Below are 484,295 nucleotides of genomic sequence, written 5' to 3' on the forward strand. Positions count from 1 at the left end.
TTTGTTATTGTTGTTGACTTCTAGTTTTAATGCATTGTGATCAGATAGAATGCATGGGATTGTTTCTATTTTCTTATATTTGCTGAGGCTTGCTTTGTGTCCTAAGATATGATCAATTTTGGAGAAAGGTCCATGGGCTGCTGAGAAGAATGTATATTGTGCAGATGTTGGATGAAATATTCTGTAGACTCAGCTAGTTCCATTTCATCTTTGGTGTGATTTAGTTCTAGAATTTCTTTATTGATTTTTTTTGGATGACCTATTTATTGTTGATAGGGGATATTAAAGTCTCCCACTACCACTGTGTTGGAGTGTATATGTGCTTTTGAGTCCTTTAAAGTATGATTGATGAAATTGGGTGCACTGACATTGGGTGCATATAGGTTGATAATTGTTACTTCCTTTTGGTGTATTTTCCTTTTTATTAGTATGAGGTGTCCTTCTTTATCTCATTTGATCAATATAAGTTTTAAGTCTACTTTGTCTGATTAAGTATTGCTACTCCTGCCTGTTTTTGGGGGCCATTGGCTTGGTAAATCTTCTTCCAGCCTCTCACCCTAAGCCAGTGTTTGTTTCTGTCAATGAGATGGGTCTCCTGGAAATAAGAGATTGTTGAATCTTCCTTTATAATCTAGTTTGCCAAGAGGTGTCTTAGATGTGGGAGTTGAGTCCATTGACATTCAATATTAATAGTGATAGGTATGTGGTGATTCCTGCCAGTTAGTTGTTTTTCTTGTTTAAAAATTTGATTGTGTGTTGCTGAATAAATGCTATTCTCTGATTATTTGTCTTTTCTTCTCCTGTGGTTTGATACTACCTGTCTTCTCATGGTTTTGTTTGCTTTCATCTTCTCTGTGCAGATTTCCTTGGAGAATCTTTTGTAGTGCTGGCTTGGTGGTCATATAGTGTTTTAGCTTCTGCTTATCATGGAAGACTTTTATTGCTCCATCTATTTTGAATGATAGTTTTGCTGGTAGAGTATCCTAGGGTTGTAGTTATTTTCATTCAGTGCCCAGAATAACTCACTCCATGCCCTTCTTGCTTTTAAGTTTACTGCTGAGAAATCTGCTGTGATTTTTGAGGGGTTACCTTTATATGTTATTTATTCTTTCTCTCTTACAGCCTTCAATATTGTTCTCTATTCTCTGCTTATTTTAGTGATAATATGCTGTGGGGAGGTTCTATTTGGTCAAGTCTGTTTGGTATCCTGGAGGCTTCCTGTACCTGAATGGGCATAAATTTCTTGAGATTTGGGAATTTTTCTGTTATTATTTCAGTGAATATATTATGGATCCCTTTTGCTTGGACCTCTTCTCCTTTTCAATGCCCATGATTCTCAGGTTTGGTCTTTTGATGGAATCTGTGAGTTCTCGCATATTCCTTTCACAGGTCTTCAGTTGTTTGACTAACAATTCTTCAGTTTTTTTCTTTAATTTCTATTTTATCTTCAAGTTCTGAGATTCTGTCTTCCACATGTTCTAGTCTGCTGCAGTGGCCTTCCACTGTGTTTTGTGTTTTTGTTTGATTCTTTTTCCTCAGGTTTTCTATATCATGGGTCACTTCCTCTTTAATATTTTCTATTTTCCTCTTTAATTCATTTATCTATTTATAGAGTTCTCTGTTTCACTTTGGTGTTTATTTAGGGCTCCTATGAGTTCATTTATTTCTTTGTGTGTCTTCTCATATTCTTTATTTTTTGTGCCTTGAAATTTCTTAAGTGCATCTTGTACATTTTGGTTAATAGTGTCTAACATCTTCTCCATGAAATTCTCTGTGATTACTTACAGGATTTCTTCTTTGAGAGTGTTTTTGTGGGCATTGCTGCATTCCTTGGTATCCTTTATCTTTGTTTTGTTGGAGTATCTGTTTTCTTCATTTCCCTCTGAATACTGTATGAAATTATTGCTTTGAGGAGAGTGGTTTCCATCGCTTTTTCTTCTTACCATTGCTCTATGCATGCAACTGTGTTCTTGATAGGCTAGTTGGTGGTTTAGTCACCTGTTTTCTTTCCCTTGATTTAATTTTTGTTTTGTGGCTGGCTTGGTGTGCTATATCTGTCCCTGGTCTGGGTGTAATTTAGCAATAACTAGTTCACAGGTTCAATACCCAACCAGTAGTTAACATATTATATAGAAGACCCCTCAGTGGTAATATCTATAATCAGTGGGAGTTGGGAGGTTAATGTTTGCTAGACTAGTTATAGAAGTTTGGGGAATTGGATAGGTTGGCACTAAAAGGGGAGGCAGGAAGTGGGGTGAGTGAGTGGGGGAAGTGGTGCAGGGGCTGCTGGGTTCTGTGGCCCTTGTGTGTGTTTGGGTGTATTTCTGTTGTAGTGTATGGTCAAGATATACACAAGTGTAGCTTGTGTCAGGGATTGCAGGGGTTTGGGGTAGTGGAAAGTTGGTATAGTAGGTTGTTCAGCAGGTGATGAGTGTGTAGGAGGCAGGGGTAGTCTGATGACTGGTTGGGGGAGAATGGGAGGGGAAGGTGAGGGCAGGGGGAGAGAGTTGGTGAGAAGGGGTAGAACAAGTTGTTGGGAAGGAGAGCAAAGGATTTTAGCACAGTAGAATGAGGGAGAGTGACGGAGGTTAGAGGGGGGATGTGAAAATTATGATGGTAAAGTTGATAGTATAGAAAGAAAAAAGATAATAGGAATAGAAATAAAAATAGAAAACCCACAATAACAAATCAAATAAAAACAACAGGAAAAAACAAACAGAGAAACCACCACATTCAGGAACAATAGAATTTCAGTCTTAGTTTAAGTTCTGGAGTTACTCATCTGGCAACCAGTCCTGGTATGGGCACATAAGCAGAAGCTCTGATGTGGTCTCAAAGGTGATTGGCTTGTAAGTAGTGTTTTGTCTTCTGTCTACCAGTTTAATAGAAATTGTGAGGTGAGGTAGGTTTGCCAGATCATGCAGGGTGGTCAGAGCTATTGATTTCCCCAACTGATTGCTGTGTTTCCCTTCAACTGCAGCTGTTTGGTCTGCTTCTCCCCTAGTGAGGTGGGGCAGTTTGGTTTTGGATGCTGCTCCCTGGCTCAGGAGATGATCTCTGTGATCCACTGCCTGCCTGCTTCAGGGAGTGGCTTCTTGCGCCCACCCTCTCAGTCTTCACTGCCTTCCCAGTGTTTGTTTACTGATATTTCACACTGAGATTAGCTCCTTGCTCCTCCCCCTTTCTCCAGTTCACTTTCAGCATTCCACCTGCCTTTTCTTCTGTCATGTTAAATTACAGTTTGCTGTTTGTTATTCAGTTTTGTTGGGGGTGAGGGATCAGTCTGCCCAGGTCTATGCTAGTTTGTGTTCCCAGGGTTGTCTAGGAGAGTTCCACATGGTGCATAGTGCCCACTGTTTGTTCTGTCAAATGATACACAGGCAGGTTTGGAGCCAGAGTTGGCAGCAATGGTGGCAGCAGGAGTGGTGAGAAATGGCTCCAAATTTTCTCAGTGTAATGTGGTTTGGAGAGGCTTTCCACATGTTAGGGGTTCAGGATGTTGAAAGTTTGATTCTGGTTGGTTCTTTATTTCCACTAGATGGAGGAAGGAGAAGAGAAGGAAAGAAAAAAGAAAAGAAGAAAGAAAAAAATCACCATGGGGAAGGAAGGTTTCCCTGGAGCTGGACCTGCCTTGCTGGCTGTACATCAGGTCACTGCTGTTAGTTGCAATTAAAGGCTGATTTGTGGGTCTATCTTTGAATTTTTTTTCCTGCATCTAGTGTGATAGAAATTATTATTTTGGGTAGAAGCAGTCAGAATTACCCAAGAGTGGCTCCAATGTCTCAGGGAAGTTCTGGAGTCACAGAGGGAGGCTTTCTTCTTCCATACCCTAGTCACCATCCAACAAAAATCTTGAGAAGACACAAAAACAACTAAATGAACTCAAAGAGGACTTAAACAAACACCAAAGTGAAACAAAGGAGAATATAAAATAAGTGATATACAAAATAAAGAAGACAACACAATATATGAAAGAGGAGTTGGACAAAGGTATGGAAAACCTCAGAAAAAAAGAATGAAACAGAAATCCTAGAAATAAAAAGTCCCTTTAGTCAAAAAAAAAAAAAAAACACAGTTGAAGGCCACTCCAGCATACTAGAACAAGTGGAAGACAGAACCTCAGAGCTTGAAGATAAAAAAAAATTAAAGAAAAAATAGAAGACATCTTAGTCAAACAACTCAAGAGCAGTGAAAGGAATATGCAAGAACTTAGCAACTTCATCAAAAGACCAAACCAGAGAATCATGGGCATTGAAGAAGGAGAAGAGATGCAAGCCAAAGTGATATGTAACACATTCAACAAAATAATAACAGAAAATTTCCCAAATCGCAAGCATTTCCTATTCAGGTACAGGAAGCATCAAAGACAGCAAATAGACTAGACAAAAATAGAACTTCTCCACAGAAGTTAAATTAAATTAAAATAACTAGCATGGAGAACAGAGAAAGAATATTGAAGGCTGTAAGAGAGAAAAAATAACTTATAAAGGTAAACTCATCAAAATAACATCAGATTTCTCAAAAGAAACCTTAAAATCAAGAAGGGCATGGAGTAAGGTATTTCAAGCACTAAAAGAAAATAATTTCAGTCCTAGGATAATCCACCCAGAAAAACTATCATTCAAAATTGATGGAGGAATAAAAGTCTTCCTTAATAAACAGAAACTAAAACAATATTTGCCCAATAAGCCATCACTGCAGAAGATTCTACAAGGAATTCTACACATGGAAGATGAAAGCAAAGAAACCCATGAGAGGACAGGCAGTATCAAACCACAGAAGAAAAAAAACCAAGTAATCAGAGTAGCACTGATTTGGATGCACACACTCAAATCCTTCAACAACAAAACAACTAAATGGCAGGATTCACCGCATACCTATCAATATTAACACTGAATGTCAATGGATTCAACTCCCCCATCAAAAGACAACATTTGACAAAGTGGACTAAAAAGGAAGATATGATAATTTATTCTTCACAAGGAACCCAGCTTATTGACAGAAATAAACACTAGTTTAAGGTGAAAGGCTGGGAGAAGATTTACCAAGCTGATGGCCCCCATAAACAGGCAGGAGTGGCAATACTTATATCAGATAAAGTAGACCTCAAGCTTACATTAGTCAAACGAGACAAGGAAGGTCACTTCATACTAATAAAAGGAGCAATACATCAAAAGACAATAATGATTATCAACCTATGTGCACCCAGTGTTAGTGCATCCAACTTCATCAAACATACACTAGAGAACTTAAAAACACATATAGACTCCAACACAATGGTAGTGGGAGACTTTAGTACCCTTCTATCACCAATAGATAAGTCATCTAGACAAAAAATCAACAAAGAAACTAGAACTAAATGACACCATAGATCAAATGGACCTATTCCAACAGCACACATTCTCTAAATAGACCATCATCTTAGGGCACAAAGCAAGCCTCAAAAAAAAATAAGAAAACTGAAATAATCCCTTCATACTATCTGATCACAATACAATAAAACTGGAACCCAACAACAAAAGGAGCAGTAGAAAATATGCAAACAATTGGAGGTTAAACAACACATTGTTCAACAATCAGTGGGTTATACAGAAATAAGAGAGGAAATAAGAGAGGAAAACTAATTTAGGTTCTTCAAATTTAATGAAAACACAACCTATCACAACCTATGGGACACAGCAAAGGCAGTCTTAAGAAGAAAGTTTATAGCCATGATAGCATATATTAAAAACACATGAAGATCTCAAATGAATGACCTAATGTTACATCTCAAACTCCTAGAAAAACAAGAACAAGCAAAACCCAAAACAAGCAGAAGGAAAGAAATGGTAAAAATAACAGCCAAAATCAATGAAATAGAGACCAAAAAAACCATACAAAGAATCAATGAAACAAAAAGCTGGTTCTTTGAAAAAATAAACAAGATTGACAAGCCCCTGGAAAATCTAACTAAAATGAGGAGGGAAAAGACCCGAATTAGCAAAATCAGAAATACCAAAGGGGAAATAACAGCAAACACCAAGGAAATCCAGGGAATCATCAGACTACTTTAAGAACCTGTATTCCAAAAAATTGGAAATCTTGAAGAAATGGACACATTTCTAGACACTTATGACCATCCAAAATTGAACAAAGAGGATACTAAAGACATAAACAGATATATAACATGTAATGCAACTGATGTAGCAATAAAGAGTCTCCCCCAAAAAGAAAAATCAAGGACCTGACAGATTCTCAGATGAATTCTACCAGACCTTCAAAGGACTAATACCAACACTCCTTAAACTTTTCCATGAAATAGAAAGGAAGGAAAACTGCCTAGCTCATTCTATAAAGCCAGCATTACACTCATCTCAAACTGGATGAGGACACATCCAAAAAGGAGAAGTACAGGTCAATCTCCTTAAAGAACATCAACGCACAAATCCTCAATAAAATAATGGAAGCTGAATCCAACAACATATTAGAAAGATCATTCACCATGACCAAGTTGGCTTCATCCCAGGGATGGTCCAACATAAATCATTAAATGTAATATAGCACATTAATAGAAGCAAAGACAAAAGCCACTTGGTCATCTCAATTGACACAGAAAAAACCTTCAATAAGATCCAATACCATTTCATGATAAAAGCTCTGAGGAAACAGGAATAGAAGGAATGTATCTCAACATTATAAAGCTATATATGACAAGCATGATGCTTAATGGGGAAAAACTGAAACCATTTTCCCTAAAGTCAGGAATGAGACAAGGGTGCCCACTCTCCCCACTCCTATTCAACATAGTCCTGGAATTCCTAGGCAAGAATAAGAAATAAAGGGAATACAAATAGGTAAAGAAGTAGTCAAACTATTCCTATTTGCAGATGACATGATCTTATAGCTTAAAGACCTGAAAAACTCCACCCAAACACTCCTAGACACCATAAACAGCTTCAGCAAAGTAGCAGGGTATAAAATCAACTTACAAAAATGAGTGGCCTTTCTATAAGTGAACAATGAGCAGATTGAGAAAGAATATAGGAAAACAATTCCATTTACAATAGCTTCAAAAAAATCAAATTCCTAGTAATAAACTTAACAAAGGATGTAAATGACCTCTACAAATGACATCTACAAAGGATGTAAATCTACCACTATAGAGATTGAAGACTGCAGAAGATGGAAAGGTCTCCCATGTTCTTGGATTGGCAGAATCAGCATAGTAAAAATGGCTATACTACCAAAAGCAATCTACATGTTCAACACAATTCCCACCAAAATCCCTATGACATTCATCACAGAGATTGAAAAATCTACCCTAAAGTTCATTTGGAAACACAAAAGACCATGAGTTGCCAAGGAACGACCATGAGTTGCCAAGAAAAGACCATGAGTTGCCAAGGAATACAAAGTTGCATTTGTATTCCCATACAAATGCAAGAGGCCTCCAGGACACCAAACAGACCAGATCAAAATAGAACTACCCCACGACATATCATTAAAACAACAAGTTCAGAAACTAAGGAAAGAATATTGAAGGCTGCAAGAGAGAAAAAACAAGTAACATACAAAGGTAAACCCATCAAAATCACAGCAGACTTCTCAACAGAAACATTAAAAGCAAGAAGAGCGTGGGGTGAGATCTTCCGGGCACTGAATGAAAATAACTTCAACCCCAGGATACTCTACCCAGCAAAGCTATCATTCAAAATAGATGGAGCAATAAAAGTCTTCCATGATAAGCAGAAACTAAAACAATATGTGACCACAAAGCCACCATTACAAAAGATTCTGCAAGGGATCCTGCACACAGAAAGTGACACCCAACTTAACCATGAAAAGGCAGGCAGCACCAAACCACAGGATAAGAAAAAGCAAGACAGTAGAGAGTAACATCAAGTTAGGTACACACAATCAAACCTTCAAACAACTAAGATAACTAAATGGCAGGAATCACCACATACCTATCAGTACTAACACTTAATGTTAATGGACTTAATTCACCCACCAAAAGACACCGTTTGACAAAATGGATTAAAAAAGAAGATCCAACAATTTGTTGCTTACAGGAGACTCATCTCACCGACAGAAATAAGCATATGCTTAGGATGAAAGGCTGGAAGAAGATTTACCAAGCCAATGGCCCCCAAAAACAAGCAGGAGTAGCAATACTTATCTCTGACAAAGTAGACTTCAAACCTACATTGATCAAACGAGATAAAGAAGGACATTCCATACTAATAAAAGGGGAAATAGACCAAAAGGAAATAATAATCATCAATCTGTACGCACCCAATGTCAATGCACCCAATTTCATCAAACATACCCTGAAAGACCTAAAAGCATATATAAACGCCAACACAGTGGTTGTGGGAGACTTTAACACTCCATTATCATCAATAGACAGGTCATCCAAACAAAAAATCAATAAAGAAATCCAAGATCTAAAATATGCAATAGATCAAGTGGACCTAGTAGATGTCTACAGAACATTTCATCCAACCTCTACACAATATACATTCTTCTCAGCAGCCCATGGAACCTTCTCCAAAATAGATCATATCCTAGGGCACAAAGCAAGTCTCAGCAAATATAAGAAAATAGAAATAATACCATGCATACTATCTGACCACAATGCAGTAAAAGTAGAACTCAACAACAAAAGTAAAGACAAAAAACATGCAAACAGCTGGAAACTAAATAACTCATTACTTAATGAAGAATGGATCATCGATGCAATAAAAGAGGAAATTAAAATGTTCCTGGAAGTCAATGAAAATGAAAACACAACCTACCGGAACCTATGGGACACAGCTAAGGCAGTCTTGAGAGGAAAGTTTATAGCCATGAGTGCATATATTAAAAAGATTGAAAGATCCCAAATCAATGACCTAATGATACATCTCAAACTCCTAGAAAAACAAGAACAAGCAAATCTCAAAACAAATAGAAGGAGAGAAATAATAAAAATAAGAGCTGAAATCAACGAAATAGAAACCAAAAAAACCATACAAAGAATTAATGAAACAAAAAGTTGGTTCTTTGAAAAAATAAACAAGATCGATAGACCCCTGGCAAACCTGACTAAAATGAGGAGAGAAAAAACCCAAATTAGTAGAATCAGGAATGCAAAAGGGGAGATAACAACAAACACCATGGAAGTCCAGGAAATCATCAGAGACTACTTTGAGAACCTATATTCAAATAAATTTGAAAATCTAAAAGAAATGGACAGATTTCTAGATACATATGATCATCCAAAACTGAACCAAGAGGAAATTAATCACCTGAATAGACCTATAACACAAAATGAAATTGAAGCAGCAATCAAGAGTCTCCCCAAACAGAAAAGTCCAGGACCTGATGGATTCTCTGCTGAATTCTATCAGACCTTTAAAGAAGAACTGATACCAACCCTCCTTAAACTGTTCCATGAAATAGAAAGGGAAGGAAAACTGCCAAACACATTTTATGAAGCCAGTATTACACTTATCCCAAAACCAGGCAAAGACACCTCCAAAAAGGAGAACTATAGGCCAATCTCCTTAATGAACATTGATGCAAAAATCCTCAACAAAATAATGGCAAATCGAATTCAGCAACACATCAAAAAGATTATTCACCATGACCAGGTAGGCTTCATCCCAGGGATGCAGGGGTGGTTCAACATACGAAAATCAATAAACGTAATAAACCACATCAACAGAAGCCAAGACAAAAACCACTTGATCATCTCAATAGATGCAGAAAAAGCCTTTGATAAGATCCAACATCATTTCATGATAAAAGCTCTAAGAAAACTAGGAATAGAAGGAAAGTTCCTCAACATTATAAAAGCTATATATGACAAACCTACAGCCAGCATTATACTTAACGGAGAAAAATTAAAACCATTCCCTCTAAAATCAGGAACCAGACAAGGATGTCCACTATCTCCACTCCTATTCAACATAGTACTGGAATTCCTAGCCAGAGCAATTAGGCAAGAAGAAGGAATAAAAGGAATACAAATAGGTAAAGAAACTGTCAAAATATCCCTATTTGCAGACGACATGATCCTATACCTTAAAGACCCAAAAAACTCCACTCAGAAGCTTCTAGACATCATCAATAGCTATAGCAAAGTAGCAGGATATAAAATCAACATAGAAAAATCATTAGCATTTCTATACACTAACAATGAGCAAACGGAAAAAGAATGTATGAAAACAATTCCATTTACAATAGCCTCAAACAAAATCAAATACCTAGGTGTAAACCTAACAAAAGATGTGAAAGACCTCTACAAGGAAAACTATACACTTCTGAAGAAAGAGATTGAGGAAGACTATAGAAAGTGGAGAGATCTCCCATGCTCATGGATTGGTAGAATCAACATAGTAAAAATGTCTATACTCCCAAAAGTAATCTACATGTTTAATGCAATTCCCATCAAAATTCCAATGACATTCATCAAAGAGATTGAAAAATCTACTGTTAAATTTATATGGAAAAACAAGAGGCCACGAATAGCCAAGGCAATACTCAGTCAAAAGAACAATGCAGGAGGTATTACAATACCTGACTTCAAACTATATTACAAAGCAATAACAATAAAAACAGCATGGTACTGGCACAAAAACAGACATGAAGGCCAGTGGAACAGAATAGAGGATCCAGACATGAAGCCACACAACTATGAGCAACTTATCTTTGACAAAGGAGCTAAAAATATACAATGGAGAAATAGCAGCCTCTTCAACAAAAACTGCTGGGAAAACTGGTTAGCAGTCTGCAAAAAACTGAAACTAGATCCATGTATATCACCCTATACCAAGATTAACTCAAAATGGATCAAGGATCTTAATATCAGACCCCAAACTCTTAAGTTGATACAAGAAAGAGTAGGAAATACTCTGGAGTTAGTAGGTATAGGTAAGAACTTTCTCAATGAAACCCCAGCAGCACAGCAACTAAGAGATAGCATAGATAAATGGGACCTCATAAAACTAAAAAGCTTCTGTTCATCAAAAGAAATGGTCTCTAAACTGAAGAGAACACCCACAGAGTGGGAGAAAATATTTGCCAATTATACATCAGACAAAGGACTGATAACCAGAATATACAGGGAACTTAAAAAACTAAATTCTCCCAAAACTAATGAACCAATAAAGAAATGGGCACGTGAACTAAACAGAACTTTCTCAAAAGAAGAAATTCAAATGGCCAGAAAACACATGAAAAAATGCTCACCATCTCTAGCAATAAAGGAAATGCAAATTAAAACCACGCTAAGATTCCACCTCACCCCTGTTAGAATAGCCATCATCAGCAACACCACCAACAACAGGTGTTGGCGAGGATGCAGGGAAAAAGGAACCCTCTTACACTGTTGGTGGGAATGTAGACTAGTACAACCACTCTGGAAAAAAGTTTGGAGGCTACTTAAAAAGCTGGACATCGATCTACCATTTGATCCAGCAATACCACTCTTGGGGATATACCCAAAAGACTGTTACTCCAGAGGCACCTGCACATCCATGTTTATTGCGGCACTATTCACAATAGCTAAGTTATGGAAACAGCCAAGATGCCCCAGCACTGACGAATGGATTAAGAAAATGTGGTATCTATACACAATGGAATTTTATGCAGCCATGAAGAAGAACGAAATGTTATCATTCTCTGGTAAATGGATGGAATTGGAGAACATCATTCTGAGTGAGGTTAGCCTGGCTCAAAAAACCAAAAATCGTATGTTCTCCCTCATATGTAGACATTAGATCAAGGGCAAACACAACAAGGGGATTGGACTATGAGCACATGATAAAAGCGAGAGCACACAAGGGAGGGGTGAGGATAGGTAAGACACCTAAAAAACTAGCTAGCATTTGTTGCCCTTAATGCAGAGAAACTAAAGCAGATACCTTAAAGCAACTGAGGCCAATAGGAAAAGGGGACCAGGTACTAGAGAAAAGGTTAGATCAAAAAGAATTAACCTAGAAGGTAACACCCACGCACAGGAAATCAATGTGAGTCAATGCCCTGTATAGCTATCTTTATCTCAACCAGCAAAACCCCTTGTTCCTTCCTATTATTGCTTATACTCTCTCTACAACAAAATTAGAGATAAGGGCAAAATAGTTTCTGCTGGGTATTGAGGGGGGGAGCGGGAGGGGGTGGAGTGGGTGGTAAGGGAGGGGGTGGGGGCAGGGGGGAGAAATAAACCAAGCCTTCTATGCACATATGAATAATAAAAGAAAAATGAAAAAAAAAATAAGACAAGCAAAATAACACAACAAAAAAAAAAAAAAAGAAAAGAAAAATCTACCCTAAAGTTCATTTGGAAACAGAAAAGACCATGAGTTGCCAAGGCAGTATTGAGCAAAAAGAGCAATGCAAGGGAAATAAACCAAAAACTGCAATGCAGTTGATGTGCTCACTATATAGGAACAAATATAGTAATCTTAAACTGGCTGAGGCCACTATGGGAAGGGGAATAGAAAGTAGTGAAGAGGTCTGGTAGATATGAATCAATTTGGGTTGTAATGCATATATCCATGGAAGCAACATGAGGACTCTCTCCATATAGCTATCTTCATCCCAAACTAGCAAAACTCCATGTTTTTCTTATTATCATTAATGTTTTTTCTTCTACAAAATTGGAGAACAAGAGGGTGGGACAGGGTCTTCCCCAAGGCAGGAGGGAGGGAGGGAGGAGGTGTCCCAATAATGTATATGCATGTAAGTAAATGCAAAAATGATGTTAAAAATTAAATTAAATTTAAAAGGCAGGGAAGGGGATATCAGAAATTATTATCACTGAAAAGCAATTAGAAATTGAACCAATACCTGTTTTCAAATAACTACAACTTAGTTTTTCCATAAACTGTGAAAAATTTCAATTCTACTTTGACTTTCTGTATCTTCAAGGCAAGAGTCACTTATAATCTGAGCCAAAAAATGTGTTTTCATCATTCATTACAGAAAATATCCGGTATTTGTTTTATCATACAAGTCTCTGATGTCTTCAAAGCCACAATGGTATTATCATCTAATTTTGCCAATTATCTAACTGAGCAAAACTAATACCTTTTCTCTAGGAGCATGGATCCAAATAGATGTTTCCAAATACATGTTACATTAGGGACAGTATGTCCTGTGGAACTTTGTGTGATGCCATCTCTCTTCTGGGCCTTTCTTTTGAAGGATACCAGCCATTATGACCACATTAAGTTACATTAATGGGAAGCCAAGTTATCTTCCCTCATGTTAACCCTTGAAAAATGAAAGGAAATACCAAAATCATTTGTTACTACATGCAGGACAATTTTGAAGGCACATGAACATCAACTTTCACAAATGATCAATACTAGAACTTAAATAAAGCTGACAGGTTTTAAACAACTACTCATCCCTCAGAACAGAACATCTTTACCCTTGCCTTCTCTCTGGTGCTTTCATTTTATTCTGTTCTACACAATATAGAAACAAAACAAGGAATGAGATAACTTTTGTTTGTTTGTTTTGCAGTATAGAGGCTTGAACTTAGGGCCTTCACCTTGAGCCACTTCACCACCCAACTTTTTATGATAGAGTTTTTTAAGATAGTCTCACAAACTATTTGCTCAGGCTGACTTTGAACTGTGATTCTCCTGATCTCTACCTCCTGAATAGCTGGGATTACAGGTGTGAGCAACTGGTGCCTGGCTTAAAATAGCATTTTTATAAAGTTTGCAGGCTTTGCTGCCCCACAGGCATTGTCAACATGCTTCTCAAGTACCAGGCACATGCTGCCACACTGCCACACATTAAGTTGCAACTCAGCACTGGGAACCTACAATCACACAAACAAGCAGACCCCAGTCTCCATGCTTTGCTACTCTGCTGGTGCCAGGAGGCCTACCTCCCCACAGTGCACAGAAGCTTAGTGTTTACCACTGCACCTGCCCACAGGAGACCCCTCATCCCCCATAAAAGGGTGGGAGCCCCAGCTCCTCCACTGAGTAGTAATCTGCTACTCAGTAGGTGCCAGGAGACCTGCTTTCTTAAGTTGCACAGAGGCACAGCACTCTCTACCACACACAACAACAGGAGATTCCCATTACCCCATCAAAGAGCAAGAATGTCATCTCCCCCACTGAGGAGAGGAAAGTGGCAACCTGTTACTCTGCAGGAAGTGCCAGGAGGCCTGCCTCCACAAAGTGCTCAGAGGCCCAGTGCGTCCCACCATGCCCACCTGCAGGAGAGTCCCCTTTTTTCTGTCCAAGAGCAGGGAACCCCAGCTACCTCACTGAGGGGCAGAAAGTGGTAATCAGCACCACAAGAAGAACCATGCCCCAGTATATGTGTAAGGTTTCCAGCATGCCTCTCTCTGAGGAAAACTCATGGAATCCCAGGAGAAAAAGCTCAAAACCTTTTACCAAAAATGGGTCCAGATGCATAAATCTCAATGCAGAATGAAACAACAGGACAACCACTCTCCCTCAAAAGCCAGCTCCACCACAAAGGACCTACACAACTGAGTGGAGGAAGAAATATCAAATATTGAATTCCAAAAAATAATAGTAAGAATGATTAATGAACTGAAAAAGAGACACAACAGCTAGTGCCTGATCCCAAAGAGGATGTGAATAAACAACTCAATGAGCTCAAAGAGAATACAAACAAACAGATGAATGAAATTAAGAAGACTATGCAGGATATGAAAGAGGAAATCAATAAAGATATGGAAACCCTGAAAAATAATTAATCTGAAATAAACATCTTAATATCACAACCAAAAATCTCAATGGAACGCTTGCAGAACAGAGTGGAGCAAATTGAAAACTGAGTATCAGGAACAGAAGACAAAGTAGAGGAATTAGATCAGACAATAAAAGATCATGAAAAAATGCTAAGAAAATATGAACGTAACAGGAAAGACATCTGGGACACCATGAAAAGACAAAACCTACAAATCATGGGTATAGGAGAAGAGAAACAAACTAAAGGCACAGACACCTATTCAATAGAATAGCTAAAAACTTCCCTAGGAAGGTTCCAAGATGGTGACTAGAGGGAGGAAGCAGATAGCATGAGCCCCATGAAGTAAAAATCTTGCTGAGACACTGGAGACACACATGGCAGGAAAAAGCACCAAGAGGAGGCAAAACTCCAACACCCCCAAACCCCTAGCCTGCACATAGCTTCCCCACACCACAATACACAGAGAAACCAGGAGGTCTCCTGCACTACCAGATGCTAGCTCCTAACCAGTTTGGGAGATGCAGACTAACAGGTAAGCAAATAAGCAGCACATGGTATCCCAGAGCCACCCCTGGGATAAACCAGCATAGCCCCTGGGACAGAATGACAGCTGCCCCACAAAAAAAAAAAAAAAAAAAAAAACTGAATGATAAACAAGGAACTGAAAAGGACACATAGCAAAGAGGGCAGGGCAACTTGAACTCCAGAGAAAGGGGGAAGGATCAGGCACCCATGCAAACTGTAGCTATAAACAAGCCTGCCAGAGAAGGTGGGTTTGGCAGATCCCCCCAGCAAGCTTGGGGTGGACAAATCTTGCAAAAGTGGCTGACATGAGGGAGACTCCACCAGATTGGGGGAAGAGCAGATCCCTGTGTGAACCTTAAGTAAACAAGCCTGCTGGAGAAGGTGGGTTTGGTGGCTCCCCCCAATGAGCCTTGAGTGGACAAGGCTTGCAACAGTGACTGATGTGCGCACACTCCACCGGAGAGTGGGCGAAGGGCAGTTCCCCACGGGAACTCTAAACAAGGACTGCAAATGTAGCAGGTTGGTAGGACTCTACAACAGAGAAAAGGGGAGGGGCAAGTGCCTGAGAGAACTCTAAATAAACAAAGCCTGCTGGAGTATGTGGGTGTGATGGCTCCTACCAGCAAACTGCAATAAATAAAGCCTACAGCAACAGTCGGCTCACACTAGGTGGCAGGTGAGCTGCAGCCTGAAACAGGGCAGATAGCAGTTCACAAAGCTGTCTCCTGACCCAACCACCTGGAAAGACAACCACAGTCCTACTGATTAAATACCAACACCAGGACTGGATGCTGAAGGAGCAACACCAGAACTACTAAGACTGAAATATCATGGTTTCTGAACCTGAAGTTTTTATTGTTTTATAGTTTTATATATCTTTTCTATTTTTTTCAATTTTTTTCTTTTTGTTATTTTTATTTATTTATTTATTTATGCTTTGGTGAGACAATGACAGAGCTACTACTGAAACACCAACACCAGGACTAGGTGCTGAAGGAGTAACCCCAGAACTATTAAGACTGAAACTATTGCATTTGAACCTGGGTTTTTTTTTTCCTTTTTTCTTTTTCTCCATTTTTTCTTTTTTCTCTGTCTCTCTAATGCTTGTTTAGTTCACCGTTGATTAGTATACTATCTCTCCCTGTTTATTTCTTTGGGTCTCTATTTTTTTTCCTTTTTTCTTTCCTTTCTTTGCTTTCTTTCTCCTCTTACTCTTCCATTCTAGATAAGATTATTTTAACTATTACAAGATAGATAATACTAAATTACACACAGTACAGGGACAGTAACAGCACCAAGTGGAATGATGAGAAGACAGAAAAAGGACAGAAACCATTTTCCCCCAATAATAAATTAGTACAGGAATCAGAGGGAAATGAAGAAAACAGATACCCAGATCCAGACTCCAACAAAACAGAGATAAACTATGCCAAAGAACCCAATGAAGACCACAAGAACACCCTGAAGAAGAAATCCTGCAAGTAATCAATGAGAATTTCACAGAGATGATACTGGATGTGGTCAACCAAAATGTACAGGAGGCACTCAAGAAATTCCAATACAACAAAAATAAAGACTATGAGAAAGCACAACAATAAATGAAAGAAACCATAGAAACACTGTATAAACACCAAAGTGAAACAACACCATAAATAGAGAGATAAATGAACTCAGGATGAAAATTGACAATATTAAAGAGGAAATGACTCATGATATGGAAAACCTCAGAAAAAAGAACAAAACAGAAATGCAAAACAAAATGGAAGGCCACTCCAGCAAACTAGAACAAGCAAAGACAGAATCTCAGAACTTGAAGATGAAATGGTAATTAAAGGAAAAATTGAAGAACTACTAGTTAAACAACTCAAGACCTGTGAAAGGAATATGCAAGAATTCACTGACTCCATCAAAAGACCAAACTTGAGAATCATGGGCATTGAAGAAAGAGAAGAAGTGCAAGCAAAAGGGATTTGTAATATATTCAGCAAAATAATAACAGAAAATTTCCCAAATCTAGAGAAAACTATGCCCATTCAGGTACAGGAAGCCTCCAGGACACCAAACAGACCTGACCAAAACAGAATTACCCCACAGCATATTATCATTAAAACAATAAGCACAGAGTATAGAGAAAGAATATTGAAGGCTGAAAGAGAAAACAACAAATAACATACAAAGATAAACCCATCAAAATCACAGCAGACTTCTCAACAGAAACATCAAAAGCAAGAAGAGCATGGAGTGAGGTCTTCCAGGCACTGAATGAAAGTAACTTCAACCCTAGGATACTCTACCCAGCAAAGCTATCATTCAAAATACATGGAGCAATAAAAGTCTTCCATGAAAAGCAGAAACTAAAACAATGTATGACCACAAAGTCACCACTACAAAAGACTCTTCAAGGAATACTGCACACAGAAAGTGAAAGCCAACAAAACCATGAAAGGACAGGCAGTACCAAACCACAGGAGAAGAAAAGCCAAGAAAGTAGAGAGTAACACTGATTTAGCTGCACACAATCAAACCCTTAAACAACTAAGACAACTAAATGACAAGAATCACCACATACCTATCAATACTAACACTGAATGTTAATGGACTAAATTCCCCCATCAAAAGACACCATTAGACAAACAGGATTAAAAAGGAAAATCCAACAATTTGTTGCTTACAGGAGACCCATCTCATTGATAGAAACAATAATAGGCTTAGGATGAAAAGCTGGAAGAAGATATAACAGGCTAATGGTCCCCAAAAACAGGCAGGAGTAGCAACACTTATCTCAGACAAAGTAGACTTCAAACCTACATTGATCAAATGAGATAAGAAGGACATTCCATACTAATAAAAGGGAAAATACACCAAAAGAAAATAAAAATTATCAACCTATATGCACCCAATGTCAACGCACCCAATTTCATCAAACATACACTGAAGGCCCTAAAAACATATGTAGACTCCAACACAGTGGTAGTGGAAGACATTAATACCCCCCTATCACCAATAGATACATCATCCAAACAAAAAAATCAATAAAAAAATCCTAGATCTAAATCATACCATAGAACAAATGGACCTAGCCAATGTCTACAGAACATTTCATCCAACTTCTACACAATATACATTCTTCTCAGAAGCCCACAGAACCTTCTCCAAAATTGATGATATCCTAGGGCACAAAGCAAGCCTCAGCATATGTAAGAAAATAGAAATAATACCATGCTTTCTATCTGATCAAAATGCATTAAAATTAGAACTCAACAACAAAAATAATAGCAAAACACATGAAAACAGTTTGAAACTGAACACACTGCTCAATGATCAAGGGGTCATTGATGAAATAAAACACATATGTACAGGAAAGCAATGCGAGTAAAGTCCCTGTATAGCTATCCTTATCTCAATTAGCAAAATCCCTTGCTCCTTCCTATTACTGCTTATACTCTCTCTTCAACAAAATTAGAGATAAGGCCAAAATAGTTTCTGCCTGGAAGAGAGGGGGTAGGGAGGGAGAGGGAGGGGCTGGCGGAAAGGGAGGGGGCAGGGGAAAGGGGGGAGAAATGACCCAAACATTGTATGCACATATGAATAAAAGATATAAACATAAATAAATAAATAAAATACTTTAAGACTCAAAAAAAAAAACCTTCCCTAACCTCAAGAAAGAGAGAATGATCCAGGTGCAGGAAGCTTATAGAACACCAAATCATTAGGACCTAAAAAGGAACACCCTCAGATACATCATAATTAAAACAACATACAGAACAAAGGAAGAATAATGAAAACAGCAAAAGCAAAAAGACACATATAAAGACAAACCCATTAGAATAAAAGCAGATTTCTCAACTCAAACTCTAAATGCAAGAAGGTCATGGAAAGACATAATTCAGCCCTGAAAGAAAACAACTGTCAACTCAGACTAATCTATTCAGCAAAACAATCCTTCCTAATTGAAGGAGAAATTAAAACCTTCTACAACAAGGAAAAACTAAAGGAATTCACAACTACCAAGTCAGCACTGCAGAAAATAGGTAAAGGACTTTTACACACAGAAGAAGAAACTAGAGACAGGAAGATTCAAGAGAGAATAAACCCTTTTGACCAAGCAGACCAGTAAACAAAGAATAGGTAAAAGAAAACAACAGGGCAATAAAAAGGACTAGAAAAAACACACACCTCTCAGTATTAACACTGAATGTAAATGGCCTCAATGACCCTAATCAAAAGACATAGAATAGAAAACTGGATTGAAAAACAAGACTCAACCATATGTTGCTTAAAGAGACTCATCTCACTAAAAATAAATAAATAAACACTGGCCTTGAGTGAAAGGGTGAAAAAAGGTTTTCCAAAAATACGGAGCCCATGAACAGGCAGGAGTAGCTATACTCATATCTGACAAAGTAGACTTCAGACTAAAATCAGTCAGAAGAGACAACGAAGGGCACTTCATATTAATTAAATGAAGAATTTATCAAGAGGAAATATCAATTCTTAACATATATGCACCTAACATAGGGGAACCCATCTGCATTTAAAAAATACCCAATCTAATGGACTTAAGAACACAGAGAGACCCTAACACAGTGATAATGGGAGACTTGAATACCCCCATTGTCACCTATAGGCAAAAGATCAAAAGGAACTTCAGAACTATTTCACATGTTAGATCAAATGGATATATTAGCATCTAGAGAATTTCACCCAACAATCAAGGAATACACATTTTTTTTCTGCAGCTCATGGAACTCTCTCCAAAACAGGTCATATTTTAGGATACAAAGTAAGTCTCAAAAAATTCAAGAAAACTGAAATAATCCCCTATGTCATATCAGATCACTACAGAGTAAAACAAGACCACAACAAAAACAAAAAAAAACTACAGAAAATATTCAAACACATGGAGAATGAACAACACACTACTGAAAGACTAGTAAGTGACTGAAGAAATAAGGGAAGAAGTCAGAAAGTTCCTAGAAAATGAAAATGAAAAATATAACCTACTAGAATCTGTGGCACACAGCAAATCCCATGCTAAGGGGAAAGTTTATAGCAATAAGTGCCTACATTAAAAAAACAGAGACTTCCCATATAAAGAATCTAGTGATGCACCTTAAGCTCCCAGAAAAACAAGAACAAACCAAACTCCAACCAGCAGACAGAGAGAAATAATAAAGATCAGGGCCTAGATCAATGAGATCAAGACCAAAAAAATATACAAAGAATCAACAAAACAAAAAGTTGGTTCTTTGAAAAGACTAACACAACCAACAAACTCTCAGCCAACCTGACAAAAGAGAGGAGGGAAAAGACCTAAATTAATAAAATCAGAGATGACAAAGGGGACATAACCACAAATAATAATGAAATCCAGAAGATCATTAGAGAGTACTTTGAAAACTTATACTCAAGTAAACTGGAAAATCTAGATGAAATGGACAAATTTCTAGATGCATATGTTCAACCAAAATTGAACCAAGAAGATATTAACCACCTAAACAGACCTATTACAAGCAATGATACTGAAGCAGTTATAAAGAGCCTTCTGACAAAGAAGAGCCCAGGACCTGAAGGATTAATGACCAAATTTTACCAAACCCTTAACAAAGAACTAATACTAATATGCCTCAAACTTTTCCAGGAAATAGAAAGGGAAGGAACACTACCAAACTCATTCTATGAAGCTAGCATTACACTCATTCCAAAACCCAATAAAGAAGAAACAAAAAAAAAAGAGAATTATAGATCAATATCTTCAAAGAATAAAGACACAAAGATTCTCAACAAAATACTGGCAAACAGGATTCAGCAACACATCAAAAATATCATACACCATGACCAAGTCAGATTCATTCCAGGGATGCAAGGATGGTTCAACATATGTAAATCTATAAATGTAATACAGAACATAAACATAAACAAGGACAAAAACCACATGATCCTCTCAATAGATGCAGAAAGTCTTTGACAAAATTCAACACCCTTTCATGATAAAAGCTCTGAAGAAACTAAGAATAGAAGGAATGCTCCTCAACATAATAAAGGCTACATATGACAAACCTATAGCCAACATTATACTAAATAGAGAACACTAAAACCATTTCCACTAAAGTCAGGAACGAGACAGAGATGCCCACTTTTCCCACTTCTATTCAACATAGTTTTATAATTCCTAGCCAGAACAATAAGGCAACAGCAAGAGGGATTCAAACAGGGAAGGAAGAATTCAAATAATCCTTTTTGCAGATGACATGATCCTACACCTAAAAAACCCTAAAAACTCTACCAAAAACTATTTAGAAATTATAAACTCTTTTGGCAAAATAGCAGGATACAAAATTAACATACAGAAATCAGTAGCCTTCCTATACACCAACAATGAACAGACTGAGAAACAAATAAGGGAAACAATTCCACTCACAATAGCCTCAAAAACAAGAGTGTCTTGGAATAAATTTAACAAAGGAAGTCAAAGTCCTTTTTAATGAAAGCTATAAACCACTGAAAAGAGAAATCAAAGAAGACATGAGAAGATGGAAATATCTCCCATACTCATGGATTGGTAGAATTAACATTGTGAAAATGGCCATACTACCAAAAACAATCTACATATTCAATGCAATCCCTATCAAAATTCCAATGACATTCTGCCACAGAAATAGAAAAAGCAATTGTCAAGTACATATGAAAACACAAAAGACCTCAACTAGGCAAAGCAATTCTGAGCAAAAAGTCCAATGCTAGAGGCATCACAATACCTGTCCTCAAACTATACTACAGAGCCATTACAATAAAAAACAGCATGGTATTGGCACAAAAACAGACAAGAAGACAAATGGGTCAGAATAGAAGATCCAGACATAAGCCCACACATCTATAGCCAGCTGATCTTTGACAAAGGAGCCCAAAACACATGGTGGAGAAAAGACAGCCTCTTCAACAAATGCTGCTGGGAAAACTAGATATCCATGTGTGGAAGACTGAAACTAGATCTCTGTCTTTCACCCTGTACCAAAATCAACTCAAAGTGGATCAAAGACATTAAAATAAGGCCTGGAACTTTGAAACAACTGCAGGAAGTAGTAGGAAATACACCGGAACATATAGGTATAGGGATACGGAAACACTTCTTAAGTAGAACTCAAAAGGCTCAGGATCTAAGAGAAAGAATGAACACATGGGACTGCATCAAACTAAAGAGCTTCTGCACAGCAAAAGAAACAGTCACTAGACTCAAGAGAAGTCCACAGAATTGGAGAAAATCTTTGCCAGCTTCTCATCTGATTAGGGACTAATACCCAAAAACTCAACCCCTAAAGAATCAACATTTCAATGAAGAAATGGGCATATGAATCAAACAGAATTCTCAAAGGAACAGGTGCAAATTGCTAGCAAATACATGAAGAAGTCTTCAACTTCCCTAGTTATAGAAGAGCTGCAACACATATATTTCATCTCACCCCAGTTAGAATGGTCATATTCAAGGGCAGTAACAACAACAAATGCTGGTAAGAATGCGGCAGAAGAGGAACCCTTCTACACTGTTGGTGGAAATGCAAATTAGTACAACCACTATGGAAAGCAGTATGGAGAGTCCTAAAAAAGCTACAGTTAGAACTGCCATGTGATCTAGTGATACTGCTGCTGGGCACATACCCAAATGAACATGTCAGGATACAACAGAGACACCTGTACACCAATGTTCATTGCAGTACTATTCGTAATAGCCAAGCTTTGGAAAAAACCAACATGCCCTACAACTGCTGAATGGATCAAGAAAGTGTGGTATATACACAATGGAGTTTTACTCAGCCATAAGGAATAATGACATGTGGTTTGAAGGTAAATGAATGTAACTGGAGAACATCATGTTAAGTGAAGTAAGCCAGGCTCAAAAAGACAAAGGCCACAGTTTTTCTCTCATATGTGGAAGAGATCCAAAAGAAAAACATATACACAAAAAAGAGCATGATCATAGACAAACCTATATGTAGAACATGTTTATAATAGTGAAACTACTCTGTGGAACTGGGAGAAAGGAAAAGAGAATGATAGCACATCAGTCATATCATAAAACATAACATCTGTAAGGATAAAAGGATGTGTATTAAAAGCTGTTGAAAAATGGGGTGTGTGGGGGAGGTAAAGGGATAAGGGAGAGTAATGGCAGGGGTTGAATGGACCAAAGTAAAGTAACCAAGAGCTGGGATACATTGAGAAACCCTTTGAACAGCATCTTAAATATTAACAACAAAAGGCAAGACTGTAAAATAGGTACAGTGTATATGTGCGAGGGTACTACAAGGAGGGGGAGGGTGAATGAAGGAGATTAAGATGAGGGTATATGGTTGATGGACTTCATATACCTATATGAAATAGAACAAAGAAGCCTCTTGCAATTGCTTTAAGTGGGGCAGCGGACGGGTTTGAGCTGATGGGGGTGATATAACTAATGTACAATATAAGCCTAATTGGAATTGTCACTATGAATCTCCCCCTGTATAACAAATATATATCCTAACAAAAAAGTCTAGTGGCTGTTTCTTTTGCTGTGCAGAAGCTCTTTAGTTTGATGCAGTCCCATCTGTTCATTCTTTCTCTTAGATGCTGAGCCTTTTGAGTTCTACTTAAGAAGTCTTTCCCTATCCCCTATACCTATATATTCCAGTGTATTTCCTACTACTTCCTGCAGTTATTTCTAAGTTCCAGGCCTTATTTTAATGTTTTTGATTCACTTTGAGTTGATTTTTGTATAGGGTGAAAGGCAGTTTATAAAAAGGATTAAACAAATAGTTTTTATAGACATCCTACTTTCAGCCTTATCAACAAAACAAAGTTGAATTTTCCTATAAAACCCTCCTTCTCCCACAAAATTCCTAATTTTCACTCCTCCCCACCTACCACAGGCTTACTTCTAAGGTCCTAACACCCCGGCCCACACTATCTACCTCTTCATCTCACTTTATTCTTTCAGTTTTTGGTTAAGAAACCCACAGGTTACTACATTCAGATCTAGTAGTCCAGGCATTCTGTTAGGTTCTTATAAAACGCTTACTCCATTATGATTCATAAATAACTCTATGAAATAAGACAAATTATATACATAAGAATCTAATTACTCAAAACAGTTATGTTTAAAGTTTTGTAACCTTTTACATAAAAGTGATTTGCATGATTTGATGAGTATGAGCATATGTCCAAATTTATCGAGAATTAGACATGAAATATATGCAGGCCTTTGTATACTAATTACACTTCAGCAAAATTCTTAATTATAATATTAGAAAGTTTTAAAAAGTGGTTTGTAAATTACTTATGGGTCCACTTAATTTGTTCATGGACTACACAATAATCATTTGCCTGCTGGTGATAAAATAGATCTCAACATATGACCCATTATTTTAAGGTGACTGAATTAGTAATTATTGTATACCGAGTCTGCATCAAATATGCTTTGATTTTAAAAAATAATGAACACAACATGGTCCCAATGTCAAAGAATTCAGTTTACTGGGAAGTCTTGACAACTAATAGAATGGAAGCATATACATAGTACAGAAAAAAGGCAGGAAAGTGATTTTGGTGTTTTTTTTTTTCTTTATTTGAGGCTCATTGAAAGGCCCATCTATTAAAAATATGCATAATCTTCCCCAAACCTGCCATGGTGCCATGCCATATTGACAAGGTGTTATTCATTTAGGATAATGAACTGTTTTCCCAAATCCCATATAAATTAGGTGTTACTTGGAAAAGACTGAGTCCTTAACATCAATTACTATATTAGCATGGATTCATTTGTTCTGATAAGGGGGAGGACACAAGATATATGTGTTTTGATAAGACAATTAATTTAAAAGTTAATTCATTGGAACAGTCCATTAGCCTACCTGAAATGGGACATGAATTCATAAGGTCTAGAAAGTGGACCAGTATAGTGAGGGTATATGAGCTAAGAATGATTAGGATTTGTCCAGACCTTAATCAGGGCTTTTTTTTTTCCTTTTATTATTCATATGTGCATACAAGGCTTGGGTCATTTCTCCCCCCTGCCCCCACCCCCTCCTTTCCACCCACTCCGACCCCTCCCTCTCCCCCCCGCAATACCCAGCAGAAACTATTTTGCCCTTATTTCTAATTTTGTTGTAGAGAGAATATAAGCAATAATAGGAAGGAACAAGGGTTATTGCTGGTTGAGATAAGGATACCTATCCAGGGCATTGACTCACATTGATTTCCTGTGTGTGGGTGTTACCTTCTAGGTTAATTCTTTTTGATCTAACCTTTTCTCTAGTACCTGTTTCCCTTTTCCTATTGGCCTCAGTTGCTTTAAGGTATCTGCTTTAGTTTCTCTGCGTTAAGGGCAAAAAATGCTAGCTAGTTTTTTAGGTGTCTTACCTATCCTCACCCCTCCCTTGTGTGCTCTCGCTTTTATCATGTGCTCATAGTCCAATCCCCTTGTTGTGTTTGCCCTTGATCTAATGTCCACATATGAGGGAGAGCATACGATTTTTGGTCTTTTGGACCAGGCTAACCTCACTCAGAATGATGTTCTCCAATTCCATCCATTTACCAGCGAATGATAACATTTCGTTCTTCTTCATGGCTGCATAAAATTCCATTGTGTATAGATACCACATTTTCTTAATCCATTCGTCAGTGCTGGGGCATCTTGGCTGTTTCCATAACTTGGCTATTGTGAATAGTGCCACAATAAACATGGATGTGCAGGTGCCTCTGGAGTAACAGTCTTTTGGGTATATCCCCAAGAGTGGTATTGCTGGATCAAATGGTAGATCGATGTCTAGCTTTTTAAGTAGCCTCCAAATTTTTTTCCAGAGTGGTTGTACTAGTCTACATTCCCACCAACAGTGTAAGAGGGTTCCTTTTTCCCCACATCCTCGCCAACACCTGTTGTTGGTGGTGTTGCTGATGATGGCTATTCTAACAGGGGTGAGGTGGAATCTTAGTGTGGTTTTAATTTGCATTTCCTTTATTGCTAGAGATGGTGAGCATTTTTTCATGTGTTTTCTGGCCATTTGAATTTCTTCTTTTGAGAAAGTTCTGTTTAGTTCACATGCCCATTTCTTTATTGGTTCATTAGTTTTGGGAGAATTTAGTTTTTTAAGTTCCCTGTATATTCTGGTTATCAGTCCTTTGTCTGATGTATAGTTGACAAATATTTTCTCCCACTCTGTGGGTGTTCTCTTCAGTTTAGAGTCCATTTCTTTTGATGAACAGAAGCTTTTTAGTTTTATGAGGTCCCATTTATCTATGCTATCTCTTAGTTGCTGTGCTGCTGGGGTTTCATTGAGAAAGTTCTTACCTATACCTACTAACTCCAGAGTATTTCCTACTCTTTCTTGTATCAACTTAAGAGTTTGGGGTCTGATATTAAGATCCTTGATCCATTTTGAGTTAATCTTGGTATAGGGTCATATACATGGATCTAGTTTCAGTTTTTTGCAGACTGTTAACCAGTTTTCCCAGCAGTTTTTGTTGAAGAGGCTGCTATTTCTCCATCGTATATTTTTAGCTCCTTTGTCAAAGATAAGTTGGTTATACTTGTGTGGCCTCATATCTGGGTCCTCTATTCTGTTCCACTGGTCTTCATGTGTGTTTTTGTGCCAGTACCATGCTGTTTTTATTGTTATTGCTTTGTAATATAGTTTGAAGTCAGGTATTGTGATACCTCCTGCATTGTTCTTTTGACTGAGTATTGCCTTGGCTATTTGTGGCCTCTTGTGTTTCCATATAAATTTAACAGTAGATTTTTCAATCTCTTTAATGAATGTCATTGGAATTTTGATGGGAATTGCATTAAACATGTAGATTATTTTTGGGAGTATCGACATTTTTACTATGTTGATTCTACCAATCCATGAGCATGGGAGATCTCTCCACTTTCTATAGTCTTCCTCAATCTCTTTCTTCAGAAGTGTATAGTTTTCCTTGTAGAGGTCTTTCACATCTTTTGTTAGGTTTACACCTAGGTATTTGATTTTGTTTGAGGCTATTGTAAATGGAATTGTTTTCATACATTCTTTTTCCGTTTGCTCATTGTTAGTGTATAGAAATGCTAATGATTTTTCTATGTTGATTTTATATCCTGCTACCTTGCTATAGCTATTGATGATGTCTAGAAGCTTCTGAGTAGAGTTTTTTGGGTCTTTAAGGTATAGGATCATGTCATCTGCAAATAGGGATATTTTGACAGTTTCTTTACCTATTTGTATTCCTTTTATTCCTTCTTCTTGCCTAATTGCTCTGGCTAGGAATTCCAGTACTATGTTGAATAGGAGTGGAGATAGTGGGCATCCTTGTCTGGTTCCTGATTTTAGAGGGAATGGTTTCAATTTTTCTCCGTTAAGTATAATGCTGGCTGTAGGTTTGTCATATATAGCTTTTATAATGTTGAGGTACTTTCCTTCTATTCCTAGTTTTCTTAGAGCTTTTATTATGAACTGGTGTTGGATCTTCTCAAAGGCTTTTTCTGCATCTATTGAGATGATCAAGTGGTTTTTGTCTTTGCCTCTGTTAATGTGGTTTAATACGTTTATTGATTTTTGTATGTTAAAGCTCCCTGCATTCCTGGGATGAAGCCTACTTGGTCGTGGTGAATAATCTTTTTGATGTGTTGTTGAATTCAGTTTGCCATTATTTTGTTGAGGATTTTTGCATCAATGTTCATTAAGGAGATTGGCTTATAGTTCTCCTTTTTGGAGGTGTCTTTGCCTGGGTTTGGGTAAGTGTGATACTGGCTTCATAAAATGTGTTAGGCAGTTTTCCTTCCCTTTTTATTTCATGCAACAGTTTAAGGAGGGTTAGCATCAGTTCTTTAAAGGTCTGATAGAATTCAGCAGAGAATCCATTGGGTCCTGGACTTTTCTGTTTGGGGAGACTCTTGATTGCTGCTTCAATTTCATTTTGGGTTATAGGTCTATTGAGGTGATTAATTTCCTCTTGGTTCAGTTTTGGATGATCATATGTATCTAGAAATCTGTCCATTTCTTTAAGATTTTCAAATTTATTTGAATATAGGTTCTCAAAGTAGTCTCTGATGATTTCCTGGACTTCCATGGTGTTTGTTGTTATCTCCCCTTTTGCATTCCTAATTCTACTAATTTGGGTTTTTTCTCTCCTCATTTTAGTCAGGTTTGCCAGGGGTCTATCGATCTTGTTTATTTTTTCAAAGAACCAACTTTTTGTTTCATTAATTCTTTGTATGGTTTTTTTGGTTTCTATTTCATTGATTTCAGCTCTTATTTTTATTATTTAGCTCCTATTTGTTTTGAGATTTGCTTGTTCTTGTTTTTCTAGGAGTTTGAGATGTATCATTAGGTCATTGATTTGGGATCTTTCAATCTTTTTAATATATGCACTCATGGCTATAAACTTTCCTCTCAGGACTGCCTTAGCTGTGTCCCATAGGTTCTGGTAGGTTGTGTTTTCATTTTCATTGACTTCCAGGAACTTTTTAATTTCCTCTTTTATTGCATCAATGATCCATTCTTCATTAAGTAATGAGTTATTTAGTTTCCAGCTGTTTGCATGTTTTTTGTCTTTACTTTTGTTGTTGAGTTCTACTTTTACTGCATTGTGGTCAGATAGTATGCATGGTATTATTTCTATTTTCTTACATTTGCTGAGGCTTGCTTTGTGCCCTAGGATATGATCTATTTTGGAGAAGGTTCCATGGGCTGCTGAGAAGAATGTATATTGTGTAGAGGTTGGATGAAATGTTCTGTAGACATCTACTAGGTCCATTTGATCTATTGCATATTTTAGATCTTGGATTTCTTGAGTTTTTGTTTGGATGACCTATCTATTGATGATAATGGGGTATTAAAATCTCCCACAACCACTGTGTTGGCGTTTATATATGCTTTTAGGTCTTTCAGGGTATGTTTGATGAAATTGGGTGCGTTGACATTGGGTGCGTACAGGTTGATGATTATTATTTCCTTTTGGTCTATTTCCTCTTTTATTAGTATGGAATGTCCTTCTTTATCTCGTTTGATCAATGTAGGTTTGAAGTCTACTTAGTCAGAGATAAGTATTACTACTCCTGCCTGTTTTCGGGGGCCATTGGCTTGGTCAATCTTCTTCCAGTCTTTCATCCTAAGCATATGCTTATTTCTGTCGGTGAGATGAGTCTCCTGTAAGCAACAAATTGTTGGATCTTCTTTTTTAATCCATTTTGTCAAATGGTGTCTTTTGATGGGTGAATTAAGTCCATTAACATTAAGCGTTACTACTGATAGGTATGTGGTGATTCCTGCCATTTAGTTGTCTTAGTTGTTTGAAGGTTTGATTGTGTGTACCTAACTTGATGTTACTCTCTACTGTCTTGCTTTTTCTTATCCTGTGGTTTGGTGCTGCCTGCCTTTTCATGGTTAAGTTGGGTGTCACTTTCTGTGTGCAGGATCCCTTGCAGAATCTTTTGTAATGGTGACTTTGTGGTCACATATTGTTTTAGCTTCTGCTTATCATGGAAGACTTTTATTGCTCCATCTATTTTGAATGATAGCTTTGCTGGGTAGAGTATCCTGGGGTTGAAGTTATTTTCATTCAGTGCCCGGAAGATCTCACCCCACGCTCTTCTTGCTTTTAATGTTTCTGTTGAGAAGTCTGCTGTGATTTTGATGGGTTTACCTTTGTATGTTACTTGTTTTTTCTCTCTTACAGCCTTCAATATTCTTTCCTTAGTTTCTGAACTTGTTGTTTTAATGATGATATGTCGTGGAGTAGTTCTATTTTGATCTGGTCTGTTTGGTGTTCTGGAGGCCTCTTGCATTTGTATGGGAATATCTTTCTCTAGATTTGGGAAATTTTCCGTTATTATTTTGTTGAATATATTATGCATTCCCTTCGCTCGCACCTCTTCTCCTTCTTCGATGCCCATGATTCTCAAGTTTGGTCTTTTGATGGAGTCAGTGAGTTCTTGCATTTTCTTTTCACATGTCTTGAGTTGTTTAATTAATAGTTCTTCGGTTTTTCCTTTAATTACCATTTCATCTTCAAGTTCTGGGATTCTGTCTTCTGTTTGTTCTATTCTGCTGGATTGGCCTTCCGTTTTGTTTTGCAGTTCTGTTTCGTTCTTTTTTCTGAGGTTTTCCATATCCTGGCAGTTTTCTTCTTTAATGTTGTCTATTTTTGTCCTGAGTTCATTTATCCATTTATTCATTGTATTCTCTCTTTCACTTTGGTGTTTATACAGTGCTTCTATGGTTTCCTTTATTTCTTCTTTTGCTTTTTCAAATTCTCTATTTTTATTGTCTTGGAATTTCTTGAGTGTCTCCTGTACATTTTGGTTGACCCTATCCAGTATCATCTCTATAAAATTCTCATTGAGTACTTGTAGTATGTCTTCTTTTAAATTATTCTTGTGGGCTTCATTGGGTCCTTTGGCATAGTTTATCTTAATTTTGTTGGAGTCTGGATCTGAGTTTCTGTTCTCTTCATTCCCCTCTGTTTCCTGTACTAATTTTTTGCTGTGGGGAAACTGGTTTCCCTGTTTTTTCTGTCTTCCCGTCATTGTCCTTGGTGTTGTTACTGTCCCTGTACCATGTGCAATTAAGTATTTCTAGCTTGTAATAATAACAATGGTAATATTTAGAATGGAAGGGTGAGCTGAGATGGAAAGCAAGAAGTTAAAGAAAAGGGGAAAACAAATATACAGACAAGAGGGAGAAAGCAGAACAAGGTATCAGACAAGAGAGTTTCAAAGGTATAAACAGGGAGTGTTAGTGTACTAATCGACAGTAAGCTGAACAGACATTAGAGAGACAGAGAGAGGATTGAAAATCAAAGATAAAAAAATAAAAAATAAGTAAATGAAAGAAATATCTATATATAAAAATGAATTAAAATAAAATGGAAAATAGAAAATTAAAAAAAAAAAAAACCAAAAAACTTCCAAGTTTATATGCAATGCAGTTTCAGTCTTAATAATTTGGGTGTCCGTCTCAATCTCCAGTCCTGGAGTTGGTGCCTCAGATGTTGCTCTGTAGTTGTCTCATCAAAGGGGATGCATAAAGTAGAACAAAACTACACACTCTCTCTCACACACACACACACACAAAAAGCCCCACCAACTGTCCCAAGTTCAAATGTAATACAGTTTCAGTAAGTTTTTTGGCTTGCAGGTGTAATTCTGTTGTTCTCTCATGAAAGGTAGAGAGAAAAAGAAAAAAAAGCATCTGGAGACAGTTCTGAGAGTGGTATCTGCAACTGTGTCTTGCCTGCCTGCTGCTCTCAGCCTGTAGCTGGCGGCGTTATTTATGCAGATCTCTGGCGTGAGCTAGCACTCACCTGGTCCCACAGGCTTTGTTTGCTCAGAGTTCTCCTGTGCAGGAGCCTCTGCTACAGGCTTTCCCCTTTCCAAGCACTGGGAAAGGTGACACTGCCCCCGCGTTGTCAGGCCTGTGTGTTTATTTACAGTTCATGTGGAAGGTGGGTCTTCCCCCTCTCCTCTGAAGTTTTCCTCCCACTGCCACTTTCAGAAGCTTTCCTGCTCCTGCTTACTGGGCGGTGCTGCTGCTCCTGCCGGCTGCCATGTTTGTTTGCAGTTCACGTGGGAAGTGGGTCTTTCCTCCTCTCCTGTGGAGTTTTCCTCCCTCCTCCACTCTCACAAGCTTTCCTGCTCCTGGTTGCTGGGTGCACGCCCCGCTCCCGGCAGAACCTCTCCTGCCTGCCCGGCTTGTTTATTTACAGTCCCAGGAAGGATTCCCTTCCCCCAATCTTCGGCACTCAGTGCGTCCCACTCTCTTTCCTGTGTGTCTTTATTGTTCTTATTGCTTATTAGTCAGTTTCTCTTTTTTCCCCAGGTGGAGGTCAGTCTGTCCAGGGGGCTATGCTGCTCTGGCCCAGGCTTGTCTGAGGGGGTACCGCAGTACCGCGAAGCTCACCTGGTCCGCGTCTTCCCAAGCCGTATGGGCGCCGGCCACTGGCAGCCCCGGGGGCCCTCCTCGTTTCTCCGTTTAACGTGAAGTGGAGATTCTCTGCACCGGCTGGAGACGTGGAGGGGTCAAAGTTATGCCTTTTCTCAGTGATTATGCCTGCAAAGTGTGTCTCCGGCGTCTCTCCAACATTTCACTATAGGAGGGTCGCTTTCTGCTTCCTACCTCTAGCCGCCATCTTGGAATCCTCAATCAGGGCTTTTTAAAAAAATGCTATTACACACTGTTTCTCCTAAAACTAGGTCACTAATTATTCAGTCAACAGGTATTTATCAGACATATTTCTCCCACCTTGTGTTTTTACCAAATGGTTTTGGAGTCAAATCAAGACCATCCTCCCTCTTATTTCTCAAACTGATTTAGGATTTCTTTGTGTCCTGCTGCAAGACACCATGCAAACATAAGAAGTTTGCATGATTTAGGATTTCTTTGTGTCCTGCTGCAAGACACCATGCAAACTGAGGTTTCTGATTACCGCACATAAGAATTTGACTGCTTGAGTAACTGTTAGCTGATTTTCCTCCTGCCCCTCCCTTGCAAGATTGGTTTAGATTGCTGTTGCCATATTTTTGTCTTCTCTGTTCTCTTTAGACAGGTCACCAATTTCTTTCTCTCCTTAAAAGACAGCTGGTGCTAGCTACCCCACTTAATCTCTTTTAACCAATTTCACTGATTTTTTCCATCCCTGCCTTATGCAGATCAGGAAAAAATGAAAGTTTAAGTATTTGAAAGAGCAAAAGTCAAGAGGGGACAAATAATGACAGTACTGTGAACTAGCCACAAAATCCAAGACCATAAATGGGCTCCAGACTTGTCTACAATTCTCCTCATCCTCATTGCACCAAAATCAAAGAATGATTTTCCATTTCACAGTGCATCCACTTAGTATGTGTCTTTGAATGGTGATTACAATTGAACTGTTGCAGAGATCTACCATTTTATTCCTAATTGACAAAAAATGCAGACATAGACTTAAAATTTTTATTTCTAGTTAACTTATATCAAGACTAGGGTAATTTCAAGAAAATAATACAGTAACATGAATTTATTTGATCCCAATTTGGATAAAATGTCATTACAACCAAGAGGAAAAAGAAAAGTCCTTCATTAATCATACTCCATATTGAACATATATTATGTTATATACAGGGTTGCTTAAGAAACATCAAAAAGCCCCAATATGCAATTAACTGCATCTCTGATACCATGATTATTTTTCCCATACATACCCTTAATCTCCAAAGAAGTAATTAAAGAGGAAAAAAACACAGGATGAGGAATCATTTAGTCCAGGCTGTATTTATAACTGTGTTAAGGGGACTGTCTTACTTTCTTGAGAGGAGTGGTTTAATCTGTCTCTTATTAACTTATAAGAGTAGTGTAAGGTTTTACAAAATGCATGACTCAAGGAAATTTCCAAGCAAATTCTTTACATCATCAATTGCATCATGGTACTAGCCCATCTTCCCACTTCCAGCCAGGATCCTTTGTGGGACACAATGCAATCAGCTTGATGACTGTGACCTTTGCATCATTTTCTGCATTTATTACACACTTGGGAATAGAATGAGCAAGGATCCTGACTCATTGCAGCTGGATTGTAAATGAAGACTGACCCCACCCATTTCCAATGGGAATTGTTAAAAACATGTTAGAGAAGGAAAAAAAAAAACTGACCCATATTTTTCTTGGCTAAAACATCTCAATTTAATAAAGATAAATTATTCTCCTATGCAATCTGTTTCATATAGAATAAATATGTTTGTTTTCTCCTCCCATTGCAAATTAGAAATTCAATTCAGAGACTGATAGATCAAGGTGCCCATTGTCGAAAATGACACAAATGTACCAGCTATCTAAAAATCATGAAATAGAAGGCAAACCTATAAAACAAGTGTGCAAATGAATAGCTAGTTCAGGTATCATATTTAAGACAAGATATTTTTAGAGTCTACAAAGAATATTTGCATAGTTTGCAGTATTTGTCAGAGGTAATACTAAGTCAGGGCTGTGCAACTATACTACAATTCACTATGCAGTAAAAAATAAAATAAAAGGGGGTGGGGGAGGCCAACCCATGGTGACCAGATACTGCAGAAGGAAAATTAGAGGTGGAAAAAATCGGATGAAACCTACACTTATTTTATTATGTAAACTATATGGGGAAAAGCCACATCAATGTGAACAAATACTCTTAAACCATTGCAATGGTGAAAACAGACCACTGTTATCAAATAAATTCCCCTTTATACAAAACCCATAAGAAAAGGATTGTGTCACTCAATTATAAAGCTACATCTACAAGACTCCACTGTACCTTATAAATGGGGGGAGGGGGGATTTACTCACATTTTTATAGTACTTAACTACGTTTTATTGTTTTTAAATACTGTGATAGTCTTATTCAAAATTATGTTGCTAGGTTGATGGCAATGTTCTAATATTTAGAATATTTCATTCCTCAGTCTCACATTCTAAATGACAGTTTGGCTTAAGATTTTTCAATGACTACATTCCATTGAATATCCTTCGGGAAATCTTTGTAAAAGAAGCTCTTCAGGGATTTTTTTTTTTTCCCCAACTGATTAATAGCTCCTTTAGCCCTCTACTTACTCATACAGAAGTGGATCTTCACTGGGGATCCTGCATTCTTCAGTTTTTCCCACTGTGGTTCAGCTTTAGCAAAGGTAGGATAAAAGTCTTTATTTCTAAACTGAGGCCTCCTGTTCTTTTCCTGACAGAGTTTCCTTTAGTCTTATAGAGCAGACATTCCTACAGACCCAAATAATTTGCTCCTTTATGAAAAGTTCTTGCAAAAGTAAATCAGAGACAGATAGATGTCAGATTTCCCAAATTCCCACTTCACCACTGGCTCATGGAAAATAATCGCTCAGTTTGTGCCTTTCCTATTTGTTTTGCATGGTGACCAGCTGTAGACAACCTTTATGGTTATCTAGAATTCTTCCAGAAAGCACTCTTAATTTGTGATTTAAATTTTTTTTCATCTAACACAAGTTTAGGGAAAAAAAATTTAAATAGTAAGCAGAAATCTCTTCAAGTTTTACAAATAAAATCAAGCATTTAGAAGTGACAAAACTTTAACACAGTGCTTTAAAAATATTTATCAAATACTTTTTCAGATCCCGAGCATGGTCATCTTATCCCTGGTTAATTATATCTATTCAAACATAAATCAAGAGGTTCAAGTTCTTTTTGGCAACCATGAAGGCATCCACATAAAATAACTGTTTTAATAATAACATTTTGCCTATGCAATTAAATATTAATAGTGATGATTATTTGGCCATTGCCCTTTCAAAGAAACCCATTCAAAAATCCCTAGAGGGGTAGGGGCATAGATCATGTGGTAGAGTGCTTATCTAGCAAACAAACTTGAGGCCTTGAGTTCAGTCCCTGGTGCCTAGTACCACCAAAAAAAGAAAATTTATATAAGGTATGAACTTTTCCAATATGTACAATTTTAAGAATATTTTAATTGCAATAAAATTATTGTTCTGTTTTGTGTGAGTGGGAATTAGATAGGAAAAGAAATGCAAACAAGCTAATCTATATTATTTGAGGTAGGTATGTACTGTTTTCCAAATTAATTTACCAAGAACTAAGAAGGAACAGGATTTGCCCGAGACATTTTTCCCTCTCAGAAGCAGGGAACCTATCAGTACTGACTCAGTCCACCAATCAACTGGCAAAGCGTATTGTCAGTGCTGTGGCCTTGATCCAACCCCCTTTCCTCCCTGCCCGCAAATATGTCTGTCTTTAGACTAAGAGGAACCATCTACACTTTATTCACAGGCACTACGTCTGAAAGCTTTAAAAATAGGATATTGATATAGCTACCATAACAATACTGTGGTCTTGATTAATATGCTCAAAAATTCCAAACTCTGAGAGAAGCATCATATACAAGTCTAATTCTATACTGCAGCAAAACATGATTTTTTTTCTTCAGCAGTTTGTTCATAAAGCAAACAAAAAGTAGTATTTTATTTAGATACACATCTGACTTCAAACTATATTAATATTACTCTAGAGGCTTCCCCATTCTACTTGACATTAAGAAATACACTACAAAATAGTGACTTACTAAGCCCAACTTCCCTTTGTAAAAGTTCACATTATTTTCCTTTTGGGAATCCTGAGGCACAATTCTTAAGAGACACCCTTAAATATTCAAAAGCAGACAGAAATCACAGCCCTAACTCCCAGGTGTGGCTTTTTTTTTTTTTTAAAGAATACTTTCTAGAACTTATGCAGTTCTAATTTTTTTATACATAAGCTCTTGGTCTTTGTTGAAATAAAAGTTATCACAACTACTGCTACACTCTAAAATTTTAAGCTAGGAAAAAAGAAAAAGTATGTCCCACATTTATTATTTTTTTTAACAGAAAACTCTTCCAACAGTGTTCATCGTCCAGGTTAATTATACGACATAGGTAACAAGTAGTCCCCATCTTCTCCAGGCTTGTAACTGGTGTCAAAATGGCATTTGGATTAAAGCCCTTCCCTGCATGAAAAAACAAATAGCAATTTATTAGAAAAGCAAGAATGTACTAAAATGCATTTTTGTGGTGATACTTCACCAAGCTATGTTCCTAACGTCACCAGTGCCAATTAAAAAAAAAAAAACTCTACAAAGACCATGTTTGTGCTTTTACTGAATCCTAAATTAAGTCCATTAACATTTTCTTGGGCTATATTGTAAGTGAGAACTTGGGGACTAAGTAACAACTGAAAATGCTATATGGACTATGTGCCTACTATTTTTTAGTAACATCTTTCATCTTCGAATATCCCACTTAAAGTTGTAGTATCTTTGTACTTTCTTTTGTTTCACAGCACAGTACCCTCTTGTTTACATCTTCTTTGTTTCATAGATGGTTTTTGTACCTTTTAATGCCAAGTAGTTTATCAGAAGAAACTGAAGCACATAGTCATTAATCTTAATTAGGATAAATCCTTTCTTTGGATGTCTTAGCTCAAAGATGATGGGGTTTTTTGTTGTTTTGTTTTTGTTTCTGAGACAGGGTCTCAGTGACATTGCCTAAGTATCTCCAGGCCAAAACAGATAGTCTTAATTTTAAAACTTCTGTGCTTATTGCTATCATTATCATCTTGTATAAATCTCTTTATTTCTCCAAGGCTTCCTTTCCTCAAATAAGAAACATCCAACTTAAAGTCACTGTAAAGAATAAATCAGATAATCTGTGTGGACATGCATAAACTTAAGTGAATTCAAGAAATCTTGGTTATCACTAAGACCTTTGTCACATGGACAAGAATCACATGCTTATGCTGGTGGCACAGGCTATTGAGACTATGGAGAGAGGGGTGATGCAAATGCTAACATTTGATGTTCTCTCACAAAAGCTGCAAACTCAGGATCATTGGCATACAGTTCCAAAATCCTCATTCTCTCTTGAATTTCCTAAAACAGAAAAAGAAAAGAGGTCACCTATTGTATGAAAAAACTTCAACAGCCTCTTAAAAGTTCTAATTATTATAAAGATGTGCAAGTTTCTGAACTACGTAAGCAAGGGCTGTAAGAAAGAATTGCGCCTTTAGCAAAATGGAAGGTTCTATAGATGCCATTCTGGATAGTACATGTATGCTTTAATTCCAACATGTATTTCTAAGGAAATAAGGGAAAAAGTAGGGAATATTTGGTAATAAAGGAAAAGGGAATCAATGGGTAGGAATAAGGTAAAGCTCTAAGTTGAATACCTCCTGCATACTATACTAACTGGGGGATATCATGAGGTAAGAACTAACAAGAAATATTTCCATGCATATGGACACACACATACCAACTGCCACCACCACCACACTAGCAGAAACAACAGCAGCAATACAGAAACAGAAATGCAGTCTCCAACCTCTTTAGAAAGGTCACTGCTCTCATACATCTGTCTGATTTCTTCTCTGCTCAGACCACCAATCATCTCTTCACTAGCAGCGCTATAGAAGCAATGCTGAGGCTCCTCGTGTTGCTTGCATCCAACCACGTGGCTTTCATACCTAGGGTTGCACTTTACAGCATTCTCCAGGGATGACAGGCTGTCAGGCTGCCTGCTAGAGCCACAAAAGAAGAAAGACATGATTTATTCAGGATCTTCTTTGGATGCTCAACTACTTGGAAGTCTGTTTATCTGGGACAAGATTTCTGCTGGGGAAGGAAAAGAAAGGAAATAGATACAAATGGGATGGGGAAGTAATTATGAGAAATATCCAGATCAGTCTTAAAAACTGTCAGGTGCTATCACTACTCTGTTTCATTCATCTTATTTTCCCACTGTGCCTGACACTCAAAAATGTTGGTTGGGAGCTATGTCTGCCCAAGGACACTATTTCACTAAACAAATACAGCTCTATCGTTCCCAGAGTTTTACATATGGAAACTCAGTGTGCAACCATACAGAAAATCTGACAAAAATGTCAATGTTAAGGGATGGGGGGATCTGACTCTAAATTCAATTCAATTCAGTTCTAAAAATATTTACTGAACAGAGGTATAGGCCTAGGATTATTCTAACTGCTAATGATACAAAGGATTTATTGGGATCTCAGCCCTAAATGAGATTACAGTCTGTTGAAAATTCAGTCAACAAAAAGCTGGAGGTATGTCCTAGGTGCTCTAGGACCCCAAGAAGGGTGTCTCCTTAGCCAAGTTGGCAGGAGGGGAAACAGACTGACCTAAAGTAACTCTTATAAGACTCTAGTAGCACAGAATCTAAGTACAACCAGGGCTTATGATCACAAAACAACCCAAAAGTCCTGGAATCTCTAGTCTAGCAATGGTTTTATTTCACCCATTAACAAAGCCATATTTAACTAAACACCACATTTATTTAAACAGAGAGCCAAATTTCATTTCTTGTCTGATTTTTACCCAAATTTAATATCTGACTAATTGCCATTGGGACAAGCCAAAGAAAAACAAACTGTAACACATCTGTCTCTCAACCAAGGGAAACTCACCTTTTCCATCTCACCTCCATCAACCCCTCTCCAAGCCTTTCCTGACCTTGAAACAGGCCTTTTGGTCACACTCAATGATACAGTTCCTCCAGTGCACCTAGTGGTTCATGCCTAGCTCCCAACTTGGCTCATTCTCAATCAACTAGCTGAAAAGAGTCCCACTAACTGTCAATATCCCACAAAATATTATCACTATGTCTAAAACTTTTAAGACTCTCTCCCCCAAGGAAAACTAATTCATCCTTCATTTAGGCTCCTTAGCATCTCATTCATAGTGCTGCATATGTTTCTGCCTAATGTGACACCCCTTTGAGGACAGGAATCATGCTTTATTTAATTTTATAGCTTTCGCACTTCCACCCAGATCTTTGTCCAATATTTGGTAATTAACTTAACTTAACTTATTCCATCAGAGGACTCTTTTCCTTACTTACCTGACAGGCCTCTCTGTTTCTCTACTGACATTCTGAGCTTGAAGAGTCCTGACAAGGAAGAAGATGACTACAGAAGTGATGAGAAGAAAGCCAGCCATGGAAGCTATGGTGATGCCTATGACTAAGGGCTCAGACACAAACTCCTCACAGTGCTTCCCTCGGTACCACCAGTTCTCACCCACCCGGCATCTGTAAGAAACAGTCATCAAATCCAAGATCTGAATCACACCATTCGAAGTGACAATAAATAGCAGAATCTTCAGTGGGAATGGAGAAAAGTAGAGATATAAATGCTGGCCATATGAAGCTTCATAAAAAGCTGAATATATGGATGGGGATGTAGCCCAGTGGTAGAGTGCTTGCTTAGCATGTACAAGGACCTAAGTTCTATCTCCAAGAGAGAGAAAAAAAAGAGCCTGGATATACAGGTTGAATTAGCATATGACTTAAAGCTGTGCATAATGCCTGGCACAGACCTAGTTGGTCTTTAATGACTGTTTGTAAATGACTGAATGAAATTAAACAGACTTAAAGAAATGATTCCATTCAACCTCCTTATTTATGGAGGACAAAAAACAAGCCTAGGAAGGAATGTGACTAGCATTAGACCACAGTTAGTCAACAGAGCTGGGTCTAGAACCTGTACACACCCCATGTGTCCTTTCACCACACTAGAGATCCTTCAAACCCTGAGGCCACTGACGTGTGCAAAATGTTTTCAATACCTAGAGTAGCAAATCACTGCTTTGTAAAATATTAATTTCTCTGGACAGTAAGAAACTGTTTTCCCCTTAGTTTTCTACCTAATCTTCATACTTTTTGCATAAAAGGGTCTGGATCATTTCTAACTATTTCCTCTGGTTTTGGTATCTGCCAACACTTGACCATTTTGACATTCAAAAATTGTCCTCAAACTTATGTTTTTCCTGTTCATTTTCAGCATTCTCTCTTCTTACAGCCATGCAGCTTTGGTTGTGTGTCATTGGAAAGTTAATTTGTTTGGCTTTGTCTAAGGGGATTGGGCAGGGAAGGATGGCCAGGCTAACTGAATCTGTACATCTGGTGCTTACCACAGGCTGTGTTGTTACACTCTACATAGATAAAGGAAGCAAAGTAAACCTACTCCACATACACCTCAAACCTACCCCACATACACCTCCCCCACATATACCTGTGCCTGGTCTGTATTATGAATGGGGAGACATTGGGTGGGGAAAAATGGATCTCAGATTACTGAAAAGAAATATATATTTGTCATCACTTTGAAAACTTCAAATACTACTTGTTTTACTTTATTATTAAATACTCAGTAGGACTATAAGAAAATCAAAGTCATTAAGAATATAATATAAGCAGAACAATATAACTCTTTTGTTTTCACCTGCAGATATAGTGTTAATCTTAGGTCTAAATCTTACTTGAACACTGACAGTTTTATCATCACCACTAAAAACCGTAACACAAAGATCTCAAGTTACTCCAAGTACTCTTAGACAATTTTTCACAGCTCCCTAACAGCATAAAATATCCAGTTGAACTGTGTGTATAATTTAGGCCTATTAAATGACTCAGTATTCACATGAGAATTAGACAGCATCCATCTACTGCCTAACTTTAATAAATATGACACTGATTACCCCAACATTACAGGGTCAGTCCATTTCTTCAAAGGAAGTATCTGCAACTTTTGAAGCCAAAATCTCTAACTACAACATACCTACAAATGGCTCCATGTCCAGGCATAATGTCACATTTTCCATCGTTCAAGCAGAAGTCAGGCTGCAGGTCACAGAGACTCTGACATGGTAGCTCATCCACACTCAGGTATCCAGGATGGCATCTGCACTTTGCTTCTCCACTCAAAGAGTTGACCAAACACTCAGAAAATTCGTTACAGGCCTGAAACTTGCAAGGGTTGGCTTCATCACCTAAAACATCGAGCAAACCAGAGAATGATGCAATGGAAGGCAAAGCACAGGAGTTGGGATGTCTGAAACATCCAGTTAATGCTTCTTCCTCAAAGTACCATGAGGCACCTTATCCTGAACCACTGAAGTACACCATCACCTGACAGATACCACAAAAAAATCAGACTCATTCTCGATTGATGGATTTGTGTCAAATTTCTCTGAACCCTGGAGCCAAATTATAAAACGCTATGACCTGGGAAAGTTTTATCTAGGGAGAATGCAGAAGCATTAAAATCAATGTCATGTAATTGTTGATTTAAATTAAACACAGTTTTCATTTCTACCAACCCTATCTTGATATAGGCCACTTTTACTCTGTGCACACTGCTATGTCTCTCCCCCACCATGGTATGAGAAGACAACCCAGAAAAGAAATGGTAGGAACCTCAAAGGTTGCCTTATTACTGTGCTGAGTAGGAGTACACTGTGGCATTTACAAAAGTTCTTCTAATATATCAAATATATTACACTTGAATTCACCCCCTCCATCATTCTCCTTTATCTCCTCCTCCCCCTATTCCTGGAACAGTTTCAACAGGTCTCATTTTTCCATATACACACATGTGTACACAGTATTTGCACCATATTCACCCCCTCACACTTTCCCCACCTCATCTGATTCCAACCAAAAAGAGCCTTAGAAAGTCTGGATTTGTGGAAGTCAACCTTAGAAGAATAAATCATCCCTGCACCTCCTTGAGCCATTCTGAACAATATCGTGGCTTCATTTTTCATTGATGGGTAGGAGAAAAACAAAAAATGAATCAGGAAAATAACAGTCAAAATCAATATAAGACAATGACCATGGATGGGCCTCCCCTGGTCCCTCATACGTTCTTCCCTGGGGATAGCAATCTGTGAATGGCAAGTGGTCAAATGGTGACAAATACTGAAAACACAGGAAACTGGCAGAAATGATCCACAGACTCACCTACATGAAAAAGTGTAAAGTTTAGCTAGAACATTAAGGGGGATCAAAAAACAGTATAGTCTCTTAGTTCCAGAGAAATTGATATTGTTTTAAAAAGTAATGGTTGAACCAAGTGTGTGGCTCATGACCATAATACCAGCACTTGGAAGACTGAGGCAGGAGGATCTCAAGTTTGAAATCAGCTTGGGCTGACCCTGTTTCAAAAAAAGCAAAACATGCATAAAAATTTTTTTCACTGAAGACAATTATGCACAAGTCTGTGTCCTGGGAATTTTGAGGCTCTCTAAAGCTGGCCCCATGTAGTAATAGTGGGGTGTATTAAGTTAAATAATATTCACTAAAAGTTTATGCCCACACATGACGTCAAAATGTGATGTTAGATGGAAACAGTCTTTACAGATGTAATCAAGTTAATAAGAGGTTATACTGGACCCTAATTTAATTATTGATATCCTTACAAGAAGAGGGAAGTTTGGGCACAGAGACACAAATAGGGAAGAGGCTATATATAGAAAAAGGCAGATGTTGGAAGTGACAAGCCAAGGAATGTCAAAGATTGCCAGAAAACATCAGAAGCTAGGAAAAGGCAAGAAAGGGTTGTTCCCTAGGACTTTCAAAGGAATAATCATTCTGCCAATGTTTTGATTTTGGACTTCTAGCCTCAAGAACTATGAGCAGATAAATTTCTGTTGTTATAAGCCACCCAACTATGATATCTTGTTAAAGTAGCCTTAGAAAACCAATATAGGGGACCACTGCCAAGATGCTCATATAACAAAGACAGCTTACAAATGTGCTGACAGATGGGCAGCTTCCATAAGGGGACTGATGGCACAGCAGGATTCCTTGTGTATTTCCTATATATTTGCATTCATGTCCTAGTAATAATTTTGTGATTTTTGTGAACAGAAAATAAACTAACCTTGACTAGGAATGAGGACTAGGAGTGTATACAGCAGGCATGGAGGATGATATTGCATGGATCCCCTTAGCTGAAAGTAAAATTTTCTGAGACACTGCATATGAAAATAAATCAGGCACATGAAAAGTCAGTCTTGCCTTAGCTACTCCTGACATGAAGTGATAATTTAATATGAGGGCCTTTAGCCAAAAGTATACATGTAGTAGCGAAATTTTGTTTGAAAATTTTAAAACTTTGTGGCCATTCTATAGGTGAGTTAGTGGGAGGAAGAAAAATAGAATGGATAGTTTCTATAGATTAGGAAGAAATAAAGACATAGGGAAAATGCTATTTATTCTGTATTGCTTCAGAAACCAAACCTAACATTTTAATCCTGTAAATAAAAAACTGGTATTTTAAAGTCTCCTTCCAATCCTTTGTGTTGGCTGAAGATGAATGCCCAGAAAACACTACCCTGTGGAAAAGTATCTTAATGACTTTATGGAGAAACAAAGGTAGACCTAGCTAGGTTTGGAAAGGGAAACAGGAATCTAAATTACAGAATGAACTACACACACTCTGGGTTTCTAGGAGCCTAAGAGAAGGATTGATGGGCCACGGAAAATGAGAGTGGAGGAAATATGAAGGCAGTCTGGAAAGAAAGTTTCATGGCCAGAGCAACTTGGTAGCTGGCTGGGTTCTGGGGAAAAAGTGGGCCAGTAAGATAGTGCTTTGAGAGGGTGGCTGAGGAATTTTAGGATGGTTATGCCTAATAGTAATATTTTTAAGCTGTCTGCTGTGCTTCAGGAAAGTTTTTTCCATTACCCTCATTACTGACAGCAAATATCTAATAGAATCAATTGCCTTGGGTTATAGGTGCTTTGGAAAAATTAATAACAGGACTAAGATCTGTGTGAGACTGAAAATCCAGAAGATTGGAATGCAGGTATGGGATGCAGGTATACATCACATCTGAGGCCAGTCCAGACAAAAAATGATTGAGACCCCCCCCATCTCAATAAGTTACGTGCAGTGGCAACACTTTGTGATCCTAGCTCTACCCGAGGCCATGGGTAGGAGGATCAAGGTATGCCCAGGCAAAAACTGGAGGCCCTGCCTGAAAAATAACTAAAGCAAAAAAAAAAAAAAAAAAAAAAAAAAACAGGCTGAGAGCATGACAGTGGAGGGCCTACCTACCAACCTAGCAAGCATGGGGCCCTGAGTTCAACCCTAAGACCACTAAAAACTATTTTAAAAACAAAAAATAAAATTCAGAAGAAATTCAGAGCTGGAAGTGATTAAGATATATTTAATTTCTCTAACAATACTCAGAGATATGAAGGGATGGGAGGGAAAAAAAAGATGAAGATTTTAAATTGTACATAGGAGAGACTAGTGCCAACTCATTTGAATTCTACAGGAAAAGGTCATCCTATAAACCTAGATGGTTTAACATGTTCCTTATGTGAGGTATATTAAAAAACTGAAGAAAATGCACTTATTCGTTGTAATTCTCTTTTAAAAGAAGTTGATTAGGGAATGGGAATGTAGTTCAGTGGTTAAGCACTTGCTTAGCATGTCTGAGACCCTGGGTTTGATCCCCAGCACCACAAAACAAACAAAAAAAGTAGATTGACTTTTACAAATCATAACTGCTTGCATTTGTGGAGCTAGTCAAATGCCTTTATATGTTATTTGTTTAATCCTTAGACTAGTCTCACAAAATATACTAGCCAGGTAATGTTATTCCCATATGAGAGACTAAGGCTCAGAGATAAAATAGCTCATCTAAAGTCACATAAATGATAAATGTCAGGGCAAAGCCAAAAATCCATGCCTTCCAAATGAGAATGAATTGCTTCTTCACTACACCACAGGGCAAAGAATCAGCAAAAAGTCAGGGAGAAGACAAGTGGCAAGAGATTTGGATATTAGGGGATTAGCTAAATCATTTTTCTCACTTTCAATGAATAATGGTCCTTCAAGGATTTTAAAGGAAAGAATGTTTGCTTCTTTCCCAGTTAAAAAAATAGGACTGATTTTCAAGCCAGTTTGAGAGTAATAGGCACTGGAGAAATATGAACCTAGACATTCCACTTTACACCCACTCAAAACCTCTGGTATGTGGAAGGGAAAAAAGAATAAAATTTCATGCTTCAACTGTATTCCCAAGTCTTCCAAACAAAAACAATGGTTCATGTTATTCATTCACAGTATTTCTGAGTACCTTCTGTGTTCAATATACTATGCCAATTTCTGGCTAGAAGTGGTTGACACAGCAGATGGATTCTTAGTCCTTGTGGAAAGTTCAACTGGTAAAAATATACATTAAACAACTATGTACATAAATTTACATTCTAAGTAGTGATAAACTCTATGGGAGGGAAAGAACATGATGCATAAAAAAGACTAATAGGAAAGACCCAATCTAGATTACAAGTGGATCACTGAATGAATTGAGACATTTGAACTGAGCCATGTAGTCAGCCAAGAGGGGAAAGAGTTTTTCAGGCAAAAGGGACAGCATGTGCAAAAGCTTTAAGACCACACCAAAAAAAAAAGTTTTGGTATCTGAGGAACTAAAAACAAGGTAGTTTGACTAGAACATGGTGAACAAAACGGTTAGTTTCAGTGAATGATATTGGAAGGGAAACTGGGGATCAGGTCTTGTGGATATTGAACCAGGCAGTAGGAACCAAGCAGCAAAGTGAACTAATCTGACAGCTGTTTTAGAAAGAGCATTATAGCTGCTGACTGGAGAACAGATTGGAGGGAACCAAAGTCCTATGTTTTCTCCCACATGTGGAAAACAGACCTAGTACAAATATAGCAATATTATGAAAAATAGGTCATGCTATGTGGAGGTCACATGTGAAGGGGAGGGTAAAAGAAGGAAGTTAAGAAGATGAATATGGTTGATGTACTTTCTATACAAAGATGAATTTAGAGCTGGCAGAGTGGCTCAAGTGGTAGAGCGCCTGCCTAAGCAAACGTGAGGCTTGGGGTTCAAACCCCAGTGCTGTCAAAAAAAAAAAAAAGTGAAAAAAAAAAAAGATGAATTTAGAATTTTTTAAACTGTTGAAAACATGTAAGAAGGGGACAAAGGTAGAAAGAATTAAAATAGAGAAGATGAACCAATTGGGCTATACCACATACATATATTGAATTGCTACAATGAAACTCCCTGTGTAGCTATCATAAACAAACAAAAATGTCATTTTTTTCTCTTTTACAAAATTGGAGAACAGGAGGGCAGAACAGGTCCTGCTTGGGGGATGGGGTACCAGTAGGAAAAGAAGGAGGTGGGAAAAGAGTGTGGAGGGTGAATATAGTGCAAATACTGTGTACACATGTATGTAAATGCAAAAATGATACCTGTTGAAACTATTCAAGGACTGGGGCAAGGGGGGATAAAGTAGAATGATGGAGAGGATGAATTCAAGTATGCTATATTTGATACATTGCAAGAAGTTTTGTAAATTCCACAGTGTACCCCCACCCAGCACAACAATAAAAAAAAAGGGAGGAAGAGAACTAGTCCAAATGAGAGGAAAAAAAGTAGCAGTGATCATAGAAAGAATAGCTTGAATTTGAGATATATTTAGAACTCAAAATCCATTTAAGTTTTATAATGGAAAGAATGGTAGCAGGAATAACTTCTCAGGTTTTCCCAAGTTTCTGGCTTAAGTAACTGAATACATAAATCTCCATTTATTAACACGGAGAAGCTGAGAATAGATTTCATTGGAGTTGAGAAATATAGAAAATAAGAGCTCACATTTAAATATCTTTTTTGATATATATAGAATACATCAAATACATTCAAGTAGAGATTGTCAAGTAAGTACTTAGATAATCATCTTGGAGCTCAGAAGTTTGATCATCATATAAAAATATGGAGAGTACCTGACATTTACATAAAACTTAAATCAATGAAAATAAATATAAAAACTTAAATATATATGCATATTTACACATAAATACATATGCACATGTGTACACTAAATATATATACATATATTTGTACAGGGAGAAAGAGAGAGAAGGGGGGCAAATTTGCGGGGAGGGCTTGGCAGCATAAAGACATCAAGAACAGATCCAGAGGATAAGTAAGAAAGCAAGCTGGGAAGAATATATAGAAAAGTGAATGGGAAGTGAACCAATAAAGCTACCAGGTGTGGACAATCCTTTGATGTCCTTGGAAAAAAATTTGGCTAATTATCAAGATGTGAAAAAATTGTCTGACACAGTACTCTTTTCTTACTACAAGTATTGGGTTCACCTTGACTCAATGAAAAAGAAAACATACAAGAAGAATCACTGGTTGCAAAGCCACCATGGTAGGTACTATCATTACCTGATTCCACGTCAAGGGAGTATTTATCAATATCCAAGTTCAAGGTTTGGTAGGCAGTGGTGCAAAAGTCTTCCAGAATCATGTACACAGCATTGTTAACATTAGGAGGGACAGACTTGGCAAACTTCATTCGACTGTTCACCACAATGCTGCCATTTCTGAAGTTCAGAATTTCTAAATTCTGAAACCCTGTGAGGTTTGATTGTAGATAGGGAACCAGCTGCAATACATGAAAAGTGAGAAATTTATTGACAAGGCTTTGCACTATGTTGAATACATACCAAAATGACAAAAAAAATGGATGAGTCCCCCAACTTTTCCTAGTTATATTTCACCTACATTTAAATTGTTAATAACACAACTATAAATTAAGAATGATTTGAGAGTATAACTTAGGAATATCATGAGATTTTCATAGTGATATTTAGGAACTCCATGGAACTCATAAACCATTTTAGACACCAAGAGAATTTATTTTCTCTGTTTTACTAAAGGATCACAACAGTGAAGGCATGAGTACCAACAAAACACTGGTGTCATAGTAAGTTTGAGGTTTCTTTTCAGGTTTTATTTCAGTCCCAGAATTCCTGGAATATAATCTTTAGTATCTCATCTGCCACATCACCCTCTTGCCACATTTGTGTTTTCATTTCTTAAATCCACCTGTCTTATTGTTCAACCAACACTATGCCATGATGCTACCTGTGGATGACAGGAAATGAATGCCCACAGCAGATCACACTTTCCTGGGCTCAGGCATGGCATGCTCAGGGTGTGGAAGAGTCATATGTGATAACTGACCAATGCCCCCGTTTTACTTTATGTGCTTACCAATTCTAAGAATCTTTGCTCCAGGGCTTTATATTCCAAAGAGTTTTTATTAAATAGATCTTCTGAAAACATCATGTTAGTCACTCGAAGGCTGAAGAAAACTACCAAAGCTCCTGTGGGCTGGGTGTATCTTGAGTCATCTCCTTTTGTGGGCTGAGCCACAATAGGCATCTTTGTGGAGTGATCATTGATAGACATTTCCACATAGCTACCAATCTTGCCATTTTGCTCTTGGATTAGCTCAGGCTGATAATAATCTGTGTCTACCCGGTCCAGTTCTAATGAAATATCCTGTACACCCATAATTACTTCATCCTCTAGCAGGGTGGAGCTTGTGGTTGGAGGCAATTTGGTGGACTGTGTCATGGAAGCTTTCAACCAGAGTTTGTCAGTACTGTGTGGTGTACTTGCCAATGTATCTCTGGACAATTTCCCCATGGAAGAAGTTCTTGCCCAAACTATATCTGATTCTGGCAATATGGTCCACGCAGGCTGCATATCTGTTGTCACCACTGAAACCTTGCTATCAAACCATTCATGGCCAGATGACTCTACTATTTGTTCCATATCCTTCCTTGGGAAGGCATTCACTTGCTCTGTTTTCTCAGTAGAATCAGAGCTTGCTATAGATGCCAAGAGAAGAGTTGCTTCTGTAACTGAGTAATAATCAATGTCAGATACCTCTGATATGTGCTTGGAAAAAGTTAGAGATGCAGACTGAGTTGAAGACTCTGAAAAGATGGGTACAGTGGGTCCAACAAGAGACTCTTCCTCTGCAAAGTCTGTGGATCTATCATGCCAATGTTTTGAATGCTCAACAATTTGGTCTATAGACAACATTTTGTCATCTATACCCTCAGTTGGTGAAAGTGAATCCTTATCTTCAAGCCATGACTTGGACAGTGGTTCAGTGATCTTCTCCAATGAAGTCTCACTCCATGGCCAAATAGTCAAATCCACTTTTTGCCCAGACCCAGAACCTAAACCATTCTCAAATATGAACTCTTTTTCCACAGATGTGTCTGGAAACAAAGGGCTTGCTTCCACTTGGTCTGTGACTTTGGAGGCCAAGGAGTCCAAGCCAAAAGGTACAGTTATTTCTTTAGCAATACCTTCTAATGTAACAGAAGAGGTTAAGTATGGAGAAGATGTCAGGGACACACCAGCATCTTCCGTGGATGATATTATTTCTTTTGGCACAGGCTGAATGAATGAACTTGAAGGCAATGAATCAATAAAAAGAACATCTTGTGACTCCTCGATATTGGCTAATCATAAAAAATAAAGTTTTCCATTAATTAATCTACAAAGTTGGAAATACATACTCTCCTAGTTTTCCTAATAAAACTAGCTATCTAATTTTTCATTTATCAGAGACAGTTGCTAACTTTTATACCTAGCTCGTAAGAAGATATGATCTCATGTTTGGAATGTGGGATAATCTCTTATGAAATGAAATATAACACCTTTCTCTAAGCATAAGGCTTTAACTATTGAAGTAATTAATCTTCAAACACTTTATATTTTTCCCATGAAAATCAGTGTTGGTAGTCATACTGAAACAAAGACTGAATCTACTAGGAATTTAGAAAGCATTATATTTCTCTATGAAACCCATTTTCTCTATTACCCTTATTCTATTATCCTTCAAATTTACCCTATGTTCAAAATCCCAGATTCATTATTTATATCTTTGCTTATCTTTCATATGTATACTCCACCCCAATATCATACTGATTTTTTCCTTTCTTCCACTACAGAAGATCACCCATTTCATTTTCACTTCTATATCTCATTTGTGACCACTCTAGTTCAGGTTCACCTCTTCTCAGTACTTCTATAACCTAAAATCTAATTAGACTTATTCCCCATAGTTAATACTGTTGGAAACTGCTGGAATAACCTTTGATGATGTTCGTTTACCATTCTAATCTTTAAGCAAGTAAAGTAATTCTTTACTTGCAATAATTTGATTAAGTTGCATATGCTTTAATATGATCTTCAAAAAAATCTATACTCTAGGGCTGGCAATATGGCTAAAGTAGTACAATACCTGCCTACCAACACAAGGCCTGAATTCAAATCCCAGTCCTGCCAAGAAAAATCTCTTCTCTGTCCCACCTCCCCAAGTTCAGTTCTTATTATTATACCAATATGGACGCTCCATTCTAACCAATTAAATCTGTTTGTTTCCTCTTTTATACAAGTTTCCCAAGACAATTTCTCACTAATGAATACTATGCTTTTCTCTTCACCATAGTCTCTTCCTCTCTTCAAAACCCTGTCACCTGATACAATAAAGAAGTATGAGAATTGATGAAAGCTCCTCACCATCTTCTAATGAGTGGGATCCAGAAGTCCTCTCCTCAGAAGTCACAGGCAAGCTAGTCTGAAGCACTGCTGGGGTAACAGAATGAAGAGGCAAGCTGCTAACCTCTAACAACTCCGGGGAAGAACTGAGGACCACCTTCGAGGGAAAGGCTATTTTAGGTGAAGACACTAAATCACCCAAAGAACTTTCTGACCAGAGTTCCCTGCCCCTGATCGAGGGAAGACCAGAGCTGAAACCAAGTGGTGAAATGCTGCTGCTAGTGGATTCATCTGCTGAGAGCCATTCAGTTGGAAGGGTATTATCCTGGGGGGGAGAAAAGGGCTAAATCATATCACAGATAAAAGAAACACATAAAATGACTTTTAAATACCACCCATCTAACCATATTTCTGAATTTTCTAGGGATAGTGAAGCTATGTAATACTGGAGGGGGAAAGGATAAGCACTCTGGAATCAAATAGATCTGTAGTCAAATCTCAGTTCAGTTCCTTACTAGTTGGAAAATCTAGAAATATGTAGACTCTAAAACTCACCTGCAAAAGGGGGACAGATGAGATAACATTTTAAAGACCCTAAACAAAGTGAATCTGCAGGAGAAAATATTGGTTTAGTTTTTTTCTTTAGATGGTTCTTTTCCCTCCATCACTTTAGCTGAAATGACATTAAATACATAGGAGTTACTAATATCTATAATTTGTTGGCAAAGGCCTAAGATTATTGCCCACAGCAGGGAGAAACAATTAGCAATTTTATTCAGCATTCTGAAAGACAGTTAATTAATTAAGGTCCTCCATCTTTATCAGAAATGTCACAACATCAAACTGTGGTCTGATAATCTGAAATAAATAGCCATGCCCATGAAATAGCATCACACCTCAAAATACGATTTTCTCTTTTTAGTGATTTTTACTAATATAACACTAATCTTGACATTTAGTTTCTGGGATAGAAAAGTAGACAGAAACACAACCTTTGAACATGCTAGTTACTTAATCTTATGAAGAATAATCTTTATAAAAAGTTTAATGGTTAAGCTAATAGGTAAAATGGCCATGGCATCTGGTGGGGTTTTATGTATTTTAATCTATGCTGAGCATTAGATTGGTCTAATAACCTGAGGGCATTGAAGTAAACTGCATTACATGGGAGAAAAAAGTAAAGTATATAATCAAAGAGGAGGGTTAAGACCATCCTCAAATGACTCAGTGCAACTGCAAATGAGCTAGGAGAAAGAGAAAGACTTCAGGAGAAGAAATTTCCTCCTGGGGAATTCCCCATTAGATGTGAACCTGAGGACAGTAAAACTTGGTTCATGAGTCAAGCCAATAAAGATGATCTAACCAGGGAGACAACTTCTGGCATTTAAGTTTAGTATGTTAAGAGTGTGCAGTCACCAGGAGCAGAGTTAACCTTATGCAACTGTACACAGGCAGGTGATCACTGACTTCTGTGCATACATGATCTGTGTCCTGTGCATACATGACTTGTATCCTTCATCATGCAGGCACACAAAGTGCCTTGTATTTCTGCCTAGAAGGTCTAGGTTGTTTTGGGTCCTTAAGAATTGACCAGATGGAGAAAGTAAGCGTTCAAATCCAGATAAGTGAGAAGATAAAAAATTGAAGTACTGAATGTAGAAGGGGAAAATATTAAATGAAAATAACAATATCTTGCCCAAGGTTCTGGGGCTTTACGAGACCATCCTTTGGTTTACAAAAAATCTGTGTTGGGAAGGGAGACCTGAGCATGAAAGTGTTTGTGAGCATGAGGAAAGTATCAAATTGTAGAAGTAGGGAAAGAAAAACCATGTAGTCCAATCACACCTGTTAAAAATAAAGAACTTTTCTTTATTAGGCTCATAGTATTTAAATGTCTGCTATAGAAAATAGGCAGTCTGCTTGTACAGAAAGGAAATTTTCTTTCCTCTTTCATTTTCCAGTATCTAAAATTATATGTATATTCAGGGGAAAGTAAGCAAGTCATTTGCTGAATACCAGAAACTGTTCTTCAAAAAGTAGTTATGAGGATGATATCACATCTTTGAATTCTTTTTCCTCTTACTTTTCTTTTTTTTCCCCATTTTTCTTCTTAATTTTCTAAAATTCCTTTGAGAGATCTGTTAAAGCAACTATGCTTCCAATTGAATCAAGCATATTTACATTCTTATAAATTCCAAATACGCTTTTAAAAAATTCCCAAGTAAGATGACTTAAATCCATGCTTAGTAAATTGTGTTTTAAAAGATAGAGCCTAGGGGAGTGGGGGAGGACAGAGAGGGGGTGGGGGTGGGGGGAGAGATGGCCCAAACAATGTATGCACATATGAATAAATGAATAAATAAATAAATAAAAGATGAACAGAGCTACTAAGATGAGAATGAATCCTACTATTTCAAAAAATAGAGTACAGTTTTTCTGATGTTGTTGGGTATATAATCACTTAATAAAATTGCATCATTATTGCATAGTCATGTGATTAAAAATGATGTGGAAATCATTAAAAAAAGATAGAGCCTATGACCTGACATGTATTAGTAAAGCACCTAAATTCTCAATAGAAAAGCAGTCCTCAAATATTATTCATTACTTCAGTATATCTATAAACTAATGTCATTTCATTTCATAAAAATAAAAAGAAAAATAAACAATATCTTTAATAAAATTCAAGTTACAAATAGGCAACATAAAGTATGAAAGTAAACAATTTGACATTTCAAAGGAAGGGAGAGCATCTATTCCAAATAAATACTCCCTAGAAAATTTACATGGTGATGAATCTTTTTTATACAATTTGAAAGATGAACACGTCATGCCAGGAATAGCACTTCATTTATTTTTAGACTAATAGATGTTCCCATAGTAACAAATTCAACTCATGGGTTCTTTTTTTAGTTCAGTATAGTATATTGACAACTTTAAAATTTATTGGCCAGTTTCACATCTGCTAATACCACTGGAAAAGCCTTCTAGTGTTATTAAAAGCATATTATCGAAGTGAATTTTGAAATTGGGTTGCCACAAAGGTGTCAGATTCAAATATGCCAACATTCCTACTTCTAAAATAATTCTTAAAAATCAAATTTGGTCACAAAATTTACTTCTATAATAAAGTAAAGCCTTATTAATATAGTAGAGGGAGAGAGGGAGGAAGGAAAGGGAAGAAGGAAGGGACCAGATATTTCTAATCAGTAATTTTTATGCCTTATTATCACTCAAAAATTCCACATGTTCTCATTTATATGTGGGAGCTAAATAAGTTGATTCCATAGATGCAGAGAACAGAATAGTGGTTATCAGAGGCTGGGAAGGGTAAGGGGATATAGGGGATAGAAAAAGGTTGGTTAGCAGGCACAAAATTACAGTTATATAAAAAAAAGATCTAGTGTTTTATAACATAATAGGGTGATTACGGTTAGCAATAATTTCTGATATGCTTCAAAAGAGCCAAAAGAGAAGACTTTGGCAAGTCTCAACACAAAGAAATGATAAATGTTTGTGGTGATGATATACTAATTACCTTCATTTGATCCCACTGTGTACATGAAAAAAAAACACTATACCTCATAAATATGCATAATTATTATGAATCAATAATTTTTTAGAACTCCTATAAACTCCAGTCTCCTCAAATTGTCAATTAATACACTACAGTTGTCACTAGTCATAAAAGTAAAGATATGGAGTGAATACAAATAGAATCAGTGCAGCACAAATGAAAGAAGCCTGGCTAGTCAGCACTTGTCCTCATTCAGCTGCCAGCCAAGCTTAGCCACTTTCTGATGCAAGGGAATATGAACTTCATGATATCAGATCTTCCTGGTTCTCAAAATAAGCTAGAAATATTCATTTTTATGTAAAAATATAACCTTTACACATTGGCTTATTTTTTAAATTTGTTTCCAAAGTGTATGTCTGTAGTTGGATCCAGCCAACTGGTCTCTAGTTGGCAAGCACTGGCTGATAAAGACATTCGTGTCTTTACACTATGTTTCTAAAATGCCATTTCAGATCTCAGGTTCCAGACTGAATGTAGCTAAAAGGAGCAAAGAGGTGGGGTACCATTATTTCTCCCTGCCATTGTACACTGGATTGACTTCCAGGGTAACATCAATGTCACCTTATTTGTTTAGAAGTCTGTCTAGACTGGAAACTTCTCATAGGCAGGGCCACACCTTATTCCTCTTAGTTTCCCTAGCACTTGGCATATGAAAAGCACAAATTATTTGAATGAGTGGTAAGTGAATGAACAAATAAACACCATATTAATGTGCTCTCTGATGTCAATACCCCAAACTTTTACACTCCAATATGTAACTAAGTGAAAAACTATTTCTTCATTCCACATTTCAAAAACAAGTTGCTCTAATACTCAGTAGAAGAAATGCCCACATAGATTAACCTTTAAATGAATATGGGACAGGGTTTCTAAATTTCCATTACAGGATGAATGCCAAGAAACAGGTATTTCAAACAGGAAATGAAAGGAAAGAAGTCTTAAGAGAGAAGGAATGGGGACTATAGATGAAAAGGGAGTCCCCCTCCTTTGTCTATGTGATAAAGAGACTCCTGTACTCGGGAACTCAAAAAACTCAGCCCCCAAAGAATCAATATTCCAATGAAGAAATGGGCACATGAATAAAATAGGGAATTCTCAAAGAAAGAGGTACAAATGGTCAATAAATATATAAAGAAGTATTCAATCTCCCTGATTATAAAAGAAATGCAAATCAAAATAATACTTAGATTTCATCTCATCCCAGTTAGAATGGCCATAATCAACGGTAATAACAATGAATACCTGTGAGGATGTGCGAAACAGGAACACTTAAACACTTCTGGTGGCAATGGAAATTCCCACCACTACGGAAAGCAGTATTGAGATTCCTCAAAAAACTAGAGATAGAGCTGCCATATGATCAAGTGATACCACTCCTGGGCATCTACCAAAGGAAGGTAAGACCGAATATAGTAGAGACACCTGCACACTATGTTCATTGCAGCACTATTCACAACAGCCAAGCTTTGAAAACAATGTAGGTGCCCTACAACTGATGAATGGATCAAGAAATTGTGGTCTACACACAATGGAATATTACTCAGCCATAGGAATAATGACATGTGGTTTGAAGGTAAATAGATGCAATTTGAGGACACCATGTTAAGTGAAGTAAGCCAGGATCAGAAACACAAAAGCCACATGTTTTCTTTCAGACATGGAAGATAGATCCAAAGATAAAAATGTACACAAAAATAAGCATGATCATACACAAACTCAGATGTAGAACACATCTGTAACAGTGGAACTACTCTTTGGAACTCAGGAAAAGAGGGAAAGGAAAATAGAATGATAGAGCAAGAGTAATATCATAAACATAAGATATGAAGGTAGAGGATATAAGGATATGTACTGAAAGATAATGAAAAATGGGGGGTGGGAGGTAAAGAGGTAAGGGAGAGTAATGGAAGGGGTTGAACGAACCAAAGTAAAGCACACCCACAGTGGGCATACATTGAGACACCCTTTTGAACATCTACTTAAATTAGTATCAAAAACTACAACTATAAAATAGGTATAGTGTTGGGGGAAGGGTACTAGTAGAAGAGGGGAGAGTGAAGGAAGGAGATTAAGGTGATGAAATATGGTAGATAGATTTCATATACCTATATGAAACAGAACTAAGAAACCTCTTGCAATTGCTTTAAGAGGGGTGGGGAGGGAGCCAAAGGGGAGAGACGATGGGGGAGCAATATAACTAATGTACAATATAAGTCTAATCAGAATTGTCACTATGAATCCCCCCATATAATGAATATATCCTAATAAAACATTTATTTAAAAATTGAAAAAAATAAAGATTCCTATACTCATTGCAGATAGGTAGGTCTCTAATGTTGTGATAGTATGCCTTATCAGTGTTTTAACTTCATTTGAAGAGGCCATTTTCTTTTCTACTGGATGCCCCAATATAAGTAAAGTAGAAATTAAAGATATAGAGGGAAAGGAGAATTTTTTGATAAAGTTGGGTGTAAGAACAAAAAGGAAAATTCATTCCATGCTGCTTATGTGCAAATGGAAATGTTTTCATTCCAGTTTAAAAGAAGGTTCCCGTCATTTGTCAGGTAGTTGATATTTTTACTCTTCCTTCTCTCCCTTCCATATACACACTATTCTATATGCTTTGGTGTCTAAACTTTCTTCACTATAATCCCTGAAATAAAAATATATACTCTGTACCTATGTACATTAATTTATATTCCTATCTATAAAAAACTATTTCTAGCTAACTTAGAAAACAACTCAGTGAGCGCTAGGGATTAATTATCATCAAACAAGCACGAACCATAAATAATAATCTTTCTACCTTGTGTGAAGTTTGGCAAATGCAGATTTCATTTAAACACTGCAGAAGGCTTAAATTTTCTGAACCAACACCTAGTATTCACGAGCTAAGAATGATGAGTAATGTTCCAGAGTGATGCAAGAAAATATGTGAAACAGGTATGGCTTGGGAAATCATAAATGCAAAGGAAGGAGGTAAAGGTTCAAAGAACAGAAGCTGAACAGCCTGGTTCTAGACATAAAACATGAAACATACCAGAATAGATGGTGGCGTTGCCTGAAGAATTGAACTTTGGGTGTTCAAAACTTGTTCTTCAGTTTGGGGAAGCAAAACCCCTTTCACTGAGGAAAGAACAATATTAAAGAACATTTTTTTAGTTGAATCACTATAGTATTTGAGGTACAAGGACAACTAAAAACCAATTTCTTCCTCTGTATTAAGTTAGATTTTGGCAGAACTGATGAGATAGACCTGCCTAGGAAACATTTATGATGTTTAGGTATTTTACTTAAATTAGCACGATGGGCTTGAATAATAAGAATCCATCATAAAACAAGATTGTTTCCTTTATTACACTTAGGGCAGTCTATAACTATTTCCTTTTCTTTCTCAAGTCACTTTCACTCATTTCAAATTCCTATGCAGCAGTTATTTTCACTTTGTTTTTTTTTTTTTTCATTTTAGGTAAGAAAGTTGACCTGAAATTTTGCCTCATTTGGTCAATGAAAGAATGGTAGAAAAATATACAAAATTATTTCCCTTTTTGCAAAAAGGGCCTCTGAAAAATGGGCTAGGCCATCAAACCATGTTATTGCTGTAACAATATTAAACAGCAATAAAGAAAAGTGAGTAGACTGCATAATATAATTTAACAAACATTTACTAAATTCTTTCAGTTACCAGACTGTGCCTGTGGTAAAAACAAACAAACAAACAAACAAAAAATGAACAAACTTGAGACTGCAAGCATTAACAAAAAACTTTTTTTGTTGTTTGGAAACATTGCCTATGTCAGAAAGACAAAAATACATTGGAAATTATAAAACAATGTGAGAGGCATATTGTTGTATATGGGAACACAAAGAAGCAACTGATTTTGCCTGAAAGGGAATAGGAATCAATAAAAGCTACATGGAAGGGATTTGTAGGAGGGAAGTCTGGTATTTACTTCTAAAATAGAAGCAAGTCTCTTTTTTTCACCTGTTTCCACTGACCTGACATACAGAGATGCAACAAAAACCAAAAATTCTATTTGGTTCAAGTATTATCCAAAATTCTTTTTAACAGTCTATACAGTTATATTGTCTTCTGTGAAAATTAAGTGCCATAAGATCAAAGATGACCATATCTTTTGAGATGATGATCAAGTTACCTAGAAAGCTGTAACCCCATTCAGAACTCTAAAGTTGGCATAACACTCAAAATGTATTTTAGGAACAAAATTCTGAATAATTAAAACATACAAATAAGGGCAAAATAGTTTCTGCTGGGTATTGAGTGGGGGGAAGAGGGAGGGGGCGAAGTGGGTGGTAAGGGAGGGGGTGGGGGCAGGGGGGAGAAATGAACCAAGCCTTGTATGCACATATGAATAATAAAAGAAAAATGAAAAAAAAAACATACATCTAATGAATGGCCAAGCCACCTAAATTTGTTGGTACTGGATTTCCTAAAGCTTTTGTTGAAATTGCTTGCAAATTCTAAAAGAGTTTTTGACCTCTTTTTAAGAACACCAGGCTCCACATAAAAGGCAAATCTTAAAATGGTGCTTGTGGATTTAGTTTTCCTAAACAACTCCACTTTGCTTATTGCATACATTAATCCTCATGCCATTCTCCCACCACCCTGGTGCATTTGCACCTTCTGCTCAATCTAGGTTTCAACCTCCCTTAAATACTGACTTCCCAACTATACCTTTTATCTGCTTGATCCCACTATCCAAATTCTTGGAGTCTTCTGCCCATAACCTGTTCTGGGGGTTAGCCCCAAGTTTCAAATTACAAGCCTGTTCTCTATTTTATCTGGCCCAAGTATTCCAACAAGATTCAAAAAAAAAAAAAAGAAGAAGAAGAAAAAAGGAGCATATGAGGACAGGGAGCCCAGGGCACCTACCTTGCTCCAAAATACAGAGGTGCTGTAATGTTTAGAACTGGTAGCCTTATGTCACTACCATGCACTGAAGAAGAAGTTTCTCTGTCTTAAATGGGTCCTATGTAACTCATAAAGTTCTGACCATTTTGTGGTTCTATCTCAGCATAGTGTCACATTAAACAAACATCCATCGGTCCAGTAGCCAAATAAGTCGACAAGCAATTTGAAGTTTTAGTCCAGCCAAATAATTTTTAAAAACTTATTTGCAGAATAAGAAGTTATATGATATATAGTAAAATAATATATCTCTCTCTCCTTCCCTCCCTCTTTATCCCTCTCTCTCACACACACGTACACATCTGTAATCATTCATGCACATAAGTGTACATAACACACACACACACACACACACACACACACACACACACACCGCTGCCTGGAAAGGACTTTCCTTTCTTTCTAAAAATTGTTTCTCCAAATCCTAACCCAAAAAATCTTGGCTCCCTAAGTACTTCTCTATCTTACCTTCCAAAGCTATTCTATTCTCATCTACTAATAACTTTTTACCCTTCCTGTGTGAATCCAACAAGCCTTTCTGGCTTTTCTATTGAATATTTTTATTTATTTGTTTGTTTATCTACACATACACAGACTTGAAAGGTGTTAAGTCAAACCAAGCTTGGCCTAATCAAGCTTCTACATTCACATGCCTGAGTCCTTACCATACGGAGCTTCAGCCTAACTCAGTATGTAAATGAAATGAAAACCTAACTTAGGAATTTGCTTTATAACATACAGATGAGTGTCAGTCAATCGCTGAGTTTCCATCAAACCAGGTACAAAGAAGGCAAATGCCAGATTTTAACCAACTCATCTGTACTTCACTCCCATTTTCTGCACATCATTTTCCATTTTCTCTCCATAAATATTATCCAGCCATGTGGCAGCCCTGGAATCTTACAGAACCTGTCATAGTTCTAGAGGTTGCATGACTCATGAATCATTCTTTGCTCAATTAAACTGTTAAATCTGATTTGCACAAGTTTTTCTATTAAAAAAGGATAGAGCCTGTTTTCTCTTTAAAAAATGCATGGGAGATGGACAGACTGGAAGAATACATCATTGCCTCTCCAAGTGGATTTTCCTCTTTGGTAGTGGTATTTCTTCCTTACTCTCACTTCAGTAAAACATATTGTACTGGAAGTTTTTAAAGCTAAGATACCAATTAGTGATGAAATCATGGAGAATTGAATAAAAAGTAGCAAGCAAATTAGGGAACTATGTCTATAATAAGTTAAGATGTTGTATACTATTATCCTGATGTTAAACAAGATTTAGTCCCAAGTTGACTGGAACACCCTCTTAAGCTCCAAATCCAAAAGTCTCCACCTCCTTGACTGGCCCGTGATTAGTCTCTCCAAAACAGCTGTGTAGCTGAAGCTCCACACAAATCAGACTGGCTCCTGTCTCCTGCAATCCAAGAATGCTTAGATCCAAAAAGATTAGGGAAATTCCTTTTCACTAGAGCATACTGGACACAGGACCTCATGATGGATATCAAACTTACCATTAATAAGCTGAAGAGACTTGGGATCTGGATTCAAGGAGGAATTCCCCAGCAAAAAATTCCGGTACAGTGTTTCAGCAATATAATCTCTGAAGTTACTAATTGTATAAGCAGCAGTGGGTTTATCATCCAATTGCACAAGGCCATGGTTTTCCACCTTGTTGGAGTGAAGGCTAATTAGGTCCCAGGTAGTATTGCTGATGGCCTCACCTTTGAAGGTAACTGTATAGTGAACATCTATACCACTATGGATGAAAAAAGAACACATTAGGTCCAACTAAGGACGCACAAAAACAAAAAGGAGCTTGGAATCTGTAGAGATCAAACATTAGACATAGAGAAGGAGTCTCAAAAGGCCTGGATTCCATCAATGTTCTCTGCAGACTCTGGGCAAACATTTGTCATCCTCTTATCCCTCCCAGAGAATGGAGGGTCACAGCTCTAAGTACACAGCAGGAATTCTAAGGAAGCCACGGAGTCAGCTCTATAGAATTATCCCAGTCCCCCACATTGCTCCCACATTCTCAGGCTTTAACTCTTTGAAAGCCATGAACAGCCTTCTTTCTTTCCCTATTAGCATTTCTCTTCCCTGATTTAAAAAAAAAAAAAAAAACCTTTCTAACTCTTCCCAACAATAGGAAATCAGCTCATATTTATCCATTATTGTTTTTGGAAAAATAGTCACCATAGTTATTTATTGTGGAATAAAAAATGTAAGAGTTTTAATTAAAACTTGGAAATAAAGCAAACAGATATTTTGTAATTTTCTAACATAAATACATTATGGTAGAGTGTTTTTTAATACAATAGTTATCTGAGTCTCTCAGGTGACATACTATTGTATGATAGCCCAGACTATTTACAATTCAATAAAGTTTAAATTAAATTGTAAGAAACTGTTATAATGTGATTTTTCTCTTAGGTTGATGGGAAAGATAACTCTAAAGCTTACAACTTTACAACTCTCTAGAACATAAACCAATTTTGTATTTAACTTTAAAATTCTTTCCCATTAACTATATAAATTTTTGTGGTTTTGTTTCCTGACTCCCTCGTTAATGAATTAACTAAGATCTTAACAAGTACAAACAAATAACTTTGCCTAAGATTTTACTATTCATTTTCCAAAAGCAAAGAGATGACATCTTGAAATAAAAGAGAGAAGGGAGGAAGCAGGATTGGGGCAGAGGAGACAAAGAGAGAAAAAGTAGGAGTTGATCTGTTGACATTTTCTTAAATAGTCATTTGCAGAAATAATATGAGAATATAAAATTTTAAAGCAAATAGGAATTCTCCTCTTAGACAACTCAGATTTTACTAACAACTAAAAGCTAGCATTGAGTAAGAGCTCATTATATGACAGGCATCTTATATGGCTTTAACTTGTTTATTTTTCACAATAACTTGAAGAAAAAGATTTTATCATCTTTATAATATTGCTGAGGAAACCTTCAAGAAGTTATGACTTGTTTAAATTTCGTAACAAAAATATAGTAAGAGAGGATTTAAACACAGATCTGTCTGACTTCAGCAGCTCCACTCTGAACTATTATGCTACATTCTCACTAGTTTTAATTAAACGGTATTAGAAGAAATCATTATTATGACAGCTCTGTGCTAGTCACCACGATGGCTTCCATTTTGTCTTTGCACACAGGCAGTAGACTGCAAGTCACACCAAGATCCCTCCAGAGAGGAAAAGAGAACACTACCTTCCAGAGATAAAGGACTCAAAGCACATGTGTAACAGAAACAGTTTGCTACTTCTGACGAATACAGCAAAATGACTTCCAAGTCAAGTGTAAAAATAAACTAAGAGCATCTTCCTCTGAACTTATTTATAAACCCCTGATTACAGTCTTCATTCTTTTGCAAGAAGATTTTGCCTCCTTATCTTATCCCCAGTGTTTAGTTTGGTATCCGACACTAAGGCACCCAGTGTGTGCAAGACCATCAGAAGTCTATATGTGTCCAAGTGTAAAAAGAAAACTGCAAACTAATTGTTAGGTCCCTAGCATTCCTGGGGCAGGCAGAAGGTCCTGAGGCTAGCACCAAAACCAGACTCCCTGATTTATGACCACTTGTTTCTCCCCTGCTTGTTTCCCTGCCTGATTGTTTCTCGGCTTGCAAAACAACTCAGGAACTTCCAGTTACTCAACTAGCCAGGCATGTAGACCTGTTCCATCTGGTGATCACAGATAATCAGAGATCAGAGACTCTCTCCCATCCCCACGGCTTGGCCCCTCCTATAAAACCCACTACTCATTTCAGCCAAGCCACTGCACTCTGAACCCGAAAGAGTAACAGTCCTGCGGTCTGGTTCCAATAAACCTTTCTTTTCCACACGTGGCGTGGTCTTTATTTGGCAGTACCTTACACTAATCAAGTTATTTACACATCTAAAAAAAAGGTATCCAGAGGATGAGGATGATATGGACTTAAGAGAAAAGAAGCCGGTCAATAATTCGTTACTATTTAGTGGAAAGTTTCTGACCACTGTATTGGGCTTCCTTGTAAGATACCCCTAAATCAGGGACAAATCAAACAAATATCATGGCTTGATGGTCATTATGATCACCCAACTTCCTCTTTCTTTTTCAAGATTGCAAAGGAAACTTTTGATTAGAACTCCTTATATATTTTCCTATGGGGAGAGTATGCATGAGTCAGCAAATGTAACACATGGACAGTTCACCGATGCATTTTTCATTTTAAATAGATCAATAGGTATCATAGAAAAGGTATTGTCTTTTGTGGTTTGGGAAGCATGAATTAGTCAGAAAAGACCTTTCCTTACTGGGAGAACTGTCTTCTCTGGACCTGTCCTAACCTTCATGTGCAGGTAACACACTGGAAGAGTAAGAGATGCCATGAAGTTGACACTTCCACCTGCTATATACGCAGTCAGACTCTGATGTTCCTGTCCTTGTTAGCGAAGAAAGGTGTTTGTTTAATCATGGAGGAGAAATGCTGAGTTACTGCAATACTGTTTTCCTCCCAAATCCTATAAGCTGCCTCTTCTAAAGAGGTGGCAGTTGTTCTTCTTCTCACTCTAGTGATGACCTACTTTCAGTCTATTTAAAGTGTATTTCTTCCCTAATAAACTTTACTATCACTTTCACTACAAAAACAAAAAAATTAAGTTAACAGAGGTGGCATAGGGTTCTTAAAAGTAACACCTCAGTACTCTGACATTCTGACGCTTTAGGTGGTAAAAACATTTGCTTGTTGCATAGACCATCCCTCAATCTCTTAAGCAATTAAAGCCTTTTAATTCTGCATACCAAAATATGTTGATGTACCAGTGATTTTTAATCTTTCTTTATAAAGAAAGAAAATAAGTAAAATGTTCTAAAATAATCAACTGATGGTTTCAAAGTGGAACAAAACAGTAAGAAGGACACCTACTGGTCAGAATTCACCATGGCATACTCCCCACTGCTCTCTATGAGCCTTTCGTCAGGTCATTCTGATGCATTGGCAGACCACAAATGCCACATATAGCCCTATCATCTCTGGATTTCTGCAAGTCCACTTCCTTCTCTCTGCTATGCTTGTTATTGCATCTCATCCTGCATATGCTCCATATACACATGAACACACGCATATACACACCTTTTTCACCTGGCTATTTCTTTTTTTGCCTCAGTTCAGATGTACCTTCCTAGGGAAACCTTTTTGTAACACTGACGATATGGCTTATAGTCACAGTCTATCTCCCCTATCATCTGTAGGCATAATTATCATTCAGCACCTAGGAAAATGCCTGGCTCTTAGTAGTTCAATAAATACTTTTGAAAATAATGAAAAAATGGTCAATTCTGTTCACTAGTGCAGACAGATGAGCCAATTGAATTTGTGTCACTTAAATGACAGCATGTAATATTTCTGAATTAGTCTGAAGCATTTTGTCTCTACATACAAAAAGAGCAATTTTTCATCTGACAGGACATGTATACTATCTTCAGAAATTTTCATATTACTAGTAATCATTTTAGAGACATTGTTTCAGGACGACAGAACAACACAGTGAGGATTCATATGCTTTTTCCAAGCTCAGTGAAACAGACCATATCTCCATATCCAGGAAGTTGGGCTTCTCCTTGGGATTTCTGCACAACCTTAAAAACTTGCTTTTGTGTTAATGTGACTCTGAGACAGGAAGAAGTGATTTAAAAAAAAAAAAAGAAGAAAAGAACAAGAAGAAAAGTCTATACCAATTAGCACTTGAATTGGTTCATTCTTATGCAGCAAATCAGACAAGCAGAGACGAACATTTACTAGAAGGCTACCATGTACTCACATGGCTTTAAATATTATGGAGAGACGATCAAAAGAAATATTCCTGAATCAAGAAATCTATGCAAATCTAGTAGCCTGGATTAGATTACTGGCCTTACCCTTTACTGGCAAAATATTATCTGCCTCCCACTGTTTTCATCTAAAAATAACATTTATTATAAGCTACCTTGTCTAGTAAGGATAAATTCATTTTAAAAAGATGAAGTGGTTCAGAGGGATACTATAATTTATTCTCTCTGGAAAGAGAATTCAAAGAAATGTTTGAAGTATCAAGAAGTCATGTGTTCTTAGGGTCAAGAACTTTGCTGAGACCCAAAACAATCTGAGTTCTGTCACAATCATAGGACACAAAGATGTCTCAGGATGAAGGACAGATAAAAAGAAAGCCAAGAGTCCAGGGAAGTCTGAAATAAGTAGAATACATAGTGGTAGACAAAACATTCTCTGATTGAACAAAGCTGTGCTGGCTTTCCACATTCAGTAACTCCAAGTTAACCAATCAGCCCTGTATCATTATGTTTCCTTTTCTGAACCAGACTGAAACAGATGGACATAGAAGAGAGTTTCTGTGTCCCATAGCTACTTCCAGAGACCTCAGTCATTTGGAGATAAAATTCACTCTTTCTTATTCTCTCACCTCAGATACTCTGATGGGTTGCCTGAATGTGCAGATTTTAAAAAGGAACAATAGTGGTATCACATCTAATCAAGACCAATCAAAAGAAGAATACTTCAGAGAAACCCTTCTAGAATACTTCTTCTAGGAAGGTATATGCTTACAAAGCCTGGAGCTGAAGTTATGGCATGTGCATCCATACATTGTTGATTCATTCCAAATGGGCCCTACTAACTTCAATCACTGACTTATACCTGATGATCCTGAATACTTCTGAAAACTATATCTAGGTTAAAAATTCTATCACAAAATCTACTTTTTTCTTTTTTTGGTGGTACTAGAGTTTGAACTCAGGGCCTCATACTTGCTACACAGGCAGTCTACCACTTGAGGCACTCTACTCTAGAGCTTTTTTGTTTCTTTTTTTTTTTTTTTTGGTGGGACGGGGTTTGAACTCAGGGCTTCATGCTTGCAGAGCAGGAACTCTATTGCTGGAGCCATACCTCCAGTCCTCTATCATAAAATCTAAAGGCTTCATATTGAATTGTTGTCTTTTAGCACCTAGAAAATGGATACCATAATCATAGGGTTAACATCAAGGTTTAGGGTTGTTTTAACCTTCTACTCCCCTTAAGAGGAAAATAATGAAATAATCATATCTTAGTTGAATACAGACCTCAATACATAAACACAGAGCATTTACTATACACTAAAAGTATAGAAACCCAAATTCTGGTTACCTGGCTCAAAATATCTGATATTTCCTTGTCATATAAATTATGATACGTTAATTTGCCTCTCTGAAGCAAAATTTCCTCACTTCCAAAACAGAAAATGAATAGTAATTTCCATTTTTACCATCCCACAGGTATACTGAGATTAAAAATGAATAAAAAATTAACTAGCAATTTGACATATCTCTGAAAGTACTTTTCATTAGATTGTGTGTTTCTAGAAGATACAGACTACCAAGAATGACTCATTTTTATATGCACAGGGTTTGCCTAATCACTAGGCACTTCATCAATACTTGTTAAAATAATGTAAATGAAGTGAAGAACTCAGAAAGCCCTTTTCAAATAGATACTACTGTCATCCCTAGGTATATGTGGGAGATTGATTCCCATGACCTTCCTCTCTCCCACAAATACCAAATTCTCTGTATGCTCAAGACCCTTATATAAAACCATCTCTAGATTACTTCTAATATCTAATTCAATGTATATGCTATGTAAATGTTGTAATTATACAGAAAACAGTGACAAGAGAAGTGTGCACATGTTCAGTACAGGCATAGGGGTTTTTTGTCTTTGTTTTTGCTTTTCAAATTTTTCCTGTCAGCAATTGGTTGAATTCATGGATGTGGAACCCACAAATATGAAGTAGTATTACATTATCTCTAAACATGTCCATATTTAACCTATGAATTCATCTCACAAATACTGTACGTATCACTCTAGAGAGAGCATATTTTAAGTAAATTTGGAATCCAAAAGCAAAAGCAACAAGCAACTTTCTGAAGGAGTATTGATTATGCATTTATACTATGCTGCTTCTAAAAAAAATCCAGAGAAAAGTTATTTTTACAAATGAATTATTACAGATTTCAGCTTTCTCCTCTTCGTTTACCACTTAAAGTGCACTTGGTTATATTACTAAATGGCACATTATACTTGAAAGTACTTCAGTAATGCAAGTTATTATTCCTATCTTCAGTTAAGCATAACTCAATATTTAAAGTACTTGTCAGTCAACAGTCTATATGAGTCTATAAACTACAGCCTATGAGTTAAATTCAGCCTGCTGCCCATGTATAAATGAATTTTATATTTTAAGTGGTTGAAAAGAATCAAAAGACTAAAAAAATTTGTGCCATGTGAGATTCAGATTTTGGTGTACATAAATTAAGGATTTTTTGTACAATCTTACTATGTAGTCCAAGCTGACCTCAAACACAATCCTCCTGCCTCAGCCTCCCAAGTGCTAGAATAATAGGCATTTGCCACCATGCCTGGCTAATAAATAAAGTTTTACTGAAACACAGTAATGCTCTTTAGTTTATAATATTACCTATGTCTACTTTGACCTGATAGAGTGATAGTGACTATATGGCCTACGAATACTAAAATATTTATTCTTAACAGATGCTTATCAAAAAAAAAAAAAGCCTGCCAACTCCTGATCTGTAGGAAGACACAGTGATATCAGAGGTGTTGAGGAACTCAGTCATGTTCCCCTGACCTAGTGCTGCCATAGTTTCTAAACTACCTCCTTACTCAGTAGACAATACATAAAGTACCAAAAAGCACTTTACCTGCCATTTTCCTTAGGGGACCTGAAAATAAAAAAGGAAAGTGTCAGTTAGAGCTCAATTATAATTGCCATATTATCTAATCAAAGTACAAGTTCTCCGTGTATTTCTTCTGATTTTCTTTGAAATACCTTCTTAAATGAAAATGTTTATAAAGTCCTGTAGCTTGAAAAAAATGAATAAGGATAAAGAAAGCATTGTTTTTAAACCAATGGTTTTTAGTCTTTTAAACTTAACTTAAAAATACTTTTGAATAATTAATATGTGGTTTATTTCTTTATAAATAAACTCTTCTGTAGATAAGCAGAGGACTTCAGTTGTTGGCATTAAAATTGGGAGCCTTCTTTTTTAGGATGCAATATGTTACATAGTATTAAAATAAATAAAAACTAGATGTACAAGTATGATGTATTTGATACATTATAAGAGCTTTTGTAAATGCCACAGGGTACCCCGACCCAGCACAAGAAAATAAATAAATGTTTATAAATCAAAAAAAAACTAGATATGCAGATCCACACTAAAATAAGTCATTGAGTAATTTCTGAACGTTACTGAAAAAAAGAGATGATCCGAGAATCCTCAAGAAAGAGGAGGGGTGGGAAACTCATAAAACAACTTTTTCAAGAAAAACAAAGAAAACAGAGCAAAAACTTTAAAACTCATTATTTCCCAACCACAATTCCATCCCTAATCAAACTATTCACCCAGTAGGAGGATCAAATAAGATTATTTTCAAACATGCACAAAAACAATGAAATCATCTGCAATACACTCTGTTGTGCTCCACCATGTGGAGCACTCCACATGTGCTACATTTACACTCCTCATGTGGTAAAAGGATGAAAAGAAATTCAAAGCAGTTAAAGCAGAAAATAGCACACATCACTTCTATTCTTAAAACATCAATAACTTAGCTACAGAGTCAAGCCTATAGGAACAGAGTTATGAAATATAGTTCCTTCCTATTAATAATGGCTCTAACTTAAATTGTTTTATTTATGGAAGAAAGGAAAAGCAAACTTTGTGAAATCAGTCCAAATTGGGAACAAGGCTGGCATGATGGCACAAGAGCATAAGATCCTATCTGGTAGAGTACTTGCCTAGCAAGTGCATGGCCCTGAGTTCAAACCCCAGTACTGCCAAATGGGGGAAAAAAAGTATGAAAGAAAAGAAACTTGTGAACAAGAACAGTGGACATTCTTTATCCTTGGACATCCTCCTTTCCAGAGTGAATAAACAGGCAAAGTGGAAATCGACAGAATGCAACCTTTTCAATAGAATCTGCAGTAATTATGATGTAAGGCAGATACTGAATGATGAAACAAAATAGAAGTGTGCTCCTCTTTTCACAATAGCCAAGTTATGGAAACAGCCAAGATGCCCCACCACTGACGAATGGATTAAGAAAATGTGGTATCCAAGGGAGGGGTGAGGATAGGTAAGACACCTAAAAAACTAGCTAGCATTTGTTGCCCTTAATGCAGAGAAACTAAAGCAGATACCTTAAAGCAACTGAGGCCAATAGGAAAAGGGGACCAGGAACTAGAGAAAAGGTTAGATTAAAAAGAATTAACCTAGAAGGTAACACCCATGCACAGGAAATCAATGTGAGTCAATGCCCTGTATAGCTATCCTTATCTCAACCAGCAAAACCCCTTGTTCCTTCCTATTATTGCTTATACTCTCTCTACAACAAAATTAGAGATAAGGGCAAAATAGTTTCTGCTGGGTATTGAGGGGGGGAGCGGGAGGGGGTGGAGTGGGTGGTAAGGGAGGGGGTGGGGGCAGGGGGGAGAAATAAACCAAGCCTTGTATGCACATATGAATAATAAAAGAAAAATGAAAAAAAAAAAAAAAAGAAAATGTGGTATCTATACACAATGGAATTTTATGCAGCCATGAAGAAGAACGAAATGTTATCATTCATTGGTAAATGGATAGAATTGGAGAACATCATTCTGAGTGAGGTTAGCCTGGCCCAAAAGACCAAAAATCGTATGTTCTCCCTCATATGTGGACATTAGATCAAGGGCAAACACAACAAGGGGATTGGACTTTGAGTACATGATAAAAGCTTTAGCACACAAGGGAGGGGTAAGGATAGGTAAGACACCTAAAAAATTAGTTAGCATTTGTTGCCCTTAACGCAGAGAAACTAAAGCAGATATCTTAAAAGCAACTGAGGCCAATAGGAAAAGGGGACCAGGAACTAGAGAAAAGGTGAGATCAAAAAGAATTAACCTAGAAGGTAACACACACGCACAGGAAATTCATGTGAGTCAACTCCCTGTATAGCTATCCTTATCTCAACCAGCAAAAACCCTTGTTCCTTCCTATTATGGCTTATACTCTCTCTACAACAAACTTAGAAATAAGGGCAAAATAGTTTCTGCTGGGTATTGAGGGGGTAGGGGGGAGAGGGAGGGGGCGGAGTGGGTGGTAAGGGAGGGGGTGGGGGCAGGGGGAGAAATGACCCAAGCCTTGTATGCACATATGAATAATAAAAAAAAAAAAAGAAGTGTGACCCTAACATAAATGGTGACATAATAGCCTGGGTATCTCTCCCTCAACCAACATCTTGGCAAAACCCTTTGACTTTCACAAGCTCAATTCAAAAGAACATAAGTATTCTCAAACAAGAGGAATTTCCTAGACATGTATGTTTGTAGTTTCATAGACTATGAGAAGCTATAACAATGCTTGCTTATCAAAAGGAAACTGATTCTATTTTCACTATCTAACTTTTTGTTTTCCTTTTGATTTGTATGTGTTATACATTTATATTCCATCCAAAAAAGAAACCAATAAAATACATTCCCATAAAAAAGTACAAGGGCATATACCCTCTGAATTAGCAATTCTACTTCTAGGAATTTATCCTACAGACATACCAGTACAGTACTTTTATAGTTAAAAATGAAGAAAAAAATTTGAATATTCAACAATAGGCTAATTATGGGATTAACTGTGCACATATATATCATGGAATACAATGAAGCCTCAAAAAAGAATGAAAAATTTGAAAACTGACTAAAACAAATAACTAAAAATTGTGATTAGTAACCATATGAATGATTAAATAAATGCAATGTTTGGATCTGATCCTACAAATTGATTTCAAGAAAAAATTAAAATATCTGTTTGTTGAAGACTAGACTAGAAACCTGACATTGCAATAACATGATATTAAACTTAATTAACAAATAAATGCAAAAGAAGTGAACAAAGTCAGATGCTGTATGGTATTAAAAGAGTCAGTAAGGTCAAATTGACTTACACAACCTTTAATGCTTACTTATTTTATGAAACAGACACCAAAATAGAAGGTCGCATGTGCCAGAAATTGTGCTAATCATTAATTCACTTAATTCTCATGAAGATTCATTAAGCACCATTACATGTACAGAAACTAAGGAACAAAGAAACTAAATAATTTCCCAAAGTATTTGAAAAGCATTTTAATAAAGCAGGATTAATAGGTGAATTATCCTTTTTTATAAAAATGAAAAGATTTAGTAATAGAACAAAATCATCCAACCCAAAGTGCAAAGGTAGGATTCAAAGCCAGGCAAGTTGGCTCAAAGGCCATGTTGTCTTTCACATGCTGCCAGATGACTGAGGTCTGCAGACACCTCACATTCAAAGGTTCTCATCTGAGCCTGGCCATACATGGAGGCGGCATTCTGTGAAATATGAATTCTGTGAAATTGGCATAGAGCTGGGAAGACTGGTTGCAGTGTGAGAACAGGCAGGCCAATTTACCATGCAGGGCTGTCTTCACTAGGTCAGTACCACTAACTACCTGAGCACCCTTGGATAAATTATTTAAATTTTCTGGTTTCTTTGTCAGGAAAAAAATAAGAGATATATGTAAAAGCCTCTACACTGTGAGACACAAGTGCTTACTGTTATTTCTAGTAAACCTACAAGTTTTGACAAAAACATGCCAAAGTTGAGATGGTGACATTGTTAATTATGTTGTCAGGTTGCACAGTGCCACAACCTGTGTGCCCCTAAATCCAGTAACTGGGCCACAGCTACTACCCAAATGCTGCAAGCACTCACAGTACTGAGGCTAGCATGGAGGTTAAGAGTAAGAGCTGTAATGTCAGCTAATTATTGCTTCAAAATCCCTCATCTCCATCAATTGACAAATTCTTTGATCATGGGCTATTTCATTCCTTTAAATTTTTTTTCTTCCTCTACAAAATGAATATTAAAAATATCTGCCTTGCTCTTAAACAATGAAGGATAGGAACATAAAACAGGTCATATTAAGAGGAGGGTACTAATGGGAGGGGGACAGTAAATGAAGAGTGTAAAATAGAGTGAATATGGTCAATGTATTTTCTATACATGTATGAATTATGAAACACTGAAATTTGTCAGTCATTTTAAGAAGGGGGAGGGGGAAGAGGGAAAATAATGGAAGGGATAAACCAAACTGGGGTACATAGTCAACATATGTAGAAATGTCACAATGGAACCTCCTGTACAACTATTATACACTAATAAAAACATTAAAAAGATCCATTCTAGGCTGGAGGTGTGGCTCAAGTGGTAGAGCACCTGCCTAGCAAGTGTGAAGCCCTGAGTTCAGACACCAGTGCCACCTATACATACACATATATATGTGTGTGCCTGTCCTGAGTGGATTGATGGATTGGAGGTTGAAGATTAAATGAACTCAGGAATATGAAGCTTCAATATAACTTAATCACTCAAAAAATGTTCACAAGAATTATGCTACAAATATTAAAAAAGGAAAAAATGTGTTTAAAAGAGGTCTCTCTGATTTACTCAGAACTGTTACTATTCAACAAGGACTAATGTGGCTCTTTCAGGGTAGCCTTACTCCAAGATATCAGTCACCTCCGTAGATCATTGATAAACTGCAGGAAGATCCTGAGGCCACATCTAATTTGAGTTCACGGTCCCATCAGTGCAAAATAAGAGCTGTATGAATTATTAGCATAAAGCTGGGGACCCAAATTCCTAAGTTCTTTCTCTGATCCAGCTACAGATCAAATACATCTCCTTGAATATATTACTTTGCCTTTTTCTAACTCAGTTTCACCTGAAAAACTAGCATTAAGAATGCTAACCTACCAGAAACAGCAGGGAATTGCAGCATTCAAAGTCATTTGTTGCTAGAGTGTATCCAACAAACACAAAGGATCATCCATTTGGAACAAAGAATACTACTGAACACATGAAGTTTTACAGTAAATCTATTTACCTAAATTCAAGAACACGAAAATCCTTGTAGCCTGGTAGACCAGTAAATGCATTTTCAACCTGTTAAAAATAAAAATAAAAATGATAACTGTAGAAATGTGGGAAAGTATATATAAAATGATTTTATGGGCAGAATAAAAAGTATACTATTTATAACCATAAAAGCTTGCACACATACATAGATATACACAGTCTGAAAATAAGAAAGAAAAAGCAAACAATAGTTATAATGTTAGAAAACTGTCATATTTTTCTTTTTCATAGTCTTTTGCAGTTTTAAAGTACTTTAATATTGATTTTTTTAATAATAAAGAGCATATTTCTTATTGGCAAAATACTATTTTCCCCTTAGGTGATGAAATGTGAAAAAAGCATTCATTTCAAAAGAAGCTGTTATAGCATTTTCAAATATTATTGTTTGGATTAAAAAACTGGCATACATCTGACAAAGAGTCAAGTGTCTGCTTTCTCTGAGTGAGAAAGTGCCTGGTGGCATCTGTTTCCTATTCCTACTACACAAGAAAACTACGGACACATCACGAAAACTATGATTCAGTGAGCCCTGAATCAGCTCTAGGGTAGAAGCCTTGTAGACTGGTGTCACAAAGGTTAAGAATCAGTGGCTAGGTGACTCAACTGTTCAAAAGAACAATTTATGAGCATCACACTCACAGGAGCTGGTTATATTTTTCTGTCAGTCCTGGGTCTTGAACTCAGGATCTACTCTTGCTAAACAAGCACTCTACCACTTGAGCACAGCTCCAGCAGGAGCTTATTTTAACAGTCTTTAAAATCCAGCTACATAACTCCCTATGACCTGAGTGACTGGAGTAGATCCTTACTACAGTAAGGATCTAAAAATAATTGTGTTATACAAGAAAACACATTTTAACAAAATTGAATGTTTAATCCAAACATTTCAGAAGATGGTTCACCAGATGAGTTACTGTGGTACCAACCCTAGAACAACAGAAATAAGTTAATGAACTTTGGGGGCACGTCTGGGTATCTACTTTTAGCCAAGTCCTCATATAATCAGGAGAGTGGAATTATTTTTCCTGTTTTTAGAAACCTTGGTTCGCTGAAGATCATCATGCCCTAAGAATAAAGAATTAAAGCTGATGAATTTTTTTTCCTATTGCAGTTTGCCTTGTTTTCCTCTTTGGAAGGTAAGGATAAATTCTTGCAGCATGGAGGCAGAGATGGGATCTGTAAAACTAGGGATTGGAAGTCTAAGAACTTTCCAGGCTTTGTGTTTGCAACAGAGTGGCTGTGCACAAGCCTTCCTTTTCACAGTTAACATTTTCCTAACCGTCTACCACATCCGCTCTTATAACATTACAATAAGTATACTTGAAAGTATCTCATTTACTGCAAAATGCTTTCCAACTGCATATTATTATTATTATTATTATTAATTATTACTACTATGCTCATTCATGCCTGGCTTTGCCATCTCCCTTTCTCTCTCTCTCTCTCTTTTTTTTTTTTTTTTTGGTGATACAGGGGCTTGAATTCAGGGCCTACACCTTGAACCACTCCACCAGTCCTTTTTTTGTGTGTTAGGCATTTTTTGAGATAGGGTCTTTGTGAACTATTTGCCCCAGCTGGCTTCAAACAGTGATCTTCCTGCCCTCTGCCTCTGAGTAGCTAGGATTACAGGCATGAGCCACAGGTGCCAGCTTTTGCCATCTCTTGAGTTCACATATACACAGGCATCCTAATTCATCCCATCCAGTTAGCTCCTGTATGGGGTCCAGTGCAAGAAGGAATTCCACTTAACACCAATATTAATAAGAGGTAGAATTTATTAAGTAGCTACTTATAAATGGTGTTTGTAGCTGTGCTTCTAATCCCTGTAACACTCACAAGACACATTTTATCCTGATTTTATAAATGAGAAAACTGAGATGCTAAGATGTCAGCTAATTTGGCCAAGACTGCACACTTGGTCAGAAAATCAGAATTTGTTTAACCTCAACTGTCCCATTGAATTACATTGCCTTTTCATCCATCCTTCAACTGACTCCTGATTTGTTTTAGACTTAAGAAATGATGAAATTCACTACAACTTTTTCTCTGAATTAAATTGCAGGGGACTCTGCAGTATAAACTCCTGAACTTCATCTGTAAAATGAAGGTGCTCATCCTTCTGGCTGCTGGGAGCAAACCAGCCTGCAGAAGCGCTGTGTCCTTGCATAAAAGTACTGTGCAAGGTACTACACTGATACCTTGACTGCTTTCTGGCACCAACTCTCCCAGCCTTCTCACACACTCTTTCCTTCTCTGACATCTTACTTGGTGTTGTCCAAGTTTATCATGGCCCCTCATCCTCTTACCTTTCCTCACTAAAAAAGAGTAATATCTCCCAAACCTCATTCCCTCCAAACAGGCTTTCTTTTTCCCTGTGCATCTTCCAATATTACCTAGGAGGCAATATTCAGGGAGCAAACTGCCATGAAATTCAGGAGATGAAGGGTCCCCTTCAGTTGGCAGTAACTACAGTGACAAGATTCTTAGAGACACCCCCTATCTCTGCTATGCATGCAAAGAGGGGGCAGGTGGTACAGAGATAGGCCAGAGAAGGTAGTGTTTCATGGTGGACCCAGACCATTCATTACCCTCAAGTCATCTCAGTCCAATAGCTACCTAACTCATAAAGTCTCTGCTGGAGATGTTTTTCAGAGTATTTATTAGACTTTCTGTAAATTTGCAGTCATTACATGCAATTGTTTACCCACACTGAGACTTATTAAAGGTTCCTTAATCCATTGTAGAAAGACCAGACAGACAAGTCAAGACACTATCTGATGCCAGGTGACCACTGGCCTGGCTGACATTTCTTCCACATACCACACAGCCTTGTAACTTGGCTCACAGTTAGGAAAATGAGTGTCTGGCCTACACTCCCCATGTCTGGTGGCTACAATGATGCTGTTTGGCTGAAAGATGCATATTTTTATTTCCCATCTGGATGCAGTGTCTGGGGAAGGAAATTAATCCAAGGTAATGAATTGACAAACTTGGCAACTAAGAGGGAATGGAAAAGAAATAAACAAGAAGGAATGATGTACTCTGTCATCAGACAGAGAGAGATGGGTAGGCATTCAATGCCTTAATACACAATAACAAAGACACACTAGAAGGAGGCCAGGTATAGACCATTTTTAACTAGAAGAATCTTTTTGTTAATGTAGCAATACATAGGAAGAATACCTTTATAAGATTTGTTACTTCATAATCATTCTTGCTTTCTTTCCACTAGAGATAAAAATTTTATTTTAGTTGTACTGGAAACTCTGTGGCAGAGTTAACCTATGCGTGGCAAAATACATAAAATACATATTTGTTTCATAATAAATAAACTTATAGCATAATAAGGAATACTGCAAACTATCATTGAGAAAGTTGAGAAACAAAACATTCTACCACTGAGAAACAAAACAACTCATTATATATTTTGCCTTAATAAGTTTACAATACATAAATCAACCCCTCAAATTCATACCTCACCTTTTCTGTTTGAAAGGACTTTGAATACTAATATGAAAATCAAATAAACTTTCGAAATGCAGTATTATTTATAATCAACTTTTAGGTCCTTTTCTTTATAAAGAAAGGTTTGCATGTCTCATATTTACTGCAACAATCTGAAGATAACATTGAAAGGTTTTTCCCAGCAACAGCACCATGTAATAGTAATATATCTGTAACTATATGTAATCTCATTGACACAATGCAAAAAAGATATGCAAGAGTCTTGGTTTTTCACATTATATTGTTGATTCAAATATGCTTAAAAATATTTTTCCATTTTCTTTCCTCTTTTTAAAAATTAAATCATGAATCATAAATGACAACCTTTCACCAAAATTTATAATACAATTCGTTGGTGTACTTTGAACTCTTCCAGGAAAAAAAGGATGATGTCTGAAAATAAATTAATTCAACTGTACAATTAAAACCATTCATATACAAGATATTAACAATGACAAGACTACATCAACCATTCATACCACATAAAACAAATTTCTATAAACCCTGGGGTGTCTCCAGAGTCTCTGAGGATAAATTAGTGCTCTTTTGTATTTTTATATGATGTTTCTGATGGACTACATTTTGCACAGGAGATATGCTGTACCAACCAAAAATAAATTGATTAAGAGTCATTGTCCTAGTTATTGTCCCTGAACTATAAATCTTTAAAAATTTTTAATTATGTATAGCAATTCTCTTCCCTCTTTTAATGTAAATCATATACTCCACACTGTCATTTTCAAATGGAAGAGAGTCCAGTGTACTCAGTGCACAGGTAGAAGAAAATGCACTAATATGTGGTTTAACTGGAAGAATCGTAAGTTCAAGTCCTACACAGAATTTTTCCAGAAAGTAAAGTTATGGCATGATCTAATTCATGGTTCTTTTAATAATCCCTTTTTTAAAAAAATACCTCTTACCAAGGAACAGAGAGATAGGAGGGAAATTCATTTTTCACTATATGCCCTTTAGCACTTCTAAACTTTGTTATTATATATTACCCGTGTGTTAACTACAAATTTTTCAACTTAAGAAAAAAAATACTAAGGTTGAAATGTAAAGAAATTCAATCCAATGTTCTTTCCAGAAAAACAACACATTGTACATAGTTGCTCAGAGATGCTTATTTTTCCAAATATTGTCAAGTCAAAACCATGCCATAGAACTCATTATTCCTTGGCTGTGTGGCATAAGTTGGAAAGAGCCACACATTTGTTAGCAGATGGCAAGATTTTGGTTCTGTGGAAGAATTTATCTGTCTTTCTGTGAACTTTTCATAGAGCTTCTGCAGAGATGGTTAAGTCATCACCTCAAGAACTAAGTAGATGGACAGCTGGAATCCTAGACCTACCTGTTGTGAATATGAGATGCTTCCACCCCCAGAAAACTGTCTTGCTTATCAAAACAAACAAACCAAAAAAACCACCCACCTCTGAAATAAACTCTTTCACAAGGTTCTGGTGGTGGGAGCTGGAGGGGTCCTGCAACTCTTCTCTGTATTGCTTCCCCAAAAGGTGGATTATGAATTCTGCAATCTGCTCAGCTGCTGGTCTCATGGGCTCTTCTATCACAGTCTCAATTTCATTGCTAATCTAGATTTTTTAGAAAAGAACAATAAATATCAGAGTTTATTCATTTAGTCAACACACATTTATAGATTCTCCACAAAATTCCAGACACTGAGCCAAAGGCAACTTCTGATGATGATTCTTTAATGTAGCACTTAACTGAGGAACAAACTGAAGAGATTTTAATATGTAGGCTAATATTAAAATTACTGAGCATTTATACATTCCTTTGACCACAAATTGACTAGTTTGGGGGAAGATAGAAATTTTTCCATAGAAAATCATCAAAGTGAGTAAAAACTGAGTTGGCTCTGCTGCAATTATCACCTAAAAATGGCTGAGAGGGCAGTTCTTAAAACTTTTTAGTCCTAGAGTCCTTTAAGTTCCTAAAAATAAGGCCGAGGCTCAAGCATTAAAGTGTCCACCTAGCAAGTGCAAAGCTCTGAGTGAAGAATCCCCCAAAATTCCTAAAAATAATTGAGCAACTTACAGAGTTTAGTTTAAATGTATTATACCTATATTTACCAAACAAAAAAACTAAACAGAATCTTGAAAAATATTTATCAATTCATGTAAAATAACAATAACAAATCCATTTCATGTAAAAATAACATTTTGCAAAATAAAAAAGTGGGAAGAGTGACCTTGCTTATGGTTTTGCAGATTCTTGAATATCTGGCTTAACACAAAATAACTGAATTCTCATATTTACTTCTGTATTCAATTAATTGTAATATGCTATTTTAACTGATGTACATGAAGAAAATCTAGCCAGACAGATATGTACTGCAAAAAGGAAAAATACATTAATAACTTTTTTAGGTAAGTGGGGATATTCTTTTTTGATACTACATTAGATCAAAAAATGTAATTTCTTCAAGATTAGTGACTAGTAGAATCAAAAAACATATTTAAAGGCCAGGCATGGTGGCTCATGTCTAATCCCAGCTACTCAGAAGCAGAGATTAGGAGGGTCGTAGTTCAAAGCCAGCCCAGGTAAAAAGCTAGCAAGACCCATCTCAATCACCAAGCCAGACTTGGTGGTATATGTCTGTAATATCAGTTATGGGGAGGCTAGCAGGTAAGGAGGTTTGAAGTTGGCCCTGAGCAAAAATGAGAGACCTATTTGGAACATCACAAAAGCAAAAAAGGGCTGGGGATATGGTTCAAGTTGTATAATGCTTGCCTAGAAAGCACAAGGCCCTGAGTTCAAGCTCCAGTACTGCAAAAAAAGCAAAAATTCAACAATTTTTGTAGTGTTTTGTAAAACAAAGATCTAGGTTTTGGCTGAGATGTAGCTCAGTGATAGAGCCATAGAGCACTTGCCTAACATATGCAAAGCTCTAAGTTCAATCCTTAGCACTGAAAACAATACAGACCTTCCAGTGGCCAAATGAGAAATAATTTGAGCTCAAAATAAAATTGTATTATACAAAGAATAAAATAATATCCACAAGACCATACTGATATGTATAAAAGACTAAATAAGTGAGAGTAAAATAACAGTTTCTTAAGGAGAACTCCATTTAATGAACATAGAAGGAACGAAGGAATTCTACGAACACTGGAACACAACAGTGATAATTACTGCACACAAGATACACTTGAGCTCACTTACTCCAACTCTTTCCATTTTGATACATAAGAAAACCAGGGATTAGAAAGGATGAATCTTAGTCCCTTTTTTGTGGTGATTTCAACAGATTTAAAAATTCTATATTCATTCTAATATAGGAAGTAAATCAACCATATTTGCCTTCTTAACTGATGCTTGAATTCTACCTACAATATCCCTGACAAATGTTCACCATCAATTTAAATGGCTGTGATAAGAAAGAAGCACATTTCCAAAAGCTATCATAGTTGGAAAATTCTTAACATTAAACCCAAATTACCTCCCTGTTAGTTCCACCATTGAGGCAAGTTCTATGACCTGGGTCACAAATACAAACTGTAGCCCTGGGATCTTTTTCAAAAAATGCATGAGCAGTTATCATGTCTTTCCTGACTTTTCACTAGTTCCTCTCCTCTTGACACTTAGGAAGTAATGTTTTCCTTAGAGTATGGCACCCATAAGTGGGTCTAACTAATTAAGACATTGTAGCTGGGATTACATAAGGTCGTGCACCAGCATGCCTGGTCTTGACATGTTTTTTGATTCCACAGCCACTAACCTTGAAGAAATTATCATTTTTCAGCTGGCATAGTTTTTAGGTTGCTATTAACAGAAATATATAGCAGAGTTTTACATGGGACTGCGTTTTTCCATATTAAACTTCATATCACTAAAATTTGGAGAGTTTTCCATTCCTAGCATTATTATAAAATAAATATCTTGGGTAATCTTACTGCTGAAGAACACCTAAAAGATTGAATAAATATTTTTATTGTTTTTAATACAAGTAAAAACAAACTCCAGATGTCAGAAAAAGATAGATTACAAGAATCCAAAGGGGTAACTCACTACTGAAGGTGGCAGCTTCCATGAATATCTTACTATTACTTCATGATTTATATTTTAGTATTAAATACCACAAAAGGGGTAAGAGACAAAGTGGAAGGCCTTTACGTATTGAAAATTCAAATCAAAGACCAAAGCAAGGAATCTAAAAACTCAATAGACAGTTTGAACAAAATTATTAGTCCAGACTCAAAGAAGAATTAGTGAAATGAAAGGATTGAATGCAATATGGAGTTTCATTTCAACAAATAAGCTATTAAAGCAAGGAAGAGACACAGGAACAAAATGAGGAGGTTAGACATACATCTTATCATGAAAAGCAACAGCTGAGAATTTCTCAGAATTTGTTGCAGATAATACTTCATACTAAGGAAGTACAACAAATCCAAACCAAAATAAACAGAAATATAGGCACATATCATTTTGCTTTATTGCACTCTGCAGATAATGTTTGTTACAGAGAGAAAGTTTGTGGCAACCCTGCACTGAGCAAATATATGGGCCCCATTTTTCCAATAGCATGTGCTCCTTTTATGTCTCTGTGTTACATTTTCATAATTCTCAAAATATTTCAAGCTTGTTCATCGATATTGTATCTGTTACAGTGATCTACGAACAGGCATTCTTGATATTATTGCAAAAATTTGGGAGCATCAAAAGCCATGCTCATATCAGATGCTCCACCATCCAGCCATTCACCATCTCTCTCCTGTTCTTTGGGCCTCCCTATCCCTTGAAACATATCAATATTGAAATTATGCCAAGAAAAAATCCTACAATGAGCTCTAAACATCCAAATAAAAGGGAGAGTCTGCTGCTCTCCTTTTAAATAAACAGAAATAATTAAGCTCAGTAAGAAAGGAATGTCAAAAGACAAGCTAGGCTGAAAGGCCTTTTGTGCCAGTTAGCTGAAGTGTGAATGCAAAGTAAAAGTTCTTGAAGGAAATTAAAAATGCTAGCCCAGTAAACACATGAATTATAAAGAAGCAAAACAGTCTGATTTCTGATATGGAGAAAATTTTACTGGTTTATTTAGATCAAACCAGCCACAAAATTCCCTTCAGCCAAAGTGTTATCCAGAACTAGACCATAACTTGCTTCAATTCTATGAAAAGCTAAGAGAGATGAGGAAGCTAAAGGAGAAAAGCTAGTAGAGGTTGATTTGTGAGGTTTAAGAAAGAAGAAATATCCATAACATAAAAGTGCAAGGTGCAGTTTTATTTAACATAGTACTGCAAGGCTTTGTCACAGCGATTACACAAAAGAAAGAAAGGAAAAGCTCCCAAAGGTGCCTTCTCAAAGAAGTAAGTCAAATTATCTGTTTGCAGATGATATGCCTCTATATTTAGAAAAAAAAAAAATAACCTTGAATATTCCACCAAAATTACTGTTAGAACTCATGCACCAATTCAGTGAAATTACAAGATACAAAATCAGCACAGAGAGAGTAGCATTTTTATAAACTAACACTAAACTTGCTGAAAAAATTTTAAAAGCTGATAAAGAAACCCAGGGGAAAGAGCTGAAGGCAAGCTCCCTCCCCCGGCCAGGCCCCTGTTTCACAGATGTGCTAATATGGTATGCTGTAACCTTGTGCTAGTGTGATAATAAGTTGTAACCTTGTGCTAGTATGATATGTTGTAACCTCCCAGTGAGAGGCTAACTGCCACATCTACTTTTGTCCTTCCCGCTTGCTTGCTTCTGCATTCTGAGGCATAAAAACCCCACAGTCCTGAGCTACAGGGCCAGTGCCATTTTTGGAGAGATCCAGGTGCTGGACCCCTAGCGTAATAAATCTTTCTTTCCTCCAACCACCTGGGTTTGAGTCTTGTTCTCGTTTGTCTGACATTCTTCCCGCAACAAGCGGTCTCATTTGGAATAGCTACCAAAAATTAAAATACTTAGGAATAAATTTAATCAATGGAGTGAAAGAACTCTACAATGAAAATTATAAAACACTGAAGGAAAAAAAAGATAAGACATTCAATGTTCATGGATTAGAACAATTAGAATTGTTAAAATGTCTATACTGCCCAAAGCAATCTCAGATTAAATATAATCCCCATCAAAATATCAATGACTTCTTCACAAAAAAAGAAAAAAAAATCACATGGAACCCAAAAAAATGCCAAATAAGGAAAAAAAAAATCTAGAACAAAAAGAATAAAGTTGGGAGATCAAAATATCTGACTTGAAAACATACTATGGAGCTATGGAAAGTTCCGAATAACAACTGGGATCTGAACCCAACTCGTTCACATTTCTTCTCTGGGACAACTGTTCATTTTTGCCTCAAAAATGTTCAGGTCCACAGAGGACGGATGGTTAGTGGGTATCATGCAGAATCACATTTGATGTTGTATAGTACCGCACGACAACAACTAATTGTATATTTCAAAAGAGCTAGTGGGAGTGAAGAGGAAGATAGCTTTGAAACAGGGCCATAAAACACGGTAAACTATCAACCAAAAGCTGTAACCTCCGACAGAACTGTGAGACAGCCATCCAAAAGTTCAGGACTGAGATGAAAGGCACCATGCAGAGATAAGCACCCATTCCTGCCTTTCTTTGTCTCCACTTGTAAATAAATTTTCCAAAGCAGGTCTCCCCTGCTGTTCTTATCTAAACAACACTAGGTCCCTAGCTCACTACCAGCCCAATTAACCTAAACAATCTAACTCACTGGTTAGGACACCATAACCTGAGCACATCTTTGTAACCTGATGCCCTACACTACCTTTTAAATACCTTGTGAATCCTTTGTTCAGGGCTCAGACACAGGTACACGTCTGAGCCCGCTGGCGTAAAAATAAAATCTGAGTTCTCCACTCCTCCGAGTGTCGCTTGGTTTCTCCTCTGACTACACTGCCACAACAGGAAGCTTTTAAATGAATTCCCAACACAAAGAAATGATAAATGCTTGAGGTGATAGTTATAATAATGTACATTATCTACATGTATTGATAGATCATACTAGAACCCAGAAAGATGTATATATGTTAATTGAAAAATTATACCTACAAAAACCACATATACATACACTCTTAAAATATAAAGTATATATACTCTTAAAATTCAGAAGTTAACAAAATTTCTAAAATGCTTCTAAATGCCTGCACAATGTATATTTTGTAAGGTAATCTGTAATTTTTTATAATAGATATTCAGCTGTAGGATTTAGTGTTTAGAAGACAGGTTCCTATTAATAACGGTGCATTCACCCAGGTTTATTGCAGCATTATTCACAATAGCTAAGCTATGGAAAAGTCAAAATGTCCTACTACTGATGAATGGATTAAGAAAATGTGGTATTTATATACAATGGGATTTTATTCAGCCACAAAAAAGAATGAAATTTTGTCATTTGCAGGTAAATGGATGTTACTGGAGAACATCATCTTAAGTGAAGTTAGCCAGGTTCAGAAGGCCAAAAACTTCATGTTTTCTCTTATATAGAATATGAGACCTAATACAAATGTGAAAAACAGGTCACACTAAGGGGATACACATATGAGAGGGGTAGAGTAAAAGAAGGAAATTAAGAAGGTGGATATGGTTGATGTACTCTCTATACAAAAATGAATATAGAATTTATAAGCCAGTTGAAACCACCATAAGAAAGGTACTAAGGTAGGATGAAGAAAAATATAGAAGATAAGCCAATTCATACACACATGGAAATGTCACAAGGAAACTCCCTGTGCAGCTATCTTAAACAAGCAAAAATGTGTTTTCTTTTTCTTTCTTTTTTCTTCTACAAAATCAGAGAACAGGTCCTGCCCAGGGATGGGGGGGTGGTTGTTGGTACCAGTGGGAGGAGGAGGTGATGGGGGAAAAAGGGATAAGAGGGTGAATATTGTGCACATACTGTGTACACATTTTTGTAAATAGAAAAATGATACCTGCTCAAAGTATTCCAGGAACGGAGGGAGGGAGATATAAAGGAGAATGGTGGAAGGGGTGAATTCATGTATGATATATTTGATACAGTGTAAGTACCTGTGTAAATGCCACAATGTACCCCCCACCCAACACAATAAAAAAGGAAAAAATAATGGTACATTTATGAAGCATGATACTCTTTGAATTTTAAACTACATAAAATCTATATCCCTTCCTTTTAAAGAAGAGAAGGCTAATATCTGATCTATTAAGGGATAGAATACATAAGCCTATTAAAGGGTAGCCTTATCACAATAAGAGTTCCCCAGGCCACAAATCATTCAGTTACAATTTGACATCCTTTCTCACCAAAAACTTGCCAGCATGACAGGTTTATTTGGCTCTTCAAAGAATGTCAGACTTTTTTTTTAATGTACTGATTTCAGAATCTGTGATATTTTCATAGCATGGAACCCTGTGAAATCCTGTGTGTTCCAGCAATAGAGTATAAACTCCCACTTAACTCCTGTCCTCCCTCCACCTTAGAAACTAAGTAGCAAAACAGCATGACTCACACTGTCCTCTGGCCTCTCCAAACTGCTCTCTGAAGCATCTTCGTAGGAGGCTATCCCTGGATATGGTACACTAAAAGCAGCACCTAAGCAGAAAAATAAAAACACAAGTATGAAATTGTTCCCCGAGCAAGTCAGAATTCATACTGAGAAATAAAGAGCTGACTTCCAACACCATGCTTTTCTATACTGGAAATTCAGTTCATTTTAACTGTAGACACATTTGCACAGCATCTTCCCAGAACAAGAAATAATTACAACTCATTCAATAAGCACTTTTTGTGTACCCACCATATGCTAGGCTCTGTGTTAGATGTTGGACATACAAAGAGAAAATTTCTATCCTTAAGGAGCTATCTAGTAATGGAACAGAGACCGAGAGGTGTAACTCTACCAGAGAGTGAGAGAATGGCCATCATTTGATAATCATTGAAACTGGATCACATCACACTATTCTATTTTAGTGCATGTTGGAATTTATAAAATGAAGCTTATATTTTTAAACTAAAAATAAAGAACATGGGCTGGGGTGTAGCCCAGTAGTATAGTGCTTGCATAGCAGGCACAAGGCCTTGTGTTCCATTCCCAGCACTGTGAAAAATAACAATAAAGTACCACTACTAAGTTACAGGAAATACCCAGGTAAAAGGACTCTGTTAAACTGTATTTCAGAATGTGATCAGAAAAATCCTTACTCTGGGAAATTACAGGATTTGACAAATAGTGGAGCTAAAAAGGTGGTTATAGGGTAAAATAATTAATTAAAATAATTCATTATGTCAGACTTTTCTGTTAAGCCATGGTCTGCTTTGTATTAAACTTAAGTATTTTTAATAATCACAACATAATACCAAGTGAAAAAAATTTGCTGTTTTTCAAGACTGTTGAACAATACATAAGAAAACCCTGATATTTTAAAAATGTGAGCTGAAAAATTGTACTTGCTTGTAAGATTGTCCTAAGCCATAAATAACTTTAAAAAAGTGAAAACCACAAAAGCGTACCTCCCAATGTTGAGGTATCACCAACAGGAACTGGAGATGACAACTCAGGGCTAGAAAAAAAATTTATAATTAATAAAATGATAGAAACATGAGGGTTTGGAGTTTGTTTTCCAAAAGAAATGCACTAGATCAATAAATAAACATTCCTAATGTACCAAGTAGCAAACTTAAAAATACATAATTTCATAATTTGTTCATTTTGTACTTATTGATTAATGCCTACTCAATTAGACATACCCTACCTAAAGTACTTCCCAAGTTACATTTCATCACCTGTTTTCTCCCTTTTCAGTTCAAATCATTAAGTGAAATTACTTTATGTGTTTACCTACTTTTATCTCTAACCTCTTAATCCTATAGAATGGTATTACTGATCTAGTAGTCATTGAATATATGTAGTAATTTTAATTAACTAAACTTAGCTAAAAATTCAGTTCCTTATTCACACCAGCCACATTCCATTCAATAATCACATGTGGTTAATAAAGAATATTCCCACTGTCACAGAAAGTTCTATTAAAGCAGGACTGAGAGGACAATAAACGAGAGCTGTGGAGGAGGCGAATTCAAGTATGATATATTTGACACATTGTAAGAACTTCTGTAAATGCCACAATGTACCCCCCCAGCACAACAATAAAGGAAAAAATAAACAAACAAACAAATAAAAGAAATCCCTCAAAAAAAGAAAGAAAGAAAGAAAGAAAGAAAAGAAAGAAAGAAAGAAAGAAAGAAAGAAAGAAAGAAAGAAAGAAAGAAAGAAAGAAAGAAAGAAAGAAAGAAAGAAAGAAAGAAAGAAAGAAAGAAAGAAAGAAAGAAAGAAAGAAAGAAAGAAAGAAAGAAAGAAAGAAAGAAAGAAAGAAAGAAAGAAAGAACAGGACTGCATTAATCTAAACCAGACTGGGAATACAGATCAGTGCACAGCATAAGTGAGAGCCTGGGTTTGATTTCAAGCACTACAATAAAAAATTTTCAATTCCATGAGGGGCTGGGGATATTAGCTCAGTTTTAAAGTGGTTGCCTAGACTGGGCAAAGCCCTGGGTTCAGTCCCTAGTAATTCACACCACACACACACACACACACAAAATATTAGTAATAAACTCCATGACATTGGAGGTCATTCCTAACATACTTCTACTATTTTTCCAGTGTCTAAAAAAAGTTCCTACCACTTAGTAGGCATTAAAAAGATATTTTTGGAATAAATGAATGAATATTGTATGTCAAGCAGTGTAAAAGGCACTTGGCACAGTTGTAAGGAAAACAGACATGGCCTAGCAAGGTTACAGTTTTACAGAAAATACAGATAGCAAATAAAATGATTGCAAATGCAACAAGTAGTACAGACAGGAAAGTACTGGCTACTAGGGAGGAATATTTAACCACAAGTCTCTCATTTGGGAGATCATCATAATCATAAAATGTTTTATGTAAAGAAAATCAAGTTTGAAGAAATGACTTGCTGGAGGCCAAATAGCTATCAGATTGTGGGTCTCCTAGTTGTCCTTTTACCATGCCAGCCTGAAACTGCAGACAAAGATCAAAAGATAGTCTGAGAAAGCCACTGCTCTTAAAGGAAAGAAAGCATATTTCCACAAGTCCAAATTTTCTAAGGTGAACCAAAGGAATGAAATTTAAATTATAATAATTTGGAGACATTTTGGATTGTAAAGCTTGCATATGAGTCCTAAGGGAAAAAGGAAAAGAGTTGTTTCAAATGTGATGGTCAGTGATAACTGTGTCAGGTTTTAATTCATGGCAATTGCAAATTCCTTCAAAGTTATACAAGTCACCTTCTACAAATGCCTTGATCACAGTCAAAAACGTCTCCCTTACAGACGTGCTCAGGTAAGTTCTCCCTTTAGAACTTTAGCTATCTTGCTGCTGTAAGCTAGGTTAGAAGGGGCACTCCATGCCACCAGATACACATGGCATACATCTTGAAGCATCAGTTTTGTAGGAAGTTAAATAAAAACTGGCATATAATTTTAGCACTAATGCAAAGTTTAAATGAATATTAACATAAAATATGGCAAATCAAAGACATTTAATGATAGGAGCAAGATTGGAAAGGTAAACTATGGGCATGTTCTCTAAACCCTCCGGGCTTTGGTAGAAAACTTGAGAAACACAGGTGTTTGGTTTTTTTTTTTAAATCTCACCGGAAGAATCCTTTTGGCTTTTAGAAATACTATCTTAAAATGGTAACACATTAAACCATTATACCAAACCTATCGTTACTGGTTATCTAGAACACATGTTCATGAAATTGCTTATTAAGTGAGCTGTTACCTAGAAGAATCTAAAGGAATATTACATCTGAACAAGTCATTTTGATGGACAGAATAAGGCCTGAATAATGAGAAAACATCAAGGTGAAGGTAAAACAAAATGAGATTTGAAACAGACATTAACAAAATCAGACCTAAAAAGTGTCTATCTTTTGTCCACAAGGCAATAGTAGTCTTCTTAGTACCTTCACTATCTTAGACGGAAAAAAAATGAGCTCCTAATGAGAGAAGCAAATTTCCCATGGTCACACAAAAATTCCCAGCTGTATCCAGCTCCTTTGTAATAATAATAATAGCAAGAATAATTACAACTGAATTTACCTAACCCTTATCATATGTCATGCAATGTGCAAAGTATTTATCATGGTTAGCTCCTCAATTCTGACTATGACTTTAAGAGGAAGATACCATCCCCATTTAGAGAGGAGGAAAGAAATGCTAGAATTTTCTCAGGGTCACAGAACCAGGCACTGGTGGAGCTGTGATGTAAAACAGCTCCGTTTGATCCCAGAAGCTCCACTTTTACCCACCTTAATTCACTGCTTCAAACTTGGCTGTTATGTGACACGTACTCTTTGAAAAGAGTATCACTTGGTCCTAATGATAGAGGCCCATATAAACTAAATTACCTAAAACTCAAACTATATAAAGTTCCAAAAAGAGAGGAGGGAACCCAATCAGAGTTGGAGGCTCTGGAGAGCAAGTGGGTATGGAGGGATGGAAGCACAACATAGCATAGTGGGGTGAAATGGTAGAGAAATGAGACCTGAGGTGGTCAAATTGGCCCCCACATCAAAATCAAAGTTAAATTAATTCTTTAATTTAGCAAGCATTCAGAATGAGATTTCATTTACCGAATTCAAAACACTTAATGATGGCAATTAAGAAATCCTCAGTAATTCAAATCACTGATCTAACACTCCAAAACCTAACCCCACCTTCCTACTCATTTTGCTTTCAAAAGACAGGTAAGAACACTTAACAATAAGAATTTTTTCACACCTTCTTATTAGTTATGTCCCCTGCAGGGATCCCATAAAGTGTCAGTCATGACAGCACAGGAACACAGGGGTGTATTGAGTTTACAAACAGAAATGCCATTTCATTTCTAGGCCAAACCACAAACTTGAAGTTGCTTAGCTAAGACCATTAGTTTAATATCAGCAGCAAACAACCCTCGGGTGCCTTACTTTCTTCAGGTTCTCCAACACGTTATTCATTCTTTGCTGCTACTACCTAATCATGTCAGTGGCATTCAAGGGTGAGTGTGTCAAAAAATTCTCATAGCGAGCACATGAGAAAAGCTTTAGCACACAAGGGAGGGGTGAGGATAGGTAAGACACCTAAAAAACTAGCTAGCATTTGTTGCCCTTAACGCAGAGAAACTAAAGCAGATACCTTAAAGCAACTGAGGCCAATAGGAAAAGGGGAACAGGTACTAGAGAAAAGGTGAGATCAAAAAGAATTAACCTAGAAGGTAACACCCACGCACAGGAAATCAATGTGAGTCAATGCCCTGGATAGCTATCCTTATCTCAACCAGCAAAAACCCTTGTTCCTTCCTATTATTGCTTATACTCTCTCTACAACAAAATTAGAAATAAGGGCAAAATAGTTTCTGCTGGGTATTGAGGGGGGGGGAGAGGGAGGGGGCGGAGTGGGTGGTAAGGGAGGGGGTGGGGGCAGGGGGGAGAAATGAACCAAGCCTTGTATGCACATATGAATAATAAAAGAAAAATGAAAAAAAAAATTCTCATAGCCACCTGGAACACAGTTTTAAAAACATGTGGGGATAGAGATATAGCTCCCAGTGGTATAGTGTGTGCTTAGCACATACAAGGTCCTGGGTTCATCTCCCAGCACCGCCCTCCATAGAAAGGTAAAACAATTTATTTAGAGGTTCATATTCAGATTACTACTCACTTTGATAATTTTCTATATTTTGTTCCTGAATTTTTTATTATAATCAATATGCAATAGCAGAAGAACTCAATATGTTGACAATCTTGGGTGCTAGTCCGAGATATATCGTTAACTTTGTATATGACTTGGGAAAATACTTTAGTTGGTCTGAGTCTGAATAATTTAATCACCAAATCAGGAGTACCTTCTTATACTGCCTACTTCACAAAGATGCTGAGGAAAACTAAAATATTACATGCAGAAGTATTATAAAACATTAAATGCTAAACAAATAAAAGAAAAAACAAGATTAGTGGAATGGTGAAACATGTCATCCAAAACAAAATAAAACATGCTGATAAAAATGTATTTGGCTTTGTCATTCATGATGAGTATCATCAACTACAGATGTAAGTTAACTGAGGCACCAAAAATAAATCCCAAAGAGTATGCCTTATACAAGAACATCACTAGAAACCTGTCAACAGACTTGGATCACCTCACCAGCAGATATTCAATTGTTCAATCATACATTTAATAAATGTTCAGTAAGCACATATTCTAGGCTGCATCTTACCCTGGTTATTGAAGATATAAAAGCAAAACTAGAAGGGAGGGGGTCCAGAAGTGACTGGAGCTATGTGGAAAGCTTTTAAGGTATCTGGCTACAATGGAGAAAAGAGCTGGAGCAGGGCCTTTTAAAAAACAGGTATGTAGAGACTTGAGCATGTTTAACTATTAATGAGAAGGAATAATAAAGAGAAAAGTTGAAGACTCCAAAGGAGGAGAAACAAAGACAGGCACAGGTATCTAAGAGAAATATGGTATGTAAGGTTCTGAGTACAGATGAAAAAACACTTTTTAAGAGACTTGGCAAATTTCTCCTTTACTTATAGACAATTTCATTGCATTAGATGAATGAAGAAAACTGTACCCAGATGAAGAAAAGCCACCCAAAATACACAACACACATGCAATACATCAAATACCTTCCAGTCACCTCAGCTCACCCATGTGTTCTGAAGCACACCCATCTTCACATGGTGTACAATTTTCCATCTTATTTCAGATAACCCTCCTTCTACCACTTTACAGTAACTCACAAGTTATAATTTTCCAGGTTTCTTACTCATTTGCCAAGATCCTATGAAAACCTGCTAAGGCTATACAGTAAATTTTGCAGGTAGAATCAGGTTTTAGGTGTTTCATGATAGTTCTGACTTTATTTATATTTAGGATTCTTATGAGGGTATTATTGCTAAATTTAGTTTTTCATGTTATGATAATTAAGTGAGGTAGTAATTAAATAACTTGAAAAGGCAGTTTTATTAGAGATTGAAATCTAATTCTTGAGAAGCAGATTGGTATGTGTCTAAATCCCAAATGCATCCCTTATATAGCTGGATCAACTTGAGTTATTTAAACACCAATACTGTTTCATCTATTTTTTTAAAAAGTAGTAAAAGTTCATAACCCAAGAATCACTGTAAGGATTAAATAAATTAGTACGTGAAGGATCAGCACACTATATGCACTCAATAGATATTAAACTGTTGTTGTTGTGTTACATGTTTGTTAGTTCACCCCTCACTCCAAATTCTAAACTCATCCCTACTCCATAGCAATGCTTTTATTACCAAGAATGGTATAAAGTTTGACAGTCATTTGCTAAGTAGACATATGCAAGTGTTCATGCAATTAAATATTTAACATTTGTTCAAAGTTTCACAATCTTTTTTTCAAACAAAAAAAGTCTTGAGGCCTTCACAAAGCTTCTACCCTTGGTTCAGGCCATAAGGGTCAGGTAAATGATAATCAGATAATATAGGTGACCTTGAGTTATGTTGTTGACAGAGGCTATAATATTCTTAATAATATATATTGTTATATTGCTCAACAGTAGCAAAACTTGATCCTTTTTCCATAGTGACATAGTAAGCTCTAAACTACTTCAAAGTTTATTATTGCAATAGAACCAATCTACTTTACAAGATAGCTGCATTTATAGTTTTTATTTCCTCTTAAATCATATCCTAAATTTGCAAACAGATTTTTTAAATACGGGATGGTATAAGTTCCTTGAACAAAGTTATAAATTTAGAATCAGAGAACCTGCTATCAAATCTAATGCCACCATGTACGAGCTGTGTGATATCCATTCATTTATTCACCTGATAATTATTTACTGAGTACTTACTATGAGTCAGGCAGTATTTAGCCCTGGAAATACAAAGGTGAGAAAATTTTAGCCCAGTTTTTCTGTGGTGGGAGGCTAATGTAACATTCCCTAGAGGAAATGATGGATAAGCTGAGGTCAAATGAGCAATGTGAGGGTCCTGCATGGTACATGCCTGTAATCCCAGCTACTTGGGAGGCAGAGGCAGGAGGATCTCCGTCTGAGGCTGGCTCAGGCAAAACAGCAAGACTCTATCTGAAAAACAAACTAAAAAGCAAAAGAACTGGGGAGTGGCTCAAGTGGTAGAGCACTTGCCTACCAAGTATGAGGACCTGAGTTCAATTCTCAGTACCACAGGAAAAAAAAAAGAAAAGAATGAAAAAGCAGTGTGAGTATGAGTCAGCCAGGCAACAAAGACAGAAACATAATATCACAACAGTGGTCCAAGAAAGAATGTGGCTGGACCACACTCTTTTTGAGTGTGAGATGGAGAGTAACAGATGAGGCTAGAGGCTTAAGCACAGGCCAGAATGTGGAGTCTTGTTGACCACATTAATCTTGATCTTAAGAACAATAAGGGGATATTAAGTTCTCTTGCACAGGGGAAGGACATGATCAGATTTCTTCTTTTGAAAGATCTGTGGCCAGAGAGTAGAAAGACTCAGAGGGAGGCTGAGAGACCTATGGCAAGCCTTGTACCAGGAAAGAGGTATAGATCATATGAATCAGGGTACAGACGGTGAAGTCAGAGATAATGGATAGCATAAAAAATAATTAGGAGCCTGGAAGAGGGGGGAGAGGTGGTCCAAATAATGTATACTCATGTAAGTAAATGTAAAAACAATAAAATAAAATTTTTGAAAGAAATGATTAGGAAATAGAAGAAAAGGAAACAGCAAGAGAGAGGAACCAGGCAATTAGATACCTGATGGTGCTATTCACTAATGAGAAGAACCCAACAGGAAACAGACTTTCGAGAAAATAATCAACTTAGCTTGGATAAGTCACTCTGGACCCAGTAAACTCTGAAAGTTGATGAGATGACTTCTGAGTTTCCCCCAGCTCTATCATTAGAATCAAAGATTTCAGATGTTTAGAGAATATTGCTAGGGAGGGATTGCACTTCAGGAAAAAAAAGTAAAAATGTTTATTATGATATAATGTTTATTGAAAGGATATGCTTTACAAGCAATGCATTTCCTGTGAGAATGTTAGAAAACAATTTCTTAAAATAATCTTTCGCATTAAGTATGATAATGCATACCTTTAATCACAGCTACTTAGGAAGCAAGAGATCAGGAGGATCATGAGTTTGAGGCCAGCCCAGACAAAGTTAGCAGGACCCCATCTCAAAAAACAAAATAAAAACCAAAAGTGCTGAGGGCATAGCTCAAGTGTAGAACACTGGTTCATATTCATAGGAAATACGAATATATGAATTTCTGAATATGATCCCACTCCCTCTTAAAAACATTAGACAAAAGTGAGAGCACACAGGGAGGTATGAGGATAGGTAAGACACCCAAAAAACTAGATAGTATTTGTTGCCCTCAACGCAGAGAAACTAATGCAGATACTTTAAAGTGACTGAGGCCAATAAGAGAAGGGGACCAGGAACTAGAGAAAAGGTTAGATCAAGAAGAATTAACCTAGAAGGTAACACACATACACAGGAAATGTGAGTCAACTCCCTGTATAGCTATCCTTACCTCAACTAGCAAAACCCTTGGTCCTTCCTATTATTGCTTATACTCTCTCTACAACAAAATTAGAGATAAGGGCAAAATAGTTTCTGCCTGGTAGAGAGGGGTTGGGGTGGTAAGGAAGGGGATTGGGGGTAAAGGAGGGGGCAGGGGGAAGGGGGAATAAATGACCCAAACATTGTATGCACATATGAATATTTTTTTTAAAAAAATTAGACAGTAGAGAACAATGTATTTCAATATTTATACACTGATGACTTCTTCCCATCCAGAATAAACACGCTAGTCTATGACAGTCCTTTGGCAGAGTTTCCAGACACATGTTAGAAACCTCTGTTCCTGATGATGAATGATGCTTCATACTTGTGGTTACTTTTTCTGGTGAGACTGTTTGCTCATTAATAACCTTTTGATGTTGAGAACAATGTCCTCAACATCAGCTGCTCATTAGAATTGCCTGGAGAGCTCTTAAAAATCCTCATGGGAAGGCCACATTGCAAATCTGTTAAATATATCTCTGGGGCTGGGAGACATTACAGCAAACACTACAAACTACTGGCCTAAAACTTCCTAAATAAGTATGCTCCTGTGTGTATAAACAAATAATTAGGCTGAAAAGAGAGGGCCAATACCAACCAGTCCAGCAAATTTCATAGTTAACCAATAAACACTGACCAAATGCTACTCTTCTTCAACACAGGTCTCTGAAGTGGAACACCGTAGTCCAGAACACTCCATCACAGCAGATTCTTTTTATTTATTCATTTACTTTTGGTAGTACTGGGGCCTGAACTCAGGGCCTCACACTTGTAGGCAGGCACTTTACCATTTAAGCCACTCTGCCAGCCCTTTTTGCATTGGTTATTTTTGAGATGGGGTGGCCAGGACCATGATCTCCTATTTGTGCTTCTCCACATAGCTGGGACGACAGGCACATGATATTGAATCCATACATTCATGCAGATGAAATCTTGTGAACTTTTTGCCCAGGCTGGCCTAGAACCATGATCCTCCAGAACTCTGCCTCCCAAATAGCTAGTGTTACAGGTTTGGGCCACCGCGCCAGACCAGCAGATTTGATATGCTTCCTACTACCCCTGGCTAGCAGTGCTTGCAGAATTCTTCTAATTATAAGAAAAAGCAAGCATCTCAGAGAACCCTGAAACAACTGGGATGGGAATTTCAGGAACAGCCTCATTCCTTCAAGCTGCCCACCATTTCAAGTCACTATTCAAATCTGCCCATCTCCTGACCAACAGAGCTCTTTCCCATACAAATGTGAAAATTGTTGAGGCTGGTAGGACTCACCAGAGTATTTAGTATATTGTTTGTTACACTGGCAATCACTAAGAACCTCTGACCTCTGACTCTCTGTGGTGAAGAGACCACATGGCCCCTCATCTAAGTAAATGCCCAATGCAAAGCTCCAGCATAGACTCAATGGTATAACGAGTTGCATAAGTGACTATGACCACACAGTCCCACTTCCCTCCTGTTCACTCATGTTTGATTTGAAACCTAAATACACTATACTACCTCCGCAGGTATTCTCCAACATTTGCCTTGACTCTACTATTCAGGCTGGATCTCCAGACACTGACTCATTTACATGATTTTTCGACCTACTGATGACATGCTGGCATAATCTAGATATTCTGAGGATGGACAGAGTTAGAAATCTTTAGCCTCCATAGTACTTACCTTTTATGATCTGTTTTGTATTACTACTGCCTAGGAGCCAAAAATTATCTTAGCCCCATGCCTAAAGGCCAACAAAGTCAAGAATCATACTGATGGATTCAAGATTATACTCTTCCTGTGTTTCAAGACCATAATCATAAATAGAAATAAAAGTCACCCACACTACCACTCATCATTTAACAAACTCTCCTCCACTAAGGTATGCCATTTTGGAACAATTTCACCATTTCCTTTAATCTTCAACAGTAGATCATTCCATATAAATCATAAATCTGTTTTATTACTGGAGAGAGAGATAAGTCTGCCTCCTGATAAGGTCAGACAGTAAATAAACAATGGCATGGTTGTGTCTGGAAGGGAGGTACCCTCGAGATGATTTGGAACTTACCCACAGTGCTGGTTCTTACAGGAACTAAAAACAAACAGAAAAGGAAGCATTAAATTAGAGGTGAGTCTTGGAGAAGCATGACACATCTATACTGTTAAATATGAATTTAAGGAAAAGGAACACTCACCTGCTTACAGTTTCCTTTGTATATGTCAGTTTCTAAGAGGAAAAAAGATGCAAAATGATTTAGAAACAGTTATTGAGAAGTAATTAAAATTTATTCCATAGAGAGCACTAATGTCCTAACATGATAGAATGAATTACACAATATTCTGAGGTTAGACAAATGATGAAATCAGGTACTAATGATGGCACCTTTGTTTTGTGACTGTGGGAATGTCCCAACATTCAGTGCCTGTTTATATGCCCCCAAAGTCCCTGTGCTCTTTCAATGATTAATGGGTAAAGATTTACAGACTATACCTGCTACTCATTTCATAGAGGTCTAAAATTGTAGACTGGTACAGTTTTACATTAATCTTTCATGGACTCATAATCAAAGAATTTTGTGATATAATGAATTGATAATAACCATCATCCTACAACAGCATAAGCATAAATAAAATAACTCATAAATCTGTTTCACGAGAATTCAGACACAAAGACAAATCATATCAGTAACTGGATTTTTTCTCGTCAGGAACATTCTAAAGCAAATTTTCCCCAAGTTTCCTCTAAATAAATAGTTTTATTTTGAGAACACTATGCTGAAAAGAACACTAATTTAGAATCAGAAAGTCTAGTTTCAAGTCCCAGTGTCTACTGTCTAGCTGTTCAGGCAAATCCCCAAATCTTTCTGGTGGCAGGTATCAGTTTCCCTTCTGTAAAATGGAGAGATTAATCTAAATGCTTCTAATGATATACTAAATAAATTACTGCTCTTCTTATTCTACAGACCCTACTAGAATAATCTCAGCCACTCTCATAGTTTCAATTATTACCTCTTGTTATATTTATATACCAGACCACTCTTTTGCTTCATACTTAAATATCGAGCAATTCACATTTCTCACAGGCAGGTCAAATGAATATATTTAAAAGTGAATTGGTTCTCCCTGCCTCATCTACAAGCTACTTCTCTGCCTGAGTTCTTGGTCTTATTCACCCAAACTAGAAACTGGAAGGTTTCGGGGGTCATTCTTCATCCTACCCTACTCCATTCAGTCTATCAGAGTGCTACAAAACTTGTTTTCTTTCAACATCCCTCATGCTTCCTTTCTCTATTTCATGGTCTGGTTAGGAACCTCATCCTCATCCTCATCCCCTTGAGGCTGAAGTACTGAAGAAGCACCCTATCTGATCTCTGTGCCCACTCTTCCCTCCTGCAACCCTCCTTATGATATGAAGAACCATAATGACCTTTAAAAATTCAGGTGTCAAATCGGACCCTGTGAGCTTACCTCCTTAGAACTGTTCAAGGTTTCCTATCATCTGTAGAGTCAAATCCAAGATTCTTAAATTATCCACTGTTCTAGTTTGATCTGTCATTCCTAACCTACCCTTCTGACACATTGGCCCAATTCATTCCCTACAAATACAAATACACTTAGCTCATGATGTTCCCTCTATCTGTGATGTCCTCAACTCCTTAGCTAGCTAACTTATAGTAATCACTTAAGACTCAGTTCAAGCCAGGTGTAGTAGTACATGCTTGTAATCCTATCACCTAGGAGGATGAATGAGGAGGATCATGAGTTTGAGGCCACTCTGGGCTACACAGGGAGTTCCAGGTCAGCCTGGGCTATATGGTGAGACAGTGTCTCAAAAAAAACAACAACAAAAAAGGCTCAATACAAGCAACATACCACTCTCTTTCTCTTCATGATCTACTAAACAATCATTGAAAGAATATTTCCTATGCCTTCAAATCTAAGCTTACACATTCCAATACAACATTACAAGATTCTGTTGTTAAGGTAAAAAAAAAAAAACAAACAAAAACACCTCATCATATGTACTTCCTGCACTAACAGCAGATCCTGTACTGTGGGCTAAACTGAAATACACAATGCAGATATAAAAATAAATATGTATATGTGTGTTTTTCACTGAACAACTATTCCATGTTAGATATTACAATTTGTAAGATTAGTAATGATTGAGAAAGGGTGGGGGAAAATATGGACATTGCTTTTGTTTTCTTTTTCTTTTCTGTTTTTTTTTTTTTTTGGTACTTTGTAGTGCTGAGGATCAAATATAGCAAGTTCTCTCTCTGTACTTCTGAGCTACCCCCAAGAACATGGATTTTGGAAAAGGGGACTGGGTTTGGACTTACGCTCTATCTCATATAATTTTGCAATGTAGTATAAACAATTCAATAACTCCAATCCTTATCTGCAAAATGGGGACATCACCAGCTTCTTATAAGGCTGATGTTTATCAGATATAATATAGTAGATATGAAATAAATGGTAGCTATTATAATTATTAATATTGAATAGTTAAAAATGTGACAGAGAAAAACATATGCAATGCCTTGACTTGAAATGTAAGATACCATGATTAAAAGTTAGTTAAAAATGAACAAAAATTTACATAACTTCAAAATGTTTATAACACTACAAAATGAAGGGCAACCAATGCTTATCAAACATCCTTCTCAATTTGACCCCACTTCATAAGATCATCTCTGTGTAGGACTTAATCTTAAAAGAAAAAACCAGACTGCCTCTACAAGAACTAAAATGTTAAAAATAGAATGTGATAATATACTTCATTACTTTAAGATGTACTAATCTGATTTGATTAGACCCAAATAAAAATATCTCAGAGATATTAATTCAACAATTATTTTTCAGGCCTCCTAAGGTATATAATACTTACAATCAGTATTTAAAATAATATTTATAAAGTTAATAAACTACAGCAAGTAGGGAAAAGATACTGTGGCTATTACTTATATATTCTTATTTCAGCAAATATCTGTTGCATATTTACTGTATGATAGAAATGAAAAAATTAACATATATTGACATAATCCTTGCCTTCTGACTATAGTCTAGTAAATGAATTAGACAAATATGTAAGTAGTAATAAGGAACTGTAACAATTGCATCACTAAAAAATAAAGAATTGTGGGAGCTCAAAGAATTATGGGAGTTAAATTTTAGACTAAAGGATGGTTTCTCACAAAGGCGATTACATCTGAACTGCAGCACAATAGGACTTGAACAGATGGACAGACTCAGTGAGTATCAGACAGCATGAACAATTTGCTGTATACTTCTGAAGAGTTTCATTTTCTTGTTATGAAAACATGCATGCTACATTAAAAGTATACAAGCAATTTGTCTATATGTGTGTTTATCCTTTGCTAAGAATAAACATGTCTAAAGAAGGAAAATAAGAAAATCATTAATTAGAATCTTTTATGCTTCACTAAACCTTTATTAAATAGATCACATTCTCTTTCTTAACTAGAATCATTGGTATCTGCTCTGAGTTAATATGTAAATTAATTTAGCAAAAATATTTAACTCACAGATCCATATTTTTATTTCCAAATATTTACATTTATAAACATTGTCAAAGCTGTTATCTGGGTTAATAACACCAGAGCTATAGATTAAAAGACTAAGCTATAGTCACAGCTCACCCAGATATCCTAATATGGGGCTTTGTTACCTGCTCTTTCTTCCTTTAGACCTTAGCTATGCATACTTGTGCCTACAAGACAATTCCTAATAACACTTACCTTCATGATTAAGCTTCTGTGTTCCACAGACTGGCTAAAATTTGTACCCATTTCAAATATGTTTGTGATCCCATCCTCACACAAATTCATCCAGTAATGATATTCTTCACGCCCGGGAAGTCTATCCCAAAAAGTCCTAAAGGCTTCCCAGACAGCTTCCTGACACACTGGAAAATGGACAGAAAAGTGTTTTTAGTTAAAGCTAACATGCTTCAGATTTACCTGAGACACTTTTGCCCACTTACTTTCTTGTCCCTTACTGGAGGGACATGAGACTGGTACTCAGTTAAGATCCTTCTGTATTCCCAGTTTAAGCTTTTCATTTCTGAAGAGAATTTGTACTGCCCACACTTTTCCTTTGCAGTGGGGATTCCTTTACCTCTTAATGAACTAGAGTGTGGTCCCCATCTTTTTTTTTTTTAAATATGCATGTTTATGCTTTATAAAAGTGTAGCTGATGTTGAGTATACTGTATTTAATCAAGCATTTTCCTGAAAGACATTGTGATGTTAAGTTTTCTTATTGTTTACAGATGTTCTCCTGAAGTCACAACCTCAAAACCCAGATTCTTAGCCTTTCAAGATGGCTTGAGAAAGAGATAATGACATTTAAAATGCCTGGAGCTTTTTTGGCAAAATGCAGTAGCATAAATGTATTGCCTCCCACTCCTTCGAAAACTTATGACATATCTTTAACTTAAAATGGAGTATTTGGAACTCTTCAAAATTTCCAGGAAGTTGGGAGAGAATGCTCATCTAGAGTTATGAAGTTCATCTAAGTTACACTTGCCAAAATCCCAAGCTAATACATCTGAAATCACACGACAATGATGAGTCAGCTTATACACAAAAAGAAAATAAAATGCTCATTATGCTCCTCAGCATTTATCTAAATGAACTGAAAACTCATGCTCATAAAACCTGCATGCAAATGTTGAAAATAGCCTTGTTTATAATTGCCAAAACTTGAGGTGATGAAGATGTCCTCTAATAGGTCAATGGATAAACAAACAGTGGTATACCCATACACTAGGATATTATTCTGTGATTTAAAAAAAATAAGCTCTCAAGCCTTGAAAAATATGGAGAAAATAAAAATGCATATTGCCAAGTCAAAGAAGTCATTCTGAAATGGCTGTATGCTGTAAGATTCCAGTGATATTCTGGAAAAGACAAACTATGTGGATAGTAAAGGTCAGTGATTGTTGGGGAGAGGGAGAAATGAATAGGAAGAGCACAGAGAACGTTTTTTGGGGGGGAGGTTTATGGGGATTTTGAATTCACGGCCTTGTGCTTGCTGGACAAGCACTCTACAACTTGAGTCACATCCTTAGCTCTTTTTGCTTTAGTTATTTCCAAATAGGGTCTCCAGCTTTTGCCCAGGCAGGTTTGGGACTGTGATCTAATTCCACTCCCATGTAGCTCAAATTATAGGTGTTGGAAATAATGGCACCAATAGGTTTCAGTTCTTACTGCACCCTTAAGCTTCCATTTCCCAGGGTCACGGTCCTGCCTCAAGTCTAGCTTGAATCCTCCTTCTGCCCCAACCTCCAATCAGCACGAACCATAAGCTCCTAACCAATCAGATCATGCTGAGTCTCACTGAAGGGTATTTAAGCCCCTGTCCTTCTCTCTCTCTCTCTCTCTCTCTCTCTTGGCTCTCTCCCTCTCCCACCCGGCAATAAAGAATCTCTTGGTAGGATCACTCCTCTCCACATGGTGACTTTTGGGGCCCACATTTCCAACATTTTGGTGCCATGACTCGGATGGGGGCTCCCCACTAATCCTGGTGGGACCCCCATTCCAACTCACCCCACGACCACCCTGAGGACGTGACTGGCCAGGACTCATCCTCCCGATTGCCCTGCTTGCATCCAACACCGGACATTCTTTGGTGAGTCCACACACCCTTATTGGGCTCCCTTTGCGGTCTCTCCCTTCAGTATCTCTGGGGTTTAAACACCCCCCCTTTTCAGATATCTCTGGGACTCAGACAGTAGGGGGAGGGTCCCTTCCCTCTGTTCAGCTTGGGTCTATTTTTGTCATCGGTCTCAGAGACCGCCCATCTGCAAAGCCCGGCGCCGGGTGACCCACAGCCTCCGGGCCCCGGGGCCCTACAAGCCACTTGAACGCAGTGACGACTGTTTCTTGTGCACCTTGCACTGTTCTCAGGATATTTGAGCCACGTGGGGGTGCTCCGTGATTCTATATATCCTTCCAACCAGCTCCCACTATGGGGGCCACCTCCTCTTTGCCATCTGACTCCCCACTGAGATGCCTCCTCAAAATTTGGACACCTTGAGTTTGACCCCAGATATAAAACAAAAAATTTGGTCCGCTTTTGCACTCAAATCTGGCCCACTCATCCTTTAGACAACCAAAATCACTGGCCCCTTTTCGGGTCTTTAGATTCCAACCTTTTACGGGACATATAACTACTGTGAGCAATCGGGACGATGGGGAGAGATTCCATTATGTCCAAGCCTTTTCATACCTCTCATCTAAATCCTGCTCTCTGACCTCGAACCCTCCCTCTGTACTTTCTGTTCCCCTGTGCATATTCTATCAGCCTGTAAACCACTTTCTAAATCAGCCAATTCCTCTCCTAAACCTCCTTCCCCACATAAACAGACTTCTTGCACTGCTTACCATACCTACCTCCTCCTATCTTCCTGAAAAACTTTCCCCATCATGGAGTTAAACAAGCCACTCCTTGCCAATTCTGGCCTCAAGGCGATTCCAGCTCTGGAAGAGCTCATGCTTTATTCAGTGACCAGAGAGTGGAGGTTTCATTTTGCTGAAAGCCTGCCAGTACCAATCAATGGCAGCAACCTGGAGGAGACACAAGTGATGGCTAATCCCTCAGGCGTGTGTCATGACTCCAGGCTCTGCCTTCCCCTCCCTAACCTAAAATGTCAGCTCACCTTTTTTGCCTCCTCCATGGTCTCACCATGTGTCCTCTGTCTCTGTCTGCCTTCTCCTCCCTGGGCTCACTGGGACCCTGCCCCCCATGAAAAACTTGTAACATGGTACCTTATTACTTAAGTTATTCCAACTAGTTTGCCAGGCCTCTCAGTCTAAAGTAACTTTAAGTCAGCTGCTTTACAAAAGCGGTTACAAAAACCTGCAGCTGCCACACTCATGCTGTAACTCCGCCCCCACAAGGGGAGGAGGGAAAGCAAACAGGCGCACCTGTGCACAGGATGCCGGCTTCTGGACACAGCAAAAACACCTGCCATAGCTAAGAAAATCCATAGAGAGGACCCAGCAAATCCTGGACTGCCAGCCACATGTGGCAATGGCTGCAGCCCACCGCCACTTCCCCTAGAATAAACGCGCGCACAGTACACAGGAAGGGGGGAGGCGCAACAGACTGCAGGATCAGGCCTAGGCAGTCAGGGTCATTTGTCCCAGGTGTGTGTGTGGAGGGAGTGGCCTTGCACAAGTCCTGCTCCCAGCCCCACCTCACACCTCAGGGCATCAGACCCTTGTAATTCAATTGTTAGCTCAAGGTTATAGTTGCAGAAATAACTAAATAGACATTACTGTGGTCTCTAAATTTCTCATTTAGAATTTTCTACACCTTTGGCCTCAGCATAAATTTTTCCCTCCAGATATTAACACTAGTTGTCCCGTATGGCACTGTTATTGCCCTGAAATGCCCTCTGAATGCCCTTCTCTAACTTTACAAATGATTTCTTTGTTAAAAAGGCAGCCTTTATTAAAGAGGCTGCCTGCTGTTAGCTAAAGACAGGATCCTAACGTTTTGTTCTTTCTAGATGGGACCTGCATCTTCCAGTCTTTGGCTGGTAGATGTTGGAAGCTTTGTACTGAGGTCGGCCTCAGTATGCCTTGGGTGACCAAGAGAAGTGGCCTTCACAGGGTTCCTTAAATTACAATACCATACTCCAATTAGACCTTTTCTATAAAAGTAAAAAAAGTAAACTGAGGTCCCCTATACAAATTTCTACCTTCTAAGCCACCCCAGTACTCAGAACCTCTTAATGAGTGCTTCCCTCTCCAATAGGCAATGGTAGGAAGAGGACAAATCGTATGTCCCCTTCCAGTTATCAGATCTAAGGGAAATTTAAAAACATCTAAACAGCTGACTGATGCCCAGACAAATACATTCAAGCCTTTATCTCTGTGATCCAAAAATTTCAACTGACATGAAAGGATATTATTATGCTTCTACTAGACCAGATTCATCTAATTAGAGAAGCAAGGGGTTCTAGCCCAGGCCACTCAGGTTGGAAATGATTATGTGGCTCAAGCAGTAGAGTGCTGCTTTACAAGCAGAAAGTCCTGAGTTCAAGCCCAGTATAGCCAAAGTAAGAAATAATAATAATAATATTTGGGGCTGTGGAAGTAGCTCAATGGGAGAATGTCTGCCCAGCATGTGCAAAGCCCTGGGTTCAATTCCCCAGTATTACTAAAATAAAATAAAATAAAATAAAAAATGGTAAAGAAGATAAGTGGCATTTATGTCACTTCAGCCATCTCATAGTAGAAAATGTAGTTTAACCTAGACCAGATCCCTCATTCTTCAAGAGAGGAAACTGAGGCCCAGAACAGTTCAGAGACTTGCTCTCCAGAGTGTCAGGTATCAGTGTAAAATAACAACTTTACTTTACAGCAACAACTTAAAAAAAATCCTCTTACCTTTCTACAGCATCTTAAGGACGCTATCAGAAAACATACCACGGTGGACTCAGAGTCACAGGTGAGAGAGGATCTCCTCAAAGATAAACTTGTAACAGTCAGCCCCAGATATTTGTAAAAACTCAGACTGTGGCTGAAGGGAAAAGTCATTGAACCAAGTAATACAGCAGCCATGTCTGTATTTATAGCTACGTCTGTATGTCCGGGACCTTACTAACAGGAGAGAAAAAGATAAGAGACACATGGCCTCATTGCTGCTCTCAGAGAGGGCCCCATCCTACTGGGGCCTGTATCCTGAACCTGCTACCATGGTGGACAGGAGGGGCACTTCTGCAGAGAATGCTTAAGGGGGGACAGCCCGGGAGACAGCCCCACCCCCAACCAGGACCCTGCCTTCTGCAAGGGTAACCACTGGAGGTCTAAGTGCCCCCATCACCAGATGGAAGGTGAGGTGCCACCTCTTATGTATTGATGGGTCCCAGCCTCCTGGCCACACTCCACTTCTTGGCATCAATGTTAAGGAGCCATAATGGCAGAAAAACAAAAGGCCATTTTCCTCCTTGGCAGTGGAGCCCATTTCTCTGTTTTACCTTTTTCTCCTGGTCCCTGGTCCAATGACAAAAGTTATCGTTTGGGGCAAATCTGGCTAGTCCCTAGAGCGCTAGTTTACCTGGCCTCTGGCCTGCTCTTGGGGAGACCTCTTCTGTCACTCTTTCCTCATAGTACCTAAAACTCCAGTGTCCCTGCTGGGATGGGATTTACTATCTCAATTAAACGTTCAAATTCTCCTCCCCCCAGGCAGCTATCTCTGCTGCCCCCTCCTTCAGGAACAAAGATTCCACAGTGTGGACTGATGAGATGACTGTAGGGTAAGCCTGGACTGCCCTCCCTATTCAAATAAAACTCAAAAATCCCTCACACTTTCCACACCCAAAACAATACCCCCTCAAGCCTGAGGGATGATGAGGCCTTATGCCCATCATAAATTCCTTAAAACAACAAGGGCTACTAATTAGTTGCTCCAGCCCCTATAATAAATTTAAATTCTTATGAAAGTTAATTTTAAAATACAAGTTACAAAGTAAACAACTGGAAAGAATATAGATAGGTAATAAATGTATTTTTTGGGAAGTTAAGGGAAAAAGGAATGGTTTTTTGGATGAGAAGGGATTTTGTAAAGAAGGGTTTGTCCTAGATTGTTTCAAATAGGAAGGATAAGGACAAACCATCAAAGGGTTTAGTATGTTGGATAAAGGTCTAAGTAAGTTTGAAAAGTGTATAATAAAGCTTCAGTGTGTGATAAAGTTAAAGTTGAATATAATCTAAGAGTTGCCTAAAAGATTTTTAGGGTCATGTCAAACTAAAATCAAATCCTCTATGTCTATGAAATAACAAGGTTATCTTAATATTGTTCTGCTCTGAGTAACATCTACAAAAAACCGTTACAGAGAAAGATTTTATCAAAGAAATTATTCGTGTTTTCTGCTTGTCAAGCTTTAAGTACTACTAAATCCGAGTTCATTTACATATTTGCCTATGTGTCTAAAATGACCACCTTGTAACAGTGTTATGTTATACTTTATCTGAATATGGTACAAACATTTAAAAGGTTAAAAGTGTCAATTTATATAAAATAATGAGCTAAAGCTCTCTTTTATCCAAGAGAGTTACATTTAAATCCTGACAGCCCCTGCCTCCCGCAGGCTCACCTACCTAGGTGTGGCCTTAAAGGGACAGACTCAATCCCTGAGTCTTAAATGCATCAACCCAATCTTCCATTTCCCAACCCCCATAACATAAGACAGCTTACAGCTTTCCTGGCTGTTACAGGATTTTGCAGAATTTAGATTCCTAGGTATGTAGTCCCTGAACAGACACCTTTTTATGCTCCTCCTAATAATCCTATTTGGGTGTTAGATAATGTATGGCTACCCATTTCTCTCTCTGTAGTTGGAGGACTCTTGAAATTGTCTAGGGAACAACATTTCACAGTGGTTCTCCTGGCCAATGCCCATCCTAATGCCTGTGTTCTTGCTCTCCTATTCTTAAGCTTCCACCCTCGTATCATACTGCATGTCTGCTCTTGCTAATCAAAAATTTAACCAGTTGTACCTCCAGGGATACCAACCTCTCCAAAACGCGAGGATAGTTGGCTGATACCCACCATGTGGAGGTTGGAGGATTGGCTCGAGACTCTTTATGACCTATGGCTACAAGGGACCTTCACCAACTTCAGGGAAGAGGAAATCTTCATTTTCGGATCCTGAGTGTACGCCATCATGATCTTCACCACCCCAACATTGTTTGCCAACTAACCCTCCCTTCCCCTTCGCCACCCCTTGCCAGCTCGAAGAAGCCAGAGTGAACACAACGCCCCCCTTCCTTAACAAACAAAAAAGGGAGGAATGTTGGCAATAATGGCACTGATAGGTTTCAGTTCTTACTGCTCCCTTAAGCTTCTGTTTTCCAGGGTCACAGTCCTGCCTCAAGTCTAGCTTGAATCCTCCTTCTGCCCCAACCTCCAATCAGCATAACCCATAAGATCCTAACCAATCAGATCATGCCGAGTCTCATTGAGGGGTATTTAAGCCCCTGCCCTTCCTGCTTCTCTCTCTCGGCTCTCTCCCTCTCCCACCCAGCAATAAAGAATCTCTTGGCCAAATCACTCCTCTCCACGTGGTCACTTTTGGGGCCCACATTTCCAACAACAGGCATGTACCACCACACCTGTCTTATTCTTTGCAATAGGGTTACTAACTTTTTTGGCCTGAACTAGTCTCAAACATGATCCTCCTCCTATCTCAATCTTCCAACTAGCTGGGATTACAGGCATTAGTCACTGTACCCAGCCACAGATGATTTTTAGGACAATGAAATTACTGTGTATGACACTAAATTATGGTATACATGTCATTCTACACTTGCCAAAATCCAATGAATGTACACCACAGTGAACCCAAACGTAAATTATGAACTGTAGTTAATGATTTGTCAAACAATGAAAGGCCCCTCCCTTGTAGAATTAATTTATGGTAATAAAAATTAAAAGAAATCAGTATCATAAAATTAATAAAAGGAATATAAGAAAATAATGTCAATATTGTCAACTATAATAAATATACTATACTAATATAAAATGTTAATGTTGAGAGAATGTGTGGTAATTCTATGGATGTTCTACTCAAATTCTCTCTAAACCTAAAACTGCTCTAAAAAGTAAAGTCTATTAATTTTAGAAATGTATGAGAACTAAAAAGAAACAATGATATTTAGGAAAATATATGGCTGTATTAGATTGAATAAAAACCAATTCAATCTATCTGCTAGAGAAGGAGAGTGGGAAAGGAGACAGAAAAATACAGAGAACAAAGAAATTTTCTATTACAAGAAGATTAAAGTCAGGCACCAGAGTCTCATGTCTGTAATCCTAGCTACTTAGGAGGTTGAAATTGGGAGGATTGAGGTTCAACCCCAGCCAGGGCACATATTTCTCAAGATCCCATCTACAAAAATACCAGAGAAAAATGCACTGGAAGTGTGGCTCAAGTTGTACAGTGCCTGCTTTGCAAGTGCAAAGCCCTGAGTTCAAACCCCAGTCCCACCATTTATGACACAGCATTTTAAGGTAGAGTCTCTGGATTCAGAGTTGTAAGTTCTAAATTCCAAGCCTAGTTTCACCACATACTAGCTTGACAACCATGAGTAACATACACAACCAAGGTACTCACAGCTTCAATGTACTCATCTCTTAATGAAATGAATAATTTCTCTCCTCCATACCTTATCTGTGGAGGTATTTTGTGAACTGCAAAGTGCTACATAAATATCTTATGCTATTAAAGGTTGAGACTGCTTTACCAAAATGCTGGGGAAGAGAAGCTGAGGATGTGGTTAGTGATAAAACACTTGGCTAGCATGTACAAAGCAATGGGTGAGGTGGGGGGACTTGAGACCAGTGGTGCTTTAGAGTTGAGATATCTCTGGTATCCAAATCTAAACACAGAATTCATTTATCTTTCACTTATATCTTATACACAAAGTATGAGGGTGATTTTATGTAATGTTTTTAGTATACCTGCATTTTGACGGCAACCTGTTACATGAGGTCAGGAATGGAATTTTCCATTTTTGGCATAATGTTGGCACTCTAAAAACTGCAAATGTTGGAGCATTTCAGATTTCAGATTTTTAGATTAAGGATGCTCAACTTGTACTATGTTGGATTCTGGTTTTATGGCAGTTGATTGACAGAACAAGAAAGTCTAAGCCAACAAACTATTCAGTTTTAACAGAGTGTAAGATACTTGAATATTGAAAATTTCTCTATCAGCTGATTTTTTCAAGGCTAACTCAAACCTTTGGTTACAAACATAATTTCTAATTTCTCTTTCAGTGAACTATCTGCATCCTTATTACTGTTATTTAAAACTTTTGACCAAGCAGAACCCAGAAGAGTCTAGCAGGCACCTCACTGAGGCAGAATTGAACCATTTACAGGTCTTAATTTTCCTTTCTCCTTAAAACTTCCAAACAAAAGTTAAGTAAATCCTAAGAGACAACGCAAAAGTAAAAGTCTGAGCCCATGAAAACAAAGTAATACCTATAACATCTGGTTATGAAATGATTCAGAGAGAGTACAAAACTACTGCTAGATCAAATAACCATATATCTACAGGGAAAGAAAATGTAAACCTCAACCCTTTCTTCTACTATACTCTCAAAAAATTGAAATATGAGAGCTAATATTACATTTCTGAAGACTAGCTACATGTCTTGAGGATAAGAAAAGTCTCACGGACAGGACACAGATAGCAATAACTATTTTAGATAATGAATTAGAATTTGTCAAAGCTAAAAAGCTTCTGCTTATCAAAAGACTCTATTAATAAAAATGAATAATCAAGCCATAAGCTTGGCAGAAAATATTCAAAATAAATATATTTGGCACAGAAATATTTAGGTTTTCTTTAATTCCCACAATTCATTGATTAAAAAAAAACCCCAATTTTTAAAACAGGCAAAAGATTATAACAGATACTTCACAAAGGAAGAAATGCAAACAGACAATTAGTATGTAAAGTGTTTGCCAACATTCATCTTTCAGGGAAAAATAAAGTATCCATATAAAAAAATGGCTGCAATTTTTTACATGAGCAATACCAAAGTTTAGCAAGGTTTTAGTAGAATTATAAAATAGTATAAATACTTTGAAATGTGTTAATAGTTTATTTTATAACTAAATATACACTTAACCTCTGATTCAGCTATTCCCCTTCTACATATTCGTTCAAGAGAGATGAAAGCGTATATCCACAGAAACACTTATGTTCAATGCCTGAGCAGCTTTATTCTTTACAAATTAAAAACTAAAATTCCACTTACAAAAGCATCAAAAAGAATAAAATAGGACTGACAGAGTGGCTCAAGTGGTAGAGCGCCTGCCTAGCAAGCATGAGACCCCAAGTTCAAACCCTAGAACCACAAAAAAAAGAAAAAAAAAAAAAAACCACTTAGGAATAAATTTAACAGAGAAGTGTAAAAGGAATGAATTTAACAAAGAAGTGTAAAATTTTACACTGTGAAAACCCAAAAGATGCTGAAAAATTAAAGATCTAAATAGATGGAAAACCTTCCTTTGTTCATGGATTAGAATAGCTAGCACTGTTAAGAGGGAAATATCTCCAAACTTATCTACAAATTTAATGTAATTCTATCAGAATACTGACTAATTTCTTTATAAAAACTGATAAGCTAATTTAAAAATTCATATGGAATTGCAAGGAATAGTCAAAAGCACTTTTAAGAAAAAAAAAGTTGTAAGACTCATGCTTCCTGATTTCAAAGCTTACTACAAAGTGACGGTAAGTAAGACCACGTAGCACACGAATAGACTGAATCAATAGGAGAGAATTAAGATTAGAAATACAAATTGTGTGTGGTCAACTGATTTTCAGCATAGGTACCAAAACCATTCAATGGAGAAAAATAAGTCTTTTCTACAAACGGTGCTGAGACAATAAAATATCCACATGAAAAAAAAAATGAAGTTTGGGCTCTTATGTCACACCATATACAAAAAATTAACTCAAAATAGATCAAAGACTTAATGTAGAATCCAAAAAATATAAAACTTTCTCAGACGAAAACATAGAACTAAGTTTTTATGACCTAACGCTTGGCAACAGACTCACTTAATGACACATACATACAAAAAAGTAGGAAAAAAAATAAATTTGGCTTTATCAAAATAAAAATTTTGTGCTTTAAAAACATCACCAAGATAATGAAAAGAAGCTGGGTGCTAACGGCTCACACCCCTAATCCTAGTCATTTGGGAAGCAGAAATCTGGAGTATCACAGTTCAAAGCCAGCCTAGGCAAACAGTTTGTGTGACCTTATCTTGAAAAACTCAATACAAAAAACAGCTGGTGGAGTGGCTCAAGTGGTAGAGTGCCTGCCTAGCAAGCATGAGGCTCTGAGTTCAAATACCAGTACTGCCAAAAAGAAAGAAAGAAAATTAAAAGAGAGGGGCTGAAAGGCAATAGCTCAGTAAACTTGCCTAGCATCTGTGAGATCTTGGATTCAATCACCAGTCCCAACAAATAAAAATGAAAATGCAGAAAAGTTTTTTAAATCAAAGTAAAAAAAAATTCCATAGAAATGGAGAAAATACTTTAAAATCATTTATCTAATGTGAAATTTATATCCACAATAGAGCTCTTATAGATCAGTACTAAAAAAGACAAATGCAATGAACAAGGGATATAAACATTTTCCAAGATAAGATACACAAGTAGCATATGAAAAGATGTTAAATATTAATAATCATTAGGAAAAGCTAACCAAAACCACAATGAGGTACCACTTCACACGCACAAGGGGAGTTGCTTATTTTTAAGAGGAAAGTAATCATACTGGTGAAGATGCTGAGTTAACTTTTGTATACCACTGGTGGGAATATAAACTGGTGTAGCCACTTGGGAAAATAGTCTGACAAACCCTCACGTGGTTAAGCATAGAATTACCATACCACCCAGAAATTCTACTCCTAGATATATGGTCAAAAGAAATTAAAAGGACCAAATGCCTATTAACTGGTAGATGGGTAAACTGAATGTGGTATATCCATATAGTAGAATATTATTAGGACATAAAAAGAAATAAAATACTGATAGATGTACAACATGAATGAACCTTGAAAACAATAAGCAAAGTGAAATAAGCCATTTATAAAGGACCACATGTATATATACTATCTCACTTTTATGACATATAGACAATATCTCTATATGACAATAGACAATTCTATTGAGACAGAAAGTAGACTAGTGGTTACTTAAACCTGGAAGCAGAGAAAGAGAGACAAAAGGATAAGGAGATGACAGCTAAGAGGTTTTGTGTTTCTTTTTTGAGGTAATAAAAATGTTCGTCCACTGACTGTGTGATTTTTCACATATCTGTGAATACACTTAAAAACACTGAATTGGCCGGGCACTGGTGGCTCATGCCTATAATCCTAGTTACTCAGGAGGCAGAGAACAGGAGGATAGAGGTTCAAAACCAGCAGGGACAAACAGTTCTCGAGACCCTATCTTGGAAATACCCATCATGCAAAGGGCTGGCGTAGTGGCTCAAGGTAAAGGCCCTGAGTTCAAGCCCCTGTACTGCAAAAAAATAAATACATAAATAAAACATCAAATTGTATACTTTAGATGAGTGAAGCATAGGATATTTATATCTCAATTAATCTATAAAAATTCAATTCTCTCTAGAAGGTAATATCCTTAATTTCTCAAATAGCTTTTCAATTGGGAGCTATCTGTTGAGATGGTCCAGTTAACTAACTTGGATCAATGGAACTCAGAATGTTTACAGTTGGATGGAATGGGCTGGAGTCTGGAACATTCATGCAACTCAGAAAGGAAAAACCTAGACAGGACACTATAGGCAGTAGAGGGTAGCGCAAAGTGAACATGATTCCAGGGAGGTACTAAGGAAGGCAAAACTCTACCACAGACAAATGTAACAAATTTAGTGATAGAACTATCTGTTCTATTATCAGACCTCTTTGGAATGTCCATCCTCGTCAAATAATTTTCATTAACTTTTAGTTATTGTGGGGAGCTTTCTACTTCTTAGAAGATCTACAGAGAGGAGATCCAAAATGGCAGCTAGGGTAGAGAATCAGAAGTCCTAAGCTCCATGACACCAGAAACCTCCTCAAGATATGGAAGCTACACTTGGGTAATTCTGATTCTTCCTAGCCAAAATAATAACTGCTATCACAACAGGTGCAGATAAAATTCAAAGACTGACCCTTAAATCAGCCTTTAACTGCACTTAACAGCCACAAAAATCCAGCTCGGCACAGCCAGCAAGGCATGGCCAGCCTCCGACCCTGGGAAAAAAGCCCCCAGCTGCTTCTCTTTTCAATCTTCTTTTTCTTCTTCTTCTCCCAACAAGCAGAAGACAGAGAATCAATCAGAATCAAATTCTGCAACATTCCTGAACCCCTAACCTCTGGAAATCCTCCCTATGCCATGCCACACTGAAAAAAGCTGCACCATTTCTCACTACCAGCTGGCTCCAAAGTTGCTTGCATGAAACTGCAGAAGAACAGGTGAGTATAACACACCACACATGACTCCCCTACCCACCCCATGGGAAAATAATCCAGCACAGTCCCTGGGCAGACTGAACCTCTACCAGCAAAACTGAAAACTATAAACAGCAAAGTCAAATCTGACACTGACAGCAGAGGTGGGAGAGGAATGCTGAACCTGCCCCTGAGAAAGGGGGTTGGGCAAGGAGCGCTGAACTCTCAGTGATCTAATGCAGCAAAGGCAGGAGCAGGGCAACAAGCCAACCTTCCACAGGAGCTGCTAGCACCTAGCAGAGATTGGGAGAGGCATAAAGACTGAGAGCAGGAGTGAAGTGACAAGCCACCTCCCAAAGGAGCTGCTAGCACCCAGCAGATATCGGGAAAAACAGAAAGGCTGAGAGCAGAGGTGGGGCAAGAGGCCAACCTCTCAAAGCAGGGCAGGGAAAAGACCCCAGAGCTGTTCTCTGGGACAGAGTGCAGCATTCAAAACTGAATTGCCCTACCACGCTGGGCAAAGAGCTGTCCAAACAGAGCTGCAGCTGAAGGGCAACACATCTGCTGCGTGGTGAAAACAACAAAAGCTCTGACCATGTTACACAAGCTGGCAATCTTACCTCACCTCACAATTCCAACTAATCTTATGGACAGAAGGACCAAATACCACTCACAAGCCAGTCACGTGGTGAGACCACATCTGAGCTTCTGCTTGTATGCCAATACCAGGATTGGACATGTAAGGAATAACTCCAGAACTTTTACCAAAAGACTGAACTTTCTGTGGTTCCTGAACCTGGTGTTTTTTATTGTTTCTTTTTTTTTTCTTTATATTTTTATTATCCATGTATTCTTAACTTCATCATCACTATTCTCTTATCCTTATTCTTACCCTCCTCGCTTTCCCTTCTCCTGTACTACAATCCATTGTTCTCCCTCCCAACTACTCTTTCTGCCCCTTCTCATGCACTATTTCCCACGTCTTTACCACCCTCTCCTATCCTCACACAACCTACCATCACACTACCCCTCCCTCCTGCACACTCACCACTGACTACCCTACTGTACCAACTGTACACAACCCCAGTCCCCTGCAATCCGCAACACAATCACCTTCCACTACAACAGAATACACCCAAACACACACAAGGACCACATAACCCAGCAACCCCCATGCCACTCCCCCTACTCATCCTCCCCTTTTTCCACTCCCTCCCTTTTTCATACCACTTTTACCAATTCCCCAAAATCTATAACTAAACTAATCAACATCACCCACCCCAATTCCCACTGTTTATAGGTATTATCATCAAGGGGTTTTCTATATAATATGTAAACAACTGGTCTGGCATCAAACCTGTGAATTTGTTAATGCTATATTACACCTCCAGGCCAGGGATAGAAAAAGCACATCACCTAGCTAACAACCAGTTAGTCACAACACAGAAATTAAATCAGGGAAATAAATCAGGCAATCAAAACCACCAACTGGCCTACCAAAAACATAGTTGCACATCACCAAGTACAGTGATGGGAAGAAGGAGGAATGGAAATCACTCTCCTCAAAAAAAAAACAATAATAATAATAATAATAATAATAAAAACAGGATTCAGTGGGAAATGAAGAAAATATATATCCAGTTTATGACCTCCACAAAACAATGATAAATGTCACTAAGGAGCCCAGTGACACCAACATAAAAACCCTCAAAGAAGAAATTTTGGAAGATATTACCAAGATTCAAGATTCTTGAATATCTTTGGAAGATATTCTCCAAGATTCATGGAGAAGATACTAGACATAACCAGAATGTATAAGATGCACTGAAGATATTTCAAGGCACCAAAAATAAAGAACATGACAAGATACAGAAACAAATAAAAGGAACTCAAAGAGGACTTCAACAAACACCAAAGTAAAACAAGGATACTATAAAAAGGGAGATACAGGAATTAAAGGTGACAACAAGAAACATAAAAGAGGAGTTGAAAAAAGATACGAAAAACCTCAGAAAAAGAATCAAACAGAAATCCTGGAAATAAAAGAAACAGTAGAAGGCCATTACAGCAGACTAGAACAAGTAGAAGACAGAATCTCACAGCTAAAAGATAAAAAAGAAATTAAAGAAAAAAACAGAAGAAATCTTAGTCAAACAAGAGCTGTGAAAGGAATATGCAATAACTCAGTGACTCCATCAAAAGACCAAACCTGAGAATCAAAGGGATATGTTAAGATATTCAATAAAATAATAACAGAAACTTCCCCCAATCTTGAGGAAGTTTTGCCCATTCAGTTACAGGAAGCCTCCAGGACACCAAGCAGACTTGGCCAAAATAGAACCTCCCCACAGCATATCATCATCAAACAACAAGCACAGAGAACAGAGAAGGAATATTGAAGACTATAAGATAGAAAAAATAAATAATGTATAAAGGTAAACCCATCAAAATCACAGCAGATTTCTCAACAGAAACTTTAAAAGCAAGAAGGGCATGGAGTGAGGTATTTTGGGCACTGAATGAAAAAAATGTCAGCCCTAAGATACTCTATCCAGCAAAACCATCATTCAAAATTGATGAAGCAATAAAAATCTTCCACAATAAACAGAAACTAAAACAATGTATGACCACCAATTACCGCTACAGAAGATTCTCCAAGGAATTCTGCACACAGAAGATGAAAGCAAACAAAACCATGAGAGGACAGGAAGTAGCAAACCACAGAAGAAGAAAAGAGAAGTAATCACACAGTAGCATTGATTTAATTGCACAGCTTTCTCTAAATTATCACAAGTTTTGACTCATAATGAGTACAACAAATGTTACAGAACCATTAATTTCATCATAGAGCCCAAGGATTTGGATGTTTGCTTACCTCGGACTTTAAAATATTTCACATGGTTTGCCACTACCTCTGTAACACTTTCATTTGGGCAGATTTTTACTCCATTAGGAAACAGAATAGATCGCCGCCTTCGCCTTCTACGTAACCACTGTCTTTCCACTTCTTGGTGGTCCGGAAGTTGTTTCCTTTCAGTAAGTAGAGAAGGGTCTGTATTTTCTCCAGGCAGAAAAGAAACTGCACTCTTGGTTTCTTGGATCTCTTCTAAAGATAAGAAGGTTTGTACTATAGAGTGAAAGCATACCAAAGCTTCTGATGAAGGATGGAGATACAGTACAAAAGGTAACAGAAAAACTGACATTTGTGGCATACTTGGATTCTAAAGTCAATACTCAGATTATAAACAGGCATGCAAATCTAAGGACAGAGAGAAATGAAATATTCAGTATTTTTCCTATTTAATTCCCACTCCTGTAATTCACAAGTATACACCCAATTTCGACACAAGAAATAAGAAGTAATGTTTGAACCAGGAATAATAATGGAAAGGGAAACTCCAAATTACTGGAGATTTTTTTTTTTAATAGTCTATAGCCACCTAAAAAACTAGCTAGCATTTGTTGCCCTTAACGCAGAGAAACTAAAGCAGATACCTTAAAAGCAACTGAGGCCAATAGGAAAAGGGGACCAGGTACTAGAGAAAAGGTTAGATCAAAAAGAATTAACCTAGAAGGTAACACACACTCACAGGAAATCAATGTGAGTCAATGCCCTGTATAGCTATCCTTATCTCAACCAGCAAAAACCCTTGTTCCTTCCTATTATTGCTTATACTCTCTCTTCAACAAAATTAGAGATAAGGGCAAAATAGTTTCTGCTGGGTATTGAGGGGGGGGAGTGGGAGGGGGCGGAGTGGGTGGTAAGGGAGGGGGTGGGGGCAGGGGGGAGAAATGAACCAAGTCTTGTATGCACATATGAATAATAAAAGAAAAATGAAAAAAAAAATAGTCTATAGCAAAGATTAAGAGTTGTATTTACGCAATTTCTTATAGCAATCACATCAAATAACACTACTTTAGGAGACTCTACTAAAGATATTTAGAAAGATGAAAAATAAAGATTTTTAATTACCTGTTGATGATGGAAGGTTTCCTTCTATCAGGACAAATGTCAAAATACCCAGAGAAATCTTCCCCAAAAGAGAAAACATAATCATTTGGGCCAAAACCAAAGAAATGAGAGGGCAAAATCCTTAACTAAGCATCCAAAACCTTGAAATTTCTAGTAACAAATTGTTACAGAAAAAGCCTAATATCTAAACATTTATGTCTGAGAAACTGACAACCACTTCAAAACCATTATAAATTAATGTAAATAAAAATAGAGTCCTTTCAAAGTAGCTCTCACTTCTTTCCTGAAATAATCAGCATGCTCTGAAAGAAGAGCTAAGCTAATTAGAACAGATGGGGAAAGACAGTTTCTTTATTCTAATCTGGCTGGCTAAGCTTTTTACTAACACTCTCCTTGCCGGTAACAAGTAGTAAGTAGTTCACTTACAAATAATATGCCTAATTCACTGGTTTTCCTCCCAAGTTTTCTGAATGTATTAGTCAAATCTGATGGATTCAAATGTTCTCTGGTTTTTCCTAGGACCCAAGATGTATAAGCACAGACTGGCTACACCAATCTACCCGCTTCTGTAACAGAGCTACATACAAAACAAAATTTGCTTTTGAAGTAAAGCCAGTGTCTTCTAAATTTCTTTCCTATATAGAAAAGTCTGAAACTTTCACTGGGTTTATTTTGTCTTATTTCTGTATAAAATGGGATAGGAATAATGAAGTAAACTCATTTAATCCTCACAGCATTTCTCAGAATAGTGCCTGGCACACATTACGCACTTAATATAACTTATAATGTCAAGATAGTGTTGCTTAATTTCCTGTCGAATGTTAAGCCCAGTGTGTTTACCTACAAGAGGAACTCTTAACCAAGAAAAGATTTCCTCTACCACACTGGGATCAGATAAAACGCTGCGTTAGTACAGTTGTTGTTAATCAAAGCTAGTAGAAAGCAATTAAGGTAGTCAAAATCCCCATGAAATCTAAGGTTTGCTATCAAATAACAATTCATATTTTATTTTACGTATCTCTGGGAAGGTTCTCTGAAAAAAAATGTCTTGTAAAGATGTAAAGATTTTTGTAAATGTCACAATATACCACCAGCACAACGATTTAAAAAGAAAAAATTGTAAAGGACACTTCTCTTGAGAATCCTTAATTGAGTTAGCTAAGTCATGTTCAATGTTATTTTATGCTTTAGGAAAAGCTAGTCAATTATATTGTTTAAGACAGCCTCAAACCATATTTATAGCCCTTATAAAAGCTAACAAAACTAAATGACCATTAAATATATATGCATAGTTGCATTATGCAAAATACTGGTAAACTTCTAAGAAATTTGTCAAGTTTTGTTGTGATTAGGAGAAAAAAGCTGAAAATGTTAAAGCAAAAATTTAAAGTCACAGTAAATACAATTCAGAACACAAGAAAACTTTTTAAGTAACAAATACTAGTGGGAAATTACTTTTTGGTGGCCTACTCCAAAAAAATAACAAAACAAAAAAAATTAAGAATCATAGAATCTGGAAACATTTCTGAATTTAGACTGAGAAAATCTAAGCTCAAATCCTTGGCTTTGCCATTTAGTATTTGATTTTGGTAAATTGTTCAAGCTTTTTTAATTTATAAACACAAGAAATTCATTTCTTATAGTTCTGTAGACTGAGAAGTCCAAGATAATAACACGAGCGAATTCAATGTCTAGCTGAGTGCCTGTTCCTATTAGATGGCACCCTCTTGCTGCATCATCAACTAGCAGAAGGGGACAAGGCAGCTCGTGCTCCATGTCTTTCGTAGAAGCACTGATTCCATTCTTGATGCTTTAACTTCTAAAAAGCCTCCACCTCTTTAGTATACGTGTGATTTTGTGGATTGACCCAGGGCCTCGTGCATACTAAGCGCTTGCTCTGCTTCTGAGCTATACCCCCAGCTCAAGACCCCATCTCTTAAGCTCTTTAAACTGTTTTTAACCAAAGAAATTAGGTACCATGATCTTCGCCTATATCATGGGTTATTGGTAAGAATTAAGAAATACGAAAACCTTTTGAACCAATAATATTGTACACTAGTTGTTTACAAGTGTTCGCAAAGCCCAAAGTGTTGTCAACCCTTGTAATTCTTTTATTTATTTTTTTACATTTTTAATCTTATTATTGTTGTACTGGAGATACATTGTGACATTTAACAAAGTTCTTATATCACAGGTGAATTCACCCCTTCCATCATTCTCCTTTATCTTCCCTCCCCCCCATTCCTGGAATAGTTTCAACAAGTCTCATTTTTCCATTTTAATACATGAGTACAAAATATTTCCACGGCATTCATCCTCCTACATCCTTTCCTTATATTGAAAAATATAAGGGAAAAAAATTTCCCTACCCGAACTACATTCCAAATAGAGAATTTAAGAACTTCAAAAGCATTTATTATGTTCCACAAAATATAATTTGTAAAAATTCAGACACCTATACTACTTAAAAACTAGAAGCATGAAAATATCACCTGGGTTTATTTTGTTTCTAAAAAAAAAGACTATCATTTTATAAATTCAATTTAATTTTATGTAATTGTAACTTTAAACTGCAACATTCTTTAAATAACCACATCTATGATATAAGCAGTACAGGTGGTGACTATCGTAATTTTATACCATGAGAATCCAAAAGCAAGATTAATTCAAGTCAGAAAAAGTAGAGAGTTTTGTTTTGTTTTTGAGAAGGTAACATTTTAGCTGGGTCTTGAATGGCTTGGTTGGCATTTCAAGGACATAGGTGGTGTGCTTAGTAGAAAAGATTAGGAGCTAGGAAAGAAATTCTTGGTCATGAACAATAAGGTTGAAAAGTATACTACTCATTCAAAACAAGGTATTTATTGGAGCAAGACAGGCGCATGTGGTAAATAGGTGGAGAATGAAGCTTAAATGGTTAATTGCAGTAAATTATGAAGTATCTTAAAAGTCTTACCAAGAATTTTGGATTTAAACCTATAGATGAAACAGATTATCTCATTAATGTTCAATTACTCAGAAAATGAGTCTTAATACAAGGAGATTCTTTTTAGGAAATATTACAAAATGTCGTATGATGGTCCTTGAGCCTTGTTATGCATCAAGAAATGTCCCCATATCAGAAGCATGTGAAAAAGTGAACATAAAACTCTACCTTTAGAGATAATAAGTACCAGATTGCTTCATCCATACCTAATTCCAAATCAGTTAAGTATCATTTATTGAGTGTTCACTAAATACTACTGACATACTAAATAGAGGAAATGCAAAATGCTTCCAGTGTTTGAGGATATATGCAAATAATACAATAAAAATAATTATAGAAGTATACTCAAATTGTTATGGAGGGGTCAAGAGAGAGAATGAATTATTCTGTGTAATTATTAGTGATTAATTAATTATTGGTGATTAGAGTTAGATTTTTTTAAAAATAAAGTTTATAAGAAAGGATGAAGGCAATACGTGCAAGGCCTGGGTATGAAGATATAACATCACAATACCAACCAGACACAGCCATCTATGGTGGGGATTTAAAGTGACACTAATAGGTCAAAACTCCATAATCTGGCTACTTTTTTACTCTGTAGAAGAATATGTTGTTATCAGGATAATTCCAAACAAAGTATATCTTCATCTGGAGTCTTTATAGTAGAGTGCTGACACTGATTTCTTAGACCCCAAAAAAGGAATACACTCAGTTTTAACAGAACTGGGTGAGTGTAGGCCACAGAAGCAGCAAGTCTCATATACACAGCACTGTGTCTTTTAACAGCCTGTGGCAAAATTTTCAAGTTTCCACAAGAATGAGCTCAGTTACAAGAGACTACAGAAAGAAATTATTCACAGTATGAATGAATTATCCTGTATGACTAAAAAGTAGAGGGCAATGGATAGATGAGGATAGAGACAGGCTGCAACAAGATTAGGATGGGCTCTATATGACACGTCTATAGCTCTTTTTCCTCCTGACATAAAAAATTAAGTTGATTTTGATTTCAAGAGGTTTTAAACTTTTTCTGGCTTTTTAAAACTTAATTTTCTTTAGATGCTTTCCTTCTTTTTTTTTTTTATTGTTGTGCTGGGTGAAGGTACATTGTGGCATTTACAAAAGTTCTTACAATATCAAATATTTCATACTTGAATTCACTTCCTACATTAAAGTCCTATTTAAGTGACTATTACTTTAAAATTCCAAGAGCTTTAAGGTAAAAACAGTATTATTTTCTCTGGCCATTAGCAACTATTTGATTACCTGTCTGTCTCCTCTAACATACATGACCACATAAGCACAGGTGCGCGCACACATACACACAAACACATACACAATCTAGGCTGAGCAACCCCACATTCCCAAAGAAACTCTCATTTGTTCTTACCAGAGAATTTTTAAATTGTTTGCATGTCCATAAATGACTTGGCAATAAGAAGAGTCTATTACTTTCAAAAAATAAAAGTTCTTTTGTGTGTGTGTGTGTGTGTCTAGAAAAATGTTGGCTGCAGTAGATCCAGGCTGAATATCCCTTATTCAAAATGCATGGGACCAGAAGCGCTTCAAATATGGGTATTAGAATATTTGCAGTTACATGAGATATCTTGGAGACAGAACCCAAAACTAAGCATAAAATCCATTTATTTCATATACATCTTGCCCAGAGTTCATGAGGTAATTTTACACAGTTATGTTTGGTTTGCCTGTTTTGACTGTGACCCATCGCATGAGGTCATGTATGGAACTTTCCATATGCAGCATCATGTTGGTGACCAAAACATTTTTGAATTTGGAGCATTTTGGATTTGAGATTTTTTTGGAACTTTGTTTTTTATCTAATTAGGATGCTCAACTTGAACCAAAAGAAATTTCCCCTGAACTGAAACGACATTTGAATTAATCACATGCTTGTTAAGAAAGGAAGGAACATTAATTTCAGTGTCATTCATATGGTATATACAGAGCATCATACAATACGAAATTCATTTTTGACAATGGTTCATGTTTCTTAAGAAAAAAAATTACACTTCAATTTAATGAACTGCAAATATGTTTAATAGAAAATGCTGATATTCTCAAAGCATTATTTCTACATGAATTTAGGAAAATGAATTTTAAACAATCTCCAAAACATGATAAAGGACAGTGGTATCTTTGAAAAGCGTACAAACCAAAAAAGTCAAGAAATCACAAGATGTCTTATATACTTACTTTCCCAAAATTATATGTACAAAACAATTAAAAGTCACCTAAAAAAGTCTCCCCTCAACACACACACATACACACACACAAATAGGGAATGAAATATGCACTTTTAATCATCTTTATATGAAATCTCCAAAGGACAAATATCTTGAAATATCTTGGTGACAAGAATAACAAAAGTTAAAGACACCGAGCCTTAACTGACCTGAATTCACATGATTTTGAAATAAAATATCCAGATTTTTTAAGGTTCATCTTAAATTGCCTTTCTTAACTGTTACACATAATTACAATGGAAATTCAAAACATGTTTGAAAATAGAAAATACAACATGATCATGGTTCCTTCAAAATATTTCTGATAACATTAGAAGGTTCTAAATTGCTTAACCATGTGTAATACAACCATGAACACATGAATTCAGTAGAACTGTTACCTGAATATTTAATAAAATATTAAGTGCCATAGGTTTAAGATCCATAGGGGATCATAAGTCTCTAAAAACTACAATTTAAAAATAGAAAAGTAATGAGAGAAATCTGGTTTTGCAGATGAATACTGGGTAAACTGAGCTATAAAATTATGTATTTGGTTCTAAATAATTAATAAATAGAACTTTGAGGGAATTATTTTTATTATAGCTATGAGTACATCAATTTCATCTTTTTTACTTAAGGAAACTGTGCACATATATTCTGGGATAATGTAGAAGTGAATATTTATATAGATATACCTCAAATAAACTAAGCTTGGCTACATATATGATTTTTTAAAACTTATTGTGGACATCTAAATTTTTTGTTCCAAATTTTAACCTGAACAAATGAACTAAATTCTCAGATCCCCACATATGACATGAAAAGAAATGGAAAAAAATTAGAACAGAGTAATTGCATTCAGCAATTGACAATAATAAGCTGCGCTTTGAGAGAGTACGTTTTCATCATCTTCCTAATATTATGTCTTTTTACGCTATACAGAAGGGATGCCGTAAATGGCATTTTCTGAAGCCTTGATACTAAGTTCTTTTTTTAAAAAAATACACAGTATTCATACTGCATGCTTGAGCTGCAAAGAATAGAATCACAATATGATGTGGCTTGTCACCTAACTTGACAAGTGCTGGGCTGGCACCAGGGAGGACCAACTCCCATCAACGCCCAGTCAGGTGGAAGTACAGATCGTTTAGTCTATTTATTTACAAAAACATTCCCACATTACATATGCTATTGCGTAATCCAAGCATATTTACTCAGAAAAATACCAAATATTTATGAAACTTTAGTATCTATCTAATAAGATAATCGATATAGCCTCCATTCCAACTCCATCTATGACAGCCCAACAATTCTAGTAATATATCTTATATACTTTAAACAACGTTCAATGACTTATAAAACTACTGCAAGTTATTTTCTTCTCTGCGAGCTAGCACAAATGCTGGTAAGCAGCTTTCCAGTAATCTTGAAGACCATATGTGTCATGTTTGTACAGATTAACTAGCTACTGCTGCCCTTCTGCTGCTGCAAATGAAGTTTCAAAATAAGCTCTCGAATATCTTCCCGTTTGGTCTTTATTACATGACGAGGAAACCATTTCTCCAAATGAATTGGAAGTTCAAAGTTAACAATAGGGTCCTAATGAGAAAAAAGAAAGAATGCAACCACTTTTAACAGCATAATTTCGAAATTATTTTAATTTCAGTTTAATGGGAAATGAAAAATTACTAACTTTTAAAAAATAACGGCTTTGCTGAGATAACATCCACATACCACATAACTCATCTAAAGAATACAACTGGCTATTAGCTTATTTAATGTTGTGTAACCATCAACACAATGAGTTTTAGGACATTTTCATTAAACAACTAACTTTTGAACACCAAAATTTTGAACATCAAACTGTTCTACAATACATGCTTAAGTGAGTTATTCAAATACAACTGGCAAAGAATTGGTAAACAGGAGAGTGATAACTAAGAAGTCAGATTGGTTTGAATACAATTTTACACAACATGTTAGTATTTTTAAACAAAGAGAGAGTCTTGGTGATGAACAAAGCATCTGAGATTTTAAAAAATGGAAAAATCTTGTAAAAAGGCCTTCTTTCAATGTAAGAAGCAGCTGATTCAAATACTTCAAGAACAACTACATTTTCCATTACATTAAACTTAATGGGAAAATTGCAAGTTGCAACTGCAAAGACATTTCTCCCTTTGTTTAATTTTTTTAAAAAAACTTTTGAAGAAGGCTACCCTTAGATTATGTTTATAAATTTGATGAAATTATCAGGAGACAGATGTAAGGACTTACATCTTGAAGAAGAAATTAAGAACCCCAGGGTCAAAGGCTCAAAGGATGACTGACTATGACTCTATGAGCAAATTCTAATGGAGATTTACTAGCTAATATTTTATTAGAATTAATGTTCTTTAGAGTCTGGTTGCACATTATCTATAGGCCTTCAGTGGTATTCCCCAAGTCTATTTTTTCAATACAAGCAATAATATTAGTACACAAATTTACAAAACACAAGGTTTAAATTTCTGAAGTTTTTTCTACCAGAGATCTCACATGATGCTTCATAATACATTTAATGTACACGCTATTTATTGAAACTATATGAAGTAGCATTATGTAACAGTCAGAATATATCGGTAATAAGACACACTGAATATTCTACACACAAAATCAAATCTATTTGGAAAAAAGTATTAGAGGGCCAGAATTCTTACCCTATGATGAAGTTTCAATGTGGAATAAAAAAGGGGATAGGGACTCAACATAACAGATATTTACTGGTTTCTATAATCTCTGTCCTATTCCTTTTACTGTATATTATCATTCCTCCCCAATATTAAACACACCAAAAACTTGTAACTATATACTATAAGCCACATGCTTTAAAAACATCTCTAAAAAGCACTTTTAAAAGCATTCTCTATGCAGATTCCTGGTCAAAAACATGTCTTTATAAATGATATTGCTAATGATTGAACTAATAAGATGATACCTATAAAAGCAAACAATGATTTGTTGCCATTTAAAATTTTGGCTTTAATACTGTTGCAGTTCCTATAGAGTCTTCCGTGAGCTAGAAAATATAGCCATCTTTGTCAATGAAATCCCCAAGCTGTGGGGTTCTGATCTTCTTGAATAAAAGGCTCTCTCTCCACTCCTCTGGATCTCCAATTACATGTAAATTAAACCTTCTCACTTTCACACCTTGTCTCTTTACATTCTGTTCTCTTCTTTATATTCCTTTTTTTAATTCCCTGAGCTATCCTTGGATATTTTCTATTGTCTTCTCTTAAAGTTCAAAAATTCTATCTTCTGCTGTGCTACTAAACCCATCAAATAAGGTTTGTTTGCTTGTTTTGAGAGACAGGGTCTTGAGATGTAGTCCAGGCTGGCCTCAAACATAATGGAATCCTCCTGCCTAAGCAGCCTAAGCACAGGGATTATAGATGTGCACCACCATGTCTGTTCCAAATAAGTTATTAATTTCAGATATATCATTACCCATTTTCAGGTCTAGAATGTCCATTTGTTTTTTTTAATTTTTCATCTCTTTATCCACTTTGTTCATTTTTGGCTCTACTTTGTCTAATATAATAATCAAATCATTTCAAAGTTTTTATCTGCTAATTCTAATATCTAGATCATTTATAATTCTATTTTTTTTGACTATCTGTAACATTTTCTTGCCTCTCTGTTTGACCAGAAATTTCTAACTATATGCTAATAATTATAAATAAAAATATATCTTCACATACCTTCAAGAAGCTTTCCACATACTGTAGCAAATATACTCCACAATCACTGCTATTATCCTGTTTAGGAACCTTAGGACATAGGTCTACCATGTTTGTTTTGCTGAATTCACGATGAGTTTTGCGCTTCACTTCCCATTCTACCTCTAAATACCTGAAATCACCAAAGAATGAAGTGACACAAAGGCAGAAAAATATGTGTTGCCAGATCCATTCTCTCAAACTAAATTTCCAGAGGCTAAATTTTAACAATGCAAGTGCCACTCTAAACAAAATAATGTGATTTTCAAACTAAAAGCTAGAATTTTCAACAACTCAACTTTCAAAACTCACACATAAAGTCATCTATATTACAAAGTAAACCAATAGACTGGTTTTAAAAGTTATATTGTGTTTTCAGGTCCTATAGTAAATTTAAAAATCACACACACACACACGCACACACATACACTTCCATACATGTAATAATAGGAATTTGAGAGTGAAGAACATTTGTGTTCTTTTTTTGGGGGGGTGGTACTTTTGACAATCACTTCTATTGGAAATGATCTTTTATAAAACAGCTTTTGTTAAATTATGAATACAAATTCTAAATTACTTTTGATATAATCCTTGAGAAATATTAGTGTTTGAATAGCAACACATAATAGAGGGCATTTGTTATTGATTAGAATTGCAGACTTCATTTAAATATGTATGAAAATATAATTCCTGACATGGTGTTTTCAGTAATTCTTTTTTTCTTTTTTTGAGGGAAGGTTTGCTTTGTAACCCAAGCTAGCCTTGAGCCTTTGATCCTTGCGCCTCAGCCTGAGTGCTAGGAGGACAAGCATGCACTACTGACACCTGGCTTGTTTTCAGTGATTGATAGTTTAGATAAAATCTGAATGATAAAACTACCATTACTATTACTTACTCTCGCAAATTCTGAACTGTGTTTTGTATAGAAGCAGCTTTCAAGGAGTCTAGTATGAGTATACATGGCCTATGAGAAGCAAAGGAAGAAATTAAGATGTTCATACTTGTATGAAGAAGTATACCTAAATACATGAAAAAGACTAGATTATTGTCATTATAGCACATACTTACCTTTTACACATTTTCTTTGGTACTGACATATTCATCTCGGTACTCTGTAATAACATGAATTTTATGACTTTGCAATTAAAGCTAGTTTGAATACATAAACATTCAGTCACTACTTAAAATAATGCAAACTGTGAAATAAGAGTTCTTTTCATCATTTGAGGTGAGTTAACTTCATTTTTCAAAAATTTTGTTATACTGGCAACACAATAGCTTGTATTGGCCTCAAGCAATGGAACTTTACTTCCATTCACTTAGCATCTTAAAAACAAACAAGATCATTCATCCTGTCTTTACATATTCTCTAAGTCAATTTATGATGTCTGTAGAAATGCAATTCTTCTCTTTGAAGGACCAAAAGCAGAGTATTAATCTGCAATAAGAGAAAGGGGATTGGGAACTATAGTTTTGGTTGATATTTCGGTTTTGCTCATAAATGTGAACAATAGAACACTTAAATAGATTAAAACTTAAGCAGATTTCTTTGATGTAGACTGTATTTTTCTAATGCTCATAATCAATCTCTGAGAGAAAGTTGAAGTAAACTAAACAGATATAAGAATAATGTAGCTTCTCCTGTTCCCTTTCCCAAAAAATTTCAAAGAATCATAAAAAAGCAGAACTAAACTATGAATCATTAATATTCATCCCAGTTTTATAGTTTTATACTTAACATTATTAATGAGTTTTCCTTCCTTCACATTTATACAGAATACACTTACTTGGGAATCTTCTGCACTCATGGAGAGTGTTGTAGTATGTAGATCATTATCTAATAAGAAATAATGAAGTGATTGTGTTTATTGTATGTTTAACAATGATAATTTGGATAAACTTAAATAATAATTTGTATGCAAAGTAGGAATTGAAGAAAAAAACCTAGAATCTGTTTTATGTCAGGATTTTGAAACTCTAAAGGATAAAACTGAAAATAAATTGTTTGCTTTCTCAATTTTTCTTTCTCCCCCAAGTTTAGGACAGCATTAATGGGAAAGGCTACTGTAGATTATGCTTGCTCCGAGGGCTACAGCTATAAATCACTTAATTTTGATTTTTTTTCTCAAATTAAAGTAAGCTTCTTTGTTTATTTAAGATTTTGGGTTACACCAGGCATTGTGGCACACTCAGGAGGCTGAGACAGGAGGGTTGCAAGCTCCAGGCCTGGGCAGGACCCTGTGTTAGAAAACAAAAAGCAGCGAGGCACTGGTGGCTCACCAGTACATTATACCATGCCTATAGTCCTAGCTACTTGGGAGGATAAGATCAGGAGGATCATAGTTCAAGGCCACTTGAGCAAATAGTTTGACAGACCCCATCTCCAAAATAACCAAAGCAAAATAGAGGTGTGGCACAAGTTTGCTTTTGCAAGCTTGAAGGTCTGAGTTCAAATTCCAGTCCCACCAAATAAACATTGAGAACTTCCAAACTATGCCTGAAAATCTGTGGCATGAATTCTTAGTTATGTTAGGAAAACTAATTTTTTAATTCTATAATAAAACTTACTACCAACAATATAACTTTAGAATTACATTTTTTTTTTGGCAGTACTAGGGTTTGAACTCAGGATCGTGCACTTGCTAGGTAGGTGCTCTACCATGTGAGCTACACCTCCAGCCCACATTTTACATTATATAAGACTAGGTATCTATCACGAAAATTTTAAACTTTTTATTCTTCCTTCTAATAAGTTTAATAATAGACTACTTTTAACTTCGTATTGTTTCCTGTAACCATTGTATTATCGTCATCTTTATTAAAACAGCATTAACAAAGTCACCTGTTGTTTTGTTGTCATATTGAGATTGCTGTGCCTGGAACTGCTGGGCCACAGTTTGGGGGAAATCCTCATACACAGCTTCTTCTAACCATGGAAAACAAATGACTGCAAGATACCAGTGAGACCTGTTGAAAAAGAACTATAATCTTAATAACATGCAAATCTAAGTAATGTAAAAGAACACATTCAAGAGCTACACTGAGAAAGTGGGTATGATAAACTTTGAAAACATCCACTGTAATATCTGGTATAATTTTGAAAACATCCACTGTAATATCTGGTATAATGCACAGCTCACACTCCAAGGCTAATTAAATAACTGTAATTACCAAGGCCACAGTAAAACTGCTTAGCGTAAAATCTAAGTAATCCAAAGTGAATATATTTCATAAGTCAGTGTTTATGTTGAGAATGTGCTTTAACAGACTCACAGCATCACCATTTTTGTATTAGTACTTAGTTTGCTTAAATATCTGAAGATTTCCCTTAAGTCTTTTAAGTTTTTTCCAGAAAGCTTTTTCTTGGAAAAGAAAAAAAAAAATTCATAGTCTTGTAGCTATTTGTCATTTTATTTTTTTTCCACTGTACTTACAACATAAACAACGTCAAACTAAAATCCAAGATACATAATTGTTTCAGATGATTTTAGAGAAAAAAATTAAAAATAATATCTGGGGTTTATGTAAGCATACTTTTTTTTTACTGTTTATGAGTCTAAAAACACTATTTTTCCTAAAATCTCTTCAATTTGCTGGATTTTTCCTTCTTCTTTTTTTTTGTGGGGGGGAGCAGTATTGGGTTTGAACTCAGGGCCTCACACTTGCTAGGTAGGCCCTTTACCACATGAGGCACTCCACCAACTTCACTTTGTTTTAAAATAATTAGAAGTACTTACGACTCATTTACTGGTACAAAGATGTAATCTTTATTAAAAATGTTTATGTGACGAGTCCATGTTCTTACTCTTCTATGTCTTCTCTGTGCCATTCTGGGAATATGGGAAGATAGATATCTGATTTATAAAAATTAAGATAAGGACTTCAAGAGCCATTTCATACACTGAAAATGCTAGATTTATTTAACCATCTTCTTCAAAATATACAATTTAACACACCAGAAATATATACTTTTATTAACTCTTAATTATTCTTAAATTTGATCAAACAAAAATGAAATGGACAGAATGAAGGCACCAATTTATTCAATGCTTTGTAGATTTCAAAGTGCTTCAGCAGCTGAGTACATACACATTAAAAGCCTATTTGTTCTGCTTAGCAACATTTGGGCATGATATAAAGTATCACAAAACTGAGGCCTTTTGTGTATATTTTGAAATAGGAAACTCATCTCCCTTATTTCATACATAAAGAAACAACAGGACATGGAAAAGTGTACCCATCACTCATCCATTTTCCTTTTATTTCTTCAACAAATATGTAAGAACAAATAATGAAAATAATACATATTCCCTAAAGTAATTTATAAATAAAGGCAACAAAACAACAATAACTAAAATGTAAGTGTCATAAAGAACAGGGAGGAATTATACCAAAATATCTAGAACTACTATTTCAAACAAATAATTTTTTAACCTACGTCAAAGGAATTATAGCAAACCAAGTTTGGAAGTCAAAAAAGGTCTTAGGAAGAAAATAAGCATTTAACAAAAGCATAAAGGAAGTAGCATCTGGCTTCTGGTTCAATGCCTTGGAAGGAACTCTTTATGCAAGGAAGAAAACAAACTGTTAAGTTCTTATAAACTAATATAGGAAACAGGCATCTTTTCTTCATTTTTGCTCATCTGAATATCTATCTAGAACAATATGAGACAAACACTGGAAGTAAGATAAAATCCAAATGAGCCAGAGAAGATGTGATAGGGATTAGATATTGTGTGAAAGATTAATGCCTATATATAAGACGTTTATTGAATTTTCTCATTTTAGAATCACTCCATCATTAAGTATTATAAATAATTATTTCAACTAGTACACAGACTGTCAGGTTATTTTCCATTTGAGAATCTTAAGGATGTATACCTAGTTTTCTTTGTTTTGTTATGTTGGTGTTTAGTAGGCTTCCAGATTATACTAGCCTTGTTGGGAATATATCAGACATAAAGTAAAGTAGGGAAGATAGGACAGAATATGAGGGCCACAACATGATCTCATTTTCTCAGTTTTTGACTAAGTAGAATATCATCAATTAAATATCTAACAGTTCTCTCTGTACTCAGTAACAGGCTTTAATTATCATCTTGTATCTTGAGTTCCTAGTATGTTCCAAATACTGAGTAAGGCACTGGGTATAGAGTAGAAAAAAGCAAGACAAAGTCCCTGATTTCACAGAGCGCTTACAATGAGAAAAGAAAATAAATAAGCAAACAAACAAAACAAAACAAAACAAACATGTTTATTGAGATAATGTTATGAATCAAAATAAGTGTCAGGAAAAGAAATATTGGAAAGAAAATAGGAAAAAGCTGGGCATATTTGAGAACTGAAAGGGGAAGAAGGCTGAACTACAGTATGATAAACAAAAGGAGAGAAATGTTGTTAAGTGAGTTCAGAGAAGAGGTCAAATATTGCAGGACCTCATATGCCACAATAATAAATATGTGTATCACTTACACTAGTAGTGTTTCCTAACACTACTAGTTTGAGCCTTTTGTCATGAATTTTATTTATCTGGATTATCTCTTTTATAGCTGACTTTTAGAGATTCTTTTGTGAATACTAGTGATTGGTTTAAGATATATACATGTGATAATAAGACTAATCACTAGCAGGGGAATTTGTGTGTGTGTATGTGTGCACACACATGCATGTGGGTATATATGTATTAGCTTACCCCTATTACCTTACAGTATGCCACTCATACCTGGTTTTATCACTCTTGTATATGATCAGGAAAAAAATAAGCTAAGTTTTTAAAACCAGAACAATACAACAGAATCTACCTACTTTGATTTCCTTGGTTTGTAAGTGAGTATGACAATTTTATCATACTACTTTGAATACTCTTTTTTTCTTTAATTATTCATATGTGCATACAAGGCTTGGGTCATTTCTCCCCCCTGCCCCCACCCCCTCCCTTACCACCCACTCCACCCCCCCACCCCCTCAATACCCAGCAGAAACTATTTTTGCCCTTATTTCTAATTTTGTTGTAGAGCGAGTATAAGCAATAATAGGAAGGAACAAGGGTTTCTGCTGGTTGAGATAAGGATAGCTATACAGAGCATTGACTCACATTGATTTCCTGTGCGTGTGTGTTACCTTCTAGGTAATTCTTTTTGATCTCACCTTTTCTCTAGTTCCTGGTCCCCTTTTCCTATTGGCCTCAGTTGCTTTTAAGGTATCTGCTTTAGTTTCTCTGCGTTAAGGGCAACAAATGCTAGCTAATTTTTTAGGTGTCTTATCTATCCTCACCCCTCCCTTGTGTGCTCTCGCTTTTATCATGTGCTCAAAGTCCAATCCCCTTGTTGTGTTTGCCCTTGATCTAATGTCCACATATGAGGAAGAACATATGATATTTGGACTTTTGGGCCAGGCTAACCTCACTCAGAATGATGTTCTCCAATTCCATCCATTTACCAGCAAATGATAACATTTCGTTCTTCTTCATGGCTGCATAAAATTCCATTGTGTATAGAAACCACATTTTCTTGATCCATTCGTCAGTAGTGGGGCATCTTGGCTGTTTCCATAACTTGGCTATTGTGAATAGTGCCGCAATAAACATGGGTGTGCGGGTGCCTCTGGAGTAACCTGTGTCACAGTCTTTTGGGTATATCCCCAAGAGTGGTATTGCTGGATCAAATGGTAGATCAATGTCTAGCTTTTTAAGTAGCCTCCAAATTTTTTTCCAGAGTGGTTGTACTAGTTTACATTCCCACCAACAGTGTAAGAGGGTTCCTTTTTCCCCGCATCCTCGCCAACACCTGTTGTTGGCGGTGTTGCTGATGATGGCTATTCTAACAGGGGTGAGGTCGAATCTTAGTGTGGTTTTAATTTGCATTTCCTTTATTGCTAGAGATGGTGAGCATTTCTTCATGTATTTTTTGGCCATTTGAATTTCTTCTTTTGAGAAAGTTCTGTTTAGTTCACTTGCCCATTTCTTTATTGGTTCATTAGTTTTGGGAGAATTTAGTTTTTTAAGTTCCCTATATATTCTGGTTATCAGTCCTTTGTCTGATGTATAGTTGGCAAATATTTTCTCCCACTCTGTGGGTGCTCTCTTCAGTTTAGAGACCATTTCTTTTGATGAACAGAAGCTTTTTAGTTTTATGAGGTCCCATTTATCTATGCTATCTCTTAGTTGCTGTGCTGCTGGGGTTTCATTGAGAAAGTTCTTATCTATACCTACTAACTCCAGAGTATTTCCTACTCTTTCCTGTATCAACTTTAGAGTTTGTGGTCTGATATTAAAATCCTTGATCCATTTTGAGTTAATCTTGGTATAGGGTGATATACATGGATCTAGTTTCAGTTTTTTGCAGACTGCTAACCAGTTTTCCCAGCAGTTTTTGTTGAAGAGGCTGCTTTGAATACTCTTAAAATATGGTATTAAGTACATGATCTCAGTCATCAACTTCTGTATAAACAAGAGTGACAGGGCAGAATATTAAATATCAAATTTAATAAATCTTCCCTTTTTATGCCCACTTACCCTGGTTATCAGAAATACTTTTAAACTGAAATTTTCTCTTTAATTGATCTTGGGAAGACAAGTCCATCAGTACAAATCTCAAAGTAATGAAGATAAAATAAAGTGGGTGCACAGCCCAGTTTGTCTCAGACAGCATCAACACACACTAGTTACCCAGTGTAACTATTACGGGAACCTCTTACTCTCAAAAGTCTCCCAATTTAGATCATAAGCAACACAATTTACATTACAATCAATAGAAAGAACTGAAATTTGAAATTGGAAGTCTTTAATTTATCTAACTTCTTTGAATTAATAAAGACAATGACACTTATCTTACAAGAATATTATCTAGTTAAATAACTACGCCCACCATCTAACATCTGAGTAGGCATTCAATAAGTATTAATATTCTATCCCTGTCCATCCTCCAATAATATAACAAATCCAAGAAGTCTGTCCATTTAATCATCTTTCTACTTGATTACCATTCTCATGTTTGAATGAAATGAAACAAACCCTCGCAGCCATTTTTAAGGCACTGAAAATGTTGGAACAGAGATGAAAAGATAAGAGTTTGAGAACCATCCAATTCTGCCACTCTCTAGCTGTTTCTCCTTAGTTAAATTACTTAATCTTCATTAGCCTGTTTCCTCATCTGAAAAAAAGGTATATAATTTAGACCCTATGTATCTAAAAACACTGTTATAAGAGGAAATGATGTATATAAAAGTACTTTATAAATTGTGAAGTAATAGATACATTTACATTAACTTTAAAAAATAAAAAAAACTCTTCAGGAGTCCACTTAATAGATTATAATAAAAACTGTTGGGCATGGGGAAACGGGTGAAAACCTCTATGCTGAGTTACTACAATCTGCGTTACTATCTTACTATCGTTTAGGAAATAACTCCATCCTTTTTGCCTAACTCATTACTTTAAAGCTTTTAGTATTAATGAAAAAAATACCTGGACAGAAGTTCAGCTAAACTATGCAAACAAATATGGTATTTCATATAATGTTACATCAACTTAATTAACTAGTGCTATGTCAGCAAAGATCCAACCAGAAAAAAAAAGAAACTCTGTATTTTAATAAAAGGTAAAATGTAATATAGAGGACTGACCACAGAGATGAAAGGAGAAGTACAAACCAAACAAAAAGGGAGTGGGCTAGGAGGGCTGTGAGGCACCCAAAGGATTACTGTAGCAGGAAAGTGGTGAACAAAGGAAGGACAAGAGTAGCAGCAGAAACTCCAGATGGAAGGTGGAAGTCTAGCACATCTGTCCAGTGAGACATGGACCCACAGAGGAAATACAACCTGACAAAATCATGGTCAAAGGAAAACAGGGTAGGGAAGACATAGTCTGGTTTCTTTAATTCCTCGCCCTTCAACTTCTCTTATCCCACGGAACACAAAACTGGAAATGCAGTCCCCAAGAGTCAGTCTCCCTGTCAAAGGGAGCGTAACAGTGACAGGGTAAGAAATGGCTCTCATAGCAAACAGACTAAGTATGCACAAGTAGTAATAATGCCCATTCTGGGAAATGCTATATAGAAGCCACTTCAGTAGCAGCATGAAAATAGTATATTTTCTCTTAAAGCTAAGTATATTAGAGGATTGACTTACGAAAGCGCTGGATTATCTTCTGTTAAATTATTTTCCTTTCTTGTCAAGCATTTATAAAAAAAGCTACTAAAAATGTGACTTCGTTCAACAAGTTCATCTGATGCCTTCTCCAATATAAGATACCTGTAAAGTAGCAGTCCCACAAAAGTGAATTACTTTTAGATTTGAACTGGTTTTTTCCACTCATCTATATGTCCTGGAAATCACTGCATTTTCTCTGATTTTAGCTTTCGTTTGTTTTTCAGTTACCTTCCCTTCCATCAAGATCACTTAAAGGGGAAATTGCCCACTTATTCATTTATTTAATTAACAAACATCTATCAAATTCCCAACACTGTACCAAGCACCATATTTACACTATAGACACAAGAGAGGGAGGAAAATACCTGCCCCATTGAACTCACAATCCAAAGAAGTGAGATAGAAGAAAATATTAAATAATCACATAACAAATGCAAGACTGAAACTATCATACTTCTAAACACATCTAGAAAAACTTTAACAATTAACACATGACTAATCTCTGAATTCTTTTTCCATACTAAAATAATTCTTTAACATAACCTTTTAATTCAATCACCTAGCAATTAAAACCTTCATAATTAGCAAACTTTGCTATTCATAATAATTTACACAGGTTTGTAATTGCTTTTTAAAACTGAGTAGCTAGAGTGCACATCAGATTGCTAGAAGGAAAGAGCTGTATAGAGAGAATGCTACACAAACAGTTACAGAGTCTTCTTCATATATTTAGTACAGTACTGATCACTGTATTTGTGTGAGACAGTACCCAAGCCGGGGAAAGAACTACCCAAAATGATTAGAGGAAATGGGGCTCAGCATTCAAACAGACAAGAAGTGGTGCCTGTTCCTACTAGTCAGGCTGGAAAACCTCCTCATTTGTGAGATATTGGGTATAATACTCAGAATAGACTCCCCTGAGTAATGGGAATTAGTTGTCTCATTTAGCATATCTTAAAAACAAGACATAGGAGCACATAGAACTGTTTCTACATAATTTAACTGTGTCCCTAAACAAAATTCATTTAAAAATTAAAAAATACTTAACACCCAATAAAAAATTATCATATATACAAAGGCAAAAAATACGAATCATAATGAAGAGAAAAATCCATAAAGCCAACCCTAAATTGACATGGTCATCAACTAAGCAGAAAAGGACATTAAGACAGTTATATTTTCATATGTTCAAAAAATTAGAAACATGGAAGACATAAAAAAAGGCCCAAACTAGAGATTTAGAAATCTATGTCTGTAAATATAAATTATAATGTGAGATGCCTTTATGAATGGAATAAAAATGGCATTTTTAGCAAAGAATACAGTTTAGGTAAGATGATAATAAATTTGGTTTGAGAGGATCTATGAAATAAGATCTCTAATTCAAGTGTTGGAAATTTAAGTCTAGGGATACAGTACAACGTGAAGGCTAGACCCAAATTTCTTTTGCCTGAAAGTGAGGTGGTGGGGGGTATTTGTTTCAAGTTCTGGCCTTGAACTTGAGATCTTCTGCCTAAGCCTCCTGAATGCTGAGATTACAGACATGAACCACCATTCTAGGCTGTTGCATGAAAGTTTTCAGAGCTGCCATAGCTATTCCTTCAGCTTTTCATATGCAAATTGAAAAAAAAACTGAATGGAATAGTGATATGGATTTTTAAATGACAGTTAACTTTTTCATAGTGCTTAAAGATACAATGGATCACTAAATAGAGTTGCTTTTTTTCATTTTCCAAAGTGCTTCATAATTGAGTAAATAATCTCTTCATCACAATAATAATGCATGTATCAAAAAACAACATATAAAAACAGAAACAAAAAAGCAGTAACTCTTTTGATATATATAGTTTCTATGAAAAATAAAGGAATGAATTGGTTGACTTTACTAAAAATTTGGTAGGCAAAAACTTTTCCAAATCTGAAATACTGGCAGATTACTTTTAACTAGAGTTAAAATAATTCAGATAAAGACATTTATTTTTAGTTTCACAATAAAGCCTATAAAACAAATGAAAAGATCACTTATCATTATACTTACTTAAGGTAAAAATCAATGATTACATCATTAAGAAACTCTCCTTCTTCTAAACATTCCAGATCTTCATTAGTTACTCCTAACCCTCCCTTAGTGGGTGGTGGAGGATATACAATCAACCTTTGAAAAGTAAAAATAAAGTTAAAATATATTGGCATTGAATTCTTAGTTATCTCAGAGATTTCTTATATGATAAAATAACTTGAGAAGTAGTATTTTATAACCATAGGACAGGACACAAGTCTTTATACTTACCTATATTTTCATAAAGCTACTAATGGTACCCTCACTGAATATTATCTTTTCTTTTCCAATAATTCCCATGTGGGATAGTCTCAATATTATTCTCAATATTTATCTAATGTTAATAGGCTTTATCTCACCATCAGTTACAATGCCATTAAGGACATCTCTCTTTTATCCAATTTTTTGGGGGACAGTCCTGGCCTCATACTTGTTAGGCAGATACTCTTATCACTTGAGTCACTCATCAACCCTTTTTGTGTTGGGTATTTTCGAGATAGGGTCTTGAGAACTATTTGCCTAGGCTGGCTTCAAACCATGATGCTCCTGATCTCTGCTTTCCAAGTAGCTGGTAATACAGGAATGAGCCAAAGGTGCTCTGCTACTCTTCTGCACAATTTTCAATATCTAACAACTTTTGTAATAATACAGATTTTTCTATACTCCACTTTCCAATTCTAAATTTGAACCCCCAAGACCAATTCCTTTCCATTCAGAAAAGCCAGAAATCAAAAACTGTGCTTTCCTTCTGGTGGCTAGCAGGCAGACAATACAGAAATAACAGGGGAGCTTAGAGGGCAAGTTTCCCATAAGAAAGAGTTTACAGTACAAAACATTACAGAAAATAAAGGAAACACATAATTAGATCACATCAGAAAGTGGCAGAGGACAAATGACAACTAGCAGGCATCTTCCTGGCACTACTATGCCTTAAAATTTAGAAACAAGACCAGATGTGAATTCCATGTTATAATCTTGGAACAGTCAGGACAGTATTTGATGGGCAAATGCAGTAATTTAATAAAGGTATAATAAATACTTCTTGTACCAGAAACATTCAAGAACTTAAGAGTTATCTACAATTGATTTAATCTTAGTATACAGCACCTAAATCTAATAAGAAAACTGAAAATTTTAAATAGTAATCTGATAGCCTCTAATTGGCTATTTTCCTATCCTGTGTGTTCAACTGCATTTTTAGAAAAAGGATCACATGAAGGTATAGAAATAATCTCAAATGCTCAGATTTTCCTCTGGCAAATCGCTATGAGAAGATGTATAAATGATAAAATATGAACAAAGAAGCAACTTCTCATAAACTTAAAAGTATCTAAATTGAGGTATACTTTAGTAAGAAATTTCATATATTCAGATATGGAATTTATAATCTTCAAAAACATGCATTTCTGGGCCAGACATGGTGGCTCACATCTGCAATATAGCTCCTTGGGAGGCAGAGATTGGGAGGATTATGGTTTGAGCCAGTTTTAGCCAATCTGTGCAAATAAGTTAAAAAGATCTCATTTCAACAAAAAGGTGGACATGGTGGTGGTATAATCCCAGCTATGCAGGGAGATTAGACAGGAGGATTGTGGTAGGAGGCTTGTGGTCCGAGGCTGGCCCTAGGCAAAAATGTGAGACCCCCATCTGAAAAACAGCTAAAGCAAAAAGGGCTGGTTCAAGTTGTACAGTGCCTATCAAGCAAGTATGAAGCCCTGAGTTCAAATTTCAGTATATAAAAATGTAAATACTTGCTATTCCCATATTTTTAATAAACACCTTAATCTTACCAAGTATGACATTTGGCTGTCTTTTTTGTCTTGCTGACATAAAACTAAATGAAATAGCATATATTATTTTCTTAGTAAGTTTAAATTGCTCATAAATTTTAAAAATATATATATTTCCTTGGGTGGGGATTTAGCTCAATGGAAGAGCACTTGCCTGAGGCCCTAAGTTTGATACCCAGCACCAGAAAAAAAAATTATTTCTATTATTAATCCTCAGCATGAATGTAAAACTCAAAACATTTTAAAAAGTAAACTACTTAAAAGCAGTAGCATGAATGGAAACTACCACAGTCCTCTATTCAAACAGAATGACACAGTACATACTTCTGAACAGGTCCGGTGTGCCTGACTTCTCGCCATTCTTCATCTGGATTTGATGTAATAGAAAGTGAGTAGCAACCACTACTTTGCTTCTGCAGAAAAGTATAAGTAGGCTTGACTGCATCTGTATTTGAGGGCTGAAAGAACAGGAAAAGAACACTTTTCTTATACATACATAAATACAAACACATTAATTTTGAAAAGGACAAAGGTAAAATATAGATTTATAACTAAAAGAAATTTTTATCAATCAGTTATATCTACATTTTTAAACTTTTTAAATATACAGTCAATAAAAATACTTGTGATCAAAAGATACTGTACACAATACAATGGTCAAAGTTTAAGTACTATTTCTAAATATGAGCTTTCTAATGAAAAATTTTAAGAATTCTGCAGTTCAAAATAATCAAAATGGGTGGTAATAGGAAAAAATAAGATTAAGAGAGGATGAGTTTATCACAAATTGATATTCTATTATAAGTGGAAAAGTAAAATACAAATGTATATATACAGTATAGTTAACAAGCAAAAATTTTTTACATTGTACATAAAAATACTGGTGAAGTCTAATGCCTCTTGTTACACTAGTGTGACTCTCTATAGGTCTTTTGCATAAAAAGGTCCTCAGACCATATCCATGTACTTGTTTATGTGAGTGCTAACATGTATGTGTACAGGATAGCTACACATTATGTCTATATGTCTAATCACTACTGCTGTTAACTTTGCTCACTTAAAGTGTTGTCTCCCAGGTTTCTCCACTGCAAAGTTACCATTTTTCTTTTCTTTAATTAATAAATATTTTGGGCAAATGACTTGAATCTATGCACATATCCTACTTCTCCTTAAAGTTTCACCTATTAAATTTAGCCTCCACCTATGAACCTTGCCCGCAATAATCATAAATATAATATTTTAGTGGTAGTTTTATATTTCTCTTACTAGTTTTATATTTACTGACTGTATTCTTTTCTAAGAAAGAATTGTCCCTACCTGCCACTTATTTATTCATTTATTAACTGTTACCGATTTATATTAGCATATATTTATGCTATTCTTTGGTTACAATCCCATACTATTGTATTGATTTGTTGATCAAACTTTCCAGCTTTGGAAGTGGGAGTTCTTTCAAGTTGGTTTCTGTATCCTTTTGACAAAACACAGAATTTTGAAATTGGCTTAATATCGGTGAAAGAATTCTTACCTCTCTACCCCCTACCCATTATCATATGCTAACCTGAGAGACTGATTTCAACTTCATTTCCTCAGCAGCAGCAACAGGGGATGAACAAGTCGAAGCACAGTAATAATGAATAAAAGAACTCTCTTTTGAAGAAAGGTTCTGAAACAAAGGAAATGCCTGGACCCAAGACAATGGATAAGAAAGTTCTAAATCTCCATTGGTTGCACTTATTTCCATCATAATATCTTTCAATTTCAATTCTTCTCTTTGTGAAATAGGACTGTTTAGCTCAAGGAAAATGAACTCGCTGGATTTTGCTATAAAAGAAAAAAAATCAATTTTTATCACTAGTATTTTTCAAGGGGATTATAATTAAGATAATTTAATTACGAATAACACAAAAGTTAATATAAAACCCAACAAAGTATTTTGTATGTGAAGTGATATCCCAGGCAAATTAAAATCCCAAAATTGGCTATTAGTAATCTAGAACCAAAACTCACAATATTTAAACTTCTATTCTACTTCACGAGAATAGTAATTCAGCAGTGGTATTTACTGCTGTATTTCCCATGCCTGGCATTTAATAAGTGCTAGTAAATATTTAATAATGAATGTATAAAAGAATGAATGACAATTAAGCAATTATGTTTCTCTAGCCTCCTCCACAATCAATCTGTCAGCTAAGAAAGTGTTCCAATTAAACAACTGCTTCATTTTCTTTTATAGACCATTTCAACAGTGGTCTCAGGTGACACTTTTCTCCTGAAATGACTATAAATGGTTCTTTGTATTTCCCCCAACTTCTTATTTAATCATGAATTTTCCCACTGGAAGTAATAAAGATTAGAAAATGACTGAATTTTAAAGGTATAAATTTTAGCTTACTACTTAACATCTATAATGTGCAAGAAAGTAGGGAGAAGAAAGTAAAGAGAGCAAAAGAACAAACCAATCCCATTTTCAACTCCACAAGAAGATGAAGACTAAACAAATATGCATCTCAAGATGCATATATGTTGGTAAGTGATATGGACACATTCAGAAAAGCATGCAATTTAGTGTTAGAAATGTAATACACGAGTAAACTGAAATTTGTTTTTCAAAAACTAAAAACAGTTGAATATAAAGATAACTATATTTTATTTAAACTTGCCACTCACTAATTAGCTCTATCACAATGCATTAGAAATAGTGGCAAAAAAAAGAAAGAAAACATAAAAAAGGCAGCTGAAAGCGGTAGAGCACCTGCCTAATGAGTGTGAGGCCCTGAGTTCAAACCCAGTACCTCAAAAAAAAAAAAAACAAAAAAAGAACTTTTCTTTTCACTGGCAGAGTGGCTCAAGCAGTAAGACCACCTGCCTACCAAACATGAGGCCCTGAGTTCAAACCCAGTGCCATCAAAAAAAGAAAAAAAAAAAGGAGCCAAATGACTGAAAAGATATTTCTTTTTTTAAGAGTACAGGAACTTTTTATTTTCAAGGTAAACAACATTTAAATTTTTTAACGTATTCTTTTCATTTTAGCATATAATTTCATTTGGTTAAATAAAATTACCAGGAGAAAACATATGAATAAATAAAATAATTTATCTTATGCAATATTACAGAATAAAATTATCTTTAATCCAATGAAATTAATAACAATTCAATGAAATGAATTTCAATATTTCACTTCAATGAAATAATTATATTCTATTAAATTATTTTAGGAGAAAATTACAGTATTTATAGGATTTTTTAGGTTATTCTGAAATTCAGAAATTTTTTTATACTTACATGGCTGGCTTAATATAGAGTTTTCTAACTGGGTCTGAATCTCCTGAAGATAATTTGAAGAAACCCAGAGGAAAAGGATAGCATGACACCTTTTACTATGATCCTCATCTTTACTTTTCCATAACCCAAACCTCTTTAAATGTCTAGTGTCCACTAGCAATGAAACCTCATTCAGGGACGCTGAAATGAAAGATAAAAAATTAATAATTAATCTATTTAGGACTGTAGCATTTACGTATATACAACACATAATAGATTATATTTTTATAAAAGACTATATGCAAAGTTTTTTAGAAATACATTGCCAGTACCCTTCATTAAACTTAGCTGATATATCCCAAGCAGTATTATTAGAGTAAAAATATCACATTACAAATTAGGAAGGGATACATAATTATTAAGTGATAGTAAGACAGAACGATTTAGTTTCTCATACTATATGATTTCAATTATATCCACAGAAGGGAAATTTGAGGCTAAATTCACACAGCATAAAAACATTATGCATTGAAATTTCAAACTAAGAATTCTAATACCATTTGCAAAAAAGGAAAAAAAGACTATCACTAAAGAAAACTAAGGTTAGCCTAACTTAAAATTCTTTGACCAGCAGTTTTAATACTTTTTTTAAATGCTAGCAATCAAAACCAGCTAGACAAGCAATCTACCACTGAGCTACATACCCAGCCCTCAAAACTATTTGAAACCAAGACTTCAAATGATATCCTTGACCAACTTCTGCCCATATTCCTTCTCCTATAATATCTTCATTTCACTACATAGACAATTCACTATCAAAAGATTCTATGAATAATAGGATTGGTTCTAAGTGGTCTAAAATATTTCTTTCAAAAGTTATTCCACTTTTATTTTTCAAAACTTCTGAGTAATCACTCTAATTTCTCACCCTCTTGGTGAGCTAATGAAATCTCCTCTGAAGATTTTCTTTTAATGCAAATAACCACAGAAACTGGTTTAAAAGAAGTCCTGAAAGACATTCAGTTCAACTGTAAGAAAGCAAGCAGCTCAACCAGGAAAACAACTGCCAATTAAGTATAAAACCAAGATGAGTACCTATCCAAAATAGTACTCCTTATTGATACTCCTCCTCCCTGCTTTATCTCCTGGCACCTTGCTACACTCAATGTGTAGTTCTCAGCCAGTAACACAGGGATCACCTGGGAGGTTGTTAGAAATGCAGAGTATCAGGAACTCATAGATCTCAGTATAATAGCCCCTGCAAGGTGATTCATTATGAACATTAAAATATAAAAATGGTTGTATAGTAAGTGTTCAAATACTTGATTAATCAGTCACTTTGATGCTCCCAAGTCTACCATTTTATTCTTCATATTGTAGCTCACCCATTCTGACAGTAAAACTGATAGCAAAAACAGATTAAATTAAAACAAGGGTGAGAACCCTCTACAAAAAGCAGTTCATCATTTCTTCCTTGTGCTGCTCACAACCCAAACCCACTTTTCCATCCTTCTTCCTTAGTAACAAAACCCTAATTTTATTCAAGGAAGCAAGATACCCAGCTTTGAAAAAACTCTATTTCCTAGCTTTCATTGCAAACAGGTGTGTGAGCATATGACTAAGTTAGTTAATAAAGTGTAAGTTCAAGGGTTAGTGGCCTGTGTACCTAAGAAGGCTTTTTAAAAGGGCAAGAGATAGGTAACTCTTGCTATGCTCTTTCAACCACTTCTCCCTCTCTCCTGCTCTCTGCCTGAAACACTAACATGATGATGGATATGAACAGCTTTACTGATCATAAGACAGTTTTAAAAAATCAAAGTCATATGTCAAGGATGACAAAGTAGAAAACTAAAAGAATCTGAACCTCCAATGACCAAGGAAACTTATCAGCTCAGCCTACCTCTGAATTTCTTCTATGTGAAGGAAAAATATTTTCTTTAAGTCACGTTACAAATAGCCAAACATAATTTAATGGCAAATATAATTAAAGATGAGTAAATTAATTCCCTCAGCCATATGGAAAAAGAATAAATATTTACACCTGTAGGTTCAAATCTACAAAAAAAAAAAAGACCTTTATATGAATGGCTTTTTTTTTCATGCCTTGTTTTAAAAAGGGGGGTATATATGGAAAATAGTACAGACAACCTCTGAGGAAGAAGACTAATGACTTCCTCTTCCATTATAAAACTTCAAGTCTTATTATCATCGAAAACAGTATTTTTCCACATTTTAAAATTAAAACTATCTTAAAAAAACAGGATTAAAAAATTATAAAATAAGAAAACAAAATTTAAAACAAAGTATAAATAAAAACTGTGAAAACCTAAAACATCATTTTTGATATCTGTATCATAAGAATGTGAAAAGTAACTCTCTTTGTTACCCAAACCTTTAATTATAGATTGTCATACTCTCTCCTCTGAAACTATCACTTTCCTTTAAAGTCACAATTGAGATTGTAAAAGGGGGACTATTTGGGGAAGCAAATGTAAGGGTGGGAAGGGAAAAGAGAGGGAGGTGGGGCGTAAATATAACTGAAGTACATTATATGAAAATAGCATAATGAAACCCCACTAAATGATTTAAAAGGACAGAGAAGGGACAAAGGTTAAGAAAGCAAAACATGGACAGGATGAATTTGATCAAAGTACATTATATGCATGTTTATAAATATCTCAGTAAAACTGTTTTGTACAATTAATGTATACTAATAAAATAAAGTCCAATTAAAGTTGGAAGAATCCAATTAAATTTACTTAAATCACACCTGTGATCTTGGAACAGAAGCTTATTTTTCCCTATTTTATACCTAAAGTGCTACTTGTATATAAATATTTCTTCATTATTTTTATAATTATTCTCTAAATGGATTATTCTCTATTGTTTTAATTTTTCCATTATTTATTCTGAAAAGTTTTTAGTGGAGGAAAGAATGAAAAAATGGTCTGAATCTCTGTAAGTTGCAGATACATTTCCCACTCTATTTTGCTTTATTCAGAAAAAGCAGTACTCACACTAACTGCATGGTACTGGCATAAAACCCAGCAATGGGAGCAAACAGAGGATCCAGATAAGCCCACACAGCTACAGCCATTTGATTCCTGACTAAGGCACCAAAATCATACATTGAAGAAAAGACAGCCTGTTCAACAAATGGTATGGGGAAAATTGAATATTCACATGCATAAGACTGAAACTGGACTCCTGTCTCTCATCACGTACAAATAGCAACTCAAAATGGGTCAAATATCTTACTGAATCACCTGCAAACAGAAGCTGCTATAGGGAAAACATGTAAAGATAAAGGTACAGGCAGCCACTTTCTGAACAGGACTCCAATAGTTCAGGAAATAAGAGCAAGAACTGACAAGCAAGACTGAATTCAATAAAAAATCTTCTGCAAAACAAAGAAAATAATTATCAAAGTAAAAAACAATTATTTCCCAAAGAATAGGAGAAAATCTTTGCAAGCTATCATATGACAAGGGATTAATATCCAGAATTTATAAAGACCTAAACATCAAAAGAGCAAATAATCCGATTAATAAATGAACAATTTTCTAAAGAAGTAACCATGGCTAAGAAACACATGAGTTGTTGGCAGTGATCTCAGCTTCTGCCAACAGGAAGCATCTGGGAGCTGGCCATGGCAGGAAGCAGCCCTATGCAGACCTGCACAACATTGGGAGAAGGACTCCAAAACCCTCGCCCCTGCCCCATCCAGTGTCTATGTCGCTGGAGGTTCTGGGCTATCCAAGTTAGGTGACCAGAATTAGTAATATACTTTTAAATGTGGGAATATTGAATGACACTTTCAAGACAATGACCATTATCAAAACAAAATGTATAATTTCTTAATTTGAATAACAAATTAAGTGTTTAAATGCCAAATGCTAAAAAAGAAACACATGAAGTGTTCAACATCCTTAACCATAAAGAAAATACAAATTAAAACAATAATGAGATTCTATCTAACCCCAGTTAGAATGACTAAAATCAAGAAAACAAACAACAAAAACTGATGAGGATACAGGAGGAAAAAGGAACTTTCATACACTGCTAGTGGAAAGGTCAATTAGTACAACTACTATAGCAATCAGTATGTAGGTTCCTCAAAAAACTAAAAACAAAACTATGACATGATCCTGCTATACCACTGTTGGGCATATACCTGGGGATATACTTAAAGCAATGTAAGTTAACACACAATAAAGATACCTGCACACCCATATTTATAATAGAACTATTCATAATAGCCAGGTTATGAAACGAGCCTAGGTGCCCATCAACCAATAAAAAAGAATGAATAAAATGTAGCATATATACACAATGGAGTATTATTCAGACAAAAAAACCCTGAATCATGTCATCTGCAGGAAAATGGATGAAACTAGAGATCATCATGTTAGGCAAAATAAGCCAAACTCAGAAAGAAAAATATCACATTTTCTCTCATATACAAAATCTAGATCTAAAAAAAGAGGACATTAACATAAATAGGAGACTGTTTGTGGTAGGAAACTTGCAGGAGATGGGAGAGAGAATGATACAAAAGAGAATACGTATATACGCATGAAAAGGTCATAATGAAACCCATCTAAAATTTTTCCAAGAAAGTTTAAAACTGAGAGAGGAAAGATAAGAAAGAGTAACAAAAGGGATAAATATGAGCAAAGTACATTATATGCATGAAAATAAACATCAAAGAGATCCAAGATGGTGGATAGGGTAGGGAATCAGAGCTTCTAAGCTCCATGACTCCAGAGACCACCTTGAGACATCGGAGCTATACTTGAGTAATTTTGATTGCTTCTAGACAAAGAAATAACCCAACAACACATTAAGTGTACATAAAATTCAAGGACTGACCCTTAAAACAGTTTTAATTGCACCTAACAGCCAGGAAAATCCAGCACAGCACAGCACAGCACAGCCAGCAAGGGAAAAAAAAGCTGTTTCTTTTTCTTTTTTTTTTCCTCTCAACAATCAGAAGACAGAGCATCAATGAGAACCAAACTCTGCAACATCTGGACCCCTAACCCAAGGAAAGCGTCCCTATGCCACGCTGCGCCACAATGAGAGAAGCGATGCCATTTCTCCCCACTAGCTGGCTCCAAAACTGCTTGCATGAATCTGCAGAATGAATAAGTGAACATCAAGCACCACGTGTGACACTCCTACCCAACCCCTGAGAAACATAATCCAGCAAAGCCCCTGGGCAGATTGAATCCCCACCCCCAACAAAATTGAAAAGCATAAACAGCCAACTGTAACCTAACACCAACAGCAGAGGTGGGGGTGGAAGTCTGAACCTGCCCCAGAGAAGAGGGGTGGGGCAAGGAGTTGAATTCTCAGTGCCAAACTCTCAGTGAATGAACAGAGGATAAGCAATAAAGGCTGAGAACAGAGGTGAGGCAACAAGCCAACCTCCAAAAGGAACCCAACTAGCACCCAACAGAGGTTGGGAGAGGCATACAAAGGCTGAGAGCAGGGGTGGGGCAACAAGCCAATGTCCCAAAGCAGGGCAGGTGGTAGATCCCAGAGCTGGTCTCATGAACAGAGGGCAGTACTCAAACTGAATTGTTCCAACTTGCTGGGGGAGGAGCTCAACAAACAGAGTTGCACCTGTAGGGCAATGCAGCTGCCACCTGGTAGAAACAACAATAACAGTTCTGACCACACTGCACAAACTGGCAGAAGGTTACCTCAGCTCCTAACTGCAATTTGCCCTGTGGACAGAAGAAATCAAATACTACTCACAAGCCAGTCACCTGGTAACACCACATCAGAGCTCCTGCTTGTATGCCACTATCAGGACTGGATGCTAAAGGAATAACTCCAGAACTTTTATCAAAAGAGTGAACTTTTAGTTGCTGCAGTATCTGCTGGGTTTTTTTTTTGTATTATTTTTACCATCACTATTTTCTTATCCCTATTCTCACCCCCTTGATTTTTCCTCCTTTTCCTGTGCTATAATCCATTGCTCTCCCTCCCAACTATTCTTTCTGCCCCTTCTCATCCACTCTCTCCCCCGTCTTCACCTCCTACCCCTGTAACCACAATACCCCTCCCCCTACACACACAGCCTGCTGATTAGCCTATTGTACCAACTGTACACAACCCCAGCCCCTTGCAATCCTTGACACAAGCACCTTCCACAACAGAAAAACACCCAAACACACACAAGTGTCACAAAACCCAGCAGCCCCTATACCTCCTCTCCTTACCACTGTCCCTTTTCTACCCCCCCCATTTAGTGCACCTTTACCAATTACCTAAGTCTTTACCAATTACCTAAGTCTCTATATTTAGCCTAATAACCATAACTCCCCCAACTCCCACTGTTTACAGAAATTACCACCAAGGGGTTTTCTACATAATAATGTAAACAACTGGCCTGGCATTGAACTTGTAAACTTGTAATTCCTAAATTATACCTCCAGGCAAAGAAGAGAAAAAGCAGACCAACCTAGCTAACAACCAAGTCAGTTACAATGCAAAAATTAAATCAAGGGAAAGAAAACAGGCAATTAAAACCACCAACTAGCCTACCAAAACATAGTTGCACAGCACCAAGTAGAGCATTGGGAAGAAAATGATGGGATGGAAACCACACTTCTCAAAAATAAATAAATAAATAATAATAGAGGATTCAGTGGGAAATGAAGAAAATGGGATACCCAGTTCCTGACCTCAACAAAACAATGACAAATGTCACTAAGGAGCCCAGTGACATCTACAAAAAATTCCCTCAAAGAGGAAAACTTGGAAGAAATCACAGAGAAACTCATGGAGAAGATACGAGACATGGTTAACCAGAATGTACAAGATGTACTCAAGAAATTTCAAGACACCAAAGATAAAGAATATGAGAAGAAAAAGAAAGAAATAAAGGAACACAGAGAGGACCTCAACAAACACCAAAGTGAAACAAAGAACAATATAAGAAAAAAGAGAAAGAGAGAGAGATGGATAAAAGAAAAGTTGAACAAAGATATGCAAAAACCTCAGAAAAAAAGAATCAAACAGAAATCCTGGAAATAAAAAGTCCTTTTAGTCAAACAAAAAACACAGTGGAAGTCTACTCCAGCATACTAGAACAAGTGGAAGACAGAATCTCAGAGCTCAAAGATAAAACAGAAATTAAAGAAAAAAACAGAAGAAATCTTAGTAAAACAACCCAAGGGCTGTGAAAGGAATATGCAACTCAGCGACTCCATCAAAAGACCAAATCTGAGAATCATGGGCATTGAAGAAGGAGAAGAGGTGCAAGCCAAAGGGATACGTAACATATTCAATAAAATAATAACAGAAAATTTCCCAAATCTTGAGAAAATTTTGCCCATTCATATACAGAAAGCCTTGAGGACACCAAACAGAATTGAGCAAAACAGAATTTCCCCACAATATATTATCATTAAAACAACAAGCACAGAGAACAGAGAAAGAATATTGAAGGCTGTAAGATTGAAAAACAAATAATGTATAAAGGTAAACCAATCAAAATAATAGCAGATTTCTCAATAGAAACCTTAAAAGCAAGAAGGGCATGGAGTGAGGTGGTGGGCACTGAATGAAAACAATTTCAGCACTAGGATAGTCTACCCAGAAAAACTATCATTCAAAATTGATGTCAATACTGAGCAAAAACAGCAATGATGGAGGTATCACAATACCCAACTTCAACTATACTGCAGAGCCATAGCAACAAAATAGCTTGGGACTGGCACAAAAACAATACGAAGACCAATGGAACAGAATACAGGACAATGATGGGTGTAACAATGGAATTTTACTCAGCAACAAAGAAGAATGAAATTTTGTTATTCACAAGTAAATCGATGGAACTGGAGACCATCATCTTAAGCAAAGTTAGTCAGGCTTAGCAGGCCAAAAATCACATTTTCCTCATATGTGGATTACAGACCTGAAACAAATGCAGTAATATTATTGGACATGGGTCACACACTAAGGGGAGAACACACATGGGAGGAATAGAGAAAGGGAAGGAAACCTAAAGCTTGAATGTGGTTGATGTGCTCACTGTATAGGAACAAATATAGTAATCTTAAAGTGGCAAAGGCTACTCTGGGAAAGAGACCAGGAAGTAGTGAAGAGGTCTGGTAGAGATGAACCAGTGTGGGTTGTAATACACATGTGCATACAAGCAACGCTAGGAATCTCTCTGTATAGCTATTTTTATCTCAAACCAGCAAAAACACTGTTTCTCTTACTATCTCTTATGTCTTCTCTTCAACAAAACTGGAAAACAAAAGAGCGGAACAGGTTCTGCATGGAAGCAAGGGTGGGGGTGGCAGGGAATGGCCCAAATAATGTATATGCATATAAGTAAATGTAAAAATTATAAAATAAAATAAATTTTAAAATAAAGTATCAAAATGAAATCCCTCACTTCACACAATTAATATATACTTACGAAAATAATTTCAAAAGGCATGATATAAAAAACCTTTTAGCCTCTATACAAAAGTATCTGTTTCTGTACTTATTTCCTTACAGTACCTATTTTTGCCCACTTTTATATACATATACCAAAATATACTTGCTTTCAAAACTTAATTTCTGTGGTGGGTGGGCAAGGAGGTGGCCCAAATAATGTATACACATGTAAATACATGTAAAAACAATAAAATGAAATTTCCAAAAAAAAAAAACTTTTTATCTCTTGGACAGTTTGTAGAATTGTCCAGAGTAGCAAATTACCTCCAAGGAGTTATCATCAGTCAGTAAAAGTAATGACGGATGGAGGACAATTGTGTTTGCATAAATCTGTGTTTGCAAACTTCTAGTGGTGCTACAGCCTAATTTTATTTCTTGTCTATGTTATCAGTGTCAAAAGAATATACTTACACAAGTATTATAATGAAACCCTTGTATAAATAATTTATGCTAATGAAATTTTAAAAAGAGGGAAAAAAGTTTACCTTTCATAATTCCAAGAGTAATTTAATATTATTTGATTTATAGTCATTAAAACAATACCTGATATAACCCCTTCTTTGAACAATGAATATACACTTAAAAAAATGAAGGACAGGAATTTAAAATAGGTCCTGCTAGGGGTGGGAACAGTAAAAGGGAGAAGGTGAATGTAGAGGTTGAAGGAAGGTGAATATGGTTGATGTAATTTATACACTTGTATGAAAATGCATAGTGAAATTGTTTTAAGTATGAGGGGGGATGAGGGCCAATGATGCTGGTTGTTAATCTAACCAACACACATTGTAATCATATATGGAAATGTCACAATGAAGCACTCTTGTACAACTAACACACACTAATAAAAATATTCAATTAACAAAATGATATACTATTTTCAGTACTATAAAACATTTTTAACTCTTTTGGAGCTGCTAAAGTGTTAAGGTGAAATATAATTAAACTGCCTTTATTTTATTTACCTGCTACACTAAAAAATCACGGAAAGTTTGTAAGAGGATTTCAGAATTTTTCTAACCAATTACTTTATACTCAAAATTATAGTGAAGAGGAAAGGTGATAAAGGAATGACAGCTTACCTTGAAATGGAATTTTAACATACTTTGTTGTGAACTAAAGAAAAAATAAAACAAAAAGAGTTACTACTCAAAAAATTTCTAATTTTTTTTCTTATTCATCCTACAAGTACACACTCAAAGTGTACACTACAAGTGCTCAAGCTCTTCTATCAATAAGCCAAGGAAATGTTTTGTTATAAAGATTTAGGTTTAGGGATGTTTAAGAACCCTGTGAAAGTAATTCTCAACATACTTATTTATAAAAACCAGCAAGACTCTACTTAACATATTTTTCAAAAACATAGTCTGAAATTTTGAGGAAGTAAAACAAAGTCCAGCAGAAACTGCCGAGAGACAAACAAAACACAACAAAACAAAACAAAACAAAACAAAAACCCTAATTAAAAAGCTGATGCTCTTTCTCTTATGGATGAACTTATACCCAAACTCACAAACTCACAAGAGACAACTGAGCAAATCAAAGTGCCAATGTACTGTATTATTTATAATGAGACATTAAAACTGTTTTCTCTTTTTCTCCTCCTCTTCCTCCCCCTCTTTTTCTCCTCCCCGCCTCTTCCTCTGCCTTGTATCCCACCCACTGTGAACATTCTGTTTCTGTAGAAAAACTACCAATATTAAAAAAAAAAAAATCAGTTCAATGAGTATTCTGGACTCTTAAAAACTGCTTTTACTGTGTGAAAACTGAACTAAAAACAAATTAGTTGTTTAATATATTAGAATGGCTACAAAAATTTAGTAAGTCCAACTTCAGAACAGAATGCACTTGTCAAAATGAAAGCATAAATGAAGTCCCCAAGACAGAATACCTTCTCCCCTGGATGACTTTTGGACTGAAACTACCAGCTCTTTTATCACTAGCATTCTTCTTTGTTTCATGTTTTGAATTCCCTTCTGACTGAGGTTCTTTCTCTTTCTGTTCCTTCTGTCCCAAGAAACTTATTTTCTCTGTGTACCTTTTGCGTATATCTGATCATTTTATGTATTACTTTTTATAATAAATTCTCAAGGCTAAATCTTGTAATTATCATCTAAAGCAGGCTTGTGTTTTAAGGTTTATTTTTCCATTACTACCAAATGAATGTGCCTATGACTTATTCTTCAATTAAATGTCTCTTGTGCTCATTTATGAAACTTTCATCATGTAAGAGGTAGTCTGTGAGCATAAGATAAAATTGAAATGGTCTTGATATATGTTTTCTATATAAGTAGTAAGCAGCATTCACTTAACACTAGCCAAGTGACAGTGGCTCATGCCTGTAAATCTAGATACTTGGGAGGCTGAGATTGGGAGGATCACAGTTCCAAGCCAGCCTGGGCAAAAAGTTTGCAAGATCCACTCAACAAAAAAAAGCTGGGCATGGTAGTGTACATTTGTCATCCCAGTGACAGTGGGAAGTTTAAAATAGCAGGATCGTGGTTTAGGCTGGTCTGGGAAAAAGCGAGACTCTATCTCCAAAATAACAAGAGCAAAAATGACTGGAGAGGTAGATCAAGTGGTAGACCACCTGTCTAGCAAGCACAAAGCAATGAGTTAAAATCCCAGTACCGATACATAGATAGATGATAGACAGACAGACAGACAGACATAAGAGATATCTCATATTCCATATGATAAGTTGAGTACTGAAGCAAAATGTGAGACAACAGGGCATACTAGCTAAAAGTTTAGTTTGGAATTCAAATCCTGCCTCTTTTGTCTCTACCACTAACACAAAGGAGGAGGTAAACAGGTAACTTATTGAACCTCTCTCAGCTTTAGAAAGACCCCTAATCAAGGGGAGTTTTTACCATTAAACAGAAGCACCTGATTAAGAATATTACCTAATTTAATATAATAAAAATGCCTCTTATTCTATTACTTTCATATAGCTCTACACATAGTTATTGTCTACCTTTCCTTTCTAAATTCTTCTGGCATGTTTCACTGGTCATTTAATCTCATAAAACATATCTTTGTAAATGTCAACAACTAGTTCTAAAAAATGAATATAAAGGGTGTTCACTTTTCAGAGCTTATATAACCATTACTACAAAATTATGAAGGAGAAATAGTGCATTTATATATCCTCAATGTGTACTTTCCTACTACACTTTCTCACTCTCTCCTCTTGCCCACACTATCTTGTCCTAGCATATGTTCCTCTCTCTTTCTCTCTCTCTCTCAGTACTACATTTGAACTCAGGGCCTCATGCTTGCTAGGCAGGTGCTCTACCACTTGAGATACTCTGCCACCCTTTTTGGTGTTGTGTATTTTTGAGATAGAGTCTCATGACCTATTTGCCTAGGCTGGCTTTGAACCACCATCCTCCTGATCTCTACTTCCCAAGTAGCTAGGATTATAGGCAAGAGTCACTGGCGCTTGGTTGATACATGACAAGGACCTGATGGTACACGCCTGTAATCCCTGCAACTCAAAAAGCTGAGGAAGGAGGATCCTGAGTTTGAGGCCAGCCTGGGCTACAAACCAAGACTCTGTCTGAAAACTCCAAAATGAGGAAAAGTGAGAAAAATGCTTTGTGACAACATGGCAAACCTAGTTCTCTGAAATCATACCATGTCTAATTTAAACTTTATAAAGCTGACCATAACGGCTATTTTATAACTTCTTAAAAAAACCAGAATAGTTTTCTCAAAATAGTTTGTACTTCATATTTCCCTATTAAAAAGTTAAGATTTAAAAAAAGAAAATGTTCACATTTATTACAGTAAAGGGAGGCTAGTATTGGTCAGGGAAGGTTTCCTAAAAGAGGTAGTATCTCATATAAACCTTAAAAGATGATTACGATTTCAATAGCCAAAAATCCTAAGAAAACAGGACATTAAGTATAGTCAGAAATCATAGCCTGTGAGGATACTGAAAAAAAGTATGAAAATACTTAAATAAAAAGTTTAGGAATTTGAAGAAATCAGTTTATAACAATTTAAGTCAGCAAAATGAGATCTCTCCTTTGTGCTCCAAAATATACCCTGAAAAAAATTTACTACCAATTAACTTTTAGAGCCCAAAGAATATCAATACTACATGTGATTTTTTTTCCATATATGATTTACATTAGAGCAGCTGTAACCAAGAAAACCTAAATAAACCCTTCAACCTCACTTGCTTTCAATTGGCTTTAAAAATCATTAATTATAAAGAACATACAACTCAACAATATGATTGTTAGTCTGCCACTGGATTGGCTGTATATGATACCTCTGGGTGAAGCTACCTAACAGGTTAAAACCACTGACTTTTTCAATTTTCCCCAGTTCTCTGGTGAAACATGCCTTCTGTATCTTAATGATTAACTCCAAAATTAGCTATTCCTGGGAAAGGCAACTAAAAAGGCAAAATCAAGAGCTTACTAATCTGTAACTTTTCTCTAGAAAACAGAAAACACTGAAGTGTGAGCCCAGGATTTGCTAAGCTTGCTCTTTAATTAAAAGAGAATCAATGGTTAACTTGAAGGAAAATATCGTGTTTATCAAAAAAATTATAGGAACTGGTCTAGAAGATGAAAATCGATTGTTATCTCATGAACATACTAATAGAAAACATAGGTCCTGGATGACAAAGTCCCCACTCTGTATGTAGCCTTCCTGCCCACTGCTCTGTCCGTGCTTCTCCTTTCCCTCTCTATAAAAGGCCTTTGCACCCCTACATTCTCTAGAACAGTCTTGTTGGTGATAGCCATCCATCTTCTTTGATGTACTGGCTTTCCAAGTAACACTTTTTCCTTGCCTTAATGTGATCATAAGTCACTGGCTTTTTCAAGTGGCAAGTAAATGAACTTGGTTAGGTAATACAGTGAGATCAGAGAAAGAACATCAGGAGGAGGGAATTAAAGACACATTTCAAAGTAAGCATAAAGTGTCCCATAGAAAATTAATCTTATCTATTTTCATTCACATACATGCACACAAAAAATCTGAGAATGTTCAAAATCCAAAACTAAAAATAGAAAAAGTACTTACTGTAACACAACCTTTAGAAATTCCTTTTATTTTACCAACATACACAGAAGTAAATACAAAATCCACTTGTAGATCCAGCTCACTATTAGGTATAATACAGGAAATGTTTTCCATGACAGAATTATATGGACTTAACTCAGATGATACCTAAAAAAAGAGTAAATCAAAAATGTTTATAGCCATGAATATTATATAAAAGCTAAAAATTATTTTCAAGGTCAAATCCTCCTTTAAATTACTATCAATGAATTTGTGAAGAATTTTATACTGTTCTTAATGTACAAAAAGTTATCTAGATTCCTTTTCTGAAAAGGTGTATTATTTATCTTAAGAAAATTGATTTCACAGGTCTGAACTCCAGAAATATATCCCCCTCTATATCACCAAAGTCATGGTTTCCAATTTGATATTCCAATTGGTTTTATTCATTTTTAACTGAACTGAAATAAATTTTGATTAATATACTGCTTTAGTTTAAAATGAGTTCTTAAATATTATTATGTCTTTTAATCTGCCATGCTATAGATAATCCTCCCCTTTTCATAAATAATGTTAATAGAAGGCTGAAATGAGTAAGTAACTTTGCCTGAGGAGATACAGTCAGTAAGAAGCAAAACTAAAACCCAAACTCAGGTTTTTGTCTCCAAGTCAAGTATTAAACCACACAAAATTGGTTCAATTAACCATGATAATGCTCTTGCTCTTGGACTTTTAATGAACAATTAATGAATGTAAATGCTTAAGAACCATCTGTTACATCAAATCTATATGCTTTATTAAAGATTTTATGTTTGAAGACAGCCAACTAGAAATGGTTCTCAGATGCCTAAAACCTCAAAAAATCATACCACTTCTTAAATAATTACACAATTCTGTTTTTAAATAACATACAATCAAACAGGCCTAGTGGCTCATGGCTGTAATCTCAGCTATTCTAAAGGCAGAGATCAGGGAGGATCACAGTTCAAGACCAACCAAGGCAGAAAGTTAGGAAAATCACGTCTCAGCCAACAAGTTGGGAGTGGTGGTGTGCAACTGTTATTTCAGCTAAGCAAGAGCCCTTAGGTAGGAGAATTTCAGTATAAGTCCAGCCAAGGGCAAAAATGTGAGACCCTATCTGGAAAATAACTAAACCAAAAAAAAAAAAAAAAGGCTAGGGGCGGTGCAGCTCAAGTGGTAGAACACCTACCTAGCAATCACAAGGCCCTGAGTTCAAATCCATATACTGCCAAAATAAACACAACCAGGAAGTATCAGTAGCAGGTCTGTCCCACAATCTCTTCCAAATTTCACACTTCTTTGAGATGGTCTTTTCAACTCCATATTTACCTAGCATCTACATTATCCCTCTTTAAGTTCAATATCATAAACAATCTAGTAATTTCCACTAATGCAATTATTATTCATGTGTATTCACTCTCCTTCTAGCATATTATTAATCCTCATATAAAACATGTATTATACTCATTATTAATCTAGCATAATAGCTGGAAAAACTGTCATTTTCATCTTTTATTGCTTACGATACTATTATTTTATTCCTTAAGGAAAGAGGGATAATCAAATCAATTACATGTGACTTCAATCAGACAAATAACTATGACTTTTTTAGCTACAAAATGAGAATAATTTCTTAACGAGCCTTACATTTTTCAAGGACTTCTCCTAAAAATGACCAAACCATCTTTATCATAACTTCATTTAAAATTGGAAACAAAGCAGGGCATGGAGATGTGGCGTTCTGCCTTTTTATATAGTAACTGGTCTCTACAGTATTTGCTATAGAGATGTTACTTTCTAGAATATAACTATTTCATACTACATTGTTAATTTACGTATTTCCAAGGCAACTATAATTCATCTACAAGTTTAAACTAACAATAAATATATGTCCAGTAAGAACCACAGAAAAATATTCAAGCCATAAAATATTTAGACTGAAAGAGCATAAATGACTAGAAAAAGAGGCCACAAATCTTTCATTTAAAAAATAAAGGCAAATATTTCATTAAAACTAATATGAGCTGGGCACCACTGGCTCACGCCTGTAATCCTAACTACTCAGGAGGCAGAGATTGAGAGGATTAAAGTTCAAAGTCAGCTTGAACAAATAGTTTTGCAAGACCCTATCTCAAAAAAAACCCATCACAAAAAAGGGCTGGGGTAGTGACTCAAGGTGTAGGCCCTAAGTTCAAACCCCAGCACCACAAAAAAAAAAAATAAATAATAAATAACTAATTATGAAAGTTGTCTCAAAATTCAAACTAAGAAAATATATAATAATCTTTATAAAATATTCAACCTGTTAAAATAATTTTAACAAGTCACTAGCCAATAAGTATATTTTACCATTAATATGTGAGAAAACAGAAATAAATTACCTGTGCAGATTCACATGTAGCCAGTGGTACTTCTGATTCAGAAGTACTCTCATTTTCATTAGCAATCTCATAGTCTTGATTAGGCTGTAATTTAAGAATTCCTGAACTTTTATGTTCAATGGGTCCTTCTTCATCACTGGAAACAACAACTAAAACAAAAATGCATTTAAAATGTATCACAATCATCACCAGTAAGAAAACTTTCTAATATATCTTTTAAAATCTCAATAAATTACTATCTAATTTAAGCTAGTTATATACAATGTTTTCATATAACTTTACCTTCTGGAGAATAAAGACCTTTAAAAGTGGATAAAAGCTGGGAGCCAGCGGCTCACACCTATAATCCTAGCTACTTGAGAGGCTGAGATTGGGAGGATCTCAGTTTAAGGTCAGCACAAATAGTGTGTGAGATCCCATCTCAAAATAACCAGACCAAAATGAATTGCAGGTGTGACTCAAGCATTAGTTTCTGCTTTGTAAGGTCCAAGTGCCACCCACAACAAACAAACAAAAAAGGATAAAGGTATAAGCAAACCTGCTATTGTTTGTGTAGGACTCCCTCAAAAGTTCACGTGTTAAAGGTTTAGTCTTCAGAATGGCACTATTGGGAGGTTGTGAAACCTTGAGAAGATGGTGGAACCTCTGGGAGGTGGGGTCTAATAAAAGGGAAGGTCATTGGAATGTGGCTCTGGGGATTTGGGGACCCTTGCCTGAACTGTCATTTCCTTGAATAGCTTCCATCAAGGGCTTCTATCAGGACTACGGTATAAGTGATTTTGCTACCACCCTCCACTTCATGACACTGCCATCAGGTTTTCCTACTAGAGACTAGTTTCTAAATTAAATAAATCTGGATGATTAATTTACTGAGATTATTATAGATATACTGCATTAATTAGAAAATCACTGTTTCCATGTACTCTACTTGTTTACCTAATTTGATATTAAAGTACTCATAAAGGAAATTTCAGGATGTTTTTCCTGAAGTCAATGTATTCCACAGTGATGTCATAAAGGCTTGTTGGCCTTAGCAAAATTTGAAAAGAGAAAAGAAAACTGAGAAAATCATAGAAATGTCTTTACGATCTTCCTGTTACTTACTTGGTTCAGCTGAGATCAATGATTGGTTTTCTTCATTGTGTCCACTTAGAAGAAGCTTTTCGACTGTATTCAACTCATCTTCACCCTTCTCAACCATGGAAGAAATCTCCACCATATCAGTGGAAATAGAACTCCCCAAATTTTTGGAAACTGAATAGGCAGAGGCACTTCTGGAGGCAGCACTCAAATTCAACTCCTGAATATCAAGTGAGGACAATTCAATATCACTTTCTGTAGGTTCAGGTGTAATTTCTTCAAGCAGTGTTGGGTCCTGATGATAGTTTTTGCTTAGTTTTTCAAACTCTGTGTAGACTGTTGAGTCATTTTCTTGTTCTTTCTGAACATAAATAAATGTACAGAAAATTAACATTTTTTTCCAATGGCTTCCTTAAAGAGTATTTCTAAGGCTCAAGCCTATAAAGAATAATGTTAAAATAAAAATAATATATAATTTATACAACTACATGGATAGAAAAGTATACAATTATGCTACCGTATGCTTGGCAGCATCTCCAAATATAAAGATGTAGGGTAAGGTCTGTTCAATCCAATGCCTAAGCAATTTCTAAAGGGTGAGATGAGGAAATGCCCATCCTTACGAAGTGATATAGGTCATCTCCCATGAGCTAAGTCAACTTTAGAAAGAGAGGATTTTTTTTGAAATTTCTATTTGCAAAAGTAAAAAGGTCATATAACCAACTACTTCATAACAAAAGCAAAAAATAATCAGGAAACATTAAAATTACAAAAATAATGCTTTCAATCTTTCTGTTACTGTGTCAGTCTAAATCATGTTTATAATTATAACCCAAAATCCTGAAGTGACTTGTGAATCCAAGGAATCAAAATGTTGTCTCGTCTTTCCTTGCAGATTCTAACTGGTACTTCTTTTTGTAAAAGCATAAAATCTGAGGCTGTGTCCACCTTCCTTGTGTGAGTAGAAGAGTAGTAGATATGAACTGGAACTGTAGAAGAAGTCCCAACTATTGACTGGACAAACTGCAGAGAGCATAGCTCTATAAATATATCTCAGTCCTTGAACATTCAATGGAAGTTTTCAACATAACAAGCTGTAATCACTAGATAATCTCAATTATAAGGAAACTTTCCACAGTAAGGAAGGTGATACAATGCATCAGAGGTATGTTTCAGAGCTATCTGGGATGTGGAGGTACCAAGTATAGTTTTTTCCTTGACAACCATGAAGTCATCTAGCAGGCCTAGATCCTCTCTGGATACCATTACACTACAGTCAACCAGTGTGAGTGATGGTTAAACTTGATTGCCAACTTGATTGGATTGAGAAATACCTAAGAGATAAATAAAGAAAGTACACCTTTTGGTGTGCCTGTGAGGACATTTCCAGAGAGGATTTCCAGGGAAGACCCACCCTGAGTTTTAGTGTTATCTTCCCATAGACAAAGAACCTGGATATATACAAGAAGAAAGCCCATTTCTCTCTCTCTCTCTCTCTCTCTCTCTCTCTCTCTCTCTCTCTGCTTCCTGGCTGCCATGAGGTTAGCTTCTCTGCTTCACCACACCTTCCCTGCTATGATATAATAAAACCATAAGCCAAAATAAATCTATTATTCTAAAAAATCTATTATTTCTAAAAAAGAAATGACTATTACAAAAAAATCAGTACTACAGAAATGGGATATTGTGGGATATGATTACCTGACCATGTGGTTCTGAAGGTTTTGGAACTGGCTTGTAGGAAGAAATTGAAAGGTTTTGGAAAGGTAAGCTAGAGAAAGCCTAGTATGCAGTAGGGAGAGCTTGATGGGCGATACTGGTAGGCCCTCAGAAAATCAAAATGCTGATAGGATTGCTGAGGGTAAAGACTGTTCATGAGGATTCAGACAGAAACAAGGACTCTATTGGGTATTGGAGTAGAACCCATTTGTATTACACTGCCACAAAGAACTTGTCTACACTTTTTGTCCATGCCCTGAGACTTTGTGGGACATTGAGTTTAAAGGTGATGGACTAAGTAATTTGGCAGAGGAAATTTCCAGGTAGTGCAGCATTCAGGGTCACATGGTTATTGCCAGCTGCTTTTAACCAGGTTTGTAATGAGAATTGGGAGCAAAAGCAGAGTTTAAAAACATGCAGTTCTGCCAGAAAAGGAACACAGTTGGGGCCAAGGAAGGTGTGGTTGTTGAAGAGATTACTGTCATTAAAATGAAGCCAAGTAGTTTGTATTAGGATGGTAAGAAAGATGCCTTGTGCACATCTAAGGAACCAGTAAGAACCCACTCACACAGGCTGTCGGGGATAAAAGTGCAAACTCGCCTGAAGCTTCTCCTTTAAAAAAGAACACTGCTGAGGAAACCTGCTCACTCAGGGATGCCTATAGGAGCATTTCCCTGGCTTTAGATGCCCAGGGAATCAGAGGGCATTGCAGCCATGGTCCACAGGCACCCTAGTCACTGCAGGAGCTGTGGCAGATCTCATAATCATCCAGGCATACAGAATGCAAAAGTAGTTACAGAGTTATGGGAGGCCAGGCAATGAATAGTGTTGGAGTCTCTAAAGGTAGCCTCTGAGAGGGTGATGTGTGAAACTTTAACAGTGAAATGGAAGATGCAATGGAGACCCCAGGAAGTTAGAAATGCCAGAAGCATGGAACAGAATGCCTGCTGAGCAAAGCTGCAGGCACAGAAGAGAGCCACTCCATGAGAGAGGCCATGTGGGATGTAACAGCAAGGATATGAGGTGGAGTTTCTAAAGTCCTTTGGAACTCACATCCTACCACCACATGCTCCAGATGCCAGACATGGAGCTACAGGATTTAATGTCTGCCCTATGGGTTTCAGTCTTGCTTTGGTCCAATCATTCCTTACTATTCTTGTGTTTCTCAATTTGGAATGGGAACATTTATTTACTCTGTGCCACTGTATTCTGGAAGTATGTAATCTGCTTTGATTCTACAAGGGCTCACAGCTAAAAGAGTGTTCCTTGAGTCTCAGAAGACACTTTTATACTTGGACTTCTGAGCAACATTGTAATTATTAGGACTATAGGGACTCACAGAAATGGACTGAATGCATTTTGCACTATGAGACGAACATGAGCCTTTTTGAGGGCTAGGGGTAGAATTTTATGGCTTAAGGAAGTGTGTTTGGGTGTCAAATTGAAAAGGAGTGAATTTGGGATGGTTAATCTTGATTTTCAACTTGATTGGATGATTGAATTGAGAAGTGCCTAGGATATTAGTAAAGCACACCTCTAAGTGTGCTTGTGAGGGCATTTCCAGAGAGGATTAAGTAAAGGGAAAAAGACCTTCCCTGAATGTGGACAGTACTGTAGTACTGTAAGGGGGAAAAAAGAAAGTTCTCTACTGTAGGCATATTCTTTCTTTTTCTTTTTCTTTCTCTTTCTCTCTCTCTCTCTCTCTCTCTCTCTCTCTCTCGCTGTCTCTCTCTCCTCTGCCCCCAAAATAAATCTTTTCATATTAAATGAAAAAAGAGTTGTCTCCATATACTTTTATTGATAACCATAAAATAACTCTTAACTCTGAAAACAGATAATGTATACATTAAGGATGGTATTTACTTACAACAAATTGCCCAGACTAGAAAAACATAGGATTAAAGAAATTGGTAAGTAAATTGCTACTGATCAAAGAAATCTAACAGTAATTTTACAGAGCAAGTGAAGGAAGTGACTTGGCAATATGACAGCATTTGGTTAAAATACGAAAAAAGAAAAGAAACCTGAAGGACATACACCAAATTCCTAAGGAAAGAGTAGAATCACAGAAAAAGTAACTTTGATTTTTGAAAGCTAATAAGAGTATTATTTGGCCACAGTGACCTCATTTTTATCACAGCACAACATTATTTCCAATGACCTCTACTTACCATACATTCTATTGATTTATCCAAACAAGGAGTAGAATTATGAGAATCAGGTAAATTATTTCTAACCCTCTTCTTTGTCTTCCTGGAAATCAGAGTGGGTTCCATTTTTGAATTAGAATATGTAACATCCTTGTTTCTGCTTCCCTCTTCAAGATAATCACAATCTCTTCTTCCACTGTTAAGGTCTTAAAAAACAGAAGAGGCATAAATATGACCAAAAAGTACAGAAAAATCCCTTTTAGAGGAACTCAAAGCATTATCATCAAAATTGTTATACTACTTCCAAAACTTGTATTGACAAATATTGACACTGAATGAATGTATAGGTATATCCTGTATTAACTTGTTTGTACAAAGTAAATGTTCATTATACAATAGAGGTGAGAAAAATACATGGAGAGGGAGTACCTTTTTTGAGAGTAACCAACACAAAGTAATCAAACCATGCTTTTCCATTTGGCATAAAGGCATTTGATGGTAACACCAAAATCAAATTAAAAAGGTCTTAATAAAATAATGCCTTAACTTGATTCGTGTCTTAAAAAAGGTTTGAGGGGGACAATGTGGCACAAGGCTGTAATCCCAACTATTCAGAAGGCAGAGGCAGGAAGAACAAAACCAGCCTGGGCAAAGTTAGTGAGACACTACCTCAAAAAACAAAATACAAATAAAAGGGGTGGTCAAATGGCTCAAGTGGTAAAGCACTTGCCAACCATGCAAAAAGCCTTCAGTTCAATCCCCAGTACCACAAATTAAAAAAAAAAAAGTTTAGATAACTAATTGTCATTTTATAAACTAGCTGTCTTTTTTTTAAAGTGTAATTTGCATATGTACATATTTTAAGGGGAAAGGGGCTATAATTTGAAAGTACAGAATGTAGATTGTCGGTTTTTAAAAATGAGCCAACATATCCTTCCTCAGCAGTTGACTGTGCCATGTGATCACTCACAAGGCTACCAATTTAGTTTTTTTTTTTTATAATCAAGACCCTGTCCAAGTCTCCAATAAATTGGCTATTCTGAAGAGAAGTGATTCCTTTTCAAGTCAACAAAGCATCATTTTGAAACCCATGCCAGTCATCACTAAAAATTGAGCATTTTAGTTATCAAATATATGTACTACAAAAAATATCTTCCAAAACGTTTTAAGTAACTGAAAGTTATCCTAAATTATTTTACTTTGTACACTGGATAAGTTTAGATTGGACGAGCTCCCACTCAAAGTATACATACAAGTCACAGAGCAGCTTTCTTTAATCCATGTAACAATGATCTAGCATCTTCCTTTACTTCCCTATGTTCATCTAACAATGACTGGCCTGACCTTTCCATTCATTCAAAATTCTTCAACACTACTCACCTCCTTCCATTTATTTTTTATTGTTTGAGGGACTGGGGTTCAAACTAAGAGTCTCACACTTGCAAAGCAGGCACACTACCGCTTCAAGCCACACCTCCAAGGTCATTTTGCTCTAGTTATTTTGGCAATGGCATCTCTCAAACTATTTGTCAAGGCTAGTCTTAAACCAAGATTGTTCCAATCTCAGCCTCCCAAGTAGCTAGGATGACAAGTCATTAGCCACCAGCACCTCACTGACTCACACCATCTTTGTAAACTAAAATTGCTCTTACTCTAATTTCAACAACTCTTAATAACTAATATCCATAATACTGGGACAAGATTGAAGGCAAAATCTTCGAGTCAATTGTCTTTCAATTTCCAAAGAAAACACTTTACTCATTCACCAAGAAAATAAACTTCCTCCAAATTATTTACACAGTATTTAGAAAAGCACTTTAAATTTTATTTGTAATATTTTAATTCATAAAAAATTTCTTAACATAAATACCATACCAAATTATAATTTCCAAGCATAAATACTTATAGTAAAAGACTGAAAAAGGGGCTTCAGGAAAAACTCTATTATATAGGAGTTTTCTTTTAAACAACAGTAATTAGTAAATATGTAAATAATAGTATTTACATATCAGTTAAGTTAAAACAATAATAACTTTAGTATATAGAGCTAGACATTGTAGAAGATTCTACCTATATAATTTATACAACCTAACATGGAATTATTGCTAGTATATAAAATTTAAAAGGTGACAAAACCTACAAACAAAAAAATATTAAGTATTCCCCATCTATTATTATGGTAAAAGAAATTCCACAGGCAAATTCAATGTACTACAAAAAGAATGATATACCTGGGTTTTAATACTTTTCATTATTTTATAGGTTTGTATAGTATTAGACACAATTATCTACAGGACAGGAAACATCCTGAGTTTCAACAAAGGTTCAATAGCTAATTTTCTTATGAACATGTAACCTACCACTTTACCTTCAGGGATATTAAAAAAAACTATAAAGTGTGTTTTTCAATCATGCATTTTTCCCTGATGCATGTCTAAACCTCTACTGTGACCCTGAACTAATACAATTACTCACTCGTATCCCTGGGTTCCACATCCATAGATTCAATCAACAGTACTAAAAATGTACAGACACTTTTTCTTGTCATTATTCACTAAACAATACAGTACAACAACTATTTACATAGCACTTACTTAATTAGGTATTATAGTAACCTAGAGATACTTTAAAGTATATGGCGAATATGCATGTTATATATGCAAATATTATCTCATTTTCATAAAAATGACTGGTGTCTGCAAGAGGAAGAGAGGGGGAGTTACAAGAACCTATTCTCATGGATACCAGGGGAAGACTATATTTAGGGACAACAACCAGAAAATTTGTAACTGAAATACTCCTACTCTACCCAATAAAGCAGTAGAATGTAAGGGATGAAAATTATTTTAAGAGTACCAGAACTGAGCCCACTTGTACAAACACTTATATATTTTTTTTTTCATTTTTCTTTTATTATTCATATGTGCATACAAGGCTTGGTTCATTTCTCCCCCTTGCCCCCACCCCCTCCCTTACCACCCACTCCACCCCCTCCCGCTCCCCCCCTCAATACCCCGCAGAAACTATTTTGCCCTTATCTCTAATTTTGTTGTAGAGAGAGCATAAGCAATAATAGGAAGGAACAAGGGATTTTGCTGGTTGAGATAAGGATAGCTATACAGGGCATTGACTCACATTGATTTCCTGTGCGTGGGTGTTACCTTCTAGGTTAATTCTTTTTGATCTAACCTTTTCTCTAGTTCCTGGTCCCCTTTTCCTATTGGCCTCAGTTGCTTTAAGGTATCTGCTTTAGTTTCTCTGCATTAAAACACTTATATTTTTATTTCATAAGTGAGGGCAAGTATTTCTAGGAAAAGTTTATTTCATAAGAAAATAAATGTCCTTCTTGAATGCTGACCATACTTAGTGGCTAAGTGAAAGTTTATTTATGTACTGAAGTACATAAATAGTAGGTTTAGAGATTTTCTTTGTGTTGCTAAATAATCTCCCTTTATTTTCATGTATCTTTTTAATGTAAGGTAAAATAAGTACTTATAACTTAAAACCATTATAAAATCAAATTCCAACAGTGTTCTAAGGTTCACAAACCTTGAGGCCGAGTACCACACATCACAAGAGAAATCCTATCTTCATCTCTTCGCTGTTCTTTAGCATGTGTGGCCTGCTTTGCAGAAACATTATCGACTGTCTTACTTAGTTGTGAACCCCTGCAAAACAGAATTGTATTTACTCAATCCTAATAAAGACCAAAGAAATTTAGAAGCCAACTGACATACAGTCAAAGTAAGTCACAAATACATTCCCACTGGAAAGTCTATATGATCTGGACTGTGAAAAAAACTACTAAACTCAGATTTGAGAAATAAGTTCTCATCCCAGGACTGCCTTTAAATTTCCCTTATGTCTCTCAGGGAAAAAAACAGGATATCAAAATGAGTAAAAGAATAATCACATATAAGTATTAAATTAGTCAAAAATGTAAAAAGTAAAATTCCAACAACATAAATACCATCATAATAAACCTGTGTTTTATACAATTATAACCAAAAGCTAGTTATTAATATATTTCAAACATAGTTCAAAAAATCAAAACTTAAGTACAAAATAAAGATTGGAATGTGATGACAAATTTTATCTATACAGGAAATAGCTTAAAATCTATGATAATGGTTAAATATTTAAAATATAAGATTGAGTGAAAAACAAGTTTTGGTGTGACAAGCAAGACATCACTTTTAATAAAACTTTCAAAATAAAAAACATACTCTCATGTGTAAGTGCATACATATGAAATAAAATATAAAAATTTGGGCCAAAAGGACTCAAATCTATTTGGATAGTGGATAACTCTAAGAGGGAGGGTACAGACTCAAGAACTGCAGTATAAATGAAGTCTTGGCTTTCTATACCATTTCTTAAAAAGTGTAGGTAAATTTGATGTAAGAAAGATACTAGTTAAAGCTAAGTAACATGTACTGTAATATTACTCTCTGCACTTATGAATACATTTAGAATAGCTTAAAACTTGAAAATATAATGTGTTCACGATTACAATGACCCAAATAAGTGAAAAACAAGTACTATAAAGATCAGTAACACATGATCCTTCTTTGTTTTGACAGAAATGATTAGGAATATAAAAAGTCAAATTATAAAGCTGCAGTATCCAAACATTACCAATATAGTGGTACAGTAAAGAAATAGTTATTACTGTTACTATTTTGCTCATCCTTTTCATATTTTATCTTGGCACAATTCCCTTACTTTTAAGTTATAAAACTCAGCAATTTCATTTACAAAAGATTCGGATGAAGTTGAATCATTCTACTCTCAATCCTCAAGAATCAAGCTTGAGGACACCCACCCCTAGCATCTCTTGGTAAGTGACCAGGAGCAGCTGAAGAGCAGCCACTCTTGGAGGTGAGTATAGGGGAAAGGTGCTGAAGTTTCCATTGTGAACAAATTTTAAAAAGGAAGGTAGACGCTTTGGAGGTGGAACATAAGACAGCTCTAGCAGGGAAATAATGCCCAGTATGAAACACGGGTACAGAGGGATAGGACTGAAGGGAAAGAAAGAACAAAAACTTCAAGAGAACACGCTTTATAGTTTCAGAAGTGAACAGACAGGATCTTATTATTTAAGGAAAAAAACAAGGGTTTTGGAGAGCAGAACAGGAAAAAGAGAACTCTTCAGCAAGTGGTTTGGGCAGAAGTAGCATGGCAGAGAGAGAAGACAGCAGAGATGAAACATAGTAGATACTCCAAAAGCACACTTGACACTGGAGCCGACACCAAGCAGATTCCTTGTCTAGTCAGACAGGGGTCCAGGGACCCGTACAGCATATATGCACCCAGAAACTTTTCTCTTCCTCCCAGCAGCAGGTCATGTGTACGTATGAGATTTGTAAAGACCCTGGGCAACTTTAGAAGGCAGAAGCCCAGGTCAGGTCTATGGGAACACACAACAAAGACTGAGTACTTTTCCACTGCGTACTTACCAAGAAAGCAAGAGAGTGAAAAGTCTGAGTCAGGAGAATTCCACCTGAAAAATGATCCAAACTGGGAATAGAAGCTAATTCCTAGCTGGACAGAGCACAGGAGAGGAGCAAGGGAGACCCCAAGGATAAAGGCCCCAGCAGTGCACGTATAGACGACTTCTCCACTCCATCTTTCGACATGCTGGTAGGAAGGTAAACTTACAAGTGGCCCCATCCAGTCCTAAAAAGTAGCTACAGCAGGCTCTCTCCCCTGTTAACCCTTCCTCTGGTTGCTAGGGAACCATACAAAGACCAGAGAAAGAAAAGTTAGTCAGCTTTTCTGCTGGAATTCACTGCTAGAGAATTTGAGCTGCAGAGTAAGCAGAAAAGGCACAACTGGAACCTATCTTCCCTTTTTATTTAAAGAAAATATATAGGTTTTATTTTTGATATTTGGTTTTATTTTCCCCATTTTTTATTTTATTATTACTTACATAGAATTTTTAAACCAGACCAACTGGTTTTAATTTCACATATAAATTTGTATTCTATTTTCATATGACTTCCATTTTTTCTCTATTTTGCTTTAAATTCTCAAATATTACTTCACTTAATATCTAGTTGCTTTGACCTCATTTGCCTGGTTCAAGGGTAATATTTGTTTTTGTTTTTAAATTATCCTTAAGATAGGCTCTGATAATAAAGCCCAAATTGTCCAGGACTGCCTCAGCCCTAAGGGGCAAGAATATAAATGTGAGCCACAGCAAGCAGATTTTAATAATTTTTAACCACCTCTTCATCACTTTCCTGTCTCCCATCTCCATTTTCATTCTCTTTTTCCGTCCTCAATTATATCAGTTTTTTTCTCTCATTTTCCTTCTTTCTCTATTCCTTATTCTACCATTATCCTTTATTGACATTCTTTTCAACTGCTTTTTGCTGGACCTTATCATTATTATTGTTGTTATTTTTCTACCCAAAGAATTGGCTCCATATATATAAATCGCAGACACAGAAACATAAATCTGAAAAAAAAAAAAAGGCAACATGGTTCCAAAAATCAACAATTACACAATGGATTTTAATGATAGTGTAATCAATGAAACTCCAAAGAATTGCAAAGACTGATTCTAACAAAATCAAAGAGGCCATGAATAAACACCTGCATGAATTCAAAGACTTTACAAATAAAAGGCTGAATGAAACAAGGAAGAAAATTCAGAAAATAAAAGAGGAATTCAATAAAGAAATAAAACCTTGGAAAAATCAAATTGAAATTCTGAAGATGAAAAGCTCAATAAGTCAAATATAAACCTCAGTTAAGGGGCTGGCAGAGTGGCTCAATTGGTAAGAGTGCTTGCCTAGCAAGTGTGATGCCCTAAGTTCAAACCCAAGTGCTGCCAAAAAAAAAAATAATAATAATAATTAAAGGCAGGAGGTGGCCTTAATTAAAGGTATCAAGTGATACAGCATTTGCCTAGCAAGTGCAAGGCCCTGAGTTCAAACCCAATTTCACAAAAATATACTCGCAGTTGAAATTCTCATCAACAAGACTATATCAAATAGAAAACAGAAAATCAGAGCTTGAAGACAAAGTAGACAAAGTAGAACATTCAAATAATAATAAAGAAAAGTACAAACAAAATATATAAGGTCTCTGGGATGCCATAAAAATATCATACCTATAAATCATTGGCATAGAAGAATGAGAAAAGATACAAGCTAAAGACATAGAAAACATATTTAATAAAATAATAATAGAAACATTTCCCAAAACTAGGGAAAGTACCATCCAAGTAGAAGAGGCTTTAAGAACACCTAACAGCCAAGACCAGAAAAGAAACTATCTACATCATATTATACTTAAATATTAAGTGTACAGAACAAGGAAAGAATATGAATGATAGATTTCTCAACAAAACTCAGTACCACAAAAAAAAAATCAGTACCTTTTCTATAAACCAATAATGAACAATCTGAAAAAGAAATCAGGAAAACAATCCATTTACAATAGCCTCAAAATTTAACACCAAAAGAACAAATAATCAGTTCTCAAAGAAGTACCAATGACCAATAAACATTTTAAGACATGTTCAATATCCTCATAATTCCTCATAAAGGAATGCAAATCAAAGCAACACTGAGATTCTATATCATCCTAGTCAGAATGGCTATCACCAAGAAAATAAGAAACAACGAATGTTGGTGAGGATGTGGGGGAAAAGGAACCCTTGTACACTGCTGGTAGGAAAAGTACAGCCATTATGGAAATCAGAATGAAAGTTCCTCAAAAAACTAAAATTAGAACTATCATATGAGCCTGCCACACCACTCATGGACATCTACCTAAAGGAAAATATGTCAGGATACAATAGAGATACTTGCATACCCATGTTTATTGCAGTACTATTCAGAATAGCAAAGTTATAAAATCAACTGTGTGCACATCAACAGATGAATGGATAAAATAAATGTATATATATACACAATGGAATATTATTCAGCCATAAAAAACAAAATTATGTCATGGGCAAAAAAAATGGATAGAAATGGAGATCATCATGTTACATTAAGTAAGTCAGACTTAAAAAGACAAATACCTTATGTTTTCTCTCAGATGCCTAATCTACAGCTTTGCTCAGTGACTAATGCCTGTAGTCCTAGATGCACAGGAGAAGGAGATTAGGAGGATCACAGTTTGAAGCTAGTCTGAGCAAACAGTTTAAAAAGACTCCATCTCAACCAATAAAAATCTGGGCATGGTGGCATGTACCTGTCATAGCAGTTCTGGCCCACTCCAGCATAAAAGTGCAACCTTATTCAAAAAATAACTAAAGCAAAAAGGGCTGTTGGCAATACTCAAGTGGTAGAGCACATGCCTAGCAAGCTCAAGGCCCTAAATTCAATCCCAAATACCACTGCCAAAAAAAAAAAAAAAAAAGGATATGAACATAAAGGTGGGACTATTTGTGTGGTCCCACAAACAAAGGGAGACACGAAGGGGAAAAGAGAAGAAGGACAATATGATTGGAGTGCAGTATGTTGTGTGAAAAGGTCATAATGAAATCCATATAAAAATTTTGTAAGAAATGTAAAAAGGGGGAAATTGGACGAACAAGGATAAGAAAGAGTAACAGAAGAAGTAAATGTGATCAAAGTACATAATATGCATGTATGGAAATACTACAATGAAACCCCTCACTTTGTACAATTAATATATGCTAATAAAAAATAGGAAAGGAAGAAGTCAAACTATCCTTGTTTGCAGATGATATGACCCTGGACTTAAAAGACCTAAAGTCTCCACTAAAAAAACTCTTCGACCTGACAAACACTTTCAGGAAAGTTGCAGGATAAAAAAAAAATAATAATAAATAAAGATACAAAAATCAGTAGCTTTTCTAGCCAACAATCACAAACTTGATGAAAAATAAGGAAAGCAATCCCATTCAAAATTGCCTCAAAAAAAAAAAAAAACCCACATAGGTATAAACTTAACCAATGATGTTAAAGAACTTTATAATGAAAACTATAAAACACTGAACAAAGTGGAGAAGACCCTAAAAGCTGGAAAGACCTCGTAAGCTCATGAGTCAGAATAAATATTGTTAAAAGGACCATATTACCAAAAACAATATACAAATTCAGTAAATTCCCATCAAAATTTCTATGACGCTTCACAGAAATAGAAAAAACAATCCTAAAATTCACATGGAAACATAAAACCCCAAATATCTAAAATAATTCTGCGCAAAAACACCATTGTTGGAAGTATCAGATTATACTACAATGAACTCTTGCTCAGTCATTAAAAAGAATGAAATTATATCATCTGCTGAAAACAGATGAATCTGGAGGTTATCATAGTAAGTACAATAGGCCAGTACCACAAGACAAGCATTGCATGTTTTCTTTCATGTGTAGAGGCCAGGAGGAAAAAAGAATCCAAAGTCATGAAAGTAAAAGGGGGACCACTAAGGCACTGGAAGGGAATGGGAAAAGGGGAGGCTGGAGAAAATGGTAAGAAAGAGTAATAGAGGCTATGAACATGATCAAAGTACATTATATATGCTTACATGGAAATGTAGTAATGAAACCCATTACTATACACACTCTAATGTATGCTAATTTTAAAAAGAGAAAAACAACCCTGAAGAGTAAGAGCATCTAAGTAATACTATACCACCAAAATTTGTTTCTCGAAGATGAAAGCCTAAAGAGAAATCAAATTATTTTTCTTCCTAGTAAATTTGTCACTAAAGGAACTATAAAGACAGAATGTGATTTAAATGATGAAAAGATTAAATGCTCAGATATTTGTGTTTCTCCTGAGACAAGAAACAAAATGGCATATTAGTCCTTCTTTTTCTAGCACAATACATATTGAAAAAAAAGTTAAATTTCACCTGAAAAAATGGAGAATGGAAGGAAAAAATTTTCAGCAAAAAGCCAGTTTAAGAGTCCAACAGGGTATAAAAAAAACTATTCTCCATGACCAAGTGGGATTTATCCCAGGTTTGAAAGGCTGGTTCAACATTTGAAAGTCATTTAACATAATCACATAGAAACTAAAGAAAAAAAAAATCACATGATCACGTCAACAGATGTAGAAAAATCATTTGAAAAAAATTCAATATCCATTCAAGATAAAAACTTGCAGCAAATAGCCAGGTGGGGTGGCTAACATATAATGGACAGAGAACAGGAGGACCATGGTTTGAGGCAGCCCAGGCAAAAAGCTACAGACCCCATCTCAACCAATAAAAAAACTGAGTATTGTGTGCATACCTGTCATCCTAGCTACACAAAAAGCACACATGGTACAGGTTGACCTGGCCATAAATGAGAGATCCTAGCTCAAATACAACCAAGGCAAAAAAGGGCTGGAGGTGTTACCCAAGTGGTAGAGCATTTGTCTAGCAAGTGCAACGCTTTGAGTTCAAACCCCAGTACCACAAAAAACAAAAACAAAAAATCTTGCTGCAAACTATTAATTCAAGGGAGCATCCTCAACTTGATAAATGATACCTATTAAAAACCTACAATTGCCAAGGGCCAGTGGTTCACACATGTAATTCGTGCTAGTTGGGAGGAAGAGATCAGGAGAATCACAGTTCAAAACCAGCCAGAGCAAATAGTTCTCAAGACTCTATCTTGAAAACAGCCAACACAAAACAGGCTGGCAGAGTGGCACAAGTGACAAAGTGCCTGCCTAGCAAGTATGAGGCCCTGAGTCCAAACCCCAGTACCACCAACAAATAAATAAATAAAACTGTAAAAATTACTAAAATAAAAAAGCTGATTTGAGCCAAACTTGGGAGGTTGAGTTCTAGGCCAGTCTGGGCTGCAAAATAACACCCTGTCTCAAAAAAAAAAGGGGAGGAGGGGGGACTGAGTACATAGCTATGTTAGAGAGCGCATGCACAAAGCCCTGGGTTCCATTCCCAACACCAAACAAAACAATAAAGAACGTGGGGGTACTATGGAACTATAAAACAGAGTAAAAAAAGTTTAAAAAGAAAACCTACAGCTAACATCATAATAGTGATAAAATAGGGTTTTTCCAACTAAAATAAGTAGCAAGGCCAAATGTCCCCTCACATCACTGCTTTTCAATATTACACTGGAATTTCCACCTACTGAAATAAAAATAAATAAATAAATAAATAAAGGCTGGTAAAGTGGCTCAAACAGAAGAGCACCTGCCTAGAAAACACAAAGCCTGAGTTCAAACCCCGTACTGCCAAAAAAAGTATGTTTAATAAAATAAAAAAGAAAAAAAGAAAGAAAACTTCTAAGGCCATATGTGACAAGCCAACTCCAAAGTGAAATCTAGATCTAGAACAAGGCAAAACTGCCCACTCTTGCCATTTCTATTCAGTATGGTATCAAGAATATTTTCTCCCAATCCATGACTTATCTGTTCTATTGTTTTCTTGGCTGTGCAGAAAAACTTTAGCTTAAAGTTATCTCACTTTCTATTTTTGCCTTCATTGCATGTACCGCTGGAATCATAGCCAAGAAATCTCTGTCCAGATAAATACCATGGAGATTTTTTTGTGTTTTCTTCTAGTAGTTTCACAGTTTTAGGCATTACATTTAAGTATTTCACCATTTTAATTTCATTTTTTTATTGGGGGAGGTAAAGAGTCCATATTCATTCTTTTTTATGTGATATCCAGTTTTCTCAAAACCATTTATTAAAGACACTATATTCTCCCCTTTGTATGTTTTTGGCACCTGTGAAAATCAATTGACTGTAGATTTGTGGGTTTAGTTCTGGTCTCTACATCCTTTTCCAATAGTTGAAGTGTCTGTTGACATTCTAATGTCATAATGTTTTTATTACTTTAGCTTATAATATATATTGAATTCCAGAAATGTGATGTCCCCAACTTTGTTCTTTTTGGTCAAAATTATTTTGGCAGTTTGAGGGTCTTTTATGGTTCCTTACAAATTTTTGGATTGTTTTTACTATTTCTGTAAAGAACAGTATTAGAATTTTGAAAGGGAGTACACTGAGTCCATAGTCGATTTATGGTTTAGATATGAAGTGTCCCCCAAAAGGTTCATGTATTGAAGTTTTGGACCCCAGCTTGTGGCTCCCATTATTGGCAGGTGATTAGATCATGATGTTGGAGCCAACATGGCTATTTTTCTGCAATTTACTATGTGTCTAGAATATGCTTTGGATTTCCTACCCTTGGGCAACAAGCAGCTTTCTGCAGGCTCAAAAGTGTCACAGACCTCCAGCTAGGCCCTGTAAGGTTTCCTGTAACTGTGACCACAGTCTGTAGTGGGGTAGAGGGGAAACTCTGTACCAGCTTATTTCTCTGACCACCTGTGAACCATCTACTGCAAAAACCCCCTAGTTACATAAACCACCTGAGGGGTATATAACTCATCTCCTGACTCTGACTGGGGCTGTGGGCTTTGAGAAATTATCTCCCCAGAGTCCGCTAGCATAACAAAAATTCCTGCTTCCTGCAAAGTGGTCTCAGTGACTTTGTTTCCTTCGCTGTTTCCTGCAACATTGAGAGCTTTGATCCAATTGATGGATTAACTCATTAATGGGTTTATAATATAATAGTATTGGAATGTGACAGAAACTAGGAAGTAAGGCCTAGCTAGAGGAAACTGGGTCACAGGGGAGGGAGGAGGGAGAGGGAATGCCCTAGAAGTATTTATCTTGTAACTGGCCCCTTCCTGTCTCACTCTTTACTACCTTGCTACCATGAGGTGAGCAGTCTTTCTAAAACATGCTCTCAACACCATGATATTTTACTTCCCCTCATGCCCAATGCAATGGAGCTAGCTGACCTTGAACTAAAACCTCTCAAAATGTAAGCAAAAGTAAATTCTTCTCCTTTTAAATTGTTTCTAGGAGATCCAAAAGGACAACTAGAGGGAAGGAAGCAGACAGCGTGAGATCCATAAATCAAATATCTTGCTGAGAAGCTGGAGCCACACTTGGCAGGAAAAAAGGCACCAAAAATAAGCAAAACTCTGACACTCCAAGCCCCAGCTGGCACAAAGCTTCTCCACACCACGTTACACTGAGAAACCGGAGGGCTCCCTTGCCGCCAGACACTGGCTTCAAACCTGCTTGGGAGACACAGACCAACAGGTGAGCAAATAAGCGCCATGAAGTACTCCCACAGCCACCCCTGGGATAAACCAGCATAGCCCCTGGACAAACTGACCCTCCCCCCCACTCCACAAATAAAAAAACTGAATAACATATAAGGAACTGAAGAGGACACTCAGCAGAGAGGGCGGGGTGCTTTCAGCGCACCAGAGAACGGGGGAGAAGCAAGAAGCTGCTCTCCACACAAACTCTAATACTAAATTATACACAGACCAGGGACAGAAACAGCACCAAGTGGAATGATGGGAAGACAAAAAAGGGATGGAAACCAATCTCCCTCCAAAAATAAAAAATTAGTACAGGATTCAGACAGAAATGAATAAAATGGATACCCAGTTTCAGACACCAACAAAACAAAGACAGACTATCCCAAGGAACCCAACAAAGTCCACAAGAACACCCTGAAAGAAGAAATCCTGCAAGAAATCACTGAGAATTTCATGGAGATGTTACTAGACAAGGTCAACCAAAACGTACAGGAGGCACTCAAGAAATTTGAAACCAATAAAAATAAAGAATATGAGAAGACACAAAACCAAATAAATGGACTCATGGGAGCCCTTAATAATTATCAAAGTGAAACAAAGAACACCATCAACAGAGAGATAAGTGAATGAAGGATGAAAATTGACAAGATTAAAGAGGAAGTGACCAATGATAGGGAAAACCACAGGAAAAAAAATGAAACAGAAATACAAAAAACAATGGAAGGCCACTCCAGCAGACTAAAACAAGCAGAAGACAGAATTTCAGAACTTGAAGATGAAATAGAAATTAAAGGAAAAACTGAGGAACTCAACTTATTTTCTATACACCAATAAAACAAACTGAGAAAGAACATATGGAAACAATTTCATTTACAATAGCCCCCCCAAAAAAATCAAATATCTAGGAGTAACTTTACAAAGGATGTGAATGACCTCTATGAGGGGAACTACAAACCTTCAAAGAAAGAGGTTGAGGAAGACTACAGAAGATGGAAAGATCTCCCGTGCTCATGGATTGGTAGAATCAACATAGAAAAAATGATTATACTGCCAAAAGCAATCTACATTTTTAACGCAATTCCCATCAAAATCACAATGACATTCATCACAGAGATTGAAAAATCAACCCTAAAATTCATTTGGAAACATAAAAGACTGTAAATAGCCAAGGCAATACTCAGCAGCAAAAAGAGCAATACTGCAGGTATCAGAATACCTAATTTCAAACTATATTACAGAGCAATAGCAACAAAAACATTATGGTACTGGCACAAAAACAGATATGAAGACCAGTGGAACAGAATAGAGGACCAGGATATGAATCCACACAACTATGCCCACCACATTTTTGACAAAGGTGCTAAAAACATACAATGGAGAAAAGACAGCCTCTTCAACAAATGTTGTTGGGAAAAGTGGTTATCTGTCTGCAAAAATCTGAAAGTAGATCCACGTTTATCACCCTGTACTAGTATGAACTCAAAATGGATCAAGGACCTTAAGAGCAGGAAACACTCTGGAAGTAATAGGTATAGGCAAGGACTTCCTCAATAGAACCCCAGCAGCTCAGCAACTAAGAGCAAGTATAGACAAATGGGACTTCATAAAACTAAAAACAGAAGAAATGGTCTCTAAACTGAAGAGACCACCCACAGAGTGTGAGAAAATATTTGCCAGCTATACATCAGACAAAGGACTGATAACCAGAATATACAGGGAACTCAAAAACTAAACCCCCACAAAATCAATGAACCAATAACAAAATGGGCAACTAAACTAAACAAAACTTTTTCAAAAGAACAGATCCAAATGGCCAAAAACACATGAAAAAATGTTCACCATTGCTGGCCACAAATGAAATGCAAATCAAAACTACACTAAGATTCCATCTCACCCCTATTAGAATAGCTGTCATCAAAAACACCAACAACAACAAATGTTGGCGAAGATGTGGGGAAAAAGAAACCCTCATACTCTGCTGCTGGGAATGCAAGCTAGTCCAACCACTCTGGAAAACAATATGGAGGCTTCTTAAAACTTAAACATAGATCTGCCATATGATCCAGTAATCCAACTCCTAGGGATATACCCAAAGAAATGCGACTCAGGCTACTCCACAGGCACCTGCACACCCATGTTTATTGCAGTGCTATTCACAATAACCAAGTTATGGAAACAGCCAAGATGCTCCACTACTGACAAATGGATTAAGAAAATGTGGTACTCATGATGAAGCGAGAGCACACAAGGGAGGTATGAGGATAGGTAAGACACCTAAAAAACTAGATAGCATTTGTTGCCCTCAACTCAGAGAAACTAAAGCAGATATTTTAAAGCAACTGAGGCCAAAAGGAGAAGGGAACCAAGAACTAGAGAAAAGGTTAGTTTGAGAAGAATTAACTTAGAAGGTAACACACATACACAGGAAATCAATGCGCGTCAACTCCCTATATAGCTATCCTTATCTCAACTAGCAAAAACCCTTGGTCCTTCCTATTACTGCTTATACTCTCTCTTCAACAAAATTAGAGATAAGGGCAAAATAGTTTCTGCCAGGTAGCAAGGGGTAAGGGGGCAGGGGGTGGGGAGAATGACCCAAGCATTGTATGCACATATGAATAAAATAAAAATTAAAAAATAAAGAAAGAAAGAAATCAAAGGTTAAAAAAATGTGGTATTTATACACAATGAAATTTTACTCAGCCATGAAGAAGAATGAAATCTTGTCATTCGCAAGTAAATGGATGGAACTGAAGAATATCATCTTAAGCGAAGTTAGCCAGGCTCAGAAGGCCAAAAATTGTATGTTCTCCCTCACTTGTGGACTTTAGACCTAAAACAAATGAAGTAATATTATTGGACATGGGTCACACACTAAGGGGAGAACACATACATGAGGAATAGGGAAAGGAAGGAAACCCAAACCTTGAAAGTGTTTGATGTGTCCACTGTAGAGGAGTTAACAGAGTAACCTTAAAATGACAGAGGTCACTATGGGAAGGTGACCAGGAAGTATGAAGAGGTCTGGTAGAGATGAATCAATTCAGGTGTTATACACATGTGCATGGAAGCAATGGTAGGAATCTCTCTTTTCGCTATCCTTATGTCAAACTAGCAAAAATGCCATGTCTTTCTTATTATTGTTATGTCTTCAACAAAACTGGAGAGGAGGGCAGAACAGGTTCTGCCCGGAAACAAGGGGGATGGGGGTACAAGGGGTGGGGGGTGAAGAAATGACACAAACAATGTATGCACATATGCAGAAATAAAACAAATAAATAAATAAGACATAGAGGAAACTTAAATATATAACCAAATAAAAGAATAAGTATAATCTAAAAAGTCTATATACTTTAAGATCCCAACTACATGACATTCTGGAAAAGGAAAACCTATCAAGACAGTACAGGGATCATAGGTTAGCATAGACTGCGGGGCGATGAACAGGAAGAGAAGGATTCTTTAAGCAGTAAAAAATACTCTCTATTTGCTGGACATGGTGGCACACATCTGTAATCCCAGCAGTTGAGGGGATGAGGCAGGAGGATCATGAACTCAAGGGCAGTTAGGCTACATAGAGTTTAAATCCAGCTTGGTCTAGTGAGACCATGTCTAAAAAAATTTAAAACTCTTATGATACTATAATGCTGGATGTCTTAATCCATTTTGTTTTGCTATAATACCTGAAGCTGAGTATTTTATGAAGTAAAGAGATTTAGTTAGCTCACAGGTATGCAGGCTAAAGATACAAGATCGTATCTTTACAATACAATCTTAGTAAACTAACTGAAAGGGAAACAGGTGTATGCAAAAGAGATTACATGGTGAGACAAGGAGTCAGAGATGGATTCAGGGACCAAGTTAACTCTTTTATAACAAACCACTCTCTCAAAAACAACTCAGAATCACAGAGGGCAGTGAACCAATGACTAGTCATCTTCCTGTAGGTTCTATCTCTTATTTAAGGTTCCAACACCTCTCAACATTGCCACACAAACAACCAAGCTTGAAGTATATAAGAAACACATTCAAATCATATTCAAACCATAGTAGTGGATATGTCATTATACATTTGTATAAACCCATAGAAATGTTCAAAACCAATAGTGAGCTTAAGGTAAACTATGGGCTTTAGGTGGCAAGGAGGTTTCCACATTAGCTCAGTGATTGCAGCAAATGTACATTCTGGTGTTGGGATGTTGATAACAGGGAAGACAGTGCACAGGTCAGAGTAGAGGAACATAGGAAATCTCTGTACCTTCCATTCGATTTTGCTGTGAATGTAAAATGACTCTAAAAAACTGTCTATTAAAAAATCAACAGAGGCCAGGCCTCGGTGTCTCATGCCTCTCTACTTAGGAGGCAGAGATCAGGAGGATTGCAGTTTAAAGCCAGCCAAAGCAAATAGTTTGTAAGACCCTATCTTGAAAAATCCATCACAAAAAAGGGCTGGGGGAGTGGCTCAAGGTGTAGGCCCTAAGTTCAAACCCCAGTACTGCAAAAAAAATAAAACAAAACAAATCAATAGAGAACTGGAGGTGTGGCTCAAACAGTAAAGCAACTGCGCAAGCACAAAACCCCTGAGTTCAAGTACCAGCCCAACAAAAAAAAATCAACAGATAAGAAAAGACTGGCTAGAAATATTATATGTATTAGTGAATGAATTACTGAATTACTGAGTAAATTATTTACATTTACAGGAATATTAAGATTCATAAGGTAAATGAGGAAAGGACAAAGAGACCAATTCTCATGAAGGAAAAACAAGCAGAAAACCACCAGATTCAGCTTTGCTAATATTCAAAGAGATAATATTTTTTTTTAAATGAAAACATTTTTAACAGAAAGGTAAAACAGGTCTTGTCTAGGCATTGGCACTAGTGGTGGGAGGGGGGAAAATATAACAAAAGGGTGTAGGAGGGTGAATATGTTAAAAATATTATGTATTCATGTATGAAAATTAAAAAATGAGACCTGTTGAAACTATTCTAAGAATGGGGTGAGGGAATAAAGGAGAATGATGGAGGGGATGAATTCAACTATGATAAATTGTAAGAACTTTTGTAAATGTCACAACGTACCCCCAGTACAATAAAAAAATGAAAACATAATAAATGAGTTTTAAGTTAAAAAAAGATGAAAACATTTTACACTTACAAAAAATAATGTCTTAGCTCATTCGGGTTGCTTTTATAAAATGCCATAAATTGGGTAGCTTATAAACAACAGAAGTTTATTTCTCACAGTTCTGTAGGCTGGCAAACCCAAGATCAAGGCACCTACAGATTCAGTATCTGTTGAAAGTCTACTTCCGGGTTCACAGACAGCCATCTTTCCAGTATAACCTCACACTGCAAAATGGACAAGGAATCACTTCTTTTATAAGGGCACCAATCCCGTTCCTGAAGACTATTCCATCAGTACTTAATCACTTTCAAAGGCCCCACTACCTCTTCCTAATACCATCACCTTGGGTATAGGATGTCAACACTTTCATTTTGGAGAGACACCAAATATTTGGACCATAGAAAACAGCAAATAAAAGTTATGATAATACCAAATGTTGTTAATGCTACCACTTAGGATGTATGACACACTGATAAAAATCATCAGAAAAGCAATTTGGTACTCAGAATAGCCACAGAATAATTTAAATTTTTATACCCAATAATTTCACACATTGAATTATTATTAAAGGAACAGTTCATTATGGTACTAATTAACTTAATACAAAATTTAAAATAAAATTATTATAGTACTAATTAACCATGAAAAGTTTAAAATAAAACTATTAAATTATAGCATTTCATTATAACAGAACATGTTACATAGCAATTATCACATTTTCAGAACTACTCAATAACATACACATTTTTAAAATATCACGTAGAAAAGCATTAAAAAAAAAATCCAATACCTAGGAATACATCAGGGATAGCCACATAGTAAAACATAATACACTATATACCAAGAAACATCAGGAAGATGGTGGAATAGGAAGCACCTACAATCCTCACACCTATATAACAATTATACAAGCAGAAGGTGTCTAATACAACTCTTTGAGAACTCTGGGGTCTATTAGAGGTTTGCAACTTTCAAGTGAAGGCTTGGGCAGTAAATTGCTATTAATATGGCTCAATTTCAGCTCCTATAATAGAATTAGACACCCACCCTCTACCCCCTAGTTTCAAGACGGGTAGTAACGCACATTAGTGGAACAGTCTGCATTCAAATTGTGGGAGCCACAGTAGGCAATAAGCATTTTGTCATTCAAATATTGAAAAGGATTTTCTTTTTTTGAGATGGGCATCTCACTATGTTGCCCAGGCTGATCTTGAACTCAAGAGCTCAACCAACAGTACAGGCCAGAAATGATCAAGATGAAATTAAGTTTATAACGTTGCTAATAATCACTGACAAAAAGACCATACAATTATTTAAAGGAAATAAAAAGAAAAAGAGAAAAAAGTAACAAATCCCAGCAAACACTGGGGAAGGAGAAAAATCTGATTTCCTCACTTTACTACGTTATAGATTACACTGTTCAATATCTCAAGGTATACAAAAAAATAGAAAAGTATGACCTGAATGAGAAAAAAAAAAGTCAACAGAAAAAATCCTAAAAGGTGATACGGCACAATTACTAGACAATGACTTTAAAACAACTTGCCTTAAAGATTCTCAAAGAAGAAAAATAATTAGAGAAAGTCAATACAATGATACATGAACAAAATAGAAATATAAAAAGAGAGACAGAAAAAAGGAAACTCTGGAGCTAAAAGGGACAATAATTTTACTGTAAATAAAAATTCATTACAAGGACTCAAAAGCAATTTGAAGACATTTGAAATGGTCAAGTCTGAGGAACAAAAACAAAATTAAATTAAAAAAAAAACAACCCATGGGACCTGTAGGACAGCATCAAAGCAGACCAACTAACTCATTTGGAGGTTCCAGCAACATAAAAGAGAGATGAGCAGAGAGACTACATGAAGAAATTTAATGAACAACATGAAGTAAGTATCTAAGACTTTTAGCTAGATGGACTAAGAAAAAAAAAAGAAGACTCAAATTTTTTTCAAATCAAAAAAAATGGAGACATTACTACTGATGCTACAGGAATAAAAAGGATTTCAAGAGAGTACTATGAACAACTGTATGGCAACAAACTAGATGAGATAGAGAAATTTATAGACAACTATAAGACAATATGACATTTCTTCAAAAAAATAAAAGCAGAATTTCCATATGATTCAGCAATTCCACTTTTTTGAAACCTACCTAACAGAATTTAAAGCAAAGAAACAAATACTTGTACACCCATGTTTACTCTGGTTATTATTCTCAATTGCCAAGAAATGAAAGCAACCAAGTGTCTATCAGCAGATGAATGGACAAACAAAATATTAATATGCATATACAATGGAATGTTATTTAATCTTAAAAGTAAAGGCAATCTAACACCTGGTACAACTTGGGTGAGCTTTGGAGACACTAGTTCTAGGAGAAATAAACCCGGCACAAAAAGACAAGCACTGTGATTCCACTCATATAAGATACTCAGGATAGTCAAATTCATAGAAACAGAAAGTACAGTGGCAGTTGCCAGGGTTCAAGGGGGTGGGAAAATGGCGAGTTACCAGTTAGTCAACATAGCACTTCAGATATGTTTTTCATTTACTCCTCTAACGTACCCAGTTATTATTAACTCATTTTACAGATGACATAAACTAAGACATAGAAAGTTAAGCAAATTGCCCAACCTGCAATTCAAGCCTATACTAAAAGAGATGATATAGGCATAGTATTTTTCAAACTAAAGACTTAATAAAGGTTAGTATAAAATTGGTATAGGATTAATGTAAAGCTGAATAATTTAGTTCTTAAATGTAATAAATATTGTACTCTGATACAAAAGATTTTTCCTACGTAATTTCATTCAGGTTGCCTATAATAATCAATAATAACAGCTTTAGACAGGGTTAAGGGTAAAGTAAGGCTTTTAGTCTTCACATAACATTTTTCATTTGCATTGTTAAGAGCACAAATGCTAGGTTTTCAAAGGAGACATCAGTTTCTATAGTCACAATCCTGATTACTCAAACCACAAAGTCTATGTTTCTACTTGACATCATGTCTTCCTAATAAGAGTTGGTAAGCTTTACCACATTCTCCACAATAACGTCAAAAACATTATGTCTCCTGAGAAAAATCTAAACAATTTCTATTTATTCACCCTGATATTGAGAGGAGATGGTGAAAGAAGTGGGTCACAAAAAGAGTCCCATCCTGAGCCTACTCTGTGTTTGTCTTTTCAGTTGTTCTGGGGCATATTTACCAAAGTAATTGTATGGCCATTCTTGCAATGTGCTTCTCCTTTCAAAAATGATCTACTATAGCAGTAGCAGATTGCTAGAGCAATAGCCTTTAGCTGCATTTAGTAAATTAGCAGGAATAAGAGAGGCAGAAAAATAATGATTACTATTTATTAATTACCAGGCTTTGTATTGGGGAGTTTACACAGGTCATCTCCTTAAATCTGTACAATAATCCAAAAAGTATGTATTGTTATCCCTGTTTTAAAGATATAAGTAACCTGCCAAGGAAAGCTAGTATGTTAGCAGTGTAGATAAAAGCTGAATCAGGTGTCTGGCTACAATGTTTATGCTTACTCCAAATGTAAGAATCAAAGAAACTGCCAGCAAGAGAATGCATTTTCAGAGGGCATATCAAAACTACCTGGAAATTTCACTACTATTTAGAAGGACTTGAGGAGCGCTACAGTTCCCACTGAATACATTCTGGAAACAGCAGAAATTTTATACCTACTGTGATTAATCTTTGACCCAGACTGGTATAAAGCCTGAAAATACAGATTACAGTTTGACAGTTGCATAAAAATCCTCATAATATTACTATTTTTTACTTACAGCATGAATGTACACTGGTATGATTTGAATTCCATGCTAGCAGCATATCATAAGTTTCTTCCAAAAAAGTACCTTCAATAACATTTTCATTTGTACAATATTTTATGCACACAAAGAATTCTCACATGCGAGATTTAACAGAGAGAACACAACAATTTTGTGAGGTTGAAAGGACATGCAAAATTCCTTCTCATTTCACAACTTAGGAAACTGAAACTCAAGGTTAAATGTCATAAACATTAACCCAAGTGCACAAAATTCAGCATTATCAAGCTAAGCACTGGATTATGCAAGTAAGGCATGATAACTCTCCTTTAGGAGATCATGGACTAGTAGAGAAGCCAGAAGCAAAAACCTTCTAATATAATGTGATAGACTCATTTCTATTATCTCCAACTATACATTAAATTTAGTAACTGAAGTATGTCATTGAAATTCTCACTTTGAAGAAAAACAAATTTATACAGTGACCTAACAAAGCATATGGTTAGAATCATCACTGATAACTCACTAAGTAAAATCTAGGTGAAAACATAAAATACTTTTTTTAAAAGAAGAAAAACTCAGAAGTTCATGACAAATAAATGGAATTTAGGAAAGTATTTGTTAGAAATGGAAAAGATTTTTTATGGGGCTTTTAAACACAAACTATAAATGCTTAATGTATTAGGCTTACAACAAAAATACAAACTGGAAGTTACCTCTGGATAATTAAGGGAGGAGAGGGGTAGGAGAATTAAGACCATATCAATTTTTCACTGATACAAGAACACTTCAGTTTACAGGCTGAAAGCAAAAAGTAAAAAGGGGAGCCTCAAATTTCATGGCAAATTAAAGTCTGAAACTCTAATAGAAGCCAGGCATGACGGCACACACTTGTAACCCCAGCACTTGAGAAGCAAAGGCAGGAGGATCGTGAGTTCTAGGCTGGGTTATGAAGTGAGAATCTGACTCCAAAGAAAATAAAAAAGTAGAATTTACTAACTGGTCATCCCCAAGCTTTTTTTACAGATTCTTTCTTCTTTCCTGTCCACACAGGATCCTCTCCTAGTATGTGAAGCAAAACTCACTTCAGCATTGCATGTTTCTTATTAACATAGTAAGCCATATTTGTTATTGGAAATCTGTTATCTCCAAGCATTTTTGTGAAGAATGTATTTAGCAATCCATTCAATAATATTTACTAAGCAGTTAGTACTAGGGACAGTTCTAGAATCGGGAAATATAGTGAATAAGGATAGATGAATGGACAGACAAGTCATATGGGCAAATAGAGGAATGGATAGGAGAGAAAAGAACGGAGGAACAGAATGATGGCAAGGGAATGGATTTCAATTACACCAAACAGATGAACTAAAATAGGCAACTAAATTTTCACTCAGTGTCTGCATTCATTTTTTTTAAAAACACAGGAATAGTGACCAGTACTTTTTAAACTGATTATTTGCCATGGACTATTGGTTTCAATAGCTATTACAGCCACCAGGGGCGAAAAGTCATATGAGCCATCACAGCAAAATTTACCTGTTATTTAGTAATAACATATCTGTGGGGAAAGGATAGAGGAGGGTTTAAACAAATATTTTGAGTAAAGTTATCACTAAACGTACCTTTCAGAGAAAAAACAGCTCTTGTGAGGATTTAGATTTTGACAAGATTCTAGGCTGCCATCGGATGATGAAGAAAGCTGTTCTGATTGCAAGTTGTCTGTACCACTCAAACTGGCCTCAGTTACAGGTGGGCTCTTTATGTATTTTCTTCCTAACTCCGTTCCCAGCACATTCGTCAATATAACTCTGGGTATCCTGTCACACAAAATAACAAACACCACACTGTACTAGAGTTTTCAGCAAAAATTGTACTCTAGGAAGCTGAATTTTCAAACATGGTCAACTGAGCACAAGCAAGCTATTAGAACAATACCACTATAGAAATCAACAATGAATACTCAAAATTTTATATCCATATGATCTTTTTGTTTCTGGAAGTACTTGTTTTTTAGAAATTATAGCACAAATTAGCATGTCTTTAACTGTACTAACGGATGCTGCTACAGGGCTTGAAATTTTAACCAATTTCTCAAAAAAAAAAAAAAAACACTTCTCCAGTGTTAAAAACACAGATTACTACAAATAAATTCAAGAAATCTTTGTTCTCATTTAATAGAAAGGTCTTGATAAGTTAAGTACATATTTGTAACTGGCAAATGACAAACATTGTATCTAACAAGAGAGTCATCAATTCAGACTGCATCTAGTATAATGCCAGATTCCATAAATGAAACAGCACATATCCTAGCTATTATATTTATATATATGTACATACATACATATACATAAACACACTAATATTGTAATGACATCAGGAAAAGAGTCAATAAATTTAAATTAAATCTTTATTAAATTAAAGTACATTTTTAAAGCTTCAAACTTCCTTAAATTGGTGGGGTCCATAATCAAATGTACTATATAAGCCTGGTGTCTTAGAGAAAAGTGCACTCTTTTCTTGATTAATGAACTGCTACTATGAACAACAACTGATGTACTTTGCCACACTACAATGATGCCCTCACACTACTACTTTTCAGCATGTGTGAGGCTCTGGGTTTATTGCTAGCATGGTGGTAGGGATAAAAAGAGAAAGATCACTATTTGACCCTTATTTGACTGGCTGAAGCCAAATTACTGTGATTTTCCCCTTAGTCCTTGCTATTATATTTTTTAAAGAAAAGGATTATCACTATATTGTCTAATCTGGCCCCAAACTCTTGGGCTCAAGTGATGTTCCTGCCTCAGCCTCTGCAGTAGTTGAGTCTACAGGTACTTACTAATGTGCCTGGTTTGGTGCTGTATTTTTAAACTGTTCCTACCTCTTTATTAGATATTTCTCTTGACAATTATCAATACATGGCTAGCAATATTTTACACTTTGTGCAAACAAGAGACATACTTAGAAAGGGAAAGAGTACTTCTGTTTGAGTAAAAATATGAACTACATTAGACTTTGTTACACTTGTTGTACTCAGAGGTATCTTGAATATTTTCACTATATAAAGATATGTTCTTTTCACTATGTTCCAGACAGTATAAAACTTACAAGCTTAGGAAAACTTTAAGTTCTTTGTCTTAAACATGGAGAATTCACAGCTTAGAAAAGTTAATGATTTGCACAAACATAAGTACCTCTTCCTAGTGGAAGAACTTGGACCTATTATCTTTTTTTTTTGGGGGGGGGGAAGGGTTATTTTATACCATAATACCATATCCTCAATATTAACTTGCAAAACATTGCAGATAGCTAAGCTCTTCTACAGCTGCTTGATAACATCCACTTTCAACATAACCACCATAAAAAGTGTTCCAATGATCAAACAGTATCTATGATCTAAAAACAAAGGCTAAATACAACTCCTTGAAATTAAGAGTTTATGAAGGAAGAATAAAGAGAAAGGAAGTCTGTTACATAGTACACCCTATAATTGTGAGGAAGTAGAACAGAGAAATTTTTCATCTTCCTTATACAATTTAAATCTCTAAGGATCCTATACAGTATTGTCTGCTTTGTATACTTGATGCCTCACAGAACTGTCCATACAAAATGCTAGATCTGCAGTAGCAGACCAGCTCAAGAGGTGGAGTGTGAAGCCTAGCAAGTGTGAAGCCCTGAATTCAAACCCCAGTACTGCCGTTAAAAAAAAAAAAGTTAGGTCTGAAGTGGAAAGGAGGCGGGGAATAAAGAGCCAGTAAGGAATCTCAAGATCCCTTTTATCTACTTTCACACTGTGTACTACTCAGAAATGAAGCTACAGGAAACTCAACTGTGGTTCTTCATACTTTAGAAAAAATACTTCAATATTAGCAGAGAGAATTTTATTCAAGTTAGGATCATTTTTCCAAATAAATATTCTAGTGTAAATAAAATTTTATTCACTTTTAAAAGATGAAGGAATCTGATACACTACACTGATAACTCATTTTAAGAATTAGTAACTCTTTTAATGGTCCTTTATCATTATTAAATTCTAAAATGTTATTCTTTATGTACCAAAAAAATCTGAAAACTATAGTATTCAAGTCAAGAGAAAATTTGTGGCATATAAGACACATCAAAGAAATGTCAACTTTATTTAGTATCTCTGATTAAATGACTGATAATGGCATAATTTAAGTATGTTTTCAAATGTTAAGTTTCAAAAAATAAATAAATAAAATGTTAAGTTTCTAAGTAAGATTCTTCTCCAAAACAGGGGGACTGAAGTCAACAGAAGATTAATCCTGTACAAGTATTGAAAAGAATAATTTGACCAAAAAAGTACTGCAAATATCAGCAGGAAAAGGGAACATTACTCAGTTAGAATTTTCTTCTGAATAAGTTATCATTCCATGCTTGTATGATTTGTTTTGCTGATAGATTTTGAAGAAAAAGCAAAAAAAAAAAGATAAAGGAAACCTGAAGGATAAATGACACCTTCTAAGTTGAACAAAGAACTAACAGTCTTTCCTAGAAGATAAAATTTTCAAAATTTGACCAAAAACCATTCATAAATATTACATATCAAGCTGCACTAGAACCTGCATCCCTGAAGTGCCAGAGACCTTGAGGGCGTCTGAAGTTATCAGAAGATTCAAGACACTATCTCAGCACATCCATAATAGTGTATCTTCCCTTTAGAAGGCACTTTATTACTATGTGAACAAATCACACAGGAAAAATAAAGAAGTAGAATTAGATAACATATAAAGTATGCAGTGAAGTCCAAGTCCTACTTTACTGATATGAAAAATTAAATTCAGAAGGGTGAAAATGTAAAGAAAAACAGTGTAACACAGGATTAAGAGCAAGAACTTGGGAGTCAAAAAACATAAGCTAAGCGTCTGATTTCACTACCTAATAACTACATATTCTTGGAAAGGTACTTACCGTAATTTCTTCCTTTGAGCAACTGATCACCTCATCTCTAAAATGGGAAGGATAATATCTAACTTATACAGCTAAGATTAAATGAAATAACAGATTTAAAGCAATTAGACAATTCCAAGCACATAAGAGGTATATAGTAATTAGAAATCCACTTTAATTTTCATATTATTGAAGTCTTGCTCATAGTTATAAACTACCCTTTCAAACAGTGCTTAACTGTCAGTTTATTTCTGCAATAGTCACCAAAATAATACTTTTTTTAAAATGTCTATAATTGAACAGTTGGCATTGACTATACTATACTTAGCGCTTTATAACACACAGCAATAGTCCAAGCACCTTCTATCGCCTACAGACAACATATCCAAATTTGGGTACCTTGAGGAAACAAAGAGCTTTGTGTGATAGCCTTTCAGAATACAAATCTATAAAGTGATAACTAAATTCATAATGTCTAAACTGTCTTAATTAGCTGAGTGCCTGCCTAGCAAGCATGAAGCCCTGAGCTCAAGCCCCAGGACCACTCAAAAACAAATTTAAGGAAGGAAAGAGGGAAGGCTGGCCCAGGCTCTGGGACCTTGCCACTGAGACATTTTTTTAAATGTATAGGTTAAGAAAGAATGAATAAATGTATTTATACAATTTAGTGAAACTTTAAGTACCAGGAAGTGACACTTGTAATGGAATGAGTATATATCATATCTTACATTTCTCTACAATTTCTGGGGTCAATTGATGAAGTGGGAGAAACAAAGTTTATTTTCTCAAAAGTCTTACATATGTGTCCTAATAATCTCCTTCTTGCCATACTGACCAAGACTTATAATTTCTCTCAGGAAAACAGATGTGAAACACATAGGGGATAAAACCTATAGTAAAATGTTAAAACTTCCTTTCAAAAGAGAACAACTAGGCTATTTGTGCCTTTTTTTTTTTTTTTAGATAAACATGCATTCACACACTTGATCCTTTTTTTTTTTTTTTGGGTGGTACTGGGGTTTGAATCAGAGCCCAGAGCCTTGCACTTGCTAAGCAGGCACTCTACCACTTGAGTGATGCCACCAGCCATTTATGCCTTAGCTATTTTTTGAATAAGGTCTTGCATTCATGTCTGGGTCAGCCCAGACCATAATCCTCCTATTTATGCCTCCCACATAGATGGAATGACAGGCGCAAACCACCACACCCAGTTTTTATTCATCGAGATGGGGATCTCTCAAATTTTTTGCTTGGATTGACCTCAAACTACAATACTCCCTATCTCTACCTGTCAAGTAGCTAGGATTCTAGGATTACAGGTATGAACCATTGCACTTGGCCTACTTAATCCTTTTTTCCAATTCTTTTTTTTTTCTTTTTTCCAATTCTTAACAAGATTGATTTGAACCACGTATTTTCTATTTTTCTTCTCAATCTATCTAGAAATCAAAAGGTCAAAAGTTCACTACCTTTAGATCCCATAATGCAAATAAAATGCCTAACAAAATGCTACTTCTGTGACTGAATGTGAATGAGTAATTTTGGTTTACTCAACAGTTAAACTTTAAGACAACATTTAAAGATAAAATTAAAAAGGAAAAGTACATTTTCTCCCTTTTTATCTTTCTGAAATAAGTGATTCCTGGTGAAGTAAAAATGAAGATAAGACAAAGGCCTCATGGTAAACTTAAGCAAAGATTGAAAAAGACACACGTCTCCTATTTCAAACAGCAAGTGTCAGATAGAACACATTTATCCAAAGTCACATCCAAAAGAGTCCTCCTATTTCCTTGAGACCTGCAATCTCTTTTCCTGACTGTCAGCAAAATTACAGAGCATATAATTTTTTCTGATGGAGGAAAATATATATCAGTCAGAGTCTGAAGGTGTACCTCTGGTCAGAAGAAACTGCTTTCTTTTATTCAGCAAACACTTATTATTTAGTAGTTGCCAAGTAGTCTAGAAACAAAGGAAAAATAAAAAATAAAATGTAGTCCCCACCTTCATGAAGTTTACTGTCAGGGAAGCAAAGAAACTAAAAATCACAATATAGTATGATGAATGCTATGATACATGAACAGACTGTTATGGATGACAAAGGGATGAAATGTTTACATGTAAGGCAGAATCAGGGAAGGCCCCAAAGAAGATGAGGTAGGAGCTAAAAGTCAAACCAACAGAAATCAATAAAAAAGAAAAGACTGCTTCTAAGAAAAGAGAAAAAGAATATATAAAGCAATACTGTATATTCAGGGAGCTACCAACAAATCTCTAAGTCTGAAGTACAGTGCAAAAGCAGAGGAGGGGACAGACAGAAGGCCAGATAGAGACAGGCAAAGAGGAAACCACTGAGAGCCTTATGTGCTAAGTAAGCGAAGGAGTTTGAACTTTATGATGAAGGTTGCATGAAGCCACAGAAAGATGTTAAACTAGTGAGTGACAAGATCCGACTTTTAGAATGAATACTTTTAAACAAAAATATCTGGAATGAGCCAAGAAGAAAAGGACTATGCATAGGAAACCCAATCAAGATACTACCATCATAATAAAGGCAAAAAAATTATTAGGGCTTAGACTGCCGTACTGGCAAAAAATTAAAAAATATTTCAAGATCTAGAAATAAAAATAACTAGGTATGGCAAATGGTGGAATATAAAGGGTAAAGAAAAACAACAGTAAAGGACAATTCCCACGTCTAATTTACAGAACTGAATATATGGGGAAATCATTCGACAGTGAGGGGATATAAAAATAACAAGCTTGAGAACAAAGATTATATTCTCACTTTGGAACAAACTGAGTTTATAAGACACCTGGAACTCTGGAAAGAGGTCTGGATTAGCTGGACTCTAGTAACTACACAGAGAAAGAAAAAAATTAAAATCTTACTAGAACTCTTTATATTTAAATCTCATGAATACCTAATTTAGGTGCTAATAATTATTGGTGAGGAAAAACCTATTCTTCAGAGAGAATGGAAGACCATACTGTTCTAATCGGGAAAAGGATAATCATGGGATGAGAGAAATGATAAGGAGGTTATTATGTAGAGGAGAGTTAAAGATACCTTTCAAATAAGTCAAGGTATCTCTAAAGTAATTCTTTTCACTAGCCCCTTTATCTAGATGTCAGGACAGTTAGAGATTAGCTTTCCCACAGCATAGAGAAAGACTGCTAGAATCCAGGAGAAGAGCAAGCTGCTTCATAAATTATTGATACGATGCTGTCTGACTCCAAGATTCACAGTGTTTTAGAACATTTATATCAAATATGATATAACAGGAAAGTCTCTGTATTTATTTTATTTTATTTTTTTGGTGGTACTGGGGGTTAAAGTCAGGTCCTTGCACTTCAAGCACTCTATCCTTGAGCTATGCTCGCCCCCCCACTCCCAGTCCTTTTGTTTTTACTTTGAGATAGGGTCACACTAACTTTACCTGGGTGGCCTCATACTGGTGATCCTCCTGCTTCCACCTCCTAAGTAGCTGGGATTACAGGCATGCCAACACCCTTGGCTCATTAAACTTTTTATGATTATTTTTTAAAGTAGTGTCCTTTTTAAAAATGAATGTATAATATATTATGCTTACGTATTTTGATAAAGTTTTACTTTTATTTAAAAAAATAACTGTTAAAAGTTAGCAGTTTTTATTTGGGTCTTGGCTTAAACCACTTACCTATTGTGCAGTTTACAGACCTTATTATCAAAGCACTGTCTAGCTAATGGAAGGTTATTCTAATTGAAAACAAACTACTTTAATAGCTAAAACTGTAAATGGAGATATATAAAAGTATTATATTCTATATCACAAATTCCTAGAGCTAATTCCTAGTTTTTGGTCTTAAAAAAAAAAAGACAAAATAAAATTGGTCTTCTTTTCATCAAACTTAAACTAAATATTTGCTATTTAAAGCTGGGAAGCAATAACTTATCATCTCCTTTTTTTTTATGTAAAAAATGCACATAAAATATAAAACAGCTCACAAAAGTAGTGAGGACCCAGGTTAAATAATGTTTAAAAGGTACATTAAAGATGCAGAAAATAAAAATATATGTTCAACCAAACATGAATACACATATATACTTATATGTATATATGTACATGTATCTTCATTTTATATAAGTAATTCTTAAAAAGAAGTATACATGAATTAAATTATTAATAAGTTAAATGTAGTAAGGATGCTTGCTTTTAAATATAATTCCATCTCAATCCACTTAAGGACCATCATCTAACTTTATAAATAAAGACTGGAAGCTTTAGGTGAAGGCGGTAAATATGATCAAAATACTTTAATCATTCTTTGATATATGACCCTCATGTATCAAAACAGAATAACGAAACACATTATAAATTGTCCAAAATGGGAGAACAGGGGACAAGAGAGGGTAATAGAGGGGGTAAATTTGATCAAAGTATATTATATACATGTATAGAAATATCACAATGAAACCCCTTTGTATAATTAATATACACTAATAAAAGAGAGGAAAAGAATAAAGAAAAACAAGATCTACCTAGCTTTACTATGGAGAAAGAAAAAAGATTGAAAGCTTTAAGATTTGCTTTATAGAGGAACACCTCTGTGTATGCATAGCTTCTTCAAGATCATTTCCAACAATATTATTTTTAAGGATACTGGATTCAAATGTGGTAAGTTGAACAAAATCAATACTGAACAACATACCTTTCAGATAAATTAAGGCTTTGGTGAAGAGGTTCTAATTTTTGACATGTCTCTATGCTGTCAACAGATGTCGAAGGCAATGAGTCTGATTGCACCTTGTTGGCATCACATAAATTAGCATCATTTCTAGGTAGGGTCTTTCTGAATTTTCGTCCTAAATCCGTCCATAGAACATTCGTCAACATAACTTTGAGATGCCTGTTATACACATAAATAATTAATACATATGGTACTAAACATTATATAAAATATGAATTTATTAAAACTCTAACAAATTAATATCTCCAGGAATTCTAAAATTCGGTTCTTCAACAAATTCATTATGGTAGTAAATATCATAAGTAAAAAAAAAAAAAGCCTAATCTTTCTTAAATATACAGTAAAAAATAAAGCCAATTCACTTAAGTTGGGATTTTCCTCAGAATTGTGCCACACATATGTAAAGCTGTTGTATCCCTGGCAACCCATCCATGCTTATTCACACTGTTAGGAGGAGGACAATATTCATCTATAGACCTCATCATAGATGTAACCACTTTCTGCACTAAAAATGTGCTTTTGTTTTAGCATGCAGTCATTCAGGAAACATCATTAAAACTAGTGGGAATAGTACATCATTCACAGTCTTATTTTACCTTATTCTTAAAATAGGTAAATTTAAAACATTTACTACACCAACCTCAAAGGGAATGCCTCTTCATATTTTGCCCATTTGTTCACTTGGTACATTTTTTTGCTAACAATGTTTGAAAAACTATATATATTTCTGGAACCATGGTTTTTGGATGGCAATACCAAGTGGATTTCAAACAATGTCAAATGAAGACTGGCTGAAATAACTGGAAATATTTAATTGTCTATTTTATTCCATGGTAAGCAGTTTTAGGCTCTTTTGGTTTGTTTAGCAAACATAAAAATACTAAGAAACAGCAAAATGCTCACGTATGCTCAAGATAAAACAGCTCTCAAAAACTCACTTGGATGCAGAGTAGTGCTCATTCACACACACACATGCACAGGGTTGAGGTGCAATGGCCGGTATGAGGTCAAAGGGGCAACTGCTGCCCACAATATGCACTGCAGGTGCCCATGAGCTCTACTTCCACATCAGCAAGATGGAGAAATGTTGCTTCTTTCAGGAACTCTCCAACAAGAGGTTTATCAACAATACTGAACTCACATGTGGGACAAGCAGAACGTGGTTTCCCAGCCCTCAACCCCTGGCCTGGGCATACACGTGTAGGTGAATGACCCCACAGCAAGATGATATTATCCCCACAAGCTCCAAGGACCACTTCACATTCACCTCCCACATGCCCTGGTGAACATCACATCTGCCTGCACTCCAATTCCACTAGAATGGCTCTCCTTGCTGGTAGCAAATCTCATGTACACCTAGACATTCTGATTGGGAAGCAATCAGAACTAACCCTGAGATTGCTGCTAAGAACAAGGTGAAAGAGCTGCATCTCTGTGTCTGCCAGTTACCTGATCAACTGGAAAGATCCAGAAGAAGCAGGATTACCAGAGGTATAGTGAAGAGGCTTCTATCTGACCAGTAAGAGCACCAACCAGAGCGTCCTGTGATGGTCCATCACTTAGAAAGTCACCCTCATCCTTACTGGCATCTGGAATATTCATTACCTCAAGAGATTCTTTGAGGCCAAGAAGCTAAGTGAAGTGCCCTCTGTATATAACCTTTCCTTTTCACCTAATTTACTTCATACTGTCTTCTACCTAATCCCTTATCCATCTAGATTTTGAGAGTGGGAATAAGAACAAATATGTCACCTTGGTATCATAACATCAAACCACTCAGATCAGCTACTTGTAAACCCTGGTTCTCAGGAACACAGGACATTGGTTCAAGCTTTCCAAATCTCTCAGAATTTGGGAAGAGCTGGCATTAACTCAAAACTAAGTCTTGTTTTTTGGACCCCAGTTACTCTCCACTATGTCTTTTAAGAAATGAGCAGATGACCTGTTTCTCTTCCACTCTCTGGTCAGTGCTGAGTTCCCTTAATGACTTTGAGAAAATAAATAAGGAGCAAGTTTTGGCCCCCAGAATTGAGATGTTTTTCTAGGTATTAGAACTATTTATTGATAAAATATGCATTTTTCTTTCTAGTTGAAGCATTACCGCCTATTTAACTAGCTGCCCGTAACTAACAGAGAGCCATTCCTTGTGCATCTTATTTGGTCACACATTTTTAAACAACTACTGTGACAGCTCTCAGGATTTCAGCAGTCTGTGTTACAACTGCTCTAAAGACCAGGTCAGAAGACAAGCACAGGATTTTTTGTCTGTTTGTGCTACTGGGTTTTGAAATCAGAACTTCACAATTGCTAGACAGGTGTTTATCATTTGATCCATGTCTCCAGCCCTTTTTACTACGATGATATGATGTGAGATAGGGTCTCACATTTTTGGACCTCATCCTCCTATTTTACACTTCCACCACAGATGTAATGACAAGTACATGCCACCCTGCAGCTCCCTCAGAGTAAGCAGTAAGACTGTCAGTGCTAGGACAGGGCAGTATATTCCTTCCTCCCTCTTCCCTTTCATTTAAGCTGGGGAAAATGTTTTCTTTAAGGGAATCAAATTTGGCTCTTGATAGAGACTTTTCCAATGAAATAAAACATATTACAGTTTTAAAAAAAACCTCTGTTTGCAGTAGCTACCTCAGGATATAATCCCCAGGCTACCTAGAAGGAGGGTACGTGTACTACAAAAACTACCATGAAATACACTGATACTCCAAACATGTTGAATTAGACAAAAATAAGCTTAGGGTATAAGGAATAAAAACATGAGTGATATCTCTACAAATTAGTACCCAACAAATACTTATTGAACACCTAGCAAAACAACTGTTCTAACAGAATCTGGAGACTCAGAAACAAACAAGATGGAGTTCTTGCTTTTATGGACCTTATACTCCAGAGAACTCAATTCATTACTGAGTTCTAACTGTGATTGATAAGTGATATAAACAAGATGCTGTACTTGTTCTGAACCAGGTCAGAAGTTTTGCTGAAAAGTGTTACTTGTAAGCTAAAGTGTTACAGAAGACTAGTCACTCTCCAATGGAAACAGGTGGAAAATGTAGAAAAGACTAAAAACAGGGAGAAAACACAAATGCTCTGATATGAGTAATGTTTCTTCAAAGAAATTAAATGATTGCCTAGCTCAAGTGCTTAGTGTGAAAGGAAATGTGTACAAGAAAAGAATGTGCAGTTAGGCAGGACATAGTGGACTACATCAAGAATTTGAGACAGTATCTGATCTCTGAGCTTCAGTACAATATCTGCTAGATAGAAACAGCAATTTTTAATCACTGTGGACTGTTGTAGGGAGTGTTAGGTTGAATAAATAATCCAATCACCTGATTAAAAAAAAACAAAATAACAAGTATTACAGAGGATACAGAGAAGGTAAAACCCATCTGTTGGTAAAAATGTAAATGGCATAGGAAACGGTACAGAAATTCCTCAAAAATTTAAAAATAGAATTACCATATGATCCTACTACACACTGCTGGCTAGACAACCAAGAGGACTGACGATAAGGTCTCAAGGAGATAGTTGTATACCCATGTTTATAGACATATTACTCACAATAGCTAAATGCTAAATCATGGAAGCAACCCAAGTATCCACCATTGGATGAATGGATAGGCAAAATGTGCTATATACATATAATGGAAAATTATTTGCCTTCAAATGAAAGGAAATTCTGACATGTATTACAACATGGATGAATCTTGAGGACATGGTGCTAAGGGAAATAAGTCAGTAAATAAAAAGACAAATATTGAATGACTTCACAAGTGTGGTACCTACGGTAGTCAAAATCATTAAGAGGTAGACAGTAGAATGGTGGTTGCCAGGGACTTGGTAAGGGAGAAAATGGAAGTTACTGTTTCAGGGGTATAGTTTCAGTTTCATAAGATGGAAAAAGCTATGGTAGTAAAGGGTGTACAGCTTTATGAATGTATTTAATGACACTGAACTGCATAATTAAAACTGATTAAAATAGTAAATTTATCATAAAAAACTGGAAGAAGACTTAAAAAGAATATAGTGCATCTATCAAAAATAATAAAAATTTATATTTACAATTGATACATTCTCATCTATGTGCATTTTACATCACTAAAGTTGATTTCACAAAGGACTCAATAGAAAGCCCAAATAGACCAAACCAAAAAAGCAATATAAAACAAAGTAAAATTTATTCATTCAATTTATGTGTTACTAAAGAACCAGTCAATTTTTTCAAAATAATAAAGAATGAATGATATGGCTCAATGGCAGAGTACTTGTCTAGCATGCATGAGGGTCTGGATTTAATCCACATCACCCTGAGGGGGTGGGGGGAGAGAAAGGAAAGAAGGAAGAAAAAAGGGAAGGAAGTAAGGGAGGGAGGGAGGTAGAAATTGCAGTACTCAGGAGGCTGAGGCAGGATGATTACAAGTTCGAGTCCAGCCTGGGCTATGCAGCAAGATCCTGTCCTTAAAAAGATAAAATTAAATAAATAAATGAAAAAACCACAAAGTCATTAGGATGTAAATAAATAAGCAAAATAAAATAAAACAAACTCATTAGAATGGATCCTAATTCATAGGAATGTCAGCATTCCAATGAAAAGGGAAAACTTGACCACAATGTGACAAAATACAAAGAGAACATCATGTCTACATTAATGATTGAAGTGATACATGTATAAACCAAGGAATGTCCAAAGAGGATAGAACAGATTCCTCTCTAGTGCCTCAGAGACAGCATGGTCCTGATGATAGCTTCATTCACATTAAACAATCCAATTAAACAGCAGATTTTGTCAAGCTATATTTTTAAAAAATCAAGATCCAACTATATGATCAGTATTAAGAGATATAACTTGGATTTTAAAAAATAAAAAGGAGCCAGGTCCCTGGAATTACATCTGTAATCCCAGTCACCTGGGAGGTTGAAATCAGGATAACTGTGGTTCAAGGCCACCCTGGGCAAACAGTTTGAAAGACCCCATCTCCAAAAAAAACCAGAGCAAAAATAAACTGGAGGTGTAGCTCAAGTGCTCTGTAAGCATGAAGTCCTGAGTTCAAATCCCAATCCTGTCCAAAAAGAAAAAAAAAGATACACTATGTAAACAGTAACCGTAAGAGAGATGTAGGGGTGATGCCAATTTCAGACAAAAGTAGGCCTTAAAGACAAAAAAGTACAGACCATGAAGGACACTTCACTGCTAAAAGAATTAATTCATCAGGAAGATATACCAATTGTATATATACATGTACCTAACAACCAGTCCACAAAAGACTTTTAGCAAAAACTAAGCAGAAAGGAGATATTGACAATAAGAGTTGGAGAATTCAATATCCCACTCTCACTAATAAATAAAATAATTAAAAAATTATTATTATTAGTGCTTAAATAGCACTACCACCAATTTACAGATCCAGCAGACATCTATAGAACACTCCACTAAATAGTAACACAATATACATTATTCCAAGACCAACCATATGCTAGGCCACAAAAAAACTTCAATGTATTTATTAAAAGTAAAACATATGAAATATGTCAGACCACAATTCAATTAAATTAAAAATTAACAACAGAAAGAAAATTTCCAGCACTGCCTATATATAAAAGTTAAATAATACACACTTAACAAACAGATCAAAAGAGAAATCATAACAGAAAATAGAAAACACTTTCGAGATCAATGAAAACAAAAACTCAATATTCCACAATTTTTTAAAGGCAGCTAAAGCAGTGCTTAAAAGAAAACTTAAAACTGTAACTATTAGAAAAGCTCTCAAATCAATCTACCTTAAGAAACTAAAAAAAGAAGAGCAAACTATATCTCAAACAAAGAAACAGAAAATAATAAAGATTCCATATTAGAAACAAATTAAATAGAATGTAGAAAAGCAATGAAATTATGAGTTGGTTCTTCACAAAGTTCAACAAAGATCAAGTTGACAAATCTTTAGGTAAAGGAATTAAGAAAAAAGAGAAGAGTTGGGCATTATGGTTCACACCGGTAATCTCAGCACTCAGGAGGCTGAGGCATGAGGATTATGAGTTCAAGGCCAGCCTAGGCTACTAGTGAGACTCTGTCTCAAAAAAGTAAAAAAACAGAAAATAAATTTTTAAAAAAATAAAGAACACTCAATTTACTAAAATCAGGAATTATAGGGAGTCATCACAAATAATGTAACAGAAATTGAAATGATTATTAGAGAGTATCATAAACAAACAGTAGGCCAAAAAATTATATGACTTACATAAATAGCACTCAGGTGACAAAGCTACCAAAACTGACTCACAAAAAATAGAAATTATGAAAAGATTATAACATGTAAAAAATCTAAATTCATAATTTTAAGATTTCTCACAAAAAACCACCCAAAATCAGATAGCTTCCCTGCTAACTTCTACTAAACACTTAAAGAATTAAAAATCTCCAAAAAACTTCTTCATTCTACAAAGTTAACATTAGCTTGATATCAAGGCAAGAAAAAGACAACACTCATAAACATGAATTTTCTTCTTCAATCATAAACATCCTCAACAAAATCCAAGCAAACTGAATCTTACAATATATAAAAAGGATTATAAATGAGAATCAAATGGGATTAGCCTAGAAATGCAAAGTTGATTTAATAGCGAAAAGTCAGTTTATGCAAGATAATATTAATAAAAGATCCAAATTACATGAGATGGATGAAGAAAAAACATTTAACAGAAATCCAACACACATTGATGATTAAAACCCTCCAACAAATTATGACCAGAACTTCTTAAACGTGATAAAGGGCATCTATGAAAACCCCCCAGCAAATATCATAGTCTATTGCAAAAGACAGAATAATTTTGTTTTTGTTTCTTTGAGAACAAAACAAAAATGTCTTCTTACTCTCATCACTTCTATTTCACTGTACTGGACATTCTACCTAAGACAATTAAGTAAGGAAAAACCTCAAAGGCATCCAGTTAGAAAGGAAAGAGTAAAACTGTCTTCATTGCCAATGTATGATCTCATACATACAAAATTCCAAGGAATTTGCTTAAAAGCAACTAGAACTAAGTAATGAAATAAGTCACAGCATACAAGCCCAACATGCATAAATCAATTCTATTCCCATACAATAGCAATGAACAGTCTGAAAATAGACAATTCCATTCACAATAGCATCCAAAAAATAAAGTATTGATGGATATATTTAATTTTTCTGAAAACTACAAAACACTGTTGGAAGAAATATAGAGGTCTTAAAAATAAGAAGACATGCCATGTTCACAGATCTGAAGTCTTAGTGTATGAAAAGGGTAATACTCCCTAATTTGGTCTACAAATTCAATCTAATCTTTATTGAAATTTTTGTTGGTATTCTGTTAAACTTCACAAGTTGATTCTAAAATTCAACTGAAAATACAAGGAACCAGAATAGTCAGAAGAATCTTGAAGGAAAAAAAGTACAAGACTTACTTAATGATTTCGAAGTTTATTACAAAGTTGCAATAGGCCATAGTGGTATAAGGATAAGACATACATATCAGTAGAACAGAACTGAGAATCCAGAAATAAACCCTTACATTTATAGTCAATTGATTTTTCACAAAAGCACCAAAAAATATTCAAGGGAAAAACAATAGTCTCTTTAACAAATTGTGCTGGCATAAATGAATATACATACATAGGCAAAAAAATTCTGTATCTGTATTATACCATACTAAAAACTACTCAAAATGGATCAAAGACCTAAATCTCAGAGCTAGAACCATAAAACTCTTAGAAGTATAGAATAAATCATCATGATTTTGAAATAAGCAATAGTTTCTTTGATATGAAATCAAAAGCATGGTGACAAATGAAAAAATGAAAATAAAAGCTTTTGGGGCCAGGAATGGTGATGTATAGCTATAATCCCAGCTACTCAGAAGGCAGAGATTCACAGAGGTTAGATTAGGCCAAAAAACAAATAAATAAAATAACAAAATAGTCAAGGTTCCATCCAAAAATAACTAAAGCAAAGGAAGTTTGTGGTACATGGTTCAATTAGTATCATGCCTGCCTACCAATAGTGAGGTCCTGAATTCAAACCCCAGTACTGCTAAATAAATAAATACATAAACAAATACATAAATAAAAGCTTCTATGCTTCAAAGAACAGCACTGAGAAAGTAAGAAGCTAACCAAAAGAATGGGAGAAAATACATGTATATCAGGTATCTAATAAGGGACTTGTAAACAAAGTATAACAAAACTCTTATAGATCAACAACAAAAAGACAAGCAACTCAATTTAAAAATGAGAGAGGGAGCTAAATGGACATTTTTCAAAAAAAGATACAAATGAACAATAAGCACATAAAAGAACACTTAATATCAGTTAGTTATTAGGAAATGTATATTGAAACCATAATGACATACTATTTCACACCCACTAAGTTGGAAGTATGAAGGGAAAGAAAAGAAAAAGAGAGTGGAGTGGGTTAAGGAGAAAGAAAGGAAGCTGAACCTGTGGACTTAGTCCAAGGAAGGAAAGAAATGATGGTGAGAGGATATATGAATACATTGCTTGTGGGAATGTAAAAACAATGCGGCATTTGGAAAACAGAGCAGCATTTTAAAAAAAAAAACTTAAGTTACCACATAACACAGCAATTCTAATCATAAGTATCTACTCCCAAAAATGGAAAAAAAAAATACATCCACACAGAAACTTATACAAGAATGTTTACGACAACATTATTTACAATAGTCAAAAAGTGGTAACAACCCAAATGTCTTCGATGTGAATGGATAAACACAATGTGGTATATGTTCAAGGGATGGTATACAATTTGGCAAAAAAAAAAAAAAAAAAGTACTAATAGATGCTACAACATGTAAGCTAGGTAGGGTAGGTAAATGCTCTGTAGGGTAGGTAAGTGCTCTACCACTTGAGCCGGTTCCCTAGCCCTTCATGTATCAAAACTTTATGCTCAATGAAAATCATACACAAAAGAACATACACATTCATATGATTCTGTTAATATGTAATACTGAGAAAGTGAAATCCTAAAAAGACATAAACTGGATTAGTGGTTGCCTAAGGCTGTGAGTGAGAATGCAAAGTGGCTATAAATGAATATGCAGTTTCTTTTGGGGCATGATGGAAATGTTCTAAAACCATCACTACATTGTAGTGATGACTGCACAACTCTGCAAATATATGAAAAATTTCTTAATTATGATTATAAAATTAAAATTGGTACTTTCATTATATGTAAATTATATCAAATAAAACCTACAAAAAGACACAGAATGATATTATAATCTTTAATGTGAAATCAAACACAAAAGATAGGGTTAGAGGCACCAAAGTTAATACATTCATGGAATTGTGAAAATTAAAGACAATTCAGACTGCCTGGTATATAATAAGCAGTCAGTATATATTAGTTGCCATACTTTTAAATAGAAGGTGCTCAGTTCTAACTTGATGATATTGCTCAGATGTTCTACAGTTGATATGCTAAAAGCCCCAAAAGGAGTAATTCCTGGTGTAAAACCAATAGTATTACTTGAAAAGTATGTCACCTTACAAGAGAACTAAGTCCATAGCTTATCAGTAGTGAAAATGAGATCAACAGAAAGGAAAAAAAATCCCTTTGGAATAGACAAACCAAATTGATTCCTAAAAACAATGATTCTATCCAACAGAATTTTACAAAGATATGAACACATGCCCTTTGTGCTGTGAAGCAAATACATGACAATTTCCCAACCCTTTTCATTGTTTTGAACCAAGTTACTTCCTAGCCCTACCTAAAAATTCAACTCTCACAACGCAGTTTCATCCAAATACCTCTCCATGTTGTACACCTCCTCAGCTTCTAGACCATCAGTTTTGATCATTCCTGCATTGGTTACATTTGATTATCAACTTGATTGTATTGAGAAACACCTAAGACATTAGTAAAGCACACCTCTGGGTATGTCTATGAGAATGTTTCCAGGGACAATTAGATCATGAGAGCTTTGGCCTAACAAATGGTTTATAATCTACTAATGGATTCAAAATTTGAATAGACTAATGGGAGGTAGTGGAACTGTGGAAGGTCCTCACTAGAAACATGATCTTGGGTGCTGAATCTTGTCCTCACTCCTTCCTGTTTCTGTTCCTCTCTGCTTCCTGCAGAAATAGCCTCCTCCTCCATATGTTCCCACTACTATGATGTTCTGTCTCACCATAGGTCCAGAGTCCATGCACGGTAGGACTTTGGACTGAAATTTCTGAAACCATTAAGCCAAAATACATAAACACTTTAAGTTGTTTTTCTAAAGTATTTGTTCATAGCCACACAAAAGTAGCTAAAACAACTCCAAACATTTTATCTACCTTAATCTAACAGGTAGAAGATTTAGAAAAAGATTAAGAATCCAGAGCTCCAGAGCCTTCAGTAAAGTTTAAAAAAAAAAAACCACTAACGTACAGATCAAATGCCCATTCCTAAGCTTAAGACTCTAGGAATTGGTTCAAATCCTCTAAAGTCTACATCAAAGATTTTTTTTTTAATTCCTATGTCCCTACAAATTCCCTGTAGAAGTATTTTTATAAACACTTTAACTTTGTGAATTTGAACTAATGCAATATTGATTAAAGTCTTACTTCAGGTACTAATTTTGAAATACAAAGCATCTAGATCTTAAAAATAACTTTAGACAAAAAAATCAGATTTCATTATTCCAAAACTGGCTAAGTATAAAACTGATTATACTACTGTTCCCTGACCTATTTGCTATGTCACTTTTATCAGTTTAAAAAAAAAATCTGTTTTCCTTTGTTAAGACCATATCAAGACTTTTTTTCACATATTTAAAAAAAGTGATGATTTTGGGCATTATTGTGCCTTTTTTTTCTTTTGGCGGTATTGTGGTCTAAACTCAAGGCCTCATGCTTTGCTATGCAGGTGCTCTAACAACTGAGCCACTCCACCAGCCCTATTTTCAAGACAGGGTCTCAACTATTTGCCTGGGGCTGGCTTTGAACTGTGATCCTCCATATCTCTGCCTCTTGAGTAGCTAGGATTACAGTGTGAGTCACTGGCACCAGGCCCATTATAGTGCTTATCTCAATGTCTACCGCTACTAAATTTTAAAATCTTTTTATACTCTAACTCTGTCATTAAGTGTATATTAAGTGAACTTTAGAGTGCTCATGCTAATAATAATAATTATTATTATTATTATTATAATAAAATCACTAACTCTAGATAGTAAGAGTCAGATGTCATGAACTCTTACATAAGGAAGGCCAAGCAATTGCTGTTTTATAATTTAGCAGTAAAATTGAAAGATATTAAAAATAATGTCAAGAAAATAGAAGACAATATTGAAGTAATAATATGTTACAATACTAACTGGTATCTTCAAAGAACCTGTTCTCACCACTTTATAAAACCATTCATTCTTATGGGAAAATGAGAGTTCAATAAGTTTTGAGCTATATAAGGTTGTAATGAAATAAAACAACTTTGTATATGCGAATCTTTCAGAAAGTGTGGCTTGAATTTTTAAATAAAAAATATGATTCCTCAAATATAATTTTTTATATCATTTTAATAACCTTTGCAGAAACCTCATCTATAAGTTTATGTTTGTTCTGAAGAACAAATCATCATCATTGCATGTATCAAGCTTTCTTATTCACAATTTACCAATGGTACGTCAGAAGATCAAGAGGTTTATGAACTGCTATGGAGTCACCAATATATTTTTATATTTTCTACAATTTCTTTGAAAGAAGACAAAAAAGACTCAGTAGCTTATAGAAGTGGTATGAATTCAGGAACTCCAATGAGTCATCTAAATTTGTATGATCTTCCAACAACTGTAATTTTTACTCTACTACAGTAATTTTTTTCATTCACTTTGCTGAAAGAGAAAATGCAACACCCTTTTTATAAAAATAAGTCAAAAAAAGCACCCGGTGGTACAGGGGTTTGCACTTAGGGCTCCATGCTTATTAGGCAGGCACTCTATCATTTGAGCCACTATGTCTACAATACATTAATATTATGACTATAGGATGATAGTTATTAAATGGAGCATCTTTTCTGCTGATGACACAACTATGAATCAAGAATTATTATCAGTCTATTTATAAATCTTGCACTATCAGCTAAAGCTTGTCAAGATATACCAAATTCACAAAGACAAGGAGTTAAGGTAACTTAGAATCACAGAAAGTTAATGTTCAGAAGGAACCATAAGGCCTTGAGTTCAATCCTTCTATTTTAAACACTGTGGAAAGTGAAACCCAAAGAGCTTAAGTGAATCACTTCTGGTCTCGCAATTTATATGTAGCATAAGCTCAGCCTATTTTACACATATACACATATCTTACCTTTCTGGTGATGACTTAGAAGTGACAGGATGCCCACGGACACCTTTTTTATTTTTATGGTCTAGAGAGATGACTTTATTTCTTAGGCTTCTTTTCCACTAGGAAAAAAATACATATGCAATTTTAATAATAAATATAAAAATATAACTTTAATTGCCTCATTATTTAGGTATTCAAAATAACCAGCCAAAATCTTAGTAATACACAGAGAAAAAATAAGCACAATCTACAGAATGGCTGCCGTTGAAATGTAAGTTCACCAAAAACTAACAGGAAGACATTTTAAAATATCAAAATAACAATCAAGAAATGAACACTTTGAGATTCCAAAGCTTAAATAACTATAAAAATTAAAAATGTGTTTTGGAAGTAATAGGTGGGGAAGTAGCTTCACAATAGAACAACTGCCTAGCATGCAACTGGGTTTATTTTTCAATTACCTAATTTTGAAGTACTTTATATGAAGTAATAAAGATTATTACATGCTAGGCTAAATTATTAAATGCCTAGGACTCTGAAGTAATTGCACTTATAATAATAAGAAGGCATTAAAATTGGTTTCCTATGAATTGCTGCATGACAAATGGGAACGAGTCAGACCTCCTATTAGCAGAGTGTAGACCTCATAGGACTGGGAAAAAAAGGTTAAAATTCATTTATTTAATATGTAAGTAGTGCCAGCTTAGGCAAGTAAGTTGTTTGTATTCAGTATGCTCTGTTTCCTTATCTGAAAACGGATGTAGTAACAGTAACTACTTTAAAAGTATATATAGTGGGAAATGGGCATGGTGGTGCACACCTGTATTCTAGCAGCATTTGGGAGGTTGACATAGGAGGATCTCAAGTTCCAAGGCCAGTATGGCCTATAGAAGAGTCCTCGTCTCAAAAAACTAAGGCTGGGCTGGCAGAGTGGCGCAAGCAGTAAAAGTGACGGCCTAACAAAGGTAAGGCCCTGAGTTCAAAGCCCAGTGTTAAAAAAAAAAAAAAACCTAAGGAGTAGGGATGTAGCTCAGTGATAGAGTGCTTGCCTAGCATGTGACAGGCCTAGCATGTGACACTGGGTTCAACCGCTAGCACTTTAAAAAAAAAAAAAGGGGGTGTTAATGATTACATATGTAATTAAGTTTTAAAGATTATCTTCATCTAAAAGACATATGCATACATGTTGTTCATATTAACACTGTTTACAATAAGCAAAAGATGGAAACAACTCAGATATGCATCAACAGATAAATAGCTAAGCAAAATGCTGCTTAGATATTCAGCCAGGCATCGGTGGCTCACACCTATAATCTTAGCTAAAAGGGAGGCAGAGATCAGGAGGGTCACTGTTTGAAGACACTCGAGACAAAAAGTTCATCATACCCTTATCTTGAAAAACCCAACACAAAACAGGACTGGCAGAGTGGCTCAAGTTGTAGAGCACCTGCCTAACAAGTAAGAGGCCCTGAGTTCAAATCCCAGTACCACCAAGAAAAATGAGATATTCAGCCCTAAGGAGGAAAGAAATTCTGAAACATGCTACAACATGAATGAATCTTGACATAATACTAAGTGAAATAAGCTATCAAATAGAGAAATACTGGATGGTTCCTCTCATATGGTATGAGAGGGATCAAACTATAGTCAGAGAGTAGAATGGTGGGGATGAGGAGAGGGGATAACAGGCAATTATTGTTTAGTGGATAGAGCATGTCAATTTTGCAAGATAAAAAGACATCTAGAGGTGGATGATTATGACAGTCACACAATATGAACGCACTAAATGCTACTAAACTATACCCTTAAAAATGGATTCAGTGGGGATGGGGGACGGGGGCGGGGTGTGTAGCTCAGTAATAGAGTACTTACTAGCATTCAGGATTCCCAAAAAAAAAAAGAAAAAGAAAAACTGTTAAGACGGTGAAGTTCTCAACTAAAATGAGCTTTAAATATTAGGACACCTATTACTTTTTAATAACTAGAGATCTAGAAAAAGGGTAGGTTCCTGATATGATCAGCAACCCAATAATTTCAAATTGCTTTTTTTTTTTTTTTGTGGTACTGAGGTTTAAACTCAGGACCTACACCTTGAGCCATTTCAGCCCTGTTTTGTGTTGGGTATTTTTGAGATAGTCTTGCCCACTATTTGCCTGGGCTGGCTTTGAACTGCAATCCTCCTGATAGCTGCCTCCTGAGTAGCTAGGATTACAGGCATGAGCCACTAGTGGCACCCGGCATGTTTGTTTAACTCTTCTATAACTTCAATAATTTTTGTGTTTTGGCAGGGAGCAGTATGGGGTTTGAACTCAGGTCTTCACACTTGCTAGGAAGGCACTCTACCACTTGAGCCATCCCCAGCCAGCCCTGTCTGCTTTAGTTATTTTTCAGATAGGGTCTTCCACTTTTTGCTTGGGCTGGCCTGAACAGTGATCTTCCTACTTAAACCTACCAAGTATCTGGGATGACAGGTGCATACCAGTATGCCCACCTTTTTTGTCGAAATAGGGTCTCCTTAACCCTTTGCCCAGGCTGGGCTTGAACTGTAACCCTCCCAATCTCTGCTTCCCAAGTATGTGGGATTATAGGTATTTGCCACCACACCCAGTCATGTTATGCTTTAACTGTCCATTTCTTTCTGTATTACATCCATTTTTGCTTTATCAAGCAAACATGTTCCAGATTATTATATTTTCTTATAAATTATCCCTTTTATTATTCTGTAATGATGCTTAGGGTTCCCAACAATGCTTGTTTTGGGCTTTGATGTCTACTTTGTTTCATTGTAATATTGCTAAATCAGCTTTATTTTAGTCATTGTTTTCCTAGTATAACTTTTTTATCCATTTGTCTTCATTGTCTTTGTATTTAAGGTATATAATTTGTAAAGAGCTTCTATCTCTGTATTTCAACAAAAGAGGTTTGTATAAAAAAAAAGATGGTGTTTATGTTATGTGTATTTTACCACAATTTAAACGTTATCAAAAAGATGAAAAAAACACACTTTTTATCACCATAGCCCTGCAGAGTAAAAAAGAACAAAATCATTCAATAAAAATGAAGTAAAGCTCAGAGAATAAACTTGGCCATTGAACCAAAGTCTGACATAAAAACCTATGTTCTTTTCTTTGCTCTAATAGATCTAAATTACACAAATTCTCAGAAATCTTTCCTACCACTGTCTTAACCTGAACACATCTGCCACCCTCATTTCACTATAAGATGTAAATTTGTCAAAATAAAGTTTAAAATATTTCTTCACTTCATTTTCACTAGCACCACCTAAGTTCTGATTCTTCCTTGTTCTGACCTGTATTCTTGCAATATTTTCCTGATGTGTTTCCGTATCAGTGGTTTGTTCTCTTTCCAATCCAGCATCCCTCTATCATGAAAGAGAAATCCTTCAAGAATGCATATCTGGTGTTATTCTCCTATTTAAATTCCTAAGTTGTGGATATGTGGCTCAAGTGCTAGAGTGCCTGCCTACCAAGCTCAAGACCCTGAGTTCAAACTCCAGTACCAGCAAAAGAAAAAAAAAAAGTCATTCCATATTACTTGCAAAAGAAAAAAAAAAAAACTGAGTTCTCATTTCTCACTTCTTCTCATGAATCTTACATCATGATAGACTAAATTATTTGCAATTCTCTGAAAGTGTCATGTGTTTCATCCTTTTACAACCCTGCACATTTCTTCCTTCTAGAAATGCACATTATTCTCCCTAGTTCTCAGTGTCTGCTAAATCTATTATCACCTGTGCAGATTTCCTCACCCTCTGGAAGAACAAATCACTCTCCTGTGAAAGCACTATACATTTTACATACCTCTACTACCAATAACACTTTCATAGTGATTTATAACATTTGCTTACATCAAGCTCCAATCAGGACTGGCAATGGTATGGCTTAAAAGTTGGATTCAAAAGTATTGGATAACTTCCCACTTCCCATCATCTCACTTATCTCACAGTAAATACAACTTTCACATTTTATGTTATTGATTTTTTTTGCACTCTGCTGACCATGTTGTAATAAAATTTGCCTGTATTTACAAAATGTGGACTGATCAGTCTCTGAGCCTCATATTCTGTACCGAAAAAAAAATTACTATCAAATGAGAATTCTTAAACCATTTTACGAAATAAAATTCAGTAAGCCCACAAATTTATTGCATGTGGTTTTGACAAAGTGCAGTCAAAAACAATTATTAAAAAAATCGGAGTCTTTACTCCCATTTCTTGCATGGGGGCAGGAACTGTTTTCACTTTTTTGTCCATTTCTCCCCACTTTTAGCCTGCTATACTAAATTTCTTTCCCAAGGTACTACTTTTACTATAAAAAAATCAAAATTTCAAAAACAAAAATTTTTAATTCTCATGCACACATTATACAGCTCAGTTGATACAGAGCAGCTCTCCAAAAGTCCCACGTTATCATCAGTTGTGTTAAAATCATTGTGAGAGCTGCCTCCCAAAAAGCAAATGGTGTCCAAAAAGCTGTGAAAATATGCCTCCCAAAAAGCAAATGGTGCCCCAAAAACTAAAAAGTTAACGTGTTTAATTTAAGTAATAAAGTGAAAACCGAAGTTGGGTAGTATTATGGGAAAAATGAATCAAGCATCCACAACACAGCACTGAACTCTATGCATCCTGAGCATTCACAGTTTTTCCTCAATGGTGGTTTCCCTGGACCATATACCTAGGACACCACAGTCTACTGTAAACACATTGATACAAACTTAAGATAACTGTAATAAACCAGTAGGGGAACTAACTAAAATGTTACTTTGAATATCAGTAAGATGTTTTAGTACCTATCTCCTGTTCTATCACTATCTAAGTATAACATGGATTATATCTCAAGATATTATAAATAGAAAAAATCACTTAGATTTTAATCAATTGTTCCTTATATTTAATATCACATTAAAATACTTACATATTTTTAAAAACTGGATTACGATATCAGACTGAGTAACAATTTGGGCTTCATTTAAGACTATGAACCTACGCTAGCTCTGGAAAATAAAAACCAGGTAAGAATTCCCCCACCATCTTATCATGAATAGGACTTTATTCATGTGCATATTTTGAAAGTTATCAGATTGCAAATCAGAAGGTAAAAATAGAAAATGTTTCATTTAAATATGGAGAGCTTTAAAAGAATATGAAGCTTTGTTTATACACAAGACTAAAACCATCTATTTAATTCTGAAGCTCCCATCTTGCCAGTGACACCAAATAAAATGCCCTACAGGATAGGAACTTGCCTAAAATATTCTATAATTAAAGTGGATACCTACTGAAAGTTAATCTTTGCTAGCTAGGCATAAAGACACATGCCTGTAATCCTAGCACTCAGGAAGTTGAGGCAGGAGGATCATGAGTTCAAGGCTAGCTTCGGTTACATAGTGAAACCTGTCTCAAAAAAATAATCTTTGCTATCAAATTTTCCTTGGACAAAATCAACATAGCAGGTGTAGCTGGTATAGGGTTTCATAGTCTGAACTTAGTCTTATTAAGATTCTAAAAAAGGAGCTAAGCTGCCTCCTGTGGAAAAGACTGGCTTTACTCACAATGCTGATTCTGGTCACAATTCAGTGAGTCTCTATTGGTCTCCAACCAATTGTTACTGATCAGGATTTAACTTTTATTTCAGAACTTCAACTCTACTGATGATTCATCTCTCATTTCCTACTTTGGAAATAACATGTAATGCCAATACTGAAAACACTCATCAGAGAAGATAAACTGAAATTATCAGCTAATCATTATCTACAGAACTCTGAAATGAATAGCAGTGGAGGGAAATTCTGGAAGAACTGAACACTAAATTGTCACATGCAATAATTCAAGGAAAATGAAAGTGTACCTCTATGGGGAAATTAAGGAATGAAATATTAAAAACTTTATGGTTTATAACATGAGATTTTAAAAAATTTTTTAAAAAGCAATGTGTTTTGACTTAACCCTAACTAGTCACATTTTTAAATTTATTAGAATATATAATCTTGGTACGGGGGATACATTGTTATATTTACATATGTGTTTACAATATATCTTAGATTTACCCCCTCTATCTTTTTCCCTCTTCCTCCCCCCTTCTTAGAACAATTTCAACAGGTTTCATTCTTCTCTTTTCATATATGAATACAAAATACATCCACCATATTCATCCTCATTCCCCCTCTTTATGCCCACCCACCTCCCACTGGTACTCATCCCCAGAAAAGACCTATTTTACCCACCTGCCCTTCATTTCTTTAAGTGCATATTGATAGTCCAAGTCGGGGGGGGGGGGGGGGCGGGGGTTCACCTTGGTAATCAAATTAATACCATTACTTATTCATTCTCTATCATCATTCTCCCCTAATACTCAACAGATTACAGTACAGTGCATTATATTATATTCATATATAGTTGGATGTTTCATTATATTTCATTCTCTAACGTTTTCTTTCCCTCTCCTGCCTCCCATGGTCCCCTCAGACAGACTAATAAAATTTTGTTTTCTCAGTGTGTGTGTGTGTGTGTGTGTGTGTGTGTGTGTGTGTGTATTATCACATATGTATTTGTATATGCATTTAACTTATAGATCTAGCTTCCACATGAGGGAAAATCAGTGACCTTTGACTTCTTGAGCCTGGCTTACTTTGCCAGGAGGTATCCTAATACCTGACTTCAAACTATACTACAGAGCCATAACAATAAAAACAGCATGGTACTGGCACAAAAACAGATATGAAGACCAGTGGAACAGAATAGAAGACCCAGATATGAACCCACGCAGCTACGTCCAACTAATTTTTGACAAAGGTGCCAAAAACATACAATGGAGAAAAGACAGACTCTTCAACAAATGTTGCTGGGAAAACAGGACATCTGCCTATAGAAAACTGAAACTAGATCCATGTCTATTACCCTTTACTAGTATCAACCCAAAGTGGATTAAGGACCTTAATATCAGACCTGAAACTTTAAAGCTAGTAGAGGAAAAAGCAGAAAATACACTAGAAACAACAGGCATAGGCAATGACTTAAAACACAAGTTGCTCAGCAACTAAGAGAAAGGATCAACCAACAAATGGAACTACATGAAATTAAAACGCTTAATTTCATGCGTGAAAGAAATGGTCTCTAAATTGAAGAGGCCATCCACAAAATGGGAGAAAATCTTTGCCAGCCAGCTATACATCAGACAAGGGACTGATAACCACAATATACAAGGAGCTCAAAAAACTGAACTACCAAATAATATCAATGACCCAATGAAGAAATGGGCAAATAAACTGAACAGAGCCTTTTCAAAAGAAGAAGTCCAAATGGCTAAAAATCACATGAAAAAATGCTCACCATTCCTGGTCATAAAGGAAATGCAAATCAAAACCACAGTGAGATTCCACCATACTCCTGTTAGAATAGCTACCATCAAGAACACAAATGACAACAAATGTTGGCAAGGATGTGGAGGAAAAGGAACCCTCATATACTGCTAGTGGGAATGTAAGGCTCCTTTAAAAAGTAAAACTAGACCTGCCATACAATCCAGCAATACCACTCCTACAGATATATCTGAAGGACCGTGAGTCAGCTTACAACAAAGTCACCTGTACACTCATGTTTATTGCAGCACTATTCACAACAGCTAAGCTATGGAAACAGCCAAGATGCCCCACTACTGACAAATGGATGAAGAAAATGTGGTACATATACACATTGGAACTTATTCAGCCACAAAAGAGAATGAAATTTTGTCATTTGCAGGTAAATGGATGGAACTGGAGAACATCATCCTGAGTGAGGTCAGCCAGGCTCAGAAGGCCAAAAGCCACATGCTCTCTCATACGTGGAACACAGACCTAACACAAATGAGGCAGTGTTATGAAACACTGGCCACACTAAGGGGAGGTCATGCACTGGAGGGATAGGAAGACTAAGGACTTAAATATGATTGACATATTCTCTACACCAGAATCCAAGAATATAGAAATCTTAAACTGACTGAAACTACCATAAGTAAGGGAGTAAGGTAGAATGAATAAAATTAGAGAAGATAAAACCAATTGGGGTTACAATACATATATATACATGGAAATATCACAAGGAAAGTCCCTACATTTCCTTGTGTTACCTTTATCTTAAACAAGCAAAAATGTCATGATTTTCATTTTATCTTTTCTCTTTTTCCTTCTACAAAATCATAGAATAGAAGGACAGAACAAGTCCTACCCCAGGAGGCTAGGGCTGGCACCAGTGGAAGAGGGGAAGTAATGGGGGAAGGGTATAGAAGGGTGAATACGGTGTAAAATATGTGTACACATGTATGTAAATGCAAAAATGATACCTGTTGAATGGGGGTGGGGATAAAGGAGAATGGTGGAGGGGGTGAATTCATGTGTAATATATTTAATACATTGTAACAACCTGTGTAAATGCCACAATGTACCCCTACCCAGCACAACACTAAAGAGAAAAAAGAGGAAAGCCCCATCTGAAAAAAAAAGTTATATTTCTATACGCAGCAATGAAAAATCTGAAGGGAAATTAAGAAAAAACATTCCATTAACAATAGCATCAAACAGAGTAGATAGTTAGCAATAAATTTAATAAAGGTAGCAAAGACTTGTATGCTGAAAACTTCAAAACATGCTGAAATTGATGACTAAATAAATGGAAAGACACCCTATGTTCATGTACTAGAAAACTTAATTAACTTCACAAAATTCCCCAAATTAATGTATAAATTCAAAGCAATCCCCAATGAAATTTCAACAGCATTTTTGCAAGAATGAATAAACTGATCCAAAAATTGATAACTGTAAGAGACTCAAAATGGCCAAAACAATCTTTAAAAAGAGAGCAAAATTAGAGAAGTCACATCTCATAGTTTTAATCCTGACTATGAAGCTACAGTAACCAAAATGTGGTTTTGGAAAGGATGGTCATATAGACAAATAAAATACAATTGAGAGTGGAAATAAACCCATGTAACCATAGCCAATTGATTTTCAATAAGGATTATGAAACTATTCATGAGAAAAGAATAAACTTTGTCTAGACCAACTACATAGGCACAGGTATAAGAATGAAATTGGACCCTTGCCTCATACCATACACAAAATAAACCCAAGTGGTCTTAAGATCCAAATAAAAGAGTTAAAACTATTAATTTTTTTCTTTTTTTATTCATTTATTCATATGTGCATACATTGTTTGGGCCATTTCTACCCTAAAACTATGAATTTCTTAGAAGAAAACATGAATTGTATTTGGTAGTGGTTTCATGGATATGACCCCAAGTGACAAAAGAAAAAAGATAAACTGGAAGTCAATAATATACAGGTACAGTTTGAATTTGGTTTGTCCTCACCAAAACTCATGTTGAGACTTGGTCCTTAATTTATAGTTGGTAGGGCCTGTAAGGGCATTCAGAGTCACAATGGATCTGTTCTCACGAACGGATTGGTAAGGGGTTTTTTCATGGAAATAAATTATTTATTCCAAGATTTTAGCCCCCCAAAACAATCCCAAATATCATGATCTCAAAATGTTTAAATCCCAAAAGACCAAATTTCTAAAGTCTAACACCCTGAAAAATCACAATCCATAAAGATTAAAATCCTAATTGTTGAAATCCTGAAAGCTAGAACCCCAAAAATTCCAATTCACAGTGAGATTTAAAAAGAAAAAAAAAAAAAAAGATTACATAAGCAATATAAAGCCAAATTCTGTGAAAGAGAACAAAATCTTTAGTTTAAAACTGCATCATTTGGTACCTGCCTAGCAAGCCTGAGACCCTTAGTTCAAACACTAGTACCACAAAAAATAAAAAGAGCATCATTTGGAGACAGGCACATCAGTAATCCTAGCCCTTAGGAGGCAGAGGCAAGAGGATGGAGAGGTCAAGGCAAGTCTGGGCTATATAGCAAGAGCCTGTCTCAAAAAAAAAGAAAAAAAACAACCCATGACCAGAAAAAAAAAGAAAAAAAAAAAAAAGCATGATTTCTCTGCTTTGGCATTCCTTCCAGCTGATGAAATTCCAGGGAATTTTAATGAATTGAAGACGTATTGCCTGAAGAAGTCATCACATTACTAACTGATTGGAATATGATAATGTGCACAGTAGGATAAGAATATAAACTGTATTGGTGTATGCTCGCATGTATTTTTCTGCCAATTTTGTGGTCTGTACGTGAGGATATGCAGAGCAGATTCCCACATACCCAAACCAACACAGAAGTATGGCACAGAAGATAGAAAATTTAAAAGGGAACGTTCATATTGATGTATACTGAATCAGAATAATTTCATAACAGTATCACCCCAGGAAAAACGTCAATGCATCCTCTAGAAAGAGATGCTCCCTAAGCACTGGAGGTATGGCTCAAGAGGTAGAGTGCTTGTCTGGTAAGCACTGAGTTTCAAACCCAGTACTATCGAATATAAACATATATACATAAATACTTGTCTCCTAAAAGAAAAAAAGAGGCTGATCCTCACAACACAGGACCAAAATATAGTTAATGGTAATGAAGGTCAGCCAGTTCTCACTGACCACCCACCTCCAGGCAACTGCCCAGGATCTATTCCTGTGACACGCTTTATCATATGCCAATTGTGGAAGGGCTGTTGTTTTTATTTAGCGTCTTATCTTTTAACAGTTGTACAGGGGGTTTCATTCTGACATTTTTATATATGCATACAATATACCCTGGTTTGGTTCATCCCTACCATTATTCTCTCTTCCTCTTCCCCCTTCTCGAAATGACTTTGACAGGTTTCAATGTTCTACAATCATATATGTATACAAAGTACCTCAACCATATTCACCCTCCTTTACTCTATTTACCCTCTCCCTCTTACTACTCTCCCCTTAACATGACCTATTTTATATTCCTGTCCTTCATTAAATGTCTGTTCATTGTTCAGTAGGGTTTTGCCTTGGTATTTCACCTGTAAATATACTGTACTTTATTCAGTCTATTACTCTTCCTTACCCTTTCAACCCACTCTGTATTGTTCAACAGTTTTCAGTGTGTTCCACTGTCTTGTTCCTACACATATGAAATGTATTTCAATATTATTCATTCTCTATTATTCCCTTCTTCTTTCCCTCCTCCCCTAGTCTCCTCTAAGTGTCCCACTATTGGAAACACCATATATATATATATATATATATATATATATTATATAATTATAATGCTTGTATTTGTGTTTGAATCTATATTCCACATGAGAGAAAATATGTGACCTTTGTCTTTCTGAATCTGGCTTACTTCACGTAACATGATGTTCTCAAGTTCCATACCTGCGAACAACAAACACTCAAGGTTCTTTATGGCTAAATAATATTCAATTTTGTGTGTGTATATCACTATATATGTAGATATATATCACATTTTCCTAATCCATTCATCAGTAGTGGGGCATCTTGGTCATTTCCATAGCTTGGCTATTATGAATAATGTTGCGTGCAATAAACATGGGTGTGCAAGGGCCTTTACTGTATCCCATTTACATTCCTTCAAGAATTTAAAACTTATATCCCTAGGAGTAGAATTGCTGAATCATATGGCAGTTCTGTTTTTAACTTTTTGAGGAACCTCCATACTGTTTTCCATAGTGGTTGTACAAATTTACATTCCCACCAGCAGTGTATGAGGGTTCCTTTTTCCCCACATTCTCGCCAACATTTGTTGCTGTCTGTGTTCTTGCCATTTCAACAGGAGTGAAGAGGAACCTTAATTTGGTTTTGATCTGTATTTCCTTTATGGCCAGGGATGTTGAGTATTTCTTCATGTGTTTTTTGCCCATTTGTACTTTTTCCTTTGAAAAATTTCTGTTTAGTTCATATACCCATGGATTCTTTGGGAGTTTAGTTTTTTGAACTCCCTGTAAATTCTGGATATTAATCCCTTATCAGATGCATAGCTGGCAAAGATTTTCTCCCATTTTGTGGACTGTTGTGGGGAGCAGATTAAAGCCTATGAGAACTGGACACAAGCAAGGTAAGATACAGTTAATTGCTTTTACCTGAAGGCCAAGAAAGGCACAGCCCCTGGCCACGAAAACAGCGAAAGGCAGAACAGCTGTGTCTCCTAAATCGTGTTCAGAGAAGCAGGAACGCAGGTCCCTCCACCCTGTTTGCTGCTATAAAAGACTACTGAAGGAGGAAAAGGAGCTTTTGCCTTTTTGCTTTGGGGGCTTTTTGCCTTTGAATCTTGGGAAGAAGCTTTTACTTTGGGCCTTTTGATGTGGGAAGCTTTGGAAAGAGAAAAGAATTATTGAAGAACAACAGTGCTGAAGGGAAAATAATTATTGAAGGGAAAATGCTAAAGGGAAAAGGGAAAAATTGCTGAAGGGAAAAGAATTGTTAAAGAGGGGTTGATAAAAAGTCTGCGAGAACATTAACATAGGCTTCAGAATGCAAAGCTGAGAAAGAACTTCATGCACAGGCCTTAGGAAAGCTAAAGCTAAAAGAAAAGCCAAAGAGAACACGGGACAGTGCACAGTGCAAGTTTAAGGACCAAGACTTTAAGAGTTATGCATATGCAGGTTGTATGTGCAGCTGTTTACAAGTTTGTAGCACTGAGGCTTTAAGAGAGCTAAACAGAGATGGGACAGTGCAAGCCTGGGGCAAAAGACTTTAAGAGCAATTAAGCTAAAGATAAGCTAAGAGCAAACACAGGACAGTGCAAGCCTAAGGAAAGAGGTTTTAAGCAAGGTTTTAAAGAAGGCTTTAGAAGCAAGGTTTTACAGAATTGCAAAGAGTACAGCTTTAAAGAATCAAGATAGAGAAAAGAAGCAATTAGGATTAGGCATACCCACTGTCTACATGTAGGTCTCTCCTGTGTCTTAGCTGAATCTCCAGTCACCCCCAGTTAAGCCCAGTTAGGTCCAGTTAAGCCTCGCTCCAGCAAGGGAGGGAGCACAAGAAACAGCGCCCCCTTCAGACTGTCTTTTCAGTTTGGTGACCCCTTCCTTTGCTGTACAGAAGACTTTTAGTTTCATGCAGTCCTATTTGTCAATACTGTCTCTTAACTGCTGAGCTACCAGAGTTCTGTTTAGGAACTTATTGCCTATGCCTGTATGTTCCAGTGTATTCCTTGCTCTTTCCTGTAGTAGTTTCAAGGTTTCAGGCCTTACATTAAGGTCTTTGATCCACTTTGAAATTATACTTGTACAGGGTGAAAGATAGGGATCTAGTTTCAATTTTCTACATGCAAATATCAGTTTTCCCAGCATCTCCCCTCTATTTTTAAATTCTCAGCATTATTTTTTATGATTCACTATTTCATCTTTACATCATTTCTAATACTGGGAGTGCAAATTGTGTAAAGATTTTTACAGAGTTCTAATTTGTTGGTAAATGTGCTTCATAAAAGTGCATTTTTACAATATAGATTTTGTATGTAAGAATTGTCCATGTATCTAAAACAATAAAACTTCCTCAATAAACATGTAGTTTTTGTTCATCTGCACTGTAATGGATAAAATCTCTGGGATCAGGCTCTTTGGGTGACTATGTATGCAGTGGTGATCCATCTGTTTTTCATCAATCTCATCAGAAGACTTAGGTTGTGTGACACAGTATTTCAGATGACTACAGTTAGAGAAATGCTGTACACAATTACCAACCATTAATCTTTTTTTTTTTTTTTTTGACAGTACTGAGGTTTGAATTCAGGGCCTTGTACTTGTTAAGCAAGTGTTCTACCATTTAAGCCATACCATCAGCCCTTTTTGCTTTACTTATTTTTTAGACAGGGTCTTACACTTTTCACCAGGGACTGGCCTCAGACTGCAATCTTCCTGCCTGCATCTCCCATGTAGCTGGGATTAAAGGCTTGAAACATCACTCCCAGCTTATTTGTTGAGATGGGATCTTGCTAATGTTCTCCCTAGGCTGGCATCAAACTGTGATCTGGCTCCAAAGTAGCTTGGATTCCATGCATGAGCCACCACACCTAGCCATATGGTTTGGATCTTAAATGTCCCCCAAAGGCTGGTGTGTTGAAGATTTGGTCCCCAATGCAGCAATGTTCACTCTCAAAACATTACATACTGTTTAATTCCATTTACGTGACATTCTGGAAAATGTACACATTTCCAGAAGTACAGCAACAACAGTGCTGTCAGAATGTAGGACAGGGAGAGGGTTTAACTATAACAAGGGAGAAAACACAACAGAATTTTGGAGGGGATGGAATATATTCAATATCTTAACTGTGATAATTATATGAGTCAAATAATAGAAGTATACAGATATACACCAAAAGTATAAATAATTATAAACACACAAACCTGTGATGGTGGTTGTTGCAAAGTATATACAGTAAGCCCGCCTTATTTGTGGATTACATGTGGTTTTGACCAAGCATAATCAAAGTACCAGTAACTTTAAAATCATTAAATTTAATTAATTATTATTAAGTTTCAAAACCAAAACTTTTTAATTCCCCCACACTTTACATAGTAGTCCCGTGTTATCATCAGTCGAGTTTAAATCACTGTGTGACAACAAGGGGATTGGACTTTGAGCACATGATAAAAGTGAGAACACACAAGGGAGGTATGAGGATAGGCAAGACACCTAAAAAATTAGCTAGCATTTGTTGCCCTCAACTCAGAGAAACTAAAGCAGTTACCTTAAAAGCAACTGAGGCCAATAGGAGAAGGGGACCAGGAACTAGAGAAAAGGTGAGATCAAAAAGAATTAACCTAAAAGGTAACACACATGTACAGGAAATCAATGTGAGTCAACTCCCTGTATAGCTATCTTTATCTCAACTAGCAAAAAACCTTGTTCCTTCCCATTATTGCTTATACTCTCTCTACAACAAAATTAGAGGTAAGGGCAAAATAGTTTCTGCCGGGTATCGAGGGGGTGGGGGGAGAGAGAAGGGGCAGAGTGGGTGGTAAGGGAGGGGGTGGGGGCAGGGGGAGAAATGACCCAAGCATTGTATGCACATATGAATAATAAAACAATAAAAATTTAAAAAATAAATTAAATAAATAAATAAATCACTGTGTGATCTGCTATGTTTCTCTGCCCTTAATTTGGTAAAAATATACCTTCCAAAAAGCAAGGTAAAGATTAATGTGCTTAACATAACTAATAAAGTGACAATCTTAGATTTGTTGAAAGATAGCATGTCTTTAGTGGAAGTTGGGCTGTGTTCTGGAGAAGTGAATCAAGCATCCACAGTACAGCACTGAACTCTTGAGCATGTGTGGTTTTCCTCAACAGCAGTCTCCTGGAACCACACACCTGCAGATACCAAGGGTCTACTGTTCATTTAAAATGGACAAATTTGTTGGGCACTGGTGGCTCACATCCATAATCCTTGCTACTTAGGGTCAGAGATCAAGAGGATCACAGTTCAAGGCAAAAAGTGAAATTCAATCTCAAAAATATCCAAAACAAAAAAGGATGGATGAGTGGTTCAAATGGTAGAGCAACTAACAAACATGAGTCCCTGAGTTCAAACTCCAGTACCACCAGAAAAAAATTGATGAATTTAATTAAAAGTAAATTAATCATCAATAAAATTTATTTTAAAAGGCCAAAGATTTAAATAGACTTCACAAAAGAAGATATATAATGGTCAACAAACTCACAGAAGTGTCTTTTAGCTAGAGGTGTAGCTCAGTGGTAGAGTATTTGCCTAATATGCTCAAGACCCTGGGTTTTATTCTAGCACAAAAAAAAAAAAAAAAAAAAAAACAGAAAATGTTTTGACATCTTTAGTCACTAAAAAAGGCAAATTAAGACCAAGACCAAAAGTTCATCAAAATTCAATAAACTAATTGTGGTATATTCATATAATGGAATATTACAAAGCAATAAAAATGTACCAACCACAGATAGACAAAAATCATGGATAAATCTCAGGATTGTACTGAATGAAAAGAAGCCAAACACACACAGACTTCATATTAAATGATTCCATTTTTATGAAGTTCAAGAACTGGCAAAATTAGTTTATGGAAATGGCTATCCAAAGACTGGTTGCCAGAAGCAGAGCAGTGGTGTGGGAAGTAGGTAAGAGAACTTCCCAGGGCCATGGTCACTAGTCTATTTCATGACTGGGGGCGGTTGTATATATTACTCCAGTCAAAATTTATCAGATTAAACACCTAATATCTGTATAATCTATTAAAGGAGCGTCACAAAGAAAAGCTAGTCATGGTGGCACACATCTGTAATCTAAACACTCAAGAGGCAGAAGCAGGAGGATCCAGAGTTCAAGGCCAGCCTGGGCTACATGGTAAGAGCAAAAAAAAAAAACACAAATAAATATATAAATACATGAGTTAAAATTCTGCAAAAGACTGTGGAAAGGGATATTTATTCCTTTCTCTTCCACTGAAAGCCACTAAAAACAACAAAAAAGGTAAGCAAGGACAATGCTGCAAGATACTGGCACAGCTTCAAACTATACAAACCATTTAGCAAATACTCAACTCTAAAGCAACGGGGGAACATGGTAAGGCCAACATGCACAACTTCCAATCTCATACAGGATGTAAGTATCTTCAAAACTAAGTAATACTAATCTAAGGAGGACATCCAACAAGGGTGGTAGACTGGTTATAGAACATAAGTCTCAGAAAGGGCCTTACATGTCATTCAGTGAGTTAGAGGGAACTAAAGGAGACAAGTACCAATTAGCTTCTCAGGAAAAGGATACTGATAAACTGAAGAGCTGAGAAAAAACAGACCGGATCACAACACAGTCAATTCCTACAGAACTCTCTTAAAACACATCTGCCTCTTCAAAGTCAAAAACTAAGGAAAGACATGTGTGCCCAAGGGTAAAGAAAAAAACACATTTAAAGAGATCTACTTCAAAAAGGAACCCCACAGCCTAGGGGCGGGGTGGGGGGGGTGCCAAATAATGTAAGTAATGAAAAAACGGTAAAATAAAATTTAAAAAAACAAAAGGAACCCCATAATCCCTAGCGCTCTTCCTTTCCAACTTGGCCCAGCAGAATGGTTCCCACAAAGAAGGGTGGTGAGAAGAATGCTGTCTGTCAACAAGGTGGTGAGCCAAGGAAACACCATCAATGTTCACAACCACACCCATGAAGTGGGGGCTTCAAGAACTGTGCCTTAGGCTGGTAGTCAGCTCAGAGGTACTGCATGCCCAAGGCCAATCATTTGATTCCCAGCACTGAAAGTAAAAAAAATTTTTTAAAGCCTTACTTGCCCTAAGGGCACTCAAAGAGATCTGGAAACTTGCCACAAAAGAGGTGAAGACTCCAGATATGTGCACTGATACCAAGCTCAACATCTACAACAAAGGAATAAGAAGTATACCATATTACATCTGTGTGCAGTTGTCCAGAAGATATAATGAGAATGAAGATTCACCAAACAAGCTCTATAATTTTTTTTAGTAACCTTTGTCCTGTTACCACATTCAAAAACCTAGACAGTAAATATAAGAACTAACTATTATGTCAAATAAAGTTATAAAACTACCAAGAAAAAAAAAAGGCAAACCCAGAAAAAAGAAGATGGGGAGGGGAGGGGAGGAGAGGGGAGGTGAGGGGAGAGGAGAGGAGAGGAGAGAGAAGGGGGGGGGGGTAGAATAGCAAAAACCAGAATATATGTAGAACATGATCTCTTTTCTGCAAAAATCAAACTATGTAAACCCATTCATGTGGGCATATGCATTTTTTCCTGAAATTTAAAAAAGAATAGCTATCAATAGTGGTTGCTCTTAGGGAACAGGCACAGAAGAACTCTTTAGTCACTGAACCTTTTACCTTTCTAGACAGTCCAAATTTTCTAACTTTCTAACTTCTACAAATTTATTTTCTTTTTACATCAACAGAAATTAACTGGTCATTTTTTACCTTTTTTGTCTCTCTGTATATAAAACAAACTTAACAAATGTTATTATTTAATAATAAAATTTTAAATGTTCTCTTATTTATTTATTTATTTATTTAAAATCAAACCCAGGGCCTGGAATGTGCTAGGCAAGTGCTCTACCACTAAGCTATGTTCCCAGTCCCTTACACTCTAATTTTAAGTCAACAAATACTGATGATAAGTCTTTCCTCTAAGAATAAGTTTAACATATAATTTTTCTTGTCTGTAAGATAAAAATACATATATTCTAGTCACTTAAAATGTGTTATCATAACATACAACAGTTATGACCTAATTGTGTCCCTAAAAAATTAATATGTTGAAGCCATAACTCCCAAAGTTAGTATGTAGGAGAAAGAGCTTTTACAGCAATAATTAAGGTTAAATTGAGGTATATGGATGGGGTCCTAATCCAACAGGAATGGTGTCCAGTAATAAGAAGAAAAAGAGACACCAGGGATGCATATATATATAAAGAAAATGTCAAGTGAGGACACATCTGCAGGCCAAGGAGAGAGGGCTTAGGAGAAGTCAACCCTACCATCACTTTTATCTTAGACTTCTAGATTCCAGGATGGCGAGAAAATAATTTCTCTTGTTTAAGCCACCCAGTCTGTGAAACTTTGTTATGGCAGTCTTTCCAAACTAATACAGCTATAAATGTATAAACTGGAAAATCCTAGGAAAATTCTATTATTAAAAAGTTCACCAGAAGTTGTTTTAAGCAAGAGAATATAATAATAAGTGCTATCATTTAAAAAATAAGGCGTGGTATGGTGCTGTAAGCCTGAAATCTCAACACTCAAGAAGCTGACACAGGAAGATCATGAGTTCAAGGCCAGCTTGGGCTACACAGGCAGACCTTTCTGAAAAAATAGATAGACAGACAAACAGACAGATGGATGATAGATAGAAAGGGTGAACCACGTGCACATCTTTAGTCCAGCTACTGGAGAGGCTGAGGAGGAGGATCTCGAGTCCAACAGTTCAAGACCAACCTGAGCAATCTTACCCAGACCCCATCTCAAGCAACAATAACAAAGTGCCATTATAAGTAAGTCTACAGCCCTATAATGTGATTTAAATTTTATGAAGAAATCAACCATACAAAATAAGATATACTTAGATTTAAACTGAAGACCCTAACCTCACAGAATATATCAGAAATAAACTAATTTAAAATCTTTTATTAAATAGCACAGAAAACCAAAAAAGGACATATAAGAAAATAAAAGTTCAGCTTTACTAAAATATTTTAAACATACCAAATAAAACTATATACGTAAAAGAAATTAATTTTATTTACCCCCTGCAAAGGGAGATCCCAGCACTCTGAACTTCTGAATTTGGACAGTGGTGAATGAACATGAGCATCCTCTGGTTTTACTTTTAACATCTTTCTTATCTGAAACTAGGATGAGAAAATATTTAGTTTAATTAAAATATATGTAAGAATTGAATTAACTAGCAGAACCATTATATTACCCTGCATTAATATTTTGCTAACAATTTTAAATTTTTTAACTCAGTGTTTAATTTATAGGCAATTAAATATAATTTCATGAAGAACCTCTCACTGAGTATACATCTAGGTAAGTGAAGAATCACAACAGCTTCCTTCCTTTTCTGGCCTACAGTCTCTTCTCCTTCTAATCTTTCTAATGCAACCTATAGAGTTCTAATACATAAATCTAACTGTAGCTGCCATGGCCAAAATACAACCATGGCACTCATTACTTACAGATAAAATTCTTCAGGTTTTGGGCTGTTTCACATCACTACACATTAAAAACTCTCTAACTCAACTTTGTGAAGTTGCTAAACTCTCTTCAGACAAGTCATGTTATTTTATATTTACTATTTATTGCTATTCCCTATTAAAAAGCACTTCTCTATAATTTTTCACCTGGAAAAGACAATTTTATCTCTAAATCAGTCATTTGTCTTGTCTCACGTTCTTTTTTTTTTGAGGTACTGGGTTTAGAACTCAGGACCTGATACTCTACCAAATGAGCCACACCCACAGACCTTTCCCCCTTATTTTTCAGGAAGAATACTTGAAAATAACTTTTTGCCCAGGCTGGCCCAGACACAATCCTCCTACCTCCAGCTCAGGTGTACCTGGAATTTCAAGTGCACAGTCCTGTCTCAAAGGGTAAGGTAAGGGTTTTAGGCTGTTCAAACCTTGTATTCTTTCATAAGTTATTTAGTTAACACTGAATGTTGTATTTCCAAAGATGGCCAGACCTATATTCCACACCCCAATGCTCCTCTTACAATACAACACAGTCCTCTGACATCAGGACTACATTCCTTCCCTTTGAATTTGTGCAGGCCACTGATTTCAAAGGCTAGTCATAAAAGGCAATGTAGTGGCCCGGCATAGTGGCACATAAGGCTGAGGAATGAAGACCAATGTGAGTTCAAGGCCAGCTGGGACTACACAGCAGACCTTGTCTCAAAGAAAAAATAAATAAATAAAATAAATCCCTTACCCATGTTCAGTATATATTCTTGTGCATTTCAAGATGAAGACCTAATTTTAGTTAACTGATATCTTTATGACATTAAGTCTTTTTTTTTTTTTATGGTACAGGAGTTTGAACTCAGGGCCTAGAACTTGCTAGTAAGCACTCTACCACTGGAGTCATGCCCTCAGCCCTTTTGGTTTTAGTTATTTTTTGGATAAGTTTCACATTTTTGCTCATTCCACAACGCCCAGTTTGTTTGTTGAGATGGGGTTTCACTAATGTTTTTCCCAGGCTGGCCTTGAACCTCAATCCTCCCAATCTCCGCCTCCAAGTAACTGGGATTATAGATGTGTATCACTAAGCCTGCCTCTTTTAAATACTTACTACAGATCAACAAAATAGACAGACAGCAAAACAAACAGATAAACTAGAAGGATTTATGCCAATGTATTAATTCTGGTTGTGTCTAGGTTGTCTTCTTTTTGTCCAATTAAATTTCTAATATCTCCATAAAAACCTAGCATTGCTCTAAAAATATTTTAGATATTTAAAAACTCAAAACTTAATGTCTTATCCCTATACCCATCAAAGTTTTCATCTAAATTTTAGATGAAAAATTTTTAGAAATTTATTTTCAATAACTGCCTTGAGAAAAAAATAAGACAACAAGAATATGCTAATTTTAGAAGAAATTCTACATTTTTCAAATGTACTAGTGTAGCTTTATGTGTATTCTATGGTTTAACATGTAAGAAAATATACTGCAGATAATGAAAGGAAGAGCAAAGTTAAAAATGAGAAAAAGGGGAAAGCTAGAATAAGCCTTTTGGTGTTGGGCTAACATCAGAACCACTGGTGTGAAACTCATGGGTAGTTTTTTTTTTTTTTTTTTTTTGGTGGGAGTGTGGTTTGAACTCAGGACTTCACTCTTGCAGAGCAGGTGCTCTACTGCTTAATACCTCCAGTCCACTATGCTCTGGTTATTTTGGCCTCAAACCTTGATCCTCCCAGCCTCCCAAGTAGCTAGGATTACAGGCATGAGCCACTGGCACTCAGCTCATGGGTGATCTTTATTGGAGGTACAGACAAGAAGAAAGAGAAATACATGTAGATGTATTTGCTTATGTGTGTATGAATGCATTAGTACAAATAGTTTTCTAGTCCTGTCTGTTGAGAATGTTTAGAAACAGTGACAGCACTCCAGTGAAAAAGCACACATAGCCCTAGACTTGGGTTTCTAAATGTCATTCTTGAAAAAAAAAGAACAAGGGCTACTTGGAAAAGTGACTGATTCCAAACCTGGGATAGAGAAAATATAAGAAAGTATGATGGTTAATCCTGCACCTGGATTAAATTGAAAAAGGAAAGCATACCTCTGGGTGTGTCTGTGAGAGCCAAGTCAATTAGATCATGAGAGCTCTGACCTAGTGGATGGTTTAACACACTGATAAATTCAAAATTTGAATGGACTAACTGGGAGGTGGTGGAACTTTCAAAGGTAAGGCATAGTTGGAGGAAGTAGGCCAATAGAGGCATGCTTTAGAAGGGTGTGTGTTGGCCCTGGACCTTTCCTATTTCTCCTCTTCACTTCCAGGCTGCCATGAAGTGAGCAGCTTTTCTCAGCCATGCCCTTCCTCCAAGATGTTTGTGCTTGCCACAGGCCTAAATGCAATGGCACCAGCTGACCATGCACTGAAACCTCTGAAACTGTAAGCCAAAATAATTCTTTCCTCCTTTAAATTTTTTATTTCAGGTACTTTCCACAGCAACAGAAAGTTTAACACAATAAGCATCTTACAGTGCACAAAGTTTCTTATAGGGCCAAAAAGAAAGAAGTGCTCCAAAAAAACATTATAGTAATGTGTCAAAAGGGCACAGGAGCCAACCTCAAAGATATCTCATTGCCAAATATGGAAGACTTGTAACAAAATCATTAACAGTAGTAGCATATTTTAATTCATAGAATAAAATAAATATCTGAGTCCATATTGATATAAATAAATAAGTGAAGAAAGAGGAACAGGTCTCCCATTCAAAAGAATTTCCACTAATAAATATAGAAGAAATGAGGGAAAACAGGAAATCACCAAAAGAATATCACATATAATTGTTGCAGCCAACATCCACTAACAGATGCCAAAATTGTGGGCAAAAGTGCAAGAGTAGTATATTGGATAGATTCAAACAAACTCCTCCAAAAATCCTACTCTTTATAAAGGGAAAAGGAGTAATTTTACAGTGGAGTAACCAGGCAGAAACCATCTTAACCAAACAATTGAGACTGGTATCAGCAGTAACAAGACCTATTATATTGTGTACTCCCTAATATGAGTACATATATATTGTGTACTCCCTAATATGAGTACACAATATGCACATCACTTCTGAAGTATTCTTTCCCAAAATAGCCATAATCTGCAAATCCCAAATTGAGGGATATTCTACAAAATACTGCACTCCTGGATTGGTGGAGTTACTCAAGTGGTAGAGTGCCTGTCTAGCAAATGCACGGGCCCTAAGATGAAACCTCAGTACCACCAAAAAAAAGCTGCAATCTTCAAAAATCCAGTACTCTTCTAAAGTGTCATGATTATAAAAGAAAAAACAATGAACAACTATGACAGACTAAAAGAAATTGAGGAGACATAACAAGTAAATGCAATGGGGTATCTTGGGTTAGACCCTGGAACAGAAGGACAAATTGAAGAAATATGAGTAATATCTACAGTTCAAAGTATTAGACCATTACTGATTTCTTTTTTGTTGTTGTTGTTTTTGAGGCAGGGTCTTGCTATGTAGCCCAGGCTGGCCTAGTACTGCTATATAGCTCAAGCTAGCCTCAAACTTGAGAGCCTTCCGCCACTGACTCTCAAATGCTGGGGTTACAGGTCTGAACCACCAAGCTCAGATTGATTTCTTATTTTTGATAATCATACTAACATTATGTAAGGTATTAACATAAGGAGAAACTGAATGAACAGTACACAGAAATTTTGTACTATTTCTCTAAGTTTTCTTCAAGTCTAAAGCTACTTGAAAATAAAAAGTTAAAAAATACTGTAATACATCTGAAAAGCACAAAGAAATGTATGGGCTGGGAGGTGTAGCTTTGTAGTACAGTACTTGCTTAGCATATGGGAGACTCTGGGTTTGATATCCAGCACCACCAAAACAAAGGGGAGGGAAGAAAAGAGAAGGGAAGGGAAGGCAAAGGACTGGAAGGGAAAGTTGAAAGACAGAAATGTATTCACTCAATATTATGATTATTTCTTTCTTTTCTAAGAGACGGGATTTCCCTATGTTACCTAGGCTGACCTCCAACTTCTGGATTCATTTAATTCTGCCCAATAAGCTGGGACAATAACTATACACCATTGCATATGGCTTTAATACTATGAATTTTTAATGGTAGAATTTCAGATGAATTGCATGAACATACATAGCCTAAAGCAGAGTACTTTATTTCACTGCAGATATTAAAAGTAGTAGTCAATACAGGAGTATTTAAAACTGGGTGCCATCGTTTGGATGTGGTTTATCCCCATCAAAACTCATGTTGAACTTTGCCAATATAAAAATGTTGGGAAGAAGGGCCTTTAAGAGGCAACTGGGATTAGGGGAGCTCCACCCTTACAAATGGATTAGTATCTTTATCAAGAGACTGGTTAGTTCTCTTGAGCCTCACATTAGTTCCCAAGAGAGAACAGGTTGTTATAAATGAATAGTGGCACGTCCCCTCAGCTCTTCTCCTATAGGTACCTTTCTTCAGTCCACCTGCTCTTTCACTTTCTGCCATGAGCTGAAGCTATATAAGGCCCTCACAGAAGCTCATTAGGATACCAGTGACTTCCCTTTCTCCAGAACCATGAGCCAAAATTCACTTCTTTCTTTTCAAACTACCACCTCCAGTGTTATGGTATAGCAACAAAAAATGACCTGGAACCTTGAGAATGACATATTTGGCCTAGCAATGTGAAATTTTCTTTTTTACCTCCCTCATTCACCCCACTTAAGCTAAATCCAAAATTTTAAATGGACAAATCACATCCTACAAATGTTAAGCAAGCCAATGAAGAAAAAGAGTATCTAAAGCCATGTTCTCTATGTGATTTTCTAAGGTATTATTGCTTCTCTTTCACCACTCTCCTTTACAATTTCTTCCCTCTGTTAAATGCTACAACTGTGTAAGATAAAAATGTTCCAAATTAAAGATCTCTGTGCATAAATGCTTCAGAGAAAAGTATTTAGCAAATTAATATATTGTAAATCAGGTATTACCACTGGAGAAAAAGAAGACCTCCCTAAAAAAAAAAAAAAAAAAAAAAGAATGATTTTTTTTGTTAAACACTTGCTACGCAGGTAGAAATTTCATTTTACTTGTTTGCTAGTCTTGGCTTATACAGAATAAGTGAACAGAAAGAGAGGTTGAAAAGCACACATTTTAAGTAATAATTTTCAACACATGCCATGAATACAATTCTTCTACATCTACAGTATTAGTGAATGAACATGAGGCATGTTTCTTCAAATAAACAGTAAGTTATGTTTTATATAAAATCTGAAATGAGAAATAGAAAGTATCCTCATCATCTTTTAATGATATTAAAAAGGTTAGTCTCAGAAACGGTACCCTAGTTAACCCTCAGTTAATTAGAGTACATAATTTTCCCCCAAAACATTGATTAAATTTTTACAGCAATGAGCTGGGGGCATGGCTCAGGTGGTAGTATGCCTGCCTTACAAGCACAAGGCTCTGGTTCAAACCTCAGTGCAGCCAAAAAAAAAAAAAAGAAAGAAAGAAAAGGAAAGAGAAATTTTTACAGTATTTTCTTTAAAATCATATTATAAATAAAAATGGCAAAATACTTTCAATATCAGTAACTCCAAAGACAATGAATAGGTTAAAAGCAAAACTCATGCATACCTCATGTAAATCAGCTGATGAGGACTTTTTCCGTTTTCCTTCTGTGACAATCTCTACAAAAACCAAAGACATGGGAAAATTATCATTTAACATCTAAATAAGATAATTTAATGAGATACTTTTATATGCATGATTGTTTTAAATTAACTGCTTACTACACTTACAATTGACTAAGCATAAATATAAAAAAGTTTCATGTCAGAAAAACAGAAGATTGTCACAAAATGCCTCCAGTTAGCAATATATGTATGAAGAAAATACCAGAAAGAAGTAAAGTTGGCTCTAAGAACCAAACAGAAATTCCCTGGCAAGAGACCTTACACCCAGTGGTAGAATGATATGATTAGGCAAATTCTTACAGAGAGCTGGGGTGGTGATATCTAGAAGTTGGCAGTGTTCTACAAAAACATTTTCAGTTCCACTGGTATCTAAACATGCTACGCAACTGGGAACACTTTAACCGTTTACTCACCAACACTTCTCAGACTTCCTATGGATTTTTCTTTTACGATTCTTTCATTCAATCAGCAAGTGTTTATTAAATGTCTATCATGTGCCTATCAATGTGCTAGGCAACGAGTATAATGTAGTGGGAAAATTAAACACAGTTCAAGCTTCCTTAGGATTATAATCTACTGAGTTATATCACATATATCTTAATAAAATAAGTGGTAGATATCCATATAAATGGTCATCTATTTATAATAAACACATCAATGCAATTCAGTGGGAAAAGTATACATTTTTCAATAAATCATGAAGCAACTGATAACCAACTGGGGAGGACAAACTTAACCCCCATCTCATACTATATACAAAAATTAATTTGAAAAGATCATGCTTTTAAATATCAAAGAAAAAACAAGGTTTTTAAAATAAAAACTAGAGTATCTCCATGACCTTTGGATAGGCAGAGTTCTCAAACAGGATACAAGTATTATTAACCATAAGATTAATAAACTGGAATTCATCAAAATTAAGAATTTCTATACACCGGGCATCAAAACTTATTACTAAGTGAGTGAAGAGCAAGCTTCAGACTGAAAGATAATTTATATTTTTTCAAAGGACTCATAACCAGAATATAAAGAACTCCCTGAACAAGTGATGCAGCTCATTGGTACAGCACATACTTAGCAACCTCAAGGCTCTGGGTTGATCTCCAGCTCAAAAAATAAAACAAAATAACTCCTCTGAAATGAATGCAAGACAACCCAATCTTCCAATTGCACAAAAACCTTCAACAGTCACTTCACAGAAAATAATATCCAAATGGCCAATAAACATATGAAGAGGTGCTCAATTTCATTATCATTATGGAAATGCAAATTAAAATCACAAAAGAATACCACTATATAGCCCTTGGAATGGGTAAAATTAAAAAGACTAACAGTATTAAGTATTGGTGAGAACTTAAAATTCTGCTTGTAAGATTGTTAATGAGTACATTCACATTGCCAGTGTCTACCAGATGTATACCTGCCTACTCTGTAGCCAACAATTATACTTCTAGATAAATAAGAATATTCAAGTTATTTTTGTTCTTAATAACCCAAATATCCATCAACAGGGGCATGTGTAAACTTATTTATGCAAAAGAAAGCTACATGGCAATAAATTACTGCTAAGCACAACATGGATGCATCTTACAAATACTATATTCAAGGAAAACCAGATGCATAAGAGTGTGTGATTCAATTTATGTGTAAATTTAAGAACAGTTAAAACAAAACAATGATACTAGTTAGAATAGTGGAGGTATATGGGAAGAGAAGGAATATTGATTGGAAAGGGATGTTAAGTTCAGGCTTCTGAGACTGTTGGAAATGCAAGTGATAGTTACAGAGGTATATGTATACAAGTATAAAAAGTATATTGAACTACATATTAAAGATATATGTACTATAATGTATATAATACCCCATCTTAAAAATAACTTTTAAAAAATTGTAACTAGGCAAGCATGAAGTTCTGAGTTCAAATCTCAGGCCACCAAAAAAAGTTGTAACTAATGTAACCAATGGGCCACAGTTTATCCAGAATTCTTTATAGCTGAAAGACTTTCCTCTGAGTTAAGATCACAATACACCGGATTAGTTTCACCATATGCATTTCCTGAGCAAGCACTTACACAAAAATATTATTTTAACCACTACACTTAAGCTTTTGATAACACAATAAATAATCAAATTACTAAACAATTTCAACAAAGTAGTATTCCTTAGACTATCAAAATAAATAATTTTGGGGATGGGGGCATAGCTCACTGGTAAATATTTACTTAGCATTCTTAAAGCCCTCAGTTCAATCCCCGGCACCATAAAAATAATTTTTTGCAGTACCAGAGGTTGAACTCAGGACCTCATGCTTGCTAGGCAGGCGCTCTACCATTTGAGTTACTCCACCAGCCCCAAAAATAGTAATTTAAAAAAATAAATGGTAAGAAAATCTTTACCTTACAAAAATTCACATTCTAATCCATTTTAAATCTAGCAAAGTTGTATCATTTTAAAAAACAGGACCAAGTACTTAAATTGCAATTTACAGATTAATATTTCCAAACTGTCTAGTTGAGTTACAAGTGCTTCTATTCTGTTTTGCAGCACATTTTCCTATTTCCTTTAATTAATATTATTATGACTTGCCAACAATCCTACAGATTTTTATAACTAAGTATTCTATTTTACATCAGGTTATTTTTGGAGTGTTTTTTTTTAATTTTTGCAGTAGTGGAGCTTGAACTCATGGCCTTATACCTTAAGCCACTCCACCAGCACTTTTTTTGTGATGGATTTTTTTCCAGACAGGGTCTCACAAACTATTTGCCCAGGCTGGCTTTAAACTGCAATCCTCCTGATCTCTGCCTCCTGAGTAACTAAGATTATAGGCATGAGCCCACCAGTGTCCTGCTTTAATAAGCATTTGATGTACCTTTATTTGAGACTGTCTGGTATAGCACAGTGCTCAAGAGTACAGAGCTTAAAGTGAACAACCTAAATTTGTATCTTCGCTTACTAGTTATGACTTTTCTGAACCTTAGCTTCTCCTCTATAAAACAAGGGACAATATCTACATTTTTAATTGTTAAGATTAAAGTGATATAATCTAGAGCTGGGGATGTAGTTTAGTAGAAAGCTTGCCTAGCATAAGTGAGACCCTAAGTAAGATCCTCAATAACACACAGACAAAAAAGTGAGATAGTCTACATTACAGTATTTATCATTCTAACATATATATAGTTAGTACAAAACAAATGGTAATTATTATTACAACTTTTTATTAAAATACCCCTAAGAAACCACAGTATAATAGTATTAGCATATACAAAAGTGTAGTTATTCTCATTCTAAATAGTTTTAGTCTGACTTTTCCCAAGTAGACTGTTCAATAACCCATTACTTGTTTATTCCATAAACATTTATTTGAGATAATAGTAGTTACTATTGCCAGTCAATATGATAAGTGTTTTACACAAATTATTTTATTTAATCCTCACAAAAGTCTTATGAGCCAGGCTCCTGTGGCTAATGCCTGTAATTATAGGTACCAGGAGGTTCAAGCTCAGCTAGGGCAAGTAGTTCTCAAGACCCTGTCTCAAAAATACCCAACACAAAAAAATGGCTGGCAGAGTGGCTCAAGTGGTAGAGCACCTGACTAGTAAACATGAGACCTTGAGTTTAAACCCCAATACAGCCCAAGAAAATCCTCATGAGATCAGTTTTACCGATTAAAGAATTTAGGTCAACCTGGTCTGATTCCAGAGGTGGGACTCTTAAACCAGTACACTCTAGGTATTCTGGATGCTACAGAGATATGAGTAAGACAGACTCTAACTAAGAATTAATAGTTTAAAAGCACAGCTTAAACAATTTATCATGCTAAAATATTATGCAATCAAATAAATTTCCTCTAAGAAGCACAAAGACCCATGCAAGCTTAGAAATAGATACAGATTTTTTTTTTTAATTTGAGTTACTCAGATAGTTCTAGGAAAGGTACAGTGGAACAGGGCTTTGAAGAACTAGTAAGTTTTAAACAGGCAGAAATAGGTGGCAGAACATTTCAGTACCAGGTGCATAGTTTTCCTGCCATGAAAAACTACCAGAATCTGTAATTCTGAAACACTAAAATTTTGCTGAATCAACTCACTTAAAACAATAGAGTCATTTCTGTTTACTCTAAGAAACTTTTACACATTCTCATTTCAGTGTTCATGAATGGATTTAAGGAAAACCATTTCATCCCTGAAGTTCTCAAATGTGACTTTCTCATTCTACAACATACTGTCCTTTGGCCTTTGACTGCCTCATTCCCACTAAACCCATTATTTGCCCCCATATCTTGTCATACCCTCTTACCCTAAGTAAAACTAAACTCATTTTCCCCAAAATTTTTTATATTGCTTAGTACTAATGAAATCACACAGCTGTAACAAATGCAACTACTACAAACACACTTTTTTACTTTGCAGTTCTTTTATTCGTCCCTAATTGACCTCCTATAATATTTTGAGCCTCCAAAACTATTTAAAAGTTCTTACTCGAAACATTATCTTGCCAAAAATGAAAGAACTGTAAAATAGGTTCAGTGGGGGGGGGAGGGAATTGTGGAAAGGGGAGGGGAAATGAGGGAGATAAAGATAAGGGAATATGGTTGATGGGCTTCATATACACATATGAAATAGAACAATGAAACCTCTTAGCATTGCTTTAAGTGGAGCAGGGAGGTAATTGTAGGGGGAGATGGTAGGAGCAATCTTACCATTGTACAATGTAAGGCTATTGGGAACTGTCACAATGAATCCCCCCTGTACAATGAATATATGCTAATAAAAATGAAAAAACATTACCTTGGCTATTTCACATATATGACTGCAAAATCCTTATAATCTCAACATTTGTATCTTTATCCATTCCTGCTCCTGTCCCCATGCCTCACCAAACTATACTTTTGACTCTATCCCCCCCATTCCTTCCTGTACTTCACCCCATCAATTTTCTCCTACCTAATATGTCTTTAGACTTTTCCTCTCCATTATCCCCTTTCCCATTAATTTCCCAACCAAACTAATTTAATTCTTATTTATTTGGGGAAGTACTGGGAATGGAACTCAGGACTTCATGTTTTTGATCTCATATTCTTTAAAAAAAAAATCCTTTCCACCTAATTTCCTACTCAAGCTTGTTCTAGAAATCTTCCCTACCTATCTCAATTTCTCAGCTTATGTTAGCTGCCGATTGCCTTACCATCACTTAATTCTTTCGTTAGCTTCTTGAAATCTGGCTTTTGTCTACTGCTCTACTAAAACTACTGTTGACACTGCTAAAAGTGACTTTCTTATTGCCAAATCCAGCACCCTCATACTTTAACTCTCCAAAATGCTAATAGTTGTTTTCTACTCTACTCCTTTTCTTTCTAAACCTATCACATTTCCTAATCAGCCTACCTAACTGCTTACCAATGTCTATTCCTTTCTACTTGGAAATTAACTATATTTGATTTTTCTCCCTCTATATTATTTCTGTGGGCAATTCCATTCACTCCAATGGTTTCACTTCAAGTAACTTCTCTGCAAATAATGCAACTTTATCATGATTGATTGTAGCTTTCAGAATGAACCTTAATTATGGTTCATTACAGTTCCAATGCAAGGAACACATCACCTGGACTTACTGAAAGACGTTACAATGGTATGTTATCGTGAGACACTAGCCACTCAAGATGGAGCTGGAGAAGAAAGGGTTTCCAAATCAACAAGTTTTGAGAAGCACTGCATGTTTAGCACCTATTTCTGGAGACAGTCACTTTACCTGTCTCCCCATCTAATTTACTGCTTATAATTAGCAGTTATGCGAGTTACAAATTCTTGTTTTGTATTTAGCTTAAGGCAGCTGGAATTTGGTTTTTGCTGCTTGCAACTGAAAGAGTTCTAAGCAATACACACTGAACAATGAAGTTATCCTTATCTAGGAGAAAGTTCAGGGAAGCCCGGTGCAGTCTCACAGCTAAGACTATACACTTTATGTTCCTTACTGCCACCTTCTACTTCGTCTTTCAGTTGAAATAATCAAATTCCTCTCTTTGTGATTTATAAATTTTTATAAGTGACATTTTTATAAATGTCACCTCCTTTGGGTTCCAGTTAGCAACAACTCCTAATGAAATAGCAATTGTGTGCATATAACCACTACACAGAACCTACACAATTTCTTTCAACCAACTGAGCACAAAGAATTTCTGAGAATTGATATGGGAAAATTAAATATACAATATTAAGAAAAGCAGCAACATTCTTAAAAAAAAATCAATGTTCACATCGTAAAACTAGAGCCATAATAGAGCACAGCTAACAAACACTAGATCTGGGAATGCTTTTTATACATTACTTTTTTAAAAAAGACAGCTCCAAAAAGAAAGTCACTAGGGGAAAAAAAAACTCCAGTGATATAACAAATATCAATGCCTTAAATATTAGCAGCTCTAATCTCAAAATTCTCTTCCCCTCAATACTTGCATCAAATTAATGATAATAAATCTAAGTGTAATTAGGTAATGGGGATAGTATTTGCTGAAGGGCAACTAATAGTCCCCACACCTCCCTCCAAAATGTAGACAATCTAACAGTCCCCATACCTCCCTCCAAAATGTAGAAAAGCCAAGATGAAATCATTTAGTAAGAGGTTGTGCATCTTAAACTGAGGTATGATTATGCCTACAGTTCTGTGTTTAAAAACACAAATGACAACTCTGCATTTTTCTAATTTGTCAATTTTACTCGAGGGGGGGATTAAAACAAAAGCTGACCTATTGGAGGTATATACATACAATGCAAACATACCTTTATATCATACATGCATATAGTTACAAAGGCAAAGCATATATAATAAACTTTAAAATATACAAAATTGTCACCAATGATTGCATGAGATCTCAGAGTTTCAACTGCTTCAGACTATGACTCAAGAGATCCACCTTTGCCACTCTCCTTTGCAGTTAAGGACAAAAAAATTTTTGAGATGAACTGCCACAGGACATTCCTAAATAGTTCTGAAGTTGTTAATACTATACAAAACTAAATGGTACAATAAGAAGTTTTTTAATGAAAGTGAAATAACTGATTCATCAGATGTTAGATCATATACTAAAACGGCGCACTTCTCCTCTCCTAGGTCCACAGGACTTAACACAAGGACCTGGGGTACATTTAATGGATGACATGTTTGACAAAAACTTGACTGGGACGAACTCTACCCCGTGTCTTATGAGCACTTGGGTGTTACCAAGACGTAGTATACAAAACTCAAGATGGTCATTTCAACCTTAAAGCAATTTCAAAAACAAAAACGTGCTGACTATAAAAGCACAACAAAAGCATGGCTTCAAATCCTTTGTTTGACTTTCGAATCACTTTTGGAAGATACAGAAGGCTGGAAAAGAAAAAGGCAATTAGGGGAGCCTTTCGGAGGAAGGAGACACAATAAGGTATTTATATGAGGAACTCAGCAGCAATTAGCAAGCCCCGCCTTTCCTTCCGTGCAGCCGCCCCTACCAGTGTGGGGAGAGTGGGGAAGGCAGGCAAAGTCTGCAATGAAAGGACAGGAGATTGGGGTCAGGTGTGGAGAAGCTGGAGCTGAAATGAACGCTGCTGGAATTACGAGGAAGGCGTGGCAGAAGGGCTCGGAGCCAACCGGGAAGATCCGTGGACGGACGGGACCTAAGGAGAGCGTTCCCGGCGGTGGAGCCCTGGATGACAGCTGGGGCTGGGGCTGGGACTCAGGGGCAGGAGCGCACGGGAGCCGTCCATTGTGCGCGCCCCCGCCGCGCGCTCCCCTCGCTCGGCTCCCCGCCCCCGCCTCGCCCTCGCCCTCGCAGCTGTGTGCCTGCCGCAGCACAGTCCCCAACGCCACCCGCGCCTCGCAGGTAGGGGACGATAAGCCTGGCCCTCCTCCGTCCTCCTCACCGGATGAAAATCGCCGTCGCCCGAGCCTCCTCTTGTCCATCTTGTCCTGCTTCTGGAGTCGCGCTTGCAGGCGCTGTCACCTCAAGACCCCTCAGGCTTGCGGGAGGGAGGGGGAGGGGAAAAAGAAAGCCAGGAAAGTGCGAGCCGCGCTTGCGCAAGAGCCTCGGTAGGCTCTCCGACCGGAAGTGGGCAGCCCCTCCCACCTCCTCCCGGAAGTAGCTTCCTGGGACCTGTTTTCTCAACAGGCTGCCGCAACTGGCATCTAATGTATGGTTTCCGTCCTTAAGGGATAGTCACCTTTTAGCCTGGGGCTCCCACTGGCTTTGTTGATTTTGGGATGTTAGGTTGATAAAAAGTGAAGGGGGAAGCATTGAGAATTCCTAGTTTATTGGATCACCAGAAGTGGCCCCAGAAAGTACGTGACTGTAACCTTACTGTTTTACAGTGTGTCTTTTCTTTCCAGCTTCGGTTGTATATTTTTGTCTTTAGGAAGTTTACTCAAACTTAGAAATAAGAAGGGGCTAAGATGATAAACTAATAGCATAGCTACTCATGGGCATGTGGAGGGGAAATAAACAGGTTAGGTCAGTAGATACAATGTAATAAAGAGGATCTTTTACCATAATTCAAACGCATCTTTAAAAAAAAAAAAACCTGAAAGAAAGCTAGATTTCAACTTTCTTTAAACAAAATACTAAGATAAGTGGGTCATTATGATCTGGCATTGTTGCTACTAATATTTATTGCCATCCTTAATGGGCTCCACCTCTAGTACTGTTTAGCCTTGTAATGTTGAAATCCTTTGAAAGGGGTCTTTAGCTTTTGAAGTCCCATTTTATTAGCCACGGTGTACATATTTGAGTAATTTTAAACAATGAGCCAGATTTGATGACGATATGATCACAATAAGCTTAACAAACTTGAGCACAGTGCTGGCTAATCTAGCAAAAAGATTCTGGAATGTTCCAAGCCAGAAGAGACCCTAGAGTGCTGAAGTTCAACACCCATCCCTCTACCCAACACTCTCCCATCCCCCACCCCTCTAAACCTTTTGAGTTAGACATTTAGTGTTTTTGTTTTAAGCAAAAAGAATAGTTTTAATATTTTGAAGTCATATTGGCAGTGTGAAATTGATCAACCACTTAATTTCTTTGAAGAAAGTTCAATTAAATCTGCGAAAGACCCTTTCTTGCCACAGGTGAATTAAATACAATTTAATGTGTAGGCTTGGATGGGCATCAGAAACAATTTGACTGCCTAAACTACTTTAAAAATTGAAATGAGCCAGGCGCAGGTGGCTGGAGTCTAATCCTAACTACTTGGGAGGCCAGGATCACAGTTTGAAGTCAGCCTACGCAAATAGTTTATGAGACTCCTATTTCCAAAATAAGCAGAGTAAAATGGCCTAGAGGTGTGGCTCAAGCGGTAGAACTCCTGCTTTGCAAGACAGAAGCCTTGAGTTCAAACTCCAGGCCCACCCAAAACAACAAGAAAATTGAGATGAACAACCTAAAATTCCTTATCAGTTGTCTCCAGGAAAAAAATCTAGATTTACAGAAAGATATTTGGAGCACTTGCAATGTTGCTCTTCACCTAAGTTTCCTTTAGTAATTGATTCTTATCTTTAAAATAGAGAAAAAGAAGTTCTATCCTGAAGAATTCTGTCTAGTTATCCTGTGAATAAACCACTAATTTCTTTCTATCTTAAAATACTAAGCAGTTCTACATAAGATTTAATTTGACTGATTTCAGTTGAAAATTACATTTTATGTTGCTGTTTAGTAAAATTGAGGCAGTAGGTAAAAACTCACCTTTATCCTTTAGTTTTTGGTATGCACAAACACACCTCTGAACACTCCAAACCAAGAAATAATAGGATCTGAGATTGGACAAAGTTAGTAAATTCAAAACCTAACTGTCAGAATTACCTAGAGACATCTTTTTAAAAAAAAACTGACCCACCTCAGACCTTTTAAGTCAGAATCTCCTTGAAATGGGACCTAATAATCTGTTTTTAAATGTTTTTAAAAATTAAATTTAAAGTTGTCCAGGAAGATATACCAAATTAAAATATTTTAAAAGTATAGATACTAAAGGTCCTAGGGCTGCACACTTGGGAGATAAAACTACAAAGAAATAACAAAATAATTACTGTAAACATCAGAAAAGTGGTTAGTTTTGGAGACAGGGATATAGAGCATTTGAACGTACTTTTGGCTAACTAACAAAACCAGTCTATGTGGTTAGAAGACTGTTTCTCTTCATAAAATTCTCTAAATTATTTTTTAAACTTTGTCAGGATTCTGTTGCCTACTAAGTTTGTGAAACCTGACAGTTGATGACACCTGATTTTTTTCTATGTCTTTATATCAAGTGGATTGAATATAGCTCCTTTTTCATTGTTGTTGGGGGGGGGGGTTAGCTTTTGAGACTGGGTCTTGTTATGTAGCCCAAGCTGGCATCAAACTCACAGTCCTCCTACCTCAGCCTCCTGAGTGCTGGGATTACAGGTATGGGCACCATGACACCCTGCCTTAAATAGTTTAAGTCTTTCCTGGGGGAGAGATAAATAATGGGAAAGAACAGTATTCTATTTGCTCTATTTTGAAACTTCTAAACATAAAAACTTACAAGCACTATTATTTTCCATTTTTTACAGTTTATTAAATGGAATTATAGTACAGGCAGAGTTATTTTTCTAAAACATAACTGTATTCTGTGCTTAAAAAATATTGCTAGTTTCATACCCAGAGTTCTTTTACTTAAATATATTTTGTAGAGGATTTTTATTTTGCTTTACTAAATATGAAAATAAAGACAGATGCTCCTCACTTTACCATGGGGTTGCATCCTGCTAAACCCACTGTAAGTTGAAACTTTCATAAGTAGAAAACAGATTTCATACATCTAACCTCCTAAACATAGCTAAGCAACACAGTTTGCCATAGAATCTTGGTTGTTCCCCTTGGGATTGCACGGCTGGCTGGGGAGCTGTGGTTTGCCACTGTTGCATCTAAAAACAGGGTCTGACTGCAGATTACTAGACCAGGAAAAAAATCAAAATTTGAAATTTCAAATGCAATTTCTACTGAATGCATGTTGCTTTTATGCCATTATAGAGTCAAAAAATTTTAAGTCTAATCATCATTGATCAGGGACTGTTTGGAAAACTCTTTTGATTTTAATTTTCTGACTGATACATCCTTTCTGTGCTTTATAATAGCCTGGGATATATAAAGGTGTCTTTTTCGTAAATATACCAGAGTATTATAATTACTTTAATATGATACTACTGTGTAACCAGGGGATTAATTGCTAACTTCTCAGACATTAAAATTATTTTTCATAAAAAGCTTACTAATCTGTGAAGAATGTAAAACATTGTTAAATAAAACCATTTTATGATCCTAGGAAATAAAAGTGTTTCTTTAAAAATCAAAAAGCTTCTAAAATAATTTTTAAAAAATCAAAATATGCTCTTCTTACAAAACAGGCTTAAAAAATACACTAATTTTTTGCACACTCCAGATGTGGTGGCACATATCTATAATCCCAGCACTTGGGAGGCTGAGGCAGGAGGATCTTGAGTTCCAGGCCAACCTAGGCTACATAGCAAGTCAGACTGTGCTTAAAAAAAATATATTATATATATATTTATCTATCTGGGGATGTAGCTCAATGGCTAAGTGTTTGCCTAATATTGACCCTGGGTTTAATCCCCAGTACCACAAAATAAATGAATTTTTAAAAATTGTATTACTGTGTACCATGGCTCATGCCAGTAATTCCAACACTTGGGAATCTGAAGCAGGAGGATTACAAATTCAAAGCTAGTTCAAGACTACATAGCTAGTTTGAGGCCTAGCAAGACTTTGTATCAAAGCAAAATTATTTTTATCTGTGATTCTATTGCCTCCCCATCCTGCACTTAAATCTAATCACACATAACCTAGGCTACTCAAATTCATAGAAACAGAAAGTAGGTTGCTAGTTGCCAGAGCCTAGGTTGAAGAGGAAATGGGAAGTTATTGATTAATGGATATAGAGATACAGTTTTGTGGAATGAGAAAAGTTCTGTGGATGGATGGCAGCAGTTGTTCACAATAATGTGAATATACTTAATGCCACTGAACTGCACACTTAAAAATGATTAAAATAGAAACTTTGCCAGACATGGTGCTGCACACCTGTAATCTAAGATGCTTGGGACGTAGAGAATGAAAGGATTATGGTCAAAGCCAGTTCCAAGCAAAAAGCATAAGAAGCTATCTAAAAAATAACTAATGCAAAAAAGAGGTAAGGGTGTGGCTCAAGTGGTAGACCACTTGCCTAGCAAGCTCAAGGCCCTGAATTCAATCTCAACACTGCCAAATAAAATGGAAACATTTTGTTACATTTTTACCACTTTTTTCTAAATTTTAAAAATGTAATACCCATTCCTAGAAGAGGAAAACATAACAGGTATGTCACCACCTACCTAACCCTGGATACCAGAAAGACTTAATTTCAAATTCACACTGATGAATACAATCAGCCCTCCATATCCATAGGTCCTGCATCCAAAGATATAAGCAGCGGTGGATCAAAATTATTAATTTTTGCCTGTTCATTGTGGATACTTTAGATATGTAATAAATACAGTAATAGGAAAATGACACACAAAATTTACTAAATGCTGCATCAGAAATGCTGAACATGCACAAGCATTTTTTTGTTATTTCCTAAACAATATACTACAACAACTACTTACATAACATTTTACATTTTATTAGCTGGTAAGTAATCTACAGATAATTTAAAATATAGGGGAGAATGTGTATAAGTTATGTGCAAATAACACACCATTTTAACCATTTTATATAAGGGAATTGACATCTGTGGATTTTGGTATCCACAAGGGGTTCAGGGACTAATTCCCCACGAAGACTTAGGAACTCCTGTATGTTATACTATTCTCCCTTAAAAAAAAAAAAAAAAGACTTCACTTGCATAAAATGACTAGACCACTTGATACTGGAAACTAAATGTCCTCACTAAATTTTTGGCAGATAAGTGAAATAAAAAGCCAAATACAATGCATTTTAGGCAAGAGCTCTACCACTAAACTACTCCCCACCCCTACAATGCACTTTAAAATCACTTGTGGAAACACTACCAGGCTTATAGAGCTATTTGAGTTACTTGGGGCATGGCATTTTACCTTTGAAAACCTCAACTTCTCTATAAGATAAATATATTGAATAAAAATATCAGTAAGGTCCCTTTCTGCTGACAGTCTTACTCTTCATAGTAAATTATCGAAGGAAACCAGAATACATCACTCTAAAATATGCCTCTTTAACATAAAAATTATATTTTGAGCTGAAGACAAGAAGCAGCAAAGAGGGTAATAGGGTAGGGATGGGGAGGGAAAGCTCTCTCTCCCTCTTTTCTGCTGCAAGGCAGGATGTAAACTGTCTCTTTACTGAAGACAACTCTAGATTTACACCATCCAGAGATAGTGCCAGAGGAATCTGCAAACAAACCTTACTGCATTAGTTTCTTCCCGTATGTTTACATTCTCAAGATTTCCTGCTTTTGGATACCTAAAACTCTTTTCTTTGTCCTTCCATTTCTTCACAAATGTATTCTTGTTTGTGGAAGATGCTACATTAGCCAAAGTTTTGAGTTACTCTTCATTGAGTTTTTCTCCCACATGATATGTGCTGATGCATTAATGAACTTGTTTTTATTTTATTAATCTATTGTTTCAGGGTTCCCTCCGTACCAACTAAGAACTTATGAGGGTTAAGGAAAAAATTTTCTCCCCTCCACTATCTTATTCCAACCTATTATTTAGAAAACAAAAGATAAAAAACTTTTGATTTTCTTTATTTTAGTGAACTATTGATTTATTTGAGCACAATGGATCTGGATCTGAACCATGCTTAGCAGGTGCTCTTCAACTGAGTTATACCTCCAGCCCTGGAATGGATAATCTTGATTTGCAAAAACAGCAAAAATACAGAGAGGTATTGGCAAACCCACAAAACAAACAAATTCTTCAACAATAAATTTATTATTACAATGGGAATCACATATAGGAGGAAGCTTCTAAAGGCAAAATGAGGAGGAATACATGACTTATTTTGAAGTAGTAATCCTTGGTTGCAAGGGACAAGGGTGGCATCGATCCAAAGCTGGACAGGCAGTTGTTGGACAGATGTTCTATGTAAGTGTAACAGAGCTCTGGGAATTAGGATCTCTACAGGAAATACTATAATAAGTGCTTAAAAGTTGCTTTTGCTGAGAAACACTGACCTCTTACTTAAGCCCATGAGTTAACCAAAGGCAGGATGAAAGTAGGGCATCTCAGCCTCTACTTTATATCTGTGCTTTGAACCATTCTCACCTGCAGTTACCTTAAAATCCAGGAAGGACAGGACTGATTTATAAATACGCATACCTCTCCATGCTGGAAATCTCAAAGTTAACACTTTTTCTTTCAACTAAACCAGGCAATATTCTCCTCACCTCCCTCTCCTCCTCCCCCTCCCCCTCCATGGTACTTGGAGTTTGCTGAGAGTGAAAATGGCCAACTCCAAGTACCATGTCCCTGGCACCAAGAGAAAGACTTGCCCTCAGTTTCCTGTAACATGGACCCACAACTAAATCTACTCAGGCATATTTTCTAACTTTTGTTTCATGTTTTCTGTAAATTGTAACACTACTATGGTCAAGGCGGAGACCAATTGAGAATCTCTGTCTCCCCAATTTTGATCAAAGCTGTAAATAAATTCAATTTTCCATTTATATATATATATATATAAAATGTTGTTTTCTCAGACCCAGAGCCAGGCCTTATGGCTGAGAGGACCAGTAAGGTAAGGTTGTAGAGGCCTTTGTACAAGGTTATGGTGATGATAGTCTTTTGTGTTAATTCTTGTTATAGGCATATGTGCATGAGATCTTCATCATCAGCTCCTAGGTTTCTTGTTTTTGTTAGGGTTTAACAAAAGTGATTCCATTTTGATTCTGACAACTTTCATGATGTGTAAGATATTATCTAAGACTAGCCATAAAACTGAGATTTATTAATTTTACAAGTATAAAATAAACCTGTGTTATTTTTCAAAAGCTTCATGTGCATCTTTGTCTTATGTATATAACTAGTGGACTTTTAAAGTGCTCTTTATTTTCTTATGCCCTTGGCAAAAGTCATGCAATTCTAATTGTATTTACATGCTTACTATACGCCAGGGTCTATTAAAAACTAGAGATTCTGTACTGAACAAAACTATCCCTTTGCCAGGTGCAGATGACTCATGCCTGTAATCATAGCTACTCAAGAGGCAGAGATCGGGAGGATTGTGGCTCAAAGCCAGCCCAGGCAAATAGTTCAAGAGACCTTATCTTGAAAAAAACCCATCACAAAAAAGGGCTGGTGGGGTGACTCAAGGTATAGGCCCTGAGTACAAATTCCACTACTGAAAAAAAAAATCCCTATTCCTGCTCTGATTGAACTTACATCCTAATGGAAGGAAGTAGACACTCCACAAATATGTCAGTTGGTAATTAGTGCTGAAACAAAAAAGGGAAGGAGAAATAGATAAAGGATGCCCTTTCAGATAGAACACTCAGAGAAAATCACTCTGACCTGATTCAGATGGTCATAAACTTGAAGAAAATAAAACTCTGAAGGTATCTAGGGGAAGAGTATTCCAGGCTTTGGGCACAGGGAAGGTAAATGGCCTGAAACAGGTTTGTTTTACCAGGTGTGGCTAGAGTGAACTAAGCAAGTGAAGGGTGGAAAATGACACCTGAGAAAAAAACTAAGAAATAGATCATGGAGATAGGTGAGTAAGCAAGTGGTAGAGGAAAGGAAATGATACTGGAGAGCTAAGGGCCATGTGGGACCTAGTGGGCCCTACATGCTAAGGATTTAGGTAATGACTTGGGGCCTTATGGTAAGGTATTCGGCTGTTATTCCAAAGACAGAAATTTTTTTTAGAAGTTTAGCAAAGATTTATTTTAGTGAAATAAAAGAAATAGGAAAGGAAGGATGAAACATCACCTGACATCACATATTTCAGATAGCAGAACCTATAAACTTACTAATAGATTGAATAGGGGATGAGAAAAAAAGACAGAAGTATGCAGCATGGACACCTGCAAGAATAGAATTGCCATTTGCTTCAATAAGGAGAACTGGAGAGAGAAAGTAGAAAGAAGGGGTGTTTTAAGCAAGTTTGAGATGGCTATTTGAGATAAAGTAGATATATCATGACAGAATTACAGGTTGGAATATAGTAACCAAGCAATCTACATAAATGCTGTGGACAACTAATAACCTTTGTGTGTATGTGTGTGTTTATGGTACTAGGGTTTGAACTCGGGGCCTACAACTTGAGCCACTCCACCATCCCTTTATTGTGATGGGTTTTTTCTAGATAGGGTGTCTCAAACTATTTGCTGGGGCTGGCTTCGAACCATGATCCTCCCGATCACTGCCTCCTGAGTAGCTAGGATTACAGGCGTGAACCATCAGCACCTGGCACAGATAACCTTCAGCACAAGTTGGGTGCAAGAGTCAAAAAAATATGATTTAGAAAGTGAGAAATCAAGCAACCATCATTTTAACCTTGCTTTATACTTTGATTTGCACCGAAAATCATTTTGAGCACTACTTATTGGAAGTGGGTTATGGATTGCCAGTTTCAATGTCTGTGCTAAGATTTGGCAGAGATTCAATGGCAGGTGGAGGAGGGGGAAAGCCTCATGGTGGAAAATAGAGAACACTTTATATGTACCCTAAGTAGAGGCTATTGGCCAGAGGAAACTGTAGGTGAGTTAACTAGAAGTGAAGTATCCTATGTGATTGGCCTGGAGTACATATTTGGCTTTCTCTGATTAGTTCTAAATTGGAACCAGAGACAAAAGTCAGCACAACTGTCAGTTATCACTCAAATCCTGGCCACATGTGGGCCAACTGTGACAGGAATTTTTATCTTCCTGGATTGTCACTAGAGATAAAAACATGGCTTCCTGCAAGTCTGGCTTATTTACGAGGTTGACTTCCTGGGCAGCAGGTTGTGAGTCAATGCTCTATATTTATATATGCTGGCCATTGTCCCTTCAACTATTTATTCTGTCACTACTTTGCATCATTCACAGTTATTTTGAGCTAAACTATTTACCAAAGGCTAAAAAGGCAACGTCTTGGATTGGTAGAGTGGCTCAAGTGGTAGAGTGCTTGCCTAGCAAGCTTCAGGGCCAGAGTTCAAGCCCCAGTACAACCACCAAAAAAAAAGTTAATGTCTTTTTTAAGCACTTAATTTAGCTTGAGCTACCACAGGAAGAATTTGGCTAGCTAAAATTTTTTAAATTTTTTCTATCATTAATATAGTATTACTCTTAATGTTTCCAGTGGCTACCAATATCTCAGGAACTGAGTTTCCAGAAATTTGTTGAACAATCTAACTTACAGGAAGAACTTAAATATGACTTCAGTGAAAAAGCTGAATTGAAACACAAAGGTCTTTTATCTTCATTATAAAAATGTCTTTGAGAGAAACAGAAAACTCTAGCAGGCCCTTAGACATTTGCTTAAGCAATACATTTAAAAGCTTTGATAGAAAATATGCAAATTTCAGAAAGTATATATCCCTCTAAAGGGGATGTTCATCAAGTATATTTCATACTTGATGAAAAACCAAGAAGCTTCTTTTTCATAAGGGAGAGTGCACTAACAAATCATCACCTCAGTATGCCAAATAAAGAGACAAGTAATGGTGGAAGTCATGTAAGAGTTACTTAAACTGCTTTTGCTGGAAAATACTGATGAAAAGCTTGACATCTCTGTCTCCATTTTGCACCTACTGTCCTTTGCTCTGAGTCATTCTGCCCTGCATCCACCTTGGAATCAAGGAAGGACAGGAATGATCAATAACATCTTTATGACAAGGGACTAAGGAATGAACAGCAGAGCCTTGCAGGACAGACCACCCCTCCAAATAAGGACAATTACCTATAATGATGAGACTACTTCCTGGAGTAGGAGCAAACATCTCTTGCAAACCAGATTGCTCCCCTCAAGTGATGGCAGTGATAACTTCTCTGGAACCCTAGAAGAACAAGGACTGAGATAATGGTCAACTAGGTCTCACTTGACCACTGGAACACAGCTGTGACTAGGACTGTTTAATTATGCATACCTTTCATCCCTTGCCCTTAATTCTTTGTCCATATGAAGCTAAAGTTTATGCCTGTACCCTAAAGATGACTGAAAAGGGGCTGAGTGCTTACTTTGCCTCTTCCCACAGCATGTTCTGGGCTGTGTAATAAATTTCCTTTCTCTGCTTTTCACCATGCTTCTTTATGTGGCATACAGGGGCTAGTAACTGAACCTGACATGTGGAAGCTCAGGAGTTTGGGCCCGGGGTTCAAAACTCTGGTTTCAGTCAGAGAAAGGAAATTTAGTTGATGTGACACAGGCATACCATAAGAAGAGGCAAGATAGTATTTCAATCCATCTTCCTTATATATTTTAAGTATAAATAGAGGAGGAAGAATTGGGAGATTGGGGGACAAGTATGCATAAATATCAAGAAGTCTGAGTCACAGGTGTGTTTAGGTGGTCATACGTGGTGGCTACAGGTGGTCCAGTAGCTCACTGTTTCAGGATTGGCTAGGCAGGGCCTTGCTACAATAAATCATTGCTTTCCTTCAGAGGCTCTGAAGATACTTATCTGATTTCCAAGAGGACTGCAAAGGAACTTCAGGAGAGAATGGCTCAGAGCAAAGGATACAGATACAAAATGGAGGCTGAGATGCCTACCTTTTATTCTGCTTTCAGTTAATTTGAAGGCCCAAGTAAGAAGTTGGTGTTTTTCAGCTAAAACAGATTTTAAAAAGAACTTCTAGCCTCACCCTAAATGTCTGCCTATCACCAGTGTTCCCATCACAGAAATTTCACTCAATCAAGGTTCAGTATATCATTTATCTGTCTGCTGTTATTCAGAATTATTTTGGCTATTGTCATTTAGTCAAATAAAGGCAATATTATTAAAACAAAAAAAAGGAAAGAAAAAACAGCTTTTAAGTACCTACCTGTTACATCAACTGACCTTCTTCTTCCAACTGGGCCCCACTTTCTACTTTCCATCACTTCCCAACAGTGCCATCATACTATAAATCCATCAAGAAAGTAATCCATTCATTAGGTCAGAGCCCTTGTAATCTAATATTTTCTGAAAATGACATCAGAAACATACCCAGAAGTGTGTCTCCTAGGTATTTTTCAATCCAATGAGGTTAACTATTACTACTAATCATCGTATCTGCCAAATCTGATAACATAAAACTTTTCTCCCTAGGTTTTCTTCTGTTTTATATTTTTGCTCTTACATTTAGAACTTTGATCTATTTTTTAGTTAACTTTCATATATGGTAAGGGTCCAAATTCAATCTTTTCATGTGGACATCTGGTTGTCCCATCACCATTTCTTGAAAAGACTGATCTCTCACAAGGAATGGCCGTGTGTTTTTAAAATGACAAACAAAACCAAAATACCTGAGAACACTGTAACCTATATAAAACATGTGCAGGCTGGATTTTGCCCCAAGGCTGTCAATTAACAGATGTACCTCAACTTAACTTTCACATTAAGTTTACCAAACGAGCTACGGGGAAGGAGAGAGATTTACTATGGCCAACCATATTTCAAACATCTTACTAGTTTGATGATAAACCGGTCAATAAGCTTAAGAGTTAAATGCCTAGCGTCAAGGAGATCAAAGCCTAGTTGGGACTCATGATAATATTTTATTTTAGTGAGCACATGCTTACATAGACAACATGGAAAAAGACTAGGTTAAGAGAAGATTTGAATTTTAAGGATAAATGGGATGAAAGAAAACAACCAAAACTTATTACAACCTCCATGTCAGTTGAAAGCATCGATTTCATAACCCACTGCCCACAGTCAGTTATCCAACCACCGCACGGCTTTTTGCCCGGAATTCTTCTCCGCCTATGGTGAGGTCAGTGGGCAGCGCCGGAAAGAAGAGGGCGGGATTTCCGGGAGTGCAGTAACCGGATGCTGCCTTGACTTGGTGACCCGTTCTGTATGGAGTAGTGAGCTGCTGAGAAGCAGTCGCGCGGTTTGGGACGGCTTTTCACCACGAAGCCCTCAGTCTGTGGAGTGCCTGCGCTCTGCGCCGTGGGAGCCACCATCTCTACAAGTTGGTATCGCGCGCGTTTCTTCTTTCTTCCAGGGTTTGGGGTGAGAATGACCTTCCGAGATGCACGTAGAGGAGCATGTGCGCCTAGAAGGCCTGCTGAACAGAGGAAGCCCACATCTGAAACAAGAGGAGTGTTTCCCAAAATGAAGTCTCTTCCCTCCCCCCCAAAACAACTAAATATACCTCTGTAAAAGCAGAAGGTAAAGTACTGATAGTTCTGTGAACTGTCTTCTGCGAATCCGTAAACTGCCACCAGTTGAACAGAAAGGAGCTCAAAGACTCCAAATGACATCCTTGATTTTTTTTTCAATTAACTTTTAATTTCTGTGGTATTCTAAAACCCTTTACTGGCTACAAACGCAAATATCTTTTGTTTCTGCAGTCAGTGTTTATCAGATTTAAGGACCATGGGTTAAGCATTTCGGGGAATCCAAAGTAAATCGGTTGGTTTTTTGGTGGGGGGGCAGCACTGGGGTTTGAACCCAGGGCCTCACGCTTGCAAGGCAGGCGCTCTTACCGCTTTTTTTTTTTTTTTCTTTAAATGGAATGAACATTTTTAAAATGTGAGAAGCCTTGACCCAGGCTTTTTATTCGGAAAATATTTGATTATTGTGAGACAAATACTACCAAGCATTGAGCTCAGTGTTAACAAAATAGACACAGCCTTTGTCCTAATGGAATAGATGGCCCTTAACATCTTTGGGGGCAAATAGGTAACTAGACAATTAGAATACCATATTACAAGTACTACCATAGGCACAATGTGCTTTGAGGACTAATAGGAATAACTGGTTTAAAGTAAGAGATGAAAAGCTGGCTCTGGTGGCACACACCTGTAAATTCCAGCACTTGGGGTGCTGAGGCAAGAGCCTACACAGCAAGATTCAGACCAGCCTGGACTACATAGTGAGATCCTGTCTCAAAAACAAAAAGTAAGAGACAAAGAATATAAGTTTGGACTTTAACCTGGTTGCAATAGGCTTAAAAATATACATTGGAGCCATGTGTCAGTGGCTCATGCCTCTGATCCTAGCTACTTGGGAGGCTGAGATCTGGAGATCCTGTTCAAGGCCAGCATAAGTAAATAGTTCAAAAAATAACCAGAGCAAAATGGACTGAAGTTGTGGCTCAAATGGTAGAGTGCCTGATTTGTGTGTGTGTGTGTGTGTGTGTGTGTGTGTGTGTGTTGGGTATTTTTGAGATAGGGTCTTGCAGTCTTGCAAACTATTTGACGGGGGCGGGCTTCCAGCTGAGATCCTCCTGATCTCTGTCTCCTGAGTAGCTAGGATTACAGGCATGAGTCACCAGTGCCCAGCTAGAGTGCCTGCTTTGTAAGCGTGAAGCCAAGTTCAAATCCCAGTCCCACCAGAAGTACACACACACACACACACACACACACACACACGGAATGAGGAACATCGTAAATGCCATTAACCAGATTTCCAGTGGCTTAGAGATAGAGGGAAACAAGTCTGAACACTAGGAAATGCAGTTAAGAAAATGAATTGAACAGTAGTAAATACTTTAAAAAGTATGGAAAGTAAAATGCATACAACAAATGGAGTGATAAGACAGTAGTGAGATAACTTCCATTTTCTAGTTCCAGCAGCTGGTTTTGTAGCAGTATCCCTCACTGAAATAAAACACAAGACAAATCAGATTGGGAAGGGAAGGAGAGATTATTTCAGTTTGTTGCCTTGAGATATCTTTTTGATGCATGGTGATTGAAACCACAAATGTAAATCAAATCCCATAGGGGAAATGAGGTGGGTTTTTTTTTGGTTTGTTTGTTTGTTTTTTTAAGGTATAAGGACAGGACACAGAAATCACATTTACCTTTAAGGAAAGGGAGGGGCACCTGGGCATCAGTGCACAGGTCAGAGAGGCAGGAGATCTAGGAAAATGCAGAGCCATTCAATGAAGCCCAGGGAAGGGGAAATTTTTCTTTTCAGGTATTTTAATTGCATTTTGTAAATACTTGAATTTTTTTCACTTCAGTTTTACCGTAGTTTCATATCTTTAAGCTTCATCATCTTGAGGAACATTTAGTTCTTCAGGATAAAATTGTGGTGTTTTATATTTATTTGTCCCAGTTTGGGACATTTTGTTTGATAACATTTTCTGTAAAGCCTGAACTGAAGAAGAGTTTGTTGTTGTTTTTAATCAATAGATTTCTGTATATTTCTGTTTTGAAAACACAGGGGCATTTGGTACAGCAGCTCTTAAATGCTTCTTACTAGTTACCATCTCTGCAACTTTTCTGCTTTTTGTGTTCACGCATTGCTTTTGTGAAGGATCTTGAGTTTGATTATGTACCTGGAGGAAACCATAGCATCATGAACTCTCTGTGTCAGTGTTATGTAACTTTGTTATCCAGTACATTGATTCTCTGAGCCCCTATATATTAATGGATCTTTAAGTTATCCTATTGACTAAAGAAATAATATAATTCATGTCTACAGTAAGAATTTAGAACAGAGTGTGTTTGGGCAGGCCTGTAATCCCAGCTACTTTGGAGGCTGACACAGGAGGGTCATTTATGCTTACGAGTTCAAGACCAACCTAGACAGCATAGAAAGATGCTGTCTCAAAAAATAAGAACCCAAATATGTTTTAAATTTTGCCCAGTAAGTGATTACAAGCTCCAGGCCATAGAAGTTTAGGAAAAATTAATGGTGTAGCACTTAAGTTGTACAAAGATTTCACTTTATGTTTTAGAAATGAATTGCATTGTGGTATCAAACTTGTATTTGCATAGTTAGTTTGGAAGTTTTAAAAAAACCTCTAACTTAATTTCATTTATCTTCTTTTATAGGAGATTCCTCACGTTTTTATTCTCCAAAATGAGTGTTAGTGTCACTTGCTTAAGAACTTTTGGAAGGATTTTGGTGCCATTCACTCTTCATAGGAGGAGAAGGAATGTATATTCAACAATTCTGCAGAGATACATGGCCTCCAAAATACCTACTGTGTCGTATCCTAATAAAGAGAACACACCCCCTCCTGAACAGCTAGAATTGGATAGGTGGAAGACTACAATGAAATCTAGTATGCAAGAAGAAGGTGTTTCAACTGTTTCAAACAACAAGGATGAAGATGCTGTTGCTGCCACCAGAGAATTAATTGAGATGTGGAGATTGCTTGGTAAAGAAGTACCAGAACATATCACTGAAGAAGAGCTGAAAACCATTATGGAATGTTCTTCTAAATCATCAAAAAAGAAATATTTAAAATTTTTGTATGTTAAGGAAAAACTGAAAAAGGCTAAGCAAAGAAAAAAGGAAATGAAAGCAGTAGCAAAGGAAGAAGCAAAAAAAGCCAAACTGCTAGAAACCACTGAGGAAGATGAACAGCGAAACTTTCTATTTCTTCGACTTTGGGACAGGAATATGAACATTGCAATGGGCTGGAAGGGTGCCCAGGCTATGCAGTTTGGACAACCTTTGGTTTTTGACATGGCTTATGATAATTATATGAACTCAAAAGAAATGCAGAATACTGTTTCCCAACTTTTAGAAAGTGAAGGATGGAACAGAAGAAATGTTGATCCTTTCCACATTCATTTTTGCAATCTTAAAGTAGATAGTGCTTATCATAGGGAGTTAGTTAAACGTTATGGAGAAAAATGGGACAAATTGCTTTTAACAGCAACAGAAAAGTCTCATGTAGACTTATTTCCAAAAGACAGTATTATATATTTAACTGCAGATTCTCCCAATGTTATGACTACTTTCAAACATGATAAAATTTATGTAATTGGATCATTTGTTGATAAAAATATGCAGCCAGGCACATCCCTAGCCAAGGCAAAACGGCTAAATCTGGCAACAGAATGCCTTCCATTAGATAAATATTTACAATGGGAGATTGGTACCAAAAATCTTACTTTAGATCAAATGATGCGTATTTTGTTATGTCTAAAAAACACTGGTAATTGGGAAGAGGCTCTGAAGTTTGTTCCCAGGAGAAAACATACTGGTTATCTGGAGATTTCTCAACATTCCCAAGAGCTTGTCAACAGACTGAAAAAGACAAAAAGTTTTAATTCATTTCCAAAAGTGAATGCACATAGAAAATGTGGCTTGAATGAGAAAATTTGATAGCTTACAAAAATAAATAGGTGGGAAATACAGTTCTATTAAGTATTCCTTCCTCAATGGAATTCATTTTCTCTTTTAAAGGTAGTCTTAACAAATTAACTGCAGAATTGTCTTTTCCCAGTTCCTTAAATATCTGCAGAATTTTGGGAATATATTTTGTTTATTGTAAAAAGATAATAACCAAAGTTGTTCATGTTTGTAGAATAAAGTAATCTTTAAGTGAACCCAATAAAACAGGCCATTACTGTGGTTTTTTTATGGATTCTTTGAGTCTCAGTTTCCATTATCCTCCTTAAATGCTCTTTTATCCATATCAGCAACTACTCTTTTCATGAGGGAAAAAAATGGTTTAGAAAAGGTTTCTAAACTTCGGGTGGTGGTTCACTTATTAAATTCAACATGGTACAATGTCTACATCCATAGACACTAAGGTATATTGCTTAACACCTTTTTACAAATAACAATTTATTCAAATAATTCAACCTTTGAGTATAGGATGAGAATTGTTAAGATCTGTCTGATTATAGAGTCTCAGTTTTTAAATTAAACAATTCATTCTAGCACTCAGGAGGCTGAGGAAAGACAATCACAAATTTGAAGCCAGCTTGGACTGTCTATAAGTAAATAAATTATAATTGAAACTTAACTGGGATCAGAAAAGGCCCTGAAAAAGTGATGTGTAAACTTGACCTGACAATGATTAGTATCATATGAATTTCAACTGTTTGAGCCTATTGAAGGAGTTGAGATACAGTGAAGAAAAAAGTAGTACTATAATGATTAAGAACAAGGTATTAGAATTGCCTGGTACTGTCAAGACTAGTATGAGGCTGCATTTTGTTGTAGTTTTCTAACAATTTCAGGTTTAGCTCCATTTCTTACTATCCTTTTTTGTGTCCCAATTATTTTGTCAGTAAATGGGAGTGATAAACTTGGACATGTTGGCATATGCCTATAAACAGAACTAAGGGGCTGAGATAGGAGAATGGTGAGTTGGAGGCCAGCCTGAGCAACATAGCAAAACCCTGCCTCAAAAACAAAATGTAAATATAGCACCTAATCCACAGGGTTGTGATGGTTTAATGCACTTAATTTCATGTTAAATACTTGCAAATAGTGCTTTGCATATAGTAAGTGAATAAATATTAGATGTATCTGTTAAAATATCTCACAAATTGCACATCTAGGTTAAAATGATAGTACCCTGCATTTCCAGCTTTTTAAACCATCATTTGAATAATACATTAGAGGTTAAAGAAGTACACCATACAAATTTTACCTCTATCATATCACTTAATGCTGACGGTAATTTTGTAAGTATTTAACTTCTTATAGTTAAAACATTTAGTAACATTACAGAATTAGCAAGTGACAATTTAAATTGACAGGTTAATGTATTACTATCCTCCACCTTTAAATTCTGCAAAGTAGTATGTGGATCTGCTTCTGGAAAGCAGTAGTATGTGACTTCTGCTACCCTCATTTTTTTTCCTCCTATTCCATGTCTCCATTCACAATACAGACCACACACAGGGCCTGCGGTTTACTTTGCCTCCTCTTAATATACAGTCAATGTCAGAACACAGCCTGTGGTAAGCACCGGGAGGCTCATTTTCCTCATAGACTGGGTTGTAGCTCAGTAGCAGAGCATTTGCCTAACATGGGCTCAATCACTAGCACCACAATACATATATAAGTAAATACATAATTTCAAATAAAAATCCCATGTCTCCATTTAAAAATAATAGAAGTGAGTCTCAAATGATTATTACCTTGCAAAGATCATACGTGGGAAAGGTGAAACAAACGTGAATTATTGTTCTAAGATAGTTTCATGATCACACATGTGATAAATGGTGGGTCAGGGACTTCAACTCAGATTACAAAATGATCACTAAACTACACTACTTCAGTCATGGAGAACACACTAAATTATTTCTTTTTGGCGATACTGGGGATTGAACTCAGGACCTCCAGTTTGCTAGGCAAGCGCTCGATATCACCTATTTTTTTTTTTTTTTTCCAGATAATGTGTGCTTTTTCCTGGGCCGGCTTTTTAGACCCCTATTCTTTCTTTCGGGTAGCGGGCCCATGCCACCATGGCCGGCTTATTTGTTGAGATGGGAGTAACTTGCCCTTGCTGGCTTCCAGCGGAGGATCTCCGGTCCTCTGCATCCCTAAGTGGATGGGATTCACAGGCTTGAATCACTGTGCCCGCCCTAATTTGTAGACAAATATGCGCAAATCTGTGGGCAGTTAGCAACTGTCAAGGTTGAAACGGAACGACAGATCAGGAATTCAAAAAGGACTACGTTCTGTAACTGTATATTACAGAGCCAACTCAGAAACTCTAGCTACTGGAGGGCCTGATAAACGTGGGGAAAATAAGACTAGAAAACAGATGAGGCTGCAGACCCTGGGAATCCTGTACAGGTTTCTAAGCCAGGCACAAATCAAGATAATTTGAATTTGATAGAGAAATTGCGGTTTGTAGAAAAGGTGTTTTTACCACTTCATTACGTGACCTTGGACAAATTACTCTCTGGTCTCAACACACAAGAAATTAGGGTATTTCACATTGGACTATTGTGGGGATTAAATGACAGTGTATGAGAGGTGCCTAACACTAGAGGGCGCTTGATAAATGATAATTTTCCCTTTATGAAGAAAATATGGCCCTACCTCCTCTGCCCCTCCCCTGTTGAGTAGGCAAGCACACGTGATCCAATGAAGTCACAATGAAGGACCTGCCAGTTTCAACTGCAAACACTTGGAAACCACTGCAGAAACCTGATTCCACCAACGGTTCCAATACCTCTCCTCACTTCTCTGTACATGCGGCTGTACCATAACCATCCCTATCCAATACTGTACACAGATCTCCATTCCTCCACTTAGCCCTCTCCTCCCTTCAGAGACCGCTGGTCGGTGACGTCACTTCCGCTTCCGAGGCGAGGGCCGCTCTAGGCGGCGACTTCGCTAGCGGGCCCCAGAACTCCATGGTAGCTGGGCGGGGCCGTGACGCATTTGGCGTGGCTGCAGGGTAGTCCGCGGCGGGGAAAATGGCGGACGGGAAGGCGGGAGAGGAGAAGCCTGAAAAGCCGCAGCGAACTGGAGCCGCCGGAGGTGAACACAACCCCAGCGTCGCGGGCTGCGGGGGTTACTCCGGGCCTTTCTTTGAGTTCCCCGGGGTGGGGGGAGCGGGGTCGAGTAAAACGGGCGGATCTGACGCTCACTGGGCTAGGCGCTGGGCCCAGATGAGCCCGGGGCACGCCCGGTGCGGCCCGCTGGGATCCAGGCCCGCATCGCCTCCTTGTCGGGGGGCTGGCGGCCTCGTTCCGTTACCTTGTGGTGCCTGAGGAAGCCCTCCTGAGGAGAAGGGAGGTGGGAGACTGAAGTCGGGGTGGGGCCGGGAGCGGCGGTGCAGGAGCCGCGCGTCACTCACAACACACACGGGACACCTCACACTAACCACGACACGCAGCCACACAGTGCGGGCCCCGAGCCGGCCGGAGGGCCTCTCGGTTACACGTAGGATTGCCTGGCCCCGGCTCGAGGCCGCCCCTTAACGCGGGGCCGAGGGGCGGGAAGGAGGACGCCGCGGGTTAAGCCGCGGGGCCCGGGTTAGGTGTCATGGTCTCTGAACTGTCTTGTCCTGGGCTATCAGCCGCTGACCGCACGCCGGGAGTTTAGGTGACTCCACAGGCTAGAGTGGCTTTCCTGTGTTTTGTTACGATATTAAACTAAAGTTTCAGCTATCTTTATTCTGTCCCCTCTACCCCAGAAATTCGGATCTTGTGTATTAAGCAAAAGAAACGTAATCTCTCCACCCTCCTTTGTCATAAGGAGACAAGTGACTTAACACGTGCGAGCTGATCATAATGTCTCCTTTAGAACGTCTTAATACCCTCTATTCTGACCCCCTCAAGTCTTATCCCTGAAAGTCCTTAATATGAGAAAATAACACGAAGGCAAATAGTAGGACCTACTAACAATAGTTAACGCGAGTTTTAGTGGGAAACAAAATTACTGGAAAGGTAAATGTAATGTTTTCTTTTACTTTGGACCAAGAATTTCCTCTTAAAAAAAATGGGTACAGTGCTCTTAGTTGAAACTCCCTCCTCCCTTTTTAACTAGTAAAATAGCTTACGAAATAACAATCTAGTTCTTCTTTATTTGAGAGTCCCCCTCCAAAATTTTTTGTCTTAGAAGTTGTCAAGCAAAATTACATATAAAAGTTCAGAAGTAACTTTAGAAAAAGAGATCTAAAGCCTAGAGAAGGACTTGTGACAGAGCAGCAGAGAAGTGTTTAATGTGCTGCCAGTATCTACCCAATGTGTCAGCATAAATCCACTGTGTAATTTTCCTGCCAGCCTTTCAGTTGGAGAATATTAGTTCTATGATATAAATATTCATGTTTCCATTTTACCACGTTTGGGGGGGGTGTATAAAATTATGTTGCTGATCATTATCAGAAAATTACGGTGTGTTGGTAACCTAAAATAACAAATATCCATTAATTTCTACAAAATTTACCTTATTTCCTTTATAAGAAAGTAGTGCTGATGCATATAAACCATTTTTGAATAGCAGATATTTTTAATGAAATTGTACATGGCTAAAACTATTTCGTACCGTGGATATTCCTAATTGACAATTTTATAACAAGTAATCACTTTAAAAAAATTGTCATGTTGGTCCTAGGGACTTATCAGATTTATGAATTTTTATTTCTGTTAAACAGTCTGTTGGAAAAGTATGAGTATTTTGTTTATCTTTTGTTGGTGCTGGGGATTGAACTCATGGCTACACCCCCTAGCTCTAGAAGTGTAGGTATTTTAATTAGTAGATTATTTTCATAATTAAAATTAATGTACGTCTATGGGAGAAGCTACTTGAGCTACGTTTTCACTTTAAAGAACAGTGTGCTTTGGGTAGATATTTTTCTCTTTTTGGTTAAAATAATGAGATAAGTAGAAACTCTGGAGAAGAGCTATTAATACATAATCATAGCCATTTCAAGCTTTTAAGTAAGGTTGTGCTAAGAATTACTTCAGTTACATGACATTCCCTATGCCAGACAGAGAAGGATCTTGAATACATTCTCATTTAAGCTGCACACCAAACTTTTAGAGAGGTATCTCTGTTCCCTTTTTTCAGATAAGGAAGTTTCCAGAATGCAAATGGGTCATTGAAAGGTACTTTTATGTATGTAACAATTTCTTATTAGGTAATTTTTTCAAAGTAAGGCACCATTGGGCTCCAAGGCCTAATCCCCTTCTCAACTGTTCAGTGAAATAACAAATTTTAAAATACTAGTACCATATGTATTTTGACTTCACATTAATTTATCTACACTTTTTGTTTGCTTAAGAATGAATATAAGAGCTACACCCATGGCTCACACCAGTAATCCTAGCTACTCAGGAGGCAGGGATCAGGAAGATTGAGGTTTGAGCCAGCTCTGGCAAAAACTTCAAGAGACCCTGTCTCGAAAGTACGCAACACAAAAAACGTCTGGCTGAGTGGCTCAAAGTGTAGGCCCTGAGTTCAAGCTCCAGTACTGCAAAAAAATAAAATAAAAAAAGAATGGCTACAAATTACCTAAAATCCCTTTATTAAGATATTTCTTAATAAAGACTCTAGTAATGTATAGACTTACCCATGTTTTATGCTATGATCAATGTGACTTTTATTTTTAAAAGATCAACATACATTTATTCATCCTTTGCACTATAATTCACATTGCTGAGAATCTTCACAGTAGTCATCTGTGGTCATCAGAATTTTATTTCCCAAAGTCCCAAAATACAAAATTTCTCTTTAAATAAATTGGAAATAGAGGTCTTTGATTAAAGGCCCCAAATACTAAGTAGTACGTAGGAAAAACGCTTAGGGAAGCAGGGATAAAGGAAAAAAACGGAGGGGGGTTAAATCTAAAATATACTGGAAGCACTTTTGTAAATGTCATGGTTTACCCCCAGTATAGCTATAATATGGTAATAAATTTTTTAAAAGAAAACCACTTAATACTTATGGATATGTTTGTATTTAATGGTATATTTCAGTGCTCACATTAGATTGAAATAATTTCCTAATCAACTGTATGTGAAATTTTAAAAATTGTAATAGTAATAATAATCACATTAGTAATAACATTTGGCTGTCATATTTTTCCATCTTAGTTCATTGTTCTATTTGTGATACTTCCTAAATGCTTTGTGTACTTTGCTGCATAAATGTTGGGAGGATTCTATAAAAAGGAAATAATAGCACGATCCATGTGACACAATGAGCCCATTAAAGCTAAGAAATGAGAGCTAATAGTACACCCACCTTCCTTCATTGCCTACTTTCCCATCTCTTTGTTGATGAGTAGATCTGATCAAAAGGTATTGACAAGAGTTTTAAAAATTGCCTTAAACAACAACAAACAAACAAACAAAAACCTTGAGTGTGACAAGGCTCATTTTTTTTATGTCCAGAAATAAATTGATGGCTGGATATAGAACCAGTCGTGTAGAAACATAGTATGTTTATCTTCAGTCTGGACCTGTGGTATGGGAGGTCTAGTTTGCCTCTTCAGATGGTAAGAACAGAGAGGTGAATAAAATTGAGTCACTACAGTTGATTATTAGTAAGTGATAAAAGTAATTTTTCCATTTTCCCTTTTCATGCCATTTTGTTCTTGAACAGCTTCCATGGGAATCTTCCTATGGCATAATGGGATTAGACAGAGTAGTATATTTTACTTATTAGCGCATACTGGCATAGCTAGTTGTCACATTTAATATTAGTAATATGTAATTTCAGTAAGTATCGTTTTTTCTTATGTTTTTGTTTTTCTAAGTTCTCTGTTCCAGAGTTAGTTTCTAGGTAAAGGGAGACCTCAAAAAAAAAAAAAAAAACAGGCTTTAAAAAAACTGGAAGTCTTAACTAATTATAGTTTTTGTGTCATGGTTCAAAGAGCAGAGTTGTACTTCTATCATATGACCCAATCAAGTTTGCTATTTGTTTTAATATTGGGATTTGTACCTTCACAGAACATTTACTGTTAGTGTATAGACTGTTTCTGTATGTAAAGCCAGTCAGTTTTCTGTATGTGCCAATATTTAGAACTCATAAATTTTCGATTAGTTGTGTGTTACCATGAAAAAGTAATTACGGAATATCATATTTGATATTAACTAAATAGGATGCATGAAAAATGAGGTTTTTTTGTTTTTGTTTTTGTTTTTTTGCACAGGGGATCAAATCTAGGGCCTTGAGCATGCTAGGCAAGTACTTTACCACTGAGCTATGTTCCAAACCATTGCATTTTTTGAGGCAGGGTTTCCTGTATAGTCCAAGCTGGACTCAAACTCCCATTCTTCTGCAGTGCTGAGTTATAAGCATTTGCTGCCGCCACCACCTAGCAGTAAATTCTTTTAGTTATAAACATAGATTTTTGTATAAACTAATATTTGCATCATACTTTTTGGGGGAATTAAATTCTGGGCCACACCTGGTGGCTCATGCCTATTAATAATCATAGCTATTGGGAAAGTAGAGATTGGGAGGATTGCAATTAGAGACTAGCCAAGGCCAGAAGTTTGTGGGACTCTCATCCTAACCAATAAAAAGCTGTGTGTTGTGGTGCACATCTGTAATCCCAGCTATGTAGGAAATATGGTCCAAGATGGCCCGCACATAAGCACAACACTTTACTCATAAAATAACCAAACCAAAAATGGCTGTGGGCATGCCTCAAGTGTTCGCAAGCATGAGGATCTGAGTTCAAAGTCCAGTACCATGCCCCACCCCGCAAAAAACCTGTATTTCTTAAATCAAATTCTGTTTTTTCAACTATTGAATAGTAGCCTCATTTTTTAATTCTTTGAGTACTTTTGTAATTTTACGTATAAACAGGTAAATGGCTCCTCAAGCAACCATTCTAAACTATCTTTGTCTGTTGGGTAAACCCCAAAACTTAATTCTGTTTAATTCCCTCCCTACATTGTCATTATACCATTTACTCCATGTCCAAAGAAGATAGTTTATTTTTTGAAATGTTGTATTCAAAATACATATTTCTGGGCAGTCATCGTGGCACACTTGTAATTCTAGCTACTCGGGAGGCTAAAACAGTAGAATTAGAGGTCAGTCTGGGCTACACAACATGAGATGACCCTGTCCCCCAAAAAAAAAAAAAAAAGATCAAAGCTGGGGATGTAGCTCAGTGGTATAGGGGTTGCCTAGCTTGTGTGAGACCCAGTATTCGATCTCCAGAACCAAAAAGTACCAGAGACCCCATCATTCCAAGGCTTTTAATCCTTTACTTGTCAGTCTGTGTCTGATTTTTTTTTCCCTTTCCTGTTTTTGTCTTGCTTTCTTAACTATCGACAGGACCATCCCGTAGAGTATCATCTCATTCTTCACATGTAGACTCTTCATTGTAATTGAATAGATTCTATAAAGAGGATTGGCAAACTGGGGAAAGAAAATAAAATTTTTAATGATTAGCCAGTCTTCTGTCTTAACCTCCCAATATGTTCTTAAATAGTGTTATTATATAGCAGACCATAGATACTCAGGATGTGAACTCATCATTGACTTAAATACAAATCTAAACAAAATTACTGAAAAAATTCTTGCCTTCCAAACCTATAAATGTGTGCCTTCTACTTGAAGTTAAAATTAGCTCATTTTTCTTTCATGAGAAAAAGTAATGTATAAACCAAAGTATGACTTTTAATATCTCTTACAAGTAACTTAAAATAGGTGATAACCTAGTTTTCAGAGTAGAATAAAACTGGTCAAGAGATGACCTCGAAGTCCTCTTTGAAGTTTTTATTCAGCTCTTGAAAGTTGTATGAGGCATACATGACACACCACTCAAGAAAATAATCTAGGCTACCTTACCACTATAGTTTAGGTAATAGGGGTCCTGTTCAGAAGTAGGTGCTTTGTATGATTAGTACTAAGTTATTAGAATTTATTGTCCAAATGTATTATCACATGATTGATTGCTCACTAATTTGTCTAAAATAATTTATATGTCTTAACTTTTGAGAAGCAAATTTCTACAAACAACCAGATTATTCTGCAATTTATGTACTACTTGGTTGAAAGGTCTTTACTTTTTGTGAACTCTGTTTATAATTTTAAATTGCTCTGTATTTTATGCTAGTTAATTCATGGGAGCCTTTTCTACTGCCACACAATCTCAGTTCCTGCTATATACTCTAACAAACAGTGGAAGAGACTGTTGGGTCAGTAGGTGACAACTGCAGAGGTATCTTCTTTGTAACGATGCTTTTTGAGGTTGCTGCTCCCATCAATCTGCTCAGTAAAAATAGCTCATCTTGGTAAGTTGTTTCGACTTCACCAGGACCTGAAGAAGAAGCAGAAAAACCTGTGAAAACTAAGACTGTTTCTTCCAGTAATGGAGGGGAAAGTTCCAGTCGCAGCGCTGAGAAGCGATCAGCTGAAGAAGAAGTTGCAGACCTCCCAACAAAGCCTACAAAGATCTCCAAGTTTGGATTTGCCATAGGTAGTCAGACGACAAAGAAAGCATCATCCATATCCATCAAACTTGGATCAAGTGTGAGTTGTTGCTTTATGTATGATGTTTGTAATGGGTTTTGAGGAATTGCTTTGGAAGTCTATTTACTAGGTATGGTGAAATGAGCATAAAGTCACATTGCCTAATGTGTAAACTTACATGTAAGTCAGAAGTGATCACCACAAAGTTAAGGAATGGTCTTGATGAATTACAGTCTAAAAAATAAGTTTGGAATATTAGAAGGAACAAGTATAAAGACTACATGATTTATGCTGGGCATGGGCATCTCGTGCCTATAATCCTAGCTACTTGGGAAGCTGAGATGGGGAAGATCCTGGTTCAAGGCCAACCCGGGCAAAGAGATTTTATTTTTAAATCTTCCACTATTCATAATATTAATAATATCTCTATAACTAAGGTAGTGGAAGATGTGCTTAGTATTCAAGAAGCCCCATGTTTGATCCCTAGCACCCTCCACATAAAATAGCAATAATAATAGTATCTCTAGAAATCAGTTACTTGTAACTTAAAAGAGCAGTATTAGTAAAATATTGCTTGATAAAGAGATTCCTGGTAATCTTTGGAACTACATTGTGTACTACAAACTTTATGACAATCTTTTATAGATCAACATTTAATCCCTTGTTTTATAATGTAAACCTTGAATCAGTATTTATTAACCATGGATCCTCTGAAAGTGTTTGAAATACTGGGTTGAAGCTTAGAAAGTTGTAGACACTTGTTTCTAATCTACAGTGTGACAATCTCACATGGTGCAACCAAATCTCTTTAAGGAAAAAATACTTGATAGTATATTACTTTGGCTTTAAGGCTGTGGGGTGTGGCTCAAGTGGTAGAACCCTAGCCTAGCAAACATGAGGCCCTGAGTTTAAAAAATAAAACTATTGGCTTTAGAAAGTGGTTACATTGACACAAGAGGAGAAGAATCCTGAATCACTTCTGAGTTGTTTATTTGTATCTGTTTTGTGAAAGTTACTGCCTAATTGTCAGATACATACAGCTTTATTTTTGCCATAGATGTTCATTCAAAGATTTAAAAGAGTATAGACAGGTTTGGTGGCTTATACCTGTAATCCTAGCTACTCAGGACGCAGAGATTGGGAGGATCAAGGTTAGAGGCCAGCTGGGGTGAAAAGTGTGAGGTATCCTATCTCAGCCAATAAAAGCTGGGTGTGGAGGTGCATTCCTGTTATTCCAACTACTTGGGAAGGCATAAATAGGAGGATCATGGTCCAGGCCAGCCCAGGCATATATGTAAGCTCCTATTCAAAAAATAACTAAAGCAAAAAATACTCAGGCTGTGGCTCAAGTGGTAGAGTGTCCGCATAACAAGCAGAATGACCTGAGTTCAAACTCCATCTAGTACAACCAAACAAAAGAAAAAGAAAGAAAGAAAGAAAGAAAGGGAGGGAAGGAGGGAGAGAGTGGGGAGGGGAAGGGAGCAGAGGAAGGAAGAAAAGATTTAAAAAATATGACTGGGTGACTTTCCTACTAGAGTCAGTTTGAACTATCTAGTTTAAAAGAGCAGCCATTCCTCAGAATCCCCAACTCATCAAGTGCTGTTTTGTCACTCCTTCCTTTTCTTAAAAAAAAAAGTGTAAACAATAGACATGTCAGTTTGTGACATTATTCTTTTTTGTGTGTGTGTGGTACTGGGGCTTGAACTCAGGGCCTACACCTTGAGCCACTCCACCAGTCCTATTTTGTGAAAGGTTTTTTTTCTTCAAGATAGGGTCTCAAAGACTATTTGCCTGGGCTGGCTTCTAACCACAATCGTGATCTTTGCCTCCTCAGTAGCTAGGATTACAGGCATGAGCCACCGGCACCTGGCTTGTATAATGTTTTTATAAAGTTGCACAGATCTAACTGCATAAATGCTTATTTTTTTGGTAACATGTTAAACAAATACTTTTACATATAATTCTAAGTCCCTCGTTAGATTTTACTATACTTGGACATACTCCCTGAATCCAAATCCCTATGTTTTCCTAAATCATTGACATGATTTAGTAGCTGTTATTTATTTTAAAAGTGGAAGGCTTATATTTGGAAAAGTGTACTTAGTAAAACTTTTTAAGTTTAGAAAACAAAAACCTTTACAGAATAAACTGCAGTCTTCATAGTGAGTGAAGTGTAGGATATGAAAAAAACAGTTGAAATGGTTCCTAAATACAGTTTCAATACTTATTTGTGTCTTATATTGTGTATATAAAGCTGTGATAGACTAAAGGGTATTTCTAGAACCACTATGAACACTGTCTTAACATTTTTTTATTCCTTTGAAAACAGTCATTTAAAAAAATGTGTGTGTATATGTGGTACAGAGAAGGATGGTTGATATTTTAGCAGATCAGAGAAGATATTACTGATGAAGTGATATTTGAGTTGGACTTAAATATATACAGGAGGCAAAAGAGCATTTCACGCAGATACAAGGAGTTTCATGCAAAGTTTAGATATGAAGCTATATGGTAAATTGAGAAAATTGTAAATACTTGCAAATTGATAGAAACCCAACCCCAAAGTGAGACCAAATTATAAAGGACCTAGAGTCCATTGAGTAGGTTTTTGTTTATTTGCTTAATTTTAGGTTTTAGGGGAGGTAGGGTACCATTATAAGGAATCTCAAGACTTAAGCACATTTGCATTTTAGAAACATCACTCTGGTACCAAGAGGGAGGATTGGAGGAAAAAGAATGCCCAAAGTAGGGAGATGAGTTTTCATTTTTTCTTCTGGGAATTGAGCCCAATACACACCCCACCCATGGGAGATGGTCTCCAACAGTAGTTTCAGTCAGGTAATGTTAAGGATCTTAGATTGGTAATATGGAATTGGTAGATTGGAAAGAGAGAATTACATGTATTTAACAGGGATCTAACCAATAAGACTGTACAAGTTTATGAAAAGGTCTTCCAGCTTGACTACTTAATGAACATTATGAAACTAAAGTACCTATGGGAGTTCATACATGGAGCTTTCCAGTACACAGATTACAGCTGAGTTGAGGTAGACAAAGAACTAGGTAGTTAACTCTTTGGAAATGAATGAAATTGACCAGAAAAGTATAGTCACTAATAGTTTTGTCCTAAGTGCCTGTATCTTGAGTGAGGAGCCACAGAGAAAGGAGACAGGCAGACCAAAAGGTTAGAGAATTGGGAGAATAATGAATAAAAAAACACTGTCCCAGAAGCCAAGAGAGAGGGATGTTTTCAAAAAGGAGCTGGTGGTTAGAATCAAATACAACACACTAGTCATTAGTGGCCCTGATGAGAATAATTTCAGGGGAATGGTAAGGCTGGGAGCCAGATTGCAGTTAAATGAAGACTAAATGAGTGGTGAGTGTACTAAACAGGATAATGAAAACAATTTAGGTTGCCTGCTAGGAAGAGAGGAAGTGGGTGAAGCTTGTTTAAAGGCCAAAGGTAGAAAGGTAACTACTAGAAAGATAAGTCATGGTGCCTTTTATGTTCTCAAGGCAATTTAATGTTACTAAGGGAAAGTATTATTAGTCATTTTCTCTTACCTGAACCAAGTACCCCTTAGCTTAAGTAATATTAAATTATAGATCCTAATTAGAGATTTTTTATGGGAAGGAAACGTGGATATAATGAATTAGCAAAATAAAACTTTACCCATTGATAAGCCATGTTTTCAGAGAGAGAATAGATCTGTCAAAAGTACTGAGTTCCTTACTATATACATTTATGAAAACAACTGAATCGTTCAAGGTCAATTGTTCATATCATTAAACAAGCCTATATAATTGTTATTTATGCTATATTCTGTTTAATATGTTTCTTCTTCAGAAGCCTAAAGAAACTGTTCCAACTCTTGCTCCAAAAACTCTTTCAGTAGCAGCAGCTTTTAATGAAGATGAAGATGTAAGTTAATACCTATTTTGTTTTTCTTTAACCAGAAAGGAATGTTAGTGGCAAATTGTAGGTTGTATTAATAATATTAGTAAAGTTTCTTTTTTTGTGTGAAATAGACACATTTTCATTCCTTTTATTATAAAAATTTGATTAGTGCCAAGAATGTGCCATATACTGAAATTTGAAATAGTTACAATCTGTATGCATTTCAGGGAATAAATTTGCCAATGTTTTCATGCTTTTGGAGTCATAAACATTTTTTGGTTTTGTTCTTTATCATATTATTATTGTAGTATGGATACATTGTGACATTTACAAAAGTTCTAACTATATCATAAATTCACCCCCTCCATCATAGTCCTTTATTCCCCTGTAAGATTTTTTTTTTTTTCCCCAGTACTGGGGCTTGAACTCAGGGCCTCCCCCTTGAGCCACTCCACCAGCCCTTTTTTATGATGGTTTTTTTGAGATAGGATATCATGAACTATTTGCCTGAGCTAGCTTTGAACCCACAATCCTCCTGATCTCTGTCTTGAGAGATCTCTGCCTGATCTCCTCCTGATCTGAGTAGCTAGGATTGTAGGCGTGAGCCACCAGTACTCGGCCCTCGTGTAAAATTTCTTAATTACATTCTTAGTGACACTTAAAAAAAGGTGCTTCTATTTTTCTGTTTATTTTGTTTTAGGATTATTTTAAAATATTGCTAACTTTAGGGGAGGATCTTAAGAACCAAATCAACAAATGCTTATGAATACAATGGATGCTAGAATATGAGGCTTTTACTAAATTTTTTTCTTTATTCAAAATCAGCACCCTAGAAGACAATATTTTTCTTTTAAAAGTGTAGTGAAGAGGGGTGTTCACTGGTTTAAAAAGTAAAAAAAATTTTTTTAATGTAGTTAAGTAATTCACTAATTTTCTCCATTTCTACCAAAATGTGCAGTATTGAAAAGGCTAAAAGACATATATAAAATTTAGTTAGTAAATCAAATAAATTTAATAAATTTGAATGTATTTAGCTCAGTTTACTTACTTTTCCTTCAGAGTGAGCCAGAGGAAATGCCTCCAGAAGCAAAGATGAGGATGAAGAATATTGGAAGGTATAATTTTTCATAAATATTCCAGAAAATTATAGGAATGAATTAAGAGCAAGTATACACTTCATGTAATGTTTTTAGTGTTTATGCTTTCCTTGTGTGTTTGGGCAAAATAGTTTTGAACATTTTCTGTGTACTAGGTAAGTTAATTAGGATCTTAAAGATAAGCAAGAACTGGACCAATCATGAAGAAAGAGGAAATATTATAATATTCCGTGAGCTATCAGTGATCTTATTTTCTGTACTGGTAGAAGAAAATGTGTATATTAAGAAAAACATACCAATAATATGAGGCTATTTCTTTTTAGGAAGATGTAACCTGTATTTTTTTCAAATAAGAGAGAGCTAAGAAAAATGTTTCTGGTATAATAGAAAAATGGCTTTTAGTTGCTTCACTTGTAATGATATTCTTACCATTTAATCTTCATCTTAGGTATCCTTTTTCCCTTGGAAACTTATTTTAAATACCCACAACACCAAAATGATAGAAAAATATTCTCATTTTCCTCCATTGTCTTTGTTAACATGTTTGATTTCCTGTCTTTGTATGTATAAGTGGGTAACCTATAGACTAGTAAGAAAGTGAACTTTACATCAACCCACTTGTGTCCCCATTTCTACTAAGTATGTGAACCCCCAAAAAACTAACACTTTCAGTCTTTTTTTTTTTTTTGTAGTGCTGGGATTTGAACTCAGGGCCTCTCACTTGTGCTGCAGATGCTTACTGCTTGAGATGCTGCTCTGCCAACCTTTTATATGTTGGGTATTTTCAATGTGGGGTGTTGTGAACTATGTGCCTGGGGTTGGCCTCAGACCAAGATCTTGCTGATCTCTGCCTCTGAGTAGCTAGGATTATAGGTGTAAGCCACCAGTGTCTGGCTAGACTGTCAGTCTTGATTCAAGTCAAACCATCCCAATGAGTTGCCTCCTTTCATACTAGGTTCTCAAGTTAAAAAATACATCTGACATTGTTACCCAGTCTAACCCAATACATGTGTATTTAAACATACAAAATTGAAACCAAAGTTTATAAAATGACACTGCATCTTTCTATGTGTGATGTATCTTCATGTTTTTCCTATTTCACTATTGACAAATGCTACTGGCAGGCTACCAAATTAATTTCCTGACCCTAATACTGGATTTCAGGTAATTGATTTTCTGCAAGTTTTTGCATTTGGTGTTTGCAGTGCTGGAGATCAAACCCAGGGCCTGGTGCATGCTCAGCAAGGGCTATACAGCTGAACTATACTCTCAGCTCTCAGGCAACAGTCTTTAAAACTGTAATGCCATCTTTAAATGTATATCATAATTACCTTAAATGTTTGTTAAAAATACAGATTTGAGCAGGAGATGTGGCTCAGTGGTAGAGGACTTGCTTAGCATGTATGAAGCCCTGTTCCCCATCTTCAGCGTTGCTAAAACAAACACAAATAAAACAGATTTGCCTCCCCTCCTCACATACCACAGGCCCACTGAATCTGAACCATACCTGAATTATAGCTCAATTTGTGGAAAGGGTATTTTTTAAAATCTCTGCAGAGGCTTCTGGTGTTCAGTCTGTGTTTATATAAGTCCTAAACAAGTGTTTGTTGATGAGTTTAATATGTATCCCAAAACATTTATAATGTTTTAAATATATTTCATTTCTTTTAACACAGGGATACACCAACATCAGCTGGACCAAATTCCTTCAATAAAGGAAAGCATGGATTTTCTGATAACCAGAAGCTATGGGAACGAAATATAAAATCTCATCTGGGAAATGTCCATGACCAAGACAATTAATTAAATGATGTGATTTGAAATTGGGGTATGGGGTGGGTGTAAAGTTAAAAGGAACAGTTTCCTTTTTTAAAGTATGGTATAAGACTATCTTTGGAGCCGCCTTTTTTTTTTTTCTTTTTCTTTTTTCTTTTGTTTTTTTAAAGATTGAGTAGCACACTAATAAATGAGAGTTTGAAATTAAAGGTAATTTATGTTTTATAAACAGATTTCAAGACATTTACTAATTTTGTAGTTTCATGTGATTAGTTTCCAAAGATTACAGATAATAAATCAGAAATGGTACCTTTTTAAGAATTGCATATTTTTTTAGACATAACTATTAGCACATTAAGAGGGAAGCAAAAAGTTATTGTCTGTTTAAAACTGTAAACAGTTACTCTCCTAGCTTATCTCCCTCATTACCTAAACTGTCTGGCTCCCGGGAACAGCCTTATAAAGAGGGAGTATTGTATTGAGAGGAAAATGTTACTGGACTATTCACTCAGAGTAAATTTAGGTAAAATTAAAATATTCCTTTTTTTCTTTATGGCATTTGTTTTGTTTCAACTTATATACTAGATATTGCATTGCTATCAGTGGATAACAGGCGCTTAGCTCTTTTTTTAAAAAAAAAATTTTATGTGAAGTATTGAGTATTTGAAATAGCTCACTTCACCTTACTGGGTCTTGTCTCCATTAGTCTTCAAACAACAACCATTTGCTACCAAAGTAAATCAGTATTTTGAATGTGCTTCTCTTGGTTTTTGTTTCTAGTTCCTGTAAGCATTTCCACCAGAACTTGAGGCAAATCATAAGGAAGCTGTTTCTTTTAAAATACAAACCACCACCAAAAACTTAAATGTACATACTGCTTAAGCTTTTGACTGGTTTTTATTTCTTAAAAGGTTTATATACCAAAAGAAAAAAAAATTTTAACATTGTATGAAGATGGAAAGAGAAGATGCACTTTCTGTAACCTTGTCCAAGCATTTAAGTTACTTACTTGTTAAATCAATTTGAACTGAACTCACTACAGAATTTCTTATTAGTACAACTATGTGGTTTAAGTGTATTCATACTCACCAGTGGCCTCAAAAGCACATTTTAATACTGAGAATAAAAGGAAAGAAAATGCATCTTCAGATACATTATATAGATCTCTCACTACATATACTGTTAAATTTGTGTATTGTAGGGTGTTTGTTTTGTATTTTTGTATTGTATATGGATTCTTTTTTTTTAATGTGACAGTTAAACCACATCTTTAAAAGCATAGTCACAGACAAAAGAAATGATTTCCTTGAAAACTGCAATGTTAAATTTGGAGGCAGCTTCAGACAGTTTTACTGGTGGTAATTATTCGCTGAGCTCATTTAATAGTAATAACTCCAGAGAAGCAGCCTGTGGATATACCTAACACTTTGTTCACTCACATTTAAGTTTAGAATAAGCCCCAAGTAAAACGGAAATGTATATAATAGCACTATTAGTTCTTACAATTTAATTATATCAAGATACATAAATTTAACTTTTATGTAGGCAAAGTATCCATTTTTGTCCATTTTAATGTTTGTATAACATTCCTCTCCTACATATTCTTTACTTGACCCAAATGAAATATTAACATAAGGTCAAGATGAGGAGAGAGAAATGACTGAGATGAATGTCTTTACTAAAATACCAATAAATTTTGTCAAACCTAATAGTTTTCTTATTTTCTATTCTACTTAATTACTGCTTGCTAGCTTGGTTTTGTTTATTTTTTTAACAGAAGTTGAGACATGTTCTAAATGTTGCTCTTGCTCTTGTCCAGGTTGTTATCCCAAGTAGTAGGGGATTAAAAGTTCTTAGCTATTAGCGTCTACCTAACTGAATACATAGTTCTATAGTATTACAGTAACTCAGGTTGGAAAAGATGTTAACCCAAATCCTTTTTCACTGCCAAAAGGTTGTCAGTCCTGTGCTGTGGAAAACTGTGCCAAGGCACACCCTTGAAAAAAATCACTTATGTGATGAAGTATTGTGTTAGTGTCTTCTATCCATTACCTCTATGTATAGAATTCTCAGCTACTCAGTAATCAGAGGCAGGAGCATCATAGATTTAAGACCAGCTCAGGCAAAGTTAGGGAGGCCCTATTTCAAGGAAACAGTCTGGGGACATTAACTCAAGTAATAGAATGCCCAGCTTGAGCTTGATTTCTATTCCCCAGTAATACACACACATACACAAAATGTAGGTATCGAGCTCAAGGCCCTAAGTATGTTAGGCAAGTGTTCCACCAATGACTAAACTAAATCGGTTTTTTTTGTTTGGTAGGACTGGGGTTTGCACTTGGCAAAGCAGGTGCTCTACCACTTGAACCACACTTCTAGTCCATTTTGGATGGGTGTTTTTAGAAATGGGGTCTCACAAACTGCCCAATTGGCCTCAAACTGTGATCCTCCCAATCTCACCCTCACATACAGCTAGGATTATAGGTATGAGCCACCAGCACTGGGCTGTTTTTTTCAGATGGGCTCTTGACAAGATTGTTCAGGCTAGCCTCAAACGGGCAAGATAGCCTCCCAAGTAAACTGGTCAATGTTTGTCTCAGGACATTTTTAAGACATACAGCCAGTTATTTGTAAAATACCTGTTTTGAACAATACTGCAGAACTGATGTGTCCTTAGTCCATCATATTATTAACAAATACATGACATCAGTCTGTTACGCTCTTTCGTTTTTGACAGTGCTGGGAATTGAACGTAGGTTCTCACACAAGCAGTCTTCCACTGGACTATCCCCAGTCCCATCAGTAATTTTCACTTCGGATATAATGTCATTTAGTGCCATAGATTTCTCCATGCTACTGTTTTTATAGTTTTTCCTTTTGTGATTTTTTTATCTTCAAAAATACTTGAGACTGAGTATTCTGTTTCTCATAATTTTGCCCACTAATTAGCAGACATCCGTTGGCTCTTTTTTTTCCAATCATTCTTTCTTGAGACAATTATTAGTGTAGTGTTTGCCAAATGATTCTCTTATTTTCATCATGCTTTCTCCTGCCTCCTCTCCCCCCAAGTTCTAGGATTACTATACCTGGCAATACATGCATTTCAGTGACTAACGGTGATTCACATTGTTAAGCAGCAGTAATGAGTAGGTAGGTGTTTCTTAAAACCCTCATATTTGAACATCTGAGGAGACATCTGCAGTTTCTGGAAGTCATCTGAAAACAAAACACTTTGTGTTTTTAAAAAGGAATTATAGGTATTACAATGTTTATATGGTAACAGTAAAACCATGCAGAATTTATAGAAGTTTAACTTACCCAAAACTGACTTATTTGCAGTACATTTAATTTTGTGATAGGGACTATATTTAAGAGTAATTTTACAAGAGGACATTTTTTGGAGGCGAAGAGGATAATAAAGGAGGAGAGTGAGGGTGAAGGGGTAAATATGATTCATAAAGAATAATGAAACCCATTAAAAGTTTTAAAACAGGGTAAGGGACAAAGTGGTAAATTTGATCAAAGTACATTATATACATGTATGGAGTATCACAAGCGCCTTCGTACAATTACTAAACAGTAGGATTGGGGATAGGGAGAAAGTCACAGAACTGCAAACAGTGACATGGAGTTGGGCTGAGAAAAGTTTTACTTCACTCTTGAATTCTGTTCAGCACCCACCCCCCCCTTATGTTGTAAAGCAGCATTATATGAGAGGATTTGCTTGGAAAAAAAGACAAGTTCCCTTATCCTTAAATATATTAAATAAAACTATCTGGTTTATGGATTGACAGTGAGGCTGTGAGTGCAAATCCCAGTACTGTCAAAAAGAAAATAAGCTTAACTCCAAAGCTTATGCTTTTAAACAAGATTCAACATCTTTTATTTACATATTTATGACATACATTAATTGGTCTTACACAACTAAATCTAATAATTGTGAAAATGGAACACAAAACAACAGTCTCAAATTTTAGATTGAAAACTTTCCACTAACTGAAAGATACAATAAACAAGCAGCCATTATAAAGTTACGGGCTGTATGTAGATTCACTTAAAATTGAAAGCCACACAGCTATTAAAACAATGAAAAATTTGCAAATGCAAATATTACATATGCAAGTACAATGCATGCATGGCTATCACATTTGTTCTTTATCCTTAAAGCCATTTTTAAAGTAAAGTGAAATAAGCGTTTTAATAATATATATACAACAAGGCACATTCTTTTCTTGTGCTTTAGGAATGATTTACATTTGATCTGCTTACATCTTAATTTTATACCTTCAAACAGCTTCTAATATTGGAAAGCTCAATTTTAACCATAATAGCTTGAATGGTAGTTTCCTAGAGAGAAACGTGGTATATTTCCCCATGGTTATTTTGAAAATGAGAAAACTGGATAGCTTAAAAGAGGCCAGAAATCTAAAAATCAAACACATGGATTAATATAATTTTAGGTAACTTTTCAAAATATTTTCAACAATTTGGTAGGACCATAATCAATTAATTTCTTCATGTAATATAATGAGGGGTGCATAGAAGACTCCAATATTCTGAAATTTGACAGTTGTATCCACAGGATTTCTATCAGATATCCTGTTGCAACCACAGTTTTTCAACAAACATGATACAAAAGCTAAAAACATAACCAAACTTAACTTGTTCATTCTTCAGGAAAAGAATGAGAATTTTTCATTTATAGTCCTATATTATCAAGCAGAAATTTCCCAACAACACTCTTTTCTCATTGCCAATTACTTGCCTTGAAGAGATAGTACAGTCAGGCCTTAATAGGAATTTCATGCAATTTTAATGGCATTTAAAAGTTAGCTATTTACTTATGGTTTCCCCATATATATGGTGTGAACTTGATTACAATGTCTAACTCATTAAGTGCTTTAAAACAGATAAGGAACCCCTGACTTGGAAGGGGTTAAAATAAATATTAAGAATCACAGATCTAAAGCATTTTTTAAAATATAATACACCTATGCAACCTACTGAAATGCTTTATAATAGAATTTTCTTTTTAATCCACAAACAGGGCAACTGAAATCACAGAACCTCTGTTAAAAAACAAAACAAAGCAAAAAAATAAGCCAACTGGTACAATCTTTTAAACTCAAAATATGTAACAAAATAACATCAATATACAAATGAAAATTGTACAGCTTTACATTTAGTATATTTATAAACATTAATTCATAGAAGGCATACCATGATAAACCACTGTCAAATAGAATTTTGTTTTCAATTTCTTTACAGTAAGAGGACTTTCTACAGAACTCATTGGCCAGAGAGTTTAGAAATGTCACCAACAGCCCAGAGCCTTGACATATAAACTGTAAAGTGGATAGTCACGTGAAAACTGTAAACAAGTGTTCTGTGAGTTCAGGTACATGAGATGTCTCTTTTTTTTTTTGTCATTACTATATTCATTCTGCTTCTGAAATATGTGCCACTTCTACTTCAACAGTTTGAATAGCTTCTGCAACTTCAGATAGCTTCTGTCCTTGCTGTTGTGCCAACACGTAATTAACCACTTGCATAATGCTTTGGTCAGAAAGTGTAGACACTGATGGACACTCTTCAGTAGCTGCAACAGCTCCGAGAACTTCCACAGTTTCTCCTGCCACCACTACAGTCTCAAGTTCTTGAGGGCCACTGCTTTCTTGCTCTTGCATATCTGCAGTTAAGATGCTAACAGCATGTTCCACTTGAGTTCCTTGGTTATGAAACTGAAGAGTGTCTTTTTCCAGCATAATTTTGCAAGGGACATAGTCTCTATGGAATTTAGTCATATGTTTACGAAGTGTCCGAGCATCTATGTAGGCTTCACTACACACAGGACACACATAGGGCCGTTCACCAGTATGTGTTCGGACATGACGTTTTAGAGATCGGGCATCAGCCCAAGCTACTCCACACGTTAAGCATTCAAATGGCTTAACTCCTATCAAAAAAAAAAAAAAAAGTATGTGTGGATGAAGTTCAAGTACAAAGATATATTAAGCTTGCGAATACAGTTTTTAAACTATAGTACCAAATGCCTTTTTCCCCTGAACTATGGCAATGTTTTAGTTTCTGATAGACAAATTTGAGTTTCTGTCCATAATCCAATTATTCCTTCACAACAATCTCATAATCCTAGAATAAGGAATCAGAGCCTTACAAATAATTATGTTCTCAAGGTTTAATTATCACCTCCATCACTTGAATAAATCTTTCAAGACACGGGATTAATCTATCAATGAAAGTAAGGTAATAGGCAAGTAAGCTAACAAGGGAAGAAATACTACCGGATTGACTCCTATGCATATATATATATATATATATATATATATATATAATATTAAGTTACCTTCATGGTTGTTCATATGTCTCCTATATTCTCTCAGCTGAGTGAATTTTCTTCCACACTGTTCACACACACGTTCCAAGTTTTGCTTCGCTCTTCCTTTCTTCCCATGGGTGGCTTTCTTTACATGCCTTCTAAACAAAGCTTTTTCATAAAATTCTTTGCCACATATATTACACCTAAAGTAAGGGAAGAGACCCCAACTATCTTATCCAAAGCATTAGCAGCCGTAAGAATCCACAAATACGTAAGTTTCTCAATTGAGTTTCACTGAGTTCAGATTCTTGGTGTATTTACTCACCTGTAAGGCTCAGTGACGGAATGGGACTTCACATGGGAATACCAATCTTTCTTCCAACTATAGCACTTATCACAAAACTGGCACTGGAATGGCTTCACACCGAGATGTTTGTTCATGTGCTGGCGAAGATCTCTAGCTTCAAAAAAACTTTTTTCACATCTGCAATGAAGTTTAATTACCCAACTAGATCATCTTTAAAACAAGATTCCAAGAACTCTGAATATTCTTAGGTTTCTAAAACTCCATAAGATCATTCCAATTTTAAAACAGAAGAATTCCCAAATTTTCCAATCTTACATCAAGAATGCGGGCTTTTAAGTACTTTTAGCTCTAGATCATTAGAAACGTATGAAAAAGAATCATGCAGAGTTCCCAGAGGTTATTATAGAGGGAATTTACCCTTTTGCTGTTATCCATTTTTTTAAATAACATTCAACCTCCTTCCTTCTCTGACCGTATGATGAAGGTAGGCTTCACCCTGGACCCCAGTGATGGAGTGATGATTCATTCAGGCCTAAGTCAATTGGCCACAGTGGTTGACTCAGGAATGTCAAAATGACTGAACTTGATTTAATCAGAGAAAACCTCAAGGCTTATAAAGGAATTACCAAAAAAGATTCCTGACAATTTGGAAGATGAGAGAATGTAAGGTTAAATCACTGCCCATTACCTTGTGCATAGAGAACCCAAGAGAAACCAAGTACTAATCAATCTGAATCCAATTTACATTAAACCACTCATTCAAGCCAGTTTGGGTGGGGTTTTCTTTTGCTTACAGCAAAAAATGTATTGATAATAAGCTATCTTTGTTTTCTGTTTGTTTGTTTGGTGGTGTCTGTTTGACAGACTATTACCCAAGCAGGCCTCAAACTTGCAATTCTTCTACCTCAGCTTCCTGAACATTGGGTCACCACACCCAGCCTCTCTATTTTAAAATAAAACTTGCTGGAGTGAAATCAGCAAATATAGCAGAGTAGGAAATGCTAAAAGTCCATTCCTCCTCAAAATTTGTGGATAAACTGGCAAACTAACAACTTCATTGGGAAGTTTAGAAACTAATCAAAAATGTATAATGACCAGAAAAATGTTTAATCAAGAAAAAAATCATCAAATCTAAGACTTTACAGCATTTTTAACTGATCCTGACCCTATATTCTAATCCCCAGAGCATAGATAGCAGCACCCTTGAAGACAACAGCCTGAATTTTCAACATAGGTTTCTAATACTAGAGGGATTTAATTTTTTTTTTTTTTAAAGCAGTACTAGGGTTTGAACTCAGGGCTTCATGCTTGTTAGACAAGCACTCTCCACTAGCCGAGGATTCATTCTTGAAGATCTGTGATTGTTTTAACCTGATAGCCCTCTAAAGGAGCCCCTTTTTGCTATAATTTATCTTAACTCTCCTATGACTAAGGGTTGGGGATGGGGAATTTGTTACATATAAAAGCATTAGACACTTCCAGCCAGGGCAAGAAATAAAATTTTTTAGAAATACAAAAATAAAAAATATGGGTCTGAGATGCTTTGGTGAATAAGGACTTCTGGGAATCTAGAAGTGCACGTGCACATGCTTACTCAGGGCTGAGCAGGTGCTCAGAAAAGATCTGAAAAGGCCCTGTGCTTATTTCTGGCTGTCCTGCACAAATAGGAAGTGAAAGGTAAGGCAGAGTTGTTAAGTGGAGGAATTCTGGAATTAGCAGTGGTGTGTGCACTACTGTGAATATACTAAAAGTTTCTGAATTATACACTTTAAAGTATTTTTATATTATATGAATTTAACCTCAGTGATAAAAAAATGTGTCCACGTAGCTTTGGAAAATGAAGAGTGGGAGAAAGAAAAAGAGAAGGAAGAAAAAGGGGAAACTAGCAGATGGCCCAGTCTTTCAGAAGAACTGTCTAAAAAGGAACTCTGGCTGTCTGTGGAACCTTCTTTCCAATAGTCCCTACCCTCAGGTAGCACATTTGGAAAATCTTTTTTAATCATTTCATACATGATGTGTGTGGTAATGGTTCAGATCTCAGTAAAATTGTTAACTAGCAAGACCTAGGCAAAATATTGATTAGTACTGAATAAACTGAAATTAAAGTTTATTTTCTTGTAAAAACTTTTAAGTAAACCAAATAAAAAGATAATCAAATTGACTGAATGTTTCACTTTTATTTATTTTTTTTTTATAAATTTTTCATTAGGATATATTCATTATACAGGGGTAGGGGAATTCATAGTAACAATTCCGATTAGAGTTATATTATACATTATTTACAATGCCTCCATTGTCTCTCCCCCTCAACACCTCCCTCACCCCACTTAAAGCACTTTCAAGTCTTAGTTCTGTATCATATAGGAATGTTTCACTTTTAAATACTTACTGAGTACAATGATAGCCTCGAACCTCAGGTTTTGGCTGGTGTTTTTTTAAGTGCTTGCTGAGTCCAGAGCCCCGGTGAAAAGACTTTCCACAAACTGAACAAAAGTACTTGGACTCTCCTATAAAAAAAGAAAATGAAAAACCATTTTGCAAATCTGTTGGTTCTCTTCCAAAAGAATCCCTTAAGTTACCTTATCAAGGGAACATGAAAACAACAACATTTTAGTTTTTTGGGTTTTTTGTGGTACTGGGGCTTGAACTCAGGGCCTACACCTTGAGCCACGCCGCCAGCCCTTTTTTTGCAAAGAGATTTTTTGAGATAGGATCTCATGGAACTGTATGTCTGAGCTGGCTTCAAACCACAATGCTCCTGATCTCTGCCTCCTGAGTAGCCAGGATTATAGGCATGAGCCACGGGTGCATATTTTTAATTAGTGTGTATTAGTTGTACAAAGGGGTGTTTCACTGTGGCATTTCCATACATACGTATATTGTACTTTGATCAGATTAATTCCTCCTAGTGCTCTTTCTTTTCACCATCTCCCTTCTCCCTATATTAAGTTTTTACTGGGTTTTATAATGTTGGTAAGGGCTGGCAGAGTAGCTCAAGTGATAGAGCACCTGCTTAGTAAGTGAGGGCCTAAGTTCAAACCCCAGTACTGCCAAAAAAAAAGAAATATCACTATGTTGGCAAGAACATTCTAAGAATAACTTTGCCAAAATCTCTATTTCCTCTCAAAACTTTAGCACTGATCAACAAAAGGAAGGCTGTGTTAGCATTTTCATTGCTGTGACACATATCTGTATCAGGGAAAACTGAGCTGCTGAACCATGACTATGCAATGCATGACTGTACTAGCAAGGGCACTATCCAAAGAATATGACATGCTTGCATAATCTATCATTGTAATAATTAAGAGAATTGAATAAATGTTCTGCAGTAGGTATCTATCCTTCCCTAGCCATTCCCACACTCTTGCTTTAAAGTACATTTGAAACTATGTATGTGTGGACTGAAAATTCTGATAAAATTATAAGCCATCTGCCATTTATATCTGCCTACATTTTTTAAAAGCATGACCATTTCATAAGCTGATAATCAGTGACACTGAGTGAAGGGCACATGACAATTATCCCATTCTTTTATAATGCATATAATGCATTCTATTCTCATTTTAGCTAATGCTACTACACATTCTTTTTTTTTTCTTTTTTTCGCAGTACTGGGGATTGAACACAGGGCCTGTGCATGCTAGGCAAATATTCTACCAATGAACCACTGCCCTTGACTTTTTTTTTTTAATTAAGTGCCCAGGTTGCCCTCAAACTCACAATCCTTCTGTCTCTGCCTCTCAAGTAGCTGGGATTATAGTTACATACCACCATGCCTGGCCCAGCACACATTTTTCTACACTAAGAGAAATAAACATTTCTACACAAGACAGCTTTAAAACTGTATTTAAAAAAATACCTTTTAACTTTACTGTCTCATAAAAAAAAAACACACACATACAACTAATAGCATCTCAATATGTTCTGATATGACTGCAGCACAAATGCTATAATAGTAAATTAAAATACATAAAATACAGCTATGTCGATATAAATTGCTCATTACCTGTGTGAATACTCATATGTTCCTGAAGACTCCGTTTGGTAACAAATGACTTAACACATAGTTCACACTGGAACTGCTTTTGTGACTGATGGAGACTCTGATGTAATTTTAGACCATGCTTATAGATAAAAGTTTTTCCACAGACCTAAGACAGAATAGGAGTGTTTAAGTCAGTAAAACAAATAGGGTGTTAAATGAGGACAGAAAACACAAAATATACTATTTTAAATATATAAATAATTTATATATTCTTACATAAATAAGAATTTAAAATAACAGGATGAATTTATTCAAAGTGTACTGGTAAGCATGTACGAAATTTTCACAATGAAATGCTCTTGTACTATTAATGATTTCTGAAATACAAAAAATATAATTTGATTTCAATTTAACTAAAATTATAAGCAAAATGACAAAATGAAAACTGAAACCACAAATGCCTAAGATATTAGCTAATTGATTCCTCTGACTCAATACTTAACAAATACTGTTTTTTAAGATTTAAGATTTTTAAGGAAAATCTTTCTTAAATCCATGTGACCGTCAGAAGAATTCAGACAGAAAAAAGAATCTTGTGAAGATGGTAAACAGCATACTTTGCATTTTAAGAGACAGGCAAGCTTGATTAAGAACAATCTACTAATTTCCTGCTACATCAAACAGAATACTTCTCAAACTCTAAGATGAAGAGTTTTGAGAGTTGTTTTGTGTTTCGTTCTGTGGTTTCCTTTCCCCCTCCCCCCATTCAGTAGGGAGGAATTTTTGTTAAGCACAATAATAATGCTGCAACAATGTTAAACAACTATGAGTTTCTATATGCTCATTCTCTATTTTTGTACTTATTTTCCACAGACCACACATTTTGAGTAGTGCTTCTCTAGAAGACCCACCTAATATTTAGTATTTAAATTTATGAATAAATCATTCTTAGGACCTGGCTTCAAAACTAAGTAAATGAATGACAATATGAAAAAAACAAAATTGCTCTGGAGCTGGTAATTATTAAAGTTGGATGAAGGGTACATGAAGATTTACCTCACTTTATGCTCATATTTAAAAGCTTAAGAAAACAGAAGTATTAAAAAATCTCATTACTTTCAAAATTGTTTAATAATAAAAACAGTGGATAATGCTTATATGAAAGGCTACAGGTGCTACTAGAAACTTTTCACTATTCCAAATAGCACAAAGCTGGCTAATCACAGGATTTACCTAAGAATCACATGTTAGATACCCTTCACCCTCAGCAACAGAGACAAAAACTCTGCTTAGGCAGGACTTTTTCTGACCAAGATTTAAGTCACTGGTTCCTTTCCATACTAGGTTGATCCTACTGAAGGCTATGGGATGATTAGGATGATAAATTGGTTATTCTCACCCAGCAGATCCTCTGGACCCTTATACATTTTATAAACATCTTAAACAGATTCCTTTCAAATTAAAATTGCAGACAGCAAATTAGATTACAATCAAGACTCACCCTTAACCTAGGCAAAAAAAATGAAGACATAAATTTCCTTGACTTTTTATAAGAGTGAGGGTAACTACAGAATAGCTATCAACTGGTGTCATCACCATAGTTACGTTCCAATCTTCTTTAACAAAATAAGTGTTATGGCTTTACCTGACATGCATGTGGCTTTACACCCGTATGTTTTAACATATGTATTCGAAGAGAATACAATTTAGGTAATGTCCTTCCACATATAGAACATATAAATTCTCGTTTGGTTCTGCCCTTCTCAGATGATGTTCCTGATGCCTCATTAGATGTGGAATTGGAAGATGATGAAGTGGGTGCATCTTTTCTCGTATGTCGAATAAGATGTGCTCGCAATGAGGCACTGTACTGAAACTGTTTTTTACACAACTAAAAGAAAAAGTAAAAATACTGTCTAAATATATTTCCATTTCAAAATGCTAAGTGAAACTTGACTCATATTTCAACTCTGCATTTCGGTTTTAATTCATCAAGAAACACATATATTATATAAAAGACAATATGCTAGTGGGTACCATAAACATGAAAAAGGTAAGACTCAGATCCCAATCTAGAGAGGCTTAAAATTTAACCACAGCACAGGAATTTTGTGTAAAAAGGTAAGGAGGGATACTCAGAGCAATGAAGGAAAACTGGGCTCGAGTTAGGTCTTAAAGGATTAATAGGGCTGGGAGTGTAGTTCAGTGGTAGCATCCTTGCCTAGCATGTGTGAGGGTCTGGGTTTGATCCCATGGGCACCACCACCAAAAAAGAAAAAAAAGAAAAAAGAAAAGGAGGGCACATGAACACAGAATATCACCACTATAGTTAGTTTTAGGTACAGCAGAAACAGAAGAAGGGAAAAGGTAGAAAGGTGGAGACTAATGCTAGAGAGTTATGAAAGTCTTTGTTCTTTTAGAAATCAAAGTTATGTATGCTCACCATCTACAAAATTTTTTTAAAAAAATACAGAAACTTATCTCCTGACCCAGGAGCTCCTTATTTTGCTTCTGGAATTAACTTTTTTCCTTCTACTATCTTGATGCTTATTTTGTATCCCTAAGCAGCAAGCATAATAGAAGTTGATCCTCTCCTTCATCCTCCACTCCCCAAATATAAAATATTCCCATTACTATACTTTAATCAGATGGTCATGTGCCAGTGGCTCATGTTGGTAATCCTAACTACTTGGAAGGCTGCAATTGGTAGGATTGTAGTTTGAGGCCAGCCTGGGCAAATGGTTCATGAGATTCTATCTCCAAAACAACCTGAGCAAAATGGTCTGGCATTGTGGCTCAAGTAGTAGAGCACCTTCTTTGCAAAAGTGAATCCCCGAGTTCAAAACCCAGTTCCACCAAAAATAGTAACATATTACATTTGAGAAATTAAATCAAACTGATTCAACATCAATTTCAATATTCACATCAAAGATGAGCCACATGGTACACTATGATCCTTTCTCCTCCTTGCTTTTTGTTTACTGTTTTGCTTATTCTCTTTGTATTTACTACTAACTCATCACCAACTTCCCTGAATTGTCTGAGAGATTTAAAACACATCATCAAAAAACAAAAACAAAAAATCCACATCACTACCTTATTGGAAATTTCTGTGAAAGCATTATGTCCTATTCCAACCTGGGCTGACTGCTCTCTGCTTAGTACATAGTTCCATCCTGGGATCTGCCTTCACTATGGTCTTGTTGAATCCCTTAGACTTTCTGTTGAATTGTACTCATGCTTCCCATTTCCCATGTCTTGCTTATTTTACTGGAAGAAGCCTGTCAACAGTTTCCTGAGAAAAGGGGGTTTAGGAGGTAACACTTTCAAAGTATTCAAAACATTTCAAAATACTGCTTCAACTGTCAAGGTAACTAGTACCACCAATTTCTAAGTCTTTTGGTGATTTTGCAGTACAACTTGAACTGATTCTTTAGTCTTCTGTACTGAAAACCTTAAAATGACTCCTTTCAAATTCACCGAATCACTTACTCCATCTATTTATTAGCATCTAGAATCTATTTGCCAAGGTTTTGTCTGCTATTATCTTTGTCCTTTATGAGTTCATATTTTATTTATTTACAATCTTTTTACTGTTGTCTTACCAGGGTATCAGGAGGAAGCACGGGTAATTAACTGAATATTTGGGGATGGGGGTAAGTAAATGACATGTTAAGAACCAGAAAATGAATCATAGCAATATAAGAAAGCTAGAAACAGGACACCAGTTGGAGCGAGCTTTTTCCTCTCGCTCCCTGGTTATTACTGAACCTAACTGAGACTAACTGGGGGCTACTGGAGACTCTGAAAAGACATAGGATAGACAGACACACAGAAAGTGGGATCAGGTGTGTTGGATGCTCAGGTAGAGATGCACAACCCTCATTGCTTCTTTTTTCTATTATTCTCTTCATTTTACTCTGCTTCTTTTCTCTATCTTTATTCTTTAAGACCTTACTCCTTTACAGTTCTTTAAAACCTTGCTTCTAAAGTCTTCTTTAAAATCTTGTTTCACTATTTTTTAAAAGTCTTTCCTTAAACTCGCACTGTCCCCATGTTTTCTCTTAACTTTTCTTTAGCATATTCTTAGTCTTTGCCCAGACTTGCACTGTCCCATGTTCTCCCTTTAGCTTTCTTAAAGTCTCGCCCCTCAGACTTGCTAGCAATTCCCCTTCAGCAATTCTTTTGCCTTCAGCAGTCCTCCCTTCATTTTCCTCCTTCAGCAATCTTCCTCCATCACTTTCCCTTCAGCAATTCTTTTCCCTTCAAAAGCCTCCCACATCAAAAGGCCAAAAGCCCAAAGCAAAAAGCCTCACGTCCTCCTTCAGAGAGTGTTTTATATCCAGTGGTAAATACAGTAGAGCAGCAGTTCTCAGGGAGGGACATGACATTGTAACAAGAGGAACCTTCTTTCCTGCTTCTCTGAACATAAACAATTTAGGAAAAGCAGCTGTTCTGCATTTTCCTCTCTTGCAGCTACGGCTGTGCTGATCTCAGCCTACAGAAACATCTTAGGAAAAGCAGATGAGCTGCATCTCGCCTTGCTTATGTCTAGTTCTCACAGGCTTCTCATAATCCACTCTCTACAGCCAGTGGTGAGAATAAAAACTAACCAGTTAAGATGGACTCTATGAGTTTACAGTCATGTTCAGTTAGCTTTTAGATACTTACTGGACATTTGTAATCTCTAGCTCTTTCATGTTTCAGTGTGTGCATTATAAAGGCATATCGTCTCTGAAAGACCATTCCACAGTCCCCACATTTATGGGACGCTTCTTCAGTGTTCTCTTTAGCATCCCTTTTTGGTTGTTTCATCTTTTTCCCTCTTTGAACTAACTTCTGAGCCACCTAGTTAAAGGACAGAAAACACAATCTAAGAAAATATACTCATTTTGGTTTTAAAGTCACGAGTCACTACAAAATTTTTAATAGAAATATTTCAGACTCACATTATCTTATTGATACTCCAAAGATTAAACTGCTTCCCTTTATCCACTCTCCCCACCCCCACCGCCAATAACTTTTTATCATAGGCCTAAGTTCATCACTACAATACTTTCAACCTAAACATAAAACTACAAAGAACTACCCTTTTTACATCATACCTGTTGAACTGCTGACTTGGGAATGGCTTTCCGTTTCTGTAGCTTTTTCTCCATGCCCTTGTGTAGTCGGATATATCCCCCTTCATTAACAGACCGCTGCCGAAGCCTGCTTCTGTAAGTATCATCATCAGGACCAGGATCTATATTTGCTGTTGATGCAACCAGATTTTCCTGATCTTTTAAAGGTTGGCCAAGGTTCTGCATTTGTTTGGGAATGTCTTCAGTACAGATATCCTCAGCTGATATATCATTTCCCATATCACTCTCCTCTTGAGGGTTATTGATTATATTCTCTTTTGAGAGTTTAGGGTAACTACTAGAAACTGTGCCATCTTCCCTGATGTTTGAAGTTTCTAGCTCTGTCTGGTTGTTTTTCATTACTAAATCAACAGATTCCATTTCAGAATGAGAATCAGCTATACATCCAATAGATGACAGGGGAGCTTCAGCCTCTGAAGAAACCTGGGGCTCAGGCCGTCGTCCTAACTCTCCATTCTGTCCAGCTTCTGGCAATTCTCCATTTACCAGTAGTACAATTTCACAACCCCCAAGTTCACTAGATAAAGTGTTTGTGGTTCCCTCATTGCCAGTCACAGGAGGTGCTGTACTTCTACTCTGTGTTGGTAAGTCCTGAGTAGATGCGACTGTTTGTACTTCACCCTTCTTATATACCGTTAGCTGCTTCTCTTCCATTAGTTTATGTACACTTTCACAAATTTCTAAAACTTCTGACATGAAAAGATGACGAGCTAAGATGGCTACATCAGCCATGCTACAGAAGTCAAAACTTAGTACAGAAGTATAGGCAAATTCCAGCAAAGGAAGGAAGCTTGCCTTACAAAAACCTATAATGAAACAAGAAAGGTGAGGGACAAAAAGTCAATCATCACTAAACCACTCTATAGGAATAATTAATAGAATTATGACAAGATAAAATATAATAAAATGGCAGTTATTACCATTTATTCTGTAATTAATTACCCCTGGATTTACTTTCTGTTCTGGCTGCTTATTAAACCTTGTCTAACTGTCTTCTGTGAGTTGAGTCTCTCAATCCCTAATATAGAAAATAATATCAGACTTACTACCTCAAGAGTTGTTGTAAGGCAGTCATTATACTCCTTAGAACCCTGGGGGTTCCTCAAACTCCCCTCAAGAAACAGCTGCTGAAGAATGGGGGGTGAAAAAAAAGGGGAGGCAGGTGACTAGGTAGGGTTGACCAACCTGTCCCCTAACCTCCCTTCAGTAAGTATAGCTGTATTTTCTAATAGTAGTCCATATAAAATTTTGATTGAACAAAGAGTTCTACAACTAAACATTAAAAACCAAGATCTAAGGCAGCAGTCAGCAAAATTTTTTCTGAAAAGAATCAAGTTATAAATACTGCAGGTCATAAAGTACCTGCCACAACCAGTCAGCTTACACTTTGTAGCTAGAAAGCAGATGTACACAATGGATACAAATATAAACCTTTCTTTACAAAGGGGGTTTAGGGGTAGGAAGGGAAAACTGGCCCTTAGACTGTAGTTTGTTTATTCTAGATCCAAGAAATGAAATAATTACTATATATATAAAGTATTAAATTTTTATTTTATATAGGTGAACAGGTTAGTTTCTTTCCTAGATTCTTAGTATTTCACTTTCACAAGCCATTTTTAATTCTTAATATTCATGTGAGTTAAAAAAAAATCAGAAAAAAAATGCTACACAATGATAATTCTAACTCTACCTTCATGAACAGATGATTAAGAACCTGTATAGCACTCAATGTGTAGCTCAGTGGTAGAACACAAATCAGCAAAGATTTCAAGTAATGTCACTATCAAATATTGGAAATAAAGGAATGGCAGAGTAAAGAGCCAAAGGTAATAAAAAGTAGTTCACCAAGGAAGATACAACAGAGTATCTAAAAACAGAACACAAAATAGATAAAAACTTACTTTTGGTGATACTGGGGTTTGAACTCAGGGCTTTGTGCTTGCTAGGCAGTACTCTACCACTTAAGCCTCACTTCTGGCCCTCAACAGATGAATTTAATAATAAATTAGACACTGATAAAGAAACTATAAATCTCCAGAACTACAAAAGGATGAATAAAATATGAACAATAAATTAAGAGATACAGAAGATAAAGTGAAAATGTCTGTCTCATTAGAATTCAGAAAGTTAGAAAGAATGAATGAGGAAGAGAAAATTCTTGGCTGAAAATTTTTCTCCACCAATGAAAAACAATCTACCTATTCATGATGTCAACAATTTCCATGTTAGAAGTCAAAAATATTCATATCAAATTAAAAACAAAAATCCAGAAATACGATGTCTAAGGAGACATTTCAACAGAACATTGAAAACTAAAAGTGGAAGAAAATCTTACTAGGCAAACAGAAACCAAACTATTGTTCCCACTACTATATTAACAGCAACCAAAACTAAGCTTAAAGTAAAAAGCATTACTAAAGATAAGGAAGGTCACCACATAATGATAAAGAATGTTTTATCGTAGAACAGTAATTTCAAAATTACGTACATGTAATACATGGCCTCAAGACACATAAAAACTGAGGAAATTCTAATGAGAAACAGATCAATGAATCACACTAATGTTCCTTTTTTCTTTCTTTTTAAAACAGGGTTTCACTATGTAGCCCAGGCTGGCCTTGAACTTGCCTTAGCCTCCCAAATGCTGAGATTATAGAGTTGCATCACCAAGTTTGCCTTATATCAGCCAATGTTCCAAACCACCTCCTTCAGTAACTGATAGATCAAGCACACAAAATAATCAATAAATAAGAGAATTAATAATTAGTAAGCTTGATCTAACCTACAATATACCACATATTGTACCTAACAGAAAATGCACAATCTATAATCAAAGTGACAATTATAATAACAGACTATTTTTAAAAAAGTATTAAGTAGGATTAAAAGCAAGTATCAACAAATCTACAATATTTAGACTAGAGAAATTTGCAGCTCAAGGTTTTCAATGAAAACTTCAAAGATTTTTTTTTAATGTCGTGTCAGTAATCAAACCCACAGTTTCACACATGCTAGGCAAGTGCTCTACTAATAAGCCATATCCCAGCTCGTCAAGAAGTTTAAACCAGCTGGGTGCCAGAGGTTCACACCTGTAATCCAAGCTACTTGGGAGGATGAGATCATGAGACTTGCAATTCAAGGCCAGATTAGGGAAATAGTTCATAAGATCCCACCACCAAAATAATGAGAGCAAAATGGACTGGAGGTGTGGCTCCAGCAGTAGAGCACTTGCTTTGCAAGTCTGAAGCCCTGAGTTCCAACTCCAGACGCATCCTCCCTGCAAAATGAAAGTTTACACCAAAAAATAAGAAAGGCTGAAAATTAATGAGCTAAGCATCATAATTATGACAAAAAGAAAAAAAACTGCTAAAATAAAGTAGGAAGCAGAGCTGGGCATTATGTCACAGGCCTGTGGCCCCAGCACTCAGAAGGCTGAGGAAGGGAGGAATGCAAGTTGGAGGCTGTCTGGGGTCCAAGCAAGACCCTGTCTCAAAGAAAAGAAAAACAAATTTTAAAAAAACAAGATAAACAGTATTTGTTCTTTGAAAGAGTATCAAAACAGAATTAGCCAAAACTTGCTAATGCACAAAGAAAAGTGCTAAGCATGCCCTGTTGATTGACTTCTATTTACTAGACTATTTTTACAAACATAAATAATAGTTTATGCAAGTTAATTTTGAAAAAAATGAGCAGTTAAATTTATCAGGATAGAAAAGATAACCACAAAGCTCAGTATATTACCCTGCAGGATCATGTTTACCAGTTTTATATCTACTAGCAAATTCATCCCAAAATTCCTTTGGGTGAAAGATACAGGTGGATCTAATCTAAAACTCCAAAATCCAAAATCTGAAACTTTCTGAGTGCCAGTATGATATCACAAGTGGAAAATTCCACATCTGAGTTCATGTAACAGTGTAATAGGGACTTAGAGGCTGATTTTGCTAAGACTCTTCACTTAGATCTGCAGACGTCCAATGTATAACTAATACCAGGATAAAAGCTTGGCATCTGTGCCTTCTTTTTGCATCGGTCTTTTTCTTTTCCCCCAGTACTCGGGCTTAAAGTCAGAGCCTCGCAAGCATGCTACCACTTCAGCCACATCCCCAGTCTGCATCTGTGTTCTTTTGCTATTTAAACTTTGGATCAATTTCCTGTTCATCTCTGCACGTAGACATGTTACTCACTTAAGGAGTGTCTGTGTGTGGGAGCGTGAGGGGCAAATAATGTATACACATGTAATTAAATGTAAAAATGATAAAATAAAAAAAAGGAGTGTTTGTCTAAAAAAATTGTTAATACAAGATTGATTAGCTCTAAATTTACCTGATTTCTCTCCTCCCCTCACCAAGTCTAAAGTAACCAAAATAAGAATAAGGTATTTTTAAGATCTACAGGGACATCTTTGTTTTTTGTGGTGGTACTGGGGTTTAAACTCAGGGCCTATACCTTGAGACATTCTACCAGTCCTTTTTTGTTAAGATAGAGTCTTACAAATTATTTGCCTGGTCTGGCTTAGAACTGTGATCCACCTGATCTCTGCTTCCTGAGTAGCTAGGATTACAGTCATGAGCCACCAGCACCAGGCTTACAAGGACATCTTAATCAACAGATTGTCAACCACCAGCTTTAGCAACATCCTGTTTCAGGCCACAGGAGCCATACTTAGAAGACTCCAGCCATTGTCCTAAACCAGAAGGAAGACCCTTTTTTTCCCCCTCTAACCTGTTTTCTTACTGAGTCATTTCTCCTCTACAGCTTACCTCATGTTCCAGGGGGCAGTGAGCCCTGCAGGCAATCATCTCCCCTGGTGCAAGCAGGACCTCCTCCAAAATCAGACATGAGATAATGATCAACCAAGACCACAGTTTGACCAAGACCACTTGACTATGCATACTTCTTGCCCCTCACTTTTGTTCTTTCCCTGATAATCCTGGAGCTATTGTCAGTACCCCCAAAACAAGAGTTAGGACATTGTTCCCTCTGTTCTTCACAGTAGGGCCATATTATAAATTCTTTTCCTACTTCACTACCACTCATCTCTTTGATTGAACTCCCAAGGTGGCAAGTAAACGAATCTGGTCTGATGGAAACCCCAGAGTCAGGCATCTGGCAAAAACAGGTCAAAACACAGGTACACTAAAAAAAAAAAAAAAAAAAAAATTGCAGAAATTCTGATTCTCCTTATCTCCTGAGTAGCTAGGACCCACCACATCCAGCTAACATTTAGGTTTTTAACATTTAAAAATTATAGCAGAATTGGCTTAAGTGCTGCAGCACTTACCTGGCAAGCATAAGGCGGGGGTGGAGGGGAGGGAAGGAATTAAAGAAAGAATTATAGCAAAGACCATAGGTTTTGTAAGTCACATGATTTATGCTGCAACTATTCAATTCTGTCCTTGTAGGGCTGGGGGCGTGGTTCAAGTGGTAGAACACCTGCTTAGCAAGCATGAGGCTCTGAGTTCAAACACCAGTACCGCTCCCTTCCCCAAAACAATTCTGTCCTTGTGCACTCAAAAGCCGCCACAGATGACATATAAATAAATAGGTGTCGCTGTATTCCAATTAAACCTTATTTACAAACAGAAAGCAGACCAGATTTGGCCTACAAGTTGGAGTTTACCGACTTTGTTTTAACAGGACTTAAAATCAGTATGCTTCAACTGGCAGAGTGGCTCAGGTGGCAGGGTGCCTGCCTAGCAAGTGTGAGGCCCTGAGTTCAAGCCCAGTGCTGCCAAAAAGAAAAAAAAAAAAAAAATCAGTGTGCTTCTATTAAGAAAGAATTTTAAAATGACAGAAAAGGAACAAATAACTATTAACACAAATGAAACATATATATCTACAACTATTGGAGACCATTTAGAATAGTACATTATGAAAAAAATCTGTGCCAAGAAACTTGAAAATTTAGGGCTGGGGCAAGGCTCAAGTGATAGAGTGCCTGCCTAGTAAACATGATACACCCTGAGTTCAAACCATAGTACCCACCCTACCCCACCCCCCAAAAATGTGAAATTTTCAATGAAATGGACAAATTCCTAAAAAATATGACTTCCTATAAATTACTGAAGATGAAATAGAAAACCTGGATAAAGAAGCCCAGTGTAGTAGCATACACTTGTAATTCCAGTAGTTGAGAGGCTGAGCTGACAGAGACCCCAACCAGGTTACATAGGAAGACACTGTTTCAAAATGAAACAAAAAGAAAAAAGAAAAAGAAAACTCTACAACTATTAAACTTTACACAATGGTAGTTAAAAATCTTCCCTCAAAGTCCACTGTAGGTTCAGACAATTTTTGTCACAGTTCTTACTACAGATTTAAGAAACAATCTGATCTTAAAGTAACTGTTTTGAAACTGCTAAACACAGGGAACATAAATTTCTTAAATAGCAAAATGCTTGCTGGGCATGGGGTGGGTCATGTTTGTAATCCTAGCTACTTGAGAGACTGAGATGGGAAGGATCTTGGTTCAAGGTCAGCCCAGGCAAATAGTTCCCAAGACCCTATCTCCAAAATAACCAGAGCAAAGTAACTGAAGGCATGACCCAAGTGGTAGAGTGCCTCCTTTGCAAGAGTGAAGCCTTGAATTCAAACAAATTAAAACAAACAAATTTGTAAAAAAATATATGACTGGCTTTTCAAGAATGGGCATTGGCAAAAGAAACCTGCTCATCAGGAGGATGATCCTTGAATGACATCACAAGCTCAAAATCCCCTGCTCATATAAAACATAACCCCACTTTCCTTGAAAAGAAACAGGAAACCTGTGAAGAGGCATGATGACCTGAAGCTGCACAAAAGAACCCTAAAACTCCCCCTTCTTGCCATCTAACCAACAAGCACCTTCTCCTCCATTTCCTTTCCATAAACTCCCTCACTACCAATCAATAGGGGAGACAAGAGTTTTGTCTTCCATCTCCTTGAAAGAAAGAAAAAAAAAGTTCTCCTTTTTTGGAAGAACGATACGATAGCACTGGTTTCTATGTGTGTCAGTCACCGAGCCCCTGTTGAGTATTAATCTCAGTGTGGGGGACTAAAGGCATGGCTCTAAGTGGCAAAATGCCTGCCTAGCAAGTGCAAGGTCCAGAGTTCAAACCACAGTACACCCACTTCAACTGATGTTCACTGGTATCCTTACTAATATCCTTTATAATAAACTAACAAACACAATTGTTTCCCTGAGTTCTGTGAGCTCATCTAGTAAATTAACTAAACCCAAAGGGGTGGGGTTGTAGGAACTCAAATTTATAGCTGTTAGAAACACAGGTAAAATAACCTGGAACTTGTGACTGACATCCTAAGTGGAAAGGGGGTAGTTTTGAGGACTGAGCCCTAACTTGTGTGATAAGATGCTATCTCCAGATAGATATCAGAATTAAGTTGAATTAAGAGATATATCCAGCTAGTGTCCACTGCAGAATTGATTGCCTACATCACTGGGGGGTGGGGAGGAGGGAACCCACACATTAGGTCAAAAAACACTGTGTCGATTATTGAATGATAATATAGAAGAAACTGAGTTTGTTTTTTAATGTGTATCCTGGGAATGACTTAAGTGAACCCTTAAAAAAAGATGGTAAAGTGTCACCATCTTTACTTAATTTCTGGTTTTGTTTTGTTTTTGTGAGATATAGGCCAGCATTGTAAAACAAGTAAAACAAATCAAAATATAATGACTGGAAGGAAACAAAACCACTGCTATTAGCAGATAATATATGTCTAATTAGAAAATCCCAATGAATCTATAGCTACACGTCTAAATGACTAGAGGAATCCAGAAATATTACCACTTATGAAGTCAGTACGGATCAAAATAAATGGAAATTATAATATTTTAAGGAAAAAAATCCTAATAGTACCCAAAAGAATAAGTACAATGGAATAAATCTAGTAAAATATGTGTAAGACCTTTGCATATGTATCCCTGCAACTGTATTAGCTCAATGTAATCCTTATCAAAACATATTTTCTTTTTGTAGGAAATCAACAAGCCAATTTTAGAGTTTATATGTAAGAGCAAAGAGTTATAAATAGCTAAGACCCACCTGAATAATAAGATGGGACACTTTCCATACTATTACAATCTTAAAGTAATAGACCAAATGATAAAAGTGCAGGAAGAGACAACCAATAAAATAGAAGAGAGCTTAGAATCATTTCCAAACACAGAATGAGATAAATGAACACACATTCTGTTATAAAACAGACTCGATGAATGGAAAGAAGATGGAGTTTTCACTAAATGTTTCTGAGATAAGCAATATTCCATATAGGAGAAAAATCAAATTAAACACCTATCTTACAGCAACAAAAATAAATTCCAAATAGATTTAAAAAGTTAAATGTGAAGGAAAAACTATGAAATTTTAAAGAGACAATATTACTGTTTGAAAAAGGGGGTAAGGAATAAGAGGATGATAGAATATAATAGAGAGAGTGAACTCATTTAAAATACACTGGATGCATGTGTAGAACTATCACAATGAAAATCCTCTAGTAACATTAATACATGCTAATTCAAAAATAAAATTTAAAAAATTAAAGATAACACACAAAAAGATGATTCAAGCAAAAAAGAGTATATGAAAATATAAATGTGAATATGAAAGAACTTAAAATGATGTTTTAACCACATTTAGATATATTGTATCATACACATATTTTATAATCTTTATGTACTTAATACTTATAAAGTACACAATACATCACATTTGCCTGACAATTATAAAAGTAAGCATGTGGAAAGAACAAATGAGGTAGTTTGCTGAAGTATTAGGATGCTGTGCCGTAGTTATTTCAGGTCAGACGTTTCACTTGCTGTAAGCTGCTGAAAAACTAGGGAAAAAAAACTCTTACATGGTTTCTCTTTTTTATGCTTCAGAATGCATGAAATATAGGGAGGAAATCCAAAGCAAATTTATATCAAGAATACACCTGCAATGAGTTTTTATTATTCAAATGGCTCAGCAAAAGGTATAGTTACTAAAATGAGGGGAAAAAATATATACCACTACTCTAAAATCTAATGCAACTCTGAGCTCCAAAAAATTTTTGTTCACCATTGTATTCTGAGCCTAGGCTAGTTCCTTGTAGAGTGCTTAATAGAAAACAACTGCTTTAAACAAACATAAAGCTACTGCTAAGGAAAAAAAAATTGTATTTATCTTCCTAGGAGAGATTAAGAATTATAAAGTAGAAAAATATCTGTAGGTTAAGTATTCATATACCTGATTAAGCCACTATCTAAGAAAGGGAAAATGAAATTTCACAAAGTAATGTCAGAATGCAAGTTATATCAAGTGCATATTATGAAAAAAATGTATAAATGAGGCTGCCTACTTTAGTTCTTTTAAAACATTCATTTGACTCATAGCCAGTATGTAAACTCTAGTGAAGGGGAAGGAAGAGGAGGAGAAACAAAAATATTCAACTGGCATTTTTATATTTCTACAATGATAGTTTGATCTAATGAGTTCTAATAATTAATCTTACAAAACAAAAAGACTTACAAAAGTACTGTATGTACAATCAAATGTCCCACAAAAGAAGATATAAGAAGATAATTTTTAAATAACATACTCAGTGAGAGTAGTAGTTGTGGATTTCTCTCAAACTGTTTTTCAATAGTTCATACCAGAAATAACTGTTCTGCTCTAATAACAGTCTGATCTAAGAAGCAATAGTAGGAAGTAAGTCCTTCTTTTTGAAACCTTGCTAAAAAAGAAGGACCTTTTAAATAGAAGGCTTCTATAAATGAGCCTCCATTTAAACATAAATCCTATTTGGAAGATACATACATGTCTCTTCTAGAATGTACTTATTAACAAAAAGCAAGGGTACTAGAAAATTCTTACCAGAAAGATCCACCACAGCCTCATGACTGGAAATAGCTCCTTTCTCAATGAAAAGATCTCGAAAATATTCACTATTAGCAGACAAAACAGATTTATGAGCTTTGTACTCCTCGCCTTCAATTAGTAAAGTAACATCACAGAACTGGTTGGAAAGTCTCTGTTCATTCAGCTGTTTCAAGACAGCCTGGCAATGTTTTGGAGAAGAACGTTTTACCACTCCTTTTGTGTCAACCTGTCAAAATTAAGTTTGAGATCAAGAGGTACATTGCATATCATTTGTATTTCTTCCCATAATACAATCTATTCCCTTTTAATGGATGAAGAAATAACCTGTTACTCTTTCCTTGTTACCTGTATACTTAAATGTTTTTCTCACTATTTTCTGCTATGTTTATTCTACTTGACCTAGTAAACATATTTTTCTCAATACTTGCTATCTGATGTAGGCAAATAAAAAAAAATTACAAACAAAAGTAACCAGAAAACAATCTAAAACCTAGTCAGAGTAATTTTACCTTGCTGCACGACCCACAGACTGCTCCAGAAAAGTATTCTGCCTGCCAATACTAATATGTTATTACAAAAGAAGGGAGAAGTAATTAGCAACAAAAATCAACAGGGGCAGTATTAGCATATTTGTACCTTATATAACAACAGAGTACATGACTCACTTTGTTTCATACAATAAGCTCTACTTCAGACATAAAGACCCACTTAAATATTTTTGTGGGGGTCGGGGAGGTGTACTGGGGTTTGCACTCAGGGCCTCATGCTAGCTAAGCAGTTACTCTACTACTGTGCTCTCTGCCAGCCTGAGACCTGCTTGAATCTTCAATATGAGTACCAATAGTCAAAGCAGTGTTAGTGGTTTCGGGGAAAAAAAAAAAATCACCAAGACTGCAAATACAATTATACTAATTAAAAACATTAAAGTTGAATATAAAGCAACACTTACAAATACAAGTTCATGTTTGGAGACTGGCTTCTTTTTTGAAGACTTAGAGGTTGTAGTTGGAAGTGAAGTAAAGTTGCTCAGGTCATCCTCTGATTCATTACTTTCTTCTCCAGATTCAAGGTCTAATCCCAATTCTTCCAACATTTCTGAAGCATCTGATATTGGACGGGAGCGATCTAGTTTTTCCTGGCATTTACTACACTGTTTAATGTAATCTTTGACTTGTTTTAGTATACCTGCAGTAAAAAATAAAAATTAATAAGCCAAACTTAATACTGTTCCTACTTGAAAATGAAAACTATTTTAATCTGTGTACACTAATGTATGCTCAAATGCTTAAGTGCAAACATACTGATAAAGTACACAGAATGAATTCTTCAGAATGTACATTTTTGCATTTATAAGTATAGAAATGATAGTTTATTTCCATGTTGAGGCAGACTGCTTTGTTGTTTATTCCCAGTTACTCACTTCCCCCACTAAGATTATTATACAGCCCTGACCATTTCCATATGAGTTACAATGTATACACACAATAGAAACTATGGTTATGCACGGCATAATGTTTTGGTCACCTATGAACCACACCCAAGTATGTAACAGGCTACACCATCTAGAGTCATGTTAAGTATATTCTATGGTGTTCACACACACACAAAATCACATAATGATGAACTTTCCAGAACTCAGAATGCATCCCTGTTAGTAACACACAACAGTATATAACACTGCCAATACTCAACAATACTCAACCTACATAATATGGTTCAGAGCATAATACTTCTCCATTCCACTGACATCAGATGACCATGAAATTTGTGTGCCATATCTAAACAGAAGCTTTAATAATAACCAATAAAGAAGTGGGCAACTGAACAGAACTTTTCAAAGGAAGAAGTCCAAATGACCAAAAAAACACATGAAAAAATGCTCACCATCCCTGGCCATAAAGGAAATGCAAATCAAAACCAAACTAAGATTCCACCTCACTCCTGTTACAAATGCTACCATCAAAAACACCAACAACAAATATTGGCAAGTATGCGGGGGAAAAAGGAACCTTCATACACTGCTGGTGGGAATATAAGCTAGTACAACCACTTTGGAAAACAATATGGAGGATTTTTAAAAAACTAAATATAGATTTGCCATATGATCCAGCAATATGACTCCTAGGGATGTACCTGAAGGAATGCGACTCAGGTTATTACAAAGGCACCTGCACACCCATGTTTACTGTAGCACTATTCACAATAGCCAAGCTATGGAAATAGCAAAGATGCTCCATTACCAATGAATGGATTAAGAAAATATGGTATTTATACACAATGGAATTTTATTCAGCCACAAAGAAGAATGAAATGTTATCATTTGCAAGTAAATGGATGGAACTGGAGAACATCATTGTAAGCAACGTTAGGCTCAGAAGGCCAAAAAATCGCATATTCTCCCTCATATGCTGATTACAGACCTAAAACAAATACAGTAATATTATCGGACATGGGTCACACACTAAGGGGAAAATGAGCACGGGAGGAATAGGGAAAGGGAAGGAAATCTAAAACGTGAATGTGGTTAATGTGCTCACTGAAGAGAAGCGAATATAGTAATCTTAAACTGGCCGAGACTGCTATGGGAAGGGGACTAGGAAGTAGTGAAGAGGTCTGGTAGAGATGAACCAATGTGGGTTTTAATACACATGTGCATGGAAGCAATGCTAGTAATCTCTCTGTATAGGTATCCTTATCTCAAACTAGCAAAAATGCTATGTCTTATTATCTCTTATGTTTTCTCTTCAACAAAATTGGAGAACAAGAGGGCGGAACAGGTTGGGCAGGTGAATGGGTGGCCCAAACAACGTATACATATGTGACTAAATGTAAAAACGGTAAAATAAAATAAAGTACAAAAAACAAAACAAAACAAAAAACCAAATCTTCTCCATTCCAGTGACATCAGATGACCATGAAATTTTTTTCGGCCAATGGAATATGATGTGTGCCATGTCTAAACAGAAGCTTTAAGAGGTACTTCGTGTTTCCCATCAGTTCACTGACCTTTGCCCCATCTCTCAATGAACACACTGCCTCAAATTAATCTCTTTCTTTAACCCAAATTGCAGAAGAAAAAAAGAGAGGAAAAAAAAAAGAGAGAGAGACAAGTGAAGCCAATACACAGCCTGTCACAGGATACAACCAAAACTTATAATAAGAACGTAAAACAAATCGTTTGTTTTAGGAAGTTATGAGATTTTTAAAGTTGTGTGAAATGACAATGTATATAATCTTAACAAAAGCTGATTGTACAAGAGCCACTGACAGAAGCCTGTTTTGAGTTTCAATTTCTATCTAGCTCATCATGTTAGGGTAGAGGTTTAAGGCCAAGAAGGAAGACTCTCTACAAACACACACAAATCCATCATTCTTACAAAGCAGGAACAATTAATTCCCATTCTTTTGAAGAATAAAATCCTAAGAGGTATGTAATTTGTGCAAGAATCATATTATTTAGTAAATGGCAGAGCTAGGACTCCAGAAGTCATGTGATTTTCAGTATATTATGCTACTTATACAGGAACACATTTGTCCATCCCTGTGGCAGACACCTCTCCCCCATATCCCCAAATAAATACAAACAAAAGATTCATTATTACCTAAAATGATAGAGGTATACAGAATATTCCTGAAAAAGTTTTAAAATGCCAAATTATGCTAAGTTCCTATTTTCAACCTTCGGATAGTATTCAATCAATATTTCCCAAACTATATTATGTCCCACACTTAAAAATTACTCACTGAACTAATAAATTCAGATAACATTCTCATTTCAGAGATACATAACAGACATCATATTAAAAACTCTTTTGACTTCTCTAGTAATCTACTGAACCTAGGAGTTTGCCAAACTTCACCTCTTTAAGAGGTGGTTAATAACATTACAATAGGAATAGGTTCATTATGGTGGGAGTGGAGTTGTTATAAAAGTAGATTCAGTCTCTCTAGCTCTTTCTCACCATGTGGCACTTTCTGTTGTTATGATGCAGACAGAAGGCCTTCAACAGATGTGGACCTTTAATCTTGTTACTTCCAGGCCTCAAAACCTGTGAGCCAAATAAACTTCTGTTCATTACAAATGACCCAGTCTGTGGTATTCTGTTATAGTGGCACTAAACAAACTAATACAATAATTAAAGAAGTAAGTAGGCTAGGATGAAATACAACTTTATCAAAAAAGCATTTATATTATCCAACCACTTTAACCCTTGAGGTATTCTTTTGTTTCCCTAATAAATGACTCTTTAAAGGGGGGGGAGGAATATAAATTTAGAGACCAATAGAAATTATATCCTAGTATCTGATTAAGTCAATAACAAATTTAGCTGGCAGAGTGGCTCAAGTGGTAGAGTGTCTGCCTTGCAAGCATGAGGTCCTGAGTTCAAACCCTAGTACCTCAAAAAGATAAAATAAAAAAATACCAAATCTATTTCTGAATGAGGTATAGTGGCAGATTCAATAAAGTGATAAAAGGTATACAGTTAAGAGTAAATGGAGCCAGTCATGAGGGCATAGGCCTAAAGTCCCAGCATTCAAGAGGCTGAGGCAGGAGAGGCATGAGTTCAAGGCCACCCTGGAATCCATAGTGAGATCCTGTCTCAATAGACAAAAATAAGGTTTTCTTGTAAAAAGAAAAAGTAAATGGGTGAAGGACTAGGACATGGCTCAAGTGGTAAAGAGCCTGCCTAGCAAACATGAGACCCCGTGTTCAAACCCCAGTACTGTATTTAAAAAAAAAAATTATAAAAAATAATGTAAAACTTCTGAAAATGAAAAGTGGTGACTGCCACACACAATGTATTTAATGCCACTGAACTACATACTTAAAAGTTAAAAATGGCAGATTTTGTTACTTATACTTTATCACCATAAAAGAATAAATGAATATGAGGATAAGCAAAAACACATTTATATGTATGGTAAGTACAAAATAAACCTAAGAAAATAGGGAGCACTGCTATCAAAATTCCTAAATTCAGTATTAATTTTTAAAAAAGAAAAGGTTTTTTTCTAATCAATCTTGGCCTTCACATCCACTTATATTCTGTGTACATTACAGATTTGATTAAAGTATTAACTGGATGGGTTCAAGTGGTATTGGAAATACTATACAGAATGCATTGGAATTAGGATAAAAAACAGTAAAAAAAACTATGGCCATATTACTGCAAGGAAGCCTAGGAACTACAGTGTAATCTGAGCCTGAGGGCCAACTCCTAAGAAAGAAAGGGCAAACAGTAGTCAGCAGTAACTGTTACTGGGCAGTGGAATGACCAAATGGAAAATTTGGTGAAATCTGCTTAAATCTGTCTACCTAGTGTTTTCCAAACTTAGTTCACTCAAGATCTCTTTTAGAAGATACCTACTGAAATACAATGGGATTGGACTATGAGCACATGACAAAAGCGAGAGCACACAAGGAAGGGGTGAGGATAGATAAGACACCTAAAAAATTAGCTAGCATTTGTTGCCATTAACGCAGAGAAACTAAAGCAGATACCTTAAAAGCAACTGAGGCCAATAGGAAAAGGGGAACAGGAACTAGAGAAAAGGTGAGATCAAAAAGAATTAACCTAGAAGGTAACACCCACGCACAGGAAATCAATGTGAGTCAATGCCCTGTATAGCTATCCTTATCTCAACCAGCAAAAACCCTTGTTCCTTCCTATTATTGCTTATACTCTCTCTACAACAAAATTAGAAATAAGGGCAAAATAGTTTCTGCTGGGTATTGAGGGGGTGGGGGGGAGAGGGAGGGGGCGGAGTGGGTGGTAAGGGAGGGGGTGGGGGCAGGGGGGAGAAATGAACCAAGCCTTGTATGCACATATGAATAAAAAAAAAAGCAACAGATATGTACTGCCTATAAAAAATGTTAATTTATTAATAAAAAAATAAAATAAAATAAAAATACTAACCTAAGTCAAAATTGTTACTCTATGTCATGCCCTTAATTGGCTTGTAAAATTTCTGATGGGGCAAAAATCCATGGCATTACAATGTTCAGCTCCCTGCATTTGTAAATTCCTGTGCAGAAGAGTCACTTTCAATAGCTTGATTAGACAGATTAGTATTCAATTGTTGGAGGGCTTCAAAAAATCTCTCACTCACTTGTTTTCTTCTAGAGCTTTCATAAAGTAAAGACATATTTCTTACTATTCACCAAAAATAATTTCACTGAAGAAGTGACAAAGCACTTTCCAAGAAGGCGTAATGTAACTCACTGCTAGGAACATGTGTCTTGAGGCAAAGGCAGTTAGATGTGCTGCTGGGATGCTCTTCTGATGTTTCTTCTAAAATAACCTCATTACTCAATGAGAAACATTTTATTTTTTTATTTATTTTTATTTATTTTTTGTTCATTTATTCACATGTACATACACTGTTGGGTCATTTCTCCACCCTGCTCCCCTATCCCACTCTTCCCCCTCCTCCCCTCAGTTTCAGGCAGGTCCCGTTCTGCCCTTATCAATGATTTTGTTGAAGAAAAGACATAATAAGAAAGACAAAGCATTTTTGCTAGCTGTAAGGATAGCTATACAGAAGGATTCCTACTATTGCTTCCATGTACCCATGTGTTACAACCCATGTTGATTCAACTCTAACTGATCTTTACATTGGTTCCTGATCCCCTGCTCATGATAACCTCTGTTGTTTTAAGGTTTTTGTATTAGTTCCTCTAGAGTTGGGGACATCAAACACTTTCATGTTTTGGGTTTCCTACCTATTCCTGTATCTCCCATATGTGCTCCCCCTTGTCATGTGATCCAAGTCCAACCACACTGCTGCATTTGCCCTAGATCTAAAGTCCACATATGAGGGAGAACATACAATTTTTGGTCTTCTGAGCTTGACTGACCTCGCTCAGAATGATGTTCTCCAGTTTCATCCATTTACTTACCAATGATAAGATTTCATTTTTCTTCATGGCTGAGTAAAATTCCATTGTGTACAAATACCACATTTTCTTGATCCATTCATCAGTAGTAGGGCATCTTGCTTGTTTTCCTAACTTGGCTATTGTGAATAGCGCTGCAATAAACATGGTGCCTCTGGATTAACCTGTGTTGCATTCCTTTGGGTATATCCCCAGGAGAGGGATTGCTGGATCATATGGCAGGTCTATGTTTAGATTTTTAAGAAGTCTCCAAATTTTTATCCAGAGTGGTTGCACCAGCTTGCATTCCCACCAGCAGTGGATTTCCCACATCCTCGCCAACACTTCTTGTTGGTGGTGTTTTGAATGATGGCTATTCTAACAGGGGTGAGGTAGAATCTTAGTGTGGTTTTGATTTGCATTTCCTTTATAGCCAGAGATGGTGAGCATTTTTTCATGTGTTTTTTTTGACCATGTGAATTTCTTCTTTTGAAAAAGTTCTGTTTTGTTCAGTTTCCCATTTCTTAATTGGTTCATTGATTTTAAGAGACTTTAGTTTCATAAGTTCCATGTATATTCTGGTTATCAGTCCTTTGTCTGATGTATAGCTGGCAAATATTTTCTCCTACTCTGTGGGTGGTCTTTTCAGTTTAGAGACCATTTCTTTTGTTGTGCAGAAGCTTTTTAATTTTATGAAGTCCCATTTATTCATCCTTTCTCTTAGTTGCTGAGCTGCTGGGGATCTATTGAGGAAGTCCTTGCCTATACCTACTAGTTCCAGAGTGTATCCTGCTCCTTCTTCTACTAACTTCAGAGTTTCAGGTTTTATATTAAGGTCCCTGATCCATTTTGAGTTGATACTAGTACAGGGTGATAGACATGGAACTAGTTTCAATTTCTTGCAGACGGGTAACCACTTTAACCAGCAATATTTGTTGAAGAGGCTGTCTTTTCTCCATCATATACTTTTAGCACCTTTGTCAACAATGAGGTGAGTAAAGTTGTGTGGATTCATATCTGGGTCCTCTATTCTGTTTCACTGGCCTTCATGTATGTTTTTATGCCAGCACCATGCTGTTCTTATTGCTATTACTTTGTAATATAGTTTGAAGTCTGGTATTGTGATACCTCCAGCATTGCTCTTTTTGCTGAGTATTGCCTTGGCTATTCGTGGTCTCTTGTGTTTCCAAATGAACTTTAGGGTAGATTTTTCAATCTCTGTTATAAAAGTCATTGGGATATTAATGGGAATTGCATTAAACATGTAAACTGCTTTTGGTAGTATAGCCATTTTTACTATGTTGATTCTACATCCATGAGCACAGGAGATCTTTCCATCTTCTGTAGTCTTCCTCAATCTCTTTCTTCAGGAGTTCGTAATTCTCCTTGTATTGGTCATTCACATCCTTTGTTAAATTTACTCCTAGGTATTTGATTTTTTTTTTTAGGCTATTGTGAATGGAATTGTTTCCATGTGTTCCTTCTCAGTTTGTTCATTGTTGGTGTATAGAAAAGCTAATGATTTTTGTAGGTTGATTTTGTATCCTGCCACCTTACTATAGCTGTTTATGATGTCTAAGTGTTTTTGGGGAGAGTTTTTTGGGTCTTTAAGGTATAGGATCATATCATCTGCAAATAAGGAAAATTTGACAGTTACTTTATCTATTTGTATTCCTTCTATTTCTTCTTCTTGCCCAATTGCTCTGGCTAGAAATTCCAGTACTACATTGAATAGGAGTGGGGATAGTGGGCACCCTTGTCTCGTTCTTGATTTTAGGGGGAACGGTTTCAGTTTTTCACTGAAAAACTGAAGTTTGAGGATCACCTGAGTATGATGTTGGCTGTAGGTCTGTCATATATAGCCTTTACAATGCTGAGGTACATTCCTTCTATTCCTAGTTTTCTTAGAGCTTTTATCATGAAGTGGCATTGGATCTTTTTGAAGGCTTTTTCTGCATCTATTGAGATGATCAAGTGGTTTTTGTCTTTGCTTCTATTGATGTGCTGTATTACATTTATAGATTTGCATAGTTGAACCACCCCTGTATCGCTCAGATGAAGCCAGTTTGGTCATGGTGAATCTTTCTGATGTGTTGTTGGATTCAGTTTGGCATTTTATTGAGGGTTTTTGCATCGATGTTCATTAGGGAAATTGGCCTGTAGTTCTCCTTTTTGGAGGTGTCTTTGTCTGGTTTTGGGATGAGAGTGATACTGGCTTCATAAAATGACTTAGGCAGAGTTCCTTCCCATTCTATTTTGTGGAGCAGTTTAAAGAGAGTTGGTATTAGTTCTTCTTTAAATGTCTGATAGAATTCAGCAGTGAATCTGTCAGGTCCCGGACTTTTCTTTTTTGGGAGGCTCTTGACGGCAGCTTCAATTTTTTTTGTGTTACAGATCTATTCAGGTGATTAATATTCTCTTGGTTCAGTTTTGGGTGGTTGTAAGTTTCTAGAAATCTGCCCATTTATTCAAGATTTTGAAATTTATTAGAGTATAGGCTCTCAAAGTAGTCTCTGATCATTTCCTGGATTTCTGTGGTGTTTGCTGTTATCCCTACTTTTGAATTTCTGATTTTACTGATTTGGGTTTTTTCCTCTCCTCATTTTAGTCAGGTTTGCCAGGGGTCTGTCAATGTTATATATTTTTTCAAAGAACCAGCTTTTTGTTTCATTGATTCTTTGTATTTGTGTGTGTGTGTGTGTGTGTGTCTAGTTCATTGATTTCAGCCCTTACATCTTAAGTATTTCTTTCCTTCTGCTTGTTTTGGGATTTGTTTGTTCTTGTTTTTCTAGGAGTTTCAGCTGTAGTATTAGGTCACTGATTTGAGATCTTTCTGTCCTTTTGATATATGCACTCATGGCTATAAACTTTCCTCTTAGGACTGCCTTTGCTGTGTCCCACAGGTTCCGGTAGGTCGTGTTTCCATTTTCATAAACTTCCAGGAATCTTTTAATTTCCTCTTTCATTTCATCAGTGACCCATTCATCATTGAGTAATGTGTTGTTCAGCTTCCAACTGTTTGCATGTTTTTTACTGCTGTTTTTGTTGTTGATTTCTAGTTTTAATGCTTTGTGGTCAGACAGAATGCATGGGATTATTTCTATTTTCTTATATTTGCTGAGGCTTGCTTTGTGCACTAAGATATGAACAATTTTGGAAAAGGCTCCATGGGCTGCTGAGAAGAATATATATTGTGCAGAAGTTGGATGAAATATTCTGTAGACATCAGCTAGGTCCATTTGATCTATGGTGTGATTTACTTCTAGTATTTTTTTATTGATTTTTTGTTTGGATAACCTATCTGTTGGTGATTGGGGGGTATTAAGGTCTCCCACTACCACTGTGTTGGAGTCTATATATGCTTTTAGGTCCTTCAGAGTATGATTGGTGAAACTGGGTGCACTGGCGTTGGGTGCATATAGGTTGGTAATTGTTATTTACTTTTGGTGTATTTCCCCTTTTATTAGTATGCAGTGTCCTCCTTTGTCTCGTTTGATCAAAGTAGGTTTGAAGTCTACTTTGTCCGAGATAAGTATTGCTACCCCTGCCTGTTTTCAGGGACCACTGGTTTGGTAGATCTTCTTCCAGCCTTTCACTCTCAGCCAGTGCTTATTTCTGTCGATGAGGTGGGTCTCCTGTAGGCAGCAGATTGTTAGATCTTCCTTTTTAATCCAGTTTGCCATTCGGTGTTTCTTGATGGGGGAATTTAGTCCATTAACATTCAGTGTTAGTATTGATAAATACATGGTGATCCCTGTCATGTAGTTGTCTTTGTTGATTAAGACAACTTAATTGTGTCTAGCTGAATCAATGTTACTCTCTACTTTCTTGCCTTTTCTTCTCTTGTGGTTTGGTATTGCCTGCCCTTTTATGGTTTTGTTTGATTTTCTGTGTGCAGAATTCCTTGGAGAATCTTTTGTAGTGGTGGCTTGGTGGTCATACATTGTTTTAGTTTCTGCTAATCATGGAAGACTTTTATTGCTCCATCTATTTTGAATGATAGTTTTGCTGGGTAGACTATCCTAGGATTGAAGTTATTTTCATTCAGTGCTTGGAAGACCTCACTCCGTGCTCTTGGCTTTTAATGTTTCTGTTAAGAAGTCTGCTGTGATTTTGATGGGTTCACCTTTGTATATTATTTGTTTTTTCTCTCCTACATCCTTCAATATTCTTTCTCTAGTCCTGTACTTGTTGTTTTAATGATAATATGTCATGGGGTAGCTCTATTTTGGTCAGGTCTGTTTGGTGTTCTGGAGGCTTCTTGTACCTGAATGGGCATAGTTTTCTCTAGGTTTGGGATATTTTCTGTTATTATTTTGTTGAATATATCATGCATTCCTTTTGCTCGCACCTATTCTCCTTCTTCAATGCCCATGATTCTCAGGTTTGGTCTTTTGATGGAGTCAGTGAGTTCTTGCATTTTCTTTTCACAGGTCTTGAGTTGTTTAACTAATAGTTCTTCAGTTTTTCCTTTAATTTCCATTTCATCTTCAAATTTTGAGATTCTGTCTTCTGCTTGTTCTAGTCTGTTGGAATGGCCTTCCATTTTATTTTGTATTTCTGTTTCATTCTTTTTTCTGAGGTTTTCCATATCATGGGTTACTTCCTCTTTAGTATTGTCAATTTTTGACCTTAGTTTGTTTATCTCTGTTTATGGTGGTCTCAGTGTCAGTTTGGCGTTTATTTAGAGCTTCTATGATTTATTTGTTTTTGTGTTTTCTCATATTGTTTATTTTTGTCCTCTTAGTACTTTATTTTTGAGGGAGGTGATGGTTTCCTTCCCTTTTTCTTCTTCCCATATTTCCACTAGGTGACGTTTCTATCAGTGCACTATGTGTAACTTAGTATTAGCTGGGTAACAATATTAATACTAACAACACCAAGAAAGAAGGATAGAAAAGAGAGAGAGATGGAAAGATAAAAGGAACAGAGTAGAGGGGAAAAGAGAAAAAAAATGGTAGAGATGGTGGATGATCAAACAGTAAACCAGGCAGCAAATCCCTTAAAGAAAGGGGAAAAAACAAATCACCAGTTCTGGAACAGAAGAATTGCAGTCTTAGTTGTTCTGATGCTAGTTCTTTAGTTTCCAGACCTGTCTCTGTGTGTCTCTTAGGTAGGTTTGGAGCCTTCCTGTGGCAAGTGGCAGGTGGGTGGGGTCCCATGGGCCTACAGGTGGAGGCCTTTAGCTGAGGTGAAGTAGTGGGCCTTTGGAGTGTGGGTTTTTGTACCTAAAGGGCGCAGGGCAGTGGAGTGAAGAACCTGCATGCCTGTGGATCCCCAGCTTGACAGGTTTGGGGGGGCGTGGTCCAGCAGAACAGAGATTGTGCATTGTTTGTATCTCGGCGCGGCAGGCCTTTGCCAGCGAGGCCTGGCAGAGCAGAGATCTTACAGGGCTGAGCAGGCCTTAGGGGCATGGCCGGCAAAGCAGAGATCATGCTGGGCTGGGGGCCGAGGCTCAGCGAAACGGAGTTCCTGCAGGGCTGTGCAGGCCTTGGCAGGGGGGGGGGGGTGACCTGGCCGAGATAGTAAATGTCTGTGGATCCCCGGCCTTAAGGGCTCGTCCAACAGATATCCTGCAGTTCTATCCTGCAGTTCTGAGGGGTCGGCGTTTGGGGTAGCACAGCCCTGGTGGGGCAAAGGAGCAGGGCCGGAGGATCAGAGATCCCACAGTGGCATGTGGAGCAGCCAGGACTTAGCGTGCAGCGCCTGCTATTCTTTTAGTATATGGTGGCATGGAGAGGCCTCCCAAGAGCTAGGAGTTCAGAGTGCTGATGTTTCAGCTCTCCCTGGTGTTTTACCTCGGTCAAGTGTGTTTCTAGCTTCTTATCAAAGTCCCTGGATCACCGAGGTCAGAAGGTCTGTGGCTGTGTTCCGGTTGCGATCTTGGATCTCTCAAGAAACATTTTAACTGAAGAGGAGGTTGTACTATTTATATCTAGATTGCACTTACTAGTCTTTTTTCACCAAGCCAAGGTCTGCAATGCAACATGGTCCCCGTGATAGCTCTTTGGATGTCAAGTTACAAATAAAAGGTTGTTTACTGAGCATAAACTCAGAATAAAGAGAATAAATTGTAGGTTGAGCATCCATAATCCAAAAATCCAATGCTGTTTGACTATCAACATGACGTCACAAGTGGAAAATTCCACACCTGACATAATGTGATGGGCAGCAGTCAAAATGCAAGTGCACTAAAAATATTATTAAGGATATGTGTATAAACATAATATACATTATAAAACATAAATACACTGTGTTTAGATTTGGATCTCATTATGTACATGCAAATACTACAAAACATGAAGAACATCTGAAATCAGAAACACTTCTCGTCCCAAGCAGTTCAGATAAGGGGTACTTAACTTGTATGGTAGTAGGTAGTCGTCTCATAAAACACCCCAAGGAACAATTTCTTGCTGTAGAGCAGAGTTTTTCAACCTCAGCAATATAGATGCTTCTCAACTTACAATGGGGTAATAAGTCCCAATAAACCCTCCACGAGTTGAAAATAGCAGTAACTCGAAAATTCAGCTAAGCTACCAAGCATTAGAACTTAACAACACAGTACCCTATAGAGTATGGGTTGTTTGTAAGTTATAACTTGGCTGAGAGCTTGGACTATAACAAAAGCGTATCACACCACATATTGCTAGCCAAGGAGAAAAATCAAAATTAAAAGTTCAACTAAGGACATAGCTAAAGTGGTAGAGCACTTGTCTAGAAACTGCCAAGGCCCTGAGTTTGATCGCCAGTAATTAATAAAAATAAATAAATTCAATGTATGGTTCCTACTGAATATATATGGATTTTGCACCATGAAAAAAGTCAAAAATCGAAAGTTGATGCTGGGTGCCAGTGGCTCAATGCTTGTAATCCTAGCTACTTGGGAGGCTGAGATCTAGAGGACTGTAATTTGAGGCCAGCCCAGGCGAATAATTCTCGAGGACCCCCCCCCCACAAAATAATGAGAAAAAATGGACTGGAGGTGTGACTCAAGCTGTAGAGCACCTGCCTTGCAAGTGAAACCTTGAATTCAAACCCCAGTCCCACCAAAAAATAAAGAAATCATAAACTGAACTACTGTAAATTGAGAATCATCTGAATTAACATTTTGGGTTAAATGATTGTTGGTTGAAAGGAGGCTCTTCTGAGTACTATAGAACACTTACGTGCATTCCTGTCCTGTAGATGTCACTATCATTCCCCCTCCTCCCAGTTTTAAAAACCAAAATTGTCTCCATGAACAAATGCCCAGAGAAGCAAAACTGTCCAGAGTTGAGAACCACTGAAGATCTAAGCTGAACAACTTATTCCTGTCAGTTTTTTCAAAATTCTGTCTTTCTGAGGCAGGGGTAAGGGTTGGGGTGGGGGTGGGGGGGGTGGAGAGTTGGAGGAAAACAAGAGAATGAAAGAAAACCAAATAAAAATGGATCCTCTCCCTGGTTAATGCTGGATACAGTGACCATCTCTTAATTCAGTGGCTTCTATTTTGAGTTCCCATGTGCTTAAATCGTTTTATTTTTCTTAGAGAGGATATAAGAGTTTATACCTTTATTTTATATAAATACAGATAGGTTTTCTACGATTATCTTCTAAATTAGATAACAACAGCATCAATGCATCCTCATAGTCTCAATAAAACAAATCTATTCTTAGAGTAGTAGAACTTCTGCAACAGATAATTTAACTACTATATGATTTTGGTAGTTCTTTTTTTCCTTCTAATTTAATCTTATTCTCATGTTTGGATGCATTTACTAGTAGATCTTCACACATCAGCTTTTCACTGGGGCAGGGCAAAGGCAGTCATTTTAAAACTCTAATATTCACAATATAGGAAAAAAAAACCAGAAAAACGGGGCAATATCTATTAACATTGTACATTCTGAAATAAGCCTGGTAGCTAATATCTGAATTGTAGGCAATGAACCAGAGTTTTTCACTCTAATCAAAAGAGGCAAGTTGTTACACTCTTGCCCAAGCCCTAGAATATACAGCTTATGTTGTAAGAATTCATGAAAAAGTAAAATGATGTCTCCCAGAAAATGATTCTTGATAATAACTTATAGTGGACTGACTTTGAAGCAAGTATGTCAGAGCATAAGCCTAACTAAATAGAAAAAAAAAGGGGCACTGGGCTGGGGACATGGCTCAAGTGGTAGAGTACCTACTTAGGGGAGGAAAATCAATGAAATAATTCTTTCTTTGGCATCTAAATTGACCAAATCTTATTAGCACTCAGATAATAATAGTCTACAACAGTATTAGAAAATGAATCTCTAGCTGGACACAGGTGTCTCTCTCCTATAACCCTAGATACTTAGGAGGCAGAAAGAAAAAAAAAAATACTTTGAAAGACCCCATCTCACCCATCTCAATGGAAAAAGGCTGTATGTGGCTAGCAGGTGGCAAATGCATCCCAGCGACAGCAGTTACCTTAAAATAGGAGGATTATGCAAAAAGTGAGACCCTACCTCCAAAATAACAAGAGCAAAAAGGGCTGGAGGCATGACTCAAATAAGTGGTAAAGTACCTATCTAGCAAGCAGGAAACCCTGAGAAGGAGGGAGGGAGAGAAAGAAAGAAGGAAATTAGCTCATTTGTACTTTGTAGCATATAAAATGTGACACATTAAGTGGTAATTAAAAATGTTTATGGTATGAATTATCAGTTTTAGATCACCAATGCCTATTATAAAATACCATCTCTAGAACAAGAATCTATCAGCATAAGCATTCTTCATTACTCACAAGAGTGCTATATAAGTTGCTTAAGACAAAATTTTTCAAATTACTTATGAAGAAACTAATGAAAATTCTTTGCATTCCACTAATAAAGTATTTTTGAGGTAGCAGCATGGCTCAAGTAGTAAGGCACTTGCCTAGCAAGCAAAGTCCTGAGGACAAACCCCAGTACTGCCTCCTCCCCAAAAAAGGTACTCTTCTATGTAGTTTTGTTAATCTAGTAAGTGTATGATAAAGATGTAAAAAGCAAAGTATTAATAAAATAAACATCAAAATGAACAGCTAATAGTTGAAGGCAAACTGCTCTGATGTTTACTTATTAGGAATTCAAATTTTAAATGATAAAATATTAAAACAGTTAACATGATGGTCAAATGTAACAAACCCATTATATGTTGACATAAATAACATTTTTATGAAGAATGACTTTCCCAGAAAAAAATAGTGGGAATAATGACACTCCTACATTTTTACATATCTTTTTAATGTGCATCTTTACAGAAGAGAGATGACTATATGTGCTTCTGCATTCAATGTATTGTCATATATGCTCCTGAAAACTTCACTGCATATTCCTGAGAATGGGAGAGTTAAAAAGGCAAATACCATAGCTCACATCTATAATCCTAGCTACTTGCAAGACTGAGATCAGTAGGATCACAGCTGGAGGCTAGCCCAGGCAAAGAGTTCATGAGATCCCATCTACAAAATAACCACAACAAAATGGACTGAAAGTGTGGCTCAAGGTGCAGAGCACCTGCTTCCCAAGGGCAAAGCCCTGAGTTCAAATCCCAGTCCTACTTAAAAAAAAAAAGAAAAGGTAAATACTGTATTATTATTACGAAAATATCAACTCTGTAGATCCCCTGAAAAAATCTCAGGGCCTCTATCCTCCAGAGATTCCTGTACTTTGAGAACAGCTAGCTAGGCTGGAGGTGTGGCTCAAGAAGTAGAGAACCTGTGTAGTAAGTGTGAAGCCCTACATTCACACATACTCACACACAAAGAGAACAGCTAGCTATTTAAGGATTCTAAAATTTTACATGACTGCAAACATCTCTTTCATTTTTATTTATTTATTCTTATATTTTTTGTTGGTACTGGAGACTTAGGGCTTCATGCTTGCTAGGTATGTGCTCTACCACTTTAGGCATGCACCATCCCATTTTCTCCTTTAGTGATTTTTTTCGATAGGATCTCAGGACCTTGATCCTAAGGCCTCCAGAATAGCTTGGATTACAGAAGTGTACCACCACTCCCAGCTTATTGGTGGAGATGCAACTCAACGAGTTTTTGCCTGGGCTGGTTTGGGCCCATGTTCCTCCTACCTATGCTTCCTATGCATTCAGGATTGCAGGCATGTACCACCACATGTTCTCTTTCATTTTTCAACTACGTTAACGTAAACAGAGGGTTTTTTTCCCATCACACAAAATAATCAATTTAGAAAACTAAATTCAGAGAAAACTCTGAATATAAAATACAGTGATTAAGTACATAGAAATCACACAAAGATCAGCTGTGTTAGACTTTTAGTTTTCCCAACAGTAAAATAAAGATATTTCCTCTTCACAAAGTTTTGAGAGTAAGCAAGTGCTCAAAACTATGCTTCCACATAAAACTTTCATCAGTTACTGTTAGCTACAACTATCATCTCCTCAGTTTGAGGGATTTTGAAGATTTAAAAAAAATTTTTTTTTTGGTGTTACTGAGGTTTTTACACATTTGTTATGTTCCAAGTACTAATCCTGAGGCATTTCTTTAACAAAACAGTCTGCTCAAGTCAATCCTATCAAAATGCAGCAATCACACATTTACTCTTCACAGTGTGATTCCTTAGAATTTTTAATTCAGTTATTGGCTTAAAATAAAAATTAAGGAAAAGCATTTGAGAAGATAGATCTAGACTATTTTTGAAAACAATAAAATAATTCTCTATGGGGATTGGCGTAATGGTTCAAGCGGAGAATGCCTGCCTAGCAAGCATGAGGCCCTGAGTTCAAACCCCAGTATCACCAATAAGGAAGGAAAAAAGGGGGAGAGAGGAATTCTCTATGGAACAAAACAACTATCTCATCAATAAAACGAACAGGTTTGATGACAAAGTTCATAAGCCGAAAAAAATGTAGAAACGAGTATAGTAGTCTAATTTCATTACTCACAGATAAAGCAACCAAAACTCGAAGCTTTACTATCTTCTGAGTCCTCCCTAACAAAGCTGCTTCTCGTACGGGTCTGTAAATTATTCCTAATTCCAACTGAGCAACCGCAAGGTTTATCAACTTCGGTTAACAAAGGCACCTGTTCTCCCCTAACCTGGTTCCCAAGGAGTCAAAAACTTTAGAGCCATTATCTTCTGACAATTAAAAACATCACAGCAATCTTATTTTTCCAGGTGAGTACTGACTACCTCCCAAGGCACTTTTCACAGGTTTAGAATTAGAGTATCCCTGTTTCTTTGCATGTAACTCTTGCTCTAAAGACGAATTCAAGCCTCTGCTCACTCACTCGCTCCTCACCACGTCTACACGGAACACATCAATCCTATGCACGCCGCAGTGCAGAACTGGGGAACCTGGGACCCGCGGGCAGGCCGTCCCCGAGCACGCGCGCTGGCGCAGGCTGGAGAAGGCTGGAGCTGCCGCCGCCGGCATCCCCGCAGGAGAGGAAGGGAGGAGGCGGGCCCGGAGCCCCGCCCCGCCCCGCCCCGAGAAGACCCCGGGCCCACCCCGCGAGGTCCGCCCCCAGCCTCCCGGCCTCCTTCCTGTGCCAGTGCGGCTCCCTTACCCGTCCCCGGGCCGCTCGGCCGCGAGCGCACGCCGGCCCCGCGACGGCCGTCCGAAAGACCCCAGAGCTCGCGAGTACGCACATGGGCCTGGCCCGCCACCGGCCCGCCCGCCGGGTCTCACCTCGCCACCAGTACGTCTTGGACAGGTCGTGCCAGGTCTGATGCCGGGTATGATGAGTGCCGCCAGGGCCCAGGTGTGCCGCCTCGATGAGGCCCCGGCGCCTCTCCGGCTGCAGCACCACCTCCAGCTCCGCAAAGGTCTTGCGGTGCCGCTGCCGCCGCTGGTAATACAAAGTCCCGCCGCGCACCACGTAGCAGGCGGCCGCCTTGCGGATCTTACGCTTGACATTGCCCTCCGTGCCGGGCGCATAAGGCTCGCGCTCGTTTGTCAGGTAGCGCAGGATGGCCCGGTAGCTTTCCTCGCTTGACATCACGGACGGCGGCTCCCTGAGGGCGCCTGTCACTACGAGGAAGACCACACACTAGCTCCGGGTGGATGCAACAGCAGCGACGACACTCTGAGGAACGGCTCCGCCTTTGGTGGGCGCTCTTCGACGGCGCTCGCCCTCAGCGCGAAGGAAGAACCGACGACTTGGTAACCAGGGGGAACTGCACTTCTCCAGCGCGCGGGATCCGCTGGCGACTGACAAAATGGCTGCTGCACCACCGGAAGTGACGCAAACCTAGGGCGAGGTCTGGATCCTGATTGGAGCACTCCCGTTTCTAGCTTGAGAAGGCAGAGTGACGTAAGTACTGCGGTCGGACGTTCTGGAAAACGGTAGGCCCTTCCGGAGAAATCGAACGGTTTTTGAGCAGACATCTTAAGTCCTGGCAGTTTCCTTTTTTTTTCCCCCTTTTCCCACGCTCTCAGAAGAGCCACGTGTAGGAGCTGGTGGGCAGTTATCCGATGAGACAACCAAAGGGGTAATGAATCGGTTTTACTGTCCACTTAAAGACACCTGATAGAAAGGAGGCTGCAAGATTTTGAGGCTTGTGGACACAGAACCCAAGGTAGCCCCAATCACATGGAAATGTAGGGGAAATGTAGGTTCAAGTTGACAAGCATTTTAAAATGTAAGTGCCTCGATGTTACAAAGTATCGCCATCTCCTAAAACGGTAGCTCCCAACTACTCAAGGAATAATCAGGATTTTTCTGGAATGATCAGCCTATATAATGACTTTACATATAAAGGACGGTAGTGTTGGAAGGGATGGAAAGCTAACATTACTGTGTTACTAAATTTCATCTATTTATTTTCGCTTACATCTGGGAGGGGTCTCCATATTACACCCGTTGTATCTAAGGGCAAAGGGACGAGCTGACCTGAACTTCGTTTCTCAATCTGCAAGGAGGGTTGTGATTGAGATTTTAAAACAGTTAATAACTTGGAGCGGCGGCCCTGTTCTCCCTTCCGTGGGCTGAACCTGCTGTTCGCAGAGCCCCAGGACTGCTCCACTCCTTCATCAGTCAGACACTGGCGCCGATTCGCTGAAGCTGGAAAATTCCAGTCTTTCAGCACAGGGGCTTTGGCTGTACAAACTACTGCCACCAGCCTCCGGGAATACTGGTGTCTGCAGTCCATTGACGTTCTTCGGTTCTTGTGGGGACAGGTGAGGGATAGATAGCAGATGAGCAAGTGGCTCAAAAATAAAACTATCAGACCTAGCATCTACTTAGGGTTACTCAATCTGCAAACTTGTAGATTGTGATTGGGAGAGGAGTTAGGTGGAGACGGACCCCTCCCTTAGGGTGGGGCCAGTGAGAGCAGCCTCTAAGGAGCTGGTTGGTCTGTGTGCTGGGCAGCTTCACAATTCTTTGAGGTGGTATAAATTTTTTAAACAATATAAAAAATAAATCGAGGGCTGGAGGTGTGGCCCAAGTAGTAGAGCGCTTAATCTAGCGCACCTGAGACCCTTGGTTCAATCCCCAGTACCAGGAAAAAAAACCCAAAACTTAAAATATTAAGTAAACAATAGAGTGGAAGTAGCAAAGGCAACTACTATTAAAGAAAACCGATCAGTCATCAGTTTGTAAAACTATATGAAAACATTGAGTTCCCTAACACGCAAAAACCTTTGAGCCAAGAGAAACAAATTTTTAATAAAATTCTTTCGCAGTAGTGGAATTTTCTTCCTGAGCAAAGCTAAACTGGTACTCTATATGCTTATTTATAGTTCCTTCTGAACTGCCTAGGACTCCAGAATAATCAGAATTACCAATTCCATTTTAAGCCATTAAAGCAATGTTGTAAGGCAGCATTTTACTATGTCCAAAAATTACCAGCCATAGATAGGTCAGCTGTCATATGGGTTATTTTGTTCAAGCTTTCTTTGTTCATAGCTACATTTTCTCAGTAATTTTAGTATCATTACCATTTGGGGAAGGGAGGGATGCAGTACTAGAGTTTGAACTCAGGGCCTCACACCAGGTACTCTACCTCTTGAGCCACTCCTCTCTAGTCGTTTTGTGTTGGGTATGTTCGAGTTGATGTCTCTTAAACTATTTGGCCTGGCTGGCCTTGAACCTTGATCTTCCTCATCTCTGCTTTCTGAGGCTTGAGCCACAGGTGCCTGGCTCATTACCAGCTTTTTTCCAAGCAAAATCTACCAGTATATCTTGTAAGGTTTCCAAAACCTGTTTCGTTATCCCAACATTTTAGAACAATGCCTGAATTTAACATGCACCAGAAAAAGTAATTCACAATGGCTAAAATGTGGGTGAGAGAAATGACAGGGACTTTTGACTTCAGATTACTTTTTAAATATCTTCCACTCAGCTCACAGCTAATGGTTAAATGAGATACAAATGAATAGAAGGCAACTCAAGTATAAAATGAGTATATCGTGGACAGAAATGACACAGCATCTCTTAATCAAGTTAGACGAAATCTGTGCAACATATTACCTGCAGCTATGTAACCAGTTAAAGCTTGAGAGCATGACTGAAGTGTTGAATGTATGCCTAACAAAGAAGCCCTTAAGTCAAGCCCCAGTACCACCCCCCACCCCCAAAAGTTAACATAGTGCAGTCTGTAATATTCCTCAGCTAAATAAAGCTAACAATCAACCACTGACTTTTTTCTCTTTTGAAGAGCAAATACATTTATTCTTGGCCAAGAATAGAAATAGGAGATGAACTCAAATCAGCCTCTCAAACAGTTGGGAGTGGGTTACAAATATAGGGTGTTAGAAATAAGGGTGTGGGAATAGGCTAATACAGGGGAAGAATATTCACTTTTTCTGGAAATATTTTATTTTTGTCAACTGCCACAGCCCTACAGGTGTTTTTTTTTTTTTTTTTTTTTTTGGCAAGCAGATGGGATTTAAAATGAAATTAGGGGTGTGGTGGTCACTCTGGCAGCTTTAAATCCAACTGTTTCCACTAGTTATCCTGAAGAGGGATTTCTGGCCTATACACATCTTATTCTATGCAATAAACACTCTTAAGCTTCTTGTGCCACTCCACAGGAGTTATTCATGTAGAATCCTTCTCTATTTGCCATGGCTCCCAGCCAGGGGTGGGGATAAGTTGACGATAAATATCCTCTCCAACTAAACTTAGTAGAAGGCATTATTCCTGAGAAACATTTGATGCTGATGATTGAACCAAGGGATTCAGATATGCCAAGCACACACTACTAACCTCTGAACTAAACCCCTAGCCCCAAGAAACACTCTTTTAAACAATGCCTGTTTGAAGGCTGGGGTGTGGCTCAAGTGGTAGAGCCTGTCTAGCAAGCATGGGGCCCTGAGTTCAAACGTGGGTGCCACCAAAAGGAATTGCAAAAGGTAAATTAATACATTTAATATATTAAAAAATAAAAGCATCCCCCAGTCTGTATCTTATATTCTTAACTTTATAGTTCACACTTTACCATGCCCATTAAAAGTAAAAAAACCAGCACAATGTAGAGTTGTACGTGTATCTTTATTTAAAAATCTGATCTTCCAAATTAACGTTTTCCACCAACTCGAGGAGCAGAAACCTTTACGGGCTTCACAATTTTTTGCTTAGGTGCTGCCTTTGTGGGAGCCTGTAATAAGATAACATGTTATGTGACATTGCTCCATTGACACCCCATCACCCTGCTCTAATGTTCAGATTCTGCACATATCCTGATTGCCTTAATAATTAGCTGCGTTCCTTGCAACATAGGTTACTCCAGAGGCACCTGCACACCCATGCTTATTGCAGCACTATTCACAATAGCCAAGTTATGGAAACAACCAAGATGCCCCACTACTGATGAATGGATCAAGAAAATGTGATACTTGTACACAATGGAATTTTACTCAGCCATGAAGAAAAATGAAATCTTATCATTTGCAAGTAAATGGATGGGACTGGAGAACATCATTCTGAGCAAGGTCAGCCAAGCTCAGAAGACCAAAAATTGTATGTTCTCCCTCACATGTGGACTTTAGATCTAGGGCAAATGCAGCAATGTGGTTGGACTTGGATCACAAGAAAAGGGGAGAGCACATAAGGGAGATATAGAAAACCCAAAACATGAAAAGTGTTTGATATCCCCACTCCAGAGGAACACAGAAACCTTAAAACAACAGAGGTTATCATGAGCAGGGGATCAGGAACCAATGTAAAGATCAGTTAGAGTTGAATCAACATGGGTCGTAACACATGGGTACATGGAATCAACAGTATGAATCTTTCTGTGTAGCTATCCTTACCTCAGCTAGCAAAAACGCTTTGTCTTTCTTATTATACGTATGTCTTTTCTTCAACAAAATCATTGATAAGGGCAGAACGGGACCTGACTGAAACTGAGGTGGGGAGGAGGGGGAAGAGTGGGATAGGGGAGCAGGGTGGAGAAATGACCCAACAGTGTATGTACATGTGAATAAATGAACAAAAAATAAATAAAAAAATAAAATGTTTCTCATTGAGTAATGAGGTTATTTTAGAAGAAACATCAGAAGAGCATCCCAGCAGCACATCTAACTACCTTTGCCTCAAGACACATGTTCCTAGCAGTGAGTTACATTACGCCTTCTTGGAAAGTGCTCTGTCACTTCTTCAGTGAAATTATTTTTGGTGAATAGTAAGAAACATGTCTTTAATTTATGAAAGCTCTAGAAGAAAACAAGTGAGTGAGAGATTTTTTTGAAGCCCTCCAACAATTGAATACTAATCTGTCTAATCAAGCTATTGAAAGTGACTCTTCTGCACAGGAATTTATAAATGCAGGGAGCTAAACATTGTAATGCCATGGATTTTTGCCCCATCAGAAATTTTACAAGCCAATTAAGGGCATGACATAGAGTAACAATATTGACTTAGGTTGAATCAACATGGGTCATAACACATGGGTACATGAAAGCAATAGTGGGAATCTCTGTATAGCTATTCTCAACTCAACTAGCAAAAACGCTTTGTCTTCCTTATTATGCTTATGTCTTTTCTTCAACAAAATTAGTGATAAGGGCAGAACAGGACCTGCCTGGAACTGAGGTGGGGAGGGGGGAGAAATGACCCAAACAATGTATGCACATGTGAATAAATGAACAACAAAAAAGTGAAATTATACTGTGGAAAAAAAATAATCATTTAGCTGCATTCCTAATATTCAGCTTTTTATCTAACTTTCTCACCTTTATAATGAAAGACAAAGGCATATTACAGAGTAAGCACATAAAAGTAAATGTAGTGTGAGACCCTGAATTACACACTAACAGAAAAAGAATCCTTTGCATGTTAGGCATGCATTGTGCCACTTGAACCACATCACCAACTCTAAGAAAGCTATTTTTACAAATATAGGACCATCAATCCTGAAGAATGCAAAAAAAGGGGGGTAAGGAAGGGCCAATGTTAATTTTCTGGTTTTAACTATGGTATAACACTGAGAAATGCTGATAAACCCACTGTACAGTTACTCAAGTTTTTCAGTGTAAAATTACTTCAAAATAAAGTTTAATGTTCTCTCTTCCCAGTGCCTGCTGAACATTAACTGACTCACTGGTTACTAGAGATTTAACCTGGAAATCAGCTAGTGAACATTTCCAGAGCCTTACTTACATAAGCTTTCTTACAACTATAAAATCATAATTTTTGGATTAAAAATAAAATTTACTGTTGTATTAAGAAATCCAAGGCTGGGCATGGTGGTACATGCCTATAATCTCAGGTACTCAGGAAGCAGTAATAGGAGGACCAGGGTCCAGGCTAGCCCTGGCAAAAATTCAAGACAATCTTGAAAAATAACTAAAGCAAAAAGGGCTAGGAGTATGGCTAAAGCTGTAGCACAGCAAGCACAAGGCTCTGAGTTCAAATCCCAGTACCACCAGAAAAAAAAACTTAAATTACATAAATCCAAGAAAACCTCATCATTACCTTAGCAGCAGCCATTGCTGTCTTCTTGGATGCCTGTTTAGCTTTTTTTGCTTCCTTGGCAGCCCTGTGGAGTTAAAACAACATTAAAACAGTGTTCCATGCCAGAGCAAACAGTGGCTCTCAACCACTGACTGGCCTCTACCTGTAGGCTGCTGGCAGTGAAGTGGGCGTGCAGTGGAACACAACATTAAGGGAAACACATTACTCCTTCAGGGTACAACTTACCAACAAGAGAGAGTTTTGGGTAAGTATCCTATTCCTCCCCCATCTCCATATTTGTAGGTTAAATTGAAAATGCAAGGAGTTTCTTAATGAATTTCATCATCTAAGTCAGCTTAATATATATTAAATTGCATAGTATCTTTAACTGTACAGTTTTAACAAATTATTTAATTACAAATTTTTGAATAATGATACCTAATGACTGACAATCCCAACACATCAGATTAGGTTCCTATACCTATAAACCAAAACATAACCTAAATTCACCCCAACAGCTGAAGTGTTCATAGTGAAGCATTCCTTACCTGATAGCTTGTTCTCGTTGAGCCTTTCTAACTTCTGGTTTCTGATTTCTCTTGGCCATGATATCAGCAAGAGATGCACCAGTGATGGCCCGCTGGAATTTGACTGCACGTCGGGTTCTCTTTTTTTGAATTTCTTCCTATAAAACAAATAGATTGGGAGCACATTTATGAACTGTGCTTCATGGGTCTGGAGGAAGGAGAAATTAAGTCTTTTTAAGACAGGGCTAAAAATCTTTTAAGGTTCATCTTTTTTTTGGCATTACTGGGGCTTGAACTCAGGGCCTCACACTGGGCAGACACTCTACCACTTGAGCTATTCCGCCAGCCTTAATATACTTGAAAAGCTGTTTAATGCTGGGAAATGCAAAATTACCTTAAAAATTAAATGTACCAAAACAAGATGTTTGTAGGTAGAATAAACCATTTTAAACTTTTAACCAACATTTACCAGTTTCATAATTTTTCTCATCCCAGATCCATTTAAAAATATTTCCATTTAGCAGTCTTCAAGCTTTATCCATGTTGGCCGGTTGACAGATTAAGGCCAAATAACATCATACTGTATGTATATACAAGGCAGAGCCAGAATCCAAAACCTCACAAATTTTTGAGCCACTGCCACAAGTGGAAAATTCCATCTGACCTCATGTAAGGAGTTGCTACCAAAATGGAGGCCCATTAACAGTATTGGATAAAACTGCCTTCAAGCTACATGAAACATAAATGAATTCTTTTCAGACTTGTGTCCTATCACTAAAATGTCCTTTTCTATCCCAAATGCAAAGGAAAAATCAAAAGCAAAGATACTTCTGGCCCCAAGCATTTGGGATGATGGGTACTCAATCTGTGCCACATTGAGTTATCTGTTCATTCACTCACTAATGCTTGGGTTGTTTTCACCTTTTGGCTATTGTGAACAATGCTGCTAGGATCAGTGTACAAGTTGCCTGAGTACCAGCTTCCAATTCTTTTGAGTATGTACTATATAGTGGAACTGCGAAATCATGTAATTTTAACATCGAGTTAAAACGGTTTTTTACAGCAGCTGCACCATTTTACATTCAGCAACGCACAAGTGTTCCAACTTTTCCCCATCCTCACCAACCTCTAACAGCCCCATATTTTGACAACAGCCTCCCTAACAGGCTCGTCAAATGCCCTTAAAAGCAATTATAAATAAACCTCTCCTTCCTCAATAGTAAGTACCTGATGGCATTTACTTCCCATAAAACCTAGCAGTGTTTCACCCAGGAGAGATGCTTGATAAATAAACCTAATTATCCCAAGCCTCTTGAATACTAGTTATAGGACTACCATCACACTAAAAATTTTCTTTACCAATCTTCATCCAGCTAAAAGGGAATCTAAAAACAAAAGCACCAAAAAATTTCAGTCATGAGAATGAACCTCAGTGCTGCATGCCAGAACACTCCAGGTGTCCATGTTAGGGCTAATCTTATAAGGATTATAATCAATACCAAATTACCACAACAATGAGTTAATTTCCACTCAACACCTTAAATCCTAAGGAGGGGTCCTATATCCCAAAAGTGCTTAGTCAGACCTGTAATCCCGAACACTTGGGAGGCTGAGGCAACAGGAGCCCAGTTCCAGGCCAATGAGAGCTACATAGGTAGACACTGTATCAGAGGCAAAACAAACCAAAATCCCCAGGTTATTTAATGTTACTCATCTGATTTACACAGGGGGATGCCTTCAAATTTCCCCTCAACATTGCTCTGAACCCAAGATGTGTAAGCAGAGACCTTACATTATCTGTCACTTGTTTATGCACATTCACAATCTCGTTTAATCACAAATTTACAGAGCAAAAACAGCCTAAACTTCTTGGAAGTTAAGTGTCACAACATCAAAACTTGTTTTACTTACCGACTGTCCCTTTTTGTGCTTTCTTCTGTAGAGGACAGTCCAATTTATCTGTCGGGGATTCCTCTTGGAAAGGAAGGCCGACTCGCATTTTGCATTGAGAAATTGGAAAACCTGTCGTAACAAATTCAAAATAATGATCAATCCAATTTTACACAAAGAAACAGAGGCTGAGCTTGAAATCCTTAGAAAATAGTATTCTATCTTTCTTCATGCAACTGGGACCCAGAGACCAATAGCTCAGTTAAGTGGGTGGCATGCTGTCTTTGTCTGGAGCAGGCAAACCTACGCCCACAGGTAAGTGTAGAGTGGCGTGTCAACTGCTGGGCGGAATCCGGCCCTTCTCCCAGAACTGCAGAGATCTGAAGCCCCCAACAGCCCGACGCCTCGCTGTCCCGCTCATTTCCCTTACACCAGACCAACGCGACACAAACCTGGCTCATACTAGGGTAAGGCTCAACACTGGTTCACTCAGAGGTTTCTGATCCAACAACCATTCCACACAGGGCTCCCCACACCCTCTACAGACCCACAAGAACAGAAGTGAAGCCGCCTAGACCTAATCGATCGTCCTGCTTCTCTGAGGCTCCCCAACGCGGCCTTTACCTTCCCGTCTGTCCTGGCGTAGCGCCTCCCATGCCCGGGGTAGATCTTGTACCCGCTAAAACTGCACAGCTCGACCCTGCAGTGGAAAGTGGAAACCCATTACTGAGGCGTTTAATGCAAGCAGGAGCCATGCCCCGGCCCCCACTGAGCCGCTCCTCCCTAGGATGGAAGCGGATTCGATTCGAAGCGTCCCCTTACTTCATGGTGGCGGCTAGCGACCGGGCAAGAAGAAAGATGGCGAAGAGAAAGAGAGAATCATGGGAAGAGACCTTATAGGGTCGTGAAGGAAAAATCTCCTCCCCAAATGACCTTTGCTGACCCCGGCGCTAAATGATGACGTCTCGGAGCGAAACCGGATCTCGGTTTCCTTGGCTACCGCCTTCCTCTCTGGTAATTCGGCCTGAGTCTGCTAAAAGCTGCCGCGGCTCGAGGGAGGTGACAGGCCAGCAAGCCGGCAGGCCCTTGGGTTCTGTTCTAGCGCCAGCATCCTGCTGTAGGATGTGTGAACAAAAGAGGCTGCTGTGTTCTCTCTCCTCCCCCTTTTATAAAGACCCACAGAAGGATACCTAGCGGGTGAAAAAGTCATTTTACCTTTCATGTTGGCCCAATTCCTAAATCAGCACAATTATATTTTAGGGGCCAGAGGGCGTTGCTCAGTGGTACTGCACGCGCTGCGCGAGGCCCTGGGTTAAATCCCCAGCACACGAAAACAAATTAATAGTTTAAACCATTTGCTTAAAAAGGGGAGAAGGAGCTTATCTGAAATCGTCTCTCAGCATGGTGGCTTGTTGCGTTAATTATAATTAACATTCAATGAGCACGTTCTCCTTGCCTGGAATTATGCTGTAGCGTTGACATACATTATTGCATTAGTTTGCAAAATTCCTATTGAGTATGCTCGGAAACATCGCAAAATGGAGCACCGCGGAAGGGAGAGGAGCTTGGATGAATTGCTGCTTAGTGAAGCCGAAGGATGGATAGAGACTTGGAAAAGGGAGTTCTGGCCAGGCCCACTCGGACGACCAAGGCTTCAGTGTCTCGAGCCTTTCTGTGATACTTCTGCATATAACGGGGAATGGCAAGAAGCAATCCCTAAATTCTGAGGGAAGCTAGCACACGTGCCTAAGAAACAAATGACTGGTTTATGTTTCCATATATATAAGCAACTCACCCTTAAAATGTTCTGTAAGATAGGTGGTTGAATGTCCAACAAAGTTACTGATCATTGTTAAGAAAGTTGTGTAATTGTGTTGATCCAGTCTCAAGAATGAGTTAAAAGATACCTGCATGGAATCAAGAGCAAAGAGGAGGGCTGGAGCCGTGGCTGGAAGTAGAGCACCTGCCTAGCAAGGGGGAAAAAGACCAAACAGGAGGAATGCAACAGTTTAACAGTTACCAGCTGTTCAGAATACCTAGTTTACTTAGAAAATGTTTGCTTCTTTAAGCTTCCCCAGCCAACCCTGACATTCATCCTAAAACCGGAGTTGTGGACCCAAGGCCCAAACTCCTGAGATTCTATATACCAGGTCTGGCCACCCACCCCTAAACACCAAAGAGGCATGGTGAAGGCAGAGAAAGATTTATTACACAGCTCCGCACATACTGTGGGAAGAGGCAGAGTAAGCAATTATGTATTGTGACTTAAGCTGTGTTCAAAACACTCTTAGACAAGGAATACAGAAACCCCTAAAAACTTATCTTAGTGTCATCCATAAAATATTTTGCCCATTTATCCTCACTTTCTCTTTTATCATGCGCAAAAGGTACAGCTGCACTCCCATCTCTTTTATTCATTTATGGAGCAATACTAAACCAAACTTGGTGCTCTTCTTAGCATCTGTGACTCCTGAGAACAAAGCATTTCCCTTTACAGCTTCACCCATTATACTTACTCACTGGCTGCATTAGTTTCCTGTGGTTGCCGTAACAAATTACCACAAATTTGGTCATTTACCACAAGATGAACATTATCTCACAGTTCTGGAGACCACAAATCCAATATTGATATCACTAGACAGAAATTAAGATGCCTGTGCTCTCTCTGAAGGATCTAAAGAAAAATGTGTTCATGTGTTCTTGTCTTCCAATCTCTACCTTGCTAAGCCACTCTTGAATTCCTAACCCATAGAAATTGTGAGATGATGTTTGTTGTTTTAAACTCCTTAAAGACAAGTAGAGTGGTGTGAGCCTATAATCCCAGCTACTTGGAATTCTGAGGTAGGAGATCTCTTGAGGCCACGGTGAGACTCCAGTTAAAAACCAAAACAAGCTAGTGCTGGTGGCTTACACCTGTAATCGTAGCTACTTAGGAGGCAGAGATCAGGAGGATTGCAGTTTGAAGCCCGCCAAAGCCAATAGTTTGCAAGATCCTATCTCAAAAAATTCATCACAAAAAAGGGCTGGCGGAATGACTCAAGGTGTAGGGCCTGAGTTCAAATCCCAATACCACAAAACAACAACAACAACCCTATGTTTTGGTGGTAATTTGTTAACATAACAATTCAGGTGCAAAGAAAATGTTAGAGGGGCTTGGTGAATTTGTCTAGGGAATATAGATAAGAAGGAGCAGGTTTCTAGAGGAAAGAGTCAGTTTTGGAAAGGCTGGGTTCAGCTGTCCCTAAGAGGGTGGCAGGGAGGCTGGGGCATGGCTCAAGTGGTAGGGCACTTGGCCAGCATGTGTGAGACCCGAGGTTTTATTCCACAAAAACATTTTTAGAATAATAAAGTGATGCCCACAAGACATGAAGATAGAGCTCAGTTTTAGTTTTCAGATGACTGTTTGGAGCAGGATATACTTCAGGAGATGAACCTATAGGGATAGTAGAATATGTAGGATAACATTACCTAGTGTCATAGGGTGGCTTCTCCTGAAGAAGGTAGTAAGCCTAAGTTTGGGGTACAAAATATTACATACAGATCAAGTACTGTGGAAGAAAGAGGGAAAAAGGCAGTATTAGAGGAAGAAAATAGATACATTTCAACCTGCAAGGAGTTCTGGAACAATTACTGCCAGTTAAAAGCATCCTGTCTTGGCCCAAATGATCAAGCCTCATTATACCTCCACCTTGCTCAGTCACCTGATGCGGGCTTCCGCAGAGAGATCAATACCTCAAGTGAGGTGGTTCTCAGCAGCTGTAGTCATAGCCAGCTGCATAAATACTTTGGAGGGCCAATTGTAAAATGAGTATGAGATCCTTTCCTCAAAGAGCTGGAAGAAAGGTGCCACTAAAGATAGTAAAAGCTATTTTCTTAAGCAATCTATCTCTCAGTGTTTCATAGTATGTTTTCATTTGTTATTTAATGTTATGCCACCTTAACCCAGGTCATTCACTGGGCCAGTGCAGTCTGCACTGGTGCCCAGGAGCCTGACAAGTTTGCTTACACACATGGCCCACCAGCTCTTGGGTCCCTACGCCTGCCGGCTGCTGGACCAACAGAGTCTTCACAGGGAGCAGGAAAATCAAGTCAACTATCTTTTTCCACTGCCCTCCAGGCCAAACCCACATAAGACAGGCAATCCTCTTTGGATTTGTTTTGTACCTGGATCTTAAATGGGGTTTGGCATCAAGTCATTTGTAAAATGCACCAGTCATGCTGCTCATTCAAGAAAAGAGGGAGGGTAACAGTAGTCAACATAAGCAGAGTATGGAAAAAAGGGAAACTGGTGTAGAACTGCAGATTTAGCCCATAGAGGCAGCAGGATATGGGACTGCATGTAAGCTCAGGCTCCAAGCCCCAGGCACATGCTGTTTTCCCATTGTGCTTCACTTGCATACACTAAGTAGGAATAAAATTAAGACTTTCAAATTAGCAACTACAAAGTATCAAATTCAATTATGAGACTCTCCTTAGTGTGGTGCCCTGCGGGACTGTGCTGGTTGTGCTACTTGAAGTTGACTCTGCCTTTATATTAAAAGAAATTAAGGCTGGGGGCCATGGCTCAAGTGGTAAAGCACCTAGCTAGCAAGGCAAGGTCCTGAGTTCAAATCTCAGCACCACCAAAAAAAGAAAAAACCCTATAAGAAATTAAAGTGCCCACTCATTAACCAATCGCAATATATGAATTTATTTGATCCCTGATTTGAACAAAAGCTAGATAGACCATAGAAGTAATTAGAATACTGTTGCAACTTTTTTGGTGATATTAAGATTTTACTGACGGGCACCAGTGGCTCACTTCTGTAATCCTAGTGTTAGGACCCGGAATCCTATTCCCCCGAGAGACAGAGAGCCAGGCGTGAATGCAATCAACAAAGCAGAGTTTATTGGGCTGGCTAGCCAGGGTCGAGCTCCCACACGGACACGCAGGACCGGTTAGGAAAACACGACCCTGAGCCTCTTTAGGGGAAATCTTATATAGACCGCGGTGACATGCATATTTTCGTTATCAACATTGGGCAAGCAGGCAGAGCACATCTTGCGCGTACCTCACATCTTGCATGTACCCCCTGCTCACATTCCCCACATTCTATATGCCCTAACTGAGCCCTGCCGCATTGCTTATCTTATCTACATGGGATGTTTGGTACTGGTTTCTCCAACAAGGGGGTTGGGGCCCGCTGAGACCTCCTATTCCTTTCACTAGCTACTCAGGAAACAAAGATCAGGAGGATCCTGTTTCAAAGCCAGCCCTGAGCAAATATTTCTGGAGACTAATGGTTTAAGCCATTTCAGGGAAATAAAGTAAAAAGCAAACTGTGGCTCAATGTGAATGTCCTACACCTAGTGCTCTGCCACCTCCTCTTCCACAGGAAAGGAAAGAAACTAACCCCTTTAAAAAGGAACTTGATGTATATTTAGTGAAAGAACCTAAAACAGAAGAGTTGACTCCTGTCCAAAAGGCTTGGAATAAATATAAAGACACATTTGACTTTACGGATCCAGATGATTTAATGCTATTTCCAATTACAGAACAAGCTGATGGACAGGAATCCAGAGTGCATTAGTGCTTTGATTTAAAAACTCTTTGTGCTCTTAGAGATAGTGCGAGGGAGAACGGGGTTCAGGCTCTGTTTATGTAAACTATTTTGGAGGCTTTATTTTTTTTTTTTTTCATTTTTCTTTTTTGGAGGCTTTAAATAATCTGTGGTTACCTCCTTGGGATTGGCATCAAATATCCAAAACATCTTTATCAAGAGGCCTCTATTTGCAATGGAAAACAGCTTTTGGAGATTTTGCTCAAGAAGCTGCCAGGCTTAGTGCTCAAAACGACATGGCTATCACCTTTGAAATGTTAACAGGGACTGGTGCGTTCTCAACCTTACAGGCACAATTACCTTATAACCCTCAGGCTTATGCACAGCGCATGTCACATGGCAAACTTTACCAGATCCTGGTGAGCCTAATCTTTTCTAAAATGCTTTCAAGGACCTTCTGAGTCTTTTCCTGATTTTTTAGATCGCTTGACTAAGGCTGTTCATGCCCAAGCCGCTGGTGTACTCATTAAACAAATGGCTTATGAGAATGCTAATGCAGATTGTAAAAAGGCGTTAGTGCCAATAAAAGAGAAAGGGTCGTTAATCAGAATTTATTTGGGTATGTCAGTTTGTAAGGACTCATGAACATCAGCAAGGAGTTTTTGCAGCCGCCTTAAAGCAGACTTTGTGCCCTACTATTGGTACATGTTTCAGATGTGGAAAAAAGGGACATATGCAGAGAGAATGTAGGCTAAGTAAAAGCAGGCACCCCGATCATCTGGTAATAACAACAATAATAATAAACCTGCTCCTGGATTATGCCCTAGATGTAAAAAGGGGAATCATTGGGCCAATAAATGTCAATTTCAATATCATAAAGATGGAACCTTGTTAACAGACTCTCCAAACCAGGGAAAGGGGAGACGGGGCCTTCCCCAGGCCACGTCAACAACTGTGGGGGCATATCTAAGTGAGCAACAGACAGTTACATCTCTCATCGCAGCCAGCTCAGGGAGCGCAGGACTAGCCTTGCCTTGTTCCCATGGAGTATCTCTCACCCCAAGTATGGAATTACAAAAGGTCCCTTTTGGAGTTTATGGACCCATCCCTGCAGAAACAGTGGGTAAAAGTGGTTTTACAAGTGGGGTGCAAGTATTTCCAGGAGTAGTAAATGAGGATTATACTGGTAAAATACAAGTTCTTATGTCAGTAGATGGCACTACGGCCTTTGAAAAAGGAAACTCTGTAACTCAACTGCTATTATTACCATATCAACCTTTAAATCAAAAACAGCAACAATGTATGCGGGATTTGGGAGGATGGGTACCAAATATGCCTTTGGGACGCACAGTCAGTGAATACAAACAAACCCATGCTAACTATTAAAGTTAATGAAAAGCATTCATGGGACTTGAAGACTTCGTAATACTCGTGCGGATGTTACAGTTTTGGCCAGAGAGCTTTGGCCCACAAATTGGCCTTTAAAGCAACCAGAGTTTGAACTAGTGGGCCTAGAAGTACCTGGATGGGTAGGCCACAGTGCTAAGTTTTTATTATGTTAAAAAACATCATGGATTGGCAAATAGATGGATAGATGCATGATAAAAAAAAGTATTAAAAATGTTGGTATAGAATCAAAATTTGTAAGAGTGTTTGCTGTAAATTTTAGTTTTCGCTTTGACATTTTGCATATTTTGGAAAAGTAAATGAAGGGAGCCATCTCCTGGGCGAATTTGGTATTACTGATTGGCTAAAAAAAATGTCAAGTCCAACAAAATCATGGCTTTTATATGATTTAGTATATAATAATTGATTATTATTTTTCACATATGCTGTTGGCTCTTTCTCATGTGCCCAAGCTGTTTCTTTTTAGCTGGAAACCTTTTTTCCCCTTTTACTGGTTGAATTCCTACTTAGCCTTCCTTACTTTCTCCAAAACAAAGTCGACAAACTTTTTTAGTAAAGGGCCAGATATATTTTAAAGCCTTGTAAACTAAGAGACAAAATCGAAGATATTATGTGTGTACTTAAAGAATAAGAAATAAAACAAATTTCTACAATATTTTAACTGGTAAAATTTAAATATAATAATATTAAGTACAAGTGTTTGTAAAAACAGGTCTACTAATGAAAAGAATTTTTCAACATGAAGACCAGTGGAACAGAATAGAGGACCCATATATGAAGCCACACAACTATAACCAACTTGTCTTTGACAAAGGTGCTAAAAATATATGATGGAGAAAAAGCAGCCTTTTCAACAAAAACTGCTGAGAAAACTGGTTAGCAGTCTGCAAAAAACTGAAACTAGATCCATGTATATCACCCTATACCAATATTAACTCAAAATGGATCAAGGATCTTAATATCAGACCACAAACTCTAAAGTTGATACAGGAAAGAGTAGGACATACTCTGGAGTTAGTAGGTATAAGTAAGAACATTCTCAACGGAACCCCAGCCACACAGCAACTAAGAGATAGCATAGATAAATGGGACTTCATAAAACTAAAAAGCTTCTGCTCAACAAAAGAAATGGTCTCTAAACTGAAGAGAGCACCCACAGAGTGGGAGAAAATATTTGACAGCTACACATCAGACAAAGGACTGATAACCAGAATATATAGGGAACTTAAAAAACTAAATTCTCCCAAAACTAATGAACCAATAAAGAAATGGGCAAGTGAACTAAACAGAACTTTCTCAAAAGAAGAAATTCAAATGGCCAAAAAATACATGAAGAAATGCTCACCATCCCTAGCAATAAAGGAAATGCAAATTAAAACCATACTAAGATTCCACCTCATCCCTGTTAGAATAGCCATCATTAGCAACACCACCAACAACAGGTGTTGGTGAGGATGTGGGGAACAAGGAACACTCTTACACTGCTGGTGGGAATGTAAACTAGTACAACCACTCTGGAAAAAAATTTGGAGGCTACTTAAAAAGCTAAACACTGACCTACCATTTGATCCAGCAATACCACTCTTGGGGATATACCCAAAAGACTGTGACAACAGGTTACTCCAGAGGCTTCTGCACACCCATGTTTATTGCAGCACTGTTCACAATAGCCAAGTTATGGAAACAGCCAAGATGCCCCAGCACTGACGAATGGATCAAGAAAATGTAGTATGTATACACAATGGAATTTTATGCAGCCATGAAGAAGAACGAAATGTTATCATTCGCTGGTAAATGGATGGAATTGGAGAACATCATTCTGAGTGAGGTTAGCCTGGTCCAAAAGACCAAAAATCGTATGTTCTCCCTCATATGTGGACATTAGATCAAGGGCAAACACAACAATGGGATTGGACTTTGAGCACATGATAAAAGAGAGAGCACACAAGGGAGGTGTGAGGATAGGTAAGACACCTAAAAAACTAGCTAGCATTTGTTGCCCTTAATGCAGAGAAACTAAAGCAGATACCTTAAAGCAACTGAGGCCAATAGGAAAAGGGGAACAGTTACTAGAGAAAAGGTGAGATCAAAAAGAATTAACCTAGAAGGTAACACCCACGCACAGGAAATTAATGTGAGTCAATGCCCTGTATAGCTATCCTGATCTCAACCAGCAAAAACCCTTGTTCCTTCCTATTATTGCTTATACTCTCTCTACAACAAAATTAGAGATAAGGGCAAAATAGTTTCTGCTGGGTATTGAGGTGGGGGGAGAGAGAGGGGGCGGAGTGGGTGGTAAGGGAGGGGGTGGGGGCAGGGGGGAGAAATGAACCAAGCCTTGTATGCATATATGAATAATAAAAGAAAAATGAAAAAAAAAAAGGGCAAACACACCTAGGGGATTGGACTCTGATCACAAGAAAAAAGCGAGAGCACACAAGGGAGGGGTGAGTATAGGTAAGACACCTAAAAAATTTGCTAGCATTTGTTGCCCTCAACCCAAAGAAACTAAAGCAGATACTCTAAAGCAACTGAGGCCAATAGGAGAAGGGGACCAGGAACTAGAGAAAAGGTGAGATCAAAAAGAATTAACCTAAAAGGTAACACACATGCACAGGAAATTAATGTGAGTCAACTCCCTGTATAGCTATCCTTAGCTCAACTAGCAAAAACCCTTGTTCCTTTCTATTATTGCTTATACTCTCTCTTCAACAAAATTAGAGATAAGGGCAAAATAGTTTCTGTCGGGTATCGAGGAGGTGGGGAGGAAAGGAAGGGGGTGGAGTAGGTGGTAAGGGAGGGGTTGGGGGCAGGGGGGAGAAATGACCCAAGCATTGTATGCACATATGAATAAAAAAAAAGAATGGAGTTGAAAGACATGAAGGAGACAGAATTATCAAGTCCTAACTGGGAGGTATAATAGAGAGGAGTCTAAGATGATGTCCAGTTAATGACTTCAGCAATGGAGGGTGATGCCCTCCATGGTCAAAGAATGCATACTTAGCCAGTTTATATGCTGCTGCCTGAGAGCCCCAAGACAGGCACGGTGGGCTATAATAATAATAAAAAAAAAATTTGGTCTTGGTCCTTGTTTCCTGGCATCTAGATCCTAAGACTTTTGGAATCACTGGAGTGATAAAAGTGTCTTTTGTTGCTAATAATAGAATTACTGGTGGCTGAACAAGACTTAAGGCATGATTAGAGCTGTGGGACTTCCACCCCGATTATCAGACCTCAAGGTGGGAGAAGGGTGGATAGAACTAATCACTGATGGCCAGTGATTTCATCAATCATGCCTACACAATGAAACCTCCAAGACAACCATAAATGACAGAGTTTGCATGACTATATTGAGGTTCTTGGAGGGCAGCATGGAGAGGACATGGATGCTCTGAACCCTTCCTCCCATACCTTGTCTTATGCATCCTTTCCTTTTGACTATTCCTGAGTTGTATCTTTTATAATAAAGTGGCAATGGTAAGTAAAGAAAAAAAAAAGAATTTTTCAGATTTTTTTTCTGTCTTTCAGAAGTAGAGAATAAATGTATACACATGTTAGTAAATGTAAAAACTATTAAAAAGTTACAAAAACTGTATAAGGTTGAATTAGCACAACCATAAAGAAAGTCATATTGGGAAGAAAAGTAGAGAATAACATTTTCTTAATTAGTTTTCAATGTTCCTTATTCTCTGTTAGCAGACTTAATTGGAAATGTCATTTGTCAGTCCTGATCTTTAATGAGCTTTTACAAAGTTCTAAGAAAGGGGGAAGAACGGATGAGGGAGAATGAGGGAGGAGTGAAATCTAATTAAGAATCACCTATTGACATATTTCTTGGACTATATCCACCAAGGAAATGCTGCAGCCTTGCAACTTGAACCACATTACAGCTCTTCTCTAGGTCTCTAGCCTACTAAATCACTCTGAAGATTTCGTATTTGCCATCCTGTATAATCACGTGAACCAATTCTTTAAAAGAAATCATATATAGAGTCATATGTTACACTTAACAAGGTGGATATAGTCCAAGAAATATGTCAATAGGTGATTCATTGCTAAGTGAACATCACAGAGTATATTAGACAAACCTGGGTAGTATAGCCTATTCACTACACAGCTAAGCTATATGGTATAGCTTATTGCTCCTAGGCTACAAACTTGTATGGCATTACTGTGCTGAATACTATTAGGCAATGTACCACGATGGTAAGTTTTTGTGTATCTAAACATAAAAATTATATGGTAAAAAACCATCTAACAGGTTAAAAAATGGTACACCTGTACAGAGCATGTACCATGAATGAAGTTAGGACTGGAAGTTGCTCTGAGTGAGTGAGTACTGAGTGAACACAAAGGCCTAGGACATTACTGTACACTATGTGTACTTAGAAGCACTATTGCTTAATTTACACTAAGTCTTAAAAATAATTGTCTTTCATCAAAAATAAGTAAATCTTGGCTTACTGTAATGTTTTTACTTTATACTTTTTAAAAATTTCTGAATTATGTAACATCACTTAGCTTAAAACACATTGTATAGCTGTAAAAATGTTTTCTTTCTTTATATCTATAAGCTTTTCATTTTTAAAACTAAGACACACACACAAACATTAGCCTATGGTCAGGATCATCAGTATCACTGTCTTCCACCTCCACATCCTGCCCCACTGGAAGGACTTGAGGAGCAAAAACAGGCAGAGGTCTATCTTCTCTCACAAGCCCTTCTTCTGAAATCCCTGTTGAAGGACCTGCACATTTCCACATGATCTGCTTAGTTTTTTTTTTTAATCATAAAAAAAGGTAAGTGGAGTAGCTCAAGGTGTAGGCCCTGAGTCCAAAACAAGTACTGAAAAAAGAAAACTATGTGAAAAATACGAAGTGAAAGTAAAATAAAATAAAACACAAAGCAAGTGTTTTGATAATTAAAGTTTCATTGCCTAATATGGTAAGCTACTGAGCACTTGAAATGAGACTAGTCCTGTTGGAAACATGTAGTAAATACAAAATACACAGGGAATTTCAAATATTTAGTTCAAAAGAATGTAAAAATTGCCAGGATTGTAGAGGTCCCTGACCCAAAATGGGCTCAGGGAAAGAATGAACAGACGAGTCACATATTGACAGGGCCAGAAGGCTGATGACCAACTGGCAGTTTTTTATTTTTCTCAGCAAGCTTTATACAAAAGAGGAAGAGACTTAAACATCAAAAACACTCTGATCTAGTTACAACCTTTCTGTTTTGGCCACCCTGCATTCTTACTGCCTTGACTAAGTATAAGCTTCTTTTCAGTCAAGGGAAACCATTTAGCATTCCTTCCAACCGTGATAGAGACATGGTGCACCTGCAGATTCTGACCTTGTCAGAATGCTGCTAAGCTGCAACAACCTTGTCAGATTGGGGCTCATGGGTCCCAACATCTCTCCCTTTCTTGTATAAGTGGACATGGTGGAGCTCCGCTCTGAGCCAGAAGATCTGGGACATTCCAAATCTGCAGAAGACTGGGAACAAGCAGAGCACAATGAACAAAAGAATAATGATCCCCAGCAATATCCAAAAAGAGTGTCTTAAAATGTTAAAGAGATTAAATCCTTGTAATGCATCTAGCACTCTGTTTGTTACTTCCCCTGGGTGGATAATAGGCAGTTAGCTACTTTAGATATCCAAGATTTTTTTATGCAAAGCCATCAAGTCTATGCTTAAAACTGTATGGGACCAAACTCCCTGTGGATGATGTTTGATGCGCTCCCAATCCCAGTAAGGTTTGGAGGTAGTGTATACACATTGGAAAGATGCATGACACCTTAATAATGCCTGGGATTTTTCTTTTATATGAATTAGGATTGTTTTTTTCATTCATACGTGCATACAATGCTTAGGTCATTTCTCCTCCCTGCCCCAACCCCTCCCTCTCCCTCCTCACCCCCTCGCTCCCAGCAGAAACTATTTTGCCCTTATTTCTAATTTTGTTGAAGAGAGAGTATAAGCAATAACAGGAAGGAAGAAGGGTTTTTGCCAGTTGAGATAAGGGTAGCTATACAGGGAGTTGACTGACATTGATTTCCTGTGCATGTGTGTTACCTTCTAGGCTAATTCTTCTTGATTTAACCTTTTTTCTAATTCCTGGTCCCCCTCTCCTATTGGCCTCAGTTGCTTTAAAGTATCTGCTTTAGTTTCTCTGTGTTGAGGACAACAAATGCTATCTAGGTTTTAAGGTGTCTTACCTATACTCATATCTCCCTTGTGTGCTCTCACTTTATCATGTGATCAAAGTCCAATCCCCTTGTTGCCCTTGATCTAATGTCCGTATATGGGCAGAATACACAATTTTTGGTCTTTTGGGCCAGGCTAACCTCACTCAGAATGATGTTCTCCAATTCCATCCATTTACTTGCGAATGATAACAATTCATTCTTCTTCATGGCTACATAAAATTCCATTGTGTATAAATACCACATTTTCTTGATCCATTCGTCAGTAGTGGGACATCTTGGCTGTTTCCATAACTTGGTTATTGTGAGTAGTGCTGCAATAAACATGGGTGTGCAGGTGCCTCTAGAGTAACCTGTGTCACATTCTTTTGGGTATATTCCCAAGAGTGGTATTGCTGGATCATATGGTAGATCAATGTTTAGGTTTTTAAGAAGCCTCCAAATTTTTTTTCAGTGGTTGTACTAGTTAACATTCCCACCAGCAGTGTAAGAGGGTTCCTTGTTCCCCTCATCCTTGCCAACACCTGTTGTTGGTGGTGTTGCTAATGATGACTATTCTAACAGGGGTGAGGTGGAATCTTAGTGTGGTTTTAATTTGCATTTCCTTTATTGCTAGGGATGGTGAGCATTTTTTCATGTGTTTTTTGGCCATTTGAATTTCTTCTTTTGAGAAAGTTCTGTTTAGTTCACTTGCCCATTTCTTTATTGGTTCATTAATTTTGGGAGAATTTAGTTTTTTAAGTTCCCTATATATTCTGGTTATCAGTCCTTTGTCTGATGTGTAGCTGTCAAATATTTTCTCCCACTCTGTGGGTGCTCTCTTCAGTTTAGAGACCATTTCTTTTGTTGAGCAGAAGCTTTTTAGTTTTATGAAGTCCCATTTATCTATGCCATCTCTTAGTTGCTGTGTGGCTGGGGTTCCATTGAGAAAGTTCTTACCTATACCTATTAATTCCAAAGTATTTCCTACTCTTTCCTGTATCAACTTTAGAGTTTGTGGTCTTATATTAAGATCCTTGATCCATTTTGAGTTAATATTGATATAGGGTGATATACATTGATCTAGTTTCAGTTTTTTGCAGACTGCTAACCAGTTTTCCCAGCAGTTTTTGTTGAAGAGGCTGTCTTTCTCCATTGTATATTTTCAGCGCCTTTGTCAAAGACAAGTTGGTTATAGTTATGTGGCTTCTTATCTGGGTCCTCTATTCTGTTCCCCTGGTCTTTTTGTCTGTTTTTATGCCAGTACCATGCTGTTTTTATTGTTATTGCTTTGTAATATAGCTTGAAGTCGGGCATCGTGATACCGCCAGCATTGTTCTTTTGACTGAGTATTGCCTTGGCTATTTGTGGCCTCTTGTGTTTCCATATAAATTTAATGGTAGATTTTTCGATCTCTTTAATGAATGTCATTGGAATTTTGATGGAAATTGCATTAAACATGTAGATTACTTTTGGGAGTATCGACATTTTAACTATTTTGATTCTACCAATCCATGAGCTTGGGAGATCTCTCCACTTTCTATAGTCTTCCTCAATCTCTTTCTTCAGAAGTTTATAGTTTTCCTTGTAGAGGTCATTCACATCCTTTGTTAGGTTTACACCTAGGTATTTGATTTTTTTTGGAGGCTATTGTAAGTGGAATTGTTTTCGTATATTCTTTCTCAGTTTGTTCATTATTAGTGTATAGAAATGCTAATGATTTTTCTATGTTGATTTTATATCCTGCTACCTTGCTATAGCTATTGATGGTGTCTAGGAGCTATTGAGTAGAGTTTTTTTCGTCTTTAAGGTATAGGATCATGTCATCTGCAAATAGGGATATTTTGACAGTTTCTTTACCTATTTATAGTCCTTTTATTCCTTCTTCTTGCCTAATTGCTCTGGCTAGGAATTCCAGTACTATGTTGAATAGGAGTGGAGATAGTGGGCATCCTTGTCTGGTTCCTGATTTTAGTGGGAATGGTTTCAGTTTTTCTCTGTTAAGTATAATGCTGGCTGTAGGTTTGTCATATATAGCTTTTATAATGTTGAGGTACTTTCCTTCTATTCCTAGTTTTCTTAGAGCTTTTATCCTGAAATGGTGTTGGATCTTATTAAAGGCTTTTTCTGCATCTATTGAGATGATCAAGTGGTTTTTGTCTTTGCTTCTGTTAATGTGGTTTATTACGTTTATTGATTTTCGTATGTTGAACCACCCCTGCATTCCTGGGATGAAGCCTGCCCTTTGATGGTTACATTGGGTTTCACTTTCTGTGTGCAGAATCCCTTGAAGAATCTTTTGTAGTGGTGGCTTTGAGGTCACATATTATTTTAGTTTCTGCTCATCATGGAAGACTTTTATTGTTCCATCTATTTTGAATGATAGTTTTGCTGGGTAGAGTATCCTGGGGTTGAAGTTATTTTCATTCAGTGCCTGGAAGATCTCACCCCAAGTTCTTGCTTTTAATGTTTATGTTGAGAAATCTGCTGTGATTTTGATGAGTTTATCTTTGTATGTTATTTGTTTTTTCTCTCTTACAGCCTTCAATATTCTTTCTCAGGTCTCTGTAGTTGTTGTTTTAATGATGATATGCTGTGGAGTAGTTCTATTTTGGTCTCGTCTGTTTGGTGTTCTGGAGGCCTCTTGCATCTGTATGGGAATAGATTTCTCTAGATTTGGGAAATTTTCTGCTATTATTTTGTTGAATATATTACACATTCCTTTTGCTTGCACCTCTTCTCCTTCTTCAATGCTCATGATTCTCAGGTTTGGTCTTTTGATGGAGTCAGTGAGTTCTTGCATTTTCTTTTCACAGGTCTTGAGTTGTTTAACTAATAGTTCTTCAGTTTTTCCTTTATTACCATTTCATCTTCGAGTTCTGAGATTCTGTGTTGTTTGTTCTATTCTGCTGGGTTGGCCTTCCATTTTGTTTTGCAATTATGTTTCATTCTTTTTGCTGAGGTTTTCCATATCCTGAGTTGTTTCCTCTTTAATGTTGTCTATTTTTGTCCTGAGTTTATTTATCTCTTTATTAATTGTGTTCTTTGTTTCACTTTGGTGTTTATACAGTGCTTCTATGGTTTCTTTTATTTCTTCTTGTGCTTTTTCAAATTCTCTATTTTTGTTTTCTTGGAATTTCTTGAGTGTCTCCTGGACATTTTGGTTGACCATATCCAGTATCATGTCTGTAAAATTCTCATTGAGTACCTGTAGTATGTCTTCTTTTAAATTATTCTTGTGGGCTTCATTGGGTTCTTTGGCATAGTTTATCTTCATTTTGTTGAGCTGAGTATCTGTTTTCTTCATTTCCCTCTTTTTCCGGTATTAATTTTTGCTGTGGGGAAACTGGATTCCCTGTTTTTTCTGTCTTCCTGTCATTGCCCTTGGTGTTGTTGTTGTCCCTGTACTGTGTGCAATTAAGTATTTTCTAGCTTGTAATAATAACAATGGTGATATTTAGAATGGAAGGGTGAGAGGAGATGGAAAGCAAAGAAGTTAAAGAAAAAGGGAAAAACAAATGAGTAGGAAAAAACAAAACAAAGAAACAAACAAAAGAGTTTCAAAGATATAAACAGGGAGAGATAGTGTACTAATAATTGACAGTAAGCTGAACAAGCATTACAGAGACAGAGAGAGGATTGAAAAAAAAAAATAAAAAGTAAATAAATGAAAAAAAACTCCAAGTTCAAATGCAATAAAGTTTCAGTCTTAATAATTTTGGTGTTAGTCCCTCAGTCCAATTGTGCAGATGGTGTCTCAGAAGTAGTTCTGTCATTGTCTCATCAAAAGGGAAAAAAACCCAAAACAACACAAAACAAAAAAAACACCATAAATTGTCCCAAGTTCAGATGAAATACAGTTTCAGTAAGTTTTTCAGCATGCAGGTGTAGTTTGGTTGTCTCATCAAAGGAAGAAAGAGGAAAAAAAGAGTCTGGAGACAGTTATGTGAATGGTATCTGAGGCTGTGGCTCACCTGCCCGCTGCTGTCAGCCTGCTGTTTCTGGAGGCTTTATTTATGCAGATCTCAGGAGTGAGCTTAACACTCACCTAGCCCCACAGGCTTTGTTTACTTAGAGTTCTCCTGGGCACGACCTCCACTTTTATAAACTTTCCTGCTCCTGGTTGCTGGGCATGTGCCGCTGCTCCTGCTTTCTCCAGCCAGCTTGTTGTGAGGGATTTGCCCTCCTCCCCTCTTTGGCGCTCAGGGCATCCCACCCTCTTTGCTACATGTCTTTTTTGTTTTTATTGCTTATTATTCAGTTGGGTTTTTTTCTCTTTTTTCCCTGGGTAGGGGTCGGTCTGTCCAGGGGGCTATGCTGATCTGGCCCAGGGTTGTCTGTGGGAGTACTGCATACTGCTTAGCTCACCTTGTTGTCTGCGTCTTCCCAAGCTGTCTGGTCACTGCCATCTGGCAGTAGTGCAGGAGCCCTCCTGGTTTCTCCTTTTAATGTGAAGTGGAGATGCTCTGTGTGGGCTGAAGGTGTGGAGGAGTCAAAGTTTTGCCTCTTCTTGGTGGTTTTCCTGTAAGGTGTATCTCCAGTGTCTCTTCAAGATTTTACTTTAGGAGGCATGCTTTCTGCTTCCTCCCTCTAGCCGCCATCTTGGAATCTCATGAAGTAGGATTTATAAGAGAGAAAAGAAAGGCTACAGCTAGAAAAGAGTATCAGAGCCTGAAAATCAGTAGTTCCCTGCTCAGGTGAAGGCTAGGGTTTTTATGGATGTCCCAGCTCTGAGCTAGGTGGGGTTTTTTTATTGGCTGTGGATTTCTGGTCTTTCTTAGGTGAATTGATGTGGTTTGCACCTTTATTGGGGGAGGGGGATTAATCTAGAGAGCATTTTGCTCATCAGCCCTGGGCAGATCTATCAGACCCTGTATCTTTTTTTAGGATGTAGAAATGCAGTTTATAACTCCTCAGGGTGCAGGAATGCAGGCCTATAACTTCTCAGGATTTAGGAATGATATGGGTCTCTAGAGGGGATGGGATACCCATTTATCTGCCTTAGGTCATCAGATCCAACAAATTCTCCCTCTGAAACAAGCACCCAACTGCTGTTGGGAAGAGGGGCGATGACTCATCTAGCTGCTTTGTGCTGACAATGGGGTGGCCGGGGTGGGGGAAGGGGTGCTTGTATCAAGGGTTGACCTGTGTAGTCTCCAGGACCCCCCAATAGAATGGAATGGAGGGCTCATGTGTAGGCAGAGGTGACTGTTTCTTGACCAAAAGCTGGAGTTTGATCCATTGGTCCTGTTGAGATATAAATTTGGAAAGAGCATTTATTATACAGGGCCCAAATAGGAGTATTAGCAGGAGCATAAGAAATGGTCTGGCAAGGGCTATATATCTAGGGATCCAGATTCTGCAAAATCCTGTAACTCCCAAGAAAGCTCTAAGCTGCTTTATGATATGGGGGAGTGGGAAGTGGACGATTGGGTGGGTTTGCTCATGACTTAGGGAGTAAGCCTATCCCTTTAAGACCACACCTAAGTAGGTGACCTTCAGGAGGCATAGTTGAGTTTTTTTTAGAGACTCTGTATCCCTGGGAGGCCAGAAAGTTTAAAAAGGACTCAGTCGCCCTGCATGAGGGGCTCTGTGGCTTTGTACAGAAGTAAGTCATCAACATATTGAAAAAAGGTGGCCTCTGGGTAGTCCAATCTAATAAGTCTCTGGTTAGGGCTTGTCCAAAAAGATGAGGGTTGTAACTTTAATAAGAATTATAAATTTAAATTTAAATAAAATTGTTTTTTTAATTAGCCTTATTTTTATTATATAGACCCATATAGAAAGGCAATTTTAAACTGTTTTTATACAATAAGTAACCTAGAAAGACACCATTTGTTAATACATCTAATTCTAAAGGCATTGAATGTAAATTACTTATGATGAAATGAAACAGACTAAGGTTACTGTTTATAAAATAATGCCTATAATTCAGTTAGACCTGATTGACATAACCTTTGAAAAACTGGTTTTTCTTAAAAGTAGCAGCAGAAGAGGTGGGGGAGAAAAGAGAATAGAAGACTTGTATTTCTTTACATTAATTTTATAATAAGAATCATCCTAAAGATGTTTAAATATATGCATATGTAAAATTAGGCATGCCATAAATGTCAATTTAAGCACGCATAGATTCAAGAGCTCAAGAACATGTAAAAATTAACTTAAGTGGCCACAAGAACATTGGTAAGTTATTTTTAAAAACTTTTAGGAGTAGATTGAGAAGTGTCCCATTCTATTTTTTTAGGACTCATTTTGGGTGGATAGCTGAAGTAAGAGTTAATTTTAGCAATAGTGTTTTGAGTCTGTCTCAATTTTTAATAAGACTGTTATCATAGCTATTAGATTTTTTTGTCTCTAATAAATTCATCATATCATAGACATACACAAAACTTACACAATGAAACACAAAACAATTATATTAATTTTGAGTACACTCTTGGACATAAGACAAAAAACGTTCATGCTGACTTTTAGACACTTTACATCCTCAACCATGCAACATTGAACACAAATTTATTTTATTTATTTATTTAATTCATATGTGCATACAATGTTTGGGTCATTTCTACCCCTTTCCCCCAACCCTCTCCCTCTCCCCCCAACCCCCTCACTACCAGGCAGAAACTATTTTGCCCTTATCACTGATTTTGTTGAAGAGATAGTATAAGCAATAATAGGAAGGACCAAAGGTTTTTGCTAGTTGAGATAAGGATAGCTATACAGGGAGTTGACTCCCATTGCTTTCCTGTACATGTGTGTTACCTTCTAGGCTAATTCTTCTTTATCTAACTTTTTCTCTAGTTCCTGGTCCCCTTCTCCTATTGGCCTCAGTTGCTTTAAAATATCTGCTTTAGTTTCTCTGTGTTGAGGACAATAAATGCTATCTAGTTTTTTGGGTGTCTTACCTATCCTCATACTTTCCTTGTGTGTTCTCGCTTTATCAAGTGATCAAAATCCAATCACCTTGTTGTGTTTGCCCTTGATCTAATGTCCACATACGAGGAAGAACATACAATTTTTGGTCTTTTGGGCCAGGCTAACCTCACTCAGAATGATGTTCTCCAATTCCATCCATTTACCTGTGAATGATAACATTTCATTCTTCTTCATGGCTACATAAAATTCCATTGTGTATAAATACCACATTTTCTTAATCCATTCATCAGTAGTGGGGCATCTTGGCTGTTTCCATAACTTGGTTATTGTGAGTAGTGCTGCAATAAACATGGGTGTGCAAGTGCCTCTAGAGTAACCTGTGTCACATTCTTTTGGGTATATTCCCAAGAGTGGTATTGCTGGATCATATGGTAGATCAATGTTTAGATTTTTAAGAAGCCTCCAAATTTTTTTTCAGTGGTTGTACTAGTTTACATTCCCACCAGCAGTGTAAGAGGGTTCCTTGTTCCCCTCATCCTTGCCAACACCTGTTGTTAGTGGTGTTGCTAGTGATGACTATTCTAACAGGGGTGAGGTGGAATCTTAGTGTGGTTTTAATTTGCATTTCCTTTATTGCTAGGGATGGTGAGTATTTTTTCATGTGTTTTTTGGCCATTTGAATTTCTTCTTTTGAGAAAGTTCTGTTCTGTTTTCACTTGCCCATTTCTTTATTGGTTCATTAAATTTGGGAGAATTTAGTTTTTTGAGTTCCCTATATATTCTGGTTATCAGTCCTTTGTCTGATGTGTAGCTGTCAAATATTTTCTCCCACTCTGTGGGTGCTCTCTTCAGTTTAGAGACCATTTCTTTTGTTGAGCAGAAGCTTTTTAGTTTTATGATGTCCCATTTATCTATGCTATCTCTTAGTTGCTGTGCTGCTGGGGTTTTGTTGAGAAAGTTCTTACCTATACCTATTAATTCCAAAGTATTTCCTACTCTTTCCTGTATCAACTTTAGAGTTTGTGGTCTGATATTAAGATCCTTGATCCATTTTGAGTTAATATTGGTATAGGGTTATAAACATAGATCTAGTTTCAGTTTTTTGCAGACTGCTAACCAGTTTTCCCAGCAGTTTTTGTTGAAGAGGCTGTCTTTTCTCCATCGTATATTTTTAGTGCCTTTGTCAAAGATAAACTGGTTATTGTTGTGTGGCTTCATATATGGGTCCTCTATTCTGTTTCACTGGTCTTCATGCCTGCTTTTGTGCCAGTACCATGCTGTTTTTAATTCCTATTGCTTTGTAATATAGTTTGAAGTTTGGTATTGTGATACTTCCAGCATTTGAGCACAAATTTCTGTAAAGAGAGCCCACTCTTTACTTTCTTGCTGCCCCATTTCTCTGGATGTTGCTCAATAACCTCAAAGTGAAACTAAAACATATGTGCCTGTGCCACTGGAGCCTTCTTTACCTTAAGCCTCTGTCCCGGTCCCTGTTTGGGTGTCTCTTGCTGGGATTGCAGAGGTCGTTGACCCGAAAGGGCTAGGGGAAGGAATGAACAGACCAGACAAGGCAGATGACCAACTGGCAAATTTTTTATTTTTCTCAACAAGCTTTATACAAAAGAGGGAGAGAAAATGACCCAAGCCTTGTATGCACATATGAATAATAAAACAATAAAAAAAAAAAAGAGGAAGAGACTTAAACATAAAAACACTCTGACCTAGTTACAACCTTTCTGTTTTGGACACCCTGCATTCTTACTGCCAGTGTCCTTAACTAAGTATAAGTTTCTTTTCAGTCAAGGGAAAACATTTAGCGTTCCTTCCCACTGTGATAGAGACATGGTGCACCTGCAGATTCCGACATTGTCAGAATGCCGCTAAGCTGCAATGGCCTTGTCAGATTGTGGTTCATGGCTCCCAACAAAAAAATATTAATTTGTAATATATGTTGCAAGTCTAATACTTTGAATATATTGAATTAAATAGAATACATTATTAATATCCACTTCTTTTAAAATATGAGTATTCAAAACTGAAAATTTCATATTTCTATTGGACAGTGAGACCATAGCAATAAAAATTACCATGCCATTTTGGGTTTTTAACATGACTGAGCTGAATTGCCACAGTGGTGATGTGGGCTAGGAATTATTATTGCCACTTTTCATAGGGGGTACAGAGGTTAAAGTCCATGATCACACAGCTGATGACACTGGGATTCATCTGAGGTCTTGCTTTGGTGTCACTCATTCAGGGTGCTAACTGGGTTCCTATAGTTCAGAGGTTGTTAAAATTCCCTCACCATTCCCTATCTATAATTAAAAATAATTTAAAAAAACAAACAAACTGGGATCCTAGTATACTTACTGTATTGTAGCTTGCTTAAAAAAAGCAAAATAAAAAACCTGGATTTCTTTCCAGTAAGCAGGTGTGATTATTGGTGCCTTCCAAAGCAATATCATCATTCCCATTCTAGCAAATGTTAATTGTTCACAAGCTTTCTTCATCTGGTGGTTTATTTCCACTGCCATGCATTTCAGGCTCTAGTTTCTCCTGGAACTTTGTGTTAGCCATAGACAATCTAATAAATGATTTTTTATCTGCTTCCATTATGGAAAAACTGATTTTATTTAATTTAATTCTTAAAAATATATTATTTTGGAAAGCCAAATGCATTCATGTGATAAAAAAATATATCACTGTGTTCAGGGAAAAGTTTCTCCCTAGCTTATCAGTTCGATCCCTTTTCCCCTCTAATCAGGTAACCACAATTAATAGTTTCTTGTGGATCTTTGTAGAATGCTTTATAAACACAGTTTGAAAACTTGAAAATTTCAAAGTTATATTTACTTCTTTCAAATATGATAAATTCTAATTGGTAAACTATCTTCATTTTGTAAAGGTTAATTGCACTAATCAACAAATGTTGTTCCAGTTTCTTGTCTACCTAATCCCTTAACTATGTGTTATCTAAATTTGTATATAATACTCTTCGGAAACCTCTCTGTTGAAAGTTGCCATCCACTATTACAAGTCTTCCTCCTTCCACTGCTCTACCTTTCAGGTCATCCTTGTTATATGAGCAGTTTAACTTTTCTAAAACACAAGTTTGATTGTGTCAGTCCCTCACCCAAACACACAAAATGAAAATGGGTGGAATGAATGGTGGGAAGTAGGGTGAGGTCAGTTTTTGTTTGGTCTTAGAAAGATGAATTTCAAGTGGGAAGTTTTAGAGGAGGGGTTAATTCGATCAAAAGCATTGTTTTACTTAGATCATGCCAGTAACAATGGGCAGGTGAAGTAGAGATGGTGGAGATAAGCCAGAATGATTAGCTGTTGGGGATCAAGTATACTGTACTGTCTTCCCTATAGGTCCTGGGCCTGCCAAACAAACACTATCATCCTTACTGAGAGGCTCACAGGTTTTAATAGCAGAATAGTCCAATTTTATCAGAACTGGTAGGGTTTAACATAGATACAAGGGCAATTTGATTTAAAAGGTTAACATTTTCATTTTAGATGTAAAATACACATCTGAAGCACAAAAAGAATTTCTGTGTTGTGATCGTGAAGGGTTGCTGGGTATCAACTAAAGTCAGATCTTTTCTGTCAAAGGAGTTAATGTGTAACTATCATTGTGCAGATGCCAGGTAACCTCCCCGAATTACTGCCTACATGCTTTGTGAAATTTTGCTTGACCTTTTAAGGTTCTTGTGGTCAAACAAAGAGTTGTGTATCACCAGGTGTCCAAATCTCAAAGTGCTTGCTTAAAGATGAATATTGTCCAAAAGAATTTCCTTTTCCTCTCTGCTTCAAGGTCCCCCAAACCCCACATGCCCCTTTTTCTAGGTAGCCAATTGCGAAGATTATGAACCCAAATCCGTCCATCAGGGTGAAGGGCAGACTTGCATGAGTGGACTTCCTGCTCACTGTGCTTGCCTGCCTGACTTTGGTCAGAGGTATACCCTTCTGCAGAAGTAAATTTTGCCTTGCCCATCAGCTTTCAAGCATGTGTCTGATCTGTGATTATGGCAGCACCTTAGTATTTCTAACACTTGAGCATTTAGGAATCTCTGGCCTCTCTCTTAAGAACCATGCTTATGCTTAATTATCCCCATAAAGGAGTCCTTTTGCCCTTACCTCAGGAATCCAGGGCAGGTGAACCAACAAAACTCCTTTTCAGTTACTATTGTAAATGTGCAGGAATCCGTGCTCCTGAAGTACCTTCTAAACTTCCAGGATTCCTCCCCAAGGTTACTTTGCTAAACTGGGGAGAAGTGTAACCTCCCAGAGCTAGATATTCTCAATTCTCACAGCTTATTCCAGGAGTGAAAGAAATGCCAAAGTTGTTAACAATCAAAATGGAGTTACTGTGTCAACTCTTACAATGGCAATAAAAGTCAATAAAGCTGGGAGATAATGAAGTAAAGGTTCTTGTGCATGATCCCCTGGTAATAGCTGTTACAAAAGATGTCAGAACCACAAGCTTGCACAATTACCAAAACTATTATGCAAAAGTGTTGTTAGAAGGGTATGTGCCCAGCAACTGTCTCTTAAACCTAGGACTGACACTAATCTAGTTATTAATCACTATGAATAAGGATTATTGTTGCAAAATATGACTCAATCATCATCATTTTTATGCTTAAAAACTTTCCCTGGGTATGGGTGTGTAGCTTAATGAGATAAAGTGCTTGCCTAGCATGAGGCCCTGGGTTTGATCCCCAGCACCACAGGAAAAAACAAACTTTCCCTTGCTTCAACTTCTTTGTATATGTTATTAATCAGGCCACACAGTATGCCAATTGCTGAAAAGACTAGTTTTGCAAAAGAGACTGTTGTTTCACAAGGTGGCTAAGTGTGTACAGCCAGGAGAGCAAGTCCCAAACCTGCCTCCTTGAGGATAAGGCTTGGGGACATTTATGGGCTGAAGCATTGGGAAAGCTGATTGGAGGTTAAGAGCAAGTGAAGAGGGTGATTCTAGAGGGCTTATTCTGGAAGTAAGAGCAGGTGGTTTAGGTTCTTCCTCAGTTTCAAATATTGTTTTTTTGTATTACAAAGAATTTACTGCACACACGTTCTTTTTTTTTTTTTCATTTTTCTTTTATTATTCATATGTGCATACAAGGCTTGGTTCATTTCTCCCCCCTGCCCCCACCCCCTCCCTTACCACCCACTCCGCCCCCTCCCTCCCCCCCCAATACCCAGCAGAAACTATTTTGCCCTTATTTCTAATTTTGTTGTAGAGAGAGTATAAGCAATAATAGGAAGGAACAAGGGTTTTTGCTAGTTGAGATAAGGATAGCTATACAGGGCATTGACTCACATTGATTTCCTGTGTGTGGGTGTTACCTTCTAGGTTAATTCTTTTTGATCTAACCTTTTCTCTAGTACCTGTTCCCCTTTTCCTATTGGCCTCAGTTGCTTTAAGGTATCTGCTTTAGTTTCTCTGCGTTAAGGGCAACAAATGCTAGCTAGTTTTTTAGGTGTCTTACCTATCCTCACCCCTCCCTTGTGTGCTCTCGCTTTTATCATGTGCTCATAGTCCAATCCCCTTGTTGTGTTTGCCCTTGATCTAATGTCCACATATGAGGGAGAACATACGATTTTTGGTTTTTTGAGCCAGGCTAACCTCACTCAGAATGATGTTCTCCAATTCCATCCATTTACCAGCGAATGATAACATTTCGTTCTTCTTCATGGCTGCATAAAATTCCATTGTGTATAGATACCACATTTTCTTAATCCATTCGTCAGTGCTGGGGCATCTTGGCTGTTTCCATAACTTGGCTATTGCTGCACACACGTTCTTAAAATTTTTAACATGTATTAATTGCACATATTAATGGAATCTGTTGTGAGATTTCCATACACACATGCAGCCTATGGAAGTTCACATTCTGTTTACCCCTAAAGTTTTCACTGAGGTTTTTTTTTTTTGTTTTGTTTTGTTTTTTAAATTTTATTTTATTGTTTTTACATTTCCTTATATGTGTATACACTGTTTTGGCCACCCCCTCCCCCCCCCAGTTTCAAATATTCTCATAAGTTTACTATTGAATGCATATCTTCATTACAATGCTGTGATTTTCCAAATAAACGTCTCTTTCAGGTTTCTTTTTTTTAAGATAGGGTCTTCTTGTGTAGTACAGGCTGGCCTTGAATTCTAACTCGTGATCCACCTCCCTCAGCTTCTGAGTGCTGGGATTACAGGCATGTACTGCCATGCCCAGATATGGTTTTCATTTAGGTTTGTTATAGGAGAAAGGAAGGGACAAGGGGTGTCCCTTAGTTTTCCAGTTGAAAGTGAGACTTTCTAAGGATCTCACAAAAAGGAAAATCTCACAAGGCGAAGGTTCAGCAAGGATTTATTTCAGTAAAACACAATAGAGAAAAATATGAAAGAGAGAGAAATGTTTCCTGCTTTCCATGAAGAAAATGGGAGTGAATACTCAAAATGGTGGTTCTTAAGTGGGGTATTTATACTTTCTGAGTTGGGGGATTACATGTGGTCATATCTTTCAGCGACCTCTAATGATTAAAAACAATGGGTTCTGGGTGGGTCTATCATCGAAAACACGGGACAGACGTATTGAATTTTACAACTTCCATTTGTCATACATGCCCTCTAGTTTTCTGACTCTCTATTCAAAGAATTTGCAGCTTCTTAACATCTTAAAGGAGTAGGCAGAGGAACTTAACATCTAAAGGGAAAAGGTGATGGGAGGACAGCTTGTCATTCTGATCTTTCAGTTTTCACTTCCTGGATCTAATTTAATTTCAGAGTTTTAATATTTATCATTTTTAATTTCCCTATCACCTCACTTGTCTTAACTGTCTCAGGTTGACACAGGGAGCAGGGTTAGTAGAAAACAGTAATATTCACACTTGATTTGTTCTTACACATATAATATAGTAGTAACTCTATGTACTCTAGATAAAAAGGCTGTCTTGATTGAAAGAAAAAACAACCTTCTTATTCCTTCTTCAGAACTAGGAAATTGTCTTCAGACTAAACCAATATGAAACAGAAAAAGTATTCAGGCAAGTGAAGTGGGGGGGAGGGAGAAGGAAAGAGACAGACAGAGAGAGAGAGAGAGAAAAAGAAGGAAGAGAGAAGTGGAAAATATGAATCCAAGAAGGAAGGAATACTTACAGAATCATGTGATTGAAAATCTAGACACTTGAGTTACTGAATTTTCCCAAACAGAAATTACCAGAGAATTTGAAGAGTGCTTTTTTTTGGGGGGGGGGTTGAACTTAGGGCCTACACCTTTTTTTTTTTGTTATGTTTTTTTCAAGATAGGATCTCCTGAACTATTTCCCAAGGCTGGCTTCAAACTGTTGTGGCAATGTAGTCAGAGGAGAAACCAAGCGACACTCGGAGGAGTGGAGAACTCAGATTTTAATTTTTACGCTAGCGGGCCCAGACGTGTACCTGTGTCTGAGCCCTGAACAAAGGATTCACAGGATATTTAAAAGGCAGTGCAGGGCATCAGGTTATGAGGAACGAGCTCTCCCATAAAGTAGGGCTAGTAGTGGGTGAGAGACCTAAGGTTTAGATAAGAACAGCAGGGGAGTCCTGCTTTGGAAAGTTTATTTACAAGTGGAGACAGAAAGGCAGGAATGGGTGCTTATCTCTGCATGGTGCCTTTCATCTCTGTCCTGAACTTTTGCATGGCTCTACTGGGCAATTCCTCACAGCTCTGTCTGAGGTTACAGCTTTTAATTGACAGTTCACCATGTTTTACAACCCTGTTTCAAGGCTATCTTCCTCTTCAAAACTGTGATCTTTCTGATCGCTACCTCCTGAGTAGCTAGGATTACAGGCAAAAGCCACCTGCACCCGGCTGAAGAGTGCAACCTGCACCCGGCTGAAGAGTGCAACCTGCACCCGGCTGAAGAGTTCTTAAGAAGGGAGTACAGTATAAAGTTTGCAAGAACTCCCTTTGTGTAATTCTGTGGTTACTAGCAGGTTCCTTTCTCACTTCCTGGAGCACAGCTTCATTACCACCTGCCTTCACCTTGTGTTGTCTTTTTGAGGCAGGATAAGATAGAAGGAGGTGACAGGAAATTAGAAATAATATTTAAAAGGACCAGATTAAGGAATTAAACGAGAACCTGGAAGTAAAGCTGAAAATCCCTGAGAGCAACAAGCATTCCCTTTTCTTTATTTTTCATTTCTTGCTTTTAGATGTTGTGTTAGGACCCGGAATCCTATTCCCCCGAGAGACAGAGAGCCAGGCGTGAATGCAATCAACAAAGCAGAGTTTATTGGACTGGCTAGCCAGGGTCGAGCTCCCACACGGACACGCAGGACCGGTTAGGAAAGCAAGACCCTGAGCCTCTTAGGGGGAAATCTTATATAGACTGCAGTGGCGTGCATATTTTTGTTATCAACATTAGACAAGTAGGCAGAGCACATCTTGCTCGTACCTCACATCTTGCTCGTATCTCACATCTTGCTCGTATCTCACATCTTGCATTCCTCACATTCTATATGCCCTAACTGAGCCCTGCCTCATTGCTTATCTTATCTACATGGGATGTTTGGTACTGGTTTCTCCAACAAGGGGGTTGGGGCCCGCTGAGACCTCATATTCCTTTCATTCCCCCCTTTCTTATGGCCTAAATTGAGGAATCATCCTCGAGAGGATGAAGAGCCTGATATTGTTGGCGGAGGACCAGAAGTTGGATAGTATTAATTCGACTTTTGACAAAAGTCATAAGTCGGTTTAGAATCCAGGGTCCTATGGTAACAAGCAGTAGGATGATTATTATTGGCCCTGCCAGTGCAGATAAAAGGGTAGCCATCCATGGGGACTGGTTAAACCAAGACTCGAACCAGCTTTCCCCTGCCTCTTTTTCTCGTTTTCTTTGTTCCAGGCTCTTTCGGAGTTTAGACATGGAGTCACGAACAACTCCGGTATGGTCAGCATAAAAACAACATTCTTCCCCTAGAGCAACACATAGTCCCCCTTTTTGGAGGAACAACAAGTCCAGACCTCGTCGGTTTTGAAGTACTACCTCAGACAGAGAAGTGAGGGATTTTTCTAGGTGGCTAATGGAGGTTTCTATTCTCTCTATATCTTCGTCTATGGCTGCGCGCAGCGAAGACATCCCTTTATGTTGAGTAGCCAGGGAGGCTATGCCGGTCCCTGCCCCAGCCACCCCTAGGCTAAGTAGGGTAGCAATGGTTAGTGTAGAAATAGGCTCTCTCTTCTTTCTCTCACCTGTTCCTATATTCCAGTATGAATATAGACTTTCCTCCGAATGATAGAGGATGCGGGGCAGCACAACCACTATAACACAGAATTCTTTAGAGCTGTTAAACACCTTAGTTGATAGGCATGGGGTGAGTCCGGACCGCGAGCATAGCCACCACCCATTGTCCTTTGGAATTACCCATTTAATAGCATTTCCCCAGGTAGAACTGGCGTTAATAACAGTACATAAGTCCCGTCTGTTCTTTGGCACTTTTCCTAAGCAGGTTCCTTGGCCGTTTACCTGCTGTATGGTCAGACCTCTCTTACGGTCTCCCCAGGAACATTGAGTAGGGTTTTCCTCAGATGAGGTATCGTGAGTGGTGTTTAGCCCTATTGCCTCATAGAATGGGGGCCTCACATCATAACATAACCAACAGGAGTTAGTCATGTTAGGGTTGGTGTGGTTTAACGTCAGGAAGGCAGCACCCACTAGCTCCCAGAGGGGGTCTTTAGATGCGGTCATGAGACTGGGCCTCACCAGGGGAGGGCTGGTTTCTGATGGTCTTGGAGTTGTAACATTAGCCCGAGCTATGGTTGAGGGAAGGTGGTGAGTTGTGGAAGGTTGGGGAGATGGCTTTACATTGGGTGGCCTAAGTACCTTATTGGGGCCTACTGCTGTGGACGGTGGCCCTATGGGCTCAATTTTTAATCTGACCACTATGGTCGAGCCAGCATGTCCACCATATTTATAAAATACAAGTCCCCATACCTTACCTTGTATCCACCCAGGGGTGTCCTTCTTGCCAGTTTCAGTGAAAGTGACCTTGATTCTATCTAGATCCGTGGGCTGGCATTTATGGGTGGGTATTGGAATTCTGTGCCCCCTTAATATCCCATTTACAAAGGCAAATTTGACTAGGTCTGATTTTGATATCCCCCATTTCCATTCACTATCATTGGATGTGACACATGCCCATGACCTACAGAAGGAGTATTGTATCCCCCCACATTCCTGGTTCTTTTTGTGGCCGGGGCAGGCATAAAACCCATAACGTCGGGCTGACTCCGGGGCAGTAGACTTGTAGGCAGGATTGATGTCTCTGAAGCAGAACTGAAGCTCCGGCCACCAAGTTCCTATGGGGGCAGTGCGAGTAGTCTCGTTGAGGGTGGTATGAGTCTCCCCATCGGTGAGTATCCAGGTTTGCTTATAGGGCTGGTGAGGGTTGGTTTCTGCGAGGCTCCCGCTCTGGGCATTGAGCAAGATCAGAGCGATCAGCCACCCCATCCGTGGCTGCTCCTGAAGGCTCTGCATGTTCCCGGGGCCACAAAAGCTTTAGCTTTAATGGGTTGTCTGGGTGCCGCCGTACAGTCCACTCCTTGACCCCTTCTTGTTTTTGATGATTGGCTCGACGCACGTGGGAGTGGTGGATCCAAGGTCCGATGCCATCAACCTTGAGGGCGGTAGGGGTAGTAAACAGTACAACATAAGGTCCTTTCCATCTAGGCTCTAGGGTTTTGGACTGATGCCTTTTAACCCATACCATGTCACCCGGGACTATGCCATGTTCCGGAGCCGGGTCCCTCTTAACAGCGTGGTATGCTTGAATTAAGGGCCAAATCCGTTGTTGCACTTTAGCTAAAGCCTGCAACATGGTCAGGTAATTTGGGGCCAGATCACCTAGTTCTGGGCTTAAGGTCCTCTGAATGATGGGGGGTGGAGCCCCATACAGGATCTCAAAGGGAGTTAGCCCATGGACATAGGGGGAGTTCTGGACTCGGAAGATGGCCAAGGGAAGGAGCGTCACCCAATCACCGCCAGTCTCCAGGGCCAATTTGGCTAAAGTCTCCTTTAGTGTCCTATTCATCCTTTCTACTTGCCCTGAGCTCTGGGGGTTATATTCACAATGTAGCTTCCAATTGGCCCCCATAGTCTGGGCTAGTCCCTGCAGGACCTTACTAACAAAAGCCGGACCGTTATCTGACCCAATTGCCTCGGGCACCCCATATCTGGGTATGATTTCCTCTAGCAAAGCCTTTGCCACTACCTGACTCGTCTCCTTCTTTGTAGGAAAAGCCTCCACCCAGCCTGAAAAGGTATCTATGAATACCAGCAAATATTTGTATCCAAACTTTCCCGGTTTTACCTCAGTAAAATCCACTTCCCAACTTCTTCCCGGAGCCCTCCCCCGTTCCCGAGTACCTGTATGGTGCCCCTCCCTTTGTCCTGGTTTCATGATTGTGCAGCTGGCACAATCTTCCACAATTTGGCGGACTGCTATGGTCTGGTTCGGAAATCGGAGCTGCGCAGATGTCAACAAGTCTAGTAATTTTCTCCGCCCCAAATGGGTGGACTTATGTAAGTTAGCCAACAGGAATCGTCCGAGTTTTTCAGGCAGAATTAACTTGCCTTCCAAGTCGCTTTTCCATCCGTCTTCCCCTTCTCTAAAGGGGGAGTGGGCTCTCATCCAAGTGAAATCCTCTGTGGAGTATTCTGGTCGGGGGGGTAGCGGAGGGAGCTCTGGGACCGGCACGTCTATCGCCGCAACCGTGGAAGGTTGCCCTGTCTCCATGGGAGGACTCACCATTGCTACTCTCTTTGCTTCTTGATCTGCTCTGTTGTTACCGACAGCTTCCGGCGTCTTGGCAGACTGGTGGCCGGGGACATACATCACTGCCACTGCCTTCGGTTTTTCCACTGCCATTAATAGACGCTGGACTTCGGCTAGGTTCTTTAGATGTTTTCCTTCTGCTGTGCGGAATCCTCTTTCGCGATAGATGGCCCCGTGGACATGGATGGTACCGAAAGCATAGCGGCTATCGGTGTAGATATTGACTCGCTTTCCTTTTGCCCTCTCCAGGGCCTCTGCCAAGGCAATTAATTCCGCTTTTTGGGCTGATGTTCCGGGTGGGAGGGCGCTGCTCCATACCGTATTTCCTTCTTGGTCGACTACAGCTGCCCCTGCCCTTCGGGCTCCATCTTGGAAAAAACTGCTTCCATCCGTGTACCAGTTTAATTTGCAGCCGGACAGGGGGGTATCCTTTAGGTCAGCCCGTACCTGTGTAACTTCGGAGAGGAATTCTTTGCAGTTATGGACAGGTGTCTGCAGTTCCGGGTTAGGCAACAAGGTGGCAGGGTTCAGGATTACGGGATCTGTGAATGTGATCCGAGGGGAATCCAACAAGAGCCCCTGGTAGTGGGTGAGCCTGGCATTCGTCATCCATTTCCCAGGGGGTTGTTTAAGGATTCCCTCCACCGGGTGAGGGGCCGTTACCCAGAGGGCCTGTCCAAAGGTTAGTTTATCGGCTTCTCTCACCAGCACGGCAATGGCCGCTATGATGCGGAGGCAGGGGGGCCATCCTGCCGCTACTGCGTCTAATTTCTTGGAAAAGTATGCCACTGGTCTCTTCCAGGGACCTAGCTGTTGGGTCAAGACTCCTTTGGCTACCCCCTTTTTCTCATCTACAAACAGAGTGAATGGTCTTGTAGGATCTGGCAAGGCTAAGGCAGGGGCCTGCAAAAGAGCGTCTTTTAGCTGATCAAAGGCCTGTTGTTCTCTCTCTCCCCAACTCCAATCTGGAGCTTCTTTGGTGGCCTCATATAGGGGTCTGGCTATTTCCGCAAATCCTGGAATCCAGAGTCTACAGAACCCCGCGGAGCCCAGGAATTCTCTCACCCCCCTAGTGGATGTCGGGGATGGGATAGCCAGAATAGTCTGTTTCATGGCATCAGTCAGCCATCTTGCCCCATCTGCAATCCGATAACCCAAATATGTCACTGACCTTTTACAGATGTGAGTTTTCTTGGCACTTGCCCGATACCCCAGCTCACCTAATTCCGTTAGCAGGTGTTCAGTAGCCTTGATGCACTCCTCTCGGGTTTCTGCCGCTAACAGTAAGTCATCAACATACTGTAATAGAGTGACTCGTGGGTGGCTCCGACGAAAAGGTTCCAGGTCCTGGCTCAGGGCCTCATTAAACAGGGTGGGAGAGTTTTTAAATCCTTGCGGCAGTCTGGTCCAAGTGAGCTGTCCGGATTGGCCCCCATCTTCATGCCATTCGAAAGCAAATAGCGGCTGACTAATTTCTGACAATGGAATGCTGAAGAAAGCATCTTTCAAATCAAGGGTTGTATACCATACTTGCGAGGGGGGTAGGTGGCTGAGCAAGGTATAGGGATTCGGAACGGTGGGATGAATGTCCTCCGTCCGCTCGTTTACCTTTCGTAGGTCTTGCACAGGCCTATAGTCCCCGCTTCCCGGCTTTCGGACGGGGAGCAGAGGAGTATTCCAGGCAGACTGACAAGGTCGCAGTACTCCTTCCTTTATTAGCCTGTGGATATGAGGGGCTATGCCTCTTCGGGCCTCCTCAGGCATAGGATACTGTTTCACCCGAATGGGGAGAGCAGAAGCCTTCAATTGTATAACTACGGGCGGGAGGTGTTTGGCGAGGCCGGTTCCCGCAGTCTCCGCCCAGGCCGTGGGAAATCTTTTTACCCAATGAGTCATGTCCCCTCCTGGTTCCTGTTGACTCTCAAACAGACGATGCTCGTCAGCCAATGATAGGGACAAGACATGAATCGGGCTCCCTTCTCGATCAGTCACAATTATTCCATCTGGTTCAAAATGGATATGGGCCCCTATTTTGGTGAGTAGGTCCCGTCCGAGCAGGGGAGCGGGGCTCTCAGGGACGACCAAGAAGGAGTGTGTGACCTGGTGTTTTCCTAAGTTCACCTTTCTTTTGGTAGTCCATGTACATAACTGCGTACCGGTGGCCCCCTGAACAACACTTGTTCGTGCCTTGTTCAAAGGTACATGTGCCTTGTTTAAAACCGAATATTGGGCGCCGGTATCCACCATGAACCCCATCGGCTTCCCCTCCACATGCATTGTTACCCAGGACTCGGGGAGGGGGTCTGAGCCCCGTCTCCTTCAGTCCTCTTCTCCGGCTAGTAGGACTCTGGCCTGCTCTACTGCTCGTTCCCTTTCCCTGTTTTCCCCTGGTCTCCTTCCAAACCCTCTTCTTCCCTTTAACTTAGGACATTCTCTCTTCCAATGCCCCGTTTCCTTACAGTAAAAACAGTGTTCCTTATCCGGGGTCCTGGCGTGGCCCCCTCCTCTGGGTTGGTCCCGGACACCCGCTAGGAAAATACGAGCCATTTCTCTCTGTTGCTTTCGGTTTTCCTTAGCCTGGAACTCCCGGTCCTCCTTTCTCAATTTCTCCTGGGCTTCCCTGTCTTCCTTTCTCTGTCTTTCCTCCCTTTCTTCTGGAGTTTCCCTAGCGGTAAAGACTTTTTCTGCTACCTGTAGCATTTCCCTTATAGTCATCTCCCCTAAGTTTTCCTGTTTATTGAGTTTTCTCCTAATGTCTGGAGCTGCCTGATTAATGAATGAGAGTACCACAGCAGACCGGTGGAGGTCCGCCTCAGGGTCAATCGGGGTGTACTGATGGTATGCCTCATGGAGGCGCTCTAAGAAACCGGCTGGGCTTTCGTTTTCCCCTTGAATGACTGCTTTTACTTTTGCAAAATTGGTGGGCCTTCTAGCGGCCGCTCGGAGACCGGCCATAAGAGTCTGGCGGTAGATCCGAAGACGCTCCCTACCTTCTGCGGTCCCGAAATCCCAATTAGGGCGGCGTAGGGGAAAAGCCTCGTCTATGGCCGGTTGGAGAGTTGTGGGTCTCCCATTATCCCCCAAGACGTTCTTCCTCGCTTCGTTGAGGATGCGCTCTCGTTCCTCCGTCGTAAAAAGAGTATTGAGCAGCTGATGACAGTCATCCCAAGTGGGACGGTGTGTATGCATGATGGACTCCAGGAGATCTATGAGACACTTGGGGTCTTCAGAAAAGGGCGGGTTCTGCGTCCTCCAGTTATATAGATCACTGGAGGAGAAGGGCCAGTACTGAAACTGTTGCCCTCCTCCTGGTCCCCCTTGGCCCACCATCCGGACTGGAAGTGTAGGGACAGTTTCCTCCCCCTGTGTTGATGAGGGGGGCCCGTCTTCCCCCTCCCTTTCCCGGATCCCTCGGGGGCGAAGTCTTCGACCCATTCCTCCTCCTGCTGCCAGTCCTGTTGAGGAGGATGAGGAAATTTCCTCCTCCGGGGCACTGGCTTGGCCAGGGGGAGTCACGTATGGAGGCGGCCGATCTTCCTCTGCCCCTGCGAGGGATGGGTAAAGGGAGGAACTCTCTGGTAAGACCGGAGATGGTGAAGGAGATGCCCTAATTTGAGGACCGGTCAAGGTGGGAAGAGGAAGTTTTTCCTCCTCCTTTATGATCAAGGTGGGCGTGACTGGGGTTTTAGCCCCGGGGGCCGAACTGGAGGGGTGGGTCAGAAAAACTGTTAACCAAGGGGGAGGGTTCCTCACCAGATCCTCCCAAACCAAAATGTAAGGAACTTGGTCTGGATGGCCTCGATTGTCTGGCTGAAAAATGACTGCTTTAACCTTAGTGATCAGGTCTAGGGAGAGGGAACCTTGAATGGGCCACCCGACTCCAAAGGTGGGCCACTCTGCAGAACAAAAGGTGTCGAACTTACCTTTCTTGATGACCAGACCCGCATTTAAGGCCCTTTCTTTAACTTCTGGAAAGTGAGAAAGGATCAGAGACTTTGGGGTTGTTTGTCCCTGTCCCATTGTGGAAGGAGACTCAAACACCAAGAGAGATAGAACAAAAAGGGTAAAGGCAACAATAATTCCACACACACACAACACTCTCCAGCACTCGCTCGGACCGGTCCTTCTCTCACACTGGTGCGCACCCCATTCAACCTCCTCACCGTCCAACTGGGATATCAGGCCGAAAGGCGTCCACTTGACAGGTGGTCGGTCGACTAGCTCAATTAGTTCTTCACCTGGCGCCAGGGTTCCTAAAATGCTCGAGCCCAAATGAGAGGAAAGCCTCTCCCAATAGGACCCTGTGGTCCTCCTTGTAAGATTCCCAGAATGAATCTCCCTGGGGATTGGCCGAATCCCCGCCGCGGCCCAAATGGAACACTCAAGTTCCTCCAAATGAGGGTCTGGGATCCCCTCCCAACGCCTAGGACTTGGGATCGCCCCTGCTTTCTCGCAGGCAGGTTCTGTCTCTCGAGAAAATGAAATCTCGGTGGGACCTCCAAATGTTAGGACCCGGAATCCTATTCCCCCGAGAGACAGAGAGCCAGGCGTGAATGCAATCAACAAAGCAGAGTTTATTGGACTGGCTAGCCAGGGTCGAGCTCCCACACGGACACGCAGGACCGGTTAGGAAAGCAAGACCCTGAGCCTCTTAGGGGGAAATCTTATATAGACTGCAGTGGCGTGCATATTTTTGTTATCAACATTAGACAAGTAGGCAGAGCACATCTTGCTCGTACCTCACATCTTGCTCGTATCTCACATCTTGCTCGTATCTCACATCTTGCATTCCTCACATTCTATATGCCCTAACTGAGCCCTGCCTCATTGCTTATCTTATCTACATGGGATGTTTGGTACTGGTTTCTCCAACAAGGGGGTTGGGGCCCGCTGAGACCTCATATTCCTTTCAGTTGAATTTTACTTTCCTTGAACAATTGGGAAGACCCAGGGGTGTCAGGTAAATGGATTCTTTGATCAGAGGGGGATGCTCATTGTCTCCATGATTTGAGTACTATTAAGACCGATTTTAGCCATGTTTTGAATAACAGACACACCCTAAACCTATTGTCTCCACGCTCGGAAACGTTCCAACATGATTAGGGGTTTCTAGGAGAGGTGACCAAGGATCTAAATGGGCATTCAAGATGGAATCCCTCGGTTCAGAAAGTATCCGTCCATACACCTGGAACAAGGACTGTTATTTGGAGCTGCTTTGCTCTCTCCTCTTGTGTGTGAAGCAAGAGTTTCTACTTTTTTCCTGCTTTGCCTTGCTTTACTAAATAAATCTTTGCTAAACTCTCACCTTGGGAGGTTTTCCTTACTGCGAAACCCTCCAAAACGCCTTTCTTTGTGATTATCAAGTACCTGTGATTCTCGTGGGAATTGGGAGGCTGAATGGAGGTTTCTGCTCTTTTTGTCTCTCTCTGGGAGATTTTCATCTTCTACTCCTCAGCTATTTTAGAATCTTTCCATCTTTTACCCCTAGCTTCATTTCACTTCCCCTGTCAAGTCTTTCCAGAAGATTGTAATTTCCGTTTCTTTCTCCATTTACTGAAGTGTTTATAACTAAAAGCCCAACATGTAGTAGTTAATCAAAAGTGTGAGTCTCCTCCCCTCCAAACAGGCAATGTAATTCCTTAGTTTGGAGACTATTTAAGCTTCTTTTAAAAATTCTTGGAAAAGTTCTGGGTTCATACTTATTAAATATACTTCCAGGTTAAAAATTTTGTCAAATATGCCAAGAACAACTGCTTAAAAACGCTGTATAAACGTTTGTTTCAGCAAGAAGAAACTTCATTTTGACTGTCTCGACAAGATCTCTAAGTCATTCCTCGAGTGAAGTTGAAATCTTTCAATTTATTAAGAATTGTAAAAAAAAAAAAAAGGCCTCCATAGAGAGAGTTTAGCAATAAGCTCTCAGATTCGCTCTGCAGTAACAGGCCTATAATGATCCGGACGGGAAAGTGTCAAATTTCGCAAACACCTCGGCGGGGAGTGACACGATCAACTACGCAGTTTGTTCGTCCATCCAATAACGGCGATGACCAGGGCCTTACAGCCGCTCAGATGCCAGCCGGCGTTCGCATCCTTAGGCAGCCAATGGGGCCGTGTGGGTGCGGTGCATCCTGGGAGTTGTAGTTTCCTACTCTCCCCTGTACCAGCGCCACAGAGCGGCTGTCGGACGGTTGCTTGGTGTTACAGCAGGCGGCAAGTATGGCCGTGGCGCACGCCGACGGGGTTTTGCCTCCCGGAGACGGTAAGGCGATCCCCACCCGTAAGTCCCAAGGTTTATTCCACTGAGCTGAAGTAAATAGTTGCCTGGTGGAGAGAAGCAGCCCAGTTTGCGGTTGCAGTTCTGGACCTGTTCTCTGGATGTGAGACTCGGGCGTTGCGGGGCGCGCTGCCTTCTGGGAGTTGTAGTTCCCAGGAGCTGTCCAGCTCTGCAGCTTTGCAGCGAGGGCCTGGTAGGGGACTTCAGCCCCCAGGAGCCTTCGCGACGCCGGGCACCCCCGTCCCGCGCTCCCAGCCCTCGGGTGCGGTGGGTTTCGGGCTGCGGTGATCTTTTTCTCGTACGTTTATTTTGTTCCGCGTGCCCGCGGGAAACTTGGCAGGATTTCTCTTTCAGTCGCGCCTGGTTCCTAGAACGTTGAGGAAACATCTCAGATCTCCATAGGCTGCCCGAAGTCCTCCTTGGAGGTGGCAGTGGCCAAGATAAAATCGGGGGTAAACGTAGCCCAGGTACCCCCGCCCCTAGAGCTGCAGACCGGGTCCTTGGATCGAGTTGGCCTTGGCTCAGCGGGGCGCAGGATGCGAGGCGCTTTTGTTTTGGTTACCACTCGGGGCGTGGTAGCCACCTTGTGGTCCAAGCTGGGCGGCTTAGGTGAGGGGCGGTTGTCTGGAATCCCGGAAGTCTCGGGGACCAGTGTCCATGTTCTAAGAGGTCTCTCGACAGTTGGAGAACCCTGCGAAACTGCGTGTGCTTTTCTGGGACCGCGCACAGCTCGCATTGCATTCTCAGGGCTCAGGACCCCTCACCTGCTGAGAGCACTTGGACAGTGGAAGAACGGTGAAGCCCGCCAGGAGAGCAGGCTGCTGGATCCTGTTCTGACCGTGCATTTGAAATTGATCTCCCCCCCGCCCCCCTCCGCCCACCTCCGACAGCTGCTGTTCCTAAACTCCACCTCTAGCCCACCAAGGCAACTTAACCTACAACAATAGCACTTACCGTTATTTACCTAGCCACTTGATAGGAGCCAGACAATGTTTTGAGTGCTTGTCTTACACCTGCTCACTTTTCTGTGTGGAACACTTACAAGGCAGGTATCATTATCATCATCCCATCTTACAGAGTGGAAAAATGAGTCCAAAGAGTCAGTAACTTGCCCAGCATAGCACACGGTTACTGGTGGAAGGAACCACAATCTGCCCTTATGTTATACTAAAGTGCTATTGACTACTATGTGTCTGGACCAGGGTTAAGTGCTGTTCCTTTAATTTCTTTTAGTCCGCACATCAACCTTGTGAAATAGGCGTCGTTATTATTTTATCTTAAAGATAATAGTTTGGGTTCTTATATACCCATAATTAGGTTGTAAGAAGGTTGGTTTCTATCAAAAGTTAAGTTCCGTTTTAAAAATGCTGTTATTAGGTACAAAATACTCATGTTTAAATGCGAACAATTCCAAAGTATTATATCACAGAAATTTCAGTATTAAATATAGTTGTAATTTGATATTTCTGAGAAGAAGTAATTCAATTTGTGGTTATTTAGAATGCTAGATTGCCTTTGTTTTAAAATCTTGATATTATGCTCTGGTGTTTTGTAACTTGTATAGAAATTTTATTAGCATAACCCCATCCCTGTGCTCAACTGTCATATTTGTTTTAGTTGTGTTTTCTAACTGTCTTCTCTTTTCAAGGATCAGTGGTCAATTGGTCAGGGCAGGGACTACAGAAATTAGGTCCAAACTTACCCTGTGAAGCTGATATTCACACTTTGATTCTGGATAAAAATCAAATTATTAAACTGGAAAATCTAGAGAAATGCAAACGATTAATGCAGGTGGGTATTGATTGCTATCTGGGGAATCATTACATAGGACTAATTTATTGTTAAACAATATAAGACAAAAACATAAAGTAAGTCCAGGTCTGAAAAGCAGTAAATGTTGCCTTAAATTTTTACATCTTCTTTTGAAGATGAACACAAATGTGCTACATTTAGAGTAGACTAGAAAAAGCAGCATTGTGGAATAAAGAACACATTTTTTTATGTATTGTGTTGCTAAGATAACTTTTGACTTCATTATGGAGTACAGTTTGTTCATTCATTCATTCAAGAAATGTTTGTTGAGTTCCTCTTACTATGTTTGGGGCTGTTGTAGGTTTTGATTGAGACAGAATGAGGACCCAGTTTTTGTGGCGCTTACATTCGCAAGTTGTTTCTGTGTTAAAAATGTCTCTAGTAATCGGAGGAGGTCTAATCACTCAGCTTATCTGTATTTTCTTTTGGCTGGGAACAACAAAAACTAATACATACTGTAGATAGTAGATTTAGATAATATTGTGAAAAGTACAAATTAAGTTTGTGTATTTGGGAATGTTTGGCCATATAACAGACTTTTACCACCATAATGTGAAAAAAATATATATATATTTCCTAGGAGTAATGATATATTTCTTTCCACAGTTGTCAGTGGCTAATAATCGGCTGGTTCGGATGATGGGTGTGGCCAAACTGACCCAACTCCGTGTATTAAATTTACCTCATAATAGTATTGGCTCTGTGGAGGGGCTAAAGGAATTAGTACAGTTGGAATGGCTGAATTTGGCAGGAAATAATCTCAAGGTGAATTTAAAAAAATTTTTTTTAGTTTTTATTTCAAATTGCTCTCTGTAAAACAGAAATTCAAGCAGTATAGAAATAAGAATAAAAAATAAAAAAATCCAAAAATGATTCTGGTTGAAACTGTTCGAGGATAGAGGGGAGAAGGGGATAAAGGAGAATGGTAGGGGGGTGAATTAAAGTATGATATATTGGATATATCGTAAGAAATTTTATGAAAGCTACAGTGTATCCCCACCCAGCACAATAAAAACAAACAAATAAATAAAATATCCACTACCACTCCCCAAAGATAATCTGTACTGACATAAACTAAAAGAAGTCTCATTTTGAAACACATAATACAGTATAGTATTCTTTTAAATGTAAACAAAGAATATATTTTACTCTTAGAAAAAAGTAGATCAAAAATAGGATGGTGAGTGGAAAGCCTCTTCCCCATTGAATTAAGCTTTAAATAGATGTTTAATGGTATGATGGAGAATATACTGTTTTGAAAGTCAAGAGATCTGGATGCCTGTCCTCCTTTCACCACTTACAGCTGTATAATTTTTGAGAAGTTAAAAAGTATCTCTGTGTCTTATTTTTTTATATGTTAGGTGAGGGGACTAGGTTAAATAATAATGATAGCTGCCTTTTACTGAGCAATTAATTAGTTGGTACTATTGTAAACACATTATTTGTATTAACTCATTCAGTCTCGTGTCAGCCTGTGAGGTAGGAGTAGTTCTTATGTCCTTATGTTGATGAGGAAACTGAAGCACACAGAAGTTGATAACTTGCTCAAAGTCACACATTCAGGAAGTTGCTGAGCCAGATTTTAAATCTGGACTGTTGGGCTTCACTCTACACTTGTAATTTCTGTTCTGTACCAACTGTCATATGCCACTAACGTTTCTTCGGGCTCTAAATATCTGGAAGTGCTTGGAAACCTACTTTTAGAGAAATAATGGAGAAAGTTTGCAACATGACAATTTATTATTTCCATTATTAGTGTATATTATTGTACAAAGGGCTTTCATTGTGATATTTCCATAAATGGAGAAAGTTTGCAACATGACAATTTATTATTTCCATTATTAGTGTATATTATTGTACAAAGGGCTTTCATTGTGATATTTCCATATATACATATATATTTATCATATTTTTATCATATTTACCTCCTTATCGCTCTTCCCCCTTTTTAAAATTTTTTACTTTTTTTGGCCGTACTGGGGTTTGACCTTAGGACTTCACAGTTGCTAGGCAGACTCTCTATCACTTGAGCTATGCCCCTAGCCCTTTTTTGCTTTAGTTATTTTTCAGGTAGTGAAAACTGGCCTCTGGGCCAGTCTCAGATGGTGATTCTCCTGTTGAAGGTCTCCCACTTAACTGTAGTGACAGGTGTGGGCTGTCATTGTCATCCAGCTTATTGGTTGAGATTGGATCTTGGTAACTTTTTGCCAAGGCTGGCCTTGAACCATGATCCTCCTGACTCTACCCCCAGAGTAGCTGGGGTTACAGGCATGAGCCACTGCACCTGGTATATTTCTAACACTTTTTTATGGATTTCATTATTCTATTTTCATGCATGCATATAGTGTACTTTGATCATATTCATGTTCCCATCACCCCCTCTCTCCCTCCCTCTTTCTGTTGGTTCCACTGCAACAGTCCCCCTTTTACATTCATATTTTCTTTTTAGGTCTTTTTAGATTCCATATATGAGACAAAATGTAATATTTGTCTTTCTGAGTTTGACTTATTTTGCTGAACATGATGATCTCTGTCCATTTTCCTGCAAACTACATGATTTCATTCTTCTTTATGGTTGAATAATACTTCATTGTGGAATATACCACATTTTCTTTATCTGTTCATTAGTTGATGGGCACTTAGGCTGATTCCATAGCTTGGCTATTGTAAATAGTGCTGCAATAAACATGGGTGCAGCATGAAAACTTAGTAAGTGTTATCTCTTCCTCCTTTTTCTCTGTCATCTTAGATGTTCTATAATATAAGAGAAAGTATGAGAGAAGAATTTCATTTCTTGATTTTGAGTACTCTAAATAATGTGATTTTTTTTCATAATAGGCCATTGAACAAATTAATAGCTGCATAGCTCTACAGCACCTTGATTTATCAGACAATAACATACCTCAGATAGGTGACCTATCTAAATTGATATCCCTGAAGGTAAGTGTGTTTTCTATGTCATTTCTGAAATTTTATTTTGAAATACCAAGTGAAGATGATCTGGTTGCCCTAAAATCAACTTGCCACATATGAAGAACAGACTGTTTTATTAGAAGAATTTTATCAGAGTGCTAGAAATTAAGTATGGAACTTTTGACCTTCCTTTCTTCCTCTCTTTTTTTTTTTTTTTTTCAAAAAACAAAACAAAACAGGCTGGTCTTGAACTCTGAGCTCCAGTGATCAAGTGATGCACCTGCCTCAGCCTCTCAAATGCTGGGGCTACAGGCATATGCCATTGCCCTCAGCTTTGCTGTTAGCATCTGTAACTGCTGAATTTCATGTGAAACTAGTTATTGTAGTTAAAGTTAATTCTTATTTACCATCCTCTGAATATGATTATTCCCTTCATACTCAACTAGCTAATGCTAGTGACTTTAGTTATATAGTACATAACATGTTGGTAAGGTTGGGAGTTGCCAATCCTAAACTTGAGTCACCTTCTGTTAGCTTTTGTTTGTGTTTTTGAGACAAGGTGTCACTATGTTGTCCAGGCTAGTCTCAAGCTCCTGGGCTCAAGTGATCCTCCTGCCATAGCCTCTTGAGTGGCTGGGTCTCCAGTTGCCTGGACTTAAAGGCATGTGTCACCCTGCCTGGCTCTCTCTCTTTTTTTTTTTTTTTAAACTCTCTGGGTTTCTGTTTTTTAGTGCTAGGTATTAATTAACAAAATTAATTTAATTTCAACTTAAAAATAAACATGTAGCATGTAGGACTTTATGGAGGAGAATGTATCATACATTCAAATGACAGACTTACAGCTTCAAAAAACATGTAGAGCTTTTTCTGTATTTGCCCTTCATTGGATATTATTAGCATCAAATGGACTCAGTAGGCCTTAGAAGCAGTATCTTAGCTGTTTCCCCCACATCTTCAGCAGAAATCATTTTTAGCAAAAACTATGCTAAATAATTCGATGTAACCAGATGCCATCCTGATAGATGCTATGAGAATTTGAACGAACTAAAGATGATTGGACATTGTGTGTGTATTTCTGGAATGGAGACATGATTATATAATCATAATCCTGTGTGTTTAATCTTGTACTTATTTTTTATTATTGCTGGCTTAGAATGAATCAGCATATCTGCAAGCAGCAAATTCTACCTTCCTCTAGCTTTTAGTTGCCAACAAAACATAGTTGTGAAACATAGTTGTCAAACATAGTTGTGAAGTCTGTGGCTTATCGCTCTGTCTCTCTTTCAGAGAATTTGCTTTCTATGTGATCATTTTATTGTGGTGGCTTAAAAGGAGGTAAATAATTGTGTTGGAAATTATTTTGTGTCTCCTGACTCAGCTCTCATAGCATGCTAGTCACTCAATCAAGCATGCGTTTTTGGACAAGTCTTTTGCCTTTCTTGAGCTTCAGATGTTAGTATGGAAAGAGAAAGTTGGACAAGAAGACTACCTAGAAACTTTCTAAGTATTAATAATCTTTGATTTCTGTGTTATGAGAAGTGTAACAAAATATCCCTTTATTCTTGCATACTATTTTGATGTTGTTAAAATTGACTAATTGATTTATGATGTGTTTTTACTTTTAAGACCCTGCTTTTACATGGAAATATTATCACCTCTCTTAGAATGGCACCTGCGTATCTACCTAGAAGTCTTGCTATACTTTCTTTAGCAGAAAATGAAATCAGGGACTTAAATGAGGTAAATTTTGAAGATACTCTGGGGTTCAGGAAGGTAGAGTTGAGAAAAGATAGAGGAAAGGCTGGTGAGCTCACTTTTACACCGAGTCTCTTGCATGGAAATGCCATCAAGATGAAACACTGGCCCTAGAAGATCACTATTTTTCTTTCTACTTTTTTTAAATGTCAGTGGGTTATTAAGGCTTTTTCATTTTGTAATACTGCGATTATCATCACATTGGGAGGTGATTGGTGGTAGAGGGTCATCTACATTACAGGGGTTAATAATGCACCCTGTCCACCTTTCCCTGGCTGCTATTATGTTTTCAGAATAGGGCTTTCTTTGCTGGGAGACAGTGCTGACATTTTCTAAGGGACTTTATGCAGCAAGGACAAATGGTCATATTGTTGGAATTTTGGAAGTCAGTATCTAATAGAAGAGTATTACTTGTTGCTTTTTAAAACAAGAGGGAAATTGTTATATTCTCAAATGATGCCAAAGATGTGTAATCAGTAGAAGCCCGGTGCTTCACACTGAATAGTCCATTTTGTTCAACAAAGATATCCTTTGTTCCAGATCTCTTTTTTGGCATTCTTAACTGAATTGGAGCAGTTGTCGATCATGAACAATCCTTGTGTGATGGCAACACCTTCCATTCCAGGGTTTGACTATCGACCATATGTCGTCAGCTGGTGCTTAAATCTCAGAGTCCTAGATGGATATGTGATTTCTCAGAAAGAAAGGTGAACATGATCTCTCTAATATCACATTAATCATAGAAGTTAACTGAAAAGACCATTTGTAGTTTACTATAGATTAATAAATTTAATATTTCTTAAAATGTATGTTCAGAAGCTAAGAGCATTAGAGTAATCATATAGCAGACTATGAGCTGGTCATTTAGAATCGTTTCTCTTTTCTCTGAAAAAAACAGACAAGGACAAATTACCAGCTTCAGACGTTGGAGCTGGTGAGTCTAGCTTGATGCCTAACTTAAAACAATTTGCTTTCTGAAAGTGCTTTTGTTAAGCAGTTGTTTAAAACTTGGAGCATTTTTTTGTTTTTCTTTTTGTGGCACTGGGGTTTGAACTTAGGGCCTATACCTTGAGCCACTCTGCCAGCCCTTTTTTGTGATTTTTTTTTTTTTTGAAGTGGGGTCTTTTGGAACTATTTGCCCAAGCTGGCTTCGACTCGAGATCTTCCTGATCTCTGCCTCCTGAGTAGCTAAGATTATAGGTGTGAGCCACTGGCATTTGTCACTTGGACACTTTTGCATAGAAAACCAGGTTATGAATCTTGTGTAGCATCTCAGCTTAATGCCACGAAAGCTTACAAACTATTGTATAAGTAAAGGAAATATTAATAACATCTTAGAACTCAATTACCCTCTATAATGATGCCCCTGAGAAAATGCATATGGAGTTCCAATTTGGACCTAGTAGCAGACATAGTAGTTGCTTTTCCCTGTCACCTATCCATGAACCAGCGAAGTGGGAACTCCTCTAGTTTAGGTCATTGATGATTTCTGTGGCTTAGAGCTTGGACCCCCTACGGGGTGAAGTCTTTTGGACACTGGTCCATAATCAGTGGAGTCAGAACCTTAGGGAAGGTGAAGAATTAGGATGTGGACAAGAAGAGCGGGTGGGGAGCAGGGAGACAAAAGGGGATAATGCCTCATTCAAAGTGAATAGATGTGCACATCTGTCATGCTCTCAACACGCGTGTTCTCCCTCACTTTTAAAGATTATTCCGTACTAGAGACTGATAGCAATTACAAAAGGTGTATGAGTGGGACAGCAAGTGATAGGTGATAATGTTTCCGTTTTCCTTCTTCCTGCAGCTTCATATAGCTGCTGAGTAGAACGGAGCAGCGAGGAATGGCAGGCAGGAGCTAGACAGTGGTGGTACTAGTTTAGGGCGAGGGACGTTTGCCAGGTCTAGTTTGTCTACAGACTTTTCCTTTTTCCTAAGTATTGCTCAGAGAAGAAACTTAATTTTGTTTCAACTTGTGATTATTTCTAAACCAGAGTATGTGCTTGAATTACCTTCTCTGAGTATTTCTTTCTCTTTTTTTTTTTTTTTTTTTTTTGCGATTTGAACTCAGGTCCTATACCTTGAGCCACTCTACCAGCCCTCTTTTTTTGATGGGTTTTTTTGAGATAGGGTCTTAAGAACTATTTGCCCCAGCTAGCTTTGAACCTTGATTTTCCTGATCTCTGCTTCCTGAGTAGCTAGGATTACATGCGTGAACCACTGGTGCCCAGCTTCTGAATATTTATGAAAAGGACAATATGATTGTTAGGTTTTTCTGGCAGCATGTTGAGGTGAGTAGAGATAATGCCCTCCCATAATAACCCAAATTCAGGATGGCCAACCTCATGGCCAATTCATGTTATATACTCCTACTCACTCTCCCTTCTGAATTATTTTGAAGCAAGTCTCAGATTGCATGTCATTTCATCTATGAATGTTTCCATATATATCATTGAAAGAGAAGAGCTCTTAAAGAGATAACCACAAAGCTATTATAACATCTTGAAAAAAAATCCAGACTAATGCTTTAATAACATCAGATATAGGGTCAGAACTTATATTTCCAATAATCCTTATAAATTTTAAAGTTTTTTTTTTTTTGGCAGTGTTGAGGTTTGACTCAGAGCCTTGTGCTATTAGACAGGTGCTGTGCCATTTGAGCCATGCCAACAGCCCTGAACTGTGAGGGTTTTTTTTGGAAATAGGTTCATATGAGACCATATATTGTGATTGACCGATACTGCTTTTAAGGTTTTTGTTTTTTTCTCATGTTCTCTCTTTTTAAAATGTCTTAAGACATCAGTTTATTATTAGTGTATGCTCTGTAAGTTAGCTGTGCTGACTGAGTGGTTCTCAATTGGGATCTTTTACCCTTGCAATCAGATCACATGTGGGGATAGTCATCTGAAGTCTTGACTTGGCTGGATGTCCAAGATAATCCCCTTATGTCTCTCAATCTATCAGTTCCTTCTTTCTTTTATTATCCTTCTGTCTTGCTACGTAGCCCAGGCTGACTTTGAACTAGTGATCCTCTTCCTCAGCCTCTTGAGTGCTGGGGTTACAGGCATGTGCTATCATGCCTGACTCCCTCTCTCTCTTTCTCCATTTTTTTTTGCTGTTGTAGAAGAAATCAAATTATTTGTCTTAAGAGTTTCCCACTATTTTCTCATTTTGCTGATCATTCCCTATGTCTCTATTGGATTCTATTGAGTAGCACCCAGTGCCTGGTTGATTGTCTCTTTTTTTTTTTTTTTGGTGGGATTGGGGTTTGAACTCAGGGCTTTGAGCTTGCAAAGTAGGTGCTGTACCACTTGAGCCATGCCCCTGGCCCATTTTACTCTGGTTATTTTGGAGATGGGGTTTCAGGAACTATTTGACTGAGCTGACCTTGAACTGTGATCTTCCTAATCTCAGCCTCTCAAATAGCTAAAATTTCAGGTACAAACTACCGGTGCCAAGCTTTCTCTCTTGTTTTTTAATAGCTAGTAATGATCAGTGCCTAAAACCATTACTTTACTAAGGATTGCAAAACAGTGAAATTCTGTCATTCATTCTGTCACAGGAATACTCCTATGAAATAACTATCTAGTTTACCATTGGTATAGTTGTATAGGAGAGAAAGAATTAATATTTAATTCTCACTTTTCTCTTTTTTATTAGCATATATTTATTGTGCAAATGGGTTTCATTATGACATTTCCATACATGCATATAATGTATTTGGTCAAATTCACTCTCTGTTACTCTTTAATTCTCACTCTTTATTTACCAGATTTTAAAAATGACTTGGTGGTTCACTAGCATTCTCTATGACCAATTAGCTTTTTTTTTTTTTTAACAACAGCCTTTTATGAACTAGTAGCTTTTAATGCAATGAATGCATTTAGATACTTCAGTGTGACAAAATAAATGGAGAGAATACTCCCTGCTGCTTTGAAAATAACTTCAAAATAGCTGGAATCATTAGTGTAGACTTGTGGAAGTACCCCTAAGTATGGAAAAAAGCTTTACAACATGATTAGAGTAAGGGAAGTGAATTAGAAAGCTAGAGTTTAAAAAAAAAAAGTGAATTTATTTATGAAAAATATCCAATGGTTTTATAAAGATAACTTAAGACGGAAGAGCACTGTTGCTTAACAGTATATTTTGATCACCCCAAGAGCTCTCCCCTCTTCTTTATTTCCTTCAATTACAGCTTGAAAGCTGAATGGCTTTATAGTCAAGGCAAAGGGAGAGCTTATCGGCCTGGCCAGCATATCCAGCTTGTCCAGTATCTGGCTACAGTCTGTCCTCTCATTTCTACATTGGGTCTTCAAACTGCAGAGGATGCTAAGCTAGAGAAGATTCTGAGTAAGCAGCGGTAAGCCTATTTATTTGTAGAGCTGATGGACTCACAAGTGAAAGTACCTTTGACTCTTTCCTATAGTGATGCAGGGTGGAGACCAGTCCTGTGGTCCACATTTCCAGGCACCCAGGCCCCTGTCACTGCAGTTCTGCAGGGAAGGTGCAACTACACAGGGTAGCTGCTCTATAGTAACTGTATTGCTATTGCTTCTTGAGTAAGCAGAGCCAAGCAATGTGGAATGGGGGAAATGTATTTGTCAGGGTCTAGGGTTGTAGCTCAGTGGTAGACTACTTGCCTAGCATGTTCAAGGCCTGGGGTTCGATCCTCAATACCTCAATAAACAAAACAAAGTGGTTTTGGCCTTTTGATGTAGGTGTATCATGCAGACTTTTAGATGCTAATATTAAGAAACATAGGCAGAAGTATTTAGTAGTTACTTCTTTTGTCAGTGATCCTTCCTTTAAATGTTTGTGCATGTGCAAATGTGTGCCTATGAGGGTGTCTATGTAATTTAAAAATAAGCTTTAGCCTTTTTTTTATCCAGTGTTTTCAAATGAGACTTTATAATTTGCCAGGAACTAAAGATACTTACTTTGCAAACTTGTAAACTTCTTTTTGACATTGTTGCCTAGGAAGCACAGAATTGTTTTTGTTTGTTTGTGTCAGATAACACAGAGGTTAAATTGGTTTTCAGGTTTCATCAGAGGCAGTTGATGAACCAAAGCCACAATGAAGAGTTTGCTCTTCTTGAAACAAGGGCCTCTCTTTCCCCTGAGCATTCAAGTCCTGTTCAAGACTGCCAGATAGTCCAGGAAAGTGGTAAGAAATTAACTTACCTCCCTGGTCACTGTTCAAGTCATTTGATTTACTGGATATCATAACATTGAAAAAGTATATATTTTTATAACTTCTTATTAGTTTAATTTTACTGATCATTTGGCTCTGATATTTTATGTAAGTATGTAGACAGACATTTTGAACAAGTATATACATATATGTACATGCACACATATATTATAGGTGTATAGGTATATATGTTTATGTATGTACATTACAATTTGTATTTTTGATCTTTAAAAACATTTCAAGGACTGCTACCTTTTGTATAGACCCAAGGCTTGTATTATTACAAGAATTCTTCTTTTTTGTGGGACTGGGGTTTGAACTTAGGACTTTACACTTACAAAGCATGTGCTGTACTTTTTGAGCCACAGCTCCAGTCCATTTTGTTCTGGTTATTTTGGAGATGGGGTCTCAAGAACTATTTGCCCAGCCTGGCCTTGAACCATGGAACCTCCTGATCGCAACCTCCCAAGTAGCTAAGATTACAGACATGCGCCACTGGTGCCTGGCACAAGAATTTATTTTCTTAAAAATGTTTGGTTTGGAGGGTTGGTGGAGTGGCTTAAGCAGTAAGAGCCCCTGCATAGCAAGCATAAGGTGCTGAGTTCAAACCCCAGTGCTGCAAAAACAAAAACAAAGCAAAAAAAAAAACGCAAGTGAACAAAACTGATAATTTAATATCTGCAGGGGGTTAAGGGGGAGAGAAAATGAGAGTGATCTAACCATGTGCAATATAAGCCTGATCGGAATTGTCACTATGAATCCTCCCCATATAACAAATATATCGTAATAATTTTTTTTTTATTAAAAAAATGGTTTGGGCTGGCAGAGGAGCTCAAGTGGTAGAGTACTTGCCTTGCAAGATAAAGGCCCTGAGTTTAACCCCTAATACTGCCCCCCCCAAAAAAAAAGATTGGTTTGGACTAATGTGATGGAGAATGCCTATAATCCCAGATACTTGGAGGTAGAGATCAGAGGATTATGGTTCAAGGCCATCCTGGATAAAATGTTATAGCCTGTCTCAACAACTAAGCTGAATGTGGTGGTCCACATCTGTAATCCAGCTAGCTGTTTGGGAGGTAGGAGGGGCTGAGGCTGGCCTGGGCAAAGAGCGGAAGACCTTATCTGAAAAATAACTGAACAAAAGGGCTGGGACATGGTTCAAGTGGTAGAACCCTTGCCTAGCAAGCACAAGGCTCTGAATTCAAAAGCCAGTAACACACACACACACACATGTTTGGTTTGAACATAAAAGGAAAACTATTGGGAGGACAAGCAGTAGGATATGGGAGAGGGAAAAGAGAAGGGGAGAGTATGATTGAAATCCAGTGTGTGTATGTATGAAAAGGTCATAATGAAACCCACAGAAAAATTTATAAGAAAGTTGGAGTGGGGGGAAGAGGATAAGAGAGTGGTGGAGAGGGTATGATTAAGGTGTGCTGTGTGAATGGGTGGAGATGTCACAACGACGTCCTTCACTTTGTACTGTTAACATACAACAATAAAAAAAGTGGCTTGATGTTTTAGGCATGTTGGAAGAAGTCACTGAAGGCATTTTATTGAGTTTCACTATATTTTTGGAATTAAATTTCATTAAAAGGATACAGCTAAAAAACTTCAAATATTTAGTAATACTATGTTGATTCTTCTAGAACCAGTCATCCAAGTCAACTCTTGGGTTGGTAATGATGATCAGTTATATGCTGTTAAGAATAACTTTCCAGCCTCTGCACACACTACAAGATATTCTCGAAATGATCTGCACTTGGAAGACATACAGACAGATGAGGACAAGTTAAACTGTAGTCTTCTCTCTTCAGAGTCTACTTTTATGCCAGTTGCATCAGGACTGTCTCCAGTGTCACCTACAGTTGAGCTGAGGCTACAAGGCATTAACTTGGGCCTGGACGATGATGGTGTTGTAGATGGATCTGTGAAAAGGCTGGAAAACCAGAACTTGGATAAGGAAGAGGAAAAGACTTTATGGGGTACAAATGAGAGTTCTGTTCAAATGTTGACAAGAAAACTCAGCACAGAGGTAAATGAGAAAGCTGGGCTATTACCTTGTTCCGAGTCAACAGTAATCAGTGCTATCTTAAAGGATAATAACCGTAGTCTTACATCTTTTCCTGAATCAGCTGGATACAGTATCTCCCATATAGAGCCAGATAGTGAAGAAACCATGTCTCAAACAACTTTAGAGAACCTTCCCTGCAGGATTTTAACTCAGAGATCTGTTGCTTTGCAACAAGGTAAAGTTTCCATTCAGAAATTGAATGAAGCAGCCACCAAGGTTCAGGCCTGTTGGCGGGGCTTTTATGCCAGAAACTACAACCCACAAGCCAAAGAGGTGCGTTATGAAATCCGGCTGCGCAGAATGCAGGAGCACATTGTCTGCTTAACCGAAGAAGTGAGAAGGTGGGTCAAAACCCATCTGGTGCTTTATTGGTTTGGGGGTGCAGATGTTCTTAAGTTGTTTTAGAACATTGCACTGCAGTGGTCAGGGCAGTCTTTACACTATGTAACCACTATTGGCTTGCTTGTTCATCTCCAAGGATATCCTGAAAGCATCTTGAGTGCAAATATTGTCATATGTATCTCTATCCCTAGCACAGCAATTGGTACATAGATGGAGTGTCACAAACATGTTGAATGAACATGAGGTATATAGCCAACTATAATTCTAAACACAGAAAGGTTCAACAGTGTAGAAAACCTGGATATGTAAAAAAAACAGGAAGGTGAGGAAGTATACCTAGAACCCTAATAAAGATGACATATGAATAGAGAAAATTACAGAGATTCAAAAGGGACTGAAATTTTGGAGCTACTAGGAATTATTCCTTAATTTCATGGCTCACATGTTTTATAGACTGCCAACCTAGGAAAATTAGGATTTCATTGGTATTGAAGCTATCAGTATTATTAGTATACCAAGTGGAAAATGAGAAAGAAGCAAAAGAGACAAAGAAGGGATAGCCAGAATGATAGGAAACCTAGGAGTGTATATGTTTGGTTCTGACGGGAAAATGTTTCAGGAGATGAGAGATGCCTTAGAAAGGACAGAAAACTAGACATTAGATTTAGTAATTAGAGATTATTGGTAGACACCAATAGTGACCCTCAGACTGTCTTTCATGATTTGCTAAACTCAGGAGCTACAGAACTCAGGAAAATTATTCTGTTCATGGTTACAGTTTAATACAGCAAAAACATACAAATTAAAATTATCAAGAAAAAAAGGCACATAGGGCAGAGTCTAGGAGAGACCAGGTACAAATCTCTAGTTCTCTTCCAGTTGAGTCATATAGAGAAAACTTAATTCTAACAGTTGTGATATGTGACAATACAAAGTATTGCCAGCAAGGGAAGCTTACCTGAGTGTCACTGTCCAGGGTTTTATTGAGGGTCAGTCATATCAGCATTTAGTGCCCATATGAATTACTTTACTCAGATCTCAGGCTCCCTAGAGGTCGAACTGGTACACTGTTTGACCCCATGTTAACAAAACTCATTGAAATCACATTGTTAACATGAACTATCTGGTGTGATCCAAGACTTGAGGTACACAAAGATACTCTTTTTCAGGTAGGATACTCCAAGGCTTGGAGTTTATCTCCCAGAATCCAGTCAAGAACCAATCTTCTGAGTTAACCTTTCACTGCACAGTGACTTTCCTAAGAGCACTGCAAGTAATGTGAGGAGATGAGTGCCAGTTTGAAATGGGTTGAATAGTCAATGGGAGGTAAAGAGTTTAAAGAATGAGTGTAGCCAACTCGGGAAGAAGGAAAAGAGAGTAGTAGATGGTTGCTAGAGAAGAATCTGAGGTTAAGGAAGACTTGTCTTTGAAAGGTGGGAGATACAGAGTGTGTTTGTATGTTGGTGGGAATGATTCAATAAGGAAGTAAAAACTGATGGTACAGAGGAAAGAGGGGAGATGTGCAGGGTTGAAGTTGTTGAGGTATTGAAAGAAGAAAGAGTACCAGATGGCACTGGGGACGGGGAGGGGTCTGGAGAAAATGGAGAATTGGGTTGGAAGTTTAGAACAGGGCTGGAGTATAGCTCAGAAGTAGAGTGCTTGCCTAGCATTTGTAAGGCCCCAGGTTCCCAGCAATGAAAAAAAAAAAAAAAGAACAAAATATCAGAATAAAATGGAAGTGACAGTCTGGTAATAATGGGTAACTAAGGGAGCCTTGGGTTTGAAATAGGCATAAGTATTCAGGTGGTAGGCAGCCTTGAGGCCAGAGGTAAGATTTTGATGAATGAGAGGAAGTGATGGATGGAGGAGGTCTGTTGATAGTAAGGACTATGTCAAGGACTGGGGCAAACAGGGAAGTGAAGTTTGATGCCAATGCTTCAGAAGAGTGTTTCAAGCTGTGATCCTGAGTACTTGACTCAGGTATGATTCCTAACTATTTTGGAGACTTTGAGTAACCACACATATCTGTGCCTCCTGTCCCTTTGGTGTGTTTGGTTGGGAAATTGAAGGCAGGTAAAAAGCCATTTAATATTTTATTTATTTTTTATCACTGTCAATGCTTTATAGAATGAACATCTGAATTTTAGTCATTTCACTTGGCTTCTACTTTGAGTAATAGTTTATTTGAATCATAGCTATTCTAAAATGGTTATTAGGTTATTAATTTCTTTATAATATACGTGTTTAGTAGTTGTAACAGAAAGTTTAAAGCAGCCTTCCTTGTATTAATAATTTTGAATTATTATAGATTAAGAAAAGAAAGAGATGAAGAACGTGTTAAAAAGTTAATACAAGAAGAGGCTGTCAGATTCCTTTGGAACCAGGTAAACTCCTTCCTGCTGATATACCTAGTAGATGTGAACAAAGAAAATTTCTAGATTCATTGAGCTAGTCACAGAACAATCAGGCATATTAATCAGTCTGTCATTTTTTTTTTTTTTCCTTTTTTCTTTTTTGAAGTGCTGGGGATGGAACCCAGGGCCTCACATATGCTAGGTAATCACTCTACCACTGGGCCACATCCCCAGCCCAGAACTTCCTTTCTCAGGATTATGGCTGTGGTTTATGTTCTTTGCCACTGACTCTGAACTAGGACAGTGGATTTTGCTACATTTTATTTAATCTAAAGAAAAATATTTTCATAATTTTGATAAGAAAGATAAAGTAGTGTAAAGCCCAAGGTTTAATTGAGGGATGTTATTATAATTTCCCAATATATAGTAGAAAACCCAATTTGAAGTTTTGCATTGCTATCTATCTGAAATATTTAAATGAAAGGTGACTAAGATGGTATATGATGGTCAGCAGTGTCCTAAAAAGTACAATGAATGCTTAGGACACAGGATTTGAATCCTGCAGTAGCATACTTCAGGACAGTTTAGGCAATTGGTTTTACTAATACTGTATCACATCAAATACTTTTTTTTTTGCAGTATTGGGGTTTGAATTTAGAGCCTTCACCTTGAGCCACTCCACCAGCACTTTTTTTGTGGTGGGTTTTTTCAAGATAGGGTCTCCTGAACTGTTTGCCTGGGGTTGGCTTTAAACTGTGATCCTCCTGATCTCTGCCTTCTGAGTAGCTAGGATTACAGGTGTGAGCCACCAGTGCCTGGCTACATCGAATACTTCTTGATGATTATTTATTGGAAATATTCTTATAAGATTCAACTTCCAGCTACTTGGGAGACAGAGATTTGGAGGATTGCAGTTCAAGGCCAGCCCGAGCAGAAAATTAGAAATAGCCCATCTCAAGAAAAAAATTGGGTATGGTGGTACATCCCAGCTATGTGGGAGGCATAAGTAGGAAGATGACAATCTGGGCTGGCCCAGGTGAAAAGTGGGAAGCCTTATCTGAAAAATAACTAAATCAAAAAAGGATAGGGAAGTGGCTCAAGTAATAGAGCAACTGCTTAGCTAGTGTGAAGCTCTGAGTTCAAACTCCAGTACTGCCAAAAGAAAAAAAAGATTTGACTATAAAATTATTTTTAAAATTTTGCAGCTTATTTTAATTTTAAGTTTATTTAAATCACTTTGGACTCAACATGTCCTTACGTTTCACCCACTCATCAAACTGCACTGCTATGAGATATCCCAGTCAAATAGCAGTTTCCTTTAAGATTGATCCTTTCTTTTGAGCAGTCTAAGCAATCTTTGCTTCCTTGTCATAGCCTATATGAGGACTAAGAGCTGTCACCAACATTAGAGACTCATTCATTAGCTTGTTGATGCTTTTTGTGTTGGCCTGGAACCCCACCATACAGTTTTCTGTGAAGGAAACTGAAGCATTTCCCAGCAACCTGACTGAGTGTTAAAATTATTGGTTTTTGAGGTTTCGTATTTACCATCAGTAGGGGAATTGTTAAGGAAATTATAAAATAAATATACTATGGAACAGTTGAAAAGAATAAGGTGACAGTATGGACCAATGTGGGAAGAGCTCCAAAGTAACACTGTTTAGGGAATAACAGCAACATACAGAGCTCAGAGTTCCTCTTGGTTTTAAAAAAATACGTAGAAAAAGATCTGGAAGGATACACGTTAAACTTTCATCAGTGACTAGCTTGGAGTATGGTCAATGGGAAATTACAAACTCTATAAATTTTTTTTCCTTGGAATTTTTATACTAAAAATTTGAAACTTTATTTATACCTTAACATATAGAGGTCATATTATCAAGAACTTGGGATATTTTAAGTCATTTTAGAAAGTTGTGTATATTATATTTAAATTTTTATTTTTTTAGTGCCCTTTTAATTTTTTAGTGGTAGGCAGGCATTCTACCACTTGAGCCATGCCTCCAGCCCTATATTTTATATAGTAAATAAAAACTCTTAATCTCTACATGAATATCTCATAAAGAGTCTTATTTTTAGAGGAAATAATGGCTATTGAATAGACATCAGTGTATATTTTGTATATTATTGATCCTTTAGTCAGCTAGACATGTACTGTTTTGCTTCTCACTGTTTTTCCAGTAAAAGCAAGAGAATTGCTTTGGCCTATTTTCACTGTCCTGATGAGTGCTTTTTGTTACTAAGATGTGTACTGCTAGTTCAGACTGGGAGAGCTATGAAGAAGATTAAGGAGAGTAATGAATGAAGATAGTTTTTAGCCCCAGCTCTATCATTGACTAACTTCATAACTTCTGGAAAAGTTTATAGGTATTATTTTTATCTCATAATAAAACTATATCCTTTGGTTTATAGGTAAGGTCTCTGCAAGCTTGGCAACAGACAGTAGACCAGCATCTAATTTCCTGGCATACTGATGTTCCTCCTATATCAAGTACGCTGGCGCCATCTAAACCTCCATTATTCACCCAAAGTCAGGACTCCTCTTCTGATCACAATTCTGATTGGTTCATTGCTCAGGATGATGCTCTTCAAGAAAAGTCCTTACCAGAATTTCCAGATTCTGGTTTTCATTCCTCCCTGACAGAGCAAGTTCACCTTTTGCAGGATTCTTTGGATTCCACAGAAGGCAGTGAAAGTTCCATAATGGGGAATTCCATTGACACAGTCAAATATGGCAAAGAGCCAGACTTAGGGGATGTTAGTGAAGAACGTAGTGACTGGAGCAAGGAAAGCTCAAACAATGAGCAGGATAATAATCTGCTTGAACGATATTTAGCATCAGTTCAGCAGCTAGAAGATGCTGATGAGAGGACACACTTTGATGAAGGGTCAGGAGATAGTAAGCTTCACATAGGTCGTTCCCTGGAAAAGTTAGATGGCTTTTCTGACAGTGCTTCTGTGGGTGAGACTCATGGTGTATCTCCCACTCCCCAAGATGAAATCAGCCAGACACCAGAGAATTGCGACTTAAATGGTGAAGTCCAGGGTCAGCAGCCGGAGCGTGGCTCCACTCTTCAGGTATCAAATGTTGGCGACATTGCATAGCGCGTCGGTTTCACGGGAAGCGGAAATCTACTTTTCTAGAAAATTGTTTCAGTTGCCTCTTTTTCTTCGGTAAGGGGAGCAACCCTTCCCCCTGTTTTGTTTTGTTAAGTTTGTATTCTTGTCTAGTATGTTTCAGATTTTAGATACTGGGCTGTTTTCATTTTTATTTTACTAATTTGTTAGCTGTAATGTATCAAACTATTTATATTCAAAGCTGTATGTACTTTTTTAAATTAAAATTTGCATCAACAATGTTCCTTTTAAAAATACAGTTTCTTAAAGAAAATTTTATCTTAATGATACAAACAGAATTTCAGTTGGTCTGTTCTGAGAAAATTAATTATAATAAGGAATGTAAATGTTAAAGTGAATGTAAGTGGCAATTGTGAGCTATTGAAATTTGTAAAAAGTTTAGGTTTTTTTGTTTTTAAAGCCTTTTTTCTCGTAGTCAAGGAAAGCCTTCATGTAAGCAAATTTAGGAAGAAAAAGATTATAAGATAGTTTTTTCTTTTTTCTTGTTTTGGGGCTGGAGCATGCCAAGCATGTGCTATACCATGGAGCTGTCCCCTCGGCCCCTAGATTATAGGATTCTTAGTGGGAATGATTAAATTGTCTCATGGAAAACTTTAATGTCATGGATTAATGTTAATGTAAGTAAAGCGTTTCATCTAGGATTAAAATCAAGCTTACTTAAGAGAGGCAACACAAGATTATTTCTCTTTGATGGGAAGCAAAGAGATGACATACTTGGAATAACACCAAGGCAAACATTTGATCTTTTCATTAAGTGCTTTTTTATCCTACAGATAAGCATATATGTGCCAATATATTGCCAGAAACTAATGTTTGCCCATCTCTTTTCCTTGCTTATATTTCTGTGTGTATTTGAGAAGAAGGTCCAAGGCTATTCACTTTACCTTTTTTTTTTTTTTTCTTGGTCCTGGGGATTGAACCCAGGGCCTTGTACATGCTAGGTAAACACTCTGCCACTGAGCTATATTTCCAGTCCTCACTTCACTTTTGACCTCTGCTTCATAGTGAAGAACATTCGAAATAGTTTTAGTGGTAGAATATGAATGATTTTTAAAAATTTTTCTATCTAATCTCTGAAGAGTGCCACAATTGAAAGACAATTTAATGGTGGTTAAGAGAAAATAAACTGCACTTGTTAAAAAGACTATGTATCTGTAACTTCAAGAAGAAATAAGATTGTATTTGAATGCTATTAGTAGATACATTTGGAGATCAAGTATAATTTTTGGAAGCTTGGTATTTTAATCTTTTAGAATGTTCTGATATCCTTAAGTAACACTTACCTGATTCCCCCAAACTACAGACATATAACTATTTAAAACTATGGCAATACTTAAGTGTTCTTTAAACTTGGGTGCTAAGTATCTATTCATTATTCTGTCACAGTCCATAGATACCCTCCTTTGAAATTATATAAGATAAAATCTTCTGATCCTTTAAGAATAGAGGATCACTTTGTTAATAGAAGCATTTCCCACCATGGTCAGCTGTATTTTTATTTATAAATAAGTAGCACTCAGATTGAGAAGACTTGGATTTCATTTTCAGAAATCTAGAATCCCTTGAAATGAAAATGTTTTCTGTTTCTTGTAAACAAAACTACAGTCTTACCTTCAAAAAGGTTTTCCTCTAGTGAAGCATGTGTAACCCTGAATGCATGTTAAATAAAAATTAGTTTTTACTTTTTGAATAATGCTAATGATCTTTTATGAATGATTTTGAATTTCTTCTTAAATATACCCTATTTTTCTATTTTACAGTTAAGTGCCTCATTTGCTGCCCACAGCTAGACAAAGAAAAACCAGTTTGCACTGCAATAGTACTAAAATACTACTTCATGGTACATTAATTTTTCAGAAAAGCTGCTGAAGTGAATGGTTCAGTATTACCTAAGCAAGTTTCTGCTAACATCTTCTTCCCTTCTCTTTTTTTAAGTAATGGCACAGCCAAATTCACTTGATCATTGACATGTCAGCAGGGTTTTTTGTTTTTGTTTTTTTAAACTTTGGCTTGTTTTTCTAGCTCATAAGTTGTATTCAACATACTTTTATAAGAAATTTGGCAGGATATTACAATTGTTAATATGCTCTTTTCTATTTTATTTTACTAGTGTTTAGAAGTACAAGACCATTAATTGGCCTCTTTCTTAACTATACATAATATCTTGAATGTGGATAGAATGACAATAATATAAATTAAAATGTAGGAAAACTGAGGCATAGAATTAATATGTTTTGTTTGGTTTATAATATAATTTAAAAGTAACTTATGTAACCAAGATATCTGGTTTTTACTCTATAGGTTGTTCATTAGTTTGGCTGAAGAGAGAATGGGTCTGGTAAGGTTTGGGAAGTTGGACTTTGCACATGGGCTTTTGGGGTTTTTTCTAATAGGAGAGGTATTTTTCAGTTGTGCTGTTTTAATTCACATTAGTTCTCTTGATTTATAGTAGGTTTGGTTCATTAATTAGAAATTATTACCATGTAAGAATCATAAGGAACCTTAGAGATGATCTATTCTAATTTCTTTTCTTTAGAACCATCCAAAAGAGGGTTTCTGAGGACTTTTGCTGCAGCCTAAGGAGGTACAGTGCATAGACTGACCTCTACATTATTTTAAAGTTGAAACAAAAGTACAGAGAAGTTAAATGAATTGTCAGGTTATAGCTAGTTAATAGTAAATAAACTGAAAGCATGATGCTGTATTCCTAAAGTTTGTTATACCTTCTCTATTAATTTTATGTTTACATTAATTTTTATATTTAGTGAGTGAGAAAGTCCATGTTTCTAATTCTCTTTGAAAGAGGAACACAAGCTTATGAGAGCTAACTCTACCACTAAAGGCAGAATTGTTTATAGGAAATGATTCTTTTAGGAATCCTGAATAAATGTTCACCAAGAAATGTGACTTTATTAAAATAGTTTTTTAAAAGGCAATAGTAGAGGCTGGGTGTAGTGGCTCACATCTGTAATCCCAGTTACTTGGGAGGATTGTTTCAAGGCCAGCCCTAGCAGAAAGTTAGCTAGACAAACACTTCTTCCCCCAATTTAACCACCAAGCAGGACATTGTGGTACGTGCTTGTAATCCCAGCTATAAGGGAGTCATAGGTAGGAATGTCACAGTCTAAGACTGGCCCCTGCCAAAAATGTGAAACCCTATTTGAAAAATAATTGAGGCAAAAGGGTTGGGGGTGTAGCTCAAGTGGTAGAATACCTGCCTAGCAAGTGCAAGGATCAGAGTTCAAACTCCAGTATTGCCAAATAAATAAATAAAAATTAAAGAACAATAGTAAAATTGAAATTTTTAAAAGAATAAGTGCATCTTAGTCATTTATTTGATGACAGGCAGTATTACAGGTTATTGAGATACATAAATTTTTCTCATAAAATGCTGAGTTTGATTATATTTTATCTTCAGTTTTATATAGAACGACATTAAAAGTTTTAATTGCTTAAATAATGTGGGTGCCATTCTTGAGTTTTTGTTTTTCCTTTATTTGTTTTAGATTATTTTAATAGTATATTTCCTGGTTTCTGGAGAACTAAGACAATATGAAGGGAAAACATAGAATGAGTGTGATCAATTTCCCATTAATAAAGAAAAAAAGAGATTTCATTACTTAATATATATTATTTTGCCACACCCCTTATTTAAGGTATTTATTGTATTATAATATCTTAAGATTTAAATACATGCTACCCTCATTCATGAAGTAAAGCAGAAAGATTATTTAAAAAACATTCTAAACTTTTTGCAATAGGGTTTTACTACTTGACTAGGCTGGCCTTGAACTTGGCTCGAGTGATCTTCCTGCCTCAGCCTCCAAAATAGTTGGGATTACAGGCATCTAAACATTTTTAGTGGTATTACTTTCATTGATTAAGTTCATTGGTCCATATTGAAATTAAAAGTCAAGTGAAGGACTGGAGGTGTGGCTCAAGCAGTAGAGTGCCTGCTTTGCAAGAACGAAGCCCTGAGTTCAAACCCCATTACCCCCAAAAAGTCAAGTAAGGGGCGGAGGTGTGACTCAGATGGTAGAAGTCCTGCCCAATAAGCATGAGGCCCTGAGTTTAAACCTCAGTACCACTAAAAAATAAAATTAAATTAAATTAAACCTCATGCAAACAAAGCATTCCTCACAGCCTTGGAGAAAAAAAAATTATTGTCTTTTTAAAAAAATTTTTTTAGTGGGACTGGGTTTTTTAACTCAGGGCTTTGCACTTGCAAAGTAGGCATTCTACCACTTGAGCCATACCTCAGTTCATTTTGCTCTGGTTATTTGGGAGATGGGGGGTCTCATGAACTGTTTGCCTGGGCTTGCCTTGAACCATGATCCTCCCAATCTCAGCCTCCCAGGTTGCTAGGATTATAGGCATGAGCCACCAGTGCCTGGCTGATAATTGTGTTTTTTAAAAATGAACTGCATATTCATATCTATGAATGAATACAAATCATTCTAAATTTTAATTCCTGTATTGATTTTAGTGGATAGAAAGAATCACTCTATAGAGTGGCTTTCTAATAAGTTCTTTTTTTTTTTCCTTCTTTCTTTTTTTGGGTGCTAGAGATCTAACCCATGGCCTTGTGCATGCTTGATAAGCACTCTACTGCTGAGCTACACCCCAGCCCCATGTTTTACAATACTTTCATGTTGGCAATAAGAGTTTAAAAATAATTTGATTTTGTACTATTTTTAGATCTTACTTTAATTGTATTGTAGAATTGTGGGTGATTTAAAGTGGTTATACTCTTTTATGAAGGACTAATATTTTCCATTGTACTTTTTAATTTATATTTGAGTCTCTAATTTTAAATAAAAGGTCTATACATTTGAATGCTTCATCTGTTTATTTCAGTGATCAATAATAATGGTTGTTATACATTGTACTTGCAGTTAATGAGTAAATAAAGTTCAGAAGAGATTGCAGATAGAACTCTACTTTGGAAGGTATGGAGTGTTGTCATTATATAAGTGAATTTGCAACAAAACAGTCCTAGCCTTATGAAAATGGATTTGAAAGGAAAGAAGTGCTTAGTTTTATTCAGTGTAGATTTCACTGCCTCCAGAATACTCATGGAGTTCTCTGGGTGAGTACATTCTCAGAGAGTACAGATGTACTGTCAGGTGATAGGAAGACAGTGTTAGCCAGAAGTGTTAAGGGTGAATAAATGAGTAGAAATTCTTTCATTCGACACAATTAGGGTCTATAGTTTGGTTGGTGACAAAAAGTTAGAGTGGAAAATCATAAAAAATGAACTTTAAAATAAACTTTGTTGAGATGAAATTGACATATCATAAATAGCACATAACTAAATTTGCCCAGAGTAACCTAGACTTTGATTCTCATGTTTTATACTTCTGTTTTAAGCTTGCCACCTTCACTGGAATGACAGGCACACACCACCACACCCAGCTTTTTTCCCTTGAGATGTAGTCTCATGAACTTTTTTGCTTGAGCTAGACTGGAGCAGCAATCCTCTGTATTTCAGCCCCAGAGTAGCTTGGTATGACAGTTGTGTGCCACCTTATCCAGCTCCCGGTTGAGATGGGATCTCCATAACTTTTTGCTTAGGGTAGCCTTGAACCATGATCTTCGTGATCTCAGCACTCCCAAGTAGCTAGGACTACAGGCGTGAGCCACCTGTGCCCAACAAAATCACATTTTTTGTAGAGAAAAAGTTTGCAATTTTGAATTGTTAGGGCAATATAAGTGTAGCCACATTAGGTCCAGACACCCTCCTTTTCCCAGGTGACTTATTGGAAACCACCACCAGACTCCAAAGACTCTCATATTCTCTTCTAGGAGTTTAATAGTTTAGCTCTCATATTTAAGCTTATTGATCCTTTTCATGTTTACTTCTGAATAGGGTAAAATAGAAAAGCATGAGATTTCTTAATTATTTTGGTGAAGGCAATTGAATCCAGAGCTTGGTGTATATGCTGTATCACTGAGGTATACTCCCAACCTTAGATTTCTTTACTTTTACTTTCTTTTTAAAATAATGATCCAAGCATTGAACACCATTTGTTAAAAAGATTGCTCCTTCTCCTTTAATTAACTTGGCACCTTTGCAAAAATTGGTGACCATGTATATATGAACCCATTTTTGGATTTTCTTCTGTTCTAAAGTTTTACTTACTTATATCAGTTCTACATTATTATTACACTAAGTCTTGAAGTCAGATAATATGTCTTGTTTTTTGTGTGTGAGTAAAGCAGGAGAGTTTATTGAGATAGAAAGGTAGCAAAGAGTACAGCTTCCAGAGCTGGAAGGGGTCCCAAGAGAGGGTGCTCAATATTTGTCTTTCATTTTTCTGTTAATGTTCTTTTCTTTGAGTATATGTGCTCTGGAGTTCTGTGTATAAAATTCTGTCTTGAGCAAAAAAAAAGAACAAAGCAGGAAGCATTACACTGTCTTCAAAATATGCTACAAGGTTGCAGTCATCAAAACAGTATAGTATTGGCATAAAAACAGATACATGGATCAATGGAACATAATAGCCTTGAGGTAACTGCACATATCCATAGCCAACTGATTTTTCAATAAAGCTGATAATACAGTGTTTTCAATCAATGGCACCAGGAAAATTGAATGTCTACATACAAAGGAATGAAACTAGACCCCTGTCTCTCACCAGTTACAAACATCAACTCAAAATGCATTAAAAATTTAAATATAAGACCTAAATTCAATGCAATCCCCATCAAAATTCCAATGGCATTATCACAGAACTAGAAAAACCAATCTTAAAGTCTGTATAGAAGAAAAGACTGAATAGCCAAAGCAATCCTGAGCAAAAATAGCAATGCTGGAGGTATCACAAGACAAGTACTACATGATCTCGCTTACATGTGGAATAAAAAAAAGTTGATCTCATGGACATTGATAGTAGAATGTGGTCTGGTGGAATGGCTCAAGCAGTAAGAGAGCCTGCCCAGCAAGTGTGATGCCCCCCTCCCCCCCAAAAAAATGAGAATAGAATGTGGTTATTAGATGCTGGGGAGAATAGAGGGGGAAAGGAGGATAGGAAAAGGTGATCAATGAGTACTATGCTAAAATAAGATGGAGTAAGAAGTTCAGCTGTGCCATTGCATGGGGGGGTGACTATAGATGATAACTAGATACTATGTATTTCAAAAAGCTAGAAGCATTTTGAATGTTTTCACAATAAAGAAATGACAAATGTGCTGAGTGCCAGAGGTTCACACCTGTAACTTGAGAGGCTGAGATTGGTTGGATTATAGTTCAAGGCCAGCCTGAGCAAATAGTTCATGAGACTGTTACCAGAAGTCCAGCCCCTGGTCTCAATACCAATTCATGAATAATGAGAGCAGGTTTCTTTTTTTTTTTTTTTTTTTTTTGTGGAACTGGGGTTTGAACTCAGGGCTCTGAGCTTGCAAGCAGGTGCTCTCGCATTTGAGTCACACGTCCCGTTTATTTTTGCTCTGGTTATTTTTGGAGATGGGATCTCATGAACTATTTCCCTTGGCTGGCCTCAAACTACTATCCTCCCAATCTGAGCCTCTCAAGTAGCTAGGATTAACAGATGTGAGCCACCAGTATCTTATAAGAGCAGGATTTTTGAGGAAAAGGAAATGAGGTTTATTTATCAGACAAAGAGGAGGACAGGGAGAGCCAACCTCTCAAATCTCTGTCGTCCCACTTCTGATAGAAAATACTCACTTTTTAAAGGGATTTCAGGGATTCAGTTTGAGTATTAGATGAAATGTGTGTGCCAGATGGCTACTGACCTTGGTTCTCCAGGTGTCTGGGCACCACATCTCTGAAGCTATATGTCTTGACTGATAAATTCACTTTTTTGATGGTCAGAAAGAGATAAGACATAGAAGACTGCCTGGTTTAATTGAAGAGTAAAGGCATGTAGACTGTTCGAAATACCGGGGTGCTGCCACAATCACGGATCAGACACATTCTCGAAAGCTGATGAACAAGACAAAATTTACTTCTGCAGAAGGGTATACCTTGGACCAGAATCAGGCCAGAGCACCCTGAATGGGAAATTCGCTCAGTTTTTATCTCTCATGCAGTCTGCCCTTCACCCCGATGGGCAGATTTGGGTTCACAATCTTTGAGATTGGCTATTTAGAAAAGGGGGACATGTGGGGTAAGAGGGACCTTGAAGAAGGGAGTACAAAAAAATTCTTTTGGGTAATATTCATCTTTAAGCAAGCAATTTGAAATTAGAACATTTGGCAATAAACAGCTCTTTGACCAAGAAGCAAGGTCAAAAAATGTTTGACAAAGCATGTAGGCAGTAGTTCATACAGTAATTTGGGGAGGTTAGCTGGCATTTACACAATGATAGTTATACATTAACTCCTTTGACAGAAAAGACCCAACTTTAGTTGATTTTCACATAGACAAAAAGGGGGGAAATGTTGGTTGGATTAACAAGCAGAGTTAATTGGCCACTATGCAAGCCGGTTACATCAAAAGTTTTTCTGTTTTGTAGTCCTCATTGCATTTTCCCCACTGTCAATTTATTCCTTTTATTTCTATGGAAAAGAGGTGTTGCAGTAATCTGTTTTCTACCTTTAGTTAATTCGTGGTCCCAAGTAAGGAGTCAGTGCTCCTTAGCAAAAGAAGCCCTTAAGCCCCTCTCATCTCCAAAGTAACCAGAGCAAAATGGACTGCACCTTCAAGAAGCCCCAAGTTCAAATTTCAGTTCCACCAAAACAAAAATAAAAACAAAACAATCTTGCACAATGTATACATGTACTGAAATGTCACATAATATCCTATTAATATGTAGAATTTCATGTTTTTATTAGTTAAGAGCTAAATTTATCCATCCCCAGAACTACAAAATAATTTAATTAAAATTAAAGAAATAAATTCTACCTATCATATCAACTTTTAGTTTCTTTAAAATGGAATGAGAACTTAAAAGCATATATAAAATCCTTTTTTGAATGTAGAATGCTTCTAAATTTTTTTAATTTCTCCTAATTTTTTTTGCCTTAGACAATTTTCTAATTCAGTAGCAGTTTTACTATTTTAAGCAATTTACTTTTGAATTTTTCCAAAGCACTAAACTTTATTTCCTTGAACATGTTATCTTTTTACACCTCATTTTGAAGGTTCACATAATAGGCAATTAGATCATATGGTTACAATGTTAGAAGTTGCATAAGTTTATTTGGAAACAAATACAATTCTATTGGTGGGCATGGAAGACCAGATTGGGAGCGTGGAGAGAGAAAGATATTTTCTCATATAAGTAAATTGTATACCCCCCAAGATCTCAACTCTGATGTTGGGGGGTCTTGAAATGGAATGTGGACAATGAAAAATGAGTCCTATTGTTTTACAAATGCATGACATGATCCTCATTGAAGGGGGTGATAAAGAAAAGGATATGACCTCAGTAACTTTGGAAAATTGTTTTGACTCAATAGGGTGAAGCTAAAGACAAAACATCTGTGTAAAAAGTATAAGAACACTGGACCTTGGCTGGTGAACTTGTTTCTTACAGGTATACAGGTGATTGATTCTTTAATTGCATGTGTATATACTAGAGTTGAGCAGATAAGTATATATGCTAGCTAGGTATCTTCTTATTAGAGAAAGAAGTTACAAATAAGCAAAGGGGAAATGCTAGAATTAAACCTTTGATTGGAGTTAGATATATAAATATGAACTTGTGTTTTAATATATAGAGGTAGTTATGGAAATATGTGTGTTTATACATGGGTTAATACACACACACACACACACACTTCTAGCTCTGTCTATTGAGAGAGTCTAGAAAGAATGACAGTTCAAGTAGCAACAGTTGATTCTAGAGGGGGAGTAGGGAAAAAATGAAACAAACCCAGAACACCTAATAGAAAGTAAGGAAACAATAAACAAACATGTGAAAGAGACACGTTAGCCAACATTGAAGCTCCCAATGGCCAAAACTAGAACAATTTGAGCAACAAAATATTAGTATTGGATGATAACCCAGAGGATAAAATAAATAGTCATGAGTGGACCCTGATGTACAAACTATCAAATAAGTGGGGGAGAACAGACAAATAACAAATGTAGATGGAATGAGGGAAATAGATAATCACCATAAGAAGACTACATACTAATTCCTATCATAGAGATCCACTGATGTCTATTCTTCAAAAATTTCAAGGTCATGATAAACAAGGGAAGGCTGAGAAAATCTCACAGATCAAAAAAGACAGGATGACTAAATGATGGACTAGAAGTGTGGCTCACGTGGTAAAGAGCCTGCCTAGTTCTAGTTCAAACCCCAGTCCTGCATGGCATCCTGAATTTGATCTTGGGTCAGAAAAAAAATAATAATGGAACAACTGGTGAAATCCAAATGAAGCCTATAGTTAATAGTATTGTATTAGTGTCAAGTTTCTTACTTTTGGTAATTATGTCATAATAATGTTAATATTAAGGGAAGATGGGATATGTGTATACAGGAACTCTACACCGGGATTCTATATAACGCCTCTGGGCATTTAAAACTAATGGAATACCTTTAAAATAAAAAGAATAAAAAAAACCTGAAGAATTTTACATATACTAGATATGCTTGCTCTTGAGACTGAGTCAGCAGATTGGAGTTGGGGCTCAAAAATTCCTTTTTTTTTTTTTTATGGTGGTGGGAATCAAATCCAGGGGATTGTGCATACTGGGCAAGTGCTCTACTATGAGCTACAGCCACAGCCTCAAAATTCCTACTTTTTTTAAAAAAGCTACTGATGTTATTCTGATTATTGATGGAATTTGACTTGAGGAATTCTGAGATGGAGAAATCAATAGCAAAGGAAAAAAAATGATCATTTCCCTCTGAACCATAGATGTAGAATTACCTGCCATCAATTATGAATTCCAGAAAGGAAAATAGCTAGGCACAATGGCACTTGCTTGTAGACCCAGACCCAGCTACTAGGAAAATCTCAAATTCAAGGTCAGCCTGGGTAACATAGATAACATAGTGAGACCCTGTCTCAAGAAAATGGAAATAGGTATTTTTACCCTGATTTAAACATTAAGCAACGTATACTATACATGTATCAAAATATCACATGGTATCCCATAAATATGTATATTTTTATGTATCACTTAATAATAAACTCATAAAAAGAAAAATAAATATGTCCATTAATTTGAGGGCATAGACCAACAGAGCAGCCGTAACAACTATTATTTCTTTCCTTAGTTTCCCACCCTTGGCAGTATCGTCTCATGATTCAGGATGTTTTTAGAATAAAGTGGTTAGTAGTAATGTGTCAGCAGTGACCATTTTCTTTCCTTTCTTTTCTGTTGTACTGGGGTTTGAACTTGGGGCCTCACACTTGCTATGGAGGTGCTCTACCACTTGAGCCACTCTACCCATGGTCACTATTTTGAATAATGGTTTGACTATCCATGGGGCCCAAATTTGGTCACTTGTTCATAGGAAGGGAAGGAAGGAACCAAATTAGGAATTGACTTAGATTTAGGAGTCCGTGTGCACCAAGCTTCTTGTCCTCAGAGATGGAGCCACATTTGTTGGTGAATAGCCCTTAAATTAGTTGCATCAGAAATGGGCTTAATTTGTTTTACTTATATACCCTTAAGACTCTGTCAAAGCACATTGCCTCATTTAAAAAAAAAGATTCATACTTTATTTTGCAAAGACAAATAAGGTTTAGTAATATTAGTATCTAATGCAGAAGTCATTTTTGCAGAAGTTGGAAATAACCAGTTCCTTCTGATTTCATATCATACATATAAACTTTTCGTTCTCATTTTTTTACTCTCAAGATGAGATTATTTTAAATGAAATTTTCAAAAAATCTTATGCTCTGACAACCTGAAATATGGAATTCAAGAACAAGAGATTTGTGTTTCTTGACTGGGTGCTGTGGCTCAAGCCTGTAATCCTAGCTACTTGGGAGGCTGTGATTGGGAGGATTGAAGTTGAAGGCCAGGCCAGGTAAATAGTTTGTGAGATCCCATCTTCTAATAACCAGAGCAAAATGGACTGGAGGTGTGGCTCAAGCAGTAAAGCACCTGGTTTGCAATTGAGGAGCCCTCAGTTCAAACCTCAGTCTCACACACACATACACACACAGAGGACGGGAAAGGGAGAGGGAGAGATAGTTGGGACTCTGAGCTAAGTACTTTTCATTTGTCATCTCATGTATTTCTAACTGCAGGTGAGGTTGCCCCTAATCTTCTCTAGAGAAAGGATGCAATCAGAGCGGTCAAGGAAATTGCCTTGGATGGTACTGATAGTAAGAGGCAAACCTACTGTCCACACCAAGGCAGGCTAGGATCCAAAATATCTGTTGTTTGCCTGATAGTATTCTGTATTGGATGTGCTGAGTTGGAAGTGTGGTGACTTTGCAGTGAAAAACCTTTTAAGAATCCAGTAGAGATGGACAGAACTTTCTGGCCTTTTCTTTGTGCCTATGATTGTAAAATATATATACACACATGCAAACACACACACGTATGTATGTAAAATCACCCAAATACGTTAGGGTTATGAGTGCCTGGGAATGAATGCTGTTAATGAGGTCCACAGCCATGACTTGGAAATCATGCTTTGTGTATTTGCCACTTGTTAGCCAAACTGTGGAGGAGGGTCTACCTAATGGAAGATAAAGCCTAATTAAAGCAGATTTTAGCATATAGTCTCTTTGTTAGACACAGAGGTAAGGAAGCCACCTTTTATGACCCTGAAAGGCTTTAACCTCCACAGGAGTATGAAATGGTTACTTCAAAAGAGACTGTGGTATGGCTGAGTTTTCTATTATTCCATTAGTGCCTCTAGTTACTCATGCATGCTCCAAAAAACATCTGAATGAGCACACAGAGTCCGCTGTGGCCAATGAATATAAAATTAATTACTGTCAGTTGTAATTTATATTAATTCTTTAACCTTGGGATAATAGTTTGGAGCAGGTCTACTATTTTGGGCCTGTTTTACTCAGATAAATAGGTTAACCTCATTGTGGCTCCAAACACTTTGAGAAACAGCAGCCAGGGATCCTGTCTGGCTTTCTGAGCAAGTGCTTCTTATTGTCTTCTAACGACTCCTCTTAATTCCTCAATTTCACCAAACTGCTACTGACCCAGTTAGAAGATGTCCAAGATAGGATTGCCCAAAATGGAGGGAAAAAGTATTCTGGCATTTTTTTGCCAGGAGATCCACATTGTGTATAGCCGAGAGTAAAAGGAATGGGCTATTTCAAGTGCATCTACAAGTTAACCAACTTCAAAGCAAGGAAAAAATGCAAGGGCCTGCAATCTCCATGCTTCTGTGAAATCTCACTGCACAGGAAAAGACAGACCAAGGCAGGGCCATCTGCGGCAATGGTGACCTTATGGCGATACTTCAGGGGGACACTTATGTCCGAAGGTCACGAGTAATTGAGCAGTGAGGTCAGAAGAGTCAGAGCAGAGGCTCCAGGCGAGAGCTGCCGAGGTCACCTCGCGAAGAGGACCCCAGCAGTGGGGAGCCGGACAAGAGCCAATTCCGCGTCCTGGCTTCTGGGCTTTGCGCTGGGCGCGCGCGACTGTCAATCAACATCCTCAGCCCGCCCCGCCCGGAGTTCGACCAATCGTAGCCTGGGGTCGGGGGTGAGGCGACGTAGCAGATCAGGCATCCTGAGAACTATCTGGCGCAGCGTTTACACACCAGCGTCCGCGTTGGGTCGCGGGCGAGCGCACGGCGGGCGGTGCGACCCGAGGTGAGTGCGGGTTGTGGCCCAGCGCGTCCCTCGGCTCCGAGCCCTTCTCTCCGCGCGACGCCTCCCGAGTTCCCGCCGCTGCCGGGGTGGTGCAGCCTAGGGGCGCCGGGGCCCGTGTACCCGAGTTGCCGCGCGGAGGGGACGGGCGGGGCCGAGCATCTCTACCTTCGGTTTTCGCGGCTTGCAGCTGGCGTGTAGCTGGGACCTTGGGGACATAGAGACCCCTTTCTCCCTCGGGCGCCTCCAGTCCCCCGCGGTGCAGCACTCAGCGTGCTCCTCTCCCAGCTCGGCTACTGTGGGCACCAGCTGCCTTTTGGCTGGCCGTGCTGTCACACGCCGGACTGCTCTGGCCTTCCGAGCTGCAGTTTGGGGACATCACACTCGGGTCGCAAGAGGAGAAACGAGTGTGACTTTGCAAGGTGTGAGGTGGAGACCCTGGCCTCTTGCCCATCTCTGCTTGAGCAAAGGCCAGCAGGCTGGTGAGGCTAACAGGGGGTCTCGGATTATGCAAAATCGGTATGAAATTGTGTGTCCTCACTTTTCACTATTAACTCCGAAGGAGATTGTTGCCACCTTTCCTAACAGATGAAGAATCACTCTGCTCTGATGGGCCTACCCCCTCCTCACTGCTGTTAGTTATCATTTGGAACATCGGGGTGTGTTTGGAGCTGGCGGGACCCCAGAACTCGAATAATTAGCTGTCTGATTGGACCCCGGGAGGCAGCGGCGTACTATTCCTCTGTAGTGTTTGGGTTCTGCTTTCCTTTGACCGTGTTTAGCATCTTTTTTCCATGTGTGTTATCCTCACAGTCTTTCTGGGGTTGATAAAGTGCTGTTCCTTGTTATTGGGAAAGGAAATGAAGGGATAGGTCACCAAAGTGGGGGGTGAATGTCCCCATTGCTCCAGAGGCCGGTTGTCCTGAGAGGACAATGTAAATTACAATTCGAACCTCTTATCAGAAAGGCCATTCCTTACCAACTGATAGAAGTAACACTCCCTGGCCAGCGTGGACTAGTGGTTCTCCTACTTGACTGTTTATTATAATCATCTGGGGACCTTTTATAAAAACGGTTTCTCAAGCCTACTCCCGTAGATTCTGATTTAATTGGTTGGGTGGAGCCCAGGAACTGGTATTTTTAAAAGCTTCTACAATGATTATTAGTGTGCATGCAGGGTTGAGGGTCATGATCTATCAATATGCCCTTGTTTTTTTCTTATAGCACTTAGCCCTTAGTAAGTTTATTACTTCTCCACCTGCCATGTGATCTCCATGAATGCAGTGGGCCCTGCTTTAGAAGAAGGGCAAAAGAAGGTCTAGGTGAGTCAGCACTTTGGGCATGTGAGGTGGAAGTACATGAAAGACAAGTGGAATCTGTTGGAAACCAGTCCTGCTCATTACTGTTCCTACTTCATCTTTCTTCAAGATGGACTTTATTTGGTTTACCCATCATTGTTACCGCCTTGGATGGGTCTCCAATTCTTCCTGTAGCTCCTGCCTTGTTTAAATATCAGGAGTTTACTCAGTACCCTGTGAAACACGACTGTTCTTTCTTTGGAAAGTTTGAAATATAACCATTTATGTTTGGATATATTACAGGTAAATTTGTGCTTTTAACTCTTAATGTGTATTCTGAGTTAAAGTTCTAGATATTCGCTCTGACTTACACAATTACATTTATGTGGCTAACAGAATATTTAAGATAGGAACTTTCAGAAACTGGAGAACTTTCAGAAACTGGAGATGTATAAATGTCTTACGATATATTGTTTTTGTGAAATGGTTGCCTGAAATCATGAACTCCTAAAGACAATGGATATGCTGTTAAATTTTCTTTTAGTGCTTAACTCAGGTATTTCATTTGTGTTACTGACAATTGTAATTCCTAGTAATGCAAGTAACCACTGTGATTGTCTTGTGAGCTAGGGATAGAAGTCCATACTTAATGGTAGTCTAGGGTTGTTGTTACAAGCCATAAAGAAATTAGATTGACCAGTATGTATCTTGAACTTGGAAGTAGTCTTAATCAAAATGTGGCACAACAGTCCCTACAAATTTTGGGCTCCATCTGCAAGGTAGACCATGCATTTTATTTTTTGCTTATTCCCTGCACATAAAAGTAAAGCATGAAGCTGGGTGTTAGTGGCTCACACCTGGAGAGGCTGAGATCAGGAGGATCACTGTTCCAGGTCAGCCTGGGCAAATAGTTCATGAGACCTCATCTCCAAAATAACCACAGCAAAATGGACTTGATGTGTGGCTCAAGTGGGAGAGCACCTGTTTTGTCAGTGCAAACTCCTGAGTTCAAACCCCAGTTCCACCAAAAAAAAAAAAAAAAAGTAAAGCATGAATAACTGGTGTTTTGACACTTCTCAAAGATTGAAAACAAGACCATTCAAGTTTACATGTCTTGAAATATAACTTTTAAAAAAATAACATAAGATTACTTTTTAAAATACTGGTAGGATGAATCATTGAGTTGTGTGGTTATGTAGTCTTTAAGAAAAATAATATTTGGAACTTTTATCTTTGACTTATTTTTTTTTCAGTTATACTGCTATTTAAGATTTTGACCTTCAGTTAAAATCTGAGAGTGATTTTTCAGGTTGAAGTTAATAGGAGTTCATGGGTATAGATAGCCAGTTACTGTTCTTGCTTGTTTGTTTTGAGATGGGATTTTGCTGTGTTGCCTAGGCTGGCTTTGAATTTAAGATCCTTCTGCTTCAGCCTCCCAAGTGTTTGGGATTATAGGCATGCACCACAGCACCCAGTGCAGTTGTTTATTCATTTATTTATTTGGTGCTGGGGATTGATCTTAGAGCCTTGCAAGTGCTTTATCACTGAACTACATCCCAAGCTCCATTTTTCTTTTTTTTTGGATGATGCTGAAGATTAAACTCAGAATTTGGCACTTGCTAGATGGGCGGTCTACCACTTGAGCCACTGCTTGTAGCCCCCAGTTGCTGTTTTTATTAGAAGAAAAAAGAAATGTTCCTATTATCACTACTCTGACTATATCATACTGAATCTGTGCATACCTCCCTGCCTATAAAGCTTACTGTTTTAAAAATTTTAACTTTATTTATCCTACTTTAATAACGTGAGGAGACTTCCTTGTGATAATTCCACGTACATGTACAGTATATCTTGAACAAGTTTGCCCCCTCCATTATATTCCTGTTCCCCCTAAGTTCACTTTTAATTTCTAATGTTTTCTTTATCTCATTTTCGGTATCTTAACCTTTTTATCACGTGCTTATTTCTGTTACAGAGTAAGAATGACATAAAATGAAAAAAGCATCAATGTGAGTTTCAAATGTGGCAAGAAAAGAAGGGCTGCTGGTTATGATTGCCTGAGTTCAGGATTTCATGTTGGAAGGACAGTTAAATGTAAACTTATTTTCTTAATTCCAAGAAGTATTTCTTCTTGGGAAATTTTCAATCAAGGTAAATTACATTGAATTATATATTTTATTCTTTTGATTGATCCAAAAATCCTTTTTTCTGGAGTCGTTCCTATCCTGTATTATCATTCCAACTAGATTCTAAGGTGATTGATCCAAATAATAGTTTCCTGCTTCCTTTCCAGATGACTTTCTTACAATAATGTCTAGGTTTTATATTTGTAGAAAAATAACAGAAACTTGTTACAGGTTTCTTTTTCCACTTAGAAACTTTCATTTTAAGTGAAATTGTTTTTCCAAATACAGTTTAATGCTTTGCTTCTCCTTATATCTGATCTTTAATTCTTACCTTTAGAAATTAGCTTTGTTCTTTGTGATTTTTATTTCTTTTTGGTGGCACTGGGATTTGAACTCATGACTTTGTGCTTGCTTAGGTAGGCACTCTACCATTTGAGCCATACTTCCAGCTAATGTTTATTTCTTTTTTTTTTTTTGGTGGTCCTGGGGTTTGAACTGAGGGCCTCACACTTGCTAGGCAGGCACTCTACCACTTGAGCCACTCCACCAAACCTAATTTTTATTTCGTGATGAAAAATTAGGACATATAGGTAAGAAGAAAACAAAAACTGCCCAGGGGTGACAACTATGAGTTTTATTATATAAAAAAACTCTTAGCTCTATCTTAACTCTTAGCTTATCTAGTTTTTTATTATATATTTTATTATCCCTCAAGCAATACGTACTTAGGTGTTCAGATAGATCTCTCAAATGTCAGTGTTTCACTTGCTCATAACAGGAAGTCTGGCCTTTTTCTGGCATAATTAATGTCATCAGAAGTCTTCTTGTATTGCTGCCTGACACTGTATTTCCTTTGATGTCTGCTGTCCTTACCATCTATGTATATCACTGTACACCACTGTACTGCTGCTGACTGGCTCTGAATCACAGTGATGTTCTCTAAATGGCTGGTATCCACACAACTCTCAGACTACACCTGCCCATGATGCAGTAAATTCCTGTTGCTATTCATCTTTGGTCTTCTTTCACTCTGATCATCAGGGAAACCTGTGAATTATTTTTTAATTGTTTGCTTCATGGGGGTGCATTGTGGCATTTACAATATATCAAATATATTGTATTTGAATTCACCCCCTCCAGCACTCTCCTTTATCCCTACCTCCACCCATTCCTGGAATAGTCTCAACAGGTATCATTTTTTCATTTACATACATGTGTATACAGTATTTGCAACATATTCACCTTCCTTCACCTCCTCCCCACTCCCACTGGTGCCAGACTTCCTCCCCACTCCTTGTAGGATCTGTTTCATCCTCCTGTTCTCCAATTTTGTATAAGAAAAGAAGAGGGAAAAAAATGACATTTTTGGTTGTTAAGATAGCTACACAGGGAGTTTCCTTGTGGCACTTCCATGTGGCCCAATATGGTTCATCTCTATTTTTCTTCTTTCTACCTTAGTCCCTTTCTTATGGTGAAACCTAGGATTTTTATGGACAACACTTAGAGAAGAATTTCTGTAGCAGAACAGTTAGGGTCTGAAGATAGAGTTATCTTCTATTTCATTGCTGTTTCCTTCTCAGAATCTATAGGCACTTCAGGGTAGGCAAGTGCTTTGGTATTGGAGAGGAAGAGTGTTGTGGAAACATGAGATGATTAAGTGTAGTCTTTCCGATATCTGTATGGAGGTTTCTAGGAATGATGGATTTATTCCTCTCTTTTTTTTTCAGTGCTGGCAAATCATATAATCATGCATGCTAGGCAAGGGCTTTTCCCCTAAGCAATTTCTCCTTAAGGAGGAAACTACCTCTTGTCTAGGGGAATTTCTTATACAGTATGTGGTACCGAGTATATCTCTGTAATTATTTGTTGATAGATTGCTGAGTCAATGTATACCATGTAATTAGCTAAGTACTATGAGGCAATTAAAAAAGTATGATACATTGTCATTAAGTTACTTTTTCTCTGATATGTGGTTTCTGTTTTTTTTAAGTATAGCCATAATTGGTATAGTTTAGTTGGAGAGATAAGAAATACAAATGGAGATCAAGTGAGAAGTGAAAATAAGTGGTATGAGAATTCTGAGGATGGAGAGCATGTTGGAATAGCTCCTTATTCTTTTCTGATGCTGGGTTGGGGAAGGGTTAGCATGTCCTTGTGGCATGGAAGTGGTTTAGACTAGGGGAATAGAGGACTGAGAGAATAGGAGGCTTGCCAAGCTCGGCACAAAGCTGAGGGAATGTCATTGCAGCTTAGCTATTCTGAGATATTCTGCACCATGATTATGCACTTTTTCCACCTTTGCCTCTATATCTGCCTCCATGAAAACCACCCTGAAAACAAAAGACTGATACTGTCTTTGATTGCTTGTATCAAGATAGCATTTGGGGTGAGCATTTTGAGTTCTTCAGATGGCAGAACAGTTCTGAGGAGCTGACTGAATTCCTCTACCTATAACAGGTGAAGAATTGGGGGATCCCGTTACCTACTCCACAAGCTTACCTTTCTTCTTCCACATCTTCAGGATGGCAGGTGTCTTTCTTCCTGAACCTTGTTACTTAGCTGAGGGAGAACCATGTATGTGGTGGGGGAGCTTGAAACCCAAAAGGTGTTTTCTGTCTCTGGCCGTAGAGAGAGTTGGCACTCCTTGTATTCTAGAGAGTGTGAGGTTGGTTTTCACACCATCCTAGAGCTCCTCATAAAAATACAAGGTTTTTAAATACTCTTTAATATATTAATATAGTAATGTTATAACCTTATAAGGGAAAGGAAATGATTTGATTTACTTAGATCGCTGCAGAAATTTAAGTTACTTTTAGTTCAAAATTTCTGACATTTTTTTGCTCTCTTTAAAGTTAAAACCTAAGTTAGTAGGGCAAATATTGCTTAGAAGCCTGGGTTTAGGGAACAACACTGAGGCAATTGTCTGGAAATGGAATGTTACTATGCTCTGGCTCTTTACTCTCTCCTTGTGACTGGACCTTAGATAAGGTTCAGGAAGAGGAAATGTGTTTTTCTTCCTGCTGCACCCTGCTTCAGATTGGTAATATTTTCTTATTTCTCTTCTTTGAAGGAGTTTGTTGAAAAGAAATATGCTTCGTGAGTCAACTGCAGTCTCTTCTCTACATTAGTCTTAAGACTACTAGCAGAATAGAAGCAAATTAAAGTGAAGGCTTATATACAGCACAAGAAAACAAAGACATGGAGTTTTGAGGAGTAAAGGTAGCATGGTGTCGGCCATGGGTGATCAGGACACAGCCAGACAATGTGGACCATTTTCTTCAAACTACGATTTTTTTGCTGTCTACTTGCAGTGCTGATGGTGGTGGTGGTGGTTATTAATGTTACTCAGGTAGAGGTGAGTACCCAGTATACTCCTACATAAACAAAGAATCCAGGTCTGGGGCTTGGGGCTAAGAAGCCTGAGGAGATGTTGGTCACCTGGAAGCTTATCCTACTAACAGTTCTTTTTATTTATTTAGTAAGTATTGGAATATGTCCAGGGGTCACATATTGTGCCAGTCACCGAGGATATAGCAATGAAGAAGACAATAGGATTTCTCTCTTTTTTTGTGTGTGTGTGACTGGGATTTGAATTTAGGGCTTTGTGCTTGCAAAGCAGGCATTTTTACGTTACTGCTTGATCCAAACCTCCAGTCCAAAATAAAGTCACATTTTCAGGTTCTAGATTGTGTGTGTGTGTGTGTGTGTGTGTGTGTATGTATCACTTTTTGGCGGTACTGGGGTTTGAACTCAGGGTTTCTTGCTTGCTATGCAGGTGCTTTCCCACTTGAGCCACTCCGCCAGCCCTAGGTAGGATTTCTTTACTTATGATGCTCACATATACAGGAGAAAATAATACAGGTTGAATATCCCTTATCTGAAATGCTTGGAACCAGAAGTGTTTCAAATTTTGGAGGTTTTTGTTATTAGAAAAGGAAGGTCATTTAGCTCATTGATATTAGAGTTGTTTTGCATATTTGAATTTTTCATATTTCTGGTTGAGCATTTCTAATTTCATAATCCTAAATAAAAAATGCTCCAAAATCTGAGCACTCAAAAAAGTTTTAGATTTGGGAGCAGTTCATATTTCATATTTTTGGATTAGGACTGCTAGTAATCATAATCACATAATATTGTAATAGTGATAATTACAGATTGTAAAAAGTGCTGTCAAGAAAGGAAAGGGAGTTACTTCAAGGTTGCTCTAGAGTGAGAAAGGAAAAGCTTCCACAAAAGGACCTTTTAGCTGACACCTGGCAAAAGACTAAAGGACTATTTCAGGGGAAGGAGGGAGTTAGTGAGTCTGTTTTAAAGATTATTGTGTGTCAAAAGGACAGGAACCATGTCTTTTTGAACCCTTCAGTAGTGCCTGACACTCAGAAGGTACTTAGTAATATTTTCCCCCTTTCTGCTTCCCTTCCATGAACTCATATATCACCAAAATTTGTGGAGTAGTTTCTGCTTCCATTTTTATTTTGTTGGCTTGTGGTACTTCTTAGATTACAAGTCTAACTTAATTATGCTGTTCTTTTTCTTACTGGGTTTTATTAGCATGACATGTTCTTTAAAACTAAATTATAGGCTTTTTCATTTCTCCTGTAGGAACTCACTTTGTGATTTTTAGTATCACTCCTAATCTCACTATGAAATAGTCACATAGGGTCCCACAGATTTTATTCTGTGAGCCATTAATAAAATTTGTTAGTTACTTTGAAGAATGTGAAATCATTTTGTTAAAGATTTCCTATTAGAAATGGTCTTAAAGCATAAAAACTAGGTATTTATTCCTTTTATTTCCTTAAACTGTTCTTGCTTATTTTGCTACAGGCACAGCCAATTCCACACTGATAATTCCTTTTTTTTTTTTTTTTTTGAAAAAAACAGCTTTTTTTAGTCCTGGGGTTTGAATTCAGGGCTTTGTGCTTGCTAGGCAGGTGCTCTTCCACTTGAGCCACACCTCCAGCCATTAGTGCCTTCTCCATGGAACATGTCAGTTATCTACCTGGATATTATAGAAAATTTTCTCTTTTTCTGTGTCTCTGTCTCTCTATAAAATATATACAGCACAGAATTTGCCATTTTAAGTGTGCAATTCAGTGGAGTTAAGTGCATTCACATTGCATGCAACTACCACCGCTATCCTCAGAACATTTTTGCCCTCCCAGACTGAAACTGTATCCATTAAAACAAGAATTACTCCTTTCTCCCCTCAGCTCCTGGCATCCACTGTTCTGTTTTCTGTCTCTGTGAATTTGATGATTCTAGGTACTGCATATAAGTGAAATTATATTCAGTCCAGTGACTTAAATCTAGTCCAGTTTGAGACTGAATCATTTCTGTTAACATAATGGCCTCATGATTCATCCATGTCGTAGCATGCATTGGAGTATCCTTCCAATAATATTCCTTTATCTACCTATGCTCACAGAGAAACATATTCACCTTTAAATAGCAAGAACATTTTTATTCATGATGTAACATACACACTACATTTTGTTTATTCATTCATCTGTTGATGGACTTTTCGGTGTTTCCACCCTTTGGCTCTTTTGAATGATGCTGATAAGAAGATAGGTATACAGATGTTTCTTCAAAACTTCTTTTTTCCTTCTTTTTGGTGGAACTGGGATTTGAACTTGTGGCTTTGCACTTACAAAGTAGGTACGGTACTGCTTGAGCATACCTCCAGTCCATTTTGCTTTGGTTATTTTGGAGATGGGGGTCTCATAAGCCATTTGCTCAGACTGGCCTTGAACCATGATCCTTCTGATCTCAGACTCCCGAGCAGCTAGGATTATAGGCATGAGCCTGCTGTAGCCTTCTTGACAAGTATGAAGTAGTATCTTGTTTTCTTTTATTATTATTATTCATTTATTCACATGTGCGTACATTATTTGGGTCATTTCTCCCCCCTGCTCCCTGCCTCCACCTTCTCCCCCAACACCCCCCTTGCTTCCAGGCAGAACCTGTTCTGCCCTTATCTCTAATTTTGTTGAAGAGAAGACGTAAGCATAATAAGGAAGATAAAGTGTTTGTGCTAGTTAAGGATTGCTTCCATGTACAAATGTGTTACATCCCTAGTTGATTCATCTCTAACTGATCTTTACACTGGCTCCTGATCTCCTTCTCGTGTTGACCTCTGTTGCTTTAAGGTTTCTGTATTAGTTCCTCTGGAGTGGGGACATCAAATGCTTTCATGTTTTGGGTTTTCTTCCTATCCCCATACCTCCCGTGTGTGCTCTCCCCTTGTCATGTGATCCAAGTCCAACAACATTGCTACATTTGTCCTAGATCTAAAGTCCGCATATGAGGGAGAACAAACAGTTTTTGGTCTTCTGAGCCTGGCTAACCTCGCTCAGAATGATGTTCTCCAGTTCCATTCATTTACTTGTAAATGATAAGATTTCATTCTTCTTCATGGCTGAGTAAAATTCCATTGTGTATAAATACCACATTTTCTTGATCCATTTGTCAGTAGTGGGGCATCTTGGTTGTTTCCGTAATTTGGCTATTGTGAATAGTGCTGCAATAAACATGGATGTGCAGGTGCCTCTGGAGTAACCTGTGTTGCATTCCTTTGGTGCCAGGAGTGGGATTGCTGGATCATATGGCAGATCTATGTTTAGATTTTTAAGAAGCCTCCATATTTTTTTCCAGAGTGGTTGCACTAGCATGCATTCCCACCAGCAGTGTACAAGGGTTCCTTTTTCCCCACATCTTGGCCAACACCTGTTGGTGGTGGTGTTTTTGATGATGGAATTCTAAGAAGGGTGAGGTGGAATCTTACTGTGGTTTTGATTTGCACTTCCTTTATGACTAGAGATGGTGAGCATTTTTCATGTATTTGAATTTGAATTTCTTCTTTTGAGAAAATTCTGTTTAGTTCAGTTGCTCATTTCTTTATTGGTTCTTTGATTTTGGGAGAGTTTAGTTTCTTAAGTTCCCTGTATATTCTGGTATCAGTCCTTTGTCTGATGTATAGCTGGCAAATATTTTCTCCCACTCTGTGGGTGGTCTCTTCAGTTTAGAGACCATTTCTTTTGTTGTGCAGAAGTTTTTTAATTTAATGAAGTCCCATTTGTTCATCCTTTCTTAGTTGCTGAGCTGCTGGGGTTCTATTGAGGAAGTCCTTGCCTATACCTATTAGTTCCAGAGTGTTTCCTGCTCCTTCCTGTAATAACTTCAGAGTTTTGGGTTTGATATTAAGGTCCTTGATCCATTTTGAGTTGATACTAGTATAGGGTGATAAACATGGATCTAGTTTCAATTTCTTGCACACGGATAACCACTTTTCCCAGCAACATTTGTTGAAGAGGCTGTCTTTTCTCCATCGTATATTTTTGGCACCTTTGTCAAAAATAAGGTGGGTGTAGTTGTGTAGATTCAATTCCAGGTCCTCTATTCTATTCCACTGGTCTTCATGTCTGTTTTTGTGCCAGTACCATGCTGTTTTTATTGCTATTGCTTTGTAATATAGTTTGAAGTTGGGTATTGTGATACCTCCATCCTTGCTCTTTTTGCTGAGTATTGCCTTGGCTATTCGTGGTCTCTTGTGTTTCCAAATGAACTTTAGGGTAGATTTTTCAACCTCTGTGATGAAAGTCATCGGGATTTTGATGGGAATTGCATTAAACATGTAGCTTGCTTTTGGTAATACGGCCATTATTACTATGTTGATTCTACCAATGCATGAGCACAGGAGATCTTACCATCTTCTGTAGTCTCCCTTGATCTCTTTCTTCAGGGGTTGGTAGTTCTCCTTTGAAGAGGTCATTCACATCCTTTGTTAAGTTTACTCCTAGGTTTTTGATTTTTTTTTTTTGAGGCTATTGTAAATGGAATTGTTTCCATGTGTTCCTTCTCAGTTTGTTTGTTGTTGGTGTATAGAAAAGCTAATGATTTTTGTAAGTTCATTTTGTATCCTGTCACCTTGCTATATCTGTTTATGGTATCTAGGAGTTTTTGGGTAGAGTGTTTTGGGTCTTTAAGGTATAGGATCATATCATCTGCAAATAGGGATATTTTGACAGTTTCTTTACCTATTTGTATTCCTTTTGTTTCTTCTTTGCCTGATTGCTCTGGCTAGGAATTCCAGTGTTATATTGAATAGGAGTGGGGATAGTGGGCACCCTTGTCTTGTTCCTGATTTTAGGGGAAATGGTTTCAGTTGTTCATTATTAAGTATGATGTTGGCTGTAGGTTTGTCATATATAGTCTTTATAATGTTGAGGTACTTTCCTTCTATTCCTAGTTTTCTTAGAGCTTTTATCATGAAGTAGTGTTGGGTCTTGTTGAAGGCTTTTTCTGCATCTGTTGAGATGATCAAGTGGTTTTTGTCTTTGCTTCTATTAATTTGCTGTATTACATTTATAGATTTACATATGTTGAACCACCCCTGCATCCCTAGGATGAAGCCAACTTGGTCATGGTGGATGATCTTTCTAATGCATTGTTGGATTTGGTTTGCCATTATTTTGTTGAGGTTTTTTGCATTGATGTTCATTAAGGAAATTGGCCTATAGTTCTCCTTTTTGGACGTATCTTTGTCTGGTTTTGGGATGAGAGTAATATTGGCTTCATAAAATGTGTTAGGCAGTTTTCCTTCCCTTTCTATTTCATGGAACAGTTTAAGGAGGGTTGGTACTAGTTCTTCTTTAAACATCTGATAGAATTCAGCAGAGAATCCATCAGGTCCTGGACTTTTCTTTTTGGGGAGACTATTGCTGCTTCAATTTCATTTTGTGTTGTAGATCTATTCAGGTGATTAATATCCTCTTGATTCAGTTTTGGATGGTTGTAAGTATCTAGAAATCTGTCCATTTCTTCAAGATTTTCAAATTTATTAGAGTATAGGCTCTCACAGTAGTCTCTGATCATTTCTTGGATTTCTGTGTTATTTGTTATCTCCCCTTTTGCCTTTCTGATTTTACTGCTTTGGGATTTTTCTCTCCTCATTTTAGTCAGTTTTGCCAGGGGTATGTCAAAATTTTTTTCAAAGAACCAGCTTTTCGTTTCATTGATTCTTTGTATTTTTTTTGTAATTTCTATTTCATTGATTTCAGCCCTTATTTTAATTATTTCTTTCCTTCTGCTTGTTTTTGGATTTGCTTGTTCTTGTTTTTCTAGGAGTTTGAGATGTAGCATTAGGTCATTGATTTGAGATCTTTCTGACCTTCTAATATATGCACTCATGGCTGTAAACTTTCCTCTTAGGACTGCCTTTGCTGTGTCCCATAGGTTCTGGTAGGTCATGTTTTATTTTCATTAACTTCCAGGAACCTTTTAATTTCCTCTTTTATTTCATCAATGACCCATTGATCATTGAGCACTGTTTTGTTCAGCTTCCAATTGTTTGTATGTTTTTTTACTGTTGTTGATTTCTAGTTTTAATGCATTGTGGTCAGATAGAATGCATAGGAATATTTCTGTTTTCTTATATTTGCTGAGGCTTGCTTTGTGCCCTACGATATGATCAATTTTTGAGAATGTTTCTTGGGCTGCTGAGAAGAATGTGTATTGTGCTGAAGTTGGATGAAATATTCTGTTGACATCACTTGATCTATGGTGTGATTAAGTTCTAGCATTTCTTTATGATTTTTTGTTTAGATGACCTATCTATTGGTGATAGGAGGATATTAAAGTCTCCCACTACCACTGTGTTGGAGTCTCTATATGTTTTTAGGTCCTTCAGAGTATGTTTAATGAAATTGGGTGCATTGATGTGTGTATATAGGTTGATAATTATTATTTTCTTTTGGTATATTTTCCCCTTTTATTAGTATGGAGTGTCCTTCTTTATCTCGTTTGATCAATGTAAGTTTGAAGCCTACTTCCCAAGGTAAGTATTGCTACCCCTGCCTGTTTTCAGGGGCTGTTGGCTTGGTAAATTTCTTGCAGCCTTTCACTCTCAGCCAGTGCTTGTTTCTGTCGATGAGGTGGGTCTCCTGTAGGTAGCAGATTGTTGGGTCTTCCTTTTTAATCCAGTTTGCCAAATGGTGTGTTTTGATGGGGGAATTTAGTCCATTAACATTCAGTGTTAGTATTGATAAATACATGGTGATCCCTGTCATGTAGTTGTCTTTGTTGATTAAGTGTTTGATTGTGTGCAGCTGAATCAGTGTTGCTCTTTACTTTCTTGCCTTTTCTTCTCCTCTGGTTTGGTATTGCCTGCCCTTTCATGGTTTTGTTTGCTTTCATTTTCTGTGTGCAGAATTCCTTGGAGAATCTGTTGTAGTGGTGGCTTGGTGGTCATATATTGTTTTAGTTTCTGCTTATTGTGGAAGACTTTCATTGTTCTGTCTGTTTTGAATGATAGTTTTGCTGGGTAGAGTATCCTAGGGTTGAAGTTATTTTCATTCAGTTCCCAGAAGACCTCATTCCTTGCTCTTCTTGCTTTTAAGGTTTCTGTTGAGAAATCTGCTGTGATTTTGATGGGATTACCTTTGTACATTATTTGTTTTTTCTTTCTTACAGCCTTCAATATTCTTTCTCTAGTCTGTGTGCTTGTTTCAGTGATAACATGTCATGGGGTAGTTCTATTTTGGTCAAGTCTGTTTGGTGTTGTGGAGGTTTCCTGTACCTAAATGGGCATAGTTTTCTGTAGATTTGGGAAATTTTCTGTTATTATTTTGTTGAATATATTATGAATTCCTTTTGCTTGCATCTCTTCTCCTTCTTCAATGCCCATGATTCTCAGGTTTGTTCTTTTAATGGAGTCAGTGAGTTCTTGCATATTCCTTTCACAGGTCTTGAGTTGTCTGACTAATAGTTCTTCAGTTTTTCCTTTAATTTCCATTTCATCTTCAAGTTTTGAGATTCTGTCTTCTGCTTATTCTAGTCTGCTGGAGTGGCCTTCCATTTTGTTTTGTATTTCTGTTTCATTCTTTTTTCTGAGGTTTTCTATATCAGAGGTCACTTTCTCTTTAATATTGTCAATTTTCATCCTTAATTTTTTTTTAATCTCTATTTATGGTGTTCTCTGTTTCACTTTGGTGTTTATATAGGGCTCCTATGAGTTCATTTATTTGTTTTTGTGTTTTCTCATATTCTTTATTTTGTTGTCTTGGAATTTCTTGAGTGCCTCCTGTACGTTTTGGTTGACCTTGTCTGGTAACATCTCTATGAAATTCTCAGTGATTACTTGCAGGGATTTCTTCTTTCAGATATTCTTGTGGGCTTTGCTGGGTTCCTTGGTGTAGTTTATCTTTGTTTTTTTGGAGTCTGGATCTGGGTATCCGTTTTCTTCATTTCTCTCTGAATCCTGTACTAATTTATTTTTGGGGGGAGATTGGTTTCCATCCCTTTTTCGTCTTCCCATCATTCCACTTGATGCTGTTTCTGTCCCTGGTCTATGTGTAATTTAGTATTAGCCAATTTACAATAGTAAAACCAACAAAACCAAGAGAAAGAGAAAAAAGAAAAAGAAAAAGAAAGAAAAAAGATGGAGAAACAAAGAAGTCAGCAGGGAGAGATGGTGGACAATCAAACAGAGAACGCAACAAACAAACACTTAAAGAAAAGGAAAAAAAACATTCCTGGTTCAGGAACAGTAGAATTTCAGTCTTAGTAGTTCTGGTGTTACTGTTTTGGCATCTAGACCTGTCTGCATCTTGTAGGCAGGTTTGGAGCTGGCGTCTCACAGTGCTGGAGCCCTGTTTTCTCAGTGTAACGTGGTGTGGAGAAGCTTTTTATGGTCTGGGTTTCAGGGTTTTGGAGTTTTGTTTCTTCTTTTTGGTTTTTTTTTTGCCAAGTGTGGCTCCAGCAGGAAAGTATTCTGTGTTGTCTGCGGAAGGTCTCCTAAGCACATTTGGAGCTTGTGGCCTGGCCGGCCTGTGGGGCAGCAGGGGGCAGCCCAGTGGGCTGGCAGGTGTGCAGCCCACCTGTTCTCTCAGTGTATCATGGCATGGAGAAGCCTTCCATGGGCTAGGGGTTCAGGGTGCCAAAGTTTCAGCTCTCCCTGGTCTTTACCTCAGCCAAGTGTGTCTCCAGCGTCTCACACTTCCCTGATTCATGTAGTTCACACTGTCTGCGTCTGTGTTGTAGTTGCTATTTTGGATCTTCTAGTATCTTGTTTTGATTTGCATTTCCCTAATAACTAATGACGTAATGATGTTGAGCATTTTTCCATATGCTTTTTGGCCATTTGCATATCTCTTGTTGGAGGGTGTTTTTTCAAATCTTCTGCCCATTTTTTTTTCCGGGGGTGGTGTTGTGGGAGGGTGGTGCTAGCAATTGAGCTAAGGAGTTCATGCATGCTGGGCTAACAATCTACCACTGAGCTACACCCTCAACCCCATGTGTCCATTTTTTAATGGGTTTGTTTGTGATTTTGTTGTTGATTTGTAGGAGTTCTTTTTATATTTTAAATATTAACTCCTTAAGAGACATGATTTGCAGTTGTTTTCTCTCATCCTCTGGGTCCTGTTGATTTTGTCTTTTGGTAACACAAAAGTTTTTAATTTTTGATGTAGTGTAGTTTATCTATTTTGACTTTTGTTGCCTGTGCATTTGATGTCATAGCCAAGAAGTAATTGCTAAATGCAATGTCTTGAGGTTTCCCCTGCTTTGTAAGGGTTTTATAGTTTTTGCTTGTATTTAGGTCTTATTATCCTTTTATATTTTTATGTATTTAGTTTTTGTGGTGCTTGGGATTGAAGCTTGGGCCTTGTGCATATACTAGGCAAGCCCTTTACCATAGAACTACATCCCCAACTTTTGGTTTTTTAAGGCAAGGTCCCATGTAGCCCATGTTGGCCATGGACTCACAGTTGTGCTGTGTTATTATCCTTTTAAATTGTGAGAAAGACACAGAACATAAAATTTACCAAGGTTTTTATTTTGTTTTATTTTATTTTTTGATGCAGAGTCTGGCCCAGGCTGGCCCTGAACTGTATTCTCCAGAGTACTATCTGTAGAATTTGTGGTATTGTCGTTTTCTCATTTCTGTGTATTTTTTTTTGGTGGTGCTGGGGTTTGAACTCAGAGCCTCATGCTTAGTGAGGCAGGCATCTTGCACTTGAACCACTCTGTCAGGCCCTTGTTTTCTCATTTCTGATGTTGATACTTGGAGTTTTCTTTCTCCATTCCTGCTCAGTCTGGTTAGAAGCTCATCAGTTTTCATGATCTTTTCTATGAACCAACTTTTGGTTTCATTGTTCTTCATTGTTTTTCTGTTTTCTATTTGTTTGATTCCTCCCTGATTTTTATAATTTCCCTTTTCTGCTTTAGATTTATTTTTTCTTCTCTTTCAAATGTCTTAAATTAGAAGGAGAGGCCCCTGATTTGATATCTTTTTTCTAGTTAGATGTTGGTTATACAAATTTCCTTCTATATACTACTGTAGCAACATACCACAGGTTTTGATATGATTTGGTTTTATTTTCATTCAGTTCAAAATACGTTCTAGTTTCCCTTTGGACTTTTTTCATTGATCCCTATGTTACTTGGAAGTATTATTTGATTTTCAAATATTTGGATAATTTGCATACATCTTTCTGTTATTGATTCCTAATTTAATTCCCCAGAGAACAGACTTTCGATGAACTGGAATTGCTTTTAAAATTTTGTGACTTGTCGTATGGCCCAGAATGTGGTCTTTCTTGGTACATATTTTATGTGTATTGGAGAAGAATGTGTATTTCAGTGTTATTGGGTGGAATACTCTGTAAATATCAGTTGGATCAACATGGTTCATGGTGTTGTTCAAGTCATCTGTATTCTAACTCTTTTCTGTCCTCTTGCTCTTTCAGTTATTAAAAGAAGGACATTAAAATATGACTGTAATTGTAGATTCATCTATTTCACTCTGTAATTATACCAGCTTTCACTTTCATGTATTTTAAAATTCTATTATTTGGTACCTAAATGTTCAGAACTGTTGTGCAGTTTTGTTTGTTTTTTTTGTGGGGGCGGGTACTGGGGTTTGAACTCTGGGCATCTCGCTTTCTAGATAGGTGCTGTACCACTTGAGCCACTTTGCCAGCCCTTTTTTGGTTGAATATTTTTAGAGTTAGGGTCTCACTATTTTCCCAGGCTGGCTTCAAATTGTGATTCTCCTACTCTCTGCCTCCTGGTGTCTTTTTGCTTTTTTTTAAATACCAACTCAGCTGGTTGATAGAGAAAGAGCTTAAATATCTGAGTTTCAGAGACAGAAGATAAAATTTTGAGGGACAAAATATTAGAAAGTCATTGTGTAATACAAAAAGTAGAGAAAAATGCCTTAATAAAATATAGATATTAAAGTTCAAAATAAAAATGACTTAAGGACTTTTAAAAATAAATTAAAACTTTTTAATTGGTACTTAACAACTATACATATTTTTGGGGTTCATTGTAACATTTTAGTCTGTGTATACAACATGTGATGATCAGATCAGGGTAGTTGGCATCTCCTTCAAGCCAGATAGCTGTATTTTCTTTGTGCTGGGAACATTCAAAATCCTTTACAGGGGTAAGTGGCTATGATCTTCACTGGTACTTCTTGGTTTTCCCTTTAGAGTGGGCATTTCCCTTCTTTGAGGTAGGTTAAGTAGACTCTGATATATTCTCAGTAGGTTAGGTTTTAGTAAAATAATTTCTCTTGAGGATCAGCTCAATTAAGAACACAATACACTGGTACATTTAAAAATGATTCCTTTCAACCCTCTTACACTGTTGGTGGGAATGTAGACTAGTACAACCACTCTGGAAAAAAATTTGGAGGCTACTTAAAAAGCTGGACATCGATCTACCATTTGATCCAGCAATACCACTCTTGGGGATATACCCAAAAGACTGTTACTCCAGAGGCACCTGCACATCCATGTTTATTGCGGCACTATTCACAACAGCCAAGTTATGGAAACAGCCAAGATGCCCCAGCACTGACGAATGGATTAAGAAAATGTGGTATCTATACACAATGGAATTCTATGCAGCCATGAAGAAGAACGAAATGTTATCATTCGCTGGTAAATGGATGGAACTGGAGAACATCATTCTGAGTGAGGTTAGCCTGGCCCAAAAGACCAAAAATCGTATGTTCTCCCTCATATGTGGACATTAGATCAAGGGCAAACACAACAAGGGGATTGGACTATGAGCACATGATAAAAGCGAGAGCACACAAGGGAGGGGTGAGGATAGGTAAGACACCTAAAAAACTAGCTAGCATTTGTTGCCCTTAATGCAGAGAAACTAAAGCAGATACCTTAAAGCAACTGAGGCCAATAGGAAAAGGAGACCAGGAACTAGAGAAAAGGTTAGATTAAAAAGAATTAACCTAGAAGGTAACACCCACGCACAGGAAATCAATGTGAGTCAATGCCCTGTATAGCTATCCTTATCTCAACCAGCAAAACCCCTTGTTCCTTCCTATTATTGCTTATACTCTCTCTACAACAAAATTAGAGATAAGGGCAAAATAGTTTCTGCTGGGTATTGAGGGGGGGAGCGGGAGGGGGTGGAGTGGGTGGTAAGGGAGGGGGTGGGGGCAGGGGGGAGAAATAAACCAAGCCTTGTATGCACATATGAATAATAAAAGAAAAATGAAAAAAAAAAAATGATTCCTTTCCCCCTTCCTCTGCCAGAAGCTCAAGCAGATTTTTTCTGTGAAAATTCATTGTTACAAACCTTTTAGAGCTACTGGAGGTAAAATTTGCAAAAAGTGTAGAGATCGCTGTATGAATTTCTCATTAATTTTATTGTGTTATGAAGACAGCACTTTAAAGCTTGTGAGTGATGGTTTTTGAAACAATATTATCTTGGTTGATCTTGTATAAGTTTTAACAGAAGCAGAGATTTGCTTGCTGAACGTTCAGAGATGTATTTTAGTGGTAGTTTCAGTTGTTTGTGTCTTTCTCTTTAGTACTTGGACCGTGAGACTGTTTCAGCCACATTCATTGACAGCAGTGGACAGTTTGTCTCCTCCCAGGCAACAGGCATTAGCCGGAGCCTCTACTGTGGCTATGAGCACCAGACCCTCTCCAGTCAGGAACGTGTGGAGGAGGACTCTCTGCTGTCTGGCTTGCAGGTGCCTGATGTGGGCCTGGTCCCTTTCGTGAAGAGCACTGACCCTTCTTCGAGCTACTTTGTCATCTTGAACTCTGCAGCCTTCTTCAAGGTGGGAAGCCAGCTGGAAGTGCTGGTTCATATGCAGGATTTTCAAGGAAAGCCCAAGAAATATGGTGGAGATTACCTGCAGGCCAGAATCCATTCCCCTGCCCTGCAAGCAGGAGCTGTGGGCAGAGTGGTAGACTACCAGAATGGGTTTTACAAGGTCTTTTTTACCTTGCTCTGGCCAGGCCAAGTTAAAGTGTCCATATCTCTGGTTCACCCCAGTGAGGGGATCAGAGTTCTTCAGCACCTACAGGAAGAGAAACCAGACAGGGTCTACTTCAAGAGTCTCTTTCGTTCAGGAAGAATTTCTGAAACTACTGAGTGCAATGTGTGTCTTCCTGGGAGTCTGCCCCTGTGCAACTTTACAGATCTCTACACTGGAGAGCCCTGGTTCTGCTTCAAACCAAAGAAGCTCCCTTGCAGCAGCAGAATTAACCATTTCAAAGGTGGATACCTCAAGGGCCTTCTAAGTGCTTCAGAGAGTGCTTTCTTCCAGAGGTATGTGCTCTTGTTATAGCAGGTAATTTAAAGACTCCCTTTCCCATTATCTTTGACCCTTATATATTCCTTATCTCTCTGAACTTGACCCAGTTCAGGAAAAATGGTAACAAAATAACACAGATTTGTAGTTATAATTACTATCTTAAAAGTGAAATTTAGTGCTTTTCAAAGTCTTTTACCCTTGAGTTTTATTCTTACCCTAATAGCCATGTTTTACTTCAGAACTACATTCTGTATTTATAGCTATAGGTAGGCAAGATCACATATTTACAGAACAGATTAAAAATCCTCCAAGTACAGGGATGCTAGGAATCTAGTAGTCAAGCTGGTATTTTAGCTTTGTGTCAAATTTCCCCTTTAATAAGGGGGGAGCATTCTGTTATCCTACCATTAGATCAGTCATGTTCTCAGATGTTACTTAGCTAAGATATGAAATTGTATTTTTCTTTAATGTAGCTGGCCCTGTGTACATCCTTGGTTTTTTTTTTTTTTTGGTCTGTCTGCCCTTATTAGAATGTCAGTTCCATAAAGGAAGAGATTCTGTGTGTTTTGCTTACTGTGATAGCTCTGGCTGGGACAGTGCCTGGAACATATTAGACTTAAGAATTATTTCTTGAATGAACACATCTTTTATGCAGTTGCTAAAACAATAGAAAAATCATGACCGCACATTCCTGTTTCAGGAGTTTGGGAGAAAAAAAAAGAATTGGGAAAATTGGGGTAGGGGTAGCTCAAGTGGGAGAAACATTCTGAGTTCCAACTCCAGAACTGAAAAAAAAAAAAGAAAAAGAAAAAAGTATGGAAATTTAACATTTAAAAAAATTTTTTGATCCAGGTATAAAAAACCTAACTATTGTGACTCAGTTTCTGGAGTAGTTGCACTGGATTATTAATTATTATTATTATTATTATTCTGGCCTTCACTCTCCTTCAGTTTTTCATGCAGATGTCCAAAACAATTTACTGGGTATTGACTGTAGTCCAAATCTGTGCTGCATGCTAAAGAGACAAAGGTGAAGAGGTGCCGTCCATGTCTTCCTGGGGGACAGATACTACTGAGTCATAGAAATGAGAAAGTTCTTCTGAGTACATATCTGGGGCCCAGTGTCCCCAGGGGGACTCATCTCTGATATGAACAGGGCCTTAGGAATTTGATATGTGACTTAATGCTGCATAGACTCACAGCCTGAAAACCAGATAGACACAAAAGAAACATCTGGTCAATGTGAGCATTCCCTGCATCCAGAGAGCAATCCAAATCACAATCAGTTGTTTGGATTGCATATTCTTAGGACTGCCTGAGCAGTGTAGATAATGCAGTGAAAACTTGTTGAGTCTGTTTACTTCCTCTGCAGTCATGTATTCATGGAACCTGCTTATTACAAGAGACCTTGAGTATTAATTATTGTGTTGGCTCACATTTATATTTCATCATATAAGGCTCTTGACATCATACCTATTTTTTTTCACTTGCAGATAAAGTGAAAATAAATTTTGCTGAATCTAAGTTTGTGCTTTTTTTATTCTTCTTAAAGTGGTGTTAATATCAAAATGCCTATCAACTCCAGTGGACCTGATTGGGTGACTGTGATTCCCAGGAGAATAAAAGGTAAAAAAGGAATAAGCTTGATGATTTGTTGGTTTTTTTGCTAAGTGGGTTGAGGTTCTGTCATTTCACTGACTGATATTATAAATAAAATCTTTTTCTCTCTAATATGCCATGGTTACTTCTGGGCACAACTGAAAATATTAAAAGCTGATTTTAAAAAATCAGCTAGACCTTACATTCTATTTTTTTTTTTTTGGCAGCACTGAGCTTGAACTCAGGGCCTTATGCTTGCTAGGCAGATGCTCTACCACTTGAGCCACTCCACCACCCCTAGACATTACATTTTTAATTCTGGGTTTTTCTATTTATGCTTATGTGAAAGTTGCCTTTTTCCATCATCTCCCCTCTTTTTGTCTCCTCAGGAGTCTTTAGAGTTAGGTTTTTCAATATGGTAGTTACTAGCATGTGGCTATTAAAGTTGAAAATTTAGTCACATAAGCAGTAATTCCATCATGTTAGCCAGTACTTTACATAGAGTGTATTGATGGTTGCAAAAAGTTCTGTTGTACATTGCTGCTCTAGAGATATTGAAGAAGTGTAAAGTTGTCATGGCAAATTTTAAAATAAAAACCATTGAGGGCCAGGCATGGAGGCACAGACCTGTAATCTAAGCTACTTGAGAGGTGGAGACAGGATGCAGTCCAGGCCAAAATTAGTGAGATCCTCTCTCAAAAACAAGCCAGGTGTGTTAGTTCCTGTCTGTAATCCCAGCCCTGGCAAAGTTGGCAAGATGATTGCAATACTTCATAGACGCGTATGGAAACAGAATAGTGAAGCCTATTAATAATTCTTTTAGAAAGCGGGGAAGAGAATAGAGGGGTGAATTTGATCAAAGTACATTAGATGTATGTATGAAAAATATCATGATGAGACCTCTTCTATGATTAATGCACACTAATAAAAAAAAGGCAAACCGACTGAGGTGTGGTTCTAGTGGCACACTTGCCTGAGTTTAACACCAGCGCTGTCAGACAAACACACACAAGAAAACATCAAGTAGGGGCTGGGGATGTGGTTCAGCATGGTCTCTCTCTCTCTCTCTCTCTCTCTCTCTCTCTCTCTCTCTCTCTCTCACACACACACACACACACACACACACACACACACACACACACACACACACACACACACACACACAGCGTTTTGTTGATGAGCAGTGCTGTTTTCCAAGTGCGCATTAGCAGCATCAGCATCACCAGGGAATTTACTAGAACTGAAAATTCTCAGTACCCATTTCAGATTACTGAGTCATAATCTGCCTGGTACGACCCCAGCATTCTGTATGTTAACAAACTTTGCATGTGGTTCTGATTCATTGGTACAATTAGCTGTCGTGATTTTTAGGAAGAATATTAAGGACAGTTATGTAGGTGGCAGGCAAGGTCCTTTTAGTTGTTAAAAGCAAAAGTATCCCACCTAGTAGGTGCTGCAACCCCTCTTGAAATACTGTATAATCTAAATAAAATTTGCCTATGGCCATGATGCAGGTAGGGAACTGCCGTTCATATTTCTGGTTCCCACTGTTGTATGTCATAAGGCTTCTGTGTGTGTGTGTGTGTGTGTGTGTTTTACTGGGGTTTGAACTCAGGGATTTGTGCTCTACCACTGGAGCCATGCCCCAGTCCTTTTGCTTTTAGTTTCTTTTTCAGATTGTCCAAACTGTGCTCAGTAGGCAGTCCTGAGTGCCAGGATTATAGGCATGAATCACCATGCCTGGCCCTGTTCTCAGTCTTTTTCTAATATTTCTGTATTTGATATACTTGAGTCAGATGAATTATTAACTTTAGATACATATGTAAAGCATCATTAGTGGAAATAACTTACCTTTTAACTGTCTGGGTTTGTTTCAGCCCTCTGGGCAAGACATCAGTAGGCATAGTGTCCCTCAGTAATTCTGCACTATAAACATCTCTATGTCTGACATCCCTGGGAGACCCTGTTCCACTACTTCATCTACCTATTTTCCCTCCATCCCTGTCTGGCTTGACCATGTTGCAGTGTCCCTGGATGACCTGTAGAGTGGTTAGTTGGGGGAGTGTTTATGGTTTACCTGCATCTGACAGGTCTAAGAAGTCAGCTAGAAAGTAGTGTGAGCTTGTGAGGTACTATTCTGCTTAGAAGGAAGGCAGAGTCAATAACCAGTGAGGCTTTTAGAGGAAGAAACTTGTAACGCTGAAGAAGTAGAAGCACAATAGTTGGACTTGAATGAGAAAATCATTTTGTAGCAGGCACAAAAAGGGAAAGAAAAAGAGAATTTCTTTGTTTGTTGAAAGAGCCCAGCTTGAAGTTCACATTAGTGACCAGCAGGGGACACTCAAAGACCCTAAGTAAGGGCTCATATTCTCTTTCTATGCAAATGTTCTGTTTCTACTTAAACTTCCCCCCACTAATTTTAGCATTCACTAGATCTCAACTATAGCAATGATTTCTGTGCCATTCTAATGATGACTTAATATATCTCTCATTCTTTTAACATTTGTTAGTTGGAATTCTTTTGTAAGGAGGAGTTGTCCTTTTTTCCACATTTATTTGTGTATTTAGTTATTTTTCTCAGGTTGTTCTAGAATTAGAAACATTTTAAATTTGGTTTCTGTGCCTTACAACCACTCCACCTACCCCCCTGCCTTTTAAGACACAGTCTCACTATATAACCCAGGCTGTCCTTGAACTTAAAATCCCCCTGCATCAGCCTCCTGAGTGCTGGGATTACAGGCATGCACCACTGTGCCTGGATTCTGTACTTCCTTTGACAAGCTCTTATCCTTTTTATTGAGCACTTCTGCTCATTCTGGAGCCACAAAATAGTTTAGGCTCATCTTACTTTTTTTTTGCCTTATCTCAGAAGTTTCTAATCTTTGTACCTTTATTATTTCACTTAAGAATCCTGTATTTTGCAGCTTTCCCCCTGTGATTTTATTTAGTTATTGGTAGTACTGGGGTCTGAACTCAGGACCTCATGCTTGCTAGGTAGGTGCTTTGTACCACTTGAGCCACTCTGCCAGCCTTTTTTTTGTGTGTGTGTTGGTTAGTTTTGAGATAGGGTTTCCTGAACTGTTTGCTTGGGGCTGGCTTTAAACTGAGATACTCCTGATCTCTGCCTCCTGAGTAGCTAGGATTATAGGCATGAGCCACCAGCATCCAGTTTGACATTTTATTATTTATATGTTAATTAATTTCCTCTAAGGTAAAATTATTCCAAGATGCATATTTAGAATCTGGGATGCTTGAGGCTGTCAGTGCTACCACCGTGTGTGGGTCTCATTATTCCAGTCAAAAGCAAAGATTAGAGTAGACCAGCTTGTCAGAGGTATCTGGTTTCTAGCAGGCTTTCCCAGTGTTAGGACTACTGCTGAGCCTGCATTAACATCTGTACTGTGATCCCCACACACTCACAGCTAAATGACAACAGGACCCTGATAGAGTCTAACCTCATCAGAAACTTAAGCTTATACTTTTGGGCCGGTGAGCCCTCATTATGGTGAATGGATGACATGGGATGACACCCTTTGGAAGAAAATGTCAGCTATGGATTTTTAAGAGAAACCAAGACATCTTAGAGAAGCTAGGACATTACTTACAAATAATGAAAAATGTGTCTTCTGACTTTGCACAAAGATTTCATATCTGCCTTTATAGCCACCTTTCAGTAACCAGTTAAGTAATAACTCATTTTTATTTTTTACTTTTTTCAATACACATGAATAGTATACTGGGGGTTATCGAATCAATTTAAGAAAATTTTATATCTCAGTTGTTTTATGTGAAAATGTATTGACTTACAAGAAACACTGACTTAAAAATTTTTATTTTATTTTTTGAATTAGCATATATTAATAATGCAAGAGGATTTCATTGTGATAGTTCCATACATACGTACAGTGTACTGTGAAGAGCTTTAAATAACCTCAGGCTGCTTGAAATCACATTAAAATAATCAAGAAATATTTTTGTCCCATTTGACCATAAGGGGGCAGCATAGTATGTACTTTTCACATAAAAAAAAAAAATCCCACAAAAACCACACTGTTACTATAGCACATGGCATGTTTAGAGAATAAGCCAGTAGCTCATGCCTGTAATCCCAGCTAGTAGGGAGGGAAGATTGGGAGGATTAAGGTTCTAGACCAGCCCAGGCAAAAACATGAGAAACAATTTGAAAAATAACTAGAAGCAAAAGGGCTTGGGGTGTGGCTTAAGTGGTAGAGCACCTACCTGGCAAGTGTAAAGCCCAGAGTTCAAATCCCAGTACCATCAAACAAGAAAAAAAAAACAACAAATGCTGAGTAATTGATTTGCTTTGCCTGACTAAATTCTGGTAGTAAATGTAATTAACATTTGCATGGAAATGATAATTGTTTCCTGTGTGATGTATACTTTTCTTTTTTAATATACTGTTGATAAAAATAAGCTGAACTTGCCAAATTAATGGCAGTAAAATTTAAATTCATAATCACTTTTAATTCTCACTCTAGTAAATGTTTTCTTTGGGCTGCAGGTATCTTCTCTATAGCTCTCTTCTCTACAGCTTTCATGTACTAAGATGATGAGGAAACTTTGAGCAAGGTAAAGCCACCCTTGGTAACAAGTTGAAGTTTTTGTTTTACATGGTGTCTTGCTTTGTTACCCAAGGTGGTCTTGCACTTAATGGCTCAAGTGACCCTCCTACCTCAGCCTCTTGAGTAGCTGGGTCTATCGGTATAAGCTAGTACACGTGGCTCAGAAAATTATTTTGAATAAGCCAAATAAATATTTATTCTACATTCCTCTACATTTTCTTTGATAATCATTTTTGTCATAGCTTTTAAAAACACTATTCACTTTCCCATTTGAGTACTGAACCTACAAAGAACTAGCAGATGTCTAAGAAAAAAAAGAATTTAATATGCACTATCTTATCAAATAAGGCATTTTCTTTAAAGGGGATAAAAGACTAATGTTGAGTAAAAGGGATGATGTCAAGAAATCAAATAACATGAAAATAGTCACAGTCGGGACTCACTTAAATTTAAATTTCTGAGTCATTTGCATTTCAAATTGTGGTTTAACAGGTGACTATTAAATGTTTGGATGATGACCAAGGTTGAACCTTGGGGTATATAAAAGGATTGGCGGTTTCTTAAAGATTGTACATTTGAATAATTGTTAGAAATGACTACTCATTTCATTATTGTTAGGACTAAATACATACCTTCAAAAAAAGTCAAAAGAAATGACTGCCATCTATAAACATCTATTTTTGAGAAGTGATCTACTACAATAGTTAAGAACCTGGGCTCCAGGGCTCACGTACTCGTTCATCTCTGGGACCGTACTCAAGTTACCTAACCGATCTAAAGGTCAGGGATAGCAATAGGACCTTCTTTGAAGAGTTATTGTGAGCTTTTTGAGGGATAATATGTCTAGCACAGGGCGCACATGCAAGAAATAAGTTATTAGCATGTTTTGAAGCAGATAAAGTGTGACATTTTCTAATAGGTGTTAAGATGTTGGCTCTCTGAAAGGTGTCCTTCTGCTTGTGTTATGTGTAGCTAGGCTACAAGAGTGAGTACACATTGCTGATGCTTTTTTAGTATTTCTTAAGTGTAAAGACCTTCTGAACCTTTTGTATTATGAAGATTAATCCTTTACACGTGATTGGCTTTTTTTCTGTATTTAAGTGGGGATGGTTTTCTGAATTAAAATTTGAATTTAGGACTCATGGATTAAAACTTCCTTTTCATTGACCTGAGAAACATTGTACTGATACTACTGTACATGTATAAAAATATGAAATTAAGTTAGTTCCCCTATTCTAAAATAATGCTAGACAAATGCTTGCATTCACACATTTCCTTGGCTTTTGCCTTCCTTTACTTTTGATTTTGATAAAAACAAACATAATTAGAGGGAATACTCAAGTCCCTTTTTTCCTGTTTCCACAAATACCCCTGCAACCACTTCACATCTTCCCATTTTTGCACAAAGGAGAACCTTTGTGTATCAGGGGAAAGCCTGGGATCTCTTTGAGATATTACAGCAGGAAATGTTGCCCATATGCTAGCAGGCTAGCAAATATGTGGGCATAATTATATTTCTTGTAACATTTTTCATCTCTTTTTTGGAGGAGAATTTCAGAATGTATTATGTTTTCCCTTTTTCTTTACAGAAACTAACAACCTAGAAGTATCTCAAGGCTCAGGAACTTTTCCTTCTGGGTATTATTACAAAGATCATTGGAGGCCCAGAAAGTTCAAGATGCGCCAGTTTAATCACCCTGACAACATTACAGAATGCTTAAAAAGAAAAATGGTGTATTTATTTGGTGACTCAACAATTAGGCAGTGGTTTGAATACCTCACAACGTTTGTTCCAGGTTGGTGCTTTGCTTTTTGTTTCATAAACGATTTCCCATACATATGAATCAGATTTGAAATAAGCAGTTACTTCTCTGTAGGACCAAAGAGGTATCTTAACCCTAGGATGATTTGTGACAGTTTTGATCAGTAGTGGGGTTTTGTTGTATTGGTAGAGGAAGAATTGGGATCTCATTGGGGTTTATCCGACTGATTAACTGTATAACCTTTGACATTTACTTCTTAGGACTTCATTTCTCCTTATGTCAGATGAGACAGCTGGATCATGTTTCCTCACAGGTGTCTTTTACTTCTAAAATTCTGAGTTATAAAACAGGTGGTCATTTCCAGTTGGTTTTCTTCTAGTTCTGTTTGGTCCAACTCCAAGTTTATAGAGGATTTAACTGGAAGAAAGCAGCCAAACTACTAAGTTCATTTTAATGAATCCTTGTAGCAAAGCCATCCATTGGGCCTACAATTGGTATGGCTCTGAGATAGAGCTGGGTTCCTACTGAGGGAGTCTGGGTAAGTTCCTACATTCTTAGCTTTTTTTTGTCTTTTCCTTTTTCTTTGTGCTGGGCATTGAAGCAGGGCCTTGCACATGGTAGGCAAGTGCTCTGACACTGAGCTACATTCCCAATCCTAGCTTCTTAAATTGCTTTGCTTGGCTCTGAGACTACTCACCAGACTGAGAATAAAACTTCACTGTTTGGAGCCCCACCACTTATTCATAATGGGTATTCTCTTCTTTCTGGGAGGGGTGTGGAGAGATGGATCCTGGGGAACAGAAATAATGACCCTGTTTACAATGTAAAGAGCTGGTAGTTTTGTGGGGATGGGTTTTTTGATGGTTAGTAAAGGCAGGGCCTTTCAAAAAGTAAACACTCATGGTTTATTTTGAGTTGTTTGATATTTTTCTATTTATTATATATTTACTTCCAAGTTTAATTAAAAAAATTTTTTTCCCTATAATTCTAGCTACTTGGGAGGCTGAGATCAGGAGGATCAAGGTTTGAGGCCAGCCTGGGCATAGTTCATGAGCTCCCCATCTCCAAAAGAAGCAAAGCAAAATGGATTGCAGGTGTGGCTCAAGCAGTAGAGAGCCTGCTTTGCAAGCATAAAGCCCTGAGTTCAAATCTCAGGCTTACTAAAAATAATTTTTTTATTAGCATACATTAATAACACAAGGGGTTTCATTGTGATAATTCCCTAATAGGTACAACGTACTTACCTTTCTATTATATTTGTTCAACTCCCTCCCTTTTTCAAACAGTATTGGTGGGTTTCATTATGTTGTCTTTACATGTATATATAACATGCTTCTTCCTCTTCACCCACCCAGTACCTTCTCCTGTTCCCCCTCCCCCTCCCACTGTTCCCTCAGATAGTCCCCATTTTATACTCATGTCTCATTATCCTCATGATCATCATCATTTCAGGTCTAGATTCCACACACGAGCAAAAATGTGATATTTGGCTTTTTGAGCTTGGTCTGTCTTGATCTCCAGATCCATCCATTTTCCTACAAATGACATAATTTCATTCTTCTTGATGACTGAATAATATTCCATTGTGTATATAAACCACATTTTCTTTGTCCATCCATTGGTTGTTGGGTATCTAGACTGATTTCACAGCTTGGCTGTTGTGAACAGTACTACTACAAACACGGGTATGCAGATATCTCTCTTGTATATTGATTTATACTCCTATAGACCCAAGAAGGTATGAAGGGTCATAAGGTAAGTCAATTTTTAGTTTTTTGATGTACCTCCTTATGGAACCTTCAGTATGGAAATCCATACTGATTTCCATAGTGGTTGTACCAGTTTACATTTCTTCCAACAGTGTATTTGCATCTTTGCCCTAGCATTTTTGCTAGCATTTGTTATTGTGTTTGTTTTGCAAGCTTCGTTTTATTTTTGAATAGGCATATGTTAATAATATGAAGGAGTTCATTGTGATAATTCCATATTGCATACAGGGTCCTTTGTACAATTCACCCCCTCCTTTGTATTCCCATTCTCTCTTTTCCTCTCCCCCCATCTTTAGAAACAGTGTTTGGTGGGTCTCATTATGCTGTCTTCATATGTATATATAAAGTGTACTTCCATCCTCTTCACCACTAAGTGTCCTTTCCTTTCCCTCTCCTCTCTTTCACTATCCCCCCGAACTCTTCCAATTACATTCATGTCCTATTATTAATATCACCACCATCATTTCAAGTCTAAGCTCCACAAATGAGGGAAAATATGCAATATTTGGTTAACTTGGCTTATCTCATTTAGCATGATGATCTCCATTTCCATCTATTTTGCTGCTAATGACATAATTTCATTTTCTTTATGGCTGAGTAATAGTCCATGGTATATGTATTTGTATGTATACACACACCATATTTTCTTTACTCATTCCTTGATTGTTGGGCACGTTGGCTGATTCTGCAGTTTGGCTATAGTGAACAGAGCTGCAATAAACATGGGTGTGTAGGTATCTCTCTTGTACATTGATTTACTCTCCTTCAGATACATGCCCAAGAGTGGAGTGGCAAACCCATAAGTTAAATCTATTTTTAGTTTATTTGAGGAACTCCAAATTCATTTCCATAGTGGTTTACTAGATTATATTCCTGTCAACAGTGTATGAGGGTTCCTTTGCCCCCAGCATCCTGGCCAGCATTTGTTGTTTGTTTTCTTGATGACAGTCATTTTCACTGGGGTGAGATGGAATCTCAGTGTAGTTTTGGTTTTCATTTCCTTTATAGCTAATGGTGTTGCACATTACTTTATGCATTTTTAGCCCTTTGCATTTCGTCATAGAACTGTCTGTTCAGTTCATTTGCCCATTTATTAACTGGACTATTTATTCTTTTGGTGGGTAATTTTTTGAGTTCTTTGTACATTCTGGATATTAATCCTTATTTGTTGAATAGCTGGCAAAGATTTTCTCCTATTCTGTGTGTTGTCTCTCAGTTCTGGTAATTGTTTCCTTTGATGTGCAGAAGCTTTTTAGTTTGATGTAATCTCACTTGTCAATTTTTGTGCTTATTTCCTGAGCATTTGGAGTACTGTTCAGAAAGTAATTGCCTATGCTTATATTCCAGTATTTACTCTTTGTTTTCCTGTAGTAGTTTCAAAATTTCAGCTCTTACATTAAGATCTATTTTGAATCAGTTATTATACAGAGTGAGATAGTCTAGTTTCAGTCTTCTTCATGTAGATAACCAGTTTTTCCAGCACTGTGTTGAAGAGACCATCTTTTTTTCCAATATATGTTTTTGACTCTTTTTGTCAAAAAATCAGATGGCTGTAGCTGTGTGTTTATTTCTGGGTGTTCTGTTTTGTTCCACTAGTCTTCATGTCTGTTTTTATGCCAATACCATGCTGTTTTGTAACTATGGATCTGTAGTAATGTGAAAATAGCTTTGCTAACAAAGTAATCTTCAGCTTCAAATCCCCTCAAAATCACAATGTCATTCTTTACAGAAATAGAAAAAACAATCCTAAAATTCACCTGAAAGCATAAAAGACCCTGAATGCTGAGAGTAATCCTGAGCCGAAAGAGAAATGCTGGAGACACCAAATTTAATTTTTAGAAGTAAAGGGGGAAATAAGTATCACCCCAAAAGTTGAAAAGTCAGCTCCAGTTTTTTTCTTGAAATAGGTATAGTTGACTTCTAAGAATCAGGAGGAGGGAAATACTTTGTGTGGCATGATGCTGACCAGGCATGGCTTTCTACATGCCTGCTGTTGCTTGCTGCTCAGTTTCTAATGACATAACTTGATATTTCCTTTAATAGCAATTACCATGTTGATGTTTTTTATCATTTCCCATAAGACCCTTTGCAGACACATTTTTCATTTGCTAAAAATAAGGCCTTGGGTGGGTGATTGATCTGTATCAAAATAATTAAAATGATAGTTTGAGTTTTTATGTATATTTAGTTTAAATAGGACCTGGTGCTAAGTAGTAGTGAAATAAATAGGAAAAATCTAGAAGAGAAGTTTGGGACTGCAGGAAGAAAAAAGTGAAGTTTGCCTTAACCTGTAAGAGAGGAATAGAAGACAATTATAGTTTGATGCTACCTCTTTAGAATTGACTGTAAACTCCCTGAGGGCAAGGACTGTGACATACATCTGACCATTGCTGGCATGTGGTTCCTGTGGTAGTGGGCACTGAACAGGTGTTAGATTTCAATGGAATTGCTTTGCCAACATTTACTTAGTCTGTTTCTCTGTAAGGCACTTGTGGGAATATTTAAGGAGATGAGGTAGATCCTCTTTCCTCATGAGGCATATGTCAAGTGATAGATTGTATAGTTTTCCCTTGGGGAAAATATTTTAACTTTAAGCAATTGTTAGCATATATTAATTGTACAAAAAAGTGGGTTTCATTATGACATTTTCATACATGTATATAATTACGTAGAGTTTTTTAGGAGTAACAGTGGGTCCCATTGATTCCTGGCATCTTTGGAATATTTCAGAGGAGTTGAAACTTGAACCACAAGTTAAGATAAAGGAAGAGGGAGAGAAGGAAATTCTAGGTGTGCTGTTGCTTCTGTTATTTCATGATAGAGCTAGAAGTTCTCCATAGGACATTAATGTGATTTTCTAACCATAGAGTAAAGAAGTCAAAAGAAAGAGGTGCTTCTTATGTTTATTGCAAAAAAGAGGAACTTGCTTTTTTTTTAAGAAATACAATTTAGATTGCTTTATTTTATTTATTTTTTACATTTTTATTAGCATGTTAGTTGTATAAAAGAATTTGTGATATTTCCATGTACACGTACAATATGACCCAATCAAATTTACTCCCTCAACCCCAGTACCAGCCAGAAAACCCCTCTATCTCCTCCTTTTATTCCCTCTCCCCCTTCTTAAAACAATTTCAACAGGTTTTATTGTTCTGTTTTCATGAATGTATATAATTGGACCATTTTCACCCTTCCTTCACCCTCTCCTTTTGGTCCTCCCTCCTGCTGATACTTACCCCAAACAGAACCAGTTATACATTCCTGTCATTTATTTTTAAGACTAGATTCCACATAAAAGGGAACATGTGATATTTGTCTTTCTCATCTGGCTTATTTCACTTAAATGATGATCTCTCGTTCCATCCATTTTTCTGCAAATGACATAATTTCACTCATCTCCATTGTGTATACATACCACACTTTCTTTATCCATTCATTGGTTTATAGGTACCTAGGCTGATTCCCTATTTTGGCTATTGTGAGTAATGCTATTATAAATATAAACATGGATATGCAAGTATTTCAACTGTATGTTGACTTACATTCTTTCAGATACATGCCCAAGAATGGTATAGCAGATCATATGGCCATCATATCCATGGTGGCCATAATAATGTACATTATTTCTTAAAGTTTATTGTATTCTAACTTAATTTCTTTCCATTTAGTTGTTTGAGACAGGCTGCCCCATAACCTTCAATTTTCCTACCTCAGCCTCCTAAATGCCATCATGCCTGGGTTAAAAGTTTTATTTTTAATTAATAAATAACTATATATATTTATGGGGGTACAGTGTGATACTGTGATATCTGTATACATTGTGGAATGATTAGGTCAAGCTTATTTACATACTTACGCTTTACCTATTTATTTGTAGTGAGAACATTTAAAATACACTCTTTTGGTAATTTTGAAATATACAATATGTTGTTAGTAACTATAGTCACCAGGCTGTGCAGGAGGTCTAAAAAAACTTACTCCTTTTTAGTCAGGAGAGAGTGACTTATGTTTATAATCCTAGCTACCTGGGAGAATGAGGTTGGGAGGATTGCAGGGGCCAGCCTAGGCTAAAAATTACTGAGACCCCATCTCAAGGGAAAAAATTTGGGTGTAGTGATGTACACCTGTCATCCCAGTAATGATGGGAAGTGTGACATAGGAGGATCACAGTCTAGACTGCCTAGGCAAAAAGCAAGACCCTATCTCTAAAATAACCAGAGGAGAAAGGGCTGAAGGTGTGGCTCCAGTAGTAGAGCATCTGCTTAGCAAGTGTGAAGTTCAAACCCCAGTACCTCCAAAAAACCCAAACCAAAACAGAATAAAAACTTACTTTTCTTGTCTACCTAAACCTGTGTATCCTTTGATTAACTTCTACCCAACCCCTCGCCCCCACCTCCAGAAGCTCCCCAGCCTATGGTGAGTTTCTACTCTACTAAAAGTGATAAAGTTTTTAAGATACCACGTATGAGTGAGATCATGCAGCATTCTTTTTTGTACCTGGTTTACTTCTCTTAGCATAATGTCTTCCAGGTTCATCCATGTTATAAGCAGCAGATTCTCAAAAAGAGGTATTTGGTTAGTAATATGTGTTCATAAAACAGAAGATATAGCCCTTGTCCTGGAAGATGTAATATTTATTTGTTAGAAGAATAAAGTATAAATGCAACCTTGATTCTTAAGTATTCAATGATTAGTGCAAATAGCAAGATTTCTTGGCTTAATATAGGTAAGTAAATGGGGTATTTTGTTCTTGAGGCATGGACATACACATAGAATGTATTACTGATGGTATTGTCATATGTTTATAGAATGATTTGAAGAGTAAACATGTTAGGTAAAGGTCATTTGGTTCAGAATGGGGCAGGGTGTAGTGAAATATTCCCTTTACGTTTATATTATACATTTTTGTTGTATTTTTATTTTAAAAACTGTTCTTTGAAGCTACTTGGTAAGGAATATTAAAAATATATATACTTAGTTTTAATGTTTTCACAAATTTGAGTTTTCCTTGTTTCAGATTTAGTGGAATTTAACTTGGGTAGCCCCAAGAATGTGGGTCCCTTCCTTGCAGTGGACCAGAAGCACAACATCCTGCTCAAATACCGCTGCCATGGTCCGCCTATCCGCTTCACGACTGTCTTTAGCAATGAGCTCCATTATGTGGCAAATGAACTGAATGGGATTGTGGGAGGGAAGAACACAGTGGTTGCCATAGCTGTATGGTCTCACTTTAGTACCTTCCCCTTGGAAGTGTACATCCGGAGGCTCAGGAACATCCGCCGAGCAGTGGTCCAGCTCCTGGATCGAAGCCCTAAGACTGTGGTGGTCATCCGAACAGCCAATGCTCAAGAACTGGGGCCTGAGGTGAGCCTTTTCAACAGCGACTGGTACAACCTTCAACTGGACACTATCCTTCGGAGGATGTTCTCAGGGGTTGGAGTGTATCTTGTTGATGCCTGGGAGATGACTCTGGCCCATTATTTACCCCACAAGCTGCATCCAGATGAAGTTATTGTGAAGAACCAGCTGGACATGTTCTTGTCTTTTGTGTGCCCTTTGGAGACCTAGCCTGCCCTCAAAGGGACTAGAGTAATCACATTCAGCGACATTCCCAGTTGACATGCATTATAGAAAGTTTGTGAATGGCTACATTGTGAGACGCCTGCCATCAATATGTACAAAATTTCAAAAAGAGCTGTACTTTATGTAATGACTTAAAAAAGATCTTCAGAAAATGCAGGCTACATTTTTATCTACCTATAGGATTTTTTTCCAATCTTGACTTAGCCATGGTAAAACTCATATTAACAGCATCTACACACTGAATTGCTCTTGTAAGCAAAGATGCTAATGAGTGTATTTGAGTGAGCTTCTCCTGCAAATGGAGATTACTGTGCTAAAGCATGTAGGAAATGCTCTGATATAAATGAAGGGGACAAAGTTGGTTGCAGTGGATGTTTGTAGCTTACCTGGTAATGGAAATTGAACACATCTTCATGAGTAGGATGAGTGGTCCATCTTCAGCGGGTAAACTGGAGAGAGCTTATAGTCAGAGGGTCCTGTGAATTCACTGAAGACTGCCATGTCTCTGGAGTTTCTCTTGATCTACCTTTTCTGAATTACTTGAAAAGGCCAAAGTGCTTGTTCAGAATTTTATAGTGAGGATATTAAAAATGTCCTGCTTTTATCTAGGAAAGAAGCAAAAGGGAAATGTGAAAGCAGTATGTAAAAAATCTCTGCTTCGAATTGATATTTGCATTGGATAATTATTTCTTATTTGATTCAGCTAAATTTTATGTGATGAATACTTACTACAGAATAACCACTTTTGGAACTGAAGGGGAAGTCTATAAACAGAAGTTTATTTTTATGTTCTGAAGTTTGCAGGTTTTAAGAATTGACTTTGATGTAAAGAATACTACTGATTATTATAAAATTGTATAAGTTTTTTCCATCAATTTCAAGTGTTTCTTTTTATTTTGAACTATATACCAAAATTAGAAATGAAAAACTAAGAAATTAATAAAAATAGATATTAATACCCATGACAGGTATTTCTTGATTTGAGCATAAGGTATATGTATTGTCTCATGCTTGGAAGTAAAAAGCTGCTATTCCTACTTTGTGTGTGTGGGGGGGAGGTGGTTATTGGGGATCAAATTCAGGGCTTTGTGCATGTGAGGCAAATCTCTACCAACTGAGCTACATCCCCCAACCCACTACTGGCTATCTGGAAATACTGGAATTGTAATTTTATTTGACTTTAACTTACTAATTTTAAATAAGTTTAAGTTAATTTGGGGTCATTTATTAAGATTACAGTTTAGTTTTAGTTGTCTCTAAATAGACATGTAGAGAAACTTGGGAGATTTTGGAGATGAAGACAGATTTTAAAAACATGAAACATAGGCACTCTTTGAAGACTGGGTCAAAGAGTTTGGATTTTTAACTTAAAATACAGGGTCTAAGATCTTCCTTTCCTATCCTTAAAACATATTTTATGGGCAAAGAAAGTTTTAATTGCTTTCTAAGTCTGACAAGGACCAATGCAGTTAAATATATTAAGACAGCTTAATTTTAATGGTCCTTAAGCTCATGATATTTGATAGAAATGCAGAATTAGAGGCCGTACCTCCAGGAGTTAATGGAATATGCAGTGGTGATATCCACATTTTTTGAAAAACACTGACAAAGGGAAGAGGGAAGATAGAGCCAGAGAAATAAAGCTCTTCAATGGTTTTACCAATAATTTAATTCTGATCACAATCCAATAGTGCAGGTGATATTAGCTCCATTTTATAGATGAAGAACTCTGTTTTTGGATTGAACTAAGTTATGTAGGAATCCATAGCCCTTCTTAGCTGCAATTTGTTAACAATTCTGTAAAGAGGTTTTGTTTTTTTTGAGGATTTTGGACATTTTCTCAAGGAAGATTGTTGAAGGAGGCTAAGAAGTTGCTTTCCAAGGGGAATTCAAGAAAGAGAACACTGCTTCTCAGTGGTTTGGAGTGATGCTTCTTGTTTGTGTACCTGATTTCTTGCAAACTTGATTTGCTTACACAAAGTCCTAAAGATTTGATGAGTTTCTTGAGATACTCTCAGTTTTGTCTTTTTTCACTTTGGTGTGGAAATTTTAAGAGATTAAAATATAACCAAATCTTTCTCAGAATAATTGGGTATAGGTTGAACATCTCTAGTTTGAAAATCCAGAATACTCCAAAATCCAAAACTTTTTGACATGATACCACAAGTGGAAAATTTTACACCTGACCTCATGTGATGGGTCACAGTCAAAATGTAGTTGCACTAAAGATGTTATGTAAAATTACCTTCAGGATATATATATCTATATTTATATATCTATATATATATAGATATATATAGTATATGAAACAAGTTTTGAAATTAGGCATATATATGTTTGTATATATATGCAGATATTCCAAAATGCAAAATCTCAAGCACTTCCTTTTTTTAAAATTTTTATTTTATTCATATGTACATACAATGTTTGGGTCATTTCTCCCCCATTCCCCCACCCCCTCCTAAGCCCCCTCCCCACCCCCTCCCTCTTCCCCCCTACCCCCTGGCTATCTGGCAGAAACTATTTTGCCCTTATCTCATTTTGTTGATGAGAGAATATAAGCAATAATAGGAAGGACCAAAGGTTTTTGCTAGTTGAGTTAAGGATAGCTATACAGGGAGTTGACGCACATTGATTTCCTGTACATGTGTGTTACCTTCTAAGTTAATTCTTCTTGAACTAACCTTTTCTCTAGTTCCTGGTCCCCTTCTCCTATTGGCCTCAGTTGCTTTAAAGTATCTGCTTTAGTTTCTCTGCATTAAGGGCAACAAATGCTAGCTAATTTTTTGCGTGTCTTACCTGTCCTCATACCTTCCTTGTGTGTTCTGTCTTCATCATGTGCTCAAAGTCCAGTCCCCTTGTTGTGTTTGCCCTTGATCTAATGTCTGCATATGAGGGAGAACATACGATTTTTGGTCTTTTGGATCAGGCTAACCTCATTCAGAATGATGTTCTCCAATTCCATCCATTTACCAGCGAATGATAACATTTCGTTCTTCTTCATGGCAGCATAAAATTCCATTGTGTATAGATCCCACATTTTCTTAATCCATTCGTCAGTGGTGGGGCATCTTGGCTGTTTCCATAACTTGGCTATTGTGAATAGTGCTGCAATAAACATGGGTGTGCAGGAAGTACTTCCATTTCTTAACTATTTCAGATAAAGGGTACTTAAGCTGTACAATAATTTAATTTTTTATGAAAATTTTATTTTAGGCTAGTATCAAATAGTTGTGAAAATTAGCACATCAGCCCAAATAGTTTGTTTTAAATATATTTCCCATCATGGATATAAAGGGAATCATAATTTTTTAAAACTACAATATCTAGAAGAAAAATCAGTGGATAAAATCCACAATTCTGCCTTAAGAATGCAATGAATATTAGCATTTTCTCGCAGGTTTTTAATCACATGCAGTTGCCCTCATATCTGTGAGTTCCCTATTAGTGGATTCAACAAACTTCAGATATATAGTGAACAGACAGACTTTTCTTGTTATTATTTCCTGTATAATACAGTATAACACCTATTTACACAGCATTCATATTGTTTCAGGTATTATAAGTCATCTAGAGAAACTGAAAGTGAAGGGAGGATATGCATAGGTCATATGCAAATACTGTACCATTTTATATACGGGACTTGAACATTTTCAGATTTTGGTAGGCCTAGTTGGTACCAAAATCCTAAGAGACCTCTGGAGTTACAGAGAATATGTAACTTGGATCTTTGTAAGTTTAACAATGCAGTATAGTTTTGGTGTTGAAATTAAAAAGGGCTGCCTAATAGTTCTGCTAATGATATTACATAAGATGGTTGGATGTTTAGGTTTTGTTTTTTTGGTAATATTGGGGCTTGAACTCAGACTGACTCTTGGCAGTCAAGTGCTCTACCACTTGAGTTATGCATCTAGTCCTTTTACTTTTTAGTGTTTTTAGAGATAGGGTCCCCTTTTTCTCTTACCCCCCTGCCTGTGGTCCTCCTACATTGACTTCCCCTAGTCAATTGAGATTACAGGCTTGTACCACCCTGCCCTCCCAGATGTTTAGACATAATAAAATAGTAAAACTTTTATGTATTATATCATTGGATTGCAATATGACTCTATTTTGAAGTGACAGTATAACAATGAATCTCTTAGTACAGAACTGAAATGACCTATGTAATGTTACTGTGAAAGGGAGAACCCATAATAAGGTCCTATGCAAATTATATTTTATAAAAGTTATCATAAGAAGAGTAACCTTTCTTTAGCAAATACAAAATAGACCTTTGGTGTTCCAAGGTGATCAGTTTTACCTTTTTTATTGGAAGTACTGGGGCTTGAACTCCAGGCTTTGTGCTTGCTGGGCAAGCATTCTACTGCTTGAGCCATGCCTCAGCCCAGTTTTACCATACTTAATAACCACAATTTTACTAAATACTATTTTTTTGTGTGGTATTGGGATCAGACCCAGGGCCTCATGAATGCTAGGCAAACACCACTGAGCTATATCTCCAGCTCATAAATACTATTTGATTGACATTTCCTGGGTTTAGGTATTAAGTTTCAGATGGATAAATCAGGGTACTTCACAAGAACAAATATGGTAAGCCTTTATATATTCATGTGTTACATGTTAGATGCTAGTGTCTGTTTCTGGACCCTGATAAAGGAAATGGCAATGACTGAGAGGTACATGAAAAAAACATTCAGGGGAAATAACAGAAATAGGATTCCCCAGCACCCCTCTCTCAATAAAAGCCTCTGAGCATTACTTTCAGGTTCTGGGTAAATTCAGCCTTTAAGCATTATCTAATCACTAATGCTAGAAATTCATTTTCATTTGTTAAACATTATTCTCCCCAGGGTTTATTTTACAATTAGGCTTAGTGCACTCGGAATGCCTGACACCTCTGTGAGCAATAAATAAATTTCATAGTTGCTCTTTTTCTTTCTGAAAGTGACGCCACAGTCCTTGAGTGCTAGGGGCACTGGGAATTCAGGGGGGAAAGGAATGGGAGGTGGTGAAAGTTCAGAGGGTTGCTGAAGGCAGAAGTTTATACCACACAGCTGGGAGAGCACAAAATGCACTTCACCAACTTCAGTTTAACCTGTCTCTTCAAAGTGCTTTTTTTTGTGTGTGTGTACTGGGCAGAGAGGCAGGGAGACAAGAGATGTGTGTGTGGGGTGAATATGATTAAAGTACACTGTGCATGTATGAAAATGTCATAATGAAGCTCATCATTTTGTACAACTAATACATGTTAATAAAATGTGAGCCTAAATGCATTATATACATAATTTCCTTTGGAATGTTTTGCATCAAATAAGTCAAGCCTCTTGAGTTTTAAGGGCCTGACCTTTAGCTCAAGATGCCCTTTCCTATTCTCCAATAGGGATATGCTGCTCATTTCCTGTGGAATTACAAAACTGTGTCCTACAACTGCGTTGTAACAGTTGCCCTCTGGAGAAGGTAACTTTAAAAACAAGAAAGAGCCAGGTCCCAGTGGCTCACACCTGTAATCCTACGTCTTTGGGAGGCTTGAGATTGTGAGAATTGTGACACACACACACACACACACACACACACCACACACACACACCACACACACACACACACACACACACACACACACACACACACACACACACACACACACACACACACACACACGACAGAAAAAAAGGAAGTAGTACAGATCACAGTGTCCCAAAAGGGAAAGAAGCAACAGTGAAACCAACAGTGAAACTAAATGTGAGTGTTGTGCAATGGTTCATTCACTGTTTAGCTCCACCCCCTCCCCCCATCGCCTGGGACAACAGCGTGATCTCCACGTTTTGCGGCCACTGCTGAATTTATGTTGCCAATTCCGTGTTCTTTAATTTGTGAATGGATGTACGCGACAGTGATTCAACACTATTATTTGATTACTATATTTAAAAGCTGTGTTGTAAAGGTAACCCCGCACCCCATTCCTCTGCTACACTTCGAGGCCATAGAAAAAGCGCACTAAGACGTGGTGACTCCAAGCAGCAGGCAAACCTCATTCCTCCCTGGGTTCTTGGGGACCCTCAGCAAAGCCTGTGTCCGTCGGATGGACAGTGGTTCCTCCCCGCTGCTCCAGGCCGGGTCTTGGGGCCGGCCCTCGAGGGGAATGTCCGGGACTCCAAGCAGCAGGCAAACCTCATTCCTCCCTGGGTTCTTGGGGACCCTCAGCAAAGCCTGTGTCCGTCGGATGGACAGTGGTTCCTCCCCGCTGCTCCAGGCCGGGTCTTGGGGCCGGCCCTCGAGGGGAATGTCCGGGACTCGGCTGGGTACCTTTTTGGCCTGGGAATTTCCAGAGTGCGGAAAAAGGCCGCAGCGCAGTCGGCGCCCTCCACCCCCGGCCCCGGCCCCGGTCCCGGCCCACGCGGCGCTGGGGACCATGCCCGCCTCCCGCCCGGCGCGCTCGCCGCCGACGCCCTATAAAGAGTAGGACGGGCGGCCGCCCTGCCCTGCAGGCTGCCCAGTCGCGCCTCATCCGTAACCCCAAAAGGGAGCGGATCACCTGGCTCTGGCTCTCACGTACTTGGGGCATTATCGATACCGATCGATCACAGCTGGAAACAGTGGCATTTGCTTTTACGTATTTGTGGGACTTGACTCTTCAAACACAAAGGTACACTTTTATTATTTCATATTTAGTACGAACAAAGATGTTAAATGCTAAGGTCCACTCTCCCCTTCTTTCCCCATATTTTTTTCTGATGTTTGAGTAATAATACTTGCTTTGAGGCAAAGTATTGAGGGGGCAATATTTTTGGGGGGAGGATATCCAGGATGTTTTTATATTTTGGTTAATAGCATAAAGTGTGTCTGTTTGCCTTAAAAGCCCAGGATGGACTAAGATGCTGATGGGGGAGGTGGATAGGATGGGTGATGAAGGCAGCATACATAATGTAATAATTTGTCTTTAGTCAGTGATGTAGAACTGTGATACCCTAAGGCAGAAATCTCCCAGGTTTACAGGTATACTTTCCCAACAAGGGCAGGCATGAAACTATCTTTATGGGAAAAATATGTCTGAGTAGAATGAAATATTTTATAGCATGCCTTCAACAATTCTTAGGTTACCTCTATAAAATTAAAATTCATGATTAATCATTTTCTTTTTTTCAAACTATTTTTTTAAATAGCACAAGGGGGGTTTCATTGTGATAATTCCATAGATGTGTACAGTGTACTTTGAACAAGTTCACTTCCTCTATTATGAATGACCATTTTATGAATGAGGGACATAGGAAATTTGATGACTTGGCTGTACCCTCAGCTTGATAATATGTATTTTGAAGGGTTTTGTCCATATGAAAGCATGTTTGTACCTAGGGTGGATTAGAGATTCTCTCCATGGGAATTAGTGAACTGGCTGTAGTGGAGGAGGGGGCTGTCCCAAAGAGGATGACATTTATTATGTAAATTTTAAGTACTTGGTAGTACATACATCCTCAATTTGAATCTGGCCTCTAAAGACATACATTACTGGCTGGAGTATTTCTTGCTTCTCCTACTTGGAGAGTATGTTGTGCTGACAATAAAAGGAGAGAAATATTTCCAAGACCTATTCTCTACCTTCAATCATCCTTGATACAGAGGAAGGGATCCACTACACGGATTATGTAATCACTCGGATATCTCTGAAGTCTTTTTATATGGCTTCAGAATACAGAATATGATCTGTCACCCCTCCACCATCTCTGTAACATCATTCTGCTGAGGCTAAAGACACAATTGGGCAGGGTACAGGTGAGGAGCACCAGGGTGATAGAAGACTCAGTCAGGGATGACTTAGGACAAGAAGTCGGTACATACCACATACTCTGTTAAATGCTTGGCAACATCCGTTCCTCGTGGAGGCAGTGACCATGGTCAGTATATTTTAGTTGTTCAGATACTGACTTCCTCACTGAGGAAAAGGAGGCAAACCTTTATCCTTGTATGTTGTTCTGAAATATGACTTGCTGTCAGAATGCAAGAGACACTCCCAGAAGCTACGGGTTCCTGAGAGCCTTACTGACAGGAAGACTGTAATTTTTCTGAGATCAACCATGAGTTGCTCTTGAAAACACCATTTCCTTTTGGCTTCTAGCTGACACTAACCTGGTGACCTCATGATTTTTTTTTTTTTTTTCATCTCAGGTTAATAGAAGATATCCAGGGCCCATGCTGAATTTCACCTTTTGACTTTCTTGGCCTGATGCTGAACTCCTGAGGGTGAGAAGGGTGGATGTTTTCTAACCAAGCAGGATCCACGTGTTACCTGGGCCTTGCCTGATGTAGTTAAACAGGGAGTGGGATGTTTTCTAAGAGTTAACAGTCTTCTCTCTCTCATGGAACTGGGGTTTGTACTCAGGACCTTGTACTTAGTAGGTAAGCACTACCACTCGGGTCATACCTTCAGCCCTTTTGGCCTTTGGATTATTTTTCAGGTAGGGTCTTGCTTTTTGCTCATGCCAGCTTGGCACCCCAATCCATGCCTGGTTTACAGCTTGAGATGGGGGTCTCACTAACTTTTTGCCCTGGTTGGCTTTGAACCATGATCCTCTAAATCTCTCCCTTTCAAGTAGCTGGGATTACATGTGAGCCACTGTACCTTAAATTAACCAAATTGTAAAGTTGCCTCAAAACTATGAACTTTATTAATAAGCATGTTACTGTGATTTCTTGTGACTAAACTTTTTTGGTGGTTTAGCATTTTAAAAAACAAATTTGTTGAATTTCCATTCCTTTTCTTGGGAGGAGCACATGAACACCTCTAGGAGGGGAATTCAGCTCTCTGCTGACAGTTTCAGGGTTATGTAATCTTTCACAGGCTCAGAGAGCATCACCCTCTCTCAGAGTTTTGAAGAGACTCATTAAAGCTTGCTTATGTGGTTTCTAATCGAAGCACTTCCTGTTCCTTTAATTTGGAACTGTGAGGTAAAACCCTTTCCTTTCAAAGTGAGTGGGTTGGGGACTAACATTTATAAACACTTGTTTTTGGAGTTGACCCACGAGAGCTCATTTAGCCTTCATAATAGCATTTGAGGTAGGCACAGTTAGCCTTATTTTATAGATGAGGAAATTAAGGCTCATAAGGCTCAGGAGAATTGGGCAGTTGGGTCAGTAAGTGGCAGAACAGGGATTTGCCACTAGACCACTGACATATTATCAAAGGTACAGTGGGGAGAGGTCAGCTTCTACCCAGGCTCTGAATTCTCTGGGGACCCTCCTCTCCCTAGCCTCACATGTGACTGCTCCCTACTACCAGATGAAGTTTTAGTTGTTAACCACCATAACCCTTTGTATTTTAAGAAAATGCCTTAGACCTCAAAGAAAGAAGCTGTATGGTAGAATCATGGGGGTGGCTGGGCTAATGGTTTGGAGAGAGGCATCCTTTTACTTGCACCACTTTTGGAAACAGCTGAGGCTATAAAGAAATGGGGTGTCCTGTTACCCATTTTCTTTGCTCCTCTCAGGACCTTTCCTTCCATGCTGGAAAGATAAATATTGGAAGAGAATTCCCAATCCACCTCTGGTAAAGGGCACACTGCTGCAGCTTCTGAAGAGGGGAGCCTCAGGCACCTGGCAAACCCAGCTACCTGTTCTGTTCCATCCCTGCTTGTTGCAGAGTGAGTTAAAAAGCAACCTGAATCAACTGTTTTAGAGGTAGCCTCCAGGACAGAAATTGGCAGGTCTTGCATCTCCAGTGATTTTTCAGAAATCTCACTTGATCTCATTCTGGTTTGAATTCCCTGTAGGCTTGATTTCCAGTATCAAGTCTAGTGAAGTAGTAAGGACATCTACTTGGATGGTTAAAAACAAAGTGCTCTCAGAATTTAAGGAGAATTTTTTGTTTTTGTTTAGTTTTTTGAAATAGATTGCCTTGAACTTGCAATTCTCTTTCCACAGTCTCCTGGGTGTTGGGATTATAGGTGTGTGCCACCACACTAGGCTTATATTTGTCTTTATTGGCAATGTTTCTCAATTAATATGTACAAGAATCACCTAGGAATCTTGCTGAACTCTTGCTGAACTACCCTGAACTACAGGGGAGGGGGAACTTGTGATTCTGTTTTTTTTTTTTTTATGTGTGTTATTAGACCTTAAACTCAAGACTTCACGATTGCCAGGCAGGTGTTCTGCTGCTCAATCCATGCCTCCAGCCCTTTTTGCTCTGGTTATTTTTGAGACTGGGTCTTGCTTTGTACCCAGGCTGCCTGGAACCACAATCATCCTGGTCTCATATAGCTTGGGATGACAGGCACACACCACTGTGCCCAAGTACTGGTTGAGGTGGGGGCAGGTCTCTGAACAATTTGTCCAGGCTAACCTCAAGCTATGAGCCTCCTGATCTCAGCCTCCTAAGTAGCTAGGATTATAGGCATGTGCCACTGGCATCCAGCTTGAACAAGCTTCTAGGTGATATTGATGTTGTTGGTTGAAGGTCCACACTTTGAGTAGCAAAACTATAGGGCACCTATGTTTTCGTAAATAAGAAAAGTTATGAATTTAAAAAAAATCTGCACATATCATTTTCCCTTGTATGAAGATAAATTCTGTCATGGTTAGATTAAACAACAATGACATTGCTACATTCTGTATATATGACACCAAATATTTGAATTAAACTTAATATCAAAATTCTATTAAAGACCTAGATGTTACATCTATACCATGTTAACCTCTAGATATTTGGAGATAGTAAAAATGAATTTTTGGTTTTGTTCAGTTGTTTAACAGTGTTCAGACACTTTTAATACTGATGTAAACTTCTGGACACACTCTAGCATTGAGTAGTCTATGTATACCCCCAGTCCTCAGTTTGCTGTTTGAATAGTACCAATTTTGTAGAGTAGCTAATACTGTAAATCCTACAGTCTCAAAGAAGAATGTTCTTGGGGAGAAAAATCTTAAGATATTACGATGGTTTGTGGCCCCGCTAAAAGCCAGTGTACATAAACAGATATTCAGTATATCTGTGGTATTAAACTATTTCCTAATCATCAGTGATGCTCAGATAAGCAATGTGTAGAAAGGTGCCTTAGGGGGTGTGATAGTGAGAGAAAGGTTTCAACACCTTGCTGTAAATGCTCTACACATACGTGTTCAATTGAGGGCAAAGTTTTTCTCTTGGTATCTTGGTATGTTGTCTCTTTATGTCTTGCTGTGTCCACATCATTGCCATGAATTTTAAAAGTACTCTCTTTTAAATGATTTATTTTTTTCCCTTTTTTTTTGTTCTAGGTAAATTTTCTTCTACCACATGTTTAAATGTTTCAAACATATTTTTTAAATTGTGATAAAATATGAATAGCATAAAAGTTACCATCTGAACTATTTTTAAGTGTATCTATCATTCAGTAGCATTAAGTACTTTCATGTCATTCTACAATCATTATCACCAGTTATCTGCAGAGTTTTTTCATCTTCCAAACTGAAACACTATATCTATTAAATAATAACTCCCATCCCCCCAGCCACTGGCAAGGACCATTCTTTGTCTCTATGAATTTATGATTCTAGGTGCCTCATATAAGTTGGATCATATATGTCCTTTTGTGACTGGTTTAATTCACATAGCATAATGCTTTACAGGTTCATTTATGTTAGAAGCATATATTAGGATTTCCTTCCTTTTTCAGGCCCAATAATATTCCATTATGTGTGTTTTTTTATGTGTATGTTCCTACCACACTTTGTTTATCCCTTTGTCAATGGACACTTGGATTGCTTCTATCTGTTGCTATAAACATGTATGTACAAGTATCTGTTTGAGTCCTTGCTTTTGGTACTTTTGGATATATATGCAGAAGTCAAATTGCTGGATCATATAATTCTATGTATAACTTTTCAAGGCACTGCCATACCATTTCCACAGAGGCTATACCACGACTATTTCTTTTTAAATCATTTTTGCATTGTTTGGCTGAGTGTAGTAAATAAGTGTTAGCATCATGAACATGACACAGAGAAAGATAGGAAGTTAAGAGTAAATAATCTGATCAGTGATTCAGCACCACAACTGTTGAAGCAAAGCAACATTCCTTACATGCTCACCCTCCTGTGTCTACATACTACACCTCACGTACTTAGAAACAAGTGCGTAGTTGGAAATGATTCCTATGACAGTAGTAGATTTTATATGGGTCAGATTCTTTTGAAAATTTGGACCACTTACCATGGAATTTCACATTTGAAAGAAATCTTAGATTATTTGCCAGAGTTTCAAAGGGGCCAGAGCTACAAATGTGACCCACAGTATGGGGATTAGGCTTTGAGAATGAAGATGAACTGAGAAAACTCTGAGGATAGGAATTGTCCTGGTTTTTACTCTCCTTTTCTCCACCCCCATTCTCTCACCTCTGTAGCATAGGACATGGTCACCCATGAATTTTGGTTGAACAAATAATCTATAATGGAAAAAGGTAAAAGAATGATTCATTTTCTAATCATAATAGCTTTTCACTGCTAAAAGACCTTTCATTGTGCATCTGCTAAGGGCAAAGGCGGTAGGTTTAATATGAGGTAGAAGACAAGGGTTGGAGGAAACTGAAAGTAATCACTGGGCCAGGCTGCTGAATTTACCCTGGGAATCTCTAGTGTGATGTTAGATGTAGTTGAACTATCTGACAGCAGAAACTGATGTATGAGACCCTTTCAAACCCTGCTATGCTGTGCTTTCATAACTTTTAAGCAGCCAATGAAAACAATTTTGTTTGTTTGCCTGTGGTGTTGAACAGTATCCAGCATTAAGATAATGAAGAGATTCTTAAACATAACACTAATTAAAAATCTAGGCCATGGTGACATATTGCAGCTAGTGTTTATAACAGGCAAGAGGCAGAATGCGTGGTGATGAATAAAGGACACACTCTCCACCCCATATCTCTCTAGATTTGCATATTCTCCAGATTTCATGGTACTTTTTTGAGGGGAGGGAGCCTCTCTTTAAAACTCAAGTAACACTTTGGAAAGGTTTCCATTTATGCCTTGGTGTGAATTAATTTTGTGATCACGTCTTGAAGTTTTTCTGGATGAGAAGGCATAGAGACTTCCCTAGTGAGATTGCAGGTTAGAAGTGATATATAGGGTAGGAGTAGAACAGGGAACTGAATTTGAAGGTTAAAATCAAACTCATGTCTTCTTCTTCCCATAGCCCTTCACCTGCCTTCCTTATTTCTGTTTACTGGGCTACGTACCATTCTATCAGTAACAAGCCTTCAAGGTACCTCTGACTCTCCCTTCTCTTTCTGTTTTTAGTCTCCTGCCAGTCCTGGAGAGTGTATGTTTGAAGTATTTCTTCAAACAATTGCCCCCTTCCCATTTCCACGGACACCACTCTAGTTTAGTTGTTCATGACCTGTCACCAAGACTGTTGCAGAATATCTGTTCTGATTGCCTAAATATATATAGCTGCTACTTCTGATCATGTTTTTACCTGTTCAAAAATTGAATGGTTTCAGGCTGGACACATGGTTCAAGCAGTAGAGCATCTATATAGCAAACATGAAGTCCTGAGTTCAAACCCCAGAACTGCAAACAAAACAAAACAAAACAAACAAACAAGAAACCCACAACTCTTGATGGGTTCAATCAACTCTACAGTGTTTTCAGGTGGCATCAAGGCATTGTAGAATGGGGCTTCACACTTGACTCCATGATTCCCTCCTTCCCTAATTTCTCTTTAAGATGGACTGATGGCCTAAAGATGCCAGAATGCTTAACAAACAAGTATTAAATGTAACTTTGTAGAACAGGTAATAATCATAATTGGCATCATTGGGTATATACTTTGTGCCAGGAGTTGTGCTAAGCATATCATGTATACTGCCTCATTGAACCTACATACTGACTGAATGAAGTTAAAACACCCATTTTAGGGATGAGAAACAGTCCTAGAGAAGTTAAAGTTAGATTGATATTAAATGAATGGAGCTGGGATTTGAACCCAAAACTCTATGCATTTAAGCATGGGATAAAGAATATGATAGGCTAGAATTTTAGCTTGAATAAAAGATAGTGGCAAGATTAATGTGCTGTTTTCAAAGATCATTCATTAGGCCTGCATGCTGAGGAATAGATGAAGTATGATGGGGCTGTGAAGTAGTTTGCTGGGGCAGCCTTGGCACCATAACCCTCACCGGGGCGGCTTAAACAATAGAAATTCATTTTCTCAGTGCTCTGGTGACTGAAGTCCAAAATCAAGGTGCATCAGGTTTGATTTCTCCTAAAGCATTTCTCTTTGACTTGTAAGTGGCCACCTTCTTGCTGTATCCTCACATGGCCTTTCCTTTGTGCACGTACCTCATTGGTGTCTTACCCTCCATGACCATGACTATGACTCCAGTTAAATTGGATTAGAGCTCATTCTAAGCCTCATTTTAACTTAATGACTTGTCTCCAAATATAGTCATCACATTCTGAGGTTAGGGCTTTAACACACACAAAAATTTTTTTTTGTGGTAGGGGGAAAATTCAGTCATAACTGATAGGTTTGATACGGCTAAATTTTAGAGGATGTGAAAACTAGGCACAGGAGTTTATTTTGGTATTGTAGGTCATAGGATCCAATTGTGGTAGAGCAGGACAAATGTTTTCCCAGACTTGCAGCTCTCTTAAACATGATGACAGTGAGAATGAGTATGAAGGGGCAGATGGGAAACAGTTTGGAGAAGTAATTATTAGGACTTTTATATAGTGGAAGAAGGAGCAGAAAGAGTCATCTTTAAATCCTTTAGAAATTTCTGGAAAATGTAGGTAGTTTTTGTTCTTATTTTTTGGTGGGAAAATAGGGGCAAAAGACAGGATATGGCAAGTTTGGTTTTAGACCTGTCGATTATACTTTTGGTAGCAACAGGAAAGTAGAATTTAGAGGAGAGGCCAGAGCAGGAATCTGGAATCTTCACTCAGGTCAGAACTGAGCCTGTAAAACTAAGTAACACGCTCAGAATTTAAAAAAAAAAAAAAAAAAAAGGCAGGAGACAAGAATTCTCAGGCCTCAAACTGCTTTGTTACTTTGGTTTGGAAGGTCATAGGGAACACCTGTCTAAAGTAGCACCTTTGGCTTTCTTCCTTTACCTTGCTTGTTTCTCTTTGTAGCACATTCTCACAACATCGAATTGTATGATATATCTATTTAATTATTGCCTGTCTTTCCCACAGAGTGTAAGCTTCATGAGGGCACAGACTTTCTGTTCAGTCCTACACTCTTAGTACTTGGAAGAGAGTCCAGAACATTGTAGGTACTACATGAATATCTATTGAATGAATCTATGGGTAGGTGATTTTTTTTGGGTGAGCAATGGAACTTAAACTGATTAAGTTGCCAAATTCTGCCTTTCTCTCTCTCTGTCTATTTCTCTCTTTCTTTTTGTAATACTGGGGGTTGAACTCAGGGCCTTGTGTTTGCTAGGCAGGTGCTTTATCACTTGACCTACTCTGCCAACCCCTTTTTTTTTCTTATCTTTTCCTGAAGTAAAATTTTGTTCTTTAATAAATGCTTTTTGGTAAGTGAACATAGATTCATGTATTTTAGGCTCTGAAACTACCTAATTTAAAACTTAGTTTTGTTTCTGTTTGCATTTTCCCTTAACTTCTGCTTTCACCAGACTGAGATCACCTGGTCCCTTCTCTGCCACAGTGTTTCATTATGAGAAAGTAAATGGAACTCCCTTTAAAAATTATGGCATTTTGGCAATCTGGTCACTCTTAAATTATCTTTCTGCATCTACATCTTGTCTTTGGTTGCTATTTTCTTAGAAAGTTATTTGTGGAGTCCTTGGTTTCTGTCAGGTCTCTTTTCATTTTACTCACTCCCCTCTCACTGTACCTCTGTGGTACCAACAGTCCATTCAAACACAACGGCCTTGTTCACCATCTTTCTTCATAAGCTTCCTCATGAGGACTATAGCATAGTGTGATGGGGTTGTAATAAAATGCAGCCTCAGGTAAGTTAGGCCTTTATACCGGGTCTACCCTCCTGTAAGGAATCATCATCAACAGTAACTCTGAATTACTTGTATTTCATACAGGCAAGGACTATAATTATATCTATCTTCTCTCTATAGTCTAAGTGATATAAATGGCACTAAATTATTGGGTAATTAAAGCAGTGGTTCTCCAACAGATGGGGAGTTTTTCCTTAAGGACTATCAAAATCACTGGGGAAATGTTTTCAGGGGCCACAGGCCATTTTGAAGACCATAGACTGCCCAGGGCTCCCTTTCTGGCGGGAGTGTGCTATACCTGTCTAGCATACTAGGAAGAAAAAGGGTTGGGATTTGCTGACCAAAGGGTGGGGGTGTAGCTCACGTGGTACAGCACTTGCCTAGCAAGCTTCAGGCCCGAGTTCAAAACCCTACTACTGCCAAAAATTTTTTTGACATGCTTGTCAGAAATAGACAAACAATGGAAAGATGTTGACAGGAGATGCTGTTTACTGAACCTCACCAATTTAGTGTATTCTTAGAATTGTTCATTTTAATAGTTTTTCTGATGTGTAAATTCAGTAGCTGTATATATTTTAATGCATTGGGTTCTTTCCTAACCAATCTGATTTCACAAATGTGAAGGGGAAAATGCTATGCAGATACAAGGTCTGACTAACAGGTTTTTTTGTCCAGTCAGTAATCTCTTCCTCCTGCTTCTCCTAGCTGCAGACACATGAATAGACTTACTTAAAGGTCATAATTTGCAGGAACAAGAAATGAATGAATGTTTATGAAATTTCTAGGATGTGTCAAGTACATTTTGTACCTTGCACATCATCTTAACAATCTGATTTAGGTACTAGTGTACCTCAATTTATAGGTGAGTAAAATGAGACTCAGAGATTAAGGGACTTGCCCGAGGTCACATACCTGGTAGTTGTTAGAGCTGTGTTTGCAGGCTACACAGCAAACCCAGCTCTACACAGGGGTTAGCAAACTTTCTGCCAAATAGTGGACCACATAGTAAATATTTAGATTTTATGGGCCAGGAGACAAGATGGAGGATATTATGTAGACAGTTATATAATCACTTAAAATGCAACCATTTAAAATTGTAAATACCATTTTTAGGTGACAGGTTGAACAAGAGGCTGCATTTGGTCTGAAGACTTTAGTTGCCAACTCCTGGCCTAAGGAATCCTGAAAATGTGAGCAAAAGCGATTTTGGAAAGGGGAGGTGATTGTTTAAATGAATAGTTGTCATTAACTTTGTATTAATTTTGCATAATCTCTCAGTAACTGAGGGTTCAGTTTCCTTCATTAATTTCAATGTTAAATTATCCTTTCAGTTACAAAATTCTTCCCATCCATGGCTATGCATGTTTGTTTTATCTGCTAGTATGGGTTATTGTTAGCAAGATTTCATAACCTTCATATTTCACTTCAATCTTTGACCATTCTTCCAGTCATAGTTACAGTAGAGATAATGTACCCATAAATTACCTAACCATGTATTCAAAATATAGTGGACTTTTAATGTCGATACTCAGCTGACATTGAAAGTCCACCATATACTGAATGCTATCGGCATATCAAAGTCTACAGTAGGTTTGTAATTTTTTATTATTTCACTGGTGATGATACCTGTTTTGCACACGATCTAGGTGAATTTCTCTTTTTTTAGTTCTTAAACATTTTTATAATTAGTTTTAAAAAAATCTGACACTACTTCCTTCCTTACAAAAATTCACAATAAGTCTCTGCTGTGTAAAATACAACCCCCCGCCCAAACCAAAAACTCCAAGTTTCAAACTCTGAATTCAAAGTTCTAGATAGGTTATTCATATAAGAAATAGAAGTTCTAGAATTAAAATTCTTCTTGAAAAAATTGTGGCATATAAGGCATATATGCCTTTGTTTATACTCTCATTCTCATCCAGCTTGATAGATAAAGGTATTATTGGTGTTTAAAAGAGAAGGGAAAGAACCAGGTTCCATGGCTCAAGTCTGTAATTCTGCTTGGGAGGCAGAGATCAGGAGGATCATGATTTGAGGCCAGTTTGTGAGACCCTATCTCAACCAATTGCTAGGTGCAGTGGCAAGCACCTGCCATCCCAGCTACATGGGGAAGCACAAATAGGACAGGATATAAAGTGAGACCCTGTCTCAAAAATAACCAATGCAGAAAGGACTGGTGAAGTGGCTCAAGCAAGTGCAAGGACCTGAGTTCAAACTCCAGGAAGGCCGAAAGGAAAGGAGAAGTATATTATGAATGTGGTGAAAATTTTAAAAAATATAAATCAACATAGGTATCAGTACAATCACCAGTCAACATGTTTTTTTTTTTTTTTTTTGCTTTTGAGACAGGGCTTTCTATGTAGCCCAGGCTGACTTGGAACTTGCTATATAGCACAGGGTTATCCTTGAACTCATCATCTTCCTGTCTCAGCCTCCTGAGTGCTGGGATTACAGTGTAATGTCTTGCATTGTTCATTTGGAAAATGTAGCTCAATTAATATTTTCCAAATTCCATTATACCACATTTTATTATATAATAACAGAAAATCACATTTGTGAATAATATCACCACCAAAAAAGTCTTCAAGTAGCTTAGGGTGTTTGACAGAAGTTTCCCCAGATTCTAACTATGATTTTAAAACTTGTTTTGTCATTGGCAACAAATATGTTATTTCCCTTGACATCACAGCTTTGCTTTGTTAATGAGGAAAAAAGGTCTGATAAATACTAAAGTCCAAATATCCAATTTGTCACTCAAGTAAAATTGGTGTTCCACTACAAACAGTGGTTACTTGAGCACAGAGGTCAGTGTTTGATTAGAACACGATATTGTTCACTTAAATAGAAAAGTGTTCTTCCTTGAGGCAGTCATTATACTTCAAGATGCAGCAAAAACTTCCATAGAAAATTGAAAAATATATATTTGAAAGATCAATATTTAATAGAATTAATAATCGTTACTGTTTCATTTAGTACTTTTTTTTGTGGGACTGGGGTTTGAATTTAGAGATTTGTACTTGCTAGTGAGGCAGGGCTCTGCTGCTTGAGCCTCACCTCTGGTCCATTTTGCTCTGGTCATTTTTGGAGATGGGGTCTTGAAAACTATTAGCCTTGAACTGCAATCCTCTCCATTTTAGCCTGCCAAGTAGTTACTAGGATTGCAGGCGTGAACCAGCACCTGGCTTTTTTTCTTTTTTTTTTTTTTAATTTAATTTCTGCCGGCAGGTGGTGGTGAAGAGTAAGTACAGTGATTCTTACTGTTTCCCTGCCTTGGTTTGTTTTAAGGTACCAGCAGTTTTACTATTCAAATAGTTAGCTGGTGCTGATGCCAGATGAATATTACCAACACAGCAGGTCTGTACCGTCTGTAAATCTCTCCTTTCTAAGGCAAAGTGCAGTTCTGCATACGAGATCAGTTTACAGTCAAATCTTCAATTCAGTGAGTTTCTGTATGTATCACTGAAAGCCGCTTGCTGTGATTTCTCTTGCTGACTTTTCATTTAGAAGGCTTTCAGCAAAATAAACTAGCAGCCTTCATTGGTATCTCATCTGTTCATTTCTTCTGCCAATGCAGTATAATAACTTGCCCTGTAAGATACTGGCTTTTTCATGTCCGTTGTGAAAAGCTGTTCTAAATAACTTTGTCTTATAAAAAGTTTATTACATCTACATTTAAAAACTCAATTCCTGTTTTAGAACTCTTAATTACTGGTCTCAAAATGGTTTTGCAACATAACTGGGACCATAAAACTATTCAAAATGTTCCATTGCATAAAACACAATGAAGTAAATTATTAACGTCTATAAAGCCAAGGGAAAGCTATCAGTGCCATATTTTGATTTCTTTAATAGTTTCATCCAGTTACCTTGGAATCGATTTCTCCTTTTGCAGACCATATTTGTTCATATTAAGTTTTCCAGGGGCCATGACGTTTTGGTTTGAATTTTTACATATCAAATAAAACAAAATTTTAGGGGGAGGATAAATTTTGAAAAAAAAACTCCACAAAACCCTTATCTATAAATTTATTTGAGTGGACATTTAAGTCCTTTATTACACATATGTTAATGGGAAGAAAAAAAATACCCATAGATTTTTTTTTTTTTGTAGCACTGGGGTTTTGAACTCAGGGCCTCCTGCTTGCTACGCAGGTACTCTTACCACTTAAGCCATTCCACCAGCACCCAGATAGATTTTATTGGAGAAGCCCTCTGTATTGGGGTTTTCCAGAGAAGCAGAATCAATGGTGCATATACATGTGTGTGTGTGTTGGTGTATACAAACGTATTTATTTTGAAGGATTGGCTCTCTGCAAGCTGGAGAACCAGAAAAGCTAGTGGTGTAGTTCTAGTCCAAGCCCAAGTAGAATACTGTAGTCATACAATAAATTTTAAAGTGCATTCTGAAGTTCAAGGGTAAAACAAACAGGTTTCTTTTTCACAAAGAAGGCCGGCCTCGGTGTAGGGAAGACTAAGCATAGTTGAGGCTTAAACACCCGGGAAAGCAAGGGGCGTCCTTAAATTTATTTAGTATTGAGTGATACAAAAGTGTGGGAATTACTTTGTATTCCACGGCTGCATCCCCAAAAATGATCAGTTATGGCCCAGATAATAATCTGAGGACAAAAATGTTTCGACATCTCTGAATCTGGGGCTCTGCCTAAAAGAAGGCTGGCGACGCTTATGAGTTTTGAGGCGTCCGAGGCCCTGGAGGAGACGCCTTCACTTGGCGATCCGAGCCAGGACGCGTGGAGGAGTGAGGGGCGCAGAGCTTCCAAGTCCGGAACCGGGTCCACCTGTTCCCGCCGGGCCTCCCGCGCCCCCCCGCAGGCCCACGGCCCTCGCGCGCGCGCCCCCTTTTCTTGGGGCCCAGGCCCGGTAGGGGTGCGCTGGGCGCAGGGGGCGCTCGGCTCGGCCGGGACCCCCAAGGCTGGAGGCGGAAGGGGCGCTCGGCCCTCGGGGTTTCCAGGTGAAGGGCAGGAAAACAACCGGCCGGTCTGGGCGGAGCCGGGCGGGCGGGACGAGGGCGGAGGGCGCATTGCCTCATCCTGTACATTTTACTGGAAACCAGGCGCATCCGGAGGAGGGGCGGGGAGGCGGCTCCTGCGCCGCCAATGGCCGGGCCGGGGAGCGGGGGAGGCCGTCGTGCGCGGCGGCCGGTTAAATACCCGGGGAGCCCCTGGGCGCGCCCGTGCCCGCTTTCCCGAAGGTCCTCGGTGCGGTGATCTGCGCGCAGCGAGCCGGTGGCCCAGGTGTCTGGGGTCCCCGAGCCCGGGAGCATGATTGTGGACAAATTGCTGGACGACAGCCGCGGCGGAGAGGGGCTGCTGGACGCGGCCGGCGACTGCGGCCTCATGACCAGCCCGCTCAACCTGGCCTACTTCTACGGCGCCTCGCCGCCCGCCGCCGCCCCGGGCGTCTGCGACGCCGGCTGCTCTTCGTCGGGGCCCTCGGCGCCCGGCTCGCCCGGCTCCGACTCCTCCGACTTCTCCTCCGCCTCCTCCGTGTCCTCCTGCGGGGCTGTGGAGGCCCGGGCGAGAGGCGGCGCCCGCGCCGAGCGCCCGCCAGGTACACACCCGCCCGGCAGCACCCGGCCCCGCGCCCCAGTTTCTTCGGGGTCCTCCAGCCTGGGACGGAGGGGACGGCGGGGCTCCCAAGGTGGGACGTGCGTCGGCCAGGTGTAAGGTGGTCCCTGCCATCTTCGGGGCGGGACTAAGCACACTAGCGATGAGGTATAAAGCGACTACTGGACGCCTCGTTGTGGTCTGGGCGCCTCGCATTACTGATCCCCTTTGACTGCCCAGTCAGGGAAGCGCGGTTCAGAGCAGAGCGCGGGGTGGGGGTAGGGAACGTGTCTCTCTCTCTCTCTCTCTCTCTCTCTCTCTCTCTCTCTCTCTCTCTCTCTCTCTCTCTCCCCCTCCCTCCCCCCTCCTTCTCTCTTTCTCCCTGTCTCTTTCCCTCTCTTCTTCCCTCCCAACCTTACCGAATAAAAATGACAAGGTTTGGATCTGATGTAGGTGTTACTTTATTCTTGTTAAGCTTTTAGTGAAGAATTGTGGCAGGGGACAAGGTTTTGGGACCAGTGTTTATGGTTACGATTTGTGGAAGTTTTAAGTAAAAGGACGTTGCCATTAAAGAAAAGAACCCGCTCTTACCAAGGTGTGAGGAGATGCTGGTCTGAAAAGCAGCCCACGTTAATTAAGCCTTTAGTTTATGGTGTTGGAGAGTCTTGGAAAAGAGTCTTGCCCACAGTTCTGTGGTCTTGTTTTCCTGAGTCCTGTAGAATGGATAAACTATGTCTAGCAAGCAGAGGCGTAACGTTCCTTTCTGTGGTTGCAAATTGGTTACTTTCCTTTCTTCATGAACAGTTGCATAATTTGAGGGAAAACAGGATGCCACAGTTGGTAGAATTAAAGAATGCCTGGATAATCTCAGAGGTTGAAGACTATGCGGATGATTTTTTTGGGGGGTGGTCTCTATTGGGGTTTGAACTCAGGGTCTACACCTTGAGTCACTCCGCCAGCCCTGTTTTGTGGTGGGGTTTTTTTTCGAGATAGGGTCTCGCAAAGCACTTCCCCTGGGCTGGCTTTGAACTGGGATCCTCCTAATCTCTGCCTCCTGAGTAGCTAAGATTACAGGCGTGAGTCACCGGCGCCCGGCTGGGCATAATTTTTTTTTTTTTTTTTTTTTTGAAACCATCTCTTGTTGGTGTTACCCACTGCTAGCTACTCCTTGTTTTGGTTGACTTTTACTTTTAAAAATTAATTCTCATTTAAAATTACTTAAGACGTGATTTAAGCCACAGTAATTAGGAGTGTAGCCTATTTAAAAAGTGTGTGTGTGTATTAACGACCTTTTCTGAGGCCCTTAGCAACTTTGGTCTTCATCTGGCTGAAACTATTTTGCTGAAGCTATTTTACCACACAGCCATGGGGGATTCCTGAAACTGCATTTTTCTTCCTGTGACGTGAAGTTACTAACCGCTGTTATTCCTGAGGAATGTTCTGTTAGATTCTGGCAATTCTGGTATCTGTTGAAATCCTTAAGCTTAACTATAAGACCAACTAATCATTTAATTCAGGCCACCATTGAGCTGTTTAGCTCATGTATTTTTTTATGTATGTGTTCAAATTATTCATTGTTTCTTGTCCCATCTTCTTAAGTTCTTACTTCTCCTGACTGTGAGAAGATCATTGCCTGACTTTTCGCATGTTTGTGTTCACAGTGTATACCAAGAGAACATAGTAGTTGTCAGAAGTAGAATACTGTACTTAAAAAATATTTCTCGGTGAACATAAAGCTGTTGTTTTGAAAAAACCACAGATAACATCATTTATACTCTGTTCCCGCAAGATTTTTGTCAAGGTTGAAAGAGTAATTATAAATTTGTGAGCGTCTGGTGAACTCTGTGATGCTGTTTCGTGGCTGGATAGTACGGAGAGACAGAAAAATTTGAGTCATACATTGGCTCCAGGATCCCTGACCACATTTGCTTTAATTCCTTAGGGTGCCTGGTGGGGAAAGCTACCAGGCCACATAGACCCTTGAGAAGAGCTGGGTTATGACGTGGGAAGCACTGACCAAATTGAGCTGGAAAGACTTTGCAGTCTGTCCCTTGAGAACCTTACACATTGGGCAGCTGTGCTTTGGGGGTTATTAAGATTTGTCTCTGTGAAGTTTTAATTGGGACTTTTTTTTTTCTTTTGAACAGTTGAGCCTCATATGGGGGTTGGCAGGCAGCAGAGAGGACCCTTTCAAGGTGTTCGAGTGAAGAACTCAGTGAAGGAACTCCTGCTGCATATCCGAAGTCATAAACAGAAGGCTTCTGGCCAAGTTGTGGATGATTTTAAGGTGGCACCTATTTTTTTGTTTTGAGTGGGGATGGGAAGAGAGTCTTACCAGGGTTTTTCTCTGCTAGCCTAGGTCTAGTAAATTGGTTGCAGTTTTTCATAGATGACAAAGTCCATAGGACAAGCCATATTTGTCTTGTCTGCTATATTCCTATTACATAGTTCAGTGCCAGGCACCTGGTAGGTGTGCAAGGGAACTTAATGAGTGAATAAATGGAAGCAAGTTAGGGGCAAGGAAGTGAATAGGGCCCAATAAAAATGGAACATTTTGATTAGAAAGGGAAAAAGTCAAGTGGTCTTAAATTAATTTTGTCTTGACCTGAGTTGAATAAGGTGAAAGTGAAAATGGAGGTGAGAGTGAAAATTGAGATAGAAAATAAATATTGATAGTATAGCTATATCAGAGATTTATGGTGTGCTATAAAGAGTGGTAGCAATAAGTCTTTATAGATACGTAGTAAGTAGGAAATCATTTTATATGCACTAAATTGGAGATTTTTTTTCTTATAGACACAAAGTGTGAACACTGAGCAATTCACAGGTAAGAGTTAATACTATTTATTCATGATTTTATTGGGGCTTTAGAGTAAAATAATTTAGTGTGGTTGTAAGTAAAAATTGTAAAGTAAAATGATCACGCATTTCATATCAATTTCCTGGGTACAGAATTGAAGAATACAGTATCATATAGTGGGAAAAGAAAAGGACCTGACTTTTTGTCTGATGGACCAGCTTACAAAAGGCCAGCTCCATTGCATACCCAGTTTTTGGTAAATATCTTATTTTTCTCTAAATACATTGTGACTGTCATTTCTGTAATAATGTTATTATTCAAAAAAAATTTTTTTAAAAAGAATTGAACCCTAACTCTACCACTGAGCCACACCCGCCAGCTCCTCGAATACTTTTAGGAGGAAGTAAATGTACAAGTTTCATTTTCTTTCTTTCCAGACACCACCTCAAACACCAACACCTGGTGAGAGCATGGAAGATGTTCATCACAGTGAATCCAAGCTGGACAGCAGTGCTGATCTGCTTCAGAGTATTATAAACATTAAAAATGAATGCAGCCCAGTGTCCCTGAACACAGTCCAAGTTAGCTGGATGAGCCCTGTACCTCAGAGCTCCCCTAGGGAGCAGTGTCAAGACTTCCATGGAGGGCAGGTCTTCTCTCCACCTCAGAAATATCAACCTTTCCAAGTCAGCAGCTCCCCACAAGTGATGGACCAGGCTTCCATGTACCAGTATTCTCCACAGCACCAGAATGTAGAGCAACAGCAGCACTTTACCCACAACCCAACTCTGGAATACAGTCCTTATTCCAGAACTTCCCAGTCCCCCAACTATGAACCAAACCCCTTTGATGGTCACGAACCACAGTTCTGCTCAAACCAAAGTTTTGTATCCCTTCTAAGTGGTCATGGGGAATCTGAGAATACTGCTGTTCCCATTCACACTTCCTCCAGTGTCCAGCAACAAAGTGATGCTCATCTGCAGAACTTCCCCGTGATGCCCAACAGTGCCTGTGAGGCCATGGGGGCACATGATGCAGGGTCCACCTCTTTAAACACCTCACAGCCGTTTCAGAATATCATCGGAAATCCAATGAACACCACACAGTTAGGGAAGTCTTTTTTCCAGTGGCAAGTAGAGCAGGAAGAAAGCAAATTGGCAAATATTTCTCAAGACCAGTTTGTTTCAAAGGATGCTGACGGTGACACGTGAGTATCCTTTTATCTTATGTACTTAATTTGGTAGGCCATACTAGTTGGACGTAGTGGCACAGAATTTTTCTAGAGTATGCCAAGTTATACCTTGGTGGTTGGCTAACCAAAGTAGCTACTCAGCAAGAGCTAAAAGTTTGTTTTATCTATTTCTTTTTTATTTTTTTTGACTGAAAAAATTACTTTTTATACATTAATAAAAATAGGTGTATCTTCTTGAATAATTGGTTTTGGAAGACCAGGGTACACAGTGTTTAGAGAGCAGAATCAGTTAGATTTTGATTAGGTATAAATTGTGAGTTGATTTGTAGACTGAATCCTAATCTATCCTGATGTCTTAATGGCCATGGGCAGGTTTTATAAAGTCTATCTTTATTTCTTGACATATGAAATAGTAATACCTTACTTACAGATTTTTATGGGTATTAAAAAAATAATAGATTTTAAGTGCTCATCATGGTGCTTGGCCTTTCTCTTCTTATTTCTGTTAGCCTAACTCATCTTGTTCCAATTCAGAGAGATTATGCAGAAAAGGGATAGTAAGCTCTATAATGTTTGCGTATACTAATACATTTAAAAAAGCACTAAAGGAAGTTTTATTTTTTGAGACAGGGACAGGGTTTCATTAAGTGGCCTTGAACTCTAGCTTCAGCCTCCTGAGTGCTGGAATTAACAGTGTGTACCATAACACCCAACTCAAGTTTTTTTGTTGTTGTTAAGACAAACTTGGTGAAATCAAAAGTAATTTACCTCTTTTCCTTTCCTTGTCTGCCAGGTTCCTCCATATTGCTGTTGCCCAAGGGAGAAGAGCACTTTCCTATGTTCTCGCACGAAAGATGAATGCACTTCACATGCTGGATATTAAAGAGCACAATGGACAGGTGAGGATGTTGACGGAGTCTGAGATGGAAGATGTGGTCATAGTGAAGCAAATGACGACCAGTCTCATGTGCAGATTGTTTCAGAGTTTGAAATCAAGAGGCTTTAGTTAATATTAACTTTGAGATACTGACTTTTTGTCAGTCAACCTTGAAGTTATTAATATTAACTTTGTATTATTTGATCAAAGATTGAGTATAATTAGGCCGCACCCTAAAGTTATTTTAGTTTCCTTGTCTTGCAGTATCTGATTGCTTATTAATAGGATTTATTTTCTCTATGTGGTATGTGGGTTTTCCCCTCAATCATAGTTTAGTTTCATATTGTTTGTTACAATAGTGTTACAGGCTTAAAGAATACCTTTTTTTCTCTCTATGGCCACAGAGTGCCTTTCAGGTGGCAGTAGCTGCCAATCAGCACCTCATCGTGCAAGATCTGGTGAACCTGGGGGCCCAGGTGAATACCACAGACTGTTGGGGAAGAACACCTCTGCATGTCTGTGCTGAGAAGGGCCACTCCCAAGTGCTACAGGTAAGAGACAGTGAACTAGGTTTCCATCCTCGCAGAGCCAGAGATTGGGCGTGGATATTAGAAGTTGCATATAGGTTGCCTGTTGCAGTAATCTGTTTTGAGTTGATTTGCTCATTTCTTGGGACAGTAAGAGCTAACAGGTCTATTTAAAAATTTTACAGGCAATCCAGAAGGGAGCAGTGAGGAGTAATCAGTTTGTGGATCTTGAGGCAACTAACTATGATGGTAAGTATAGATTGGATAAAGAACCATGTGGAAAGTGGGGCCCATAAATTCTAAGAGTGTTAAGTATCATGGTAAAAAGGGAGGCTATTAAAACTAAGATGTCCTATAGGTAAAATTATCACTAAGAGTGAACAGAGTATATTCAGATTGCTTTAGTAGTTTTATGGAGCCCATTTGTAGGTGAAGTGAGAGGCCATTTTCAAGGTTTGTAGTTAGTGACCGCAAGACTTGACTTTGATCCTTTTTTCCCTAGGCCTGACTCCACTCCATTGTGCGGTTATAGCCCACAATGCTGTGGTACATGAACTTCAGAGAAATCAACAGCCTCATTCACCTGAAGTTCAAGAGCTTTTACTGAAGAACAAAAGTCTGGTTGATACCATTAAGTGTCTGATTCAAATGGGAGCATCAGTGGAAGCAAAGGTAAATTCACAGAAGAGGTTTGAGATGGGGTAGGGGAGAAAAGTCTTTACTCCCAAGTACAGATTGAAGGTTTTTGCTCTCTTTTTAATAGTGAATCAAGTAGCACTGTATGGGTAGTTAATAAGCTTAGATTTTATAAGATACTTTAATCTGCTTCCTTGATTTGCTTTCAATTTGTGGATTATTATCCAAAAAAGATCATTTAATTGTGAAAAAGTTTGCCAAGTGGGCCCTTGGGGAAGGGGAGTACTGTCTAATAAAAAAAGGAGAGAGCTCCAGCTTCACTGTGGTGACCTCACATGGTGACCTCTAAGTCTGGAGACACAGGTGAATGCATACTAAATGGTTTTTGATACAAGACATGATAAGAAAGCATCACTCTGTATTTCTATATTTTTATACAATTTGTATCCACTTTGTATACAAGAGGAGACTGTGATAAGAGACAAGTAGATAAATTAATAGGGAACTTCAAAGGAATAAGAAGTTCCATTTAGCTTGGGCTTTAGGATGGCTTTGTGGAGAAGGAAACATTCAAAGTATGATTCAGACGTTTGAGAGATAGGGCAAAAAGTATATTCTAAGACATGGTATTTGGGTTTTCATTATTTTCCTTTCTTGTCTTTCTTGACTTTCTCTAAACCCAGGATCGTAAAAGTGGCCGCACAGCCCTGCATTTGGCAGCAGAAGAAGCAAATCTGGAACTTATTCGTCTCTTTTTGGAGCTGCCCAGTTGCCTGTCATTTGTGAATGCAAAGGTAATTTCAGAAAGCTTCAAAAACACTTGTGTTGGAATGACCTTGTTAGCATCTTCTTCAAGCTTTTGAGCTTCCTTTATGGAAAGTTCCCCTTCCTGATGTGTATTATTTAATTTCTTTGTCTTCAGGCTTACAATGGAAACACTGCCCTCCATGTTGCTGCAAGCCTGCAGTATCGGGTGACACAGTTGGATGCAGTCCGCCTGTTGATGAGGAAGGGAGCAGATCCAAGTACTCGGAACTTGGAGAATGAACAGCCAGTGCATTTGGTTCCTGATGGCCCTGTGGGAGAACAGGTGAGGGCTACAGGGGAAACAAAGTACCTTTAGGCACTCTGATCTGAAACACAAAAAGGTCCAGGGAGAAGGCCAACTAGTGCTCTATGGATAGGCTCTGCCAGGTAGTCATTGTAGTACTTTGGAGTTACTTTGTTTCCAAAGGAAGAATAATAAATTTGAGTGTTTATTCATGGACCTCAAATAGCCAGGTCAGGTTGGGTTTAGAGAAAGTCAGTAGTTCAAGGTTTGGAAGCTGATGAGAGAGAAGGTAACTAAGGTTCCTGCAGATACCAAGGAAAGAGAATCTTAGTTTTATAGACTATGACCCTTCAGATATTGTGGATATTAAATGAGTCGTTATCTGTAAAGTGTTCAAAGTAGTTCAAAGCACATGCTGAATGAACATAAGCTGTTATTTCTATCTACTAAGAGATAAACTGCATAAGAAATAGGCTATCTCTGTAACTTAGAACATGTTTTATGTAAAAATTATGCTGTATTCATCAAATGTGATTATACACTATCATTGGAAATTGAATAGTTTCATTGTGAACTTTTAGATGATAAGAACTTAATCTTTTTAAGAAATAAAATATTTTTGAAGGAAATCTTTTCCTAGAGGGAATCAGAGTGATTGTGGCTATGTGTAGATAATTTTGCACATTATTAATCACCAAATAAAATACATAGAAGGCAATTTTGATTGTTCTTTGATTTATGGCTGTCATTACATCCACAGTGTTATAGTAGCACTGTTTTTAGAGCTGTTTATAACTTTGAAAGAATCTCCTGATAGTTTGTAGCAGTTTTCATGTATACTATTGTATTTAATAGTTAAAAACACTTTGTACTGTTAGGTTTAGCCCAGAAAACTGATATTTAGACAGACAGGTTCCAAGGATAGGAATCATCATTATCTAATAAATGGCAGAGTCGTAAGCCCAATATTGGCTTCTGCCCTACACTTTGTGGTGTGTACTCATACAGCAATTCCCTTAGAGATTATTGAGGTATGGAGGTCCATTTGACTCCTTACTGAATGTTCTTACTCTCCTTTATGCGTTTATATTGTGTGTGTTGTTGAGGAGAGAACTTTTTTCCCCTTGCTCTTATTGTTAGGCTATATCTTGTGTTATTTCATTTTGGCACTTATGTGTTGTATCTCCTACCCCAATTTTCTTCTAAATTGTTTCTTTTAATATTGTGAGAAATAGATAATAAAATTTGTCAGACTGGGATATATAATCAATCACTCTGAATAGGCCTGGAGACTTTGCTGTGACCCATCATGTTATACATAGATGCTATAATATTTGGATATCATGACAGCTGTGTTGACTTGAAAGGTATTAAGGATGAACTTGTCTTTCTGTAAGGTAGATTCTACATTTTTATTAGTTATGGCTGACTTCAAGATAAGTGAGATATTTTAACATACCATAATATATATATAACTATCTATCTCTCTATATATACTGCCATATATAATGTTCTCACAAATAACAGGAGTAAAGGTTAGGAAAGGAATACAGGCCTCATGAGAGCTGGAAATTTTCAACTTCAGATAATTTTAATTAGAGATGCTTTTGCCTTCAAAGATTATAGAAAACCCACAATAAGCTTTAAAATGAGTTGTGTTTTTGAAGTCACTTAAATCTTGATCATGCATATTTCTTTATATGCTTCTAAGTTAGTAGGAGTGTTGTAGAGTATTTAGGAAAGAAATACAACTCTGAAAAAATACACCATCAAAAATAAAATTCACAAATGCTGTTTGTTTCTCTTCTAGATCCGACGAATCCTGAAGGGAAAGTCCATTCAGCAGAGAGCACCACCATATTAGCTCCATTGACCTGGAGCCTAGTCAGCAACACTCACTGTCAGTTAGGCAGTCGTAATGTATCTGTACATAGACCATTTGCCCTGTATTGGCAAATGTAAGTTGTTTCTATGAAACAAACATATTTAGTTCACTATTATATAGTGGGTTATATAAAGGGAAAGAAGAAAAATATCTATTTTCTCTTGGCAGATTTACATATTTCATGCCCAGGTATCTGGGATCTATACATCTGAATTTGATCTGAATGTTAAAATTGCCTTCAATTAACAGTAGCTTTTGAGTAGGGAAAGACTTTGATTTGTGGCATAAGGCATTGCTCATGTAGCTATTGCCAGTTTCAGATAAACTGTACACATTTCTTTAAGAAAAATAAAAGCATTTGAAAGGAAAAACAAATTTGGATATGGTGTTGAGGCTTCTGTTAGCCGCTGTAGTGCCCGGTAGTTACTACTGGTATTGACAAGTCTCTAGTCATTGGACTAGATGGAAGGTATGTGTGCTTAGGACTTGATCTTTGCAAACTGTATATAGTTGTTATTTTTATCTTTAAAATATTGTACATATTTGGTCATTAACATGGACGTATGAAATGAGCAAACCAATAAAGTAGAAAAGAATGAGTGAATTGTCGCTACTTTTTAAAATTACCACATTTATAGGCGCTGTTACTGTGTAATCACCCACCTAAAGTCTTTGCAAATAAGGAATTGGAGAGCTGGAGTGAAAGAGCTGTGTTTGAATTACAAATATGCTTCTTCCCGTGCGCACTGAAATGAGACATTATTTGTAGGTTATTGTATGCTCTTGGAGAGAACCTCCTATGGCTCATCTTCTAGACTTTATGAATTACATGTTCTGTTAAAATTTTTGTTATCTTTATAGAAACAACAAAATTCGAAAAGATATCGAAACATATCTTACTGTTTCCTATTATCCAATAATAATAATGTGGTGTAATGTCATATTCTCAGAGAAGGGTTTTATTTTTTTAAATAACATTAATTCTTTAACATTATTTTGTTTATATCTACTATGCCCCAAGGAATGTATTTAGCTTTGATTGCACACTAATTGTTTATGACAAATAAGACTCATTGAAAAGCCTTTTTATTTAAATGATGTCTTATAAGTGACTGTCTTATTGTTTGTAGCTTAAGTACTTAAGTTGTTTAAAAGAATTGATCCCATTGTTTGATCTAGTATGTCTTATGGAGAAGTTAGGTATAGTCCCTTGGTATCTGTAAATATGGTATGATGAAAACCAGTCTATTCACACTGGAAAATTTGCAGTTTTAAATAAACATTAATACATTGACATTATTTGTCTTAAAGATATGCATTTCTTTTCCTAGTACGTTAATTGTGTATAGAAAAGTACTGTTAGTAACAATTGCAAACACCAATTAATATATTTTAATTTGGATTTTTCTTTTTTTTGAGAACATGCTTCTTGGAGTTACATACCTTTTAACAGCAAAACCTGCTTGCTAAATTCATTACTTTTTTTTTTTAATTATTGTTCAGGGGTATATTGTAACGTTTATAAAAGTTCTTACAATATATCATAGTTGAATTCACCTCCTCCATCATTTTTTATTCCCCTTCCCCCATTCCTGGAGTAGTTTCAGCAGATCCCATTTTACCATTTTCAGTCATGAGTACATATTTCCACCACTTTCATCACCCTGCTACACCCTTTCCTTATATCCTCCCCCCTCCCATTGGTACCAACCTCCCAGACAGGACCTGTTTTACCTTTCTGTTCTCTGTTTTTGAAAAAAGACATTTTTGTTCAAGATAGTTATACAGCGTGTGTGTTTTTGACATTTCCATGTTATATGTATTATAACGCAAATTGGCTCATCCCTTCTATCATTAGTGGTTTAAGTTCTGAAAATATGGAAGTTTAGTAGATACTGTTGACCATTGAAAAGTTTCTGTGCTTAAAAAAACAACAAAAAAATCCAAAGCTGAGCAGGAACAGTGAAAACAAGAAAAACGATTGAGAGAGAGTACCAGCATCATCCAGAGAGGGACATAAATGTCAGATGAGTAGTAAGGTTCTTCTCCCTCATGCCATTTTGACACATAAGAGACAAACAGCAGTGTCTGTTGGCATTAGTCATTGCAATTACTGCACATGTATCAGTTATAATTCTTTGGAGAACATGGTGAAAGCTATGAATTCTTTCCCAGGAAAAATGCACATCAGTATATATACGCCAGTACTGTATACAGTATTGGGCTTCACAGCTACTTGGAAGACCATGTCTTACAGGTTAAGAATCTATGATAGCTTTTTCTGTACATCAAATATACTTTTTCTTCATATAAATAAAATCTTGAGAGTAAATGCTTTGCAAATGTAACCTGATGGTAACCAGAGCAGTGAAAATACACCTCCACTGAACATCTATACAATGAGCTTTCCCCAAATAAGCTTGTTTGCTCTCCCTTAATCCCCAATTTTCTTAAAATCAGTTAAGCCACTGTTTAGCAAAGATATTGGTAGATGTGTATGCATCCAGTTGTGTGTGTGGTACAGATGTATTGTGGTTAATATAAGGTAAAGAATGTGGCATTTCTTAGCTTTAAAGATGCTTGTATGAGAGACATAGCAAGTACCATAAAAAAAGGAAAGTATAAAAGTTCAGATGAGGGTTTTGAAGTTGACTAGGGAGGAATTAAGGTAGGCTGTTTGAACTAGATCTACAGATAAGTTGGTTTAGATGCTCATAGAAGGAATAGGCAGTTAAACAAAACAGCATCAACCAAGGCATATTTTGTGTGAAGAACAGGTGGCTTCAGTGTAGTTTGGTTAGAATCTAGAATAGTCAATAGGTTTCATCTTGTGTTCCATCTCTGACTGGTAATATTCTCATGAGTATTGTGTTTAGAATCTTCTGTCTTTGTAGGAGCATGGCAGGAAAGGGCACTGCGATTGATTAATGATGTCTGCTACAGGGATATGGAAAGTAGCTCTTGAAGGAATAGGCCTTAAGAATGAGCATTCCAGAAACCAAGACTGTGTGCTCCTCACTGCTGCAGTCTCATTGCCTAGCACAGTGGCATGTGATAAGGAGCTCATAAAACACTGGCTATATGAATGAGTGCATGTGTGCTGATTGTGGATGTTTTGGGGAGGAGGCAGATAGAGTTTTGAGTCAGAGTTGTACTATTAAACACTAATGAATTAATGACTAATGTCATCTTGAACTTAATTCAGCTGTATAGTTTAACATCATATGTTACGAAAATGGGTATAGCTGGACTTTTTTTTTAAACATCAGTCCATTCCCAACTCTAGTAATGTAGTTTGGTGTACACGAATCACTAAGGAATCCCCACGAGTCAGAGACCAAATCTTCTAGCTTTATTTGTTAGTCACATCAGTATCATTTAATATCCTTTCTATATTTTTACTTAACCAGGAGTGGAGAATTTCTTCAAACACCTTTTAATAAGTGTCAAGTTCTTAAACATAGTGCCACTGCAAACTGTTGTCCAATAATCAGGTGTTCTGCAATTAAAGTGACCACAAGGAGAATCAGCTTTAGCTACCAGCTAAGTTCTTAATAGATGCTCTGAGATCAGGCCTGAGTACAAGGTTTGAGATTAGTTAGAACTGTGCTGTTGGGGGTTTTGGCTTTCCTGCTAGTGCCCTGGATTAGTCCTTGAGAGAAGGGAAGGAACTATCACCAGAGACCCTGAAACTAGCACAGTATCTGGCATACAGTAGATATTTTGTGGCTTTTTAATTTTTTCATGACATTTTATACATCAGTATATAAACATTTTATCATTTACATGGCGCTTATAATTTAATTAGGAAATATTTTAATGTTTTGACCACACACTTTATTTTCTCAGTCCTGTTACTCCACCTTTGATTGTAACATTGCATGGGTGATCCATTTCCGGGGGGCGGGTGGTGGTACTGTAGATTCCTCTCAAAGTGCGTCTTTCTTTCTTAAATATATTCTTCGTCCTCCAGCCTGGGTTTCCCTCTCTCTCCATAACATTGCTTCTTAGCATGTAAGCCCAAGGAGTTTTGGATAAAAATAGACAGATGGTCCAGATGCTGAATGACCTTAATTCAAGGTTTCAATCAATGGTGGTATTGCATCTCTTGCTACACCTGTTAGATATGCAAATGCCTAAGTACCACCCCAGACTTACTGAATCACAATTTGCAAGGTTTTCAGGGCTTCTGGCAGGTATATGTGAAGATGATTCAGTGCAGAGTTTAGTGTAAATTGAGAAGTACAGACTTCGGTAAGTAGCTGAGGCTGGGTTATGGCATTCTGGTGTTAACAGAATGGATTGCTGTAACACCCAGTGGATAATGGGGCAACTCATTAATGTCTTCAATGTGCCAGACGCCATCTAGCTTTTTTTTTTTTTTGAGCCCACTTTGATCTTTATTTATAGGTATAGTATTCCATTGTATACATATACAATCTAATGTGTGATTTTTACTTTTAGACTAGTGAACATCTAAAAAATATGTTCCTACATAACCATAATGCCATTATTATACCTAACAAATTTAAAATTCATTAGCATTCTACTCAGTACCTATTCACACTACTGTAGTATCACCCACATGACTCTAATTATTTTTTACATTATCAAATGAGGGCATATATTACATTTGAGTATCAGGTATTTTAATAGACATCAGCTTTGAAAGAAATCATGAATCACCTAGTCCATTTTTCTTGTGTTTCTAGGTTTTTTTCTAGTCCAAAAAACACTTTTTAAAAGATCTTTTTGGTTTTTAAATTCTCCAGGTGTATTAGTTTGCTCGGATTATGTAACAAATAACCATAAACTTGGTGACTTAAATGGGAGAAATTCATTCTCAGATTGAAGGTCAGAATACTGAAATCAAGGTGTTGGTGGAACATGACCCTTCCAAAGGCTCTGGGGGAATTCCTTCCCACCTATCCAACTTCTGGTGGCACCAGGTATTCCTTGGTTTGTGACAGTGTAACTTCAATATCTGCTTCCATCTTCATGTAGCCTGCTCTGACTCTTCTCTGTGTATCTCTTACAAGGGTACTTGCATTGGATTTAGGGCCCACCTGAATAATCCAGTATGATCTCATGTCAAGGTTCTTAATTACATGAGAAAAGACCCTTTTCCAAATTAAGGTCAAATTTGTAGGTTCTGTGAATTAGGATGAGGACATAAGACTGGGGAAAGAGGATTTATACTACCATTATTTCCTTATAAAATAAATAAGATTCAACTTCATTTTTAAAAGTTTATTTTATGGTGGTGACAACACTTAACATGAGATTGATTCTCTTAAATTGTTATGGATACAATACAGTATTGTTAACTATAAGGGCAGTGTGGTAGGCAGATTCTAGAACTTATAAGATGACTATTTTGCTTTGAGCAATCCTAAAGTCTGTCTTCAGAATCTCTGAAATCTTTTATGTATAATTATTGAACAAATGTATGGTATAATATCTCCATTTCATTTATGAGTTGTAAAACCTGGCATTGACTAGTAGACTTACTGTTAATAAGCAAATTTTAAGAGAAACAATGAAAATAGTTGAGTTATAAGTAAAAACTTATAATGATTTAAAAAGATTTAATTATTTTATCTTTTCATTGTTTGTTTTGGTGGGACTGGGGTTTGAACTCAGGGCTTTGCACTTGCAAAGCAAACACTCTACCGCTTGAGCCACACCTCCAGTCAGATTTAACTATTTTAAACTTATAAGAAAGTTTCTTTGATAACCAGTAGTTATTCTATTAGGTACACATGTGAGTAAGGCTGCTGTTCTTCATTTTGGATCACACTACCTGGAGTTGCCAATGTGGGAAGCAACTGTGATGACAAGTTAAATGCTTCCCCTACACTTTAGAGCATCTGACCTTGTAATTTTAAGTCATTAGGTGCTCTCAATGGAAACTGCAAATATTTGAAAGTGAAGGGTTTAAACAGTCAGTACTTCTTGTACTTTGCCCAAACTGTATTGACATATAGGCCTAGATAGGATTCTGGCTAGTGCTGTGAAAATAAAGATTTCAGCAGCTTTGGGAACTAGGCAGTTGTATCCAACATCTGTTTCCTGTTGGAATAGAAGAGTAGACCTTAGTCTTAACAGTAGGAACACATTTCAGATTGTGAAATAATAGTAAATGCTTCAGCTCAAATGACTTGGAATCACTGTTTATTTTATCAACTCATGCTATTTTAATCCTCCTGACCTTCTTTTCCCATCTGCAGTCAAATGTCTCTCATGTAGAACTTTAGTTTCAAGATTTTGCATAGAGTGTGGAGCCCTCCTGATTGACCTCGAGTGAAGCCTAAGGTGTCAATTGCTTCTGAGGTGAACTGCTCTCATTCATCTCAAAGGATTCCTGTCCACTGAAAGCCTGCCTCATGGCTCCATTTTTCCCCCCACATTACATATCATTTTCATTTGTTTTTAAAAAGGATATTCCTTCTTATTCCTAAAAAGTATTCCTTCCAGAATTACTTAAAATTTTTTTTAAAAAAATCTCTGTTTTAAAGCTTTTTCAGATACTGAAATCACGATTGCTCATCTTTAGGATGGAGATTTGGGTTGGTATAATTTCTTATATGTACTTAAAGAAAATTTAAAATGCATCACTTGGTAAAATGAGTGAACATTTGAATGGTGCTTCTACTCAAAAGATTCTCAGGAAATTTAAAAAAACTGAATTCAATTTATAGAAAACTTCAAATATAATACATTATACTACATTATTCTGGTTAAAGGGAAAAAAAACTAGAGATCACCTTAAGGCCCCACAAAATGATATTTTTTGTATATACCAAATAAGGCTATATTTCAAGCCAGATTTTTCAAACAGAAAATTTCCTTTAAATTTTATGAAGAACTGTCTGGTTTATTCATGTAGTATAATAAAGAGCTATACAGAGAAATTTATGTCAAACAGTATCGATTGTCATACAATTCTAACCACTCAGAGTAATGAGGCACATCATTTAAAGTGCAAGAATTTATAGATAATTACAGGTTTCTCTTCTATGGTGTTTTCTATTTTCAAAGCTATATAAATATGAAGTTTTATTTCCTCTCTCAAGTTTTATTTCATTTCTGAAGTGGTAGAACCCTGTCCCAGCAAGTGTGAGGCCCTGAGTTCAAACTCCAAAACTGTAAAAAAAACCCACTTTTTTTTAATCAAATCTATTGTCGAAGGTAAAATATCTGTTAAATTAATTTTCCACTACTCACATCAAGGTTTTCATGATTTCATAACCTGGATTGTCATAATAAGCTCCTTTTGTTTAAAAATCCAACTTTGTTTTTTAAATTACGGAAACATTCAAACCTACAAAAGTAGGAATAACAATACATTGAACACCCATATACCCATCATAAAGCTTCATCAATTATAAGCAGTTTGCCAAAAAACAACCCATGTTTTTTCTAGAACAAATTAAAGCTCACTCCACACATTATAGAGTGTGATTATGTAGGTAAGTAATTTATTTCCCCTATAATTTTTAAATTATTCTTCCTCTAAATTTTCTTGCTTTTCTCACCAATCCAAAAATTTCCTATCCTTTGGAATATTCTTAAAGAAACCTAAAATTTTTTTTTTCAAAAGCTCAGTGTTGGACTAGTGGAGGGGCCAAGGTCGTAGAGTACTTGCCTAGCAACTTCTAGACCCTGAGTTCAAACCCTAGTCCCACCCTTCCCCCCCCAAAAAATTCAAAGGCTCAGTGTTGCTTATTGAATCAATGCAAACTCTTGTCCTGGTTTGCAAAGCCATCTTTACTTTTGTTTTGTCCTGCCTGTTTAATTTTGTCTTTCATTGCTCCCCAACAGGCTATAAGGTAGATGTTCTCATTTTCGTGGGTGCTTCAGCTGTTGCCCTGTATATTTCTGTCTTTTGTTATTCCCTGACCTCCTCAAATTCTGTGCATCCTAGAAAGCTCTGTTTGGGTGCCATTTTCTCTGTGAAGTTTTCCCCATCTTATACTGACCTCTACCTTTCCTAGACTCCTGAGATTTAAGTGTCTTTAACTTAAATCTGGCATTTTCTGTCATTTTCAGTCTTAGTTATTGCAATCTGGAAAGTGGGTTCTGAATCACTAACTAGTAGTATTTTCCTTTTTAAAGATAACTTTAAAATGTTTCAATAAGTGGTATGTCTAAGTATATAAAAAAGCTGAGTGGTGCTGGGATAGAAGGTAAGCAGAATTCTAAGATGGTGCCATGATCTCCATGTTCTCCTCTGATTGATTACATTAGGTTCGGTGGCAAAAGTGATTTTACAGATGTAATTAATGTTACTAACCAGTTGACCTTATGATAGGGAAACTATGCAGGTGATTAATAAAAATAAAAAATGAATCACATGGGCCCTTTAAAAGAGTTTTCTCTGGCTGGTAGCAAAAGTCAGAGAGCAGAACTCAATCCATAATCACTGGCTTTGAGGATGGAGGATAGTTGCTCTATATTCAGAAAGGAAATGGGATCTCAGTCCTGAATCTATAAGGAAATGAACTCTGCCAATAAGTTGGAGAAGGTTGGAAGCAAATTCTCCCCCAGATCCTCCCGATAAGAGCCCAGATAACATCTTGAGTTTGGCTTTTGGACACTTCATGTAGAGAGAATTCAGCCAAGTCCACACAAATTTCTGATCTGAACTGAGTTAATACACAATGGCATTTAAGTTGCTAAATTTGGGATAATTTGTTCTGCAGCAGTAAAATATGAATGCAATACAAGTTTGTGCTTACAGTGCAATTTTAAGCATATCCTGCTACTCTTACTAAGGCTCCAAATCAGCAAGGGAGATTTTCCAATAAATGGGCACTCATTTTAGCATGTGTGGTTATTGTACAGGTTAGCAGTGCCCTTCGTATATGATACTTCACTTTCTTCCATCAATTTCCCACTGCAGATAGGAATAACTCAAGCTTCCTATTCCAGTGTTTTCAAACAATGTCTATAAGACGTCCCTTGAGCAGGGAAAGGTAGTAGGAAATCATCAGTGACTGGCAGTAACATCTCACTATGTAGTCAGACTAACCGCTTACCTCTGCTATGAGACTGGGATAGACTTTGTAGAGAATGGGCCCCTAACTTCTGTAGCAGCCAAGATATCAGATGCAATTACTGGTTTAAAAAATAAATACAGAGTGTCACTTCAGGAACTGGTTAAAAAAAGTTACTGAGGGCACTTAGAATGAGAACTAAAGTTACAGCTTTTTCTGCAGCTGCAGCTTAGTATCAAAGATGATGGGCAGGGACTTTAATAATTTAATGGGCATCTGTTTCTCCAGTCATAAATATTTCACACAATATGTAACTCATGTGGGGTGCTTGTGTATGATTCATGAAGAACTTGTTCCTTATAGAATTTATTACTGAATGACTCATTACAGAATAATGATGAAGATAAGCTTCTAACTTTAAACAGACAGTGTCTTAAAAACTAACTTTGTGAGATAATTTACATACAATAAGTGCATGCATTCTAAGAGTACAGTTCCATAAATGTATAACCCATAACTGCCACCCCAATCAAAATACAGAACATTTTCATCATCACAGAAAGTTCTCCTGTACCCCTTTGCAGCCAATCCTTCAAGGAAACCATTGACCTTATTTCTACCACTATAAATTGCTTTTGTGTCTTTTCACACTTCATAAAGAATCATATGGTATGTACTCTTTTCTGTTAAGCTTCTTTCACTCAGTTCAGTATTTTTGACATTCATGCACATTGGTGCATTTATTAGTAATTTATTTCTGTGGAGTACTATTCTATTGTATAAATAGCACAATTTGTTAACCATTCATCTATTGGTGGAATTTTGATTTTTATTCTGTTTTTGGCTTTCATGAATGAAGTTTCTATGAACAGTCTTTGTGTGAACATATGTTCTCATTTAATTTTGATTAATACCTAGGAGTGGAATAGTTGGTTCACGTACATGAATGGTGAAACTTAAACTGTCAAAAGTGTTTTCCAAAGTGATTGTGCCGTTTTCATTCCCAATTACAATGCATAAGAGATCTAACTGTTCTCTATCTTCCCCAAAACTTAGTGTTGCCAGTCTTTTTAATATTAACCTGTCTAATGGATATGTAGTATTATCTTATGGCCTTAATTTTAATTTTAATGATGACTTATAATATTGAGTATCTTTTCTTATGTTTTTTTTTTTTCATTTTTCTTTTATTATTCATATGTGCATACAAGGCTTGGTTCATTTCTCCCCCCTGCCCCCACCCCCTCCCTTACCACCCACTCCACCTCCCGCTCCCCCCCTCAATACCCAGCAGAAACTATTTTGCCCTTATCTCTAATTTTGTTGTAGAGAGAGTATAAGCAATAATAGGAAGGAACAAGGGGTTTTGCTGGTTGAGATAAGGATAGCTATACAGGGCATTGACTCACATTGATTTCCTGTGAGTGTGTGTTACCTTCTAGGTTAATTCTTTTTGATCTAACCTTTTCTCTAGTACCTGGTCCCCTTTTCCTATTGGCCTCAGTTGCTTTTAAGGTATCTGCTTTAGTTTCTCTGCGTTAAGGGAAACAAATGCTAGCTAGTTTTTTAGGTGTCTTACCTATCCTCACCCCTCCCTTGTGTGCTCTCGCTTTTATCATGTGCTCATAGTCCAATCCCCTTGTTGTGTTTGCCCTTGATCTAATGTCCACATATGAGGGAGAACATACGATTTTTGGTCTTTTGGGCCAGGCTAACCTCACTCAGAATGATGTTCTCCAATTCCATCCATTTACCAGCGAATGATAACATTTCGTTCTTCTTCATGGCTGCATAAAATTCCATTGTGTATAGATACCACATTTTCTTAATCCATTCGTCAGTGCTGGGGCATCTTGGCTGTTTCCATAACTTGGCTATTGTGAATAGTGCCGCAATAAACATGGATGTGCAGGTGCCTCTGGAGTAACAGTCTTTTGGGTATATCCCCAAGAGTGGTATTGCTGGATCAAATGGTAGATCGATGTCCAGCTTTTTAAGTAGCCTCCAAATTTTTTTCCAGAGTGGTTGTACTAGTCTACATTCCCACCAACAGTGTAAGAGGGTTCCTTTTTCCCCGCATCCTCGCCAACACCTGTTGTTGGTGGTGTTGCTGATGATGGCTATTCTAACAGGGGTGAGGTGGAATCTTAGTGTGGTTTTAATTTGCATTTCCTTTATTGCTAGAGATGGTGAGCATTTTTTCATGTGTTTTCTGACCATTTGAATTTCTTCTTTTGAGAAAGTTCTGTTTAGTTCACATGCCCATTTCTTTATTGGTTCATTAATTTTGGGAGAATTTAGTTTTTTAAGTTCCCTGTATATTCTGGTTATCAGTCCTTTGTCTGATGTATAATTGGCAAATATTTTCTCCCACTCTGTGGGTGTTCTCTTCAGTTGAGAGACCATTTCTTTTGATGAACAGAAGCTTTTTAGTTTTATGAGGTCCCATTTATCTATGCTATCTCTTAGTTGCTGTGCTGCTGGGGTTTCATTGAGAAAGTTCTTACCTATACCTACTAACTCCAGAGTATTTCCTACTCTTTCTTGTATCAACTTAAGAGTTTGGGGTCTGATATTAAGATCCTTGATCCATTTTGAGTTAATCTTGGTATAGGGTGATATACATGGATCTAGTTTCAGCTTTTTGCAGACTGCTAACCAGTTTTCCCAGCAGTTTTTGTTGAAGAGGCTGCTATTTCTCCATCATATATTTTTAGCTCCTTTGTCAAAGATAAGTTGCTCATAGTTGTGTGGCTTCATATCTGGGTCCTCTATTCTGTTCCAGTGGTCTTCATGTCTGTTTTTGTGCCAGTACCATGCTGTTTTTATTGTTATTGCTTTGTAATATAGTTTGAAGTCAGGTATTGTGATACCTCCTGCATTGTTCTTTTGACTGAGTATTGCCTTGGCTATTCGTGGCCTCTTGTGTTTCCATATAAATTTCACAGTAGATTTTTCAATCTCTTTAATGAATGTCATTAGAATTTTGATGCATATATTAAAAAGATTGAAAGATCCCAAATCAATGACCTAATGATACATCTCAAACTCCTAGAAAAACAATAACAAGCAAATCCCAAAACAAATAGAAGGAGAGAAATAATAAAAATAAGAGCTGAAATCAACGAAATAGAAACCAAAAAAAACCATACAAAGAATTAATGAAACAAAAAGTTGGTTCTTTGAAAAAATAAACAAGATCGATAGACCCCTGGCAAACCTGACTAAAATGAGGAGAGAAAAAACCCAAATTAGTAGAATTAGGAATGCAAAAGGGGAGATAACAACAAACACCATGGAAGTCCAGGAAATCATCAGAGACTACTTTGAGAACCTATATTCAAATAAATTTGAAAATCTTAAAGAAATGGACAGATTTCTAGATACATATGATCATCCAAAACTGAACCAAGAGGAAATTAATCACCTGAATAGACCTATAACACAAAATGAAATTGAAGCAGCACTCAAGAGTCTCCCCAAAAAGAAAAGTCCAGGACCTGATGGATTCTCTGCTGAATTCTATCAGACCTTTAAAGAAGAACTGATTCCAACCCTCCTTAAACTGTTCCATGAAATAGAAAGGGAAGGAAAACTGCCAAACACATTTTATGAAGCCAGTATTACACTTATCCCAAAACCAGGCAAAGACACCTCCAAAAAGGAGAACTATAGGCCAATCTCCATAATGAACATTGATGCAAAAATCATCAACAAAATAATGGCAAACCGAATTCAGCAACACATCAAAAAGATTATTCACCATGACCAGGTAGGCTTCATCCCAGGGATGCAGGGGTGGTTCAACATACGAAAATCAATAAACGTAATAAACCACATTAACAGAAGCAAAGACAAAAACCACTTGATCATCTCAATAGATGCAGAAAAAGCCTTTGATAAGATCCAACATCATTTCATGATAAAAGCTCTAAGAAAACTAGGAATAGAAGGAAAGTACCTCAACATTATAAAAGCTATATATGACAAACCTACAGCCAGCATTATACTTAACAGAGAAAAACTGAAACCATTCCCTCTAAAATCAGGAACCAGACAAGGATGCCCACTATCTCCACTCCTATTCAACATAGTACTGGAATTCCTAGCCAGAGCAATTAGGCAAGAAGAAGGAATAAAAGGAATACAAATAGGTAAAGAAACTGTCAAAATATCCCTATTTGCAGACGACATGATCCTATACCTTAAAGACCCAAAAAACTCTACTCAGAAGCTTCTAGACATCATCAATAGCTATAGCAAGGTAGCAGGATATAAAATCAACATAGAAAAATCATTAGCATTTCTATACACTAACAATGAGCAAACGGAAAAAGAATTTATGAAAACAATTCCATTTACAATAGCCTCAAACAAAATCAAATACCTAGGTGTAAACCTAACAAAAGATGTGAAAGACCTCTACAAGGAAAACTATAAACTTCTGAAGAAAGAGATTGAGGAAGACTATAGAAAGTGGAGAGATCTCCCATGCTCATGGATTGGTAGAATCAACATAGTAAAAATGTCGATACTCCCCAAAGTTTTCTTATGTTTAATTGAACCTTGTAAGTCTTCATTGGATGGAGTGTCCAAGCCTTTTTCCCATTAAAAAATAGATTCTTAGCCTAGTGTGGTGTCATATGCCCGTAATCTTAGTATTTACGAAGCTGAGGCAGGAGAATTGAATTCCAAGCCAGCCTGGGCTGCATCATAAGAACCTGTCTCAAAAAAACAAAAAGAAACAAAAACAAAAGCAAAACCCAACAACCCCCTCCCACCAAAGCCTGTATTATTATTGAATTGAATTGAGTTTAAAAATAGATATATATTCTGGAAATAAGTCCAGGTCAGATACATTACAAAACTTTCTCCCAGTCTGTGACTTGCCTTTCCATAATTTCTTAGAAAAGATATTTTGATTCATTCTTACTTTCTTCTCCTTCTGAGTCTCTATTCTCATTTGGATGATTCCCAATTGTCCTACAGGTGTCTGAGTTTCTGTTAATATTTCTTCAATCCATTTTCTCTGTATTCATTAGTCTGGATACAATTTATAGAGCTCCTTTCCTATATTCAAGTTCATTGTCTTTCTGCTGTCATCTTCAGTCTCCTATGATTTTTTTGGTCATTAAACTTTTCAGCTCCAGAATTTCTGCATAGTTCTTTTTTATAGCTTCAGAGTTGCTGAGGTTTCCTACCATTTCAGTTTCTAAGCCTGTACTTTCCTTGATTCTTTGAACATATCTCATTTAATTACTTGAGCCATATTTACCCTATCTGCTTTAAAGTCCTTGACTTCTATGCAATTGGGATGAATTTGATCAAAGTACATTATCTGCATGTTGCAAATATCATAATGAAAACCCTTTGCACAATGAGCTTAGCTTAATAAAATATTAAAAAATCTTTGACTTCTAAATTTAATAGCTCAGTAATGTTGGTTGAGACTGGTGTTTCTGCCTTGATGGTGGGCCACATTTGCCTGTTTTTTTCCATATCTAATAAATTTTAAAATTGTATACTAGACATCATTAGTTATTCATTGTGTAGACTCTAGACTCTGGAGTTTTATAATCTTTCTTTAAGAAGTATTACCCTTTGTACATTAAGCAGTTAAATTACTGGTCTATCACTTTGTACTCGTACAGACTTGTCTTTATGCTCTGCTAAGGTATATCTTTGGAAAACTCCATGATTCTCAAGCCCCTCTCATTTGGTACATCTCAACTTTGAATTCTGTCTTCTCTGCAGATCTTTTAAAGGCTTAGTTTTGACCTTTGTTATGCTAGGCCCGGAGTGGACCTTACTCTACAGCATGCTTTTGATCTTTTCTGATACCTCAGTTTGATGCCTAGTGTGTTAATGAATTGGTAACAAGGTCTTGCTACTTTGGGTTGACCAGAATCTCAATGTTCATCAGCACTGTTTGAGTGCCTAGAATACATTCTGTTCTTGTCTCTGTACTTACTGTTTTCTGGAGTAACTGCAGCCTGAGGAAGGTTTGTCACAGGCATGCACATCTTACCTTTTAGCTAAGGATTCATAAAGAAACTTTCACACTATTTCTGGGCCCTTCTTTCCCCACTCCTAAAACACCTTCCTTACTTTTTGGTCCCTTGCCCTTCATATTCAGACTACCTCAGTTCTTCTGAACTCTCTGTCTCCTTAGTTCAGCAGGACTACTGCACTGGGCTTGGATTTCAGTTTCCTATGGCGTAGTTGGTAAATTATACCTGGGCAGAGATCAAAGGTAATCATTTTTCTTGCCTTATGAATTTCTTCTCTCTCAGGGATCAGTGTTGACTTCCCTGTTGTCCAATTCTTATGAACAATTGCCTCATATAGTATTTCTAATTTTATTGTTTATGGCCAGGGAGTTAGTCCAATACCAATTGGTCTATCACACCTGTAAGGGAAAGTTTGCAAGACATGCTTTTAAAGATTAAATTACAAGACCTGGGAGGTGTAGGCCAGTGGTAGTGTGTACTTAGTGTGTACAAGGCTCTGGTTTCAATCTTGTGCTAAACAAAGAAAAAACAAATCACACACACAAGATTAAATAAACAGGAATGAATTTAGCAAGGATGAGTCACAAAGATTCTGTTTGAACTGTAAAAGAGTTTATAATAGTCATGAGTTCCATCTTATCGTCTATGGCTCAGAACACTAGATACATTTATAGGAAGTTAGTATGGTAAATTGGAGTGTAGTTTCTCTGAATTTTTCTAAACTTGTGTCTAATAGCTATCTCCTCTCTCTAAGAAACAAAAAGAAGGGTTGTAAAAATCATGGTAGTGGTAAAAATAACTTACTTTTATTGAGTAATGCTCTAGGTGCTGTCCTTAAAATTGGTATTAACTAATTTATTCTTCATAGTAAACTAATTACCAATTAAATATTAGCTAACTACTAGCTAGCATCTAAACATCCAATTACTAGCTAATAATCCTATTTACAGATGGGAAAATGAAGGTACAAATAGGTTAAATAATTTTCTTGAAGTGATGTATCTGGTAGGTGGTAGATATGGGAAGTCTATGGAAAACCCTTGCCAGTTTCTATTATACAAATGGTATATAGCACAAAGGATCTTTTTCATGTTATTTTAATTCTATTATTTTTTATCTTTAATAGTGTGCGTTAATTATACAATCAGGTTTCAGTGTAACATTTCTATACATGCATATAATGTACTTTGATCAAGTTTATCCCCTACTGCTCTTTCCCATCTCCCTTCCCCCTTTTTAACTTTTTGCTTTTTTGGTGATGAATCACACCTCCAGCCCATTTTGCTTTAGTTATTTTGGGGATGGAATCTTACAAACTATTTTCCTAGGCTGGTGTCAAACTGTAATCCTCCTGATCTCGGTTTCCCAAGTAGCTAGGATTGCATGTTTGAGTTACTGGTACCCGGTCCTTCCCCTCTTTTAAAAAAATAATTCATTATTTTATTTCCTATACACATATAAGGTACTTTGACCGTATCCGATCCTCCTTACCTCTCTATTTTCATCCTTTCCTCTCCCATCCCCAAATATCCCTGCTTTACATTCCTATCATTCATAACGTAAAGAAGAAAAACAAAGCATGTGACTGTGCAAATAAGTAGGTAGATTTGTGAGGGCATTCATATTCACATTCATACCTGTGAGTATGTGAAAGCTCCCAACTCAGGGTCCTCTCAAATTTTCTTTCTTTTGGTCACAACCTATTTACCTATAGACAATTTACATGTATACTTCAGACTATAGCCTCAATATCACTACTTCAGAGAAGCTTGCTACATAAGATGCTTTTCTTTATTTTTTTCTATCACAATTCTAGTCAAATTAATATAAATATTTAGTGGATGTCTTTTTCGCTGGACTGTAGGCTCTATAGGACCCATTTTCTACCACGTATGTGGTACTTAGCACAGTTTCTGTCACAGAGTATACAGGCAATAAGAATTTGTGAAATGAGGGCTGAGGGGCATGGCTTAAGTGGTAGAGTGCCTGCCTAGGAAGCACAAAATCCTGAGTTCAAACCCCAGTACTACCAAAAAAAGGTATTTGTTGAATAATGGATGCCCAAGAGCAAGTAGACTTTTCTTCTCAGATTCCTTGATTTATCACTAAGGGTTACCTTTTTTTTTTTGCCTCCTATTAAAAAGTTACACATGTTGAAATGCATTCTTTTTGGAGTATAAGTCTGGAGTTTTAACAAAAATATAGAACCATGTACCCACTACCACAATCAAGATATAGAACAATTTTATCTTCCCACCAAAAATTCCTTCTTGTTAACCCTTTGTAGTCAAACTGTACCCCCAACTTTTAACACTTGGCAAACACTGAAAATTGTTTATTTTCTATTATTCTAGGTTCTTGATTCCTTTTCCATCATACTTTATCTATATTTTAGCTACTTTACTGCTCAGTAGCACTCCTAAATACTTTTTCAGAGAAGTGAAACTGAATTTTATTTATTTATCTTAAAAAGTAATTTATTAGCATATTATAGTTCTACCAGGGGTACATTGTGACATTTACAGAAGTGCTCACAATAAGTATTAGATTTATTCCCTCCATTGTTCTCTTTATTTGCCCTGCCCCTTCCCTTCCCCTGCCTTCTTAGAACAGATTCAACAGGTCTCCTTGTTCCATTTTCATACATGAATACATAGTACTTTCACTATATTCACCCTCTTATACCCTTTCCTTATGCCCTCCCATTCCCACTAGTACCAACCCCCAAGGATTTGTTTTACCTTCCTATGAAGCCTTTATTTTTTGAAAAAGCCATTTTTTGTGAAACTGAATTTGGATGGTTGGCTTACCAATTTATGCCTCACATGGAATTGTTTGAGCAAATAATTTGACTACTGAGAAGAATAAGAAGAGGGATGCTAGATCAGCTGGGTTTTGTTAGCAATCTATTACTTCTAATCTTTTAGCGGTCTAACATCTAATCTGTATGCATCTGCATTTTGCTACCCTGGCCTTAATTCTTGAGCTTGTCCAGGCCATTGCAATGACCTTCATACTAGTTTCTGGATTTACAATACTTTTATTAACATGATTTCCTCATTTTACTAAGAGTGAAATTTTGAAGACTTGAAGACTTGAAGCTCTTCACTGGCCCCTTGTTAACTTTCATATCTTATTATGTCATTCACACTTTATGATGTTCCAGTGGTGCTAAACTATTTGACATTTTACAAAGGTGCTATTTATTTATGACTGAATGCTTTTGTTCAAGCTGCCTGAAAGTCTTTCCTCATTTTATCTGCCACTGAAAACGTACTCATTATTGAAGACGACATATGCTGCCTCTTGCTTTCTTTTCAAAGACCACATGACTATTCCTTGTTTTGTCTCCACAGTTAACCATTTGCCCACCATCCATAAAACCAATATTTTCTTACTGTATTCTGTGCTAAATATTTATCTCCCACCTAATAAAAACAAAACTCTGTCTCTTATTTATTTTTGAATGTCAGGAATAGCATAGTACCTGCCATATAATAGTTGCTCCGTAAACTTTTGCTGAATGCATCACTGAATGAAGTTTTTGCTGTATTATTAACTGAGGACGTTAATACTTTTCATAACTCTGTTTTAAATTTATCTATTTTTCAGGTGCTTTAGAAAAATTTTGATCAAATACTTTCTCATTTTCATGAGAAGCTAATAAACTTATTTTGAAGTTCTCTCAGCCTTCTACCAGACAGTATGCATCTATGTGTGACCTTGTCACTTGGCATTATTTCAACTGGGCTTACCCATAGCTGTCTGCTTGCGTATAGAAACTCAATTTGCAACTGTGGAAGTGAAAAAGGGAAAAACAGGGCATGTCGAAAGTGAACATGACTTTCCCATTAGTGGCTAGCAGGCTTTGAACTTCCTCTCCATTGAAGCTCAGAGCTATCACTGTTGTGTGTTTGGGCCTGAATTGTCTACAGGTCACACTGTTGTCCACCCCTTTATCTGCTGTGTTGTATTCAATGCCATATTAACTTTATGAACTCTCTCCCAGAGATCTTAGTTCCAAGGTATTTTGGTTCAATATATTTGCTGTGGAAGTAGAAATTTAGTTCTTTCTTATGACAGTAAAGGATTAACTCTCCCCCAAATCATTCTAACTAATCATGTTATTGCATTGTAAAAGAACAAAACCAAAATAACTTGAATGTTGAGAAAAGATAGAACTATCAAATTTGCTCTTGGCAAGAAGTGAGGGCAACTTGGAGAAGGAAGGAATACATCCCTATCTTCTCAGTTGGCCATGGTTAGACTCGGCCTCTTCCTTCTTGTATGCTCACAAATGTAAGATGGGAACTTTCTGGCAAGGAACTGGTCATTTCTTAGGGCAATTATATATTCTAGGAAAGATTCAAAGAAAATGCTTAGTGCCCTATATCTCCCCAAGTTCTACCATGAATTGTCACTCTACCAATTTAGGCTGAAGCAGAATTTCTCAAACTTGGTTTTCACTAGGGACAACTAGGAAGTTTGTTAGAACAGACATCCTTGTTTTTAACCCTTGGGGATTCTGGTTCAGTAAGGTTGGAAAGCAATCTTTTCTTGGATTGTTGCAAATGGAGAGGACAATGTGATCACTCGAAGGAGCCCTTAGCATTCTGAGTTTGTTGACAGCTCAATGTACCTTTATTACAATTGGTTCCACAAACTGGGGCTTTCTTCATCAAATCTTATCTATTTTCAATATCTGAAAGTCCAACTGATTTTGTGGAAAACACCCATAATCCAAAAGTAAGATGGTACCTCATAAGTAGTTGTAGTCTAGTTCAGTGGAATACTTATCTCAGCAGAAATTGAGAGTAGGTTTTCCAGCTCATTCCTGATATTTCTTAGGTTGTGCACTATGGAGTGAGTTGGATTTGCTATGACATATATAATTGTTATGATGATAGAGTCAACTTAGAGTTTAAGGATATTTGACATGGTAGTACAAGTGGGATGGGGCAGAAAATATGCACAACTGCTTAAAGAGGTGAAGAGATATAAGGTCTCTTAACCTGCTTTTTAGTATGAGTTGAATTCTAAAAATTTGGTTCAGTTCCAAAGGTTTGGTTTAAGTCTCCAAAAGGTAGATTTATTCTCAATGTTTGTAGCATCTTTCTGCCAGATGAGCTCTAGTATCTAGTGGAGGTATCTAGTGGAGGGACAGAATCCTAGCTGAGACTGTTTGCCCATTTCATTAAATAACTTATGTGACATTTCTGAGAAGCATGAAATTTTCAGATAGAATGTTGAAACAACCATTTCTCCAATGCTTGTATGTTCTTGGGGTATTTGAGGGAGGGCAGGGTACACCCAAACCTCATGGCAGACTCCAGAAACATTTCAGCGTGTTTCAGTAGCTTAAATGCTATATGTGTGCATGGAGGAGGTTTTGGATTTGTTTTAGAAAAGATTTCATGAGACCATCAAACACTTTTCTATCTACAATATCCTCATACCTTGGACTGATGGGATTAGTAGAAGTTGTACTATTCTTTATTTTATGATTTGGATCTGAAATGTCTCTCAAGGCTCGGGTATTTAAAGCTAGGTCGCCAGTGTAAGGGGATGCCTTGGGGAATGTACTGGTACCCCTGCTCTCCTTTCTGCTTCCTGGCCACCATGAGGTGAGCCTGTTAGCTCCACCATATGTCCTATCCACAATGTTCTGCCTTGTCAGAGGCCTGGAAACAATAGGGTCAACTGACCATACACTGAAACCTCTGAAACCATGAACCAAAATAAATCTTTCCTCTTTTAAGTTGATTTTTCTTAGATATTTTGTCACAGCAATGAAAGCTGGTTAATGCACATAAGATAATGAGAAATAATTATCTTCAGGTTTGGAAAACTAGTAAAGGGTGCTAAAAATCAGAGACTTAGGGAGCAT

The 484,295-nt window shown here is 37.4% G+C and overlaps 10 protein-coding genes and 3 pseudogenes across 30 annotated transcripts; 8 read left to right on the forward strand and 5 right to left on the reverse strand.

Annotated features, from left to right (window-relative positions):
- Positions 1-30,197: 30,197 nt before the first annotated feature.
- Impg2 (interphotoreceptor matrix proteoglycan 2) lies at positions 30,198-122,404 on the reverse strand. Of its 4 annotated transcripts, none has more exons than XM_074073016.1 (19): positions 117,520-122,404; positions 116,422-116,652; positions 100,290-100,456; positions 96,723-96,754; positions 96,596-96,619; positions 86,434-86,483; positions 85,433-85,515; positions 78,377-78,538; positions 73,411-73,469; positions 68,172-68,192; positions 60,940-61,184; positions 57,540-57,625; positions 50,944-51,247; positions 48,613-49,880; positions 47,782-48,001; positions 41,340-41,550; positions 39,623-39,811; positions 38,087-38,282; positions 30,198-37,638 (listed from the first exon to the last, which is right to left on the reverse strand). In XM_074073016.1, the coding sequence occupies exons 1-19, from the start codon at positions 117,602-117,604 to the stop codon at positions 37,528-37,530; spliced, it is 3,744 nt and encodes a 1,247-aa protein (XP_073929117.1). In that variant the 5' UTR covers positions 117,605-122,404; the 3' UTR covers positions 30,198-37,527. The 4 variants fall into 4 exon arrangements, with proteins under 4 accessions (XP_073929117.1, XP_073929116.1, XP_073929115.1 ...); XM_074073015.1 differs by lacking the exon at positions 117,520-122,404 and having other exon boundaries at positions 30,198-36,717; positions 37,559-37,638; positions 116,422-117,173; XM_074073014.1 differs by lacking the exon at positions 117,520-122,404 and having other exon boundaries at positions 38,087-38,279; positions 116,422-117,173.
- LOC141423759 (small nucleolar RNA SNORA51) lies at positions 40,676-40,829 on the forward strand (annotated as a pseudogene).
- A 133-nt stretch (positions 122,405-122,537) lies between the features above and the next one.
- On the reverse strand, positions 122,538-240,983 carry Senp7 (SUMO specific peptidase 7). Of its 8 annotated transcripts, XM_020175472.2 has the most exons (24): positions 240,813-240,982; positions 232,853-232,905; positions 226,764-226,868; positions 207,600-207,697; positions 195,191-195,388; positions 187,213-187,407; positions 167,146-167,264; positions 163,618-163,802; positions 159,752-160,088; positions 158,648-158,796; positions 156,267-156,413; positions 152,306-152,339; positions 142,785-142,964; positions 141,061-141,323; positions 139,824-139,957; positions 137,689-137,805; positions 135,630-135,752; positions 130,241-130,333; positions 129,346-129,470; positions 128,291-128,340; positions 127,572-127,615; positions 127,399-127,467; positions 126,486-126,636; positions 122,538-124,347 (listed from the first exon to the last, which is right to left on the reverse strand). In XM_020175472.2, the coding sequence occupies exons 1-24, from the start codon at positions 240,850-240,852 to the stop codon at positions 124,210-124,212; spliced, it is 3,147 nt and encodes a 1,048-aa protein (XP_020031061.2). In that variant the 5' UTR covers positions 240,853-240,982; the 3' UTR covers positions 122,538-124,209. The 8 variants fall into 8 exon arrangements, with proteins under 8 accessions (XP_020031061.2, XP_073929120.1, XP_073929119.1 ...); XM_074073019.1 differs by lacking the exon at positions 187,213-187,407 and having other exon boundaries at positions 240,813-240,983; XM_074073018.1 differs by lacking the exon at positions 226,764-226,868.
- Positions 196,356-196,954, forward strand: LOC109693871 (transmembrane emp24 domain-containing protein 4 pseudogene; annotated as a pseudogene).
- Trmt10c (tRNA methyltransferase 10C, mitochondrial RNase P subunit) lies at positions 240,438-257,395 on the forward strand. Of its 2 annotated transcripts, XM_020175475.2 has the most exons (3): positions 240,438-240,772; positions 253,068-253,234; positions 255,850-257,395. In XM_020175475.2, exon 3 carries the CDS (start codon positions 255,878-255,880, stop codon positions 257,132-257,134), a length of 1,257 nt encoding a protein of 418 aa, XP_020031064.1. In that variant the 5' UTR covers positions 240,438-240,772; positions 253,068-253,234; positions 255,850-255,877; the 3' UTR covers positions 257,135-257,395. The 2 variants fall into 2 exon arrangements, with proteins under 2 accessions (XP_020031064.1, XP_020031063.1); XM_020175474.2 differs by lacking the exons at positions 240,438-240,772; positions 253,068-253,234 and adding an exon at positions 252,863-253,034 and having other exon boundaries at positions 255,850-257,394.
- A 1,238-nt stretch (positions 257,396-258,633) lies between these two features.
- On the reverse strand, positions 258,634-258,743 carry LOC141423757 (small nucleolar RNA SNORA51; annotated as a pseudogene).
- Positions 258,744-260,120: 1,377 nt separating this feature from the next.
- On the forward strand, positions 260,121-275,139 carry Pcnp (PEST proteolytic signal containing nuclear protein). The gene is made up of 5 exons (XM_020175470.2): positions 260,121-260,260; positions 266,505-266,719; positions 270,507-270,581; positions 271,617-271,672; positions 273,331-275,139. Exons 1-5 carry the CDS (start codon positions 260,197-260,199, stop codon positions 273,455-273,457), a joined length of 537 nt encoding a protein of 178 aa, XP_020031059.1. The 5' UTR covers positions 260,121-260,196; the 3' UTR covers positions 273,458-275,139.
- Zbtb11 (zinc finger and BTB domain containing 11) lies at positions 273,547-318,114 on the reverse strand. The gene is made up of 11 exons (XM_020175469.2): positions 317,596-318,114; positions 300,016-300,251; positions 299,061-299,292; positions 289,165-290,009; positions 288,731-288,907; positions 285,705-285,950; positions 284,081-284,225; positions 282,464-282,581; positions 280,093-280,251; positions 279,795-279,970; positions 273,547-279,386 (listed from the first exon to the last, which is right to left on the reverse strand). The coding sequence occupies exons 1-11, from the start codon at positions 317,903-317,905 to the stop codon at positions 278,869-278,871; spliced, it is 3,162 nt and encodes a 1,053-aa protein (XP_020031058.1). The 5' UTR covers positions 317,906-318,114; the 3' UTR covers positions 273,547-278,868.
- Positions 318,115-321,384: 3,270 nt separating this feature from the next.
- Rpl24 (ribosomal protein L24) lies at positions 321,385-327,135 on the reverse strand. The gene is made up of 6 exons (XM_020175473.2): positions 327,046-327,135; positions 326,848-326,923; positions 326,245-326,355; positions 324,355-324,491; positions 323,828-323,891; positions 321,385-321,509 (listed from the first exon to the last, which is right to left on the reverse strand). The coding sequence occupies exons 1-6, from the start codon at positions 327,048-327,050 to the stop codon at positions 321,429-321,431; spliced, it is 474 nt and encodes a 157-aa protein (XP_020031062.1). The 5' UTR covers positions 327,051-327,135; the 3' UTR covers positions 321,385-321,428.
- A 37,071-nt stretch (positions 327,136-364,206) lies between these two features.
- On the forward strand, positions 364,207-388,739 carry Cep97 (centrosomal protein 97). Of its 7 annotated transcripts, none has more exons than XR_012447924.1 (12): positions 364,207-364,312; positions 365,976-366,118; positions 366,746-366,904; positions 368,978-369,079; positions 370,679-370,792; positions 371,348-371,514; positions 375,000-375,164; positions 375,844-375,968; positions 377,645-378,410; positions 380,720-380,795; positions 383,178-383,939; positions 385,664-388,739. XR_012447924.1 is itself a non-coding variant. In XM_074073026.1 (12 exons), the coding sequence occupies exons 1-12, from the start codon at positions 364,270-364,272 to the stop codon at positions 385,691-385,693; spliced, it is 2,556 nt and encodes an 851-aa protein (XP_073929127.1). In that variant the 5' UTR covers positions 364,207-364,269; the 3' UTR covers positions 385,694-388,739. The 7 variants fall into 7 exon arrangements, 6 of the variants coding, with proteins under 6 accessions (XP_073929127.1, XP_073929129.1, XP_020018766.1 ...); XM_074073026.1 differs by having other exon boundaries at positions 383,178-383,843; XM_074073028.1 differs by having other exon boundaries at positions 377,813-378,410; positions 383,178-383,843.
- Positions 388,740-397,484: 8,745 nt separating this feature from the next.
- On the forward strand, positions 397,485-433,878 carry Nxpe3 (neurexophilin and PC-esterase domain family member 3). Of its 4 annotated transcripts, XM_074073034.1 has the most exons (9): positions 397,495-397,619; positions 398,841-398,938; positions 399,045-399,217; positions 400,890-401,065; positions 404,111-404,395; positions 416,885-417,633; positions 419,172-419,245; positions 425,391-425,597; positions 432,351-433,878. In XM_074073034.1, the coding sequence occupies exons 5-9, from the start codon at positions 404,303-404,305 to the stop codon at positions 432,899-432,901; spliced, it is 1,674 nt and encodes a 557-aa protein (XP_073929135.1). In that variant the 5' UTR covers positions 397,495-397,619; positions 398,841-398,938; positions 399,045-399,217; positions 400,890-401,065; positions 404,111-404,302; the 3' UTR covers positions 432,902-433,878. The 4 variants fall into 4 exon arrangements, with proteins under 4 accessions (XP_073929133.1, XP_020018765.2, XP_073929135.1 ...); XM_074073033.1 differs by lacking the exon at positions 399,045-399,217; XM_074073032.1 differs by lacking the exons at positions 398,841-398,938; positions 399,045-399,217 and having other exon boundaries at positions 397,485-397,619.
- LOC141423453 (uncharacterized) lies at positions 433,339-450,077 on the forward strand. The gene is made up of 3 exons (XM_074075222.1): positions 433,339-433,360; positions 438,932-439,559; positions 441,077-450,077. The coding sequence occupies exons 1-3, from the start codon at positions 433,339-433,341 to the stop codon at positions 441,105-441,107; spliced, it is 681 nt and encodes a 226-aa protein (XP_073931323.1). The 3' UTR covers positions 441,108-450,077.
- A 3,961-nt stretch (positions 450,078-454,038) lies between these two features.
- Nfkbiz (NFKB inhibitor zeta) lies at positions 454,039-464,697 on the forward strand. The gene is made up of 12 exons (XM_020181918.2): positions 454,039-454,434; positions 456,578-456,717; positions 457,227-457,257; positions 457,383-457,486; positions 457,668-458,437; positions 459,216-459,321; positions 459,704-459,850; positions 460,012-460,075; positions 460,329-460,498; positions 461,146-461,256; positions 461,385-461,552; positions 463,324-464,697. The coding sequence occupies exons 1-12, from the start codon at positions 454,146-454,148 to the stop codon at positions 463,375-463,377; spliced, it is 2,154 nt and encodes a 717-aa protein (XP_020037507.2). The 5' UTR covers positions 454,039-454,145; the 3' UTR covers positions 463,378-464,697.
- Positions 464,698-484,295: the final 19,598 nt, after the last annotated feature.

This window comes from Castor canadensis, chromosome 5, assembly GCF_047511655.1.
Source record: "Castor canadensis chromosome 5, mCasCan1.hap1v2, whole genome shotgun sequence".
Taxonomy (NCBI): domain Eukaryota; kingdom Metazoa; phylum Chordata; class Mammalia; order Rodentia; family Castoridae; genus Castor; species Castor canadensis.

Coding starts and splice junctions, on each gene's coding strand:
- Impg2 (XM_074073013.1), bottom strand. CDS start 116,758: ATGCCACAAATGTCAGTTTTTCTGTTACCTTTTGTACTGTATCTCCAT. Junction 86,484..96,595: donor TGTAAGAACCAGCACTGTGG/GTAAGTTCCAAA, acceptor TTTTTTTTCTAG/CCCTGAGTTGTCATCTCCAG. Junction 37,639..38,086: donor GCAGTGACCTTTCTAAAGAG/GTTGGAGACTGC, acceptor TTTCTGTTTTAG/GAAATTCAAGAGAGAATGAG.
- Senp7 (XM_020175472.2), bottom strand. CDS start 240,852: ATGGACAAGAGGAGGCTCGGGCGACGGCGATTTTCATCCG. Junction 160,089..163,617: donor ATAAATCAATAGAATGTATG/GTAAGTAGAGGT, acceptor ATTTATGTTCAG/AAAGAACAAGAAAATGACTC. Junction 156,414..158,647: donor CTACATGTGAATCTGCACAG/GTAATTTATTTC, acceptor CTCTTTTTTTAG/GTATCATCTGAGTTAAGTCC.
- Trmt10c (XM_020175475.2), top strand. CDS start 255,878: ATGAGTGTTAGTGTCACTTGCTTAAGAACTTTTGGAAGGATTTTGGTG.
- Pcnp (XM_020175470.2), top strand. CDS start 260,197: ATGGCGGACGGGAAGGCGGGAGAGGAGAAGCCTGAAAAGCCGCAGCGA. Junction 266,720..270,506: donor CCATCAAACTTGGATCAAGT/GTGAGTTGTTGC, acceptor TTTCTTCTTCAG/AAGCCTAAAGAAACTGTTCC. Junction 270,582..271,616: donor CTTTTAATGAAGATGAAGAT/GTAAGTTAATAC, acceptor CTTTTCCTTCAG/AGTGAGCCAGAGGAAATGCC.
- Zbtb11 (XM_020175469.2), bottom strand. CDS start 317,905: ATGTCAAGCGAGGAAAGCTACCGGGCCATCCTGCGCTACCTGACAAAC. Junction 290,010..299,060: donor GGCTGTGGTGGATCTTTCTG/GTAAGAATTTTC, acceptor GTTTCATTATAG/GTTTTTGTAAGGCAAGCTTC. Junction 288,908..289,164: donor CCAAGTCAGCAGTTCAACAG/GTATGATGTAAA, acceptor TCCTTTAACTAG/GTGGCTCAGAAGTTAGTTCA.
- Rpl24 (XM_020175473.2), bottom strand. Junction 324,492..326,244: donor AGCACAAAAAGGGACAGTCG/GTAAGTAAAACA, acceptor TTTGTTTTATAG/GAAGAAATTCAAAAAAAGAG. Junction 321,510..323,827: donor CAGCAATGGCTGCTGCTAAG/GTAATGATGAGG, acceptor ATCTTATTACAG/GCTCCCACAAAGGCAGCACC.
- Cep97 (XM_074073026.1), top strand. CDS start 364,270: ATGGCCGTGGCGCACGCCGACGGGGTTTTGCCTCCCGGAGACG. Junction 375,969..377,644: donor CCAGATAGTCCAGGAAAGTG/GTAAGAAATTAA, acceptor TGATTCTTCTAG/AACCAGTCATCCAAGTCAAC. Junction 378,411..380,719: donor TTAACCGAAGAAGTGAGAAG/GTGGGTCAAAAC, acceptor GAATTATTATAG/ATTAAGAAAAGAAAGAGATG.
- Nxpe3 (XM_074073032.1), top strand. CDS start 404,303: ATGTGGACCATTTTCTTCAAACTACGATTTTTTTGCTGTCTACTTGCA. Junction 404,396..416,884: donor TTAATGTTACTCAGGTAGAG/GTGAGTACCCAG, acceptor CTTTCTCTTTAG/TACTTGGACCGTGAGACTGT. Junction 417,634..419,171: donor GAGAGTGCTTTCTTCCAGAG/GTATGTGCTCTT, acceptor TTCTTCTTAAAG/TGGTGTTAATATCAAAATGC.
- LOC141423453 (XM_074075222.1), top strand. CDS start 433,339: ATGAGTGGTCCATCTTCAGCGG. Junction 433,361..438,931: donor GAGTGGTCCATCTTCAGCGG/GTAAACTGGAGA, acceptor GGTGACTCCAAG/CAGCAGGCAAACCTCATTCC. Junction 439,560..441,076: donor TTGACTCTTCAAACACAAAG/GTACACTTTTAT, acceptor TTTTCATCTCAG/GTTAATAGAAGATATCCAGG.
- Nfkbiz (XM_020181918.2), top strand. CDS start 454,146: ATGATTGTGGACAAATTGCTGGACGACAGCCGCGGCGGAGAGGGGCTG. Junction 456,718..457,226: donor AAGTTGTGGATGATTTTAAG/GTGGCACCTATT, acceptor TTTTTCTTATAG/ACACAAAGTGTGAACACTGA. Junction 460,499..461,145: donor GAGCATCAGTGGAAGCAAAG/GTAAATTCACAG, acceptor CTCTAAACCCAG/GATCGTAAAAGTGGCCGCAC.